The sequence below is a fragment of the Emydura macquarii genome, unplaced genomic scaffold (genome assembly GCF_026122565.2).
Source record: "Emydura macquarii macquarii isolate MOO-44397 ecotype Brisbane River unplaced genomic scaffold, CSIRO-AGI_Emac_v2 contig_1263, whole genome shotgun sequence".
Taxonomy (NCBI): Eukaryota; Metazoa; Chordata; order Testudines; family Chelidae; genus Emydura; species Emydura macquarii.
The window spans coordinates 9,110,207-9,678,366 of NW_027131400.1; the positions used below are offsets into that span (position 1 = coordinate 9,110,207).

A 568,160-nucleotide genomic window follows, 5' to 3' on the forward strand; every position below is an offset into this window, starting at 1 on the left:
CTTGCCCTTCTTCTTGCTTGTGGGGAAAAACGTGACCTGAATGAACCTTAAAGATTCAGACACTGGAAGGCAATGAAAAAGTACCCAAAATGTATTATTTTATAAATATCTCATCATTTTTAAGCCACTCATGATTATTTTAGGCCTGTTTTGGGATTTTTGAATGCTTGGCACTGGGAGTACTGCACACTCTTCAGAATTTGGTATGCTGCTTACAACAAATGGTAGACTTTCCCCTGTTCCTGGCAAATATTTGTTAGGAGAGTCTTCTAGTGAAGTCTCATACTAATATTACAAGTTGCTCATTGCCTCAACAAAATATATGTACTGCATTTATTAAGACTTGCTTTATTTTAAAAGTTTAGGAACTATATCTGCAAAAACATTTCTTTTCCATTGAAATTTAGAAAGATATAGCTCAACATGAAGTAGTTTTGAACTTCATCCAGTTTTTACCTCTTAAAAAAAAAAGAGCAAGAGCAAGAGATGCTTTTAAGGTTTCCGGATGAGGATGTAGTACAACATTAAAATCTTTCCCTTGGGAAGTTAGAGCAATGATGGTTTGTGTACCTGGAATGTCTCTGATTACTACATAAGCTTCTCTAGACAGAAAACATGTTAATAGTTTGACTTTAAGCAAATTACCAAATTTGGCTTAATCAAAAGCTACAAAAAATGCATGATGTTGACTTAAGGCAGGATTCAAAGCCCAATGAAGTCAACAGGAGTCCTTCCATTGCCTTCAAAGGGCATTGGACCAGGCTCTTAATTTTGCAGTACTTATGGCATAGAATAGAACTGTGGCGTTCTCTAATGCCTTTCAAACTCAAGGATAACCAAAGTGCGTTATCATTTATAGAGTAGTTTAGAAAACAGAAAGAAAGTTTCTAGAAATGAAGATTTGCTCTGGAAATGTACAAGAGTAGTTGAAGGTGCAAAGGAACTAGAACAGTCAGAGAAGTAGGAGGAGAACTAGGAAAGGACAAGACCACAAAATCCCAAAAGAGGAATTTGGTATCAAGGAGAAATTGTATCACAGGCAACACACAAGTTAAGGAGGAGGCTAGAGTAAAGGCCCCAGGACTTGGCTGGGAAGAGTTCACTAGAAGGCTAGGTGATGGACATTTTCTTGGAATGGCAAGGGCAAAAGCCAGATCTAGGAGGGAATTAGAGGAAAGGAAGTCAATGCAGTAATTTCAAAAGTCTTGTTCAAAGAGCTTAGAAGTGAAAGGAAGAAGGAAGATAGGGCAGTAGCTGGAGAGAAAGGAGGCGTAAAAGATCAGATTTTTTATAATGGGGGATAGAGATTTTGAGTAAACTGAGAAGGAAGAACAAGTGAGAATAAGAATAAGGGAGATTAGTAGCTAGAGTACAGAGGTAGAAAGTAAGGGCTGGATTTTCAAAACAGTTCAGCATCCACAATTGATGTAGATTTTACAAGAGAGCTCTGCTCTTATATCATTATTGAAATAAGAGGTCAGATTTCCAAAACAGCTTGGCACATTAGCTATGAAAATCTGTACCTTGAAAAGACACCTGAGAAGAAGAGACTGAAATTATGGATTAAAGTGTGTTGGGAGGGAAGGGATGCAGGAAGCTCAAACTGGCTTTTATCAAGCTCTCCTGTATTACTGTTTGCTGCATATCCCTATCACAACACGTGGTATACTTCATCCTAGTGGACTAAATGCCACAATCATAACTACATGGGTAAAACCAGATAATCACTATGCTCTCCAATGAACTCACACAGAAACATGATGAAAGACAAAACCCCCATATCGTTTGTGGGTAAACACTTTTCACAAAGTAATCACTCTATATCTGACCTCTCTGTACCCATCCTCAAAAGAAACCTGCACAACACCTCCAAAAGATGAACCTGGGAGCTTAAATTCATAACTTTGCTAGATACTAAAGATCATGGACTAAATAGATGCACTGGATTTATAATGCAATCTATAATGCACTTAACCGTTCCCTCTCCCCCCCAAGCTTTTTTTTTTTCTTTTTCCCTTATGACTAGAAAGGTGTTAATGGACCATTTAATCTTGAATGGTCCCTTGAAATATGTGTTAACTACTTATGCTAAACAATCTGTTCCACCTTATATTTAGCTGTGATACTTGGAGTACATTATCCAGACCTGAAGAAGAGCTCTGTCTAAGTTCAAAAGCTTGTCTCCTTCACCAGTAGAAGCTGGTCCAATAAAAGATATTACCTCCCTCACCTTATTTGCTATTAAGTCAGATACTAATAAATGCCTATCACAAAGTACATAATACACTATGAGGCAAAATATGCATTATTTTTTCATTTCTATTGTGTTCCTAGCAGATACTTTTAACCAGCATTACAATGACCATATACAAAGTGCTGATTGTAAGTCAGCCACATTAGCAAACATCTTAACAACGCTTTAAAAGATAACAAAAAGAAAACAAAACTTAAAACCCTCCTCAGGCCATTCAAGAAAAGAACTCACCAACCTCAAGAAAAGCCTATGTAATTACACAGGCTTGGTAACATGCCCTGAATGTCCTCAAACCTAGTTGCTGCTGGACCAAAAGAGAAAACAAACTCCGGGGGTGAGGTCCCTTCCCCAAGAATGCCTTGCATCCATTCCCCAGCCAACTAGGCTATGCCCCCAGGTTTGTTAGCTTCTGTAGCAGGTCCTGCTAGAACTATTGCATGTCACCACTGAGTTCTGTGACCAAGGTCCTTTGGAGCCAAGTCTTCCCAAAAAAGTCAAATAGACAGTTACTGATGGACTGAAACCTGGTTCTGCTGCCACTCCTGTTGGCCTTGCTTATCCTCTTTGAACTACAGCCAACTCTGTTGCTGCTCCTATTAACTCCATCATGAATAAACAAGTGCTATTTCCCTGGTGCTCCAAATAAAAATCTTCAAATACTTCACCCAACTTGCCAGACTCTTCAAGTTTGGATTTTTTTGTTAACTCAGTAAGAGATGAACATAAACCTCAGCCTAACCTTTCTCCCTGAGCCTGGGTATTGATAGGGGAATCCCTCTCCCCAAATCTTTCTGAACAGAGGGTCATATCTACCTCTCTCATCTCTTTGAGGGGACATAATGAGTCAACAGAATTACACAGACATATAGGGGGATCAGACAATGGGTTTTATTTCCATTGGGTAATATTTTTATTTACTTTTCAGCAAAAAAAAAAATTCTGAAACTATACATTTTCTGCTGAAATCTTCAATTCAACAACGCTGCTGCTTATGCCTCATGTGACTTGTAGTTTGGGTGTCTCATGCTCCCATTTCTCCACTGGCCAGACTACATTTCCCATGATGCAACATGATATCTCCCTTTGATAAGCTGTTGTGATGCTTCATAGAAAATGGAATCTGGCTGGGGAGCCCATCCCATGGTTAATGGGGGCATGAGTTACTTGCACTATAAGTCCCATGAAGCACCCCAGTGGCATTTCCAAATAAAATATTTTCAGTTTTCAGACAGAAGTTTTTGCATTTTTGCTAAAAAACCTTTTCAGTTTTGGAGTGTTCTGGTTTCTGAAGAAAAATTTAAAAATTCTGCAGAAAACAAATACTTTCTCTTTCTCTCTCTTTCACACACATACACAAATCATTTAGCTGAAAACCCAACTTTCCATGAAAAAAAATAGCTTCAAACAGAAAAGTTATTGTCCTACTCAACAGCTTTATGCAAGGTTTTACAGAAGACTGCTACAACATCCCTACATCAGGTTTTGGTTTCTACCATTCTCTTACACATCCTTACATTCTTTCCTCAACCCTAAGACTACTCTTGCTTGGGGCAACATTGGGATAGTTTGTAAAGAAATGAGTTGTAAATTGGATGAGGAATTACAAGAACAGGGCTCCTCGCCACTCCACTTTCCCCACTACTTGTTAAATCAGCGAATAGTTCTATCTTACACATTCTCTTCTCACTGTAGATCAGATCATCACAAGAGCCTTTTAAGGAGGACGATTTAGCACACAACTCCTCTAACACTTTACACTATGCTTTTAAGGATTTCTTGTTAATTGAAGGTTAATTGGCACTTTCCAATTCACTTTTATCTATAACCCTGGAAAATAAAGCAAAATAAACATTAACAGCCTGTCCCCACATCAACCATTGTCCCCCCCAAAAACAAAACAAAACAAAAAAAAACCTTGAAACAGCCCCTGCCAAGAAGAGTCCTTGTTGCAATAGTTTCATGGGGCCTTGGTATATGTGACCCCAGGCATTTTCCTCACACATCTGATCCCAATACCAGTCAAAACAGACTTATGCAATAATTGAATTGATTGGTTGTCAACTTTAAAAAGGTGACTACATCACCAATTACCAGTGTACTTCTATCCAATTGGTCAATAGCACGCAACCTTCTTCCATGTAAGGAGGGGACTTGATCCTGCAGGAACCTCTCTGGGATTTTTTTATACCACCTAGTAGCAGCACTGTTTAATGTCACTCACGTGAAACGTGAGCTGCAGTTCCAGAATTCCTGAAGTTTGAAGGTACTTTACCTTTTCTCCATCATTTGGTACATAAATACATTTTTAACGCATTGCTGTCATGTCATGTAGGTTAGAGAATTCACTGCACCTTGATATTGAGATAATTTAAAAATAATAATCATGACCATTTTATTTGTGAAGCTGTAAGGCTCCCTCTTTCCTCCCCTGGTTGACCAAGCTGAGGATCTACATTGTATAGAAGTGGGAGAGCTGTACAATGACTTAATGAGAACTTCCTCACACACAAACACTGCCTGCTTTATCTTGTATTGCCTTGCTTATTTTCCTGGGTGACAGGAGATGACAGCAGTAAGAAGGAGAGGGGTAACTCTGATTGCTATTTTAGCCTTAGCAGTCTTCATTAGTCCTTTTGAGCCTGATCCATTAAGAGTCAAGGGCAAACTTGAATTGATCTCAATGGAGCAGGAGCAGGAGCAGGTTCTTTTTCAATGCACGAGGAACAAAAAGTGGGCAAAATGTTTTGCACAAAACCCGGAAGTGAGAGATGCTGGCTTTTCCCCCGGTTACATGAAAATTAGGAAAATGTATTTTTCACCCAGTGTATTTTTGCTGATTTTATTCACCCTCAGTGAAAAAAAAAATATTCACATCCCAACATAAGTAGGTGATCCCAGCAGCTATGTGAAGTTTTGCTCTAGTTCAAGTTTGCTCTAGCTATTGGACTTGAAGCAGGAATTAAATCAGGGTAATCCTATGGCCTGTGTTATGCGGGAGGTTAGACTAGATGATCACAGTGGTCCCTTCTGGACATAATCTATGAAGTTTCCATATGATTTTGGCTTAAATGGGATTTGAACGTAAAACAGACATTATGTGAGTATCACTGGGTCACATCTGGTCCTCCTGGTCTTGGCTCACAAAGGGCTCAGCCCTGAAGGTCATACTTATGCAAACTTTCCATTGCAACCAAATGAGTAAGGACTTACTCCATGAGTTCCATTGATTTTAAAGAAGCGATGGCAATTTACACAAGCTGAAGATCTGGCCTTTAGGGTTGAAATGGAAAAGAATGGAAGAGAACCATGTGATGATGGAATACTCACTTTAGTTTTCATTGTCCAGAGGGAAGAATGATGAAAGAGGGATGACCAGTCAACACAGAGAAGATAGAGTCAGAGGGGCCATAAAGCAAACTGTCAAATAGCTCCCCAAAATGCAAGCTTCTCTTTAAAAAAAAAAAAAAAAGAAAAAAAAAAGTAGGATATAAGGGATTTGCCTTCAGCAGTGTCACAGAGTAATCAACAGCAACTGCAACCTCCTCCTGACTTACTTCAGGGCTTGAACTAACAGCAGTCGTACTTCACAGTGGTGAAGAGCTGTATTTGTGTTAAGTTTTAGACTCAAAATTAGGTAGGCCTGCCTGCTTTTCTGCCAAACAATCATGCAGAAGGCTAGTCAGCTTAAACCAATACTCACCCCCCCCCCCCCACACACACACACCCCACACAAACTTTCTCACACACAATCAATGGCAGTAGCAGATTCCTTTCCAATTTAAGTAGAGGGAAATAAAAGCACTAGGAGCATTGTCATAAGGAGCTGTGTACAGTCATGTTTAGCTAATTATCTATCTTCAAAATAGCAGGGATCTATAGTTTTATTAAACCTCAGTTCCCAGGAAATGATTGATTTCTACTTCTGCAGGACAAAGGAGAGCTGTTTAAAACTGCATATCACTTAACTTACAATTAGACGTGCATATATTTGAGGATTGCTGGGAAAGTGCAGTGTGTTTTCAGAAATAATCTTTGCGTATGTTCGGGGTCTTTTAAAAGAAAATGCTGCTTCTCCAGTGACTGATACGCTTGGGCAATATCAAGGCAATTATCTGATTGGACTTCAGACAATATAAAACCCTGGGGCCAGATCCTGCAAATGGGAGCACAGGGGTTATTGGAGCAGACCGCTGAGGTTTATAGGAGCTTTGTAGGCTCCTAGACTTCCAACTACTTAAAGGCTTTTAGAAACATCAAGTTTTCCTGTCTTCCAATATGTAGATCGTTAGTTAGAGTCTATTTATTTACAGAACCTCCTGTGCCTTCTCTCACAATAAGCAACAGTAACAGGATTAACATGGTCATTGTTTCAGTGTCTCCTGGAAGTGAGGCAAAATAATGTCACAGGTTATCTCCTTTGGCATCTGAATGTCAAAATATTGGTGAAGAAAACACTTAAAAGGGGAGCAAAGAAAACCTGGGGGGTCACATTGGAACAAATACACTGACGTTAGTCTAGATCCTAAAGTGGTGTAAATCAGCACTGTTCTGTTAATATCAATGGAGCTACACCAATTTACTCTAACTGAGGATCTAGCATTTAGTTCTTGCCATAGCTTGGTACACCTCTGAAAAAGATCCTTTAGAAAGCCTTGAACTAAACTGAGTGTGATTTTATGGTATCTTATTTATGTATTCACGTCTTAGAAAAAGGAAAAAGAATGGGCCTCAATAAGTGGAAACAACACATTTATTTGTAAACATGATTTGATAGTGTGCAATAGTTTGCAGCAATAAACAAAACTCAATTTAGTACTAGATCATCCATTCAGTCTGAAGCTGACTTCAAATCATTGTTTCTCTCAGTAAATTGGCTGATCCTCTTGGATTAAAGGTGGATTACATGGAAACACCACACAAACCTTTTCTCAAATCAGAGTTCTTCCCCTATGGTCTCCCTATTCATTTGGCTCTCAATGCACACTTATTTCTATATTTATTTAGGAAGTCACTAGTCCACAATCTCCTTATGTCTTTAGCACATGAGCAGAGCATTAAATCAGTTACCAGAAATGCAATGAAAGCAAAAAATGATTAGGAGACGATCTGAAAAAGAGAACACAACAAGAAGCACAAAACAAGCAAGCAAATGAGCCAAAAACGCAGAGCTTCAAAAATGAGCAACCGCAATATGGTTGCATTTGAACTTGGCTACGTAATAACGTTTTTTGTTCCCAGAAGGTAATATACAGTCGTGAAGTTCAAATGTAATACAGAGGATCTTGTTTGTTAAAGTGGAAACAAAGTGACAGGCTAGTTATAATGCTAGGCCTGTTTCCGATACATCGGGAAAAATATGGACGTTATTTGCCGAGTGTCAGTTTGAGTTAGTTTTATTTAGCTCTAGGAATAAAAGGGCATTGCCTCACTCCACTGGTGCACACAAGAAAGTTTAGAAACCTTCCCATGCAGAGTTTTCTTCAGTTGTAAATTATATGCTTGGATACTGAGGCATGGCATTTCTTCCGTAGCTGAAGAACTGCCAAACCAGTTTGTATAGAAGTAGTGGCTTTTATTTAATCTCTTGCTTGGTATTTATTATGGGCCAGATTCTTTCACCCTTATTGACAAGAGTAATACCTTTCTCCATAAGTAGTCCTACTGCACAGCTAAGTATTACTTAATTTGACCAAGGCCAGTAGAACCTGGCCCTGTTTTAATACAGGCCTGAGCCAAAAATTTGGATTCATATCTGAATTTTCCTCCTAGTAAAATGGAATTGAGGTCATGGCCATTAAAGAGTTGTGGAGCTGTCCCCAGCACACAGAGTGAGATCCAAACTTCCTCCAAACTTTGGCACATGGTGTTCAGATATGTGGTCCTGGTTTGGATCCATCTCCAATTACAAATACTGAATTGAATAAAATCACAAAGACCAGTACCATTCATTCATGTTTTGACTCTCAACTGGTCTTGGAACATGCTCTTTACATAACTGGAAAAACGCAACAGTCAAGGTTTATTTCTGCTGCATGCTCCGGGATTGCCATAGCAATAAATGTAATATAAAGCAAATATTTATACAACTAAATGTGGGAATAGAAGTCAGTTTTACAATAGGCACTTCAACGATGGTTTAAATTAGAGATTAACAAAGAGCTCATGAGCTCAGAATTCTGTTTAAAATCAATCACAGGGCCATCAATTTGCTCACAACTCCGATTTCATGCTAAAATGTTTTTAAAAGTAACGTGCAAATGGAGATCACAGCATGCAAGTGTTTCAAGGATCTGCTTCTTTTCATAGACTCTGTCATTGTGGGGACAAACAATTTAGGCAATTATCATGATTATGATAAGAATTACATTCCCCAGACAAAAATATAGGAAACGATTAGCCTCATAGGATTCTGTAATCAGAACATTTACCCTCCACCCCAAAACATCTCTTTTATGCAGTAAATACAAGATTGCTTTAGTTGATACATCAGTGTTAGATTCATTCCAAACACAAGGAAGAAAATTAAGAATTAAATTGTTTCCTCCCTTTGAAATTCCTTGGGAGCGTTGAAGGGATCCAAGAGAAGAACAATCACATGAACTCAGCATGACAGACTAGAGCTAAAACTCTTCACTTGACTTCATGTTGAACAGCTGCACCAGTGCTGAGCAGCTCCTCAATGGCATTGTCCTCATACCCCAGTGCACTCTTCAGTACCTCCACCGTATGTTGTCCAACAAGAGGCGGAGGCTTGGGCTTTGATGCACTGAATTCACTGTATCTGACAGCGGGTCCTGTAAAAGAATGGACATAAGGAGAAGTTATATGAATGAGTGATTACATGTGCTAGTATTTAATGCTATATTGGAATATTTTGTGTTGGTTTCTGTGATGGTTAGCTCACAAATATTATATTAAGCTTATTAAGCTTACCTTTAAAAAAAACCACATTTGTGTTTATCGAACAAATTCCACATCAAAAGAATACAGCCATAATCCAGTTGTATGTTAGTCACATGAGTGCAACATTAATTCACTAAGGGCTCAGTCCTGTTGCCCACTGAACTCAAAGAGAGTCTTTCCACTGATTTTAATGGGAATTGGGGAAGGCTCCAGAACACTTGCACTTGAAGACTTGAAGGGTCACCATTCTCAGGTAACTGGATGACTTAAGAAGTTGGCAATGGTATACAGAGCCTTGCACTTCTACTCTCTGTTCAGTCATTACTCTGATGATTGCTTGGTGCCCACAAAAAAGTGAAATGTTGGTCTCAATTTAGTCCATCTTGGACAAGTGCCCAAATGGCATATTTATTGGCAGTCTCAGCAGAGAGGCAAATACTGAATGGGCATGGAGAACAAATGACACACTCCCTCTGAGGCGTGAGTTAGGGTATATTTTCAGGGAAACGTACAATGGCACTTCTAGCGCTGTATCTGGTCTATGGAGAAATAGAGGATGCTACGTTTCCAGAACGGTCAATCCAAAACTTTTCTTCAATCCAAAATTCAACAATGATTTTTTGGGATGATTTCCCAAAGGATTCCCTCTAGTCACGATCACATCCTTTATTATATCACCATAACAGATGCCAAGCTGCATCGTGCACAGTTATTTCCCTGTTATTCTGCATGTAATACTAATGCCTCTATTTAGATATGTAAAAAAAGAAGCACATAGCAATTTATCACGCCAAACTCTGGCCTTTGGACTTAGTTCTGAAAGGGACATTTGGATCAGAAAGAGAAAAGACATAATGAAACGTATCTATGTAAACTATTTAAAAACAATAATTAGACGCTATTTTTATAATGACTTTCCCCCTCACTTTTTTTTTTTTTAACAGAAAGAGCTTATTCTCAGGTGCACTGAGCATGAAATCTTAAGGAAGGGTAGGCGGTAGCAAACTGGCACTTGGACACCTTTCTGCCAACTCTCGTTCTTAAGGCTGGTTCAGGCCTGAACCAGCTCCAGTGTCAATTACAGGGCTACTCTAACTTGTGCAAAACGAACAATTCCATAGGGACTGCTCCACTCATCCAAGCTTGTCAGAATGCAGCCTTCTCCACTCTTGTCATCTTTTGCTCCCAACATGCCCCATCCCTGTCTATGCAGTACTCCAACATGCCCTTACATGGAAGAGGCAGTGCCATAAAGCCAACACACTGTAATCAACTCATTTATCAAGCTTCTTTTCAATAAGCTAAACAGATTGAGCTCTTCAGGTATCTCATTGTAAGGTATTTTCTTCAGCCCCTCAAATCATTTTTGTGGCTCTTTTCTGCACCCTTCCAAAATGTCAACATACTTTTTAAAATATGGACACCAGAATGATATGCAGAATTCTAGTATCTGTCTCATCAATACTGTATACAAAGGTAAAAACAATTGCCTAGTCTTACTCATTACTCCCCCATTTATACACCCAAGTATAACATTAATCCTTTTTGCCACAGCATCATACTGGGAGCTCATGTTGATTTGTTCATCTACTATGATCCCAAAAATCTTCTCAGAGTCACTGCTTTCCAGGACACAGTCACTGGAAAGTACTTCATCATCCTCATGTGATATAAATATATTGCCCTGCTTCTGTCCAAATGCAGAACAGAAATATGTATTGAATATTTCTGCCTTCTCTGCCTCATTATTAACACTTTTACCATCTCCATCAAATAATTAGCCTATACATATTTCTTTTGTTCCTAGTGTACTTGAGAAAACTCCTTCTTGTCCTAGACCTGACAACCATGATTTTTTCCTTATGTCTTTAGATTCCCTTATCAATTTTCTACACTTCATTATTTCTAATTTATACTGATTGCTATCTGTTTCCTTTTTTATCCATTTATCATGATAGCTAATTGCTGCCTTCATTTCTCCATTAAGCCAGGATGGACTTTAACCCACAGTTGTCCTCTTTCTTGATTGTGGAATTGTGGCTATTTGGCCATCTAATAAAGTTGTCTTAAAGAACTCCCAATTTTAATTCACATGTTTCTTTCTAGATTTTTCTTCCCAATCCATTTTGTTCATAAGTTTCCTCATCTTTGGGAGAGGAGCCCTTTGGGAGCACAAGTATATATATTACTGGATGGGACTGTCCTCTGTTTTCCTACATTGAATGTAAAATTCAATCCAGTGATTAATTCATCTTTAGCCATCATAATGAAGTCCAAAATAGAATTACCTCATGCTAGGAGCAATACATTTTGTATTAGAAAATGATCATCATAATTTTCAGAAAATCTTAACTAAAACTAAAAACTAAAACTATAAACTGGCCTTATTGCATGTAGAAAGAGCATTCACAAGCAGTCATGTTGATGTAAATGTCCAAATGTGGGAGAGGATTGTTCATTTAGGTGACTGTACTCTTAATTTTGATAAACTGCAATAGGTGAAAGATATTTTACGGAGGAGAAGAGTAATTATATGTGTGGGCATGAAAGATTCCCAGAGAGAACCCAAGGTGATATTAATCTAATGTGTTTGATCAGAGAGAAGAGTATATTGCATACCAATGTCTGCTTTTAATTTCTTACAGGTTCCAGATGTTAGCCAAATGATCGATCCTTAAATAAGTCTTTCAGTTTCAGTAACCCATAATTGTTTGCATGCAAGTATACCCCCATCCAAATCTATCCCTAGGGCCTTTCTAACCCCACATAAATTATATATTTTTCCCTTCCATTTTATCAGCTCTCATCCATAAACATAGCAAATACAATATGTTCTGATATGTATAGCAAGAATAACTGCTTAGGATTCTCCTATGAAAAGTGATTGTAAAAATGACATTGGGGTTCCATATTTATTGTCTCTCCATGACTTCCAGCAGGACATTTTGTACACTGTGTTTTTGGATGAGAGCTGATTAAAAAAAGGGAGAAGAAAATGTAATTTATTTACTGACTTCCAGGGCAAATGTATTCAGTTGACAAATAGCTAGGCTTTTATTCTACCTTCCAACCTTGCAAATTCAACTTGGAACTGAAAGTCAACCAGAGTTCTTTCCTTCCTGTGCATCATCACTATTAATAAAGGTTCTATATTTTTCATCTGTGAAACCTCTTGAAAACCGAAAGCCAGCATAGGGTGTACAGAGATGTAGCTGATTGGCCTGAAACAGGAACATAGTAATCTATCCTGCTGAATCTGCTCAAGAAGATATACCATCCAGCTCTGTTCTGTAGGGATAACAGAAGTGGCAAGCAGCACTAGTCAGGAATTTTCCAAAGACACCGTTTTTCATCAGAAAATGCCAATTCATCAAAACTGAACATTTCCATTTTGACAACTTTCACTGAAAGACAGGCAAAGATCCGAAGAGAACCTTTCCTGCCAGATGGTTTGTATCAGAAACCTGCCTAGTTTCCTACAGCTTGCTTGGTGGGCTGTTGGGAAACCTGGGAATTCCCAGATCCACAGCTCTGAGGAATACCCGCCAGATGGACTGACTTGAGGCTGGGAGCCCCAAGCCTTGGCTCTAGTAGGGGTCTGCAGGACATAACAGGGATGCTGGAAGCACTGAGAATCTCATCCAGAAAGAGGAGTCAAGGACAGCTTGAGGACTCCATGGGAATCAGGGCAGCTGGCTGCACCATTTCAAAAGAAAATCAAACCAAAATTGTTTGATTTTTCTTAAATGAAACTATTTTGATAAGGGTATTACTGGTGTTAAATTTAAAAATGTTTAGTTTGGTTCTGAAACCAGACCAAACCTTTTTTTAAATGTCAGAATTTTCCATGGATAGGAAATTCCAAGTTTTGACCAGCAATAATTATAAGTAGCAAAAGATTATTTCTGTCACGTATGCCAATAGTTCTGATTCTGAATACATGCAGGGAGAAACATTGGAAGGTACTAGTTTTACATAGTACTTTTACAGAACAGAAATGCCCTGTGAACATTTATTGAGCTAAAAATGTTCAAATTAATAATACGACTGTGAAGGTAATTTCTACACAAGTGAAAAGACAATATATACATTTTCAAAAAGGCCTAACGTCAGCCTCTAAATTTGTGCCTCGCAAATTTCTTCATGCACAAAATTTTGAAAACACTCATAGGATTTACGTAGTTAACTGTCTTCTGTTTGCCCTTGCTTATGCAGTTTTTTGGCTGTGTGAATATTGAGGATATTTTAAAACTGTGGGAGTCTTTGCATTATCAGTGAGCATTGTATAAGAAGCTCAAAGAAAGAAAAGAAAATGAGTACTGACATTAAATAAAATTTGTTATTTATTTTTATTTCTATAGTGCTGAGGGGCCATGGTCATGGACCAGGCCCCTGTTGTGCCAATCACTGTACAAACTGAGAAGAAAAACATGGTAATCAGTTTGATGACAAAGGAGTTTAAAGGTATCCCTTTATCCCAGACACAGTTTAATCATTGTACAACAACAATATTTTTACAAATATGATATGATTCGGTGCAAAGAAGCCCCCATTTTTGAGCTATTCTTAAAAATGTCTGCATGCCTGATTTCAAGAAACTGTATAAATGTATTTATTTTACATAAAAACAGGCAAATTATATACATCAAAGTTGCATATACCGAAAGGAGGACAGGAGACACTTGATATGGTTTTAATCAAGCTGCAACTTTACTATTATTAGATGTCTGGACTATCTGGCAGATAAAAACATACAACGCAGGTAACTCCATGTTCATTCAATATCTACCAGGGGGGGCTTCCGTCAGCCCCCCTCTTTTTCCATCCATTGCTGGGACCTTACCTTCCCTCACCCCCTTGAACAAGGGTTAAGGTGGGCTATAAGAAAGGGAGGTTGGCTCCCTGCCATACCAGTCATAGGAGCCCAGAACTACTCCCCCCCGCCTTCCCTCTTTTAACAAACACCTCCTTTTTAAGTCCTTTACCAAGCCATTTATCTGGTCACTGTATCCCTTCCTTATGGAGTATCTGCACTGGACATCTGCCCTTCACTTACATAATGAGTTGCGACATTATAGCCCAACGCCCTTCCCTACACACCATAACAAGCCCTCCCTGAACCCACTGTGGGGAAGGCAAAAAAAAAACCCCACTCCACTTTGGACAATCTGGGGGTGAGGGAAAAATTCTCCCCTAGAAAGGAGCACCTAGCACGATGCCCAGGGCAGGTCCTGACCAAACCTGGTATTTTGCTACCTCCAAGGGAAGGAAAGGTGGGTGCTGCTCAGCTTGGTCTAGGGAAAAAAGGGCTTCTCCCCTTTTCAACTCCCCAGCCCTTCCGGTTCCTGGGGATGAGCAGGGCCCAAGCATAATTTCTTCGGGCCATGTACAAACTTGTAACACAGGCCCCCTCCCACACACATACCACAATCCCTCATCCCATACATACAATCTCATGAGCCATGAAAAAAGTTTGAATTCTGAAATTACTGTTACATATGTTACGTTTCTGAAAAATGCCCCCCTTTTGCTATTTTGAGAGTCCTACAAGTTTGCTGACTATTTTGTAACGTTTTGGTCATTATAAAGGTATTATATCCTGTCAATGTCTTGATTTTATTATACTAATGGACCAATGTGACTGCAAACATTTTATAATAAGGCCAATTTACTTTAAAGCTTTATTTTTCTGGCCTTTTTCATTGCAAAATCATGGATTAGCCCCCTAAAGCTTTAATCCCAAGAGTTTCAAGGAAGTTACCATTGTGTGGGTCACCAATCAGATTATTATCCCCTTGGAATGCTAAACCTCGTGAAGCAAGAAATAGGTAACATCCAACAATCTTTCCAATATTTCTTTCCATCCTGAAGCTTCTGTTAATATTTGTTTTTGAATCTCACTGTCCACACCATGTCCACCTGACAGTGACTGTTGTAATTGCTTCCACTGGCACTAGCAAGTTTTATGTTCTATGCTCTTTTCATGTTTAGGAAGTTTAGTATATAGTTTACATCATTTTTTTCAGAGCAGCGGGCTGGAGCAGCTGCAAGCTCCAGCAGCTCTGCTTTCTCCCCTCCCCCAGGGTATTTTTAGTAAAAATCAGGGACAGGTTGTGGGCTCCCATGAATATTTGTTTACTGCCTGTGACTGGTCGCTGACTTTTACCTGTGACAGAAGCTTAACCTTACTTATGATCCATCATTAATGATTCCCCATCCTTTCCTAATGTAAAATTCCACTTTATTTCAGTGTCCTTTAGGGATGCGTAAAGGCTGCAGATTTAGGCCTTAGCAATCCCAGATTCCTAGTGGACATCATTTCCAGTCTTTCAAAGAGCCAGGTTCCAGACATCAGCCAGTCAAATGCTATACAAATGTTAATTAAACACAACTCACCTCTAAAGTAAGGATTACTACCCCTTGAGGCACAAAGAGGTGAGTTGCCTTGATCAAAGTTACACAGCTTCAGTGGATGGTGTGTGGGTGGGGTGCTGTGCTGTGCACACGCTCTGCCCAGATGCAGCAGCATGGGCACTGGATTAGGGTCCAAAAGAGAGCAGCAGGTAGAACACAGGAATCCTGACTCCCAGCCCCTTGCTCTGATCACTGCACTCCCCACAACACTGAATGCACTCGTGTTGTGTAATTAATGGGCAAGACCATGTGAAGAAAAGAGTGAAGTGAAAAACAGTTGCTTCGGTTAGATTATTTTTTCTTTTAAATTAGGATTTAGGTGCCACATTTACAGCTACAAGTAAACACAAACTAACCATTTCTTTTACTACATCTCAAATTCTTCACTACAGTGGTTTTATTTTGACTTCTTTGGAACATTGCTAAGATACACACTGTAGATACTGCTTAATCTTCAAGGCTTAATAATGCAACAATTAGTCAAGCTTTATATCAGTTAAAATTACGATAGCTACAGTACCAAGCTGTCTCACTGATCTCCCCAGTACTTGAATTCAACATCACCATAATAAATTCTATTTATTCGGCGCCTATCTGCCATAGCATTCCAGGCGCCAAACAAACCAATAAAGTTAAGACACATCAAACACATTAAAACATAAGATAAAAACAGATAAAACCACTGAAACATCATCATGCCATGGAAAAGGCCTTAGAGAATTAAAATTAAGTGCCTATTCAAAAAAGGTTAAATACGTTGCACTCCTTGGAGTTTGTCATAAGGCATTTCTGAAATGAAGGACTGCAGAAGCAAAGATAAGCAAAGATGTTCCAATCATAGTCTGAGCACCAAAAGCTCCATACAAAAGCTTGTATTAGTGCAAGCAACAAGAGCTAAAACCCTTCACCATTCTGACAAACAAGTGTGAGTTGCTACAAGTACATAGGATGCTGGAAGCTCAGTCGGATAATTCTGACTCAATTGCAAGTATTGTAAGTTAAAGTTAGACACTTGAAAGGAAACCCCTTCAGATATGCATGGCAAAGTACATAGTCGTTAATAAACAGAACCACCTTCGTTTCTTCCCAATAAATAACCATGCTAGCATTCTGCACATGCCCCATGCACTGTATCAGAGTTTTTCTGCAGTGCAGGATATAGCATATTTAAGTAGCCCAGTTTCAACTGCACAAAGGACAAGCATAACTGAAAACCAGAGTGCCACAGCACTAGACCACATGCAAGAACAGTACAATAGCAAGCATAATGAATATTCAGCCTAGACATGGGCTATAGTCTGACAATATTTTGAAGACGGTTAAAACCAACCTTGACTGCATTTCAGTATCTAACATATGTCCATGATCAGGATACTTGAATCTTGGTTTCCCGCATCACAGGGAAGTACCCTAGCCATCAGCCTATTGGCTATTCTGGGCTAGGGCTTTTTTTTTCTCTCTCTCCTTCTCTCTCTGTTCCTCCCTCCCCTGCTCCCCTCAGATTTGAGAAATTTAATCAAAACTGATACCTTTCCACAAAACATTTCAGTGTTGAAGAAACAGCATTATCTGACAGAAAAAAGTTTAGTCACAAATTTTTCAATCAGCATTACTCTTTATCTGCATAGCAGCCAACAAAATTCTGTTCATTACAAGTCTTCAGCGTAAATGACAACCAGCCAACCTATCCACACAGGAGTATCATGGAAATATTTGGAACTGTTTGTCCAAACAAGACAACTGACTCTGACTGAACAGAGCTCTGCACCATGCAGATGTTGATCACTTTTCCACATAGGGTGCATTGATTTAAAGTAGAGAGCCTTGATTTAAATAAAAATTTTAATCGACTTTCCCATTTGTACTTCATTTGTTTTCTAAAGAAAGGTGGATATAATCATTAAAACATGTTGATTTACAATTAAACAGAGCCTTAACACTAGATTTGGTACATCTTTTTGCTTTTTTGTTGTCTTCTGTGACTGAAGATGATGCTGACGATGGTATTATGCCTTGTGAGCTAAAAAGGCTGATGCGCAAGTGGCAGTCCTTTCTGTATGAAGTGCATAGGTAGCTTGATGCCGAGGAAGAGATTACAATCTGTGTCTGCTGAGTCTGCTGTTGTTTATGACTTGGCCTCTATGCCTCAAAATCCATACAGCAGTTAATCTCAAGCCTGGTAACCCCACATTGCTAACGTGATCTATCTGTTGCTGACAACTCCCAGCTGTCAATGTTGCACTGTTTCAAGTTATTCTTCAGTGTGTCCTTGAAGCATTTCTTCTGCCCACCTTATATGCAGTTGCCCACTTTCGGTTCTCCACACAGCAACTGCTTTGGCATTCTGGTGCTGTCCATCCTCGACACATGACCAATCCAGCATAACTGTGATGTGATAAGAATGGCTTCAATCCCTGTGGAGCAACTACATTCCAGAACCTCCTTACTGGTAACTTAATCCTGCCATTTGATGCACAGCATGGCAGGCAGATGTTGTAAATGGAACTTATCTAGAAGCTTAATGTGATGCCTGTAGCAGATCTCATATGCATACAACAAGTTGGACAGCACAAATGCTTTATAGACTTTTAGCTTGGTTTAATACCATGTTGCTGCCAGATTCTGCCTCATGAACTGGCTTTGTTGATATGACTTGTCAGCTCCTTGTCTTTAGTAACATCATTTGACAATATACTACCAGGATAGCAGAATCTGTAACAGCATTCAGCTGCATCTTGATGATGGGGACTTTTGGTTTCATGTAAGGATTCCCTAGAGCAAGTTGATACATGACCGCTGTCTTTTTCAGACTGATTGTCAATCCGTATCTGTCTGCAGATTCTGCCAATCTGTCCATAATCAATTGTATCTCTTCTAGAGTATGTGCCTCTAGAGCACAGTCATCATCATATAGCAGCTCATGAACAATTGCCTCAGAGACCTAAATGGAAGATCAGCCTGTTCAGATTAAATAATTTTTCAGAGGATCAGGAATGTATCCTGATACTGACATTTTGTTCTCTTGTAGCATCATTGGGCACTGATACATAGAAGAGATCAAACAAGAGTGGACCAATTACATAGCTCTGCTTAATACCATTAGCAATAGGAAATGGGCCAAGCAGAATATCATCTATGCAGACTTGTCCAAGCAGTCCACAATGAAATAGCCTCAGAATGTTGGTGAATTTCTCTGGACAATCAAACTTACATAATAATTGCGAAAGCCAGGTCTACTGACCATGTCAAATGCTTTAGCCAGGTCCATAAAGACAGCATAAAGGTCCTGTTGTTGTCCTCTGCATTTCTCCTGAATCTGATAGGCTACAAATGTCATGTCTGCTCTTCCTTATGTTGGCCTAAGATTGCATTGTGACTCCAGTAGCATGTGATTAGCTATGTGATGTAGCAGATGATCAAAGAGTACTCTGGTCAGAATCTTTCCAGCAATGGAGAGAGAGATACCACTGTCAGATTTTTCACCTTTCCTCTTCTATATGGTGACAATGGTGGTGTCTTTGAAGTCTTTACATCTTCAGAACTCCATGTACTGAGAAATAGTCCATGCAGTCACCTCAGCAGGATCTTGCCGCCTCCATACTTGCATATTTCTGCAGGAATGTCATCAGATCTGGGAGCCCTGCAGATCTTCATGGCACTGATTGCAATGCTAACCTAATCAATGGATGGGGCTGTGTCCTTTTTGTCATTACTGGCTGATCCACTACTCTTATTAGTGCCTTATCTGTGATGATGGACGCTGTGTTCTAAATATCACTGAAACGCTGCTGCCACCTCTGAAGGACTTCTTTCAGTTAGGCCATCAGCACTCTTCAAATGAACTGTAACGGTATGTGTAGAATCATATATGTCTTTTAAAGCAGCACAGAAGTCTTCGATCTCATGACAGTCATCATATCCCTGGATTTCATCTGTCTTGGCATTCCACTATTGATCCTGCATGTCTCTAAGTTTAGGTTGGAGATCACGACACAGATTCCTGTATGTTACAACTGTGCATACAAGGACATAAGATACAAGAATTTGACAACGCCTCTCATGTTTTTAGTGAGCAGCTATTGAATTTCTGGATCATTCTCATCAAACCAATCTTAATTACATCATTTTGCTGTACCCAAGGTGGCAAGAGCAGGTTGATATACAGAGTCACAAAAAGTTGTTCACTTACTGTTTACATTAATACTAGAGTCAAGCCAGCACGGTCAGACACAGTTGCTGTAATGTTATTACAGAGCTGTGCTTATGTAGCTTCATCTCGTATTCACTTTACATTGAGCCATCTGATTGGTTGAGATGATGACTTGTGATGCACTGGTCAAATTTCTAACAACAGTTTGGAGTGACTCATGTAATGATCTCTCCAGCAGTCTGCCCTGTGCATGGCTGTGGTGACTTGTACATCATGTAGATATTGCCACCGGACAATGATATAGCCAGTAAGATGACATTGTTTGAATTGTGGGGCATCCATGACCTTTTCTTTTTTGCCTGAGAGGTGGAAAACGGTATTCATGATGGCTAATTGCTGGTTGATGTTATTCTCTCTCCCAGTCCCATGCAATCCGATGGCATGCCACCAGATTATTGCATTACTTCCAACCAAATCAGTCCTCCATGATACTCAGTTTATCTGATGCTGATGTAGACATGACAAGTTTATCTAAGTCACTACAGAAATTTTCTTTCTCATCGTTGGCATTTGCCATGGTAGGCGCATAAGCACTGATGATAGTAACATGCCACTTAAGTTTCAATGGCAACTTCAGAACCATGAGATGATCACTTAAGCCTTTAGATTTCAATCTTAGAAGCAATGGCGTTGCTAATGGCAAAGCCAACACTCAGTTGTCGTGGCTCTGAAGATGGGTGACCTTGCCCAAAAAACATGTACCTTCTCCAATCCCTGTGAATTGCCCTTCAGCATGAATCTGATTTCACTGAGTGAAGCAATGTCAGCCCTATACCTGCCTGCTTCTCTTGTAACAAGTGCTGTGCCTCTCTCAGGTCGGCTGGTGGTAGGCTTGTCGCTTAAAGTTCTAATTTTCCGCAAAGCTATCATAACTGGTGGTGTGGGTTGCCTACATGCAGATCTGCGACTACAACTGCCAGCTTCACCACACCTGTTGCTTCACCACTCACCCATGACTGTAAGACTTTCCTCCATTACCAGAACAGATGCCTGAATTGGTTTTAACGGTGATGGCTTGTGTCGTACCATCCATGCTCTCTCATCCGTTGACCTGTGCTCCATTGGCATGCATTCATAAGATGATTTGCAGGGGTTAGTGTGTGGTCTAGGGCTGTTATATGGAATAGTTCCATTTGTTCTATATAGTAGTGGACAACTGCTATGCCTGCATCCGCTTGCTATACCATTGTAGAATGCAACACACTCATCCACCATTAAAACCACTGAGGTCTTTGCTATCAACCCAGTAGCTAGTGGCATGGTTTTTTGAGTCCGAGGCCATATTCCATACACCAGTGGGTCTGTTCACTATACCTCTGGGGTCCCAGACTGCTCTTTTGCTACATAGCAGGGTACACTATCACTATATGTATTTATTTATTAAGCAATTATATAGCTTAATATTTTCAGATTCTTATTAAGTGTACATTTTAGTATGTTAGAAAATGGTGAAAGATATATTGCTGATTTACTAAATAATTACCTTTTTGCTCACAATTTACATCAAGCGGCATTAGAATGGTAACTGGAATTTACTAAAAACACACAAAACCGCATATAAAAAGTTTATTAAACCAACAACCTTACACGTTTTGGATACATAAACTTCTCTTATCAAAACATGAATCACAATTACAACAAAATTGTAGTAAGTTTAGGCCTTAACATATTTTGTATTACATTCAGATTTAATTTTAAACAGCTTTATTTTCAAAAAGAAAAACTCCTTCTAATTGAAACAGAATAAAAAAAATCAGCTTACATTTAAAAAACTATTTTTAAAATATTTTTTTAAAAAAATCATTGATTTTTACCCATCTTGACTCCACCGCTCCCACTCCTCCAGACCCCCACAGCCCTTTTGCAGCAGGAGCACTCTGCAAAGGTACCCTCCATAGCAAAAGCGGAGAGGAACTGCATTTGATATTTCGTTCTGGATTACATGGCCAGTTGCATATTATATTTTTCATTATTTCTGGGTAAGATGCTCAGACTCCCTTCAGCACAGGCTGTTAAAAACGTTGGCTGTGATTTTGGATGTCTTTGTTTTTGAATGGGCAACCTGAAATAGATGAAAGGGGGCTGATTTGCAGAAAGTGCTGAGCACCCAGCTTCTGAAAATCAGTCTCCTCTAGGATGTCTCATGTTGGGCACTGAAAAATTGAGGCACCCAAAATCATTAGTCACTTGCGAACATCTAGGCCAACGGTTACGTTTTGTTAGCAGAAGTTCACAAGAGGCGATATGGTTCTTTGATTCAGCAAGAAAAATGAAAAAGCGCACATGCTTGCATTCCCTGCTACCTCCTATTCCAAACATTCATCTGTTTTATTTTATCTTTAAATTCTTAAAAGAAGACGCAGCATTTGGATCTGAGCTTTGGGAGTGTAGTGGGGAAAGGGCATATTCCAGATTTGGCCCAAACTTCCATGAATTTATAACTGACAATTTGATCAATACTGTCTCAGTCGGAAGGACAGAGAATTATTTTGGCTTTCCATTGCCTTCTGCCAATCCCTGACATGTGATATTCAGCTCATCTAGCTGAAACTATCAAAGCAATATAAGGCACAGAGAAACTTGAAACCAAGCAGCCTTCAATTTGATTTGGGGGTGGGAGAAGTGTGTGTGCCTCTCTCTCTAAGTTCTTGCGGCTTTCAACATTTGCTAGCCTCTCTTATGTCAGACCAGGATTTCAATGTTGCATTCTGCCCTGCAAAGAGTGAAAGAGTCAGAAATCATCTCTCCTCACCCACAAAGCCTAGAGGAGGAGTAAGAAAAAGAAATTTAAGAGCCAGACACACCCATGAAGAGGAATGAGGCATAAGGTTAGGAAGCAATCCAAAGCTCCTTTGCTTATCCCCATATTACAACTAAAAGACTCTTTGCGCTCAAGGAGACAACTGAAAAGCTTGGGAGACAAAATTAAAATCAGATTGAAACCAGCCACGCATAAGCAATATCCCATCTCAAATACACACATATCAGTTTCATTAAAACAATTCCCTGTCCTCTCAGTCCTTTTCCCCCTCCTGATATTTTGGCCATTTCCCTTACTCCCCTTTAACTGTGAAGCAAAGTGTTTTTCCTTACTCATTTTGTAATTCTGAAGCTCTAATTTTAAGCAGCAGGTGATGGTTTTTAATGGAATTTTTCCATCACTGACTGTCTGGGAGTATCAGCAGCACCTTCCTCCCACACACCCCCTCACCTTTGATCCTTTGCCACTTGCACTCGTGGGTTTTCATTTTATGGTACTTCTTTCACTCTCAAGAATCTGCTTTTTCACTGCAATCCTTTCAATCTTCATCCCAACCCCTTAACCTCATACAACTGGCAAGTATTTTCTCTTAAAATTTCTGACAAATATTATTAAAGCCCTTAATGTCTCCTGCTTCAACTCTAAAGGCCTGATTCTCATTTACATAAGGCTCCTTTACACTGCCCTGGTGATGTAAAGGGGCCTTAAGAATGGGTGTAAATGTACTTGAATTGCCAGCGGTTTTACAGCTGGTGTACACAAACACAGGAACCAAAATAACTGGTCTGTTTTACTTCACACCTTTAGTTATGTCAGTGCAGGTCAGTGTGTGAACACACTCATTTTGGATTAAAAGTGTCCTCTTTCAATTTAATTTAAATCAGTGCAAAAGCAATTTACATTAAATTGAAATAGGACATCCTTAATCCAACGGGACAGTGTCCACACACAGACTGCAAACTGAAGTAATTAAAGGAGTGAATTAAAACTCATGTAGTCATTTTGGTCCCAGTTTACATGTACACAATCCCCTCGTGTTTACATGGCACTAACAGTTTACACAGCACAAAAATAAAAGGTGCTATAATAAGTGAACTCTAACTCTGGATTGAGTGACAACTTAATTTTTGCCTGTAGGTTTCTCCCAAGCACAGTATTATTCAATGCATTAAAGTGTCAAGTATTTACTATAGTCCAAAATTATCTCCTTAGTCCTGTGCTTTAGTTGGATTTCCAACTTTATTTTTTTAACTTACTCGTCTCCTTACAGTATCCGGTTACCATAGGAAAGCTTCTCTCTATCCTTTAGCAAAAACATAGGCAAATTGGAACATAGTTCTTGCTCAAAAAGAAATGACATGCTGCTGAAATACCCATATCTCTATCCCCTAATAGCTTGACATTAATTTGACTAAGAACACAATATTCAGCCTAATAAAATGTGGAACCATATTGTGAAGCAGCAAATCACAAGGACTCACACAACTTTCTACGAACAATGTTTTGAGTTTCTCATTCTTAACAAGGCAGCCCAATTCCAGAAAGTCACACCAACTGCTTTCTTAATTCACAAAGCACAGAGCCTATCTTCTGCATTGGGAGCACGCAAAAATGTTTAAAGCTAACTTAAATACCTTTCATAGATTATGCTGATTCTCAGGCTGATTTCTAAGACAGCTGTTCTCTGCCTGATTCAATGTACAGATTTTATATTAACACACTCAATATTCCCTGGTTAGTTGCCATATAACTGAATCTTACAGGTGGAGGGCATGTTTGTAATGCTTCTTCATCCACTTGCAGGGAAAAAATCATAAAATAACATTCTTTGTGTAGTTTTCCTGGATTCTAATGTGTTCCCCCCAACTTTCAGATATTGTATCAACTGGAGAATGCCAGGAATTACTTCACCCCTTATGTATGTACCTGTTACAGATTATATTCATTTTAAAATTAATTTCAAAGACAGCTGTTATTTTTGCTTAAAGTAATCCTTGATGGTATTACTTAAAAAAAAATCTTAAAGAGGGACTGCTTGCTATGATATGGGAGCACTTAAATCTACTCTGAATATTTATCTATCACAGTTCTCCTCCTGCAACTTCATTCTCACTTAATATAACTTTTTAATGGCGTGGGGCCAAAAGGAGGAGACACACATATAATGATGACCCTCCTCTGATTTATTTCTTACGGATGTTTCTACATAACAAGCTGGATGCACAAAGAGCACCCAATATAAATAGAAAAATAAAAATAGCTATACCAGAGGAGACCACTAGTCAATCTAGTTTTAGGCCTGATCTACACTGGCGATTTAGGTCAACTTAAACTCCCTTAATTCGATTTAATTACACCCACATCTACACTGACGCCCACTGTTAATTCAAATTAAGGTGCCTGTAAAATCAATTTAATAAGACCACCTCTGCAAATGTCGTAGCGCCTAATTCAAATTTGTTAAATCGATTTAATGTCAGTGTAGACGCAACGGGACTTAAATCGAATTAATTGACTTCCAGAATGTATCCCACAATGCCCCATTGTGACCACTCTGGACAGTCGCGCTGTGCTGCTCTGTGGTCATGCTAGCAGGAAAAGTCCCCTCCCCTCAAGCCCTGGGAAGATTTGAATTTTCATTTCCTGTGCTGCCAGCATGGAGAGAGCTTTGCCACTGTTCTCCGCATGGCTACTGCAAAGCCCAAACACGCTCCAGCATGGAGTCGACCAGAGGTCTTAGACATCATCGGGCTGTGGGGCAAGCAGTCCATCCTGGCTGAGCTCAGAGCCAGCAAAAGGAATCTGGACATTTATGGGAAGATATCCCAGGGCATGCTGGAGAAGGGACACCAGAGGGACGCTCAGCAGTGCCGCGTGAAGATCAAGGAGCTGCGCCAGTCATATCAGAAAGCCAGGGAAGCTAACAGCCGCTCTGGCTCCTCTCCCAAAACATGCAGGTTCTATGAGGAGCTGCATGCAATTCTCGGTGGTGATCCCACTACGGTGCCTCACCACAGCATTGATACCTCTGCCAGTTCACAGTCCATGATCAATGAGGGGGACTCCGTGGATGAGGAGGAGGAAGCTGTGGCCAGCAGGGTGCAGGAGAGCAGGGAGTCCGTTCTCCCAGAAAGTCAGGACTTATTCCTGACCCCCGAGCAGTCCACCAGCACACAGGACAGCACTAATGATCCCGGGGAAGGCACATCTGGTGAGTTTTCTTGCTTATTAGCATTTCTGTCCTTGTACATTGGGAGGGAGCGGGGGGAGGGAAGAGGGCACGAAGGGGACCTCAGGCGTTTCATTGACTGTACTGGGTGTTCACCCAGGGATCAGTTTTTTTATGTGATGAGAAATGCTACATTTATCATCAGTTGATATCATACGGAAAATTTATTGTATGTAATCTGTTATCACTCGAAAAACTTTTCAGGTGAGGGCTGCCTTGTTCCTCCCTCCACGGTAGGATTCTTCTCTGTAATCAAGGTAGACAGCGTCATGGCTTCATGTGTGTTTTAAGCACAGTCTCCCCCCCACCACGCCGTCCCCAGTTCCTCTCTGGAAGAGCTTGAAATACAAGCAGAGAGGAAATCATTTGCTACATTGTATCATCCGATCAGTATCTAAATTGTTACATTTGTATCATGTTCTTCACTATGTAACTGTGGCTACCCTGTTATTTTTCTTTCATTCTATAGACACCTCGGCAGTGGACCGACCCTTAAGAAGTATTGTGGACAGACTGTCTCAGATTAGAAAAAAAGCAGAGATGACATGTTTGCAGAGCTCATGAACGCCTCAGCAGCCGCAGAGACAGAGCAAAGAGCGAGGTGGCTGACCTTGTCCCAGAACATGGGACAAATGCAGGACCATGATAGCAGCACCACGCAGGAGATGCTGCGACTCCTGCGGGACCAGGCAGACATGCTTCAGCATCTTGTGAACCTTCATGAGGAGCGGAGGCAGGACAGAGTCCCACTGCAGCCCCTCCATAATGCTTCTCAACCAAGGGCTATGCCGCCCTCCCCCGCCCTCCAAGAGGTCTCAGAGGAGATTGGCCAGGATGCAGCACATGCTCTCCTCCACCCCGGTGGAGGTGAGCAGAAAGCTGCGGCGGCCATGCTGACAGCTGGCCAGCAAGCTACCACCCTACACCTGGAGACAGTGAATGAACCCTCCCGCCTGCTTCCCCCATGACTTCAATGTTAAAAAATAAAGTTTTTCTTCATTCCAAAGCATTTCTTTATTAAATCATATCTTGTTCAGGAAGGATTTGTCGGGCACAGATATCGAAGGGGAGTGTGGGGATCATCAAAGGCAAACGACATACAGGAACAGAAATCAGTCCTGCATCTCATTGCAGAACCTGGTTTTCAAAGCTTCCCTAATGCAAAGCACTCCGCGGTTAGCTCTCAGCGTAGTGCTGGCATCTGGCTGCTCATAATTGGTGGCCAGTCTTTCTGCCTCCATAGTCCAACCCTGGGGGAACCTTTCCCCCTTCGTTTCATACACGTTATGAAGAACACAGCAAGCAGATATCACAGAAGGGAGGTTCTTCTCACTCATGTCCAGCCTAGTGAGGAGACTCCTCCATCTACCCTTTAAATGCGCAAAGGTACATTCTACAACCATTCTTCAACTGCTTAACCTGTTATAAAAACACTCCTTGTCACTGTCAAGGTGACCGGTGTACGGCTTCATTAGCCAAGGGAGCAAGGGGTAAGCGGGATCCCCCAGGATCACTATGGGCATTTCCACACCCCCAATGTCAATTTTTTGGTCAGGGAAGAAAGTGCCTGCCTGCATCTTAGAGAACAGCCCCTGAGTTACAAAATACACGAGCTTCATGCACCTTCCCAGACCACCCCACATTGATGTCTGTGAAATTACCCCTGTGATCCACAAGCCCCTGCAGGACTATGGAAAAGTACCCCTGGCGGTTTATGTACTCGGTTGCCAGGTGTGCAGGCGCTAAGATGGGGATGTGAGTTCCATCAATGACCCCCCTGCAGTTTGGGAAGCCCATCGTGGCAAACCCCTCCACTATGTCCTGCACATTTCCCAAAGTCACTACCCTTCGTAGCAGAAGTCTATTTATTGCCTTGCATACTTGATTCACTGCTATGCCCACTGTAGATTTACCAACTCCAAATTGATTTCCAACCGAGCGGTAACAGTCGGGGGTTGCCAGCTTCCAGAGAGCCATGGTGACTCTCTTCTCCACCATCATAGCTTGTCTCAAGCGAGTGTTCACGTGCTTCAGGGATGGTGCCAGCTCCGAGCACAGTTCAAGGAAAGTTGCCTTTCGCATACAAAAGTTTTGCAGCCACTGATCATAATCCCACAGCTGCATAACGATGCAGTCCCACCAGTCTGTGCTTGTTTCCCTGCAACAGAACCTGCGCTCCACAAACTGCAGATGACACGTTACAGCCGGCAGCAATCGGGAATTGTTCTGCTCGATGTCTTGTAGCAGGGCAGCCTCGGTGGCATAGGTGTAGTATCTGCTTCGCCTTCTTGCTCTATTTCTAAAGTACTCCATTATAAGCCACGATGTATTTGTCACGCTCACAATTATAGTGCAGAGTTAAGCTGGCTCCATATCTCTGCAGCAATAGCGATAACAGGGAGTAAAAAAAAAGGCACGAAAATCCTTTTCCTGTTCGTTTGGGGGGGACGGGGGGAGGAAGGGAAGGGAAGGGGAAGCAGTGTTGCATCCTGGGATGAAGAAACTTGTCCCAACAGCCACCGTGGCTAGTTGCACTGTGAGATAGCTACCTACATTGCACTGCTTTCTAATTCGAATTAAGGCTGGCCAGTGTGAATGCAAGAGACCAGTGCAAACAGCGTAGTGTGTACACTCTGCTGCGATTTCTAAAAATCGGCTGCTGAAAGTCGAATTAAACAAAGTCGAATTCCCGTGGCAGTGTAGACATAGCCTTAGAGTAGGATGGTCTCATGGATAAGGCACTGGCATCGGAATCCAAAGATCTGCATTCTACTTCTGGCTCTGCTGCTGACCTGCTCTGTGACCACATCACTTCACCTCTCTATGACTCTGTTTCCCCTCCCACACTTTGTCTTGACTGTTTAGATTGTTAGCTTTTTAGGGTAGGGACTTCTATGTTTTTTACAGTGCCTGAACACAATGGGCTCTGATCTTTAGTGGAGCATTTAGGCACTAATGTCAAACACACAAAAATAACAACAGTCTGGTATCCTATCTCCCAAAATGGCCAAGCTGCTTCAGGGGAATATGAATCTCTTTCCCAGATCATATCTGATCCATTGTGCAATACTCTGCCATGAGGGGATATTTCTTTCTGATCTCCAATGGTCTGTCTTTTCTGTTTAGGACCTGATGCTGCAATTGATAACGTATGGGCAGATATCCTGCCAATGGATTATCAACTGTAGAATCAGAATCTTAGATTGTAAACTCTTTGGGACGGGGCTGTTTCTCACTATTTTCTACAAAATGTACATTATTTTGTTTTTGCAGTGCCATCCACAGCAGGGTCCTTATCTTGTCTGGGGTCTTTAAGTGCTACCGTAATACAAATACAATTAAATAAATAATAAAATAATAGTAGTGAGGTGTTATGGAGGAGACTTAGTGATGCCAACATTGTTAAGGATGAGGTTAGTTGTTCACTTCGAACACTGATTCATCCTTTCTGTAAGGAATGAAGAAAATGACGTCTCTTCTCCAAATGAGCAGAACATAATCTGTGAGCAAAGAGTGAATTTGCTGAGGATGTTCAAATAACTCTGTTAGTTAGTTTACAAGTTAAATTAATGTAAAATGTACTCAGATATTGTTCTGAGTATCATATTTTCAGGGCCATCTAGCTAAAAAATGGCTGGTTACTAACCCGTTAAACTTCTTATATTTTTAAAACTCATTGAAAACTCATGGAACAGGCACACGACAAGAAATTAAGTTGTACTTAAGCGAAGTTATTAATGATTATTGTATCTATTTTTTATATTTATAGTCAAAAGGTTATACATAATGTGACATCACAGAACCCTCTGCTGCTCTCCCTGCTCTACCCTACCTCTGATCTTCCCATATCCCATGGCTGCCCTTCCAATCCTATGACTCCTGCAGTCCCTGCAAAGCTTGTCCTTCTACCCAAGACCCCCATATGCCTCTGCCCACCACCCGATCTTCCACTCTCCTTCTGTGTCCAAAAACCCCTGCCTCCCCATGTAAACCAGAACTCCTTATCCTTATTCTCCCACATCCCTCACCAATACCCATGGTATCCAATGCTGTTATACTTGCTGCCCATATCTCCAAAGCCCTACTCCCTTCTCCTCACTCCCAGTACCCAAACCCTGCCCTATCATCCCCAGCATAGCCCCCACCTACTAATATATGTCCCATATCCCCCTGCTCAGCGTTCCTGCAATCCTAGCCCTTACATGTACCCATGTCACCCACCATCTCTTGATACCCTCCCCTACCCACAATGTTCAACAATCCCCTTCTTTCCCCCATTCCACCCACCATCAACCTCTAGACTCTACTGCTCTCCCCACCTCCCACATGTCCCCTTGTCCAAGATCTTTTACAGCTCCAACCTCCTGAATACCCAGTTGGCAACCAACACCCTCAACCAGTTGCCCACAACTCCCCATTCCCACACCACTGCCCTCCTACACACATTGTTGAAATAAGCCAACCAGTTTCACCCTGGACATTCAAAGCAATGTGTGAGACAGAGAGAAAGGCTAGCATTTCTGGCCCAACTGAATCTTATTTTCTTCATTCTTATTTTCTGGCCTACTTAGGTCTTTGTGGCTTGGACCCATCTCTATTGTTAACTAAACAGCCTGTACTTTACAGCATGTACTGTAACTGACATGTTTTAAGCAGGCATCGGCAAACTCACCAAAGAATTAGTGACCCCTAAAAGTGTCAGGATCATCTGAATTAATACTGCAAGACGAAATGCCAGCTGTATTTATAAAGGCATGTTTTTCATGCAGACGCCTTAAAGGCTGACCACAAATAAAAGTAAAAACAGATTCAGAACAAGAAATTACAAAAAAACAAAACAAAAAACCAGTGGAAAATAATGGGTGCCCGAATTCAGACTGGGCTGGTTTTCACACCCTTGATTTTTGTTTATATATTCTTTTTGCATTATTTACAAAATGAAAAATTCATTATAATGTAATGAAATTCAATTATTCCAGATGGATAAGGCAACAATCTGTTGGTGGTACTGCAGGACTTTTTTCTGTACTGAGTTTGAGAAATATCATCCCCAGCTCATCAGATGAATCTGATTGCAATTTTTTTCTATGTGACTCAGAGCAACAGTGTGACCCAACATCAGTCTGCATTTTTTTAGCTCAGCAAATTTACTGATTTTCAATAAACTAGTGGTTACATCAGCTACTTTTAAGTAAGGAGTCTTGGGGCCAGATCCTCAGCTGATGTCAACTGTCATAGCCCAAATGAAGTCCATGAAGCTATGACAATTAACACCAGCTGAGGATCTATCCCCTTGAGTTCTATTCCCAACAACCATTAATTCACTCTCTTTTACTTCAACTATCTTCATAAATATTACCTTAAAGAGCAACTTTTTATAGTCTGTGCCTGAAATATCAAAAAAAAAAAAATCCTGCTTAAAGTGCTAAAAAATTATAAAAAAGCATATCTAAATTGCATTATTCTAATACAAAAGATTTAATCTCTAAGGTTTTCATCAAATTAAATGAAGGATCAAATATAGACAGAAGGCACTGAGATGTATTAACACTTTTATATTCAGGTCTCAAGTTTATTTCTTATGAGTATTTTTACAGATGAATATAGTGTAAACTCTAATCTGAACTGGCACAAATACTGTGAGACTGTCATTCTCATGGGTCAACAGTTTCAAAATTGACTAGTGATTATGGGTCTACTTTTCAGAGTGTAGATGCTAAAGATATCCAAAAATCAGGGTTGTCTAAGATGTCTCAAATTGAGCACCCAAAACTGAGTGACCTTAAAATACTAGTCACTTATTAACATGATATCTTGGTACTTCCAAGAGAAATGCACTTGAAATTCTACAGGAAAGGCCATCTCATGGTATTTGCATTATGAATTGGCATCAACACAATGATGCCATTTCAGGGAGATACTGTAGTTGCAAGTAGAGGAGTATGTGAGACTGGTAGGAAAAGAAGAAAAAGAAAACGAGATACTGGGAAAGACTGAAGGAAAGAAAGAGTAAAGGGAAAGAAATAGCTCAGTAGATCAGGTTTTAGAACTATTATTATTGATGCTTGTTCATATCTGAATCCTGATTCAGAAATGTGAAAATGAACAGGACTATCATCCTATCTTCTCTGCATATAAGATCATATGGACAGCTACTTTGACTGCAGCTTGTGCATAGAACTGTGAACACATTGCATTCAGCCTCTTTCCCAGATTCAGAAATCCTGAATTAAGTGAAAGAAGCAGAGGGGTCTGAGGTTTATGAGGAGATTGGCCTGCAAGGTGTGATATCGCTGCTATGTGTAAATCAAATACTCTCTGTGATGTGTCCCTTATACCAACTCACTGTCTAGAACTGCTAAAAACAACCTTAGAGAAACATAAAACATCACACATAAAAATGAGTAGTAGTAAAAGTTGATGTTTCTTGTGGAATGAAATCAGTATAGTTTTTTGGCCCAGTACTTCAAATACACTTGATGAGCCTTTATACTCAGTTTCGGCATAAATTAATCATATGTCACTTCAATTTTAGAAGTTAGACTCAATCACCTAACAACAATATCACTAGGACTCCCATAGAGGTATAACAAAGCTTTAATGATAATGGAAGGGAAATTAAGAATTTCACAGCCTTAACAGAGAGCATTTTTCTTTAGAGAAGGAAAAAGAGTGTGTCATAGGTCCTGCCTAGACTAGGAAAATTGATCATGCCTAAAAACGTGTTAATGAACAAGTTTCAAAACACACAGTTTTAAACACAACCTCTTTTCCTACTCTACACATGCCAAGAGTATACTGAGGGGCTGATCCTGAGAACTGTTGAAATCAGCAAGTCCTAGTGAAGGGACTTCCTATTAAGAGTAAGATCCTGAAGGAGTAAAGAATGAATCTTTAAACTAGCAATAATAAGCCTCTAAAATATTAATATTGAAAGTTAAAACAAGAAAAGGAAACCTCTGCAGACTGATCTCTTTCTGTACACTGCGGTGAGGTCTTTGAAGATCTGCTTTAACAGACGATCATCCTTTATGCAAAGATGCATAAAACATAATACCACCAACTTTAAGGGAAGCATCTTGCAAGGGATTTGCTAAAGGGATTTATTTGCAATGGGTAATTTTCATTGCAGGAACACAATGATAGTTTTCTGCAAAATACTTCCACTGCATTTTCTATCAGAGGGCCAGCACTAGGTCCTTTATGTCAGGATTTCCTAAAATTAATAAATCTGCTGCCATAATCCTTGCTGCTTCTACTGACAAATTTAATAAACTACAGGATGCAAAACTCTGGAATACTATTGGGATTTCATTTTTTTCCTTTTTGCTTGACAAGCTTTACAGAGTAGCACTTCTGAGACATGTTCAAGTGGTATAAACCTAATCCTTAGCAATTTCCTCTTCTCTCAAAAATCTTAGGAGTAGTGAAGGGTTTCATATATCACACAACAGTTGCCTTTTTTGTGCATGTGTCATTCTCAAGGAAATGCACTTGGATGCAACTGAAAACTCTAACATTTACAAGAGATTCATAGGACACATTCCTCATTAAACCTCTTAAAGCAGAACAAGGAGAGGATGCCTTCAAGTCTGAAGTACAAGTCCGGGCAATGGGAGAACTGGGGAGAAAGGGATTAAGAAAGTTTTGTCATTAACTTCAGTGCAGCCAGGATTTCTCCCCCTGTTTTTATTCCCATCTCTACCAAAAATTTCCTGTGTTAACTTAAGCAAATCACATATGGTCTGGTTTTCAGAGGAGTTCAGCACCTCCCAGTGAGGTCAACAGGCCATTAGTGTTTTCTGTTCTTAGTTCCCTTATTCTTAAAATGTGGGTGATGATACTCAGGCCTGGTCTACACTAGAAAGTTCTATTGGCAAAACGTGTATTCTGTTTTCAAAGCATGGCAAGAGATCACACTTAGTTTTACATCCTACCCACAAAACCTTCCACATCTGATGGCACGATTATTCCCCTTTCAGGTGCAACATAAACCTCTGTCTGGTGTTGTTATATCGGCACCGTGTACCAGCGTAGATGAACATATCCCCACACCTGGTAAAATCAGTCCTTCAGCAACAATCCTGCAGTGCAACATTCCCTTCACTAGTGACCTGCGTGGTAAAAGTTTTGAGCTCTGCTGCCCAAGGGTCACCGTGACTGGACTCCTGCCTCCCATTTAAAAAGACCATCCATTGGGTTCCTGTTACCTTTCTCAAGCACTGAAAGCATGGTTTCACCTCATCCTTGTGCTGCTGCATGGTCCAGGAGGGAGGTCCTTGATTTTCTAGGAATGTGGGGTGAGGCAAATGTGTAGGCACAACTACACTATCATTTTTTATTATTCCAAAAGCAATAAAAGGCTAAATAAAAACCTTTGCTCAAACAATTGAATAAAAGTGACTGAGAATTGTTTTTTTTAAATGTTTTGTTGTCTGAAAAGAGGCATTAAAAAGATCTAATATCCATCCCTAAGCAGGCAGAAAAACTGCCCCAAAATTCCTTAAACACTGTCAAGCAACACTTACAAAGTTGATCACACGGGGATGATTTTCATTCTGTTGCACATCCAGATCCAAGATCAAATATTACACAAGCTCCAGAAAACTCAAGAAAATGCCCCAGGACACAGAGGAAACAATTAGCGTGTGGGCAGGGGGAAGGACTGTGAGGAAAGAGAGATGGAGTATTCAGGGGAGGTCCGCACGTCCAAGCCAAATACAGTAGAACTAGTCAGTGATTCAGCACAAAAGTTCCTTGGCAGACCAGTGAGGAAAGGCAAGACTCCAGCTGAGCCACACAGAGAAACTAAAATGCTATGCTTCATCAAAAAGGCAGGTCTCGAGTTTGCAATCTTTAGAAAGAGCACTCTCCGTTTAGCTCTCAGCATTCTGAAAATAACATTGTTAATTCGCGTTTCCTTATCAGAAACTTGAAGCTGAAGTTGGTTTACTCCTCAGCATTTTTTTCATCCAAAATGGTTTGTTACTGTAGGGTTGCTCATGAGTGCCAAGCACTTTTTAAAGAAAAAGGAGCAGCTGGGTTTTTTGTTTTTTTTTTTGCTTTTTTGCAGGGGGTGGGGAGGAGGAGGAGGGAAGGTGGGGTGGAAGGAGGGAGGGAGGGAGAAAACAATGCTACTCATATAACCACCTGTCATTGAAGAGGGAAGATTCTGAGACCTAGGGATGAGAATGGAGACCAAGCTAAAATGTCATCATTAGGGATTTTGGTATGTGGAGTGGAAAGCATAGAAGACAGACAGGAAAAATTCTAGAATGGAGGCGGGTAAAACCTTAGTTCAGGAGGCAGTAGTAGACAGTATGTTCAGTGAGCTTGGCAGTGAAAGGAAGAGAGGAGAGGGATGTGAGGTGAATATTTCTTATGATGGGGAAGACCAAAGTATAGATGCAGTGTGACAGGAGGGAATGTGAGGAGTGTGAGAGGTTGAGGCAAAAGGTGAAAGTGGAAAAGGTAAGAATGGGGGAAGGAAAAATCAGGGGCTAGCAGGGGATAGAGTTGTTGAGATATCTAAAAGGGGTAGAGGATGAAAGCAGTCAGAAAACCTCAGTATCAGTGAAGGGGAAAAGATGGAGACAGTGGAAGGGTAGAGCAGATTCTGAAAATCAGGTCCCTTTAAAGTATCTCAAGTCAGGCATCCAAAACTCATTTTAGAAACTCTTGCCCAGTGTTTTTAAAATATATTACCAATTATTTGTAAACCTGAGACCAATAGAAAAATGAAATTTACACAAACAATGGTATTTATTCAAAACTTTGTTTCTTTCATTAGATTTGTATTAGCTCTTTCATATCCCGCAAGCATTAAACTTTCCAACTGGAAGCAAATGAGAACAGTTCTCAGCCACCTCTTTATAAAAACCGTTCAATCAGTTGTAATGTTTTTTGACCAGTAAATAGCAGAGCTGCTTCATTGAGCTATTTAATTCATATTGCTTACAGCTGGGGACAAATGAGGAACAGTCATTTTCTAAATGTAGGGAGGCAAAAAAAAAACCCCAAAACACAATACCCGCATCCAAACCAAATTAGATTAGGATTCCTCCCCATTGGTTTGAGGAGATAAAAGATAACCTTTTCGACTTTTTTTTTTTTTTTTGCCTAGCACTGCATTTATATTTTCAAATGAAAGATTTTGAAAATGGAACTTTATAAGTGCTAATAGGTTTCAGTCCTATCTCCTGTGCACTGAGACTAAATACAGATGGAAACACTGAAACGCTGCTACAGTTGGAATGTCTGTGCTGACTTTTAAGATAGCACACAGTGGCACTTAAAAAAAAGATCGTATGGTGCCAAATTAGGCATCCCTGCACAATCTGGGTAAACAAACCTGTGAGAAGGAATCTCTGCAGGAGTTTGGGGAAGGGGAAAACATCAAAATCCACTTCTTCCTGAACTTTCCAGCCATTTCCCCTCTCCCTTGTGCACTGAGCACCCTTTCAACACAGCCCATGGGATCCAGCAATAATAGCACCTCCCACACACTGGACCTTGGGCCAGTCATAAACTCATTGTCCATGTACATATCCCAAAGCCATCTTTGACACTGGTGTGGAGTCAGCAGCGTCCTTTTATTGCCGATTATATCTGAAAACCTAAATGTTAGGCACTTCCTAGAAATAAAGAAAGATGAACAGTCCCTGCCTCAACGAACTCACATTTAAGGCTCTGACCCTGTAAATAATTACACACACAAGTAATCCCACTGACCACCTGTGTAGACAAGTGTGTTTGCAGGTTCAGGGTCTAAATTCTGACCTGACAATAATGTCAGACAAAATGCACAGCATATTCTTGAGTAGCCTCCCAAAAGCAATGGAGACTTGCTAAATAAACAAACAGTACTGCTCTCTCTGGTAATGGTTGATACCTGTACTTCACTGCTTGAACTGTCAACACTGCAAGGGGTGTTTGGAAGGGGAGCGTGTGTGTGTGCGTGTGTGTTTGTTAACTAAGGAGAAGAACAGTGGTTCCATTGTACTCAGAACCTTATGCCTTTACTTTGCTCTCTCGGTTTCAAACCTATTGCTTTCTGAGTTTCCATACTTTATACAATTATTACTTGATTGATCATTTCTCTCAGTATTGTGCCCAGATTGAGGCCCTATAGTGTGGACCACTGTACAGACATGCTGTATGAGACAATCCTTGCCCTGAAGAGTGCACAGTCTGAACCCTGTACTGTTGGGAGGCACAAAAATATATAGCAATGATTGCAATCAGAGATCTTAAACTAGATTTACTTAAATAAACACTAGAACAAGGAGAAAGTGTTGTCCAAACCAGGAGGACCTATGTTAAATTCCAATCAGATGGAAGCTGCTCCCTATATATCTCACACTGTTCTCAGACATGTTGATAGGAAGGATTTTCCTCATTTCTACCCCACTAGAATTGTGTTTGCCAAATCCTTTAATTCCCTGGTTTCTTGAACCATCATATTTGGGACAACCACTACTAAGGAAAGTTTTAAGTTAGAAAAACAAAACATTTCCATGTGTGGATATGAACTAGGTCATTTTTTTGATTGGATAAAGGAAAGGCTTGCTAACGGCTAGGATCCTGGTACACTGACCAATATTGTCTCACTGTACTCCCTCATCTATCTGTCTGTATCTACCTCGTTATCTCTTGTCTTAGACTGTAAGCTGTGTGGGGAAGGGCCTGGCTTTTTGTTCTGTGTTTGCACAGTGGGCTTTTGATCCATGACTGATATTCCTTGGTGCTACTGCAATACAATAAATAAATAATAATACATTCACATTTTGGTGCTTATTTCAAGACCTAAAAACTCAGTACAATCAAGTACATAAAGCCCCTTATGGGTCTGACTCAAAATCTAGTGAAGGCACTCTTTCCACTGAATTCAATGGGCTTTGAATTGGCTCTGAGAGAATACAAAAATCTTCTACTAAGTGATCCCATCATCTAAATAATGTTTTTTCCAGTGCCTAGGCTAGCAAAGAACTTAAACACTAGAACCAACTAGATATGTGCAAAACTTAGCTTGCTAAATGAAACCAATTAATTACATTTTCTCATTGATTTTGTGTGGGGGGAGGAAATCTATTTTTCAAACCAGAAAGGGTGTACATGCATGTATTATAAAACTTCCAAAATCTCAGCGGTATCAAAGACCCAGAAGGGGCTAGATATTGGTCTGCACAGGCTACCTAAAACATTGCAAAAAGCACCTACAGCCCACCAAGAACAACACAATAAATAAATCAATAATAATACACTGCACATCTCTCATGCCCCTTACCACCTACATTCTCAAAGCATATTACAAGCATAAACTAGTGAGGCACCTCAATATATCAGGGTGTCAGAGAAGTCGTATTATCTCCATTTTAAATTTTGAGCTCTGAAAGGTTAAATGATTTTTCTAAGGGCACGAAAAGCCAGAAATACAACATAGATCTTCTGAGACCCTGTTCTATTCTTTACCCAAGAGACCGTCCTTCCTCAGAACATGTACCCAAAGGGCATAAGAGGAGCCTTCACTTTACTTTAAAAAAGTACTTAGGGTGCATTGATTGTAGGAATTACAGCTGCAATTTCAGAGTTGCAAGACTTGTAGCTAAAATTACGGTGAGATCCAGTGGTTTTGTATAGCTCCAGTCTCAGTGTATGAGCAACATATAAAAATTAAATGACAGAATAGACTATCTACATATCCTCAGTTAATTGTGTACATCATGGTAATTGTGACTATCAGTAGAAAATTAATCTCTCTCAGTTGTGGTGTTAGCTGTGGTTTTAGTTTGTTTTGCTTTTCCATTAAGGAACCTGGTATTTATGGCTGACATTTTTATTGCATTAATGGCCGGAAACAATGTGAGAAGAATGCAGACAGAAGTGGAAAGCATTAACAGAAACATTTAAAACTATTGCATGGACACTAATTACGATGGTGAGTAACAGACATACAGTTGAAAAGGCCAGGTTCAATGAACGGTTCAAGGGTAGCTCCACGTGTTTAAATTTGAGCTTCCACTTTGAAAAACTGCAAATCTCTCTTCCTGAATGTTTATTGTTTGTAGCTCACAAGTGTATTATATAGAGACTTTCCACTCAGTTTTGCAACCTACACAGTAAAACTACAACAGCCTTTCCCGGTTAAGAAGGCTAAAATAATATGGACCAGAACCTGTGTAGCTCCATTGAGTAGTCTAACTTTCAAAAGCCCTGTACACCCAAAAGCTCCCGCTGAGGAATTGTTGGATGCCCTACTAGCATACATTTAGCCTTTGATCTTTGCAAATTCTGGCTTGAGTTTTCTAGCCATTATAGTTAAAATCTGAGGCACAATGAAAGTTAAGGGTCAACATGTCACATTCAATTTGTTAGCAAGATAAACAGCACAATAAATACTTTACTGATTGTGTTGCTTCATTGCCACATTTGCTCCACAATAACCCACTATTTGTGAATTCACTTGAAGATGTGGCAGGATTTCTAGATTGTCACAAAATACATCCATGGAGCGCAGCGAAAACCAGAGAGATTAGCCACAGAATTTGCGTTCAGCTTGCTAGAGAACTCACAGCTTTGCCTCAGTCAATGAACCTGATCCAATAACCCTTGGAATCCGTTGGAGACTTTCCTTTGTCTTCAGTGGGCATTGGATGAAGCCATTGTTGTTTGATGTGTTACCCATTCTGGAGCAGCTGATAGCTTATCAGTATTACAGCTATTGGCTGTGAGGGTTTTTTTAGGGTTTGGCGGATGGAGGCCATTGGTGGAGTAGGGACATTGGGTTTTTTCAGAAATAGAAGAATTTTTTTTAAAGTTGTTTTTAGCAGTGATTAAATTTTACACATATCAATCTTGCCAGGTCCATTAAACTAAAAAACAAAACAAAACACCACAGCTCTGACCATGTAAATACTTATGCATGTGAGTAATTTTACACTAGTGATTAGTCCCATTAAGTACAATGGGACTACTCACTTGTGTAGTTACCCATGGGCATGAGCGCATGCAGGATGAGGACCTCAATTTGTACCAGAAAGTAAACCTCTCCAACTGAGGTAGCTATCAGAGGGCGAATACATGGAGAAGCAAGAACAAAGAGACATTTAAAAATGAGGCATTATACAGAAAATAGATGAGTCATGAAGATGCAGAACTGATTTATTAGTACCAGAAACCTAGCCAATGATGAATGCATAAGAATGAAATTATTGCCAGTGCTTCAACAATGCTATCAAACAATGCTTTGTTTTTGTCAACTTATCACAGGAATTATTTCCTTTCCTCCCATTTTGAAAATTTATTATGCAATTAGTTGTCGCTTTAATAAACTGCATGCATGCCTCTGATAACTGTTTGCTCAAAATGCTTAGAACTTTTCAGTTTTTGTTTTAAAAAAGAAAAACACTAGGAACTTCAAGTCCTGCCAATTTTTCCTCCCTGCCAAGTCCTATTAGCATAAATGAATGGTTTATTTTAAGAAATGCCTGATAAATTACTATACACAATCAGTAATGAGGGTACTGTCAGCAAAGGAGAATCATTTCCAAAATTTACTTGGCACAAATGAGTGGTTGACTCCAGCTCACAACCATGTTATATTGGCCTTAGCCCCTATTTTATTCCATAAATCTGCCTGACCTCTTCAGGGTGAAAATTTAAAAAAGGAAAAAAAAAAGCTGTTCTATAGAAAGAGAAGTCAGGGTAAGTTTGCTTTGTTTCTGTGTTTGCTTTTTAAAAAATGGATATATACAAGCTTTCTTTGTGCAAAGCATTCCCATATCTCCATCTATTCAGTAAATTCAGATTGTCTTCCTAGGCCACTGTAATAGGTATCATATTAAATACACCCATGCTTCTGCTTTTACAAGTCAAAAAATACCAAACCAGAAAGCTTAGAGTAATATACTCTCTGGAAAATGAAGGGATAAGGTCTTCCAACTTACTTTTGTTAGACTCCTAAAAATATTCCAGCAAAGCCAATAGTCATTCAGCATTTCTTATAAAGAATTCCCTAGTTAAGTTCCCTAAATGATTAACTAGTCATTCCTGTTAAATTAGTTACATTAAGAAAAAACCTTTCAGATAGTTATAGGTATTAAAAATACACACAAAAAACAACAACAACAACAACAACAAAAAACCTTACTACATTTGTCCATCCCTCTATCAGTGCAAGATTATTTTCTATTTTTTTATTTTAATTTTCAGTGCTTTGTCCAGTCTACTTTTTAAAAGTCCCAAATGATAGGGCTTCCAACACTTCCCTTGGAAGACTATTTCACAACTTATACATTTCTATTTAAATTTCCAAGATTTCTAACAAGGTCTGTATAATGTTTGCCGAACATTATATCAAAACCTTTTGTGTTTCCTAGTAGGAGACAAAAGTGTCCAATGCAATTTATGCTCCTCATATTTTGTGTTTAATGTGACAAATTCTTAATGTTTAGCTATACATTAAATATATGGTTAAACATTAAGATCCAGATACAGTGTCTAACACAATACAATATGCAGGCAAGCAGTATAAAGTACAGATGAAGAGAAATGTCCCATTAGCCTTGTGAAGTTATATAGTAAAAGGATATGCACCAACTGCTTCCCCTGGGATATGTTGTGAATCCCATCTTGCTTGTCAACACACAGCTGTGGTACTGTCAATTAGAATCCATACTACCTTTCTTTCAACAACAAGGAAAGAGGCCTAGAGAACTAAACAGATTGCCTTGAGTTCCAGGAGACTGCTATGCAAATAGAATTCTGGAACTGAAGTGCCATGCTGACTGACAAACCAGAATCCAAGCTCTCCCATCTGTATCTGGAAGTATCCGTAACTATTCTTAAATCAGAGACCATAGAAGAGAAAAGGGCCTCCACAAATTACACTGTATTTGCAGTCCTGTCATTGCAAAGCTTTTGTTAAATGAAGTAACGGGGTCAAAGGCTGCCCCAGTATTGGGATCCCGGTGATTGATAGAACTGCTCTCTAGCAAGGTTGGGGGGGGATGGTGTCATTTTTCTGTGCCTGGGATTTTTAGGCACATAAACATGCTTGTCCAAGGAATGTATACAAATTAAAATGTAGCCTGACTTTTAAGAAAAGCTCATCTCTGCATAAGTGTAGCAATGTGAAAAAGCAAGAAAAGCCCTATTCAGATACTCTAAATTCTCTCAAGCTTTTCCTCTTTTCATATTAAGTAGATTCCAGGCAGCTGTCTAATGAAATGCTTCTTTCTCCAGAGTAGGGTTCTGAATATGAGACTTTTAGTTAACCTGCTTGAAACATATACCACATTTTTGCCAGAAAATGCACTGAGGACCAGCAAAGCAAAACTGCCAAGTCAGACACCTTCCTGGGAGAAACCTGCATCTGATTTCTTGGGACTAGAGGCTGGTGTTAGAGAAAAAAGTTTATTCTGATGTTCAGATGTGCACTGTGTGAAGATAGAAATAGATTTGAAATGCCTATGGGGAAAATTTTCCATCTGTTTTACATGAGGCTGTTTTAACTAGTTAAAGGGTGCATAGTAGTCTATGCATCAGGCCAAACTGGGACCCCCATATCTCCAGCACACGGCCTACTGCTCCCATGAGTAGCTGGCTGATGACAGGCTCTGAAAGGGGAGGTTTTAGCTGCAGAACACCTTAAAAATTCAACTTAATTTGCAGCTCTGCACTGGTTTCAATGCCTTGAGGGTCTTGCTCACCCAGGGTCTGATCTTTTGCCAAACCTATGGACTTCAATGGGCTTTGGATCAGGTCCTACGGAGATGGGGCAGGATTTATTATTATGTACCAAAGATACAGATTTTCCAACAACAATTTTAAATTATTAATGCAGAAGAACATCCTGAGATTATTCTTTACAAACACCATGAAAACTGAATAAAAGAGAAATTCTGGAAAAAATAAGTCCCTAACAACAATGCTATTATAGAGATAACTTTTTGTCACTCAGTAACACTGTGTCTGACTGAGATGTTCATGGCACTGACTGTTAACAGCACCTAAAGTATGAAAAAAAAAATCCCAGAAAGATAACTCCCCGTTCCCAGATATTTGTGCAATAATTTTTTCTGTAGGCTTGTTTCTATGATTTCCCCTTCCATCTAGAATTATATACCTCGGGCTGGCTTAAAGGGCCATCTGCCAAGCAAATCCAGCTTCTTAACCACTGCTGGTCCTGGGTAGATCACTGCAGTAGGGAGAGGAATAGAGTTTTGTTTCTAGGAATGATCTTAGATCAGATGCTTTCATAGTCCAGATGGACACCACTCCCTCTGAGCACCAAAAATCCAGGCTGCCTCCCTCACAGGTGCTGAACTACTACTGATTCCAGACAGGCCTTCTATTTGCAAGAGAATGCACATCCAAAAGTGGTGGGCACTCAAATACAAGAGATACAAATAGTCAAATCAGAGGGAGATGTAAATGAAGATATTTTGTATTTATAGGCTAAAGAAAGAATAAGAAGAAAGTGTAAAACTCTCAAACTCTCAAAATTGAATGGTAAAGAACATATTTTCTGACGTAAAATTAACCACTTTCCTGCTGACTAATTTGCAAGCATGTAGGTCCGTCAAAAATAAACCTTTGGTGCTGCCCCAAGTACAATGATGGATTTCTCTGGAATGTAATAATATAGATGCAGTGTGTCTGTACTAGAGATGCTGGAGTGGAAGGGCTGCATTCAAGGGGTTAAAGAAAAATCCTTACTGAAAAGGTTAATAATATAAAACTTTTTTCAACCAAAAATTATTAACAATACACAAGCATTAGGGGTCAAAAGGATCCATTTGTGTAAAGAAACGGTAATTTAAGAATATGTATCATTTATTGAGAACTGAATCAAAACTGTCAATAAGTTTTGCTGTTTAATAGACATTGAGGTTATAGTATAGATGACCTTAGTTCACACTGTATGTGATCTGGATCTCTCCATAAAGATATAAAGTAGGAGTACAGGGAAAAACCCACTGATAGTAATTGAATGTAGGTTTTTATCATTTCTGTGCAGCATGCACAGTAGCATAAAAAAATGCTATTAACGCCATGTCCCACATTTCATTGCATGGCAAGTGGTCACAATAAAGTGTTAAGTACTCTTGTAAAATGTACATTATCTTAATGATTTGGCTTTTTTCCACTGGAAAGCTTTTCATTAATACATAGACATGAATCAATATAGTAATCTTTTTTGTTTTTTTATTGCTGGCTATGTAATCACTATTACATAGACATGAATCAATATAGTAATTTTTTTATTTTTTTTTTCATTGCCAGCTAAATGTTACTAGTGGGAGAGAACTGCTGGCAAGCAAACTGTATATCCATTATATCTTGAAGTTTAGGACAAATTTGCATTCTTTGCCAATGTGCCTCAATCATTATGTTTCAAAGTTGCAGAATTTAGAAAAGATTGGAAATATGAGACTTGTGGAATAAGCCAACATATAATCAAAACTCATAATCATGCACAATATGATATCCTTCCTCCCTTAAAAATGATGGTTTAAATATCATGACCACCAGATTGGGGGTAGAGTTGTGTACTGATTATGCTATGCAGATATAAATCTGAGTTTCATACAACAGAGTAATATTAGTGAAATATTAAGGCTGAGAAATTAAGTATTCAAAAATTGAGAAATTTCCAAAGTTATGGTTGAACATTCAGACCTGTAACTCTTGTATTTTGTGTGAAGTCTTTAAAATATGTTTCCTCTTTATATAACTACATAAATATCAAATAATATCATATATAATGTAATGTATATTATTTTAACCTGCATATTATCTGAATGACTTAGTTCATCAGTGAATATTACTTCTCATTAACTTGTAGTTAATTTAAAAATTCAGTCATATGTACAAAAGCATTGAAAATGTTCCTTTAACCCAGCCAAAAATTCTACTACATTTTTTCTCATATATATATATATATATATAGTCTACTGAGGTTTTCACACTTCACTGTAATCAAAATACAATTTTTACAATACAATTAGCCTGAATTTGAAACTTATTCACAACTTCACTGGCATTTGTCTTCAATAATGCAATCTTTAGAAGCCAGTGGCACATATAAAGTTCCCTGATGCTATTTGGTGAATATTTGATTGAGACCCTGTTTGTAAATGAAATTATGTAACATTATATGACAAAACCCACTTCTAACTGGATTGATAAGACCTAAACTGGAAGTGGTCCAATTTCACAGCTCTCTTTATATTTCACATGCATGAAAGCTCTCAGGCTGAAAGACCAAAAGAAAAAAGTAGACCCACCAGAAATAGGTTGAAGAACTAAGATACCAGACTGAGACTTGGTCTATGCCTAAACCTTCTGTCAATTTAGCTACATTACTCAGGGCTGTGAAAAATGTCATGCCCTGTGACACATAGTTAGGTCGACCTAATCCCCATTGTAAACATGAGGATTAGAAAAATTCTTCCATTGAGCTAGGCAGGTGGTGGTGAGTTGTGATGGCCTTAATGGATGACCAGTCTGGCAATAAAAATCTAGAAGTTGTGTCACAGCAGGAAATACAACGTAGCTTTCCTCTGCCAATTCCTGTGGGAGTGTCACAGGGCACCTCGGTCGCTACACAGTGTGCTTCACTGCCTGGCTAGTTTGTGTGGTCTCTCGGTCACAAACACACATCACATGTGTATTTATTCTTTTTTTTTTTCTTACAAAGTATCACAGTGTAATGCAGGCTTACAGCAGAGAAGGCTTCCCCACAGCCTTCACTCCTCAGCCCAGGCTGACCCTTTGAGCTTTCCTTCAGAGCTCCCCATAACTTCCTGTCCCTTCCACTTATACACTCCCAATTATACCATTAACCCAGTGATTACAACGCAGATGCTTATAAACCCCCCCCCAACAGAAAGTGTTAATTGCTCATAGCTGAGCCAGCAGCCTTCTTCATGCTGCAGCAACCTCAGTGACCAGAGTGCTACTAATAGTACCCTGTCACAAGAAGGAAGGCCTCCTTGCATCCCAAGTTATCCCTCAAATTGTGCCAACTTTTAGGAACTCTGAAGTTAGATCTGTTTGCCGGCTCTCAGGCTCACGACTCTCTGAAGGTGAAGGGTTCCCATGGAAGTTTCAGGGATGCACCACTGGGTTCTCATGCCATGATAAGGGGCTCCCCCAGGCACTACTCATAATCTCTGTATTTGTTCCCCTACCCTCCTTCTCAGAATTCCAGAAAGTACTTGCAAAAGTAATGAAGGACAGGCCAGAATAGTGTCTTCTGATTCTACACTATTGTCCATCCAGACTAGAGCCTCACTCGATCCGCCAATTCTTGATACATTTCCCTGTAGTTTGTGACGACTGGAACCAAAGACCGAAATGCAGGGGGAGGAGAGAGAGGCAACTCAGAAGTCAAAGATTCTCTGATAATCTCATGCTTGCTGTCAGGAAATCTAGCAAAAAGCAGGATTTGAGGAGCAGACCATTAAACTCCTGCTTTCAGGTTTGAAATGAAGCAACTAATAAATCCTACAACGAGGTTTATAGGGACACTGATTTGTGGGCATAATCAAAGCCAGGAAGTAAAAATTCCCTTTCAGGAATTAAACCACTAATCCTTGACTAGCTAGCTAGGAAAGTAGCAGAGTAAAATATACTACCACTATTAAAATCCATGTCTGATCCTTAGCTTCTGTATTCCCTGGAGAGTCCAGAAACAGAGAAATTGGAATACTAGCCAGAGCTGCCTCCCTTGTCAAACTTACTGTCCCCAAATATGACTCCAGTTGGGAGATTAGGGTCAGGTTTTAAAGACATGCATATGCAAGTGAATGCGTAAAATTGTGCATTGCTCTTTTATTCACATAAATACCTTGATTGAATGTGCAAAATAGAAATTGGTGCATGTACATGGTTAATGCCTTGCCATGTCATTAAGAAAAAGTTCAACAGAATTTAATAGATAAGGATCTGCTTTCTACAGGTTTGTTTTTTTTTTTAAACTATTCTACGTGATTTAATGAGGAATTACATCCCTGCCATATAATTCTATGGGAAGGTTTAAAAAAAACCCTGGGTAAAATTTTCAAATGTGCCTAGGTGATTTAGGAGTCTGAGTCTCATTTTCAAAAGAGATTCAGGCAATTACGAGGGAACTTTTGAAAGGGACAAAGTCACCAGGGCACTTTTGAAAATTTCATCTCAAAATCCCATAAATTTGTAAAGGTCTTTCTTTTTTAATCCTATTTAATTAGTACAGAATCTTACAGATTTGTTCCCTATTAATGTCTGTCAGACTTTTTCAAAAGGCTGAGCTCATGCAACAGAAACATCTGCTTTACGTGCATCGTTGTGGTCTTTATGTGCACAAATTAGACCTCGCCAATTGCAAATGGGTATTTGCACATATACATCTTTGAAACTCAGTCACTTAAATGTTTTTTAAATCATAAAGCCTCTACTGACAACTATTCTTGCCTTTATAGTCTCTTACCATGTTTCTAAAAACAGCTGTTACCCTGCAGGAGATATTAAAATCTCATTCTGTTTTTCAGGCTCCTTAGTCTGATTTAGTCTTTACATTTAGTTCAAATACAATGAGGAACTGAAGTAAGCCCTATTTATAAAGGAAACCAGGCCACAAACTTTCAGATGGAAAAGACATAGGCCCTAAACTGTTTCAATTTTAAGAGATAAGGGGACAGCAACTTGTGAAATATAATGGAAATATAATGAAATATAATCTTCATTCCCCTCAAATGGCCAGAATATCTGCCTTAATATCAAGGGTAAATTATTTTTACCATTGCTTTGTCCAGTCTAGTTTTAAATACATTAAAAACACTATTCCACAGCCTAATAGACCTCTCTAATAGGAGAAACATTTTTTCTCATACAGCCCCTGAACCATGCCCAATGACTTCAACCAACTTTGGATCAGGCTGTTACATTTTCTGTCTTGATTGTATCCCTTTGCACACAGTTATACCTCCTTTTACAAAGCTAAATAATTCCTCCACACTCATTGGTATTTAGATACTTGGAAAATTAGTAGACAATGGTAGCTGGCACCCAGAGTAACTGGTAGGGCTGCAAGCTGACCTACACCTCTCTTTCCCTACCACCATCCATTGTCCTACCTTCCTTTGCAGGATTATCATATTTTCAGAGTGTAAAAACTGTAAAACTGCTCATGCTATTACTTGGAAGCATTTGATGGAGGATAAAAGAGGTTGGTGGGGAAATAGAAAAAAAACCTGCACCTTTGTCCCTCTCCCAATTTCTCCCTGCCCCCCTCTCAACATGAAAAACTAGAACACTTTAGTGTAAAGGTTAGGGTAAGAGAAAACAATATTTATCCCTCTGTCTTCTCTTCACTATCTCTTCTAGCCCCAACGTCTCTCCCTTTAATCTAACTTTTAAACTACTATCCCCACTGCTATCTCTCACCACTCCAAATCCCGCCACACCCTCGTCCCACAAATGAGTCCAACAACCACCCAAACACTCCCCAAAAGCCCCTCCCCCCCCCAAAAAAATAATAGTGAAAAGTTATCCAATGCAGAGCTTCGTATACTCAAAAAAGGAGAAGAGTTGAAGATCCCAGGAATTCTGTTATGGGCCTTGCTGGGTCAATCTAATTAATGTAGGAGGCACTCAGATACAACAGTGATAGGTGCTGCACAAACTCTTTGGATGGATGGATGGATAGCCAGGCAGACAAGTACAAAATATTGGGTTTGGAATTGATAGGTAGGTGGGTAGAATGATTGGATACAACTTGAACAAATCAAATAATCTAAATGTAACTTCACCGGACCACACAAAGCAACCTAAAGATTAGAAGCATGAGCACATGCTCTATTTTTCTATTTAGATTAGAAAAATATACTTCTGAGGAAAAATAACCTGAAACACAAATACTTAATGGGAAAGAACTATCCATAAAATAGTGACATTGACATAGATTTTGTGATGGAAAGCAAATTAGATGTGAGTTTGAAATGCAACATGGCAGCAACACAGGCCAATGTAATTTTAAATTATGCATGCAGAAGAATATATCACTATGCTGGGCAACAATCGTCTTTCTTAAAACTGCTCTGATTCAACCCAAACCTAGCATTCAGTTTTAGGCATCACATTAATAGGAAAAAAAAAACTGTGGGGAGTACAAGGAAAAACAGCTAAAGTGATTAGAAGTTTGGAGTGAATGACAAGGAAGAAAGATTTCAAAAGTTAAAACATGTATAACGTGGATAGGCAACAACAAGAGCATAAAACATCATGGATAGGTAATAGTTTCTCTACAGTTAAGGATACAACTCAGCTTAAGTTATATATTTGCTATTGCCCCCTCTCCTCTCCCCTCCCAAACCAACATCTGCAAAATCCACAAATAAAGGATTGTTGGCTTCAAAAAAGTGTAGGTCAGGTTAAGGGTTGAAGAATTTTTCTATCTACCTGCTTAAGGTATTACATGGCCCCATCATCATAGTATCTGAGTCCCTCACAGTCTAATGTATTTAGTCTTACAACACCTCTGGGAGATAGGGCACTGCTATTATCCCCATTTTACAGATGGGGAACTGAGGCATAGAGAGGCTAAGTTACTTGCGCAAGGTCACACAGAAAGTCTGTAGTGGAGCAGGAACTGAATCTAGGTGTGCCAAATGCTATGCTAGTGCCCTAACCACTTGGACTTTCTTCCTCACCTCCTATTAAATGTGAGATGATTTAAGCAAGAGGTTCTTAAATTATGACACCTTAAAAATAAAGGAGTACATCATAGTCCAAAATGTCTTCTTCCTTTTTATTATTCTTTTTAATATAAATGCAGAAAGAAAAGAAATAACCTAAGCTTAGTGGACTTGTCTAATCAAGAGAAAATACAAAAGGGCAAAGAATAGTTATTAATATTTTAAATAATAACCTCAAAATGACAAACTGGATTCAATAGCCTTAAATTAAGGTGCCAAATAACTGCTGGAGACCTAAACTTTCATTAAAAATATGTTTCTAAAATTATTCTATCCAGAGATAGACCTAAACATATAAAGCGATCACTACATATTAACACCAAAGTGGAAATTAAAAAGACAAGTTGTATTGTAAATTAAGACACACCAAAGAAAGTGGTGGTCACCACAGATAGAAAATACTTCTAATGCTTTTTTGTCAGATTCTAACCTGAAAATAAAAAGTAAGAAAAAATGATAATCAAGTTTATTTAGATTCATCTTGGCGTGAAGAACACCATACTGTTTTGCTGCTTATCCCAACCTCTGCTATTCTCTGGTATGCCTCTCCTCTGGACTTCCTAACATGCTCATTTTGCTGCTTAAATCTTTATATTGTACCTCCCCATTATGTAATTTCTATATAGGAAAAAATCTCTCTCCTCTGATACTTATATAACTTTGTGCTATTAAGTGTATAAATATATGTATGGATGTGTATATATATAAAAATGCACACCCACATTTTATATGAAATATAAAGATTTAATCATCAAAGTGAGCACTTTATATAAGTTGCCAGTGTGTGTCTACAAATATATATATACACCTTACAGCAAAGAACTTACGCAGCTCAATCTATCTTGCTCATCAACCTGAAGGGTAAGATGTGTTTTCCATTGTATGAATACCTTCCTGGGGAAAAAACATTGCATTCTAAAGGATTCTAATCTAGAGGAGAAAGGCATACAAAAACCAACTGCTGAAAATTAAAGCCAGACAGATCCAAATTAGAAATAAGGCACACATAGGGTATATGTCTATAAAGCAAACAAAAACAAAAACAAAACCCATGGCTGTGAGTCTCAAAGCCTGGGTCAACTGATTTTGGCTTGAGGTATGGGGCTAAAAATAGCTGTATCAATGTTCAAGCTGGAAACTGGGCTTTAAGATCATCCCCTCTCACTGGGTTACAGAGCCGAGACTTCAGCCCAAGTCCAAACATTTACACACTCCTCACATGCCCAAGTCAATTGGTCCAGATTCTGAGGCTTACTGGAACAAGGTGGGGGTTTTTTTCTGCTGTGCAGTTGTACCCATATTTAACAGTGAGAGTGATTAACTACTGGAACAAACTACCAAGGGAAGCGGTGGATTCCCCATCTCTATATGTCTTCATATCAAGACTGGATGACTTATGGTAAGATATGCTTTAGTCAAACACAAGTTGTTGGGCCCAGTACAAGGGGTAAAACTGGATGAAATTCTGTATTAGACTAGATGATCTAATCGTCACTTCTGGCCTTAGCATCTATGAAAATATGCTCCCTTATAACAATTTAAATCCAGCCATCCTCTCCACTTATGGGGTAGTGCTATGTAGAGCTCCTTTTGGAAATGGGGGTAGGGCTTGTGTTAGGAAGATGTGGTGGGAGCACACACGGGGTCTTTTACACTCATCCCAGTGTTATAGGGATTAAGCAAAATTGTCTAAACGTTTAAAACATATTCTGACATGTAATGAAACTAAACTTTTGAATTGACAGTGGATTTCTTTTCTCATCCAATAATTATTAAAGATCATAAAGATACACTTGCAATTTATGGGCACTGAAGTAATTTGGCTGTTTTACAATGCACCCACGGCAATGCACATTTATATCTTTACAATTACACACCCTGTACTGTGCTGTACTGGAAGGGGATAGGAAAGTGCTTTCTGAGATGTTTGAATGGGCAGAGGTGGGAGAATATTTCATGCAAGGGAATAATTTTTATTCCTAAACAAAACTGAATTCCAGAGACACATATAAAAGCTGAAATAAATGTCATCTCTGGTGAGAGGATAATGCTTTAGCCAAAATGGTTGCCTAAATAATTCTGTTTCTTCAGTTTTATTCAGATATATGACCGAGTACAGAAAAGTTATATTTTTTGTTTATTTGTATCACTGGAAAAGTTTACAGTGTAAAACTTAAAGAAAGCCAGATAGTAACCCACTGTGGATAGAGAAAAAAATAAAAAAAATCTTCTCCCCTTTAGAAATAAAACTACTGACTAAACAATATGCAGAGTTATACACTCACTCAGTTTTTATTTTACTCAGTACTACATTGTACGGAGTAGGTGGGAGTGCTCTCTTTTGTTTTAAGAAAATAGCCTCCTATCGTTTTGACTTCTAAACCAGAAAGGAACATGTGCTATAAGAAAAACTGCTTTGACTGCCACTATGTACATAACCTAAAGAGAGATTTAAAAAAACCTCTAAGGTCTGCAAAGAGCAACTTCCAGCTGAGACAAGTTTAACACACACAGACAGACTCACTTATGGCTGAGCTGACAGAACTGCTGTCTGTGGAACACAAGAGTCCTAGTTCCAATCCATGCCATAGTGATGCATAGGATGCATGCAAAGCCAATCTGGATTCAGGGAAAGATGGGTGTTCCTTTTGTGATGGTCCCCAATAATGGAGGTCACAGCAATGGGTAAGAGGCAGTTTACTTCTTCCCGAGTATGTGGGGAAGCATGGATTAAGGTGATAAGGCCATTTTACTTTTTAGGGGAAAAAGTCACTTTTAAAATACTATGCTAAGAAACATATGCTGGAGCAGTAAGGAGGTTTGCCATTTATTCTTCACTTTAAAAGAAATGCTAACACATTCCTAATTAAAATATCACACATTTTTTTTTAAAAAGTCCTCTACTCTTTTGAATAATCTCTAAACTTAGAACCTATTCCTTACCTTCCCCACTACCTCACTTCTGGTTTTGCAATCAGTACCAATCTACAGTTTATATATTTTTAAAGATTTTTTTAAAGTATTTTGAGGATAGCCGAGTGAGATGACATACATCATTTCTGTTGAGTTCCTGCAATGGTACTGAATTCCTCAAAATTGAAATCAGCTCTGCGAATGTAAAAGACATAAACAGTCAGTGCTGATGACTAAAAAAGGCGAATGAGGTAACGGTAATGCTGGTAAGTTGTTTGTCTCCAATGTGCCGTAAATAGCGAAGTGAAATTAAAGTTTTTCAATCAACATCAGCTACACACACACACACACACACACACACAAAATATGTGATGAGAAGCAGACAGAATCAGACGGTCAGGCAGGAGCTCTTGTAGAGAATTGCTGGGATTTTTTAATTTTGTTGTTGTTGTTCCCGTAGTGCGAGATCTCCTAGCTGCAAAAAACAATGTATTATAGCACAGCTTTCTTTAATTTCCTACAAAATTCCACAGTGCTGGACAACACTTTTCAATTAACGGTCTCCGCCATATATCTAGTACCACTGAATCTTCCCCCATTTCCCAACACTAAAAGATTGAAAAAGAGACACATAGTTAACAACAGTCTGTGGTTTCTGGCAATTGAGTGAATATAAAGAAATCCCATAGCAGTTTTCTCCTTTATAATCAGCCTGCCCAGTTTGCCTAGACAAAATAAATAAATCAAAATAGTACCTGACACTTCAATAACACCTTCCTTCGGAAGACATCAAAGTGTTTATCCAATATTAATAAATTAAGACTCACAACACTTCTGTTATGTTGACCAAAATGTTATTTTGATCAAGGTCATCAAAACCAAAGAAGTCTGTGGCACAGAAAAGAAGATCATCAAGATTTTCTAACTCCCTATTCCGTCCCTTAGCCAAATGTCCATTATTTTTCTGTAACTATAACAAAACAATTTGGTCTCATGGAAGTGCCTTGGATGTAAACAGCACTAGATTATGACAGCAATAAATGAATCAGACAGTAGGAACAGGCTGATTATGAAAAAAATATTCCTCTCTGCTTTTTACACAGTATATTTGTAATCTACAATGCCAAGAGGCGAAATACAGGAAATAGGGACAGTTCTACATAGTGGGGTGGCTAATCAGTGTAGATGCTTTGAACATAGCCCCAGATTCAAGTGTTGCCTCCTGGAAGGAACTTTTGTCCTGTTTCATGGAAAAGATGAACCATATGTAAAGCAACTTGGTTAGCCCACAGAGACTGAGTCTGCATCAAAGAGTAATATTGCACTGAGTCTGGATCAATCCTTCAAACACACACAAATAATCTCAAGTCACTGAAAGAAGCTTGTGCCAGAATGAAAGATATAGGAGTGCTCCCCTTTAACACAAAGTCCATCTGCTCAAAACTAAGTTGCCACTGTTCAGTTTCATGTTACTAGCTCAGCAAACAGCATGTTCCAAGGCAGCTATCTTCAGATAGTCTCACTTATCAGATCCATAACATCTGCAAACATAATGGGGCTCAGTGTTGACCCTGATGTAGGCCAGAGTTTAATGGAAAATTTCTATTGTAGCCTCTACAGATGTCATTCTATCATACATATCCTGGAAAAAATGGACACCTCTCCATTGCAAACTCCACCAAACTAATTATCTTGGTGCACAACTGTGTGCCTCCTCCACATCGACAAAGACCACACCCAGTTGCCATCTCTTTTCTCTGATGATCTCCATGAAGCTTCATAGCACAAATATGACATCAATTGTGATCCTTCCTGGCATGAATCCATACTGACCCTTCCAAATTTTAACCATGCCACTTAGGCCTTATGGCGAGTATGTCAAAGTAAATAAAGACCGCCTTAAAATAAGTCTTGCTGGGGAAGGTGGCGCTAATTAGCCTTGGCAGACAGCTCACCTAGGGGAAGGAAAAGTCCAATTTCAAACCAATGGTGTCAGGTTTGCACAACCAACCTGTCAAGCTCATCCAACAGATATGCTCATAAGTGTTTCTGCCTTAAAGTGGATTGTATACATTTCTGTCTGACAAGTTTGGTGGCGGGGTTTTTTTTTTTTTAAACTATTTTACAATTGTTTTTAGTTATAAAAGGCAATTGTCAAGTTTTTAAAGGCCAACACTGTATCTTGGACAATGCACACGTTGGGAAAGTTGTTATTTGGGCTTTCAAATATATATTTCATATATATATTTCTTATATCTATTTGGGCTTTAAAATATAATTGGACAGATTTTTGGCAATTGTTCAGTCTATAAAAACAAATCGGGGTTGGTGTATATTATGCCCTATGTAGCAATTAAAAATACATTGCCCAGTGGACCACAGAAACCAAGAGAAAATGCTGCTTTGGTGGAAAATGAATTGATGGTCTTCCCCAGAAGAGTTTAGGATTAAATCAGATTTCAAGGCTTCCTGTATTTTGTTCACTAGTTTAATTTGACTGCCCCAGTACCATCCAGTGAGATCCAGGTTCTTCCCTATAGTTAACCTCTTTCTCCTATTATTTATTTGTCCTCAAAGGGTCTGTAGTGCTTTCCATTTAGAAAGAGCATTCATTTTCTTAAACATTTTTAAATCCTCTTCCAGATCTTTGTGTATCCATCAATCTCACTAGGTTCTTACGTGGCATCTGTGCTGTGGTATCTGAGTGCTGAATGAAGATGTTAATTAAGACCAGATGAAAACATTCAACCTGAAAAGAACCACACATATTTTTATTCATCTTTTTAAAAATTGTCTTACAGCCTTTTGCACAACCATCTCTCCAGTCAGAACTAATGAGCTTCCTTCTTCTATATCTAAGAAGATCCTATCCTATACTATACTACAATACTTGTACTAGTAATAGCAGTATATATGTACAAATTTGTCCTTAAATAAATATTAATACTATCACACTTCTAGAAATAGAAAATACCAAAGTTATATCTTGACTAAAATCAACACAAGTGAATACAAATATATTTCTAACAATTTATTTTCTCCATCACTAAAACCCACCAACACCTAATGTGTTTCTCTAAGCCTTAATACCTTAAGAGCATGGGAAAACATACAGAACTAATGCCTGACATCTCTCACTGACATACAGTATATCTCAATCTGAGGACTACAACAAGAAGGAAGAAGAAAGCATTCAGAATCTTGCCTTTAAATGGAAGAAAAACCAAATGCAGTAGCCCTATAAAGCAATATTCCAAAGATAATTAAGATCCAGAGATGGGCCTACATCATAAAATTCAAGGTGAAATCTTGGCATCACTGAAGTCAATGGCAAAATTCCTATCAACTTCAATGGAGCCAAAATTTCACCTCAAATGAGAACTCCGATCTGTATTTCAACCCACCCCAAGTCTGGGGGTATTTGGATAAGGGTGTTGGTTCAACCCAATGTAACAGAACGATAGAGGCCAACCACAAAATTCAATGATAAAAATCTTCCAGCATGAGCACTCATTCCTGATAAGTGTATTGCTGCACTCGGAACTTTACTTAGCAATTCAAGACTTACTTCAGTTGAGAACTTCAGATGTGATATCTGATTCACCTATTTGGAGATCTATTAAAATTTGGCTACGTGTGGATAACAGTCACTCCTGTTTGGTCTTGGGCCCATGACCTCCCCCAATACTATTATGGATATATGGTTTTGCAATATGAGACTCATTGTCCAGCATGTATACTGAAATATGTCTTAAGCAATCTCAAGTAGAAACCAGTCACCTAGTGGAGGCAGTCTCTATCTAACAGTTGATATACTTGCACTGGAAACTATTTTTAAATGAATGTTGAGGATGGTGTTGCCTACCTGAGGTTGCATTAGTGCAGTTTTCACTGTAAGCCAAAGATATTTCACTGACCTCGGGTTATTGCAGGATGCTCCTAAAGCCTACCATCAACAGTAATCAAGCTCATAATGTAATTTCCAAGCTATGGGAAAAGCCGTACAGTGTCATTCTGTTTGCCTTCCTTCCCCCCACTCCATGCCAGGATAGGAAATCTGCTTTTCCCGCTCAACTGTCCAATGCTTCAATACAAAAAAGCCCTTCATGGAAGCCAATCTACATGGCAAATCCTTAGAGAATAAGAAGATTTATTTTAGTTTCACTGCACTGTCACAAGTTTTCAGTTTTAATAAAGTGAAGAAAAAAACCCTAAGAATTTGGGAAGCACTATAGCTTACCTATGTGAAAACTTCCTTTCCTGCCAGTGCTTTCTATCTCTGCTGACAGACATTGGAACATTCCTTTCATCTCCTTTCTCTTCTTGAAGTTTAACTTAGCCCCTTAAGGAGTATTTTCTTTCTCAAAGATAGATTATGTATTGCATGCAACATGAAAATTTACACACTTTTCCTTTTGCCATCTGCAATGCTTTTCTACCTGTTTTTTTTTTTAAATTGAAACCAAAAACCTTGCTTGCCTTTTCATTTTAGATAGACAAAAGGGATTTACTTTTTTCTTGAAGACTAAAATAGTAAGGGGTACATTTTCAGAAAAGCCCATTTGAATTGTGGAAGCATATTGGAGTATTTTCTACAAAAATTCTCAACCCGGTGAGGCCCAAATGTGGGACACAATATCTGACAAAGACCAAAAATGAAGCATACCAAAAAAAATTATTAGTGCAGGAAAATATAAAATGATATGGGTTTCACTTCTCACAGAAAAGTATTTTCTGTAACCCCATCTGACTCCAGGATGTGCCATTTCAGAGAAAGTTTATTGGTCAAATTCTTCCTACAGCTATGTGTGCACAACTTAGCTGAAATTGATGGGTGTAGGCATCAGAGGGAGATATTTGGCACTAGATGACATTATAAAAGTAAAACAAAGATGTTCTGCATGGCGGCAGAAAAAGGAAATTTCTGAGAAAGGAAGGTGTAGGGAGGCAGCAAGATTTGCATGTCCAGTATTGACTTAACTGTTCCTATTGAAATCAATGAGAGTTTACCATTTACTTCAGCGGAAGAAAATTTAGGTCAACTACGATAGCTTGTCCAGTCTCAATTAGGAAAAACATAAAGGGCCTGTTCACATCTCCTATAGTCCTCCTTGGTAAAGAAGTAAGAACAACTAAACAGACTTTTTCATTGCAGAGCCTGCTGAAGCAAAAGACCATGCTTCAGTATGAGTAGCCCCTTTTTTTGTTTTGTTTTTACAATAAAAGGGCTAAAAAGCAGAGTTTATGTAACATTCAGAGTAGACCTAAATCAAAAACTGACTCATGTATTCGCATAGACAGTTTAATAGTAATATTTCTAACAGTGGGAGTCTGCAAACACTATCAAATTCATGTTCATAATTTAGGAGACGTGAACTACAAAATTCACAAACCGATCCAATGCACACCCATTTTCCTACAACTAGAATAAACAGGAGCATTGGTGTCAACTGTCAGTCAGACATCCATTCACAAGACTGAAATGCCAGGATACATCACTTCATTTTTTTAAGAAAGTTCTATTTATAAAGAAAAATTAAATATTCCAACCTGGAACAGCTATCTTTCCTACTGTTGGATGATCCATTTCCATGATAAGTCCATTGTGCAGCACCTAAAAAAGCACATATATAAACCATGAATATAATTAGTTCATAGACTCAAGAGGAAAATAGGCAACATCAGTACAGTTACTGTCACAAAAATTATGAAAAATATATATTCACTAATTAAAAATTTCATTTAGCTTCAGGCCAATATTGTCTAAATGGAGTATCTTAAAGTTAGACAGCTAAAACATATGCATGTATCTAAATAAGTGCTTAAATATGGCTATTTGTGTCTAATGTTAAGTACTTAAGTTTGAGAATGTTAGCCTTATTTTTTTTTTCAGTTTAATCTCCAAGTTGTAATATTATTGGGAATCACTAGAAGGTTTTACTACAGCTATTCTTCCTGAATGCATAGGCATTTCGATCTTTGCTCCAGGCATGCAGGGTTAAGTCTGAGTATATGAGCTCCCACTATCTTTCACTTTTAAAGCATTAGGGCAGTGATTGTCCCTTTTCTGTTTTTGTATAGCACCCATCACAATGGGGCCTAGGCCTTTGGGTATTATCATTATATAATTATTTACTACTCATAATAAATAATAATAGGCAGGGAATGGACAGGAAGTGGAAAAAGCCTTGGCTCCACCCCACCACCGACCCCATCAAATATGCCAGCCAGCAGGACTAAATCTACACAAATCTACACATGGATTTAATAGGTGGATCTCCATATTCAAAGATTCACTGGCATTCCCCCCAAACCACCCTCCATACAACTGTTGATGAAACCTCCAGTGAGCACATTTTTAGCCAGTATAGACACTGAATGGTTTCACACACCCTTGATTTTTTTTTCTGTTTTAAAGCAATTAATTTCAAATAAGGTATATAAATGTTATAAAAGAGACCAGTAAATAGCACCACATTTTTAACCCTTTACCTTACATAAAGATATTAAAGACCTATGGGTAACCTATACTCTCCTGTTTTCTCTGCCATTATTCAATTGCTCTTGAACTTGCTAGGGAACAAACTATATAATGCTCTGCTATTATCCTTTAAGAGGGCTGAATAGGTAATCTACAAATTTTTGGTCTGTTTGTGTTTTATAAAGAGTATATGACATAGTTGTGCCAGGGGTATATCTTCAATGGACCTGTCATCAATCACAAACAGAATTTTTGTTTTTCCTTTTTATCTTAATCAATAAACAAATATGTAACTAACAGTAACATAAAATGTTGATGTTTTTTCTAATTCCAAATCCCATCTATATTTTTTCCATTATTCTAACACTAGTACACTAATGACATAATCAAAACTTTTAAAATAATTTATTTGGTTAATGAAGTCTAAATATAGATAAGCACCTGCCAGCCAATTTTAAAACGTCTGATATAATGATCAGTGTGGCAGTGGATTATTTTGCCAAGGTGAGGATACAGAGTTATGATCTCTAATTTTAATAGAGGGGATGATAAGGAAATTCTCATTGCTAAACAAGTAGTGTCAAAAAATTAAGCTATCTATTTCTCATTTTGTGAGATTACTCTGTTTAGCTGGCAGTTGGAAGAGCAAAGCATATTTGTTGAAAGGTATCAGGGAAAGAAAGGTAGTTAGCTATCCAATAATATTCTTGAAAGTTCAGCCTCTTTTCTCCTTAATCTTAATAAGGAAGTTTTTCTTGATCCATGTTGATTTTGTTAATTCTTTTGGTTAATACAGCCTGCTGCTTATAACACTTTGTAAAAATTCTTATCTTTGTGGACTCAAATGCCATCAACCCTTTTTTGCACTTAAATTAATTAATAAAACATATTTTTCTTCAGTGTTTTTACTCATCATCAATCTATCTAATTTGTTCCCTTTCACACAGAAGATTTGTTTGAGATGTAGTCATGTTTCCCCTTCACTTTCACACTCGATTCAGTGTTGATTTTATTATTATTGTTATTATTATTATTTGTGTAATCATCGCACCTAGGCATCCCAGTCATGGATGAGGGCCCCACTGTGCTAAGTGCTGTGCAAACACAGAACAAAAAGACAGTTCCTGCCCCAAAGTGTTTATAAGCTAAGTATAAGAAAAGAGACAACAGATGGATAGACAGACTGACTGACTGACTGACTGACAGAGTACAAGGAAACAATGAGACAATAACAGCGAGAGTAATTAATTACTGGAACAGTGTACCAAGGGTCGTGATGGATTCTTCATACTGACAATTTTCAAATCGATATTGGATGTATTTCTAAAATAGATGGACCAGTAATAATTTTAGAGAAGTTCTATGGCCTGTGTTATACAGGAGGTCAGACTAGATGATCATGAAGGTCCCTTCTTGCCTTGGAATATGAATCCATGAATATTTGTCAGCATGACAGACAGTGGCTTCAGCACACCAGCAGCCTAACCATTGTCAAGATTTTGTAAGCTTCATGGCAAAGGAGAGTTTTAAGGAGGGTTTTGAAGGAGGATAATAAGTTGGTTTTGTGGATGTTTGCAGGGAGTTCCTCCCAAGCTTGAGGTGTAGCATGGGAGAAAGCATGAAGCTGCTTGTTTGAAAACTTGACAAGTGGGGGATGGAAGGTGACATCACAGGCCTATCAGAGGCAGGAGTCAACATCTCAATACTAAATGCTAGATGATAGTTAGGGTGAGTGTAGACCAAGAAGGGCATAACAACTGAAGACAAGTAGCTTACTTTTGATATATGACCTAGAAGAGGGAGCCAGTAGAAGGCAAAAAGAGGGGTGACGTGGTCAAAGTGATGGGTTAGGAAAATGATCTTTGCAGCAGCATTCTGAATGGATATCAGTGGCGCAAAACTGTATATGTAAATGCCAAAGGAAAAGATGTTGTAGTCATCAAGATTTGAGATGACGACGACAGCCTAGATGAAAGTTTTAGAAATGTGGATGGATAGGAAAGGCCAAATCTTAGAGACGTTATGTGGACACAATCTGCAAGATTGAGACATATCTGGGATCCTGGAGAGAGCTTTGAGTCAAAATGGGCCTGAGTCATAGGCAGGATGGTGGTGATGAACAGTGATTGAGAAAGGAGGCAGTGGGAAGAGTTTGTGGGGAGGGGAGATTAACAGCTCCGTTTTAGCCATGTTGAACTTGAGCTGATGGCAGGACATCCATGAGGAGATGTCAGCGAGACAGACTGAGATTTTTCCCTCTCAGAGGGATGGGTTTCTCTAACATGCTGGAATCCCTATCACTCTTATATTTGCTTTCCAGAGTTATTAATCCCCATGCCAGAATATTTAGTTCCATTTTTTTTTTATTTTATTTTTTCGGAGAGATGCAATGCTTATAAATTAGCCCCAAAACAATGGAACTGGTCAAAGACTTGCTTTTTTTCTCACATCACCAATATTGTTTCAAAGAAATATGTAATTTCCTGTCTCATTTATTCTATTATTGGGGTTATAAAAACAGAAAATAACAAGGAGAATGACTGAGTCTTCATTGTCTCTTCCCTACATGCATCCTATCAGTTTTGAGTTTGGACACATTGTCTCATGAAACAACACTACATATCTCATCCCATCCTAGCGAGATACTTGCTCCTATCCCTGCTGCTGATCTCCTGGTAACCTGACCTTGCCTGCCTTCCTACACCTGACTTCAGGTTGCCTTCTGGCCTGTCCCAGACTCTGGCCTCCTGGTTTCAGACCCGGACTGACTTCCAACACCTGTTCTGATCACTAAGTCAGAACACCCACATCCTGCTCGTGACAGTTTGCATGGAGCACTTAGGCCACAGGAGCGGTCCAGGTGCCAGCAGAATAGACCTGGGTAACCCTTTGGGAGCATCGACGTTAGGACCTCCCCCCCCTCCACTCCTTTCAGTTCTTAGTTCGTTGACAGAAGCAGAAGTTCAAAGTCCAGCAGCAGGCAATACGACAGGTTTACTGGGATCTTTTCAAGCAAGCATCCATTAGGACCCCCCAGTCCTTTACATCAATAAATCTTCCTCCCTTACTTCCTGTTTTACCTCAGTTTTTATAATGTATCTTAACCAATCATTTCTTTAACAATATTATAAGATGATTCTTTAACCAATCATAACATACTGTAACATAATTCTTTAACCAATCATATCCCATCACCTTAACTGATCACACTTAGTTATACAACAGACAGAAAATCAAAGAAGCAGACAGAAATCATTCAAATAGATAATAGAGAACTGGGTACCATAAAGACAAAACAATAAGGAGTGTAGATTTTACAACCACAACTGTTAATGTGGGCTCTCAAACTTAAAGTGGACAACCAAGTCCTAAAGGTTGATGTTGTCCAGCTGACCTTGGAGAACCAGTTTTTGCAGGACCAAGTCTTCCAGTTGCTTACTGAAAACATGGCACTCCAAACACAACTGGTGCAGCTCTGTTCTCTGATATCATTGCCAGATAGCGTTGCCAGCTCTCCAGCATTGTCCTGGAGTCTCCAGGAATTAAAGATCAATCTTTAATTAAAGATTACGTCATGTGATGACACCTCCAGGAATACATCCAACCAAAATTGGAAACCCTACTGCCAGAATGATTCCATGGTTTTATAAACCAGTACTTTCCCTCACAGGACCCAGCCACATGGTTACAGGTCCAGGACCTCGAGGAATACATGATTCATGAAATCCTGGACTATAAACCAGGGGTTCTCAAACTTTTTTTCTGGGACCCCCTTTGAAAATATTTCAGGCTGTGATGACCCCCCCTCAAAAAAAAAGGTGAAGACCCCTCCCATGCCATGCCACCCTTACTTCTGCTTACTTACCCCAGCATCTGCTGCTCTCTGGCCACCCAGCTCTGAAGGGTTCTGGCTGCCAGCCATGTTGGGGGCTGACAGCCACAGGCATGACATGCATGGGGGCTGACAGCTCACGACCCCCGGCCCCTTAATAACCTCATGAGCCATTGAGGAGTCCTGACTCACAGTTTGAGAATCCCTTCTCTAAACAGAAACATGGAAGTCTCTGGTACCTTGTTGTCTGGGAGGAGGTGTGGTCCTGAGGCATGCACCTGGGCACCTGCGGAAAAGGTACATGCCCTCACACTTGTAGAAGCATTCCATGTGAATCACCCTGAAAAGTTTAGGCCATATCACCCTGAAGGTGACTTTTGGAGGGGGGGGGGAGTTATGTCAGGGACCACAGGTCTTGAACCCTGGTCCACAGGGCTCCTCAGAACTAATAAGTGCCAACCTGCCACACAGTGACCTGCTAACTGTCATCAGGATAGGAGCTGAACTCTGACAGAGGACCCCAGTCCTGGAATCTGATTGGCAGAATACTGGGTGTCCTGATTGGTTCACAGCTTCTATATAAACACAGCACAGAATGTTGTCTATGCAGCTGGGCTCTCCATGCTTTGGACTGCTTCCCCTGAGATACACGCTCCTACTGCCTGCTGTGGATCTCCTGGTATCCTGATCCTGCCTGCCTATTGAGGCTTAATTCCCAGTTTGCCCTCTGGTCTGTCTTGAACTCTGATCTTCTGGTGACCTGACATGCCTGATTTCCAACGCCTGCTCAACTCAAGGTCAGACCGCCCATGTCCCAGTCATCACAGTGTGTGATTCCCAACTCATGTAGACATACCCATGTTAACTCTGTTTGAGCTTTTGCTAAAAATAGGAGTGTAGTCAGGGTAGCATAGGCAGCAGCTCGGGCTAGCTGCTAGAGTACGTACCTGGACAGTCTGGGTATGTTCGTTCAGTGAAAGTACTTGTCAGTGTTAATGTTAATAGTATAGATGCTAACTATGTTATTTCTCTTTTTAATTGCACTTGAAGTCTTAATTCTGTGTTCAATCAGTTTAAAAAAATTAGTTGGCACATGAGAGAGAGGGAGAGAGAGAATATAACGAAGTTTAAGAGAAGTATAATTAATATTGAAATATTGTACAGCTGCCATAACAATGTTAAGGTCGACATACATGCAAGAGAGTCATGAAATTCAAAATTAAGTTTCCCATAGGAACTTTATCTCTGCCCTCTTCTGAGGTAAAGGTCTTTCACTAAAAGCTCATAGTGCATATTCAGTAATGCAGTGTGCCACAAGGATTTTCATAGGTCACCTCTGGGGAGCAAATAAAACATTTATGGTGCCATGGTATTTGACTTTACATTTGTTAAAGACAGACCTTCAATACCCATGGCATTTCCTATTTTAAGTTTAGGAAATACTGAGAACATCACAGTCAATAAAACTACTATCATGCAGTAAATGTCTTCAAGTCGGTTTGAAGAACTTTTTTTCCTCTTAGAACATCAAATGCTCTTGAAAATTTTTGATGCCTGAAGATGGATTAAGTAATTTTTTCAGGAAAAAAAAACTTCGGGAATCTAATACCAAGTACTGAGAATTGTAAAAAGGAAACAAATAGACCAGGGGCTACTAAGGTCTAACAAGAATTTGTCTCCCTCTCTTCCTTGGAAATGAATGAGCCTGTTTCATTCAAAATGGGTGAAATATTCCAGTTTGGTTATCAAAGGTACCAAACATTAGATCTAATTTTCCAGTACCTTATACCTTTTGTGATCATATATATGAGTGCAAAGGTAAATGTAAAATGCTATCCAATAAAAATGGTAGCATTTGCACTCACATTGCAGAGGCTTATATGACTCCAGGAGAGGCAGGTGGTGGTGGAGAACCAGGCACGCTACACTTGCACTTTTCCGCACCAATAAGGAGGTATTTGACTGACTGTTGGGTATTTGGCAAAAACTATCGTATGCATCTGATGTTTTGACTTTGGTCCATCTCAATTATGTAATTAGGAGTATGATTACTGAAGCAAGTGGAGCTTCTCTTTGGTTCATTAACAAACAGCAAGGTTCCAAGTTCATTCTAGTTGCTTTTTACTTGAAACAGCTAACTTCCAAACACCAATCTCAGGGGGTACAGGAATCAGACAGACTGCAAAATGTAATCCCAGAAAGAAATGCCCAGGTTTTTTGTTTGTTTTTTTTAAAGTGTTCAATACAGAGTCATGTATGCCAAATATGTATGAGCCCTGATATTACTATTTTATAGTATCATAAATTTAGCAGAAGGGATTATCAGTGGCACAAAGGAAATGATGTAACAGCCCACTGCATATCTCTGTAGCCACAATATAGCTGGCTGTGGGTAAATGTAATTATTACTCCTAGCTCCAAACCACAAGGAAGTAATATAATTGATTTTCCTGTATCTGCTAAATGAAGAACCAGAACCATAATTATCCAGGAAACAAATAACAACGTATGGTATGATCCAATACATCATTTTGGCATTGGCACTCTAAAAACACCTCTTCTGGGGGAAAAAAAAACAAAAAAGGGGGGTTTAACTCATTTGAAATTAACAGTTTTCAATGTCTCACCTTTCCATTTCATTGACTGTACCCCTTGACTATGTATTATCACAAAGGGTAAATAGGAACATTGTTTTGCATACCTCTGCCAAGCCCCTCTTTTTGTCTATGCAACAGTCCCAAATTTTTCAAATCTCTATATATTTTTGTACATCTAATCATTTTAGTCACCTGTCTTCAAATCTCCTTTATTTCATTTTTGAGATAGTAGCTATTTTTATGAGACCGCACATTTTTTTGTTAGCAGTTGGCTCACTTTATTAAGCTCTGGCCTTTGCGTCTTGGTGCTCTTTATCAGTTTGTTCCAGCACCTCTTATTTTGACACATTAATTTCTCATTGTACCTCATCTACATTAAATGAAAAGAGTAGACATAGAGTACATATTTCCCTAACATCCTCTGTGACACAAACTAATGAAAAAAATCATTATGCTTCTCTGCAGTGTCCTTATTCTATTTAATTGATCCATGTTAGTCTTACTGATTCCTTTGCAGATTTCCTGCTCCTGATATACTTTTTATTTTCTTGGAGTAGGGACCAGGGTTCTTTTTGCTAATTGCTCTTTACAATCCCTCTTAGCACCCTTAAATTAGTTTATGCTTCTATTGACTTCACTAGGGTGGATTTCCATTTTGGGAAGTATCCCTGTTTGGCTCAAAAATACCCCAATGAATCTCACCATATAAGATTATTTCTTGCTTTCCTTTCTTGTTTAGGGTATGTATGCCTTTGTTCTATAGAATACTTAAACTGCCTCCCAAACTGAGTCTGAGGATTTTAGTTTCCCCATTTTTTATTTTAATCTTTTAACTAACATCTAAATTTTTTTGACACCGTCCTTTCTAAAGTTTAGGTTTACAATGTTGGTTTTGGTATGAGCATCCTCTAACAATGCTGACCATAATTATTCTGTGGTCACTACTTTGACTTTTTGTATCCTATAGCCACCGTTGTGACTTAACATCAGTTATTTTACACCAATTCCTTTGTTTTAAGTCAAGAATAGTCACTCAACGTGTGTGTTCTAGAACTAACTATTCCAAAGAAACAATCATTTAATGTGATGAGAAACTATTTCCCTTAAACTTGGTCCCACTGTGATATTTGACCAGCTGAAGGTAGCTGAAGTCACCCATTATTACTGCTCTGTTAGACATAGTTGACTGTTTGATCTCCCCTCAATATTTTGCACTCAATATCTGTTTCCTGACCAGACGGCCAGTAGTATAGCCCCTATGCTATTCCCCCAGCTCTATGACCTAATCTGTCCTTCCTGTACACTTCATAGCCAGGTATTACAATGTCCTATTGGTTTTTGTCATTCCACTGTTCTTCAGTAATGCCTACTATGCTAAGTTCCCCTTTCCTTGCCAAGAATTCTAGATTTATTTGCTTTACACTTCTCATGTTGGTATATGAACACTTAGAGGATTTGTGTATGTGAGGGGAAAGTGTGTGTGTGTGGGGTAGAGGTTGGCCATATGCTTCTTTTTATTTAACTCTTTAGTCTGACATCCTGTTAGCTTTCCAGAATTCCCTCCTTCATTTTTGCTGTAATTTCTGTCCTATACATACTTAATACAGAGATACATTTTGTAAATGATCTTCCTACCAGAAATCTTTGTACAACCTGCATGCTCCTCAACCTCTGTCAGTTTTTTCCCAGCTCCTATCTTAAATAATCCAGAAAACCTTGTTAATTTTCTGTGCCAGGCGTCTGGTCCCTCTTTGCTTAAGGTGAAACCAATCCCTTCAATATACGTTCTCCCTTCACCACAATTCTCAATATAGTGCCAAATTTAAACCCCTCTTCTGGACAGCACATTCTCAACCATGAACTGAGGTGCTGAAGTTCTCCCTGTGTTGCTAAATCTCCACATTAATCCTGAAGAATTTCAGAGAAATTTATCATGCAGGCCAAGGATCCAAGAATTCTCCCTGTTTCCAGGACCTCTCTCTTATACCTCCCTACTTTATTAGTCTTAAATATATACCTCAATTGAAAACAGCAGCTTCTTCTCAGTACTCATTAGAAATTTGTCCTAGATGTCTCCTGAGGTCCACCACCTTTGCACCTGACAGGAAAGTCAGCAAGTGGTTCTCAGAGTCAATAGTTATCCAGTTATTAATATTTCTAGAGATTTAATTCCCTAATTATTCTTTCAAATTAAATTACTGTGGGAATACTTGATTAAGATAATATTTAGAATGTTTTCTGGGTTAATTTTTATTTTTCCTTTGTACTTACTTCTACAAAATAAAAACAAAAGAACAAAAACTCCCACACTAAACCACGTCACCAACCATGACAAAATAAAAAAAGGCAGATTAAGTAATCAAAACAGAGTTAAACAATGAAAATCATTCATAACAGTTATAGTAGAAACCCCTTCACCATTGTCTAATGGGCAAACACATACTTATTCTTAGAGGAAAAGTCCCAAAATCAATTTATCCCTCACAACCTAAGTAAATATGAGACAGCTGCTAAATAAATCTATATAAATCTCAAATGTTTTCATCAGATGTATTGGAAAATAATGAAAGTGAAAAGAGAAGGTGTTTTTACTCTAACAGTGGATGGCATAGAAGCAAAGAGTCAGTTGTGGAATTCTTTCAGAGATGCAAATATTTCAGAGGTTTTTGTTATGACAAGCCAAAATTAGTATCTGTGGGGAATAACACAGGGATTTGGAAAAGAGGAATTAATAAATTAGACCAAAATTTTCAAAACTGAATGCCTAACATTAGGCTCACAAATCCATAGTTAGTCACCTAAATAAAATGGCCTGATCTGTGGGTGCTCAGCATTTCTGAAAATCAGCACACTCCTATTTAGGTACTTAAATATAGCCATAGGCCAAGATTTACAAAAGTAATTATTACATGGGGTGTCTCATTATTCAGGATCCCAAACGGACACCTTAAAAGGACCTGATTTTTAGAGGGTGAATGCTCAGCACTTTTTGAAAATGTGGCCCTTTTTAAGTGTCTCCAATTGGGCACCCAAAGAGTGATGCACATAAAAATCATAGAATCATAGAAGATTAGGGTTGGAAGGAACCTCAGGAGGTCATCTAGTCCAACCCCCAGCTCAAAGCAGGACCAATCCCAACTAAATCATCCCAGCCAGGGCTTTGTCAAGCCACACCTTAAAAACCTCTAAGGATGGAGATTCCACCACCTCCCTAGGTAACCCATTCCAGTGCTTCACCACCCTCCTAGTGAAAAAGGTTTTCCTAATATCCAACCTAGACCTCCCCCACTGCAACTTGAGACCATTGCTACTAGTTCTGGCATCTACTGAGAATAGCCTAGTTCCATCCTCCATGGAACCCCCTTTCAGGTAGTTAAAGGCTGCTATCAAATTGCCCCTCATTCTTCTCTTCTGCAGACTAAACATGCCAGCCCCCTAATCATTTTTGTTGCCCTCCGCTGGACTCTCTCCGATTTGTCCACATCCTCTGTGTAGTGGGGGGCCCAAAACGGGACAACTTGAGCGGTTATTAGTCACTTTTGAAAATCTTGGCTTTGGGAATTCTAATTTTAGGCATCCAGATTTGAAATTTTAACAAAAAACAAACACCTTTGGCCGGATTCTCTGTCCCAATCTTCCCATTTGGTATGACTCTGGTGGTACAAAGTGGATGGAATCTGGCCTATATCCCCATTTGGAAGTTTCTAGAACAGGAGTGTCCACAATGGAGATAGAACTGCAGGGAGGGAAGTGAATGTTGGGTGGGGAGGAGGCATGGCCAGAGTATGCTGTGCTCCAGTTATCCTCAACTGGCAGTCTCTTGAGGAAAATTGCCAGCTGGCGCAGGTTAAATCAGATAAATTGCTCTAACCTGAACCAGGGAAGGGCAAGGAGTCAGGGGCGGAAACTGGCACACTGATGGACTCCCACCTCATGGAAACTTGGCATAGCAGAGAATCTGGCCCAAGGAATCAACACAACCTTGGAAATGAAAACTGAATGTGATTTTGAAATCACATATGTGCTTCTCCACTTGTAAATTCCATATTCATATGCACAGTAATTATGCAAAGAGAATAGGTTTGATGCCTCCTGATACTTTCCGGCATATGAGTGCCACCATAAGAAGGATGCATTTGTCTTCAGAGCACTGGACTGGCAGTTAAAAGATCTGTGTTCTATTCCCAACTTCCTGTGTGGCTTTGGGCAAATCATTTAGGGCCAGACTAAATCACCCTTACTCCATGTTAAGTAGTACTTTATACTGGCAATAGTCCTACCAAAGACTAAAGTCAATGGGACTAGCAGGGAGTAAAAGACTACTCGGAGTGAGGCCATGTCAACACGTACAGTACTGCAGCGGCACAGCTGTACCAATGCAGCTGCACTGCTGAAGTGCATCTGGTGAAGATGCTCTATACCAGTGAGAGAGAGCTTAATAATAAAACCACCTCCGCAAATAGCAGAAGCTGTGTTCTCCTGCCGACGAGTGCTTACGTCAGTGTAATTTATGTTGCTTAGGGGGATGGTTTACTGAGCGACATAAATTATGCCGACATAAGCTGTAGTGTAGACATAGCCTAAAAGCAGAACTATCTCGTCTTTAATCTCTCTACACCTCATTTTTCCTACCTAAATAATGATATTTATTTCCTAAATAATGATATTTAACTATTTCACCAGCTCGGGCTTAATATATTAATACACATAAAGTGCATTGAGAGCCTTTGATAAAAGGTGCTATGAGAGCAAGTAGTTATTATTATTATTATTGAGACACACAGGAACAAATTCTGAACCAGCTGTCATTTATGCCCTTTTCAGTCATAAGAACTAATAATTTAATGCCACCTCCAGTGGTATGGATCATAAATCTCTCATATCCTATCACCAAATTAAAATCATTAAAAATATTACATTTAAAATTAAAAGGCTACTTTTACAGTTTGTGTATTTAAAAAAGAGTAAACAAATCTAATTTAAATGGTAAAAACCCAAAAGCCAAGCAAAGAAATACGTACATGCAGATGAGCTGGAGTGGATGAGTGTCAAAAACAGCACCATGAAAGGCTTTCATTTTCATTCAGATTTCATATTAAACAAAAAAATAATTTTCCAGATGTTTTCCTTGTGGAGACAGGCTTGGAAAAGTAAATGGATATAAATGTATTGCTAAGGCTGAAAGGACCCTGGGCTCCAATTGGGCTTCTCTGCTGCAGCAGGAGACTGGAAAGGAAGGAAGATAAAGAACCCTGCCACTACCACCACCACCACACACATCCTCTGTATGTGCAATGTGTCAGTTACATCTGGGGTGCATCCTGACGTTTTATAATACGAGGACGCCTTCCCCAAACCCTCTAACCAGCCAGGCACATACTGGTCTAATGATGATGGAGATGAATTTGTTATGGTTTTTACAGCAAACAAGGGTTTGTATAAATGGGGTTTTCTGAAGTATCTGCCATGTGGCATGGGATATGGCACGTGTTGTTGTGACTCTGAAGGGCAAACTTTACAGTGTTTCTATCAGATACAATTTAGAATAACTGTTACAGCACCTGATTTTCCAACCCTTACTCAGTGAGTCGTCCCACTTAGTAAGTCTTCCTCTAATAGCTGTTCTGTTAAAGAAATCACGTGCATCTTATATGCACATTTATGTTACGGAAAAATAGATTTGTAGAAGAAAAACTAATCTCAATAGTCAGAAAGCCTTGAATACTCTCAAACTTTCTGCCTAGGCTAATAGTAAGCAAAGGAACCATTAACAACAGCACATACCATTCATGCTAATATTTCACTCTGTTTTTGACAGCCCCTGGGGGCCTCACCTGTTTCTCCATGCACAGAGTACATAATCAGTATAGGTTTTCCAATCTTATACACTACACTGAGTCCCCGAGAGCCTTACTTTAAGTACTCCATCCATCTTTCACCTGCTATGTAGCTGTTGTGGTTTATTTATATATCATTCATTGTTTTGTTAGAGCTGGCTGGTCAGCTCCAAGTACTCGCCCCTCCCACAACTATAAAGCTTGCTCACCCACAGAGGAATGCCACTTAACACTGGCACCTGCTTAGTGTTGTAAAGTAAATCCAGATGGATGTACCTCCCTGCAGTCTGTGGCCCTGCTGTGGAGAGAAGGATTCTCTGCTTTCCCCTCATAAGCAGTTCATTCCTATATAACCTTGAAGTAATCTTTACAACCCATTAGAAGAGGACTTGCGCTCATAGTCGGAAGTGTGGATGGGGTTCTGGCCTAAGTCAAAGGCATCCAGATATCATGGTGATGACTGCAAAAAAAAATATAGGTAGATGAGATAGACAAACAATTTTTGTGTGAATCGGCTTTAGTTGTATGTCTTTTTCTCAGTACTCTGCCTCCTGTGAAATCACAGGAACTAACTGGAATGTTCAGAGGACAATATTTGGTGTGTGATGACCATTATGGGGCGTGATTTGCACTGTACTTCACTAATACTGACCTCAAGGTCATCAAGCTGTAAGCAATAGGGGACTTCTGTCAGTCTCATGCTAGATTAAGGCCCAGAAATGAGAGTCCTGCAAGATATCTACTGAGAAGTAGAATTAAGAAGCAAATAAGCATTTCCAGTATAGCCAATCCTTTTCTTTTTCTCTTATTCCCAGTGTACTTCCCTGCCTGCTGCTTCCCGTTTCATGGCTTTCCATGTCAGGAGTATGCAGAGTTAATAAGACCTACCTGTGGTCCATAATTTACATAGATATCACTATAAAAGTGTAATAATTTCACCAGTAAACTCCCTAAAACAATGGCACTATTCCTTCCCAAGACAAGCAGATGAAAACAAATTTAAATTTTCTAAAATAAGTTGTTTAGAATTATGATGGACTAAGGAAAGACAGGAAATTATTACAGACCTCTCTTCATTATCTGATCCATCAAGCCTCCTGATGTCTTACTTAATTTACATGAAAATTTTCATGAAAATAAATTCCCATCTGCAAATTTTCTGACCAATTTATTTATTTTTGAAGTTAAGCACGAGGTGATTGAATTGGGTTTATAATGAAAGATCACCTTCAATTTTAATGATGGAGAAACTAGCATCTCTCCATAATACCACAGTTTGGTCAAACACTATGAGCAGATAAAATAAACAGAATTGAATGTAATCTCTCCTAGTGAAAAGATTTTTTCACAGAGCAATATGACTTTAAGCAGCGGTTCAACACAATTGAAATTGTTATTTGTATGTTGCAATATTGAGATATTTCAGGACTTTCATACTTCAGTATAACTAGACTTGGCAGAACTGGATTTTTATTTTTGTATAATTTCGATGGATAATACCAATGTTTATTTTTAAGCATTTTTTAGATTTTTATTGATTTAACTTTTCATAGTTGCTGGAAATTATGGGGAGGTCAGACAATTATTTAATGAAGTAGATGTTGAGATTCAAAAAGTTAAAGTTTTATAAACTGTTAAAAACACAAATTGTTGATATCAAATCAGAATATACAAAGTAAATATCCTTGAATCAACAAATCATACCTGTTTTTACTATCATTTGTTAGTCCACCTGTAACAAGCCTAGTTCAAAAGTCTACATCACTGGTTTTTTACTCTAGTAGGTTTTCAAGCAGCATCTTTCTTACTTTGCCTAAATGTAAATTTCTATCACTATCACTACTGATGGAAATATATTTTTGTCAGTTTGATGAAACTGACATTTACCGAAATTTACACATAAAAATCGAATCCTTCCAAGTCTAAAGTTATGTCTAGTCCGACGGCATCAAATTCGCCACTATCAGATAGATTTATCCGGATCAACTGAGTGCAAGTGAAGACCCGCTTAATCAATCCGAAGTTGATTAATAAAATCACCTCCCCAAAAAGCATAGTGCTGCGTCAATGAGTACGCATTTCCCGTCGGCACAGCTCAGTGGAGAGGGCGTGCTAAACAAAAGTTACGAAGTCGACGGGGAGTTACACAAGCTACTCTGCATAGCTGGCATAACTCCCGTCAATTGCTGCCGAATTGCACTGGCAGTGTAGACCAGGCCTAAGTATAACAACATTTCACTACATCTGAGTAGTGAATCACTTTAAGTAGATTCGACTGTAATAAATATTTACACCATCTGCCAGAAATGGTATATCATGTCAAGTCATATGCATTTCTTTAGATATTTCCTTTCCATAATAGCTTTTTCACTGCTATATGACAGAAAATAATGAAAGAGAATTGAACCATAAAAATTGTATAGAAATGAGATCTCATTTAAAGTTACCAACGTAATGCAAATTTAACACACTGGCCCCATCCTACAAATTGTTTCATAAGAGAAGACCTCTGGTCCACTGAAAGTCAGGATCTTTGGAGCAACTTGCAAGATTGGGACATATGACTGAAATTTCATGAGCTCAACATGTTGTCACAAGGTACAGTAAACATTGTCTGTAAACAGTAAATTTAGGTACAAGCCTCTGATTCTGCAAAAGGAATCTTCTGTGTGGTATCAGGGCTACAATACCTAGACACAAACAGGTAAGTAAAGAATGATATAGCCTTAAATCTGAATGTTGTTGTGTCTGTAGGTTTAATTCATCCTATCAATATAATCTGAATACATGACTATATTTTGCCCATTAATTAATGCAGTCTATAAAGCTGTCTTAGTCTATCAGACTGATTATCACTTTCTCAAGTATCGTAGGGAAATTTTTAACATTAAAAAAAATATTACCCCAAAGGGGAAGTCCTACAGACCTTTGAGATGTGAAGTAAATATACCTGTGTAACAAATATTATACTATAATAAAAGTGTTTAACTATTAGAAATTGTAACTTTTAAGTGCACCATCACAAAAGACACTTACGCAAGAGGAAATATATTTTATCTGTATATTTTATTAATGAACTGACTATCATTCTGGGATGTATTAGCAGGAGTGTTATAAGCAAGACACGAGAAGTAATTCTTCCGCTCTACTCTGCACTGATTAGGCCTCATCTGGAATATTGAGTCCACTTCTGGGTGCCACCTTTCAGGAAACGTGAACAAATTAGAGGAAGTGCAGAGAAGAGCAACAAAATTTATTAAAAATCTAGAAAACGTGACCTATGAGGGAAGATTGAAAAAATTGGGTTTGTTTAGTCTGGTGAAGAGAAGACTGAGAGGGCACATGATAACAGTTTTCAAGTACTTAAAAGATTGTTACAAGGTGGAGGGAGAAAAATTGTTCTCCTTAACATCTGAGAATAGGACAAGAGAAAATGGGCTTAAATTGCAGCAAGGGCGGTTTAGGTTGGACATTAGGAAAAACTTCCTAACTGTCAGCGTAGTTAAGCACTGCAATAAATTGCCTAGGAAGGTCATGGAATTTCCATCATTGGAGCTTTTTAAGAGCAGGTTGGACAGACACCTGTCAGGTATAGCCTAGATAATGCTTGGTTCTGCCTGAGTGCAGGGGACTGGACTAGAAGATGTCTCAAGGTCTCTTCCAGTCCTATGATTCTATTATTCTATGATTATCCTGATGCTTCATATTGCAAATACTCGTGGATCATATACATGCTTCTAAAGAGTCATTGAATATTATATGAGCTTATAAATGTCTCTGTAAAACTGAAATGTCTTTTGGAACTCCTCTTCTCAAAGGCAAACATTTTCAAAATTCAATTCCATTTCAGAACATAGATATTTAGGCTGAGATTTCAAAAGGGCTTCAGAGTGGTAGAGACCAGATTTTTAAAATATATTTAGGTGCCTGAAAATGCATATAGGCTCCTGCTGGGAATATCGTAGGTGCTTAGTATTTTCAAAAGCACTGAGAGAAATCCACTAGGTTCCTATCCACATCTTTGACCTAACTCCATTAGTCTCCTCTGTAACACTGTAGCCTTATTCACTTCAGCAATTCAGTTCAATTAATACTGTCACTACTGGGTTTTGGTGAAAGAAACATAGGACAAGACATCCTTTCCACACTCCAAACCTTGACAAATGAACCAAACAAAATCGTCCTGACCTAAATGAGCTCTATGCCAAGATAATTGCACCATGAAATAAATATACATCCATGTCAACAGGACACAAGAACACTCAAAAATGTTAAGGTCTCCTGCAGGTTTATTCCAGAAGGCCCTGAGCATTACACCAAAGGGAAAACAATACAAAATTAAAAAATGATTCATGGTCCTCAAGCTGAAGGATGATTTAGCCATAACTCAAAAATTCATGAAGAATGGTAATAGTATCTTAACTGATTTTTCAGAATTTTTCCAGAAGTTGTCAGGCTTCTTCTTCATTTACTTTTTGACTTACATCTAATATAAAAATACCAAACTATATGTTACTGTCAGTGTTTACATGACATTGTAATGTCAAACTCACAAGGTAGTTTCTTTGCATTACAGTAAATTATTGTATATTTGCTTTGGTGGGTTTTTTTTTTCAGTCTTCTGTTTGATTTTTTTTTAAATTTCTTTTTCAAAGATCAAGGGAATGTAGCTCGTGAGAGGTGTTGACATGACAAACTGCAAAAGAAGGTCTTTTGTTTCTTAAAGAGGCCTAAAGGCTGTTGAGGCAAAACAAGAACCAACTGAAACTTTCACCCAAAAATGTCATAGAGCCAAAAAACATTTTGGGATTCAGAAGCATTTAATTAATATTTTGCTTTTTCATTTTCAGATGCCTCTGTGCTACCTGGTTTCAGTGGGGACCAAAAAGCAAAGTACCAAAAACAAAAGTGCAATGCAATTGATTAGGGACCAAAAAGACTTATGAGGAATGAATAAAAGAATTGAATTGGTATGGCTTAGCTAAGTGGCAGCTTTGGGAACAACTGTAGTTTACAAATACTTGAAGAGTGTCAACACCAAGGCTGCAGAGGAATTATTTAGTGTGCTGCACTGGAGTATAGATAAGATTAATGGAATGAAAATGAGAAAGGGAACATGTAGGCTGAATATCATAAAAAGCTTCCTAATGCTAAGATCTACTAGGCTTATTAGATAAGTCTCCTAAGGGAAGTGGTGGGAGCCCCAATGATTTGGATTTTTAAAACCCGAGTGGACAGAACATTATAAAATATACTATATAAAATAATCTTGAGCTGTCAGGAAATGGATTGGATGATCTAATAAATGTTTCCATCTCTACTTTCTAGAGTCTGTGATTATATGAAAGGCCACTATTGGTCAATCCAATCAGACAGAATCAGGACACATCAGAAATCTTGTCAGAAAAGCTGTTCTCATTAAATTCCTAGACTAGGGTTATGTCTACACTGATGGTGGCAAAGTTGCCGCCATCAGATCGACTTATCTGTATCGACTAAGCGGTCAGTGAAGACCCGATCAGTCGATCCAGACATCGACGCTATTAATCCACCCCGGCAAGTGGCTTAGTGCAGGGAAGATGGCGTGCAGAAGAGAAGCAAAGCAGTCGACGGGAGTTTTCTGTGTAGTTTTCTGCGTAGTTTGCATAACTCCCGTCGACTGCGCCGAATCGCCGGGGTAAGTGTAGACCAAGCTTAAGTGCCACACAAATAAGTTCAAATGAATTTTAGATAAGGATGGCTTTTGGGATGGTTATCAGAACCAACTGATAGTCATTCAAACACAAATTGCTACTATTTACCAACATAATTGATAAATAACTATGGATAGCATCCCTACACTGTCACTGTCGGGAAAACACCTTCTCCACGGTCATGCATTCTCTGGTCTCCCTCCTGAGGCTGCCAACAAAAATGCTAGAAAATGATCAAAGCTGCAGAGCATTTTGCAACCTGGACTACTGTTCACTGGGTAATGAACCCCCAATATATTTTGGACAGACTATCAATGGTAACAACTTCCAGTTATTATTGATGTGGACTGCATTTGAGTCAATGACCTAGAGACCCAAGCATCAAAAGGAAGAATAGTTTTGTGGCTAAGCAAATAGCCTGGGACCCAGGAGACCTAACAATTCCTGACTCTATCATAGGTTTCCTGTGTGACTTTGGGAAAATAACTTAATTTCTATGTGCCTCAGTTTCTCATCTGTAAAATGGGGGAAATAATACTCCCCTACTTCTCAAAAACATTGTGAGGATAAATTAATTAATGTTTGTGAGGTTGTCAGACAACGAGGATAATGGGGCCCATATAAATAATTGGATACATGAGTGTGGTGGGCCTGATTCTCTTCACAACTGCCTCAATTTTATACCAGAGTAAGTCACCTGACTTTAGTGGAGTTACTCTTGATTCACAACAGTAGAGGTGAGAGGAGCCCCCTGAATAAAATTACACCATGCACTAAAACTCCATTTATTACAGACGTTCATCATCACTTCTCCCACATTTTCAGTGATACAGATATTCCTTAGCTGTTTTTCTTTCCATAGGCAGCAAAATATTCAAAGGCTTAAAAATAGCATACAAAGGGTGGGGAAGGAAGGCAGAAAAAGGAAATCCTAGTCTGAATGAGGGTTAAGTGAATAAGGTATAAGAGAACAGTTCAGTTGTATGTTAATTCAGTTTTCCCATCTTTAGACAGGGCTTTCTTAGTTATACCTTAATCCATCAACATGTACTCGGGGAAAAAAGAAAAGAGCTGCCACAGAATGTGTCCAACAAAAATACGGAGCTTTTTCAGGCAGGAATCATGGAGACAGCCCACTTATTTGTCTTGCATAAACTCCTCAATGCAGCAAAGAACATCAGAAGAGCAGGCTGTCATAAGGCTATGTCTTTTTTTACTTGTTCAGGTATTTAAGGCAGTTAAGCCTTTGCTGAACTTCATGCAGGTAAAACATGCTAAATTGAAAGATTATCAGCCTTAAGTCACATGGTACTAAGAGAAAATCTTGGTGGAAAAGTGTCAAAAAACAACAGCATGAGTTACAGCAGTACTGATGTCCATTGTCACTCCCTCACTTTATTTAGTTAGTTAGTTAGTTGGGGTTCTCTCTTATCATTACTATCCCCCATTTACCAGGCTGCCATGGTCCTGTGAAGAAGTTGAAAAACCACTGGACACCTCACCAATCTTGCCCAGAGCAAAAATGCCTTCCTGATCCCAAAGCAATCTGGCAGAATCCACAGAAACCCAGATGTGACAACCAGGGCTGATAAGGGGAGGGGAGAACAATTGTACCAGGCCCCTCAGGGGAGCCCCCAAAACATTTGTAATTGGTGTGAAATGGGAAGGGGTGGGACCAGTGAACATGATGTAGTGGGGTCCCAAATTTCCCTTGCTGGGCCTGGTGACAACTGCACCATCTTCAGGACAAGGCAGGTCAGCAACATGAATGGTTGCAACAGGCCTGGGTATATTTAACCAGATAAGGAAGGGACATTCGCTCGAGTCAGTTGCCTCCCTCAACTTCATGAACAGTCCAGTGGTGGCTAAGGGAGGCAAAGACTCCATTTCACTCCCCCCAGCCATATCCACAAGCCCACACACCATCTATTCATGCGTTCTGGGTAGGAGGAAGGAATTGGGGGGGGGAGGGCACTTTGATGACAGAAGGTACGTCTTCCCTGGAACCAGGATTCTGGGGCTGCCCATCCCCATGCCAGTCAGATCAAACCCCGTTCCCACCCTTCAAATATGGGGAGGGAAATTTCAGAAGAGAATCACACCAAAAAATTTGTTTTGGTATTTCTTACCCTATTTAACCTTTTCGTATGTTGTGGCATCTATAACTGTACTTTATAGGTTGTGGTATCTGAAACTAAGTTGTCTAAGTTCCTTGGCTACAGAATCAGGCAAAATATAAATATTTAAAGCTAGACACTTGCTTAAGTGGTTATTAAGAAAAGGGAAATTATGGGTAGATAAAGAAACTGAGGAAACGGAGTGTGAACTGTGTAGTGTTATTTACAGTATGTATGTTGACCAAACAGCAAAACAACAGATCCAATCCTGCTTCCATTGAGGTAAATGAGAACAGGAGCAGGCCCAGTAATGTGTTGCAGAGTTGCAGTTCACTCATGTTTAGCAGGTTAGTGTGTTAATGAAGAATATGAGGTAGGCATTTATTGCTGTGTTTTAAAAATTGAGAGTAATAAATAAAATAGATCAAAAGTTTCATTTCATTCATTAGCAACCATTTAGACAAGAGTTTTAAGTGAAGGGTTAAATGTGGCCTTGGGGCATGCAGAATATTTTTATCTCAGTTGCCAGGTATTGGATTGATTCCTTCAGGCTAGTGTACGCTAACCGCCACCCAAGTGAAAGGATCAGAAGCCCAAATCCTTTTTCTGAAGTACTCATACTTTTCTGTTTGCAGAAGCTGCTGAAATGGTCAGTGCTTAGCACCAGTATTAAGCACTGAAAAAAGTTCTCTGAAAGTCTAATTAGATTGATATTAATTTTACAGGGCTTTAAACCACCCAGTTATTTCAGCTTGAAAAAATATAATTGCAGAATCATTTGATATTTTAAATGGAAAAAACACAAGAAAACCCCAAGTGAAATTCAAATCTACCACTTAATGAGGACCGAGAAGCAGTATGAAAGCATAAAGCAATGGTGTCCCTTTTTTCAATCACTGGAAACTAGCCAAAAATGCAAAAGTTTCATTTTTTTTGAAGAAAAAAAATGTAATTTTGATGGATTATGATTTGGAGAAATGTTACCACTCTATTTTGAAAATGTATATGTTTACATAGTGAAACACAACACACAATAATTCATCAGTCTCACGTTACTGCTCTGTACTTGTGATGACTTTAGAAGGACTTTTTTTCCTTCTTGTTAATTAATGCCAAAACTTTCAAATGAACTTGAGAACACAAAAACCATATGTTAAAATTTGACAGTTGTAATCAAATTACAATAGATACAATCTATATTTTTCTCTTTAACTTTGTAGTTATCTGTTAGCAATGTTTCTCAAAATCATCACAAGTATCAACAAAATATTCTAATATATGAAGGAGACAGAAGTCTAGAAATCAGCAATGAAAATTACATTAATGGATTTAGCAAGCAAAGGGAGAAAATCACTAATAGAGGACTGACTGCCTTTCACAAAACATGATTTAAACACAAGCCATGTATCAAAATATCAACAGCATAATTCATCCATTTAATTCAATTATAAAAGTATAAGTACCAGCTAATACATTTAGGTGAAATCCTCCCTTACTAAAGCCATACTCCCACAATAAGACAATGCATAAAGATTCCAGGATTTGGCCTCCTTTTTTTTTTTAGCAAAATCTCTTCTTTCTCCCTGAATAACATTCATGAACCTTGAAACACTACACAGTCATATCTGCCACCTGTATGATACCTCATTGGGAGAGTCCTTTTAGCCTGACTTGGCACTTGGATAAGAAGCTTTCTTTGGTCTCTCAGCACACATTACAAATATCAGAGGAATTGCATTCTAGGGGCAAAAATCTTAGCTCCGTTGAAGTCAATGTCAAAACTCCCACTGACTTCAACAGAAACAGGATTTCACCCTAGAGTCTATGATTATGTGAAAAACCAATATTGCAGTATTTCCAATCACACTGAACCACGATACATCAGAAATCTGACCTTACTAGGTCAGATCAACCTTGTTTAAATTAAATACACTTGTCAATAGCTGGGCTTTAGTATGGCTTACTTGAGAAAGGCAGACATGGATTTTCTTCTGGGAACCAAGAAAGGTCTTCTACGATTCTAGGAACTTTTCACTTACACACATACACACATCTTTCTATATATTTGTCATGTTACAAATATGCAACTTTATGCATAATATGTTTTAACATTGCATTTAAGGCATTAAAAAGAATTACAGAGATTTGGGACTTAGTGACCATTCTTAGAGAAGGAAGTTAGTAGCTGTCCTTTCAGCAATTTGAAGAGAAAACAATATTTCTATGTCATTCTGCAGAACTGAAATTATGAGGTCAGCAGTCATTGGTGACAGACTCTAAGAGACAGAGAGCACTGGCAGATGTTCTCATGACTCCTGCTCACTAATGCTGCTTGCCTGATATCACAGTTTTATGCACTAGCACACCAAGGTCATGACGGAAGTCCGTAGTTGTTCTAGATATCTTTTCCTCTCAGAGGAAAACTCACTAACGGCATTAAAAAAAAGCTGAAATATTTTGGACAATATACAGTAAACATACTATTCTGAAATTGGTGGCACTGGAAGTTTACTAGAAAAAAATTCAAAATCAAATCTTCCATTCTTGCTTTAGAACTGTGGGTTTTTTTTAAAGAATAAAATCACACTGTTTTCATATTTCTTCCTTTACTTAGGCTAATCCTCCAGTGCAGCAGGAAAGATAGTTATAACGCAGCTTTCCAAACTCCGCAAATGGAGAATCTACACATGAACCTTTACATGTTCCATTGGCATATCCCACTATAAACTTGCGTGCATTTCATTTTGTTTAGGGAGGCAAGCAGTTGTGTTAATGTGGCCTAATGTGTAACAGGCAGTGTTAACTATGTTGTTTTAATTCTATGAATTCCTGCAAAGTTCTTTAAATCACAGAGAAAAGCTGGAGGAGGGGGGAGGAAGAAAGAAACAAGCACATGGTTTTCATTTTTGGAGGGATCTGTTATGAAATTCACTTCACTGCTGCAGGCAATACTGGAGATTAAATGGAAACTGGCTGAACCTTACCTTCAAGTTCATAAAGAACATTCACTCTATAAAATTTCCTTATAGCACCTTTTTATATAATGAGCTTTAACTAAATTCTGTCAGCACAGAAAGCGGTTCATATATTTTAATGTGTCTTACTATCATAACTTCAGATGTCTTTCTTTCCAAAGGCAGACATTTGGCTTTTGAAGGAAGGCTTTCGTCTGAAGGATGCTGGACGATTGCCTGAGGACAAAGATGGTGCACCTTTTCTGATGCCCCATGCTTCCAGCTAGGGTCCTGAAGAAATCAATTGGCTGGAAGCGTGAGGCATCACATCTTTTATTTATATCAACCTTTCTAGGCTTGATTATGCACACACTACTGAGCATAATGCTCATTATCATGGATCAATGGGAATAATCACAGTAAACACTATACTTGGTAGCAACTGGGCCTTATGATGAGTTTTCCAGTGGCATTTATATTTTTTAATTTTTTTACTGGCATTTTATAGTGTGAACAAAAACAGTTTTAAATGTTGTGGCCAAGAGTTCCCTTTCCAGGAATCCACCTGACTCACCAGTAGGCTGCCTCTTCCCTTCTCTTCCTTCTGCAGTCTCCCAACAATTCACTGAGGGCTTAATCCTACATGATGCTGAGTAGCCAGTGAAGTCAGTGGGATTTAAGAGTGCTCAGCACCTCATGGGAGCATTCAGCATCATACAGAATTGAGACCTATTTTTAAAAAAAGATAAAAATCCAGACACCGCTCTTAATTATTATTATTAATTATAGTAGCACCTGGGGACCAACCAAAATTAGGGCCCCATTGTGCTAGGCCCTGGACAATAACAGTAGTAGACACTCCATGCTCTATAGAGCTGCTGACAATGTAAATAGACAAGAAAGCTATGAGGCATAATCCTACAAACACTTCAGCATATGAGCAACTTGAGTGATGTGAGAGGTTCAATGAGACTCACATTAGTAAAGTTACTTCCATGTTCAAGTGGGATTCTGCCCTTGTTTTTAGAACAAATACTGAAAATCAAAAGAGTTTACAGGAACCATTTATTTTTTCTTCCTAAAATCTTTTCTAAATAAAAACCATTAGGCTCGTGATGCAGTCACAGATAAGGGTTAATGAAAGCCACGCCCAGCCGATGTGGGGACGAAAGGATGCTGACATAGCAATGAACAATGCTCTGCTACTCTTACAACAAAATTAACAAGGAGCCAGTATAAGAAAGAACTTCACATTTTATCTTTAAAAATACTTTTATTTCTTTTTAAAATATAGTTGTGATTCAAATGAATATTTGGTATAACAACAAATCAGTACCAATGCATCCTTTGGCTAAGATTTAAAAGCAGGGCTTTGCACACCTGCGGTCATTACAGATCTCATGGTGATTTTTATAAGAACAAGGGTGTTAGCCCCTGGACTAATTCCAATTTTGGCAATTACACTAAGCTGACCTAAAATTCTGCCTGTCCTTCAACTGCATATATTGTTCTTCACTTCACTTCCTGAAAAACTATCTTAGGGTATAAAAACCCGCGCCTGGCTCGTGCCAGGTGATTCGGGCTAAGGGGCTGTTTAACTGTGCTGTAGATGTTCAGGCTGAGGCTGCAGCCATGCTCTGGGACCTTCCCACCTCGCAGGGTCCTAGAGCTGGAGCTCCAGCCCAAACCAGAATGTCTGCACAACAATTAAACAGCCCCTTAGCCCAAGCCCGAGTCTTCTGGCACAGGCCAGCCGTGAGTTTTTAATTGCAGTGTAGACGTACCCTTAGTGTTGATCTAGTGTTCTGCGCCAAAGGCAGCTGCAATTCAGTTGTGGGTGAAGTGATCCTCCACATACAGCATCTAGGACCTGATTCAGGAAAGCATCTCAATACAGGACAGCACCTAAGCACATTTTTCAAGTTAATCATAGACTTATGTCCAACTGAAGCAATGTAATGTAAGCATGTGCCTTAGATGCTGTCTGAATAAGGATGTACTGAAGCACATGCATAAGCGCTTTGCTTAATTGGGATCTTAAAGAACTTTGGAATTTCTTAAGATGAAGAATTTTGTATAAATATAAAGGAATTGTTATTATCAGGTATTATAGTGACTATTCAAATTAAATCACCAGAACTCTTTATGAAACTCTGTGCACACCTTTGCATGATTAATGATTCTGTGCATGTTTTTACACAAATATAAAAATTAATTGTTAAGACTACACTGAAACAATTAAAAGATTGCAGAGCACAGGCAAATTTGCACTGCCAAGCAAATCAGTTAGGTCTATACTTATTGTAAAAAATAAAAATATAAAATCAAATGGCCTGGTTTTGATGTGATTCATACTACTGGAAATTGAGAATTACGACAATGGACTTACACACAATGAAAACCAGGTGAGAGCAAATTTGGAATCAGCCCAAAAGTGTTTTAATGATCCATATAAACATTTTTTTAAAACTTGGCAGTCAGAATTGTTTCCTTGAACTTCATCACACAATCAGCAAAGTTTCTGGCATGCTATATCAATGAGGAGGGGAGGGATAAAAAAAGGAAGAAATACATTTTACAAGTGTAATATAAAATGTGATATTTATACTGCTTTCCAGTAGCAATCAGCACTGTGTGATGTGCTAGTGATTTGCCGGATGCCAAAGATGCTCCTGTTTGGCTAACACTTACTGACTGATTTTACTGAAAGCTCATGTCATACCAGGAATCTGCTGTAAAATGGTTGGTGCCCAAGAAGGTGGGCAGTTTGTTTCCACAGATTGCACTAATGATGGCTCCTCCAAGCAACCATTTTCTCCTCTTTTGTAAAAGTTCATGTTCTGAGAGATCCTCACATTTCCACTGAGGAGGAAGGGTGAGATGAATTATTTCCCTTTAGAATACCTCAGTTCCCTTACTGATAAATTAATCAAAGAAAAAAGAGAAAGACGTAATCATACTTGCTATTCAAATTATTAATTGTAATTTTGAACTGAATAAGAACAGCACTTTGCCCTTCTAGCTAAGGATTTGAAAACTCTTTGATTGACTGAATTAACCACAACCTCATGTGAGGCAGGTATTATCATTCCTATTTTGTTAATGGGGAAAGCAAGGAATGACAATATTAGGCAAACTGAACCATAACTGTTCTTCCCCTAGCAGGAACCCTGGGAAGGAACTATGATATCAAGTGAGTCATAGTTCCTTCCTGGCTTCCCCTGGGAGAAGTCAACTGCCTGGAGTACTCTCTTACTTCCCTCCTCATGCAGGCTTGATTCAGCTGATTGGCGCATCAGGAGGAGGGGTGAAACGAGGGCTGCACCCACTTCCCATCTCTTTTCCATCCCATCCACCTGCTTGTGGGAGGGAAATACTGGGGATACTGCTGCTATTTCTGTCTCTTTCCCACTCTTCCACCCTTGCACTTGGAATTGCAAGGACGGGAATACTAATGAGAGGCTGTTTTTTTTTTTTTTTTTTTTACTCCCCAGTGTGGGTGCATAGGACAGGATCATAATCCAGCCCTAAATGATATACCAGAAGCCACACAGGAAGTCTGTGGCAGAAGCTGGAATGGAACCCCTGTCTCCTGACACATAGAGCTAGACCTTAACCACAAGACCATCCTTCCCTCTCCTAAGTCTTTGTGTTTTTCCCCAGAACATGATAGATTCTAATCTACTTTGTAACCCCATTAGTGCTGCACGCCAGTCTCCCACCCATCTGCAATAGACTGCCCTGCACTCCCGAAACCACTTCAGATGGCACTTTTTCAAGAAACATTAATCAAAATGAAATCTCTCTCAATTAATTATCCCTCTAAAACCTGCATTCCAATCCCTTTTCACTAATTGAAAATTACTTACCCATTGTTCTTCACAAAGCCTGGAGTAAATTGGGTAATTTAAGCATTCGTTTTGTTTGGACTGATCCTAAATTTAATGTGGGAAGCTCTCTTTTTCCCTTCTTCTTCTGTTTTGGTAAAACAAGTTAAGTTAGAACCATCTCTTTTCAATCAGATTTATATCAGGAATCGGGAAGATGAATGGCTCAATTGTTTACTGATCTCATTATTACATTGTGTGTGTGTGGTTACTTCTGGTGCCTAACCCCTCTGTCTTACATTATCACATTATTGAAAAAATTATGAAACAACATTTAAAATAAAAAGAGATGAAGACTTCCTCTCCAAGTTCTTCTAGATCAACATGCTTCAATAATCTTTCCCAGTTCTCATTAGATACACATGAGAGCGTTTGCACTTATGATTAGGAATCAGCTCTTGACCTTCCAAACTTGTATTGTTCCCTGAAGAGTGCTCTGCTTCAAATTCCCCAAAAGGCCATGACCTGCTGTCTGCCTGGGGTCATTTAAAATTAAGGCCTTCAAGTTTTTTCATATGAATTCTGATGAGTTTTCTGGGAATCATAGGTTCAGATTTAACCCTTTGCTGAATAATATTTTAACATTAATATTATAAAATGTTGTTACAAAAATTTATATTATAAAATGTTAGCAAGCATCATAGCATGCCACATTTTCTAGGGCTCTTTCCCTACACAAAACAGTTCTTATGACTTATCACCATTTCTTCCATTTCTCTCTCTCTTATAGAATCACATTAATTAGAGGTGGTAAAGAGCTATTCAGTCATTGAGTCCATCTCTCTACATATGCAGGCTTATTTCCTACAATATTGTTCATACCCTAGTGATCTTTCAAGCTAGTTGTAAATGTTCCAAGTGATTAAACTTCCATCACTGCACTGGGGAGCTTATTCTACAGACTGATATGTCACTTTGTCAGGCTATTTTTTTATATTCAATATCAATTTTCCATTTCACAATTTAAGGCCACTACTTCTGTATTTACCATTATTGTAATGTCACCATTCACATATTTGTAGATGACCAAATATTTGTAGATGACCAGGGGTGTGTGAAGGAATTCGAAAAGTGCCTAGCTGGGTAACTAGAGATGAGGCTAGGTGGGGAGAAGGAAGTGAAGAAGTGTTCAGATCAGAATTGGTGTGCCCAGCTGAGAGGGGAACTGCCAGAATTTGTAGACACAACCCAGCTGGGAACTGTAGAAGTGAGGAAACAGGTGAAGAGCTGGACAGAGAACTGCAGGAATGGACTGTGGAGTTCTAGAGAGAAGCAGCTGGAGATGCTATTGGTCTGGGAATTGCAGAAGGAGGTTGTGCAGAAGGAGCTGAGAAAGCTTGCAACCATCCTTGTCCACTCAAAGAGTTGCAGCATTACAGGAGTACTGCATTGAGAATATCTGGGTCAGGTGAAAGGTTTACACCACACAACACCCCGTAAGTAGTATTATTCTCCATTTTTCAGATAGTGGAACTGAAACAGAGAAGTTAAGTGACTCCAGTCTTCCACGGGTTTTCATTTTCAGAACTGGGACTTAAAGTGCTGTACTCAGATTATGACTCTGTCATAGAATTAAAAATATAAAGCATGGGATGTATTAATTAATTTTGAGTTTTTATTAATATATTTTGAATACAGCATATTCATTAATATGCAACATATGACTTAAGGGGACATTGCCAATTTGAGTTTTTTTAAAACTGACTAGCTTTTAAAACATTATCTATTGTGACAGAGCACCCGTTAAACATTATGGGTGAAATCCTGTCCCCACTGAAATCAAAGGCAAAACTCCCAAAGACTTCAGGGGGGAGCAGAATTTCACGCAATGTCCTGAAATATTTTTTTTAAATAAATGTTTCCATTTATAAGGATTTTTCTGCTGACCTAGGTGATGTTTATAAGGATTTTTTTTTCAGTTAGTCCATTTGTCTCTCTGCTAACTGATTACACAGAAAACCTGTGGGAATGATTGTGTAGATATGTATTTGAAATTCCCAAATGCACAAAGTAAATAAACTGCAAAAATAGAGAATTTTATTTGTTAATGTCTTTTAGTTATAGTGACCTTAGGTGCTACCTGTAACCATAGATGTTACAAGATGTTCAGACAGAAGTAATTTTCAAATTGAGAGTGATAGTTTAAGGTATAAGAACATTTTAACAGATCAGTTTTAGTGTTATTCCTTTGCAAAATAACATTAACATCAAGCAGGAGAAAATACCTACTGGAATATTACACTGATTTCAGTTAGAATCTGGGCTGGCAGTAACAGTCCAAATATTCACTTATGTATACAAATATTCAGCTGGCACACAGGTGTTTGGCTTTCTATTTGCAAGTTAGACAGAAAGCCACCAGATGCTTCTATGAAATAATCAGGAGTGTAGGAGAAAAGAGAAAGATCCACTAACACAGGTAAAATGAAAGATCTATTGTTGTTGCTTGCCTACATGTTTTTGAAGTTCATATAGTGAGAAGCATTTTTTTCTCGTGTACGAAGTGTAAATATTACATTGCACATACTGTATATGGCCTTTCATCCAAGAATCTGAAATCACTTTTCAAAAAAAGGATAAATTAAATTAAATATCAGCCCTCCACTAGATGAGTAGTTTTACAGCTGGTAAATTGAGAAACAGAGAGGTTAATGGCATGATTTCAAATGTGCTAAGCACCCAATGCTTTCAATGGGAGTTTTGAGTGATCAGCACCTCTGAAAATCAGGCCATCAGAGACTCATTCAATGTCTCGCAGTGAACCATAGACAGAGCTGGGAACAGAACTCATGAACTAAATTCTGATCTCAGTTACACCAGGATAAAACCAGAGTAACTCAACTGACATTAACTGAGTCTGGATTTACACTGGAATAACTAAGAATCTAGAGCCCTGTACCTCCTGACTCTCAAACTCCTGCCACAAACAACAAAATACAACCCTTTTGTGCAGTAGACTAACTGTGCAGATCTATGCTGTTTTACAACTGCAATCCCCAATTGTTTTTGTTGTTTCAGGATCCTGCCTTTATCAGCCTCATCATAGCTGCTGTCCAGCGTGAGGCTGCTGGTAACGGTAATGAAGTGATGCTGCGGTAGACTTCCTTGCAGCCAGAGATTTTCCAGCACTGGGCAGGTGACTGCAATTTCCATCACATCAGGACAATTACTTTTAGGAATGGAAAGAACCTTCTCCCTCCCTCCTTTTCCTCTACCCCTCCCAGCTTAGTTTGCACGTTGCAATCCAGAAACTTTCAGATAATGCTGTGACTGTGATTCTCAACATAACCGGTGCTACAGGAAATTGAACTGCAAGACAGCAAAGTATTTTTTAAAGGAAACGTTATTTGAAAAGCTAAGCCTGGGAAATAGATCATGGAAAATCTTATGAATAAACTCTTGGTTCTTTACCTTTTGAGCAGGGAGATGGTACTGTGGTCCCCATAGAATAAGCTTTCAGAAACAGTCCTTAAACCATGTTAAAATGTAGGGTTTAATTTAATACCAGCAACACCCTCCCCTGCAAACAATGGAAACTGAGAAGTAGGAAAATTGAAACATGCAGTTAAACTGAGTGCACTGAAAATCTCCCGAATACCACAATGGTATTCACTCTTATGGCATTTTCAAATGGCATGGAAGGTTTTCATTTTCCTGAATGATCATCGTCCTAAGCCAAAACTTGCTAGAGTAATAAATCATAACTGAAATCATTTCCATCAAGAACAAAAACCTACAAATGAACAAAGTAACAGAAAGGGACTATACACCGGGCATTCAAATGTTCCTATCATCAGTCTGTCAGCTATGACTGACGTGACTCAGTCCCTTCACTCTCATCTGAGAGAGATGTGCTCTCATCCAATCCATACTTGAAATGCCACAGTAACACTCATCAAAAGATGATTAGAACAAGGATGGCTTGACTTTTGGGATCTATTCCTAGTGCTGCCACTGACTCATTGCATAACCTTGGACTAGTCCCTTGACCCCTCTGTGTTTTAACTTTCCTATCTATATAATAAGTGTGACAACACGTCACTATAGGTGTTGTAAGACATAATAGAGTTCCTTGCATAAAAACACAATAATATTGTGAAGTATTATATTATTTTATGCTGGAAATTAGAAGATTTTAATGTCGTCACATTTACTGTTTTAATGAAAAAAGAGTTACCATTTTACCACAACAGTAAAAGAATGGAATGGTGCCTATAGGCCAAGCCCATGTCAATGATTTCTTTGGGAAGTAAATTTATAGCACTGACATCTGGTTGTCACTGAGCTAGTTGTTGAGCTCACTCCAACTCTGATTGATGTGGATTCACATCTCCACAAATCTTGTAGAACAGGTTACTGCACAGTAGCTGACCTTACAAAATGTGTCTGGGGATGTACTCCCCATACTAAACAGCAGGAGACAAGCTGTTAACAGTATTCTAAAATACATCCAAATGGAAAACACAGGGGAAATATCACCTTTGTATTTAAAACCAGTTGGTGGTCTCAGACCAGTTCCTGGTGGACATCTGTCAACTTCTGGAAAACCATCGGTACTACATAACTGGCACCACTGGAGAGCAGAGTAATCATCTCAGCAGAGATGACAAGTTTTAAATGAACTGGAGATGTAACGATTCTCTTTATGAGGTGGTCCTTCCAGGACTGGATTGAGGCCCCCTGACGGGCAGCATTGGGAGGCTTGCCCTGCCACTAAATGTGTGATAGCGGCATTGCACATAAGCATGGGACCTTTCCAAAGCACTGCATTGTAAAATATAAAACATTTACATTTAAGAACAGTCAAATAAATTTAGCCTATTAGCCTGTCTGTCCTTTTGCCCAACTGTATATAATGCTTCCTTAACTCAGAGGAGTGCTGTGAGGCATAATTAAATTTGCAAAGTGATTTTAGAGCTTCGGCTGGAGGGCAGGCACTGCTGTATATTACCACAAAACATTACTATTTTTGTAACTCTAACAACAATGATGTATGGATGGCTCGTTGCAAATTCATCTTACTTAATTTTTCAATAAATGAAGAAGAAAAGGGTGCAGACTATGTCCAGCCTACATTTTCAAGAGTGACTAGTGAGTTTGGGCGTGCAAAATGAAACACCTTAAAAGTGGCCTGATTTTCAGAGGGCAGTTGTTCAGCTCTTTCTGATAATCTGCCCTCTTTAAATTGGGCCCCCCAAAAATAAGACTCTCAAAATCACTAGTCACACATGAAAATGTTATATATATATATAAAAATAAACACACTTTGTATGGTGCACTGGGGGCACTCTTTCCAACTTATTTTTACAGCAGAATTGAGCAAGATGGATTTGCAATGAAACAACTATTCATCTATCTAGGACGTATAAAATGTGATCTTGGACCATTGACGTTCCACCACCTCAGAAGGGATGGAAAATTGGACACGCATACCTGGGCAAATGCCTACCATTATGAAAAGTGTGAATCTCTCACATCCACTCAGAACAGACAGGTCCCCTTCTTTAAGATCTCAACAAAAAACCCACAGCTGAAACTCAATGTATCTATCTCCAAAATACAAAGTGCTTAGTCAACCTTGCTGGGATTTCAGTCTGTGACTCTGTAGAGTCAAGGTATTCAAGGCAGAATGGCTTGCCTTTGCCTGCACTGAGAGAATACTTAAAAGCCATTTTATTAAGCTAGTAATGTTTGAACAATGGTGAGAGGACATTAATAACATCTGTTTACAATGCTGATCTTTGGGGCTCCCCAAAATGGGAAGATTACGATCATGTGCAGTATATGTCAAAAAGGAACTGTTTCAATAATGGACTTCAATGAGGCCTGAAGTCAGTAGCTTGTGAGAACATAATTCTTCATAACTGAGGGTCTTTTAAAATGATGGGGATACATCTCATGTCACATTACAATGCTTCTGGGGTCTACAAACCAACACTGAACAGCTCCCTAGAAATATGGCATGTGAAAGGGTAAGGTAGAAAGATAACCAAAATCCTGGGAGTAAATAATTTTGTTTCTTTGGGGGTCAAATCCTGTTCTTGCTGAAATCAGTGGAAATTTTCCCACTAACTGGAATTAGATCGGGATTTGATTCACATATTGTTAGTGCCTTATTCAGTATTAACTCCTTACTCGGGCAAAACTCTGATTAAAGTTAATACTAAATGTAATCCATTCAACTCTGATTTCACAAGTGCTCACTATAATTCCCTTTTACTGAGGGAATGGTAAGCAGGTTCAGTCTGTTGACAACAGAACTCCCACCGGTGGATAGCAACACACAAGATAAATATGCCAACTTGGACAGTTGTGGATACCTGTAACCTGAGTTACTCCAGTTACACCACCATACAGTAAAGTTGCTAAAAAACCAAAACTGTACGTTTATAAAAAGACAATTTGAGGGTCAACCAAGACCTCTCATAAATCTCAACTGCACAGTGATCCACATTTTTATCATCGTGAATCATTTATCATAATTCAAAACATCTTTAGTCATAAAATCTGAGATAATGAGAAGGGCAATCAAAGTTCATGCCTGGAGGTGTACCCTGACTGCCTGCCGAGGGTCAGGAGAAAACGTTTTCTCCCATGGACAACACTGCACAATTGGATGGTGTAATACAATGATAGTGATGGGGGAGGGTTAATTTTGCTCTAAAGAATCAAGCATTGGCCACACAGCAAGGAGATTATTAAACTAGATGCACCATTGGTTTGATATGGTACAGCAATTCCTGTGTTTCTAAACTGATTGTGGTTGGAAACCTGGAACATCTGGCATATGACAACCAACTCATTGCATAAGTCTAAGTTAGGCCAGTACTGCTATCTCCAGGAGATCCTCCTATGCCCACAGTGGAGATCCCAATTAATCCAAAGGTAGGGAAGAGGTAGGGAAGATAACGGTGGACAGAGCCAAGCATTTAAAGTACTTGGCACTATCAGCAGGAATATGCATCAGGCATAAAATGAATTTCAACGGTGGCCCAGAATGACAGGACAAAGGAGAATCTGTAAATCTTGTTGTTTGTAATACAAGCTGAGGAGGGAGGATGATGAATAGGTCAAGCTCTGATGCCTGGAACATTTTTACAACCAAAAACTAAGTGATGCTGTTAATTTCCTTTGTGAAAATCTGAACAAGTGCTCTGGCTTCAAATGCTAAAGAATTTATTTGTTAATATAAACTCAAGAAGTTAAGTGATTTCAGTGCTGATTAAAGGTGCCAGATTGCCAGTCCTAGAAATACAAGTGTTCTGTTTATCTATGAAAAAGAAACTCACCCTGGATACATTGGGTCTAGACAACTAATGCCCAGTGTCAAACCTCCCATTTGTGAGCAAACTCATAGAGATGCTAGCCAAAGGCCAACGACAAGCTCGTCTAATTAAAACTAGAAAACCTGGATTCAGTCCAGGACATGAAACTGCTCTAGTGATACTGATTGTAAGGGCCCATGTGTTTAGAACCCAGGCCTGCAGAGCTACCAGCTAGCTGGCATCTCCAAGCTGCCACCCAGCAGCAGCTATAACCAGCTTGCGCTCCACTTCCCATAACCCGCTTTAGACACAGACCGGGGAAGCTCCACCTCAAGAGTCTGACAAACAGCAGCCACTTGGCTCCTGATTGGCTCCCTGCCCTATATAAGCCCAAGAAGCATTCCAGAAGTGCTCAGGCAATAGCGAATATCTTCTGTAGCTGCCATGACCATTCCTGCCCATATGCTCCTGAATTACTGGCATGACCTCATCTTGATTTGGACTCCGCCTCCTGACTCGACCCCTGAAACCTGACTCGGACACTGACCCATGGTAGCAACCCTAGTCTGGAACCCAACAAGGAAATTGTTGGCTACTCCCAACCTCAGGTTTGCCCTTACTCTGACCTTTGGCCCTGAATCCCCTTGCTGGGATCCTGACACTGATGGATGATCTTCTGTTGTCAATGGATGAAGGGCAGGCATCCAGTCTCATCCTCCTGCACCTTTCTGCAATACCCAACACTCTTGACCATGAAATACTTCTGTCATGCCTAAGAAAGATGACAAGAGTACAAGATAATGTGCTAAAATGGATTGAGACTTTTCTGGAATGAAGCATCCAATGAGTAATGATGGGAAACTACACCTTCACGACCAGCCTCCTTTCTTATGGATCTGTCACACTGCCTGGAAAGGCTCACAAGCAAGAATACCAACCTTAGGGCAGACTGTTACAAAGCAGGGCACCAACCCCTAACTGGTTGAGCGTTCTATAATTAGATTTCACCAATCCATAAATGAGTGTCAACTCCTAAAGCACTATAACAGTCTTACCATGGAGTCACAGAAGTCCCCTTGGGCTTTCCAGTCTATCTTGGCAACCAAGTCACTTTACACCAAAAATCACAACAATATGCAGGTTACTAATAAGAATGGCCATACTGGGTCAGACCAATGGTCCATCTAGTCCAGTATCCTGTCTTCTGACAGTGACCAACACCAGGTGCTTCAGAGGGAATGAAAAGACCAGGTAATCATCAATTGATTCATCCCGTCAGCCATTCCCAGCATCTGGCAAACAGCAATCCCTGCCTATCCTGGCTAATAGCCATTGATGCACCTAACCTCCATGAATTTATCTAGTTCTTTTTTTAACCCCGTTATAGTCTCAGCCTCCAGAACATCCTTTGGCAAGGAGTTCCACAGGTTGACTGTGCGTTGTGTGAAGAAATACTTCCTTTTGTTCATTTTAAATCTGCTGCCTATTAATTTCATTTGGTGACCCCTAGTTTGTGTTAGGAGAAGGAGTAAATAACACTTCTTTATTTATTTTCTCCACGCCAATCATGATTTTATAAACCTCTATAATATCTCCTCTTAGTCATCTCTTCTCCAAGCTTCTCCAGTTTTATTAATCTCCATCCCAAGGCACCAGTCATTTACCCTAGGTCAGTTGTATTCAGATTTCAAACCAAAGATAACACCAGAAGCCAATCCTGGAATAAACTAACTAAAGACCTATTAACTAAGAGAAGAAAAAAGAGAGTGATCTATAAGGTTAAAACAGGAAACTTACACTCACAAATGAGTTACAGTCTTAGATTTATAAAGGTAACTTAAGCATCTATAATAAGCTGCTCTATGTCCTTTAGGGCTGACTCATGCCAAGCAGCCTGGGGAACTCCTGCTAATGTTCAGGAATCTTTGCCCCTCAGAGTCCAGGTAGCACAAAGATCCCAGTTTCTCCTTGTCAGAGATTTTTATCCCCTTCAGCCCAGAATCCAAGCTGATGGGATGGGTTCATGAGCAGGCCTCCCCTTTTTGGAGAGAGTGAGGAATGCACGCAACAAGGTCTCTCTCCTTCGATGCTACACAATGCCCTCATTTGCCTTCAATGGGCCATCTTATGTGCAGGACGAGCACTTTATTAATGCTTCTTTTTCTGTTTGATGAGTTACACAATTGCAGAGGTTTACAATGCAAACACTCAGTACAATTTTGTGCCTTGGGATACGGACATTATAAGTATGATTAAAACATACAGCATTCCATAAAGTCTAAACACGAAACACATTCTTATAACACTTCTATCTAACTATCCTAATCCACAAGCAAGCCAGACTAGTTTCCAGTTTTGCATTTATCATACCCTGGGCCTTGGCATGAGCTTGCATCTGATCTCCCAGCAACACAGGAGACCCACAAGGGTCTCTCGCATTCTTTTCAACATCTACATGCAACCACGAGGTGAAGGGGTCAGATGACGCAACAGTGACAACAATGGGCAGATAACAGAAGGTTCTACCTATTCTTCACCGCATACAACCACACCATTGCCACCAAGATGGCCCAGTGCTTGGACAAGACTAGCTCATGGAAGAACAAAAGCTGGCTGAAACTGAACCCAAGCAAGACTGAGGTAATGTTTGTGGGCAAAGGAATGTATTCTGAAGAATTTGCAGCCATGGTGAAGTGTCCTTTGGTTGAAAATACAAATCCAGAACTGAAGGTTACTCACCTGTAACCACGGTTCTTTAAGATGGACTCTGCATATTCATACTCATGGGATGCTCTGCACCAGTGCAGCCTGAATGGTACTGCTTTAAGTAGCAGTAGCCACTAGAGCTCTCATGCTTCTCCCTTGCCCCTTCCCTCAGAGAACTTCGAACTTTCCAAGGAGAGGGTATAGCTGGGACATGGTGCTACCTCAGTTCCTTCCCCTGTGACTACAAACCTCTTGATAAATAGGATTCTGAGATAGTGGGGAAAGGCAGGCGGGGACTGTGAATATGCTGAGTATGAATATGGCAACCAGGTCACTTTACAGCAAAAATCACAATAATATTCAGGTTTCTAATAACGGCCATACTGGTCAGACCAATGGTCCATCTAGCCCACTGATGTGGTTGAAGCCAATTAACCTAGCAGCCACAGAAAAAACAATACTGGTTTTTGTGGAGATTTATGGACAACTTTATAAACCTTTCTTCTGGAAGAAAAGCCTTTGCCACAGTCAAATCTAGTGTTGCACCAATAAAGTGGATCCTCTAAGTTGGGATCACAATTGACTTCTCCCGATTTACTTATAATCCTAGATTGGCAAAAAGATAATATATTTGTTTTACATGCATTAGGATATCTTCCCCAGACAACGCTGAAAACGGTCCTGTCCCACCACAAAACACAGGTATCACTGATAAGGTCTAACTGACATATGGAAATATGCATCTTTTAAATCCCGAACTGCAAGAGAAGGCATTAAGGAAGTTAGAGACAACATGTGGAAACAAAATTTCTTTATGTGGGTATTTAATTTTCTTAAATCCAATATAGGGCAAAAGATGGCCCACCTTTTTTGAAATTATAAAGTAACAGGTGTCCTTGGAAGTGGAGGAAAAGGAGAATCCCCCAATTCCTCTACATGTTCTTTCTCTTCTGGAGACAGACGTATTTTAAACTGTTGGAGTATGGTCTCTCCTTGCTCCAGTAACATAACTGACTGCACACCTGGTGGATCCCATGTCAGGTCTGATGTATGAACTTGTGCCTGAACAATTATGTGCTGAGGTGCTGTACTTTCAGTCACCGGTGTTGCAGTATGCCCTTGCTTCACTGGCTCGTCCGGATCAGAGGGTAATGGATCCAAGGAAGAAGGTTTCCTCACCTTCCATGAAGCAACATGGAGCATCCCATGAGTGGGAATATGCAGAGTCCATCTTGAAGAAGAATTGGTCAGTTTGGTCTGTAATTGAGCACTCTTTGATTCCTCTCTAACACTAAGTTTCACACAGCAGCATCCTCAAGTAATGTTATCATCTCTGGCTGGCTAGGAGACTTCATCCCACCCTGACAGACAGTGGTCTGACATCAGTTACTCACACTTTCATCCCTTTTACAGCAATGCAATATAATGAGCAAGAAGCCTTTAGCACTGAAGAAACTCTAACTGGTTCAGTATGCTGCAGCATGTCTCCTCAGCAACACAGACTACAGCAAGCATGTGCCTGTCCTCTGCTCCCTACACTGGGCTTCCCCAAGAATTTTGAAACAGGCTTAAGGTCTTGTTCCTTATCTTCAAGGCACTCCATGGTCTGGGCCTAGGGTATCTAAAAGACCACCTAAATGTCCAGGATGGACACCCATGGCTGATAACTTTGCTCCTCTGGCATAATCGAACTCTCAAACAAGGGTAAAGCTCATCTGTGCAGGAGACAGGACTTCTTGGAGACTGGTCTGAGACCAGGGGATGAACTCCCCTGGGAACTAAGAACCAGCAAATCTCACCACTTCCTGCTCCATGTGCAGGCCTACTTCTTTGATATTGCCTTTTGTCATAAATACAAAGCAGAATGCATATTTAAAAAAAAAACCCAATCCTAAAACCCTACCTAAACACCCCACTGCACATGGTTCTCCCCTTTGGGAGAGGATGAGAGAACAAAGAACAGGTGACAGATGTTAGTCACATTGCTTACAGCACTACAAGAAGGATGCTCAGAGTGTGGAATAAAAACCTATATAAAACAGAACAGAACACATGAGGTAGCAATGCTACAATGGGTCCTATCTCATTTTTGATTTATTAATCTAAATGCACTTTCAAAAAAAAAGTCTGCATTCCAGCTCTAGCTCAAGGAGAGTCCCAGAGAAATTTCCTAGGAGGGAAGCATTATGTCTTTGTCAGGTGGGTTTGGATCTCATGTGCACTTCTTTGAACTCTTACAGTCCTTCTGCACAATCTCTTGTAAATTTCATTTTTAGTTATTTACAACTACATCTTTATATCACCACCCAAATCTAAGAGTCAGGTAGCACATTAATTTATTCTTATTTACAAAAAAAAAAAAAAAAAACCAACAAAAATGGCCCATACATAAATAAATCTATGAGCTCCACAGTGTAAACTGCTAAATGATTAATTTGAATCTTTTGTTGGCAAAATCCAGAAGATCCTTTGTGGAATTTAGAGAGAGACAATGATGTGTTCAAAGCTTCATTTCTGAAAGTTAAAACTATTTTAGTAGAGTGGAATCAAAAGAGACACCCTTTAAGATCTTACAGCCACATTACTCTACCCAATCATCGAATGCAAACATTTTAATCAGGGCGACACATTACATACAATATACTAGGACACAGTTGTAAGCTAACGTTGTTTTTGGTGGATATGTCCTTTTATCAGTTCGTACTGGAAAGAGCTATTCACAAATCCCACCAGTACTATTAATATAGGGGGGAGTTGGCAGAAGGGGTTTAAACACTCAATGTATGTGTCTGTTGGGAGATCTTACAACACTACGGAATGTTTCAGGTGGACTTCCCAAATGCTTAAAGTTAGCCCTTTTCTGTGGTATGCAAATATATCCTGCTCTGCTGGGTTGGATAGATGTCCTCCTTTGCTCACACTGTGGAGCCTGTATCTAACTAAAACTCTGATAATGAAAAAGGTGACTGCTATGAATAAAGGCCACATATTGGAGTTTTACAACATCTGGAGACCCCTCCTGAGAACAATACCTGACAGAGGAGGCTGTAGTGCAGAGTCTGGGCTACATGAACTGGTGTGGGAATTTGTGAAATGCTGGATAATATATCTTACAGAAACAGATGTAAGGATACAGACTTATTTAATTTATCAGAGCTGTGCAAGTCCTTCAGGGGTCTGGAAGCAGGTCAGAGATGAGTTTATGTGAGGTGATTTGCTTGCAGTTCTTCAGAAAGAATGAAATTATTTTAATTGGGCATGCTGTCTTGATCAACTACCATGCACCTCAGTTAGAGACTGAAATAGTAAATACCCAGAACCAAGTACTAAGAAGTCAGACAGTACTTCAGTTGTTTTATCAAGACGACTGAAATTCATGACCAATAAGAACATGTACAGTTACATGTGCAGAGATTAGGGTAATCAGAATTCACGCTTCACCCCATTCCTCCCAATGGAAAGCATTGCACAGCCAGTATATATATACACAGGCATTCTTTTGTGATGTAGGAGAAGGGTGAGAAGGGGAGTGAAGAGGAAGTGCAAGCTGTGGTTGATGTCAGCTGAAGGGAGGGAAAGTGAATATGATTCAGGGAATGACTTACTTTGGATCAGGAGCAAGGCTTGCAATATTAGGCTGAATGTGTGAGAGGTTACCCACAGCACTGGACCATGCACAATGGTACTGTACCTGCACCTCAAAGGTTTTATTTAGCCCAGTGCAATGAAAGCCCAGCCCTATACTCCATCAATGAGGAAGGCCAATGGATCATGCACCTGCGGTGTGAGCAGAGCAGAGCTTTGTGTAGCTCAAAAGCCTGTCTCTTTCACCAACAGAAATTGTTCCAATAAAAGATAATACTCCACGCACCCTGTCTTGCTAATATCCTGGGACCAACTTAGCTACAATGCTGCAAATAGTAACAGCAAAGGCAGAGTTACACTATCCTTTCACCTGAGTGCCCAGTCAGGACCCTTTCCCAAAGCATTCCCAAATGTGATCTGTGCAGGTGTGAAGATAATCGCATAAAGGCTTAATAAAAAAAAATACTGTCAGGCAGGAGCAACATCTGCTTACCACAGATACTTCAGATAATAAAGTGAGTTTGAGTGACAATATATCATCTTAAAGTGGTGTGTAATATACAAAATGGTGTGTAATATATAAAAGTAAAGTGATGGGAACCCACTAGAAAATTAAGCTCTCTCCCACTTACAAGTAAACGACTTTTCAGGCACAGATGAATACAACTGTTGATTACTTATATAAGAGCTAAGATGGGCTGTCGCAAGGTGGTTTGAGGTTTTATATTTACATTCCATAAAAAATACAATGTATTATGCACCTTCTAATTTTCCCCTTCTTGGTGGTGACTCTAAAACTACAATAATACTTTCCTTTTCCTCTTTAAATAATTCTCACCCTGTTTTTAGGACTACATGACTGCTATTGTATAAAGACCCATAATAAAACCTCTGCCTTAACAGGAAAATTACTCATAAGAGCAGACAGCAAACCAACCCCTCCAGACATATAAAAACTTCAACAGTCGAAAAACCTATATCAAACTAGTGAAGGGGAAATTCAGTTCAGATAAGTACAGAAAAGTTGGAATGCTCATCTGAGCTATCCAAACTTATGGAAGTCACAAGGCCCAGCCACAGAAGCTCCCCCTGACACCACACCTACATACTATTGCAGTCTTAGGGAGGACAGAGCATTTGTTTACTCTCGCATCTTGGTAACATAGAACTCTACCCATCTTTGGCCCCCATCTATCCGTATTATCTCCAATCTCCACAATCCCAGTAGCTATAAACAAAATTTTTCCCCTCCAAAATATTATTCTTTAAAACACCAAAAGTGATTAATAAGAGATGAGTGGATGCAGCTCAGCACCTTGTCTGATCAAATGTCACCTTTTGTGATGTTTGGCAATTCTCTTTTCCTGAAGGACACAAGAGGTGACCGTCTTGATCAGACAAGAGGCACCCAAGTGCGCTTGTTGGCACATAAACACAGACAGTCGCAATTTTCACTTATATAAGTTAGCCAAAAACTGGTTTAATTCCTTCTGGGAGAATGTGTAACTCAAGCCTTTCTGTGTTTGTGATGTTACATTTGGCTGAACACCATTAATTTGAATGATTGTACATGTTACATATTGGGTGATTAAACATTTTCATGTCAAAGAGGGTGTCTAGTTAATGCTGTGTGGAGGGCTTCTTTCTTCCTGCTGAAACCTGATCCTGACTAACGCTTCACATGAGTAAGCAGCACTTCGTATACGAAAGTCTAGGCAAAGTGAGGTCGTCTTATGTCTCACAGACTGCATCTAGTGACCTATTAGTCTATTTATGGCTAAAGTGTGATCTCCCATCTGGTATTTATGGGAAAACATGTTTTTGAAGGACTAACAGCATTCTCGGCTCAGAACTGTAACTGCGCAAGATTACCATTGCCCTCCAAAAGGTAACACGTACTTGAGGAAGCTAAAAAGATGTGACTTGACCAAAAATGGGAGGATTTAAACCCAGTACTCCAGTTATTCATATAGGACCTGATACGGAGCCCATGGTATTCAGTGGAACTATTGTTTTCACAGCACTAAGTGATAAGGGGGAGCAAGCCTGCCGCACACCATAGATTATGGCTAGGGGTAGCTGATCACGGTACTTCATGTCACAATCAAATATGTGAGTCAAGAAGACGGAATGGATCCAATGGTTTATGGGCCTGGTCCAAAGCCCATCGAAATCAATGGAAAGAGTATTAGAAGGGGATAATTAAAGCTGGCGAGAGGACAACAATTCCATTTCAGAATTTGTTTTTGTTCTGCACTGGAACAAGACCAAAACATTTTGAATGTTCTTGTGAAAATGAAATTGTGCTGAAATGTCCATTTTTGGATCAAAATCTGAGCTTTTTCATTCAGTTTGGGGTTTGCCTGTATGTTTCTGCTGTCAGGCACTGACCAGGGCAGATACAGGTTCAAGTCCCTGCTCTGCCTAATTCAGAGCCATGTTTTTTCATCACAGATCACTATAAACCCAGCAGAGTAGACACTAGAACCTGGGTCACCCACATCGCAGGCCAGTGCCCTAGTCACAAGGCTATACAGTGTGAGAGACAGACATCCTGATGGAAACTTAGTCAAAAGCAATACATTTTGATACAACAATAAAATATTACAACACACTATTATCTCCAACAGAAATAATTCAGCATGATACACCCTCTATATAAGAAAGTATGCTCAGAAATGATGTCTTGCATGACAGCAAGATATCCTATAACTGGAATTTACTCTTTACATTTTCTGCAGTAATGAAGTCAGAACTGGGAGCACAGTTTTTGGTTATTTTTTTTTTTTTTTATTCAAAATCGAGTGCCAAATTGTTACTAAACCCAAATCAAGTATTGCAGGCCTAAGTGCTAAATGGAATGCTAAAATGTAAAATAGGTGTCTTAACTTTTATGCTTCAATTTGCACGGGGTTTTATAATGTGGACTAGACAAGAAGAATGATTTGGTTGAAACGTCTTTAAAGAAAATTTTAAATATGTTCTACATGCGCCAAGAACTAGCTAGTCTACATCTACAAGAGGATTCTTGCAGGAACCATGTTGGATAGAACAACATGATCACTTGGTTTGCACTTCACTAAGCCACCTTGTTGATTTCCCCTAAGTTTCTTGAACAAAATTTACAGGCTGCCACAGTCCCTTGAAACAAGACTGGCACTGCTGATTTTGTATATTCCACACTACTGATGCCGTAATTGTCCAAGTTACAGAATGAATGAAAAAATAAAAGTTTGAAAATAAAAATCCTATATGCAAGAGATACTTTTGGCAAAACAATGAGGGCCTCACATGAACAGCAGGGGTGGATGCTGATAGCCTGTTCCATTAAAATGATTTATAATACATATAAAAAGAGCACTGCATCAATAAAATAAGTTAGTTAAAAAAGCAAAAGTCCAATGAAAATTGTGATGTGCAGACACAGACAATTTTAAAGTGAAATGCAGAACTAAGAGGGATTTATTGTGAAGTCTATTTTGGCATGTTCTGAAAATCTCTACCTAGGTCTATGCCCAACTGCATCACAGGCAAATGTCTCAAACATTTTCCTCAATGGAATCTTTAATCTCTTAGTTGTCCCTACATATGTGTGTGCAAGAGACCAGAGTGGAAAAAAGAGAAAGAGAGTGTGTTATAAAACAACAATCATAAAGACAGCCAAAAGGGAGTTATTCCACTGAGTTAATCAGCCAGGCTTTCATGCCAAGCTACACATGTTTCTGGTCTCTCCCATTCACTCAACAGCAAGGGATCAAATATTATAGTTCCTTTTCCATAGCTATCCCAAACAAGCACAAGCATAAATCCAAATAAAAAAGGTAAAATAAAATTTAAAAATTGGAACTCTCGGGTTGTATGGTGACCATATGCATCAGTTTTCAAAAACACAAAGCAAAATATTCATTTCCTTTTTCTGTTGCAATACTTTCGATTTCTGACATGACGAACTGTTCCCAGCAAGTGGTAATTTACAGTGGCTCTTTATTGCTTAAATGTGGAAAATCCAGAGGGGTAAAATATGGGAGTTTAAAGATATTATCCCAAGTAATCTGCAGAGTTAATCCTAAAAATTTGAAAGGCCTGTCTTTTTACAATTAAACAAAGAATGCCATATGGAGTCTTGGTGTTGGGAGCAACATCACCACTGCAGCCAATACATGAGAAAAAATAACTTCCTGCCTCATGGTTGAGTCTTGGTAATTACTGCTTCCAGATAACAGAAATAGAGACTTTGTTATGGCACAAGGGAATGGGATGTTTTGTCACAGAAGGATTTAATCTTTATTAAAAACCAAAAGGCTAGTGCCAATAAGAATTTTTTTAAGCTGGCTTTTCCACTGAGATTCTCAAGCAACATCTTTTCTTTCTTTCCTACTTTTCTTTGCTGTGCTGAAACTTTGCATAGAAGCTAAGCTTTTCTTCTGCTAGGAGAGCAGAGCTCTTGGAAAAACCATGCAATTCTTTCACTAGGAAATTTGTGTTTCTATCTGACTAGAGACATAAAGCAGATATAAGGAATTAAGTATTCATCCAACTACCCCAACATCCCCCTCCCCTCAGACCGACCTAAGTGTTTTGGGTAGGCCATTTGCCATTCAGTGCACATCTGACGCTTCAGCTCCAACAGTGCAGCCTATGCTAGATGTAGCTGGATTTTCAATCATTTGGTATGCTGAAAATTAATAAAAACAAGAAAAAATGCAGTATGGAATGATGGAATACGTATTAAGTTAGTTCATGGCCTTCACCAAATGTCCCACTTACAATGAGTTTTAAAGAAAACCTGAATTTGGGTCTCAGCACCATGGAATAAAAACAGCTTATTTTTTCCTCTCCTGGTTGCCAAATGTGAATAAAGCAGATACTATGTAAAAATCACATTTCAGCTCTCCTGCTCTTCATGCTGACCCTTTAATGAATCCCTCCTTCAAAGAATATTTGTCACAAATACCAAATCACATATATCCGGTTTATTTAGAAATTCTGTTCTAAAACACTAGCCTCGGGTTTATTTGGTTTTCTTCTGGACATAATTATAACACTGATTTCTCCCCAAATAATCCAATTTAAGATTGAATTCAATTAAATAAGACAATTTTTCTATCACATTAAAAAGCTGATCATATTTCATTTGGTGAAATGATCCATTTCATATGAATCAGAAATCCCAGCAGAGGAGCGAGTGTATCTGTTGTAAAGAAATCTTCTTTCTATACTACAAATCATTTATATTATCTGTCTGCACTGCCATCAAAAGGTCTAAAATGATCACTCGCTGCTTGCACCAGGCCTGCATAATGAGGACATTTTTTCGTAATTAGGAAAGTTATCATTTAAGGTCAGCAAGCAGCTAATGAAAGGAGAGCTTTTTCTTCCCTTTTGCAAACTGTATGCCAGCACTGTGAACAAAAATAGATTACTTTTGTTACTTGATTTACTTCTCAAAAGGAGAGGACAGATGTCAAATATTCCAAGCATGTCTGTAATGGGTTAGTTTGAACCCACGTCAATTTTTCAAGAAATATAGCAACAGATTTCAGGGTTTTTTTAACCATTCCACTACCCCTTTTCCCCCCATTTCTGAGCAGGCAAATATGGTATTCCTCTGAGTAAGGGGCCCAACCCCAGTTGTCACATTGTCTACTTAACCTTGGAGCCCTATTTATTTTTAAAGAACTAATTCAAAGAAAACTTCTTTGTTTTCCTAACTTCTGATGTCATTTTACAGCTCTGTTTTATTGTTGCACTGCATTGGCTGACATCTTGTGCACAGTGCCAGCAGTCTAATTAAGAAGCAATCTTTTTTCACTTTCTTCTTTCTAAAGAAAGAGCATTCAGCGCTTTTGGCCTCTTCCAGAAACCCACTACACTCCAATAGTCCTAGCATTTTATACCTCAGAAACACAAGAAAATATTTGCAACTGTATTGATCCTTCAAAAAAAAAAATGCAAAGGACGTATGTAATAGTTGCAACAATAGGAAGAATAGTACTTTTTATTGGGCCAATAATTTATAACACACAATTCTTTCAGACAGAACATGTCCTTTCCTCATGTGATGACAAACTTGTTCAGAATTAGATACCGCTTGACACTATAAATCAGTAATTTTTAGTACAAGTCAATAGACTAGGCCCACTCACAATGACCATTTTCCCAACTAGTTGAAACTGCCAGCTACCTGCGGGGAGGCATGACTTTGCATTTATTTTATTTTTGCTTTATTGAAGTTGAAAGGTAGACTATAGTCTAGTGCATGAAAGACTTTTACAATTATTGCAACTGTGAGACACTTAGGTACTAAAAAAAGACACTTGCTGATTTCCAAAATCTTTGCTACTTGCCAATAACAGACAGTGACGTGGGACATTAGTATTGTCACCACATCATATGATAATCCACTTCAATGCCTGTGCTTAGCAGCTGTGCCCCACTCCAGGCAGTATGAACCTCACAGGTCAGATGTCCTGTGTTTGTCATTACTCTCACTGGTAACTGTAATGTTTTAGTTATCCAGGATTATCTGCACTAAGGATGCTATATTTTATGTATTCTGTGAAAGATCAACATGTCATTACCATTAATAATTAAGTACATTATTGTACATCTCATGAAAGACCAAAATGCTTCCATCATCTTTGAAAGCCTGAAAGACATGTTCAGGATCAGTGTGTACAAGAATCTCTTCATGTGTAGATATGTTGAAGATGACAAAATTGAGGAATTGCACTCTCTTTTGGGTGTGAAGAAAATGCTGTGCTCATTTTACCAACAGTTTCCAAGAAGGCAGAAGGATAGCATGCTTTAGTGGTTCTCTGAAAATCAATGAAAAGCATGTTTCTTAAGATAGTCATCCCAGCTAGTTTTAATAATAAATAATAACAAATAAAATAAATAAATAAATACTACTACTATAAGATCACTATGACAGATTTCTGCTCTGTCAAGAAGTTGATGAAATCTAGCTAAAATACAACCCCATAATTCACTTACACCCTTCTAAAACAGGTTTATACATACCAATATAGAGACTACCATAAAAAAGAGGACCCACCACCATGACCACCACTCTAGTGAAGAACCACAAATGATTGAAGACATAGTTCCTCTAGATCCCAAAAGCCACAGGACACTAGAACTTTCAAAACTAGCCAGATTATGTCACAGCTGGTCTGAACGGATTTCCTTCCCCCTCTCTCTGCCAGTATTTTTAGGTATCCTAATCCCTTAGTCTAAATTCAGACCTGGTGTTCATGGGTAAAACTCTATTGAAGTCAATCAAGTTGCACCCACTTACACAAAGTCTTAATTATTTCATGTCAGCCATGTCAAAGCAACAGATTATTTTCTAAAACCTCCTGGCATGAAATCCAGGTTCCACTGAAGTCAATGACACAACTTCCATTGACTTCAATAAAGCCAAGACTTCACCTGGTATCCAGAATTTACTGCACTTCCAGAGAATAGTGGTGGGTGTGCTGAACCGATTATCTGATGACTCCCTCTCATGAGACTCTAGAGGGCAGCAGTTTGTAGGCAACTATTTCCCAACTAAATTAGTATTCTGTTTTGTTACAGAAAATCCCGGATGGCAGAATGAATCAAACAGCAGAATGACTATCACACGGACTTAAAGAATCATCCTCATATTTCAATATAAAGGACTATTGTAATCTTAGTTTATGAAAAGCAAGAATATTTCCTTATGTAGGTAATGCTGGACAGTAATAATGTTAACATAGGAATGTCTTGCACAATCAAACCAGCTTAGATAGGAATTGTCTAAAGTCTTACCTAGGGTTTAGGTAAAAAAACACAGGTTGGTCACTGTAGATTGAAAAGGACAGTTATGAGTACAGTGTTGGATGCAGATTCAGTTTCATTTCTAGAATGCTACAGTCCAGTTAGTGCTGATTGACCTTATCTGTAAATGCTGATTAACCTTATTTGAGGGCTGTTTCACGAGGAGTATGTGCTGCGACTTCCGTCAATCAAAGGGGAAAGTCGAGAGAGAGTCAGCACTTCAGTGACCACAGTGACTCCTAACCCTGCCATACCAGGATACGCCTCCTCCCATCTCACTAGAATCCAGCCAGCTCATTTAGCAATATGGAAAAGGCAAAGTGACTGAGACCACCTCACACCTGTTCATGACCCGGTTGGGTCATTACCCTTAGCTGAGAGTCTGCTGTACTCAGGAAGGTCAAACTACCATCGTTTTACAAAACCAGGACAATACATTAAATAAAGTAAATTTAAAAGTTTCAAAATATTTACATTATGCTAAAGGCATTTTCACTCAGTTAATGGGGGAGTAGGTGGCACAACAGGCTAACGTTCTACTTCTTCATAGGCAGAGACCGGGCTCAAATCTGAAATCAGGAAACAAGCAGAAACAAATTATATGGTTTCATTCTATCTCTAGTGGAGATGTGTCTGTATCACAAAGCCACACATGACTCGATGCTATTTCATACCACTGTCAGCCTGTGCTCACAGATTCGACCCATAAGTGGCATGGCAGAGGTACTACAGAGGTTCACTGGTAGAGTTGCATGGGATATTTGACATAGAGACTGCCCACTCCACATCTGTCTCTGCTCAGTGCTATCATCAGCTCTTGATTGTCATGAACGTGACTTATCCCTATTTGGCTTTTTTTTGAAGAGGGAAGTATTTTATAACAACCTATATTTTGTATTCATAAGGTGGCATTCTAACCTCTGAGTCTGCAAGGAATCATAGAAATATAGCACCAGAAGGGGCCTCAAGAAGTCAGCTAGTCCAGACCCTCATGCTGAGGCAATAGCATGATGGGGCACTGTGCTACCAGAGATGCCTGTTTGGAAGATAGTTCATGCCTATGCGGCCATTCAAGACCACATTGCTTTTCCTGAACATGCAAGAGTTAACCCCAGTGTCCTGGCCAGATTCCAACTCAGGTAATTACATTCTACTTCTCTGAATTCCTCCTGCAGTTGTGACTGGATATGGTATTTTCCTTTACCTCCTCTCCTAAACTGATGTACTGCTGCTGATCTCCCAAGTGGCTGCATTTTAGTGATGGGTGAAGTGATCCCCATATAGGAGCAGAAGAAGGGTCTTGTGGCAAGGACTTAGAATAAAGAAATCTGAGTTCTCTTCCTGGCTTTACACAGTTCCTTTATCTTGCTCAAAAGTTCACTTAACTGCTCTGTGCCTCAGTTTCCCAAACCATCAATTTCTACTTTATTTAGACTTTGGGAGCCTCAAGGAAAGTTAAAAACAAGTCAGTGAAATTCAAAGGCATGTAACAGATGATGTGAAATTTCCAGTTGTTGTTATATCACAGTACAGTGCGGAGTGCACAATAGCCCTTGCATCCAGAACAAAAAAGTGTTTGACATTCAAATCTCCCTCTGATTTTTGCAAATGGCCCCTACTGGTTTTTTTTATAATAGGGATAACTGAAACCTCAAACACAAACACCTCCAAAACACTGGGATATCTCAAACCAGGATCCAGATATAAATTTTGCTGCTTAAAGCCATTTCTATTTCACAAGGTTTACAAACAGTTGCCTGTTTCTGCTCTGAAAAAAACAGCCTACAGTACTACCTTTTGATGCTAGCACATGCCCTTGATATTTCAAGGCAAAGGTATTGGAGAATATTTTTAAACTTTTCTTCTATCTATTTTTTGTGTTTGCAATATCTTCTCTAAACATTTGGTCTGCATCTGGAGAGATCTGTGATTTAAAACTGGCTAAGTGCATCAGACAGGCCTCCAAAGTAACAAACATGGATGAAAGAGATAAGGGAAGGACATCAGAAAACTTAAAAATCCTCCTTTTCTTTCTCCACATTACACTGGACGATCTGTAATTTCTACCTATGTTAACTTAACATTTCTTTAATTTAATGTACACTGAATATTTTGCAGTTATTAAGTAAATAGAACTACTCCTGAGCATACACTAAAAACCTTCATCCCTCCCATATCTAGGCAAGTAAATGCAACTAATTTACACCAAGCCTTTCAAAAGTAACTAGTATTTCTGGATGCCTCCATTTTAAAAAAGCCTTATTTTCAGAGAATAGGTGCTCAGCATCCATAGCAGTCTAGTGTGAGGTCAGGTATCAAGTGCTTATTATTAGTTCATTATCATTCATCATGCTTTGTATTAAATCACTTTCTCCTCTTACGTACTGCCATTTCCTACCTTTTTCTTGCATATAGACTATGATTTTTTTTTAAAACTTCATAATCCCCAAGAGCTATGTATGTATTTTCCATGAAGTAACTAAAATTCAGTGCTGAAGGGCTTAGGATTGGAGCCAAGGCTGTTAGTTAGATTTTATCTATCGGATAAGTGAAAAGGGGGCATTTATTATTTGCACACATATCTCCCCCCCCCCACCACCACCCTCCCTCCAAAAAAGTACTCAAAACACCTGAGAACCAGCTAATAACAAGGCACAAACCTTTTATAAGTGGCCTACATTTTTAATGAATAATTCTTTAGAGACTGCTACAGCCAGATGATTGTCTTGCTCTGGGGAACAGGGAGGATTATCACAACCCCACCTTTGCCAGCTTCCTAGCCATCTCTCAGTCCAATTCACAACTGTCTTCCTTGTTTTTCAAAACTTTTCAAGAACTCACTCCACCCTCTTTCTCTGACCTCATATTCACCTACTTCCCCACTCACTCAGCTTCTCCAATCTTGGCCTCCTCTCTATCCTCTCCCTATGGCCTTTCACAGTTGGGTGTCTCTCTTCTGCTTGAGCTGCTGCATCCATCTGGAATGCTCCCCTGAACCATTGAGTCACTTCCTCTTTAAATCTCACCTTAAAACCTTCCTTTTCTCATAACTGAAGCATTTTGTGACTCTGTGCATTTAGGACATGATATAAAGATAACATTAGCTGTTTAACTAGCCATCAGGATTTGTAGGTAAAGGACAACATACAAATGGAGGATGTAAGACGTCACATATCACATAATAAATGTGAGAGTTAAACTTAAATACAGTCTTAAATGCATACGGATCATTCGGTGAGGATAGTGCTTGTTAGCCAATTGGCTATCAGTAACAAAAGTCCAAAATGATGTGTGTATTGTAAATCTGCCTGTCTTAGCTTATACTCAAAAACTCACTGTCAAAACTAAGAGATTTTCTCTACCTTAGAATAGATTATGAAGACCACAAAAATTAGGGGTTTTTTGGGGGGGAAGGGCTATAAAAAGATGCTTTTGAATTTAAAAAGGGTCTCTCAACATACACACATATACAAAGACTAAATTAGATTCAGTGAGATCTACATTTAAAAACCTTATTGTATGTTTTGGGGTAGGGGAGCTGGGTTTTGGGGGTTTTTTTTAGATTGTAATTAGCAGTCAAAGAACAAAACACCATTTGTGTCTGGAAAGAATGTGTTACTTACAGAGAGTGACTACTTAAGAAAGAAGCTTTCATCACAGGATATATTCTGTGGAAACATACAGCTTACCTTGTAGCTTGAGCTGTTTTACTGCAACTCGATTCCTGTCTTGACACTCAGCTTTCAAGAAAAATAGCCCACTACTACCCGCCAAGCAAAAAATACCCAAGCCCTTCCAAAGAAATTTGCAACTATTTTTAATTTATGTTGAATTAAAGAACTAAGCTGACAAGCAAAAGCTGACAAGTATTATTTTCCAGTCACACCACATCAGGCAAATACTTACTTTAAATGATGGATTGATGTTAACATATATTTGGGGACCTTTTACAGATCAGACCTAACAATATCTAAGCATTTACAACGCAACAATCACCATGGTATCAAGGTGTGAAATATCAGTTTCTCATAACTGTTCTTTGAATAGAGAAGATCAACTACAGAAAATTCCCATCAGCATAAATATCAGTATTTTCTATTAGAGGGGTATTGTTAACGTAAATTATCTGAAGTTCCATTTCATCTGGATACAAGGGATTGCACTGAGTGCAGTTGTTTAGTGTATTATATAATTCTCATTTTAAGCCACTTGGGTTCCTGCATCTGAGAGCAATGAGCAGTGAGTAAAGTTTTGTGTGTCAAATCTTGGTCTCTGTTGTATTCTTGCAAAGGCTATTGAGCCAAATTCTCTTTTATATCAAGATCGGATTGGAGCTGGACATGGGGCCAGAATCTGGAAGCCAGATTCTGTGAACTGACCTGCACCAGGTTGAGAAATAGTGGAGCACAGTTTCATTCCACCCTGGCACATCCCCTTCCTGCCTCCAAAATTGGACTTGGGATTGGTACAAGAGCTGGGATCACCAGCAGAGAGCTTCCTCCACCAGGGGAATTTGCACCTGGTCAGGGACAGACAGATTCTGGCTGATTTGAGTTGCATGAGCAGCGCAAAGGAGCCAGTTCTGGGGGAGAGAATCTGGTCATATTGGATACAATTGTGTCTCCATGGGTGGGTGTATCTCACGTCAGCGGATGGCCCTCCATGTACAGCGAGAATGTACATAAGAATGGATGTTGTTTTTTTGTAGTTTGTTCCAAGCAACTGTAAAAGCCACACACAATATAATTAATATTTGTACAATGACATGGCACTATCGCGAACCTGTAGCTTCCATACTGAGAACTATATGCAGCACCCTTTCCACCCTGGCCTTTAAAAGTAGGGTATTTATACTATGTTAATAGAAATCCAACAGACATTTTCCTTTTTTCTGTTCTTGAAATCTCGTAACCCCAATCTATTTTTTCCATAAAGCCATAAATATGCCTCCAGGTTGTTCTTTAAAAAAACAAAAGAAAACAACTGGATAACAGGTGGAGTCACACAACGTAGATTTCGACTTTTTTTGCTTTGCAAAATTTCCCCCAACACAAACCTCAGACTGCAGGTGCATACAAAATACTTCTGTTATGACAAGAGCAGTGTATCTTCACACCCAGCGCGTGACATAATGATGTGTGAACTAAATGCTAACTGGAATAAAAGGAACAAGATACAACAAAGTCCTAGATGAGCATCGGGTATAGAAGAGGAACTAAGTCATGCGAGAATAAAAAAAAAATCACAAGGCTGGTGGTCCAGTGGGAATGACCATTCCCCTTTTTCCTTGAACTTCTACTGTTACAGGAGCAGGGTATGCACATAAATTGGATTTCCAGTTCACAGAGCTGCATGAGGGGTGTGCGTCTAAGAAAGGGCAATGGGCAGTCACCACACTGGCTGTTGGGACCTAAGGCATTCTGCCTCCAGAGAACACATGTAGGCAGAATGCCTCCAGGGGCACTGGGATGCACATGCAAGCACAGCAATTGTCAGACCCTTTGAAGGGTACAGCTTGCACTCCCCACAGAAACAGGCCACCAGCCTTTTGGGGTATCTACTCTCACTCAATGCCCTCCTACCCCCCTGCCCATTCAATCTAGTGGAACAAACTCTAGTGGAACAAACCCTAGTTCTAGTGGAACCCCTCCAGCTTCAAAAACAGGACAGAATTTGGCACAGGAAGTGAAAAGTGCAGGATTCACAGGAGGCAGGGCCCTCTGTTCCCTCTTGGGCACCAGAATACAATCCTTTGTACTTTGTACAGTATGGAGCATAGCTCCATACAGCTTGGTTAACTCACTAGTCCACACAACACCCTTGGGGGTAGCTTCAGCGTTCTAATAGTTATTATTATTATCCCCATTTTACAGACAAGGAACTGAGACAGAGAAGCAAGTGACTTGGACAAGACAACTTCATGACAATGGCAGAGGTGGGACTAGAATTCAAGAGGTTCTGGTTTCCAGACTTGTGTGCACCGAGTACAATAACTATTGGGAAAGGCTGCATTATCCAGTGCAGTGTATCCAAAATTATGCATATAGGGCCAGAACAAGCCTCTCATTTGCAACTTCATGAAATCTTAAAGCAACAAAATCTGAGTGTGTTGATTTTCTTTTAAAATATATTTTTAAAAGGCACTTTATGTAACAGTAGAATTGTCTATTTCTGCCAATTATGTTAAAAAAAAATAAGTCTAATCCAAATCCTTCTATGTAACATTCATTTTGCGGCGAGACCTATTCTATCTTAGAATATAACATGCATTTACAGGGTACGGAAACGACAAGCAACTTCTGAGATTTAAAGTTCCCAGGTATCTTTTTTCAGTTGATACAACCTATCTCAGAGCCAGATCCTGCATCCTGTTTCCTACAAACCTTATCACTCAGATTAATAAAACTTCCATTGACTTTAATGGGCTTTGGATCATTCTCCTGCATGCCTAGCAGTAAGTAGTTGCAGGATCTGGCTTCAATGGCTTCCCCACGGCTTCAAGATCCCTGTCTGAAGCTTCTGTAGCTGTCGCTGGGTATTCAGTCTGTATGTTTACTCACTTTGTGCTTTAGCCAGCAAAGTAAAGTATCCCACTTACTGCATTCTGTATGAGTAACATCTGATGGTGCCAGGAATATATGCAAGAAACATGAAGCAATGGATCACAACCTGTTAAAGGCCATGTAGGTACTGTTGCATTTTAATTTACATGTACTATCCTCTTGCCCAACTTGATGCTGACTCTCTAACCTACCGATTCATTTTCAGACAAAGTGTTTGTGAAGTTCATTATTTTGCTTATTGTTCAGGAAATAATTTAGATTTGCAATTAAAATGTTGAATGCATCCCAGGACTTGTGAAGTTGGTAACAAAATTTCACTCTTGAGAAGCTGGGCTATGACCTTTCAAGGGAACTTCAGCCAGGACTTTTACTTCAAGTTAACACCACTGGGCAAAAAAACCAAAGTAATTATTTCTGCAACAGCCATACAGTAATGCTTTCGCACTGAGTCACCCTAGAAACTTAAATTCATTTTCTGCATACAAGTTACTCTATGCCTTTGACTCTTAACTTTTTAGATTTAATGAAAAAGTAACCAAAACCTGGGCAGACATGATCCATAAACTCTCGGGTTTGCAAGATCCTCCACAACTTGCTTCAGAAATAAAAGTTCTTTGCTAAAGCTGAGATAAGGTGCAGTGGAAAGGGTGTGGGGAAGTGAGGGGGAAGGGAAATGACATTTAAAAATGCTTTTTAAAACACCAGATGTGCAGAACCAACAGAGTGGAACAATATATTTGATTTATCAAAAGAAAAGGGTTGTTTGTCTACATTTTAAAAAACTCATGGGATACTTTTAAGGCACTTAGTTGTGGTCTTTCTGTGTGTGAAGAACATAGCAAACGCCCTTATAGATTTGATATTTAAATGACATGCACGACAAGGGAACCGCTTGATGTGGTTCAGCATTTGCTCTTGTTACACTCTGTTCTGTCTATAAACATTCCAGCTGTGTGAATAATATAACAACTATGTACAAGCCTTTTACCATTCTTAGTGCATCTCTCTGGTGCATTTTTGAGTTCTATAAACTTGCCATGGGCATGTCACAAAGCAACACTAAAAATGTACTACTGTATAGTTCCAATGGCAGATGGGGGCAGCTGACAAGAAGATTCTGCCTTCTAAAGATACTAACTTGTGCCTACAACTTCAGCTTAAGTGAATTTTAGCTGGAGGTCTTAGAGTTATTTAAACGTTACACTTCAGAGGTCTGAGGAGAATCATTTCTTATATTTTTGTCAACAAGAGAAAACCTCTGTCTACACACACGTACGTGCATACCTAGCCGTTCCCTTATATCAGCAAAGAAAATAACACATCCATTTAAAATCAATCCATTCTTGCAGGGTACAGAGCTGCTGCTGACATTTTATGGAAACTGACAGATGTTTTGTTTGGAAACAATTCTGCTTACATATTACATCATTTCTATATTTCTGTAGGAGCCTCTGTAGTGGTTAGGAGACAGAGTCAGGAATTCTGAGTTCTATGCCTGCTCTGCCATTAACTCACTGTGCACTCAGACATGTTTAATCTCTCTGTGCCTCAGTTTCCTCATCTGTACAACATGGGTAATAATAAATACTTAGCTGTCTCATGGGCGTGTTGTGAATGTCAAAGTACAGTTCAACTCTGAAATGTGACTATGCAAAAACTGCACCTTCTTACTCAACACAGTTGCTCCCTAGGTGAAATTAACACAGGAATTTATATGGACCTGGCACCACATAAGCACTATTCTGTGCCCTTAACGGGGATTTAAGCGGTACACTGACTACATGCTGTGCTTGTATGGAGTAGTGAATTTTACCCCCTGAGAGTATTTAGCCACATGAGCTAACTTTAGTGGCAAAAATTAAATTTTACTGATTTTGCTCCTATTAAGTGCACAGAACCATAGTGTTAGATGATTTCATTCCATCTTGTACTCCTTCGACACAATTATTATATTTCCATCTGTAATACCTATGCAGAGAAGAAAGGGGGAGGGATTTGATAGCAGCCTTTAACTAACTGAAAGGGGGTTCCAGGGAGAATGGAGCTAGGCTGTTCTCGATGGTAGTAGATGACAGAACAAGGAGCAGTGGTCTCAAGTTGCAGTGGGGGAGGTCTAGGTTGGATATTAGGAAAAAAGTTTTTCACTAGGAGGGTGGTGAAGCCCTGGAATGGGTTATCTAGGGAGGTGGTGGAATCTCCATCTTTAGAGGTTTTTAAGCTGCAGCTTGACAAAGCCCTGGCTGGGATGGTTTAGTTGAGGTTAGTCCTGCTTTGAGCAGGAGATTGGACTAGATGACCTCCTGAGGTCCCTTCCAACCCTAATCTTCTATGATTCTATGAGTCTAACCACACTGAAACTAAAATGGGATTGCACAGGTATCACTGAAGACATAATTTGAAGGCAATAGGAGTCAATGAGACTTGAAGAAAATTGTGTTGCAAATGAGGACACAATTTGGCCAGCAGGATCTTTTTTATAGTGATGGATAAGATGGAAAGAACCCGATTAGCTCTCTGAGCACAGATTCAGTTATCAAGAAAAAGATCCCACATTTTTATTTGTAAAATGAACACATTTGATTAGGAGTTGCTGAGGAAAACAAACATGGAAGCGCCCAGCAACACTTTTACAATTACTTTTCAGAGTACAACGGCACTCAACCATTTGTAAAGTACTGTGAAATCCTGAGATCAAAGGGACTGTAGAAGATATTATTATGCCTCTCCTTTGCTTTTTAGGTCATTTTCATGAAAACTATCTCCATTTCTTATGAGATCATCTCCAGCTTATGCCCCAACTGTTTCTGTTTGTCGCATAATCATTTCCACAGCAACTCAATATGAAAAATAAAAGGATTATGGCTTAAAATGAGGGATACAAGAAGTTGATGAAAAATTAAGAAACTAAAGAGGTTGTCTGTTTGTTTTTTTAAACAAAAATCTACCTTAATAATAAAGAGGAAAAGAAAAGAAGGAGACACAATATGATGTAGGAGTTGAATTTGTTTAAATTGAGGGACTGGGTTTCACTGGATGCCAGACTGGATAATTTATTCATTGGCCTGTGCTGTAGTTGGCCATGTGGCTCTGCTCACGGATGCACTGTGCCATGTGGAACTTCCTTGCCCACAGAGGGAAGAATCCTGCTGCACCATCCCCTTAACAGGGTGCCCCCATTCTCTCCCTTTGCACCCAAACACCTCCACAGCTGAGTATGTATGGAGGGGAGTAGGGACACCATCTCCTCCCCATCATTTGTGGGATGCCTCATGCCCCTGTTGGTACCAGGAGGGAACACCTGCGTGAAGAGACTGTAACTCTGCTTGGCCCCAGGTAAGCAACTGGCTTTGCGTGACCTCCACTCCCTGGCACATTCAGACACAGGCCAATCAAGTTCTGATATTAAGGCTTTGACTGTCTGCTAAGAATGAGCAGGGCAGTGGGGTTGGTTGGAGGGGGCTGCAGGGAGACATTTCCAACTCTCTGAGAGGAGTCCATCTGCTATCAGTGCAAGTTACAGCTTGCGTAACTTACAGCAGATCTAACTTACACCACTAGCATAAGGTCCCACAGGGAGCAGGGGACTCACACCAGTGGAGGACTGGGCATAGCAGATTGTCTGTCATGCCCTCCCAACTTCCTGTCCCATCTAGAATCTGTCCCCCACATAGCTCTTCCTTTCCCTCACCCCAGGGCTGCTCCCACAATACTTCAGCTGTTCAGCAGCTCCTCTTTTGGCAGCCTGCTGAATCACAGAGGAGAGAGTTGCTAGGTCCTACCCTGTTTGCTTCTTTATCCAGCTGGAGGAGCCCAAGAGAGAGCAGAGCAGAGCAGGAGGTCTTACCAGCACATGGGTTCTCTCCCCCAGGCAGGCAGCCAGCCAGCATAGCCCAGGAGAGGAGAAAAAGTGAAGAGGAGAATCAACAACCAATTACTGGTCCCAGAGCCTCTGCCCCAGCTCTGGGGCTTCTCTAACTTGCAGCAGCTGGCAACTCTCCCCTAGGGACCATCTATCTGCTCTGTATGGCCGGAGCACAGCACACTCCAGCCATTTCTCTTTCCTCTCCCCAATACACCCCTTTGTGCCCAGGGCTGTAAGGAGTGGAGCACAGAAGCTGGCAATGATTTACACCTACAAATTTTGCCGGCATAGATATGTCAGTTAAGAGCATGAAAAAAAAACAAATCACAAGTCACCCCTAGCTGACCCAGCTTGCCAGCAAAAGCCCTAACATAGACACAAACATCCTTTTGATGGTGTAGCTTATTCAATTCAAGGACCTGGTATAAGCTATACCAATAAAATAACTCTTTTACCAGTATAAGCTGCGTCTCCATTAAGAGGGCTTTTGTGGGTATAGCTATATCAGTAAACAATGCCTAGGAAATGTCTTAAGACATTACACCAACAATGTTAATTGAAATGGAAAGAAAACAGATAAAATCCTGCGGCCCTCCTCCCCCCGAAGTCATTGGGAGTTCTGCCATTGACATTAGCAAGGGCCAGGATTTCACCAAATAAGCCCCACTAGCAGGACCAACTCCCAGCACACTGTAGGTAGTTTGGCCCAGTTTTCCAGAAACCCACATGTGCCATTGCACATGCAAAAATATGCCATATTTGTATAGATGCATTTGCCCCAACTGTGATCACCAAGAGGATAAATGTGCATGTATTTTTATTCCCTCATTTGTAAATACCAGGCCCTTAATATTTGTACAACCCTTTGAAATTCAATAGATGTTATGTATTGTTGTTAGTATGCTGCTTTACTTGATACAGGCCTACAAAGATACCCAATTTACCTCCACCACTTCACAAAAAGGTAGTTTATTGACTGAACGTTTTGGGAGAATGGTCACAATAGAATGTTTTTTGAGCCATGCTATTTTCCATCCTGTATATATACTGTCGAGTTAGCTGTAGGAGATTTTTTTCAATTGTAAAAGCCAAAATATATTTCAAGTCTACTTCCGCCTTCCAAAGAGACCCAGGCAAACGATTTCTCTTCCTAAAAGATCATGGATGTGAATGGTATGCTTTTGAGGGTGCCATATGATGAAAGCACTGTGGGCTGATGGTTTCTATTTGCCCACTAAAGAGAACATGACACTATCTTCAGTTTCCCTCACCAGTCTGACTCAACCACTAACAGAGTTAAGGGCTCTTGATTTCTAGGCTGAAACTAAATTCTAACCATGGAATTCCTATTGTAATGGGGACACCTTCATTCTGTGCTGGATGGAGGCCATTTCATTTAAGCCCCAAACACACGACAGACAGTAACAACTTTCGCTTACTACTGTCTCAAGATGCAATCTTCCTCTCATTGATGTCAGTATGAGTGTCACTATTGGCTTTAACAGGAGTATGCTTTGGCCCTAGGACTGCATTTGTACCAGTCACCTAGAAGCTAGTGGCTCCATATCCATCACAAATTACCCTAAACTTTCTAGTTCCTGCAAAAAAGGTTTTAAACACAGTTAAATAAATTACAATCCTCTTCAAATTATACCCTTTGATTAATCACAGAAATGGTTAGCTATGGTTAAAAAAACTGTGCCGGTATCCTTGGACATTTTAACACACTATGCTGGCAAACCAAACAGCATTAAACTTATTTGTTAAAATAAATAAATAAAGCCTCTGACATCAAACAGTTTTGTGTATTTATCTTCAGAGCAGTGTATTACAGGTGACCTCTATAGATTGGAAATAGGATTACATTAACAAACCTTTCACTTTAAAGTGGTGGATGGTGCAAGATGAAAGGGTGCTTTCCAGAACGTTTTGCAGTGCTACTGGCTCAGGTTTAAAGAAAGTATGCAACCAGGTATTTGTGTCACATTCTAATCTGTGATATTGACATGGATGTGAAAAGCAAAAGCCTTTGAAAATGATACTTTCATATGATGAAAAAAATCTGTGCAAAAGGGTGTGAGAAATGAGAAGGGGAGTAAAGATAAGGAGATAAAGAGAAATCTTTACAATGAACACTGCTGCATATTTCTGCCGTCAACAGTAACTGTGTGGATTCACATCAGATCAATTGATATTGGACTTTGAGGTTTAAACTAAATACCAGTGCTCAGTGCCTTCTTGATCCTGTAAAGGTTTCAAGAATGCAGTTGTGTTCACTTCAGGGAAGGCATGGAGTTACATGACTGGACTGTGTTTGATGAACTAAATGATGACTTATTTACAGATTTAGAAAAAAAATTAAATTAAATTAAAGTATTCCCAACCCAGATATTCCCTCACATAATCTAGCTCTTTTCCCCACTGTGTTGGCTTACATGACCCTGTGTGTTAATATCACAGAGCTCAATGTACTCTTTTATAGTCAGATTTGTTCTTTTCCATCACTTGGAAATGACGGATATGTGAGCCTGCATCTATCTATTTTGGAATTTATATTGTGCACATCACCCTCTTCCACATAAAATTAATAGCAACAGAAATTAAGGTCATGGAGTCTGTAGCACATCTTCCTTCTCAGGGTCAAAAAAATGTTTTTGTTTTTTTAGCGGAGGAGTTGTTGGCGGTTTGGGAACAGAAGTTGGTGATATACACCAATTCCTAGGCTAATTCTGCTCTTCATTACATTCAGTTAACCCTACTGAAGTGACTTGACTTCAATGTGAATGTATGGTGTAAAGGACAGAAGAATTTGGATCCACCAAGTTTCAGGAACTGATCTAGCACCATTGAAGTAAGCAGGCAGTTTTGCCATTGGCTCCATTGGGAGCAGGACAAAGGCCTAAATTATGCAACAAAATATCTAAAGAAACCAAAATCAAATCCAAAATAGCACATGGTTATTTAACGTTCTGCATCTACTATTATAGGCACCAAAAAGCAATAATTATATGGTTGTTGAAACCATGATATGCTATCAATCTAATGGAACTATTTCAAATAAAGAGTCTGCCAGAGAATTATTCAGTTACCCTCATTATTCCCTCCACACAATACATCACAGCACTGAATGGGTTAAAAAAACATTCAGAATCAACATCAGCTCTCTGCTGTTTCCCAGTTATATGAAAAACAGTTCTTAACAGTATTATACGACACCATTCAATATTTTTAGAGGCTTTGTAATGTCCCCATGCTCCAGGTTCTACGGTAACTTGGCAGAAAGCCAGCCTCTGGTTCTCTTTAAAAAGAGATGGGACCTTGTGTTGCCTGATGCTTTCTTAATTCTTCATAGTTTGAGTTTCCCTGGCACAGATTTCAAATCTGACCACAACAGTTAAGAAAAAAAGCTTACATTCTACTATAAAATATACAAATCAGGAAATATAGACAACTAACGAAAACAGTTTCAGTACTACTTGATGAGAGGCTTTTTTTTCCCCTCCAACATTCCAGTAATGTAAAACCACTGTATAGAAAATCATTTTTCAATTTCAGGAAACATCGTTACTAGCTGCCAAAAGTCGATCCATATAATAAGAACTATTTGCTAAAGCTGAACACCTGCAGTTTTATAGAAGGCCTCTCAGGACAGCTGGAACTATGTATTCCAGTCTACAGCAGCCAATCAAAACCTTAAACTTTTGTCTAAGAAAACAATACATTTTGCTAGCTGAGCTCTGTATGTGTGTATGCATGCATGCACGCGCATGTGTGTAAATGTGCATAAAACACACCTTGTGAAAATGACAGAAAGTGCCCAATAAGTGCAAGCCAAGTCTGGTGATATCTGCCTAGACTAGTCCTAAGAATATGGTTTCTTGCTCTTAGAAGGCTCCTGGAAGCACTCCAGAATGCTAAGAGTTCACACCCTACAAAAAAGGCTGTCAGACAAATATGTGTACATTACATGCATTCCAATGCTAAATCACCATGTAATTGTTTCTAATAGTTCAGGTGAAAATGACCAGCATAAATTAAACACCTCCTCACAACAGTCATTAATGATCTGGAGGATGGGGCAGATTGCACCCTCAGCAAGTTTGCAGATGACACTAAGCAGGGAGGAGTGGTAGATATGCTGGAGGGCAGGGATAGGATACAGAGTGACCTAGACAAATTGGAGGATTGGGCCAAAAATAATCTAATGAGGTTCAGCGAGGACAAGTGCAGAGTCCTGCACTTAGGACAGAGGAATCCCATGCACTGCTCCAGACTGGAGACCAAGTGGCTAGGTGGCAGTCCTGCAGAAAAGGACTTGGGGGGTTACAGTGGACAAGAAGCTGGATATGAGTCAACAATGTGCCCTTATTGCCAAGAAGGGTAATGGCATATTGGGCTGCATTAGTAGGAGCACTGCCAGTAGATCAAGGAAAATGATTATTCCCCTCTATTCGGCACTGATGAGCCCTCATTTGGAATACCGTATCCAGTTTTGCGTCCCCCCCCCAAAAAAAAAACCAGAAAGGATGTAGAAAAATTGATGAGTCCAGTGGAGGGAAACACAAATGATTAGGGGTCTGGAGCACATGACTTATGAGGAGAGGCTGAGGGAACTAGGTTTGTTTAGCTTGCAGAAGAGAAGAATGAGGGGGGATTTGATAGCAGCCTTTAATTACCTGAAAGGGGGTTCCAGGGAGGATGGAACTAGGCTGTTTTCAGTGGTAGTAGATGGCAGAAGTCGGAGCAAATGTCTCAAGTTGCAGTGTGGATATTAGGCTGGATATTAGGAAAAACTCTTTCACTGGGAGGGTGGTAAAGCACTGGAATGGGTTACCTAGGGAGGTGGTGGAATCTCCATTCTTAGAGGTTTTTAAGGTGCGGCTTGACAAAGCCCTGGCTGGGATGATTTAGTTGGGGTTGGTCCTGCTTTGAGCAGGGGGTTGGACTAGATGACATCCTGAGGTCCCTTCGAACCCTAATCTTCTATGATTCTATAAACAGACACAAATTACATTCCCCAAACCCTGGCAAACTGAATCTTTAAAAATTCGGAAGACTCATTCCTTGTTCAATACGTGGGTGACTGCACTGCCATAGGAAAATAGTAGTAAGGATCAGGTGGTACTACTATTTCTCACACAATCTGATACACATTGTCTTAATTTTGGGTGTGCTCCCTAACATTCAGTCCCACATATCTAAAAATCCAGGCATACTTATGCATGACCAAAATGCTCCCTAGTCAGGGTTATGTGAGCACCCAGAAACCCACTTGGACATAAGCATCAGCATGAGGCTCAGATAAGGAGAAACAGTAAGAAGTACAGCACCATTTTCTCACCTTGGCAGGGGATCAGTGACCTTTCTGCAGCTCGCCATCCTCCTTGGCTGGCACAGTGAGATCTCTCTCTTCAATTTCAATCTGCCTTCACCATTGTGCATGAAGTATTTTGCATGCTCAAAGTGCATGCACACTTGGCACACAGATGTTTAAAAATGTGGTCCTTCTGAGCCATACAAAATCAATACTTTTAGACGTGCCAGGAAAGAGACATATGTGTAGATAACTAAAGGAGACATTTTTCTTAGATTTTGGTCCTGCTCTTTGGAGATGAGCTAAAATGACAGATGCCACTTGAGGCATCTGGTCTTAAACTCTCACCACCTGCATAGGAAGAGGTCGAGAGTAACGTAAAGCTACAGTGCAGAGGGTTATTTTCCCCTCCCGCAGGGTAAAGAAAGCAAACTAGCTTTGAAAATATGTTCCTGAGAGCATACAGTTTTGCCAGCTGCAAAAAGGCTGCGTGTCACACTAAGGGCATTTAGCATGGATTTCAGAGAAACTGGAATTCAACCTGTAATAACGCACTGTACAGAATTCCCTGCAAAGAGGAGGGTCTGGAAAAATCACTTGAGAAAAAGCACAGAGACTGTAGTTAAACTTAGACATACACACACAATCGTTTCGGAGTGGAAATAACAAGAAAAGAAACTCAAGGAGCTTGAACTACCAAATGGTTTTAACGGGTGTTTACAAAACCATGAATAGCATTCATTCCTGAATTAAAAACATAAATTCTCCTCGATTTTACTTCTATGTAAACAAGACCAGTTCAGCTCTTATCTCAAATTAGTAGACTGAACATTATGCAGATCTTACTAAGTTAAAGGCTGAAATGAATGTTGTTAACTGCAGTGAAAAGAGTGTGGTCTATTCCCTGGTTGGCTGGAAATCTGAAACTTCAGACGCTTGCAGATCTCAACCAGCATTCCATGAGCCACGGGGTCACTTGAGACAATACATACTGCGTGGTTAATGGCAGCATTTGAAGCATGGAAACTGTTTCAAGGAAAGTTTCAACAAATTCATACCTTGACTGAAGCCTTACCTATCAGGATTTGCCCTGATCTCAACCACCAGGGCAAATCGAGAGTGCAGATAGGATAATAAATCATGATAAATTGTGATTTGCACCAGAAGACTTTATCCTAGTTTCAGGCAGGGGTAGGCTCCTTGCTAGTGGAAATCTTGTTTATATATGGGCTTGTACCACTTCAATTAAACTGGTGGATGGTCACTGATGGCTGAAATCAGGGCAAATTCCCAGTGCAGACGAGACCTGATAAACAGCTGAACACTTGAAAGGAAACCACATATACAATAGATTCTATCTTATAGATATTTTTCTTTGCTATTTATTTCTTTAATGCTCAGAAACTGTTTAGAAGCTGAATAATCCTGGTGTTCCTCAAATGATGTAAGATCACAAGGTCAAAGTTTCAAACTAATCACTTGGGATGAAATCTTGGCCCCACTGAAGTCAATTGCCATTTTCTTCAACAGGGCTGAGATTTCACCCTTGATATTTAGGAAAGGTTCAAATTCTGCTGTCACAGGCTACAACGCTACTTCAGATATGCACAGGTGTAACAAAGCCTGAATTAACTAAATACCTCATTTATCATTTTACTGTATAAGTCAATAATTTCCAGTGAGCTCTTTTTTATAAACTGTCTTTATGTACAAATTCAATCCAACCAGTCCCGTACTGTTGTACAGTGTGCTATACATCAATTAGCCACCACTCTGCACTTCTGAAGGGGTTACATTTTATTGCTCTTATGAAAAAGGATCATAGAATTTAACAGAAATTTTATTGCTGTATTATTAAACAACATTTATATTACCTAGAGGCCAAGCAGATGAGGGCTCCATTGTGCTAGACACAGTACAAACGTACACAAAATGAGATTCCCTGCCTGGAAGACTTCAAATGATCATCTCTATAGATTTTCTTTTTAACAATCACGTCCTGGTTCTAGAATCCTATAGGCTGGTCCCAAAAATCCACAAATCACCACTACAACAGAAAAGATATATTCTATTCTATGCTATAGGTTTTTACCCCAGAATTGTACAGTTGTAAATATATGCTGAGCATTATCATTTATTAATCTTGTGTGTGCTGTCCAATTATTTTCTCTCTGAAAAGGAACGTTCCACTCCTAGGGTCGAAGGATACTAAGAGCTTGGTATGTCATTATATTAAACAAAATTAGAAAGAAATCTACTCACTGAGACAAAAGGCTCATTATTCAAGGGACACACATCTGAAAGGTTAGGTTTAAACAAATTACTCTTAACTATGTACAAAAAACCACCATTAAGGAAACATTAAGTTCTTTAATCACACAAAAGAAGGAAATGCAGAGCTGATGTTCCCACAGCAACCTTAACTCTGTCCCATTGTGTATATTCATTACAAAAAAAGTCTTTCTTTATATGACCACATAACAAATGTGAATAGAAAGTGATAGAACAGCTACAGTTTGAACTAAGCACATTGTTAAGATTCACTATTGCAGAGAAAGGTTTTGAACAGTTCTCTCTATGAGTAAAAGTTCTGAATGTTGTAAAGTGTACACATTCACTGCATGGTAGTACAAAATAACACCAGTTTTCCTTCTTATTCTCTCTGCCTGTGTCTGATCGCTAGTGCAAATAAACGTATATGATTTGGAGACACATCGCCTATAAAATCTGACAAAAGGACAATGCACGGCCTATGCTACTTTCAAACCTCTAAAACTCTTATTTCAAAAGCACCTTTTTCACACTAGGCAAAAGCACAATTCTTCACTAAAGATTAAGATATTCGGCAAGGTATTTAAGTACATATCTCATGCTTCAGTGGACTTGCATAACTTCAGTGGGACTACTCCCCGGCTTATATATAGGCACATCTTTAAGTACTTTCGCTGAGTTGGGACCTAAGTCATGCGATGTGTGAGTTAAAAAACAAAGCAACTTTTGAGTTCTCAATAGGAAAACATATCCAGCTGAGTTCTTTAACAAAAGTAAGGTTTTTTTACATCCTGAAAACTCAACAGTTACCTTTGAGGTATGGAGGAAGGTATGAAGACTAGAGTACAAGGAAAGCAAGTAGTTAGAAAGGCGACTTAAGCAGAGGAAAAGGAGTGAGAAGAGGAAACTTAGGTACCCAAAAAGTAATCAGGACCTAATCAAAGTATCTGTGTATCATCCTTTTCCCTGTTTCATCTAAGATATGTTTAAATCTGAAATACGGCATTTGTAAACTGAAGTGGAGCAACAAGCCCTGCTTTAAAATATGTTGATAGTCACAGAAAATTTTGTGTGTGTGTTCTCTGTAGTGACAGTGATCCGTTTTCTGATTCCCGGAAGTTAATCCAATATTAAGTCAAAATCTGTGTAAACACCACACAGAAAGATATCAATCAACAATATTTACAGTTAAAAATACACCACCACATTTAGAACACAAACTCTAGTAATTCAAAGTAACTGGAAAAATGTACTAATACTCAAGTCTGTTTCATGCTTAAAAGATTAGTACCCTGTTTTGATTTTTAAAAATGGAATGAGGTTATTTTTACGGTGCAGAGTTGTTTCATTCCTTCTTTTGCATGAAGAAAAGTTCTTACTAATGTGTGCCACAGACTGCCGTAGGCAAGTCATTTAGCATCTCTCTACCTCAGCTGTCCATCTATAAAATGGGGATAATAGCACTTCCCTACCTCACAGAGTGGTTATGAGGATAAATACATGAAAGAGTGTGAGGTGCTATGACAAGGGGGGGCATATGAATTTTTAGTGCACAATCCCTGTATCTAAGTGAATTCATAGTCACATGAGGTAGAATGACATACTAAAGGGGCTGGGCTGAATGAGAATATAACTTAACCCTAAATTTATTTTCTTGTGGGATTTTTTAATATTTGAATTATTTTTAACAGAGTAACAAACGTTATACATACCTTTGCTCCCTGAACTGCGAAGAAAATAATTTATCCTCTAATAAAAGCTGAAGTAGCTTAAATGTGGAATATTTTCTTGCTAAAAATTTCTTGAGTGACCTTCCTAGTGGCCTCATCCACTCTGATTGAATTTACCTCGTTAACACTTGCCGTCGTCACTGTGATGTAACTCACCCATCCTTGCATGTGTATACATACCTACCAAACTGAAGTTTCCACTTCATGCATCCGATGAAGTGGGTTTCTGCCCACGAAAGCTTATGCCCAAATAAATTTGTTAGTCTTCAAGGTGCCAAAGGACTCTCACTGTCTTCCCAATAATAGGATGTACTAACATAATTGTTTTCTATAAAAGGAGATGTTTGGATGTCTACAGATGATTTGTAGAGGCTCATAAAACAATACACTGTGCTTTGACTGTACAATGCAAGTGCTGGGGGGAAGGGAGGAAATAGTCACCTTTGTTCTACATACTACAGCTGTACAAAAATCTACCAGATGGTCCTACTCTGTCACTTCTGTTTTATATGGATGATCTGGCATCACATCTCATCTGAAGCGGAAGGAGGAGAGGCTAGTTTTAGTCAAAGGCAGTTAAGAAGGCATTCTGGTGATTTGGTTCAATAATAAAACAGCAGGAAAGTAGCTTGTACCGATCATTACCTTGTATCAAGGACACAGGAGGGAAAAGGAAGGAGGATGAAGAGCAGGTTAACTCTATGGCATCAGCTGAATTATCATTAGTAATAAGTATATTAGAGAAGTGCTCCAAAGCTCCAGTTGCGACTGGGTCCTATTGTGCTGGGTGCTGTACAAACACAGAAATGAAACAATATCCACATTGGAAAGCTTACAGACTAAAAGACACCGGCAGACAAAGGAGCTATATCATGTGCCTTTACTGGCTGTCCATAGAGAAAGCCCATATTCCAGTAATGAGCAGTTTAGATGGACATGACAAGATGGAACTTAGCAACTTGCTAACACAGCGGGATTATGAGCTGATGAAAAGTACCAGGGAATCCTTAAACACCACTAGTAGCCACTACCTTGGTTTTTTTGGTCTCAACAGAAAAATAGTACCTCCAGCTACACAATGTGCTCTAACTTCTCAGAGGAGCATTCATTCAGTACTGACTCAGAGTGGGAGAAGGCTGTGTAATGAATCTCCAACGCTATTTTCTGCAGCAACTAGGTGTTCTTTGGCAGTCTTATGTGCATGCCCCAACCCAGCTCAACCTTGCTTATCAAGTGAGATTTAATGGGAAAGTGGCAATGTGACATGGATGCATGCTACTTAGTGTGCTGACTCTGGAATCCAATGTTCTAACTGAACAAGAAATATCTGTTTTGTTCTTTCTTCGGTGGACTATACTACACACACTTCTAATGAAAACTGTAACAATGTTCTGGAAAAGCATGCACCAAATCCCTCTAGAATGTATTATTTGGGGCCCATATTATAAACTGATCTGGCACATGTCTGCCTGATTTATGAGCTATACTTCTGTTGTTTCTTTGGGTTTTAGTTGCTTTAAACCCTGTGCTAAGGACAGCATACACAGCATCTTATCTCTGGCTGAGACAGAGGGAAAATGAGAGTAAAGCCCACTCAAGGGCCTTTTAAAAAAAGGAAGAATTAAACAAGGAAACTGGGGCTCTGATGTCAAATAAATCATTAGGTCACAGTATTTGAAAACTATTTTCCACAGTTGTCAGAACTAGATGCAGAGTGTAAGTAAAGGGGGGAAAATACTGTAGCTCAAAAAATAGGAAATGTATTGAGCAAATGAGATCTACAGAAGAAAAGGAGAATGGACATAATGGAAAAATATGCTCACATACATACTGATTCTGAACAAATGTAGAGAGCTGAAGGAAAGTCAGCTAATGATGTGTTAGGGTTGGGAAGGGCATAACCAAATAAAAATTAAGACAAAAATATTATTTATATTCCACAGAGAATTTGGTCCTATTATATTTTACCATCTGATATTTGTTGGTAATATTATTATTGCAATATAAAAAAGGAAAACATACTTCAACTCTTTTTTTCTAAATCCATTTTTTAAATATGAACTATGACATGACCCACAAAATCTTTTAGTCAGGTCAGTGGATGACTTAAACAAGGCAAATTGAATGCTCAAATGCAGTCATGGAAAAAAACACGCTTATCTTTTATTCAATTAATCTATTAAGCCTCAGGTAGAATACTATGCCAACAGTGCTGTGTTCATTTTCACCACCTAAGGATCTGGCCCATTGTGTTTGTTTGTATTCACATTTTCATAGGACAGCAATTATGCTCTAGCAGAAGATTCTATGTATTGAAAACTCTGGATGAATGCCAGGAGATGCCAAATTATGAGTGGCATACCCAGAAGGAACTCTGGCTAAGTCCTCACATAATATCGCACTGGTTCTGGTGTGCTGACATCCACTCCTGTGCCCTATTTCAAGGCTCTGCTAAAAACTGTGTAGGTAGGCAGCAGAAACTGTGTAGCAGGCAGAACAACAGGGAGCAACAGCTGTGATTCCCTAAAGGGATGCTGACCCTCTGTGCAGGAGTGCAACAGGAAAGGAAAGCTGCTTGCCCCTATGCAAAGGCTGGCCACAATCTGGTCCCAAGAAAGGGTGCAAAATAGAGCAATCAAAATTCCAATAAAGAGCACTTGACAGGAGGAAACCACAACATACAGTGCATGCTATTCAAGGAAATACTTAAAGGTGACACACAATGACATGGTTACTCAAAATTCTGAGGGAATTGGAGAGAATGGAAAGCAATAAACTGTTCATACTGGAAATTGGGTCAGGTCTGCAATATAAAAAATAAAGCACTGAAGATTAAATAGGGAATTAGGATACAGCTCCAGCATGGTATATCACTCAAAGATTACTAAACAGATGGAATAAGTTGTCCTGTGAAATCATCAAAGTAAATGATATAGATGATCTTAAAAGACACTGAGACATTTTTATGGAGATGGGAGTAGGGGTGGGGACTGAAGGATACAGTAGACACAAACCAGGCAGGCGGGGTTATAATAAACTTAAAGGAGAGGCTTCTTGTTAAAATGTGCTTTTCCTGGCCAAAAATTCCTTTTGTCCATTACTGGTGATTCAACTGAAACTACCTCATTATATGTTGAGAATCTGTCAGTACACACTATAAGCACAATAATCATTGCTCCTTAAGTTATGATCCATGGCTGCATACAGAAAAACACTACAATCATCAACCAACTGCACATCATATGTGACTAAGAACCGAATCCCCAACATTCAATTCCAAAAGCACTGGCTTCTCTAGCCACTGGGCCAGTAGAGGGAACCTTACCACATGGCAATATGGACATGCACTGCAATATTGATACCTAGGTCCAATGTATTCCATCCCATTACTATAGTAGAGAGGTGTAGACACCACATACAAACCAGTATATTTCAAATATCTTAATTCTGTTCCCAGTTGTACTGGGAGTAACTTCATTGAAATGATTGGAGTCACATCGATGTGTAACTAGTGCGAAGGAAACAAGCCAAAACTATGTGCTCTGAATTAAGTAAAGTAAGTGAATACTTATCTGACAAAGGTCTCACGTTCATCTTTCAAATACAAAAAAATAGAAACAGTGGAGAATGCTGTAATACAGATATGCCAGATAGTGAAAATGAAAAAAAATTTTTTTTTAAATTTTAAGAGAGCATAAGCTGTAGAACTTAACATATATGATTTTTACACCTGTAGCATTTCAGATTTTTGCTTCATATTTACTAAATAGCTTCCTGGTACTCATATATTACCGCTTAGCATTTTGTCTAAGGATCAGCAGTGCTTCATGAACTGTAACACCTGGTTCTATATACAGGCAGGATTCCCTATAGTTCTTAATTGGCTCAAAATTGAAAGGAAAGCACATTCATGGAGTCTCTAGGGAATGGTCTGTAATTTCAGAGCATAAGTCCTAGCTGTCCGACTGAGACAGGGAAAGTGCTGCTCTCAAAGGACACTAGAGAAATGGAGGATGGGTGAAATAATAAAATATATAGTTGTATCTCACATATTATAGGGTATGTATGGTTGCAAATCCTACGTACAACAGATTAGACTGTTGTTTGGTCCATCATATCTGGTTTGCTGTCCCTAGCAGTGGACAATGTCTGGTAGTTCAGAGGAAGGCAGAACCTATAATACCTCCTACTCAATAATGCAATTAGGACTGTATTAAGGTCCCACACAGGAACCAGCTCTTTCACAGATGGATGGGGATAAACGATTCCCCTTAGAAATCTCACCACCGTAGGGTTTGAGAAAATTGACTTCCCGTGGATGGGTTGATGAAATTCTGAGAATGCTCCCAAGTGAACCCTCAATGAGCTGACCAAGAGACCAGAAGACTGAAGGTACAATTGGTACTTCAACACATCCTGAATACAAGCCAGCAATGGGGCTGACTTCCCCAAGCAAGTGACCAAAGTGAAAAATCCTTCCATTTGGCCAAATCAGTTGCCCTGATAGAGGGCTTCCTGCTGTTAAGCAACACCTGTTGAACAACTTCAGAACACTGTTCCTCCTCGTCTAGCCACGCAGCATCCGTTCTGTGAGATGTAGAGGGCTGAACACTGAATGCAAAACTCGATCATGTCAGTAGGTCAGGATGAAGAGGAAGTGATAGACTGAGAAGGAGGTCCAACATTGCCTAAGCTGGAACAATGAGAATCAGTTTGGCATGATCCAACTTCAACTTGAGAATGATCTGTGGGATGACTGGGATAGGAGGGAAAGTAGTACATCAGAGTTTACCCCCAATTAAGGTGGAAGGTATTGGTTAAGGAGCCTGGACTGAGACCTGTTTGACAGCAAAACTGATGACACTTTTTGCTGTCTCTTGTTGCAAAGAGATTGATAATTGGCACATCCCATTCTGCACACAGAGACCTCTCATGATTCTGGGAGAAAGTCCTGTTGAGGTGATCTGCCAAATGATTCTCAACCACAGGCAAGTGAGTAGCTGTTGGGATGATGTTCTTCCTGATGCAGAATTGCCACAACTTTATTGCCTCCTGACACAGCTGGTTGGAGCAGGCTCTTCCTTGTTTGTTCACATAATACATTGTGGTGGTATTGTCGGTGAATATATGAACTGCTATGGCCCTCATGTGTTCCTGACAGCATTATAAATGGCATAGGGCTCTAGAATGTTGATATGGAGGGAAACTTTCTGTTCCAACCACAAGCCCTGAGTCTTCAATGCTCCTAGATGCACTCCGCAATCTATTGAAGAGGCATCAGTACTGTTGTCCTGGCTGGTGAGGAACGTACAGAGGGAACACCTTGGCATACATTGCTCTGAAATGTCCACTCACTGAAAGGAGCCCAAAATCTCCAGAAGCACTCAACAGACCCTTCCACCTCATGATTATTTGGGTGACAGACCAACTCCCATCATGCTTGAAGAGGGCAAAGGTGTAGCCTTGCATGTTCGACAACATAAGTGCATGCAGCTATATGGCCTAATAACCTTAGGGATACATAGACCATAGTTGAAGATTGAGGTTATAGTGCCAGACAATCACTTCAATTGCTTGCAATAGTTTTTGACAGAAATGCTCTCACATTCGTAGAATCTAGTCAGGCCCCAATGAAATCCATTTTTTTGAGTTGGTGTTAATGTGGACTTTTCTCTGTTCAACATGAGACCCAGAGGAACGAAGAGACAGTGTGAATTGGACATGGAAGAGGACTTGTTCTCTGGATTTGCCTCTCATTAAGCAATTGTCCAGGTATAGGAAAACATTAATACCCTTTTTTCTGAGCTAAGCTGGGACTACAGCCACGCATTTTGTAAAAATGTGAGATGCTGAGGACAGGCCAAAGAGAAACAGAATGTACTGAGTGTGTTGACCTGCCCTGACAAATCTTAGGAACTTCCTGGGGCTTGGGAGGATTGTCACATGGAAATAAGCATCCTAAATGTCCAGAGCAGCAAACCAGTCATTGTTCAATGCAGGAGGGTGACCACACAGAACCTCATGTATCTGTTGAGGTCACAGACGTTAAGGATAGGTCCCATCCCTCCTTTGGATTTGCAGACCAGGAAATACTAGGAATAGAACCCCCATGCTCTAGAGGAACCTCCTCCATAGCTTTCTGTGCAAGCAGACTCTGGACTTGCTAAAGGAGGAGTATCTCATGAAAGGGTCCCTGAAGAGTGACAGAGCAACAGGAGAGTATGGAGGGGGAGATGCACAGGAATTGTATGGCATGACCCAATCTCAGATGCTCAGGATCCATTTGCCTGTGGTTAACATATCACAAAGCATTGTATGAGTGAGACTGACTATCCCCAAACTGAGGAGACAGAGATGAGAAGGTCACAACAGGAACACTGCCCTGGGCATGCAAATCAACATGGCTGCTTGCTGGATGCTGGAGGATGACGAGCTGGCTTGTTGAAACTGGACCCAGAGAATCTTCTCCTCTACAATTTATGACTCTTCCTGTAAAAATCTTGCTGTCTCACAGGAAAGGATGAGTGATGGAAAAATCACTGAGAGTGGTATTGCTGCCCTCCCCGCAGTGATGCCTCTTTATCGCTGCGGTATAAACATACAAGGAACCCACAGTAGCCCAGGAGTCCTTAAAGGTGACTGTCAAAGTCAAAAGTGACTGTCAAAAGGTAAGTCCTCTATGCCCTGCTGAACATCAGGAGCTATGCCAGAATTCAGCAACCATGAGGCCCTCCTCATGGTCACAGTTCATGCCATAATTCTGGATGAAGTGTTTGCCACATCCAGAGCTGACTGCAATGAAGTCTTGGCCACCAAACAGCCCTCTGCAATGAAAGCCTTAAACTCTTCCCGGAAGGCTTCTGGCAACTCCTCTGTAAATGTGGACATAGCATCCCAATTAATGAAGTCATATCTGGACAGCAGCGCCTGCTGATTTGCAATCCATATCTGCAATGACGAAGTCATATACATTTTCCTTCCCATTAAGTCCAGTTTCTTGGACTCTTTGTTCTTAGAGGTGGACTTATCTCTCTCCTGTTGTGATCTGTCATTTACTGCTGTCACCACAAGAGAGTTAGGAGCTAGATGAGACTAAAAATGCCCAAACCCAGCATGGAGATATAATATCACTTTTCTAAATGCTTAGATGTAGGTGGAAATGAAGCTAGGGTATTTCAAAGGGACGTGGCAGGCCTCAAAAGGGTTTCATTTATTGGGAGACCCACTATCCCTGGAGCTGAGGACTGGCAGATATCCGGCAATTTATACATGTTCTTCTGCACCATCTTGGCCTGGATTCCCAGAGTGAAGCCTTACGCCTGAGAAGGTCCTGGTATGACATAAAAGTCCCAAGGCACCAGAGAAGAAGAGTCTGTTATTGCACAGTCATCCAGGGAGGAAGAAGGGTCTTCCAGGGCCCTCAACAGGGCCAATGGAGGCTGCTGTGGGAGGCAGGTTCCTGCAGGAGAGGGTCAGCCTGAATTGACTCAGGAAGAATGACCCAAACTGGGCCTGTAATAAAGGTTGCTGAGAAATAGGGACTGCAGCTGGAGTCCGTGATCTTACCCTGGACTGTGTTGAAGAGCAGGATATCCTAGACCAAGGCACATCCCAAGGATTCCAGGAAGGCCACTGGGAATAGGGGTAAGGCATCAGTGGCCAGTAGGTAGTAGGCCAGGGACTCCTGTGCCAGTTCCAGTACTGACAGTGATCTGAGGATCAAGAACATTGTTTCAAAGGCAATAGGGAAGAGGAAGTCATCCATGAACAAGATGTTAAGGAACCCTGGAAGTCACCTGGGGGTGGGAACTGAGGATCTCCTCCCACAGGGAACAAACAAACAGTCAGCCTCATCTAGAACCTGATACAAAGAAGGCATCAGTGCCAAAGATGAGTAGCCAATGACATCTGTACCAGAGAAGCATCACCCTTGAAATCAGCACCGGAGCAAACAATGGCCCCAAGACCAAGATCAGCACTGAACCAATGAAGGGGTAGTAAGGACATCATCAGTGTTGACAACAGTATCTGTGCCAACAAACCCACTGATAACACAAAGGATTTTGACTATGACTTGGCAAAATGTGATGCCAACGAGTCAGACAGCTCAACGACCCAAACAGATGGTGCCAGAAGGGTTGGGGCAGTGCTGCCCATAAATAGCCTGGGGAGGGGCTAGAGCCACCGGGAACAAGTGTCAATCCTACAGGTATTGCTAGGCATAAATCTCCAGATTCAATGCACTGGGCTTGTACACACCTGAGGGGAATACACATCTGAAACCGCGTAAATAACATTATTTCCAATATATGGTGTCTTCCCTCAGTGATAAATGCCATTAAAACGTTTATATGCAGTTGAAAAAAGGACTTCCCTTACTCTGGGCCTTGAGGGATGAGTAGTGGATATCGTAGGACAGATTCTGATATCCTCAGTCATGTTGTAACCGTATACTATGAACTGCCTCCGTGGTATTACTCCCAACAAGAATAAGGTGCTGCTGTAACTCAGCATGATTAAGGTTATCAGAATCTGGCTCTGTGAATGTATTTCCTATAAACTCAGTCCTTTTACTCTTATAGTCTTCACTTATGTGCTGTATGCAAAAGGAAAATTGTGGTGCCTCTAAGAGGTAGGCACCTGGGCACCTCTAAGAGGTAGAGCCCTGCAAATGCGCAGATATCTGCTTTATCTGCGCAGACCATTCTTTGCGGATGGTGGATCGGATGGAGATTGCAAAGGTGGGGAAGCAGCTTATAGCCTTTGAGGCTGCTTCCTCGCTTTTGAGATCCAGAGATGGGAGCTGGCTGCTGATCAGCTGTTCGGCGCCTTCCCCTCCATCCCCAGAACACCGATCAGCTGTTCCGTGGTCCCCACCAATCAGCTGTTCGGCAGTTGCCTCGAAGGACTAGCGCCTGAACAGCTAATCAGCAACGGTGACTGCAGCGGGGCTGGCCTCCAAACAGTTAATTGGGGGGCCTAGAGATGCAGGGGTGTGCAGGTGCGGATGCCATGGATGAGAGAGACTGCAGAGGTGGGTCAGATGTAAATTGATTCTCCACATTTTTGTATCTGCACAGGGCTCCACTAAGAGGTAATGTTTCCCCTCCTGCAAGCACTGAGTCTGCGTATAGAAAAGAAAACATTGAATAGAAAGCGGATAGGAACCCAGCATTAATTTGGAAAAACACCACAAGCGTGATTTGAACGCATATGACCATGAGCCAAACACCCACACCACACTACGGAGTGTCCTTTGCTACGGAGTGTCCTTTGCTACAATTTCTCACCTTGTGGTGTTCCTTTAACACATCAATCCCTTCTCCCTCCAGTACAACCCACTCACCGTTGTTGTCCCTGGTCAGTGAAGACCCAGAGTTCACACGGCAGTTCACTTCCCACCCCAGTGGGGTGAGGAAGCCCTTGAGCACTGCCTCAGCTCCACCACTGCGTCATCGGTCACTCTGCCACTGCACTGCTGGCTGTTCCCTGTGTCACTGTTCGTTCCGCTGCAGCATTGTCATTCACTCTACTGCTACGCCACTGGCTGCTGCATCGTGGTTCACTCCACCGCTGCGCTGTCACCTGTTGCATCGTTGTCCACACCACCCCTGTCGCTCGACTGCCACCTCTGCAATGTCTTGACACCACTCAACACAGCTCTCCGTGACTTCAGCAGTTAGTGGGGGAGCCGCACTGCGAAGGTAGGCTGGGCAGTCTCTTTCATTGGTGACCCTGCCCACAGCAGGTCTAAATCTTAGCACTTAGACCTGGTTATCAGTAATTCCAGCTCTAGTGATCCGTAATAAAACAAAAGACTCCCAATTGAGTCTAATCAACTTTGTCATTACCCAGTAGAGAGGGGAATGGTCAAATGGCATCCAGGACTCTTTGGGCAGAGACCACGCCACCATGTACAAGTACCTGTCCCCACCCAGTCTCTCTTCCTTCTCAGGGATTTAACATCCCTACCCCCTGCTTAGCAAGTGCAGTTCGACTGAGGATGACCCACCTCAACCAGGGCAGGCCAAGAACAGTCCTGCTGCCTCCAAAAGGACAACAACCTTTCATCATCCCTGCACCCAACACCAAAGTGACTTGCAATTTACCACCAGCCAAAAGTGTTCATTTGAGGAAAGCAACTCCATCATGCTGTGCACCTATGCAAACAAGGCCAGTTCCTGACATCTTTCCCCTAGCTCTTCACTCGATGTCAGGGGAGAGATCATTCAGACCCTGCTTACATATATTTCAGCCCAATATTCGAAGGAGGAAAAGCTTATAAATGTAAAAATGTCTTGATTTTTACTGAACTGGTTTTCAGCAACTTCACAGCTATAACAATCCCTTTTTGCCTCATAATTCCACGTGGAATTAAGCTGTAAGAAAAAAAAAACCCAAAAAACTAAAAAGAACAATGAATGCTGCCAGTACTACAAAACTATGGATCTGACTGACACGTTTTAAAAAAAAACTCTAAAACATTTTGTTTAAAGGTAGTTCTCATGAAAGGTATTAGATTGACAGTCCTGGAGACTAACGTCTGCTAACCCCAAAACATTAGGAATGGCAGTTCAGGCTTCCTACAACCCTCCTCTCAACAGACCTCACTTCTGACCTGGAAAGAACTGTCTCCAGCACTAAGAAGAGAATTTAGGCTCCATGTCTACTCAAATATTTTGTGTCTCTGCTCAGACTCCTATTGTAGGGCTGACTGTTGTGATGTCACCAGTGAAGATCACCGGGGGTATGTCAACACTGCAATAAAAAAAAACCCATGGCACTGAGTCTCAGAGCCTGGGTCAACCGACTTGAGCTTGTAGGGCACAGGCTGCCGGGCTAAAAATTTCAGTGAAAACCTTTGGGTTCGGGATGGCACCCAGGCTGTGAGACCCACCCCCATCGCAGGGTCTCAGAGCCCAGGCTCCAGCCCGAGCCTGAACATCCACTTGGCAATTTACATGCCCGCAACACCAAAAAAAGGTCTTAATCAAAGCACGCCCATACTCTCTAGAGGGTATATGCATTTCTTGTGCACTATCCACAGGGTATCATTTGGCCCACATAACTGTCAACCCACTTCCCCAAATATAAATCATTTGTCATTATGAAAACCCGTAAATCATCTGAAGATTTCAAAGGCTGCACATGTGCTCATCTGCTGAAGAAGCTTTTGAAAAGTCAGCGTTGTCTAGTGGTTAAAGAAAGACTGAGATTCAGGAAACCCTGGTTACAGTTTCACACTCTGCCAATAACTTGACATGACTTTGACATGGCGAGTCCCTTAACCTCTCTATGCTTCAGTGAAGGATATTAATGCTTATGCACCTTTACAAAGCACTTTGTGTTCCTTAAAAAAGTAAAATCTCTACAGCACATTAAGTGCAAATTGTTATCTTAATACTGTATTATTCTTAATGTATTGCTACAGTCAGAAATTATATTTAGATGCTCAGAACGTCATTATTTTTTATACAAATTCAGTCACATGTGGCAAAGTACATACAGGACCTCATCCTGCAAATATTTATGCATCTGCTCAACTTTACTAATGTGTGAAGTCCCATTGACTTCAATGAAACTACTCACATGAGTAAAGCAAAGTGGTAGCATGTTTACAGGATCGGGGGCTTAGTTTCTTTGACTGACATTCACCCACACAAAGAGGATCTCTGCACAAGCCCTATGTACCACTTATGTCCCACTTAAACCCTCAAAAGAGGACTTAATTTGGATTTAAATGAGGCAAAGGTCCAGGGCAAGCCTTCCACATGGGATAAATTTCATTCTAAGGCAACTATATGTATTCTAAATTTGCAGTTTAAAATTCAAGTCATTTTTAATTATTCAATTTAAAATTTTTATTTTCAGTTGCTATTTTTTTTTAAATCAATTGAACCCCCCTTTCTCTGGTAATATAGCACTGTGAATAATCCAAATTCAAGTACTTAATTCAACAACAGTAAACTCTTTTTCTGTTCAGGACATTTCAACAAACAATTTGCAAAACTCTCAAAATTCTCCCCTACTGAAAATTATTTGCCAGATAACTCCAACATGAGATATACCTCATTTCCTAGACATCTCTTGTGAGTATCTGATATGTGGAATTTGAGATGTGGGCTAGTTTTGATTGGACACCAAAGTCACATGGTATTGTTTCTGTTCCCTAACTGAAAAGGGTGCAACTTTTAGCCTCTCACACAAATACTCACAGTTGTGTGTTCAAATCTTGCTTTCCAGGAATGCTCTCCTTGGGCTAGATTGGGAACAGCCTCTGGACAGTTACACAGAGGGTGAACAAAAAGTTGCCCCATTTACACAGCTGCTTACAATAACGTACTCCAAGGAACACAGAAACTACTTGCTCCTGCTTACCACCCCGTCCTGGAAGCTTAGGGCAAGGAGGGATGGGATGAGCCCCGGCCCACTGTCTGCAGCAGCCCATCAAGCAGGGCCAGCTACCACAGAGTCACATGCCACATCTCCCCTTCCTATCCACATGTGCTAGAAGCAGCACTACTGAAAGTCTCTCTTCCTGAGGCATCATCTATTACAGTATGCCTCCTGCATGGTGCAATCCAACACCAACCCCCTTTATAGGGCTGTGCTTTAAAACCCCCTAGTTTGGTCTTAGTATTCCGTTTGCTTAGAATTAACTATTTCTACAACTTTCCTACCAGTCAGCTCATTGAAAACAAACACTAAAGGGGCAAGGGATTTTGGTGTTTCATTTGCATGAATGTTTTTTCCATTTTTGACTGTCCCTGAATGGCAGCCTCCAAATATCTGAGAGATTCTATGAGCAATAATGGAGACTTGCAGAAATGGATGAAGAAAAAAGAATCCAGAAATTTCCATTTCAAGTGCCTGCTCCGTTTCATGTGAAACTGGCAGTACAATCGTTTAATCCCTCCAATACTTCAGTGGAAAAATCACAGCATGCAGCTGGATGCAACATCCAAGGCCGCCCTTTCTTGTGTTTTTTCCATTTCTGGCAGCGTACTGTCATACATACAGCATCTGTCCATTTCTACAGACCAGGGCTGTACATTCAATTGTCCTAAAAGGGTAAAAGAAAAAAGAAAAGAAAAAAAAAGTTCAAAGATCCATGAAAAGCCAGGACTCCTAGAATGATGCAAGTGTGGAACTCCAGATCACAGCTAGCTATCCACGCTGCAGGAAAGACTAAAATTAGTTGCAGAATTCTCATACCTGTACTTCTACCAGAATGACACCTGAATTACAAGAGTTTGATTATGCTATCACCAAAAGTTCTATAAAAGTGATACTCAATCTGGTCCATGACCCTGAGATTTGTGGATATGAGGGGTAAGGAACAGCTATCCTTCACGAAAAGGCCTTACTATTAATACAGCAGTATGAACGTGGATTAACCAGACACAGAATGTTGTATGCAAGACATATGTGTATGGATAAAACATAATTTTCCTTTTCGTGTGACAAGCACATTTTTTCCAATACATATCCATATATCATACAGTCCAGTCAAAAAACCCATTCTGTGTATGGTGGCACTATGACACACTTTAGAATTATGTTCAGTAACTTGTAGGAAAGTTATATAAAGTAAAGCAGAGGTACTTAAAATTTTGTTAATTATCTTAGAAAATTAACCAAAATTTCCAGTTATTCCAGTAGCGACTACAGGCTCCAGCTAAAATATTAGCCCTGTTGTCTAAGACACTGCAAACACATAGTAAGACACAGCCTCTGCTTTTAAGAGTTTACAATCTAAATGGATGAAACAGACAAAAAGGAAGAGAAAGGAAATGGGATAATCCTATTTTACAGATAGAGAACTGAGACACCGAGAGAGTGATTTGCCCAAGGTCTCATAGGAAGTATGTGGCAGAGCCTGGGAACTGAGCGCAGATCTCCTGCATCTCAGTCCAATGCCGTAAGCACACAACCATCCTTCCTCCCTAATATCCACAGTATCCATGTTATTTCCTATAGCAACAAGAGGGAAATAACAAAGAAATTCTGCAGATGCTGAGGTAACTGTACTTATTTGATCGTAAGGAAAAGTGAGAACTATTTCAATGCTACAATTGCAGTAAAGAACGAAGAAGATAAAAGTGGCAACCAAGTGCCAAAAACACATGGATGTCTGACTGTTTACTGTGTATTGTTTATTGTGCCATGTGTTGAGAGTGGTGCGAAATTAAAAAAAAAAAAAAAAAAATCAGACCCCACTACATCTTTTATATTAAAAATGTAACAGATGAGTTACCAAACCCAGCCAAATATAATTGACAGTGAAATAAAAACAATTAAGAGTGTTCCTCTTAAGATTTTACTTGCTGGTAGAATTTCCTATGTCTCTAAATGGCTAACCCAAGTTAGATGAAAGCGAACTAAACCTAATGCTATGACAGCCTCCTGGTTAATGTCTATATACAGATCCAGCAGCAGTCTAAATAACATACCCATTTTTTGCAGAAAAACCAGATTATGCCTGTTACTTTCTGCTCGGAATTGTGGGCTGAATGTGTTTCTGCAAACTTAAAAACTTATCCCACTGCCTTGTGATACTGACTGACAAATAATACCTTTTATTTATGTAATGCCTATCTGCCAATGGCATTCTTGGCACTTCACATAAAAACAAACATACAGATTAAAGAGACAAAGAGTCACACATGATTAAAAACAGACAGCCAATTAAATGCAATTTAAAACAAACATGTAGCCATTGTGCTATGGTGAAGGACTTAAAAAGGTTTTAAAACTTGATTTAAAATTCCATGATTCTTCTTACATCAAGAGGAAACACAGAGCTGCAGAAGCTAAGATTCAACTACTACCCATTCTGCTACTAGACTGGCTCCAATAACCAGATACCCTTTGACCTTAGATGCATGTAGGAAATCTAAAGCTCAATGAGGTAACCAGAAATTAGTCCAGGAAGGGGTCAGAAATTGTATATCTATGCTGGGTAAAAATGGCAACCTTCTCACTCAACAGATGTGCACCTTGCATATAGGCTGATCATACCAGCTGACTTCAACAATGAACTAAGCTTATATTGTTTTTTTTTTACTGTGGTTAGTTCAGCAGAGACAATACAGCTAAGGGTATGTCTTCTCTACAGAGTTAACCTAGGCGCCTGGCACCTGGGCCTGAGCACCCGGTTAGCCTAACTCAGGTATGAACAGTCAGACTGCAAAGCCATACCCAAGTTACTGTGTCTTCACTGGTGCCGCACTCACCCATCCGTGTCACTAGGACTTCTGGGGGCATTCCCATGATTCTCTGTGCTACAGTAAGCTGAGCTGCTCTGTGAGTCTTTCCCAGTGAAGACATACCCTAAGACCGTGTGTGGTGGAGCTCTTTTTTATTATACATCATTAGCAGACTTGGTTAATGAAGTGACCACTGACAAGCCAAATTCTCCCCTCAGTTACATACACTGTAAACAATGGGGTTGCAGATGTGTAACTGAGGGCAGAATCTGAAGGCAACTGGGTTGCATAGGGGCTTGGAGAATCCTTATAATTGGTGAAGATGTGATAGAAGCCAAGAACCCAGACTGACATTCAGGATCCAGTTTCGCCATGAATGGCTGCCAGTTAGGGAAAAAAACATCTTTTCCCTTATAAATGGAGCACATTTGAATGTCACAATAAAAACAGAACTTCACAATACCATTTTTATAATTTTCAGAGTAGAACACACCTCAAATGTTCAAAACTAAAATCTTCAAATCAGTCTATGATCAGCAGAGTGAACCTATTCCCACAGTAGATAAAAAGTTACACAAATGTGATTAAACAGAATAGCCATTTGAAATGTGGACAGATGGTCAGAGACATTTTTTCTCCACCAGTTCTAGCTTTAACAAAGCCCTTTTGCACATCTCATTAACAACATTTATGATGTTGACTGATCTTTACCAATTCACTATGTTTTCTTCAACAAGAAATCTTATCATTTCAAAAGCAGCATGAGTTTTTCAGAGCCTCCAAAAGGAAGTTAAGGGGTGCAGGATTCAGAAATGCACACCTATCATTTATTTTTCATGGGGGTGGGGGGGGGATCAACTTTACTGCCTGAGACCTAAAGGTGTGTAAAGAGGACATAAAAGATCAATATTCTCCCATTACTCAGGTAACTACAAAATACAAAAAAAAAGTTAGCTAATTCACCAGTTCTAAGTGGGAAAAAGAAAAACTCATATTTTATGCAGAAATAACCCTGGGTGGTTGCCTTGAGTAACCCAAGGTCTGCAGAGCACTATCTTTCCTGTGTTTGCAAAGCTGCTGAGTTTGTTTTAACTACTGAAAGTCAAACAAACCCAGTGTTCAAGCCCAAGCAAAAGGTGAACCCTCGTTTCTTTGGCAAACTGGGAAATTATTTTCAGTACCACGATGCCTTGTGCTGCCCCCTTTCATTGCATTTCTAACATACTACCCTTACTAAACTGTAAATGAAGGAAATAAACAAACTTCTGAAAATAAGCTTTCTAAACAAAGAAAAGGAAAACAAAAACAAAAACAAACAATCCACAAAACATAGGTTGGTAATGAAATAGGACAATTATTACTACATTTGCTCATTCCCACAAAGACTTGTACATAGCTAACACTTTGGTAAAAACTTCAAGGAGGAACTGGAGATTCACTTCTTGATAACTGCCTGGAATTGCCATAGGTACCTGAAGTATAATAAAATAGTAATAAATAATATTTTGTGATTCTATAATGTCCTCTGTCTGAAGCTCATGTTGTCAAATAACTGTAGCTGGATTTAAAATGGGGCTGAATAATTTGATGAGCAATGACAACATTGTGGGTCAAATTTCAAAGGAGACTTCGCAAGGCCTCTTTTTGAGCATGCAAATATTTTAATGCCTATTTTTGAGAACTATCACAGACACACAGAGATGTTGGATTCTATCAACTTGTACGCATTTGTGAGAGAATTCACTCATCAATCCCACATTTGACACACTCGTCAATCCCAGCGGAACAAATGGGACTTGTGCGTATCAGATGGAGTCTATCATCTGTATTTGTGCAGAAATGTACCTGTTCAGGTGTTTGCAAAGCTGAAAAACATACAAAAGGTGAGTGAGTTTTGAAAATCAGACCCTAAGAATTGTGCACACTAACAAAAGAGTAATCAAATCTTACGTCGGGGGGTCAGATGTGATCACAAATGGGATCAAGAAGGGATTCCCTCCTGTCATCTCCTCAAAAACCTACAGTTGTATATACCTGGCAAACTCCTGTGAAAAGAACTGTCACCTTCCTCTGGATCATGAATTACAGGTCACTGTCAGAGGCAAATGCCAGAGTCAATGGACTATTGGTGCAATATGGCATAACAAACCATAGTTCTGATGAACTAACCCTAGCTCTCACTAACATTGGTGTAGATGGATTTATATCACTGTTAAAACTATTGTGAGATCAGAATAGGGATGCTTATTTTTCTAAAAAGAACAAGTTTACTTTTTCAATGGGGGCGGAAGGGAATAAACATAGATCAATAAGAAGATTTAAATTAGGAAGCCTGTCCACCCTTCCTGGAGCGATCCCAAAGAATGTCTGGTGTGGGGGAGCTTTTACTTCCTTTTCCCAGCCTTTTCCAGTACCTGTGGATTAGGATGGGAAACAAAGTATTTTTGTTTTTTGATGGAGGGTGTTGAACTGAAGACCTTAACAAAAAAGACCAGCTTCTTATTCCTTTAAATGAATAGTTGTGCCTGTGCACCAAAGGGGCACTGGGGGAGAGGGAAGGTAAAGCAGGTAAAAAAAAAAGAGAGAGAGAGAGAGCACGAGAAACAGCAAAATATACCCCCTTTCTTTTCTTAAAATCTCCAGTGTTTCCAAAGTACAAGGTTGTTGTACTGAATCGCCTCTTGGTAGCTGGACATTGATGCCAAAAAGGGCTGCTCACTGAAGTGATTACAAAGTGACTCTTTTGTAAAAAAGCTTTGAATTATTTAGTCTGTCCTCCAACAGAAACAAATGAGGAAAGGGCAGTGGTTATTTAAAATAAATGAAGACAAAGAAAAAGATCAGTATACTGGGATTGGGTCACTTGCCTCAATCAGTAAATGTATCTCATATCACGTCGGCTCAGAGTGGGAGAAAGGGATTCCCCCCCCCAGCAACCTCTTTGAGAGAAACAGAGAAGAGAATGCAATTGTTTCACTTCTCATTGTATTTGTTGCTAAGCCATGATGCCAGCCACATGCTGATTATCGCTTGTGTTACATAAAGTGCTCTCCTGTGGTGCCAATTGCCTGCCATGTTGTCTGTATCCTGTTACATAAAGCGCTATCCTGTACTGCCATGTGCTGTGCCAAAGTGCTATTCTCTGCTACCGTGCTCCGTCTTCAAAGCTCAAATGCTCTTTGATTTCCCGCCCGCCTCTGCCCACATCTTAGCAGCCGCCTAATGATTCAAACCAAACAAGACAACTTCTCAAACAGTGGTTTTTCAGTAATGCTGAGAAATTAAGGACAGAAAATAATTATTGTTTGTTTGCGGGGGTGGGGGGAGGAGTGTGTGTGTGAAGTGAGCTATAAGAAAAGACCTATTAAAGGCAGAATCATTGCATGACCCATCATCATTTAGATATATATGATACCAGCAGTTTTATATCATTTAAGGACCATTCTGAAGGTAGCATATTATCTAGCCCCACATTAAACAAAACCTACTCGCAGATCAGCTGTTCTAGTGATCTGTGAGCCTGCCACATCATCAAAATGACATAGGAGTACCGATACATTATGGCAAATATAGCATCATCCAAGAAAGAACACGTCTAGAAGCAGATTTCACCTGACTGTAGGCGAAGAGCCAATTCACACAGTACAGTACAATAGAAACTGCTCTTTTGGGTGACCTAGAGAGAATGGAACTGCTAAATCAGCTGCTCTGGCACTACTGTTTCTGGCAACTTAAAATGCAAGTCAGAGGAGTGTGAGTTAATCCATCTCATGCACAAAAAGACGAAATTGGATTCCTAATTGAGATGGGGAAGTGGAAAAATCACATGATCAATTATTATTTTTGGTGAGGCCATATAGTATCAGCTCTCATCTTATAGTATCTTCCAGAGCCCAAGTTCTCTTCCATAGGGCTTAGTGTACACTGAAGGAGGACAGACCCCCCTGCAATGCTAGGTTGGGCGGGGGGGGGTTTACTTCTTGAATTAATGTGTTGGGGGGTATTTTGGCAAATCTTTCAATCTATAATTAAAAGTGTCTTTAAAGTATTAAAACAGATTTTATTTATTTTTTTAAAAAGTCACATCTGGATCAGAGTTTGTATGCCAAGTTTCAGCCTGACGGAGCTTCAAAGAGCTGAGATACCAAACCCAAAAATCAGGGGTGTTAATGAACATGCCAGTTCAAACTTAACTACAGAGCTAAATTTCTGGGCCCCAGAAATCCTGGCCCCACTGAAGATGATGGCAAAAATCCCATATACATTAATGGGGCAGATCCTCAGCTGGTGTTAATTGTCATTGCTCCACGGAGGTCATCATCCCCTGATATTTAATTTAGGAGAAAATGTCGGGTGAAATCCTGGCCCCACTGAAGTCCATAGGAGTTTTGTCGTTCACTTCAGTGGGACCAGGATTTCACACATAAACCCAATACTGCAGGTAGCATTGTAAATATCAGTCCCCTTGCAGCTATACATTTGGCTTATAAGCCAAAAGAGGCTAACCCCCTCCGCCCCCCCATCTTACTATCTTCTTTTCACACCACTAGTCTTATGGCTCTTGGCAAGAGCTATTGCCATTAATGAATCTGATAGTCCTGAAAACAAAGAGTTGATATCTGCATTTCCTATTCACCTAACAATTCCTACTGAGATCAACAGAAGTTTTAAATTGCACAGACAATGCAGGATTTGGCTGAAACGAGGTACATTAAGGTTCAAACAGCATTTAAAAAAAAAAACCCAAAACACTGTATAACCTTGAATTTACCTGGTGAATAGATGGACCAATACAGAAATATTGCCGTAAAGGCCCTGATCCAAAGTCACGTGAAATCAGTGGGAGACTTCAGCTGCCTTTGGATCAAGCCCAAATTGCTCAAATGTTTATATTTCACCTACTATCTCGTCGAATAATCCGAAGAAATACAGAGGGCTTGGAGAAGTTTGTCAGAAAAAAATTCCAATAATATATAATAGCTTCGTTGTGCATAAAAACAATGCCAATGCCTTTTTTTAAGTGGAACTAATAAATCAAATCTGTCTTTGGCAGATAAATTTTTTAGAATCGGAGAAATTTAGGGCAGCAAGGGACTCAAGAAGTTATTAAGTCCAGTCCCCTGCACTGAGGCAGGACCAAGTAAACCTAGACCACCTCTGACAAAGATTTGGCAAACCTGTTATTAAAAACTTTCAATGATGGGGATCCCCAGATCTCCCTTGGAAGCCTATTCCAGGGTTTAACTACCCTTATAGTTAGAAAAGTTTTCCTAATATCTAACCTAAATCTGCCATGCTGCAGATTAAGCCCATTACTTCTTGTCCTACATTTTGTTAGAGTTCAGTTGATCACCACCCTCTTTATAACAGCCCTGAACATAATTGAAGACTGTAATAAGGTCCTCGATCAGGCTTCTTTTTTCAAGTCTAAACATGCCCAGTTATTTTAACCTCTCCTCAGAGGTCAGATTTTCTAAATCTTTTATCATTTTTGTTGCTCTCCCTTGAACTCTCTCCAATTTGTCCACATCTTTCTTAAAGTGTGGCAGCCAGAACTGGACACAGTACTATAGCTGAGACCTCACCAGCACCGAGCAGTGCGGAACAAATACCTCTCCTTTCTTACATAAGACACTCCTCTTCATAGAGCCCAAAATGATATTAGCCTTTTTTGCAGCTGCATCACATTGTTGACTCATAGTCAATTTGTGATCCACTATAAACCCCAGATACTTTTTAGCAGTACTGCCACCTAGACAGTTATTCCCCATTTTGTATTTGTGCATTTGATTTTTCCTTCATAACTGAAGTACTTTGCACCTATCTTTCTTGAGTTCAGATCAACTCTCCAGTTTGTCAAGGTAGTTTTGAATTTTAGTCCTATTCTCCAAAATGCTTGGAAAATTGCTTTTTCTGCATGGAATACTGTGTCATGGCATACTACACATTCTTCATTCCTCTTTCTATCACATCCCATGGGTCAAAGGTAGGATGCAAAAAAATTCCTGAAATACTATCCCCCAATAAACTACTACTAAAGATTATAATTCAATGTGGCCATATAAACGGCACTTTAAAGAAAATTAAATTTGTTGAAAATTAAAGCTAACCCAATGTTACTTTGAACAACAGGCTGGCTGATTGTTTTCAGATTTGCCGTATAAAATAGGCTTTTTGTTTTATGTTATATACCCTCTGAGGAAAGGAGTCGTACCTCAAAACATATGGGCCAGCAAAATTTTTATTTTTAAACACAATGCACCATGCCCATAAAACTTTACTTGGAAGCCAAGGAATTTATAACATGGTGCATAACAGCAAAGCTTTGAGAAGTCTATTGGAATAGAAGTCTTAGGATAAAGATGAAGAGTGCTCATATTAAATATGAAGAGAACTTCCACAAGAAAATTCCTTTACTTCAGAAGTAAATATTTGTATTTTAATTTGATGTCATTTAATAGCTGTCTGTTAGTTCTGAGCACATATTAAAAAGCTTGACAAGACAGACCATATTTGTAAATGTATGTTTATATTGAGGAGTAGCCACATCATTTTAACAATCTGCTACATGGTGTTTCTAGTTCATTTTACTGATGCAACATATTACACAATGACCACAGCGGGGATCAGTCCTACCAGGATTTTAAGAAATACTTTAGTACAAAACTTTGTTTTAAAAAAAGCACGTGTTCTATTAGAACAACAAGCATATAATTTTTTATTTTAAACTAGACTACCACATAAAGAGAAAGTTTATCAAATATTCTCTGTTCTTATTGCATAAGTCATGATAGAGTGTGCATTAGTAAGATGCAACGCACACCTTGGCAGTGTTTACGTTTTTTGTCTTCAAACACTTGTGAAAGCCTGCTAATGCACATCATGGAGTATTAGGGTGTTAGTATTAAGAGTATTAGGGTATAACTCACTTAATTTTATATTTTAAAAAATGTAAGTACACAGTTTTGTGTGGTTTATGCAACATATCCTTCCGGTATGAAAAGTAGTTTCCAGTAAAAGATAACAGCAAACAAGAGGTGAAAGAGTACAGTTTGTCTTTTCGCTAATATTTATAATACCTTCTGTTGTGAGTTAATTTTTTCAAAAAAAATTTTTTTAAATGGCTTCCTGATTGGTCCCTTTCCCCACTGTCCTAAGCCACAGAAGTTTTTACTTCTCCTTCAGCAATAGTTGTTTGTGACTCAGTGACTATTTTTATTTTCAGTACAGCTTTTCATTAGAATTTGAGTTAAAAGTGTTGAAAGGATCACAAACTCCAGCTGAAATGTAAGCCTGCCACTTTGGCAGGAGGAGCAGTTAATGCCATTTTCCCCTACAGCTCTCACTCTTCCCCATTCTCTGACACACCTGACTCATTTAATCCCTTTAGAGTTTCTCCCACATACACACACTGAACATGCTGGGGCGGAAATAGTTTCTGTGTATTTCAGTGAAAATGCCCAAGCTGGGCAAAGCTGTGGTGTACACAAAGAGGCCCAACCAGCCAATAAGAATGTGGCTTCAAACCATCTGAATCCACAGCTGGATTCTGATTAGCTATACTCCCTCTTTTTGTATTTGATTAGTTTCTGAGGTTTCGTGATTTTTAAGCAAATAATGTATGGCCACCGTATTCCTGACCACAGTAGTTAAATACTAATACATTCCAAGGGAGATCTGAAACCTTTAGGGTAGATTTTTCCTGTGTACCACTGAGGTGCTGCAAAAAGAGAGGACACAGGTCCTCTGGAATTGTTTCTCTGCTAGCATTTCAAATGGCATCCTGCTTGCAGTCCCTGAAGCAGGTGGAGAGGGTGTGGCTGGAGCACAATGTGCTCTAGCAACACTCAAATGATACAAATTGATAGACACTCAAAAGTCTATTTTCATGCACAAATATCTAGTGTGCATATACAATGAAATTAATTGCATAGGCACAATAGTAAACACATTTTTACAACCAGCCTTGGACTTCTCTAGTTTTGCAAATCAGTCATATAAGTAAAAACTAATACACATGATATATGTTACTAATATAAGAAATTAACTATAATTTAAACAGAATACAATGTACTATTTTTCACTGCTTTTTAGGCTTACTTCCCTAGAGCTACAGAAAGAGCTTCTAATGAGCTTTGGGTAATCACCTAAATAGAAGACTTAATGTTGCAATGCTTGATAGTGATCTCAACAACTTAGATATGTTTTGTATTATGCCACAGAACAGTGGTTTGTTCATGAAATGGAACAAAATTTCATGTGTTACTCGTACTTTGGCCCTAGGCATGCATGTGCTGAAACCATAATCCCCAGTGCATTTCAGAATATGTTTAGACAACCTAAGTTGCTCCGTGAAAACCACCCAAAAGGAAAACCCCTATTCCATTAAAAACACAAATTACCAAATGCTAAATGTTTAAGTGTAGCCTACAGCATATAAAGAAAGATTTCCAATACACTGCTTATTTGCCCAGTTAAAAAAAAAGTAGACGATGATGCATTCAGACACCATACAGGAAAGCTGCAAATTAGTTATATGCTGATCCACTGCACACACATTATATTATACTGTCCAAAAGAAATAAAATATTGTACGCCAAGACAGGAAATCTCTCCACTAAAATGTCTTTGCACGTGACTGTATTGATGTGTCCAAAATACAGAGATGGGTCTTTCCCTAAGGTACACAACAGGCACATTCTCTTTTTTACTTGTGGGGAGGTTAAGACCAAAAAGCCATAGGTGAGAGGTACTAAAAATAAAATATATCTTTTCCTCTCTGAAAGTTATTTACAGATATTATATGGACCCTGATATCACAAAGCTTAATGGTGTTATTCTCACAATGCCCCTGTGAGGTAAAGAGTAACATTCCATAGATGAGTAACTGAGGCACAGAGAGACAAAGTCACTTGCCCAGAGTCACACAGGGAGTTTGTGGCAAAGTCAGGAACTGGACCCAGATCCCCTGAGTCCACTGTTTTGAATACAAGAACATCCTTCCAAATCAATATTAGCTTACCAGATGTTAACTAATAAATTTATACTACTAGTTGCTAGCCTAAGATTTTATTTGCAGCATCAGGAGCTTTAGGAGACAGTTCTGCAGCCTGTGAAGAACTGTTTCTACAGAGATGGGCCCAGAACTGGATGTGAACTTTCCTCAAAAGTCTGTGATTGTTCAGAACTGGGGTTTTCATTCAGGTCTACCTCTTAATGATAAGTTTATTTGAAATTATTTATTCTGGTATTCATTTATGAATTTCCATCACTGAGCAAGAAAGTCCAACAACACTTAACTGTAACCCCAAATAAAACAGATACTAAAGAAATTACATACTGCACTAATTTCTTTCACCGGCGTGGTGAAAACGCATTTCATAGAACAAACACTTTTTTTTCACTGCTTAAACGAGCATCAATATGCGGATGACTAAAATAACCTATTCACATTTGATTTGAAATTCATTGAAAGAGACAGCACTACTGACAAACGATAATCTGATCAAGATCTGATGACCACACAAGCAATCAATAAAGATGGAAGCAAAAGAATTACTCTAGAGAAAAGTTACCCTCCGACCCCCCATAAAAAAAAGTTACCTAGCCTGTCACAGAGTATTTTAGAATCATAGAATCATAGAATATTAGAGTTGGAAGGGACCTCAGGAGGTCATCTAGTCCAACCCCCTGCTCAAAGCAGGACTAACCTCAGCTAAATCATCCCAGCCAGGGCTTTGTCAAGCCACAGCTTAAAAACCTCTAAAGATGGAGTTTCCACCATCTCTCTAGGTAAGCCATTCCAGTGCTTCACCACCCTCCTAGTGAAAAACTTTTTCCTAATGTTCAAACTAGACCTCCCCAACTGCAACTTGAGACCGTTGCTCCTTGTTCTGTCATCTGCCACCACCGAGAACAGCCTAGCCCCATCCTCCCTGGGACCGCCTTTCAGGTAGTTAAAGGCCGCTATCAAATCCCCCCTCATTCTTCTCTTTTGCAGACTAAACAAGCCCAGTTCCCTCAGCCTCTCCTCATAAGTCCTGTGCTCCAGCCCCCTAATCATTTTGGTTGCCCTCCGCTATACTCTCTCCAACTTGTCCACATCCCTTTTGTAGTGGGGGGCCCAAAACTAGACACAATATTCTAAATGCGGCCTCACCAATGCCGAATAGAGGGGAATAATCACTTCCCGCGACCTGCTGGCAATGCCCCTCCTAATGGAGCCCAATATGCTATTAGCCTTCTTGACAACCATGGCACACTGCTGACTCATATCCAGCTTTTTATCCACCGTTATCCCCAGGTCCTTTTCTGCAGAGCTGCTGCTTAGCTCGTCAGTCCCCAGTCTATAGCTGTGCATGGGATTCTTCCTTCCTAAGTGGAGGACTCTGACCAGAGCCATGCCTGAAGACATCGCATGTGTAAACTTGTGTGTCTAACCATGAAAGTGGCCACTATCTTGTGGCCTAGAAGTTGGAGGCACATTCTAGCAGAGATCTGGGGGCAGACCTGTACATTGGATACCAGATCTATTATAGCTGAGAATCTGAGAAGTGGTAGGAAGGTTCTGGCTTCATGGTATTCAATTGTGCGCCAATGAATTCCAGGTGTTGTACCAGCATTAAAGTGGACTTTTCTAGGTTCACGAGGAGGCCTAATTTCATAAATAGGCAGACGGCTCAGAGAGCCTCAGTCTCAGATGGCGCCTTGAGGAGACAGTCCTCCAAATATGGAAAGATGATGATGCCTTGTGTCCTTGGGCAGGTAGTGACTACCACAAGCACCTTGGAGAATACATGAGCGGCCAACGACAGTCCAAAAGGCAATAACTTGTACTGGCAGTGGTCATTGCCTATGACAATCACCTGTGGACAGGGTGTACAGTGGTATGAAAGTATGGGTCTTGGAGGTCAAGGGCCAAGAACCAGTCCCCCTGTTCCAGTGCTGGGACAACAGTGGAAAGGGTAACCATCTTGAAATGCTGCAGTTAAATGAATTTGTTTAAATTGTGACAGTCCAAGATAGATCATCAGCTGTGGGATTTTTTCTGGATCAGAAAGTAATGGGAATAGAAACCGATGGAGAAGGGTTCATGAAGAGGGACCGGGGGGAGGGGAGGGGAGGGGCGGGGGCAGTAGCAGGATAGATGGGCAGGGGATGGAGTATCCTTCTTTGACTATCTCTAGAACCCACTTGCCAGAGGTGATTAGTCTGCATGACGGGAAAAACTGAGTTGGGTGCAAGAATAGAAATTCTGCATTTTTCACCAGAACATAGTATTTTTTGTTGGAATGTTTGTAAGTTAGAGGGATGGATGCCAAGATATGCCAGAGCACTTTCGCAGGGTCGAGAAGAACCTTATTGATCAGTAGTGCGATCTTAAAGGAAGAGGATGTATGCATGACATCAAGCAGCTTACACTGCTAGTCCTTGACTTCCTCCTAAGGAATCTGCAGGGAGTCTGCAATCCTGCAGAATAACTCCTGAAAATGTCTGAAGTCATCGCCAATTGTAGGGGGTGGAGGCATGATAGCCTCATCAGGGGAGAAAGAAGAGAAATGTAATGTTGGTGGAGCTTCCTCCTACTACTCTTCCTCCTCAGTTGGTACAGAGGAGATTCAGACTCTGGAGGGCAAGAGACCAAGGAAGAAGTGTAGGTTTCCCAGACTGTGCCCTGTACATAGCCCAAGGGTCCCAATATAGGTCAGTGTGGAGAGAGTGGAAAATGTGGTTGCATCCATGGTGGTCCATATCAAGATTGTGGACCAGATGTAGATTGTGCAGTGAGAATGAGTAGGTAGGCGTCTGGTAGGTGAGGGTGCGATGGAGCCCTCATCCTCGTCTTCTTCCTCCTTGTCATTGGGAAAGGAGGTGCCATTCTTGGGAGAGAAAGGGAGGAGTTCCATGAGTCTGAAGAGGAGGGTGGAAGTGGGGGGAGGTCATGTCTAAGGAAAGGTGACTCAGGAGTGTCAGATATCAGCAGGTCTTTAAGGTATCTGAAGTCTTATGGAGGGGGAAAAAGCATCACTGATGCTGGTGTTCAACTCAATGCCAAAGGATGGATGTGTTCCCCTGAAGAGTCAGTAGATGGAACAAGAGACTTGATGATTGGCTGGTGCCAATGACTAGGGCCGTGCTGACGGTTTTGATGGTGCAGAGAGCCTGTTCGGTGCTGAAGGCTTTGTTGGTGTCAAAAAGGACACCAGTGCCAGCAGTATTGTTGGTGCCACAGCTCCTGAAATTGACCTGTCTCTGTCTGCAGAGCTGAGAGATGGTGCCGAGGGCTGTAGGTCTCCCTGGTTAGGGTCTTTAGACCATTTCTTCATCCCAGCACCAGAGGCATTCAGGAAATATGAGGAAAGCTCATTTCTTCTCATTAGAGTGAGAAAGAGACAATTTTCTCTTTTTTGGGACTGGGAGAATAAAGATTAGCAGATGACCTGGCAGAGTGTGAGAGGGCCTCACAGGAGGCAAGTCTGGACCCAGGTCCGATGCAGGTCACAGTGATTTCTCCCTAGGAGAAATTTTAACCAAATGTCTGAGTTTTTTCTGGCTCTGGCTGTCAGGCCATGGCTGTGGGAGCAATTTTGTGGGATGTGTCCCTCTCTCAGACAGCAAATACACTGTGGGTGGCCATCCATTACCAGGAACATGACCCGCAATAGATGCACCTCTTAAACACAGGGGATCTGGGCACAGAGTGAGGGAATAAAGTTTCCCAGTCAGAAAGGGCAGGAAGCAGGAAAACGAAAACCTAAACTATGAAATAACTGAAAAGGTAAACTGAAAACAATTTTTTTTTTAAGATAGAATAAAGGAGAAAGAAGAAGAAAGTACTAACTACACTACAACTAATAAGTAAGGCACTACCTACTGAGAGAACAGGAGAAGCGAGCTTTGCTGAGGATTCCTCCCAGACCAAAGGCAGCGGAGAAGGAATTGGGGGCAATCGGACCGAACAGCAGTATATAGACATCCAGCTCACAGCGCAAAAGCGGGGAGGCATGCATGTGCGGTATGACGGGCATGGCTGGTGAAGATCTCCAATCCCAGGTGCAGAGGGTACTGCTACACCTACAAGTGGAGCACCCACAAGGACATCACTTGAAGAAGAACAATGAGAAATTCTATTGTATTTTACAATGAGAAAGATAAAAAGATAAAGAGGAAAAAAACTGAAATGAAAATGTCACTTGAGGGGGTTGTATATATGGGGCCTGATTCTCATATACATTAAGGCCCTATTATGTCCTGAACCGGGACATTCGCTCTGTCAGTGTAAAAGGATCTTTCGTGTAACTTATGCTGATTTTAAGGCCCTTCACAGATCCAGAGTGATGTAAATGAAATAATGTGAATACTACTAGAAGAACATTATCATTTAGAAAATTATTTCCGCCCAGTATAAAATATGAAATATGCACTCTGTAAATACATTGGACCAAATTCAGACATGATGTAAGCATGCATAACCCCAATGATTTCAAAGGACCAGTTGTGGAATACAGTATGGCTCAGCCTGAGGCCAGGTGGCAGAATCTCACTCTGAGCAGTCACGTTAATTTAAATGGGACTGAGTTATAAAATATTAGTCACTATGAGTAAATGAGTAGATGTGGGCTATCAATAATCTCCTGAAATAGCTATCAAATAGTTTGAGTAACAAGAGAGCCATCTCTGGCATTATAGGAATAGAAACCACATCCCAAGAGAAGTAAAAAAAGAAAGGGAGTGGGGGAGATTGTGATTTGAAAATGCCACAACATAGCAAGATTGACCACCATTGACAAGAAAGAAAAGAGAAATCCGATATCCCATCCATCAACGTTTTCTTTCTGGAAACAGGAAAGACTTAATATCAAAAACTAGAAACTGACTTTCTGACACATTCACATCCAACAGCAGGGACTGACAAACATGTAGCACAGCAGTTGTTACATTGTGGTCTGCAGAGCATATTTGATCCCCAGAATACTTATAAGCGGTGTGCAAAACATGGCTCCCCCTTTTAGTTTCTATTTAAGAGTCTAGACCAGCGTTCCTCAATTAAATTTCCCCACGGAACCCTTTAGGTTCCGCGGGGAAATTACACTCATACTCGATACCCTCCGCCGAAAAATCCAGGACATCTTCCCTTTTTCGGCGGCACGGAAAACAGCTGCTCTTGGCGGCGCGATGTCACTTTCTCGCGGAACCCTAACAGTGTTCCCGCAGAGAGAAACACTGGTCTAGACACAAGTAGAATGCTCTGAAAAAAGGTGGAGGCAGCCTAGCAGCCTCTATAATGTTATTGGCCACTATCAAACACACACTATATGGATTAGATGGATGACTGCTCTCTTCTAAAATGGCAATTACTGTGTTCACCCAAGAAGGGAGAAAAAAAGCTGTAGACAACATGGAGCAGGGAGAAAGGAGGAGGAGCCAAGAGCTAGGAGAGAAAGGAACTGAGTCAGGGAATGGAAGAAAAAGACTAATCAGCATGCAGAGAGAGAAAAAGACCAGAAAATCATGAACAAGGGGGGAGACAACACTCATCTCATGTACTGTTCTGCTATTAACCACTAAAATGCTATTGCTTTCCTCTTGAGGGTAAAAAGGACTGTTTCCTTTAATTGTTCCAATTACCTCTGCTCTACCTTCCAACTATTCTGAGTTTTAAGGATTATTAACTGTACACTTACCAATCAAAAGTGCTTTTGGAAAATATAAAATGAAGCAGTTGTACAAATGTTGGAATGCAGAGAGAGACAGAAGAAAGCAGCTACAAGTTACTCTGTTTCTTTACCAGGACTCCATATAGACTCTAGGAACGTTTGCAGGTGTGGTACAGATGTCTCACTGGTTGAAGACTGGTAGCCTGAACCAAAATGCCAAGGAGACTGATTCAAGCAAGTCAGAGGCCAGCAGCTCTGCTGGAAAAATATCTTCAAGAGTGGAAGAAAAAATGAGGGGCAAGAAAAGAAGCTTTGTCAGACAAACATATGGAATCTCCAGATGAGCCTCACCCCGCGTCGTCTGTTGCAGGGTACTAGCCAACAAAAGCCTTAAAATAGCAAAGCTGCTGCAACATTGAGAAATAAATCTTTCATCTGCGAAGGACAAGCCTCCATGGATTTTTTCTTGTGCAAACTGAATAAATTATAATCAACTCCCCCAAAACTCCAAAGAAGTCTGTATTCTAATCTCACAAACTTTGGAGGCATCTTATCTTGTGATTTTTCAAATTGCAAAAATAGGCAAACCTCATGATACTAGGGAGTAATTAGTTCTTTCAGTAGCATAGGAAATGATTTAAGTGATCTTTAGTGACAGGCTGACTCAGTATGGTACCTCTGTCAAATAATACAAGAGAAAGAAGAACCTGTGACATGGCTAAAAATGTGAAAGAACAATGTTCTCAAATTCATTGAGGCCCTTTTGCCATTCAGATTGGTAAATCAACTAAAGTGGCTTCCAATCCACTTCTCAATTAATGTCAGATATAATTCTGTTGGCAAAGTGTAGTACTTGCCACCCAAATAACTGCAAAGGCTATTTTTCAAATACCAGAAGGATTCATGCAACACAGTGGCCTTGAATGGCTATACTATGCTGGGATCTGTGCAAAGGGAGCATAACGCATGAATATGTCCAAATGGATGAGAAAACCCACCACCTCCTCTCTTGCAATGAAATTTGTTCGTTTCAGGAGGGAAAACACTGACATGACTATTTGACTTCTCCGAAATACAACCCTTCCTGTCTGATCATTCATTTGTGTGGTCCCCATGCTTTGTAGGCCTCTCATGGCTTGTGCAGCTGGCTTACTTACCCGATACTTTTGTCAATTTGAGTGTTGTGAGAATGTTCAGTGAACAGGACAAGACTGAAGTCATGCTTTTAAAAATTGATCTTATGGACTCTGAAAGTAAATGAAGATAGTTTTGACATGTTTCCTGCCTTGGATGGATGCCAATGAACACTTTCCATTCAAAATGAATACACATATTATTCAGGAAAATTTGACACTGCTGAAATAACTCCCCTGTGAACACTCCTCCAAAGACTAATACACAGTGATGAGTAGATTAGATAGTCTTTCACTGCAGCAAGGAGTGAGATTTAAGGCTTGTCTTCAAAAGAAGTCAATCACCTCTGAGAGACAATAAAGACCTATGCGACAACTACCCTCTGAAATAAAAGGCTGCCGCTACAGATAAATATCTAGCACTTACAGATCAAGCACTGAAACGTGGGATGCTTTTCATATCAACATACCTATGGGACAACGGATTTTCAATGCTTGCGGCATTCAAGATAACATACAGATCCAAACTTCAAACTGGCAAAGATCTCTGACCACAGTCCACTCTAGCATCACAGCACTATGTTCAAGAAAGCAACTCATTCATCACATTACAGATATGCACAAATAGAGTACTAATATTTTTCCATGTAAGCAATCTTTGTAGTTGCCACAGGGTTGCTGTGTGTTCACAAATCTGAGGGTAATTGGGAGGCTGGAAGAGACAATGAGCACTATAAAAACAACCTGAGAAATTTGGCCTAACACATATATCTACCTGGAACTTTTATTCAGCTAAGATCTAAAATACTGTATTAACAATGAAACTGCTGTAACTTGAATTCTATGTACGAGAGTAGCCTGCTTGTAAAATGTGGTTAACATTAAAATACTAAATACCCAAATTTAATTTAGATTAAACTAAGATTCACATATTTACTGATATATGATGATTGTTTTTAGAAATTGTATTTATGAATATTTATACTTTGATTGTTTGTGCTGAACCCAGTCTATAAATTCCTCACCTTAGTTCAGAGATATACGTTAAAAAGGTGGCAGTGGCATCAGCATCAAATGTTTTGAAATACTGTAATACAAAAGCCTATGAAAAACCATGAAAGATGAATCCTGGGAAAAGTAATGTGATTTGTTATTTTGAAACGCACTATGTTGAATGAATGTTATGATAATGGTTTAATTTGTAGAAATCTTGCTTGAAATCCAAGGTATCAAAAAGATTTCTAGCTTTTGAATAGTAAAAGATAAAACAAAACCAATCTTTTCCTTTACACTTGGCACTAATAAAGTAAAGTGTAGTCTACCATACTTAGAATCCCAAGTTCCTCGTTTTGAAAGCACGTAAGTGCAGGTTTTTTAATATAAAAACACAGCCATCTGCAAAGTGATTTGAAATTGGCCCAAGAGGAAAAAAATGGAAGAAATTAATTCTTGTTACTACTTGTTACTTGTCTAGCGTGATTTTAGAAATGACTATTTCAATATATAAGCTGTATTGCTCAGGCCACAATCATATCCATCTGGAACATGCAGGTAAGGGGCATATGCTTAAAGTGTTACTATCATGTACTCTCTGACATCACCAACAGTGGACAGCACTAAGTGTCATCACATATATGATAAATGGGAATCCATCAGGTCATGCTCTCCCAGAAGGAAGCCTTCTACGTGGCTCTTTCCAGCAGAGGGAGCACCACCACTGGTATCTACTGTATATGATGCACCACAAAAAGCAAACCTGGCAGGAGTTGGAGCGCTAGCTCAACAAACTAATACATCTTAATCCGGGTCACTGCACTGACCTTCTGTCCTCTAATGCTCTATGTTCCGTTGTTGTGCAATCCCAGCTCACAATGAGGCTTCAGTCGACTTCCAGATCTGTCAGACCAGCTTTGGAAAAAGAGGAAGGGGAGGCGAGGGGGTTTCATTTGGGGGACAGAATGTGGCTGCTCCTAGGAAGGAGAAACTTTAACCCACTAGTCTCTACTGAACACTTTGATTGCCAACATATAAATTCCCCACCTTCAGAGCTCAGGTTAAAAAGTTGGCATCGGCAACAGCACAGAAGCAGAGGTGTGCTTCAACTAGTCCCTGCTCCTGTAAGCAGATTTTGCTGTAACACAGTATGGGGTTAAACACGTTTAAAAACAAAAACCAAAAAAAACCCCAAATCACTGAGCAGGCATCAGGAGTATAATACTAAAATCATCAGACTATGGAGCTAAGAAGTTGAGCATGCCAAACTATTTGCATAAAAATAATCCTTAATGAGCTGGAACTATTAGAAAGAGTGAAAGGAATGGAATGATGTTCAACATCTGATCAGATTCCACAAAATCAGAGGCAGGAGAAATATCCTGAAAACGCTGATATCCGGTGCTGTGCCCCAGAACTATTTTAAAGATTTGTTTCAATTTTATCTCACGTGCATCGCTATGCCACAGTTGCCACCGATCTCAAAAGCTCCCTCAGGAATTCACTTTTGAAAAGCTTAAAAGCAGGAACACTAGGCTTGTGGAAAATAAAACATCTGAAAGGGTACTATGCTGGATTACCTGAATGCAGTTTTGTCACTGAACACTCATTTTAATTTCCTGCCTCTATCTTGGCTTAATGGACTCAATGAGAGATGTTGTCCTTCATAGGAAGACTTCCGAGGCAGAAGACAAATTATGTAATATCAACAAAGGATGGCAAAAATATTAACAACATTAGCTAGACTGGACTTGAAAAACTAAAGATGGGCTGAAGCCAACAATTTGAACAATGAAAGGACTCTGAACTGCGCAAGGTTCAGAGATGTCCAGATTGAGTATTTCCTTTATACCTTTATAAAGATAGGGGCCATTTGCAAAATTCAATCCAATGTCTCGATTCAGAAAAACTTCACAATGTGAGTGTGTTTGGAGTCACAGTTTTGGTTCAGGCCCCAACTTTGTTAACATGAGAAAGACGGTACACTGTTTAATATGGTTATTGTGGAAATATATTTGCTTTATCCAGACCAGTTTTAAATAATTCAAGTCACTGTAAGTATTAGCTCCTATAAGAGAGAATCCCACAGTGTAACACTTCTTGTCATTAGGAATTTGTACTTGATATTCAGCCTAAATTCCTCCTAACTATAATTCCTTAAATCACCCTAAACAATTTCTCTGGTTCCTTGATGTTTACATCCTTCAAATACTTGTGCTAAACACAGCCCCTCTTAATCATCATTTGGGCAAGCATAATGTAGCAGGATTTCTAAATGTTGTCTCACAAGTGTTCTCAGAGCAAGCAAATTTTGGCTAGGAAAGGGATACAACCTAAGATTTGCAAGTAGATAGCCAGGGAAAGCTTCCTGTCTCTCAAGAGTTTTGTTGAACCCTTAGAGATGAACGAGTTGGAGAGTCTGAAGAGTCAGCTCCAACACCAGAGAATAAGCAGGGAATTCAGCCCTGTAAAGCAGCCTCTTTTGTGTCACCTGGCAGAGTGCAGGCTCATTTGCATGGAGGCCTCGTGACTCTACATTTCCACTTGGATCCTTCCCTGCTCCCTTCATCCTACCATGGAACCAGGGCCCCTTCACGTCTTCACAGTAGGTACACTGAAAGCAGCTTGCCGCCATCATGGCAATTTTAAGGGTAGTTCACCTAGCAGTAACTTGAAATCGACCCTGACAGGAAGGGAGCATGGCAAGAGCACTGTCTACTCACCAGCTCTTCCCATTACTTGCAACTGACTCATCTATCTCCCTCCTGAGCATATCTGGCCATAATTTACAAAGCAGAGGGTAGAATGATGGTCAAAGTGAGGGTTAATATGAATGTTTTCAACAGGAAAAGATATAAACATTTCTGGACTCTAGGATCATCTGAAAGTCTCAAGACCTCAATACCCAAATTAATTACATTTGTTTGCACGTGCACTTGCATATGCACATGTGTACACACACACACACACACACACACACACACACACACACACACACACGCCTTTTATTAAAGCAAATTCAGTGATGATGAAAGCTGTCAGACTGGTAGCCCTGAAAAATGTATCCTCTACCAACAGATCAGGTATAGCACAGATAGCAGCAACGCAAACTACCTAAAATGTCCTGTCACAGTGACTCAGTCCTGTACTGGAAAAAACATTTCTAAGGCTACGGCTACACTGACGGCGGCAAATCGATTTCTCTGGATCGACTGAGCGATCAGTGCAGACCCGCTCAGTCGATCCAGAAATCGACATCCTAAGACCAGCTACACAAGTAGCACAGTGCAGACGGAACGCAGAAGAGAAGCTCAGCAGTCGACGAGAGTTACGCAAGTTTTTTGCGTACTTTGCGTAACTCCCATCGACTGCCGCCGAATCTCACAGGTAAGTGTAGACAGAGCCTAAGAGTGAGATGGTACTCCACCCTCCATGTTTGTTTAATCAGCAGGTCTTAAGTCTCTGCATTGCCAAGAGGCGGTTTATTATGGTGATAACATTTGTGACATGGACACTAACTCACTAGGAATTAAACAGAGACCATCATTTCATTTCACATAAATCTCCAAGCATTCACCAGATAGCACCAATATTTGGTGTCAACATACTAGGCCTGTGCAAGGGGCCTAGAAGAAAACCTACTATCACATTATCAATCCTCTGAACCATGAAGACCCCATTAAAGAAGTTAAAAAGAGGCTACGAAGTGATATAACATGTATAGCGCTCAATAAAAGTAAAGGTAGTGATCATTGTAATAGGTGAATAAATAGATTCTAGGATATTTAAAAAGTCTGGCTCTCGGCACATAAGTCAGTATTTTCTGAGGGGACCAATTGTTCATGTAGGGCTATATTACAAGAGTTCGTTATTGGTCTGCCTTGCATAAAGGGGAATTTGCCTGCTTAGGAGAGTGCAGTGAATACTCCTCTCTGAAGTAGAATACAGGATATACAAGGTCTTAAATTATGGCTGGGCCATGCACAGGGTGTGGAAGGGACAAAGCTCCTTGTACTCAATCTCCTTTTCTCAGACAACTGGTGCGAGTGCCAGTCATAACTGGCTTGTTGTACACACAGAAAAAAGGCAAATCTATTTTTAATACAAATCAACAGAATTCCTGCTGAAATGGGAAACAGATCAGATCTTCATGTTCTATTCTGCATTAGGAATTGGTTTTCCTGAAACTAAAAGCTGGATGTTCTTAAAAACACATCATAACAAAATGACAGGAGAATAATGAGAAGTTAGAAATGAGGTAAACTCTTGCCAGATCAGTATCTCAAACCGGCTTAGTGAGAGCTCATTCTCTAACCCACATATGAATGAAAATACAGAGAAACTCCTGGGCTGAAATAGATCTCAGGAGAGGTTTATATCTGATAAGATGACATTTGGCCATTTGTGGATGCAAAAGAAAGATTGTGTGCACAGCATAATATCATTTGACCATAAAGTTTAGTAGAGAACCTACCCTGTATATTTTCCTCTCAAGTAGCCAATTTGTCCTTCACAGAAGATAGTGAAGGGAATTGTTTAAAGTCTTTCAATTAAAGAAATAAAAGTTTTTTTTCCTAATTGGGTAATGACACTTTGAATGGTATAACTTTACTTTGATTCGATCTTTGCTCCAGTTAACATGTAATTAATTGGTGAACGCTTTTAAATCGCAAAAAGTTTTTTTGTTGATTGATTGATTTATTATTTGCATCTGTCTTATATCATGGACACATTCTGTCTTCTGCTTGACAAACTGTCTTAACAGAACATTGTCAAAAATCATTATTTTGTACATGTGAGCACACACACGTGCGTGAATTTACCTTTAACCTATAATGTTTGTTTACTTTTGGTAGCTTGGATTGTGAAACAAGACAGCAGTTAGTTTCACTCACCAGTTAGTTATTGTCACTGTCTGGTTCTCATGCTCTGGCAAAAAAAAGTTATTGTCTTTGGGTTTCCAGTATTGGAGGGGAATATTTATATTAATTTAAAGCATGAGTTTTAATTAACTTATTTGAAAATATTGTAAACAGCAAGTGGCTCAGAATAAGGACTCCTGGGGTGAAATCCTGTCCCCAGTGAAGTCATTAAGAGTTTCTAGTCACAAATCTGCTATGAACAGCTTGCGTGATCTTGGACGAACTACTTAACCTAGTTAATATTTACTCAGTGTTCACACACTGTCCTTGGTACAGACATGAAGGAAGAAAAGCTCCTTGCTCCAACTAGTCTACAATCTAAGAGATTTTTAGAACATAAGGTTTTCAAATGTGTTGAACATCCAAGTCAATTGGTGCTGATGAGTGCTCAGCGGTTCTGACAACCTTGCCAATTATTTACATACCTAAATATGAATTCAGCAGCCAAACTTTAGCGTCCTGTTTTTGAAAATCTTTGGCCAAATGAACAGCTTTCTCTAAGGCATGTCAGCTAGCAGATGGGCTGTTTCTCCAATCCCATGATAATGTTAGTAGCTTACCTTCATGTCACACCAGATCCAGCAATTTACTCCAACATCCTAGGAACAAGATTTTTCAAAGGAACTCAGCACTTAGTTCTCAGTGGGAGCAGCTTGGTGATCATCACTTTTGAAAATCAGCCCCTAGTCTCTGAGTTGTGCTGACCGAGATACCCAAACAGGCCAATCTATTACAAATTAATCCAGAGGACAACCTACCATACATTTGGAGGGAGATGTTTAAAAAATATTATGCTGAAAGTGAAAACTATTTTTATTTTTTTATTCTCCTATAATTATTTTCTAACTTTGTAAACTCTCACAAAAAGGCTATGTGGAATCTTTTAATCATTCCCTTCTTCTTTAATTACAAGATGTGACAGTGATCAGCTTGTATCTAACTCCTAGGAAGGAGCCTATCTGAAACATTCCAATTTGGGATCTTGAATTTGCCAATTTGATTGAGTGAAATAAGAAAAGTACTCTATGTTGACATTAATGTATTCTGCTTCCTCCCAGGAGATTTTCAGTGGATTGATCTTATAAAGTTATATCAGGAGGTAAAGTCCTAAACTCTCTTGCAGTTTATTTAAAAAAAAAAAAAAGTCATGGATCATATTAACTTTATTCAGCAAAATGATGTAAAAACTCTCGGGATTTTGCAGATGCACGGAGGTTCTCACATAAAGATCATAACATATTTGTGCTAACAAGATTAAATTTCATATCTTGGACACTTACAGGTTGATTCTGCATTCTCCTTCTCGTGTGAATGGTCTCCTCGACCATTGCATGAACAAAGACAAGTCATATGTAAGTATCTGCAAGACTCCTCATATCCAGTATGGTAAAATAAGTCTAACCTCAATATATATTTAAAAAACACTAGTGGACATCAAGGCCAGGATGATTTTAGCATGTTAACTAAACAAAAATAGGAATGCACCAGGAAGAAATAAAAACTACAAGAAGAAAAGCTGAAGACAACAAGAGTGGGGATAATATTATATATCTGAAAAGGCCACTTAAACACACTATCACTCCCTCCTATTTCTCCAAAAGGGAGGGCTGACCTGTATTTGATAATGCTAATTTCCCGTTTCCACACAGGAACTTTTGGAGACTAATGCATGTTTATAAAATAGTTACAATCCTGAGATTAACTTCATCACCAAAGCTGGCCAAGTCAGACCTCTAAAGATTCTGCAGAACAAGTTAAATAACAGTGATTTTGTGCAAACAGCCCTAATCTCCCCTACTAACTTCCCTTCCACAGCGATTAGTTATGCATAAAAATGTTTTACTGTACAATTTACAGAAAATAGTCTGTCTTGCATCTCACTATGCAACAAAAAAAATCTAGTGAAAATACCAGAAAGTTGGCAAAATAATATAACTCACCAATACTTCAATATTAAAAGAAAGCAGCATTCTTGCTTCAATAGATGATAGATATTGTGGGCCAAATGTGACCTCACATGTGTCAGTGGAAATTCCAGCTTTACACCTGTGTAACTGAGATCAGAATCTGGCCCTGCACCTTTCAGGGTTATTATTTTAATCATCAAAATTCTATTAATCTGTTTGTAGTGCCCATCACTAGGGTATCTAATGACCCTGAAGAACACTGGTTGTAACCAGTCCCCATTATAGCTGTTAAAAAGCAAACATTAAAGACAAAAGGTTGGCCCAAAATGTAGGTTGTGGTGCATCTGTAAAGCACACCTGTTTTAGAATGTTGTGGAAGATAAGGAGGCCTCTGTGATAGCCAGATGAAAAGATGAAAAGAGAAAGGAGCCTTTTTAACTTTCTGGGATATATCCAAGAGGAATGAGAGGATCCACTTTAGTACTACCTCTTTTAGACCTGCCAGCTCTGATATATGCAACATATGCACTGTAGAGTCAATAAATGAGAAGTCTAGCGAAATGAGCATGGAAGTTTATATTTTATCCAACGCCAAAAGAAGGTCATCTGTCAAAGTCAGTAGGGCAATCCCTACTATGTGGTGGTATGAGGCCCTACTGAGAAGGTTCAAGGACATTGGCAGAAGACAGGTACTATAGAAGTTTGGCTGCCAACACCCTGTGATGATCTGTACTCATGTATTCACCCCTTGTACATTATTATAATAATCTTTGTACAAGTGTGCCTTGTGAGGTATCATTTGAAAACTCATAACTCGCTGGTCAGTATTCCCCTGATAAAATATGTCTGGCAACATTTTATGCAAAGTTATAAAATTCTATTGTATAGAATACTCCAAGTCTGTGGAGTGGCCAAACCAGTTTTTCAGAGTCAAAAGACAAGCTGACGCCTCAGCCAGGTGTAAACAAGCCAAATGGGCCATCAACTGCTAAATGGCTATTCATTGGCAGGAAAAAGGATATGGGTGAAAAAGCTACATTTTAACAAGAAACAGTTTGGGATTCCGATCCACACAGACTTTGTATCTCCTGAACCTCAGCTGGAGACACATCTCAAAGAAAGGACAGAACTGTAAGTAGAAAAGGCAGACGCCCCAAATCATTCCTCCCTTTCTCTCTGCCCATGGCATTCACAATACCTGAAGAAAAGCAAGTAGCATTGGACTCAGGGAGGGATTCTCACTAAAAGCAGTTCAGCCAGTAGGACTGCTGAAATGTGGTATGAGAGACCTTGCTTTGAATTCACTCTAGTTTGTTTAGGCATTAGTTGCGTTTTACTTTTATTTTTCTAGTAAACAATTCTGATTTTTATGCCTCATTACTTATAAGTCACTTAAATCTATCCTTTTGTAGATAATGATCTTGCTTTATTGTTTTATTTGTGTTTGGACTGAAGTGTTTGGGAAACTCTATTTGGGAGTAACAGGATTTGTGCATATAATTTCCTATTAATAAAATGACAGAGAGTACAAGATGTACATTTCAGGGACTGGGTGGTTACTGGTGTCACTCAGTAGTGTAATTCAAGAGTGGCTGGCTGCAGCACTCAAACAATATAACTGGGAGTAATTTACATGCTGGAGGCTGTGTGAGAGCAGACCAGGAGTAGTAACTCTCACAGCGAAGCAGTGTAAAAGGCACCACAGATTAGGGAGGTGAGGGGACACATCTGTTCATCAGTCCAGATTGTTTGATGGGTAATGTCACATACCCCTCAATAAATCTTGTCCAGAAAAGAGAGGTTTAAAAATGGGGGAAAGGGTGGGAGGAGGAAGAGTATAATTTGTGAGGTCACTGGTGTCGAGTGTACATTTCTTCAAAATTGTCCAGAGAATTGCACTCTTCGGAGTGGATGGAAGATTGCCTTCTCTGAAGGAGACATTGAACATTTCAGTTATGATGAAGGCCAGATAATCTTTGTAAGCTTTCATCAGATGTACCAGGCCAGACCTTCCTCAATGCTTCCAGTGCTTTTTCTCTCTGTGACTGGCCCAAAGTCAGTCAAGGCAGGTGGGTTTGGGATGCTAGCTTTTTTATTGTGGTTCTTGTTTCCTTTGTCCTAGCAAGATACTCTTTGTTTCTGTTGATTTGATTGGCAAAATCAAATGAGATAAAGGATCTGAGGGGAGGTATTTCAGGTTAATTGATTGGTTTCTGTACATAACTCTTTGACCCATTATGACTTAGTAGCCCCAACTGTGGGTTTTTTTAGTTTACTTATGAGTTGTAAAGAAGGCTTTTGCAGTAAGTACAAAATGGAGTATGTATTTATTTGCAAACTGTGATAACAAAGTAGCTCATTACAGCCCAGCCTGCAAGTAAATCTTAGACCCTCAGGCAAAACTACACTACATTCTTGATTGACTTCCATCATCTTTTTTTTATTTTAAAATAAAAAACAAGGAACCAAATACAAAAAATCGTTAATGGTGCAACAGAGACAAATGGCTGACCCTTAGCCCTTAACTCACAGTGCCCTGCTTTCTTTCCCCTAGTGGAATGAGCTAAGGAGGGAATTAATTTAACTATACATTTTCTGGCTTTTGTTGGTCTAATATTAAGGTTACTTAAATATGGAGAGTGATGGGTGGGGGTTGCATTTAATAGTTAATAATAATAATTGATTTTCCACTAAATGTCATGACCACGGCTAAACAGATTGAAGAATCATGCCCGATGGTAATAATTCCTTTTCTATCAGCTCATCTAAACTCATTTAACTACCCCAGTCTCTGAAAATTAGCTGTGTACTAGTGTGTGTTTATTCACAGCACACATAATTATTTATATGAACATAGATTAACTTTCAAGCCAGAAATAATGTTAGCTTTCTGATGTAGAAATAAGAGTTTCTTCAGTCGATGTGAATTATTTGTTTTAACACAGGATACTAAATCATGCTATAAGATATGGCATCATCAGTCGAGAGATCCTGATTATATACTAGAAAGACCAAACTAATAATATGTACTAATAAAATATAACAAGCTTATGAATGAATAATAAATCCACAAGGCAATTGCTCTGTGGTCAACCAGAGAGAAAACCTGAAACAACTGAATGAAATCATACCATTCAGAGTTAATGCATAAATTTTAACCAACTTCTCTTGCATGAATGAAATAAGGCACCCAAAGTACGTTCTGAAAAGCCTAGCCACTGATTCCATGCTTTTCCATAGATTCCAAGGCCAGAAGGGGCCGCTGTGATCATCTAGGCTGAACTCCTATGTAATACAAGTCATAGAACTTCCCCAAACTAATTCCTACAGTATATCTCTTTAAAGAACATCCAATCTTGATTTAAAAAAAAATCAATCTACGCTAAAAAAAAAAATAATAATTACCTTTGAACCTTTGCTTCATTCTAAGATTCTTGTGCTTGCAAAAAAGGCTCAGCACGTTTCATATTTACATGGAGTTCTTTGCCTGTATTCCCTGAGGCACGTGCTTAACACAAGCTGTGAAGGACGGCAGACTGTTTCTCAGATTAGGACAACAACAGGGGTTAGATGTTTCTGCTTATTTTCCCTTAACCCAAGGAACTTACTTCCCTTCATAGATTAGGCTCTCTATATTATTAGCTAAGTCTCAATCACGCCTAAAGACTCACTTCTTTGGCACTGTATTTTCATATCCTGTTTGGTTTAATTTTTTACATTTTTTTGTAAAGTACTACAAGATGTTTGCAAGAAGGCACTCAATAAATGGGAGTGTCTCAGATATATACTGCTCAAAGCATAAATACACACACACTTTACAAAATGTACCCACACCTGCAAATTCACATGCACATATACCCATTTCATGTAAACACAGAGAAACGTTTCTACTAGAAAAAATTACCAATCAACCTATATATTGCTGTTGCAATTCCCAACTATTTCTCTGTTGTAAAACCCCTAATCCTCCCAGATGGAAGTGGGGGGCGAGGGAGAAACAGGGCTCCTTTAAAGAAACCATCTCCACACAAAGTCATAAACAGAGAAGATAAAAGTGTTTAATTCAACACAGAGACAGTATTTTCAAGTGCAAAAAAGCATCCTGGCAAGAAAGAAGTCCCTAGTGCCTCAAACCCTCACAAGACAATAACCATCAGATCCTGAGCTACTTCTTATAAGCACAATTTCCTCATTGTTAGCAGCTGTTCATTGGTTACCATTGCACAATTTTCCAGGTGCATTAAGGGAGTGAATGAGGAGGGAGAGGGGTTTTGCCTTCCTCTGAAGCATCAGATGGACTAATAGTTTACTCCAATACAGCAGTTATTGGCCCACATCCTAGGCTGCATATCAGTTGTTCAAAGGTGACTTTAAGGCACCTGTATGCCACCCACAATCCTGAGCAATCTTGGCATGATCCTCAGGGCTGCTCTAATTTGTGCCCAGCTGTTCTTGGCACCAAGCAACCATTATGGAAGTTGGGGATAACTCAGATGTAGGGATACCCTTTTCTTCTAGCCACCTAAGACATTCCCTCATGCTTGGGAAATCTTCGTCGAGCCAGATCAACTGGTTTTCCATCTGCTTTGGAAAGCTGGAATCTGGCTCTTTATGTTCAAAACTATCATGATCCCATATACTGTTACTGATTCCAAAATGGAAAAAAATGAAATTATTTTAGGTTTAAAAAATGTTTTAAAGTCCATGATGTGATTTTTGGTAAATATTTTTTTCAAGTCTTCTGTGCAATATTTAATGGAAGATTACATGTGATAGCATCCAGGGAAAGAATGATAGCAAGGGTTAATAGAAAGCAAAAATACTACATTTTAGATGTCTCAATACTTACTTCCTGTGCAATAAAATACACAACTCTTTAGAACTTAAGTTTTTTGCATGCTCATTGAAAAGGAAAAATGGGTCCCTTTTTTACAATAAGTTTGCCAATGTATATAAATTTTAAAACAGAAATGCACCCATTCTCATCGAGAGTCTTTGACAGATGATAATTTCTGCCTCAAAAACAAGATCTTTTTAATTTGAAAATAGCTGATTTGTTGAAATTACAAATAAACTGAAATATAAAGGATGCAAAAATCAAGCACAAGGAAATGGAATATTTTGACACGTCTGTGAAATAAAAATTTACACAGCTCTAATGTTTGCTATATAAACCTTAGAACTGTCAGAGCCTGAATGTTGGGAATGAAATTTAAACCTTCCTTCTCCCTGTAAATTATACTTAATATTAATTTATGTAGGATTATTTGTATTTTGTATCAGATAACGCAGATGTAAGTTTAGAACTCAATGAGTTGTTAGATGAATGATATACTAACTAGACAACCATACTGATTTAATCACAAGAACTGTACTCATTGAGCAAGACAAGGAAAGAATGAGATAACGCATGGGATGGGGATGGACAGAGGTCCCATGTGTGGAGGTTTCCAACAATGGAGCAATCAGATGACAAACTTCATTATACACATACACATTTTAGACCTGTTCTATTGCTTTGATCATTACTGCAAATATGGACACATACATTAGGATCTGGCAGTTAACTGCTATCCCACCCTATAAATGAGAGAACATAATTTATCAGGCTCTATTAATATATTTAAGAAGTCTGAAGTCCTTTGAGGAACAATATATCAATGATAAAACAACCACCCTCGTCTTATTCTCACTTTCATTCCCCCAAGTCAAGCATGTAAAAGAGAAAATGTCTAAGTAAACCTGTAATAGAAGGAGAATCAGAATGTCCTGATATCTTCCAATTTTTATTGGAGCTTTGGACAATTCCTCTTGTTTGAATTTCCCTAGTTATATTTTGTTTCTCAATTCTCTTATGGGCATGTTTAAACAACAGACTCCCACTGCTATTACAGAATGATTAATGATTCTGTCTGTGTTTGAGAAATCCCAAATAGTGATGCACTGGTGATGATAACCAATAAAAAACTGCTAACAACAAGGAATTTGTACTTTTAAGAAGTAGATAAACATCTGATGACTATTCTCCTGAGAACAATAAAAGCACTGGAGAGTATTTCCTTGCTGTAACATTTGTTTCCACTGAAAATGCTGGGCCAAATCAATTGCTGAATACAATGAAGTTACACCTGGAATGATTTTGGCCCATTGTCTCTAAGACCAAATTAAACATTTGGTCAACATCTTCCAACCTGGATGCTTAGAGTTAGGCTCCTGAATTAATATTTAGGCACCAAAACAAAAAAGTGCTTGCTTTTCAGAAGTGTCAAGCACAAATCCATTGAAGTTACTGTTCAGCACTTTTGAAATAGAGACTACTTTTATTGTAGGACCTAAATAGGGACTTGTTAGCCTAACTTTAGACACCCAAGTTTAAATATTTTGAATTTTATCTTTACCAGATTCTGATCTCACACTAGCTTTCCTGACTTAGTGTCCAGTGGATGGATGCCAATCTGTTGTGAGTGGATCTAACCACAGAATCCCATGGACTTCTAGTCCTTCTGGGTCTAGATAGTGATTGATCACAGTTCCTAGCTCTGGGTCTCCCAGGCACACTCCCAGGTGAACACTCCCATAACTGACACACTTCTTGGGCAGTGGGACCCTGCAGACTAGCTACCTAGACCCCAGAATCACCATCTCAGTCTTCCCAAACCCCCTGTTGCTTATCTATGCCACCTCATAGTTCCACCTTGCTATGGGCACTCTGAGCTTCTCAATTAACCCCGTTAGAGGCAACATAGCAGGCAAGCAAGAAACACAGGCTTAGCAAAGGAATTTCTTAACCACAGGAACTTTACACATAAAGAGCACTAGAGAGATATAGATCTTTTGAAAACAAACAATCCTGAACACAGCTTCCCGCCCCCAAGTCTGATCTCACCCCTTCTGTGAGTCTTGGGTTTGGTCAGTGTCCTTAGGGTATGCAGCCCTTCTCCTGCCTTCTCTCTCCTCCAGCCCTTTCTTCTGACATGTGGCAATGGATCCTTCAAAGAGAGCATTGGCACTGAAATATAGTCTCTGACACCTTTTGGCATGTGTCCGTGTTGAGACACTCCAGCCTCTGTCCCCATCCAGGTGGCTGTGTCAAGAGTTCATTGTTCTTGTGGACTGACCAGTAGTTGAGAGACTGAGTTGATAGCCCTGGATTGCTTGGTACCAACTTCTCAAATACAGTCATTCAATGAGGTGTCAAGCCAATGGATGTTTTAATCCACCATAGAGACTGCAACACAAAATGAAGGTCACATTCCAAAACAAAAGTTATAATACAAAGTGTGGTGCCCCTGAAACAAACTGGTCTACACATTGACAAAGACATATCCCCTAGTCAGTCATAGTATTCTCAGCATAGCTATCATTCTTATGTCTGCAACCATAGTACTTTACCAGTTTTTTTACAAGAAAACATTTTTTAATTTAAAAATAATACTTTTTGCGCAAGTGGGTAACCACAAAGATAACAAGTGAAGTACATACGTATGGCAGCTCAACCCAACCTGTAAGGAAATCAAGCTTGCCTGCAAAGAGTTCTCCAACAGTCCAAGGAAGACAGACAATCTTGGTGGAGATTCAATATCCAGAAAATCAAAAGAACTTTCTGCAAGGGACAGGTAGAGAACAGGACAATGTGTTGCCTTCTCTGAGCCAAGACACAAAACATCATTCTATTTCTGGACACGCTTCTGAAGTCAATAAACAAGGATCCATTGGTGATCGTTCATATCAACACTATTAACATTACAACAAGAGCTCTGTGGCACCTTAAAGACTAACAAATTTATCTGGGCATTAGCTTTCATGAGCAGAAACCTACTTCATCAGATGCATGAAGATGCATGTTCATGCATCTGACGAAGTAGGTTTCTGGCCACGAAAGCTTATGCCCAAATAAATGATTAAGTCTTTAAGGTGCCACAGAACTCTCGTTGTTTTGCTGAAAACAGACTAACACGGCTACCTCTCTGGAACTATTAACATTGCATCACAAGATACATTGAAGACAGTAGAAGACTTCAGGGAAATTCAAAGCATGCTGAAGAAGAATGTCCAAGCAATCTTCTCCAAGATCTTTTCTGTCCCATGAGCAAAGGAAGACAAAAGGCAGAAAGGCTGAGTATATAAGGCCGTGATATGACAGATGTCAGATCTAGTGTGGGTAGGGTTACCACCTTTACATCAGGGGTGCGCAACTCAAGTATGTACCTGGGCTAGAGGTGATGTTGGCTAGGAGGTGTTGAGTGGCATGCCAATGCTGGGGAATATAAAGCGCTGTGCCAAATTTTTTGCCATCGATTTGAGCGGAGGAAGGGGCGAGAGAGAGACGGGGAAGGAGGGCGAGAGAGAGACAGGGAAGGAGGGTAACTGGTGAAATTTGGGGCTGTCATAATTGTCAATTTCACTGATCAGCTAGAGCAGTGAAATTGAAAAGTTGTCTGGGCACTGGGCTTTGAACCAGGGACGGGGGCTGCCACCTGGGCAAGTTGCAGGCAGCTGCCACCTGGCTGCTAGCCCGGGAGGTGGGCGACTGCCACCCAATCCGAGCTGAGGCAGAGGAAGCTTCCGCGCTGGCTGGGACCCGGGGACGTGGGCGCTGGAGGCTGTCCCTCAGCTCAGAGCTGGGGCGTGGGTGGCTGCCACCCAGCTGTGAGCCCAGCTCGCAAGATGCAGGAGGCTGCCCCTGGGCTCCCACCTGGGAACTGGGACCTGGTGGGAAGTGGGGGGGCTGCTGTCTGCCTCCCCCAGAAGCTAGCAGCTGCTGCCTGCCTCCTAGCTGGGAGCTGCGACTGGGCGGGAAGTGGGTGGCTGCCACGTGCCTTCTCCAAAAGTTGGCGCCTGCCTCCCAGCTGGGACTGGGTGGGAAGCAGGTGGCTGCAGCCCGGCTTCCCGGGACTGTGGCAGCTGCCGCCTGCCTCCCAGTTGGGAGCTGTGACCGGGTGGGAAGTGGGCAGCTGCTGCCCACCTCCCCTTCACTGGTGAAAGTGAAAAGGGACAAAAGCACGAATCATCCTGATAGCCTTGCCACCACTGGTTCAGGATGCTGTTGGATTTCTCGGTGCCTCATCCGTGGTCTCTGCTGCTGCGCCCAGACCTTATTTCCCAGGACAGAGGTCGGTTACTTCACCCGGACCTCGTCTGCCTGTGTCTGATGGCATGGCTGCTGCATGGGTGAACAGGAAAGAGCGCCACTGTTCGGCCCAGGTCCAGAGAGTGCTGGTGGAAAGAAGGAAGCCTTCCACTAGGGCGTCCTACCTAGCAAATGTAGCTTATAGAACTAGCCTGCTTGCTTGCATTATATAGATATGTATCTTTTCTTGTAGATTTAAGTATAATTGTGTGATTATAATAGAGTTATAAATTTATATATATTTTGCTGTAATGCAAGGTACCTTACAGGACATCCTGGATGACAGCTACGTTATTATTCTTATACACATATTCGGGAACTAGTGTTGAAAGTGTTGATGGTATAACAAAAACAAGACATATATGGTCATGTTTGTCCTAAATGAATTAGCAGTTAGCAGACATACTCGGGACCTTTGGCCTAGACAAGTGTTGAAAGTAATGATGTCAGGCATAAAAGGTGAGGTAATGGAATCTTTGAAATGGGAAGTAAAATGTCATGGATATTCTTAATATTCATGAACCTACCAGCCTACAGAGTATGCATACACCAATAATTTGGGGGTGGACAATCCAAATATGGACTTAGAAGGAGGACCCATATTCTTGGGGTATAAGAAGGGAAAGATCGTGCTATTTGGTGCGATCATCATCTACTCTTGCTTGAAGCTTCTTTTAGTTTGTGTTAAGATTTTTCCTTCTTCATTTTATAGTCTTATTTGTAGTCTTCGTTTATAGCTCTTAGCTCTCTAGCAGTGCTTATTCCACCCCTCTGCTCAAAAGTTGAGGAATCAAACATCTCTCTCAGCCAGGGAAGGGTGTGAGTATAAGAATCCAAAGCATATCATAGAAATATATATATCATATGAGTCTTTAAATTTGAGATTGTATTATCCATTATCCATTTGAACCTCATTATCTTCTGATCAGATCAATTGGCGAGCCTATAACCCTATTAAATAACTAATACACCCAAAATCAGGTTACACAGAGAAGGAATGTTGGCTGCTAGGGAGACCATGCAAAACTTCAGCTTTCTGAGGAATTTGTTTAGGGTCCTTAAATCTAATATGGGTCTCAGGCCTCGCTTTGCCTTTGGGATCAGGAAATACCATAAGAAACCTTTGCCTCTCAGACCCTGAGGAACCTACTTCACCACTCCTATCTGCAGGAGGACTTGTATCTCCTGGATGAGGAGTTGCTCGTGACAGGGGTCCCTGAAGAAGAACAGGGAAGGAGGGTGGGATCGAGACAAACCATAGGGTGTAGCTAGTAGCCACCGTATTCAACACCCAACGGTCCGATGTAATGGCCATCCAGGCTGGGAGAAAAGAGGCAAGGTGGGAGAACAGTCAGGAAACTGGATCCTGAGTGTAAACTGGTCGGTCGCACCCAGGCACACCTTCAAAAGCTTCTCTTTCCACCCGAGAAATGGCAGCTCAGGCCTGGTTTCAAGGTAGATGCTGGCAAATTGCCGTGGAACACAGTCAAATACTGACAGTGTGAACACAGTCCACTGCATCTGAAGCTGCTTGCAAGGAATCCCTGGCCACAGTCTTACCTTCCTCCAGGATGGCCTCAAATTCTTGTTTGAAGGACTAGGGGAGGGAGTCAGTAAACTTTTCCAGTGACTGCCAGATGTTACAATGGTATCACCCCAGCAACACTTGCTGGTTAGTTACCCTTAGCTGTAGACTCACTGCTGAATAAATTTTTTGGCCAAATAAGTCTATTTTCTTTGCCTTTTTATTCTTTGGAGTGGAACTCATTTGCCTCTGCCTGTCACACTCGTTAGCCACTGTGACTACCAATAAGCCCGGAGATGGGTGCGTGTATAGATATTCAAAACCCTTAGCGGGCACATAGTTCTTTTTCTCTGCCCGCTTGGACGTGGGGGGCAGATATGATGGGGTTTGCCACAAAGCCTTAGCCAGCTTCACTACTCCCTCATGCACCAGGAGGGCCACCCTGGAAGGGGGCTGCAGACACCAGGATGCCAAAGAGCTCATCCACATGTCCTTTAAACTCCTCTATTTTAAGGCCCAGCAAGTCCTGATGTGATCTATATTCATCTAGCGGGGCAGAGTGCTAGGGGCCCACTACTGCCTCTTCTAGGGAGGACGAGGAGGAGGCCAGTAGCTGAGGGGCTGATAGTGCCTCTTCCCTAGTCAGGTGGTCACTGATGGACTTCCTGATAGTAACTCCCCATGCTCCGAGTCGACAACTAAGGCTGGTGCTGAGGCAGGGTCTTTTGAAGAGCGCAGTACTGAAGTTCCCATAGTCGAGAGTGGGTAGATCACTGAAAAATGGGGGAACTCCACAGGTTCCAGTATTTTCAAGGTCCAGTGCATTGTCCTTGAGGCCATCCCCCCCATCTTAGGTGGCATGGGGAAAACTGCGGGGGGGAGAAGGGGCTTTGTAGCCTGCCCATTCGGGGGGACTATAACCTCCCCTGAATCCAGAGAGGTATATCCCGGTGACCATGGGGGTGCCGACACCGCCTGCTTCTCCACATGTCTGCACTGGAATTCCGGCATTTGGGAGCAGTGTCTGGTGCAGGAGCAATGACTACGTCTCAATCGCATCTTGTCCTTCGCCTTCCTGTAAGGACTTGAGCGGTGCTGGGGCTCTGGTGACCTGCTGCATGCCAGCGATTTGCGACACCACAGGCTCAATGAACCTCGGAATTCTGAAGATCGATGCCGACGCTCGACAGATCAGTGTTGATGCTCCAGGGATCAGTGCATAGCGCTCAGCGACTGTTGGCATGAACCCGATCTGTCCTGGCATTGTTCCGGCGACCTGTGTGAGAACTCAATGAGTGCCTTGATGCCGGCGAACAGCTACTAGTTTACAGGGGATGAGACTGTTGTGTAAATGCTGGCATCCCCCTCAACAAACCCCCAGCCAGGGTGTCCGCTCCATGGTCTGGAGGCTTACTCTCTCATGGTGTAGGCAGCACCGGCATGGCCAATAGGTTTTTCATCGCCTGGAATGCCTCAGGTGTGGAGGGAACCAATAGGTGGCACGGGCTTCTGCCACTCCCTGGAGTCGGTGGCAGCATGGGTGCTGGGCTCGACACCCGCCTGGGCAGAGACCCGTTCCGAACTGACTCCAGCTTCCCTGAAGTTTTCTTAGCTGGTTTCGGTGCCAGCGAGTGCTCCCTCTCTGAGTACGCCTTCTTCTGGCGCTTCTTCAGCATCAGGGATGCCAAGTGGTTCCAGGTCAACTCTGATGCCAGAGGAACACTTTTTAATGATGCCGAAGTACTCGATCCCAAGCCCAATCGCGGCTCTGAAACCAGTCTGAGCGCTGCCTCCATCAGAAGGGCCTTAAGTCTAATGTCCTGGTCCTTCTTAGTTCTTGGGCGAAAGCTTCTACAGATCTTACACTTCATGGAGGGATAAGCTTCTCCCAAGCACCTTAAACAGCTCTGATGTGGGTCGCTCAGTGGCATAGGTTTCTTGCATGAAGTGCAGGGTTTAAACCCCGGGGAATGGGGCATGCCCCAACCCTGGGAACTTACTAACTACTGGAGTAACAAATAAACAACCAACTTTAAGCTATATACACTAGGAATAGCTAAAAAGCTAGAAAAACAGAGACTTACAAGAGCAAGAGAGTTGTTTCAGCACCATCATGGGTGGTAAAAAGGTACTGGTAGGGAGGTGGGCCAGCAGCACCCTATAGAAAAGTGCATACACGCGCCACTGCAGAAGGCGCTAGAGCCAGCCCTACGGGTACCACTAGGGGAAAAACTTCCAGCACCAGTGCATGTGATGTGTGCACACACACACCTAAATAAGCATGGACATGAGTAAGCACACAAAGAAAAAACAAGGGACTCTCAAGTAGGAGTAGAGTGGTTATTTTACCTCTGTATTTGGCACTGATGTGACTGCTGCAGGAATACTGTGTCCAGTTCTGGGTCCACAGTTCAAGAATGATATTGACAAAATAGAGAGGGGTCAGACAAGACCATGAGAATGATTAACGGATTAGAAAACATGTCTTGTAGTGATAGACTCAAGAAGCTTACTCTATATAGCTTAACAGAAAGAATGCCAAAGGGAGACTTAATGACAGTCTATAAGTACCTACATGATGAACAAATATTATAATAGGCTCTTCAATCTAGCAGAGAAAGGATAACACAATTCAGTGGCTGGAAATTGAAGGTAGACAAATTCAGACCAAATATTAGGTGTAAATTTTTAGTGGTGAGAGTAATTAACCATTGGAACAATTTACCAAGGGTCATGGTGGATTCTGCATTATTGACTAGTTTAAATCAACAGTAGATGTTTTTCAAAAGATATCCTCTAGGAATTATTTGGGGGAAGTTCTATGGTCTGTGTTATACAGGAGCTCCCACTAGATGATCACAATGGTCCCCCCTTCTGGTCTTGTAATCTATGAAGTAATCATTTTTAATAATTATATACAACAAGGAATGGACAGATCAGGAGATTATTAATGTGATAGAAATTATTTTAACCGAAAGTTGCTATCATTTTATGGCTGTTTGGTGTTCTCAGTCAATCTCCCAGTGGACAACTGTCCATGTTACAAAACCACAACCACCACAGTACACACCTAATTAGATCCCCTGATGGCAGTCTCAGTCGACAGGTCAGAGACAGAATGTACTTAAAAATGTCACTACACTCTCAGTCAGGGTTCAGGTACATTGGGGAACTTGAACTGCTGTTGCCTGTGCTGTACCTGTTTCATGGCTAAACCAATTGATTTTGATACCAGGAGCAGTCAATCTGGCACCTGCTAGGAACACTAAATTCACCTAAAGAAATGTTACATGGAGTATTTTTTAAAGTTCTATGAATATTTCTATTCCCAGCCAGACTGTGGGTAGCCCCACAGGGGCATGAGGGAGGAAGAACTTCTAGAAGATTTCTTTTCTCCTTGGACCCTGTACCTTGGTCCTGTCATCTCTCAAAAGGGAAGGGAGAGGTCTGGTTATGATTTTCCCCTTCCCGCACTGGTCAGCAAAGTCATGGAGAAGAGTGCATACCTGGGACCTCCTCATAGTACAAGGCTTTCCAGTGCTCCTGGGCATCTCCCAAAGTGAGGCTGTGGCTATTATCCACAAATACAGCCCATCACATTTATGATTCCATTTAAGGAAGAACCTGATATTTGTTCTCGACAATTTATGTCAAATAAAATCTCCATCCTGTGTTTGTCATGATGTTTCTAAGGAAGCAAGTTGTGACAACACTCAATGTTCTTCATACGAAGCATTCAAAGCCTCTGTAGAGTAAGCACGACAAAGAAATACTGCTGGGGGAAGAAATGTTAAAGGGAAATAGTATATATTTCTAGTCATCATCATAAAAATACACAAGAATTAATGACAAATGGAAGACCACTGAAATACCCTTTTAAAGAGAATAGGTTCAAAAACATTTAAACTGTGCTAAAGTAGTCTTTAAAACAGGATGCTATACTTATGGAATAATGTAATATGTTTGTCTTTCGCAAAGCAATTAATCACTGGATGGAGGAGTTAAGACCCAATCAAAATGTAAAGGTGTTTATGGCTGCAGCTGGACATTAAATTATTTCTATAAAACTTAAACACTGGATTTTATTGTTTTTATTACAGATCCGCTTCTATTAAAAATACATTCAAACTTCCCTTTTTAGTGTTTGTGGTTTAGGCTCTTGTGCTTCTGTTAACCAACATTTTGAGTGAAAAGTGAATGTACCTTCCGACCTCCTAACCAAAACAAAAAAGGAGCATGCCATTCTGACATCAGTGGAACCGTGACAGACAGTAAGACTCAGAACTACAGGAACAGGTTGCACTCACACAGCTGTATGTGACACTGGCCTTTTCATTGTGTAGCAAAGGTTTTAAATGAGGGACATGACACAAAAGAAACAAGAAAATTATGTGGGGATCTTTTCTTTGATAGTTTTATTTTAATCATTAAGAAATACAGAAAAAATATACCATGATAAAGAAGATGCACTCAAGAAGGAGATGCTGAACAAGATTTTCAATATTCTCTATCACTAGAGGGCGGGATGACTATGGTATAACTTGATTTTGAAGAAGCTGTTCCAAGCTGTGGCATTAAGATTTGGCTTATGTCCTGAGCTATACCACCTCATGTATGCTTTGGGAGACCAATCACTATCACTTCCTAGGAAGGGTGCAGTACGCATGTCCTCTGCAACAACTCAACTCTGCTCTCCATTTGGAAACAGATTGGATAAACACCTGATGGGGATGCTCTGCATTTACTTGGTCCTGTCTCAGCTCAGGCGGCTGGCCTTAACGATTTCTCAAGGTCCCTTCTAGCCCTATATTTCTAAGATTCCTTCTTACCATGGCTCTCCTTCCACTTTGTCCCTTTTTGGGAGACTAGCTCCCACTGGAGTTCTAGCCTTGAGCTGTTCTTGCCCTCAAGAAAGAGCAAGGGCTGTAGTTGAAGCTCACCCCGGTGCAGGGGTGGAGAGAGGAGGAGGCATCTTATGACCTCCTCATATAACGCGCCTGTGCAGTGCATCTGTAGAAAGTTAGGGTGGGATTTTCAAAAGCACCTCAGGGATTTGGGAGAATGAATCCCATTAAAAGTCTGGTATCTTCCTTAAAAGGAAACTACACATATACCATTCAGCACATCCGTCAAAACATCTAGATTGTAAGAAAGGTTTTCATGCTACTTACACACTGAAATCCAGCTGAAACCTTTTAATTACATTTAACAATGTTAATATGATGACTAGTGCCAACCATCTTGCTAAAAAAAGTGATGTTCTTTTTTCACTCCACTGGAATGGAAGCCCCTCAGCAAGACAGTGGAAACCATTTCTGTCTTTACTACTGAACTGCCACAGAAGAAATGTCATCTTTAATGTAAAACTAAAACAAAAACGAACAGGTAATAGCTCTTCTTGTGTGAACTTTTGAGGATGGTGTGATGAGAAATGATGTGGGACTTTCCATTAAGAGTTATAGGTCATTCTTTTAATTTTCTAAGTGCTTTCATTTAACATTTCAATGAAAAAAGCCAAAATAGTCAATTCAATTATATTTTAGAAATTTCTTCAGTGCTTTGTGATAGATTTCAAGCATGTTATCTTTTTCCAGACAGATTATTGGAAGCCTAAAAATCTTTTATTTTAGTATTAAATCCTTAATTCCTTTCTTCAGCATTTGAATACAGTTTGCTTGCATTCTCACTGCTAGCAATTTGGAAAATGATCCTTAAATATAATCCTTTTAGTAATAAACCTTTAGTTTCATTCACAGACAGTTTTTAAGTGGCAAAAAGCAGATGAAAAGCAGAATAAGGAAATGAGAATGGTTCATGATGTCATAGTTTGAAGAAAATGTTATTTCTCAAGCCATCAGCTTTTCAGGATTGAGTCGGGCAGGAATCTAACATTAGGAAAAGGAAACCCAGTAAAATCTCCTCTTCATTGCAAAAAGCATGTCTCTAGACTTTTGGAAACACTCTTTGCAATATTGGGGGAAAGTTATATATTGGACACCTTATTACGTATGGGAAAAATAGACTGGATTAAGCCACACCTGGTTAAAGGGGGAAAAACAGTATTTTGAAATGTCTGCAGAGCTCATTAGTACCCCAATACCAAATGATTCAAAGCTATCTTTGGCTTTAATTCAAACTGTTGTCCTGAGTACTGCAACATGATGACAATTCAAAAAGTTCAACAGATGTACACCAGAATATTTCAGTGTTTATCAGTTACTGAAGTAATTTAACCTGCTAGATGGGTTCTTTGACACTGAAGCATTTTGGGGAAAAAAGAAAAACAAACATCGGAGCACAAAACCCATGGAAACAAATGGAAAAAACCCCAGAATGGACATCTCATTACTTACACTTTACAAGTAGCAGTTTAGGTTTCAGTGTTTGTATCATTACATTAAGTTTGATTACAAATGCACTGTTCTGACTTTATCACCAAGGTGACAAAACTTTCAAAGAATATAAAACTCATGATCGGCCAATCCCCGGGTAATGTCATGTCAAGCACTAACTAGGGGAGGTTGGTCAGAATTGTGGGAATGAGAATGGTCTTTGTCAAACTACTACATGGATTCCATTACAAGTCAGCAAAGCTATTCAACTGTTTATCCATTGCAAAAGGCACTTGTAAATGTATTTTAATACTACAGGATTAGCATTGCCTTCTCCTCCCTCACATTTTGCTTTTTCAGGGCAAGATCCGAAGCTGTGGCCAAGCAACATTTGACTCAGCACACAGAGTGAGGGAAAAGGTGGCTCCAAGTATAATTTAGAGCAGCCTTCGGGCTTTCACAGTGGTGAAGATTTCTGCTGGCTGGGAATCACCCTCTCCAGCCTCCACCCATACCTGTGTCTTACCCAAGAATGCACTTTATACATAAGAGAGTGGCAACACTGACAACTGATAAGAGGGTGACAACACTGGTTTTATGACTTCCCCTACATCACAAAATTCCCCATTTGGCCACTTAGGGTAGCTCTTTGTCCCTTTCATGCCACCAGAGCAACAAAGATGGGATGGAACAGGGAGCCTGCCTTTGAGTCTTTTGCGCTGGATTTTTTTTTTCTGCTAACCTTCTTCTGGGGCTTGATTCTCTCAGAGGTACTCAACATCTTGCAGGAGTGGACTCATAGTGCCTGTCTAGAGCACTTTCACTATTATGTTTCTGCGCATTGAGTTACTCTCTACTTTTAGCTGAGATCTTTTAAAATGAGGAATCACCTCAGTGCTGACTCTAACATTAATTTTAGGAACTCTCTATAGAATTACATTTTGTGGGGAAAACAATAAAATGTGATGCTATATTTTTACTAAGTTCCTATTTTTATAATTAATCTTCTTTAAATTTTAATTTGTTTCTGTAAATTTAAACAAGCAGAATTGTTCTTGGGACCACAATCTGCCAGTGGGAGGTTATGCAGAGTTTGGGCCATTAGAGATAAAGAGTTTTTAAAAAATGGAAAAGATCAAACCATCCCCTATACTACATCAGCAAGGTCTTCCATGCATCCTTCTTACCCATTGTCTTGACCAGGCACATAATTTTACTCCAATGAATCATTCTAACAGCAGTTGAGTGCTACCATCAGCCTCAATAAACTTGCTTCAAACATTTGACTAGCAACTGGAAGTATGCTGCCAAACAGCCCACCATGGATTCATGGGATAAAGACACCAGGTGATATTTTTATGTCCTTCAAGGCTGGCCTAAAATGACAGTGTTATACATAGCTTTTCCCCTTCGTGGGAAGGATAGTTTCATGGAGAAATACAAAAAACTTATACCATAGACCAAATGTATGCATTAGCACAATTTGTGTTTTCCCTATGAAAAGTTTATTAAGCAAAACCAAAGAAATTCACCCAGTTTTATTCATGGGAAACCACACACCCACCAAAGGTGGCAAAATGGCTAAGCTGAGGTATTGTGTAATACTAGACAAATTTAACTAACACATTTCTGCCTGAAACAAGTTTTGGATACTTACTTCACCCTCACTGTGGCTCCTCCTTATAGAGATGGTCTGGTCTCTGACATGGGTTTAGCCAGATCTAGTCTAAGTTTATGGTGGAGGACTACAAAAGTAATACTTCTGTCATAAATTTTTAAATGTGATGGGAAAAATTGCAATAATTTTTTTATTGTAATATTATAAGACTATACACATGAATAATGCTTCCTTTTGTTTTCAATAATATAACTCAAAGTGAGGGTGGCACTAAAGATACGTAATAGTATAACATGATCTGTGTAAGCTCAAACACTTGTTTCTTTCAGAAGTTAGTCCAATAAAAGATATTACCTCACCCACTTTGTCTCTCTAATATCCTGGGACCAACATGGCTACAACAACACTCCAAAGCACATGTGGTGGTGGTAAATCTAGGATATCTATTTTCATTGATAATTGATTGTTGTTTCCCATTTCTTGTCTAACTGGTCTGAGTTCTACACACACCTTATTAAAGAGAGGCAAAAGAAGGAAGTCTGTGCATGGATGCCTGGTGTCCAATGGGGGAAAAATGTTTTCATATTGCATTAATAATTTCAATAACTTCTCAGATAATATGATAGAAGCTTAATGGTTACAATGTGGTCAGGAAATGAACAGTATGAACAGTGTTGAATCATTTCATCTTTAAATACAGAAAGAACAAAGTCTAATAATTATCCACAGCAACTTAAATCTTGTAAACCACAAACGAATTTGCTATTGGAGAGAGAAAAAAAAAATACTAAGAAAACCTGTGGCCAAAAGCTGAAAGAGTTAATTTAGGGATGTGTATGTGTATGTGTGTGGGGGTGGGTGTTTGTTTATACATATATCAAAATCCCTGCTCTAAGCACTAGTTCAAAAGCTCTTGATTCAAGTAGATGGTAGAAAAGCCAATATTCTTTTATCAGACATCAGAGTTTAGAGAAGCAATACAAAACAGCATTTTGTTAAATGTATATATTACACCAGATCAAACTATAAATTGAAACATGTGTTCAAGTTAATCTCAGATACAGCATGGAGATTATCTGAATTGTGTGTTTCCTTCTGTGACCTTTTTAGATGTGGCATTTTTTTTTTTTTTTTTTTAAGAGAGGGGAGGGATAATTTTAAATTTATATTCCTATGCAACAATGCCAATAGTTCAATGTAACAGCAGCATTTTTTAAAATCACCCAGATGAATAGTCAAAGATCTTTAGTATTTTTCCAGTATTGTTATATTGGGAGCTCTAAAAAATAAATGATAGTCATATAAATACAGGCACGTAGCTCTAAGCAAGTTACAGGTCATTCATGACACACGTTCAATTAAAACTATTTTTATGCGCCACACTCGCTTTCTGAAAAGACAAATGTAGATGTCTTGTGGATTAAGCCATATTGCTTGGAAAATTAACTTTAAAAAACAGATAAACAGGTTGGCTTCTATGCTTTTTTTAAAGAAAGGATTTTGAAACTTCTTTGTTCCAGTCTGCAGGACACAGAGGGAAGCAAATAGACATGAGATTGATTTATAGGTAATCTGATCCCATAAAGGAATTTTTTTTTCAAGTCTTCAGTCCCTAATTCTAACTGAAACAATGATTTCAATATAGAAATTTTAACCAAGAAAACAAAACAAAAACAACAAAATAGTAGTACCTATCATTGTAAATTAGGCTGACTGGGAATAGCTGGATGGTTTAGGAGATTGATAATATGATATAGAGACTTAACTTTATAGGGCCACTTCACATCTATTGATGATCTTTAAGTGGCCTATAATAAAAATGTTTAGTATTAGTATTGACTACTCTAGATGCATTTACCATTCTAAGAAATATCCTAAGCCTCTAGAATAATGGTTCTCAAACTTCTTACTATCAGGCCTTACTTTTAGGGTTAGACTCAGGGTTGCAGATGTCCTCTGGCATAAGATCTAACTGGTATGATCTTATTCTCCATTTCAAAATTGATGTCACTAAGCTGGAAGAGAATATCTCTGTACTGGGATCTGACAGAGAACAATACCACGTCTTTAGGAAGTTAGCTGCTCAAAAAGAGATAAAGGTCCCACTTCCCCAACTTGTAGCAGATACTGAATTGTTCTACAGTTTACAACTATGTGTAATATATAACCTATTATGTCCCACCTGCCAGAAAAGCCACATTTGTATTATTATTCCATTAAATAAGGTTACTTTTGGCTCACAATTGTTAGCACTGTATACTATACTACATCCCTTTCTCTTTAATAAAACACCATACTGAATGAAAATGATTCACTTATTTTTTCTTACATCATATTTATTTAATGAACTCTCAATAGTCATTAATGAAGATAATTAATCACTGGAACAACTCCCTAAGGGTCTCCATCACTGGCAATTTTTAAATCGAAACTGGATGCTTTTCTAAAAAGAGATGTTCTAGATCAAACAGGAATTAATTCAGGGAAGTCCTATGGCCTCTGTTATGCAGGAGTTCAGAGTAGATGTTTACAGTGGTCCTTTCTGGCTTAATAATCTATGAATCTATAAATACTGTAGGTGGCAAGCTGCTGTACTGTGTCAATGTTGTCAAAAAGCTTAAAAAAGTAGATCGCTTACAGGATCAAAAGCATAAATAGATCAAACCGGCATTTTGCTGCTGATTGACTTTCATAGAACAGTTCAGATTTGCATACTATACAGAAAAAGAAAACCAACAGTAAGATCCCCATGTATTTTGCAGCGCTTGTTGGGGGAATGGGCTACCAGTGTCATCAAACAGCCTTTGCATCTTTGGTAGAGTAGACAATCAGGCTCCCCCACAGAGCTGGTGGGGAGGGACTTTTTTCTTCCATGGAAAATGGTGATGTAAATTAACAAAAGATTCATATTCGTTTATATTTTTCACACAAAATTTAGATTTCTGGCAGAAATTTTAAAAACAATTTGGGGCTGAATTTTTTAAAATTTAGGATGTTTATTGAAAAATCAAAATTTCTGCAGAAAGCACACACTTTTAATGAAAAATTCTTATAAAGAGATCTGTCTATGGTCCACAGTACAACACAGTTAGAATTGGAGGACAGCTAATGAAAAGCCAATTTTTTTTAAAAGGCTCCAGAAGTGATCCTGGCAATTACAGGCCAGTAAACCTAAATTCAGTACCAGGCAAATTTGTTGAAACTACAGAAAAGAACAGAATTATCAGACACATAGATGAACACGATATGTTGGGAAAGAGTCAGGTCTGGAGATGAGGAGGGGGAAGTGGATGACCTCTATGTCATTTTCTCCTGTGCCTTGCTTTTTTCATTGGATGCCACGGCAGGGACTACAAGATGGCTGCTGAGGAGGCAGCACCAGGATCCTGTGGCAAAATGGCTTCCAATGGAACACAAGCTCCTGGCTCCAAAATGTCCACCATGACTCAAATGCAAAGGAAAGAGGGGCATTGGGGGGAAACGGATTTCTCTGTAGAGGTGGCGGTTCTCAGGACTCCTGAGGAACACAAGCGTGTCCCGACAGCAGCTTGCCAACTGGCAGGGAGGGGAGATCCCCAGCAACTTGCACAGCCTGTTGTGGAGCTTTGGCTGGTGGAGAGAAGGAGACAAGGTGATCAGGGTCCCTGAGGTTTTCCCCTGAACCAGTTCTACTGACTGGAGCTCCTAAGGCCTCAGTGGCTCACCGTCCTGGGATGGGACACCCAGCGATGGTTCCAGTCCATGTCAGTGCCAAAGGAAAAGCGCCTTGCCTTTCTCAGCCTCTTGCTCATCTGCAGCTGCACTGTCCTACTGGCACAGTAGCACCAAGGCTGGGGAAGCAAAAGGAACACTGTTCCCCTTCTATACACTTGGCCAAGTGAGCTGAGCACAGGGTACAGAACCTGCTCGTTTGCTTTTTCAGCCATTATCCGCGGCTAAATTTGGGTTGGCAGAGATAGGTAACAGTCCCCACAATTGCCCGGCACTCCACGAGGTAAATTTTAATGGGCCTTAAAAAGCCAGTAACCCCACACTACAAAGTGGAGAACTAAGGGGGGGAGAGGGGGAAAGACAGGAAAAAAGAAGAAAAAATTAATCAGGTTATGGACATTCTACCAAGGACTTGACTCAGCCTGCCACATGTTCTAGAGGCAAAGAAAATTCTGGAGGAGCTCTGCAGTAGGAGACAAAGTCAGCCTAGCCAACCAAAAACATCTGATTCTGCCTACTGCAGAATGGGGGCCGAAGAACTCATCACTACTGAATTTATGGACCATCCCCTGCAGTGAGAATGTTTAGGAGGATGTTTATATCCTCAGTCTCTAAAGAGTTAAAGGAAAGCCCCTGTTAAGTGCTAAAAATATATCTGAGTTGGTGAAAATATTCTTAACACTTTTTTGTGACTGACAAGATTTTTCTTCTGACTTCAAGGGGAAAAAAATGGCTAATCGATGGTTTAAATGTTTAACTTTCCTGTCTGTACTACTCCATTGCTAGAACTATCATGACTAATTCTAACAAGTTAGCAGGTTTTACCCAGCAGCCTTACGGCTCAAAGAATAACTTACTATTTATGTGCACAGAGTACAAATAGGTTAAACAGGGCCTTTCTGGGGGGAAGTAGGGACAGTTCTCTTCACTTTTACTCTCATATTCCGTTTAATGAAACCACCATTTATCCATCCATCCATCCATTCATACATCTTAGGAAACTAACACCACCAAATAAAAAAAAATTAATTCATTGTCCTGGTTTTTAGGTGGGCCTTAATTAGGCCTCCATTTTTAAGCATGCAGTTTTGTGAACTCTAATAGATGCATGGGCAATTTGGGGCTTCAGATATCTATGTACTAACTGGATGTGAACTACACCTGCAAGTTAAAAAAAAAAAAAAAATTAAAAGTCTTTAAAAATCTGAGTCTTTATGTTTGGTTGGAGGCTGACTGTCAATCGCCTGGGAATCAATTTTAAAGAGACCATTTCCAGAAGATAACAGGATCTTCCAGACTAACGACTCAGATTTGGAGGCCAGATAACAGAGGACCTTCAGCATAAATATTTACACACACACATACACAATAGACTAGGAGAAAGAAAAAATACTCCCAAACCCCACAATAGTAGTGAGGGAAGCAGTTCCCTGCAGCACTTCACAGTGCCAGGAAAGAAAGAACTCCCTTTCCTCCTCACACCAACATTACTGTTTTGTTGGTGGTGAGTTTGTTTGCTTGTTGTTATATTCCCAGCCCTTCAGGTGGGCCAGACCCACCTTCCCCCATTCACAGTCCTGCAATGCTCTAGTAAATCCCACACACACTTCAATTTCAATGTTTGCAACTGGAGGCAGAGGTGAACCGATGAAGCATGGGTAACTGTGCTGTCCTGGAGGTAAGAGTCTCTTTTGTATTAACTCTCCTTTGCTGCCTCCTCAATTCCCAGCAGTTGTGGAATACATTGCCAGCACAGAGCTCTCCTTTGCCTTCTTTTCCACAGCAGGACAACCTTTCACCTGGATTGGCTGGCCTGCCACAGAGCACAATTCCCAGGGCCTACTGGGGCTTGCATGGCTTGGAAGACCTTATATGTTTTGCTGGATCAGACACTTAGCAGGCTGAGACACAACAATAGGCTGTCAGGGTAGGGGAAGAGAAGAGGATTACATAGTATTTATAGGGATAAGAAAAAACAAGAAAAATCATGTTTCATTACAAATATGCTACTCAGATTAGTCAAACTTTACATTCTTAACTCAACCAATTCCTTGTTGGACAGTGTTTCATAAAAACAGAGCACCTCTCCATTATATTTCTCTATTTATGATACAAATGAGGATAAACTGGAGCTTTAGAGGGAGGCGGAAAGAAATCTTAACCAATATGTGACCTTAGCAGATGTAATCCAATCTGATTTCCACTACTTTAGCTTACGGATGCTTATGCAACCGCATAGCACAGCAACTGAGAGACAAAACAATGGAAGTTTTAAAGCTTTATTTATTGCTGGTTCTCAAAACATTCAATCGCCATCATGCTTCAATTGCCAAATCTAAATTGGAGAGTTAAAAAAAAAAGTGCTCTTCAGGGGAGCATTAGAGCTCTATAGAGAGGTGTTAGCTCAAAGAGATGGAGCAGCTGGCCAGAGACCAACTTGCCTATGAGTCCAGACCAAGTGGACACATATGGATAGCTTTTAGAAAATCTTAAATGGTATCAAGCACAGAAAACTCTCTCCCCTACATGTCCAGACTCCTTGTTTGGCATTAGCAATTACACTGTACTCGCTGCCATTAACAGATTACAGTAAATTCCACAAGAATCTAAACAATTTTCATATAATCTAATCACTTCCTTATTTATTCATGTTTATCCACAATTTTTCCTCCTCTTTCAGCTGGATTGCTATTTGATATCACAAAGCATTCCAACAGCAGTTTCGCTACTAATTAAGTGCCCAAAAGCAGCACATTCATCCCCTCTTCCTAAAACATGAGAAAAGGTGGGAAACCTCACCGAAGAGGTTTAAAGCATATTAGGATTAGTAAAATACAAAGTGAAAATCATTATTGCATATGTTTTCTATGCCCCAGATCTACAAACAGTAGACAGCAGAGCATCTCACCATTTAAAATATTTGTGCATTTGCCTTCTCTATAAATGGCCAGCTATTAATTATGAACACATGCTGACTGAAGTCTCAGTCTGCTCTAATGTAGCCCTGGTACAGACAATACATCTGTAAATGTCATGACTTTTCTTGCTGTAGTTCCTTATCTGTTCAGCACAAAATTATGCAGTGATATATTTGGCATTACTTGTACAATGCATCCACCCACATAAGGCCAGCTGTTATTGTTACTTAGAAATCATCAACACAAATATCTCACAGAGATTTCTTATTAAATGAATATTTTTCACCACTGGAATCTAGGATTTCTCAGCATTTCCATTATGAACCTTTATTTACAGGATTATACCTTTAACTTGGCTGTAAAAATTCACACTAGTTAAAATTTAGCACAGGAAGTAACAGAAGTGAGCAGATATGAATTCTTCTCCTCTTCCATGTTCTACCATGGGCTTTTTCCATAAAATTGGAGCAATATTTTGACAGTTTGATATTTTTCAATGAAGTTTTGAACAAATTATTTTTCACTTTTTGGATGTTTAATAAAAATGGAAATGCTTTTTTTTTGCAAAAATTCACTATGTTGAAAAAGATGCTGGAAGAGGAGGATGAGGAGAAGGGGGTAGTGGTGCCCTCAAAACTCAGATGTTCTGGCGCATTCAGCATAAACTATGGTCCTGGGTTCTTTCCCCTCTACCACTGAATTTTTTAAATCATACTTGTTACTTGTGTAGCACTTTACAAAAATAATTGAGTTATGAATTAACTAACATTAACCCCATCCTACAAATGGGGAAACGACAGGCTGCAGAAACTAGAGCCCTGTGTTCACTAGAACAAAGGTGTATTCTTAGCTCATGTTAGCTAACACTGAACTAATGTGAGGTAAAATCCTGGTGAAGACAAGACAGCTGTAATATTAACACATATTAGCAAGATGAGGTAAACTCTGAGGTATACCTTGACCTGCTAACACATGTGAAAACTAGAAAGTTGTCTTCCAGAATTAGAATCTGTCAGGTTTATGCCTAGTCCATTAGATGTTGGTGTCATCCAGGCAAACTGACACAATAAAAAATGGCATGTATTATTAATCTGTTCATATTGCTAAAGAGAGACACAGAAACAAATACAATCATCAGGTACAGAATAACAGATATGACTCTACAGGGGTATAAATTCCTCATTTATGCACATTCTTATTAGGCACAAAGGGGGTAAGGATGGGCTGAAATCAACATTCCCAAGAAATCTCAGTTCCTGGAAGTCAGTGAATAATACAGTTTTGATGGATTGAACAAGAAAACCAGAAATGACAAAAAAAGTAGTGGGAAGCAAACTCAATGGGTAACTAGGCCATGACTGAGAATGAGATGTTCTCTTCCCTCTTTGCTCCCTCTAAAAAGAGACTATTGCAAAAGATGACAGATAGTAGGCCTATACTTTAGGGCATAGTTCTAGGTTATCGTTAATTATTTTGCTACACTTAGAATCATTTAGCCATCCTGACAAGAGGGAAAAAATAGAACAAACAGGCAAACCCCATGATGCAATCTGACCATGATGGATGAACAATGGATTGAACATTTCCGTCTGAACAGGAGTCTCATTGCAGCATCATGTGATATACTAGCCAAATGCCGGTTTTCAATTCCAATCAACAGAAGACAGCCCTGTCAGCTGTTTTAGGTATTGGCTTACTTATGAAAGTGGACAATGTGAAAGGATAGATAGAAAATTGTAACAAATTCTGTCACAACATTCCACAGCCATTTAATCATACTCCTTTTTCTTTCACTCCAGGAGAGGCGATGGAGAAGGTGGAATTCTTTATTGGATAACATTCCTGGCTTGCCACATACCACCTGCACTTTCCTCATAAAATAAAAAGGTGTAAAAGAAAACTGAGTGAAAACTGGTTATTTTTATTCCCAGGAGTTTGCTATAATCTTTTCACCCAGCATCCTGCGTTCCCTGAATTTTGCTTTGCATTTCAAGTTTGAGGAAACTCAAAAATGCAAAGTGAAAACACAGCTGAAACTGCCAAATTTCATGCTGAGACCATGTGAAATCACTGTAGCTTTGCATGGTTTCAAACTCAGAATCATCAATCTGACCTAGTTTGCTTGGAAGTTGACCCAGGTTTGCCTAAAACTATGCCCAAGTTCATCAAAAAATTCTCCCAGCCATTGCCAGAGTAGCAGGTATGCAACACTCAAAGAAACTAACCAAGACAGGAACCAGTTTTACACCTACAGACTTAAATCCAACAGATGATAGAAGGTTGCAGTGTAGCAAAGGAGATGGTTATCTACAGTCTTTATATAATGAAGAATAAGTAAAGTGTTATGATTTACTTTTATAATTCCCCTTGAAAACTTCCACCAAGGGAATTATAATCGTTTTGATTTAATTATAAATAAATTTTTGGAAATTTGTTGCAATTTTTCAATTTTACAATTGTAAAGTGTATCTAAGTTACAGAATTTGATCTGGATCAGTCAGACTCCTGACTGATTTATCAGTGGCATTAAAAAAGGTCTTTCCGTCTTTTCTACATCCAGCCTACCCTGTTCTAGATCAAAAGCTGCACGACAGATTCTGATAGCAACTGCATCTTTTGCAAGGATGATCTTGTGCCTTGACAATTTCTCTATATTTGGGATCTATGTGTGACTCTTATGACCTGAACATGAAAATGAGAGACTGTATTCAGAGATGACAGAATGCTAATGATATGCTTTTTACTCCTTTACTTCCTCAACTAGTTGGGATTATTATGTTTTTTTGAAAAGAATTGTTATTTAAGGACACCCCTTTCTCCACCTACCCCTTCCTGACAGGTGATAGGTTCAGTAAGTGTATTCTGAATTTTGGACTAGGTGAAATGCACTGAGAAAAGGAATGATGTTCTTGGAAATAAATCTGCACAATAGAGGCAAAATTTAGGGTATATGAGAGAGAAGATTCCTTTGTATTTACCCCAAATCATATTCTTTATCTGAAGATGTCCATCTCTTTTAACCTTTCCTGATTAGACATTTACTAAACATGTCTGGCCTGATTTTTCAAGCTGCCGAACACTGAACAGCCTCCTTTAACCTCCATGGGATTTGTGTGCATTCTTCACCTTTGAAAATACACCCAATCTTTTTTTTTTAAGACTCCTTTGAACTCCAATATAATTATGGTTCTTTTCAAAATGTACATCTTGGTTAAGTGTATAAACTATATGGCTATTCTACTGTGTGACTAAAACACCAGTCTCCTGGCCTTCAGGGATACACGTATAAAACCAGACACTACTCTATATCTGAGACTGAGGGTAATTCTTCTCTTCTCCAGTACACCTCACTCTCCTAGTCCAAGCTCCAATTTACCCAGAAGATGAAAAACTAAGCTTTATTTGACCTAGCACACCATGCACTCTGACCAGACGAGTCAAAAGAGAGCCTTTTTGCTGTTATATAATTGTTACAGTCATAATAATGCACTTGATTCTGATGAGTGAATAAACCCTATTCACATGATGGTCACATCCTGACATAATACAACACAAGTTACTTGCTCTCCCCCAAATTCACCTCGTTGATTTTCACTCACCTTTGCAATAGGTTCTGTAACTGGCACGTCAAAACTCGGGCCCTGATTCAGGAAAACTTAAATCCATCCCTATTCAGGAAAGCACTTAAGCATCTGGTTAACCTTAAGCACACGCTTAAAGTCACACTGAAGTTACGCATATGCCTAAGTGCTGTTCCTGAATAGGGATACTTTTCTGAGCAGGAGCCAGTAACACCAAATTTATTTTAACAACTGGTGGCCTCCCACTTCTTAAAACATGACCGTGAACAACAGACAGTGGCTCTTTTTGAGAGGGGATTTGTACTGAAAACACAGCAAGAACAAGAGGTAAAAAAGGAGAGATTTATCATAAGAATCTGCAGAAAAATTTGCAAGAATTGTAACAGACAAAGGTACTAGACACAGACACTTTGGATAAGTGCATTAAGGAATCAGATAGCCTTGAGGTAATTATAAGAACATAAGAATAGCCATACCGGGTCAGACCAATGGTCCATCTAGACCAGTATCCTGTCTTCCAACAGTGGCCAATGCCAGGTGCGTCAGAGGGAATGAATAGAACAGGTAATCATTAAGTGAGCCGTAACTTTCATTCATTGGTGTGTGACCTAGTAGTGAAAGGCTGCGTATGCATTTAGTCCCCTAAGCATGGCACCGTACTCTGTAGAATCTGTGTACTCCCTACAAGCATCTTATCGCACCTAGGTCTATCATTATGATGATGGAAACTTGGTGGGTCATATGTTCAACTTTATAAAAAGTGAGTGTAAAAGTTCCTTCAGGAAAATGCAAGGAGAAGTGCAGGAGATGCATGCTCCATGTGTGTTACATGCAAGTTACCTGCACAGCAGCATGCAGGAGGCAGAAAGGGGCAGGATATGGGCATGTCAAGGGAGAGGCAGGGCCCAAGTATCCACCAAACCATGCATCCACTTGTACTGACCCTCACGGGGATGCCTGCATGCGGACTCAGAGAACTTCATTTACTGAGAAGAATTAGCCTCCACAAAGTGGGTCCCCATGTACATCAGCTTTGCATCACATATAATTAATCAAGCCAGATGTAGGACCCTGGATTTCCTCCAGTGCAAACGTGCATAGCGAAACCCCATTTACAGTCAAGTGGAGTAACTGTCCAGAATTGTTACAACACATTGCAGAGCGCAAGCTGCAATTACTGCTATTGTGAACCTCTCTGCTCAGAACAAAGTGATTTTAAAAAACAAACAAACAGCAGCATTCCAAGAGGGCTCCACTGAATTCCTTTGTCCCATTACATGCTGCCAATTTAGGTTTAGGAGCTCTGGCAGCTGAATAAGAGGAAAACAAACAACAAGAAAAGTGTTTCTTAAAATATGTAATTTTTCCTATTTTTACACCAATGGACTTGATCTGTCAGCTTGTTTTATTTTATAGCAATCATCATGATCCACCCACTGGGAATACAACTAAATATATGCATGTGTATGCATGTTTACATACATGGACACATACATACTACAGTAAAGTTAGAATACATGTATAAGCTTCAGCTGTATTTACTCATTTGTTGTAAGCACCATCCCTAAATGGAAAATAGACCATGTCTCCTTCTTAAGGGGCTGATTAGGACCATATGTTTCAATGTGTCTTATGCGTTTGAGGACTTTGCAGATATTTTCAAAACCAAATTACTAACAGTGGACTAAACTTATTTCCCCAGTGAAAACTGTTGGCTACTAACTTAGTGAATCTGAACACATTTGTCCCTAAATATGCAGGTAATCACCAGAGAGTCATATGTCTAAAGTGAGGGGGCAGAAGGGAGCGAGTTTCATAGGTGATGGTAATGTATTCTGTAGTCAAATGACTTTGTTTACCCAAGTAACTTGATATTACATCACTTTTCCTACAGAGAAAATGAAAAAAGTAATTTTTTTAAGAGACAGTTACTTAATGCGCAACTTGTCACCACTATCAGCTTCAGCATAATAAAATACATTTGGAAAATTCCCTGCAGCGAGCCTTCTGCAATGCAGATTCTTCTCTAGTCTGGGTCAGAGGGTGTGTATGTCTCTAAAGGAAATGCTCTCTCTTCTTCTTTCACACACCCACTCACTACAGACCATGCAGCAAAAAGCGCTTCTGTGTTTCGTCCGCTGTATGTGTGGCATCAGCTACCTGATGCAAGGAAAATTAGTGTTGTTTCTTAAAGAGGCGGGAGGGTCTGTGCTTTAAAAAAACAAACAAACAAAAAAAAAGAACACCAAAAAAAATTTAAATAAATTTACGGTTTACCTCCATAGCAATTTCTGACCCAGGATCATAAACTGCTTTGCAGAGACAGTGAAATAAAGCTTGCATCACACCTGACACATAGGTAAATATTATCATCCATATTTTAGAAATAAGAAAAACGAGGTACAAAGAGATTAAGGGACTTGTCCAAGGTCAGCCAGAAAGTCTGTGGAAGAGGCAGGCTGTCAGAAACTGAGAAATGGATAGTCATACCTAGTGGGTGGAGCAGTGGCAGTCAAGCTCAGTGGTTGGGCTGGGGACCAGAGCCAAGGGTCAAAGCAGGAATCAGAAACCAAGAGCAGTCTGTCAGAAAAACCAAATGGCAAGGGATACACCCAGTGAAGTAGCAACATTGAGCAGACTGGAGTGGCTCCTCTTATTGGGAGCCTATATATCTGGCTTTGGGGTCACTGGTTAGACCTTCACCTGTGGATTGGCTATGCCCTGGTTGATTGACATGGAGCCCTCAAGTAATCAGACTCAGAAATGACTCATTACACTGGTATTGAAACCCAAACTCCAGACCTCCTTTCTATTTCTTGAACCACAGAATCTTCCTTCCATTGTTAAACGGGTGACATTTTGTGCTCTCTCATGGCCTGATCTTGTAAGTGTCCTGAGAAACACTGACACCCCTCAGCTCCCTTTGACTTTGGTACTTCTTTAGCATCTTGCAGTATTAGGCCCTCACTTAGAGACTGAACACATTTTCTAATGGTATGAAAATTGCACCCTAGCATGGTAAAGATTTCCTAGCACAGCTCTGTCAGTGCAATCCATGAATTACCAGTATAACTTCTACCACTAGTCTGGGCATCCGATGTGCAGATATTGCCAATTGTGTTGAACAGAAAGCAGTAAGAGGGCCTCTTTCTCCACTCTTTTACGCCAATAAAATTCCAGTGTAGACAATAAAGCATAAAAGCAGTGTAATGGAGAGAAGCATATACAGGAAATAAAGATATAGCCATAAATTTGGGGACTTTATCTTCACTTGAGAATTACAAATAAGTTGTCTAATGCCTAATTAGGGATCTTCAGCTACATCTAGAAAAAGTTATTTTCCGGTGTGCTCGGATATTAACACACCCGTATTTTCTTTTCATTAGTGTAGATTTCTCCTTAAAACTGCTAGTAAAACACAATTATGGGCCAGCAGCAGCACAGGGGTTAATAAAAGAAGATCCACTAGTACATAAACCTTTTCCAGTTTGCATCTGAAAATCATAATGTAACCTTTTATGTGACAGAAGGTAATAGAAGATTTTCAAGGCAGAATTCTTGAAACTATTAGATGTTAAACAGATGTACTATTCAGTCATCCAGGTTTAAATCGTGAGAAGTGCACTTGTAGTCTGTGTATTTTATCCCCAAATTTTTTAAAATAAAGTTTGGATGCAGCAAAAAACCCTCCCTATATTAGCCACTTTTTCTGGAAACAACACATTTTAAAATATTTTTTTATTATTATTATCATCAATAGCTATTTAAGTTATGCATTTTAAAATAAATCTTACAGTCAGGGAAATATCTCTCTCTCCATGTACTGCAGGTGCTGGCAACCTGATCCCAGATGTTTGTGCAAGGAGCCATCCATTGTAGAAATAGGCAAGAATGGTAGCAGGAAACAGGAATAAATAAAAACAGACCTCCTGACATTTCAGCTCACATGTGCTGCTAAAATATTTGAAATATTTATAATCCTTACCCCCCATCCCTGCACTGATGGCCTCAGTTTTGACCACTGTTTTTGTTCTGCCAAAGCCCAGGGTTCAGAATGTCTGTCTTCCTATACAGATGAGCTGCACTGGTTGGTCAGTCATCACAAGCTTGTGCCCTTTGAAACATACAACATTCCTTAAGTATATTGTTTCTGCAGGGAGTGTCATATATTCCAGGCAACACTGCATGAAGTAATTAAAAGGTGCATAAGCAGGTTTTCATCACAACACGTGCTGTATGAAAATGTATAATTTCAAACAGTTCTATATTAATCAGCATGATATATTTACTAGAACCCACACTGCATTATGGAGTCATTTCTTATAATGATATATGATATTATTATCTCATAATAGATTTATGATATATATCTCTTAATTGATATGACTGATATTATTATTAGTTGTGAAGGTACATGCCATTTTAAAAAGAGTATGTAGGAAAACAGGTTCCTTGGCCCAAAGAGTTTAAATCTACTTCAGCTGAATACAGAACATGTGACAACAGGTTTGGCACCACATTGAGACCTTAATGCATCTAGACATTAAACACCCAGCTATTGTCAACAGAAAGATCAACAGAAAGTTTCATGGAAAGAACTGAAAAGGAGAGACAGAAAGATGGTGCCTGAAGCATGGGAAGTGAAAAAGCATCCATATATGTCTAGGCACCATGGTGATGCATCCATTAAAAACACCATTATAATGATAATACCCATTTCTTATATAGTCAGAGACTAGACAAATTAGATTAGGTAGATAGATGCAAAGGGAAAGAAGATGTGAAGCAAAGGCTGTGAGAAAGAAACAAGGGTTGTAGGGAGAGAGGCTTCAGGGGAGCACAAGGAGTGAGAAAGAAATGAGAACAGAGTTGTAGGCATGGTGGAGTTGTGAAAAACCTTGAAGTGGAGGATATGGAATATGGCTTTAAAGTGGAAGGAAATAAGTTAATGACATTCCACTTATATAATATCACTTTCTTTTTCCAGACACAACTTCCTTTTGCTCTTTATGGAAGGGGAAAAACCTTATAAAATGGGCAAATCTTTTAAACCTACAGTACTACAAAATAACAAGGGTATAAGTAATCCCATTGTGGTCAATGGAACTTCTCAGGATAAGCACATGCTTAAGTGCTTTGGTGGACTGCGGACAGAGTGCTCAGCACCTTGCAGCACCTTCAAGATTTTGGAACTGTTCCATTTATGAAAACAAAGTAACTGCACACAGGTGGAGTTTCCAACTTGTTCTGAACAAAATATACATAAATTGTGTATTGCCCTACTTACCTTTTCCCTAGCATTTGGCTCTGCTGGTAACTCAAAAACAAGAAAACATATACCAAAGTCTAAACTTTCTCCTATAGGTTTGGTTGTTCTTCTGTTCCTAACCCTTTTATACCCTGGTTGGAGTTAACAATATGTACCTGCTACTGTGACTCGGCTGCAATTTCCCTGCCCTTTTCCAAATGACTCAACAGACAAGCCCTCAATCCCTCTGCAGAGTCTTGAAGTCTGCCAGCCACCCTCTTACAGTAATAAAGTATGAACCTTGTGAAGAAAGCAACTTAGACCAAACTGTCCACAGCTCTTTGCCTACAGAATGACTATAAACTATAATCTTTTTCCTCTCTTGCGATTTACTGTTACTAAATTAGTTTTAACTTTATCTGAGGTTTCCAACCATTTGAATTGTTACTAAAAACTACTCCTTGCTAATTCTTATAGAAAAAGTCGTATTAACTATGGCTTTCTTCCTATATTACATATAAAAATTATGTTTGTAATTTCAATTATATTAAATGTAATAGCTGAACACTAGACCCATCCTGACATAACAGTACAGTATACTTAGAATAAAAAAATTAAAGGTTTTTAAATATGTATTAATAAACTGAAATCTTAGTTTATCTAATAAATTATTGCAAATACTTTAAAACCATGTTATTTACTCAGTAGAGAATGATGGCCCATTGATTAAGTATGTATTCATATTCATTATTTTTAATACTAATACCTAGCTCTTATATAGTACTTTTCATCAATAGATCTCAAAGCACTTCACAATCAAGTATTCTACTATACACATAATTAATAATTATACACAATTAAGTGTACTTATTAATATTATCAATAGACCAGACCTGTAGTATAAATCTGTATTAAGAATTATATTTATGTATCATCTGTGTAGTAACATTACTAATATACATATTCTAAGCTATAGATGAACACAACTTTCCAAAACATTGAACTTTCTGTCTTAGTTCGCAGCTTATTTTAAAATGACTAAACACAACTTTGCAATTCAGAACAAAGTTGAGACATTGTGCATAATAAGGTATTAAAAACCCCCAACAATAACAGTATTTCATCTTGACTAATGCCATTGCTACATTCTCCCATCAGAGAGATGAGGAAGACTTCAGCTAAGCAGCTCAAAAAATGCATACTTGGCAGTAATGAAGAAACGTTGATCAGTTGGATGCTTCTGTACTGCAAAGAGAGACTTAGATGACTCACTCACCAAGTTGATTTTGGGCATTATACATCAGCAAAATGCTCCTTTGGTTCGGCCACTGAAGGTGCTTTTAACTCAATGCAGATATATTTAGCATTTAATTTCCTTGACAATGGCTGCAAAGAGCCAATACCGGAAAAATATTGAGTGGAGAGTTACCCCTTAGCTGAAATAACTAATATATAGCAGTCTTCTCAAATGTGGAGCCACTAAACAGAGGACATGTATTTTCCATACATAACTACCTAACAAGAGATTTCAAGCACAGACTAGCACTTAGGAACATGATATGGATTTGGGACATAGCGGCTTTGGGGAAAAATACAATGTAAGCATTTACCTCTGGTTAGCATGCTGAAATTTTAATAGACAGACATTTCTAAGCATAAATAATTTCTAAAATATCTATCACTCTCTATCATTATTACAGATATGACCACATCAAGTTACAACACATTTTCAGTAAACCTTTAGATCTTTTTCAGAGATAATAATGCAGATGTGGTCTTTTATTGACTCCAAAAATCATACAGGCTGGGGTGCAGTGTTGTATTAATGGTGAAATATTTCTTAAATATGCTTTACAGTGATGAAGCAAATTAATACATTATAGGTTTAAATTCAATTTTTTTTTAGTTAAAACCCCCCCAGACCTTTTATACAAATTGTGCAATACGGCTTACTATGTGGATTCAGACATAGCACCAGACAAAAGTTTTAGATAAGCAGTATATCATGCTTCCTTAAAAGAGTGGATTTATCACATATTCATTTCTGTTGTCACTATTCTAATCAGCCCCGATCAGTGGCCAGTAGTGACCAAATCTCTTAACATCTAAAGGAATGATGGCCAAGGTAGAATGTGTGGTGGTCTCAAGTCAACCCCTAGGGTCCAGGTTTACGCTAACCACCAGCATAACTGGCACATCTGAATTGGTGTCTCAGTAGAAATACAAGGAGTAAATTGGCAGGGGACAGAATTATCCTTCCAAGCCTAAAGCTGGTCCTCCCAGGTTAGATTTGAAGCACATTGGCAAAACAGTTTGGGCATTGCTGTTTCCTGTGCTGTACCATAACTGTCAGGTTAAACAGAAGATTTTGGTTCCCAAGGCTACCAGTCAGGCCTTTCACTGAATCATTCCACCTCTCAAGGTTGTTGTTGTTTTTTTGTTTTGTTTTTTAATGCCTGGATCACTTGGGTCTCAAATTTACACACATAAAAACTTTATTATTTAGCATTAAGAAGTGTATAATCAAATACAGTTATATTTAAGTACATCAGTAGTCCTGCTGACTTTAATGGGACTACTTAGGAGTTTAAAGTCAGAGAGATGCTTAAGTACCTATTGAGTTAGGCCATAGCACTGATTTTTGCCTTTAAGGAGCCAAATTGGTGGGAATTCATTTATTTCAATTAAGTTACACTTATAGCAGGATGAATTCCTCCTCCTCTCCTAGTGAAAAGTGAGGCTCATGCCCACATGACTGGCATGCTCAAAATGAAGTTATTGAAAACAGCTGTGACACCTTTTCTAAATTTCCTGTACTGTGAAATGACAGCAGTGTCTGTTTCAACATTGTCTTCCAGTCAACTTGTAAAGAAATAAATCATCTCCAGATGCTCTTATTTGGTGTTTGTTTTTCCATCAGTCGTCGGTAATGAGAGATAGAGAAAGTGTGTGCAGTGAGAGTGTTTGTGTTTAGTTCTAATACAACTAGAGAACTGACCGAACTGAAAAGAAGAAAAATTGTGGGACAGCAAATATTTCTCAAAAAACCAACAATTTGCAGTTATTTTTACAAACCTAGTTGTCATACAGGATATAGCCACATATTTACTTGATTAAAAAATTGCTTCTCATTTTTGCCTTTGATTTCATTTCAATTCTAACAGCTAAGTTTAGTTGATCTCATTTAATTTTTTTATATGGTGAGAGAGCATATTTAGAGGATAAATACATGAAGGAATGTTACATTGATTTCCAAGTATTTTAAACTTTCAGAGAAGAGATGCTGAATGTCATACTGCTTTGATTAGTATAAAGAGTATTTATGACTGATGCTATTTGTTATGGACTAATTACTGGGTATATGGGAGCCTATCAGAAAAAAACAGCAGTTTAAGAAATCACTCTTTAACTTAAAGGCCAGATACATTCTGTGTATGAAACTACAGGGCCAACCCACTGCAAAAATCCCTAAGTGTATAATCACATTAGCAACACCCAGAAAAAGGGCATGTAACATATTGAAAAAAGGAACAAGTCCTTATAATCAATAAGGGCTTGTTTACACACAAACTTTAACATTCCTTTAACCAGTAAAGGAAGGGGAATAAGATATTATATATACATGATCCCTTTATAGTGATATAACTGTATCCACAGTAGGGGTTGTACAGGTATAGCTATAGTGATAAATAAATTACACCCCTTATAAATACAAACTGTGTGTAGACTGGGCCTAAAACACAAGTGCCAGTAATAAAGGTGATTTGTAAATCACCCCTTGTGAATGTTCACAGATAATCTGTAATAAAATTTCATCAGCTACTGGCTCAGGGGAAAAAAAACATCAGAAAGCAAAGTTATGAGAGTACAGAAGTAGCAGTATAAATTGTACTTCCTGCACAGGTTAGCCTTTTATTTTCTCTTTGAACTTCATTATGAAGAGACACTGAGAATGTGCTCACCATAGCTGCATGTGTTAGGTCCTTGTCTGGCTATCTGGAAAAAAAAGGGTCTGTTTTGCCCATTCCCTGTAAATTTTCTTCGTACTGTGCATCTTACAACAACTAAGCACTACATTTTTGTCTTTGGGCAAGCTTATACTTTTTTTAAAAAGTCTTCTTACATCAAATTAAGTCATGACAACTTCCATTTTGTTAAATATGGGTCGAAGGGGTTTAAGCTTAGACCAAGTGCTTTGAAATGTAGCTTGCATTCCTATACTGTACTGAAGAATAGGTCTTGTGACCATGGCACAGGTACAGTATTGAAATCAATTCCTTTTCTCTGCACCAATAAAAGTACACATTTTTTCTCCTTCTGTTGGGCATTTCTTTCCCTAAAGATATCATTGTATGCAGGATTCTAAACTTCTGGGTTCTAATGGCAAGACTGGGGAAACTCCCCCAGTTCTCTTCTTCCTCCCATCTTGCTCCTTGCCCCTCCCTGATGACTCGAGCCCTTTTCTCCCCACCCCATGCTACAGCCAGTCCTGCTCCCCTCCCTTTCTGCCCAACAGCCAGTCCTGCTCTTCCCACAGCTGCCCCATAGCCAGCCCTGCTCCCTCCCTCTCTACCCCACAGCCAGCCCTGCTCTTCCCCCGGCTGCCCCACAGCCAGCCCTGCTCCCCCACCCCCCAGGAAGGGAGTTGCCTGCTTTTGGCTGTGATGGCAGGAGCTCATGAACCAGGAACCCCTAACCTAGTGTCACTGGCACAGGCTCACCTTCACTCCCACGCTGCAGCTCCCTATTGGGCCAAGAGGAGCTGCCAGGGGTTCCGGCAGGAGGTCTTGGCAGGCAGAGCAGGAACTGGTGCTGGCCAGTCTCCCTCTCTGCAGGAGCACCTGTCTCCTCCCCCTCCCCCACTCTGCTCCTTACCCTCCAGGCTTCCTGCAGCACAGAGAAGGAGCCACAGCGGGTTCTGGCAAGAGGGCCTGGTGGCTGGCAGAGCAGGTACCAGCTGTGCACCCAGCCACCTGAGCAGCACAGCCATTACCAAACTGCTGGGCAGCTTAAAGGGATAATTGGTTGTTGCCCTTTTAAGGGCTTCCTGTGCAACTGGCAGCACAGGAAGAGGAAAGGAAAACTTCTCCCAGATGGAGCGGATAGGTGCAGAAAGCAGCTGGACCAGGTTGAGTGGGAGGATGCACTGTCCTTCCAGGTGACTGAAAAGTGGGATATTTATACCCTATGCGGTCCTGGAGAAGCACTCTTTCCAGCCCTCTGGATGGCTGGCCCCACCCATGAATTCTGAAAAGGTGCCAGGTTCTCTCACGACCCAATGTAAGCATTATGCTAGGTGCCCCTTTTTCCCTGGGGACCAGGAAGGAATTTTTTCCCTCCCTGCCAGGTTAGCTGAGGTGGGATGGGTTTTTTCACCTTCCCACAGCACATCTAGGACCTGGTGACATGAGGCAGGAGGGCTAGGTTATAATATCACAATTTAGCACATAAAACTTGAGGCAGATGTCCAGTGCAGCTACTCATTACGGAAGGGATACAGTTATAGGATACAATGGATTGAGTGGTAAAGGATTTCAAGGAAAGAATCGCTTAATGGAGCTGAGGAAGGGGTGTGGTTGGGGCTCCTACATCTGGTACAGCGCTGAGTCAACTCCCCTCCTTTTAAAGACTCCTTTTACCCTCATATAAGGGGAGGATGTGGGATTCCAGAAATGGGATGGCTGGAACCAGATTGTGGAAATGCTTATGACCTGCAGTGTAGAATGTATTGCCAAGTACTCCCAGATATTTTAAGTGAATAAAGTTGCAGTCTAATTAAACCACATCCGTTGCTTCCTGTCTTTCTTTCAGCATGGCCGCACAAGAAAAGAATGCAGAGAATCTTCCAATACTCCTGCATTTCTCAACATGCATGCCTGACAGAAAGAAAATCCGGTGTTCAAAAACTCTGCCATAAAGGCACTGAAAGACTGTTCATTCTCAAGCAGGAGAGATTCAAGCTAAGTCTGAGACAGCAGAGATGCAAGGGTAATTGTTAGCCTGGAATACATGGTGATGTGGCCTTATGTAGATCGTGTCCTTGATGTACTCATGCAAGTTACTGAGCAGGAAGGAAGTCAGACCATCCTAAAGTTCTTCACTAACAATACTAACAAATATGAGCAGAACCACCTGTTACAGAGAGGTCATTTGTGGCATGAAAAGGGCATGAGAGACTCTCTTCTGCTGCCCCCATCCAAAGTCAATGCAGCCTGTCTATTCCCTAGGTCTAGATAGAGCAGTGGTATTCTGAGATGGGACACTCAGCGACACACAAGCAAAATCTTTTTGTAATTAGTTTCCTCCCCTTCTCAGTTTGTCATGTTCATTGGGCTGTAATTAACAGTTATGCCTTTTGAAAAAAGGTATGTGACTACACATCTGATTCTAGATACAGGAAAGTTTACCTAAGGAAAAAAATCAACCTGGACTCCTGGGCTGAGGCTTTGGTTATATCAGGCAAGGGAATGGATACCGCTGTGTGTGTGTTTGGGGAACCCAAGAACTTTCTTCTCCCACTCTCCTCTCATGATCTCTGGCCATATGGAAGTACAGGACAGGACAGGGAAATGGGGTTTGTGGGTGCTAGACTGGGGCTGAGGAATGGGGCCATGACAACTCTGGGCCTGACTGGGCAGTTCGAGGTGCCCAGGGAGTCCCTACTGGCCTGTCTTGCCCCAGATCCTCAGCAGTGTATTGGCTCTCCCCCAAACGGGGCTGGCCAGGGCATGGTGCTCTTTCTTTCCCCACCAGCCCTCTCTGTGGGTTTTAATTATGAGTTTGATTAATCTCCTTGATTAGTCTCCTTGAGTGCTCAGGGATTAACTGATCACCGTTTGGGGTCTGGAAAGAATCTTCGCACACTGCAGAATTGACAATAGAATTATGGAGACTATGTCTTCCATTCGGCATCCAGTGGGCTTGGTTTAAAGAGCAGTATGGGGGAGTCTAGCTCTTGAGTTAATCTGTCACAAATACAGAAGGTTCCTAGTACAGACTGCATGTTAATAAGGGTCAGTTTTGGGGATCCCAAAGTCCTACAGAGGGCTGGACAGGCACTGAGCCTGGGCCTTTGCACTACAAGTTGAGGTGTAGTCATCAGCATCTTACTCGGCTTGCTGCATCCCTTGTCTAGTCCTTCAAACTTTGGGTAAGATAAGGGCGATGGGGAAGTTTTCGCTTTTGGAGCCAAGCCCCCTTTACCTGGCTGGGGTGACTAAGAGATAGTCCCTCTCTCTCTCTCTTTTATTTTTTTAATCCTTGGGATCCACACTGTAATACCTTCAGCCCGGTAACTGTTGCAGTCCTCATTTGCACCTTTAGGTAGTTAGGTTAAGTTACTAAAATTACAGCCTCCACTTTTAGTCATACTCATCTGGCTCTTTCCACTGCTGAGTTTGGGTCAAAACTCCTGACATATCACCACTGCATCCTCTCTCTCTCTCACTTTGCCCAAGAGTTCACTTTCTAGTGCTATCATTGGTGGGTTTTTGTTCACCTTCCTCTTCCTAAGGCTATTTTTAAATTATGAGAATATCCCCTTTTATGGGCCATTACACGTAACACAGGCACATATGAAACTGCAAACACCTAGCAGAGTTTCCCCAGTGTGAGCAACAGTACACCTCTAATGTTGTCCTGAACAACAGAAACTCATTTGGGGCATCCCAAAGGACTCTTTAATCACTGATCAAGTGTTTGGTTTTTTTTAATGAGATTCATATATCTTTTGTGATTTTCAGGACTCAAAAAGCAATGAATCAAAGGAAAGCTGATTACACCAACATCATTAACCAAAATACATGTACACAAATAATTTTTTATGCTTATAAAGCAACAAAAATTGATATAACCTCCCATTTAATTTAGATTTGCCAATCAAAGTTGGGTGAGAATGCTGACATTTGACTACTGTACGCAGCTTTAAGCTTGGGATGTTTTGCTAAAAATGTAGTAAGGGTTCCTAGCCTCATTGATTATCTGCATGATCACAGTGAGGAAATACTTCCTGTTTCTTTAAAACTTAATTGCTGGAATCACAATGGAAACATAATTATAAGTCAATCAAGACAAGAAGGAAAATGGTAACAACACAGAAAACCTGCCTGACTCACTGGTTCCTTTATGTAGTGTTTTGAAATTCAAATCTCGGGCATACCCTTCCATACTGTCTGTAGGCCTCCTCTCTTGTCACTTCCTCTTCATCAGGAAGAAATACACAATTAAACCAATATATTTTCTCTAAAACCTGTTGGGTAGGTAAAATACAAGGTTGAGTAGGTGGAGCTCACTGCTTAAGTCATGTTGACCGGGAAGAAGGTGTGCCTTGGGGGAGTGGTTGGATTTAAGATTCTTAAACCGAGTTGAAAAACCCAGAAAAGGCAGCTGGAGAATAAAGACGCACCATAGCTTTGTCCACAGTTTTTGTACTATGATTTCAGTTAGGGATGTGATTTTTTTTTTAAACCCAAAACAGGTAAAGCAGTACATTCGCTAGTGTGGATGCACTTATATCTGTATAAAAGATGCCTTATCCCCAGTATATCTTATTTTCCTAAATTTATAGGAATATGTTATACCAGTATAAGCACCTTTATACTAGTATAATGCCATCCACATTAGGAGGTTGCATGATTTGAATTATTCCAGTTTCAAACCCATTTAGTTAAAGGAGTACAAAAACTGTGTGCAGACCAACCCTTTTTCCCCAGAGAGGAGGCCCAGGCTATCTATCTTCACAGAAAATTCCTGGACACAGTCTGGCAATGAAATTAAGAAATTCAAAAACAAATCAAAGCTCAACTGCAGTTACTTGAAATCATATATTGAAACATGTCTAAAATTGGTTTTGAGAGTCCAAAGCTTTTGCCTTTGATATCAATGCAGATTCTTTCCGTCCTAACTTCACTTAATTCAGTTTGGATACATGTCTATTTCATTGTGATATTCTGAAAATGAGAAATAGAGGTTTTTCTTTACCTAACAATCAACAACCCTGTTGGGCTGATAAGCAACATACGTATTATTTTCACACAACTTTTAGGGGAGAGATCACATAACAAGTGAAGAACACTATCTCCAACTGAAATTGCTGGAGGGATTTAAGTTGGCAAAATGCTTTTTTTCAAACTAAAATTTGACTAGGACACTGCTATTTATATTAAAAACTGCCTCAGGATCTTTAGTAATCAAACGTGCACTCAACTTTGAATTTACAATACATGCAAATGATTGCAGTCCAGCAGCACAATGTCTACCACCATTACACAGTGGCACTGCTTCAGTACAGACTTTGAGGGAAGACTGCCACCTACAGAACCACCAGCTCCAACTCCTCCAAGCATTTAGATATACTTTAGAAGACAAAGCAAAGACAACCCCATTTATCTTGCAAAACGATTACAATATAAGAATTTAAGTATCTGTGTATTCTTATGTATAATGAAACCCATATTCACCAAACTTTGATTAGCTGAAATCCTTGGGGTAATTACAGCTCAGTTCTGACTCCAAATTTGTGCTGTACCCAAGAATAAAAATGCCAGTCAGATTTACATGTTGTTAGGGACTTCAAAGAAGTTACACACCAACAAGCACATTTCCTTTAAAGCTCAATAGCATTGTCCTCAGTGTACTCCAAAATTGCAGGACCTTAAGTTCGGACTCTTTGAAAGTGTTTGGCATCAGTTTACTGAGCTCCGGGATTAGCGAACCAGTGTGCAACCTCTCCAAAGAGAGAAACCAACCAAAGGGCTTTGAAAACTCTGTGTCGTGAATTCCTAACGCTGAAGCACAGTGAAGAAAGACAGATGAAGTTTTGAAAAGGTCAGTGAGAAGCTTCTCACTATGCGCCTGAACTGAGAACCCATAATGCAACTTTTTGAAAACATCCTGGCAGGCTCCCTCTTTAATTTGAAAACCTGTTCACCGGAATGCTTTTGGCGGTTCCCTGAGGTCATTCAATAACTGTGCTTGAAATAAATGAATTTTTTAGGAAATTTATGATCTTCAAAAAATGTGAGTCTATAATACAATGGGATTGCTCTTCATAACACATATATAAACACACACACACCCATCCTCATCATAGCTCCTGCTACTAATCCCTCACAGGCTTCAATCCCCCTTCCTCCCCACTCTGTATCTCCTGCACATCCATTCTGGCTGGGTGGCAGCAGGGGGAGCATCAAGCCTTCAGAGGAGACAATGTTGCATTTTGGGGTCAATGTTTCATTTTGACAAAATCGAAAGTGCACATTTGGATTTCAACTTTTTATATTACACTTCTTAGTACAAAATTTTAAAAATTAAAATGAAAAGTCATTTTGAAATGGAAAATTGAAACATTTCATTTTGAAAAGGTCTAAATGGAATGTTTGAACCTTATTGAAAGGTGTGGGGCTTTTTCTCCAATTTTTATTTCAAAACAATTTTTTTCCAGAAGCCACAGGTTCTCACAAAATGCTTTGCTTTTGACACAATGGCATTTTCTGGAAAAAACATTCCATCAGAAAATTTCCAACCAGCTCCAATACTTAAAGAGATAAATGCAAAATTTAATTCCTCTCTTTCACTTGTCTACTAGAAATTACTTCCAGAAACTCTGTATAACCGAAAGTCCTTCATCAACTGTTTTTCAGTTGCAGGAACCTCTGTATGTAAGAAATTCCCTGCAGTATTACAGACAAGAATATAATTTCACTTGACTTAAATAACCCTTGGTGGACTGCAAAACTGTTTCAGTAAATATTAACCACTAAAGTGATTCAAAACATACTTCTTAAAGTGCATCACCTTTAAAAAAATATATAAACACCTTAAAATGCACTTTGTTTCTTAAGTTGATTTTTGTGTTCATAACTTCAATTGTAGAAGCTTTTACCAGATGCTAGGAAAATTTTTACCAGTACGTGTTCAAATGAAATGTCTTTCAGAATATGATATAGTCTAGAGATTAATAAAACCCACCAATTTCACAGTCTTTCACAAATAATGAGATGAAAACCTCAGATAATTTTCAACTATTAAATATTTCAATCCTTAACTTTCTGTTTGTTTCTGAGGCACATTTAGAATAATAGCTAAAGAAACTGTATTAGTCTTCTGGGACAGGAAGAACAAGGTTTCTGTAAAAATGTTAAATTAATTTTTATAGCGATGCAAAGTCAGGGAAGGGTTGTTAAGGGATGGGCCTTCTGCCACAGGGTGGAGTTTTGTTTTGGTATCCTTTTAGAGCTTGCAGGTGTTTGGCATGCGCTGAAATCAGAGCCAGCTGTGATATTTCAACTCTGATATTTTCCTCCCAATATTTCTCAGAAGTGATGCATCAGGATGATGTCTTACACCTGATGTATTCAACTTGTGTGGTATGTCTGTAACTGTTCTCCTAAAAAAATACCATTTCAGGACTTCCGTTTTTATTTTCTGCTCACAGCATTGATATGATAAAAGGCATCAAGGAGTGTGATTTCAACCTCACGAACCATTAGCTAACAATTTATTAAATTGTCCATAATGCAGCCATCTTATTCTTTTTTTAAATATGTGCCAATCATTCAGAAACAGCGATGTTGTATAGTGACTGTAAAAGAAAGTACGCCTAATAAAAAAAAGTAAGAAGAATACTTGCATTCCCTTTACTTAACAGCCAGAGATCTTTATGCTTTCACAGCCTATCTGCAGCATGGTACGTACCTGGTTTTGTTTTGTTTTATCTTTTAGAGGAATTTGAATTGTTTCTGTTAAAAAAAATATATTCTCTTTTAAGTTTGTATTGTTTGGAAAACCTCAAACCACATTGTATTTCATACATATGTTCCCAAGGGTACATTAAATAGGACCATACTGAGGTCATCCAGTAAGTTTTTAAAACTTTTTAAGAATTCCTTTAATGTACTGTATGATCTTGGTCTGATTAAAAGAACATATTTTAGAGAAAGAGAACTTAGAAAAAGTCTTAATCTAAAATGCTGCAAGCTGATAGCCTATACAGTATCTTTATAGGGCCTTCTATATATAAACACTTTTCTCTCTTTCTCTCTCTCTCATTTAAGAAAAGCAAGTTGTCCCTAGAACAGGTCTTAACTATTTGAATGTTTTCTTAACTACTCTCTCAGTGACCTTAAGAGGAAAAAATGCCAGTCTCTCAACCCTTTTAACCTCTCTCTCCCACCCCCTCACACACACACTGATTGACTTAGCAGTGAGAATGCCTATAGTATTCTTTTTATCTGCACAAACGATCAGTTCGGAAAAGGTAGACAACATTTCATTCCATTCATAGGAAAAAAATGTATCACCTGGCGATGCAGCTTAGTCAAAAACTTCATGTTTTTGGCAGCTCAGTTAGAGTATGATGGAAGCTGTTAATGATGTTAACAAAACGTCCCCGGGTCAGAGACATTGCTGCATTAATCTGAGTTTACAAAAGAAATTATATGGGCCTTTTTTGACCCTCATAGTTCCAAATTACAGGGCCATTTGTTTAAAAAAAATGAGGGTGGTGGGGTGAAGAAATACACCTGTAGTTGGTTAAATTGTATACCATTCAGTCCTCCTTTTTAGACTTGCTTCCCTTTCCCTTCAGACTTGCTTCCATTTCTCTTCAGTTTAACCCCATGTGCTTGGTCTTTGGCTGCTAAAGGCCTTGTGGTGCACCATAAAGTATTTTGCAGCATTGCTAACAGCTGTGCTGGCATAATACTTTGATGGTTGTTGACATGCACTACATTGTGAAGCCTCAGTCACCAGTGGTGTGATCCCACATCTTATAATGACTGTTGTTTTTTATTATAAATGCCAAAAAATTAAAGATGATTAGGAAACAACGGGGATGAAAATGAGTGAAACTATTTTAAGATTTAATGTTGATGAATACATATTTTTTGAGAACTGTTGCTAGTGAAAGACAGTGAGCGGAAGAATCTATATAGCATGTAGATTCCAAAGGTATCTTGATTAGCGGTAAAGGAAAGTTTATCTACACCCAAAAGCCACTGATTTTGGTATTGCTTTTGGTTCTCTCCAATGAGGTCAAGCTAATGGAATTTTAAAAGATGGGCTGGTTTTGGCAAATCCTTGCTAACATACTTTTAAAGTAATGTTTTAAAATGTATTTATTAACATGAGTTAACTAACATCTCCTCAACACAGATCTTCCTAGTCTAAACAGGTCTTGAGAGAAGAACAACAAAAAAGAATTCTTCCATTATTTCAAGAGTGATCACAGAGACCTCATACTGTATAGCATTATAAGTGGGACAAACTTTACATATTGGATACTTTGGCTATGATTATGGCATGGTCTAGTTGAGAGATGTCTTCTATTCCTGTTATAAATGGGATTCGGGAGTGTTGGGGATATTTGGATTACAGAACCTGAGTGGTTGTTGGGTTTTCTGTTCTTCCAATTCCCAGTCCACTGCAATGCTTTCTGTGGTTTCAGGAAGTGAATTGACAAGATGGGCTATGAAAGGGTAAAGTTGTTGTTGAAGAGTGAGAATATGTGTAGCAGATTGGGGGTTTTATGCAGGCATGTGGCTGCTGCTAAAACACAAAGACAGTGGCTAGGATGCACAGGTGAAAAATGGCATCCCAGAATAAAGGGGTAGTTGCAAAGCCATTAACTTCCCCCCCCCAGAACTGGCCCTACACTTCTGAGTCCAAGTCACTCTTGGGATAGTGGATCAGGAAGGGCAATGGAGGACCCATTTTTTGGATGTTTGGAGTACTCACCACAACAATATAAAGTATTATTAAAAATGTAAACAAAATATCCAACAGAAATGGAAGACTGAGTTTACTACTCTCTGCATTGGTCCTTTCTTTTGGATTGACCTCTCAGAGAGAGAATGGTGTAGAAAGTATATCTAACCCAGTGATGTGATGCAAATATTTCAACAAGGGAGTCTGGCACACATTTCTTCCCATAACTATACGACACACCCCAATCCCAGGAAAAAGGGAGACTATTCCCTTGTTTTCCCATTTGAGCACAAGCATTTTCTCAGAAATATAATCAGGGAGGGAGACACCACTCACTAAACAAACCCATTAAGCTGCACTTCACTAGAAATGCTTATACTTTATTCCGAAGAAGTAATGAGGACTGAGTGATAGTGTAATATTGAGTACAGAAGAGGGTATGGAAAGAATAAATTTTTTCAGAAAGTTCTACAAGGGAAGGTGGGAATAAGTATGCTCCTTACTGGGAAAGCATTATAAAAAACCTGGCATTTGGTGCAATCTGGGCCATTTCAAAGGCAAAGGCAACACTATGTGTCCCATGGCAGAGATGATTTAACAGTATCCAGAGGGGAGACAAACTTTTTCAGAAGCAGGGAAACCAACACAATCCTCCCTTCACTTGGGATGCAGTTTTCAGCAGGGGCACCTTAGTGATACTCCCTCCCCTTCCCCTTTCATCGCAGCATTGCTTTAACTCTAAAAAACCCTCTCTCTCTCCTCATATTGTCATTGACTTCTTTGAATTTTGTAGCATGTTGAACAAAAAGTGCAGGATCTCCTTCCCAACCAACTAACCCCTGAGTAAAGTAAAGCCTCCTGAAATGTAGTGTACAAAACCCAAGCTTAATCTCTATGAAAATTATGAAGTGAGAAAGTTGGCCTGGTTATCCTCCATAGGCAAAGTCAGCATGGTGCTACCTCATTTCAAGGAATAACAGCGCATTAATCTACAAAAACTTCCACTCTTATGCAATGGCAGCCTTATAAATGGAGACGCTGATATACAATAAATGTGTTCCTTTATCACACATTCATTTGCTGTTCTTTTATTCTTTTGCACAGTCTTGGCATATACTAGGGTACAGCAGATATAACATAGAACAGATTCATTTATTTCAGTAGTCAATCATATTTTACCATTTTCAGTAGTGCATTTTGATTCATTGAACACTTGCATTCCTTTATCAGATATTTGATTCAGAGGATGTTCACTGTGCATACACTGGCACTCAAGTAGATTTGTAGCCTTTGTGAAACTGTTTATTCCAGTATCAGGAATTCATTTAAATGAGATTCACTGAGTAGCAGAATAGGTGCAAAATATAGCTTGTTACGCTGTTTGACACAAACTGATTGAGCTGGTGTTAGAACAATAAACCCAATAAGCTTAAGTGGGAAAATAAGTGTAGTGCCCAGCTTTCACAAGATTATGAGCATAAGAAGGTAAAAACAGTTTAACCAAATATATAGTATCTGTTACGAATAAAGATAGATTTAACTTTGTAAAAAACTTAAAAACAAAATAAAAGACAAATTCCTCTTAGTTTTTGAGAACTCCTAGCCAAGAAATGGGTCAAAATATTTCTGCATCATATTTTCATTCAAATATATTCAAAACTTGGCAATTTTTATCAATATAATTTGTAGTTACACCTGCTATAAAGAATAGGATAATTGCTTGGGAGAGTGAAGAAGGATTATTTTCCCGCATGGCAATATTTGCCTAAAATAATATTATGGATGCTTCCCCTCCTGTCCTCTGAGGAATCAGATATTGACCACTGCTGAGAACAAGATACTGTATTAGATTTAATGTATCAATGGTGTGTGCAATATGGAAAAGGCTATATTTCCAAATTTGCAATCCATTTAATTATCAACAGATCATTATTGTTTGTAATTATATCATGTTACTGACCTCATACTCAACACAAATTACTTGCATCTCATTTTTATAAGTATTTGAAATCTGGTATGGAGGAAAGCAATTGTTATTTAATATTTTTGTAAAATGTGTTACTAATGTATTACAAAGTCTCAGTGAGAACTGACCTGAGGATCCGAGAATACTTGCTGCATATTGTTGATTGGACCATATGGAACACCGCTACCCTCAAAAAGTTCAAGCCATTTGGTGGTCATTTTTTCTGAAAACCTAGGAATAAACAAGAAGCATGTGGTTTAAACTCCATTTTAGATTCCAAAGAATGTAGAGCACCCCCTCACTGATTTCTTCTCAGGCAGTCAATAATACAACAAAAATGTGCTGCACGTGTTCTCTGGAAATGCTAAGAGTAAGCCTTAGGGCAAATATAATGGTTAGACCAACTTATAATTCTATCTGATTGTCTGATACAATCTAGCAACGATGCAAACAAAAATTATCAACAGTTTCAAATATGGATCAATGGGTTTCCTCAGCTCCTTAATTACAGTAATGTGCTTCACATTTTATTTATTTATTTAACAACAAAAGGCTAGACATGATGTGGGTAAGGGTCTAATGTACGAAAGTGTTCTATTTTTTATCATAAAGATCACTGATTTAAAGCAGTACAATGTTTTTCCTCCATTACATTTGAAACATATGTTAGAATTAACAAAACACAATTGTTGGTCAGATAACGACATCAACTACATATTTATTTGCTGTATGATTATATAATCTGTCCTCAGGACATCCGGTTGAGCATATATGTGCTCTACTTATCCTGTGTAATCCAAAAGTCCAAATCTCTTTATACCATTTATAAAGCTTAGCTCATTTCCTTGCAAGCATTCAATTTTCAGAGAGTTGGAAGTCCTTCTCCCTACCATATTTCCCTCTTTAGATACTTGCATCCTATTTCCATAAGTACAATTCTATTTCTTGTCTGCGAGACAGAGTTACCAGTGTCCGGATTGCACAAATGGTCCTGAAACAAAGGTAGTAAAACTGGCAAGTAAGGTGATATTTTCTATTGGTTTCTGGATTTTTGAAGCAGAGATGAGCTGATAGGGATTCCACCGCCTAAATTTCCTGAACATACACAACATGATAGTCTGCCAAGGTATTGGACGGGTTTTAAAACATTGAGGGAAGACAACTGGCATACTAGATTCAAACATATGAAGAAACTGAGATGTAGTATATTGCCTGTTAAATTTTCCCAAATAATTGGCACTCTCTAGTTCACCATTTCCAACTTTCTGAAGTCTAATATTCAACAACACCACCACTAAATTTCAGTTCAAGAATGCAATATGCCCATCTCTGGATGTCTAGTAAAAATGTCAAAACAAATATTAAACATAGGGCAATAGAGGCAAAAAAAAATAGTGTCAAAATAACCTATGGAGAATGTGTACACGTTACTTGTATTTTCATGTATAGTCTGTAACTGGCTGCAAAGTTTTTGTAATACTTCAGCATGAAAATGCAACGGAGGTAAGCGATACGGCAATGTTCTGTATTGCATGTTGTATAGGTGCCGATCCAAGATTCACTTACATTTCTCTTTTCTATACAGAAGGGGTATTCCTCAATTTTCATGAAGTACATTTATTTTATGATACAGGAAGTGATAATTATACAACATTAAAGTGAAATTCACCTGGGCACACAAGGCATTTGTATTTCAAAGCAGTGAGACAAAAGAAGATATTACTTACCTGGTAATGTAACTAGAGTTCTTTGAGATGTTTTGTCCCTATGGGTGGCTCTATGCCACAATCTACATGTGCCTATTTTCTCATAATGGGAGATATTATCAACGGTGTCCACAGGTCCACATCTGCGTCCTACACATCCTCATACTCCAGTACGTGGATATATAGGGAGGGATGGACCCACTGCCACTCCAGTTCCTTCTCAGCCATGAAGTCCAGTGATAAGGATTTTGAAGCAGAGGGGAAGGAAGGTGAGTAGCGGAGCACCCTTAAGGACAAAACATCTGGACAAGATGAACAAGAACTCCATTTACTGTACACATAAGTAACCTCTCCTTGTTCACGTTATTGTTCTTCTGGATTCTCCACAAAAGGAGTTTCCTGAGCAGCACCCCAGTCACAGAGAAGCGTGATGAGGAAGCAGATACAATAGTCTTGCCACAGGTGGCACCAGCTCTAAAGTATGTACAATAGCATAGTGCTTTGAAAACGTGCACTAACGACTAGGTGGTGTCCTTGCAAATGTACGATATGGGTATGTTCTTCAGTAAAGCCACATAGATGGAATGAGCTCTGGTGGAATGGGCAACCACCCTGGGTGGAGGATGCACTTTGGAGGCTTTGTAACAGGTCACGATGCATCCAGAAACCCATTTTGACAGTCCTCGGGTGAACTTCGGGTGCCTGAAGGGCTTAGTCTTATCAAGGTAAAAGGCTCTTCCTACATCTAATGCATGGAGAGACTAGCCTCCTTTCTCAAGGAGTGAGACTTGGGGTAAAACACCAGTAGGTTAATGTCCTGATTAATGTGAAATTCCATTGAAACTTTAGGTAGAAACCGAGCATGGGGACGTAATGACACTTTATTGTGATAGAACAGTGTACCATGGTTTGGCCATAGAAGCTCCTAATTCCCCTACCCTCCTGGCCAAGGTAATGGCTATGAGGAATGAGGTCTTAAAAGCCAAATGAAAAAGGGAACAACTGCCCATAGACTGAATGGGGGTTTTCTCAGGGCAGTGATGGTGGTGGAGTACATTCTTTGACAGGAGAAAAAGGATAAACAAACCCTTAATATATCTTGCAGTATTCAGGTAAAAAACTGCTGAGATCCCCATACAGTGGAATAGTTACCAATTTCATAGTTTTATGGATTCTGTGCTTTAAGTCTGGGATTTTACTCCTCCTTGGACATTTATATAATATATTGTAGCCCTGCTGTCAAGAATTACTCTGATGTTGTGTCCCTTTTGCTGGACAGGAAGTGATGGGAAGAATATAACTGCTCTGAGTTCTAGAAGATTGTTATGGGGAGACATTTCCTGGGCAGGTCTATTTGCCTTAGGCAGATTAGCTGGGAGATGTCTGTTGTGATGATCTATTGTGATGTGGAGGATGGAAGAATGGAACCCCCACATAGCCCTTTTGAGGATCCTTCCATCAGTTGAGGATATTAAAAACCTCTGAGGTATCAACACCTGTTGGACAGTTTGTGCTTGTTGGGGATGTAGGCAGAACTGAGCCAGACTTGAAGACATCAGGAGCACAGCCTTGCCTGGGGAGTTACAAATGTACAGGCTGCCAGGAGTTGAAAAAAGCCTCGCTGTAGTTTGTGGACTCTCTTGTAACATGAAAATAAGTCTGAACATTGTAGTGAACCTGCCTGTAGGCAGGTATGCTCTGGTGGTTCTGGAATCAAGAGTGGTTCTGATTAAATCTATTCACTGTGAAGGTATGAGCGTAGACTCTTCTGTGTTGAGGTGGAGGCCCAAGGAGTTGAAGAGGAATACAGCCTTGTTGGTTGCTGACTGCACCTCGAGAAAGAAGTAACCCTGGAGGAGCCAGTTGTTCATCTCCAGAAAGATGATTGTTTCCATCTGGCTAAGATAGACTGTAATGGCCAAAAGGAGCTGTAAAGATCCTTGGGGTGGTCAAAAAGCTGAAGAGTAGGGCATAGCATTGGTAGTGGTCTTACCCACAATGAATCACTGGAAACATCTATGGGAAGGGTGCATAGTTATATGAAAGTATGCATACTGGAGATCGAGGGAGACAAACCAATCCTTTGGATCCAACATGGGAATTACTGTTGCCAGAGTTACCATTCTGAACTGCTGAGAGATGACTAAGTTATTCAAAGCCCTGAAGTCCAGAATCGGTGTCCACCCTCCTCTTTCCTTGGGAACCTGGGAAATAGAATCCTTTCCTGACAAAGTCCAGTGGTATGGGTTTGATCACCCTAGGAGTAGGAGGTGTACCAACTATCTTAAGAGACCATCATGAGAAGGGACCCTGAAAAGGGATAGAGAGGAAGGAAGGGATGGAGCTGAACTGGATGAAATCGCCCATCAAAACTACCTGAAGCATCCATCTGTCCAAGCTGATGAGCTCCCAGGAAGGTAAGAAATGAGAGAGTCCCCATACGGGTGATGATTGTGATGTGGTTGGTGCAGCATATGATCCAGAAAAGGGGGGGGAGGAGGAGAAAGGGGAAGAATTCATGACCCTCAACCAGTGGGTCAAAATGGTTGTTCAGAAGAAGTCACTGACTGTGATATTACTGTGGAAGATGGCCCCTCTGTGGAAAATCTAGGTTTCTTTCTGGGAAGTTTGGTGAATCTCCTGGTTTGACAATGAAGTGGGCATGACCACTGAGCTTTTTGAGGACTGCTGTATTTCCTTTTTGTTGCAGGTCTATAGATGCCAAGTCTTTGGTGGGAATAGAGAGATCCATCCATAAAGCACTGAAGGGCTTCAGCCTTTCCAAGGGAAGGTTGTCCAGTGTTTTGTACTTCCCAGGGAAGGCTAGAGGATTGCAATCAAGACACTCAATGCATGGACTATGGCAGTAGCCACAAAATGCAAAGCTGTGTCAGCCATGCTGAGTGAGGCCTGAAAGGAAGCCTTGGCAATTCTCTGGCCTTCTGTGATGAGACCCTTAAACTGCTCCCTCTGGTCCTATGTCACATATTCAGTAAAATGAGAAAACTTGGAATAATTTGTAAAGTCATATTTTGCCATTGAAGCATAATAGCTGGCCATCATGAATTGCAGAGCAGCCAAAAAGTAGTTTTTGCAGCCAAGGAGGTCTATGCATCTAAGTTGCTTGTGAGAAGGGGCTGATCAATACAAATACCTCTAGTTCTTTCATTCACTGCATCAATGACCAAAGAGTTAGGGGTAGAATGGGAGAAAGCATACTCCAGAACCTTGGAAGGAATATAGTATTTTTATCAGTCTGCTTACGAGTGGTATGGTCATTGGTGTTTGCCACACCATGCGGGCTGGTGCTAACAGACATTAAAGGGCAAGGCAATTTTTTCCGGGGGAGGGGGAACGGGGAAGTATGTACATTATTCAGCAAAGAATGTTGATCTCCTTCAGCCGGATTGGTAAGGACTGTGATATCCTTTTCATGAGGCCTTGAAACATCTTGAAATCATCCCGTAGGATGGCAGGGGGGTGTAGGCAGGCATAATAGCCTCATCTTGTGAGGAGAATGTGGTGTCTCCTCCTCTGCGCCTAGCTCTTGATCCTGTGGAGGTTCTTTCTGTGGAAGGTGGCCCAGTGGCTGTTGTTCTTGGCCAAACTTCTTGCATAAGGGCAAACTGTAGAACTGTTTGCCATACGTGGCCTAAGGGTTCCAAAAAGCCCATTGTACTGGGCTATAAGGAACAGGGCAGGACATGGGGGTGCCCTTGCCATAGTTGATGGGCTAGTCATCTGCTGGTGGTCTCTTCCTCAGGATGTTCCTCAAGGAGGGAAACTAAAAGAGAAAGGTGGTGGAAACCTGTACGAACACATCTTAGTCAGAGGAGGTAGCCTCAGCTGTGTCCAGTGGAGGAGCAAGAAGTATCAGTACTGGGGGTCATGTCATTATTGGAAGCCAGGGAGGGATCAGTAACTGCACATGTTCCAGTGGTCAAGTCTTTGTGGAAGAATGCAGTATGACCAGAGGATAAGTTGGTATTAGTGGGAAATCCCTCTTGGTACCCCTCAGGCTCTTCCAGGTTAGGAGGTCCTCCTGAGGGAAGAACCCAGATGGGAGTGGGGAATCTGGATAGTGTTGCAAAATACTGGAGATGATACTGAAGGGTGGCCCATATGCTCTTTACTGTGATCTGAAAAGGATGATACTGAAGTCAATGACTTTAAGACTTTGGTCTTGGAGAAGTCCTTGTGTTTAAAAGTCTTCAGTTCTGGTACTAACAGAGCTGCTTGAGGTTGCTTGCCAGGAGGCGTCTCAATATGTTTCATGTTAGGGTCTTTTCTGGTGGTTCTGTGAATTCAGTACCAGAGGAGGTAGAAGCCTCAGTGATATCTGTACTGGGACGTGAGGAATCCTTGTTTCCAGTCAAAAGAATGACTTTCTGCGTCTCTTGGTCTCTGTTTCTGGAGAATGTGGTCTCGTCTTTTAAATGGTCTCAAAGAACCTGAAGGCCGCCCAGGATCTTTAGTTAATGGAGCTGGGGCTCATTGCCTTTATCAACATTGTTTTAATTTGCCCATTCACCTAGTTCAAGTCTCTCTCAAGTTCCTCACAGTCCTTTCTAGTCTTGAGTAACTTAAATAATGTGTGTCATCTGCAAATGTTGCTCATCCCTTTTCCAGATCATTAATATATTGAACAACACAAGACACAGTATGGAAGCTTGGGGCACACTGCTCCTAATTTTTTGCCTTAATGAAAACTGGCCATTTAATAACACTCTGCTTTGTCTCCTATCCAGTTTCAGATCCATGACAATCCATTCCCTATCTTTTTGTGCCTACTTAGTTCGTTAGCAGCCTCTTGGGAGAGGAATCTTTTGAAAGCCTAAGTAAATTATGTCAACTAGTTCTACTATACCCACTACCCTTTTGACACATTCAAAGAATTCTAATAGATTAGTGAGAAATATAATTTCTCTACAGATACTACACTGCTTAGATCCTATCGAATGGTTGTCTTCAATGTGTTTTATTATTTATTTTTAATTATTGTTTTAATCAATTTACTTTGTACAAATGTAAAGTTACTGGTCTGCAATTTCACACATCAGACCTAGAAACATTTTTACATATACACAACATTTGCTACCCTTCAATCCTCTAGTACAGCAGCTGTTTTTTATGAGTACGTATTTTTGCTAGTAATTCAGCCACTTCCCACTTGAGCGCCTTCAGAACTCGTGGTCTAGTGACTAATTGCTCTTTAAATTATCAATTTTCCAGCACTACTACTTCTGACACCTCAATCTCTGCTAGTGCCTCATCTTTATTATCAGGAAAAAGCAGATCCGCCTATCCCCCTAATATCCTTTATTGCAACGACTGATGCAAACAAATTTAGTTTCTCAGAAATGTCTCTATGTTCCTTAATTGCTCCGTTAGCCTTTGGTGATCCAGTGGACCCAACACTTTTTTACAGGCTTCCAGCTTCTGATGTACTTAATGAATTTCTTCTTGTTTTTTTCTAACACCCTCAGCAAGTTTGCAGATGACACCAAGTTGGGGGGAATAGTAGATACGCTGGAGGGTAGGGATATGATACTGAGTCACCTAGACAAATTGGAGGATTGGGCCAAAATAAATCTGTTCAACAAGGACAAGTGCAGAGTCCTGCACTTAGGATGGAAGAATCCCATTCAGTGCTACAGACTGGGGACCAACTGGCTAGGCAGCAGTTCTGCAGAAAAGGCCAAGGGGGTTACAGTGGACAAGAAGCTGGGTATGAGTCAACAGTGTGTCCTTATTGCCAAGAAGGCTAATGGCAAAATGGGCTGCATTAGTAGCAGCATTACCAGCAAACCGAGGGAAGTGATTATTCCCCTTTATTTGGCATTGGTGAAGCCACATCTGGAGTATTGTGTCTAGTTTTGGGCCCCCACTTCAGGAAGGATGTGGACAAATAGAGAGAGTGCAGCAGATGGCAACAAAAATGATTAGGGGGCTGAAGCACATGACTTATGAGGAGAGGCTGAAGGAACAAGGCTTGTTTAGTCTGCATAAGGGGGGATTTGATAGTGGACTTCAACTACCTGAAGGGAGGTTCCAGAGAGGATGGAGCTAGGCTGTTCTCAGTGGTGGCAGATGACGGAACAAGGAATAATGGTCTCAAGTTGCAGTGTGGGAGGTCTAGGTTGGATATTAGGAAAAACTTTTTCACTAGGAAGATGGTGAGGCAGCGGAAAAGGTTACCTAGAGAGATGGTGGAATCTCCATCCTTAAAGGTTTTTAAGGCCTGGCTTGACAAAGCTCTGGCTAGGATGATTTAGTTGGGGTTGGTCCTGCTTTGAGTAGGGGATAGACCCTTCCAATTCTAATATTCTATGAGAACAGATGTGCCCCACAATAAAACATGAATGATTATTGAATGAAAAGGATACTCTGAAATTGGAGTCCTTTCAACAAGAGTGTCAATTACTTAAGGCTACATAAACATTATGCTCTCATGGCAAGTCAGATTACTTTTCAAGACAAGTACATTTCTCATCATTGGAGTTACACAAGTGATTTTGAATATTCTGTGAAGTAAATGCATGTCAATTTCAAAACAAACTCCTGGGCTGCATGCCCTCTAGAAGCAATTGCAGGAGACCTTTTGAAGTTTTAGTATTTGTCTATGCTTTTTCCTGTCAGGCAACAGAGGAGAATTTATGGAAATTTTGTGGAAAACAAAAGGGGCAGTCTTTTAAAAACATATAGATTAAAAGAAAATCCCATTTTGATCACTGTCTTGATATTTATTTATTTATTTATTTATTTATTTATTTTTGAGCTGGAGAGATGTCCCAAAAGAATTAAACTCAATCAGTCAGAGATGTACCATCTCAACATTCCATCATCCCTAAAGGAGACATCCATCATTTTTTCCTGCAATTGAAGCTCTTGACCTAAATCTGACGTGGGAGATCTTCCTCTATCTATGCTGAAAAGCAGAAAGAACATGTTTTTTATTAAATACACAGAGGCAAAACTGTTTTAAAAAAAACATAATGGTCTATATTCAGCTTACTGAAGCAAGAACATACAAGATACTGTGTCTCCAGATCCCTGTTGTATTTTGGCATTGTAATACATACTGTCCAGCATGAAAGAACTCTTCTATCAACACCTACACCTAGATACAATAATGTGAATTTTAAAAAGAACAATAGCATTAAGTCCATATTTCCAGACTTTGGCGGGTTTCAGGTTAGGCTGTTAACTGTTGTGTGGTAACTTGCTCTATGGCTTAACCCATCAGTGACTGCCTCACTGCCTAGTGCGGTGGTTCTCAACCTGTGGCCCATGGGCCAAAAGTGGCCCACAGGGCCTCTCAAAGCAGCCTACCGCTCCGCTCCCACTGGCTGCATAGGGAGCTGCAGCTTAACGACCTAGGTGGAGCGGGTTGCCACAGGGTTAAAAGACCAGTGCAGGTTCTTTGCTGAAGCCAAGGGGACAGGAGATCAGCACTTCACCTGGGTGCCTAGGCGCTAGGGTCCCTGCTGGAGCCGGAGTGAGGGGAGCACTCATCTCCCATCCCCCTGGCTACAGAAGGGAGCCACTGTCTAGGGACCCAGGACACGGGGCTAAAGGACGGATGTGGTTTCCCTGCTGCAGCCAAGGGGATGGGAGATCAAGGAGAGAGGCAGCCTTCTCGCTGAACTCCTTCCATCTGGCTGCAGTGTGTGTGGGGGGGAGGGCAGGAGAGGGAGACTGCTGGCGGAGACTGGTGGCCCTTCAGGGTTGTAAAAATGGTATCTGTGGCCCTCAAGCCAAAAAGGTTGAGAACCACTGGTCTAGTGAGTGAAATTTTTAATAAAAGAATTTAAACTGATAAATAACATAGGCTCTCCCAAGCTGGAGGACCTAAGTTTATATCACCAAAGCAACTGAGACAGTTGATGTTGAAAGTGCTGAATACTCTACAACACAAACTCAAGATAACAGAAAACTAAGGCTTTTTCTATCAGGAGCCAAGGGCTGTGACACTCTCTCCCCACAAAGGTACTTTTGTGGCAATCTTCAGGATTATGTGCATGATTTTTTTTCTTTTAAAGCATTTAAAAAAAATCTTCTCTCTCTTTGTCGTCTGGTTTTGTATTGTTTGCTGGGTTCCCAGATGTTGTATAAACCCCAATTTATTAATGTTTGCCAAATAACAGTTTTCATTTTTGGTTTTATTATTAGGGCTCCAAACTCTGAAAATGGGCACCAAAAAAATCAAGTTATTATTTAATCTCTCCGGTTTCTAAGAGGAAAAAAGGGGCACTCATGAAACATGAATGACTTAAAATAACGATCCATCTTCATCAGTACTTAAAAGAGCCAGCAACCCAGTAGACTGTAACATTGTATTGTGTGGTTCCACAGTTCTGAAATGTGATGTGTGAAGGTGAATCCAACCTTTCCACCTAAATGGTCCAGTCTAAATGGTACTCACTGTGGATGTAAGGGGTTGCCCGCACAAAGACCACAGAACTGGTGTCTAATTGTATTTTCAGAGAAAGATTGATTTTTATTAAATGCTTGTCCTGCCATCAGATATGCGCACACAACTTCAACTGAAATTAGTAGGAGCGTGAATGGGGATCAGAGCACAATCTGGCCATTAGGATTTATCTGTAAAGATATTTTTGATCCATTACTGTTAATCATCTATAATAAATCTACCTGTATTTGGACACTTCTGAAAAAAGCGGATTTTTGTTTGTTTGATTGTTTTTTACAAGAGACACCACCATGTAACATATTAGTCTGTGCTGAGGAGCTGGGATGCAGGCTCTTCTGAATCCCAGTATTTAATTAGAAAGAACTAGCGCCCTGCCTGCAGAACTTGCAGGTCTTTTTCCTCACCAGGGCAGGATCCAGACTGCCGTCTCTTTAGTAAATTTTTTATATTTTGGAGAGAGCTACCATCTCACTCTGCACTTAATCACACAACATTTACAAAGTTACTACAACCATGATATTAAAAAAATTGCACTGTAACCTGCAATGTTTAAAATTAAAGATATTTTAGATTTAAAAAGTAATCAAAAACTCCTAGTAATCCTTACGATTTAATGGTCTAAATATGTGAAAAAAATTCCTCAGTGCAAATAACCCAACTAGCACCAAAAAATACCTTTGATATTTGATCTCCTGCAAGTTAAAAGCCAAAGCCTGATCCAGCAGCTTTCATGCACATGTGTACTCTCATTGAACTCATGCATTTATGTAACCATAATTATACATTTACAAATTCAATGAATACATTGGAGTAAGAAAAACATTGCTGCTTGCAATGCTGCATCCCAAATTTGTAGCCTGGACAAAAATATTCACAGTTCAGTTGTGCAGTGAACTCCTAAAACTAAAGGTAGCTAATCCTTATATCAGATCTAGCATGAACCATGATTTTTCAATCATTCACACTGTAAGCCAATGCACAAACATTTCTTGTTTCAACACTGTACAGGAAATGTTAAAACTCAGACTAAAATTGACCAAATTGGATTATCAAACAAAAAGGATTATAATTTCCCCTTGACGATGCAGTTTGATCTTTTTAAAAAAAAACAAAAAAACCAACCCTCTGTTTTCCATTTATTTCTACTGAGAGGCATGAGGCAGCTTTTGCCTGGCAAATTTCTAACCATTAAAATGTCCTGATTTTCATCTTGATTCTTGGGCAGGCAAGAGTCAGAAGTGCTGTAGAAACACACAGCCTCCTGAGAATGTAGGGTGGGGGAAACTAGGAAATGCTCTGATGCACTCCTTTCCCAGCCAGTTAGGAAGCAACAGCAATGCTCTAAAAATGTGTTCTCAACTTGGGGGTTGCAAACAGATGTATGAAACTCATGACCACCCTCCATCTTTCCTTAATTTCTTAAATACATGAAAACTTTTCAATTGTTATTATGTTTTGTAAAAGTTTGCTTGTACAGTATCCAAATTTTGGGCCCACACTGAATTACATTGATAATGTGCCTTTAAATACAAAACATATGTTTTCAACAATGAAGGACAGAAGCAGAACTACCACCACAATAAGCTGGTTTCAGAGATGGCCAAGGCACACATGAGCAAATTGTGAATATCCATCACATCATTGAAAAATGCAGAAAGTACAATCACCCACCGATCATGTGCTATAATTACTCAAAAGCGTTTGATACTGTCTGCTACGACCATCTTTGGAGGATACCGGCAGACATGGGGAATCAAGCAAATTTAAATTCTCGTGGATTATATGAGAAGCGTGAACAAACAGTGCTTAAAAGAGGGCTTACAGTAGGTGCAAATGATCAGGGCACAGGCATTGCAGGTAAGCTGGTTCAACCAACCTTGTAAAATCCAAAAATGTGTTTTAAATGACCAATCAAGATAGCCAGGCAAAGTGGCATACAACCTTTCTTTCTTTCTCCAGAGACAGGAAGGGGATAGGAATCTGAGGAGATAGATAAGACTGAAAGCAAAGGGACATTTTCTCTTTCAGCTAGGCACTGGCATTCACACAGACATGCTCCAGCTTGTCTGTGAGCTAGTGCTACAGAAGTCCAAGACATGATGTCTACCAATGGACATTTGCAAGTTTTGTTAAGGCTATCTTCCTTCTTCAATGTAATAAAGCTTTCTAATAGCATGAACAAAACTACTGAACAGTTTGTTAATGTGGTTTCTAAATATTTAGTTTCTTTTTCATGCCTCCCATGTGCTAACAAATGCTATAATTCCCTTGATCGCATCTTTGTTTAAAGGTATATCCTCCCATAGCATAACCCAGGAGAGAACCACAGCTGTTCTGATCTTATTGCTAGAAAGATAATACAGTGTTTATAAACACCTGGCACAGAGAAAATAGAGCACAGGAGGAGAGAGAGGATTGGGAAACCATCCTCTCTATCCAAAACAAGCTTAGAAGACAGCAGCAGTGAGACAGACACTTGAGTTTTCTACTTAGAGCTTCATACTGGGTCATTTGGGTGGCACCCGAATGGATACGGTGTTGCTGGATCTATGGGTCTCTGACATTTACTATATAAACTATTAAAAATGTAAACCACTGTATCTAAGTGACATAAAAGGTTGAATAAAACCCAGCAAAAGAAGGGAATTTCCAATTACAGCTGAAAACACTTTATTTCAGAAAAATAATTTCAGGCAAAACAGAATTTATGAGAGATGGGTTTCACCTCCAATTTAGCCTCTAGCATGTTTTTCATATGAATGGCTCAAACCAGTAGCATTAGTTTAATTGTAGATTAAAAATATAGGATTATTTAAGAGAAAATGGATTTTTAAAACTCTTCATGGAGCTTCTATCACTCTACTCCCTTCCTGTCATACATTCTTCTGCTCATTTTACAATCATCTCCTCTCTCAATCTCCACACAAAATAGCCACTTTGTTGCAAGAACTTTCTGCAATCCAGAATAGTGTTTCTGTATCTCTCTGCTCCATCAACCATCCATCTATTTTCAATATTATGTGGAATCTTTTCTCCCGTGACTAAAAATTCATAAATTCTCTCCCACTGCACCATTAATTATCTCTATAATAGCAGTTAACTTAGTAAAGAATTTTGGGACACAGCTTGAATGAAAGACAGTATACAAAATAAAGTTGTATTGTAAAAAATTATTAATAGATTTGTGCAAGGCAAACAACAGATCATTAGTCAGAGTGTACAGTAAATATGTAATTAGACTTTTCAAAATGATAACTACAGTATCTATTCAATAGTCTGTAAGAGTCTCTTGTGTTAGGGCCTAATTAGACTCTTTTAAGTTACTGATCATTGACCCAATAGATGATAACAACTCCTTTCTCTGAAGCACTTAGTGTCCTTGGGGGCAATGTAGTTACTCTTGACACATATTTGCAGATACAGTCTGTGATGACAAGCCCTTCTCAGAAGATTTTTTATTACCTGTGGATTATGGAAATGATCATCAGACAAGGTTTTGTCTATCAGATAAATGTAGCCACCAGTGGGCCACGCTGAAACTTTAAGATATTGTCAGTGAGAAAACCTCCTAATTTTATACCCAGTAAAACCTTTTACAATGGAACAACAGTTGTTTCCTCCCCAAAATAGCTCAACATTCTAGTTCAACTTGTAACTTTAGGGTATGTCTACCCCTAAGTTGCTGCAGTCAGATTGACCCTTCTGGATCGATTGAGAGGTCAGCAAAGACCCGCTCAATCGATCCAAAAATCGACGCTATAAAACCACCCCCTCAAGTGGCGTAGCGCTGTGTCAATGGGAACGTGGTTCCTGTCAGCTCAGTGCAGTGAAGACGCTGCATAGAACGGAAGCACAGCAGACAGTGGGAGTTACGCAAGCTACTCTGCATAGCTTGCGTAACTCCCGTCGACTGCCCCCAAATCGCCAGGTAAGTGTAGGCCAGGCCTTAGAAAATATGGCAACTACTAATTACTCTCTCTTTTTGCTCTTACCATTCAAAAACAGGCAAATGGGGATCTCTCCCTATGGAAAGATCAGCCTTGTTGTGACCCAGGGGATGGGACCAGAAAGTCTGCAGGAGCCTCCTGGCATCTAGCCTGCCTACCTCCCACCCAACATTTTTAGTGTTCGTTTCTGCACAGGAGGATGGGGAGGTTGTCCCCCTGGTGACACCAGTGAGGGACAGTAGGAGGCCCATGCACACATGGACTCCTTCAGCTACTCATGTGTTAGCATAGAGTAAAAGAGGCAGTCTTTGGGAGCAGGAACCAGTCTTGTTCCTTTTCCAACAGTTTGAAGACATTCACCAATCCTGGAGAAAAGAGGCAGAATGGGCTATGGTGGTGGTCATATTTCTGAACACACTCCTACCATAGGGCTAAGCTTCAGGGTTAAGCTTCACAACAAGACCTTGAAGGGAATTGTTGCAGAAGTGGGACCTGGGCACTGCTGAGGCTGTTCTTGACAGAGAGCTCTCTCAGTAATGTGTTGGTCTCCACTCCAGCACCAATTGCTGTCCAACCTGTACAACAAAAGACAATGATGACATAAGGTCAGTCCTGGAACAGGTTTAGGGTAGTACTTTTCTGCTCTCTATAAGGTCCAGGAGGTACAGAACCAAGGCGGAGGGAGGGGATGCAAATGGTTTATCCAAATAAATTAGCAAATTCTGGTTGGGGTTGGGGTGCATCATCCTGGATCACATGCTCAACCAGCAGATCTCTAGGCACAGCCAGCAACATGAGCTCTGTTGTGTCAGTCTCAAAATAGCAAGGTTGATGAAGGAAGCTTAGCCCATTGAGAGGCAGCTTGGGAATGGAGACAGCACAAACAGGATTGCTAACATGGAAAATGCATTGTCTCCAATAAGGCTGGAAAAGCAAAGGTCAATTTATTAGGAGTAAGAGAAAGCTACTCAATAGGGTTTCCTATTCCCAGAATAATGCATGCTATGGCAAAAGTTTTCAGTCTAACTTTGAAGTAGCAAAAATTATACCAAGGAAATAATGGTAAGTGCCCAATACTTTTGTACCCCGGCCAACACCCCACTGGCAAGTGTCCCTCTGCAAATTTGCACCCAAAATTCCCTGGGAAAGGGAAATGCAAATGATTTGCATCAAGAAAGAGAAACTGCAACATACTTTCATTTTAAGAGAGATTTGGGGCAGCATTCAGAGCTGTGAAACACACAGCAACTATTCTGTATTCTTAAACACAGGTGAAAAAAATGGGAATTTAATTAATGCAAAAGTTGAAATATTTTCTTTTTCATATCATTACAATTTAAGAAAAGGACATGTTCAAGCTACTTCTACTTGAAAGTTAAATGTATGTACAAAAAATGGCAAGAGCAGGATATTCTGAGCGGCAAATCTAGGCTGACAGACTTCATTTCTTATTCCAAAGGTAGCTCTGTAAACAGCTTTATTGATTTTGAATTATGTTCAGTCAGGTGTGCTTTTTTCTATTCTGCCATATACATAATAAGAACATGTGGGCAGGAGGATTAATAGTCAAATGTGGCACTAAATTGGATCACTTTATTTTTGTGAGATAATCATGGAGATTTTGATGTGCTTGATTTTTTTCCCTTTGATTGTCAGTTTTGCTAGTGATGCTGACAAATTCTGCTGCCTTTTGTCCCATCTCTAAAAAAAAAAATCAAAACTCTCTTAGGGAGTCCATCTATTTATGATAGCCGAATATCTGTATGGGTAACATCTGAATATCTGTATGGGTAATGACCAGGAAAAAGGGGCTGGAATAGATGTCCTACTTCCTGAACATCCATTTGGGTGGTTACAAAGAATCAGGGGCACCTGGTGTCATCATTCCAGGACCTGAAGAATAAATTGGTTACAAGGTCCTAGTCAAGAAGAAAACAGAGGCACATTCATTTGTTTTAACCTTCCAAGATACTTAGATACCATGGTGATAGGAGCCTTAGAAAACAGATTAAAGAAGTTACCATAAATTTTGCCAGAAATTCAAAATGCCTCCCTCAGTGAGCATCATTTCTGCCTTACGCAGACTGAGTTTAAGCCAATATATCACAATTTGTGGCCTCGTTTCCCATAATATAGGCATGGATTGGGACACAGGTGGGGCTAACAATGTTGGAAGGCTGGTTCTATCAAACAATGGATCCCCATGAACAAATATATTCCTCCCTGATACTAGTATGTTCGGGGTGTTACAACTTCTGGACCTTATCTCACTTGTGTCCAAGACAAATATTGGGTTCCTTGGGTTTTCTGATTAGGACCATTAGGCTTTAGCAGCAGCCAAGTAACACACCAGTTTACATTATTTCAATAGAAGTTGAGGTATCTGCCTTGTCTTACATCTCCACATCAGCCACACATTCTTTTCTCTCCCATTTGCTAGCAAAAATTAACCATATACGCTAAGTTTCAGCTTAGAAAGATTGTCCTATTGCCCATTTATAAACACCTACAATATGGGCTTAGAATAGAAATAGTAACATAGCCTGCACAATAGTAGTGTAGCTTCATAAGAGCTAATCCTTGTACATGCAGGTCCCTTTAAGATGTTTCACCCGGTAATTGTTATAAAAACCATGTATGTTTTATTAAACAACACCATAAACTGTCATATAAAACATGCACAAATTGTTAGTGTTTCCTTTTAGTCTAAGGCAGCAGTATTTGGTGCGCTGTCTTTTATCAAAATGTTCCAGAATTAGGGTGTTTTTTTTAAATGCTTAACATTGAAAACACAAGAGCCAGAAACATTCCCCAACTCTTCAAGCCTCTTTCTCCCCACTACTCAAGCCAAGAAAGAAGACTGCAACCCAAACATGAACTTTTCTGTATATAGACAAGAGGGAGTGGAGCTTAACGGAAAAGAAATGAGATTTGTATTTGCAAACAGAAAGAAGCCATTTTGAAGTTTTGCAGCATACCTAACTCAAGAGTCATGGACAAATTAGTCAGACTTTTGTTGTTATTTTAAGGGCTTATTTACACATGGGGTTTACTCCACACTAACTCGAGGTAGGTTGGTGTGAAAACTCCTATATATGCATAATGCAATTCCTCAGAGTGCACTAATTCCACATTTACCATAAACTCTGGAGTACTTTGTCAAAGTGTATTAAGTTCAATGTGAATTAAGTTAGTGCAGTCTATGTTCGTGTACACACAATATAGCCATGCACTACTTTAGCAGTCCTCCAACTGCTATCCCACACTGATTTTCGGGCATCTGTGACTGACCTGTCTGTTCACTTGTGTACCTAATATATTTCTATTACAATGATATTATTCCAGCAGCCTTTACAACACGCCTCGAGCAGCTGCTTGAAGCCGTGCTGAGAGCCTTTTGCCAATTGGGGAAAAGCCTCACAGCAGCAAGCTCTTGGGGCCAGCCGTACAATAAATATTTGTTTGTGAACATTGCTAGTCAGATGTCTGAGAGGAGTCACAACTGGGATATTGACCAGTGTTGTATAAAGAGCCAACAGCTCAGGAGGACTTACATTAAAACCATGGATGCCAAGAAACAGTAACTGTGGAAATATAACCTCTCCGTTTTTTGAGGAGCTGGTCAGGATTTTATACAATTGCACCACTGCTGAACCTTCCAGCCTAAAAGGGATGCAGAGAGGATTACTATCTAATTACTATCTAGCAGCCCCCCAGGGGTCCCCTCCTAACTCCTCCAACCTACATAAGTACCTCCAAAGTACAGCCTGAACTGCAAAGCCAAACCAGGAATTCCCAATCCCCCCCAGTCTCCAAGGCACTCCTGCAAACCCACAAAATAGGGATTGCACACTCAAAAATCCCAATTTATCCCTCCTCATGTACTTACTATCTCTGAGGTCTCTCAGGGAGAGAAAGAATCACAGAGAGAGAAAATCAGAAATCATGTTAAAAACCACTATAATTGCCCCTCTGCAATCTGAACAATAATCATTTTTTCCCTCTATTCCCCCAAGCATGGCACCTGCAGCAGTCCAGACCCTCAAAGACAGGGCCTTCAGAAACAGCTAAGCAGCTGGCTAACCCAAGGGGGAAGAAACGGAGAACGCTGATGAAATGTTCGCAGACCTCATTGCAGACTCCCCCAAAAACTCAAAACAATGGAGAGCTGAAGTTTGTATTTGAGGTTGGAGTGGGAAAAGACAGGGAGCTATCCAGTGAGAGCGATGAAGTGGCCAGATACAGCACTGCAGTGGCCAGAGAAAGCACTGTGATGGCCAAAGACACTGTAGAGAAGCACGGGGACATGCAAATTCAAATCTTGGAGGCAATACAGCAGCTGAATACTCAGCTGTAGTGCATGCTGCTAGCAGGTACACAGAAAGTCCAATGCCCTCAACCAGGACACAGCCATGTTCTGCAGTCCATGGATGATGCAGGGTAATGGGACACCAGCCTACGTTACTCGCTATGTCCCTGCAACCATGCTCCCTGATGCCATTACCCTCCCCAGCCCAAACTCAGGGCAGTCAGAACAACTGCACCTGGGAGTCCAGCTTTTACAAGCCATCTAACAACCCTAATAAGTTTGAGCCGCAACACTCAACAACAGAATGCAGTTGCAAGCCATATACTTGCCTGTGAATTGGAGTCCCACAACCTCCACATCATTGTGTGCTCTCCTCCACTCCACTGCGTCACTTTAAAGCTACGTTTCATTGCTGTTTTAATCAAAGGTTTATTTCTGGTTGCTACATTTTTAATTGGCTTTAATATTAAACAACATTCGTAAGGAATCTACAATACCTGGTAGACAGAAAAATGGGTGAAATTTGCCTACTTTTATCAAATAAAAACAGTGCCACAATGTGCCACTTCTACCACCACTAAAAGAAACTGCAATGTCCACAATCCAATCCTCAGGATAACAGCTGGATGTGCAGCTGCATGTTCTCAGGCCTAAGACAAAGTAAGAGAAATGGGCATCCCTAACAACATTGCCCTGGCTGTTTCCATTTTCTAATGGATGCCTTGCTGGCTGCTCAAACCACTAAGCAAGTCTCCCACCCATCGTTCAGCCTTTCTTCCTTACTCTCACAGATATTGTGCAAAATGCAACATGCAGCTATAATCTTAGCCAATCTTATAATCTTAAGGGTTTTTTTTTGCAGCTTCCAACCAGGCCCGTAACAGCATCAGTTTCCTTTCAGATGGCTAAATGCACAAAACACTATCATTCTGCAGCTACTGAGATGATAGCTAAACACTTCCTTCCTGCATTCTGTCCAAGTGGCCTGTGAATGTCTTCATTAGCCAGGGAAGCAGAGGAAAAGCCCAGGATAATCAGAGCTATCTCCATTCTATTAGTGATCCTGAGAGCAAAGTTTCCTTTATTCATTATGGTAAATAGAGCTCAGTTCCAAAATATCCTAGCATTATGGACTTTTCCAGACTATGCTGCATTTATATCTGTGAACCTGCCATGGTAATCAGCCAGACCTTAGCGCATCCTGGAGAAATATCTCTTTCTGTTTATAAACTCCAAGACCTGGTCCAGGAGGCAAATGATAGGCACATGTTTGAGAACTCCTTTATTGTTATCTCCTGAGCACTACCAAGTTTTATAACCCAGTGCAACAGTACTTTATGGCCCCCATCACACACCTGCATAACAATGGCCACAACAGTGCATTTCCCCATGATGAACTGGCTAGCTGTGGACTGGTAATATTGAGGGTAGCTAGCTTCTAGATGGCAATGGTGACCAGCTTCTCCATTGGCATCCTGTTGCTGCAGCTTCAGGGCCAATTCAACACAGATCTCAAAAAAGGCTGCTTTGCCATCTTGAAATTCTGTCACCAATTCTGATCATCCCAGGTCTGCAGAACGATGCTTTCCCATCAACTGAGGCTGGTCTCCTGAGACCAGAAAAGGTGCTGCACTGTGTGAAGCTGCTCCAGAAACAGCTCATGAATAGAAGTTGCTTGCTGTCATCCTTATCTTCCTCCTTCTGCGGCCTCTATTGCTGCTGGAGAAGTCACTGCTGCAGCCACATCATTTGCCTGGTGGTGCAGCAGGCAAAGTCCAAAACCAAAGCCATGGGGCTTTGAGAGCTCACATAAAGCCCAAAGAGCCTCTGCCTACTTGCAGTTGCCAGCACAGAGCAGTGGAGCATTGTTGGGTCCATTCTGGCTTACAGTAATTCAGAAATGATGCTAGCCCACCCAAAAAGAGAAGATGCATGGGACAGAAGGAACAGAACCATGGGAGTTTTATAATTTAACCTCAACTCCCAGAATTCCACTGGCTTTTGCAATACTTCCCACAATGCACAATGAGAAAAATCTCAGAATGCACACAGCTCAGCAGGAAAGCAAAGGACCATGAGATATCCCACCAGAATTCCACAGGCTTAGTGTACACCAGGTTCTTGCAGTGTGAACACAATGATGCAGAGCTTTTCATGCAGCTTACATATTGCACCCCAACTAGTGCGTGTTCAACTCAGTGTGAACCTGCGCAGACACACCCTAAGTGTTTGTGGAAAGTGAGAGCCGAGAGTGGGCTGCTCCAACATCCAGTGAAATCAGTGGAAAGATTTCCATTAATTTGCATAGGACCAGGTTTGAGTAAAGGTCAATCTCTGAGTAAGTGTCCTAAAAAGTTCCAGCAACATGCACCATCTTTATCTTTACAATTTCTACTTTGTTCCCTATCCTTGTTCCCTATCCTCTCCCATTTACTTCTCTTCTCCAAGTAATAGAACTATTTAGAGGGGTTTTGTTTTGAAGTGTTTACATAAACTGTGCTGAACTGCAGAATGGTCTTGTAATGTATGAATCAATGTCACATAGGATGAGGGAGCAGCTTTATGGAAACATTCTATCGCATTCTCAAATTTGTATTTTCACACCTAGGTACCACAGTGATTAGGAGCTTTTTAAATGGAGAGAAAGAGAGAGAAGACAGACCCAAATGTCCAAGAGCATTCAACTCCTTTCACTTGCAAATGACTGCAAATATCGTAATGAACACCAGAAGTGTCAATCTCCTGAGTTACCTGGGTCAACAATTTGAACTGCTGTATTTGTATTGTTTTATTTGAATGGAGTCCTGAGAATTAAACACAGACATTCAAAAAGAGAGTTCTGCAAAATGTTAAGACACTTCCCAGGAAATTGTATTTGAAACTTTTCGCCATTTCATTCTGCACAATTTCACACCCCTGAAATCTCCCATTTCCTAAAATTTTAGAGCAATGTTTTATTTTGCTTCTTAATCTTTGAAGCTTGAAAACATCTAAAAAACTAACCCACTTTCTGCTTTAAAAAATCCCTGGGGACAAGCATCCTGGTTTTTCACTTGAAAAATCTCAATGCCCTAAGCAGGAAGCGCAAATTTGCTGTGCTCCATGACAACTGCAAGACAACGCATGGTGATAAGTACTAGCAGCCTGATTCTGCACACAATTACCACCAGCTACTTCACTCTCAAGATCAAATGGTAAAAAAAAAGGGGGGGGTGGGATGGGATGTTTGCAGAAAACGGGTGTGTCACTTCAGATGTGATCTTAAGTACTCTCTTCAACATGCAAATGAGGCACTTCAATATGCACTTCTCTCCCAGGTGCTCCCATCTGGTTACTAGGTCGGAATAATTACGCAAATCACTCATTAATGGAGGATCATGTTCCTCTGTACTTCCTTCCTGTGCTCATTTCTTTCCCCCTTGCACTTTTATATGCAACATTCCACAGCTGTGGTGTGCAGGATTAAGACTGAGGTGACTAGAAGCTTAAAAGCATAGTGTTACAATGCATATGCTACTACGGGTACATTCCAGACCTAACAGTTCTGATTCTAAGTCTGTAATATTTTAACTTTCCAGATGATGAGAATTTGTTTAGTGATTGCTGTGGGAGCCCATATCATGATGAACTGATTTTCTTTTCATAAAGATTCTCTTTGTTTTTTAAACATAAATGGAAGGCCTCTCTGGGTTGAAATTTTCCAGCACTGATGAACAAGACCTGTTTACTTAACTCTTCATGAACCTACTTTTCAAATACTTACCATATCAAACTTAGCCATTCTACAAATAAAACAGGGTTACTTACCAGTAACTGTTGTTCTTCGAGATGTGTTGCTCATATCCATTCCAACAGAGGTGAGTGCGCGCCCCGTGCACGAGTCTCCGGAAGCTTTTTTGCCCTAGCAACCCCCGCAGGGTCGGCTCCGGCGCCCCCTGGAGTGCCGCGCTCATGTCGCGGTATATATGGCACCGCCGACCCCGCGGGTCCCCAGTCCCTTCTTTCTGCCGACTCCGACAGCGGGGACGGAGGGTGGGTTTGGAATGGATATGAGCAACACATCTCGAAGAACAACAGTTACTGGTAAGTAACCCTGTTTTCTCTCTTCGAGTGATTGCTCATATGCATTCCAACAGAGGTGATTAATTAGCCATACCTTTGGAGGTGGGTAGGAGTCATTGGCGAGCAGCCCTTCTCAACACGGCTCTGCCCACGCTTGCGTCCTCTCTTGCCTGCTGCACGATGGCGTAGTGGGACGTAAAGGTGTGTACCGAAGACCAGGTCGCTGCTCTGCAGATGTCCTGCAGGGGCACTCGTTCCAGAAAGGCCGCGGATGAGGCCTGGGCTCTGGTAGAATGTGCGGTGATTGGACCTGGGAGTCGCACCTTCGCCAGCTCGTAGCAGGTTTTGATACACGCGGTGATCCAGGTGGAGATGCGCTGGGTGGAGACAGGTGAGCCCTTCATCCGGTCCGCCACTGCCACAAACAGCTGCGTAGACTTCCGGAACGGCTTGGTTCTCTCAATGTAGAAGGCCAGGGCTCTTCTGACGTCCAGCGAGTGCCATCTCCGATCCTCCTCCGAACCGTGCGGTTTGGGAAAGAACACGGGGAGGAAGATATCCTGGTTATAGTGGAACTGAGACACCACCTTAGGTAAAAAGGCTGGGTGGGGTCTCAGTCGCACTTTGTCACTATAGAAAACTGTGTATGGGGGTTCCGAGGTTAGTGCTCTGATTTCGGATACCCGCCTGGCCGATGTGATGGCCACGAGGAAGGCTACCTTCCAGGAGAGGACGAGCAAAGGGCATGTAGCCATAGGCTCGAAGGGGGTCCTGTCAACCTGGAGAGGACCAGGTTTAGATCCCACAGAGGCACCGGGTCACGGACCTGCGGATATAGCCTCTCTATCCCCTTGAGGAACCTAATGGACATAGGGTGTGAGAAGATCGACCTTCCTTCCAGTGGTTCGTGGAAGGCCGAAATGGCCGCTAGGTGTACCCTGAGGGAGGCCAATGCCAAACCCAACGACTTTAAGTGGAGGAGATACTCGAGAATCGCCTGAATGGGTGAACAATCGGGCGGGACACCCCTGGAGGCCGCCCAAACCGTGAAACGCTTCCATTTCGCCTTGTACACCACCTGGGTAGATTGTTTCCTGCTACCCAGTAGGACTAATTGGACCTGCGCCGAACAGGCCCTCTCTCCCTCCGTCAACCACAAAGCCTCCATGCTGTCAGGTGTAGGGAGTCCAGGTCTGGGTGCAGCAGGCGACCCCGGTCCTGAGAGAGCAGGTCGTAGCGTTTCGGAAGTGGTATCGGCGTGGCTATAGAAAGGTCCAACAGGAGGCTGTACCAGTATTGCCTCGGCCACGCCGGGGCGATAACATTGGCTCTGTCTCTCTTTATTTTCAAGAGTACTTTGGGAAGCAGTGGGACGGGGGGAAAGGCATACATGAGAGCCCCCGTCCACTGAATGAGGAAGGCGTCTGAGATGGAGTTCGGGTCTCGCCCCCGGAGGGAGCAAAACCTCAGACACTTCTTGTTCGATGCCGATGCAAATAGATCTAGTTGGGGAATACCCCACTTGCGGAAGAGAAAAGTTGTCACCTCCCAGTGTAGTGACCAATCGTGGCGGGGTGAGAACAACCTGCTGAGGCGGTCCGCCTCGTCGTTCCTGACCCCAGGGAGGTGAGAGGCAGACAAATGAAAGTTGTGCCTCACCGCAAGGTCCCACAACTGCGTCGCTTCCTGGCAGAGGGCCGATGAGCGAGCCCCCCCTTGCCTGTTTATATAAAACATGGCAGCAGTGTTGTCTGTCATGACTTGAACTACCTGACCCTTCAGGAATTTGAGGAAGACCTTGCAGGCCAGGTGGACTGCTCGGAGCTCCCGTACATTGATGTGGAGCTTTTGTTCCTGCGTCGACCAGAGGCCCTGCGTGCTGAGGTCTCTGCTTATGTGGGCCCCCCAACCCACATCCGAAGCGTCCGTAATCAGAGTTATGGAGGGTGTCAACTCTGCAAAGGGACCCCTCTCAATACTTCCATGGGGTTCGTCCACCAAATTAATGACCTCAGAACCGAAATTGGGACAGTGACTACCCGTCCGAGAGAGTGCCTGGCCGGAGCGTATACAGAGGCCAACCACCCCTGTAGGGGTCTGAGTTTGAGGCGAGCGAGTCTCACGACATAGGTGCAAGCCGCCATGTGACCCAACAGTTGAAGGCAGTGCCTGGCCGTGGTTGTGGGGGACCTGTGGAGATTGTCTATGATGGTAGTCATTGCCTCGAAGCGGGGCTGGGGGAGGAAGGCCCTGGCTTGGACTGCATCCAGAGTGGCCCCTATAAAATCTATTCGTTGTACTGGTATGAGGGTGGACTTCTGCTCGTTTATGAGCAGACCCAGCCTGCCGCATATTGTGCGAGTTAGTGTCAGGCTGTTCTGGACATGGACTCTGGACCGGCCCCGGATTAGCCAGTCGTCTAGGTAAGGGAAGATCTGAACTCCCTTGCGGCGGAGGTGGGCAATCACCACCGCCATACATTTTGTAAATACCCTGGGAGCTGAAGAAAGGCCAAAGGGTAGGGCCGAGAACTGGTAGTGGCCACCAGCTACCTGAAATCGTAGAAAACGCCTGTGGCCCGGGAGGATGGAAATATGAAAGTAGGCATCCTGTAGGTCGAGGGCAGCAAACCAATCTCCTGGATCTAGTGTGGGAATGATGGAGGCTAGGGAGACCATGCGGAACTTGAGGCGTCTGATGAACCTGTTTAGAAGTCGAAGGTCCAGAATAGGCCTGAGGCCTCCCTTCGCCTTGGGGATAAGGAAATACCGGGAATAGAACCCCCTGCCTCTTTCCTGAAGAGGAACCTCTTCCACCGCCCCCAGGAGGAGGAGGGCATTCACCTCCTGAATAAGGAGCTGCTCGTGAGAGGGGTCCCTGAAGAGGGACGGGGTAGGGGGAAGGTCCGGTGGGAAGGCAGAGAGTTGCAGGGCATAACCTCTTTGAATTATACTCAGTACCCAGCGATCCGAGGTTATGCTCTGCCACTCGGGAAGGAACGGACACAGTCTGTTCATGAAAGTCCGAGTAGTCCAGGAGATGGGGGGGGTGCCACCCTCGGGCGTCCCATCAAAAGTGCTGCTTGGCACCCTTTTGCGGCCCTTGCTGGGAGCCCCCAGCTGGGCCTTGGCGGTCCCAACGATTGCCTTGACGGAACCGATCCCTGCCCCGTCTCGACTGAGGGGGTCTTGGGGGTGGTCTCGGTGGAGGCTGCTGCTGCTGCTGCCTAGGGGGCGTGGTCGACCCTGCCTCCTAGCTGCTTGTGGCACATAGAGACCCAGGGATTTCAAGGTGGCTCTCGAATCCTTTAACGCGTGCAGCTTCTCATCCGTTCTTTCAGAGAAGAGGCCAGTTCCCGTAAAGGGCAAGTCCTGAATGGCCTGCTGCACTTCAGGCGAGAGTCCGGAGGACTGTAACCAGGATGCCCTGCGCATAACTATGCCCGAGGCCATAGCCCTCCCCGCTGCGTCCGTGGCATCGCTAGCCGATTGAAGGGCAGCATTGGCAACCAAGGAGCCCTCCTGGACCAGTGTAGTAAAGTCTGCCAACATGTCCTGGGGCAGACCTTGGAGAAACCTCTGGAGTGAGGACCACAGGTTCAGTGTGTAACGCCCTAGCAGCGCTTGATAATTGGCCATACAGAGCTGCAGTGCTGCTGTAGAATATACCTTTCTCCCAAAGAGATCAAGTTTCTTACTCTCTTTATTTTTGGGAGTATTTGCATGTGTCCCCTGCCTGTCCCGCTGATTTACAGCGTCCACAACCAGGCTCCCTGGGGATGGGTGATTAAACAAGTACTCAAACCCTTGCAGTGGCACGTAATATTTCCTCTCTGCTGTCTTAGAGGTAGGTGCCACTGAGGCTGGGTTCTCCCAGAGGGGCTTAACCAGTTTGAGCACACACTCATGAACCGGGAGTGCGATCCTAGCCGGACCTGCTGGGCCAACAGCTCCAAAGAGGGGGTCCTCCTCCTCTACTAGCTCCTTGATGTCCAGCTTTAAGTTCTCTGCCAGACGCTTGAGGAGCTCTTGGTGGGTTTTGAAGTCCGGCAGCGGGGTCCCCCGATCTCTCGCCGTTGTCTCTGGCGGGGAGGAAGAGGAAGACTGAGGAATTGGCCTCGTGGATGGGCCTTCCAAGGGATCAGACTCTTCTTCTGAAGAGTTCCCCTCGTCCCCTTGGCTTCGAGGGGGGTGCGGGTTGAGGTCCCATGGAGGGTACTGAGCCCGTGCCCTGTGTGGGCTGTGGTGCCCATTGCCAATATGGCCATTGCCAAGGCCCCTGTGGCCATGACGGCACCGCTCCCGGTGTCGGGTAGGATCCCTGCTGTACCGGTACCGGTGCCGTGCCCGAGGAGACCCCTTGGGTGATGGGGCCGTGCGCGTGTCTCCTGGATCCGCGGCTCCTATCTTCCCGCTCCCGTGAAGTACTCCTAGATGACCTGGAGTGGTCCCGGCGATGTTGATGACGCCGGTATGGTGGGGAGCGGCTGGAGAAAGAGGAAGAATGCCTTCTGTACGCCCTCGATTTGGCCTGGCGTTTTTTATAAGGTGGAGACCTGGAGCGGCGCCTTGGCGTGAGCTCTTTGTGGTGCGGTGCCGTAACGGTCGGTGCCGTGTGCTGCGGTGCCGGAGCCCGTCCCGGGCTATGTGACAGTGATCTGGAGCCCCTTCGATCCCGGCTAGTGCTTGTCCGGCGACCGGAGTCTGGGGCCTCTGCCGGTACCGAAGCGCTCTGAGCCACGGTGCCGACAGGGCTAGGGGTCTCCCGACGCGTCTCCCTGCTCCGCTGCGGAGTTTGCCCCGGGGATCTATACCGGTGCCGGGACTTGCGTTCGGCCACCGGGACCCGCGCCGGGCTCCTTGTTGGGGATCGGGAGCGTCGCCCTCTGCTCCGTACCGAGAGCGGAGATGGAGAGCGGCGTCGGCTTCACTTTGGGGAACGGGACCGGTGCCGGGAAGCTGGTGAGCGAGACCGGTGCCGGGTGTGCCTCGGGGAATCAGACCGGTGCCGGGAACGGGACCGGTGCCGAGTGTCTCTAGGCGTAGAGCGCCTGGGTGAGCGGGATCTCCGCCGAGATCGGTGCCGGCCGCTGGTGGGTGAGCGCACCGGACTGCGGCCCCCAGAATGCTCTTTCGGTGCCGTAGATGCCGGTGCCGGGGCATGAGCTGGTGATCGGCGCCGGGATTCTAAGGATCGGGAACCCTCGGAGGCTGAACTGTGATGCCTCCTGCCGGCGTCTCGGGACCGCCCTAGCCGGCGCGGTGCCGAGGGGCTCAACGACCCATGGTCAGAGCTAGGAGGGGAGCTGTCGCTGTCCCTCCTTGACCGTCTGGGGGGAGACCTCTCCTGCCGTCTCTGCTACCCACCGGGATAACCCAGCGCAGGTTTACCCCGAGACGCAATTCCCGGAACCCTCGGCCGAGGGGGGGACGGAGGCGTGGGCATGCCCATGAGGGCACGAGAAGCCGCAAACACCTCCGGCGTCGACAGTCCCTGCAGGGGCACTACCCCACCCCCCGGGGTCGGGGGAGGCTCCCTGCGAGGAGATGCCAGTGCCGACAAGTCCATGGCACGGGGCTGGGGCATCTCCTGAATCGCCCCCAGCCGTTCCGGTCGCTGGGGGGAGTCCATGAGTACGGCCTTGGGCCGTTTCTTTTTCGTCGGTGCCGTCTTGGTCGGTGCCGTCTTGGTCGGTGCCGATGTGGTCGGTGCCGGCGGGGCACTCTGCACCGACGAGACACTCGGTGCCGCCGGCGATCTGGAGGGCTCGGAGTCGGGGCGAAGCGCTGACTCCATTAACATAGCCTTCAAGCGGGCATCGCGTTCTTTTTGTGTCCGTGGCTTGAAGGCTTTGCATATTTTGCAGCGCTCTTTGCGATGCAGTTCTCCCAGGCAGCGAAGGCACCTGTCATGGGGGTCGCTGACTGGGAAGGCCTTCATGCACGCCACGCAGGCTTTGAATCCAGTGGATCCCGGCATGGCTGTGCCTGCCCCGAAGGGCGAAAGTCCTTAACTATAACTCTATTTTCAATCTATCTTACTATTAACAACTATCTAACTATTATTTAACTATTTACATAAAAACAAGGGTTGCTACTTGCATGTATAGCAAGGGCACTAGCGTTCCAGCTACCGTCACGGGCGGAAAGAAGGAACTGGGGACCCGCGGGGTCGGCGGCGCCATATATACCGCGACATGAGCGCGGCACTCCAGGGGGCGCCGGAGCCGACCCTGCGGGGGTTGCTAGGGCAAAAAAGCTTCCGGAGACTCATGCACGGGGCGCGCACTCACCTCTGTTGGAATGCATATGAGCAATCACTCGAAGAGAGAACTATCCAATAGCAAAGATTCTATGGAATGTATATGGCAAAACAGGGACTTCCACAAGAAAGCCTAAGACATTTGTTACAATCAGTGTATTGACACTGAATCCCTGATGAATTCACAATAATGTGACATAATGAAGTACTATTGGAGGCATCTACACTGGAAGTGTGTGTGTGTACAGGCAACAGCTGTACTTGCACATAAATTACATGGACATTCAGCCTCAGACTACATCTACACTATGAGCTAGGGGTGTGATTCCCCAGCCTCTGTACACATACTCACGGTAGCTCAATGAGAGCTAGCGTATGCATAAATAGTAGCATAGCCGCGGTGGCATACCTTAGCCATGCCAAGCCCAAACCTGCCTGACACCTTTAAGCTCATAGTGTAGACATAAAACGGGACATAAACTTTGGCCGGCAAGATGTAAAACAGTAACTGAGACAGCAATGAGATCATCTGATGACTTAATATCTAAGGATATAAAAATGAATAAGAAAATACTTGCTGTAAGCAGACCACAAGTAGGAAACTTTCAGGAGAATCAGTGGGTCCACTACTTTCACCACATGTAATGTGGGAAATTAAAGAGGATACAGAGATTGCACAGAATATTGTTCTTTTCTTTGCATCCATCTTTACCATGGAGGGTGATGGGAAAATACCTGCATTGGAGTTACTCTCTTTAATTACTGAATGTGAGATACTGTCACACAAAGAGATAAAAACAACAAAAAGTTGATGAAACAACCTGAGAAATGAAATTGCAACCAAACATGAGGATCTTTTGGCATTCAACAGAGACATCTGAAGGAATGAAACACCTATTAACAAAAAAGAAAGGTTAATCAGCTGTTTTCCTTTAGTAGACTGTCAACACAGATCCACCCTCCTTAGGAAGACACATGTGCCTTCAGTGCCAAATCAAACAAGGTAGATTCTAGAAAGCAACAATGCTTGGGGCTGCACACATGACCTCTCATGGAACCAAACATTCATTGTGCAGTTCTATAAGAAGCCATACAGTCCCAACTCTACCTCAGTTCCTTTCAATTTAACCTGAATTCAATGGAAAAAGAGATGTCAGGAAGGCAGGTGGGAAGTATGAATTTATGCTAGGAATCTACTCAAAAAACAAGTGTACTTTGAATGTTAGCCTTCTTTCTTCTTCAAGTGCCTTTAGAGTCTACATTCAAGAGTAGCTACCAGCAACAATCCATTTAAGAAACTTGTGTGAGGATTAGCAATTAAACAAAGATGGCAGAACAGCACTACCAAACTGACTACCAGAGATCTAGCCACCAGGGAAAGCTATTCATGTTGAGATTAAAGGTATGAACTGAACTCTAGGTTACAACCTTACATATCTTTGTGAAACAGTGATTCCGTCAGCTTTGGAAGCACTAAAATTAAGTCCCGAGAAAGCAGTGGTTCACAAATAGGTGAGAAAACATGAACTAGTCCTTTTCAAAAACATATTAGTGACGGACAATGTAGTGATATTCGTGCTTTTTCTTTTAAACTTTACCAGGAACCCAAGCAGAAGAGGCGCTAAAGAAAGTTTTGGGCAGAAGTTCTGAAGTGAAGGAGAAAGACATACAGACAGGCAGGCAAAGTAGCTTTAGGGATAATATCGTCTTCCTCATTCTATTAACATATCTTGTTCAGTACTCATGACTCTTTTTGTGATTCTTTACTGTTGTCTCATGAAAGAATGTGCACAGGTTGAAAATCTTTACACTGAAGCTGATATGGCTGCCAGATGGATTTACAAAATACTTGTGTTTTCAGAAGATATGGCTGCCAGATGGACTTTGACAGTACTCTATTCAGGGTGCTTTAGTGGTAACAAATAGTTCAAACTTAAAGAGACTGTGGAAGCTAAGAGATGATGGTGCTCATTAGAACACAAGGAAAAATTTCTTCCACTTGGAGTCAGAAGTCTCTCCCAATGAAGGTTACAAGTGAGATACGTTAAACTTCCTGGGAACTGCCCAAATGGGAACTTGACAACAGGCCATGATCCAGTCCACCCAAAATAGAAATACTGAATCTGGATGAAGAGCCTATTTAAATACTTACAGAGGCCATATCACTATAATATCAGAGTACCATGACTTTGGCCTTGTGACAGGAGATGTGGCAGACCAATGAAGCCTGAGATCGAGAATCAGTGAACCAAGTGGAAACTATTAACACTGCACGAACTCTGTGCTGTTTGATCTCTCTGATGATCAGAGACTGGAGGGAAGACACAAAGTGTGTCCTGACTCTAGTCCAAGAGAAGGACAGCCAGAATCTTTGCAACCTCTCCAACAGAATCAAAGAACTTCCATCTTCTCTTTTGTGGCAAAGAGGTGTAAGAAGTTTTCTCCACTTGTGAAACACATAATTACCATAGTTTCCTTGAGAAACTATTTATACTGAGCAGTGAATTTTTGGCTCAAATCAGATGTCAAAATGTTGTACTTGATCTTCCTGGAAAGTGGTAAAGTTGTGACGGGATGATACACCCACCATTTGCAGAACTTGGCATCCTCTCCCATCAGTATGGCTGAGAATGAGTTCCTCCCTATCAGTTCATATGGCTACACACACACAGCTTAAGTATTGTACATGAAGATGTGCATCAGCCTGTTCCTCATTTAAGCAAAAAAAGCATTATGAGATAGCTGAATTCCTCTCGTCTTGATGGTATTTATTAGGATATTCAATCCCTTCAGATTTACACCAAGACTGTATTGTGGAATGGTCTAAGTGAGCCCCATCCATTATATTCATTACAATGACAGACAGTGGGTAGAGGAGGATTGACGGCACACTTAGATAACGGTCTATCACATCATAAATTCTTGACCCTTTCAGGGTGTGATTATCAGAGACTGCTGTGATTGATGTGCCATTCATACCCTGCTGCATAGGTATCTCAACTTGAGATTGAGCAGTGAGAGTCACGAAAGGGAGGCTGTGTGGGAGTCAGCCAATAGAAGAGGGGTCGTGAAGAAGAGCCAATCAGGACCCAGCAGGTCCATATAAAAGGGAGCTGCACGGCAGAGTAGGTCATTTGCTGCTGGGAGCCTAGGGAGTAAGGTTTGTGTCCCTGGAGGGTTGAGACAACGGTAAGCACCTTGGACAGAGCAGGGGCTGGCTCCTGGGACTGGGCAGCTGAGGCCCTGAGACAAGGCAAAGAAGGTGCTGGGGTCATGGGGAAGCAGCCCAGGGAAAGAGAGTGGCATTTGAATGAGGTTACAGAGGAGCAGCAGGATGCTGCTAGTTATAGAGTCCCTAGGTTGGGTCCAGAGTAGTAGGGGGAGGGCCAGGTCCCCCACACTCACCATTAGAAAAGTGGCTGGACTGCTGGACAGAGAAATACCTCCTCTTTCCTCCCCCCTGCTGCACAGACAAAGACCTAGCAGGAGGGTTGAGTTGAGAAAAGACGCTGAGAGAGGAGCCGTAAGCAGAAGCAGAGACAAAGTGCTTGTGTGCAGACTGTGAATACAGACTTCGAGCTAACACCCAGAACAACCAAAAGGAGGTGCCAGTCTGGTGGTGAGAACTATACCCTGTGACATAGTTATATAGAAAAAGATAGTGTTTAAACGGAGAGCCCCAAACTAGTCTTGTGGCTCTACAGAGGGGAATATAGAATTTGAACCTTCAGGTACACATGCTCACCTTTTTTAGAGCTAGTGGGGGATGCAACCCTCAGTTGTTTCTGGGGGGGGTCTGGACTAAAGGAATTAAGGAAATAGCACACCTTCCAATGGTATTGGAAAGGAATGTCTTCTTTTACTTTCAGTTCAGAAGGGAAGTTACTTTGTCTCTCAGTAGTTAGGCAGGAGTGAGAATAGGGAAGGAAGGGTCGGAAGCTTCCACAGAATGCAAATGGACAGAATAGATCTTTAAATGTTCTTTAGCATCCCATGAGTGAAAGGTAATTCCATTTCATTACACCCTCCCCCCCCCTCCCCCCCCCCAAAAAATATATATATATATAGGTGGTACCCAGATATACAGCAACCAGGTAAAGTGGAAAGGGTAAACATCTAGCAGCAGGTTTTCTAGAGCACATATAATCTTGGATAATTTGGATAATACAGAATTATAGGGACCGACACATGCTCCAGCCTTAAAATATCAATATTTTGCACATTACCATGTTGATTAATGTACAGTAATATTTTCCTTTTTAATAAACTTACCGGGCTGTTAATGTTTCAGTAAGTTCTTTCCTGTTCTGCACTCGGAGTTTGTTTGTTTTATATCTAGAATCTTTACTAACTTCAAGCAAATTCAGGATCTAATGAATGAAAACAAAAATACAGTGAATTAAAAACAATTTAGAAGGTAAATGTAAAGACTAGTTGTGCAACCAAGCACATTCACAGGATCATAAGATAACTTAAAGAGATGGTGTTTAGAAAGTTAACCTTTTTTTAATAAAAAAAACTCAAGGAAATTAAGAGAAGAGAGGAAACATTATCTATCCAATGTCATGAGCAAGTTGAAGAAGAGATGGGAACAGAACTGGAATCCAAAATCCCAGTCCATTGCTTTTTCTATTAACAGTGTCTCTAGGTGCTGGGATTAAACATTCTAGTACATTACAAAGATTGCAAGTAACTATGGACAGAGTGGGGAAGGAGTAGAGAGACAGACACATGGACACAGATGTAAAAAGAGTCAGATCTGTAGGATTTTGCTACACTGACTTAAATATCAAAGAAACACAGAGAAAGATATGCTGATTGTGACTGATAATTCTGGAGATTGGGGAAATGCTATGTCTAAGGGATTCCCCCTGCCCCCATTTCAGTGGTTTCTATTAAAAGGACAGAGGTATTTTCTTCTGAGGTCTCCATTTTTTCTTCATCGTTATTTAGTGAAATGGTGTAAACTTCACAAAAAAGAGAAATATATCTTCTAAAAGTAACTCCCACCTGACATGTTGGAAACTTAACTATCATGCACAGACAAAGTGGAATTAAACTGAAAAAGAACTTTTAAAAATGTGGCAACAAGAGTCTGGTGGTTTTATAAGAGCATTAATAGGAAAGAAGGCGGCCATATGGGCTATCAAGACCTATAATATCTCTATTAACCCCAGCATTTGTTTTAGATGGATGTTAGTTATGGGTTGATTGATTTCCACAAGACAAAATCAAAACAAATCCTGTATCATTATACAGGGAAAGGGAGAATTCCTAAAAAGAGAAGGATCATTTGAGTTCTCTCTGTCTTGCTTATAGAGAGGGGGAGAGAGAGAGAGAAATAGTTTGCTTAACCCGGTTCCACCAGGCCATTGCAAGCTATTGTCACATAAACTTAATCAATATTTTCAAAGGTGCCTCATATCTATTACCATAACAAAATTGACCCTTGGATGGTGTTGCTATCTCTAGATCTGGTCTCTAATCTTTAATCTCTAGCAATCTATCCTAGAATGGCAGTGACCAAAAGTTATTATCATTTGATGACTGTTCAGTTGCATATATGAATAAGGTGTGGTCTTAGTCCAGCTCTGAGTGAATGACTGTTCACGTGAGCGATGAACACAAGTACCAGCAGTTATCTTTTTATTTGCAATTCATCCTGTCATTGTGTGTCATCCTGCCAGTGTTATTCTGTTTATTTCACTGGTATTATTTTGAAATTAGACTGCTCCCTTCTTCCTTAACCTCTCAAGCACACTGGCATTTAACCAACTGGCCTTTAAAATGCAGACCTAAGCATGGATGTTTGGATTATACATTGTGCTATTCTTTTCCAAAATGTGTGCATTTTCTTTTGTTAGCACATTTTTGAGATAAGCCTTGTTTTAGAATTCACATTTAGATCAAAGCAGCCCCACGTTAGAACACAATTTTTTTAAATAGTTGATCAATGTGAAATATGTTGCTTCTGTGCTTGTGTGTGGAAAATAGAGAAGTTTCACAGAAAGTCTTCAGCAATTAATCAAATATCAAAAGAGCTAGCTCAACAAATAATTTGTGGGTTTTTTTCTCTTCTTCTTTAAGATTACTTGTCCAAAAGCATATGGAACAGGCAGAAAGTCTGCAATCATTTACAGCTCTGGGCTGGCTGCTACATCTCTGTAGTGAATGTCTTCACAGGCAACAGCTTCCGTATGTTCCATATTTTTAGCACTGACCATTCATAATAAGACTCTTTGATACCAGTTCAAATATCTGAATTAATGTTCTCTGTATTTACTCAGGGTCCTATTGCAGTTTAAGTGTTTTGAGCCTTCTGGCAATTAAAGTACTAGTAATTTATCGCCTCTTCCCTTTTCCTATGTTTTTTAGTTCCACAAATTACCTTTATCTTAAAGTGGGAAAAGCCTTATGAGAGTTTTAACAACATTACATCTGGCTCAAAACTAGGCATTCCTCCTGAACTTCTGGGCATCTTAACGGCTTCAGTCTGTGTCTATAATTATTCTTTAAGAGTAGCAGTATCAATCTTTTTAAATAAGAATACGAAAACTGACTTAGAAGAAAAAGCAATGAGAACTGTTGCACAAAATTTGAACCAACATTTTTCCCCCTTTTGTACAGGAACGTTTAATTTTTGCACATCTCTACAGTTCCTAGTTCTGGTGGTGGATATATTGAAACGCATTGCATAAGCCTATTCTAATAGTATTTATCTTTTTAGGATGAGATATAAAAGCAAGATCTGGATCATTTGTTATAATTAAAGTTCTCATGGCACTTTTCATAAAAGTAGAAGACTAGTAAGCCTGGTTTTCTGGCTGAGTTCCAACAAGGTAATTTACATGATGTTTATCTAAATTCCCCTTACTGTTTAAATTGGTTGAAGTCCTCTTTTTTTCTTTTAAATCTTCCTGTATTAAACTGTCGTATAGTTTTGCTATGCACTATTAAACACCTGTCACTTATCAATCTAGAAGTGGGTGGATTGATCCCTCTATTTCCCTTATCTACTTCCACATGGCTGTTGTTAGATCTAAGTAATATAGTACAAGCTTGATTATTCAAATGCCTCAGAAGACTCCAAAACCTTTGAGTAATTGGGATCCTGACTAATTATGGGAGCCTGCTTAGGTTTGAAGTCCGCAAGCTAGAAACCTATGTTCAGGATCTCCAAGGCCTCCCGACTCTGAAAACAGATTTCAAAGCCTGTGGAAGCAATTCCCCAATTACAGAAAGCCATGCCAACTTACTCCAGGATGGCCAACTACATAGCACTTCAATGTGCAATTCTTTAACTGCTGATGTCTCACAAAGACAGAGCTCCCCTACTCTCCTGGGACACAGGGAGCCCCTGTCAAATGCAGCTCCCTCTTTTGGGACAATCACACTGAGACAAGTCCCTGCAGAGGTGCTGCTGTTGCTGGTTACTAGAGGGGGGCACAATTTTTCAGACAAATAGTTTATTCCTTGAAAAAGATAGTTTCAGGACAATCAAAATTATTAGTGAATTCCGACTGAAACTGATAAACAGTTTCGACTGAAAAAAGGGATTTTTTTTTTAAGTCAAAACATTTCATTTTGACATTTTTTGAAATGACACATGCTGACTTTTATTTATTTTTTAAAAAAGCAAAATGCAGGTTAAACAAAGCCAAAAACCAACAAAATGACTCCTGAAAATGAAAAAAAACAACCAACCAACCAACCAAACAAACAAAAAAACCCTCCCTAGATTTTTCAGTTCAACTACAAAACCGAAAAATCAATTATTCACTCAGCTCTATAGGTCACCCTAAACTCTGAAGAGTGTGTTGGTTTATTCAGTCATCCGTCTTCCCCATGGGGTTCATAAATCTTACAGTGACGAAGAGATTACTATGCATAGAGACTTATGCGCTGAAAACCTGTTGAAGCTGGCCAGCCTGGGGAAGTTGGCCAGCTGCGACCAGGAGAACAAACCCAAGCAAGAGGAAACAGTGCACCAGGGAGCAAGGTGGCAGGTGCAGCTACAATTACCTGGAGTTCCTGGGGAATAAGACCCAGTTTTTAAGTTAGAGGGCTTTTGGATAAGTGAGTTTCAGATAATTGTGACTGTGTTGCACCTTGAGGTACTTGGTTGTGGGGCACTATAGAAGTGCAAATTATTAGTCCGATATAGCCAAAAGCAGGAAAATAATGGAAATATTATGACGAAGCTTTGCTCTAAGGAAATTGCCAGCTCAATAAGCCTCAGGATAAACATCCAAGCTTTTGGATACACATTCGAACTGAATGTGTAGAGGTTCAAAAAGCACTAATTTAAAATTGATTAAATTGGTAATAAACTTTGTTTGTGTGGTCATTTATAGTAGGAATGGAGAAACTTGTCAAACCAAATTTCTAACCCATTTAAACATCATAGGTTGAGAAGTTTGACTCCAGCTCAGATGTTACTGGTTTTGCATTCTGCTTGTTAAACATTTAAAAAGAGCAAAGAGCAAGAAATGACAAAAACAGACTAAACAAGAATCAAAGAGAATGAGCAAAATGAGAAACAAATAAGGAGACTGAATAAGGGGGAAGGAACACTAGACAAAATTGGGAAAACCTGGTTAAAGAATCTGAAGATAAGTTAGATGTATTCAAGTCAGCTGGGCCTGAAATAAATTCACCTTAGGATACCTGAAGAACTAGCTGAAGCAATCTCAGAACCATTAACAATTATCTTTTAGAACTCATGGAGGATGGGTGAGATCCCAGAAGACTGAAGAAGGGCAAACATAGTACCTATCTTAACAAAAGGGATCTGGAGAATTATAGTCCAATCAGCCTAACTTCAATATCTGGAAAGATAATGGAACATATTATTAAATACTCAATTTGTAAGCATTTAGAGGATAACAGGGTGATAAATAATAGCCAACATGGATTTGTCAAGAATATATCATGCCAAACCAAGCTACTTTCTTTCTTTGACATGGTTACTGGCCCAGTGGATAGGGGGGTAACAGTAGATGTGATGCACATTGATTTTAGTAAGGCTTTTGACACAATCCCACATTACTTTCTTTCAAACAAACTAAGGAAATGTGGTCTAGATGAAATACTATAAGGTGGGTGGCATGACTGGCTGAAAAACCATGCTCAAAGAGCAATTATCAATGGTTCACTGTCAAACTGGGAGGATGTATCTAGTGGGGCCGTAAGGGGGTCGGTCTTGGGTCTGAAACTATTCAATATTTTCATTAATGACTTACATAATGGAGCAGAGAGCTTACTTATAAAATTTATGAACACCACCAAGCTGGGAGGGGTTGCAAGCACAATGGAGGACAATATTAGAATTCAAAACAAATTTGACGAATTGGAGAACTGATCTGAAATCAACAATATAAAATTCAATGAAGACAAGTGCAAAGTATTACAGGTGAAAAGGAAAAATTAAATGTACAAATACAAAATGGGGAATAACTGGCTAGGTAATAGGAATGAAGAAAAGGATGTGAAATGGATCACAAACTGAATATGAGCCAATGTGATGCAGTTGCAAAAAAAAGGCTAATATTATTTCAGGGTATATTAACAGGAGTGTGGTATGTAAGATACGGGAGGTAAATGTCTCATTGTACCCGGCACTAGTTAGATATCAGTAGAGTTCAGTTTTGGGCGAAACACTTTAAGAAAGATATAGACAAACTGGAGAGAGTCCAGAGGAGAGCAACAAAAATGATAAAAGATTTAGAACCCCTCACTTATGAGGAAAGGTTAGAAAACTGGATACGTTCAGTCTTCAGAAAAAAGGACAGAGAGCGGGACCGGATATCAATCTTCAAATATGTTAAAGGCTATTAGAAAGAGAACAGTGATCAACTGGTCTCCATGTCCACTGACGGTACAACAAGAAGTTATCAGACTAATCTAAAGCAAAGGTGATTTCAGTTAGACATTAGGAAAATGTTTCTAACTGTGATGATAGTTAAGTACTGGAATAGGTTGCCAAGGAGGTTGTCGAATCCCCATCATTGGAGGTTGTTAGGAACAGGATAGATGAACAACTGTCAGTAATGGTGTACGTATATTTTGTCCTGCCTCAACATGGGGGGTGGACTAGATGACTTCTTGAAGTCTCTTCTAGCCCTACAATTCTATTTTATTATTCTAAAGTAGCAGAGGGGAAAAAAGAGAAAAATTATAATGAAATAAACCCAACAGTCTCTATAAGCCACCATTTGTTGCAGCCTGGTTTTAGTCATGTTATTCTGTCCTTTAGCCTGTGCCATGGCACAGTGTTCTTTCTAGACAAAATAACTGTGCTTTCTTTTCTTTTTTTAACTTTTTTCATTTGGGGGCGGGGAGAGAGGAGGGAACTATGTTTCAAGCTAGGAAATAAAAATATTGAGAATTCAAAAGTTAATCTAAGATTGTCCTGGGAATGTCAATAGAAACAGGATGTAGATAATGGATGTAGTTTCCTTAGGCCCAGATTCAGCCAGGTACATGAGCACATGCATAACTTTAAACACATGAGTAGTCCCATTGCAGTCAGATGCTTAAAGTTAGTTACAGAAATGCTGAACTGGACCCACAGTCCTGAAAAGGGGGTCAATGCCCCTTTTTCAATGTTTGCAGGCTTCCCACACAAACAGAAGCCAGGACTGAATAGTGTTCCAAAGGAATTTGCACTATCCTATCAGTGGAATGCCACAAGATTCCCACATCCCTAGCTGAAAATTCCCACCTGTAGTATGCTCATGGCTGTATTAAGCATGGATGAATGGCACAACCCAGTCCCCAAAAGGCCCCAAGTATGTGACTTATATGATGTTCACTATCCTCAAGGCTAGGAGTATTTTGGGTCTATTTAGACCCCTCCAAACCTCATGGCCTGGTTTTCAAAGGTGTGCACCACTCACAACTCCCACTGACATCACTTGGAGCTACTGGGTCCTGAGTGCCCCTGAAAATCATGCTATGAATCCACTGTGGCCATGTTCACAACATGCAACATCAAACAAAGTTATTAATATTTGCTTCTCTGTAGAGAGTTGTAAGAATATTGTAGTGCAAATACCTCATATTGTCAATCTTAAGCATCATTACCTTGCACACGGTGACAAACTGTTGATCATTTCCAGCTCCCACCACCAGGTAGCCATCCTTAGTTTTGAAAGCCTAGAAAAACAAACAGATGTCAAATTATGACTAAAATATACTGTGTGAGACTATCTTTAAAGTTCTGGCCCTGTAATGAATTTCCAAAGGTCTTTCTCAAGTGAACCATTATGTTCACATTCAATTTATGGTTTTATAAAAGCAGTTCAAAGTGATCCACAGAGAAAAAAATCCGTAATTTAAAGAAGTTGTTCCTTTGATTTTTCCTATTCTGGCAGGTCTTCTTTCAAAGGCTGACAATACAAACAGATTTATTTTACCGACTACACCTCTCCTTAGTATAAGGATATACAACTTGGCTTTAAGCCGTTTGAATTACACCTATGATTTGTTCAAGAACGTGGATAAGCCTTTCTCGCAATGGATATGACCTCCATGCAGAGGACTAGCACAAACTTGGGGCTTAAATGGTACATACGCCTTCTGTTGATTCTATGTACAGGGCTAAATTTCACCCTACATTATCAGAGAGCAATTTTCTTGTGCAACATTAAGGTCTGATCTATACAGTTTTTATACCAGTATAACTATTTTACTTGAGAGAGTGATTTTTTTTTAACCAAAATAGTGAAATCATTACAACCCCTAGTATGGATAGAGTTATGCAGGTGCCTTATACCAGTATAGTATATTCCTCTCCACACAGAGGAACCAGCTACAGTAGCATAAGGCTCTTTTATACCACTGTAACTGCATCAACACACCACGGGGTGTAGCCCTTTATAACAGTATAGTTAAACTGTTATAATTTGTGTGTGTAGACAAAGCCTAACCTGCCGAGACACAACTGACAGTAAACTACGTTTAGAACGACACTTGTTTACTGTCCCTGTAAAAATGAATGTTCTAGCAGAAAGAATTATACAGATCAAAGAGAAAAGTATGAAAACAATTTTCCAGTCACATAATGAGTCACTTCACTGTAAGATTCTCACGCAGAAAATGGGGGCCAAATCCTGTAGGCTTACTCAGCCCCAAGCATTCAAAATTCCTGTTGATTTGGCCCTAAACTAATAGAAATATAAATGCATGCAGAATATAACTGTTTTTACTGCATCCTCACACTGAGAAGTAGACAATGAACACAGAGAACTTTGGGAAGAAGAACATGGAGAAGAATGATGCAGGGCTATATGGTTCCTAAACATGTATTATGTAAACATTTATTTACGCAAATTTCAGTCTAAAAGACAGCATTTATCGAGGACTCACCTAGCACTATTTACACCACTTTTTTGCATATAAAAAGTATCAGTAACTAACATTCAGACTTTTTTAGCAGTACTTGTGTACAATACTACAAATTATCTTCAGTGACACAATGAGTCTATTTCAGTAACCTTTCAGTCGAAATAGCAATATTTCATTGTTTATGCCCAATCCTCTAAAACCAGACACGCACACATCACACAAGTTAATGTTTAATTTCTATGTGCTCTTTTGTGTGTACAGAACACAGTTATTTTTAGTTACATGATCATACACCATTTCTCTATTATTGCAAATTACAAATTCTACAAATCTTTAGTGCTTTGCAATTTCTAATCTTGAGGTCTCCACTGGTGCCACCATCATTAGATACAGAATATGTACATACATAATGAAAGAACTTTTTTCATTAAAAATGGTACACATTGTGAGAAAGATGACAACTGCTATAAATACATATTCCAAAATATTCTCAAAATCAGCATTATGGCTAAAACAAAGACTTTGATACTCATCACCAATTACCTCAGACACATGCAATCTCTAAGAATTGCAGTCACATGACAAACTGCACAGCAGTATTAAACATGCATTCATACCCGTAAGCTGCCAACACGGCGGAAGTCACTCTAAATTTAAGGGGGTCCGGTCATTAGCATCTATGCTTCAGTGCCTTTGTGGTATGTGTGGGAAAACTGATCATTCTTAATTGCATTGTATATTTAAAAAGCAAAAACAACAATCATGTCATCCTTACTCAACAAAAATAGTATCATCATAAATGCAGCAGTGTCTTTTTGCATGAAGCTTACTCAACTTCTTCAGCAGCTATTTCTGAGCGACCCATTACAAAACAGCTGATTATTTGCCAGTCATTGTTGCTGATAAAGCAGAAACTTTCAAATGTTATTAGCACAGCATTGATGCCAAAATTTAAGAGTGATAACAAGAGTTTTATTCATCGCTCATAGATGTACACACACCGCAAGTTACTGCAGGTTACTGTCTGGTCACAGAAAGCTTTGCTCTCTTATTATACAAAGGAGATTCAGGGCAAAGTGCAGACAGACTTTAATGAGATTTTGTTTGGATAAACTGCTGTACATCACATCGAATCATTTCAAATTAGTGCAATAAAAGGCATTTCATACAAGACACACAAGGCAAAAATTTTTTTTCCTCCCCTATTTTTGGAAGAATTAAGGTTTATGAGAGGATACCTGAAAGCATGACGTACATTACATACACACTGATATTCTAAGTGTCCTGAACTTTGGGACATATAGCAGGCAAAGACAAAGAACACAAAATTGCTAAAAAAAAAAAAAAATAGACAAGAAAATTATTTCAAAGCTTAATCAAGGAATCAATAGAGATGGAAGATGGGACATCCCAATGCAGTGTTTCTTTGCATTGCCCGAGAAGCCAAAGGGCTTCCATGCAGACAATCTATCAGGAAGGAGATTGTATGCTTCAATGAGATATTTACAGAACACACTTCACCAACACATGTAAATTAAGGGCCAAATCCTCTACAACTCCCATTGACTTAAATTACAGGTACTCATGCAAGCACTCAGCACCTTTCAGAAATAACCTCATATAAACATGTAACACACTTTATATCCATACACAAAGAGTGTTCCATATGGTTTACAAGCATGCTCCAAACCATGCTATGTTCAGGATTCAATACCAGTTCAATCTGAACCATTTCAGCCTGAAGCATTTTAGTGCCAGTGCGGGTGCAGGCTTGCTTATAGTTCTAGTCAGAACTAACCAGTCCTTCCATTAGTGGCCTCCAATGGCCTTTCAAAATTTTCCAGTTACTTGTGAGGAATTTAACCAGAGAACATGTCTATCTACCGTATCTATGTCTACTATATTTGTTGTTCCCTTAATACATTTCAACAAAATGATGTACAACAAATAAGCAAAATATTTTTGCAAATGTTTCATACCCGGTGATGATTTCTACAAACAAATCTGTTGGACTTAAGGAACAATAAGGTATTAACTACTACTAGAGAGGGACAAGATGGTTGAAATTAAATAAAAACTGACCCAGCTTTTGATCAATACTTTAACTGAATCCAAGCCATGCCAAAGCCAAAATGCAAAGACAAAGTGTTTGGTTAACTTTTTTTGTGGTGGTGGTGATTGTTTTCATTCCTGTATAGCTCTGTAATTCTTGCCAGGAAAAAAAAAAAAAGGTTGTGTCTGGGTTGAGAAGTATCAATATACTGTGAGAATGGGTGTGCTTTCACTGCTGTTGCTAAGATATTTCAAGACAATTTTTAGACCAACACAGTTAGGGTAAGTTTAGATAAACATCTAATTTTTGCCTGCTTTCCTGAATCAAATCACCAAAACTCTTGGTGACCGATCATTATTAACCGCTACCTGATTGTACCTTGTGCTTTTTAAGACAGAAATACTTACATGATTGTACTGGAATTTTGTTAATGTTTTTGTGAAAATATTAGTTTCTATTAGCTAGTATAATGTTCTTGCAAATTCAGGAAATTCCAATTCAGGAAAGCACTTAACTACATGGTTAAATCTGTCCCTATTCAGGACAATACTTAAGAACATGTTTAAGTCCCATTGATTTATGTGACAGATGGAGATGCAATCACAGATGCAGCTGAATCTTAGTCCACTGATGGCCTTAAAAATCAGGACCAAAGCCTTCAAGTGACACTGAAAACAGACTAGGAGACAGACGAAGGAAAGGAGGATGGGGGAGATATACATTACTGCAGCCTATCATGTTGAGCGGCTGCATTCTGCACCAGCTTGATTCACAGCAGTGCTTCCACATTCAACACTGAGTATAGTAAATCAGGGTAATCTAGTCTGGAGATGATAAACACGTGCATCACTCTGGTCAATTCTTCATTTGAGAGGAAGGGGCAAGGTGCCTCGCATGATGAAAGCAGAAGAAAGATATTTTACAACCAATACTATCTGGTTGTTTAGGGTTCATAAATCCAAATTAGACCATAAGGCTTCACACAAGGTAGACAAACGGGGAAAGTTGCCTCGATGAAAGAGAAGGCCAGTGTTCCAAATCCCAAACAGATCCTCAAAGAGTCTTTCCCTTCTGACCTACACTACTTGGTTCTCTCTCAGGAGGCGTCTGAGCCAATATTAAGTAAGTATTGTATTACAGTAGCACCTACAGGACCCTGTATAAAACCTCCTGGTTTCATAATGCTAGGCACTGTATACACACATAGTAAGAGACACTCTTTGCCTTAGTAAGAGGCAGTTGCTGTGTGCATGAATGCACCACTTGACCGGTGCAAATGGGTGTGCTCACAAATTTTGCAATCTTGCAGGCTCCTTTGAGAATCTGGTTTCTAGTGATTTGGACCACAGAAAATCTACCATTTTGCCTTTAATTCATTGCATAAGCGGTCTTCAATTGCAGTTTTAAGTTACCATTGTGGTATTTCAGCCAAAGCAAAGGTCATTTAAGGAGAAGTGCTCTCTAGCCACAGTACTGCGTAAAGGCTGCAATTAACAAGAAGGTGATATATTCAGAAGTTGGCTGACCTATGTAGGAACACCTTTCAACTGCCAGCCTAAAGGATCTACAGCATGTGTTCTTTTTTCCTCTCTACCCCCCTCCAACTTAATTTCCAAAAGTTATTACACAGCAGAAGTTTCTGTCTCACTTCAGACAAGAACTGATCCAGAACTACTGTAGCCCCTCAAAATGGGGTAAACCCGCCACATCTTTTCCACGCTTTTACACATTTCTTTGAATGAAAGCTTCAGCTGTACTTCAGCATCAAGGAACTCCCTTCTTTCTCTCTAGTGGAAAGGGCACCCCTCTTGCTGCTAAGTGATACCTAATACACTGTAATAAGTGGGAATGAGACCAAGAAATCTGGTTAATGGTAGTTCTGAGCAGCATTTATAAATCATACAGACCACACAGTTTGAAACTATTTGCCTACATTGTGCTCTCCTCTAGTAAAAGCAAACAGCCAAAATAAAAAATGTAAATTTCACAGACTTGAGCAATGTATGCTGAATGCCCTCTCTTAGCAGACTAAAACAGGGCATTCAGCTTATAAACAAAGAACTTACCTTTTTCCTCTTTAGATTTCTCAAAAATGCACCACTTGGTTCCCACTCCATTGTCATGTCCCAGCATGAACTATACTGTCACATCACTTCTACCAGCACAGTTTACTGAATTAAGCATAGCACTGAGAATCAGGAGGCCTTACTTGCTGAGAATCAGGTCCAATTACTTGCTGTGTAACCATTGGTAGGTAAGCCACATACTTTTCATAAGTATCCACCAGTTCTGTGGGTCTCAATCTTTGGGTGTCCAGCTTGATCCACCTGTTTATCAAGAGTCAGTGACTACCCACAACTCCAAGTGAAGTCCATGGGAACCGCAGATGTTCAACACCTCTGAAAATCTGGCCCTACCTTTCCACCTACAGTATATTCTGCAAAATACAGGATCTTGCAGAACCAAGATCCTTTTAAATACTAGATTTAGTTCACTCCCCACCCCATTCTTACCAACGCCCTGCACCACTGTCACATTTCTCTCTATCATTAGATATGCACAGTTTGAAGAAAGAAACATAAAACCAATATATCCCTTTTTTGTAATGGAAACATTAGTAAAGTTTTAACCATACCTTCAATAGTAAAAATCACATGCAACATAATAACAGTTGGTGTACACAAGTGTCAATGTCTTATCCATATGTAGCACTATGAGGGTATGGCTACAGATATTACGAAACAACTATACAGTCAGGTGGATGGATCACTTGTATTCAGGATAACAGAGCATATAGTAAGAACAAAAAGAAAAAAAGAAGTGGGGAACCACTGATTTCAAGCTCCCAGTCCAGTTGTCCAATCAAAGCCTCTTTTAATGTTCCTTTCTGTCTCTATCTCCAAAATGCACATGCAGCCCACAAAACATTCAGGGACTGGCTTAAAAATTAAGAGATTTTTTAAAACTAATACATTTTCGGTTTCTTTTTATTTGACCTCTTGGGTTTCTGAGTGTTTACTTGGTTCACGTTTTCAAGCATTTCTCCACAACCATCAGGGCTCTTGGTTTATTTAACAAAAGCTGAGATTCTCCGCTCCAGTTGCTGGAGCTTTAAGTAAAACAGTAAGTACCAAGAGACTCACAATAACATTACAAGTGTTGGCGACACTGCGATATGTAATTACCAGACATGGGTCTGAGTCAAACATCTGAGATACAAATCTGAACTGCCCAAGCTCTGAGGTTTTAGTTCAGGCCCATTTCTAGCAATAACAGAGATGAAATGTGGTACTACCAAGACAAATAACTGCAAAGAAAATGCAGAAGTAAAAATGCGACACTCGCATTGTCTTCTGCAATATACGTCTTAGGGATACTTTTCTTACAGTTCAAAGTTTGCACACAAAACAGTTCTAACATAGTGTTTACTAAATTAGTTTTCAATGCCCTAAATGATTTATCTCAGTCACTTCTTCAGTATTATAAACATGTCAGTAGGAAAAACTGCTCACTGAGGGGAATTTTACAAAGGTTATTTTATAATAGTTGTTATTGATGCAATGGAGATATGTTTTGGACTGTATATCCAGTTTTAGGCTGCACAGACACTTTGGGGAGAAGCCTGTTGGCCTTTTTTTTTTTTTTTAAATATTTCATTCATCCAAAAAAAAGAATAAGAAAAATACAACAGTCCTCCTATAAAATTAGATAGAGAAACCATATTCACGCAGTAGATTTTCCTCTTTTTCCAATTCTGAATGGAGCACTACTAAATTCACTAGCCACAGTACAGTACAGCCATGTATAAACACTTTGTGAAAGAACAGTGAACAGCTTAAAAGTGGGAAACCTGTTCAGTTTCACAATGATGTCTAAAATATTAACATGCCTAAATTGTGCCCAAATTAAAAATAAGTTCTTTGATATTGTAAACATGCACCAACTGTTTTCAATAGCCAAGAAATAAACCACTGTGCACGGGATCACATTCTCCATTGCCACATTAGTTTTCCATTAGCTTTTCAACAATGAATTTACACACACACACAGACACACATGCATATGCAAAGTAAATAAACTTTAATCACAGTATCGTGCTGGAGCCAATGTAATTAAGGTTATGTCAGCATTTCCATTTAAGCCACTATTTTCAGGAGGTTTATGGCATGGCCATAAAAATTCAGTTAGGTTGAAATTAAGCAAACAAGGTCTTATACAATAAGCAATATTTTTTTTAAAAAAGGCACACACACATACAGCAGCCATTTGCTACTTATATGGGAATTAAAACAGAAGTTTACTGGTTTTACAAGGCACTGCTGAGCTATTTTTAAAATAATATTTTCCTCAATGTTTATAATAATCTCTCAAAAGCCTGAAACAAAATTCTTGTTTCTTTATCTCTCATACAATGGTTATTTTAGAACCTCTCATGATCTTTTGGATTGCTGACATTGCTTTTTTGCTTTAAAAGCAAAACAAAAAACAGTGAAACATTTATGTTGGAAAAAAAATACATACAAGGACCGATTCTGACTGGGGTCCCTAGGCCCTACTGTAATACAAACAACAATAAATAGTTCTTGGCCCTTGTAAATATTTACAAGATATAAACCTGATTGGTCAAATTTGAGGTCACCTTAGTATCATTTGGAAGGCAAATCACTACATTCTGCTCTTATGTACCTTAGTGTAAATCTATAGAAGTTTGACTGATTTAATCTGAATTTATACAGGTGAAAATGACAGCAAAATTTGGCTCATTATTTTTGTCCCCCGTTTCTTTGCTCTCTACAAATGGATTTGGAGTTAAAAAACTGACCTTTGGAATAGATTTTAATACCGAGTACTTTTCAAGCAACCCATGTTCCCACCAACTAGACTGGCATTTCAAGGTGGGAACCAGATGTCCTAACATAAGCAATCCAAAACTCACAAATAAGCCAGCCAGTTCAATTACCTTAAATTGTCCAACTTAAAACAGACCCTTTAAGAAGATGTGCTGAGTGCTTTATAAGCTTCTCTGCCAATCAGCTAATCAAGAAGAGTAGCAGATTAAGTGAAACTGCTGCATGAAGGCAGAGGAAGCAAAATGACAGCCAGGCTCCTCTCTATCTCCCTAATTTAAAAAGTGCTTAGGTCTTTTACATGAGAACCCTCTGAAGTTACACATGTAAATTTGGTGTGGTTTTGCAATCTGGCTTTTCACAGTCTAGTCTAAGAGATTTTTACACTAAATTGTGCTGGAGACTGAAATCCTTCATTTATCTGTAGGACAGAATAAGGAAAGGCAGAGCAAGAAACCCCCACTCTGCAAATGTGCCTCTGCCCTATTTTAAAGATCTTTCACATTGTAAGTCTCTCAAACAATAAATGATCTTACATACCATTCCGTAGACACAATATAATGAGCTAGGGATGGATGTTCATAAAATTCAACCTTGACTCTAAATTTCCTTGATTTGTGGTTTTAAGTCAGACTCATTACCATTTATTGCATGTAGTTTGTTGTGGTTTAAAATACTACTTATCTTTAATCAAGGATTTAAAAACTGCATTGGTCAGACATTCAGGATGCACACTGTTAAATCCTGAACTTTTGCTGAAAAAGTACTGCCAGACCAAAGCCTCAGTGCTAGTGGGATGGATCAATAGTATCTACTGAGCTGTCGAATGTTTGTGAGATGAAAATTAATTATTTAGGTTGGAGTTTTCATATGGAGTTTCAGGGAATTAGATGCTTCCTCCACTGCATTTCCAGCCTAAACCATTGTAAAACTGAGAATCCCTTTTTCCTACAGGATTTTATATTTATTCATCTCTAGTACTTTAAGAAATATAGAATTTTAAAATATTATTGATTACCATCTTGCCTTTCCTCTTCCATACCCATTTCAGATCCAATATTAATTTTAGTGTCCAATAACTGGGGAATCACTAGCGTTATTCCATCTGAAAGCTTAGAATTGCAGCTTTCAAATATTCACTTAATGACTGAAATACCATTCTAAAATGAAGAGGAGAAAAATGTATATACACAGGAAAATAGGCACTAACACAGATCTTTCCATCCATACATTTCAAAATGCTTTACAAATATAGTTAAGAAGTACTTGACCCATTTTATAAATGGGGAATTGAGGTACAAAGACTGACACCTACACTAGAAGGATTCTACCAGTATAGTTATACTGGCAAAACACTGTACGGAGGACTCAGTTTTATCAGCATAGAAGTGTTTATATGGGAACCAGCATAAGCTACACTATAAGCAAAATTATACTGGCATAACTTCATCTATAGTAGGGCTTTTACCAGCATAGCTATGTCAGTTTAAAAAAAAATCACATCCCCTAACCATCATAACTATGCTAGTAAAACTTTTTAAAGAGGAGACTAGGTATAAGTATTTCCAAGGTTACATGGTAAATCTGTAACACAGCTGAAAAGAGTACCCAGATATCTTTGCCTGTAGTTATCCATAGTTCTTTGATATTCATTTCTGAGTGGAAGTCAAGTTGCTGTCCATCGATAAAGGCCTACAATTTTAACCTCTTCTTCAGAAAATCTTTTGATGCTGACAATCTTACAAATTAACACTGTCTTTAACTTTCCTTGTTAGGTAAGACTATTGAGAAGGAGGTAGACAAGCATGGAGCCATACAGAAACCTCAGATTTTCTGCTCTTTTCTCATTGGTTGATGATCTCATCCAGGTGATGGACTAAAATCAGGTGTCTGCAATAATTCTTTTCAGATTTATCAGCAAACTTTGACACTGTTGACCATGAGGTTTTTGTTGAATCCTCTATAGTCCCCAGTTTATAAGTGGTGCTGTTCTTTTCTTAAGTTGATTTATGGAAATTGCTGGTCTTCACTGAGCAATTTCTTGTGTCACAGGACTCAGTTTTTTTACCCATATATTCAACAGGCATGTGAGACCATTATAGAGGCAAGTGAATTGATCTGGATTGTGATGCTATCTGTACACACAAAACAAGCAGTTCTGGATGAGCAGTCTATTTGCTTTTCCAATGCCTGGCTGAAATTAGGGAATGGATGAGTGCAAAGTGGCTGAAAATTAATCTGGTAGTGGGTTGCACAAAGGATCTTGAGGATCACAGGTAATTTCAGCTGTCATTTTTTAGGGGTTTGCCCACCCTTCATCCAAAAAGTTCAAAACTTGGAGATGTTTACTCTCTTCTGCTCCTGAAGTCATGGGTGGGATATGCGGAAGTTTGTAATTTTTCCTTAAATCCAGACTTTGACTCTGAAATACATGCCCTTTATGACTTCTAGATTAGATTATTGCAATGTAGACCTGAAGACCAGTCAGAAGTTATAGTTGGTACAGAATGTAGATGCTTATTTATTAGTTTTTATCAGACAGGGAATGTCTTAGGCCTGTTCTTTGACAAATAAACTGGCTTCTTATTAGCCTCAAGGAAAAATTCAAAGAGTTGGTCTTGATCTACAGTTACAAATGGTTTGGAATCTGATGAGCTGAAAAACTGCCCCCTTTGTAGCTTCCACTAACTGCAGTCAATATACGCACTTAGGGCTGGTTTATACTTACCTCGCAATTCGGCGGCAGTCGACGGGAGTTACGCAAACTACGCAGAGTAGTTTGCATAACTCACGTCGACTGCTTTGCTTCCCTTCTGCGCGCTGTTCACATTGTACTGCGCTTCTTGACAGGGTGGATTTACTCAGTCGATTTGGTGATCGATTGAGCGGGTCTATACTGACCGCTCAATTGATCCAGAAAGCTTGATCTGGCGGCAGCGAATTTGCCGCCGTCAGTATAAACATAGCCTTGAATTAATAATCCCCAGCTTTAATTATGTTGGAAAGGGAGGCAGGCATTCTCAGTGGCAAGATTTTGACTCTGTAAATCACTTCCTGACTGGTCCAACAGAGTCTGTATTTGTTGACATTTAGAGCATAAAGCACACTGACTACAACAGAGACACGTGGCTGGTTAGACCAAGGCAGCTGGGAGACTAAAGGAGTTAGCCAGCTGAGTTGCCGGAGGAGGAAAGGCAGGAAGATTGGGGTTTTTTTTGGTTTATTTTCCCCTTTTGATTTGCAGATACTCTACAAGAAAGAGCATACAATGAGAGGAAAATGGTACATCAGCAAAAACACTGCTAGCTCTTCCTCTCCCTGCACATGTGGGGCCCCTTTGCCAGACAGGCAACAGGACCCTGGAGACTTCTACTCAGATCATGGTCTTCACTTGCTGAGAATGCAGCCTGAATGTCCCTGCCAAAGAAAGCCAGGAAAGGGGAACCACCCACCCAGTGAGAGAGGTGTCTGTGGAATCCCTCAGGAAGCAGGCAAGAGAGCTGCAAGAGGAGGTGACTCATCTGTGTGGCATCCGGGAGCATGAGGACTTCATCAACAGGACACACATGGAAACACCTGGGACAGAGGATGCTAGTTTACTACAGATGACTACAGCAGCACCAGAGGAGGAAGCAGAACTGGCTACTTTGTGGGGAGGAGACTGGCTTCTGGCCACTTCGGGCAGTAGACAGTGCTCCACGCAACCCAGGTCCTCCATCCATTGAGGTCAAGAAGCAGTATGCTGTACTGGCAACAGGGGGAGATAAGCAGACCCCAATGGCTGAGGAAGCTCAAGGCCACAGCACCCCAGATGAGGAGAAGGGTAGTGGTTGGGGACTCCCTTCTGAGCAGGAGACGTACAGCTGCCGATTTGACCTGATGTCCTAGGAGAGGTACTGCCTCCCTGGAGTCCATATCCAAACCATCATGGAAAGGTTGCTGAGGCTCATCTGCCCGTCAAACCACTACTCTATGCTGCTCATCAATGTGAGCACTAATGATACTGTCAATGTGACCCTGAGCAGATCAGCAGTGACTACAGGGCTCTGGGAGAAAGGGTGAAGGAGTTGGAGCTGCAGGTGGTATTCTTGGCCATTATCCTGGAAAAGGGTAAGGCAGGGACACACACATCCTGGAGATGAATACATGGCTGCTCAGATAATGTAGCTGGAGGGCTAATGCCTCCTCAATCATAGGATGCTGTTCCAGGAAGGAAGACTGCTGGAAAGAGATGAGGTCCATCTTAACAAGCAGAGAAAGAGCATCTTTGTATACAGACTTGCCAACCTAGTGAAGAGGGCTCTGAACTAGGTTCAAAGGGGGGCAGGTGACAAAAGCTCACAAGTAAACATAAAAAAGCAATCTTAACAGAGGCTAGATGTTGGGGGCATGGGGAATAGAAAATTAAAATATGGACATAGGAGTAACAACAAGCGAAATAGTGGGGGGAATCTGCTTAGATAGCTATACACAAAAGCAGAGTATAGGGCATAAATAGGAATGACTGGAAGTATTACTACAAAAGCTAAAGTATGATTTAACTGGCATCACTGAGCAGGATAAATATTATGATTGAAATATTGGTGTAGAGGGTAATAGCTTATTCAGAAATGTCATAGTTCTATAGCAAAGAACAGTATTATCAGACACACAGATGAACATGAGTTATTGGGGAAATATCAACATGGCTTTTGTAAAGAGAAATCACCAAACTATTAGAATTCTTGGAGGGAGTTAACAAATGGACAACGTGATCCAATGGATGTAGTGTACTTGGACATTCAGAATGGTTTTGATAAGGTCCTTCCTTAAGCAAAGTAAGCAGTCATGGAATAAGAGGAAAGGTCTTCTCATGAATCCATAACTGCTTAAAAGACAGGAAAACCAAAGGTATGAATAAATGTTCAGTTTTAGAGTGGAGAGAGGTAAGTAAGAGGATCTGCACCGAGAGCTATGCTATTTAACATGTTCATAAATGCTCTGAAAAAAAGGAGTAAACAGTGAGGTAGCAAAGTTTGCAGACGATACAAAATTTTTCAAGTTAGTTAAATCCAAAGCAGACTGCGAAGTGATTCAAAGTGATATCACAAAATTGGATGAGTAGGCAACAAAATGGCAGCTGAAATTTAATGTTGATAAATGCAAAGTAATGCACACTGGTAAACATAATCCCAATTATACATATACAATGATAAGGTTTAAATTAGCGGTTACCATTCAGGAAAGGAGATCTTGGAGTTTTTGTGGATAGTTCTCTGAAAACCTGTGCTCAATGTGCAGCAGAAGTCAAAAAAGCTAACAATGTTAGGAACAATTAGGGAAGGGATAGATAATAAGAAAGAAAATAGCATAAAGCCACTATATAAATGCATGGAACACCCACACCTTGAATACCGCATGCAGTTCTGGTTGCCCCATCTCAAAAAAGATATATTAAAATTGGAAAAAGTACAGAGAAGAGCAAGAAAAATTATTAGAGGTATGGAAAAGCTTCAATATGAGGAGGAATTAAAAACCCTGGGACTATTCAGGTTGGAGAAGAGATGACTAACAGGGGATATGATATAAATCTATATAGTCATGAATGGTGTGAAGGAAGTGAATAGGAAAGTGTTATTTACCCCTTCACATAACACAAGAACCATGGTCACCCAAATGAAATTAATAGACAGAAGATAGAAAACAAACACAAGGAAGTATTTCTTCACACAAGGCACACTCAATCTGTGGAACTCGTTGCTAGGGGAAGGCCAAAAGTATAACTGGGTTCAAACAAGAATTATATAAGTTCATGGAGGATAGGTCCATCAATGGTAAGGGATGCAAACCCATGCTCTGGGTGTCCCTAAGTCTCTGACTACTAAAAGCTGAGACTGGATGACAGGATGGGATCACTGGATAATTGTCCTGTTCTATTCATTCCCTCTGAAGCATCTGTATCCGGCCACTGTCAGAACACAGGATACTGGGCTAGATGGACCATTGTTCAGACCCAGCATGGCAATTCTTAGATTCTTACAAAGGAAAGGCAGAAAAAAAGGGAGAAGGTGTTGCATTATACAGAAAAAATATACACACTTGTTCTAAGGTCCAGAAGGAGGTTAGAGGCAGACCAGTTGGAAGTCTGTGAGGGAAGAGAAAAAAAGAGGAGGAAAACAGGGGCAACACCATGTTACAGGTCTACTGTAGATGCTGAATCATGAGGAGGATGCGGACGAGGCATTTTAAGAACAAATAATAAAAATCCCGAAAACACAAGACCTGGTCATAGGGGGAATTTAATTACTCAGACATCCGTTGGAAAAGTAATACAGCAAAACACAACAATCCAATAAGCTCTTGGAATGTATCAGGGATAACTTTTAGTTTCAGAAGGTGGAGGAAGTAACCAGAATGACAGTCATTTTAGACTTGTTTCTGACTACCAGGAAAGAATTGGATGTGAATCAGAAGGCAGAAGACAATTTGGGTAAAAGTGATAATGAAATGATAGATTTCATTATTCTGAGTAAAGAAAGAATGAAAGCAGCAGAATACAGACAATGGACTTCGAAAAATCAGACTTTAACAAACTCAGAGAACTGGTAGGTAGAGTCCCCAAGGGAAAAATAGCTAAGGGAAAAGGGAGTTCTGGAGAGCTGACAGTTTTTCAAAGAGACAATATAACAGGTGCAACAGCAAATTATTCCAATACGAAGGAAAGCTAGGAAGAATAGCAAAAGGCTACTATGCTTCCATCAAGAGTTCTTTAATGACCTCAGACTCACAAAGGAATCCTATAAAAAGTGAAACATGGACAAATTGCTAAGGATGAGTACAAAAGAATGGCAGATGCATTAGGGACAAAATCAGAAGGATAAGGCAAACAATGAGTTACAACTAGCAAGGGACATAAAAGGCAATAAGAACAAGTCCTATAAATATCTTAGAAGCAAGAGAAAGACAAAGAAAGTGTACTTAGTGGAGAAGTAGAGCTAATAATGGATGACATCAAGAAGGCTGAGTTCTTTAATGCCAATTTTGCTTCAGTCCTCACTAAAAAGGTTAACTGTGACCAGATGCTTAACACGGAGGACAAGAGAAAGGCAAACATAGTACCTATTTTTTAAAAACGGGAACAAAGATGATCCAGGGAACTATACACCAGTCAGCCTAACTTTGAACTGGAAAGGTACTGGAACAAAACAAACAATTTGTAAGCAAGCAGAGGATACTATGCAGATAAGTAATAGCAAGTATGGATTTGGCAAGAACAAATCATGCCAGACCAACTTACTTTTCTTCTTTGAAAGGATTACTAGTCTACTGGATGGGCAGGAAGCTGCAGATGTGATATACCTTGAAGGCCTAGTAAAGCTTTTGACACAGTCCCACCTAATGTTCTCATAAGTACATTGGGGAAATGTGGTCTAGATGAAACTATCGTGACAGATATGTCAATTTCCTGCAATATCCTTGGAATTAAGTTTAAGTATCTTTGAGGTCCATTATATTAATTAAATGAATGGTTTATGTATTATTGTGGGCAGATATTGTATGTAATCTATAGGACAGTAACATGTAGAATATATATTTTAGGTGCTGGGACATGTGAAAAGATGCCTGCTTGTCTGTCAAGGAAACAGAAGAGCCAAGTAAAAAGCTTCATCAGCAACCTGATCAGGTAAACTGGGTCAGCAGTCCAATCAGGTAAACAATTGAGTTAGCAAACTAATCTTAGTGTTAGGCAGAAAAATGTTTATACAATATATAATGAATAACTTTGTAAAAATACATTTAAGGCAAGCACCTGACTGCAGAAATGACATACTTCTTCAGCACAAGTGTGCGCTGTGAACCTGTGCATTCTGGGTAGTGGGGAAAGGAACCAATCAACATAACCTCTCAAGGGGAGAGATGTGACAGTTGTGTGATCTGGGAGTTCAAAGGACTATACCGAACAATGTCCTAGATAAAAATGAATTTTTCGAACAAAAAGTGTTCATTAGTTTTTCTAGAGAATATCTAGGGATGGTGACTGCAAATTCCCCATCTTCAGCTATGTGAAAGCCTAGCCTGTTGAAGCTGAGAAGGGGGCCATTCTGTGCTGATCACTTGCTACATGAGGCCAATATCAAAGGCCCCAGATGACTACAGGATAGACTGAACTATCCATGGTCATTCTGAGACAGTTATGAACTCATAAACACAGGTAAAATCCAGTTGTGGGTTTTGAAGGACTGACACCTACCAGAGCCCAAGGTTGGAGTTGGGGTGACCACTGATAAACTTTCAATACGCACATTTGTTTGTTTTTTTATTGTTTTTAATACATTTTCTCTTTAATGCTTTCATCTTAAGAATAAACGTGCTTATTTAGAAAGAGCTGTGTGGTAATTTGTAACTGCGAGCAATTATGCTGTTCATAGCCTCTGGAGAGAAAGCAAAGTGCAGACACTGGCTTCTAATTGGTCTGGTTTACTGGAATATCAAGTGTAGGCAGAGAACTGTGCAGCCTGGAAAAATCCTGGTCAGATCGGGGAAAGATGTAGGTTTCTACCCAAGAGATGACGACTGAGGAGCTGGGAATCTAGTGTGGCTGGCCTTAGTCAATCATAGGAGTGGAATACAGGGGTGGTTACCCCAAAACTGGGACAATTACTATAAGGTGGGTGCATGACTGGTTAAATAAACGTACTCAAATAGCAGTTATCAACTATTCTCTGTCAAAATGGGAGGACATATCTAGTGGAGTCCCACAGGAGTCTGTCCTTGATCTAGTACTAATCAATATTTTCACTAATGACTTGGATAATGCAGTGAAGAGTATGCTTACACAATCTGCAGATGACACCAAGATGGGAGGGGTTGCAAGCACTTTGGAGGACAGGATTAGAATTCAAAACAACCTTGACAAATTGGAGAATTGGTTTGAAATCAACAAGATGAAATTCAATAAAGACAAGTGCAAAGTACTACACTTAGGAAGGAAAAATCAAATGCACAAATACAAAATGGGGAATAGGTGGTTAAGCAGTAGTACTGCTGAACAGGATCTGAGGGTTACAGATGGGAGCACAAATTCAGTATGAGTCAACAATATGATGCAGCTGCAAAACAGGCTAATATCATTCTGTAGGGTAATAACAGGAGTGTTGTACATAAGATACAATAGGTAGTTGTCCCACTCTAGTTGGCTCTGGTGCGGCCTGAGCTGGAGCACTGTGTCTAGTTTTGAGTGCCATCTTTTAAAAAAGATGTGGACAAATTGGAGAGAGTCCAGAGGACAGCTACAAAAACAATAAAATATCTAGAAAACCTAATCTATGAGGAAAGGTTTAGAAAACTGGACCTGGTTACTCTTTAAAAAAGAAGGCTGAGAAGGGACCTGACAGCAGTCTTCAAATACATTAAGGAATGTTATAAAGAAGACGATGATCTCCTTGAAGGTAGGATAAGAATCATAGAATCATAGAATATTAGAGTTGGAAGGGACCTCAGGAGGTCATCTAGTCCAACCCCCTGCTCAAAGCAGGACTAACCTCAGCTATATCATCCCAACCAGGGCTTTGTCAAGCCTCAGCTTAAAAACTCTAAGGATGGAGATTCCACCACCTCCCTAGGTAACCCATTCCAGTGCTTCACCACCCTCCTAGTAAAAAACTTTTTCCTAATGTCCAACCTAGACCTCCCGCCCTGCAACTTGAGACCGTTGCTCCTTGTTCTGTCATCTGCCACCAGTGAGAACAGCTTAGCTCCATCCTCTCTGGAACCCCCTTTCAGGTAGTTAAAGGCCACTATCAAATCCCCCCTCACTCTTCTCTTTTGCAGACTAAACAAGCCCAGTTCCCTCAGCCTCTCCTCATAAGTCCTGTGCTCCAGCCCCCTAATCATTTTGGTTGCCCTCCGCTGCACTCTCTCTAGCTTGTCCACATCCTTTTTGTAGTGGGGGGCCCAAAACTGGACACAATATTCTAAATGTGGCCTCACCAATGCCGAATAGAGGGGAATAATCACTTCCCGTGACCTGCTGGCAATGCCCCTCCTAATGCAGCCCAATATGCCATTAGCCTTCTTGACAACCAGGGCACACTGCTGACTCATATCCAGCTTTTTATCCACTGTTACCCCCAGGTCCTTTTCTGCAGAGCTGCTGCCCAGCTCGTCGGTCCCCAGTCTATAGCTGTGCATGGGATTCTTCCTTCCTAAGTGGAGGACTCTGCACTTGTCCTTGTTGAACCTCATTAGATTTCTTTTGGCCCAATCCGCCAGTTTGTTTAGGTCACTCTGTATCCTATCCCTACCCTCCAGGTTATCTACCACTCCCCCCAGCTTAGTGTCGTCCGCAAACTTGCTGAGGGTGCAATCTACCCCATCTTCCAGATCATTAATAAAGATGTTGAACAAAACCGGCCCCAGGACCGACCCCTGGGGAACTCCGCTTGTGACCGGTTGCCAGCTAGACATGGAGCCATTGATCACTACTCGTTGAGCCCTATGCTCTAGCCAGTTCTCTATCCATTTTATAGTCCATTCATCCAACCCATACTTCTTTAACTTGCTGATAAGAATACTGTGTGAGAGTATCAAAAGCTTTGCTAAAGTCAAGGTATATCACATCCACCGCCTTCCCTACATCCACAGAGCCAGTCACCTCATCATAGAAAGCAATCAGGTTGGTCAGGCATGACTTTCCCTTAGTGAATCCGTGTTGACTGTTCCTGATCACCTTCCTCTCCTCCAAGTGCCTTAAAATGGATTCCTTAAGGACCTGCTCCATGATATTTCCAGGGATTGAGGTGAGGCTGACCAGTCTGTAGTTCCCTGGATCCTCTTTCCTCCCTTTTTTGAAGATGGGCACTATATTTGCTTTTTTCCAGTCCTCAGGGACCTCCCCCTGTTCCCACGAGCTTTCAAAGATAATAGCCAATGGCTCTGAAATCACCTCAGCCAACTCCCTCAGCACCCTCGGGTGCATTGCATCTGGCCCCATGGACTTGTGAATGTTCAGTCCTTCTAAATAGTCTTGGACCCGTTCCTTCAGCACTGCGGGATGTTCGCCTGCTTCCCATTCTGTGCCACCCAGTGCAGCAGTCTGAGAGCTGATCTTGTCTGTGAGGACAGAGGCAAAAAAGGCATTGAGTACCTCAGCTTTCTCCACATCCTCCGTCACTAGGTTGCCTCCCTCATTCTCTAAGGGGCCCACACTTTCTCTAATCTTCCTCTTGTTGGCAACATGCCTGTAGAAACCCTTCTTGTTCCCCTTCACGTCCCTTGCTAGCTGCAACTCCAATTGTGCTTTGGCCTTCCTGATTTCATTCCTGCACGTTCGAGCAGTGTTTATATAATCCTCCCTAGTCATCTGACCAAGCTTCCACTTCTTGTAAGCTTCTTTTTTGTGTTTAAGTTCGCCAAGGACATCTTTGTTAAGCCAAGCTGGATGCCTACCATATTTGCTATTCTTTCTGCACATCGGGATGGTTTGCTCTTGTGCCCTCAATAAGGTCTCTCTAAAATACAGCCAGCTCTCTTGGGTTCCTTTCCCCCTCATATTAGCCTCCCAGGGAATCTGCCCATCAGTTCCCTGAGGGAGTCAAAGTCCGCTTTTCTGAAGTCCATGGTCCGTATCCTGCTGCTCTCCTTTCTTCCTTTCGTCAGGATCCTGAACTCGACCATCTCATGGTCACTGATGCCTAGGTTGCCACCCACTTGTACTTCCTCTACCAAATCTTCCCTGTTTGTGAGCAGCAGGTCAAGAAAAGCACGGCCCCTAGTTGGTTGCTCCAGCACTTGCACCAGGAAATTGTCTGCAACACTCTCCAATAACTTCCTGGATTGTTTGTGCTCTGCTGTATTGCTCTTCCAGCAGATGTCAGGGTGATTGAAGTCTCCCATGAGAATCAGGCCCTGTGAACTGGAAACTTTCCCTAGTTGAGTAAAGAAAGCCTCATCCACCTCGTCCTCCTGTTTACAGATTAACAGAAGTAATCTGTTTAATTTGCAGCAAGTGAGATTTAGTTTAGATATTAGGAAAAACTTTCGAACTATAAGGAGATTTAAGATCTAAAAAGTTGCCAAGGGAGGTTGTGGAATCCCCATAACTGGAGATTTTTAAGAACAGGTTAGAGGAAGGTCTTGGTCCCACCCTCAGCACAGGAGGCTGGACTAGATGATTTTTTGCAGTTCCTTCCACCTCTATATTTCCATGATTCTATGAGTTTGCCCATTTATACCATCAAAGAACTCAAACCAGTGGATTTTTTTTTAAAAAGGAAAACCAAATGGCAAATAGCAGTTCCAGCTTACCATGTTAAGAACCAGAGCTATGCCTATCAATGCCAAGTATTATGACACTGGTAAAAGCCAATGAAGAATTATTGCATTCTTATCACAGTCAATTGCAACTGCCAAATATTCAAAGTGCAAATAAGCATGAATGTATAAGAATTGGTTTTGTTTAAAGTGAACACCCTTGTAAAACTTATATAATTTTGAGAGAGAGAGAGTTTTCCTTTTAATAATATACAGTTATAAAAATAAGTGCATATAAATATAGGAATTAAATTGCTATTTTTAAATTAAAGAGATCTAGTCAAGTAACACATGTAAGTGGATGCTATCAACTACTACAAATATATATTGTAGCATAAGCACGTACACTCTGCAAAACAAGAGAATAAATCTGTGTTAAGGATGATGACCTTAGTTAGTGAGTTATGATCCCGGCTATCATGGGGATCAGCCTGGCTATGGCCCAAGGATGGGGCCAGCAAGTCTGCAGGGGCAGCTTGGCACGTGGCCTGTGTTCTTCACTCTCTCACTCACACTCACACACACACACACACACACACCCTTCCCTGTTTTCTTATCCATGGAAGTCAAAGGGTTGGCCTTCTGGTGACCTGGTTGACCTTCTGACCACATTCGAGTTGGCATGAAGAGGGCAGCAGCAGGCCCAACACACGAATCACATAGAACCTCTCTTGTGTTGGCAGGGTTTAAATGGGCTGTTGGAAGCAGCTGGGACCATTCTTGCTCTCTTGTTGACAGCATGAAGTGCTCCCCATCTACTATCCTCCGAAGTTGGCTGAGGGGTGACCTTTTCACTATGTTAAACAGAAGTCACATTGCTGGCCCTTGCCCACATGCAGAGATTGATTCTGATTGCCATGTTTGGGGATTAATAGAGATTTTTTTTTTCAGTTATTGGTGAGGCTAGTAGTGTTTTACAACTTCCCCTGGAGAACTGTTTAAGTACCATCTGAAGGAAATCTGGAGCTGAAGAGTAGTACCAGAAAGTCATAGTTGGAGGAATAACAAAGCGTTGAGATGGTCGATCATGCTAATTACAGATGAGTAGGTAACATCTTTTGTTAAGAGTGGTATACAGGCAATTTCTCTTTTTGATCTAAATGTGCTTTCATTGTTAGAAAGCCTGAGCTCTTTATTGTCCACTAATAACATTTTGTAGAAGTAAGAAGAGACCATCATAGTTAGTGCAAATCAACAAGCTGGATACACTACTATTCTCTTTCATATCAAGTTCTATACTGATAACCTGACAAACACAAATGCTATTTATACACACAATATATTTGTTGTGATGCTTAATACTCACCTACCCTTTCTTTCTGAGACCCATCAAGGTTAAAGAAACCCAAAAAACTAAGCTGCTACTAAAATCTGGCCCCAATTTCATCAGTGATTATGATTTCCCAAAGAAACAAGCTGGATATAGGAAGCAATTTCAGCAACTAGAACTAGCATGCAAGGGACTAAGAGCAATATACATCCAATTTTTATAAGTAAGCAAACCAAAATATCAGCTGGGCTAAAACCTTTGAATACAAAAGGTTCCTAGCCTTATGGAATGCAGGCTTATTCCATTCTAACACACCAGGAAAGCCACATTGCTGAAAGGTACAAAAAGGGGTAGGAAGACATTACAATACTTTCCTCACCCCAGAAAGTTTAAGCATCAAGCAAAATGTGGTCAGTCTCCACAGAGAGTGGCACAACAGCAAGCTCCAGATTCCTAGAGTGATTTTCAACAGAACTTATGCTCCTAAAGTCAGGTAGGTGCCTTTGAAAATCCTATTCTATAAATCTGCCAAAGACAGCAGTGGAATCAAGAATCATCAACATGGGAACAAGGACGGGGAGACCAAGGAAATTCTGAGGTGGTGTAATTGTTTATCATGTTATTTCTATTCTAACAAAAGAAACTTCCATACGTAAGTGTTATAGTTCCACCTACTAAGAAGCAGGAGTCAAAAGAGATCCCCTAACTCCTTTCCCTCAGTCACTTAAAAAGCAGAACATACACTTGAGAGTTAGAAGAGCTACATTAAATGGGGAGGGGGGAAGATTATATGAGAGAGAATATAACAGGGTGGCTACCCCTAAAGGGCTAGAGGCCTGGGACCAACCAAGCCTACATACTAGGCATACCTGAGCAAGGATTACCTGATTTCCCCTATAAAGGGCAGCAGGAAGCGCCACAGAGGGATCTGCTCAGGGGGGATCAGGGTGGAGTACAGAGGTGTATAGAGTGAGTAAGCTCCAGCACAGAAAACCAGGGACTTGGGAGAGAGACTTCAGACAGCAAAGGCCTGGGCATGAACTCAAAAGAGGAACTTAAGAAACTTAAGGAGGGGTGATATTGGATGGAAAGCCTGTATTTGGAATTTCAAAAGAGAAAACTGAAGTGGGAGCTGTCACAGTTCAGGGCAACTTCACTTGTATTCCCCCTCCATGGTCCACCAAGACCACCCACCTCTCTTGGACAGAGACCCGCATCTCTTTTCCTCCTGACCAGGGCTCTTCTAGGCTTCACAGTTCCCTGCCTATACTGTGATATCCCCAGCAAGCCAGACTGTTTAAAAGGCCAGTCTCTGCACTTTGCTCTCTCTCCAAAGGTAATGAAACTGTGTAATAACTCTGCTGTTACAAGTTACCACACAGCTTTCTAAGCAAGCACATATATTCTTAAGGTGAAGGCATTTAACCTTATTAAACATATTAAAAACAATAAAAGAACCTACACGCATGCTAACAGGCTTACCAGAGGTCACCCCAACTCCAACTTCAGGCTCTGGTAGCTGACAGTCCTCTAAAACCCACAACTGGGTTTACCCCAGGGATAAATAACTGTCTGAGATTCACAATCAGAAGTTCAGTCTTTCCTTTAGATAGCTGGACCTTTGACCTTGACGTCACATAACAAGTGATGAGCAAACAATAGGTCCCTTCTCAGGGTGTAGCTTCAAAAGGCTGAGTTTTTGCATAACCGAAGGTGAGGAATTTGCAATCACCTCGCTATAGATATTCCCCAATAAACCCACCTGACTCCTTTCATTCCAAAAGTCCATTCTTGTCTGGCACATTGTTCAATATAGTCCATTGAACCCTGGTTCTCACATCTCCGCCCTTGAGGTTACATACAATAATACACAGACCATTCTTTTAATACAATGGACCCAAAGGTACTTAAACTTAATTCCGTAATGTCTCCCAAGGATATTACAGGAAATGGCCATATCTGTCACACAGGCCACTTGGAGAACCATCCTGAGGCCATGAGGGCACAACTTAGTGCAGCACTAAGAACCACGGGATAGCCCCCAGTGTCTAACCTAGGTTAGAGCAGCACCAGTGTGGGCATGGCTACATGGGTTTAACTCAAGTATGGTTTAGGAGTGTGGCCTTAAATAATCTGGATTCCAAAACCCAGATGACCAGAACTAGGTTAACTCTTCAGTGAAGACATATCAAAGAATGTTAACAGGCCCTTACCTATCTCCACAGTAATAAAGCAAACCAACTGACATAGTGATGGGACAAGAAATACTACGGTGGTCAGACCAATCAGTGAAAGCACAGAAGAGACCATTCTGATACGAATGGGAGAGAGTAGAAGAAAAACGGAGGGAAATCACTGGTCTTGGAACTCATGACTGAATGAAGGAAAACAAAAAGCCTGAATGACACATGTTCCCATGAAGAAACACTTGAGAATCACCTTGGAGAATCAGGTGGGGAGTTGTGGCAAGAGAAGACCTACTGTCCCAGGGCCCTGCACTCACTGGCCTACCCAATCTATGCTTCACTGAATGGGCTGCAGGAAAGCTTGGCTCCAAGGTGCAGAGGGAGCTGTGAAATTCCCTGCACAGCCTTTCCCAACTCCAGCAATTCTTCACAGCAAAACCATGGTGGATGAACTGTGCAGTGGGCCATCCACAGCCCCCGTGATTCACTCTACACACATATGTACAATGTAAAATTGTTCTCTCCTCTCCGCTTCTTTTTTTTTAAACTCACCCAGACGTTTCAATTTCATGTGTAAATCTCCTTTAATGACACATTCAGTCAGACTGAAGAGTGAAAGATTTATTATTGAACACTTAGGCTCTTTCTGTCTCTTTGGCTAGAGTTTTTCAGACAGTGGGTCAGGGACCTTTCAGTTTCACTGCAACACCCACGGGACTAGTTTATCTGGAATCTGAGTTTCCCATACCTTCAACAACCTCTACTAAGATAATATCACCACTATTCATGAGAGAATTCAAACTACCATTCAGAACCATCCATCTGTTACAGAGAAGCAGCATAAATCTTTGTAATATCAATGCGTTGTCTCATGCTCTCTCCCCTTTCCCAGTGCATCCTTCTCTTTCTCAGTTAAAATAAAAAGTTTGCCATTGTCTTAGACACTTGGTTTGGTTTGGTTTTTTTAAAGAGCCAAAAACACAGCTGGGAAAACTGAAACTGTCCTCCTCTGAAGACAGTCTCATATTTTCAAACATTAGCTGTTACTGCTTAGCAAGTCAGGATTTTTGAGTGGCCAAGACCTTTCCCTGACTTGACCTGGAGACTAGCAAAGGCAAAGACATGTTGATGCCTCCCTTTGGAATCCTTGCGATAATGTCCTTTGGGTACAATCCCAAGACACTATTCCATGTTATTGCCAGTCCTCCTGCATTTTGCATTTACAATCTGGTGTAGCGTAAGACACAGTGTTTCTGCTACCCTCATTACAATTTCAAAGAACGGGGTGATTTTGAATAATAAAATGGAAATTTTTAAGCAAAGCAAGACAGAGCTTCAATTAATTACAGACATATCTAAGACACCTGTGTTGCTTTCATCATCCAAAAATCAGCAGTAGCATCAGTTACTCGGTTTCATTAATGTGTTGTTTTTTTTACCCACAATTGTTTGCAGTGTCAAGGCTCTTACAAAATGCTTAGAATTTCTAAACATTCCTGAAGTCCAAGTATGACACTGGGCACTCTTCACAATTTCCTGTTTCCATTATGACAAAACCTTGCACAGCACAGAGCTTCAAGAGTAATTTTTTGAAAAACCTACTTATTAGGGATGTGTTTCATTTCAGTTGGCAAGAAAACATGAAGGAAACACTAAAATCGTTCCAAAAAGTCTATTCACCAAAGGCAAACATTAAAATAAAATTATTGCTCTGGCTTAAACTCATAAGAGCAATGAAACTCATAGTTCAGGATCAAACTTCCAATATCCACTCACAACAGGGTGCAGTTGTGTAAAATTAAGGCTGGCACTACATTGTGCCCAGATATTTGAGGTTTGGATCCTTAGTTATGAATTTCCTTGCTTGTATGATCTTAAGCCAAAGAACAACAGCTGTATTTTAATCTTGCCTTTTGTGAAATTCTTTGGACTTTTAAGTGTTTACATACAACCATACAACACTGAGTGATGGCACAAAGTAACATATCATCCACCAACTCCAGCTGTTTACCACACATGCTATGATATCATTCTAGGTTGAAAAAGTTTTCACGTGAAATAACAAAACAGAATCCACAGCAAAGAAGTGAGATTTAAAAAAAAAACAAAAAAAAAACGTCACACACTACATCAGAAAATACTGCAATTAAACCTTTCTGACTAGAATTTAAAATGTGGTTTCCCTTGCTAATTTTAAATTATTTTCAAATAGAGGGAGAGAGCAAATTTCAGAGAACTTCCCTCAACATCACCAAGTTTGTTTGGCTTTGACATTTTATAAGTACTGTAAGTTCTTAGGGGCAGGGTCTGTGAGCCAGATCTTCAGCTGGTGTAAACTGGTTTTGCTCCATTGAAGGCAATGGTATATTTTAAGTGTTTACATGGCTCAGGGCCACTGAATTTACATGTTAACACTTAAAAAGATATAGTTGACTTCAATGGAGCTAAACCACTTTACACCTGTTGAGTATCTGGCCCCATGTAATCTTCTGTGTTTTCTACAGAATTAAACTCGTTACTATTTCTACAACATTAAACTCATTATTAAGACTTTAAAAAAATAAGAAAAAATAAAATTAACATACGTTAAACTAGGACATAATCTAATCAGTTATCGACGTTGAGTTCGTCAATCAACAGGGTTTTAGAATTACATTTGCGGGAGAGGCTGCATAAAATGGGATGAATTTTCTTTTTCCATTTTTGGTTGCAGGAGTGGGAGGTGTAGAACAACTCCCTTCTTGAGGCATGCTCAGTTTCAGCTTCAGGGAACATTTATGGCCAAAAAGCAGACCTCTGAAAATAAAATTTTATGATGGAAATACTAACAAACCATTAACTATATGGCAGCTTTAGCAGACCCTACTATAATATTTCTTCCTCTTTTTATTACATACATTAAATCTATTGAATCTGTTCCCCATACTGTTCTGAATGCGTGTATGATGGATGATATATAAGTTTCCTTATTCTTGGCAATGCCCTCTTGTCTTATGGAGTCGGAACCAAACTGCCGGTGGTCTTCAACAGCATGTTCTCTTTCTCTCTCTCTCTCTTTGTCTTATAAGTACACCTATTAATAATTTGGGAGCAGCTTCCATCATTGAAACTCAGTTAAAGTGGTTTAGGGTCAAATCTGATACCCCTACTCACTGTGAATAGCAGACTTAACTCCATGAGTGGTCCTATGTGATTTAAAAGTATCACAATGAAGCCTTAATTGAGATGATTATTTCTTTGTTTTGTAGCCAGATGAATGTACAGGCCATATTGTTGGGTTCATCTATTTAGCTGGTTTCTATTGTACTTGAAACATTCTTCATGGAAAAAACTGTTTTGTTAATCAGGATGATTTTGACAGGCACTTATAAAAGTTACATACTGTGGCTATTTCTGCCTTTCCAATACACATAAGAACACATTTATTTTTGCTTGGTCTTCAGTATTATATTACTTTATTATACAGCATGAAGGAGACTCTTTATATATATAAGTGAATTTAGTGTTTATAAAAAGTGCCAAACCGCAAGCCTGGAATTGAAGTCCTCTTTATGCCTACAGAGCAGATGTCAAATAGGCAGCAACAGTGATAGGTTTCTCACACTACCCCATCAATATGTCTCAGCCAACCCCAACCGGGAGGTATCACTTCTAGGAGTGAGATGGCAGTTCAGTTTCCATAAATCCTTGGCCATGCCACTAAGACTACTAACAAAGGTGCCAACAGTGGTAATGAGGTTTGTAATGCTATTATCTGACCACTAAAAACTAGAGTGAAACCACCAACTTTTTTCACCAACTGAGAAGCTGTCAGATAGTAATAACTGACCTAAGTCAGTTTTCAAGTGGTGACCTAAGGATGAACATTCTACCACATTCCTGATCGTCTTTAGTGTAATCAAGTATTTTGTAAGATGTTCGAGTTCTCACTTAAATTCAAAATTTTCCATGATTAGATTTCATTGTTATTCCAAACACCATCTTAAACTATATTAAACAAACAAAAAATGTTTAAATAAAAGGCTGATCAGAATCTCAGCAATAAATTCTAATCTAACACAGCCTCTCTTACTGAAACCCACTTCAGGATAAGCTTTGTTCAGTCATTATTCCTAACAGGCATAACCAATGGTACATGTGGTAATTCAAAAAATTGGCAGGAAAACCTAAAACTATTCTCTTTATTAAGATAAATAGGGCCATGAACACTTGGTGGTCAGAATGAAGAAAAATATCTAGGGGAAAAGTCACTTCAAAATTCTTTTAAAATCATAGTTTCTGCAAATAATTATTTCATATTTTATGTAAAGATACTAATCCTGTTAAGCCTTTAGCAGAACAACCATTTAAATAGTTATTTTTTGTTTAAATTACTGTCTTCTGATTATAATTTTAAGATTGTATCAAGAGGCTACAAACACTTTTTTTTTTTTTTTTGGGGGGGGGGGGAACACTTCTCTCTTCTTTAGACTGTAAGACTTCAAAGCAGGGATTGTCTCTTTTCTATGTTTGACTGGGGCCTTTTGGCATTAACATAATAAAAATATTTACAAATAATAATACTGTTTAAGATGCAAGGCCAGATACTCAGTTGGTGAAAAATGTTGTTGGCCCACTGAAATCAACAGAGGTATGCTAGTTTACCCTAGATGAAAATCTCTCTCACGATGCTTTCGTTCCATAGTTAGTGTAACAGAACAGACTAGGGCCTTGTCTACATTAAAGAAAGGGTTTGCCAGTGAAAATCTGGCAAAAATCCTAGTGGTGAGTTCTGTTACCGGTTCCCTAAATGAAATAAGCTATACTTGCAAGAACTTTTTTGCCATTGTAACTCTTTCTACAGTAAGGCTTTTGAGGGAATAGCTATGTCAGTTAGGGCTGTGAATTTTCAAACTCATATTTTCAAACGACATCACTATGCCAGCAATACTTAAGTGTACACCAGGCTTAGTTTGTGATGAGACTGTAAAGATCGTATTTTCCAGATCCCATGCAATGTGACAGTTTTGGTGAGATGGAGAGGTTATGAAAAGTCTCTCTCAGCTCAAGTCACCTGTTTATCAACAAGATGCAAGGGACAACAGTCAGATGAAAATGTCTTATTTTCATCACACTTGATAAATGGGAATTAGGTAGTCTCCTAGAAGATGTTACGATGTCTTGCCTGCATTAATTACAAGAATATTTGAGTCAACTGTTCTTGGCTTGTATTAAGTTCATGATTCATGACTTTACAACACACATATATATGTGTTTCATATTGAGATGGTTTTAATCTAAGTAAATTAAGAGCTGCAATGTATGTTTCATCTTGTATTTCATTACACTTTGTTCCCGTATTATAATTACCCTCCAGGGTTCAGAAGGCTTATCACATCAGCTAGCAGTTTAAAAACAAGAAACACTGGCTTCATTAGGGTACATTACACAGTTGGAATTCCTTGTCCTCTTCATTCACTAAGGAAGTGTAAGTGTAGTCTGGGGAAACTCTGGTTTGCACATTTGCACCAACCCTGGTGGAAAATATTTGGCGTGTTTTTTCCCTTCAACATGTGTCAGATATGGAAAAAGTGGGAATTGCTCAATACAAAAGTAAAATAAACCGTCTACAGCTGCACATAACCAGTTTGTAATAAATACAGAAAGGTCAGAAACTAGCAACATTTATCTGTGTGTAGATCTTTCCTATGAATATTTCCATTGGCTTCACATATGCTGCTTCCATGGTTTCCCGTAATATGGTGGCTGTGACATACTGTTACTAGGAAACTAGACGTGGCGGGGGAGGGGAGATGGCAGGAGGGCAGAACCTTTTTTTCATGCTAGTTTCCTGTATTCTTAAAGAAATTCTAACAGTAAAAATTAAGTCACAGAACATCTAAGTTAAAACGTTATAATTCTGAATTAAACAAAAGCCAAAAAATTCAGAGTTCAGCCTGAAACCCTTTCCTGAACGCACTGCATTGTGCCTATCCATTCTGAAACACACACCCACAGACACATAGTAAATTCATTCATTCCTATGGGTCTGATTCTGACTCTATGTTGAGTGGGTCCTCGATAACTTAGGATCAGGCCCTATCAGAGCCTACCAGCAAAACCCAGAGTTGCCATCCAGCACAATCCATTTATCATCCCCAAATTATTTTCAGACTCGCACAGGGTGACCAGATAGCAAGTGTGAAAAATCAGGACAGGGGATGGGAGGGTAAACAGGCACCTATATAAGAAAAACCCCAAATATCAGGGCTATCCAATATAAAATTGGAACATTTGGTCAGGCATTTATTGTTTTACATAGATCTGTAACTCTCCTTTGCTGTCCAAGAGTAAAGCGTATGCTTGTCATGTGACACCCAAGAGTTGAACTATAAACCAGAGTGTTCACAGAAGGGGGAAGCTATGGGGGAACATGCATAAATGACTGGGGAGACTTGAAAAGTTCAGCTCTGCTTTGAGGGCATCAGGAAGTTGGACTGTAGGCCCCTCCCTCCTAAGGAAGGAGGCCAGACAGGGAGTCTACATCCCAGGAGCATGTGCTGGAGGCCTAGAGACAGAATCAGTGACTGGACCTTTCCCAGATCCAGCTGGCTTCTATGCACATTGGATCCAAAGGCTGGGTTTGGGGGAACTCATCCAGGATTGTAACAATGATGTTTCAGCATTAGATCTAATCATTTCCCCTGGAGTCATCACCATTCACCAAATAAATTCATAAATATATGTAAATATGTTTCCAAAAGAATACAAATATTTTCTTTGAATTCCTTTTATTTAAAAAAAGAAAACCCTAAACCAACACAGTAATAGTGTAAAATAATCATTTGAACTGATGCATTAGCACTCTTGTTAGGTACAGTCTTTTGAACCATTATTGTGAAGTCGGAGTTCAAAGCCAGAAAGGACCAACAGACTTCCTTCACACCACAGGCCAACAACCCAACCCCCTTCCCCCAGTTAACCATGCACTGGGACCAGTGACCTGGACAGATTAAAGTAGCACAGACTCCAGGACACTAAACTATTGTCTGCCATGGGCAGAGAATAGGCGGGACCAAGCTGCACTCCTGTAAAACAGATGATCCAATGTTCCCCTGGTGTAGAACATGTTACATAGATGGGTTGCACACCCATGGAGCCAAATGCCCCTGCGAAGCCTTTTCACATGGCAGTCAAGAGCATTCCACAGCCCCTAGGATTTCACCCTACAGTAATACTGTGTACCCCCACCTCTGTAATATTCTTCAGTGACCCCAACTAGTTTTATCTTCTTCCTTGCTGTTTAAACTGAAACGTATTATGAGGTAGAAGTACATAGAGTTTGGGGCCGGGGGGAGCGAATGTAAAAGAAAATTAGCAAAGATACAGATGTTCAGATTTAAAAGAGAACTTGTCTAAAATCAATGTCATACATGAGATTTGCAAGGAAATCTTTTAAACAAAACGCTGATATAGTTTCTATTTTCCAACTAAACCTTTTCTATACCAGTTGGTAAATATTCTTCCTCAAATTTCATTTTTTTAATATATTTTGAACACTGTCATCACAACACACAAGAAAGATGAAGAAAAATGTGAGACCAAGAAGTCACTTGACAATAAATTCCAAAAGTTCTTTCTGACCTCAGGTATTCCTAACGTAACCTAATTCATGGAATTGCTTCAGATAAAATCAGCGTTCTGCATGCAGATTTTACCTCACCTTACAGTGTATATTTTTAATAAATTGCACTATGATATACCGGATAAAAGTCCACACACAGTTTTGTTCAAGCTGACAGGTCCTATGTTATTTATTAGAGAAGAAAACTTGCATGGGACTTTCTAATTTTAGACAGAAGGGTTTTAATGTTGTTTGGCTTATCCACATCTTTACATTTTCTGCCAGGTCAGCAGCTAAAGGACTTGCACTTTTGTACAAAACCTAATAAAATTATGGAAAATGACAGCGAAGAGAAAATTAATGCACTTAAAATGTATTTTATAGTCTAGTGCAGCCCAAAGGGAAAAAAGAAAATGGGAAAATGTACGTAAGAAAAAATGCAGGCCACAAGGAACAATAAGAAAAAGCATATTAAAAAAATGAATAAGTTACACAGACATACAGACCAGATACATGATTTGTGAATACAATCATTTCTTGGGCTGCCGCTTCCTGAATACAGTTGCCTCTGACCTATTGGAAAGTGGTTGCAGTCCAACCTGAGGTCTCAAGTGGAAAGATTGTGGTGTTCTCACCTCAGTCCCTAGAAGACAGTAGTCCTCATCACTAAAACCACATATAATTCAGAAAATTGGCAGTCCTTGTTCAGGAGAGACCAAGTCTTAAGCTGTTTGGAAATTGAACTTCCTCTCACCCTGAAGAGGGTGGGTCGTGTCAGATGAGGGTGAATCAACATGGAGAACTTTTATAGCCTGTCAGTTTAAAAAAAATACCAAACAACAAAAATAAAAAAACCCCACAAAAAACAGAAAATGGACTTCTGCTTTCAGCTCTACTTACTCTCCACAATCATTTACCATAGCTATTAATAAACAGCATCTATATCTTTTCTATTTGAGATATTTTAGGCCAATAGACAAAAGCCAGATGCACTTGTAAAATGGTATTTTAACTAGAAATTGAAACACGTGTGTGACAGTAAGAGACCTATAGCTGAAAAATAAAGCTCATTGCTTCAATGGCTGAAAACAAATTAAAACCAACTGCTTTTTTCACTAGGGATTGCTGTTGGGGTTTACAATCTTGCTATCAAAGTCATGTTGTTACTGTTGGATAATTTTCTCCTCAGATTATTCAATTTACTTCCTATTTCTGGCTACATGCACAGTGCTACAGTAACAATCACCTGGTGCATATACTCATAAGTAGAACTGGTCCAAAATTTTCTGACAGAAGGCTTTTCCGTCAGAAAATGCCAATTGCTGAAAGCAAAATGTTTTTTGGAAATGTCCCACTCTTAACAAAAATTCATTTCAAAACAAAAAGTGTTTTGAGAAGGTCAAAATGTTCCATTTTGATTTTTTTGGAACATCGTTCTGATTTTTCATTTCACAAAAGTTTTCATTTCCATTTTTTAAATATATATATGATAAAATACTACATAAAATGAAAAAATGGGAACAAAACATTTCAGTCTGTCAACCCTAGATGTTTCAATCAGCCCAACATTTAATTTTTTTTGGCATTTTGGTTTGTGGGAAATTTCTTTTTATTTATTTAGTTCCACTCTGGAACAGAAGAAATTTCAAAATTGTGAAACTCCCACTGAAATGAAAAATCTTGTACCCACCCTGCTTTATTCATCAATTGTTATCTCCTACAAGTCAATGCTGTTAAAACCACCTGTTGTGCAAAACCCAAGTAAATGGGCTTTGTGCAAAAGACATTAGTAGGTCTCCTACAACCTGGAAACTGCGTGTGGAGTAACTGTATAGCCCCTGAAGATCCTCTACATGGCAGTTTAAACAAGTGGGTGGAACTGCTTGCAATTCACCTCCCTCTCCACCAATCCACTCCTATCACAGCTCCAAGCTGTTTCAGAGAAGAGCATCACAAACAAGAGCTCTGAGGTACACAGGAATTGTGCTGTGACTTTGGGCAGCCGGTCCTTGTTACATAGTGGAATCACAGCAGTCTTGCAACATCCATCACCACCATACCAATGTCTCTCAATCAGTGTATGTTCAACCAGGATGCACAGCTCCACTGGACCAAAGCTGGCTCACACCTCAGGTAAAACCTGATCTTTCCACTGTATTGCCTTTTTCCAAAGGGCAGGAATCACTATTATTTCCCATTCAAAAGTGCATTACTACAGCATTGTCATGGAAACCCCAAAGTCGTTAACTTTTTTTAGGAAACACACTTAAGGAAGTTTTATAAAGCTTTCCTTGGATTAGAGATTACTGTTGACTAGAGTAGACTGTTACCAGCCTTGTTTGCATAACATAAAAACATCATTTTAATGAGGAGGATACCAGAACCAGCTTTACATTGCTGAGCTAGACATCATCTGCAAACTTGACACAATCAAACTGGGTCTGAATCGGACCTTGGAATGGTTATCTCAATACAAGAAGTAATTGTCACTGTTCACACATTCTCACCTCCTAATCAATGGTTGTGAATAGGTCTCAACCACTCAATGGACTTTGCTTTTATCTACCTTCTCCATCGTTGCTACTTACCCTTGGATATGTATATATATACCTCCTATGTGATTTCTATTCCTTACATCTGACAAAGTGGGTTACAGCCCACGAAAGCTTATGCCTGCAGAAATTAAATTTGTTAGTCTTTAAAGTGTTACAGGACTCTCATTGTTTTAGCTTTACACTATCATCACAACTCATGCAAAAGCTACTCTCCTGTAATAGGTCAAACCAGTTCTGGTCTCTCTACAACTAGGCCATCTATTCTCCACAAAGGAATCATAACAACATTGGAACTACCATGCTGGATCAGATCCAAAGTCCATCTAGTCCAATATCCTGTCTCCAACAGTGACTTGCACCAGATGCTTCAGAGGCAGATCTAAGAAGCCTGCAGTGACAAATGTGGGATAATCTTTCCCCCACATAGGTCTTGTCCTGGTCTGCAAGACCACGTCTATATTACAAGCTAAGAGTGTGATTTTCCTGCTCGTATATACATGCTTGCACACTTGCTGAAACCAGTGGGCATGTACTCAGCACAGCTCAGTTGTGCCGCCACTGCTGCTACTTGTACTGAGAGCTAGTGCAAGTTTGTGTCTGCAAAGAGGGGACTCACACCCCTACCTCATAGTGTACATGTAACCTAATAGTAAAGGTTTTGGCTTCCAGAATTATCCTCAGTACCAAAACATAACCACTCCTGGCAAGATCCAGATGCGCCACTGTTAAGAATAAATATGAAACAGGTATTTATTCAGGTACCTGCCTCTATTAAGTTATTATCAAATAAGTGTATCCTTTACAACCCAACACATTTCAGCCCAAATTCTATGCACCAAAGCAAGTCACTCATTTCTTTTGGGTAACAGTATTCCATCCTCATATTATAAATATAAATTTTTATTCTATATCTTATATTCCTACATGAATTTGTTTATAAATCAAATTAAAACAAAATAAAATGTAGATTTTTTTAAGTTACCTTTTAGGATGCTGACTTTAGCCTTCCACATATGACATATATAAATATAATCACACTGTCTCCATCTTCACAATGGTCCTCTCAATCACCTTTCCCTTTTCCTACCCCTCCATGTGCTATCATCTCCTCTTCTTTAGTCTCATTTTAATTAAATCTCCAGTCCTGTGACAGGATCAGCACAAGGAGACCTTTTATCCATGACTTTGATGGGAGTCCTTGAAAACATATGGACCCACAAAGACCCTGCTGTAGGATATGGACCCTAGGCTGCAAGCTCCTTAAGACAAAGCATTCTACTTTACCTGTACTACAAAGTTCCAGGGAGGTCTACAGCATCATACAGTAGGCAGTGTGTCTTGTGAATTAAACACTGATCTGGAGACCTGGGTTCTATTCCTGGCCTGTTGGGTGACCTTGGGCAAGCCACTCTGCCTCAATTTCCCCATTTTAATAACATAATGATGCTGACCTCCTTTGTAAAGTGCTTTGAGTTCAACTGATGAAAGGTGGCGTATAAAAGCTACATATTATATTATTATAGTAATAATAATAAATAATAATAATTAACACTAACATATGCACGAGATTCCAGCACAGCTGTGATCAACCCTACATGAAATGGCTGCTGAATAAATCTGGTCAGTAGGAGCTAGATTTTTTTTTCCAACCTCAAATGCCTCCGGAATGAGATGAAATTATGAAGCTCAAAGAATAAGCCTGCCTACACATTAGCAGCAAACCAAATCCCTTTTCATTCCCTCAACCCTGGAAGAACCCACGGGATTCTAGAATTCTTCATTGTTGTTCTTCTTTCCGTGCCACTGAGAATAAGGAGAACTGCAATTCCTGTACATTTATTCATCCTTAAAAATATATGAGTTAAACAGATATTTTAAAACCAACATTGTGAGTAGTGCTACACCATGCTGACTGCTGACATTTTAGTAAAAGGTCAGACTCCTGGTTATTCAGCATGATGAACAGATGCAGTACAAAGACAAGTTTTTACCCTGCAGGGTTGATGTGGATGATGATCTAAAGAAAATGTTCACCACTTTCCATCCCTCTATAGAAAAACATTTGTTTCCAGACTGGCAACCGAAGTATCAGCTAGAAGCCAAATGAAGCAGCCAAAATACTGAATGATAAAATGGAGCAAATGAAACCCTCCCAGAACATTTAGTATAGAATCACAGGGAGAGATTCTATAAAGAATACACACACACAGTTCCTTCAGTATAAAATACTTTTTTATAAGCGTGGGCTTCTATACTATTGTTCAAAAATCCAGTGAACTGCACCGTATGGCTTCTATACCATTTATGATGTGCAAATCTTATTACAGTATCCAAATAACTTACCTCTAAGGAACATCTACTGTATGCGAGAGTATGTGCTGCACAATAACAACCTACATTTATACAGCACTTTTCGTCCCAAAGAACCACAAATTGCTTTACAAATTTAAATTTACATATGAACTACATACAGGGATCACGCCCTCTACAATGCGTATGCAGCCACTACTGAAGTGAAATGTTTCAACTATTTAACAAATCACAGAAACATTACACAACATTTTTGACAGAAAGAGAAGAATACTGTATGGTATCTAACTGAAATACAATAGGGAATATAGTTAGGCTAGACAAATTACCCGGACACTAGACTTAGCTTCCCTACTTTTAAAAAAGTGCTGTAGGAACTTTTTAATAAGCAAAAGTGTTCAAGCTCATAATTTTGTCTCTCATGTCAAGGAATGCACTCCCTCCTTCCCCAACAGCACAATAATTCTGCAATACTATGCTCACTTCCTGGTTGAATAACAGTGCAAAGGAAAGAGCACACCCACAGAATTACCAACTCCATTTCCCTCCCTGTAACATCTCTGTGTTCTTCAGAGGCATCTCATCCAAATAGTGATGACTCAGCCACCCCCTTCTTAGATTGTGGGATCTGACAGGTTCATAGCAAAAGGAGGTACAGCCGCAGGTCTGCATATATTGAGTTACACAGGAAAAACGCATGAATCCAGCAAATAGGATAATTCAAATTGCAGATGGAATGTACTGTCATGAAAAGATGTTCATGTGGAACAAGGATAGGAAATATAGCCCATCATTTTCAAACTACAGTTAGGCACCTAAATAAAAGTGGCCTGATTTTCACAGGCTTTTAATACCACACTACCAGCAAAGTCAGTGGCAGCTGCAGGTTCTCAACATCTCTGAAAATCAGGCTACTTTTATTACGGTGCATAAATATGATACTCACATCTGAAAAGGATGGTTGCAACATTCCTACAAACTGATCAGTTCGATTAAATGGACAGAATTTGGACAAGTGAGAATATTTCGATAAGTGTTTCCCAAGAAAAAACGGTGGTGGTGGGGGGGGTTAATCTAAGTAAACTTGGGAGAGAAGTCCAGAAAGACATGGAAGAGAAGTCCAGAAAGACATGGAAGAGTAGAGGAAAGACACAGAGCGCCAGCCAAGCAGTAAGTTACTGCTTTAAAAATGTGCCTAGAACTGTATATATATGCTAACAGAAGAGGGAAGTGACCCAGAACAAATAAAGCAGCAAAGCAAATACTAAACATGTTTTTCTTCCTTGCCTCATAGGAGAATATATAATTTATCCTACTACAGTTCTGTTATTTACCTTCTTCATGCCCCACCCAATTGGGAAGTGAAACTGGTAAATCCTAAAGTCAAGGTTTATGGGGAACTGTTTCATTTTCAGTTCAAATGCTTCAGTTTGGCAGTGGAACATCTGCTTCAAATACTTCAAAGGATCCTGACATTTACTACAGTATGCCCAAAAACATACAAGTAACCTTAGATCATTACTGTGTACATTGTAAAACTGAGCATTCTTTGTATTCTGTATTCTTTATACAGTGCTTGTCATTCAGGTGCAGAAATAACACGGAGTTCTGCTGTAAGAACTTTATTTCAACTATGTAGTTATAACATACTTTTTATTAGGCTGATGAAAATAACACTTGTTTCTTAGAATGAAGAAAGATGACTGAAATGGGCATACAAAGAGGGGGGATGTTCAGAAAATCACGTCACAAAGCAATAAAAAGACTAGGATCACAATCTGCAATTTAACTTCATTGTAGAGCACTTTTTCTTTGTGTCACTGTAAGACTAAAGTTTAGTGTTGTAGTTACTTTCTAATGAATGACAACAGAAGTATCTATTATAATCATATCATTTTTCCATGTGTTTTATGAAGGTTTCTTAGAACATGAATCAAATAATAGCGGTAGTAAGAAAGGAATTCTCTCTCATTGCACCATCTTGTTAATTACTTTATATTTGGACTGAAAAAAATGCCAACTCCACCCAATAAAATAAAAAGCTGTAGAAATATTTTTAAAATTGCATCTTTTATACAACAAAAACTATCCAAAGGATCCCATCATCAAAGAAAAGCAAAGTCTATTCCAGCAAAATTTACAGAATGTGCTTATATTAAGTAATTAAAACCATATTGTGAAATTCTTTGTAATGAGTGGATAACAAATGCAATGCACAAATCACAATGATAGCTCAGACCAAACCATTTACTACTGTGGCAAACAAATGCAATATTAAAAGAACAGAACACTTCTTAAATTTACACATTCTGCACATTCTGTATTGGTCTAGACTAACTAACAACATATGGGTTTGTTCAGGTGTCATGCCAAAGTCATAGTGAAAAAAATACATGGACTGAAAATCACCACCTACCTTGCCAGCCCTTTTCTTATGTGTTAGCAGAAAACCACAGGAAAACTCAAATAATCAGTGAACCTGGACATACATTAGTAGGTGGAATAGGGAAGGGTATTTTTTGTATGTTCATGCAAACATGGGAGTAAGTGAAAGAGCTGCTCACCATAAGCCGAATGGAGTTGAGCCACCTTTCCAGAGAACTGGTAAGCAGCAAACATATGAGTATGATTTCAGTTTTCAAGAATATTTGCTACGAAGAAAGGCTAAAGAAGCTGAGTTTAGTGACTTGATCTCACAGAAGTTCTGCATGCCAACAGCTCTATTATGGCTGCTTAACAGGTGTGGACAGCAGGGTGAAGTATATCTCTTCATCTCCCCACTCAGCAGCTACACAAGGGACTGCTGCCTATGCACTGATAATGCATGCCCCACAGAGGGCGTTTGAGGTGGGCTGGGATTAGAGAATGGGTGTGCTATACCTGCTGTAAAATTGTAGCAATTGTTGCCTATCAAACTCCTATCAGAGCCCAAGGTAGCACTGTGCTTCCTTTCCTCGTGTCTGATACTGAAGACACTTACCCCAGCTCACAGGATGCACAATTTGGCCTTAAATTATAAGTGAAGTTAAATAAAAGGAAGCATTTAACAACTTCCTCTGATTAGGGGTTCAGAGACTAGAGAGTTGAAATTCTGTAAACAGTGCCATAAGTATTCTACTTTATTTCTACATGGAACATGGAGAACCAGAAAAATACACTAGCATTTCAGCAATCCCTGACTCCACAGAAAAGGAAGTTAAATGGTTGTTCTCTTAGTGTATTGTTCTGCCACTAATTCAGCCTGTATAAACAAAGGCGAATGCTTAACCTAAAATAGCCTGATTTGTCTTAACAATTTTTTTAATTGTTCTAGGAAATACAGAATTCAAGCAAAGCTATTTCACTCAAGATATCAACAGAATAGATGTAGGCTTCTGTGTTGGAATCAAGAGGTGCTCCACAAGCTTCAAGGTTTTGCATATTTTAAAAGAAAGGGTAGCATAAATGACAATCTCTTTAAATTAAAATCTCAGTAACACTCAGATTACGTTAAATTTGGCCAAGTAGATGCACTTCATCTAGAAAAGGAGAAATAAAAGTGATATGGAGGAGGCTTGCCACAATTTTTTCTATTAAGTGAATAGGTATATTAGGATTACTGAAACAGAAATTCCAGTCTCCGTTTGTGTCCAAGTTTCCTTTGCCCTTCTTACAATAACACAGAGAGTGTACAGGATTATAGTGAGACCCCATATTTTATGTGATCACTCCTTTTCAAGATTTAGTAGAGGAAAATGGCAATGTTTAGAAATACTCTGCCCCAAAATTTCCCAAATTTACATTTATTTTCCTCTCCTTATCACAAGGCAATCTAGAAAGACTCCACATTAACTGCCAAAGTGTGTGTCACATAGGTACCAATTTACACCATCAAAGGCAGCAATTCATGGGGCAGCAACGCGAGCGATAGCATTGGTAGATGTACATGGAAGCTCTCTGTCTCTTTGGATTGAAGCCAACTTGTCCACAACTTTAACAACAACATGATTGTTTTTATGTTGATGAATATCATTTTAACTTAGAAAATCAAAAAAGATGCTTCCGTATACCCATATCTGGAATGTACCCACACAACCAAACCTTTTCCAGATGATTTTCTATGAATAAGTATTTCTGAGATTCATTTGGCTGAACAATTCAGAACCAATCTAGCAGGTACAAATAAAGATGTATCCATGTGAATCAGCAGACCAGTGGCAAAGCCAGAAATAAAACCCAGGTTTCCCAAGTTCCAACCCAATGCTCTATACACTGTGCCACACTGCCTTCTCATTAGAGGGATGTACTCTGACTGTAAAGTAACCTTTGTGGCTAAAAACTTATTGACTCCTAAAATGACATGTACGTTTTGACTACAGAACACCATGCAAAATTGAAACAGACCACTCATTGTATGTACAAATACATGACTTGATGGGCCAGGTAAAACCTTTTGCCTATCAACCTGAATGAATTCCTTCCAGCAGTAACCAAGCTGGAAAATTCCTTCCTAACCCATCACAATTTACTATTCCATGTGACTGAGATGTGCATAAAAATCATACAAGATGCAATAGTATTACAGCTGCATTATCTCAATAGCCTTTTGTCCACTTGTAGATTTCGAAATCTAGAAGTGATGTCACAAAATCAGAACAACAATAGGCAAGAGCTTGTCTACACAGTGCGTTAGTGTGCATCCATTGTGGTTAAGTTCTAGTGTGCTCCAGGGTGTCGCATGATAATTGTCCATGTGTCCTGCTGATACACATAAAAGTTCCCTAATGCATGTTTAAATAGCTCCGTTTCTGATAGTTCTACATTAATTCACACTAGGGCCCCAATTCTGCAAAAACTTATGCACATGCTTAACTATAAACACATGAGGAGTCCCATGGAAATCAAACTACTCACATGTTTTAAGTTAAGTATGTACATTTGATTTGCAGGATTGGGGCCTTCTTTGCTTTTAAGAATCCTTTAAAATATTTTAAATTCTTCACTACTGAAGCTTTTTTTGTTTGTTTGTTTGTTTGTTTGATTATGGACTCCATCAACACCTCATTATTCTAATTAATTCTAATTAAAATTACTATTAATCAACAACAATAGAATTATTATTAGTTCAATATTATTTTAATAATTATTTCAATGGGACTTTAGCTCAAGCTTAAAGTTAAGCAAGTGCTTAAATCTCCTGAATAGAGATACTTGCTTGAACCAGGGCTGAAGTGCTGTCATTTTTCAAAGATTTGCTAATTGGGAAAACCGTCTTTATACCATAAAAGGAATAATTATTTTAGATTGTTTTCTGTTGGATCACATTCTGTTCATAGTACATGCACACACACTATATTTACATGTTAGCAATGGTGCATGAGTGAAAATCTAAGAAACTAGAAAAGACTAAGAAAAATCTAAGAAACTAGAATCTAGAAAAGGAGAGAGAAAAGTGATATGGAGGAGACTTCTACCTTCATACATGTTAATAAACTGAATACAAGTTTCTCACATACTAATTTTCAGGACCACCAAGGTCAAAAAACAAAATACAGGCATCCAACTAAATTATTTTCAGCTCTTGGGAGCACACATTTACCAAGGAAAACATTTTGAGTAGTGTTCAAACATAAAGGTGCACAAATTATTTCGGTTGGAGAAAAAAAGAGTATGCACGCAGTACTCTCTATCAATGTTGTACTTCAACTTCTTTTAGTCCCCAATTGTGCAAACATTCTGTTACTTTCCTTACGTATGCAATCCATTCAAGACAATGTGTGCAATGTTTGCAGGAGAAGAGCCTTAGAGTGCAAACTTTGGGCTTGAAACTCTCTCTTTACAGACATTTGTGCTGCACTCATCGTGGGTGGTATCTGAGCATGTTACAATTATTGCATGGAAAATGGAAATGTACCTGATTTCAGGCAGGGAATCTTAAGTTATTTTGGACCAGATCAGCCTGGCTTGATGGCAAACAATCCAGCAATGCACAATTTTAATTTTACTATACAACCACAGTTAAATAAAATAAAATTTGTGCTTGAAAATGGATATTAAATAATAATAAAATGATATAAATCATTAACCAATGCCATACTGAAATATAACCTTATTTTGTAGCATTTGTAAGCAATTTTTAACAGCAGTCAGTTCAACACAAAACTCACTTTCTTATCACAGCATATTAGACACATTAACCATACATACAAATAGATGTTATGCCTTACAAGAGTGGTTTTCAATCTATTTTCATTTGTGACCCCCTACAAAATTTTGAATGGAGGTGTGGACCCCTTTGGAAATCTTAGACATAATCTGCAGACACCCAGAGGTCAGTGGACCCAGGTTGAAAACCACCGTTCTATGGTAACAACAATCTTTTGCAGACCCCTTAGACAAGTCTGCAGAATCCCAGGTGTCAGCGGATCACAGGTTAAAAACCACTGTCTTAAACAGAGTCCATTACCATTGCCTGAAAGGACTGCAATTATTCCATTATAAACCACACTTTTCAAAAGTCTGTAATTCAGACATAAAAACCCTACTCCGGGCTGAAATTTAGGATTCAAAAGTTTCAGAGCGAAAGCAAATTTTTTGGTTTTATTTGGTTTAAATTAGTCTTTTTAAGTTATAAAGGGTAAACAAAAAAAAGTTGTGGTTTTATTTTTTGTGCTCTCATAACTCAAAAATAGCTTTGATTTTTATCCCCTATTTGATTTTTTTTTAAAGAACAAAAACTAAACCAAGGAATAAACAGCAAAGTAAAGCAGTCCTTAATGTGGATGTTTTGTGTTGGGTTTAGTCTCCATGCAATCTCAGTGAAGTTGAATGAGTTGCACAGGATGTAAGTCAGCACAGGATGGGTCCTAAAAGCCTTTTGTGTATTAAAATACTTAAGTAATGATGGTATTCAGCTGTACAAAGACTGTTCACCATTTACAGCAATTATTTTTCCTATAAGTGTCTAGTTTCTTAGTTTGCATCTGCAGATCTCTGTCAATAAAGACACAGCAAAGCAACTTTCCGAAGGATATGCTGGAACAATGGATCCTATGTTCAATCGCCATATCTAGATTGGTTGTGTGGGAGAGGTGGCTAACAAGGTAAAGGAAATGCTCAACATTTTCCAGGAGTTCACAACCAGTGACAATCTGTGGAAAGGAGTGGGGGTGGGGGGGGGGGAACAACTTGTGCTAGGAGTGGAGTACCTTAGTCTGCCCAAGGTTGAGGGAAAGTCCCAGGCACCTGAGAAAAGATCTAGGATGGACTGCAAGTCAGCCTTGGTGTGCGCGAGGATAGCATAGTCATCAGCATACTGAAGGTCTGTAATAACAGTCCTGGTGAACATAGTTTTAAAATGAAGATGCCGCAGGTTGAGGAATTGCTGTCCATGAGATATTCAATCCCAATTCCAGAAGAAAGCAGTCACGAATAAGAATCAAAATCACAGCAAGATAGATGGAAAAAAAGGTTGGGGCAATAACACAGCCCTGCTTAACACCAGTATAGATGGTGAACAGGTCCATCTCCAACCCATTACAGAGGAAGGTGGCAGTCATTCCATCGTAAAGTAGCCTGAGAACGCCAATTAACTTCAATGGACAACCAAACCTAGACAGCACCTTCCATAATGCTTCATGATTGATGGAATCAAATAAATTCCAGTTAGGTTGATAAACACCATAAACAATGGTAGGTGTAGTTCTCTATATTTCTCTTGGATCCGTCATGCAACAAAAATCACGTTGGTGATGCCCCGAGACAGTCTGAAAGCACATTGAGATTCCAGAAGGACATCTCTGGCAAGAGGAAGGAGACGGTTCAAAAAGATGTGAGAAAGGATCTTCCCACATGGAGAGGAGGGCAATGCCTCACTAATTCCCACACATTGACTTGTCCCCTTTCTTAAAAATGATCAAAATATTGGCACTCTTTAGGTCGGGTGGAATTTCCTCATAAACCCAAACTCTAACAAGAAGTTGATAAAGTTTTTGCATAAGTACTATTCCACCAGCTTTGAAGACCTCAGGGATGTCATCTGGGACAGGTGCCTTGTTATTTCTAGTTTGAGTGATTACACGCCAAACTTCCTCAGAAGATGGGGGGTTGGCAATAGGTTCCATTACTTGATGCTGAGGAATGGACTCAATGGTAGCAGCTGTGACTTCATATTCTTGGTTCAATAGACTCTCAAAGTGCTTCTTCCAATGTTGTTTGAGGGCTACATTGTCCTTAAGAAGGGAGGAGCTGTCCTGAGATCGCAAAGGAGTCATGCCAACTGAGCTTGGCCCACAGATGGCTTTCGTTGCTTGAAAAAAGATTCTCATATCATTTTGATCAGCAAAGCTCTGAATCTCCATGGCCTTTGCTTGATATCACTGACTCTTGATATCACGCAACCTCTTGTGAACTACAGCTTTAATCCAATGATAAGTGTCTCATTTTTGCTGATTACAGGATTCATTTTGCCAAGTGCAAAATGTGATTCTTTTCTGATGAATAAGTGCTAGGATTTCCTCATTGTTCTCATCAAACCAATCCTGTTGGTGGTGAGTAGAATACTGATATAAGCTGGAGATGCATCATCTGGAAGTGACAGAGGAGGAGAAGGACCTGGGTGTATTGGTTGATCACAGGACCTCATCTGAAATACTGTGTGCACTTCTGGTCCCCCATAATTTAAGAAAGATTAATTTAAACTGGAACAGGTGCAGAGAAGGGCTACTAGGATAATCTGTGGAATGGAAAACCTGCTTTATGAGAAGAGACTCAAAGAGCTTGGCTTGTTTAGCCTAACCAAAAGAAGGTTGAGGAGAGATATGCTTGCTCTCTATAAATACATCTGAGGGATAAATAGCAGGGAAGAAGAGGAATTATTTAAGTTCACCACCAATGTGGACACAAGAACTAATGGATATAAACCGGCCATCAGAAAATTTAGACTTGAAATTAGATGCAGGTTTCTCATCAGAAGAGTGAAGTTCTGGAATAGCCTTCCAAGGGGAGCAGTGGGGGCAAAAAACCTAGCTGGCTTCAAAACTGAGCTTGATACATTTATCAAGGGGATGGTATGATGGGACAGTTGTTACCAGATTTGCCCTTCACATTGGGATATGCTCATTTATTAGGGTTACCTTCCTGGAAGGGGGGTGTGATTCTAGCGGTGGGATCCTAGGGGTGTGATTCTACTAATGTACTGCTTGTGTTACCTGTGTGTTCATAGGGTTACAAGCCCCCTCCCAATGGAGCTATCCTGCAGGACCTAAGGTTTTCAGGGCTGGGTTCCTCCAGCACCTGATTCAAATAAACCCCCCACAGATACACACACACATTTCAGATTAACTGAGTGGACCAGGCTATCAGCACTGTCAGCTAACCCCTTATATGTCCCTAAACTCAGCAGGCTGGGTGACACCACACTGTCAGTGGCTACCCTTATATGCCCCTTTGCAACGCACCAGAATAGAGCAGGCTGGGTCTAAAACAGCATCTTTTTGGCTACTCCCCTTAATTGCCCCTTGGACTCAATCAGGCTGGGTCAAACAGCACTTGAGCTGCACCCTCATTTGCCCCTGGACCCCATAGGCTAGGCGGAGTAGCGCTTCCTGGCTGTCCCCTTCATATGCCCCTTTACACCACGATTGTTCTAGCAATAATCCCCTTGATGAGCAAACCCCATAGGATTTTTGGGCACTCCAGGGATCTTTGGCTTAGATAAGAGAAGCATTGCTATGGAGCAAGATAGGGACCAAGGACACAAAGGAAGAAAATAAAGTTTGGAGAGATAGAGAGAGAAAGTGGCAACCAGCTTGATTATAACAGTTATTTTATTGCTAGGTATATAAAACTTATGATACTAATAGTAATACCATACAAGGAGAGAAAAACAATCAAACACTTACAGTACTACACAATTACAATTGGGCTATTGGAGAAAGCTATCCCAGGTTTGATTACAAAAGTATAAAGTTATACCTGGACTAAGAGAGAGAGAGACCAGTTGTGTTGGGGGAAGAAGGAGGGAGTTGATCTCACCACTCCATGCAGTTCAGAGGTTCCCAGGAACAGGCTTGTCATCTTAGGGTCTGGTGTGCTTTTAGTCTGGCAGAGCCCGCAACACAATCAGTCAGGAAGAGAAGACAGGTTACAGTGGAACTGATGCAGAGTTTGGATCCAAGCATCAGAACAGAGGTTTGACTTCTGATAGGGGGTTTTGTAGGCCCCAGGTTTGTTTATGGATAAACAATGTCTGGACAAAAGGAGCTGATCCTTCCTGGAAGGGCATCTTTCCTTGAGAGAGAGCTCACAATGCAACCAGGATATAGTGTTTTGCATATCAATAACTAGAATGGTCTGATAACTGTGGAGCTGGATGTGCACAGGTGTTAATTCATTTACATCAAGAGCAGGGATTTCCCAACATGCAGTGCTTCCCTGCTTCAGCAATCCCAGAGTTCAGTGCGTTCCCTGCTGTACCAATCCCAGAATTCCTTGCGTGTTGCATCTTCGATGCAGATGAGGCTTCTGTTCTCCATTCATGTGCTAACTGAGATGCTTGTCTCACCCTTGATGGGAGGGTTTCAGTGGTGTCTCCTGCCTTTTCATATTGAGAATGTCTTTGGTTTCTGGTTCAAGCATGGGCTGGGGGGGGGGGGGGTGGTAATTCAGGTGAGCCAGAGAGAGAGAGTTGGAGTTTTGCGCCCTGGTTCCCCAAGAACACAGAGCTGCCAGGTAACACAGTCTAGTTTGGCAATTGACTGATCTTTGACAACTGGTGGTAGATATGCCAATGGCCTGTGAAAGGATGTTAGATGGGGTGGGTTCTGAGTTACTACAGAGAATTCTTTCTGGGTGTCTGGCTGGTGAGTCTTGCCCATATGGTTCAGGGTCTAACTGATCACCATGTTTGGGGTCGGGAAGGAATTTTACCCCAGGGCAGATTGGCAAAGGCTCTGGGGATTTTTCGCCTTCCTCTGTAGCATGGGGCACGGCTCACTTGCTGGTGAATTCTCTGTATCTTAAAGTCTTTAAACTATGATTTGAGGATTTTAATAACTCAGTCATAGGTTAGAGACTTATTACAGGAGTGGGTGGGTGAGGTTCTGTGGCCTGCATTGTGCAGGAGGTCAGACTAGATGATCATATTGGTCCCTTCTGACCTTAGAGTCTATGAAGTTTAGCACATGCCTTCTGAATAATAGTAATAAACTCCTCCCGATGTGTTTGGATATCATTGATGTTGTCAGGTAGCTCAGAGAGTCTCTCAATAAGGCGTTGCTGAAGAGTCTCATGACTAGAGTGATTTTGGAGTGCCTTAATATTAAATCTCTTCCGTATTCCTTTCAATTGTTTATGGTTGTGGTGTAAGCCATATGTTCATGATTGATCTGGTCAAACGATGGTCCGTCCGCAGTCATCCATACTTCTCATGGCTCATGTAATATGGACATCAGTACAATCACGGGCTCTGACAATGATATAGTCAAGAAGATGCCAGTGTCCAGAATGTGGGTGTTTCCAAGTAGTCTTATATTTGTCCCTCTGTCTACAGATGGTAACTGTGAGAAGCAAATCATGCTCCACACATTTGCTGAGGAGGAGAATGCCATTAGATTTGCCTTTTCCCACCCCTTCTTTCCCAGTGGTACCTCTCCAGAGTTCAGGATGTCGCCCAACTCTTGCATTGAAGTCACCCTTGAGGATAAGCTTGTCTTCCTTGGCTATAGCAGTCAGGACTGCGTCAAGAACATGGTAAAACTGCTCCTTGTTGTCTTCATTATCATCAAGTGTGGGAGCATACGCACTGATGACCATGGCATACTGATTATTATGAAGCTTAAGACGCAAAGTCATGAGACATTCGTTAATGTCCTCAGGGAGTTCTAAAAAGCTGGCTAGCAATCCTGTTCTTCATGGCAAAACCAACCCCATGAATAAGCCTCTCTTCAGTTGGCTTGCCTTTCTAAAAGAAGGTATAGCCACCTCCATCTTCTTTCAGTTGGCCTTCATCTGCCTGCTGGATCTCATTTAGGGTGGCAATATCAATGTCATACCTTGCAAGTTCTTCTTTCAGGACATTCACTCCTTGGGGAATCCATGAGAGTGAAACATTTCAAAAGGAAAACTTCATTACTTTGCTTCGTATGTTCTGACCATAAGTAGAGTGATTCCTCTACACATGGCCATCCAGCCAGGGGGTGGAGTGGGGTGGTTTGAGACAGCCTATGTTTAGGGCACCCATTCTAGCTCCTTCTCCATTCATGGTGAACAGAGGGCATCCTGAAAAGGACTGCTCAGTTGCAGCCACCACTGCTGAACTGCGCTTCTGTCTCACATGTCTAACCACAAGACGACCAACACATGGCCGTCGCCTGAGTGCAGATTTGTGACTAGGGACTCCTGGAGATCATTGCTTCTGTCCCCACACCACTCATCCGTCACCATGGGACTTTGTTAATGGAAGATGTTAACACCCTTGGCAGAGGCCTACGCATGAAATCTTTGAACATGGGGGAGCTGATGAACAGGCAGCAACTTCATGAAATTTGACAGAAGGATCCCTGGACCTGGTGGCAGTGAAGTCCGAGACAATTAAAAGTCTCCATCCTGCTGCAGCCCTCCAATCCATCTTCACAGCTGTAGAGAACTGCTTTTGAGGTCTTTAGAAGTGTGGACTGCGCTTCTTCTGGAACCTCTCCTCACAACTGTCTGCCAAGGGTGACCCTGCCAGGAGTACAAGACTGCAGACGACATAGTACTGAGGGTCATTGGGAGACACAAGCCTCTCCATCACAACAAGGTAACAGTCCAAGGAGAGGTTGCACACTATATTAAGTGTGCCTTCTACCTTATGTAGCTCTCGGACTCAGCTTGATCTTCCATCTAATTATACCAATTAAGAGCTTGAATGTCAATTAACACAATGAGCGGTTAACACCTCCCCAGATTAGCCCATAAATCTGCAAAGCTATGCTCTTCAATTACAAAAGAGGTATTTTTTTACCTCGGAATAACTCATGTCCATCAGCTATCCACTGTAAAATCTTCATAGAGATAAGTCACCATAGTTTTACTGCAAGGTAAACTAGGCAAGGTCAACCATGGGTATGGATTATCTGATTTTGCTTCACTATCTGGTGATAAACAAATGCCTTGTCTCCATTTAGGATTTTACAGCAAGATCTCTATCAGGTGTTTGTAAAAAAGCAATCATTTGTGTCAGTAAAGAGAAAGCCTGAAGGTATACATTGTATGCAATGGCCCAACTGCTCTGTAAAAGTCTTTGTGGTAAGTTTTGTGAATAATTTGCAAGTTAAGTACCACTGAAATCACTGAGGCTCATTCATCTGAAGAGCTAAAGATTCTACTAAAAAACGGAGGATTTCATGGACAGCATCTCAAGTGCAATTTAAGAGCTATTTTTTTTTAAACATACACAATTTAATCCAAAATTAAAGCCAAGGTTCTTTATTCATACCTTTAGATATTAGAAGGGTTCAACAGCAGTGCCTAATCTTAAATGTTAAATGCAATCCTCTGTACAGTGGTGTGTACAAAAGGGTATAATTAGAGCTTTTATAATATAAATTCACAAAATCTTGTTTACGCCTTTATGCTCCACCTTGTCTTTTGCATTTATACAGGGCTGAATCATACACTTCCTGGCAGAAGTCCCAGTGAAATCAGAGTTTTGCCTGAGCAAGGAGTGCAGGATCAGGCTCATAGTATGTTCTACCTTTAGTAGTATGTTCTACCCATAGTATGTTCTACCTACTTTAGAATAACTTAAACATGAGCCTATAAATCGCCTCTTTATTTATTTTGTGGAGAAATTAGCAGGCCCTCTGACATACAGAGAAAATGCTGGTTTCCTCCTACAGAGAACTTTTTTTGTGAATACGACTGATTAGATTTCAACTTCTCCTTTTAGTTTTACTTTTTGCAGCAAATAAAACTTGTATAAGCACCTGTTTCCACAGGGATCTACCCAAAATAATAATTTTTGGACTATGTCTGACTATGTGCAACACTTTTGTTGCTATATTATGTAACCTTCATGTTTTCTTCAGTAAGAATGTTTGGTTTCTACTTGGCTATACATCATCATTTAAAGCCAACTGAGCTGCCAACTAATCAACAGCAGGAGAAGAGCACCAATGCCATATAAAAGTAAATATATTCTGTTGTTTATGCTATATAATTATTATATTATGCTCTTATGGTTTATTAAAATCACTATACTTATTCCCTTGTAATTGATATGGGCCTATTTTTCTCAATATATTTTTCTCTACATACATAAATATGAAATAATCATTAATTATTATTAATTAATTAATAATTATCAAACCAGTCAAAAACAAAACCCAGGTCCATGGAGTTCCTAATGAAAAAATTTTTTTTTAATTCCTGCTGCCCAGGACTTTATTTCCTTACAGGTCCTTAAAAAGTAAATCAGAATTGTGAAAAGAAAAAGAAAAGGTTTATTTGCCTACTGCTTCCTAGAGAGACCTCTGACACCTTTCAGATCTCCCCAGTCAGTATGAAGGGCAATGGCTACATACCACACCCTGTTTCCCATCAGTCTTGCCCCAGCCCAGGACTACAATTATGACTGCTAGGATGGACTAAATTTCCCAAAAATCTCTGCTCGCTTGGACCTCAGGGAGAAATTGGGCTGGGAACTTCCCTGAACCAGCCTTGTCCCTCACTATGGAAGGGAAAGAAGAGTTTCAGCCTCTCCTCCACATAGAACTTTGGTCTCTGTCACTAAAACACAGTCAGCAGCATGGATGTTCCCCAAAACACCTACCTGAGACCACTTGCTTTTTTTCAGAGACAGCATCCCTTGACTCACAGGGCTTGTTCTTTTAACAGGATAGTGCTGGCCCAGGAGAGTTTCCCCCTTAAACCTTAAAGGGCTGGTACACCTGTTACAACACATAAACATCTACATCCCTCTACTAATCTTGCTTTAAGTGAACTCCAATGTTACATGTAGAGAGCTAACAGTGATTGCAATTGAAATAGAACAAGCAATTACATTAGAAAGAGAAGAAGAGAGTTTCTCCTGATTCCCTTTATTATTCTTTTTATGCACAAATAACCAGCAATTTTAAATGCATTTTATGATAAATAATGCGCTTAGAGATGTCATTGTTTAATACGTTCTTTAAATAGAAAATATCAAACTCTGATAAAGTGTCTCTTTTATAACGTCATAACACTTGACTGGAATAATAAAGAGGCTTCCTGTCAAGCAATAACTGTAGCCTGTTTTATTTCTACAGCCCACCCAGGAACTTGGGAAAATAATATTTTGGTCATGTCTGAGCAAATATAAATATTTTTAAGAGCTGGCTATAACTAATATTCATATTTCTTTTTTACTTCTTATTCACACAAACAGTTTTGTTATGTGCATTTTTCATTTTGTATCCTATAGTCTTTGACATTGCAATAGAAATTATTACATCAGTCCTTTCACTTATGACATCATGACAGCCTATCATTACATCTTTTACCCAGACCTGATATATAAAGCTTGTCCATTCTCCCTTCATTTGCTCCTTCCTGTACACCTGGGTCATATTCCCTTCATTAACAGAAAAATTGACTAGAACTGCTGACTTATAAATTCTTACTATCCAATAAACAGAAGTGGAAGTGCCAAGTCCTTCAGTCTGATGACCTCTCTAGGGGTCAACTAAGAAGATGGATAAACTCACTTCCACTTTAAAACATTCCTTCCTTTCTACTTCACAATTAAAAAAAACAAAACAGAGATTTTTCTTTGTATAGCTCCAGAGACTACAGCTGCATGACAAAAATCCCTTTCCATAAGGCCAATATTCAGGACTCCTTTTTTAAGTCGGTTCTATGTAGCTTCTAATGGCTGCTTCAAGGACTGCTTCCATCTATCTTCAAGACAAATGACAGACTAGCGCCCACTTGGTTTTTCATTTACATCAAATTACCCCTATATCATCTGTCTTGCGATGATTACAACAGCCAAAGTTTCAAAGGAAGTCATACCACCCATAGAAGCCACATCAATACAATTTCCTATTACAGGGCTTATACATAATGGAGGAAATCATCAAACAATCAGTCACCAGTTAAAAAAAAATCCATCTCAGCCTAATGGCAAGGTTGGAAAGGATCTGCTTATTTCCTCTAGGTCCCAGAATGCCATAACCAGAAACAAATTTCATGTTACAAGCATGCTGTTCAGCGCCATAATGGGTTTAGAGTCATTATATAGCTCAAGTTATTGTCCTAGTGAGCAACATTTGGACCTTCACGGACTTGATTAGCATTCCGTATTAACAGCAGTATTCCTAAAAAGTCAGGACAGACCATAAAATACTCTCCTGATATTTGGAGAGTGTGTATTGTAATTGTTCTGATAAGGAAATCATGGGAGAACACAATTAGTTAAATTAAACTGCTGCCCTCCTATCCAACGACCTTACAGTAAATACAAAGCTTTAAGTAATACCCTCTTCTACAGAGACAAATAGAACAAAAAAATATATTATTTTCAATCCCATTAGTTCAATCAACTTATATGAACATGATTGAAAAGCCCTATCAAAACACAGGCTAACACATGTGAAGTCATGAAAACACACCCTTTTTGATGGTCAGAACAACACCTCTGTAGACGAGTCGATACATAAACCTTTGTTTACAAAATAAGATCAGTGGATAGGATGGCAGTTTAATGGAAGTTCCAGAATCATTTCTATTATCCCTCTGATTTCTTCATCTGATAAAATCTAACTCAACTGAGCTAACGCAATTTAAAACACACCATTTTTGCACATCAAGACAAGGACCTAGGTTTTCAAGCTATTTAAATGTTGATGAAAATATCAGCTTTTACAATAACCATTGTCCCCACTTTTCTAGCCTTGCCCCAAATGATATGTTCTCCTGTTCTCCCCTTAAAGCATTCAGCCGGCAAACAATAGCCAATTCGCCAACTGCAGATTCTGGTTTAGCAAACTGCCTGTGGTGTACTGGACCAACGCTTGCAGAGTGCTGTCACTCAATTGTATTAATTCCTGTGTGAATCTGGTACTTTTATCTAAAAGTACGAATTCCAAGAATCTTCATTATAACATGTGAGCAGCAATGTTTGAAGGAGACTAGTGTAATGAGGTGCAGTATATGTTTACATTAATATAAGCCTAAAAATCCAGAAGGGGAAAAATACTTCAGAATGTATATCAGAAATATATATAGTGTGTAGGAAGGCTCTCTGCACTACAGAAGAAAAATACGTGTCATGTGATGCAAAATTATTATGGTATGTATTGTTCCTGTAAATCAAATTAGCAAATTTAAAAAATGATACGTTGACAGGAAATTTGCAGAACTCCTACCCCTGGGCTGCTATCCCATAAAATAAAACTATGATTTATCAAATACATCAAGTCTACATGACTGAAGTCATAACATCCCTCTCTTCAAATTGGATCCATTTCTTTATGAATGATTTGCCCTTTATGTGTATAACAGCTATATATCATGAACACATTTTCTGACTGACACAAAAGTGCACTTTCAAGGGTCTGAAAAAGTACATTCTACAAAATATTACTAAAAAACGGAGCAGTTAAAGAAATAGAATCGAAGCACGGGTTCAACAAGTTTAACCAATTTCTACTGATCTATAAAAATAGTCACTAAGGCTGGATTCAGCAAGGTAATTAAGCATGTGCTTAAATACCTTGATGAACTGAGACCTATAATTGCCTGCTGTTGTCTTTGCCAATTTGCTGTAAGTAAAAAAGCAGTTTTTGCCACTGTGAACATAGTATAATGTGTGCATCACAGCAGAAGTTACCTTGACTCTACCTTTTTCTGTGTTTCTTATTCAAGTTCTGTAAGGCATTGTTCATACTCAGGTTTGTGTAGGGTCCATGGTTTTATTTGAGGACTTTATAGAAGGTAAGAGGAAAAAAGAGAACTATGGATATACAATAAAATAAAGTGTTTTTAATATTTTTCCCCTTTCTGTTTAACTGATACAAAAAACTTGCTGGAGTATGAATCTTGACAAGGACAGAGGGTCTAATTCTTCAAACACTTGATACTGTGCATACTGGTTATTGCCAAGAGCTGATGGATGCAGCAGAAAAAATAAAAGAGAACAGAAATAGAATAGTGGAAGTGGGGGGTAGCTTCACTTCATTAACATTCTGTAAACTAAAGACAATAAACACCTCCAAATAAAAAACAAACAATAAAAGAGCTGCAAGAGTAACAAGAGAACGCAGGCAGAAGTCCAGCAACAGTGTGGGGCTATCCATGTATTGCACTGAATGCAACATGTATGATTATCTGCCTATGGATGGGTGGTGTATGGGTGCAAGGAGCTCCTGGCCCTCAGAGACTACGTACGGGCTTCGAAGACCACGGTGGCTGAACTGGAGGAGCTAAGGGAGAGAGGTACATAGATGAGGCTTTCTGGGACATAGTAAAATGGTCCTACCCCTGGTCTGACAGGCTCTGCACTGTTAAGGATGAAAGTCTCAGGAAAGGAGAACATCAAACTGGAGTGGTGGGAAACGATCCCATAGTTGGGACCCACCTTCTAGATGATGTCATGGTATCCTCTCATACTGAGGAAACCTCTCCAGAGGAGGAAACTCCAATTTATTAGGAAAAGACAGGTAATAGTAATGAGGGACTCGATCATTAGAAACATAGATAGCTGGGTTTGTGATGACCGAGAGAACCGCATGGTGACTTGCCTGCTGGGTGTGATGGTTGCAAATCTCTTGAGACATCTAGACAGACGTATGTGTAGTGCTGGGGAGGAGCTGGGGGCTGTGATACATGTAGGTACCAGTGATATAGGGAAGAATAGGAAAGGGGCCCTGGAGGCCAAATTTAGGCTGCTAGGTAAGAGATTGAAGTCCAGGACTTCCATGGTAGCATCCTCTGAAATGCTTCCAGTTCCATGCGCAGGGCCATTTAGACAGGCAGGACTGCAGGATCCCATTGCATGGATGAGACAGTGGTGTAGGGAGGAGGGGTTTTGATTTATTAGAAACTGGGGAACCATTTCAGAAAGGAGGAGCCTATACAGGAAGGATGGGCTCCACCTAAACCAAAATGGAACCGGATTGCTGGCATGTAAAATTAAAAAGGTCGTAGAGCAGTTTTTAAACTAAGGGATGGGGGAAAGTCGACGGGTGCGGAAGTGGTTCAGACAGAGACATCCCTGAGGGGAGAATCTATTAATGGAGATTCTCTATAACCTAGTAAGGAGGAGAGGATGGAAGAAGATAAAATATGGGTAGGATCTGATGAGAAACAGTCAAATGAAAAGGTCTCATTCAATTACATCACATAATGGCAGACAGCTAAAAAGTGACAATTTTTTTAAGTGCTTATATACAAATGCTAGAAGTCTAAATACTAAAATGGGTGAACTTGAGTGTCTCATATTAAATGAGGACATTAATATAATAGGCATCAGAGAAACTTGGTGGAATGAGGATAACCAGTGGGATACAGTAATACCAGGCTACAGAATATATTGGAAGTACAGAATGGGTCATACTGATGTGGGAGTGGCACTACATGTCAGAGAAAGCATATACTGACATTGGAAAAGGTACAGAAAAGGGCAACTAAAATGATTAGGGGTATGGAAAAGCCTCCATATGAGGAGAGATTAATAAGACGGACTTTTCAACTTGGAAAAGAGACGACTAAGGGGGGATATGATAGAGATCTATAAAATCATGACTGGTGAGGAGAAAATAAAGAAGGAAGTGTTATTTTACTCTCTCTCATAACACAAAAACTAGGGGTCACCAAATGAAATTAAGAGGCATCAGGTTAAAATGAACAAAAGGAAGTATTTCTTCACACAACACACAGTCAACGTGTTGAACTCATTGTCAGAGGATTAAAGGTCAAGACTATAACTGGGTTCAAAAAAAGAACTAGATATGTTCATTGAGGATAGGTCCATCAATGGCTATTAGCCAGTTAGGCAGGGGTTGCTGTTTGCCAGAGGCTGGGAATGGACAACAGGATGGCTCACTTGATGATTACCTGTTCTATTCATTCTCTCTGAAGCACCTAACATTGGCCACTGCCAGAAGACAGGATACTGGGCTAGATGGAACATTGGTTTGACCCAATCTGGCTGTTCTTATGTTCTTATATAATTTAGATTTTTAAGGAGATTTTGAAGGTAGTAAAACCCATATCAAGTGGTGTCTATGGGATTAGGCCATTGGGTTTGACCCAACTCCTAATAAAGTCCCTGGCAAGAGTCCCAGTGACTTCAGTAGGAGATGGATCAGGCCCTTAGCCCTCCCAGGTGATTAGCATCTTTCTTGCTTTGGGGAAATATAAGTTAAAAGGTTAAGCTGCTAGGAGTTAATTTTTAACGGCTTCTAAACCTAACAGGGAAGAAGTTAAAGCAAATAAAAGGAGTATTAAAAAGAAATCACCATATTACCAAATACAGGACTAGCATAAAATCCTTGTAAAATACATTTTTTAGATCTGCTGAGATTTTTTTTTTTAACCAGAGCCTAAAGAAACTCCATCTCCTTTAATATCACAGTGCACAATCTTACTGCCTGACCTGACTAAGGACTCAGCAAACAAAAGGGATGCTGCTCTCCAGCTATTGTTGGGATAATTTGCATGAGGACGGTTACAGCAGTATCAGTCAGAAAGACAGAGTCTCCAAGGTATAACCTGTCATCCCATATTGGCTATTATCATACAAGAATAATCAAGACAAGCTATTGCTGGCAGGCATGGTATGTTAGTAATGGAGAAATGCAGAGAAAAGACATCATGGGATGTGAAACTGATTAAAATACCTAGACAGCATAAACAAGAATTCATGAATCAAAGACACTTTGAGGATTCTGAAGTGAAGTTATCTGGAAAAACACCCGAGGAACAACAGTCATGCTAGATCTACAGTTATATCAGTCTCCCTTCCTGTTTGTTTTGTCCTGACATAAATTTTTAGAAAGGGAATTCTTACCCATCACCCTGCCTAACAAAAACATTCCTTCATTCAGACTTCTAGCAGGTCACTGGATTCTCCTTCTCACTGCCTTTTCTTGGTACTTCAATATGAAATCTGAGGGCAAAATAGTTATATGAATTCCTCCCTGGAAACGCCACTTGTTTTAATTGTTACTCAGGGGTATATTTGGCTCTATATTGTTTATGTCTAAGTGCAGTTTTACATGCCAGTTTCATTCTGTACATATAGACAGGTCTTTGAATAAAATGACTTTTCATGGATGGATTTACATGTCAAGAAAGATACAGATATTATCTTTGCTCTATATAGAGGGTATATCTACACCACACACTCCTTATAGCAGCGCGTAGAATACATACACTGCACACACCCTTAGCAAGGGCATAAATAGCAGTGTGACAGTGGGACACTGCTTAAATGAGTGAAGACGTGCCTGAATTCTTGGGGTATGTGACCCTGGTAACTCTAATGCCAACTGGCAGAGTGCCCACCATATCGTAACTTATATCAGGCCTGACATACTCACAACCCCCAACACACTGTTGCCATAATATGCATCAAAAGGTGTCATGTAAATTAACGTATGTGAAGTGGTGACACACTAGTCCTGAAAATCACTGAGTGATGTCCGTGGGGGTTGTGTATAAAGAATTATATATGCATGCTGGAAATATGTTCTTAAAATGTGTTTGGGAGGCAGTGCATAAAACCAGCCTGCCCTAGACAAAGGAATGTCGATTTTCCTGTCTGACCAGCTTGATTAAAGGCAAAGAACAATGAAAGTACATGTACATATAAGTTACACAAGCAATCAAGCTAACAAGCAGCAGAAGAGACTGGAGGACAGCATCTGCAGCCCCAGATGCCTTTCTGGCTCTTGAGGCAAAGCCAATGGACTTAGGGAAATATAAGGGGAGCAAAAAGACATTAAGTTATCCATCTCGTAAGAGACAATAAAGGCCAGAGCTCTTCAAATCTGTGTGCGTTGAAGTCTCTGGGCTCTGACGTAGGTGAGAAATTACATGAGACCAAGACCGTAATCTGTTACATTTTAGACACTAGAAAGCATGTTTTGTTTTGTTTTGTTTGTAACCATGTCTTGCTTATATCACTTAAATCTCTGTTCCTTATTAATCAACTTGTTCTTGTTTTATTACACAACCTGTATTAAAGTGATATGTGAGTCTCCAACTAAGTTAATAGGCTGGTATGTGCTCGGTCTCTTTGAACTTAATTTCTGGGAGTGTCCAGTGAGAGGGATTGGACACTGCAGGGAGACGTCTCTGGGGGAACTTGGGAACGCGGGTTCACTGATTGTCACCCGCAAGGCAATGTTTAGACTGGCAGAGTCTTGAATAGCTTGCTGGCAAGACAGACAGACTGGAAAGTCAGGGAGCTGACAAACAGCTTAGCAGCAGCAAAGCTCTCACTTACTGAGGCAGAGGGTAACACAGCAGTTTACAGTTCTGAAGGTCCTCAGCAGAGCCTCACAAGGCATGGACTTACAGAGCTCTACACGTCCAAGCAGTGCCTTCCCCATCTCCCCTGCTATTTTTGGCAGTGTAGTGTCCCACTGCCAGAGTCTTTTGCTGCAGGGAGAGGCTCTGGCAGTAGGGAATGGCTCGGCAGACGGAGACATTGAGGAAAGGCTCCTTCTATTGGAGACTTTTCCCACTGCAGAGAGCTGCCAGATCCTTTTCACCACAAGGAAAGACTCCGACAGTGGGAGGCAACAGGGAAAGGCTCTGCAAGGGAGTGGCAGTGGGGAAAAGCTCCAACAGCTCCCCCCCCCCCGGCCGAGCCTTTCACTGAAACATATAGGCACACACCACAGTGCGGGTATAACGACCTGCTTGTCACAGTGGCATGTGGCTACACGTACCCTGCACGCCCCGACCAGTGGTGTGCAGTGTAGATGAAACTAAAGAATAAACAGACCAGTTTGTAACAAAAGGGCCCAGTCCTGCTCCCACTGAAATCATCAGCAAAACTCCAACTGACTTCAATGAGAACAGAACTGGCCACAAAACAGAATAAAGAACACTAAGGGTCTTGATCTGCCCTTATATGCAGATGGGTATCGTTCCCACTGACTTCCAATCAACAACGGCCATTGGGATTTAAGGGCAGAATCCAAACCCATCCATATGCCAGCTAGGAAGGGTGGGAAAACATGCCATTGCAATTGCAGGAACCTCCACTTCCAAAATGAATGCAATATTTAAAACAAACCACAGATCACTCTGTGATAGCTTAACCTGTTTACCCCTAACAAAGTGACCTAAGGGAGGGAAATGCATTATTAATCTAACTCAAGTATGACTTCACCATGCTTAAACTTCAGACTGTATTCCACTCTCATGAGAATATTCTCCCACTGAAAACTCCCTTATATGTAGATATCTCGAAAAAGATTGAGCATAAGGTCCTTACTTACTGTAACTGATAGACACATAATAAATAAAATTCTGGGCTTACGTGCTAGTATATGTCTTGAAAAATGATCATCAGTTAACTTTGTTCCATCTGGGTTAAAAATGCAGAGAAATGCCCACCATTTCCATTGTTATTGTTATATTAACTCACATTTCTCCCTAGGTAAATCAAGAGAGGAAACTAACCTAATTTTCCACTTGAAACTATGTTCTCCTAACAACTGTAGTGTTAAAATTTCTGCTAAGATAGTCACTACTTCCAATTTTCCCCTTCAGATATGACTGTGCATGGCCAGAGTTTATTAGAATGATATGATGAACTTCAAACTTTTATGAAAATGCCACACATCTAATCCACAAACTAATCCAAATAAAGTTAGTATGCACCTGCTCCGAAACCAATTCTTCTTCTATGGTATTCTGCGAGAGTGTTATGTTCTCTTATTAGCTATTAGTCTGAATCACATCCTGTTTGGTTGTGGGATTGGTTTTTTTTTGTTTGTTTTATTTTGTTTTTTGGGTTTTGTTTTTTAATTCAACTAATAGTACTCCAAACATCTCTGGGTTTTTATTTCCAAAGTTTTATAACTAGGCAAGGTTCACTTATCTGAATACCTCTACAGACTTCTTTCTACACATACACACATACACCAGCCTACTTACTATACAACTTAGACTTAAAACAAACATTTGTAATGCTGTTTTCCAACACAGAAACAAATCAACAATGTGAAGAAGTGAAGAGTTCATATTAACTCCAGAGAAAACAGAATTTCAATATATCTTCATTAAAAAATAAGTAAAATATGAAAAGCTAGTAAGGAGCAGAAGGGGAAGTTCAACCTTTTGCTGAACTATTACAAATGGCAAAAATAAATTCAGAGGTGGAGGGGGTGAGTGAATGGAAGGATGTGAGAGCTGAGATCCTGCAGCATTTTTTGCAGTAGTTCCATCCAGTTTATTCACTTCCAGATGACTTATAGTGAATTTACAGACAAGGCAAGAACACCTGATAGAGGATATTACAAAGACATCCTCATTGTGAATCTGTCATCTCTTCAAGTCTTGCTTCCATCATTGAACTTGAAAGAAAACAGGAAGGACGTAAAAACAACCAAAAACAAGCTTTTAAAAAAGCCTCAGACTATTCAGACCATGACCAAAAAGAAACATATCTTATTTGAAACACATTTTCCTTTATTCTATAATCTTTTTATTAACACATTGAGTTCCTCAATCTACACTATTTTAAAACACACACACACACACACACACACACACACACAAAAGCAAATCATTACTTTTTCTGTTTACTTTAAGTAATTATACAGGATTTGCTGAGAACATGATTTTCAAATTAGGGTCAAACCAGTCTGAGGATTCTCTGTTTCCTTTACCACAGGAAATGTAGTGGATTTGGTTTTAAACTCAATTTAAATATCAATTAAAAAACTGGAAGTTCTTATCTGTGACTGAGCCATGGCAATTAAAAAAGTTGGGGAAAGCAGTACTCATACATGTATTTAGCTGTTGAAAATATCTTTTAGAAAAGTTACATTTAATGACTCTCTAGTGCATGTCTGGGATTTCTTTGTAATCTTCTTGAGCAATGTGTAATATTTTGGCAAAATCCCAAACCTGCTAAGTTAGCAGTAGTAGAGAATAAGAACGGCAATAAAGGGAATTTGTTGTCTCTTTTTTATTATTAGTTTTAGAAACCTTAAACATAAAGGAAATCTTGCTCTACATTAACTTCACCCTGTTGCTGCATTCCAGAAATTTAGCATAGATTTGCATGTGCTCCTAAAGTTTCTTTCCATATCAACCTCTACCTGCCCTAAGCAATTATTGTGCATGTGCTGACCAGCTGTGAAAAGAAGGGAGATGGGGGGAAACAACAGAATTTTGGATTTGGAAAGCAGAAAGCTGAATTTCCTGGCTCACCCTGTGGCCCACTTAATTTCTTCAGTCAGGTGACCAGCAGAGGCGAGTAAATTACACAGGCACATATACTGAATGTCAAGTCACAGATTATATCCATACTAGTCTCTCTTTCTGATCATGGTAGTCTTGATTTAAGAGAACTGCATACTAGCTAGATAAATCTTAGTTTTTAATTCTCCCCATGGCTCATGTCAGCAGAAAGACAGATTTGTGTATGCAGCTAAGAATCTGCATAAAATGCTCCATTTTATCAAATTGGTGTTCTTTGTGTTCCTGCTTACAAAAATGAAAATACAATACTGACTTCCTTTCATTTTAACATATATTATATCTGGAATATCTCTCAATGTATCTGTATAATTTGATAAAAATTCCAAACAGATATACAGCTAAACAAACAGCTTTTTTTGGATTAAAAAAACAACAAAACAAACCAGATTAAGTTTTTTTTTAAGTAATAGATACAATAAATGAGTAATTTGTCTAGATAGTGTAATGGGATATATTTTTCCAGACACTGGAACCATTTTTTTTAAAACATTTGTTTATAAGGAATGTGTTTACAGAGATGTGTTCTTGAAGGGAGTATCAAACACTGGCTTCAGAGAAGTTACAGAATTACAGAAAAACATATGGTTTGTTTTTCATGTTTCCTCTAATTTTTTGTACATATATCATTAGGAAAAAAATTATACTTTACAAATAGAATGACTAAAAACAAATTCTTGACTTATTTCATCTTTTTATGTTATTGGTTCCAGACTCGCTCTTCCTTTAATCCATTTTCCCATCCCATCTTCTGTTTGTTTGTGGCTAATGCTCATGGCTGGGGCACACCGTAATAAACGAAAGATGGGATACAGCACAAACTACAGTCTTTCCAGTCCTATCCATTCTCTCCCCCTCCTCCCCACCACACACATATCTCTCTCTCTCTCTTTCTTTCTTTTTGTTTGATTATTTGGAGGTCAGTATTTTCACCTGGTATGTTAAAAGTCCTGTCACATTCATGGCTAGTGTTATAATGCCAGATCTGATGCTTCCCAGCAACGGTAGATTTTGAATTCATCAGCTTGTACAGCAGCTGTCTGCAATATGGGTTGATCCACTGTCCTTGTCTTACACTTCAAAAAAAAATTTTTAAATTGTGATAATCCCCCTAAGAGTGAGGCTGAAAAGCAGCGTTACATTAACTCACATGTGGCAAGCACGGCATATCCCCTGCCTGTGCTAAGGATGCCATTATGCCATTAACTTAACTAATCACCAACTGCAGTCAGTTATATTGCACTCACTTTCCCAATGGTGTGGAGACACCCAGTCTGCGTTATTTTTATTATTATGACAACTATTCTTACTTATGTATTTTAAAAGCCACTATTGCATCTCCATGACAAACAAATGGATTTAAACAAAAATAGCTTAGATATAGTAAATATAACACTTGCCACACACTGCCTATTTACCCAAGTTTTTCTTGGGGAGCAATAATTAGGGGATGACTGGGATCATGAGGGGTTTGGGTGGAAAACTGAATGCTCTTTTGCTGGAATTACAGTCAGCTGTGGGAATAATCTGCTGTAGATTGGGGGTGCAGAGTCTGATTTTTTTTTTATTTTGTTTTTTGACAGTGCACAGAACACTGGATGGATGCTATATCAATATAAAAACAAATAAATGAGGTGTACATGGAAGCATATGGTATATGTTTCTGTTGTGGCCACTCAGTTGAAAGAGAAAACAAACACGCACACTTTACTTAAAAATTAGGGGACATCTACAAACACCAAACAAAAACATTCACACTGAAGATCTGTCTTCAGTTCATCCAATCAGAGAAGGGTGTTATAGCTCATATACTCTTCTATTAATGATCTCAGAAAGACCAGGAGATAATGTGGAATACTGCAATGTGAGTTGTATGGTTTCGTATATCCAAAGGGATATACAGTAGGATACCCAAGGACTATACAGAGAGTTTAAGGATGGAATAGTAATTTCAGCTGTGAATTTTCTTGCTTCTGCATGATAAATGTGGACCATTAATTGTTTCAGATGTTTGGATAGTTGAATTTCACCATGAATGATTTTTTTAATTATTTGGTTTTGGTCTGAAAGTGCCTTATACTAATATAATTTATTTCCCTTATCTTACAGGCATAAACTATACTGGTATAACAGCAAGTATACACAGTAAAGAGAGTGTACCAATTTAAGTTTGCTGGTATAATTAAAGCTGTACGGTTTGTGTCTGTAGACGAGCCCTAAATTACAGGTGCAAGATAAACTAATATAAACCAGATTTAAATGGATATAAATCCACATGGGTGTTTGTCCAGGTTTAAAATCCACCTTAGTTAAACTGGAGGAATCTTCTATGTAGATTAAGCCCTTAGAGATAACTGACCAGAAACTAACTTCTGGTGACTGTCTCTCAGCTCTAAGTATTGTTTTATTATAATTACAGTACGGAAAGTCCCTTTGAAACCACAGTTACAAGAATACTATTCACACTAGATTTTATAAGAATTGGCAAGATAAGAAAACATGAAAGCAGCAGTGTTGCCAACACTTGCAATTTTATCACAAATCTCACAATATTTGGAAATGTATTTAAAGCCTGAGTTCCTAGGGTGATTACACGAGAATCTCAGTTATCATTTTTTAAAAAGAGTTACTTTCAGGCCCTCTTAATTGTGGAGAAAAGCTACAATAGCAATGGATCAACAAGGGACAATCTAAATATGCAAGCTAAGCTAAGGTAAGAGAAAGGAATTATTAGCCCCAATTAACAGATGAAAAACTAAGGCATAGAGAGAGACTAAAATGATTTACCCAGGGTCACACAGAGTCAAGTGACTTTCCCAAGATCACACAGAGAATGCAGGATAGATATGGAATTAGAGCCAATACCTTCTGAATTCCAATACAGTCCCTTAACCACAAAACCATCTCTTACTCTCCCTGTAGTTTCCCTCCTTCCTAGCTCTCAGAGATTGTATAAGATTTTGTCAAATTAGCATTTTCTGATGGAAAACTGTTCCATCTGCAAATTTCCAAACAGGTTGGCTGAAAGTGACATAATTCTTGTCAGTTTCACTGCTACACACCACTGAACAGCAGTCATGAAACTGATGTCCAAAAACTCTAATCATTGCAGAATGTAAATTCGATTTTCTAACTCTCTCACACTCACACACAGAGTGAATAAACCTGTCTCATTATTCACATAGTGATACTATTATAATTTTCACATCCCGCTCCCCACCCCCAACAACTTCATTTGACAAGGATGTGAACTTAAACTGAGTTGTCTTTATATAAGAGAACCACCAAATTAAATCCTATAATAATTATAAAATACTACAATATTATGTTAGAGAAAAAGGGGGTGTAAACAGAGAAAAATATAATTCACTATTTATTATCTGCGTTCCAGTAGAACATAAAGGCACTATATCACAATCAGGCTCCACTGTGCTAGGCACTGTACAAAATTAAAAGGCCCGTGCCCCAAAGAGCTAACTTAATTACTTGTACACTATAAAAAGAAAAGGTTGCTTTGTTAAAATTATTATTCATGGCCAGAAGTCTGTAATCACTATCATAACCACAGAGTATGAAACATTATCAGACGGAATGACTTTGGCATGCATAATATTTTATATTCCTTGTCTTGATGCTACATTTGAAAATGCATTATAACTCCGCTGATGCTGCTTTACCTAATACTATATCAATTTATTATTTGTTTATATTGTGGCTAATATACATCACAGTGGATTATTACAATGCAGAATCATAATGAACAACAACTCATTAGAGAACCATTGCAACAGAGAATTGATTAAAGGGTAAGTTTATGCCCACTTTTGCTTATTATGATATACTTGAAAGGCCTGATTTTTTTTTTTTTTTATGAACCTAAGTTTTGTTTTTTACCTAGGTTGAATTTTAACCTTAGAAATATCACAAATATCAAATCTGGTCTTCCATAATTTTGCTGGGGAACCTCTTGGGTATCTCAGAGATGTGTAGGTCTCACATATTCATTGAAGGGGGTAGGGTATTTAACAGAGACATCCCAAATAATGTTCTACTACCTATTTGTTATAAATAAAATGGTTTTCTAATTTGACTAAAAAATTCCTTTCTCTCTCACTGGCTCAGTCTCCTGACTCTCGGGGTGTCCTAATTTCACAGTTCTCCAGTCACCAGAAAGTCTTTCAAGATAGAGAGCCTGGATTTTTAATGTTAAAAAAAAAAACCAAAAAACAAGAAAAAAATTACCTTTATTGTGACAAAAATCCTTCAGGCCTTCTTTGTACAATTTAAAGAAACAAAAGAGAGACAAACTATTTCTTTCCTCTTTATAGCTCACATGCAAGATACCTTAATGATCCCATTCTAATGTGAATGTACCTATGGTGGAGTAAGACTACTATTATTTTATAATGATAATTCTTGGTGCTTATCTAGCATTTTTCATCAGTTGTTTTCAAAGCACTTTACAAAGAAGGCTGTATCATTATCCCCATTTCATTGATGGGGAAAACTGAGGCACAGAAGGTGAAGTTACATGCCCAACACCACCCAGCAGGCTAGCGAAAGAGCCAGGAATAGAACTCAGGTCTCCCAGTACAGTCCTCTATTCACTAGGTGACACCGCCTCAACGTATTTTATATCAGTATAATCTGTGTGTGTGAAAACACAAGAGGAGTTAAACAACTAAGCATTAGATTCTGATTTAAGTTTTTTAAAGAATTTTTAATTTTTAAAAATAAGGCTGCCTCCCTTCCCTAAGCAATTTTGTTCTCTCTCAGGTCTTGCAAAATTGTATGTTCTCTTTAATATCAAGCTCTACAAAGTTAGGGCACATTGGAAATGTCTAGACTAGAAAAAAAGATTTTTTTTTAAAATTGAGTTAGCTAACCAATTAGAAACATCACCCACCACTAAGCCTAGATGCAGTTTACCTTGGCAATCCTGTTGGTTGGTTGGGGTTGACCCTATCCTGCCTCCTCTTCCACCAACTGACATGGTTGCAAAAACTGCATCTAGACTAACAGGGGCCAGTTCCTCAGCTAGAGTAAAGTATCAGAGCTCCACTGACCTCAACTGAGCTCTAACAATTTACACAGGTTGAGGATCTAGCCCTATGGGTATGCCTGGATTAGAGCTTCTGCTCCTGTTGTAACTCAAACTCAAATTGCTTAACACCTTTTTAAATGCTGTATATGAACCAAAATAGGGCACGCTCCTAGCATGGACGCAGTTATACCAGTATAAAGGTCCTTATATTGATAGAGTTTATTTAGATAAGTTTATGGAATTTTACATTCCTTTTCTAAATGGAAATGCATGCATGCCACTTTCTTTTTTAAACCTCCCTTAAGAAGTATGAAGAGCTTAGAAAAGAACATATTTCAGGCAGGTAGATATTAATTACAGGATAATTTGGCCTTCCTTCAGTACTTGATAGTCCTTATACAGATCAGTATAAACTGTCTCTGTTTTTAAACTTAGCTGCCCATCTGTAAAATTAGAGGATATACAGAGTCCAGTTGGGTTCAGTTATATAACCAGTGAGCTCAAGCAACAGGGTAACAACAGGCAAAAACATTAGAAGAAAAAAAAGTCTATTAGACAAAAAAAAAATCACACTGAGAATAATAGGATGTTACTTTGTAAAATGCCATATATACTGTATAGCATTTATGTGAAAAAGTAGCTTATAATTCTGATAATTTGCATCTTTCATCCTAAACAGCATTACTAGATTACATGGATGACATCTAGTGGACATACCTTTTCATAACAATTAAGAGCTTCTACAGAAACTTTTCAGTCTTCATGTTCAGAAAACAAGCACCTGAACAATAGTTAAACTGAGGCCAGATCAAATGTTGCTGCTGTTATTATTATTATTATTTTAAATTTTTCTTTTCCCAAAAACACAATATCACCATGCGGACATCTATCATCATTCCTCCTCAAATGGAGAGATATTGGTCACAAATCACAGCATTATCAGCTCCTTAGATTCTTATTATCAAAACTAAACATAAAAAAATATTTCCATAATTGTGTGTGTACTTAGACTTTGAGATGCATCAGTTTGTATTCCTTTCAGTATTTAAAGTATCTCATTTTTATTTTATTTCCTAGTATTATATCTTTACCCAGTATGAAATATATTGTAACAGCAGATGTCACCAGGTAGTGCTGTTAGACATATTTTTCCAGATTCTTTTCTCCTAGTGTTTGAGCAAGATTTGACTCTTAGGAAGACATGCTGTGTTGTTGTTAGTTAGTTTTGGGTTATGCAAAGTTTTGTGATGAAAGAACTTCAGGAGAGAGGGAGTTGAGTGGGTAGGCACTGGTCTTGGGTTGAGACTCCTGGAAAACCTTAGTGCCCTACATGTTGTTTTACCATTTTCATTTCACTGTATGTAAATAAAGCAAGTTAGAGTTAGAGCAGTGTTTTTCAATTATATTTCGCCGCAGCACCCTTGCACGGCCATGCGATACCCTCCGCCGACAAGTCCAGGAAATCTTCCCCTTTTCGGCGGCACGGTGTAGCCTGGTTTCGGTGGCGCACTCTGTAAGCAGCTGTTCGGCGGCGTGATTAGCTGTTCGGCGGCGCATTCACATCGGTTCGGCGGCGCCATCTGCTGTTCGGCGGCACGCTCACAGCTTTTTGGCAGCGCCCTCAGCTGTTCAGCGGTGTGCTCACAGCTGTTGTGCGGCATGCTGCCAGCTGTTCGGCGGCGCACAATTTGTGTTGATTTCGGCGGCGCGGTTCCGCTTTTTCGTGGAACCCTTCAACTCAGCCCACAGAACTCCAGGGTTCCGTGGAACACTATTTGAGAAACACTGAGTTAGAGTATACAAAGATACATCACTACTGGTTTCTCCTTCACCAGGAAGCCAACTTGCAAGGCCTTGGACATGTGTTAACCACTCAAAAGAAGAGCAACAGGGCAGGTGTCAAAAGAAGGGACAACAATATATCAAAACTCTGTTCATTTCTCACTGGTTACAAGTACCATTAACAAAAAATTGATGAGGAACTTTAACCACTATTGGGCCTTGCTGAGCTGTACATGGAGAGAATGATCTGTGCATGGATTTGTCCCCCTACACATGAAAGCAGATAGGGGGTCAGCCACATCTGTAGCAGTACTCACTCCCCAGCATCCCATCCCCTCGTCACTGCAGAGATTCCTCCATGAGTCCAAAGAACCACGTGTAGCAAACGTCAGGGTCAAGCACCAGCCCAGGCCACCCAAACCAGCCACAACCATGAGAGGAATCCACAAGAAAATTATTATATATATCATGGATCTGGGGACAGCAAATGGGGCCCCTAAAGCAATGTGGTTGCACGGCGCTTGCATGCAGACAGCCCTGTGCCTCTGTGAGCTGTCCAAGATCTTCAGATTTGGAAGCCAAACACCTTTCTTTTTTCCATGGTGTGTGAGAGGGGAAGGGGCAGGGGGGAGATGTGGACATGATATAAACCCTGTCCATCACCCTAATGATGGAACAATTTTGGATGAAACCATGAATGATATATCACTTACAGTATAAGAGAAAGTGTTGCTCTGGCTGAGGGGTCGACCATCGCCACTTGTAAGCAGGATGTGCAGGAGAAAGAGGGCAGGAGGGACTCTGCCCAGCCTGAAATGCTGACAAACCTCAGAATCATAAAAGGGTGAGATCAGACATGAGGAGTGGAAGACTCAGGACTTTGTTATTTTTCAAGGGTCTGTAACTCTCAAGTGCTTTCCCAGAGTAAAGTTTCAAAGTGGATCAGAAATTCCTTGGTAAAACCTGTGTTCCTTGCTTATCTACCACATTGACATCAAAGGAGTAAAACTAGAAGCCCAGAGAGACTCACAATCTCAGCAGAACACTGGGGGAGTATATTACAGTGATTCAGCAGTTTGGGGAAGTCTGTAGCCCTGGTTTCAGAGTCTAGGGTAGCTGGACTTCAGAGCGCCGTGACCCAAGGAAAAGCATCAGACAAGAGGTTCGAGTCCAGGGATGTGGCCTACAGACCTAGAACTAAGAACAGTGACTAGACTGTACCCAGACCCAGTTGACTTAGAAGCATGTGGGACTCCTTGAAGAGATCCAATTGCAACAGATTTGTGTCTGTAGAGAGGGGTCCTAGGCCAGGTTGCAACCTCTATATACAACGTGGTGAGATTAATTCTCAAGAAGAGACGGGAGGTTCTCCCACAAGCTGCAAATGCTGTGAACTCGTTCTAGAGTATCTACACAAATTTGTATAAGGACCACAGCCTCTCTCAGTCTCTGAGATGGAGTTCTTTCTTTGAGAAGTTTCTGTAACTCCTAGATTCAGCTTCTGGGTATGGATCATTTACTTAACAGGAGGTTTAACTTTTACTAAAAATTGTGTGACCGATATGCGCTAACCATACCAGGCTGCAGGATGATCCTCTTCCTTCTCCTAGGTCTTTGTGCCTTGGAGCCCTGATAATAATGTTTTCACTCAAACCATGGATGAAAAAAAATATCTACCATTTTCCTGGGAGGGGACTTTTGCAGAATTAGGACTCCTTATACCACAATTAGATTATCTTCCAGATCACATAATAGTTGAAGTGTATAAAAGAAGAGCTTTTAGAATATTGATTTCAGTGGAGCCAGGATTTCAATTCTAGATAGTAAGAGAGTCTCACTGAATATCTGAAATTCTCTTGTAGTCAAGGATTAGTCTTTACACATAAGTAATCAGGGCAAGGATCTGCATGTCTTGATGAAGAAATGACATAGATATACAACTGGAATCCTGTGCAGAAGGACCCTTATTTCTATGCACAAGCAGACAAAGTCTGCAAATGAGATCCTTCTTGGTCATGCAGGGTCCAATAGGATGTCATATGCCTTTGTATTTTCTACCTTTCTGACACCACTCTAAGGAAGGAAATGGAAATAGAAATAAAAAGACCTGGGACCCGCAGATCAAGAAGACAAGCTAGGTAACTGAAGTATCTGGAGCAAAAACCTGGGGAAGCTGAGCATTCACAGAACAAAAGGAGACATGTTGAGGATAACCAATCTGTTCACTAGGGTATGAAACATCGTGGGAGGAGAGCACATTTTCCTCAGGGAAAAGCTCATCTGAGCCTAAAATTTATTTTTAATGTGAAATGGGCAGCTGTTCAAGAAGTGAGGTTTTTCACTGCCCAGAAGAACAGAAAGCTTGATTTGAAGAGGAATATGGGACTGTTGGTCTCCAAACAGTTTGGAGTTTGGAATGGTGGTTTAAATAGTCTGCAACTGAGTAACTGTCTGGACTAGCACGATGTTGCCTAAGAGAAGTCCTGTACAACTGTGTTTCCTACCTCTAGAATGATTATATGGTGCTTTAACTCTAAACAGGACTATTTCTTCTGATAAATTCTATTCCACACCAGACAAAGTCACATCTTTTGTTAGAATAGTCCACTGATGATCAGAAAAAGAGGTGCCCTTTAACAGAATGAATGTCCAGAACCAACAAAAGGAAGAAAAGTTTACCCAAAGAAGGAAACTTATCAGATTGTCTAAATTCTGTTCTTTTCTGATTCTAACTCAAAGTAGTAAAAATTGTAGGGTCATGGACTAGAAGTAATCCCAGAGGGAACCACCTCAAAGCAGAATAGAAAACAGCTGCATAGCTGCATTCTTTGGTGAAGCAAGTAGTGCTGCACAGTTTGAAATTTCTGAATGGTTGATGTTACTTTTGTTGTCCTTCCTTTAGAAGAAAGCCGTGTGAAATGCAAAAAACAGATTTTAAGGTAAACAAAGTTCTGGGGAGGGGTTTGACACTGATCTAGCTGTGTGCACCTTTCTGAAGAGAACTGCCCCTGACAGTCAATGAAGTAGGGGATTATTTTGACCTCTGTTTTCCTGTGGAGTGCTGCTACAGCACAATTGACCTGAGTTTTGTAAGATCTCTGAGTTGTAATAATATTCCATAACACAGAACTGGAGATGCAGTTGCCAAGGAAGATGTAGAAACGCTATTGCTTAGATGGCTGGTGTGTGGTGACAACTGCTTATGATGCTGATCATAATAGTCTCGTTGTTATCTTTTTGCACCTGTTTGTTGTATCCATCTGTTGTCCATCAACATGTACTGAGATTGTGAGCACTTTGGGGCAGGGAATTCTCTTTTCTTTTGGGTATGGACAAAACCTAGCATAATGGAGCTCTGATCCCTAATTGGGGCCTCTGAGTGCTACTGCAATACAAATGACAACTGTGGTCCTGAGGCATGATCTGAATACATAAATACATGAAGGACAAGTAATTCCATGAAGCAACAGACAGAATATCTGACCAAACCCAAGGCATCTGGAACATCCTGGGTGGGGGTTGGGTGGGGGCGTGGGGGGTTTGAGACATGTCAGTGCACAAGGGGCAGGACCACTCACGGTGTTCTGAAAATTGTTCTCAATTGAAAAGACCCCTATGAATCTCCCATCTGAGGTGAATGTTGTTACTGGTAACATGGTAAGGATATGCTTGACTGCAACTATGTGGAGAGAGATGATGAACAATATGGGGTAAAGGGAAGTTGGAGGGAATTTACATAGTAACTGCTTGCAAAACTGGATCTTACACAACAAACAAGAGAGAATGTTTCTCTGGATTTAAAACTGGACCAGGTTTTATGATTAATAAAGGTTCAAGGTGACTGCAACTGTCAGAAGGATTCTCTGTAAGTGCGTGACTGTACCCTGCAATTCTGGCCTCTAAGGGCATGTCTCCACTGTAATGTAAGCCCAGGATTACTAGAACTGGAGTTAGCAGACCCCAGACTTATTAACCTAGAGCTTGAGTGTCTACATTCTTGTAACCCCAGGTTAGGAATTGTTAAACCCTGGGTCCTAACCTGAGGTTCCAGCATCTAGACTGCATTATTCGGGCCCACAGCTAGCCACCCATATCCCAGACTTCCTAGAGCCATCCCAAAATGTGGTTGCTCTAGTCCTTTGTTTGTAGTTCAGTGTGAGAAAACTTGACTGTTCACCAAAGTTGACCATCGAGAGGTCAAAGAAAGCCAGCCCATGGGACTGTGGAATACTTTTGGTTGACCCCCAGAGCATGAAGCCAGCAAAGATGCATCTACACTGCAGTGCAATCGGGCTTTAACCCTGGGTCCCGGATGGACTCAGGCTCGGACCCACCACTCCAGTGGGATCCTGGGTCCAAACACTAGGTTAGTGCAATTTGCATGTAGACTGACGGGGGTTATACTTGAGCAGAGTTCAAACCCTAGGTTTACACTGCATTCCCTTGCCTTGTAGCAATGGGAAGCCTCTCTTCTTCCTGGTTTACACAATGAAAACTTAACAATATCTAAAGCCAGGTTTGGAATGGAAGTAAGATCTAGTCGTGGAGGGATTTTTGTTTTGTTTGTCTGTTTGTTTATTAAATTCTCTGAGAGATCTTTAAGGGCTTGGTCAAATGGTTCTCCAAAGAGACATTTACCAATCAAGGGAAAAATTATGAGCCTATCTTTGCTCAAAGTTTCTCTATAGACCAGGACTTTAGCCAAAGTGCTGAGAGTTTCCGAGTTAGGTTGGCCACTGATTCACTGGAGTGCTGACAAGTATCCTAGGAGGCATCACGTAAATACTCATATCATGCTTCTCTACATCTCCATCATGTCTGTCCTGGCCAGGGCGGGGCAGGCATGAAACAAATGACTTAGTGGGGGGCTGCATCTGAGTTGTGATCCAGACAAGACTGAGATAATATTATTGGTTTGATAAAGAAGCTACAACTGGCAAAGATCTTATCACCTTGACGAAGGGAAAAAGTTCATACATTTCAACAAAAATTCAGAATTGGGGTGCTTCGTTAGGATCCCAGGTTACTCCTGGATACTCTAGTAACACCGGTGGTCAAAGGAACATTCTTCCATCTAAGACTGGCTAGAAGAGTGTGCCTTTTCCTTTTGGATACAGACATTGCTACAGTTAGCTACTTTGCCACCTTGCCATTAGACTACTGTAATGATGATGCAACATCAGTAGCCTACATCACTGCCTATCACACTGACCAATATTGTCTCACTGTTTCCTTGTATTCCCTCATCTATCTGTGTGCATACATCTGTTGTCTCTTGTCTTATACTTAGATTGTAAGCACTCTCGGGCAAATAGTGTCTTTTTATTTTCTGTTTGTGCAGTGCCTAGCACAGTGGGGTTCTGATCATTGGCTAGAGCTTCTAGGTGCTATGGTAACAAAGATGATAACAACAATGATGCTCCATGCTGAAACAATTTGGAAATTGAAGGTAGTGTAGAATACAACTGCCTAAATATTGAAATTTGCTTAATTCAGGGAACACATCACATCAGTCCTGCTCTGGTTGCCACTAAGTGTGTCAGGATAGAATTCAAGGTTTTGGCTTTAACATAAAAAGGGATTGATTCAAGAGCATTACTGAGATTGTCTGGTGGCTTTATACTAGTAATGGAGTGTTGGCAGCCCCATAAGCTTGGTCATTATCTTAATTTTTGTCTGCAAGATCGTCACGTTGATAACTTTGGAGAGACTAGCATTATAAAACCTGAATTTAAAAAAACATAATTGACAGCCTTATCAGTACCTTGAGAAAGAACCATTAGTTGAAGAGTTGCTCAGACAGCCATTCTGTAAGGGCGCCAGTGGAAAGCAACCAAGACAGAGCTTAGACACTCATTCATGCCAGTCTCAAAAGAGACAGAATATCTGAGAAATCTTACGGCAACATGTGGTTGCCCTCAAACTCTGCACTTGTATTGGTCACTTGATGCCTGTGCAAATTATGCAAGTGAAATCCCATCTAGACTGACCAATGTCCACTCAATTGAAGTGGCGACGTTCATGCCCTCTGTTTTATTATAGATTTGTTGCCCAGCCTGAGAACTGGGACTTCAAATATGTTATCGCTTTTGTTATAAAATAGCTTATTTTAATAGGATATTTAAAACAAATTAACAAAAACCATGAAAAAACAGTCCAGGAAGGAAGCAAATTTTGGATGCCAACCACATTTCCACCTAGTTGATCATTAATCCAAGTTTTTTAAAAGTAAAGGATCCTTTATTCACAATTTTTAAATATAAATTTTGAGCATAGTTTCATTAGATGCAAATGATTTTGGTACCTTAAGAAAATTTTCAAAAATGATTTGTATTTTTTTTAAAGATACAACTTTAAAAAAAAAAATCCAGCTGATATGTCCTACCTCCCAATACCTTTGCTCCCTCTTCCTCTTTGCTAAATGAAAACTTGAACAAATTAAGTTAACCATTCAGAAGCCAAACGTGGTCTCTTGTAAGGTTCTAAACAAAATATTTGGTCCTCATATAATGTGAGGACTAGGCCCTTTATTCTCAGCTTTGCAGGTGACCTGTGGTTTTAAAAACCTCTTGCTGCCTGAACTATCTTGTCCTTATAGAGACCATTTTGTCTTTTGAACTACAGGAGCACTGAACATACAGGCCGAAGGGATGTGTGAGAGTTAATGCTTTGAAATGTACAACATAGCATGCTTTTCCTTTTTACCTCTATCTCCTATATTATACCCATGAAGGCCTACCACATACTTCCCAATCATAATGATAAAACATGCTTAGAAGATCAAACCTTAGCCTCTGGCTTCTTCCTTAGCTCCCAGGAATAATTCTGACACATGCTAATGGAGCACTATAGTTAATAAGTGAATCATTCAATTGTATTGCATAAAACTATGAAGGAATTTATAATAACCTTGTGTTCAAGAATTAGAACAGAAGACCCTCCACTATAACACAATACTGCCTATTAATAAATTATAATTAGGGAAGGGGGTTTTTTAAACAACACATTTGGGGTCAAATTATGCTCTGAGTTACAATCAAGCAGCCCTTCTGAATTAAGTGGGATTGCACAGGCATTCTCAGAATAAAAATTGGCCCTGTATATAGGAACAAATACCACTGACAAAGAATACGCTGGCCAAAATCATGAGATTTCAGTTAAATGAAATAGGAATCAAGAGGACACTTGATATACACTGGTGAATGAATTTATCAAAGAAGTGCTAGAATACACAGAATCAATTAATACAAATACACTTGCTAATTACATGCATGTTCAAATATTCTAATTAAATACTGCTTGGTTTGGTCACTACTGTGGTGTGACTGTGGTCAGAATTCTGTCACGCAGAGAGATGCAGATGTTGTAAATTGTTTACATTTTGGCTTTCTAAAATCCTCAACATCTGTTGAAAGAGAAACTCCCAAGGTTACCTAATCTGCCATGATTTAACAACATTTTGACATTTTTTAAAGTACTGTAACAAACTCCACATCACTTCAAACTTATAATTTACTGCCTGTCTGAAGACTCACGTATGCCAAATTTTAAAAAAAAGTCCACAGTCCCAACAAGAAAAAAACAGATTCTCTGAAATAGGATTAAATTTTCTGAAATGGGATTTTTATTTTTTGCTCAAGTTATATATAGTTAGCTCAAAATGTTTGAAAGCAAACATTTCTCTGGAAGGATTATCATTTAAAATTTTGCCTATTATTCTAGGAAGGCAGTACATTAATAGCTAAGATTGGGGACCAGGATTCTGCTCCAAACTCTGCTCTAATTACCTGTGTAACCTTGCTCACTTAATCTCCCTGTGTCTCAGTGAATCCATCTGTAAATAACATGCAGTGGTGAGAGGTATAATTAATTAACCTTTCTAAAGTGCTTTGCAATCCTTCGATGGAAAGAGCCACATAAGTGCAAAGGGAAGTTCTAGAAAGTAAAAACTCTCATGGTTACAACCACAGTTGTTCATTAATGGACAGTTAGTAGAGGATCCATACAAAGCACTGGAAAACCACAGCACTCATCATAAATTACTAGCTCAAAAAACAGAGAACTCTAATTAGATTAAGATTTCCTATAATATTTCAATCTTATTTATAATTATACTGTTAATCCACAAAAACATTCCCCAAATACTTTTAAAAAATTGGAAGTAGACCAGAATATAATTCTTGCACTAATATTTTATACTAGATTTAAACAAAATCCATATTTTTCCTATGATCATTGCATCCTAAATAAATTAACTCTGTGCTCCTAAGAGAAGAGGGGTAACAAAACTTCTCTTAGTCTTTATGCTCTATAGCCATGTTCGTATGTTTCTTTTTCAAGATCTCAGTTAGATTTTGGTTCGCAAAAGCAAGAACAAAACTGGTGATTGGATCCAAGTTCCATTTTATGTGAAGTAACCAAGCTCAGAAGGATAAAGAAAATGTTTTAGGTAATCAGGTTTTGGTTTTATTTAAGGAAAACCAATGTTGTTTGGATCTGGTTTTTGTTTTATACTACTACCCCTTTTGACCCAAGAAGCTAGGCAAAAACGGGGGTTTTGCAGGGTTTGTTTCAGTTAGGAGGAGAAATTGGTGATGAAGTTCCTTTGATACGATACTTTTTATTTAAAAGGAATGTACAAAGTCCTGTTTCCCTGAACGCAAGAGGAATCAAACAACAAAAGACAGTTTCTTTGCTCTAAGTGCCAAGTTCCTTTTGGCCAGAACTCTACCCAAAAGCTCCCTCTCTTAGCTTTCTCAGGGCCATGCTCCCAATGCTTGTTCAGGCTGCCTCTGATGCTACGTTGTCTCTCAGGATCTCTGGCCTTACTACCATTCTTCCCACAGACACACAACCTTCACAAAACAATAGCCAGCAAAATCTCTCCACCCATGTGGGCCTTGCATAGACCTTTGTTTCAAGATGTGATACATGCCTGTGTTTGTGGATGGAGGCCCCTACTGTTTCAGCTACCTGAAGGAGCTTAATGACTTCTTACAATTATCCTAATGAAGGGTGGTAGTTACACTCCCCAGTAACAGTGAGGTTTAGCCCAACCCGTAACAATATCAACTGGAGTTCAGAAGGGGTTGCATCAAAAGCGAAGGTTTTGGCCTAACTCTATAAAAATACTGGAGGATGTATTACCGCTGTACTGATATATGGATAAGTTGTTTTATCCATAAAAAATCTCTGTAGTTCTACTTTTAAATTTTCCATTTACTGAAGTGGATGAGTGCAGGGAAAAGTAAAAGCCCACACAAGTACTCAGTGCCTCTACAGTCACACCTTAACCACAGAATTTGTTCCCAGAGCTGAGACAACATACCCTTTTTATTAAATGTAAGTGCTGATCTTGACATTAGCACTGCCCAGGGCCGTATTATCCATTAGGCACAATAGGCATAGTGCCTAGGGCCTACGAAACTTTAAAGGCCTACGAAAAAAAATTTATGTATAATTTTTTATTTTTATTTAAAGAACTATTTATTAATAGCTTAAAATCAAATCAGTTATTTCGGTTGGGGGGCCTACGAAGGTCTTAAAACGGCCCTGGCACTGCCACCAAGACAAGCAAATGATCCGCTAGCAAATGTTACTCAGTGATTACTGGCAGAGTTCTCAGTACTAGACAGCTACAATATGCAATTCTTCTAAAGACCAGAGTGTGCTCATTTATGTAAATAACATGATGTCATTCCAAGGATCTTCAACCACTAGCAAAATACCAACAGATTCTGAACTTCCAATAAACAAAATGCCACACCCTGGGCTCTGATTACTCCTCCACCCCCAATACCACACACACATATAAAAGAAACTCTTAGCAAAGTCAGTGGAAGCTACCTAAATGTTGTGGGACATCTGGACCACCCTAACCCATTCATATCACTCAGACAGAGACACAAGGAAAGATAGTGGCAGTCAGTGTGATAAAATCTGGTTCAATAACTAGCAAGCAACACAAATCATCTTTTAAATAGCTGTAGTCAGTGCCACTCTCAGGTGAAAAACAATCAAACTTTAAAGTCATTCAATTTCAGCAAACGCCTTTGATCTTTTTTCAGTGTCCTGTTACTAATCTACTGCTGATGAAGAAATATGCAAAATCTAAAACGAACAACAGAGCCTTGTTCTAGCTAGACACGGATGCATTACAGAACACTGTAGGTCACAGAAAGAGTAAATCATTTCCCGATCCCATATTACACAAAGCCACAGATTATAAGCACAAAATACATCCTCTGTTATCTGCTTACCTGATAAGGAACGATATTGCCGTGAGCAGTACCCCACCGCTTTGCTTCCATTTTGCCGTTAAGGTAATTAGCAGCTATATGGGTAAGACACGCAACCTGCAAGAAGAGGTAAAGGACAAATATTCAGGGAGCATGAACCTTTCCTGGCATTTTCTTTGATCCTTTTTCTTTTCATTCTGTCAGAAAACTGCCATCTTATTTTAATTCACATTTCATATAGATTCCATATATCCAACAGGATGACTTGTGTGAGTAAGTGCTATGTTCAACGAAAACACAAAGTAACCAGGGTCCATTAATTCTAGTAAATCACCCTTTGCACTTCTATAGCACTTCAAAGTAATTTAAAAGCATGGGCAATCTAAACATCCCACCACCCTGTGAGGTCAGGAAGTATCATCATGATTATTTTACAGAATGATCAACAGAGGCAAAGAAATCTGCAATGACCTGCCCGAAGTCAGACAGGACTGGGAATAAAACCCACATTTCCTGACTCTCATTCCTGTGCTTTAGTCAAAAAACGATCCTTTCCTGTCACAAGATTATCCTTTTCTCTTTCCCATCCTCCTTCTACCTATACAGGCAAAACCACAGAAAATATTTCAGGATTCTAGAGCTCACCACATGATCTGTAATATTAATTACGCAGCAAACCTCAATAAATCATTTGCCATCAGAAGACGAGGAGATTTATCAAGTTGTTATTCAGAGACAAAGTTGAAAAAAAGTTAATTCTATAAAAATATGGGATACTAAATTTAGTAACCACAGTCTGTGGGGGTAAATCTGAAAGTAATCTGCACTTTACAATAGCAAAACTTATATTTGCGGGGAAAGGGGGGAGTTAACATCTCTGATGTGGTCATGCCTGAAAATCAGAGGTTTTCTTGCAATTAATGGCAGATTTGCTGCTAATTGGAAGAATGCAGGATATGACTATTAAGTTTGTAACTATATGTCTGCAATCCAAACAATACATTAGATCATTACTTTCATCAAGGTAATGTAATTTTAGACTAACTTCTTTTTTTTAATTACCCTTTAAATTACTAATAATGAGTCATTTTAACAGCAACTGTTTATTTAAGACAACAGAGCATAATATTCTTTGGGCCAAATTCTAATTGTCTTCAGATTTCTTCCCCAGGTGTGTGCAAATTAACACGGATTTCAAAATCGTTACAGATAATTTGAGCCTGTATGCCACTGACCATCAGCCCTCTGCAACTACCCGTACAAATTACAGCTAATAGAAGCAACAAGGAGGATGTGTAGAGGAGTGGCAAATGGTCTGCACTAAAGCACATAGTCCATTGTATTTACCTCAAGCTCTACCCAATACAATGAATTACTGAGTGCCTAGAAGCAAGATGACACAACTCTCTCCCCAGTTCCCCTTCCAGTTGCCTCTTTTCCCGCACACCCCGAAAGGACAGCTAGGATTTGTCCCTTTATATATAAGAGAGAAGCCACAGAATGGTGAAATTGCGGACCAGGCGATACATGCAGCCCTAATTGATTCATAATGCAGCCCAGCAGAAAACACAAGAAAATATAAATCAGCTGAGTGTTCAGTTACCCATGTAAACACATCTCCAAATACAATACAATTCTCTATACGTTTGTAAAAGATTGTAGTTTTATTATCTATATGTTGTCCAGAAAGGAACCATAACTAGATTTCAGCGGCAGCCTACCACATCTGACTGTGACCTCAACCTGTCTAAAAGGTAAACAAAATCTAATCAGTGTTTCAACAGGAGACCCTTCTCCCCATGGTAAGCCTAAGTGATGCATGAACTGGCACTGATGATTCAGTAGGTGTTACTCCTCCCCCTGGGTCACAACTCATGTCTCAACAATATGTGAAGAAACGCTGTGTTGTTACAGGTGTCTTTTGGATGAGACATTAAACCAAGGGCCTGAGAATTTGTGAAGAGTAGGTATTTCAGCCCCAGTGTCCTGGACATTTTCCAGTTTCCCTGGCAAAATTCCTCCTGCAATTGCAAATGATTATGGAATTCTTACAATACTCCTGTCCCACAGTGTTTTGTTATCAAGTTAGACAGTTGCCGTGTCTCACCCCTGACAGGTCACTGCATTTCAGTTGTAGATGAGATGTATAATGTGAGCCTTGACAACTAAGCTTGCAACCAAGACTTATTTTACACATACACATTTAAGTTTTCACAGGAATAACATTTCCCTGTGAAAACTGTCTCATTTAACTCTAGGTAAGACACAGTCAGCTAAATCCTGGCCCTGCTGAAGTCACTGGGAATTCTGCCACTGACTTTAATGGGGCCAGAATTTCAATTCTTCTCCCACCACCAGTTTCAGTTCCATAGAACAAATATTTTACAAATTATTGGAAGTAACCAAAAAAAATAAAAAGAAACCCCTTTTAAAAAAAAGTTTATGGTGTCTTGCAATTTTTCCCAGCCTCCTCTAACAGATTAATACAACTGTTCTAACACTGGCAAATTTACATTCATACCTGTCCACAGTGACTTGTGCACAATAATATAGAGAAGAAAAAGAGATCTGAAACACAAGATGGATCATTGGCAATCTTCCTCACTATTGGCTGGATCTCTACCAGGAAAGCTCCTGGGCAAAGACTTTTGTGTTAGCAACAACAGGCAACGAGACCATGGGGAATGGGGGGGTGAGGGTCAGGAACCTTGTGCAGTTTCGCCTCAGCGCTCTTGGAGCTAGAAGTTGCCCCCCGTGTCAGCCAAGGCCCCAATTCAGCAAAGCACTTAAGCACTTGCATAATTTTTAGCACATGAATAGACCCACTGAACACAATAAACTATTTTATGGTTGAAGTTGCACACATGCCCAAATACCTTGCTGAACTGGGGCTTGAATTACGTGAGACTGGGATTTTTAAATGGGGCCTAGGGGAGTTAAGTGCTCATCTCCCATTGACTTTCAGTTGGGCACTTAATTCCCTGAGGCTCATTTGAAAATTCCAGTTGGAAGTTTTATGATTATACAAATAATGCTGGCTTAGAACACATCCAATTTAGCACTTCAATGCTTCATACTTTATGCATAAATGAAGTGTTTAATTGGGTGAGCTCTATGCCACTTTGCTTCTTCAATCATAAATCCTTAAAGAATTCATTAAACTTAGGGGCAACTCCTCTCTTAGAATCCTAGAAATGTACGCCTGAAAGGAACCTTGAAAGGCCATCAATTCCAGCACTTTGTGCTGAGGCAGGATGAAATAAACCTAGCTCATCACAGACAAGTGTTTCTCTAACCTGTTCTTAAAAACCTCTAATGATGGTCCCTTAGAGACCTATTCCAGAGCTTAACTACCCTTCTACTTAGAAAGCTTCTTTGAATATCTAATCTGAATCTTCTTTGCTGCAGATTAAACCCATTACTTCCTGTCCTACCTTCAGTGGACAAGGAGAACAATTGATCCTGTCCTCTTCATAACAGACCTTAACATATTTGAAGACTGTTATTACGTTCTCCCCTCCCACACCATAGTCTTCTTTTCGGAAGACTGAACCATTCTTTTAACCTTTCCTCATAAATCAGGCCTTCCACCATCTTGTGAAGTGCTATACTTTGCACAGTCCACAGGCTATCTGGCTTTTCTTCATATGCTTTTTTCGCCCCTGTCTTCACAGACAAGGTCAGGTCCCAGACGACTGCACTGGGCAGCACAGAATGGGGAGGAGGTAAGCAGACCTCAGTGTTGGAAGAACAGGTTCAGGACTGTTTAGAAAGGCTGGACATGCAGAAGTCCATGGGGGCGGATGCAATTCATCCGAGTTGGCTGATGTGATTGCAGAGCCATTGGCTATTATCTTTGAAAACCCGTGGCGATTGGGGAAGGTCCTGGATGATTGGAAAAAGGCAAACACAGTGCCCATCTTCAAAAAAGGGAAGATGGAGGATCCAGGTAACTACAGACCGGTTGGCCTCACCTCAGTCCCCGGAAAAATCATGGAGCAGGTCCTCATGAAATCCATTTTGAGATACTTGGAAGAAAAGAAGGTGATCAGGAACAGTCAGCATGGATTCACCAAGGGTAAGTCATGTCTGAGAAAACTGATTGCCTTCTATGATGAGATGACTGGCTCTGTGGATGTGGGGAAAGCAGTGGATGTGATATATCTTGACCTTAGCAAAGCTTTTGATACAGTCTCCCACAGTATTCTTATCAGCAAGTTAAAGAAGTATGGGTTGGTTGGATGAATGGACTATAAGGTGGATAGAAAGTTGGCTAGATCATCGGGCTCAACTGGTAGCGATCAACAGCTCGATGTCTAGTTGGCAGCCAGTAACAAGCAGAGTGCCCCAGGGGTCAGTGCTGGGACTGGTTTTGTTCAACATCTTCATTAATGATCTGGAGGATGGAGCAGATTGCACCCTCAGCAAGTTTGCAGATGACACTAAGCTGGGGGGAGTGGTAGATATGCTGGAGGGCAGGGATAGGATACAGAGTGACCTAGACAAATTAGAGGATTGGGCCAAAAGAAATCTGATGAGGTTCAACAAGGACAAGTGCAGAGTCCTGCACTTAGGATGGAAGAATCCCATGCAGGGCTACAGACTGGGGACCAACTGGCTAGGAAGCAGTTCAGCAGAAAAGGACCTGGGGGTTACAGTGGACAAGAAGCTGGATAAGAGTCAACAGTGTGCCTTTATTGCCAAGAAGGCTAATGGCATATTGGGCTGCATTTATAGGAGCATTGCCAGCAGATCAAGGGAAGTGATTATTCCCCTCTATTCGGGACTGGTGAGGCCTCATTTGGAGTACTGTGTCCAGTCTTGGGCCCCCGACTACAGAAAGGATGTGTACAAATTGTAAAGAGTTCAAGAGTGCAACAAAAATGATTAGGGGCTGGAGCACGTGATTTATGAGGCGAGGATGAGGGAACTAGGCTTATTGAGCCTGCAGAAGAGAAAAATGAGGGGGGATTTGATAGAAGCCTTTAACTACCTGAAAGCGGGTTCCAGGGAGGATGAAGCTAGGCTGTTCTCAATGGTATTAGATGACAGAACAAGGAGCAATGGTCTCATGTTGCAATGGGGGAAGTCTAGGTTGGATATTAGGGAAAAACTTTTTCACTAGGAGGGCGGTGAAGCACCGGAAAGGGTCACCCAGGGAGATGGTGGAATCTCCACCCTTCAAGGTTTTTAAGGGGTGGCTTGACAAAGCCCTGGCTGGGATGATTTAGTTGGGGTTGGTCCTGCTTTGAGCAGAGGGTTGGACTAGATGACCTCTTGAGGTCCCTTCCAACCCTAATCTTCTATGATTCTATGTCTCTTTCTCTCCCCCTTGCATACCTTAACTCTGATCAACATGACAAACTTGACAAAGAGTTTCGGAATATGCATTGCTAACATATGACTTTAACTATGTTAAGCGCATAATTAGGTTGGAACAGTATGTCCATTTATCTTGTTGATCAGAGTTAAGGCTGTTATTAAATACATAAGGCGGATTTTCTCATCTACATTATTGTTAGCCAAATGATGAACTGTAAGCATAATGGACTATTTATTTAAAATTACCTTAATTTGACATTTCCATACATTTTAATGTTCAGTTTTATGTGTTTTGTATAAACACTATATTTACTGTAGTAACCATTACTGTATATTATTAAAATATTTTGTGTGGGCTCACAGCTATAGATGATTCATGCAGACACAATGGCTGCACTAAAGTATCAGTTTGTAAAATGCTTTGCAACCCTTTAAGATGAACGGATCTGTATCTATATATATTAAGTATTTTTGTTTAGTCTGTACTTAAAGCTGTTTTCTTGAAACACTACAGGCCTGTTTCAATTATAATAAGGAACAAACCCACAAGAGCAACCTCTGTACCTATAAACACTAAACCAGATGTAAATCAATGATAAAGTAATCTCTGATTCATTTTCCTGCACAGACAGATCTACCTACTGTAAATGTATATTATCAAGTGTCTATACATAGACAATTCTTTTTTTTTAAACTCAGTGAAGGGAACACACACATTTACATTCCTTTGCAAAATTACTAATGATGGTCAAATCATATGTTTACTTTACATACCTATCCAAACGAGAACAAAAAGAGAGCTGCATTAAGGTCTGAAAAATTATATTCAGTCAGAGACAATCAGACAGATGGGGAAACTGGATATTAAGTGCCAGAAGGTAAGAGCAGACAGCGAAAAGAGACAGAGTTTCAAAAGATATTTTTTTAAGACAGCACATCAAACAAAACTTATTACAATGAGTTCACTGACTCAATCAGTCATTTATGGGTAAGCTCAATAAGTGGGCATGAATAACAGAAAAATATGATGAGTAAGCAGAAAGAGGAAGAAACATTTTCAGTTAGACTGTTTCCTTTCTTATCCTTCCAAACTAGTGTCTTATTTTATTTTCATACATCCTTATCAGGCTTTGATTCACATCCAAGTTAATTTTATTTCCTCTCAGCCTTTAGATTTGTTGAGGAAAAATTGTAGGTTGCTTTACAGAAACTTTGATACAAGATACAAAAGACATATATGCCTTATAAGTTTTATTAAGGCACTTCCCTATGTATAGGCATTCTTTTATAACATACTGTGGAACCTGTTTATAGTAAACGCAGATTTTAATTTATAGTGATGTAGAACAAAATCCCTGAATTATTTCAATGTGTTGCAGTGTATAAATGCTAGTGACTCTCTACTCATGCCTTTACTTACTGCTCTGTGAAAAAGTATCTTCCTATTACTTCCTAAAAGGCTACTAAAAACAGTCCAATTTAGGAGCTAATTCTCAGCCAGTGTAAATCAACATAGCTCAACTGAAGTCAAAGATGGTATGCTGATTTACACCATCCAAGAATCTGATCATTAGTGTTTTATTGATCATCATAGTGTTTTTCCCACTCCATGTTGCAATAATGAGAACTGAAACCAGTAAACAACTATAGAGACTTGATTCTTCTGTTTGTTTGGGGGAGGGGGCTTGTTTGTTTGGTTTTTGGAAGTGGAAAGGAGAGAAGGTTCATTCCTTTCTCTTATCTCTTTTTTGAGTCTCAGTTGTGCTTACTTGTGTAAAAAGATTCCTTTGGTCATTATATGAAAAAAAAAATGTTTCACCTGGAAGATCTTGATCCCACTTAAGTCAATGGGAGTTTTTGCCTTTGAATTCAATGACAGCAAGAAGCCCTTAAAAAGACTGCTACCATTCCACTACTTATATGTACAATATACCTGCTTAATACTGTTATATTACTCCAAAGGAGGAATGTATTCTTGCCTATAAGGGTTATTTCTCATAATAAGGATATCCAGTTCATGTTGACTTATCCACATGGCAAGGCTGATAACATTTGGCACTGAATTTCTTCCTGCAAGCAGGAAACAATCCTCACCACAGAGGTGGTCTTCTCAAATGGTAAACTCATTAACTCTGATAAGGTCATATCTAGATATAATAGGATAAAGAATAAGGTGAGTTTTTAATGGCACAAAAGGTAGTTAGGCACCCAGCCATCTTTGAAAGTCAAAGGGAGTTGGATGTCAAATTCTCATTTGTGTCTTTGAAAATCTCCCCCTAGAAGTTGTCAAAAATCTTTGAAGAAAATTTTCAACAAAAAAGTGACAACATTTCACAAATTTTTTTGGTTTGTTTGTTTGGTTTTTTTATTTGCCTGTTTTTCATCTGCTCTAATAAAAATATAACTGACATTCTAAGAGTAAAAGGAAATTTTACCTCTCAATCTGGGTACCAATAAACCTAGAAGACACTACTGTGCTGTGGGAATTCACAAGCCATAATGAAAAATCATCCCAAAGGAAATAAAAGATTTTGAGGAAGGTTGGTGGTGACTGAATGCTGTTACCACCTAATGACTGCTTGGCAACTTGTGCGAAATCAGTTAGTGTGTTCAGTCCAGTTCCCACTGAAAAGGAGATTACATCACAAAAGCACCCTCAAAATAGGCAACACTGCTAGCTATCTTTGCAGAGATCAAGAACTTTATTGGTGTGGAGACTGAGCTGCACTCTCAACTCTACAGATAGTCTTTCCAGAACATAGTAGAGGGAAACTGGAGGGGCAGAGGAAGGGAAACTTGCAGTGCTGATACTGTACAGCACCTGTTCTATAAATAATGCATTTTGGTGTTAAGGGATATCCATTCAGCAGCTTAATAAAACAGTGCTCAAAAATTAATTCAATCTCTTCTGGATAGGACTCCTGGATTGAAATTCATTTTCAGGACTAAACAAAGATCATGATGAACAGCAGTGTGTCAGGTTGGTGGAAGGTGTTGCAGAAGTTTTAACAGTAGGTCCAATTTTAGGACCTCTTTCAGCAAAGTACGCAGCACGTGCCTAACTTTAAGCATGAATGTAAAGCCCAGTGAAGCCAATGGTTAAATGCTTACATGTTTGAAGTAAGCCAAATACTTAACTATTTTGCTAAACTGGATCTTATTTAATATCTCCATTAATAACCTAGAGATGGTAGTAAACACTAGTTTAATATATTCACAAAATGCTAATTTGGGAGGTGGTGTACACAACAAAAAGGAAAGAGAAATAATGCAAAGGGACCAAAATAAATTAAAAACAGGGGCTGAAAAAACAACTAAATGAGATTGATCTTTGGAAAAAAAACAGGTTTATCCATCTGAGAAAAATTATTTGAAATACAAGTATTCAGTGAGGAAGAAACCTGGAAAGAAATAACGTCGATAGAGACCTTGGGGTAGCTCTGGACGACAACTGTGATATACATTTTACAGTATAATGATGGTGACCAAAACGGCAAATGCAGTTTTGAACTGTGCAGACAGAGGCATCAAGGCTCAGAACAAGCAAGCTGTAGAGAGAACACACAAGGAATGTTTCTTTCAATTCTGGGTATCTCAGTAACAGAAAAATATTGACAAATAAAAGGAAGTTCAGAGGAAAGCAACAAATATGATTGCAGGGCTGGAAAGACTTATTTATGAATGAAGATTAAAAGGATTAGACATGTATAGCTTGTGGAAGTGATTGTTCAGGAGAGACATGACAACAATCACAAGCACCTGAAGGTGTAAGCATCAAGGATGGAGTTCATTATTTCAGGGTGATACCATAAGATTAATAATAGAAGAGATTAGAGGGATGAATGAGAGTAACAGAATTAGGCCTGGGATCTTCAAATGAGAGTAAGGAAGTTAGGCACTCAACTGCTACTGACAGTCCCATTTAAAATTAGACTGGACAAAGTACTAGAATAATGTGTTATACAGGGAACACACTTTGGCAGGGAAAGTGACTAGATGACCTAAAAGGTCTTTTTCATCTCTATCTTCTATGAGGCTGTATATACATTTGCTACCAACAAAAGTTTAAAAAAATTAAAATACAGAAGTTGCTATTGAATAAAAAAAAATTATATAGCCAACTACAGATTTCAAGTTAAGGTTCTAAAAAAAGCAATACCTCAAAGAAATGGAAAGTCAGAATTGATCCTCCTTTTATTTATCCAGTTGTATCATCAAAATGGAGGGGTCCACTCAGCACCGGATACTTTCTGTCTAACGTGCTGCATTTAAGCAGGATGTGGTACATCAAGCTGGGTTGTCAGTCCTAACTCTGTTTTTTTTTAATTTGAAAGTTAATTAACCATAGCCTTTTGTTACATAATTATATTATTGTGCTGATTTCTGGTGTGCATGTTTGACATTACTGCTCAATTTCACGAAATAATACAGAATTGATTTCTTTCAAAGGAGCTTTATCTAAAATTGAGGTAAATACAATTTTACAACCTTTTTTTAAAATGAAGATTATGGAGCAATGGAGCCATCCAGTGATGGCTTAAATGAGACACTGGTATGCACTCAATATCCTAAATTACATTTTAAAATCCTACATTAAAAGACCATTATTAAGGTTGCAAACTCAAGTACTCAAAAGTTAGGACATGCCAGAATTAAGGTTGACTGTGCAACCTTAAATTGGCCACCATGTGCATATATGCATTATGATACAGTTTGTAATTACCCGACCACATACTATTTTTTCAACAGGATCCCTGCCTCATTCAGTGAATGAGTACTTATTCAATACTTCCTTTTATCCTTCTCATTCCATATGTCGCCTCAGGCACCCCTTACCACCACCACCCCACAACTCCTGCCCTTCAGCCCTTTCCCTCTCTGCTGTTATCCACCATACTACCCAGACAGCAGCTCCTGATCCCCTCTGTTTCCCCTTACCAACTCCTGTCTCCCTCTGATTCTCCCAAAAGGCACATCCTTGACACCAGGCAGACCCTCCTGCCAAATTACACGTTCCTGCTCCAAAGCATGAAAGCACTAGAGCATCTCAATAAAATAGATGTAAGCATTCTTTTTAGAGGGCAAAACAATGTATTTTTCCCTCCCCTAATTCCTGGAAACAGCTGAACCATTTTAGCTAAAATTATATTTTTACATAGGTAGATTCGACAGATAGAAAGCCAAACTAGCAAGCAGCCGGAGGCAGGCACCTGACATTTAAAATTTCAGCCAAAACTGTTAAAGTCTGGCAAAGTTATAAGGATCTGAAAACAGGGTCTTAAAATGGAAAGTGGTAGGCAACCTTAGTTATCTGTAATGCTACTAGTTCCACCCAAAATGATTTGTTCAAGATTGCATCTTCTGTTTAGGTTAGAAAAGCCAACAGTAAAAATAGAATCAACGTTCCTGCCTTTATTTTTATAGTTTCACCAAATGCAAGTCAATTTTTTCTTGCTCAGTTTATATTCAAATAGCTATTCTACTGTATTATAGGAAATGTTTTCTTATCAGACATTGTTCTTGTCAACAAAACATGAATTAGAATCTTTTAGGTTGGTCATATTTTCTATTCTTTGGACTATTTTTAAAGATAGTGGCACACAATAAGATGACAATTTAGAAAATAATCTGGGCTAAATTTTCAAAAACTGGCTTCCATTTCTTTCACACACATTTGTGTGTGCAAACATATTTCTAGAGCACTAGCACGGGCACACAGGAGTGGCTGAATTTGACAGCTGAGCATACAGGTAACGGAATCTACTCATGCAAAACTCAGTGCAAGCACCGGTGTCAAAATACATATTAGGAGCAGTATCACTTGCCTAAAAAGTATTGCCTAAAAGCTCCAGTCACGGACGAGGGCCACATTGTACTAGGCGCCCTGCCACACACATAATAAAGACAGACCCTGCCCCAAACCTTACAAAAGTATTTTTGCACGCCAAGTTGCCCACAAACAAATGGAAACTGTGCTCATGGCTCTTTCAATTTTGTTCCTCTGTTTGGAAACAACGACATTTACAGTATAAAATATACACTTTGAGTAAAATTTTCCAAAGGGTGCCCAGTGATTTAGGAGCCTGCATCCCATCGACTGTCTAGGCTTTTTTACGGTTTGTCTAGATTAACAATTAGTGCATAGCAAACTAGGGTGTAAATCTACTTCTCATTAGCCTGCCACATGCTAACTGTCCATGTGGATCCTGCTGCAGTATACTAAAAGTTCCCTAGTTTTGATCTGCCTTGCTTTGAAATAGAAGTAACATCAGTGGGAACTGGGAGTGTTCAGCATCCATATAATCAGCCTCTGAAGAAATAAATGTCCTATTTGGAAGCAATCATCCTTAGGAATAAAAAGCAATGTTAGAAACCACTCAGACATCATGGTCCTCGGATGACCAGATTTGTTTTCAGAGTGGAATTGGGCTGTATTGGACTGCCGGATCTTAAAGGGAATGTTTTCCAATTAAAATATTGGCAATATATCTGTAACATGGGGCATCGGTCCTTAAAAGAAAGGATTTGGGGTCATACTATATAAAAATGTTTAAAGAATTAAATTAGCATACAAAGCAATTTATAAGTACATGGGGTGGAAAGTTTACACATTTTAGTGAGTTTCAGGTTGAATTTATAAGCAGCTATTTTTAGCAATGAAGGAAAAAAGTGTTATGTGAGTGGTATGAATCTACTATAGCCAGACTGCTGAAAAACCAGCAATTCACTCATGGGAAAGGTGGTGGGATTTCACAGCACACTCATTCATTTTCATCGAGAGGCTTGTGAATTCCCATAAACTATCCCCCAGGAGTTCCTACTACAGCATATAATACTTCTAAAAGAATATTTACAAACATTACTAGTACTCTCACAGAGCAAGACAGAAAACACAGAACATTCAGCAAAACACAGAAAATGTTCAGCCAAGTTAACTCCAGGATGAGCAGTAACAAAATAGGTGATGAGTAGAAATTTACAGAATCCATACCCCTGATATTTTTGATACATATAACGTCTTTTGCAACTTCTCTTTGCAAAGGGATGGTTAGATGGTATGATGGGACTTGTTACTCTGGGGGGAATTCTGCACCACTGAGTGAGCACAGAATTCATGCCCCTCCCCCAGATTTCTTTGCTTCCCCACAGAAAAATGACTGTCTGACGGTGAAGCAAAAGGAAGTCTCAAGAGCGATCTCATACCCCTACCCAGTACCATAGGCGCCTTCTTTCATGGGCCTGGAACAGCCATCAGAGAGATAAATCACCTTGAGGTGTGGGGGGAGCAGGAGGGACAGGGTTGGGGATGCCCCAGCTGGTGGTTCCTACCCTGCACCAGGCTCAGCTCCTCTTCACCTGCAAGGAGCAGCCAGGTCTGGGTCAGACTCACCCCTAGAATCCTCCCCCAGCTGCAGGAAGCGCCGCCCTCTGTCCCATCACTCCTCAGCTGCGGGAGGAGGAAGGGGTCACTGTACAGGGAGCTGCTCCCTTGTCCACCCAAACCCCATGCATCCAGAACCCCCCACCATGCCCAGAGCCCTCCGTGCCCGAACCTCCACCCTACCAAACCCCAACCCTGCACCCTGCACCCAGACCACTCCCTGATGAGCACACTGCATTCGAACCCCCACCCTGACGAGCCCCACCTCTCTCTGCACCTGGACCACCCTGATGAGCCCCTGCACCCAGATCCCCATCCCATTTGACCCCAACAAGCTGCACCCCGAGTGCCACCGCACTAAGATCCACTCCCCCAAACCCAGAACCCCCCACTGAGCCCAATCACCTTCAACTGGCCCGCCCTGCAAAATCTCATTCCCCCCACACTCAGATCTCCCCATTTTAGCCACCCGTACCAAGACTGCCTCACACAAAACCCTCTCACCCCATACCTGGATCCCCCCCCACACTATGCCCCTCCACATTTGGATCCTGCTTGCCACACACCCGGATTGGAGACCAGGGCAGGACACACGTGCGACACTGTGCCCCTTTTGCTTGCTATCTTAATGCACCTGGCGTGGGGGGGCAGGGCCCCAGGGTGTTTCTGAAGCAGGCCAGCCCATGCACCATGTCAGGTCAAGTGCAGCCTCACTCCTGAGTCCGTGTCCCAGAGCGGGGGGGAGGGAAGGACTGCAGGGTGATCTTCCACCTCCATGCAGCCAGTGTTCTGTGCTCTCCACCGCCACGCTGAAGCTTCCACATTTATTTATTGACAAATAAAATATGCAGCATTTTGCAAAATTTTAAAATATTGTGCACAGAATTTTTTTTTTTTTTTTTGGTGCACAATTCCCTCAGGAGTAACTTGTCCATAAATAAATGATAAATTGAACAGTAATAAGTCACCAGGACAAAATGGTATTCACCCAAGAGGTCTGAAGGAAAACAAAACATGAAATTGCAGAACTACTACAGTAAGTCCACCTATCGTTTAAATCAGCCTCTCTACCAGATGACTGGAGGATAGCAAATATTTTAAAATAGGCTTCAGAGGCAATCCTGGAAACTACAGGCTAGTAAGCATAACTTCAGTACCAGGCAAACTGGTTGAAACCATAGTAAAGAACTGAATTATCAAACACACAAATGATCATGATATGTTGGGATGAGTCAACATGGCTCTTGTAAAAGGAAATCATGCCGCACCAGTCTATTAGAATTATTTAAGGATGTCAGCAAGGATCTGAACAAAGGTGAACTAGTTGAAATAGTGTACTTGAACCTTCAGACAGCCTTTGACAAGGTCCCACAGCTAGGACTCTAAAGCAAAGTAAGCAGTCATGGGGTAAGATGGAGGGTCTTCTCATGAATCAGTAATTGGTTAAAAGATAGGAAACAAACAGTAGGAATAAGTGGTCAGTTTTCACGGTGGAAAGTGGAAACAGCAGGGTCGCCCAAGGATCTGTACTTAGAGTTGTGCTGTTCAATATATCCATACATGATCTGGAAAAACAGTGAGGTGGCAAAGTTTGCAGACAATTCTAAATTACTCAAGATACTTAAGTCCAAAGCTGACTGTGAAGTATTACTAAGGGATCTCACAAAATCATGTGCCTGAGCCACAAAATGGCAGATGATGTTTAACACTGATAAGTGCAAAGTAATGCACGTTGGAAAAAATAATCCCATCTATACATACAAATAAATGATGGATTCTAAATTAGCTGTTATCACTTAAGAAAAAGACCTTGGCATCATAGTGGATAATTGTCTGAAAGATCTGCTCAATTTGAAGTGGCAATCAAAAAAGCTAAACAGAAAGTCAGGAACCTTGAGAAAAAGTATAGATAAGACAGAAAATACCATGCTGCCACTATATATAGATTCATGGTACGTCCACACCTTGAACACTGTGTGCAGTTCTGGTCACCTCAATAAAAGATATATTAGAATTGGACAGAGAAGGGCAACAATAATGATTAGGGGTATGGAATAGCTTCCATACATAGAGAGATTAAAAAGACTGGGACTGCTCAGTTTAGAAAAGAGATGACTAAGTGGGAATAGAGATCTATAAAATCATGAAGGGTGTGGAGAAAGTGAATAGGGAAGTGTTATTTGCCCCTTCACATAACACAAGAACTAGGAGATCACCCAATTAAATTAATAGGCAGCATGTTTAAAACAAACAAAAGGAAGTACTTCTTCACACCGTGCACAGTCAACCTGTGAGACTCATTGCCAGGGGATGTTGTGAAGGCCAAAAGTATAACTGAGTTCAAAAAAGAATAAGACAAGTTAATGGAGGCTAGGTCCATCAATGGCTATTAGCGAAGATGCTCAGGGATGCATGTTCTGAGTGCCCTAAACCTCTGACTGTCAGAAGCTGGGACTGGATAAAAGGGGATTACTCACTTGTTAATAACCCTGTTACGTTCAAGCATCTGGCAGCCACTGTTGGAAGATAGGATACTGGACTAGATGGACCATTGCTCTGACCAAGTATGGCCATTCCTATGTTCTTATTTATGATCTCGTAACTTAAAATATCCATTTACTACAGCAAAATGAGTTTACAGAGATTAAGAAAATGTACATTCAGAATTTCTCCACAACAGGTGGTTATATCTACTCAGGAGCTTTGTTGCTCTCAATGAAGCCAAGTAGCTTTTCTGATAGCAGAGAGAACTGAACATCATCAAACAGCGAAGGGTCATTTTATTTTACCAGAAATAGGTAAATCTTACAAAAAGCACTTTTAGGAGAGAGGTCTGCTTTCAACTATTTTGGCATAGGCTGCAGTAACACAACTCCTGGTTCATAGACCAGAAAGACAGAGATAGATAAAGAAAGTAAGAGATAGTCCTGCATTGTGCTATTTCAATGGAAGAACACTGAAATAGCTGTAAGGCTAAAAAACCCTTGGAAGTAGCCCATTAAGCTCTTTGGTGCTAATGCACTGTGGGGGTGACATACGAAACAAACCTCGGTAGGTGAGTGAAATGTTTGAAATAGCACGCACTTTAAGAGTACTAGATTACATCTGTGTCTCCGCAACATTAATGAACACCCACCGTTCAGTCATTCACTGTACTTTCTTTGAACCCTTTATGTTGTCTTCAGCACAAATGTGGGTTCATCTATTCAGGTGTCAAAGTGTATGGCTCAAAAGAAAAATATGGTCCAAAGTCTGTTTGATTTGGGAAATAAATGGGTTTGTATTAACCATCTGGATGCCTGGAGGCAAGATATGGCATTTCTGGCTGGCCCCAAAATTCTTAGCACTGGAAAGTGAATGAATCCAAAAATATAAGTAATTTTTACTCTAAATTTAAAGTCCTTTTGATAAATGATTTGTAATTAATTAAGAAAGAATTTGAATGGATACAAAACACAGGTATATGATTCTCTACATAGGAAATATTTTCTTAGATATATCCAGAACTGAGTTTCAGCTTAAAGTTATACAACAAGAAATGGAATGGTACACAACTGTAGACTCGTTTTAGTCAGAGGAGTCCAGTTTGGTTAATAATCCTTCAAAAAACTTTAGGCTCTTTTATGATGAACTGCAACCTACAGTTTATTCTTCTTTTTGTACGTATGTTTTTGTTTTTAACCATATAATACATTGTGATTATTGTTATTGATATAATACTGTATGTTAACACAATTTGAACCAAACAGCAGGTCTGTGAAGAGTTTATAATTTAACTGCTGTACTGGAAACAACACAATACAGATTAATACAATCAAAGAATGACATATGGTCACTACATCATTACTTCATCAGATCAAGGTAATCAGAATATTTTGTTTCAGCATCATGCTTTTCCTTAACCCCTCTTGAAATTACTCCTATAGGATATATTCTAATCAGAGCTACATTGATGCTATGGAACTACTATAGCCACTGTTCCAGCCCTGCCAGCATTCCATCAGCATCTCCAAATGGACACACTTGTGGGGTTTATTAGATCTCCAGAAGTTCAGAATTTGGTTCTTGTACTCAATTACTATAACCTGATTTTGGCACCTTCTTCCATCAAGCTATAGTCTGTTCCCTCACCGTTTTATATAAATTACTACAGCATAAAAGGACCTATGGACCTTATCCAAAGCTCCAATGGAAGTCTTTCCATTGATTTCATAGATAATGCCAGGGTCTAGGAGAGCACTAGCAATCTATTCATTGCACTGTTGGTTACTCAGACTTCTCCACTTCTTTTAATCTGTTAGCCTGAACTCTTACTTCGCAGTATTGGGGGTTGCACTTTTTCTTCTAATCCATAAAGTGATTTGGATATATGGTACATTGGTAATAAACCATATTAAAACTTTCAGTTTCATACCCAGAGTCATGCCCATATTCAAAGACCATCTAAATAATAAACTCACTGTACTGAGTGGAACTAATGTCTATCTTCATCTTCAAGCTCTCTCCTTTCCCTGCTCTAGCCTATTCCTATGTTTTAATAGCTTTTTCTCCATGCTTTTTTCCCATCTTTTGTTTCTCCTTCACTGCTTTCCCTAATAAATACTAAATATCATTAGTACAACTAGTGAATCCATTCAATCCAAGGTCCAGGTGAAGCATAATCTACTTTATATATTATATAATTATTATATAATTATATTATATAATTATATAATTACTTTATATATTACTAATGATTTGAAATAGCAGAAACAGTATTTAATCTCTGAGGCCAAACTCAGCTTCTCTTTCAAACACATTAATACTGCCCTTTCAAAAATCTGTATAGCTCAAGCAGAAGCATATAGTGCCAAATTCTGCTGTCTCGTATGCTGATGAAATCAATGGAATGATTCAAAAGTTATACCCTTATAACTAAGTAGTATTTGACCCATATTATAAGAACTATTAAAACAAAGTTAGCATTCATTTTGCTACCTCAGAGATATGTAACGAAAGAGAAAACATATTTCTCTATATAGTGTGTAAACTACGATTTTTTATCATGTGGAAAAGAGAGAGGAGAAATTTAGTGCTTTGGAAAGCTGCTGCTAAATAGCCCTGGAGACAGACTTTCTTGTTCTTCAACAGGCTAAATAAAACATGGATAACTGTGTAAGATTCCTATATATTGCCCTACCAACGTGCCTCAACTCTCACCAGCAGTAACCACCTCTAGATAGGATAAGTTCACTCTCTCTGTCCATTCAAACCACAATCTCTTCACATGGACAACATAACATGGCCTAGTAGAGAAGAAGGATTGCCTAGGGTTATTGCAGCAAGCAGCGAAGCAGGGGACATGGTTTTCATTCTTAATTCTGCCACTGATGCACATCATGGGACCTAAGGCAAATCACAAACTTCATGTGTCTCAGTTTCCCTATTTATAAAATGGGGATAATGTTCACACCTTTGTTAAGTGGTTGGAGATAACAGAATGAAAGGTACTATTCAAATGCAAAAGTGTAACCATCATCGGTGCCCCCAAAGGTTACAGTTTGTGTGATACCTGCCACTGAAGACCCGAACTGAGACAACTCTATCATCTCACATAGGCAACCATCAGACACTATCAACGTGGGCTGGATTTGAACGGGACACCTAAAAGGTAAAAGTTTCTAAAGCTCACTGTTAATCCCATAAACTATATTGCAATTTAAAACAGATTTACAGATAAATATATGAGTGAAGAAAACAATGTATTCTAATTTGCTAGATTTATTTAGAGTCATTTAACAATTATGAGAATATACTGTGGATCTTTATAAAAAATATAAACTGAAACTCAGTGATTAGAAGCAGAAAAGTGGCTTGAGAACAATCATACAATACAAACAATGTTAACCACATTATCCTGTCTGTGGAAACTGAGAAAATACATAATAAAAATTGTTAAATGTTAAAGAAGTATAACACTTCTTCCAGAATATCAGTCCAAAAGAAACGAGTTCGCTACAGTATTGTATTTTATTTTATTTTATTTTTTGTGCCTGGTTGCAATTAAATACAGGAAGGATATTAAAACTTCCAAGAGATTTTTTTTTTGTCAAGCCACAACAGAAGAATAGGCACAGTTGCATAATTGGAACCAAATCCAAAACCCACTTCCTTCTTATTTACTAGTATCATCTAAAGGATACTTATTTAGATGCTGATGCTAAAAGTTCTGGAGTTGACAACTGTAAATCATCTATGGGGAAAAAAGTTTCAAAAGAACCTTATGCCAAGGGTTAAAAGTTTATAGTTGAGAGACTATATAGCAAGTTAGTGCCCATTGCAAAAACTACATCCAGGCAGACATCATGTCTCTCTTCAATAAAATCCTTCAATGTTGTTTCGGTGTGGGAAAAGAAATTTTAATCAGTTAATAATCAGCTACTATTCTGCTACAGTGTAATGTGGTTCAGGCACAGAATCAGAAGTCTCTTTTACAGAACGCTAGGTTACAATGACGTTCTACTTTACTAGCAGACATTTGTCATCTGTACATAGCAGAGCTAAAATTAGAAAATATGCTTCCTGGTCATCATGCTATATACCAGGCTTCAGATCTTTTTCATTTGGCAGCTGAATTTCAGTTCTTCGTTGCCTTGTTACTGTCAAAAAGTACTGTGCAAAAAGTAGAATATTAAGGTGATCAGGGAAAAAGAAGGCCTCTTGTACGGGTTTAAGAAAAGCATAAGAATGGCATCTGAGGTAATGATGGAAGCTTAAGTGTTAGAACACAGATTTTTAAGGGGGATGGGAGGGAATAAAACAAACCAATACTATTTTTAAGCACTTTCAAATTATTTCAAGTATTTGAATACTTCTGATTCTTCATGTTCTTAGACAAAGATCCCACACGTTTTATCTTGAGTACAGTGAATGAAAAATAAGGCAATACTGTCCTCTTAAAAGTGTAGTGTAGCCCTGCCTCAGATTTCATGACCTTAAGTGCTGCATGTGCTAAGGAAAGGTGGGTATTTGAAATAAGGCAAGGCTGAGGGAAGGAAGAAAAGTATTAGCAGGCTGTAACGTTAGCTCAGTGCCCGTTAGTGTAACAGTTGGATGCAAAAAGTTCACTATTGTTGCCATAACAACTTTAGTAAGAGGGTACTTCAAGAACAACATTTATTTTACCATCAAGGAGAAGCTATTGCCTCCTTTACACTAGAAGAATTACCTAAACTCAAGCCTGAGTCAGGTAGGAATGAGATTTATCATCATCAATCTGTTCTGGGATTGCTATTTTAGGGTCAAATTCTGAGGTCCTTATTCAGACAATATTCACATCTGAACCCATCTCAGAGTTTTGCCTGAGTAAGGACCTAAGGATTTGACCATTATGCAGGGATACAGCTACAAGGAAACCAACGCTATATTTGAAATTAACAGCCTACATTTTCTTCTACACTACAATTAAACAGACCCTTAGCCTGAGCCCGGCAGGTCTGAATCAGCACACATGGGTGAGCTGCAGGTTTTTAATTGCAGTGCAGACATACCCCCAGATTATAACTGCAGTGCAGACATACCCCCAGATTATAATACTGTCTCTGACACTCTGAGTGATCCTATGCAAGTTACTTAGGACTGAATGCTCAACAGGAGTTAGTTAGGCTTCTAACTTCCATTGATTTTAGGCTCTTCCATTGAATAGAAGTTAGGAGTCTAGCTCCTTTCGAGCACTCAGCCCTTCGTCTCCTGGGAAGAAATAAACCCCAGTGCTAAGACCACACTGTACTGGGGTGATTTCATCATCTCCATTTATCCATACTTCATTAAAAACCATTAATTAATCAAGCCTCATAAAGTGCTTTGAGATCCGCAGTAAAAGGTGGTATTTAGGTGGAAGACAGAAGTGCTGTATTAATAATAGTGTCAATGAAAATAAATCAGTCACTATGCAGCAATATAAACTAGGAAATTTGTCTCTAGTATTGCTTTCAATGGCATCACACCAGGCATGTATTTGGCCCAATGCGGGGGAAAAAAAGCAATAAGAAAAGTAAATCCACATCAAGAAGCTAAGTAAAACATTCTTCAAACCCATACCTGAGATGACAATAGATTGCAGTCAATGTGCAGTCCCTTCCCAGTTTTATATCTTTGAAGCAGGCCAGCCATGATTGCTCCATATGTGTATAGCCCTGTAGCAAGGTCTGTCATGGCTACTCCTGGCCTAACTGGATCGCCATCCTAGCAGAAGAGGAAAAATGGGAAACGGGAAAAAATTCTGTTATGCTACATTCCATGTAAGGCAAGGGTTAAAAACATATTCATAGAATGCATTACAGAAACATGCTAAGAAGCTAAAATATCTTCTGAGTGAATTAAGTTAAAAAGCCGGTCACTGCAAAAAATACACGTTCTCTCAAATATCTGCAGATAAACTGTGCCTAGCAATTCTGTAACTTTACATTGCTCTCCCCTGCAAACAGTGGTAAATTTGGAAAGAATTATTGTGCTACTCTTTTATCTTTTAACACTCTCTCTTTCATTCAATAGTTTCAAAATGTCTTTAAAAAATAAGCGATTATTAGAGGCAAGATTATTCCAAAGAAAAACACAGTTTAATGTACTTGGAAGACAAGGTACTGTAGGATGTGTCATACAGGTTGGCAGTGGCACATGTCTGACTCAGAGAAAGGCAAACTGTCCCCCTATTAATTTCCTTGCTGTATCTTACAACATACATCACGCATTTCCAGTAGAAAAAATAGTTTTATAAAAGGAAGCTTTGAAATACAAATGGGGATTCATGAAGATTTTATGAAACGAAACAAAATTTGTGACTCACTTTGTAAACCCATTTAATCCTCAAACATAAAAATGCGCATATCCAAAATGAAAAGCTTGTAATTCTGTTACTAAAATGTAAAAACACAGCAACAGAGTCCCATACAGCTAATTAGTTAGGCCTACTAGTGTTGTGTATCTGCTGTTCAATACAGACACACTTTAACCAATGTTTGCTTTTTCATCAGCTAATATATTACAAAATTTGCAGCCAAACCAGTTTGAAAGTGCCAAACTAATGTCTAGTTAAATGCTGAGCTGACTGGCTGGGCGTGCAGGCAGTTTACAAATATTCAAAATTCTGAATCTCACTGTCTAGTCCTCCATGACTTTCCTGTCACATGCAATGTGATGCAATGAAGTGCAACAGTTTCTCTTTGCAAACATATATTTGGGCAGAAACCTAGATCTTCAATTTTAAATACTAAAAAAGAAAGAACAAAATCAGGATTAGGTTCCATCAGTCACAGTTCAACCTTTTCTCCCTGTTCAAGATTCAGTCTCTGGCTTTTGTATTTGAGATAATTGATCACCAGCTTGCTCCCAGCACAGCACATAAGTCTGTCTAGGTGTCTCAAGAGGTCCCCAAACCTTCGCACGGTCAGGCAAATCACCATGCAGTTCTCCTAGTCATTGCAAACTCATCTATATTTCTAATAATCAAAGTTCCGATTATTATTACCTGTTTTTTCCTATCAACAAGGGTTCCCTCCCCTGGAGAGGTTTCCTCAGTGTGAGAGATTACCGTGATATCATCTGGAAGGAAGGTTGCAATGATGTGTTTGTTTCCCTCTGCTGCAGCTTGATGTTTTCCTTCCCCCAGACTTTCCTCCTCCTCAGCAGCACAGAGGCTGTCAGACTGGGGATGGGACTGCCATACTGTGTCCCTGAAAGTCTCCTCTGTGTACCTTTCTGTCTCCCTTAGCTCCTCCAGTTCAGCCACTCTGATCTTAAGAGCTAGGAATGTGTGTCTGAAGGCCATGAGCTGCTTTCACCACATATGCACATTCGCCACCTGCCCACAAGGCAGGTAATTGTATATGTTGCATTCAGTGGAATAAACTGGATAGCCCCCGCTGTGCTGCTGGACTTCTGCCTGCATTATTTTTACTCTTGCAGGGTTTTTACCATTTGGTGATGGGGTGGGGGAGTGGTATATTGGCCTCAATTTAGAGTATGTTTGTAAGATGCCTCTGCCACTTGCACTCCTTCTCTAAATTCACTTGCAAAACTCCCCTGTTCACTAGTTCCTCTGGTCACCTAGGAGCTGGCTTTTTAAACCCCTGTTCTCTGTGAGTTGGCCCCTCCCTCTGTGACCTGTCCGTGCCTGGGGTAAACACCTGAAAATGCCAAGGTCAGGGCAGGTTGTAAAAGGAGAGCAGATTCTCCCAGCAGTAGTCGGTGACACTGAAGTCAGACTTCCCAATCAGCCACAAACAATGCTTCTGATTCCCCACACAGGTTGTCAAGAAGCTAAAACAAAAATATACACACCTAGATGGGTCTTCAGTAGTCAGTCTTTAGTCTTCAGCCTTCATCTACCTCTTGATCAACTCATCTACAACTGAAGCTGTGAAACAAAGGACTGAGACCCATCTAGGTACTGGATGTACACTAGAGGGACTATACAAGCCTGCAAACTCCACAATTCTGTTGGAAATCTGATGTATAGGGACCTTCAAATAATTTGTATGTATGTGATTGCTTTAATCATTTAACATTTCTCTTATAGTTTGTTTCTTTCCTTTAATAATAAACCTTTAGTTTTAGTTACTAAAGGATTGGCTGGCAGCATGGTATTTTGGGTAAGATCCAAACTTCTATTGATCTGGTAATGTGGCTGGCCCTTGGGGATCAGGAGAATCTTTTGGTAAAAAGCATGGAGTTTTAAATAACTGATCTCTTTACTGGACCTAGTGGCTGATTGGGAGCCAGAGACTGAAATGCAGTAAAGGGAGGTGGCTGATTGGGAGTCAGAGACTGAAATGCAGTAAAGGGAGCTGTGTATATTTTGTTTTAGCTTCTTGATAACCAGTGTGGGGAATCAAAAGCACTGTTTGTGGCTGGTTGGGAAGTCTGACTTCAGTATCACCCACCAGTGCTGGGAGAATCTGCTCTCCTTTTGCAGTTTGCCCTGACCTTGGCATTTTCAGGTGGCTACCCTAGGCACGGACCAGTCACACCCCCTTCTCAGCTATCCTAAAGGGATTAGTGATTGAGGAATAGCAGGCTACAGCCTTGTTAGTAAAGTCTTGGCCTAACCTAGCAGGCTGCTTGGCTCAGTACACTGTTCTCAAAACAGACCACACTATAAACTTCAAGCAAGTAAGCACACAACAGCAAACTAACAACAACTCACCCCAAGGGTCACTTAGTTGTTCTTGCTTCACCTTGAGAGCTCCCTTTCAAAACTTCCCTGCTTGCTGCTCCTGTTTGCTAGTTCTCCTGCCTTGTTCACTACAAACTTCCCATTTTCTGCAACAAATGAGACACTGGTCCTCTATACAGCAGACCTCTTCACTACGCAACAGCCCCAAAGCAGGTCCATCCTGTGCACTGAATGAACCAGGGCCCCCCTCACAAAAGTAAGTATGAAAACTCGCTCGCTTGCTTTCTCCCCAAAGCTAGTGGTGGGGAGGGGAATGAGTGGAGCCTTTGCTCTATTCCTTTTACTTACTGGCCAAAATAACAAAGCCAGCACAGGGTGAGGAGGGAGGTCTAACCTATTGCCGATATAGGTCTCTATAAGCAGAAGATGCATTGTTACTGAGAGGTGTGTGTGAGTCACAGTGTCACTGGGGGTGCTGTAACTTTCTCCCCAGCCCTTGTTCAGAGCTGTGCCTAAATTGCAGAAGACTAGTTTTTCATGCATTTTAATGATGATTTTTAAGGTTTCTTTAATTTCTGCTTTAAATGTCCTTTTAACTTTTCATTTGACAATTTTAAAACACAATGAATGAAGTAGCAGTCTTTGCTGTCGTATATAGAAGCTTAATTTCATGCAATTTTTTAATCCCAAAATTGATTTCTTAGTGCATTTGACAATGCAGTATTACCTTACTTTAAAAAAACTGTATTTCCTCTAGGGTACACACAAAATCCCCTTTAAATGACTGATAGATAACTTGTTATCAGATTTATATATGCAACTTGCTCTGCTACAATAGAATAGGAAAGCAGTATTTGACTTTAAGCATAGCTTTTTATTTTCTTGAATGAAACCAAATCCTTTTGAAAGAGTCGGGATTATCATAACTCTTTTGTAGTCCTAAAAAGTAATTAGATTTAGCCATGTAAATTGAGAAGTAGTTACAAGTGACTCTATAAATTCATGTTTTATTGAATGTCTGCCAGAATTGCTCAAAGGTGTCTTGTCCGTGTGCCATTTCACAAAACACAGCTCTCTTTTATGAGATGCAACCTTTATACTTTGTTTTTCATACTGATTTCAGGCCAAATTCTGATATTCTTCCTTGTGATGATGAGTACCTTACTCCAAGAGTAGTCCCATTGACTTCAGTGCCAGCACTTGTAATAAGAAGCTATTCAACGCAAGTAATGGCATCAGAATCTGAGCTTGAGTTTTTAACTTTCTCAGTGTTAAAAAATACCATAGCTTCTGAAGTAATGGTTGAATAGGTGAAATTTGTCTCATCTTTTCAGTTAGTAGACTTGTTTATCCCCTCTAGGCAGCTGATAGTTGACTAAATAGTCAGTCATATTGGAAAATCTCTTTGCCTTTTGCTCAGACAACAAAAATAAAATGCAGCAAAGTGAGAGAACTTCAGTAATCTTAAACTTCTGGGCTGGCTGAAGTCAATGGGAATGTTGCCATTGACTTAAGTGGGGCATGATTTCACTCCTGAAATGTGAGTGTTCAGGGCGCTATAAACCTTGTTGGAAAAGAAATAATTTCTAGCACAGTCCTGAAGCACATTGTGGGAGATCAAAAAAATTCTTCATCTATAATCAGCATCATGATTAGTTGATTAAAAAAGGAGGATTGAGTCCATTTGATTGAGGAGGAAGAAAGTCTGGGAGAAGGAAAACATCAAGCTGCAGCAGAGGGAAACAAACACATCATTGCAACCTTCCTTCCAGATGATATCACGGTAACCTCTCACACTGAGGAAACCTCTCCAGGGGAGGGAATCCTTGTTGATAGGAAAAAACAGGTAATAATAATCGGAACTTTGATTATTAGAAATATAGATGAGTTTGCAATGACTAGGAGAACTGCATGGTGATTTGCCTGACTTTGCGAAGGTTTGGGGACCTCTTGAGACACCTAGACAGACTTATGTGCTGTCCTGGGGACAAGCTGGTGGTCATAGTGCATGTAGATACCAACAACACAGGGAAAGGTAGGTGGAAGGTCCTGGAGGCCAAATTTAGGTTGCTAGGTAAAAGATTAAAGTCCAGGACCTCTGAAATGCTACCAGTTCCACATGCTACCAATTAGACAGGCAGAACTGCAGGGTGTCAATGTGTGGATGAGACGATCATGTTGATTAGGAACTGGGGAACCTTTGGGAAGGGAGAAGCCTATGGGCTCCACTTAAATCAAAACAGAACCAGATTGCTGGCATGTAAAATTAAAAAAAGTCATTGAGGAGGTTCCTAACTAAGAGCTGGGGGAAAGCTGATAGGTGCCAAGGAGCACATGGCTCAGACAAAGACATCTCTTGGGGTGGATTGTGAAATGCTGAGGGAGATTAGAGAGATTACAAAAAACAGAAAATCCAATAATTATGAGGGATCTCAACAATCCCCAAAATGACTGGGTACATGTCACCTCAAGATGGGATCCAGAGATAAAATTTCCATACACCATTAACAACTGCTTCTTGGAGCAGCTATATCTGGAACCCATAAGGGGAGAGGAAATTCTTGATTTAGTTCTAAGTAGAGCACGGGATCTGATCCAAGAGGGGAATAAAGCTGAACCACTCGGTAATAGCAACCGTAATGTAATTAACTTTAACATCCTTGCAGGGGAGAAAATACTGAAGGAACCCACCACAGTAGCATTTAACTTCAAAAAAGGGGAACAACAAACAAGAAAACATGAACAACAAGAAAAGGAGGAAGCTGATTAAATGGAAATTAAAAGAAAGTCACAAGAGTGAAATGCCTGAAAGCTGCATGGAAACTATTTATAAACACCCTAATAGAGACTCAAACTAACTATATATCCCAAATATAAAAAAAAATCAGCAAGAGGATCAAAAAAAGCCACTAAGGCTAAACAGAAGAATAAAGGAGGCAGTTAGAAGCAACAAGGCATCCTTTAAAAATTGGAAGTCCAATGCCCAGTAAGGAAAATAGAAAGGAACATGAATTCTGGCAAATCATGTGTAAAAGTATAATCAGGCAGGCCAAAAAAGAATTGCAAGAGCAACCAGCAAAAGATACAAAAACTAACAGCAAAAATTTTTAAGCACAACAGAAGCAGGAAGCCTGCCAAAGATCTAGTGGGGCCATTGGACAATCAAGGTGCTAAAGGAGCACTCAGGGAAGACAAGGCCACTGCAGCGAAGCTAAATGAGACGCTAAATGAATTCTTTGCACTGATCTTCACACCTGAGCCATTCTTTTTAGGTGACAAATCTGAGAACCTGTCCCAGATTGAGGTGTTAATAGAGTAGGTTTGGAACAAATTGATATTTTATACAGTAATAAGTCACCAGGACCTACATGGTATTCACTCAAGAGTTCTGAAGGAACTCAAATATGAAACTGCAGAACTATTAACTGTGGTATGTAACCTATTGCTTAAATCAGCTTCCATAGCAGATGACTGGAGGATAGTTAATGTAACACTGAATTTTAATAAAGGCTCCAGAAGTGATTCTGGTAATTACATGCCAGTAAGCATAACATCAGTACCAGGCAAATTGGTTGAAACCATGTAAAGAAAAGAATTATCAGACCCACAGATGAACACAATATGTTGGGGGAAGAGTCAACATGGTTTTTGTAAAGGGAAATTATGTCTCATCAATCTATTAGAATTATTTGAGGGTATCAATAATCATGTGATCTAGTGGATATAGTGAACTTGGACTTTCAGAAATCCTTTGACAAAGTCCCACAGCAAAGGCTCTTAAGCAAAATAAGCAGTCCTGGAATAAGATGGAAGGTCCTCTTGTAGATCAGTAATGGGTTAAAAGATGGGAAACAAACAGTAGGAATAAATGGTCAGTTTTCAGAATGGAAAATGGTAAATAGCAAGGTCTCCCAAAGATTGGTACTGAGACATGTGCTGATCAACATATTCCAAAATGATCTGGAAAAAAAGAAGTAAACAGTAAGGTGGCAAAGTTTACAGACAACAGTAAACTACTCAAGAAAGTTAAGTCCAAAGCTGACTGAGAAGAGTTACAAAAGGATTTCACTAAACTGGGTGCCTGGGCAACAAAAGCAGATAAAATTCAATGTTGATAAGTGTAAAATAATGCACAATGGAAAAAATAATCCCAACTATACATGCAAAATGATGGGTTCCAAATTAGCTGTTATCATTCAAGAAAGAGATCTTGGAATCATTGTGGATCGTTTTCTGAAAACATCTGCTCAATGTGCAGTGATAGTCAAAAAAAGTTAAACAGAATATTAGGAATCATTTGGAGAGGAATAGATAATAAGACAAAAAATATAATGCAACTATGCACATCCTTGGTACACCTCAAATACTGCATGCAATCTCAAAAAAAGATACATTAGAATTGGAAAGGGTACAGAGAAGGGCAACAAAAATCATTAGGCATATGAAACAGCTTCCATATGAGGAGAAATTAAAATGACTGGGACTAGTCAGCTTAGAAAAGAGACGACTTAAGGGGGACATGATAGAGGTCTATAAAACCATGAACGATGTGGAGAAAAAGTGTTATTGACCTCTTCACATAACAAAAGAAATAGGGGTCACCCAATTAAATTAATAGGCAATACGTTTAAAACAAACATAAGAAAGTACTTCTTCACACATTAGACAGTTACCCCTTGGAACTTGTTGCTAGGGGATGTTGTGAGGGCCAAGAGTACAACTCGGTTCAAAAAAGAATTAGATCAATTCATGGAGGACAGCTCTATCAATGGCTATTAGTCAAGATGGTTAGGACGCAATCCCATGATTTGGTATCCTTAAACCTCAGATTGCCAGAAACTGGGACTGGATGACAAAGGAGATGGATCACTTGACAATTGCCCTGTTCTGTTCATTTCTCCTGGCCACTGTCAAAAGGTGGATACTAGGCTAGATGGACCATTGGTCTGAGCTAGTATGGCCATTCTTGTGTTCTTATGACTGCAGAAAGTGAAAGAATAGTTTCCGCGTTAAGCCAATTGAATGCTGTCTGGAGAACTGGATTCTATCCCTGCCTCTGCCACTTCAGTTCTTGTGTGATTTTGGGCAAGACTCTTGTACCAAAATTTTCACAGGCACTCACTTCTGCATGCAATTAAAGACTGTATTATAATGCATACACTCAAGAGGATTAAGTTAAGGTTGCATGGTCAATGTTTATTCTGTAATTTCCTAATTTGAGAGTGCTTGTCTTTGCAACTTTTTAATCCTTTTTGATTCTTAACTTTGTATTTCCTAATTTTTTTAGACCAACCTTAACTAATCTTAAAGTTTTTTGTTTGTGAATTTCTTAGTTTTTAATAGAAAGAAAATATGTTATATATGTGCTATTTATATGATAACACACTCATTTGTTGTCTTCAATGTATATTTTATTGCTACTTATCTTTGTGAAACTCAATATTTCGCCAAACACGTGCCATGTTGACCAATATTTTGAAAATAATTAAATTAAACTGTACTCAAAAACTTTTTTGCATCTTCAGTTTTAATTTAACTTTAATTTAACTTCTAATTTACCTTTTTTCTAACTGTATAACAGAAAACAAAGCAAGGACTCATCCTTTCCCACTTTTTAAAAAAAGGTAAAATTTTCAAAATGTCAAAACCTCCAATTCATAAAAAGCAGATAATATACATGAAAAGCAGCTGTAATTTTGTTTTGTATTTATTTTATTTTCATGCAAGCCCTTTTGAGGAGAGTAACAAACAATTGCCCTTTGAAAAGAAACAGTGTAACTTACCACAGCACAAACTCAAAGGAGCACAGCAGGTGCCTATTTAAACCCATTATCCTTCCATTACAGTTCCTCCTGTGACCCTTCTTTGTAATAATGGGTCCTTCGAGGCAAATCAGTTAGAAAAGGTAGCCATTGCCAGAACAACCAGGACAATGATGACTCTCCCCAAGTATGCTAATGAACTGGAAGGACTGAGCAATGAGTGACTGGTTACCTCTGATATCACAATGTTACTTTTCAGACAGCAACAGGGGGTATCAAATGTGCACTAAGTGGGGAAAAAATCAGGTGCTCCCATGTTCAAGTTTTCTAAAAATCCCAACACCTTACAAACACAAAATTCACATTGGAAACCATTACACACACATTAATAAGTGGCCAAAAGCTAATTCAAATTCCCCCCTTACATGTTTACAAAAAAAGGTTATGAACAAAAGGTGAGACATTAAGGAATGTAAAACAGAAAATTTTGACACAACCTTAATTATTGCCTCACTACTGCAAGACCATAAGAAGACTGTGAATAGGTATTTTTTTAAATAGACCATCACCCCATGGTATCAAAATTGATCCTGGAACCAGCCACTAAATTTAAATGTGGGGTTTTCTTCCTTCACCACAGCGAAACATATAACATACTTTACTTTCCATTACAAGGCTAATCTTCTCTCCCATCTTCCATACCTTAACTAAAAAGCTCCTTGTCAACTGAAACTTCTGTCTGGCAGCCAAGTATAAGATAATTCCATAGAATTTAATTTTTAGTTCTAAAATGTTTCCAACACTTCCCTTGGGGAAAAATGCCGCAGTTTAAGAGATCTAGATTGTTAATAATCTATTTTTTCTGATATTACTCTTAAAGTTTGTTTTACCTAATTTCATCCCAAGTTATATATTTTTATCAGCCCAAGTAACTCCTTCCTTCTTTGATGCTTACAGTCAGTTTTTGTAGATGGGGTAATCTTTCACCTTATCCCCTTAAGAGGCTCTGAGCCAAACTATACTGTTTGTTTAGTTTTCATCGTTCCTCATAAACTTGTCCATATGTGACAGGATGCCTAATTACTACTAGTATATGAGGAGTTAATTTCAGCTTTTTTTTTCCTCCTCATAACTTACAGCAGTTCTGAGTGAAATAAACTTCTATCCTAGGGCTTTAGCCAATATAAAAATGTAATTAAACTATCCTCCCAGCCCTAAGCAAAATAAGTTTTAAGTGTAGAACTGGCCAGAGAGAGAATGCCTAAGGCAATAACAGGGTTCCCCGCCCAGGCTCTGAGGCTGGTTGATCCCCATGTTTAGATGGTTGTTTATTTCTCTTTTTGCTTACCTTAACTTGTTTTGATTTGTATTTATAAGGGTTCTCGCATGCTGAACAGACCTTCCTGTCTGTTACTATGTTTTGTTACTGCTCAGCCATTCCACCAGTTTACACTTACTCATTTTTCTTGCTTTCTTCTAAATTCCCTGCAATTTGTCAATATCTTCTTGACACTGACATGCACATGTTGAACGCACTTTTCTAGAACCCTATTCACCTGAGCCCAAAAAGTGAATGACCTTCCGGCACCCTGACATAATGCTTCTTTGTGGTCAGTCCAAATTTACATTGGCAATATAAGAATAATCAGTTCAAAAGAGAAATCATTCTCTTAAATTACATGCTTCATAAATTCTTTAAGTCCAGTAGTCTTTAAATAGCTTTGAATAGGCAAAGGACAGGAAATGTGCTGCCAAAGCTAACGGGAACCAATCATGGCTAGTTTTCAGCAGCTCTGGGCAATATACCATGTGTAGTCTTTTGATGAGCCTGTGATTTGTTTGTTTTTAAGCTGAAGGATGGCCCCTCTGGTACTGTAGATCCCAATCATCCCAGACTGGCTTTAGTTTAATAAAACAAATGTTTCTTCAGTAACAAAGAATGCCTAGTAAATAGACACACCACTACAAAGATTCTCTTAATATCCAAATTGTATGTAATGATTCACTAAGGAAACTCTTATCTGAATTGGTTTTGAAAATAGACTCAAGTTATTGCCTTAATGAGTCAGAAAAAAATCCATCAAAGGAACATTCATCTGGCACTGCTGCATCTGAGTACATCAAGTTTTTGGTTCCCCAACTAGGAGACTTGAATGCGATGAGTTTCTAGTAATTATGTCTTTGAAGACAATAAAAATGTCATCAGTGTAAACTAGGTCCTTTTAGCATGTTTTAAATTTATACAAAGAAAAATAGAATCTAGCCAGAGGTATCTACATTAAAGTCAGAGAGGCTATGTGGTACAGATTTAGACACAACCAGACTCCATTCTATTGTTTGATATATTCTGTAATTCACTTTGATCACCTTAATCAATCGGTCCTGCAGCACTTGTACAGATTGCACTGATCACGTCTTCCATTCTTTTCTTATCCTGACCTTACTTCTTCATGTGCAGCAATGCCTTTTCATGACAAAATCTTCCCATCTCTTTGGAGGTCAGCCGTGTGGTCATTTCAATTCCCATGGGTACCACTCAGCAATAAATGCAGTCCATCGACTGTCAGTGAGTCCAGCTACATGCCCAGCCCATCGCATTTTATTGTACCTTTTTCAGCAACGAAGTCCTGCACTCCTCTCTGCAGTCTGATCACTTCATTGGGGAGTCAGTCACAGATTGAAATCCCCAGAATTCTTCTCTTCATTGCCCTCTCTGTGACGGGCAGTTGTTGCTCCTCTATCTTCGTCAGCATCCATGTTTTGTGGCCGTACAATATTGCCGGCAGTACTGTTGAGTTGAAGAGGTTGGCCATGTGTTGCCCTATTGATTTTTCCTTGGAGGACATCCTTGATAGAATTATATGCGCGCCAACTAGCTTTCTTTCTTCATGAGAGTTCGCCTTCCTGATCATGGTGCATATTAATTTATTGGCCCAAATACATGTATTATTCAACTTCTTCTATTTTTTCTCCCTTAACTGTTATTTGGGCTTTTGACAGGGCATCATACCGCATAAATTTTGTTTTGAAGCAGTTCATTTTCAGTCTGACTTGGCTGCTTTTCGTGTTGAGTTCTCACAACATTTTCTGTAGTTTGATAATGTTTGTGGCAATCAACATGATATCATCTGCAAATCTGAGATGATTCCACCCTTCCAGCTTCTCCACCTCATTACCATTTTGAGGCAGACTGTGAAGAGTTTTGGTGAAACCATGTCTCCTTGCTTGACTCCTTTTTTGATTGACGTGCAGAGGGGAGTGTCAACAGAGTTATATCCATAGGGAAGTCAGAGTTTGCTTCCTTTAGTAATTTGATATAATTTGTATCGATGCCCTGCGCTGCAAGAGCTTTGAGCACTGCATTGATCTCAATGCTGTCGAATGTTCTCTCATAGTCGATTCCTCTGCTTCTCTAGCAAGTTCATCATTTCCTCCAAGATTTTTCCCTTCATTCTTTTTGTCTTTCTTTCTCAGCCAATTTCACACATTACCTCAGATTCTCAGCAGTTTTTATACTCCTCGTTGCAGCTATCTGTGAGTCCTCCTTAGAAATGTTCACTTTCAGGATTGCTGCATTGAATATTTTTGGTCGCTGTCTCTGATTTGCCATCTTTACTGCTTTCTTCTTCATCTTTTTGCTGAAGTCAAGCCTCATTTTAAACAAGTGATGGTCACTCCTGGTGTTAAATGATGGCACTACAGAAATGTCTTGTATAATGTGTCACTTATTGATCAGAATATAGTCTATCTCATTCTTGTTCTTTGCAGTTGGTGCGATACATGTCCTTCTCCTCTTGGCCTTCTTCTTAAATCAGGTGTCGTCAAAGAACATTTCTTTCATTTCTGCTAAAGTTACCAGTCACTCACCTTGTGGATCCTGCTTGCTGATGCCATATCTTCCAATGAACTTTTTGCCTTCTTTCCCTCTTCCGACGTTGGCTTTGAAGTCTCCCATTGCAATCATATATGTGGATTTTTGAGCCAGGGTTTCCTCAAGCTCCTGATAGAATTCTTCCACATCATCATCTTCACTTATGCCTGTAGGAGCATAGATCTGGATAATCTTGTTCAGGTGGAGGTGTAGCATTCCAGTGCATGATGCAAACTTGCAAGAGATAATTTTTGAAGACCATTCCTTGTTGACAATAAAACCAATTCCTCCAACAGTCCTCACACCTTCTCCTTTTCCCAACATGATGGTGCTTCCACCCCCTTACTTCGTCATGTTTCACAGAGACCAAGGACATCGCCAACTGTCCTTGCCTTCTCCTCCATTAGATGGTTGACTGAGTCATCCCTCATCAGTGTCCTGCAGTTGTAAGTACACACTATGAGGGCAGTACTTTTTTCTTTCTGGCAGCCTAACCCCTGAGATTCTTAGCAACCTTTCATCAATCGAACTCCACACCACCGCCGTAGAACATGAGATTTTAACCATTTCTTCCACCACCTGCTGGCTATGCTGTCAGTGGTGTATTTACCACCTCAACTTAGCTGGAACTCAACCTCAAGAAGGAATAAAACTGTCTCTTCCCTGGGTTGGCAGTCTGACACTTTAATAGCAAGGTAGAACTTACTGGAGAATACACTCCACTATAATCGCTGTCAAACAAGGAAGAGTCACTGCTGTGCCACTTTGAGGCACTGAGGTAGGATTTGCAGCACATTTTATAATTATATACTGAAAATACTCCCCCAAGAGAAGTAAATCCAGAACTCTATAGTTAACTCACTCTTTCATTCCTAATACTGAGGTGGTCTAATGAAAGTGTGTGACCCCGAATTCCATGTGTGGTTCAGAAACTAAACATGGCAAGCTAGTCCAGGGATAGCATTTTATCCTTAACGCTGAATGTCTTTGTTTCTGTGCAATCAGTGAGAGACTTGCCAATATCTGGATGTAGTATTATATGCATTTGTATATTTCTAATATTGTAGTACAATTCTGCATCTTTAACAATTGGAGCTCAAATTTCCTAGACAGTATTTCAAATCACTCAGAATACAGCATTAAGTCACTTCAGTAGGTAGTCATTTCTTACTGAAAACCTTCAGGATTTCTTCAAATGCAGATATTTTCTGAGGATTCAAAGATTTTGAAATGTGATGTGCCCAGAGTATGATCTTCTCTCTTTTTTAACTCCCTTCTCTTTCCATCTCCTATTGTGCAGTCAAATATGATATTGTACTGTATTTTGTGATGCATTACAATTTTTGTATTACCTTTTTTTCCTCCTACAATACTTGTATCATGTCTTCCTTAATAAAAAGACAACTTGGGAAAAAAGTATGCATTAAATTTTACCCTAGATTTCTATCTCCCCCATGGCAGCCCCCTCACTCTCTCAAAATTATAATTTTACAAGAAATGTGAGTATACAGTGAAGAGGAATGTTACACAAGGGACAAAAAGCCTTAATTAAGGCTTAGGTTTTGCTCAAACTTCCCTGCTGTTTAAGCCATAGATTTCATGATCCAGTAACAAGAAACAGTTCACTAACTAAAGGCACCAAAGCTGCTGTTTAGTGCACAGCAAAATTCCAGATCATCTGTACTGGTAAAATCTTTGTATTCTGGGACATTGTCAGCAGCTAGATTGTTGGAGTAAATTAAAATTGACTATATGAGATACACAAGGAAATCCCTGTAGGCTGAGTGGGAGTATTACTTTTGCTATTAGTTCCATCCCTGCTTCAGAAACATTCCAGAGTTCTGAATACAACTTCTGAAATGTACTGTATTACTGAAATGGCTTGGGTCAGAAGTTGGAAGTGTGTGTTAATGTAGCTTTAAAATTAGACTATTTTCAGGTGTTTGTAGTTATGTGGATGTTCCTAAAATTAATTCTAATTTGTTTACCCCTTCAGCGGATTAAAGTCTCCAGTGGTGTCCCCAGAGCACATTCAATGATCTATTCACCCAAACATTTGATAAATTAGGGTTGTACTGTATAGTCACACAGTGATTTTCTATGGATATGATATTACATAATACAGAGACCCCATCTCTCCTCATGTGTCACCCCCATTAGAATTTTTTATAGCCAGGATAAAAATATTTGTAGTTTATCCTACGCTGTTCCTCAGGGTAAACAACAAACGTTCATGACCTGGAACTCATATTTGGGGAGTGTCCAGACTGGCCTTTCTTTAAAAAGTATTAATTATAGTGAGTTTATAAAATTATAAATTATAAAATTATAGTGAGTTTATAAAAAAAAATCCTGTGTAAAACCCCCTAATGGCTATCACTTAATCACTCTCTCTCTTTAAAGATACCATCCACTAGGGATTCTCGCTCTTACTATCTAACACAAGATGTTAGAAGAGTGAGAATCCTGTCAGAATGATAAACTTCAGAGAAGCAGAACTACACCAGTAAGTCATTTTCTCTCCTGGATTTATCACTGTCTCTGAATGTGCCAGCAAAGGTTTTATTCTGATTCAGATATTGTATACCCTACTATTTTGATTTTACTTTAGTCTATGTCACATGTGGCAGCCCCCTCCCTGAAGACTAAATAAACAACACTCAGCCAAGAGAGAGAAGGGAAAAGAGAACAAGATTTTTTTCTTTTGGTTTTTTGTTTATCCTATCCTATTATGTATTTTTAACACTGTAACTTTTACCTATGACATACACACAGCTGATAGCACTGTCACAATCTTACAGAACAAAGCAGGCCTCTACATACCTACCGCCACATTGAATGAGACAGGTTTTGCCACTTTGTTTTTAGTGTTGTTCAAAATTCCACATGGCTCTATGCCTTGTCCATAAACAGTGCCATTGGAACTTTGGGAGATTTATGTTAAAAAACAACATACCATTAGTAGTAAATTTTCATGCACGCATGAAGTACAATTTTAACCACTATTTTAAACCATTGTTTTTCCATATGAAAATGGGGATAATGATAATGATCTTCTTTTGAGATCTGCTAATGAAAAGCTTTAGGTAACAGCTAGGTATTATTATTACTCAGCCAACTCAGAGTGGATTTTCATTGCAACAGCTAAAGGTACATCTATGTCCTAGGGGCTATGAAATTCATTGCAAAGCTCAAGATCTATGTATCACTTAAGTCTTCAAAATAGGACTTATGTAGCACTTAGGTGCTGTGGTGGCCCTTTGCATATGAGAGAATGTGTGTTTGGGGAGCACTTATAGAGTAAAATGTGAACCAAAAACTTAAGATGAAGAAAAACAAGACCTAAACATTTAGCATGTTTATTTTAATCAGGCAAGAGAATGACTGAATCAGAATGAATTGTTAAAAGCCCATGGTGAATAAACAGAGCTGTTAGCAACAATGATTAAATGATTCTAATGACTGCACTGCCTGAAGTACTGGTGAGGTGATGTGAACATCTGGGTTTCCAGTGTAGATCTTAACATAACCTTTTAATAAAATCCATCTTCATAATGGCCACTGAGGAATATAACTCCCATAATACTGCTTACGTCCAATTATTCAGTGTAACACTTGTACATTCTGTCATTCACATAGCATTGAAAAGTTTTACTAGAGCTCTGTTTTGTTAAAGGTTAACCTTTTGAATGTGTTTCCTTTAATTCCGCTAGTATTAACAACATTTGCCCCTTTATAACAGTTTCTATTTCCATGGAATTTTTTTGGCAAATTTTCAGCTCAGGATGTTGTGTGCACAACTTCTGCCATTGTAATGGAAACAATGCTCTTCACTCCACAGGCATTGAGTCAGAATGCAAGGAATGGTTACTTACCCTACATAAACTGTAGTTCTCTGAGGTGTTGCAGTCAGTGTGGATCCCACTGTAGGTGCGTCTGTGCCTGAAACAACTGGATTGTCTTTAAACAGCAGTGTTTGTCAAGGCCATGCATGCACCCTATGCCTCCTCATACTCCCACGGAAGGGCATTCCCTTATAATTCAAAGCCCACGGTGGCTGAAGACTCCGAAAAGGGGAACGGAGGGCAGGTTTGAGATCCACATTGACTGAAACATCTTGAAGAACCATAGTTACTGTATTTTTTTCTTCTTCGTGTACATGTTTGTGTGAAACCCCGGTAGGTGACTGGCAAGTAGTATCCCCTCTGAATGGTGGGAATGATGAGTATCAGCTGCATCAGTCAAACAGTGATTGAAGCACTGTTCTCCAGAACTTGGCACCTAACCTGGCAGCCAAGTCCAAGGGATAGCGCTTGACAAAGATCGGTGGGTTATTCCACCCCCGCTGCATTACAGAGCTCGGATTTTGGCACATTCCTGAAGTGGGCAGAGGATGTTGCTGATGTTCTGGCAGAATGAACGGTGATGTTCAGTGGGACAGGAACACCAGCCAGCTGATAACACAGCAAGATACAGGTTATCCACTTTGATACTCTTTGCAAGGACGTGGCTCGACTTTCAGAATGTCCGGCTATTGCTATAAATAGAGAGGGCAACACTGAACGGTTTGGTCCTGTCACTATAATAAAGCGAAGTCCTGGATATACTTAGCGTGTGTAATTTCTTGTTTCCTCATGCTGAGCGTGGCTCTGTGAAAAAAGGAAAGTAGGTTGGTTTGACTGGTTCTGATGAAAATCTGAGACCTCTTTAAGAATGAACTTTGGGTGGGGTTGCAGCACCACCATGTCCTTTAGGCTAGAAGTGCCTGAAGCTCACTCACCTTCCTTGCTGAAGTGATAGCCAGTGAGAAGACTGACTATCAGAGTAAGGCGATGAAGAGAACATTCTGAGAGAGGCTGAAACAGAGGCTCCATGAGCTTCAGGTGCACTCAATTGGAATCCAAAGACGGAGAAGGTTCTCTGAGTGATCAGTAACTATGTAACAGCCCATTAAGAATCTTCAAAACCACACGGTGAAAAAGAGATTACAACTGTACAGGCAGATGGCAAGCTAAAATTGGAGAACTTCAATATTGATAAACCTGTTTTTAAGTGCAATAAGCAGTCAATGATTTCAGTATTGAGGCTTGAACCACATCCCAGATCCTTGCTGGGCTACCCGTACTGAGAATTTCTTCCATTTAGACAAGTATGTCCTTCCCGTAGATATTTTCCATCTCTGAACCAGAATTTCTTGGATCTGTTGGAACCAGTCTCTATCCATGGTACTTAACCAGCCAACAGCCAATCCATTTGGTATAGCAATTCTGGCTCTGGATGGTTTATCCAGTCATAGTGCTGTGAGATCAGGCCCTGAGCTGGACTGGAGGCTAAAAGGACATTTGTAACAGGCCTGCCAGCCAGAACTGCCCCGGCCAATACAGTGCAAAGAGAATGACCATGGCTCTCTCTCTCCTGATCTTATAAATTATTCCAGGGATCAGGAGAATCAGTGGAGAGCCATATAGCAGGCTTCTGTTCCACTGAGGGAAGGAATCCAGTAATGATTGTTCCTCCTGGGCTTGTTCCTCCTCTGGTGCAAAAGTTCTGACATTTGGCATTGTTCTTGGTGGCAAACAAGTCTATTGGGAGGGGATCCCCAATGGTAGAATATTGGTCCGATGACATATATGTGAAAGGACCATTTTTTTCAGAGTCAGAGAATTTAAGGTCTGGAAGGACCACTAGATCCATCTAGTCTGACTTCCCATATTTTACAGGCCACCACGTAGTAGCACACACACCCTATGCCCAAAAACCAAAATTAGACCAACATATTAAGACCCTCAGGAGATTAAACTATTACATGCCACAGGCAGAGAATAGAAGGTGCACCAATGCTCAAGGCCCCTCTAATGGCAAAGAATTTTTGGTTGGTCACTATCTGCCTGCTCAGGAAATCAACCAGGTTGTTTCTTACTCCCAGGTAAAAGGCCAAGGGAGTTACCCCACTCAAATGGCATGAAGTCCAGAATCTGATGGTCTTCAGATGGGTGAGGAAGGGGTGTCCCTTTGTTTGTTCATGTAGCATTATTTGTGAAGATTTGCAGTACTGAGTTCTGAAGGACACATGGGAACATAATTCAGGCCAATCTGACAACTCTGAGCTCCAGCGCATTAACACATAACTTCTATGTCATCTTGAGGACCAAGTCCCTTGAGTCTGTAAAAGGTCCAAACAGTCTCCCAGTTGTCTCCCTGACACATCCTTGATCAACATCTTTGTCTGGGAGGGGACTGAAAAGAGCACTGCTTTCCATATATTTGTGGGATCCAACTGCCAAGCCAGCTCTGCAATGCAGGGACACTGAAACTTTCCTTTCTATTCAATAGCTCACTGGAGAATAGGCCAACTTGATCTAGAGTTGAAGAGGCCATATGTGAATACTGGCAAGGGCACCACACATGTATGCCAACATGTGGCCTGACACTGCAAGACAAGTCCATGCTGTCATAGTCAGGTTTGATGCAATTTGGAGGAGTGCTTGCAACTGGTGGAACCTATCCTTGGGAAAGTGTGCCTTTTCCAATCTGGAGTCAATCACAGTTCCTAAGAACTCTATCATCTCGGATGGTGTGAGTGACAATTTTTTGTAGTTCATTTTGTAGTTCAATTTTGTAGTTCATTTTGTAGTTCATTAGACTCAGATGGGTGAATAGGAATAGTACAAATTTCAGGTCGCCACCATTTCCCTATGCAATCTGCCTCTAAACAGCCAAGTATGATGAATGCCCTGCCTTCTCAGGTGGGCTGCCACCACTGCCAGGCATTTCATAAAAGCCCTCAGTGCCGTGGAGAGTCCAAATGGCAGTACCTTGTACTGGTAATGATTAGATCCCATCATGAACGTCAAGCGCTTTCTGTGGGCCAGGTGGATGACTATATGAAGATACATATATTGTAAGTCAAGCGATACAAACCAGTCCTGAAGGATGGAGGTAAGCATTACCATCCTGAATCTGAGGTGGTGTATATTTTTGTTCGGTCTTCTCAAGTCAAGGATAGGATGAAGATCTCCTTTAGTCTTCAGGAAAAGAAAATATTAGGAGTGAAAGCCTCTTGCATGTACTCCTGAGGAACACTCTAGATGAAGCAACAAGGCCACTTCTTTTTGCAATAGTTTCTTGTGAGAAGGGTCTAGGGAAAAGGATTAGGTAGGGGGAAAGGTGTGGAAATGACTGGAACATCCATGGGCAACAATGTTCAAACAACCATTTCTCTGAGGAGATACTGGATATTGCCCGATGGAAAGGAACAAGGTGGCTACCAAAGACTGGCTCCCAATCGGATGACAGGAAAGTGTGGGTGACACAGAAAACAGATGATGAGCGACTCCTTGAGTATGATGTCTCGATGATGTCTTGACTCCAATTCCCATGCCCAGTGGCACCAATGCTGTCCCCAGAGGGGATCTTGACAGTTCTGTGAAGGTGTACCTTGGTCCCATAATTGGAGCAAGCATTTAGTGCTGATGTCTTTAGCAGTGCTGATGCCAACAGTGCCAGCATGCTTTGCACCACTCCCTGGGCACTGGATGTAGACACCTATCCTTCGAGGAATGATACCTTTTTTCCTCTCTCAGACGCAGTGCCTCTCTGTGCTTGGAGCTATGTCTGGTCTACATTCAGCCCTTCCTTTTGACATTGACCCTAAGACTGGGGTGTTGGTGATGGCTCCAATGACACATTGTCAATGCCAGATCCGCTGGTACTGGTGCTGAAGTGATTGCCAGAACTGTTGCTCAATGCCCCGGTGCCAGGGTGATCAGCGTCAATATGACCAGTAATCAGTGGCAACTGAGTTTTCTTCCCTGACTTCCTTTTGCTGCTGGATGCTAACTAGACAGGCACCCACTGACGTCATCCTCACAGACAACCCTTTTGGTTCCTTGGGCGTGCATGTGTCCTCTGTGTCTGAGTTGATACACATCAATTGCTCAAGTAGGTGTAGTTTCAGCAACACAATCTTCAACTTGCAGTCCTTGCCAAGAAGGATTTACACACCAAGCACTTTTCAGGGATGTAGCTCTCCCCCAGACAGAAAAGGCATCAGCTATGTCTATCAGCCAGGAGAATGACGCCATCAAAGTTCATGTGGGGCTCAAATCCTTAAGGTTAAGAATCTGCCATGGAGCCTAGCACAAGGCATCTTACCCTGCTTCACAGAGGTGTATGTTTCTGGTTACATGGGTTTTTGTAAGGAATGTCCAAATTAAAAAATTAACAAAGGTACAACGGATAAGGCATTTCTTCACAAACTAATCTACAAGATGAGTTAGAACCTCAAAGAAAAATAGCAGGTGGGACACGCGATGGGTTCCATCTTGCTGCCATGGGTGGTAAAAAGGGAGCTGAGGGAGAGTTTCAGCCCCTCTGTCCTTTATGCCCTCACATGGGAGCATGAGGAGGCATGAGGTGCATAAGCAGCCCCAAGGATCACTGCTTTAAAAAAAAATCCAGTCTCATGCACACGAGGCACATGTGCACCTACGGTGGGAGCCCGACTGACACATAGGCGAAGGAGAACCTCACAGCCAGGTGATCTATTCCACATACTGTGTGTATCACACAACAAGAATGGAGCAACAAGGCACATGGTCACCATCATTGCTATTACATGAACTCGAAAAAAATTAGTTTCCAGGGTGCCTTTCAATATTTATTCTACCCCCTTGTTTCTTTTCAATTCTGTGACCTGTTCCTCGCCAAACTAGCCAGAGTTATACAACTCCTTGGGCAGTATGAGCTCTCCACTGCCTGACTAGTACAAGTTATTTGTATTTGAGTAGCATCTAGAGGCCCCCGTCAATAACAGAGACTCATTGTACAAGATGCTGTACCCACAGTAAGATACGGTCACAGCCCCAAAGAGCTTACAATTTAAATAGACATGACAGCCAAAAGGTGGAGGAGAAAAAAGAACTGAACCCAGGTTTCCTGAGCCGTAAGCCAATGCCTTAACCTCAAGGCCACCACACCTCTCACTTGTTACTTTTCCCCTCTCACGATACCAAAAATGGCAAGTTTGTACCCATTAACATTTGGATTTAGAGGGTAGGATATTAGTGAGCAACCACAGCTAAGTAAATTGCTTATTAAATAGTGGGGGAAATAACTTTAAATGTCAACTTTTGTATAAAAATGTCAAAAGTTATTTATAAAATCCACACATAACCCAATAAATTTTTAATTTAACTGAGTTTCAGCTAAAATCATGTATCTGAGACAACAGGCCCCCATCCCATATTCTTTAGCTGTTTTTTCTGCTACACCACTTTTCTTTTCGTCACTCCAGGTGTGCCAAATCACTACAGCTTACATGGCTTCATGCCGCTGTTCTCTGGCCAGCTTTCAAACAGATACATGCTTTTTTGGTATTTTCAGAGGCTTTTGGTCTTCACAGTTCTCATTTCATGACTGACATCGCCAACTGGCTGTCAAACCCTTTCTAATTGGACATCGATTTTTAATTCTGAGCCTCTATTTCCAAGTCAAATTCTTCTCAAATCTCACTGTTCCCTATGGCATGGAACTTGCTTATAATTTATTACTGTCATTTTGAAATTTGTCATTTCATCCTTATATTACTTCTGTAGAGTCTTATTGATTTTATCTACTAAAGTACATACAAAATCCAGGCCTCTTACTGACAAGCACAAGCACAATATTGGTGCATTCTCTGGTTCTTGATGGTTGAAATTATTCATTTTATTAAACTTCAGTGGTTTAAGTACATCTGTGTTATGCAAATACCAGCCACCACCACTCACTTGCTGGGAGAGTGGAGGAGAGAGCTCTTGAGATACGGCTGGACAGATGGGGACAGACATCTCTGGCATCTTAGTGAGGAATGATGGTGCCCTATCTGTAAGAGCAACCTCATGCATGAGTGGGGCTCGGGCAGATCTTGGGGGGCCCTTCGTTCCCCCCAGTCATATTTGCACATTGCAAATTGGCAGCTAGCAGGGTGGAGTTTTGCCTTCCTCAGAGCACACAGGAGATTTGGCTAGGGAGGGAGTATTACAGTAGTGATATTTATTTGTCACACTTATACAGCACATGTCCAGGACAGGTTAATTGAGGTAGCAAAGAGACATGGGCAGAACCCCCGGCTGTGCAGTGTAGGGTAAAGGGCAAGCTTCAATGTCTGGTACAGAAAGAGATACCCTTCACTTAAACCTTCATGCCCTGCAGGAAGAAAAGGTGTGGAGAGGGAAGGGAATTGCAACTTTCTTGGTGTTGATTTTGCAGGAGAAGGTTAGAGGGAGCATCCCCCTTCATGTCTGCTCTGCCTTTTACAGCCATTTATTTGGGAACTGCTCTTCACTTACCCTACCAGACATCTTGTGGGCTGGGGGGAAATGCCTGGCTGTTCCTTCCTTAGTTCTCTGTTACATCATAATTAATAAAAATCACAGCCTTTGCATAGGATATTTTATCCACCACAATCTGTGGTGTCTAAGGGCTGGTTTACACTTACCTCGCGATTCGGCGGCAGTCGACGGGAGTTACGCAAACTACGCGGAGTAGTGTGCATAACTGACGTTGACTGCTCTGCTTCCCTTCTGCGCGCTGCTCACACTGCGCTGCACCGATGGGAACATCACTCCCGTCAACGCAGCGCTACGCTTCTTGAGGGGGTGGATTTACTCAGTCAACTTCCTGATCGATTGAGCGGGTCTAAACTGACCACTCAATCAATCCAGAAAGATCAATCTGGCAGCGGCGAATTTGCCACTGCCAGTATAAACACAGCCTAAGCCACTGACAATTTATTCGAACTCATGCTGATTAGGTGATCTTTCAATGTTCCTTTTCACACATTGAAATAACAAGGGGACAGACACCACTCTAGATAGATTACTTATATGCCTTCACTCTGTTTAACATTTTGAATATGACATTTAAGGCCATTCACTCTAAAATGCTTTTCTAGCTGCATACAGTCCATATACACATCAAGCAGGAACCAAGGTCACTTTTTAGCTTGTTTCTAGAATCTATTATCTTATTATACGCTAATTCTAAATGCCAGGCTTTTGTCAATATTGTCCTGTTGTGGGAGAATACTCTGCTTCAAGAGATTTGCCTTGCTGACTCATTCCTCTATCTTAAATCAAAGCTTATATTTCATTTTTCCAGCTACCAACTTCCTTAATTCTTTTTATTTCTACAGGCCTTTTTATTAAGTACAGCACAAAGCTTCAGTGCACAGGAAAAGCTCTTTACTAAATTTACAATAAAGTTAAATACCTCCGGCCCTGTGATATGCATAAGACCAGAAACAGCTGCTGCAACAGAGTCATAACCTGCTCGCTGAAATGCTGGACCAGTCTGACCAAAACCTAAAACAGAAAGAACTATTTAAAATGCAATCCATGACACATACCGTGGAGATACAGTTTACTACTTAGGGAAGGAAAAAAAATGAACAAAATAAAATCTCATCAGTTTCTATACATATGTTGTCTAGGTTATGCAGAAAACAAACAAAAAATACCACAGTCTTATATTTACATATACTGCCCTTCTTTAGACTGAATGGTGGTTTCTATTCCTCGGGGTTAACGTGTTCTCTTGGTCAGTGTTTCTCCATGTCTTGAAGGAAAGAATTTTAACTATCTGGTGAAATCCTGGACCCACTTAACTCAATGGCAACATTCCCATTCTATTCATTATGGACCTAATTCTTCCATCCTTATCTCACAAAAGTACTTTACTCCAACTGATTTCACTGGGTGACTCTCAGAGTAAGACACTGTTCAATGTGATTAAAGGTGGCAAAACTGACCCTTTAGTAAGAAAACCTACCATTTATTGTGAAAATGCGTTAAAGATGGTTAATGTTCTTTGGAGTTTTGATGAAAAACAAAAATTTTTTCCTCGGCTCTATAAATTAAGTCTTAACAAACACGTCACTATTACGTCTCTTCAGAAGAAGCAGAGAGAAGACACAGCCTGCTTTCCTCGTTGGCCCTGCTTACGCCACAACTTCCCCTCTCAGCAATATTCACAGAATCTTCACTATACCTCACACTAGTCTGCTGCATACCAACTGTCCACGTGGACCCTACTGCCATGCACTAAACATTCCCTACTGCACTTTTCACCTACTCCGGTTTCAAAGCAATGTAGATCAAAGCGCACTACGGAATGTTTAGCATAAGGGTCCACACAGGTAGTTGGTGCAAGGTAGAATTGTCTGTTTGTCTAGACAAGCTCTAAAAGAGATAGCACATCCTAAGACTATCTTTACCTACTGTTTCTTTCTTGTAGAACAGACCTCACTATAGTGCCAGACATTAGAAAGGAAGCATTTATTATAATTTTATTATTAAGGTTGCCTGACATTTCCCATTACACGACTCTGTTTTCATTTTACCATAAATTGTGATTATATCATATTGTTAGAATATAATATGTTGAGTTATTTGTATTGCTGCAAGAGAAATACTGACTTTTAAATGTCTACCATTATACTTTTTACATCTACATTTCTAATGCCACACCAAAGGTCTTCACAAACTGAATCTGTATATTGTCCCTTTATAGTTCTTTCAGTAAAAAATTCACACACACCCCCAACCAACGTATTACAGTGGTACAAAACATGTGCGCAGACCAAAATGGATGGTCACGTCCATAAATTCTCAGAGGAGATCCAAGACTAATATCTCTGTGGCAGCCTAAGTTACCACTGACGGCACTCGGACTTTTATAAGCTCCTTCCCAGACAACTTCTTCAAGAAGCAATAGGTCCTCTGCTGAGCTTCTGCTATGTCCTCTGTGCAGGCTCCTCTGTTCCAATCCCACCTCTAACACTGATTCCATTTGTGGTCTTAGCCAAGTCACAATCCTTCTACCTTAGTTTCCACATCAGTAAAATTGCAATATACTTTTGATTAGATAGCCTTTTCAAAGATCTACAAACAGGCTAAAATTCACCAGAATGTATGCAAAATTCTTCATTTCATTTGAACTGTGCCTTGAAAAAAATATGTTTTCATATTTGTATCTATGCACAGCTACCAGCATAAGCATTCAGGATCTGTTCTTCTGCAGCAGACCAGTAGGACTTAAAAAGCAAGCTAGCTTGCTTGCTTGCTTGCTTGCTCGCTCGCTCTCTCTCTCTCTCTCCCTCCCTCCCCCACACAAAAGCACATTTTTATTTAAGAAAAATAATCATTTACTTTCTGGACATAAGGAAACAAATTTTCACAAACCAACCCAAAAATGCTGCAACAGATTCTGTTATCTCCTGAACAGTAGCACCAAAATCATTTCAATGTGTTTGGGTCCACTTCAAAAACAAAAACCTTGCTGTTCAACAGAAAAACACTCAAAATAACTAAGTGATTAGACAGTGAAATACGCTGAAGTAAGTAAGAAATTATGAAGAAAAAAAGCACGGGCCTCAGTTATTAACAGAGAACAGACATCTCAACATTATCTATTCATACAAATGTTTTCACAACAAGAAACGTCTGAAAATTAAACATTTAGGATGTAGAACAACCAACCATAAAATCTCCTTACAATATTGTGATGAGGAGGACAAATTCCCATCCCTTAAAATACTCATTCTGCACTTTTAAAGGTGACCATCAAAGTTTTTCTGAATTTTTCTAAGTGCCTTCATATCTTATAATATATATGCTTTTCCAATAATTTTTTTACACCTATCATTTGATTTCAAAAAAATTAACTCATTGTTATGTGCCAGCTGCAAGATTAAGACCAGCTGGTGCCAGGGGAGTTTAACTAGTTGAAAAGTATTATAATAAAACAGAGAAATGAGTACAGAATTATACTTTGGACTTGGTTTCTGAACTGGTAACGCTAGTACAGGGCCAAAATCCACTTTTGGTGGAAAATACTTTGCCTAGCCAGAGGAAATCTGGGTTTAGAAACTGCCTGGAAAAGAGGTGGATATCCAGCCTTGAGATTTAAGGGATTAATAACTAATTGTAAGGCTAAAAGATCTAGTCATCCCTTTCAAGACAGACAAGAGACAAAGGCTATATGTTTTTTGTCCTAGTAAACCGCACAGATCACAAACAAACAAGGATTTAGCCATGAACCTGAACAAATGTGCATATGTCTGAGCGTGTGCCTGTAGAGGAAATTTTGTTTTAATAAATGTGTAAAGCTGATTTTTCAAAGTCAGGGCACACATCTGAGCAGATCTCGCAGCATATGCATGCAAGTATTAAATGTGTTGTGAATAAAACTGAATGTTTACCATGCACGTCGTCAGTTTGGCTCTGTGTTTGCCCAAATACCCAATGTGCATTTCCACTCATAAATTCAGCGTGCACACACACACACACACGTATGCACGCAATTGCATGTTTACCCCTGAAAATAGGTCCCATGCTAATATTACATACAGTCTTGTGTAGACAAAGTTGAGACACAAGGCGTTTAACAAACCAAATAAGTTTGTTTTTTTATTTTGTTGATGTGTTTTTTGGGGGGGAAGGAGGATTTATTTTAAATTAAATGTAATGATTTAGGAAATTCTCAGTTTACATAAATGTAAGAAATAATTGTAAGATATACAGTCGCGGAAGGATTTATTTCTCTGCTGATTTTGATTTAAAACCATGGGAGTCCTTAGCATCCTGTAAAATGGAATTTCTAAAGTGGGAGAAGGATGTTCCACACTTCCAAATCTCCAACCCATAGGTTACAGTTGTAGGGCCTGATACTCCGAGGCACTGCACAGCCTCAATTCTCACTGTGCTCCCAAAGGAAGCTCAGCACCTTTTTGGGATCATGGCATTATAGGTCATTTTTGTTTCAGTCAGTCACATCATCAGTGTGGAGACGAGAAAGTAACACAGCAACCGCCGCTAGTCTAATCCCAAGTACTGCCCCGAAGTTGTCACTGCGAAAGGATTATTTAACCTGACTTGTACAGTGCATACCAACTGTCTTACACCGTGCTGAACACAAACGCTGAATGCACACTGCAGAACAGCTTGTATATTCAACACAGCCACTTATGTCAGTGCTGGCCACAATTTCCTCTCCCCAGGCTGCAGCTGCCACTGTCCTGATTCATGCTGACAAGCCCATCCTCTATCCACTGAGGAGCCCTGTTATTAATTTATTATCCTTCCTCTCATATGATCAGGAAAGGAGACGTAGTATGAAACAAGTATCGAAGAACAAGTTCACTAGCCTGCTGGTGTCAAACATGGGCCAGCGTCCATCTTGCACCACATGTAGAATGCTTAGAAAGTCTGGCACAGCTTACATCCTGCATTAGCCAGGGATGGACTACATCACTTCTTGAGATCCCTTCCAACCCTACACTTCTATGATTCTAAATTCCATGGCATCACTCCAGCAATCCCAGCTCCCTCCAGATGTGATGTGCCAAACTCAGGTGGAAAAAGCAGACACAGATCTTACTGGCTATAATTAGCACTCTGTTTTTCAGAAACTCCCTCGCAATTACATTCATGCATCAGGCAAAGCAGAGTGTATGGCTAAACTGCCTATCACATGCAACTTTCCCATCGTCTTCAGGACATGAAACCAGGGTGAGAGAGGACACAGTCAACCATGCATCTATCATTTCTCTTGATTTGTGCAGACAACTACATGCAGTATGTCAGTGTTCAAAATCACGCATGCGCAGGATGATACTGATGTCCCTGAGTCTGATTTTCTTCAAGCTGTGAGGAAACATTTTGTTGAAAGCACTTCAGGATAGGAAGATGAGATGAAGATGATGCTACTATAAAATAGTAAAGCAGTTCACAGTCACAGTTGAGGGAATTCCAGAAGTTACTAATGCTACAAGACTAGGGATGTGTACAGGCCAATATTTCAGTGCAGGGCAACAAGAGAGAATGCAGGTGTCAAGGAAAATTCCCTTAGCCAAACTGAAAGATAACTATGTCAGGATAAAACTAGCGCACTTTCCTCTAGCTGGAGGAATTATTACAGAAGCGACTATCTGTGACAGTCTTTGTCCAGGATTAGGTTTCAATCAGATGTAACAAAAGTGAGCTCATATCAGGAAAAGTTTCATCTGTAAAATGCACTATGAAACTTCCTGAAAGACACTAGGACTGAGAAAAAGTATTTCTTCTCCCCAGATTTTTCCAGGTGAATCACAGAACTCAATCAAAATACAGCTGCTCTTGTCTGAAAAACCACATGTAAATGGCTTCTGCTGAACCAGGATGATATCCCTGCTCAAACGAGACAGGGTCAGCCAGTCAGGGACGCAGGAGAAATCCCTTCTGACCAATCCTAGTGAAAGGTGCTCATCTTGAAACATATCACAAGACGTAATTGGATAACAACATTTCAAATATCAGAGCAAAAATGTTTTGCAAAAAAGCTACTATTAATGTCCACAGACACAAAATGTTCTAACTATTGCTTCACAAGTAAAATCCAAAGACTGCCTGAGGACTTTTATCACCTAAGGCAGACTTTTTTTTAATACACAATTTTGTTAATGAAGTAGAGGAATCCTTTAGGGTGATCCAAAACAGTAAAATTATGAGTAACAAGACAAAATATTAGGAAGGGAAAAATTTAGGCTGAAAAAAAAAAATCAAGAAACATTTCACAACAGTGAAAGTTATTAGAACTACAGTGTTGTCTCCACATGTGAAGTTGCCAAAGGCCTGATGTTTGAGACATTTAAAATTAAACTACACAAGAAGCTAGAAAATACTTTCGACAGTAGAGAACACTCCTGCGCTGGTATGGTGATGATGTGTGTCTCTAGAATTATAACACAACATTAGCCATGAAATAGCCTTTTTTCCCCCTTTTGCACCAGATGAAAGTGGGATGTTTTGCTACACTTTTGTTACACTTCTTCATAAATTTTAAGAAAGCTGGCACACTGAATGAAGATCTTTGACCCAAACAAACCCCCATATGTTATCTGTGGATCCTGTGCTGTTCCCAGATGGGTACTGCAACCATATTTAGACACACTTTGTTTGCTTATTTAAGGGTTTCCGATGGTATGATGACAGATTCCTTAGAGATGTATAAAAACAGTTCTCTTTGACTACCAGTTGTATATAAGCACCAAGGGCAGACACCAATAAAGTAAAATGTTTTGCAACACTGTCATTTAAAGGGACGCCAACTCAAAAATCACATATGCTGAAGTTTATTCTCAACCTACTATTGTTACAAGCAACATCTACAAATATGATAAAAAAGAGAATATGAAAACACACTTTCAATGATTTTTTTCAGTTTTGTTTTGTTTCATGTCTTTTGCAACACTGTGTTTTGTCAAGTTTCACTCTTTCCTAAGCACGATCAGTCATTTCAAACACTGTTTGTGCCTGTATCCCTTTTAAAAAAAATGACTTGCTTTCAGATTGAGGTCCCTTTAATTAATTGCCACAGGAAACTCTAAATAGGACATTCCTAAAAAATCAATGTCAGCATTTCTTATGCCAAAATATTGTCCAAAATATTAATATCATGTGCTAAACAAAACCAAAACCACCATTTCTGCACTTCTTCACAATCCAACAGCAAGATAACATTTTATAAGATAAAATATAAAACATATTGTATTGGGGGGGTGGGAGCAAAATGGAGACATGCTGTCAACATAGACCAATTCCCTGTAGTTAGATTCCCACATGACAAATGACATAATGTCAGTCTATATAGGATATTCTGAGCAAAACACAGAAAATGTATTCAACACAGGCATTTCTACAAATAGGAACTAAGTATCGTCACAAATTCAATCCAGATAGATGGATATCCCTACTGAATAACAAATTAATGAGAAACACCTTTAGATTTGTTCTACTGCCAAAAGAAAACATTCAATTAAATACAGCCTACATCTTTATTTAATAAAGATTAATGAAACAAGCAGAAGAACACAAGCAATTCTCTATTCTGAGAAAAGCCAAAATGTAAGAGATGCATTATATGAATCTTTGTAATGTCAGAGCTGCCAAATATGTTAGCAGAACGAATAATGACTTTCGGAAAATGCCTGCCATGTGTTGGTCAGAAGAAAAGGAAGTACAGCTTCCTGGGTAGGCATACTTAAAGCAAATCAGAACCAATATGAAAAAGGTGAAGCCAGAGCAAATTGTCATGAGAGACGAAAGAGCAAAAAGTAAACATGTGACAGCAAATATAAAACTCTGACTGACAATCTTTCAAATAAAACTCACTAAATTTCATCTCCAAACTGATAATTCTGGATATGTATACAGTACGTCTCCTGTGTATCCATCTGCTGTTTTGTAGTCTCAGATTGTAAACTCTTTGGGGCAGGTACTGGGTTATTTTGTTCTGTATTTGTACAATGCCTAGCACAATGGGATCCTAATCCATGACTAGGGTTTCTCATCACTATGGTAATACAAATAAATAATAATAATACAGCAATTACTTTATTCCTTTGATACATGTTAACTAAAATGCTATAAGTTTCTGTTATAAATAACATTGTTTTGTGTTATAAATCAATGTGCACAGATAAAATAATACGAGTAAAAGGAATTCAAGAATACAATTATACTTTTACTGAGTTTTAACAACCTAAAGGCTCAAGAGAGATTTTTCAAAGGGACAAATGCCAGTTATGTACCCAAAGTCCACTGACTTTTAATTCGACTGAGGCACCCTATATTGTTAGGCTCCTTTGAAAACCCTAATCTCAGTTCTTGAATCAAAGCCATTTAAGACAATAGGAATATTTTCATTGATTTCAATATACTTTTAATCAGACCCTATAGCCTTTCAGATCATGAATTCTGACTCGTCAGCAGGCCTGCTATAATTGCAAAGAGATTTCTAGGACAACAGAAGAGGATTTCTTTTCCTTCATAGTCTAGGATGTAATGATCTACAAGTATAAGAGAGCTTATGGTAATACTAGCCTCAGTCAGCATGCATTTTAATCACTCACATATTGAATCTCAACCTAGGAAGCTGCTCGTGTCTTGACTTGGAGTCGCTCCACTACATGACCTTAAAAAGGTAGTGAGATTCAGTGGTCCATCTTCTGAAAAAAATTATGATTTCAAAAATAAATACCAGGCAGAGATTAGGGTTAGCTCCACCATGGATTTTTTTTTAAGGTACATTGGAAATATTTTTTCCACTCATGGTTGTATAAATATATACCTGATTTTTTTTTTTTAAATCTTCCAGTCACAGTCTCTTACAACTAACAATCCATTCGTTCCTGGGTTAATCAAGGTGAACTCTATATACCACACACATTTGCCTTCACTTTGCAATTACTATTAAGGTAAGTAGGGTTAACAGTCTATCACAAACATCAGTCTGATGCTGGGAATTGGCCTGACAGTCACCTGAAGGATTGTGCGCTCAGAGCCTAAGGACAATTCCATAACAATACCTCAGTTACCACATGTGACAAGAATAAAGCACACATGCTAGGTGAGTTTCCTGGGGATCCGCAGACAAGTTGCATGGTGGGAAGAAAGGCCCTGGGGAATCTTTGAGAGATAGGGAAAAGAATTACTGAGGGCACAACTATGGAGATAGAAAGTTCTGCTTAAGGATGGAACTAGGCAAGTAATATCAGTAAATTAAATGTTTTTATTTACTGGATCATACTAACAGTTTCAGAATTTAAACTTGGCACAATAGATCGCCAGTTGATGTAACTGGACATAGCTCTATTGACTTCAATACACTCCAGCTGAGGATCTGGCCCAGTATGACCATTATGTTTGAGATTAGTGATGCATTGTTTGTGCCACACAATTGTGAATTTCCTCCTCCACAATCAATCATAAATAGGTATCCCCTTGGAAAAATAAAACCTTTTTTTTTTTTTTAAATCGGAAAAGTCTATCACAATCTCTTCAGCCATATGGGGTTTTTCTTCAAACTCTCTAAACACGTTTCCTCAAATTTTCCAAAAAAGAAGCTAAAGGATGGAAATTTTCAACCCCAAAAAGGGGATTTTTCAGTAAGCTACGTGCAAATGCAAGAGAGGAGCAATAATGGCAACTGTTTATACAATGCTAGTCTTTTGCTACTAGCAAATAACCTTACTGGAAATTTTAGAGTTTTAGTATTTTTGGTTTTTTGCACTTTTTGGTTTATACACACATAATACGTATTATATAGCTTCATCCTGACACAGCTCAAAGGATGAGCACACTACCTCACATTTTTGACCTGCTAAACTCTAAAATAGATTTCACTTACAGTTACCAACTAATATTTTTCACATGATATGGTGAAGGCGTAAATCTGCATCTGAAGTTTTAATGAACTACCACTGTAGGCCAGACGCAAGTGCAAATCTGGGGCATCTGAGCAAAGGAGAATTTTAGAGAATTTAAAGGTCAGTTCTTAAATGTACACAGTTAAGTGAACTGCATATGCCTGATGCGAACAGCTGTCCTCATCATGCAATATTGAATACTTAAAGTATTATTCATTTATTGCTTACAAAGATGTGACCCGTTTAGTGATATCAAAATGGTATGTGAATCTTATTTATGAAAACATTCAACCCTATCTACTGATTGCTGGAACTCTCCAATTTTACGCAATTTTTCTATCACAAATTTAGTCAGTAGGCCAGCTATCAAAATAAATTGTATTTCATAGATCACATGGTTATAATTATATAATGGATAAGCTTCGACTGGGTCTCAGACTCAATATGTTTATTAAATGTGCTTAGTGTTAGCTTCAATTTTGCTTGTTTTAAACCCTCCCTTATCCATTTATTCATTTTCTACTCCTGCGGAGTGAGTTTTAAAAAAAAAATTCTCAAAAGTTTATGGGGGCACACATGAAGGTGGAATATGACCCTCTGGTGCACAGCTGTACCAACTACTGCTCTCACTGGTCACACCACAGACCACCTAAAACAACACAAACTTTGCACAGTACAAATAAACTTCCCAAGCAGTGCATAAGCAAAATGAAACTTTGATGAACACAGTTGTATCTGCTTCAGACCATCATTCCACATTCTCAGCTGCTCTTTTTCATAATGGTATTTATAAAAATACTTATTTTATCTTCATTCAGTCCAATTCCCTGTCCGGTACAGTCTTGAGGAGTGAAGGCCTCTTAGAAGATAATGATCTCCATTAACTTTCACTAACTCCTCCCATGGTTTAGGTGAAAAAATCCCACTTAACAAAAGGCATGACAAGACTGGAAAAGTGAAAATTTAAAAAAAAGAAACTGATGTTTGAAATCTCTGCCAACTAATAAGGCCTCAATCCAACAAGAAAATGAGTGACCTTGGGACAGATCCTCAATTTCTGTAAATTGTCATAGCCACGTTGAAGTCAGTGGAGCCACAACAACCTACATCAGCTGAGGATTTGGTAGTTTAACTCCCAATCAATGGCTTTTTATTTTATTCACATTCTTACATTAAAAATGGTTGGGGTTACTTCACAGAAGCCACTCAGAACATCATAAGACTATGACCTTAATTCTAAGGAAAAAGGCACTGATCAAAGTAATCAGTGTTATACCTTTTATTAAATGGGATTTCTTCAACCAATTACAATATTAATTTTCCCCAGAATGGTCTACAATAATCCTTTTCCATGATGTTTATAAACAGCTTTACTATGATATGACTCAATTATTTTTGAAAATCATTAACAATAAGGAGTTAAATTCTGTCAGAGCTGAATGTGCCCAGCTTCTCTGTTGCCTCTCTTGATTAAGTTTGCTGCATGGAGGACATTTTCAAGTTAGTAAGTGTCCTGTAGCAAATGCCTTATACAATCCTTTTAAAATATACCATTAAGAGATATTATAAATTAGTGCTTCCTTCAAAAACAGGGTAGGGTTTGTTGCAAACAACGATTATACTGGGATTGGTGACTACAATGAATAAACACACAGACAAAGGTATTGAACACATTCACTTAGTGTCCTCTCTATCCCGAGCCTGGATTCTCCTCCTCATTTACAGAATATCTCAATCTGATTCATTTTAAGTATAATGGAAAACAAAAGGCTACCAGAGTTACTACTAATTCTGTAGCATATCCACAAACCTGTTCTTATTAAAATCTTATTTTGCAGCAAAACCCACAGCTTTTAATGATAAAATTTTCTCTACGCTGGGATATATAATGCTTTCAACATTCAAACAAGGGGCAAAATGCCACACTCCCATCATTTTCACTTCCATAAATGATAAAGAAGTCTTTCTTCAGTGATCACTTTCTCTCCCCTACCCAAAACTTTTTTTTTTGGTACGGAAGAAATGTTTTATTTTACCATGTAATTTTATATACACAGAATTAATGAAGATCATATACACATTGGTTTATATTTTCAGGTCAAGACCAGCTTCATACAGCAGTCCTACTAATTTAATACACTGCAGAAAATATAGTACATAGACTTATAATGGACATTGCACCACAAATCCATTTTGATAAGTCAGATTTATCAACAAATGATCAGCATGAGCTCAAAAATTTGCCGTTTAAAACTTAAAAGCTTTCCACCCCCACATAGTACAATTCCATCATGCATGAGAGCGTGAGTATCTTAGACATATAAAATAAACCAGGAAGTTATAATGAGATCTTGTTCCCAGAAAAGGAAGATTTCATTTCTGGCCCTCAAGGAATGGTCATAGGGATTCAAATGTTTGTTGATTTTTTCTGGAATCATTCCTATCAGAAACTACTAAAACCCAAGTACAATAAAAGCTGCTTCACAAAATTTATTGCAAGGCTTTTAAAGTTGTCTGAAATCTTCCAGCTTTATTTTTGTTAACGTAAGTAGGCACTAGTCCAAGTACAATAGCTACTGAAAAATAAACATAAACCATCAGTAAGTGTCTCCATAACTGTACTGGTTGCTATGTTGCTCATATCCATAACTTCAGTGGTCTAATCTGGTTTCATTCACTATAAACTACAGCAATGTCAGATTTTACCACTCATAGGCTTCTGTCTGCTATGGTATTCTTCATTAAGACTGGAGCCAGGAACCTTAAACTTCAGATTTTATATCAAATAGTGCTAGCTACAGGTCACTGATATTTAGATGGAAGGTCAAGCTGCGACCATGAAACCTTGAAAATCTAACATCTCTGTGTGTGTTTGAAAGGTAAATATTGAATTTTAATGGTAGAAAGAGTTATGACTTTCTCATTAAACTTTGTATATACTTTATACTCAACAAAGAATGAGAGTGCTGACAATGAGTTCAATATCAAGGCTGCACAAATTTTTTGGTGTTTCTTATTCCTAAATTCACGTATGCCTCTTTTGCTGTTCAGACTATGTGATAGGTGGGGCCGAAGAGGTACAGAAGGGAGGAAAACCACCATTGCCTTCCTAGTATAGAATATTAAATGCAAGTTCAAAAGCTAGCTCAGTGGCTTAGGGTAAAGATGTGCCCTGGAGGCTGATGGCGTGTTAGAGCTGCAGAAAAACCACACTGCATGCAGCTGGAGCCACTCAGCCAGAATTCCTCGAGGGTGCATGCCAGACTGACTCAGGCAGAGCATCAGCTTTGCTGCCCGTAGAGAGGGTGCAGTGTGCTCCCTGCTCTGCTTCCAGCCAGCTTTGCTCCTCCTCACCTCCTTTTAGACAGCTTGCACCTGCGGATGCTGTAAGAGAGAGCGGAAATTATGCACCCCAAGAGGATTCTGGCCAGCACCTATGCAGCAGTGCAAGTAGGGTGCAACCTCCTTACATTGGCAGACCACTGTAGAGACCAGACAGAGCTGGTCCATAATTATTGGTATTTTGCATTACCAGCACATGTGAGAGTCCCAAGTTCAGTTCCCAAAGATTTGTCACAATGCTGAACTTCACAGGAGTGTCCTGATCTGAGTAGATTGATCTTAGATCCTGTAAAGCTCACTTTGCAAGACAAAAAAACAACACAAAAAACTCACCTAACATGCATTTACTTCAGACAGGAAGTTTCTCCTTGTGTGCGCCCTGACACAGATTCACAATGCCGTTAAACTCAGACTATAAGGTCAGAAGGGACCATCGATGATCATCTAATCTGACCTCCTGCACGACACAGGCCACAGAACTTCACCCACCCACTCCTGTAGTAAATCCCTAACCTAAGACTGGGTTACTGAACTCCTCAAATAATGATTTAAAGACTTCAAGGTACAGAGAATCCACCATTAGTTCTGTCCCACAGGATAATTCCCTTAAGGTTTGGTTTTACTCTGGAAAAAGACTCTGTAAAAGTGATATTGTGAGGTTCCAGTTTATTGTGCTTCAATGACTTCTCATTCAAATGGGCTCATTTTACAAACATAAAAATGTTTTTGCTTACTGCCAGTCCTGCACACACAGCATGGACTCAAAGTTTGAGTCTTCCCACGTTTGTTATTCTAGCTAAAATTCTATTTCTACAAGCTAAATTGCACCTTCATTTTCACCGGTACAATTCCACTGCTTTCTCATCCTGCCTTTCAGGTTCCATTTTTACACGGTCTCTTTTCAGAGTACAAACATGCTGGTTTCAGATGAGATCCGAGGGTGCTCAGACCTTTCCTCCTAAAATATGTAGAAAACCTGTACACATTTCAGGTGTACAGATTAAGAAAGCACCTTCCTCATGTTTAATTAGAAAGCGCTCACGGGAAATTTATGCGAGACTACAGTACTGCTAACCCCAAGCATTCAAATATGAGTCATGCGCCTCCAAAATTGTCAGAGTCATGATTTTAAAAAACAAATAAATAAATTTCTGGTTTGATTATTTGCCTTTTGATTTCTGAGCCTTTAGGTCACATGTGGGTCATACTTTCCCACGTTTACTCAGAATTTGCAAGGGCAAAAAAACTTCTTTTTTATTTTTGTTTTTAATGAAAGCTGAAATTCTTATCCCCCTGCCTCACAAAAACGGAAAAAGATTTAAGTTTTGGGAAAACACCAAATGTTGTGAGATTTGCAGTAAAATCATGAGAGTTGGCAACAATGACATCCAATAGCATGCACACAGTATTTTTCATAAAAATGCCTCGAGAGAAGGTGACAGCCTGCTTCCAGATGGATCATCCATGATATGAAACAGATGGGCAGGAAAATCTGCATAAAGAGCAGAAGAAAAGACCAAGATCCATGTGCAGCAGAAGGAACATTCAGGTTGTGCAGCTACTGTTTCAGCTGGGAAACAATTAACACCACTGGTTGAGAATGAATAAAAATACCTCATGCCTCCTTCACTTTTTCCAGTTAAGACAGTGACAATTTCTACAGAACATGATACAATTTTACCTATACGGCTTTTTGCTTTCTTACTTGTCATTTAATTGTATTTACTTAAGTTAACACTAAAATGATTAGATAAAAATGTTTAACACAACTAGGTTGTTGGGTTTTATTATTACTAAAAATTTTACTGGGGGAGGAAAGGTTATTACAGGGCCACCAGAGTCCCAGATCTCACACTGTGGACAAGGTCAGTTTCCATCAAAGGAGAAAACAGTGATGCTAATGACGTACATTTTCTTAGCATTTACTTACAAAATATATATGAGTCCTTCAACAGGGATGGCCACAAACTGCACACAGCCAACTTTCTCTTGCAGAGAAAGCACTACAGCCTTTTCATGCCCATCTCTCTTGGACTCTCCGGGAATATCCCAGTTTAAACACACTGTTCCCTTCTCCCTCTCAACCCCAAAGCTATTCACCTAGGACCACATGGCCTGGAAAGGTGAGTCTGGGCATTGGTTCTCCTTTTTCCAGCTGCTTTGCAATACAAAAGGAACCTCAGGGTTTGTCTACACAGGGAAACGGACCTGTAGAACTATATAGTACCTGTACACAAGCCCTTAAAAAACATCTAACCACTCAGAGGGAGGATGCTTTATTTATCCACTACACAATTCTCTTCAAAATTGACTTGACACAATGATAGTTTACACATCCATGACTCTTAGGCTATATCTACATTTGGAGCTGGGGGTGTGCTTCCTAGTTCACGTAGACCTACCCACCTGTCTCTGCTCAACCTAGCATGCAAAAAATAGCAGGTTAGCCCAGGTAGTAGCATAGGCTAGCTGCCCAAGTATGTACCCAGGGGGTTCCAGGTGGGTACATAGTCGGGGCAGCTAGCCCGAGCCGCTGCCCCTGCCACTCCAGCTACACTGCTATTTTTAGCATGGTAGCTTGCACGGAGCGAACACAGGTACGTCTACCCAAGTTGGGAATCGCACCCCAGATCCAACTGCAGACACAGCCTTAGACACGCATGGCATTAGCACTTTCCACCATAAAAGTGTTAACTTCTGTTTAATTACTCAGAGTGACATTGTAGCTTTGTCACTAGCCCAAAGCAAGGGCCAACACCTTGTTGCATTGCCCTAGGAGCAGACCAGGAGACAGTCTGTGTTTCTTGCAGTCACAATCAGTCTTCCAGTTTTCTCTTTGCTTCTACAGAGTGAGTGCACAGTGCCAAATCTATACCTAGTGCAGCATACATTTCCCAACTGCCAGCACAGCTGTGATGGCCGACACATTGTGTGTGGCGGAGCCAAGGCCTCTGCCCATCCCCTCCACATGCACAGAGAACGAAGTGGCTCCACAATCACTGCTCCCCATCCCACACAACTATTTCACAATACAGGTAACCCACTCAGAGGATTAAAGGGGTGCCTTATGCCCTCTTACTCTCCTATGCAGCCAAACAAGTCAGGACATGATTATACCCTCAAAATATAGAATTAGCAAAAAGAGTCCCTGGAAAGTTTACATAGCTAGACTTTCAATAAAAGGTCCTAACTTCACTATGCATTAGTAAATTTTCCATCCACTTCCTTATATTCTGTTTATTCCAACCTAGGTGAAATAACGGTTATGATCACAATCCTGTGTACACTTAGGACTTGTCTACACATGACCACTTCAATTATACCAATATAGTTAAAGTAGTACACTCCCCTTAGTGTGAATTCAGTTATATCGGTATAAAGGTGATTTATACCAGTGTGTGGGAAGAGGAATAAACTACACTGGTATAAGTTAACTTTGTACGAGTGCAAATGCATCCACAGTGGGGTGAACCAGTACAACTATTATGGTAAAAAATAAGATTTGCACCACTAACCAAAACTGCGTGTATGCCATGCCTTACTGAAATAAAAAATCCTCACCCACTCAAATAGTCCCTCTGACATAATTGGAATACTCGTGTGACTGAGGATTACTCATGTGAGTAAGGGTTTGCAGCAACATGCACAAAGAGACACTTCACGTTCTCCCCCTTCCAAGTCTTTGTGCAATTAATTAAAATGTTGTTTATGAACAGAAGCAAAGTATATATGTGGATCAGGATGATCACTTTGGTTTTCTACTTTTTCATTTACTGAACCGAAAAAGTAAGTTCCAAGAGTTTCGAAACTGTCATTTCCTGGCAGTAAATAAAAGAACTTGTCCCTTGGCCTTGATTTATACCAAACAATAACATGTAATCATAACTTATTTTGTCTAACTGCCTTATAACGGTTTTGTGAATATGGCCCAAAATATTTGGTCATGTTGCGGTGCAAACTAAAGTTTTATTTCCAGGAATTCTGAAATGCGAGTTGCTAGACTTCTCTCATGAAAAAGAGGCATTTGGAATAAAAGCATTGTCAAGATACATTTGATACCTGTATCAGTAATGTTTTCTTTAATAAATGGCCCCATTTATTTTCAGAAATATCTTCACATTTTGGAAACAAACTGTAGCCCAACAATCTTTGGTTTCTACTTAGTGGAAGTAGCATCATATATTTCTAAATCCAGTGCTGCATGCCAAACAAGTTAGTCCCTAACTGGAACAGGAAGGATGTTTATCTAGCTGTGCCAATGTACATTCACACGTGTGGTTTCATTTAGAATTGCAAAGGAGCATTTCTCATGCAGGGAAGAAATGCAGCATGATGTGATTCAGAGTTAATTTCACTTTATTCCCATACTATTAGCACTACAGAATGTTTATTTAATATTTAGAAGTACAGTGTCTTCTGAAAACAAATAGTAGACCATTCTTTGTTCAGTATACACAAGTGTTTTTTTGCTGACTTCTCAAAATAGGGCTGCAATTCTTGAACACTAATGCTGTGTGTTACACTGAATTCCTGTGCACTGAGAAGTGAATTTTGAAACTCTGTTTTTACCTAATGTGAGTTTTAAATGAGTCTCTCAACATGTCTATTTTAGACAGGTGTATAAAGCTTCCTACCCATTCCCCTTAACTTTAATTTGCTAGTAAAGCTTTCTAATACGTTGATCCCATAATATTCACAGGAGGTCAGGAATGACAACATTTGCCCATCTAGTCTGGTATCAGGCAATTAATGGTCATCGACAGGCTTAATCCAAAGCCCAATAGAAAGATTTCTTATAAATATTTGATCCTATCTAAAGTAACTGTGTACGTTCTCATTATCTATCTGAATGTCTAATTCATTTTTTGAATCCTACTATGCTTTTTCCCTTCAATGACACATTGTGGCAGTGAGTTCCAACAGGTTAATTATGTGTTGTGGAAAAAAAATATTTCCTTTGATCCGTTTTAAATGTATGGCCTGTTTGTCTGAATCTCTTTTTGTTCTTCTTGTATGAAAACAGGTAAGTAGGAGTGCCCTATTTTACATATACTTCTATTGAATGCACAGTTCTTTGTCTCCTCTCTACACTAAAACATCTTCATCTTTCACATTCCCATGGAACTCTTTCAGTTCCTCCATTCATTTTCATTACCCATCTCCAAAACCCTTCTATTTCCACTAGATCTGGGCTGGGGGGTTTGTTGTTGTTTGTTTTTGATGGGGTGACAACAACTGAACATGTAGTCCAGATAAAGGTATCTACTGATTTATATCATGACATAATATTGTATGTACTACTTTTTATATCCAAAAATGCATTTGCTTTTCGGTTACTTCTACACACTGAACAGAAGTTTTAACTAAGCTATTCTCATCCTAGCAGAAGTTGCTGCTTTGATTCAGGAAACATTGGGTGACGTTCTATTATCTGTGTTATGCAAGAGGTCAGGCAAGATAATAATGGTCTCTTCTGATGTTAAAAATCTATGAATAAATCTATAAATTGACCCCAGTCTTTTTCCTGTGTGGTAACAGTTAATTCTGAACCAAGCAATTTATATGAGAATTTCAAATTATTCCTTTCAATGTGCATTAAATTTGTCAACATTGGATTTCATCTGCATCTGTGGTGTCAATTCTCCTAGTTTTGTAAGGTCCATATAGAGTTTCTCATAGTCCTTTCTCAGCTTGACTAACCAAAATAATTTTGACTTATTTGCAAATTAAGCCACAAATACTGATCCTAGTGTAATCTTTTGGCAAGTTTAGATCATATATTCCCACTTTTTGTTTCTGGTCCTCTACAGAGTTTCAAATGCATAGTAGTACTTTACCTCTCACCCCATGACTACTTATTTTCCTTAACAGTCTTTCATGATAATCTTTGGACTGACAAAAAGTTAGATAGTCCAAATGAATCCATTTCTCCCTTAACCACTTTTTTACTGACACATTTAAAGAAAACAAAAACTTCCCTGGTCCTCCATCAATTGGCCTATGGGAGAATAAATTCCTTCCTGACCCCCTTCAACAGGAGATCCGCTAGACCAGTGGTTCTTAACCTTTCTAAACTACTGTACCCCTGAAGCCTGAGTCCCACCCCCACAGGGCTGAGGCATGTAACTTAGTTTCATGGCGCCCCTGTGGCTCCAGGCAATTGCCTTTCTTGCCACCCCCAATACCAGCTCTGCACTTGCGACCCCTCTAAACGCCCAGGTTAAGAAACACTGCGCTAGACCCACAGTGTCTGTCAGGCTGGGCTCCCATCCCTAGTTCGGGTGGGTGAGGTGGGCTGCTGGAATGGAGACAAAAGAGGCTCCATATGGCCCCTGCACAGGGCTAAATCCTGAGAGCATTCCCGTGAATGATGACAAATAAGCACCCTGGCTTATTGGCTGGCCAGTTGGTCCCAGGGACTCCCAGGGGAAAGAGCTATCTATTTGTCCCTTGGCTAGTGTTTCCCTCTCTCATTACTGGGACTGTCCCCTTTTCACCAGCAGCCCTATCAATTTCCCCCACTCATTGATGTGGGTAGGTAGCATTTATGGTATGCTTAAGATTTTAATTTTATCCTTATGGGTGTTAGGGCCTTTCTTGACTTACTTCCTCATGTTAAAAACATTCTTCTTCCTAAAGTTTAATGCCATCATGCTAGTTTTGGTACAATCCCAGGCCTGGTCTACACTGGCAACTTAGGTCAACGTAAAGTCACTTAGTCGACCTCTGTACACCTGCATCTACACTGGCACTACTGTTAAGTCGAATTAAGTTGTGCCAAAAGTCGACTTAATAAGACCAAGTGGCGCCTAATTCGAATTTGGTAATTTGATTTAGTGACAGTGTAGACACATCTTCACTTAAATCGACTTAATTGCCCTCCAGGAGGTATCCCACAATGCCCGGTTTTGACCGCTCTGGACAGTCGCGCTGTGCTGTTCTGTGGTCACTCTACCAGGAAATGTCCCCTCCTCTCAAGCCCTGGGAAGATTTGAATTTTCATTTCCTGTGCTGCCAGCATGGAAAGGGCTTTGTCACTGTACTCCACATGGCTACTGCAAAGCCCAAACACGCTCCAGGATGGAGTCGACCAGAGGTCTTAGATCTCGTCGGTCTGTGGGGTGAGGAGTCCGTTCTGGCCCAGCTCAGAGCCAGCAAAAGGAATGTGGACATTTATGGGAAGATATAACAGGGCATGCTGGAGAAGGGACACAAGAGGGATGCTCAGCAGTGCCGCGTGAAGATCAAAGAGCTGCGTCAGTCATATCAGAAAGCCATAGAAACTAACAGCCATTCTGGCTCCTCACCCAAAACATGCCGCTTCTACGATGAGGTGCATGCAATTCTCAGTGATCCCACCACGGTGCTGCCCCACAGCATCGATACGTCCGCTAGGTCACAGTCCATGGACAATGATGAGGACTCCGTGGACAAGGAGGCTGAGGAGAGCAGGGTGCATGAGAGCGTGGTGTCTGTTCTCCCTGAAAGTCAGGACATATTCCTGACCCCAGAGCAGTCCAGCAGCACACAGGTCAGCACTAATGATCCCGGGGAAGACACATCTAGTGTTTTTTTCTTCTTAGCAGTTCTGTCCTTCTACATTGTGGGGTGGAGGGCAGGAAGGGAATTTCAGGCAGTGGGGGGTTACCCAAGGAACAGTTTTGTTTATGTGATGAGATATGCTCCGATAATCATCAGTCGATATCTCACAGAAATTTTAGTGTAGGTAATGTGTTATCCTTTGCAAAAGTTTTCTGGGGAGGGCTGCCTTGTTCCTCCCTCCACGGTAGGATACTTTGCTGAGCCATGCTGCAATCACGGGAGCCTGCATCATGGCTGAACACAGCTGGTATCCCGCTGCATGCAGCAAAACTTCCCTTTCCTCCTGTGTGACCCTCAGGAGACTGATATTGCTCATGGTCACCTAGAGATGATGGTGCATGTTTAAAATACCAGAGCTATACAGCAGATGCCCTGTGCCTTTGTATTCCCCGTTGCAGTGTCCTTCCAAGTCACTTTAATTACTTTTATTTGGTTTAGGCAGAGACTATATCCTGCACCCCGCAGATCCTCTCCGTAAGGGCACAGCGAGCAGACCCTTCCGGGATGTCAGGAATGGAATGAGGCTCTGTGTTTGCCCTGTGCACTGCATGGGGATTATTGTCTACATTGTTGCAATTGTATCATTTTCTTCACTCTGCTAACAGTGGCTACCTTGTTATTTTTCTTTCATTCTGTAGAAACCTCGGCCTTAGCCCCACCCTCAAGAAACACCACGAAAAGACTATTGCAGATTAGAAAGAGGAAAAAAAAAAAACAGAGATGACATGTTTGGCAAGATTATGAATGCCTCAGCAGCCGCAGAGACAGAGCTCAGAGCGTGGCGGCTCACCGTGTCCCAGAATATGGACATGGACAGGGAGAGTCGCAGAGAAATGATGGAACATGATCGCAGTACCACACAGGAGATGCTGTGAATCATGCAGGACCAGGCAGACATGCTGCGGCAGTTTGTGGAGCTTCAGGAGGAGCGGAGGCAGGACAGAGTCCCGCTGCAGCCCCCCATAATGCTCCTCAACCGAGGGCTTTGCTGCCTTGGCCCTCCCCCGCCCCCAACAGGTCTCCAAGGAGACTGGCCAGGCTGCAGTACATGCTCACCTCCACCCTGGTGGAGGTGAGCAGAAAGCAGCGGCCGACACGCTGACAGCTGGCCTGCAAGCTACCCACCCTACTCCTTGAGACAGTGAATGGACACTCCCCCCTTCCCCCATGACTTGAATGTTCATAAATAAAAGTTTGCATCATTTCAACACATTTCTTTATTAAATCATATCTTATTTGGGAGGGATTTGGCACATACAGATATCAATGGGGGGGGAGGGGGATATTCACCAAAGGCAAACAATATACAGGAACAGAAATCAGTCCTGCATCTCATTGCAGAACCTGGTTTTCAAAGCTTCCCTAATGCAAAGTGCTCCACAGTTCACTCTCAGCGTAGTGCTGGCATCTGGCTGCTCATAATTGGCGGCCAGTCTTTCTGCCTCCACAGCCCAACCCTGGGGGAACCTCTCACCCTTCGCTTCACACACATTATGAAGAACACAGCAAGCAGATATCACAGAAGGGAGGTTCTTCTCACTCATGTCCAGCCTAGTGAGGAGACTCCTCTATCTACCCTTTAAACGCCAAAGGTACATTCTACAACCATTCTGCAACTGCTTAACCTGTTATAAAAACACTCCTTGTCACTGTCAAGGTGACCGGTGTACGGCTTCATTAGCCAAGGCAGCAAGGGGTAAGCAGGATCCCCCAGGATCACTATGGGCATTTCCACACCCCCGATGTGAATTTTTTGGTCGGGGAAAAAAGCGTCTGCCTGCATGTTAGAGAACAGCCCTGAATTCCAAAATACACGCGCATCATGCACCTTCCCAGACCACCGCACATAGATGTCAGTGAAACAACCCCTGTGATCCATAAGGCCCTGCAGAACCATGGAAAAGTACCCCTTGCGGTTTATGCACTCGGTTGCTAGGTGGGCAAGTGCTAAGATAGGGATGTGTCGTCCCCCCCCCCCCGCAGTTTGGGAACCCCATCGTGGCAAACCCCTCCACTATGTCCTGCACATTTCCCAAAGTCACTATCCTTCATACCAGAAGTCTATTGATGGCAATGCATACATGAATCACTGCGATGCCCACTGTAGATTTACCGACTCCAAATTGCTTCCCAACCAAGCAGTAACTGTCAGGGGTTTCCAGCTTCCAGAGAGCGATGGCGACTCTCTTCTCCACCGTCAGAGCTTGTCTCAAGCGAGTGTTCACGCACTTCAGGGACGGGGCCAGCTCCGAGCACAGTTCCAGGGAAGTTGCCTTTTGCATATGAAAGTTTTGCAGCCACTGATCATCATCCCACAGCTGCTTAACGATGCGCTCCCACCAGTCTGTGCTTGTTTCCCTGGACCAGAACCAGAGCTCCACGGACTGCAGATTATTCATTACAGCCTGCAGCAATCAGGAATTGTTCTGCTCAATGGCTTGTAGCAGGGCAGCCTCAGTGGCATCGCTGTTGTCTGTGCTTCGGCTTCTTGCTCTACTTCGAAAATACTCAAGGATAAGCCGTGTAGTATTTGTGACGCTCACGATAATAGTACAGAGTTGAGCTGGCTCCATGTCTCTGCAGCAATGGCGAGCATGGGGAGTAACAAAAAGGCGCAAAAATACTTTTCCTGTTTGTTTGGGGAAGAAGGGAGGGAGAAGCAGCATTGCCATCATGGGACGATGACACTCATCCCAACAGCCACTGCGGCAGTTGCATTGTGGGATAGCTACCCATATTGCACTGCTTTGAAAGTTGAAATAAGCGTGGTGAGTGTGGACGCACGAGACCTGTGCAAACAGCATAGTGTGTACATGCTGCTGCGACTTCTAAAAATCGGCTGCTGAAAGTTGACTTAAAGTAAGTCAACTTCCCTCGGCAGTGTAGACATGGCCCCAGTCATGGACATCTTCAACTTAACTTTTTTGTGGTCACATGTATTTAGTTGCTCAACTATAGTTGTTGCTTGAACCAACTTCAATACTTAGGACTAAATCAAGAGTAAGTTCTCCTCTTGAGTGTTTCTGAACTAGCTGTTCCAAGAAATAATCAATGAAGGTGTCAAGGAATTACTTCTCTAAATGGTGCCCTGTAGTGAAAATAGGCTTGGTTATGTATAGGTGAGTAAAGTCACCCATTATTATTGTATTAGATTCTGTTGCTTCTTAAATATGCCTGTTGCTGCCGCCATCTAGTCTGGCCCCACAGAAAAGTGGCAAGAGCTTAACGAAGAAGCTATCCATGCAAATTTTCACCAGCTGCAGATCTACCCCTACCTCGCTATCTAGAGATAACAAGCTTACCAGAAAAAAAAAAAACATAGGCATTCCAAGTTATGTACTATTTCATAAACTAGCATCTTCTGGGAAAAAGGAGGCTACAAACAGGCTCCAATCTGAAGCAATTCCACATATCCCATCATGGTTAGTTAATGAACTGAAGGATTCTACAAACACTTTGTCTAGTGTTACCCAAAACAGCCCAAAGATTATTGTGGTTGTTTTATCTGTTGTCAAAATATTAGAGACAAAATAGGACATTCATGAAAATTATATTATAACCACTCATAGTAGCTTTGTAATTTATTAGAACACAACAGGATGTGTTAGACTATACCAAACATTGGTCTTTTGTGCTAGCTAAATAACATTTAGTTTAACAAACAGGATGGGAGTGAAAAACTATTTTGCTATACCATGGATTTATCTGAAATGTCAGTATCCATGGGTGGTATGAGATTTAGCAATTATTGTTGGTGGAGAAATGGAGGCCATCTTAAGAAATCTAGAAATCTTATAGAATCTCTAGGTCAAAAACAAAACGTTGTGGATATATCAGTTCCAGTCTGGCATCCATTTATAATTACAAGACATTTACCTATAATCACCTTAAGCACTTTGCTTATAAGCTGTATCTTTTTCCCTGACTCTTTATCTAGTTTTTTTGTCTTTTCAGGCCACAACCTTGCCAACAATTATGCATATGAATAACTTTAACCATGTGAGCAGTGTCATATTCTGACATACATAACTGTTTGCAGGATCAGAGCCTTAAACTGTTAGCAGTTCGGCACAGATTGTGTTTTCCTATATATCTGCACAGTACGTTTTATCTACAACTATAATACAAATAATTAACTAACAATAATAATAAATCCTAGCTGTTACCATACTAGGATCTCCCAGGAGTATCAGTGGAGCTATGGTCACTAAAGAAGGGGACACTTAAGAGAGCTCTCATACTGCCACTAAAACAGCAGAGAAACTACCTAGACATGATGCAGTGAAAAGAATAAAAGAAGAATAAAAAGAGGCAATTGGAAGGCAGAAAATAAGGAAAGCTACAGTTCCAAAACACCTTTAGAGAAAAGCAAGCAAATTCAGACTATAAATCTAATATATAGAGTAAAACTTTTTTTAAATTAATAGCCAGGTAATTATGGGAGTAATTTGTTTTATCATAAGGACAAATCAAGAATCAAACCCGAAATCTCATAAAAGACAAGCAGATTTTCCCTCAGAGAGTTCTGAGTTAAAAAAAAAAATAAAAACAAACAAAAAAATCCCAGCACTTTGATTTGGAAATAACACTCTGCCAGTGTTGTCCTTTTAAACACTGCCCCCTACTGTTCAGAAAGAAGTCCTAATTAACTTTCTCATAGTTCTTATAACAAAGTGCTAAACAAGACCATACCAACATCATCAGATGGTCACTCCTCTGTGACCAGCACATGCATGATTTACTTTAACTGGCCAGTTTTTCATAAACTTAAACCAATCTCAACCACAGAGCTGTCAGAATATATTAAATTTGGAACTAGTTACGATTACTCTCATTAGCAATGAAGCCAACTTGTGAGAGAGATCAGACAATCTAGGGCTCAAGAATGATCAGAAAGCAGTCGGAATGTTGGGAAATGTCACGAAGATTCTAGCACCATGGCAACAGACACCGCAATGCTACACAGATTCAATCAGACTTGTTTAGATAAGAAACTCAGTTTACTAATCAAGAGTTCCAAAATTCCAAAAAGGAGTTAGCACTTGGCTTACCTACGTGTAAACTCTTCACCCGTACGTGACCCTGGCTTTCTGATAGGCTACTTGTCTCATAAACTGTTAACAATTGCCACTTTAGTCAAAGCAATCCAAAATTTAAAAAGAGGTAGTTCCTAAGTAGTATTGCTTTTGTGTAAAAGACTGCATTAACCAAAGTCTAGGTACAATACAATGTATCTTATTAATTTAGAGTTCCATTTTCACATCTCCTGGCTTGTCAACAGTGTCATCTGATGTGTTCTCTTCATACTTCTACTGTCCTAGGGCCAAAAGAGGTGACTTCTATGGTGGCCACTAAAGACCTGGGAATATTATTATAATTAATTGTTTTTAGGCTATTTCTGACTACATTTTTAAACATTTAATTTTTTTTTCACTGATCAATTAATTTATGATACTGGAAAAACAAACAGCACTGTAGCCACTCACCAGGGATAACTGTTGATTAATATTTCCAGTTGGTCTGATTTTTAATAAAAATACAGTATAGCAGCAACCTACAGGAAATTCTGTAAAACTTGCACATAACTTCTGGCTGAATCAGCCACTATATATACATATTAATTTAACATAAATAATTTACATTACCAAGGGCCTGATTCTGCAAACACTCAAGCAACTTAACTCACATGGATAGTCCCACTGAAGTCAATGGGACTATCCAAAAGACTAAAGTTATATTTGAGCTTACGTAATTGCAGGTTTCAGACCTTAATGTAAAATATGTTTTCTCACCACTAACTTTTTAGCAACACTTTTTTATAAAGAAGGCTTTATGAGAAAATAAGTAGTTGAGGAAGGTTCCAAATGCATAGGTTTTTCAGTGCAACCATTAACTGACTGATTCACCATTAGCCCACTGTTTACAAACAAAATGCAAACGTGATAAAAGGCAACAAAATAGTTTTGAAATACCTGATCCAAAGCACACTGAAGTCAACAGAGTCTTTCCACTGATTTCAGTGGTCTTTAGATGAGGCCCTAAATTTTAGGTGGTGCTTGCATCGCATATTATTAAGGTTTCCCAATGCTTCCTACTCTAAGAGCCTGTTTTCAGTTCCTTATAACTCTGCTGCCTTTCTGATATTTTGGATCACCAAGTCTACCTTCCTTTGAAGAATAATTTCTCTTTTGATCTTCCTCAACCCAGGCTCTCTCTAGATCTTCAGTTGAGGCATTTTATAAACACACGAATATAGGAAACTAACAGGTTTTCTCTCTCTCCACTTGAAGCAGTTCTGAGCTCTCAGGCATCTAAAAGAGATGCTTTGTCTGCAAATTACAAGATCGTAAGGCCCCAATTCTGCAACTTCAAGGACACAGGTGGAAATCTGTGCCCCATGCAGAGCTCTGTTGATTGCATGGTTCCATGTTTAACAAGTTGAAGGATCCACCCTTTAAAGTTTGGTGTGTCTGGGGACTGTGACAGGAGACAGAGCATAAAAAGCACGTACAGATTTCAATGAGATACTTATGGGAAAATAGAATAAGCTCTTCACAGAATATAAAATAACTGTCAAAACAGTTCATGAAACCCAAGACAGGATTATTCACAAATTGTGGAAATCCTCAACATTGAGTAGCAGATACTTTCCTGGGACTCACTCTCATATGCCCTAAAAGCAACTCTGATGATTATACCCACTGATCTTTGCTTCACAGAGGAATATAAATTAAATTCTAATGTTTCATGAAAAGTCTATTCTCTTATTAGTGTTATTTAACATTTTTTGTATTGTTCGTGCTTTTACTGGCATCCAAGTCACATTACATCTTATGCCTTGTCTGTGGACTACCGGTAAGTATATCTTTACATTATACAACGTGAGCTCTCTTTCCTGTTTTTGAACTAATAAAACAGTATTCCCAAAATAAAAAAGGAAATCAGGACTAGAAAATATTATATATGTACAAAAGTGACCTTAACTTTTTCTTTTTTCATTCCAGGCTATGATTTTTTAAAATATACATAATTTAAAAGTTGTATCAGTTTTTACAGAGTATAAGTAACAACAAACAAATAAAGGTAAGTGATACACATTTTGTCATCTGTGGGCTTCATTTGTGTGCAGATCTGGTCGCCTCATCTCAAAAAAGTTACCCTTAAAGTGAGCATATCCCCAAGCTTTTCCATTTGTGAGTTTTCCAACTTTAAACTAATTTACATGCATCCAATTCTTTTTGATCGCATGTGGCCTGCTCCCTTTCAGTCCCCAGCCATTTCCAAACTACCAAGGATCCTTCCCCCATCTCAGCTGTCAATCAATAGAGAACAGCAAAAGTTACATACAATTTACTATGCAGTCCTAAGAGCACAATCTTACACTCAACTCTGAAGGGAGAAGGCACGGGACAAAGAAAATATATTGGGATATCCTGATTTGAAATGTGTAATATATGTAATGAACTTCTTAGTGTATCAGTCTGACCCCCCTCAAAATTTTGAAAATCTAAAACTGCAAGTCTGTCGTGGACAAAATACAGAAAAAGAACGAACGATGAAATCCTGGCCCCACTAAACTCACTAGGAACTTTGCCATTGACTTCAGTTGGGTCCGGATTTCACCCCAGATAAGTAACAATCAAACAGATTATTATTATCTGGGAGAAATCCATAGCGCGGGGGGGGGAACCTGAATCAGGGACCTTGGATTCCAAAAATAATACTTCTTGAACTTTAGTAATATCTTCTGTTATTGTGAGGCCTGAAATCAAAACTTTAAGACAAAAACAGAAACCATGAAATAACATTAGCCTCTCCTCTGGAAGAGTGAAATCTAAAGAGAGTACAGGATTCAGCTGACTACAAAAAGAAAAAAGTTGCCAATAAATTAAAACGTGATGATATCAGGAGACAAAAGTTGCTGGCAGAGTGCAATAAATAGGGAACGCGAAATAGCTAGAGCACCACATATTGTCACGTGGTCAGTCAACTATGCATTAGCCAGCCCAAATTTGGTTGGCCTTCAAAAAAAATCAAGAGAGATCAGAACTATTCAGATTAGAAGAATGGACTTCCTCCTTCAAGCACCCAGTCACTGCTCCCTTAAGCTGCAAAGTATGGTGCTTAGACCCCACAATTTATTCAACCTTTATATATTTTGCACATCACCACTTACAAGTGGCTTTAAAATGTTCTAACACCCTGCCCAAGAGATAAGTAAAAAAGATTAAGACAGTTACCGTGGAAGGAAAATGGTGCTGATCTAAGCAAAAAATATGGACTATTTAGAAACTGAGTCTCATTTTCAGAGGGACTGAGAATTCCATAGTAGAATTGGGTTAAAAAAAAAACAAAAACAAGCTTACTTACCATTAATTCTTGTTTTTCGAGATGTGTTGCTCATATCTATTCCAATATAGGTGAATGCACACCACCGTACACTGGTTCCCGGAACTTTTTTCCCCTTAGCAGACCCTGTAGGGTCGACCTATGTGCCCCCTGGAGTACCACGTTCATGCTGCAATATATGAGGCACCGCCGACCCTGCGGGCCCTCAGTCCCTTCTTTCTGCCGACTCTGACAGGGGGAACGGAGGGTGGGTGTGGAATGGATATGAACAACACATCTCGAAGAACAACAGTTACTGGTAAGTAACCTTGTTTTCTACTTCGAGTGATTGCTCAAATCCATTCCAATATAGGTGATTAAATAGCCATACCTTGGAGGTGGGTTGGAGTCATCAGTGAGCTGCTCTCATCAGCACGGCCCTGCCGAACCCCGCGTCCTCTCTTGCCTGCTGCACGATGGCGTAGTGGGACATAAAGGTGTGGACCGATGACCAGGTGGCTGCTTTGCAGATGTCCTGCAAGGGCACTCGTTCCAGGAAGGCCGCCGACGAGGCCTGGGCTCTGGTTGAGTGCGCAGACACAGCTCCTGGAAGCGGTACCTTCGCCTGATCATAGCAGCATCTAATGCAGGCAGCGATCCAGGTGGAGATGCGCTGGGTGGAGACAGGTGACCCCTTCATCCGGTCCACCACCACCACGAACAGCTGCGTAGACTTCCAGAACGGCCACGTCCTCTCAATGTAGTAGGCCAGGGCTCGTCTCACGTCCAGCAAGTGCCATCTCCGCTCCTCCTCCAACCCATGTGGTTTTGGAAAGAACATGGGGAGGAAGATATAATGGAGGTTATAATGGAACTGGGACACCACCTTAGGCAGGAAGGCCGGGTGGGGTCTCAGCCACACCTTGTCTTTATAAAAGACGGTGTAGGGGGGCTCCGAGGTTAAAGCTCTTATCTCGGAGACCCTCCTAGCCAATGTAATGGCCACCAGGAAGGCTAGCTTCCACAAGAGGACAAGCAGCGGGCATGTAGCCATGGGCTCGAAAGGGGATCCCGTTAGTCTGGCGAGGACCAGCTTCAAGTCCCAGGGAGGCACCGGGTCACGGACCTGCGGGTATAGCCTCTCCACCCCTTTGAGGAACTTCACTGACATAGGGTGGGAAAACAATGACTGCCCCTCCATCGGCTGGTAGAAGGCCGAGATGGCCGCCAGGTGCACCTTCAGGGATGCTAGCGCCAAACCCGGGAGCTTTAGGTGGAGCAGATACTCCAGGATCGCCTGTATAGGCAAGCAGCTAGGTGGGATACCCCGGGACTCCGCCCAACAGGTAAACCGCTTCCACTTGGCCCGGTATACAATCTGAGTGGAAGGTTTTCTGCTGCCCAGCAGAATCTGTTGGACCTGAGCCGAGCAGACTCTCTTCCTCCGTCAGCCACAGACCCTCCAGGCCGTCAGGTGGAGGGAGTCCAGATCCGGGTGCAGCAGGCAACCCTGGTCCTGGGAGAGCAGGTCGTAACGCTTCGGGAGCAGCACTGGCGGGGCGAAGGACAGAATGCTGTCTCGGCCAGGCTGGGGCGATCAGTATCAGGTCCCCTTTGTCCCTCTTGATTTTCAAGAGGACTTTGAGGAGCAGCGAAATGGGGGGAAACGCAAACATGAGGGCCCCTGTCCAGTCTATGAAGAACACATTGGAGATGGAGCCCGGCTCACGACCCTGAAGTGAGCAGAACTTCGGGCACTTCCTGTTCCAGGATGACGTGAACAGGTCCAGTTGGGGAACACCCCACTTGTGGAAAATAAAAGTTATCACCTCCAGGTGTAGTGACCAATCTTGTCGGGGTAGAAACGACCTGCTGAGGCAGTCCGCCTCGTCGTTCCTGAACCCCGGGAGGTGAGAGGCAGATATATGGAAGTTGTGCCTCACCGCAAAGTCCCAAATTCGAATGGCCTCCTGGCAAAGGGCTGAGGAGCGCACTCCCCCCTGCCTGTTCATATAGAACATGGCCGCTGTGTTGTCCATGAGGACCTGCATCATTCTGTCCTTCAGGAACCTGAGGAACACTTTGCAGGGCAGCCATACTGCCCTGACCCCTGGACGTTGATATGGAGGCTCTTTTCCTCCTCCAACCAGAGACCTTGGGTGCTCAGGTCGGTGCTGATGTGGGCCCCCCACCCCACATCCGATGCGTCGTGATTAGGGTGACAGATGGAGCCAGATCCCAGAACGGAACCCTTCTCAGTACCTCCCTGGGGATCCTCCACCAGTTCAGGGAGGTCAGGACCTGTGGGGGAACCGTGACCACCCTGTTCAAGGAATCCCTGGCTGGTGCATACACTGAGGCCAACCACGCTTGGAGAGGCCTGAGTTTGAGGCGAGCCAGCCTCACCACGTATGTACGTGCCGCCATGTGTCCCAACAGCTGCAGGCAGTGCCTGGCTGTCGTCGTGGGGGACCTGTGTAAGTGGGCGATTATGGTGGCCATCGCCTCGAAAGGATGCTGTGGGAGGAAGGCTCTGGCCTGGGTAGCGTCCAGGGTGGCCCCGATGAAATCTATGCGCTGCACTGGGGTGAGAGTGGACTTCTGCTCATTTATGAGCAGCCCCAGTCTGGTGCATGTCGCGCAGGTGAGGGACAGGCTGTTCCGAACGTGGACCCTGGACGTGCCACGGATCAGCCAGTCGTCCAGGTAGGGGAAGAACTGCACCCCTCTGCGGTGCAAGTGGGCCGCCACCACCGCCATGCATTTTGTAAAGACTCTGAGGGCGGACTAGAGGCCAAAGGGCAGGGACGAGAACTGGTAATGGCAGCCAGCTACCATAAACCTGAGGAAGCACCTGTGGCTGGGAAGGATGGAAATGTGAAAGTACGCATCCTTCAGGTCGATGGCGGCATACCAATCTCCTGGATCCAGAGCAGGGATAATGGAGGCTAGGGAGACCATGCAAAACCTGAGACACCTGATAAACTTGTTCAATCAGTGGAGATCTAATATGGGTCTCAGACCCCCTTTTGCTTTGGGGATGAGAAAATACCTGGAGTAAAATCCCCTCCCTATTTCTTGTGGCGGAACTGCTTCCATCGCCCCCAGGAGGAGGACGGAATCGACCTCCTGCAAAAGGAGTTGCTCGTGAAAGGGGTCCCTGAAGACAGACGGAGTGGGGGGGAATCTGGGGGGAAAGCCATAAATTGGAGGGCATATCCCCTGAGGACTACACTGAGGACCCAACGGTCTGATATAATAGCTTGCCACTCCGTGTAGTAGGGTCTGAGCCTCTCCGCAAATGGGAGGTGTGGATCCAGGAGAAGGGTATTGGTGCCACCCCCGGGGGCACCCTCAAACCTGTTTTTTGGATTGGGCCTAAGGGGCCCTTGCTAGGAGGCCGCAGAAGATCCCGAGCGGTCTCGGCACCCAAACCCCCTGTTCCTGTCACGGCCCCTACGGGGCTGAGACGGTCTGGGTGACTACCTAGGGGCTGGTTGGACCTGGCATTGGGGCTGTGGCCGAGACTGGCGCCTCGAGGCCTGATGGGTGTAAAGGCCCAAAGATCGGAGGTTCGCCCTTGAGTCTTTCAGGGCATGCAGCTTCTCATCCGTCCTGTCAGAGAAAAGGCCTGCCCCATCAAAGGGCAGGTCTTGGGTGGATTGCTGCACCGCCTGAAGACTGCAGCCACGAGCACCTTCGCATGGCAATCGTGGAGGCCATGGCTCTGCTGGCGGTCTCTGCGGCATCGCTGGCAGTCTGCAAAGCTGCCGCTGCCACCATGGCGCCCTCCTCCAGTACCGTAGCAAAGTCCGCCGCTTGGTCCTGGGACAACCCCCCGGCAAACCTCCTTATTGAGTTCCACAGGTTCAGGTTGTAGCGACCCATGAGTGTGCCTGGTGGTTTGCTATTCGCAACTGCAGGGCCCCTGTGGAGTAGACCTTGCGGCCAAACAGGTCTAGTTTTTTATTATCCTTGTTTTTAGGCGTGGTGCCCTGGCCACCTTGCCTATCCTTTTGGTTGGCCGCGTCAACCACCAGGGTCCCCAGGGCTGGGTGCGTGTATAAAAATTCGAACCCCTCCAGCAGCACATAGTATTTTTTCTCGGCGCCCTTTGATGTGGGGGCAACCGAGGCAGGGGTTTCCCAGAGAGCCTTGGCCAGTTTGAGGACTCTCTCATGTACCAGGAGGACCACTCTTGATGGTCCCGCCGATCCAGCCACTCAAAAGAGGGGGTCCTCCTCCTCAGAGAACTCCTTAAGGTCTATATTTAAATTGCTGGCTACCCTCGTAAGGAGCTCTTGGTGGGCCCGGAAGTCAGGGAGGGGTGCCCTGTGATCCCTGGTGGCCACCTCATTGGAGGAGGAGGATACTGGAAGGGGCCCCATGGAGGGTCCTTCCTCAGGGTCTGTTTCCTCCTCAGAGGAATGGTCCTTAGCCTGTTGGCTCTGTGGTGGGGGGGGGGGTGTGGGGATATATCACCCATACACTGACCTGATGGCTACCGATGTGGAAATTTACAGCAGGCCTGGTGGTGGACACCGGGTCAAGTGAGGCTGCCTACAGGGAGCTGGAAGGTGGCCACTTTCACTCAGGCGCCTCACTGGCGGCGAGTTCCCGGGACTTGGCTGCCATCCACTAGATAGCAGAAAGTATTCAAGGTCATAAACAAGATAGTTGTGTGAGCTAAGAAGCTACCAATAATATGTAAGCTGTTCCCGTGTGAAGCAGGTGAAATCATATAATAGCCAATCAGCAATTGCGTGATTATTGTAAGCAAAGGTAATTAAAAGGTATATAAGCTGGAAAGCAAAATGGAATAAACGATTCTGCTTGCAATCATATTGGTTGTTGTGCTTTATCCGTCCCGCATCCTCTGCTATCAGCATTGGAACCCGACAGGGGGGGTACTGGCTGCACCACTGATGGTGGGACAGAGACAGTGGCCTGCCCCATCTGTGCCCCCCATGAGCCCCAGTAAGGCCACTTCCAGGGCCCTGCCAACCACCCCGGTGCCGGCATCGGTACCTGCTGCAGCACTTCGGGGCGAGACTTGCTCTTGCGGGACCCCGACCCGCTGGAGCGGTGCCGATGGTGTCCACGGCTCTTGCCTGTCCTTGCCCGGAACTTGCCACGCGACGACCCCGACGAAGGCGGTGAGCGTCGGTGCCAGCCTGAACAGTGCCGATGGGCAGACGTGCGGCTCGACGAGCTGGAAGACGACCTCTGTCTCGGTGCCGAGGACTTCCGGCGCCGCTTCCCCTTCGGGGACCTGGAGCAGTGCCGCCTACGGTGTCGCAATGCCGAGCCCAACTCCGAGGAGCGTGATCAGCGACGAGTGGAGGTAGGCTGCGCCGGCAGTGCCAGGTCCTTCGGCACCAGGATCTGCACCGGACTCCACCCCGGGGATCGGGACCGGTGCCGTGGGGAAGGGCTCGATGTCGGGGTGCAGGAGCCATGTGTACCGCGTGAGGCTGACTGAGATGGATGCCGCCTCGAACACGAAGCCTCCGGTGCCGTAGACCGTCCTCGGTGCCGCAGTGAGGAGGAGCTTGATGACTCATAGTAAAAGCTAAGAGAGGAGCCGACCTGCTCTACCCTCTCTGGCCGTCTGGGGGGGGAGGGGGAGGAGACTTCACCCCTGATGGGGGTCCCAACCACCCACAGGAGGCACCCAGCATGGGTTTACCCCAGGACACCAATCCCTGCACCCTCGGCCGAGGGGGAGACGGAGGCGTTGGCATGGCCAGGTGGGCCCGTGCCGCATGGTACGCCTCCGGCGTCGATGGTCTTTCAGAGGTGCTCCCCCCCACCCCCAGGAGTCGGGGGAGGCTCTCTGCATGGAGATGCCGGCACCGGAGCAGGCTCAATTGGCCGTGGCTGGGGCATCTCCTGGCTCAACCCCGGCCGTGCAGGCGGTGCGGGGGAGCCTTGGCGCTCGGTGCCTTGACACTTCTTCTTAGGCACCGGCGACTGGTGGTGGCGGAACGACTCCGGTGCCGGTGGAGCGCTCCGCACCGAGGAGACACTCGGTGCCATAGGGGAACGTGCCGGTTCAGAGTCCGGCCGGAATGCCGCCTCCATCAGAATGGCCTTCAGCTGAGCGCCCCGCTCTTTCTGGGTCCTTGGTTTGAAGGCTTTGCGAATCTTGCATTTGTCCTTTCTGTGCTGTTCTCCCAAACATCTGAGGCAGCGCTCATAAGGGTCACTCACAGGGATGGGCTTGCCACAAGCGGCGCAGGACTTGAAGCCGGGTGAGCAAGGCATGGCCCAGCCCTAAGCCCCTAAGGGCTTCTTATTCTAATGCTAACTAACTAGTTAACCTAACTATTAAAACTACTTAGCAACAATGAACACAGTCAATAAGGGGATTGCTACTTGCTGTGCGCAAGAGGCAGGAGACGTTCCAGTAACCGTCACGGGCGGAAAGAAGGAACTGAGGGCCCGCAGGATCGGCAGTGCCTCATATACTCCGGCATGAACGTGGTACTCCAGGGGGGTGCCTAGGCCAACCCTACGGGGTCTGCTAATGGGAAAAAAGTTCCGGGAACCAGTGCACGGTGGCGTGCACTCACCTATATTGGAATGGATATAAGCAATCACTCGAAGTAGAAGTGTTATTTTCTCCAATGGAAAATTTTGATGAAAATATAAAATTTCATTTTTCTCTACATTTAACATGGGGGGAGGGAATTCATCAGAAACAGAAATAGCAAAAACTTTTATTTCAGCCAAAAATTTTGGATTTTTTGAGCATTCAGTTTTTCGAAAAAAACTTTCCATAGAAAGCAGAAACTTTCTCTGAAAAAATTGTTTGGTCAATAACCCAATTTCCTGTTTAAAATGTTTAAATTGAAAATTTCCAACAAGCCCATAGTCTCGTGGTGACCATATTTGTAAAATCCAGAACTGGGGAACTATTATGACAACACTACTTAGGGTCATTAAGTGTGCTGGGTCAGCACTGCCAGCTTCTGACTCAACAGCAACATACGGAAATTTCTTGGACTGAAGGATTTTTTCCCCCAGCAACTTATGGTCTGAACTATTTTATAATTAAATAGTGAACAAGTGTTGTTAACATTTTCTCTGAGCAAAAGAACAGCACTGATTGTAGAGACTATTTGACTTTTATCTTCACTCCAAACCCTGCTCATCACCCCGGACATTAGTTTCACTGGACTGTCTCAGTGAACACAAAGCAAATTCTACACAAAGTATAGCAATGATTTTTGAAAAAACATTTTGTGATTTTAAAAAATCCAAGCATTTTCAGTGACGAATGAAAAACTGGGACAGTTCAGGTGTCCCAAAAGAAGCTTTTGGACATTGGAACATCCTACGAAAAAACAGAACTGGGATATATATATATATATATATATATATATAGAGAGAGAGAGAGAGAGAGAGAGAGAGAGAGAGAGAGTCACTTTGCATAGTCTTCAAGGGAAGACATGGATAATCAGCACTTCTTAAACTCAGGCCATATATGAACGTGCAGCATAATACTTCACCAAGGTCACCTCGGCCCTCTCCGTAAATTCATGTGGATGCACTTTCTAAAATTAAATAATTTACTACATATACACAGGTTCACTATTTCCAAACGTCTCTATCTTTGCTATTTCAAAACCACTTTTCTTTAAACAAGGACCCCATACATGGTGTGTATGAAGTTTAAAATGAGGTATTTGTTTCTAATTATATTAGTACATATATGTGAAAAAAAATTCTCCAGAGGTGAACAATTAATTTGTACAATCAGAAAACTCAAAAATGGTTATATGTGTTTTTGCGATTTTTCTTCCTTCTGGACTGATCCCAATTGTTAAAAGTTAATTCCAAACATTATATATTTTTAATTGTAATTTATTGAGAATAGGAATTTAAGAGAGAAATGTCATTTTTACCATAACTCTAAACATCACAGTATACACAGAGGCTCTAAAGTATCTTTAGCTATCAAATGTTGACCTTACCACCTTCAGCCAGGTTTTTTAACCTAATGCCTTTTAAATTTAATTTTTTTTTTTAATTACACCTCAGGCACTGATCCTGCAAACACTTACACATGTGTTTAACTTTAGCCATGTGAGCAGTCCCACTGAAACATGGGACTACTCACACAAATAAAGGTGAGCATATGCATAAATGTTTGCAGGATCAAGGCCTTGGGTGGTATTTATGCATTTTAAAAAATAAATGCATTAAGAACTATATCCTAAGACAATTTCCTTTACAAGCCCCAATTCATACTATAAAATCAGCATAAAGCTTATATCTTGCCAAACTAAAATTGAAAGTTAAATTGCAGTAGTGAGTACCTCTCGTCTCAACCCTAAACTCACGACAGAAGGCTGTGAAGAAAATAAAACCTCATGGTGCAGAATTTAAACCAATTCCTATCTATTAGAGATAAGAATGAGAGCATTATGTGGGATAGACTATTATTCCACAACTGACTATTGTGGAATTTCTTGCACCGTCCTCTGGTATTGCCACTGATGGAGACAGGATACTGCATAGTTGCCAACTGCTATCTTCCCTACACCTGTTTTCTGGATACACAGAAAACGTCCATCTCCAGAAATATCAGAATGATCCAGAATATCAGAATATCCAGAAAAATCTGAATGAGCATAAACGAAACAGGAACATTTGTATAAAATGGAAAGCCTTCTGCTGCAGAATTTTGGGAAGAATAAATGAAATTATGAGCCTTGGCTCAAGCCTGCAAAGTTAAAATACCTGTTATTGAACAGTACACAATGTGAGGAGCAATCTCCTTAATGTCTTCATACCCCAGGCCCATTTCAGCCAGTTTCCCAGGGACATAGTTTTCCACAAAAACATCAGACACAGCTGCAAGCTGAAAGAAAAGACAAAGATGAGTCAGACTTCTTAATCAACTTCTGAAAGTTCAACAAGTTCCCCACATAACTTAATTTAGAATTTCAGTAAACAAGAGAGTTCCTGGCTTTCCTACAGTACAGAAGTCACAAGGCAATTATGACTGGCTTAAATAAACTTGTTATTCTGAATAAATGGCTGCTATACTCTGGTCCGTTACATACTAGAATGTGCCTAGAATTAAAACCTTGAATGTGTCATATATGTTGCTATATGGTGTAATCATGGCCATTGGCCAAGGGCCATCTACATTTAACAGGACAAACATTGACATTACATTTGTCTTTCCTAATTTTGGGAACCAGTAGGGAGAAGAAGCACCCTTCATCCAATGCTGTTTTTTCTGTGCTAGAAACTGATACGTATGGGAGCTATGTTTTTAATTTCCAAACTATCCATTTCACATATAGTATCTTTTAATATATTTCATGGCCATCATGCTGCCTATTTGCTTCTACATATAACTATCTGATTATGTTACATTAAAATCCTAAAGGTGGCTTCAGGAATATAATACTACTCTCCAGCCCTGGAGCCTGTATCATAGCAGAAATGACAATGCTTATAAACAATGTGATAGGATGCAGCTGCTTTCTAGACCTAGAAAACTCCAGGTCCGTGGACTGTTTCTCAACATAACAAACAAAAGGCAATCACCGATTTCTCAGGTGTATCTGTTTCTTATGCTCTGCAACTAAAGCTTTCAATCTGGATATATTCTCCCTATGCTTTTATAGTTGACCCCAAAGCTTTTGCCAAGAAAGGCTACATAAAGGTTAAAGACACAGAAAAGCTTATTATTTTCACCTGTTCAATGGTGGGGAGAGGATGGAATAAAAGTGAATACTCAAAGGCTGAACTTTAGCCTTTAAACTTTAAACATTTCCTTTCTATTTTATATTTCCCCATAAAGAAACTTTAACTAAATCAGTTTCCTAAAATTGATTATTACCAACTTGTCTACATACAGAAGTTGCATCAATTTCTCTTAAATCAATTTAGTTAAATTGGTGTAACTTTCATGTGTGGATATAGGTTTAAAATTATTAAAGACTTTTATATAGATTTAACTTATGCATGTAAATTTATCAACATAAATTACACAACGTAAGCTAAGTTTAAAGGAATACATCAGCATCCACACTAAGTTGCACCAGATGAATCGATATTTAAAAAATACATACATTTAAAAAATCACATCTTTATATTTAAATCAATACAGTTGTGTGTATAGACCAGCCCTAAATCAGTCTGAATTCACATCTTTTATTTCAGTGTAAGATTTTTGAAGATCAACCCTTTCTTGCACAGGAAATATCTATGTAGCTACTGTACAGTTATGTGAATGGTCTCATCCAAAGCCTACTGAAATCAATGGAAAGACTCCTATTGATTTTAATGGATTTTGAATAAGAGCCTAAATCAGACCTTCGTTCATCCCCACAAATGGGAAGCTATATCTGGACATATTTATAAACGGTTAGGTTATGCAAACAAAGTTAATTATGAACCTCTGGAGAAACAGGCCTATACCTGAGAAGATAGTGGCGATCGTTTTAAGGAATCTGAGAAACAATCCACATCTATACACATACATTAATTAAGCACAGGTTTTGTGCAAAAGTGAACTGTTTTAGATTATTGCAAGTTGACCAAAGAGTCATACTTTCTGGAGCTATCATGTATCTGGCTAATTACTATGTACAGTACATTGGAACAGTTTCTATAAACTAGTGTCAGCATATCAGCAATCACAATCATTACTGTTCTAGCATGTAAGCTGTTTTACTGTATCTAAGGCCAGAGAAGACGTCAAGCCAGCAAATATTTTACAGGGCGGACAGAAACTGATTCTTATTCAGACAACAACGCACGCAATTTATGAATGGCTAAATTGGCTGCATGGAGGAGACACTAATAACATCCACAGATATTCCATAAGTTCAGCATAAGGTAAAAGTGCATTTTAATGTCATGAATTATATTTAAAGGGACAGTGTCAAGGAAATCCAGGACTACACCGTGACTGATTTAAAATTATTACAGCCTTTTGAGGAACAGTCTCTAGAGTTTTAACAAGTGGTGCTGGACTTTAAGGGGGTGGGGGCAAGGCATTGATTGTTGTTTAATTCACCATTCTATTGCTGAGAACTGAAATACACAACTATTCTGTGGAAGCTACAAGAAGTGTGGGACTGGCATAGTAGAAGTCCTGGCACTCAGGGAGAACAATGGTTCCACAGAGCTACTGCCATTGTCAGCACAAGCCTGGGAGAAGGTCAGACCATAGTCCTCCAACCTCTCTGCACAGGCTAGCAGAGCCAGTCGGGTCAAATGGGGAGCACACTTTGAACACTCTCTAAGGGTATGTCTTCACTGTAGAATTAACTCAGGCTCTTATTCGGTTGTTGCCTCTTGTCCACACACAAAACATCTCAACAGAAGTTTGTGGTGCTTTAAACACAGCCTGGCTAGCCCAGCTGGGGATACAAGCTAGAGCTCAGGTACCACTTTCACTCAGGTTGGTAACTCACTCACTTTGTAGTTAAGACATAGGCTAATCTTTCATTGCTGATCGTTCTCCAATGCTTTCCCACAATTTCCTCCCCTTCTCACTCCAAAGTACTCAGGAGAGACCAGTTATCCCATAATTCACCGGGAAAGAATCAGAGCAGCACAGTTCACTGCAACACAAAGAACCACAGGAAATGCCCCCAGAAGTCTAGTGACAGACACAGAGGAATGCAGCATCAGTGAGGACACGGTAATTCAGGCATGGCTTTCCAATGTGGCTGCTCACACTTGGGCTAGGCTAAGGCCAATCACCTAGGTAAACTTGGCAGTGAAGACATACTCTAAGGGTGCTGCACTGGCTACACTACTTGAGAGCTCCATGAGGCTGTGTCTCACCCTGAGGTCTTACTGGTGCAGTCAATTCCCACTCCAACCCCAGCACAGGGCTGTGGCTTACTGCCAATGAAATTCCACCATTTATGCCCCACTCTAGCCCTCTGAATACAAAGTCTAGCTTTCTTATTTTGGTCTCCAGTAATGAATGAGTATGAAAAGGCACATGCACTGGAACTGTACTTAATACAGCTAGTCCACTATTCCGTTCAACTTTATATCTTACTAAAAAGCGGTGATATAAGTACAAAAATATAGATCATTTCTGTTTCTCTCATAATTGCACTCAATCTGGAAAATATCAGTGTCAAACACTGATACTATTTTATTAAAAGAGGAAAATTTTTATAAAGTAATATTAATATTGCCAATTTACTCTTTTGGGGGAGAACTGTTAAAAGAATTCCATAAAGGTAAGTTGTATCCCACCACACCTGTCAATTTTTCTTCATTGACTTCGGCATGAATGTGTGGGATGGATCTGCTGACTTCAGAGACAGAGGCAGCTAGAGCTATCAGTCAAGGACAGTAGAAGAGAAAATTGCCTGCCTATTAATTTCCCATCAGAGAGTTCTCCCAAAACTACTGTAACTAATATAAATTTTATGTAAGAACCATTACAAAATTATTTACACTAAATGCACAGCAGGAATATATCCTACAGGCTTATCCTCCGACAGCAAGTTTTGATTAACTGATAAGTTAGGCTATAAAACATATACTCAGACATATCAACACAAAAGGGTCATAGGATGTCAGATAAGTGGACTTGCTATTCTTGGTAGAGAGAAAATAAGATAAATTAGATTTCTCTCTACTGAGCGGCATATTAATTTATCCCTCACATATTTAAGAAGCAGTCAGCGGTGACAGAAAATATTAGGAAGGGCAAACTGTGATGTGAGCTAAGCAGACTAAAGAAGAGCAGAATGAGTTACTGGGGTTCCACAAGGTGAAGCAACCATGTGACAAATTATGTAAGAACAGATGCCTGGAGACGCAACTTCTACTGCTTCGACAAAGGATTAAAAATGGACCAGACTTCTGATTTACAGATTTCTCCTGCTGACTTGCAAGACTTTTCTGCCCAAGTTGTTTTGGCTGCATCTGTGAAATATGCCTAAATTTTCTCTGAGTCCTTTGGCTTTACTCTTTAACACAGCTGTGGATGCATGTAGTGAACTTTCCATTGCATGCCTTCTTTCCCCTGTGTCTAAGATGAAAATTTAGGAGATAAATGAGCTTATTTTCTGAAGCATTCCGTACTGTATATACATTTTTAGTACCCACATACCTCTGGCTAGGGTATACAGCCACTTCTCTCTCATGCTTGGGCTCAGGACATAAGTTAAGGATAGATTATGTCCCAAGACCTGAACTTCTCTGAATTATGAATTTCCTTATGGAAAACTACTTTTTCTATATGGAACATATAACACTGGATGAGGCTTAGAATTCAGCATGGAGTGTGCCAGATGTAGTGACCACTATGGTAACCACCAGTTACAAATCTAACATTAAAGAAAAAATTATCCATCCACGCACAGCCATTTGGTCAAATACAGAACTGGGAGGAGACCATCTTCTGGTTCCAGTTTAGATCCAGCAATGATCTCACAAGGATAAATCTGGAAGATTTTAGCACCATAAAATACAAAACCACCAACTTGTTCACCCCAAACCAGAAACTTTGCCTATATCTAGTCTAGAACCAAAACACACCTCCTTAGCCCATCTTTACTGTTAATACAACACCACAATTTTGGTTGCCATTGACCTAAGAGAGAAAAGTTATTTCTATGACTGCATCTTCCATAAAGGATGATGGCTATGGGAAATCTGATTCAGCAAGGCCTGAGTGCTTACCCTTCAAATCTGAGATGAATGATTGTACAAATCCTGAAGTTGCTTTGTAATTTCTTCTCCGTGAGGCTTCGATTTTGTAGTTTTATATTTTTGTGAGGGAGAAATCAGCCTCCACTGGAATGACGGTCTCCTTTATTTCCATATTCACTATGGTGTCAATTTCAGGGATCTAGATGATCAGTTGGTGCTTCTTTTAGAATTTCTACAGTATCATGACCTGCCTATTAAGACATCTGCTATTGGAAGACGGTTCCCATTCAGACCTATTTAATTCATCTACAGCAGCACTGAGGGAAAAATCTAACTTTTTTTTTTGCTGCTGGTGGGAAACTATTTGCCTGTAGGAGCTTGTTTGGCTTCCTCAAACTCCTGTTCCTAGGCCAAGAGCCAGGATGACTAAATAATGCAGTTGAAATACTCCTGAGGGAAAAATTTGTTTTTGGGAGCCTACTTAAGCTTGTCTGAGTCAGAATGAAGGGGCTGTCTCCTTCAAGGAATGAAGAATCTGCAGACCAGTAGGAGGCTAAGAAGAATGAAGCCAAATGTTTCCTTGATATTTTCTGACCCTTGCCTGAGAAATAATCAATTAGCTTGCGGGTGGATGGGCAAAAATGAGCCTTATTTGCCGCCTTCTTTTTAGCTTTTGGCCTTTCAGTAAGATCTCTGATGGAAGAGACCTCAGAACCATGTTATACCCTAAATGCTCTCTGGGCAACAGAGTCGCGTGGGGTTTGCCTGTATTAGGAAAAGTGGTTGAGGGGACGTCAGGGGTCAACCTCAACCTACCATTAGCCTATGTCTACATGAGGGAACTGATTGTGGTTAGGTTGGGGTTAGTTAATGTGTTAGATAGCTAGCTCCAAGGTAATTTTGATAAACCTTACAGCAAGAAGAAATATCATTGCCCTAGACATCAAGTGCAGCTCTTGGGAAAATCAGGAGGATGTGCTGGACAGAGGAAGAAGTGCAGGAGTGGTAGGATGGCAATCTTTAACCCTCTTCTCTATTGTGCAATTTGGTGAAGTCCCTGCACTGCCACTCCTAACTTGAAGAGTTTACCTTGTTTCCTGGAATCTGTGCATTTCTTGGCACAGTTACTACAGCTGCTAGTTGAGCTTTCTGCTATACCACCAACAGACCATCCTCTGGTTGCACAGTAGATTTTGACTCAGTGCCAAGCTGCCCACATGTTTCTGCTGATGTGTTAGGTGCAGATGTTCTGGGATGTCATATTTGTATTGAGAGTTATGGATATGTTTGATGTATCTGTATTTAAACTTGTGCCGTGTTTCTGGGCGACAACCCATACAGTTACTAAAGGATTGGCTGGCAGCATGGTATTTCTGGGTAAGATCCAAACTTCTATGATCTGTAAATTTCCACAAGCAGCATAATGTGGCTGGCTCTTTGGGGATCTGATGTATATGGACTTTCAAATAATTTGAGAACATTTAACATTTCTCTTTGGTAAAGAGCACAGAGTTTTAAATAACTTATCTCTTTACTGGACCTAGTGGCTGATTGGGAGCCAGAGACTGAAATGCAGTAATGGGGGCTGTGTATATTTTGTTTTAGCTTCTTGATAACCAATGTGGGGAATCAAAAGCACTGTTTGTGGCTGGTTGGGAAGTCTGACTTCAGTGTCACCCACCAGTGCTGGGAGAATCTGCTCTCCTTTTGCAGCTTGCCCTAATCTTGGCATTTTCAGAGGGCTACCCTAGGCATGGACGGATCACATCAGCCACCTAAACTCCTCATGCACTTGAAGAGCATTTCATGCTGCAGGGGGAAGGACAGCAGTAAAAATGTAAAAGGCAGCAAAATAATAAGTGTTAGAACTAGAGAGGCAGCAATAAAAAAAGTTTCACTTCTGAACTTCCAATAAATGTTAAGCAGGAAAACCCCCTAGCTACCAGTTACCAAAGCAGACATATCTGATAGGAAGTTGACGGTTAGATTTTCTTTATCCAACTCATCCTGACTCTCAGCCAGTGCTGAGCCCTGGCACCTTTAGGTGTGGTAGTTCATAGCCCTGGCACCTCTGGGCTTGCTACATCAGTGATGAATGTAAAAAACTGCCTGAGCCCTGGCACCTTTTAAGCACTGATCCCAGCTCCAGTTGCCTTCATCTCTTTATTGAAGAGACACAACCTACATGCAAAGGTCCAGTGGACGTCTGCTTAGTGCAGCAGTTTACATTTTTCCAAGATATATGTTTCTAAAAATCAAATACCAGCAGTTAACAGCAAAACTAAAGTTACTGACATGATGGAAACCAGTATTTTAGTCCTTATCTACTGCATGACCATTTTAACCTAAAATACATCAATTTTATATCAAGCAAAATTATTTTAATTGTATCATTTTCCCAAACCATCCGTAGGAAACCTATGAAGCTAAGTAACAATCAATAAACAACCAACAAATCAACAATTAATATTGCAATATAGTTCTATTCTGAAGTGTGTCTGTGAAAATGACATTACAGGATTCATTGGTCTCCAATTATTTGCATATTAAATATGCTCACTTCTGCATAAGCAAAAAATCAAACTCAAATTGGAATCTGTTATTTTATATACCATCACCAGCAAAAAGTGTTCTTTGTGTGTTGGTACTGCAGGGTTAACAGGAGTAACAAGTAGTAAATCTTATGTCTGTCACTAAATTAAACAGGTGAGACAAATAAGGATTAGATCTATTGAATATGATAGGAGCCATTTTTACATAGTTACTTCACAAAATAAAACCACATTTTAAGTTCTAAACTGAAAAAGAGACAGAACTGAAATATGGAGCCATATCTGGCAAGTCAATAGAAATTGAGGCAGCTCTGCTACTCATAGGATCTGATTAATAGTAAACACACCAAAAACATTGCAAATTGTGGGGCCCAGTCCTGCTCCCACAGACTTCGTTGGGAGAAGGACCAGGCCCTGGTGAGCAAAGTAGACACATGCAAACATTTGCTTTACAAACACAACAATGAAAATAAAGATAAACAGATGGTTCACCATTCCTAATACAGTGAAATACTCTTAACCATGAAGTCTTTTCCACATAAAACATTTACTCTAAGCACTATAAATGGAAGTGCAATTTGCTCATTGAAACAATCTGGGACTTCATTTTACTTCACTTTAAAATGGATTTCACGCTATCCAAACTCCCTGTAAGTGAGTTGCACTGTATATTGGGTCATGAAGATAAAGGTTTAAGCGTATAAAAGAAAATCAGTATATTGCTATTTAATACATTAACTATATAGGATACACATTAATGATATTATACTGTTTTAATGATTTATCAGTCATTATATTAATATTTGAAATACATAATCTATTGTTTTGCTATTACTCAAGCTGAAAACAATATAAAAAGCATGATTTACATTATACTAGAACATACCTCTCTGATTATCTTTGCTCCTTTCGGATTTTTTAGATTGACAGCTATACTCTGGTAACAAAAAATACAATATTGTTAGTTATGGGAAAGTCCCTCTACTACGCATCCTGTGATCTTCTGCCAAATGTAACAAATTATATATCCTTAATTGTTCAAAACACACATTCTGGTTCTTTCAAAGAACTATTCAGTTTCGTACTGCAATTTAATGCCAATTTTAATCTTGCCACATTTACATATGGTCAGGATTACATAAATGTAAACTACAGTATTTGGGGTTGGTACCCTACAAAACATGCTTAAGAAAAACCAGACAATTAGAATTCTTGCTTTGTTAGTTACTGTTACTGGTTTCTCCCTAATTGTTACAGTTATCTAATTTGTCAAAGATGTTGCTTCTGTTCAATACTATCCAGTCTCTAGTACTACCACAAACATTATCTAAAGAACTTAAAAGAAAAATATTATAAGGTTTGTTCTGAGTTCCTTGTCAGAGGAAAAAAACAACAATGCACAACAGCAGAGTTTCTGTTTACCTTTTTATTTCGATTTACACTGAGAAAATAACTGCTTTCTGTTCCAACAAAAGGTGGCCCCCAGGCTCTTGTATCATCACCAACTCCTGAAAATAAGAATGTCACATTTTTTTCATCAGTCCAGTATTATACTGCACCAAACACACAGACAAATATGCAGAAAATGAACACTGTGTTCTTTTCCCAGTTTACATTTAAATGGTTTAAGCATTAAGAACAGCCAAAACATCTCCTTTAATCACCATTGGTAGACAATGGTTTAAGTAACATACATATTTTAAATATTTTTAGTTATCTGTGTAAAGAAAAACTCCTAAACATGAATAAGCAAAAGAGATGTGTTTTCGCCACTGCTGTGACTATTTGAAAAATATTTGTATTGCATTCAAAGACAAAAAGTACAGAATAAGAAGGTATGAATATAAACATTTAACAGCTCACTTCAAAATAAGAATTAACTGTTAACTTGCTTGAAAATAAATAAGAAGAATTTGAATTGGATTGGGTTGCACTGGGTTGGCAACCTCCTTTTAGGTTGCCATCTTGTCCGTCACACTTCAAATTTCATCAAAAAATAAAAATGTCAATGTCTAGCCTTTATGATTGTGAAGAAAACCTTCAAGCTTGAATCAAGCATAACCAGTGTTATAGTTTGCAGAGAGCCTGAAACAGCTCTCAGAAGGATGAACTGTCCTGCTCATCTATAACTTAGATGTCCAGTCACAGTAATTTAAATGCTAACCTATTAACTATTCCACTGGTGACCTTCAAGGAAGGAAGGGAAGGGAAGGGAAGAAAGGAAGAAATAAAAAGTCCTATTACAAAGATACGCAAGATATGTAAGTGGCATTTTATTTTGATGCCCTAAGTCGGTGGTGCTTGGAAGAGCATCACCACCTTTTTCCCCTAAAAGGCCAGCAGGGAGAAGTAGAAACCCAGAGGACCACTAAGTCTTATCAAGAATGATGCCGAGACAATTCTGAAAAGCCCAGCAAGACATCCAACACCCCAAAAAGCCCAGATTGCCTCAGAACACTGGGGGCTTGGTCTGTTCCAGTGGTGCATGAGAGACCAGGCAGCTTCCTCCCTCATTCCAGTGGGATACCTACCTCAGTCAGGTATCACTGTATCCACCTCAGGCAGGTATGCACCCATTATGCCTGGGTTCAATTTTTAAGCTTTTCTTCAATCATGAGGGCAGGGCCCCTACATGTGGGGGGTAGGAAGGGTACACTTTACCGGGGCCCGGAGGCCTCAGGCTGCAACCCCATTACCATGAGGAAAAAATTTGTCATGGCTCATGAAATTGTATGTATGGGATGAGGGATTGTGATGTGTGTGTGGGAGGGGGCCCGTGTTACAAATTTGTACTGGGCCTGAAAAAATTATGCTTGGGCCCTGCATGAGGGCTAGAAATATATTTTTAAAATGAAAATTTTGATTCCAATGTAATCATATGACTCTGGGAGCCACAGCCCTAGGAACGTGCCTACTGTGCTTAGACTTTAATCCCTCCCTGTCCACAAATGAATCTGAATCCTATGGATGAGGTAACCCAGCAGAGCCTACAGCAGAATATATTATTATTATTTCACATTTATACTGCAGTAGTACCTTAAGGCAATAATGAAATTGAGCCTCATTGTGCTAGGCATTGTACACACATATACAAAATTACAGTCCCCAAGAACTGCACACTTTGGTGTCCCAAGTGGGAGAAGCTTGGTTTGTGGATGGAGCTTGGGGAAGTATCATTACACTTTTTCCACACACACCCAGTTCAAGCCCTGCCATCAATACATTTCTATGGTACCTTCCTGTAAAGATCTCAAAGTGGATTACTAACATGAATAATGAAGTCTAACAACACCTCTGTTAAATAGGGATATTGTCACAGGACAAGTTTATTAACCCACTTTACAGATGTGGAAAATGGACCCTGAGAGGTTAAATGACTCATCCAAGGTCTACATGTGAGAGAGCTAGGAATAAAATTCAGGTCTCCAAAATCTTAGGTTTGTACTTTAACCACAAAACCCTGCTTCCACCCTATACCCAATATACTTTGAATCATAGTTTTCAGTTTCACCTATTGGTATGAGATCGTGACCTTTCCATAATGAAACAATTTAAAACCCTAGTGAACTAAGTTGCAGGAGCAAGTCTCTGAGAGGATGATTTGTTGGCTGAAGTGGTAGAATCCTTTTCTTAGGTGTTCATTGTGGATAGATTTCCTATTTAAATATAATAAATGAGTGTGCGGTTTGACTTTAGTAGGTTTTTCTTTTTTTTCAAATAATAAAGAGAGAAAGGATTTTTCTTTTGAAATGGCCGGAAACTTATGTAAGGAAAAACACATGACATAATGTGCAGCTGCTATGACATAGCTGCATGCCTAAAGTGCGTAGTGAGCCACAAGACTGGAGGCCAAATGTGGAAATACCTCTGAAACAACTGCACTCCCTGGAGTTTCTTATTCGACTTTTATAATAAGAGGAGCTCAACTAAACAAATAAAATTTAAGAAATGTAGCTATTACACTAGGAAAAGCACTTGTTGTTAGTATCCAAAACAACAAGGAAGTTCATAAGAAAAGTTCTTCCAATCTAAAAAACGCACGCACAGAGTGGGAAGAGAAATCAGTTGTAATAAATTGAAATATACAAAAATAGCAGCTTGCTGTGTTCCTACAAGACAGAGAAATTCAGGCCGTAATTACCATGGTATCACTGTATCAGGCTCAGATGGAACCATAAAAAAAATGCTAAAATAGCTTTTCTTATTATCTAAAAAGTCCATTAACCTCTGACACTTCCAGAACTAGAAGTGAGTGTTCTGTGGGAAGCTGAGAATCTTTCTTTTCCAATGGAATAAAGAACCCATTTCTATCCATGAAAGGTTGTAACAATTTTATGCACAGAAAGGCTTTTACTGGTACAAAATTGAATATTGCCCATCCTGGGAAGAGCAATTCCACATTTACAGGGAAGAGGAGGAAACATCTCTCTGGCAGGTTATTTTTTAAGTCAGCTACTTGAAACTGCTCAGTGATTTGGATTATTAGAATCATCCACAGGAGAGATGGATCAGTGGGCAAAGACACTTTTGATTGACGAATCAAGTGCTTGCAATCCCCATCTCAAGGCATTTGTAACAACAACAAAAAGTGATATAAAATAGTTACTGTAATCTAGAAATTTTATTTTTTTTAAATGAAGCTCCAGTCCCTTGTTTCTTGCCATACCAATCTGCTCATTTGTTCAATTCTACTTCAATGTCATTGATTTACGTGCCAAACTGTGCCCAAGCTCAAGAGGCAAGTAATTTGCTCATATTCTATGTGCAGCAAGATGTACTCCTGCTTAAGTTCACACAGAAAAGCTTTGGCTCAAGGCATATTAAACTACTGAAACATAATACCGTGATGGGAAAACACCTGCTTGTTTCCCTATTTGTATGGGATGCGTCCTATGGGTGTTTCCTCTATCACAGTGCAAAACACACTTCAAAATTCATAATGTCAGGCTAATGCAGTATGAGTCTATGTCATTTCCTTGGTGGGACAAGGTATTCTTATTTTTTTATGTGCTTAATTAATTTTCATTCAAGATATATGTTTTAAAAAGACAATGTCAACTCAAACATGGCCAAAACTTTACATTTTCTAAAAAATGTCATTAGAAATATTTATAAACACAAGCTAACATTCCCTTTCAGTTTTTGCAACCCAAACACTGCAGCACTAAGAACCTATTTAAGATGAAGCAAATTAAAAAAGTGTGCCAACAACATAAACAGTGCAAGCAATTATTTTAATTCCCTCAGTTTTGATCATCTAGGCTTTTATCTGTGAAAGGGCACACATTCCCCCCACTCCAAACACGCACACACTTATCCTTGGCCACCTTCGGAACGGCACAGACTCTCTTATTTTAGTGTCCACTCTGTATAAGTTATTCGAGTCCCTTCCACCAACACCTGTACACTGCAACACACCAATCCTAATCTCTATGACCTTCAACTCCTATTTATCAAGGCCCAGGGACAAAATGAGATCTCCCTTCCTTGAGAGCTCCTTCAATCTGGGCTCAGCTAGCCCTGTCCTCCCTGCTCTAGCACTTTCTTTTTGCCTTTTATCAAGCTAATCATCTGATGGGCCAATTAATTCCTTAAATCACCCAGCTTCCTTGTCTGATTAGCTACATCCTCTCTATTTCCTTAAAACTAATTGAGGCCACAGTGACCAGAGTGCAGACCCATCTATTAGATCTCAGCACTCTGTCACAATGAATAACATAATGAAATAAGAGTTTACATAAAATATTATTTTTAATGTGACAATGTCTCTTTAAAATCCATGTACAGGGCCTAATAACCAAATAATTTCCATCCCTTCCATACAGAGTATTGCTGCTAAATCCTTGCACATTTAGATGAGAAATGGACATTTCCCTCACGGTATAAATTTTCATATGGCTCCTACTAAAATCATTGTTCTTTGAAAATATACCTATAACATCCTATTTCACGCCTACTCAGACCTCCACCAACTCACAGAGTTTAAGCCAATTTTGTTCAATTTACCCTATTTATTTCCCTATATGTTATTTGGTTGTATGAGTTATTTCTGTTCTATGGATTTTTCAGTTCTGTATTGCCCCCATTACACATGCATTTCACAGAGATCCGTAATGCAATCTCATGCTATTTACAACCAAAGGAGAGAAGACTAAAAATTCCTATTCCTAATCTAGGTATGGGACACCACTCCTACACTTACAATTGTACTCATTTCTATCTGCCTATCCAGATTCCTATACTGACACCCATCAACTTGTGAAAAACAAGGCCAGCTCCTGGGCAGCTGGGATCTCTCTCTCTGTGTTCCTTGGAAGGAAGGGCAGAAAGGAGCAAGGACTCAGAGCTGCAGCAGCCGCCATAGCCTTCAGGGTTTGGGAGTCCTGCAAAGAGATGGGCCAGCCTAAATCAGTTGTACTGGGGTGTATAATGGAAGAATCTGTACAGGAATAGTAAGAGATCTGCAACTGAGCTAAATCACATGCATGGATTTGAACTCTGAAAATATCAGTATCTATTTTGTTGTCTTCTTTTGGCACATCAGCTATATCCAGACAAATATGGGTACACTTACTTACATTTGAAAAGGACACAATTTACTCACTCCCAAAAAATGTCTACCCAAACTAATTAATGCTAGTCATAGTTCTCCTTTGTAGAATTATAATTTCATATACTGTCAAAGTTTACGGAAGCTTTGGAGAGTTTTTGTAATGAGTGTCATAATCACGGTTCCCTCTAAATGTACAGTGTAAGGGAGGAAAGAAGCATTGGTGCATTGACATTTCAGAAGTCAATAAGAGAGTAAACTAGGAAAACCTAATTTCATAGCTTCATTTTGGGGCCTAGTTTATGCTAACAAGGCACTATGCAAAGCCTTTTATTACACCCCTAGTTCAGCCCCACTGTAACAATGCTATGACAGTCCTATGACTGATAAATTGTAGCAATAACAGATCAGACTGTACCTCAGAATTAAGATTCTATTTTCATAGAAGCAGGAACCTAATGTTAAAGTTTTACACAGGCACATAAATTTCTATTGCATTAATGACAGTTACTTTTGGAAATCCGCTGTGTATTGATGGGAGAAAAGAGCCCAGAGTGACCAGTTGGAAACCTGGTGTTTCAATCAGTAACAGATGTCTGATTAATATGCCAGAGGCAAATGATTCACTAAATCCAGCTGTAAAAGCAGATGGTGTATTTTATTTCCAGGAGGTCAAACAGAATGAGTGCGCTCCTGCAACACTCCCAACCATTGCCTGAGAAGCAAGTGATTAGACCAGGGAATCAGTCAGAGGTCTTTCATGTGGTAATATAGAACACTAATCTCAGGGCCACCAGTTTATGAGATCTAACAAGGTCACCACATAAAGTGTAATATGTTTCCATATATCAGTGATTCCATCAGTCCAGTTATACATCTCTAGGATACAAAACCAACTCTGGATTTGAAACAATTCTTTTAGTATAGTAGGCCCCAATCATTTAGCATATGCTGGCCACAAACCTCCTGACTCTTGTGCTAATTTTTATCTTTTTTGTCTGTTCATTTTAAATAAGCTGCCTTACTCACGATTGATTTTGCAGGTAGAGTGAAGCATGTGTTTTAACTGGTAGCCTGCAGCTTTCCTCTAAAGCCACAAACAATGCATAAGGGTCATAACAGTACAGGAAAAAAACTGTAAGTCAGACTATTTCTTGTCCTACAATGAGAGTATAAACTCCTTCAGGCAGAGACCATCTTGTCATTAAATTTTGTGTGTATAGCACCTAGCACAGTGAGGCTCTGCTCCTTAACTGGGGCCTCTAGGTACTCCTGTAATGCAAATAAATCATAAAATAAATCATACGTAATTTATAGAAGGATTCTGTTTGTTTGTTGTGACTTAGCTCAGACTGCAGCACTCTTTTCCTAGCTCCTATTTTAACTGCCTTTTCACTTGGTAATGAAAACTCCCTAGGCCTAAAATTATTTGACGCCAAAGGAGAATCTTTCTAAAGTACTGAAAAGAAAATCTAAAATTTTGAGTCACAAGTAGTATACATTTAGCATGTAAAGTCTTTTGCCAAGTGGACTAATATTATTTTCTGAATTCATAACCCCAGATATACCTTGATTTTAGAACTTCAGACTTCTCATGCCCTTATCCTTCCTAAAAGACTTAAGGATATAAGCTACTTCTGAACAAAACTGATCTAACTTTACTCTAAAAACTGTAATTTAGTGTTAACTGACTGGAGAAGCTCCAGTAACTAGACCAACAAGTATGCCAGCAACTAGTTCTCCACCAGTGAATCTGCAGGAAACTGAGAATAGAAAGATCTCCACAGGCCCCAGAGGCTGCATAGTAAGTTAAAAATGTAAGTTTTCTAAGAGTCTAGTTAGACACACGCCACTAGTCAATTTAGCATTTTCTTTCTCCTCACTTCGGGGGGAGGAGGTGTGGAGAGGGAGTTGCATTTTGCATGCTCAGTCCATACTGTGGTCCCCAAATCCCTAGTAAGTCTTGACTATAAATCAAAGTGCCTCCAAGAATTCCAAGGCACCCCTTAAAATAGCACAGAGGAAAAAAACTTGAAAAGTACACAAACAAATGATTAAACTGATCCTCATTCTGATCATATTAAGAATCCTTACCTGGTCTTTCCACTTTAATAATTTCTGCTCCTAGGTCTCCTAAATTCATTGTTGCAAAGGGTCCTGCAAGTACCCTGCAATATTAAAAACAGTAGATTTTTTTTAGTTGTTCTACCACCGCATTTGAATCTCAAAAAAATATTCTGAACAGCAAACACAAACCTTGTTAGATCAAGAATTTTCACACCTTCTAGAGGCTTCACATTATTAGCACCTGATAAGAAAGAGAAAACAGTATTTAACTCATTAACCTTTTTTTTAAGGACACTCATGTTTCTCTGTGGAAGTCTGAAATATCTGGTGTATCACATTCTGCCTTGTTATCCCCATGTGTAAAATAGGGATAATACCACCTTCAGGTATATACAATCAGTTAACGTTTGTAAAGCATCATATAAATGATTAGTATTGTAGAGTCTATTTTAACCACCTTATAACAGTACACTATATTGTTTCATTATTTTTAAATGTGCCTGTTACATACACAGACATTAAGCTTATAAGAAGCAGCCTGTAGAAAAATCCAATAAACTCATAGCAGTCAAGTGTCAAGAAGATATACGAATTAAAACTAACGGATAACAGACTGACATAAAGTAAAGACTCCCCAGCTGCAGAGTGGTTTGACCTATTCAGACAATCAAAAGAAGGGTCAGCACTTACAACACATTTTAAAAGGCACTTGAAAAGCTGAAACAGACTAACCAAAGAAATATTTGTTCTGTCTGATAGATTTCTTGAGCATATACTTACCATCATGAATGCTATCTGTATATATTTGTCCTTCCTTCTTCTCCCTACCTTCCCCACCAGGATCATCGCTGAAAACTATATGAAGGATATTAAACCCCAATGGGACGTATAACAGACTTGCAGTCTAGGTCACAGGTGTCCACGGATTTCCTGGGTGACCTTGGGCACATCACTTCACCCCTCTGTAAAAGGGGGGATAATATTTCGCTACCTCAGAGGGATGTTGTGAGGTGCATTCATTAATATCTGTGAGATGCTCAGATATTATAGTGATGAAGGCCATAGCAATTTCAATAAATAATATAATCAGATCTCTGCTAAAACTAGAACGGTTACATGGCACTAGCCAGTAGGAACTCATCTTTACTCATGTACTTGTTCAAACAAGGGGGGGAAAACACAAAGCATGGAGATGGCATATTGTAAGAGTGACTCTCACTCTCTTGCCCTAAATTACGAAGTATGCACACAGCATATTAGGAAAAATTGGGAATTTAAGACTCCTGCTCAAATATTTTAATTCATTGCTGTGCTTTCAATGAAAAAATAGTGTCCTGTTCTTCAGTTGTAAGACATTTTCCTCAATTATCACAAATCCCTGCAGAGGGATTTGGATGGTTTGTTTTGTTGTTGTTGCCAAGAGAAATTGTGATAAGCAGACTAGTCAGCATTTAAAAAAAAAGTCTGTCTAAATATTTGCCTCATAACTGTTCTGCACATCTTAAACCATTCACTAGAGTTCAGGTACATAGGTTTAGTACCATCGTATTTCACTGTAAATACTGGAGAGATTGGAAAATTATGTAATTATGCTGCAGTAATTATGCTGGATGTCAATATAAAATATTTGGTTGTACAATCTCAATAAAGCCACACATAGTTTGATGATGCTTCATCAGCACACCATCAGTGACTCACCCAGGTGCCAGATGAGCAAAGAATTTGAGCATAACTTAAAGCTTAACACAAACTTAACTTTAAGCTGGTGAGTTGTCCTATTTACTTTAGTCAGACTGACTACTCTCACACTTAATGGAAAGTATGTTTTAAGTGCATTTTAAATTCTGAATCAGGGCATTACAGAAGAACACAACTTTATAAGAACATCTGTAGAAGATGAAAGATCTGCCTTTCTCCAGCCCAACTCCCCTTTTCTTTCCAGCTTCTCCAAAACCTACAATCTCTTCACTATTCCACTATATGGGGCCTGATTCTCTTCCTGAACTGTTATTTTATACTACTTGACTCTCCCATTCTCATAAATACACTACCATAGCAACATTATTTTCCCAATCAAAGACACTTCTATAGTCAAAAAGTTCTCTAGCTGTGGTTGACAGTCCTGCCCCAGAAGTCTGCAAAGTATTTAGATTTCCACCATAAAATATGCATTTACACAAAGTCATAATTAACAAGAGGGTACGTTCCCATTTATTATTATATCATTCATTTTATGGAATTAAGTAGGAACCCAAATCAAGGATCATGGCCCCATTGGTCTGTGGGTAGCATGGGAGAAATTGCAGATGTGTTTGTGGGAGAAGCAATTTGTTGGGCAATAGATACTGGATGTTGGATATGGTATTGTCTCCAGTGACAGACAAATAGAGGAGAGAGGAAGGTTTGTGGAAACTAAATTAAAAGCTTGGTTCAGAAAGTTTGAGAAGCAATGGTATGCCCTACTGAAACACACAATGCCAGCAAGCGGAACTATTCTTGCCTAACCATCTCTGAATTTACATTAAGCCTCAGTTTTACTTTCTGACAATATGTCAATGAGCTGTAGACTGATTTTATGATCCATGCCCATTTGATCACCAGAGAAATAACAGTTCTAATACACTAGTCATGTGAACACGACCAAAACCATTCCCTGAGTCCTTCTACTATCCCAGTATCATCCTCCATCTGCATCCTCTCCTGTGCCACATTTGACAAGTACCCAAAGTAACACACTCTCTCTAATTATTTTTTTCCTTTGAGATTCCAGATGTGACCTAAACATCATAAAGCACTAATGAATGGTCTGTATTTTTAGTTACTGATTTCTTAAGTAAACCAAATACTTTAAACTTCACTTTTTATTGAATTAATCCTCTACGTCAACAAGTGCAAAAATTCCTCTCAGGTGTAACTATATCATACTTGCAGATTGTTTATTCCTATAATAAATGGGACAAACACATGCACCTCTATTACAAGTAGCACTGTTTGAGAGAAAAATAAACAGGCCCACTCAAATTTTGCAGACTCTGAAAGCAGGATGTGGTTAGCTGTGTTAGCATATCTTATAACATTAACAAAAAGAAACCCAGAAGTCATTTCATAGTACAAATTACTTGTACTACTTTTAATCCTGAAGATCTTTTTGTTTAAAAAAATGTCTTGCTCCCTCAGAAAATTTTTCTTTTACATTTTAACTCAAGAGATGGACACTGAAGGGGACACAAGGAAGTGTTCTGTAGGCTTGATTCTTCTCTCACACCACGTTTACACCAGTGCAGCTCCACTGTCTTCAATTACATTACTTCTGATTTATACCAGGGCAAGGGAGGAGAATCAGGTCCCTCACCAGCCAAATTGCAGAGCGGATACTCTCTCATTCATGCAGACTGCTTCCTGTGTCTCATTCACGCCTTGTGTAAGTGATTGCAGTGCCAGAGCATCCATTTGCACAAGCAACCAATTTGGTTCATTACCCTGAATAATGAAAATACAAGCTATTGGTGCAGCGTGATCATTCCAGTTCAGTTGCTTATATTTGTATTTGGTATTTAAAACAAACAGATTGAAAAATGAGGAAATCAGTTATACTTATTAAATAGCCACCAGAAGATAGGTTTCTATATTAAAGATAAAAATTGGGCTTGCAGGAACGGAGAGACTGAATCTATTATAAAATCCCCAAACAGTGAAAAGTTGTGTCAAATAATAGGAGGATCAGGTCTAAAAGTAGATTTACAAAATGGGTTGTTTATCCACAAAATGGAAATAAACAAACACTTTAGTAACTGAATTAGAAGTGCATCACATTCTCTATAGATTGCAGTTAGTAGCTTGACAATTTGTTTTCCTTGGGCTCCAACCCCTCCCATGATTCTCCCTTTATTGTTTGCCACCTGCACACATCCATTAATCACTTTGGAAAGTGTGCATTGGAATCAGAAGCTTTGTAGTTCCTCCCCAGCCACTGTGGAAAATTATACACCTACTTCCAGATGTGCATTTTCATTAATTTAATCATCTTAATTTCATCTGCAATCAAGTCAGTTATGGAATTGGTAATGCTGTAGCAAAAGTGAAGAGTAAGTCCAATTTCAGATAAACTTAAAAAACAAAATAAATGTCCTTAAAATGTTGGGGGACAAATAAAACTATCTAGAAATCTATATGAATTCAGTTTGCTATAATGGCAGATTATTTTATAATTTGTGTTGTAGCCGCTTGTCCTGCATGGACATTAAAAGATCCCATCACACTTTTCTTAAGTGCAGAATTTTCCCTCATTGTCTGCAGCCCTAGAGGCCGTTGCATTTCAGTGACTGTGTGTGTGTGTGGCACTCTCAGAGCCTTTGGGGCATGAAAAATTTTATAGCAAATCACACTTATAGCATAACTTCCAACCACACAAATTTTTTATGTTGGCTTGTCCCTTGTCATCCTGCTCTGTAAGAGTCTGGGTTTTCCTAAGACCGCCGGGGCAGGAAACAACACGTTGATTGCTGGGCAAAGGTCCATCACCTATAAACCTATGCAAATAAATAATATAAAGAGAAGCCGCTCTTAGATACTTTTAAGTAAAACTTCTCCTGGACTTTGATTCGTTTCCACCGCCCTGCGCACTTGTTATGCAGCTCAGAATTCAGACGCCACCCTGGTTTCCATCCCAGAGAAAACAAGTGGTTTATTAAATAAAGAGTTTAAAAGAAGCGGCTACCTGGCTGGAGACAGCTTCCCTGCACCCCTCTGCTGCCGCTAGGTGAGGAGAGGAGTCCCAGGGGTCTGGGTCTGGGGCAGAGGGGAGAGGCAGGGCAGCCACTGCTGCTAGGGAAAGCGGGGCACAGATGCCTCCTGAGCCTCACATAAGAGCAACACCTTCTTCCCAGCACAGCGCTCAGCATTGCTGCGGCTGCCAGCCTGAGCTGGGGCAGAGAGCTAGGTACAGAGGGGCAGGACAGACTCACTGCGAGCGCCACCGCTAGCAGGGCACCCGGTACTCGGCTCGGCTCGATTTGACTCCCTCTCCACCTCCGCCGTACGTATGAAAAAGGTACCCAGCCCTGCGTACTGGGCAGGCGCAGCGCTGCTGCATTACTTCCACTCCTTCCTACACGCGCACGCGCGCGGCGCGAAAATTCTCCCACCCCTTTGCAATGTGCAGGCCTCCATGTCTCTCCCATTTTCTCTCGGAGAGTGAAAATGTTCCCAGCTGGTGGGCGCAATGCGCAGGCGCGAGTCTGAACGCCCCGTTCATCTCTCTGCGCGCGCGCAAAAAAATCAGGCCGTCTCGATGCGGCAGGGGGGGTTTCATGTCAGGTGTAGAAAGCAAGAGGACTCAGGCTTGTGAGTAACCCTCACCCATAATCACTGTCTGGGCCTTCTTTAGACTTTATTGCACTCTAGTTATGGCTTGACTCTTCCAGGGGAGATTAGGTGGCTTCTAGTAAATTTTTCTCTGATGTTCTCAGAGGATCAATTTTTGCTCTGTATAAATCCTTCTCAGACAGAGCACGGCTGCTTCCCATAAACTCAGCATAGCACGAATTTCACACTTGTGATGTTTTATTCTGCCTGGTTGAGCAAAGAGTTGGGGAGAATCCTTCCTGTACTGATTCACTTGCTGTAATACTAGAGTTGCCGTACTCATTCCCTCATCCATCATGAAGTTATCACAGCCCACAAATATATTATACTTTCCTTACTGGCCTAGAAATTGATGATCATATGTGCCGGAGGATGATAAAAGGAGAGTTCCACCAATTACAGTTAATCAGCCTGAATAAAGAGATGTATCTTATTTTTCCAGAAAAAGTTTACCAAGTTTCAACTACCATATCTTTCCTGAGCAACTTTCAGAGCTTCTTGTACAGTGTGGGAAACAAAGTTTGTTAATGTTATTTGTACTTTGATATATTTGGGAGACATTCATACAGTGATGAAGCCATATAAATATGTTGTTAGACACATAGATAGGTAAACTTGTCACAGAATATATCCTGCTGCTGATTCCCACAAGTATTTTGCTGGAAAACAATAATTTGAGCTATTCTGGGGGAAATGAAGCAACAAGGCATTAGTTTAATACAGTCTTAACTAGGCTCTCTAGGACCTCTTTCATGGGGAGAAGAGTTTAAACTTCATTGCAGTAAACAGGAATGAATAATCTGTTGTTATCTTTGTTTGGCTTGAAATCGTTTTCTGCAAGGTTGGTTTATAGAATGCAGCAATTTGTGGCTTGCATTTGTAATTTCTTTTTGCTTAGTTCTTTTAAAAATGCAAAACATTAAATTAACTTCAACTTGCACATTTTAACACATAACTGAAAGGTAATAAACAGGTTATAGGCTTTCATGCTGAAGCAGAAATGGGGCTGTGCATGGGTGCAGAGGTCCACCACTCAAAGCCAGTTGCAGCATTGAGGCCCTAGTTCTCAAAGCAGTAAGAGAGTCTTGGAAGGTTTGTATAAAGGGGCTACACTTCTCCATTAATTTAAACCTAAATAAAAGGGACACCATAACCCTGAAATGAAGTTATGTCTTGGATGGGGGTTAGACTAGATGACCCTTGCAGTCCCTTCTAACTCTTTGGTTCTCTGACATAGTTAAGCTGACCTAACCCCGAATATAGACCATGGCAGGTCAAAGAAAAAATTCTTCGACCTACCTAACACCTCGGTGGATTACCTACACCAATGGGAGAACCCTTGCCCCTTGTTTCAGTGTAAGCAGTGTCTACACTGAAGCACTTCAGCTCAAGAGCGAAGGTGTAGCATTTCAAGTATAGAGAGGCTCTGAATCTGCAGAGCCTGAAATAATAGCTCTGATGTACAAGCAGCCTCATTCAACTCAGTGGGGTAGTTACCACCTCAGATGCTAACTCAGATTCCCAGTGATCATTTAAATGTCAATATCGTTAACTATTTCACTAATCAAAGCATGTCTGAAAGGACAAGGATAAATATTATGAAGACAGGGTTGCACTGGGGAGACTATCACTTTTTTTTAAACCCAAGTTGATCCATGGAGCCAAAAGGCCAGAGAGGAGGGTACCCAAGCCCCACCAAAGAGAAAGCAATCCTGCTGAGCCAGGGGCATTGACGCTCCATCAAGGAGAGCCAAGCCTGAGGAAACCCATTAGGGTAGATGGGATCCTGTTTTGCATCACTGGTTAAAGTAGACTGAAACAGGAGGGAGGAGTGGGAGCAGTGGGACCCCACGTCAGGGAGCTCTCCTCTCCCTGAATCTGTTCAAAGCAGGGGTTGATCTAAGTGCCTCTGAGGTTTATAAAATACGGGTAGGCCAGTCCCAAGAGGATGCCCCAGCCACGGGGCACCATTCAAGGGAAGCCCTGGCTGGACCCGAGGACCGTGGAAGGGCTAATAATGGCGACAGTCCGCTTTGGGGACGGGCCTTCACCGTCCATGCAGAACAAGCAGTAAAAAAAGCAGGGGCCCTTCTTAAAAAGAGAGCTTCCGTCACTGCAGCTTCTTCAGCCAAAGCTTGCCCCCTCCCTGCTGCGGGGCACCGGCCCGGCGCCTCCGTCCTGTCCTGTCCTCCCCTCCCCGGGCGGGGGCCCACCCTATGCGCAGCGCTGAAGCTGGGAGGTGTGGGACGGACCAGGCGAGAGCCGGGCGGGCTGGTGGCGCAACGCTCAGGCTGCGCTCCTCCGCCCGCCTCCTCCCCGCAAACTAAGTCTCCTCCCGGCCGTCGCGCGCCGGCGGCCCCCAAGCGCCGCGACTCTGAACTGCGTCCCCGGGCCCCTGTCGGCACGTCGCGGGCGCGCGCACGCGCAGTCGCAGTCGCACCAGTCGCGCGCGGGCCTGCTGCTGCTGCTGCTGCTGCGTGTCTCGCGGCGCGGCGGCGGCGGTTAGGCAGGGCCGGTTGCGCAGTTTTCATTCTCCGGCTCCGGGCCGAGAGGGCGCAGCAGCAAGAGGAGCCGGAGCCGGGCCATGCACCGGCAGAGCTTCCGCCCCCCCACGCCCCCGTACCCGGGTGGCGGGTTTCGGAGCCCTCCTGCCGGCGGGGGCCCCATGCCTCCCTCCCCGCGGGGCTACGGCAGCCCCCACCACACGCCGCCCTACGGCCACCGGCCTCGGCCCTACGGCAGCGGCCCCTCGCCCCGAGGCCACAGCTTCCACGGCGGGGGCGGCCGGTTCGGAAGCCCGTCCCCGGGGGGTCAGAGCCCGCGTAGGCCGCACAGCGCCAGCCCCCGGTACTCGGCTCCCTACGGCTGCAAATCCCCGGCCGCGGCCCAGCAGCGTCCGCCGCACGCACCGCAGCAGTACAAGTCCTCGCCGGGGGGCTACCAGAGACACTACCAGGTATGGGGGCGGGGAGGGGGGGGAACTGCCCTGCACAGCGGGGGGGGACCTGCTGTGCGCCCCCTCGGTGCGCGGGCGGGAAGGAGGAGCTGAACAATGGCTCATGGAAACACGCGACAGCCCCCCCCCCCCTTAGGCGCCCTGAAAGAGGGACCGTGTAAGACAGAGTGAAATAAATGCCCCTTCGCGCGCGCGCGCGCGCACACACACACACGAGGGAGGAGAGAGACGCACAGCCAAGGCCTTCTCCCGTTTCCCGAAAGGGAGGGAAGCTGACTCAAAGCAGAATCCCCTTCCAGGCCCTGAGGAGGGCTGGGAGATCGACGAGGACCCCAGGGATAGTCTGTTCCTCCCACCCCCAGCCTGCCATTGGAAGGATGAGAAAGCAACATGCAAACTCAACCTCCCTCACGTTAGCTTTCCCCCGTTTCTCGCTTTTACTGAGGTTTTTTTTTTTTTTTTTTTTGGGGGGGGGGGGGGGTTAGGAGCTGAGATGAATTTGAATGTTTGTAACTTTGTTAGAGAAGTTGACATAAACTGGGAGATTGGGTACAGTCGAGCATGGGATGCTGCTAACATGATTTTAAAAAAAAAAAAAAAAACATGTTTTCTAGCAGAGTTGAAAACCTTTCCTAGTTGTGAAAGGAATGTCACACGGAGAGGGGAAATGCTGTTTAAATAATGCTTTGGGCTTTTAAACTTCCAGTTTTAAAGTGGTGAAGCACTATACTAATCTCTGAATTGAAGTTAGTTTCTGTATTGGGTTAATTGTTAAAATAACACCTGCACAGGTAAAATATTGCTGAGGTAAGCAATGTCATCATTTTTGTAGTTCATGTCGAACTTTTTGTCTTTAAAAAAAAAAAAAAATGGGGGGAGAGGGTTCAGAACTAGCTTTACCAGAAAGCACATGCACTGTAGAAATGCTATAGTCATATTCCCAATAGACATTATAAATATAGGTGAAGAGAACTCAGCCAGCCATTAGTTTACTATTTTTTTTTTTATTTTATAACTTAATCAGGTAGAAAGTGATGAGTGTCAAAGCCATACAACATACAGTTCCCACTAACTATTGAAATGATTACTGGTTTTCTGCTCAGTTGGAAAACACATTTCCATTCCTCCTAATAGAGCCTGATAAGCTGTGCATGGGTCTTTGTGCTAAATCACTCTGCTTTTGCCTTTTCAGAGTGGTTATTGTAATGGAACTATGTGTTTGTCAAGTCATTTTGTTCACAATGTATTCTTTGTGGGATTAAGGGAATAAAAAGTAGGAATTTGCAATGGAGGAAGGGATTAAGATGCTAACATGAATAAAAGGTGTGGAGGGGGCAGTTAGAAGAATTTAAATTTCATGCTGTGGTAGATACTAAATATTTTAAGAAAAAGTATCTGTTTGAGTAGCACTAGCCCAGACTACATAAATAGAAGAGAAGTTATATTGTAGCAAAGTGTAACTACCCATGACTGTGTCTATAATAGATTAGACCCCTATGTTCAGGAAAGCTATTTCATAATGACCTCTGGAAAGAAAATGACTCAAAGCAAGGTGCCATAACACGTGAGTCCTGGAAGAGTACTAAGCAGTTTGATTCCATTGTCTGTTCAAAATTTTGTTACCATTAGGGAGAATAATTCCTTCTTTCTCCTGTAAACCCATCAGAGCTGATACACAAAGACATCAAAATCTCCAAAGCTTGTAATACTACTGTCATCCTCAAGTTTAGGGACCTAGAAAGACCATCTAAAATCTTTCCTCTGGAAACAGGAGCTAGAAAAGACTATTCTTATTAACAATATTTCTTAGAATTTTTACTTGATAGTATTGAGGTTTTCAAGCACTAAAAATGAGCACAGTTGAATTTGCACCCTCAATTACCATAATCTTTTCTAAAAAGGACACAATCTTAAAGGAAAATAGTATTAAGTATAGAATTATGTTGTTATAATTATACTTATTTTCAAAACAGTTTGAATAATTGCCTGTCCCTGTCTCAGAATAGGACTTCCTCTTTATTAAGCTTTGACTTAGTTTTCTGCCATAAGTATTTGTACTTCCGCTACCAGTTTATTATGCTAACTTGATTAACTTTTTGGAGATAGTAGTCACTAGTAAGACTTTTGAACACAAAGGTTCCATCTCCATCAGGGAAATGTCCCATTGCTGATAGTGGTGCTAACCCTGATTACGCCATTATTTGGGGGTTGGAAAAATGTGGAGATGAGACAAAACATTTCAGCACTATTATAGGAAGTGCAAAATCTGGTAAAATAATCTCATGCTTTCTGTAAGGGGCTGAAAACTCTGGGTTTCCCTGTGCTGGCAGGTAAACTTTTTCAGCACTAATTGAGAAGAAATTTGGAAGGGGAGTGACTATTGCTCTCTTCCTAGGCATTATTGCATTTAAAATCACGGTATTAAACTGTCAGCAAGAGGCAGTTTTCCTTGTGTAGATGCAGTCTGAGGCTTTCTATTCAAAGGAGGATTGATGTGAGAACAGGTTTACTACATCTCTAAGAGAAGTGGCACTAGATCGTATTACCCACTAGAACAATGTTCTGAAATTTGTCTCCCTTTCCCCACAGACTCACCGTAATAAGAAAGACTTAACACTTATTTGTGGTTAAAGATACTTGTCATGGTTAATATTTTAAGATATGAACTTCTACATAGATAGGGAGTTATTTCAGAATAGTGATTTGTTATTAGCAATGTGTGGAAGCTCTTATTCCAGAATGAGTGCTATATTCTAAATTAGCTTAATCTAAAACGGTACTCCTATTCCAAAATAGCATCAACACATGGAGTTAGTCAGGAATAGCTAATCTCTTCTAACTTCATACTGCACCTTATTCCAGATTGGGTTTTATGTCTAGACGAGCCCATTAGTATTTTAAATACATTTCTCCAACGCCATCATCCCTTCAAAACATTTATTACAAATGCAATTATGTCAGAGTTTTTGAGTTTGGGTAAATTCATTGTCTTCTGAATGCTGAGAATGATAGCAAGAATGTTACAAAAAGAATAAAGATTTGTTGGATGTGGTGGTGATTGGGGTGATTAGATTACATTTTAGAGAAGTAAAGCATGTCTTTGATCAATCTTCTGAAGTCTAGAATACACAGCTTTGCTCCTTAATATGCATGTTTAAATGAGTGTCTCCTAATGCCAATCTTTTTTGCTAGTTTTTATTGGCTTGGTCTAGGGAATACTTGTAAATCTACTAATGTTTCATGGAAAGCTTTGTGAAATATAATTTAAAATTATTCTTTTGTTTATATAGTTTTCTTCCATCTGCCTTTCTTATGACTTGGTATGCTGATATGAAAATTGTGGCATCACTGTTATTCTGCTTCTCCACTTGTAGTCATTCTTCTGTGAGATCCTAGTCACATCCACATAATTTAATTGTGATAACATGGAGAAATAAAGATTGGGGTGAAAAAATATATGTTCTTTGAGGTGGCTTCTGCATATTCCCATTTGTGGGATGTACTCCCCATGCCATCAAACTTCAGGTGCTCTCTGCAAAAAAAAATTACCTATTGTGACCACCTCTTTGCAGCACCAAATTTTTAGAATTATTTAGGTTTTGAGAGGGTAAATGGTCTCCAGCATTCTCAGTTTCTCCTCCTCTGTGGCTAGGTGTAAGGACCATCTCTGTATGGAAGGAAAACTTGTTGCTGTCTGGTACCTTTAGATACATAGGCCTGGTCTAAACTGCTGTCGACAGGAGATATGCAAGCTACGTAATGTAGCTTGTGTATCTCACATTGATATACTTAACGTTTACGTAGCGGTGTGTCTTCATGGCACTGCATCGACAGGAGACGCCATCCCATCGACATAACCTTAGTCCTTTCGGGGAGGTGGATTACCGGAGTCCACCAGAGAGCCCATTTGGAATCAATTGAGCGGGTCTCCATTATCCATGATCTGCTGCATTGATAGCCACAGACCTGGCAGTGTAGATGTATCCATAGTTTCTGTGCCATTGTTTAGATTCCTAGGTCATTTCTGAGCCGCATGTCTGATCTCAAGTTCTTCCTGCCAAATTTGAGTTTAAAAATCTTACCTGTTGCTATGTGAAGAGCCTATATATACGCAAAAGGAAACTAAACTTACAGAAGAAAGTGTGAAATTAACAATACCTAATACTGTCAAATTCACAAAGTAAACAAACTGGGGATTAAGGGAGAAATCTCTCATCTTTGTTATAGTTCTCTTAGATTATGTAATTGTAACAATAATCAGCGAGAATAATTAAGTTGGTGTCCCTTTCATGTAACTTGTCTGTGCTTTGACAAAATTCAAGTTTCAGAAGCACAAACAGACACAATTAGTCCTTGTAAGCAGTTTAGGCTGCATTTAATTGATTGATGTAGTAACAATACCCAGATTTGGTTCTCCAAAGAAGGGAATCTTTTATGTAAAACTTGAAAAAGAAATGGTTGAGCCTAAATACCATGTTCTTTACTGTAAGCTTCTTGGATCAACTGTCTTTGTCTACTTTGTACAGTGCAGATTAAACACTCAGCCCTTAAATACTTTGTAAAGTCTAGATTTTGCTCTTTGTAAATGGCTTTTTGTAAACTTTCCTGACCTTATCTATTCCTTGTTTTGTTGCTCAGCTTTTGGGCCTGTGCAGTCTATTAAAAATAGTCTCAGTAGTTTCTTTCTACAGTTATATACCAATATGAAGTGAACATTTACTTTAGACAAGCTTATTCTTATATACTAGTACATCACTATTCCCAAGAAAAAATTGATATACAAACTAAATTCTTCTATGGCAGTGGTTATTATCACTAGCAAATGGAACTTGAAAGGTCTGCTACTTTAGAGGAAAACTTTTCGTTTTAATTAGTCTATTAAATGTTTCTTTACCTGATGGTTTTCTTCCAAAGGGATCACCCAGGACATCTACTCCATTTGGTACAGCGCATGGCAGAGAGAAAAGAGTGTCTAATGATGTGGAAAACTATTACAGACCTTCAATGCTTGAGGACCCATGGGCTGGCCTTGAGCCAGTTTCTGTTACAGACATAAACCAACAATACAGCAATGAGCAAACAACATATACTGGTAAAAAAGGGAGGTATTTCAGTTAACATTTCTAAAAGCCAAATAACTCCATCTGTCAGGAAAACTTTGGGACAAAATCTTTACACTTACAAAAGATGAACAGTAATCAAGACCCTAGCTAATGCTTTTATTTGAACAAATGTCCACCCTTTTATCTGACTTTTTTTTTTACTGCATCGGATATTTTTATGTATCAGGAGGGAAAAGTAGTGGTGGGATAATATACATTTCTGGCTACAAGGAAGTGCCTACCAGCTTTGAAGAACGCTGTTCTTTAATCACCAGCAATTGATTTGTGTCTGTTAAAACAGGTGTCGATATATTTACCTCTTCCATGCCAGATTGTTAACCTAACTTTTATTGTTAACTCCTTTAGGATGTGGTATTTTTTTATGTTTCAACGTTTTTAGAATGAAGTATGGAAATACAAATAAACAAAAAAAAAATCTTTGTAAATCCTTGTTTTGTAATGTAAAAAAAAGTTATTTTAGGCCTTTTTGTTAAGGTGTACTCGTCAAATAAATAAATATAGTGAATTAATCATTCTGTAAATATAATGCTTGTATGCTAGGGTTAAACTTTGATTTTGTGCACAACTTTTTGTTAATTCTAGTGTAAAATAAGTGAAACATGATTTTTAGCCATCTCAGGAAACTAATGTATTGTATTTGGAAAGTTTAATTTGTTAAACCAGCTCTTGAATGATAAATGTCTGTAGTCATGGTGGGGTTTTTTTGGTTTTTCTTTTTTTTTTTTTTTTAAAAAACATTTTAAAGGATTCACATTTGGAAACAAAATAAGAAATTTATGGATTATAGCAAATAAATCTGTCTTCTTGCAAGTAAAGTTTAACATGCACATAAACATTAGGTAATTAAATTAATGCAAAGACGCCTTTTTCTAATTTTTAGAATAGTGTATATCTAGTAATGAATCAAATTCAGTTTGTATGATTAGATAATTGAGTTCAGTATGTACCATAACATTTCACTCTTAAATTGTCCCTTTGCATTTATAACTCTCTTTTGACTATTTTCTTTATCCAAGATTAACATCTCTGCCTACGAGAGCCTTTTTACCATTTTTTGTCTCCTGGAGGGTAATATGTTACAAGTTATATGAGAGCTTTTTTTAGGACTTATCTACACGTGGGGTTGGACGCTCTTATTTCCAGAATAAATAGGGGATAACACCATGTGTAGAAAAGCCCATAATGTGACTTGTTATGCTTGTAGTAATGTTTGAAAACTTTCAAAATACTTGAGGCATTATGGTTGGAAGCATCAGTATTTGTTTAATCTTAGTTATTATGCTGGATTTTAAATGTAGATTATGGGTGAAAGCTTACTAAAATAAAGGAAGTGTGAGGTCATTTTTAAAGTGCAACACTTTAAGTTTGCTTCATAAAATTTCAGAAAAATGACCTTGGTAATTGTAAGTTTCACATACCCTATGATTTTTTTTTCCAGGTGTGTCTGCGCATGCATATGTGTGTGTGTGCATTGCTGAGAGCGCTACTCAATACATCTTGCAAAGTTGTCACTCCCAAATAATGGGAGCTTTGCTTGAGTGCGTGTGCTAGGGAACAGCCCTTAAAAAGCCCTGTGAAATAGCCCTTAAATGTTTGCAGAATTCTTCTGTACTGTCTGCTTAACATCAAGAATACCGAAACCCTCATTCCAGAATCAAAATTGATTCTCTTAACTGGCAGCTATTGGTGATGTATCATTACAGACTGCACTTGTTTTTATCCACAGTGCAACCAGCAGGACTGAGATGACTTAAAAATAAGTAAACTGTGAAAATTTTTATAGAACTAAAAACAATTAAATGTACCATCATGAAAAGTGAAATATTAAGCTTTGCTTTTTTTTTTTTTATCTGACAGGGGCTGTAAAACTCAAACAAAAAAGTTAGAGGGTACTTTACTGAGTCATCTTTCTTTTACTATTCCATATGTAATTCAGTGCAGCTTCTTTTTAATAAGGTGGTATTTAACTTGGTGGTATCGGATGCTCTTTAAAGACTCAAATTATAAATGCTCCCAGTTACAGACATGAGAAGAAACTGAGTTTGGGAAGGGAAAGGATTCATAACAGAAGAGACTGTAAGAGGTGCGACTACTTTACAATAGCCTAACAGCTGCTGCCATTGCATTGTGTAAAGATGCATTTCTTTCGCTTTGGTTTTACAGTTGAACGCAGCTATCTCTGGATTTGGGTCTCAGACTTCAGAGAAAGTAGATGCTGTTCCAGAAAAAGAAAATTTCAGGAAACTGTCTTGAGAAGTATTGTTAAACTAAGACAGGTCTTCATGCCATCTGTTAGGCTACTGCTCCTGAGCATGTCAGGATATGACCCAACATTTTTGATAAAAGTACATCAAATGGCCAGACTCCAATAACTCAACCAAGAATCAGCAAGGAATATAAATGTAAATATAATATTTTGCTAAACTCCTCAAACTCCACCTTGCATGTCAAATGTGAATAGTTTGGTCATCTTACTCTACAATAAACTAAGAGTTTCAAAATGTCATTGTTAAATAGTTGTGACTAAATGCATGAATTCTTATCCATAGCAGTAAATACAATGTTCTTAAATCCAATTTTAAGCTTTGATCTATTTTCTGTACTATTCCAGAAGCCTGAAAACACTTGTTTCCCCACTGATTTTGCCATTTTTCCAAGTGGCAAACATTCCTTCTCCCACGTGGTGGTAATGGAGCTGGAATACATGACTTCATTTGTTTATGAAGGTCATGCACTATACGGCTCTGTGAATAGTATTTGATAGTATAAATGTAAATATGCCATAGGGAAGCATGGGTACATTGTCTCTTTGGGAGCTCTGTAAAAATGGTGCCTGTGTTTTGTTGAGAAGTGGACTCTTCCTTTAAGGAAAAAATGAGAATATGAGGAATGTTGTTCTCTAGCAGACTTCAAACACTTTCAGGTAAGTTATGTTTAGGTCTGGGTTTTTTTAATGTTGATTCATCTACCCTACTGTGTTCACCCTCTGTCCTTTGTTCATGGAGCTTTCCTGTTCACTTAGTTTTTCAAGTCTTTGCATAACTCCAGAGTAGTGCAATTACTTTTGACAAGCTCTGAAGCAAATATCTAATTTGACACATTGGCATTCACTATTCTGACTCATTAAAATTAAATTTTTATTGCTCCTACCAGCATATGGGACAGATCCTCACTTGGTTTAAATTGTCACCTCCTTTGAATGGAGTTATGAGAACTTTTACCGAGGATCTGTCCTAAAGAGTGTATGGTGGTGTTTAACCATTGTGAAAGTAATTCAGGTTTTGATTTTATGTAAATAGAGACTTTATTTTAGAATATTCTTCATCTGTCACTATTTTGGATTACAATTATTATTAATAACTTGGGTTAAAGTAGCACACAAAATATTAGGCAATTTGCAATGTTGAATTCATTTCATGTTGATTGTGAGATTATCAAAGTGCTATTTAATTTACTCTATTTGTCAAGTTGTGCTATTGTTTAAGCTTGGGTGAGCAATCAGATGTATTAACTATTTGATATAAGGTATTTCAGTTTAGCACTTACTTAAAATAGACACTTTGAAAAGGGAGAGAACATGGGCAGGAGAGTCTGACTACTTTTGCAGTACCTATCTGATCCTGTTTTTTTTTTCTTTCTTTTATTAAAAGGATATGCTATACAAGGAAATGAGAGAGAATATACAGAACTTCTGTTCTGTTACAATTTGGGGGACACTTATACACTCAGAACATGGCTAACTGAAGTTGTTTTTCCCCCTAAAAATAATCTCAAAATCTTGAATCTGAAAAGGTTTCTGTGTGTGCTTAACTTCACACGTGAATAGACTCATTGACCTTCAAAAGCATTGCTTTTGAGTAAACTTTAAGCATGTGTGTAATTCCCTAGGATCTAGGTTTGGAAGTTGTGCCACTCACCTGTGTTCAAATGCTATTAACTAGTTTCTTTTTCTCTTTATTTTTCCTGCAAATAAAATTTAATAGTAACAGTTGTTCTGGATTCAGATTCATGATCTTTTAAACGTTTTGTTTGAGACAGGACTGCCTAGAATCAAATTAAACTTATTTATAATCTTTCATCAAATGTATATTTAGATGAGTTCCATTCTGCTTTCCCCTAACTCCAGCACTTTCCTCCCATGCTGCCTTTGGGAGTAGGGGAGAAGAGGGATCCACTGTATTATAAAGAATCATTTGTTGGATTTTATGCCAAATTGTTTATTTCTGATATATAATTCACACAAACCTTAGTTAAGGTAGGCCAGTTGAGTTTTTCTCACAACATGAACACTAAGGCAAGGAAATCTGAAACTATAGCAGCATTCACATCCAATACTATTCTCCAATCAGCTACCAGAATAAAAATCAACGACACCACTTGTTTTCATTTTAACAATATCGTTGCCCTCAATGTGTACACAATTGAAAATATTTCATTGCCTGACCTTCATTTTTACCTGTAACTTCTGTTATGAATACACATTCTACTAATATTTGTATTTAAAAATGTAAATGTGGAAGCAGAAGTCCTAGAGCTGGAAATGGGGTTGGAGCAACTTGATGCAGAATTAAATATATTAAGCAACATATCATATATTGTTAGATCATTAAGATAGCGGGCCAAAAGAACTTGAGCTTCAGTTAAAGATTTCTCAACAGAAGTATACCGTGGGATTTTTTTTTTTGGCAGCGGGGGGGGGAAAGATGGTAACGTAGTGATTGTTGAAGCAGTTAATTGTTTCCCTACTCCTCACTAACTCCACTCCTGAAATCCTTGGCCAATTTTCTTCCCCTGGAATAGATCATGGGCAAGTGACTCCAGCATTGCTTCTATTTTCTAAGCACAAATTTTATACTTATATAAAATTGTTATCAATAACTTGTGAAACTTTTGCACATGTATACAGACTTCTGCTGTTATAGTTTAGGGGTGAGATTTTCAAAATAACATGCAATTGCCTAACTTTGCTTCCAATAAAGTCAGTAGGAATTTTACTGAATGCTTTAAGGGAAGTAGGATTAGGCTGATACAAGTGCTTTTGAAAATTTCACCCTAGCAACTGAATAGTAGATTTTTGGGGAGAGAGGAGGCAGGATTACATAGGGCAGTAGCCAAGAGGGGTTTCCTCAAGGCTGAAAGGGCAGCCAGGAGAGCAGTTCATGTCCTAGAACACCAGGGAGGTATGCAGGAACAACGGAGTTCTGCAGATTTCCCATAGTCTGAGAAGTTCTAGGGGCTAGTTTTTGCTTACAGTTCAGCTGGTGAAGTACTGAACTGTGTTGTTGACAGTTGTAAGGCTATCCTTTTGGATGAAAAGTTCTCTGCTTTTCCTAAGTTAAAAACATCAAATTTATTGTATGATTCCTTCAGCAAAAATAATGGATTAACTTTTTTACATTAAATACTGGCATGCTAAGCTTTCCAATTAGTTTTACGCCGTAATATTTGCTGTATATGGAAAATGGCTATGACTACCACTTGAAGCAACAGCTTATATTTTCTTAGTTTAAAAACAGTATGTATTACTTTTAGAATCTACAAGTATGTCAACATTCAACTGTCAAGCTCCAAAAATCTCTTAGAGCAGTTCAAAAAGACTAGACTTCCCTCTTCCTCCCCCTGCCCCCCCCCCCCCAAAAAAAGGGTAACATTAAATGTTTCAGTTCAGTGAATTACTATATTTAGTTGTAACTATGTAGAAGAAATCATTCTTCTGCTAGTGTTGCAAGATTAGGAACCATAAACTACAATATTTGTACTTAAGGCAAGAATTAAACTAGAGTATTGTAGTGGCACCTCCTTAGTATAATAGTACTTGTCCTATTTTAAATTTCACCCTCACCATGTGCTCCTTATTCAAGCAAAGTTTCTGTTTACTGTACTTCAAAACTAACGTAATTCAGTAAAGAGTGCTGGATTGGCTCTTTTACCTGATGTTCTGCAGGAGAAGGTATAGAACCCAACTCATTAATTCTAGCAGAAAATGAAGGGTTTATACTGTTCACATATATATTTTATAATCTAGCATTTTTGACCAAATCAGAAAGCCTCAGTTGGTATTCTAATTTTAGGAGAAAGAGAAGTAGTGCTAACTGTTGGAGCCAGTTCTGCTCAAAATACCTCAAACTTTGCAAAAAGAAAAGGTTCATATTTTTTTTCCAACTTGCCCATCCCACCCTTTTCTTTCACAGGTGACAATTCCGCCATCCATTCTCGGTATTTCCCTCTCAAGGCTCCTGTCAAATCCTATGGCCATTTTCTCTCTAAATTTCCCATTTTCCTGTGGTAAAAAAAAAACCCCCAAAACCTGTTTCATGCCTTGATTCACTGTCCCCAGACGGTTTGTTTGAAAATCAGCTTTTTTTTTCCTCTTCCAAGTCTTCCTCTATGATGAAGAATAAAAACAGATATATTTTTTTCCCAATCACCATGCTGGCCACATTTACACATTTTAAAAAAGTAAAAACTGGCACAACCAGCCCAATTACATCCTTGCTTCCTCATTGTCAGGTCACCTAAGATTTTAAGAAGGCATCAATATGCTTATGTAGTCTGACCAGCACAACACAGGTTACGCCTCAGTTTGCAATCTCTGCATCAAGTCCAAACTTTGCTTTAACCATAGCAAGTCTTTTAGGGAGATCCCAGTCTTCATTTAAAGATTTCAGGTGATGGAGAATCCATGATCCCTATTGAAGTCGTTGCAGTTGGTTACCCTCACTTAAAAAATTGCCCCTCATTTCTAGCCTGAATTTGTCTAGATTCAGATTTCAACCATAGGATCCCATTACACATTTTTCAGCTAGTTGAGCCATCTACTATCAGAAATCTCTTCCCTGTGTAGGTACTTAAAGATCAAATTACCCCATAACCTTAATTTCAATAACCTAATAAATAGAAGTTCTAAATTCTCACTGACTCCTATTTTCCAGACCTCAAATAACTGTAATTTTTTTTCTGAGCCTCCTTCCATTTTTCAACATTTCTTTTGAAGTGTGGACACTAGAACTAGATCCATTATTGCAGTAATGATCTCACTAATATAACATACTAATGCTAAGGTAAATATCACCCCCCCACTCCTATTTGACATTTCTCTACTTATGCATCCAGAATCACATTAACCTTTCTATTCACAGCATCACACTGGTAACTCATGTTTAGCTGGTTATCTACCATAACTCCTAAATCCTTTTCAATGGCACTCCACTCCAGGATACTGTCTCCTGTTCTGTGTGACTTACGTTCTTTGTTTCTAGATACGACTTTGCATTTAGCTGTGTTAAAACACATCTCTAAGGTTTCCCTAGTTTACTCATTCAACTCTTAAGATGTTATTCAGGCTAACATCTAAAATAAGCTACTGTAAGAAAGATTAATATTCCATACAACATAAAGTTGCTGCTGGAATGTGCTCTCCTTTTTTTGAGTCTTTAGCTACCGTAGCTGCTGTCTATAAAATTTCTGCCCTTGCAAGTAGCTTCATAATATGCATCTCATCATCAAAGGGTTTGGAGCAATTAGTAGTTCTTTCATGCACATTTCCTTTCAGTTCAGTGATAAGGTAGAGATCAAACTAATCCGAGTTTGTTTTTACAAAATGATGTATAAACAAGAACATCTGTTTACCATCACTTTGTTCTCCCCTTCTAATAAAGAGAAGCTTTAAAATTCAGATTCAATTAGAATGAAAATTCAACTTGGGAAAAAAATGTTTCAAAATATAATACAAGGGAAATCATCCAAGCCTCCAGAGCTGACTGACTACTTCATGCGTTAAGGAAGCCAATAGGAGAGGCTGTAACATGCTTGATGTGAAGATCATTCAGCTAGATAAATGGGCTGAAAAATGTCTGCCTCTTCAAGAATGAGTAAGACAGTTACATGGAAATTTATTCTCTGCTTCAGCAAGCATTATTACAAATTAGATGTTATGACTTCAGGTGAGATAGCTGTATGGCCCTCAGAAGTCTTTCAGGACAAGCAACATTTTTTGTGCTACATGGATTTATTTTATATGCACTGCTGCTCTAAATTGGTATACAAATTGAGCAGAGAAAGGAAACTTAGGGTGGAATTTTTCATATGTGCCCACAGAATTTAAACACACAACTCCCATTAGCTTTCAATGCTTAAGTCACCCACGTTTGAAAATCCCAGTCTTAATCCTTCGCTATAAAATGAGGTTTCATTTATTATATAGACAATTCTGGAAAGCTCACCTGGAAATATTGTCAGTTTTTTATTTGCTTCCCCCCTTTTTTGTTGTGGATGACTAAATTAGTCTAAGAAAATTTGTCTAGTTTGTCTGATAAGCTAATCATGATAGCAATTTGAGGGAATGATAGAAACAGCATGTGCCTTAAATGTGGCCAAAAAAATTACCATGCTAATCAGTTACATGTGCCTGCAGAGCATAAATACAGTGACAAACCAGATGGCTGGAGTGGCATTGTAGAAACCTGATTTACAGGTAAGGTTCTGGTTTTCCATGCCTTTTCAGTGGACAAGAAGGTCAGTTAGTTCCAAATGAAAAGTTTTCTTGATGGTATGATAAATATTTAATATAGATGTAGAATATTGTTATTACAACAGTTTGAAAGTTCTGAACTGAGAACATGGTGGAAACAATACTAAAATGTCCCAAAAAATCCAGAAATACTTAAATAATAACATAATTTTCAGTGCTTTTCTCCTTCCCCCTGAGCTGTGATTATCATTCCCTAACTAAACTTTCAACTACAGGCTGGAAAGCACAACATCTCATGTTACCTTTCAACATGAGCCTGACTAGATACTAGCCCTGTTTATTTCCCCACTACAGGATAGATACCCCTTTTATCCTCTGAATATTCATTAGAGACTGCATACTTTGTAAGGGACATGAAAAAGTTGCTCTTGTCTGTATCTCAACTGTCTCTCCAAACCTTACTCTCTTGCAAATGTGGTGGATCGTAGGCCTCCGCATTCATATAGGACCCAATTCGTCCAGGGGACTTTTGTTACTGCGTGCACACACCCCTTAATCACAAGCCAGCACACCATTTCTGATTCCCTATCTGGTTTACTTGTCTCCCATGCTATTAGGCAGTGACAGAGAATGAACTCTCCTATTTCTCCATTTGGAAGATTCTTATGTGGCTCCATTTCTTGCTTGTTAAACTATGCATAGTGGTTTCCAGAGGCAAGGGAGCTGGAGCAGATCAAGAGGGAACCCTGTGCCTAAAGTCCAGCTAGTGCCTAAGATATGCCAATAGATATGCATAAGGCTTCGGAAGTCCTAGGGCCACTCCACAGCAAACAAGCTGCTCAGAGACTTAGCTCATGTCTAAACAGTAGTGGCATTCTCAAACTAGCATTCTCTTGTCTCTTACCTGTAGGGCCTAACCCCCAAGGTGTTCTCTGAGAACACCTGCAGGATCAGGCTCCGCACAAAAGACAGCTTTGGAATTTCATGCATGTCCAGCCATCCAATAGTGTCGTGGTTAAAGCACTCACTGGGGAAGTGGACAACATGTTTTCAAATCCTTTCTCTGTCTGATTTGGACTTGACCCCAAGTCTCCAACCTCCCAGTTGAGCACACTAATGCTGTTGGCATTGCTCCTCAAGCTCTACTGGTGGAACTTTTCCCTTTATATAAATAATTCATTGAGCCAGAGAGCATGAGTGACTCTATAGCCCAATGGTTAGGGCACTCACCTGGGATGTAGGAGAGTCAGGTTCAAGTCCCTGCTTCAAATCAGGCAGGAGAGGGATTTGAAATTGGCTCTCCCACTTTCCAAGTGAGTGCCTTTACCACCGGGTATGGATGAATGGAAGACATGCATAAAATTCTCATCCTAGGGGCATCAAGCTGCAGTTTTTAAAGAGGAAGTTACATGCCTCAGGCCCCTGGGTACGTCTATACTCCAGCTACACATCCACAACTAGCCTTTCCCCTCATAGGGTTCCTGAACCAAAAAGTCTACAACACAATTAAACAACCCCATGAGCCTGAGTTAGCTGGCAGGGGCCAGCAATGGGTTTTTTTATTTGCAACATAGACATACTCTCTGGTTCTAGCCTTGGTTCCAAGGTTCTCTGCTATTCAGTAGAAGAACTGAGAATAAGATCTGGCATTACTGAATTGCAATCCCTTCCTCTAACTACTAGATAGTGCTTCCTCATCAATAAGGAGGTGATTTCAGGATTTGTTTGCTTCTTAATCTATTAGCTTTTGTTTATATGTTATTCCACAAAAATACCAGCTGTAACCTGTGACATCTAATTCTGCTGCAGGCATCTACATACCGTCCTCCTAATATAATTGCTCACTAATCATCTCCTAGAGCCGGGTCCAAGCCTGCATAGCTGCTTTTGTTTATTTTCTAGTAAGTGACCACCATTCCTGCTGTAAGATCTTGTAGATGCCCTCAGGCAATCTTATCTTTTGCAAAATAAATCCAGTAGAGGTTTCTCATCTTGCTAGCATGCAATAGTTTAAAACAATTGAGAAGCTTCATAATTTCTTTACTAAACTGTTCAATACTAGTCCACATATCTGTACCACTCATCATTTTAGGAAATGTGGGTAAAAATGCAGATAGTAAAACCAGCTATCTCCCTCTTGTGGTAGATAAATGGAATTTTGTTTCTTTTGAATAAAATTAAAAGATTGAAAGTGAAATTCTGTCCCCACTGAAGTCAATGATAAAACTCCCATTGTCTTCATTAGGGGCAGGATTTCACCTTTATTACCCAATTTTAAAGTCTGTGCAAGAATTAAATGTTACATTATTGTAATAAGACGACTTTTGTTAATTTTGCGTGCAAAAAGTTCAGGTTGCACCATAACTTGCTCAAAAATAAGGACAAGAATACTTGTACTCTAGTGAATTTTACTGTAACTGGAAATAATTTAGGCAGTAATCTCTGTAATTATTGTCGTTTCCAGTGGACGATTCCCAGGCAATTAGCACTGAATAAGCCACTCATTAGCAGTATTAGTCATTAATTTCAAGGAGCTTTTTTCCTCTTTATAACCAGTAGTTTTATAACTGAAGAAATCTATAGTGTAGCCAACCAGCGGCTCTGTTTCATGGAAAAAATTATTGTGTTCCTATTTTCCATTAGCCTGAAAGCAAATTCTGAGGGTTTCTAATATATTCCATAGTCAGTGTGTTAATTTGTCACATATGAAAATGTTGCTAACATTCCAGCAATATAGTTTGTTGTTAACCATTTTCTTGGCAGTAAGAACTTTCTGAAATAACTGTTTTCTGCACTCCTTAGTTGCTCAGGTAAATGTTTACTATACAAAGTTAGGACACTTCTGTAGGAAAGCCTTTGTCTAAAGATAGACTGACCACATTAAATGTGATTTAAAGTGGCCAAATTTACCATGAATTGTTGCATTAAAGTTTTTAGCAGGATGTGTTATTCTATATTGGAGCACACTTTTTTCCCCATGTCGTAACAGTAAGGGTATACAGTTTAAGTATGCAAAATGTCACTGATTCAAAATAAAAACAAAAAAGAGAGTTTCTTTTTCCTCCTTTTTCCTTTCCAATTAATTGTTGCCATGTTACTTTCTATAAGCCAATTAAAAGAAATTTACAATACATGTAAATACAAAAACATTAACAATTTAGAAAATATTAAGGCCCAAATTTTTAGAATTGTACACAGGCAGTTGCACATGCAAAACTGTACACACAACTGTTTTATCCAATCATATTAATTACATGCATAAATCTAAAACATCTAGTTTAAATTGCAAATCGCTTGCATAAAAACATAAGGCATTCTGCTTTCATTAAAAAAACAAACATAAAAATTGATAATAAGCACTAGATCATACTTCATGTATTTAAGGTTGTAAGATCTTGCATGCATGTTTTTTGTTTTGTTTTTTAAGTGCACTATTGTTTTGTTGTACATGTTCACTTTTCAGTGTAGGGCCAGATGCTCTTTACATGAGGGTATAGTCTCAAAAGTAACTCTGTAAAAATTGTTCTCTCTTACTCAACAGACTTGCTCCGTCTCTTTCAGTAATATCTAACTATTTTAGTAAGATAAACTTGGAGTGCTTTTTATTCCTGTCAGTATTGCAGAATCACTAGTGCTATAGAAGAATTGGCAGGATTCCATACTGGCTTGGGGCATAATCAAAAGAATTGTTACAAGTGAGAGTGTTGCAAGACTATATTCTCACCCTACTGAGGTCAAAGGAACTTGTCAAGGATGAAAGAAAGTAGAAAAAGACATTGGAGGTGTACAGGTGTAACAGGACAGAAATTGTTCTGCACAATTCATTACTGGCCATAGTTAATAAGATGGAAAGAACACAGCTTGACTTTCAGATCCCAGGTTGAGTTTGCGAGTCTGGCAGGGTTTGAGAGGGGAGAGTTGATTGATTGTTTAGTTTTTTTTATCTTGTAAATTGAGCAAATTTTACATGAGTTATTGGGAAACAAAGTGCAACCTCACAATGCAGACTTTAGACCAGTTGTTTTTTAGAGTGAACTGAGCTATATGTGGCTTAAACTCTTTCAAGTGTTTAAAAATGTCAGCATATGTTAACAGCTTAAGCATTAGCCCTATCTTAAATAGTTTTTATCTTTAGAAAAAACTCAGAAATGAAGTGCAAAAATTATATTAATGCACAATTATTACTGTCAGTTCCTGCATCAAGTATATAATGATATCTTATGACTACAGGACCTCACTTAACTAACAGTAAAAAAAAGTTTTTCTTATGTCTTTAAATATTTTTTCCTTTAACCAACATACCAATTTCATTATGTCAATCCCTGGGATCTTCCTGCTGATGTACAGCCACCAAGAAGGGTCAGATTTCATTTTTAACTTTTGTTTAAAATGCAGACTTCCTTACTCTATTCTAAACAATAGACCAACTGCAGCTGAATCTGGTGGGTACTGTTCAATCTTTTTGTGCTTCTTCCGGGCATACACGTGTTATGCTGATGGAATAATAAGACAGTGTCACACTTGAATCAATGTATGAATTATTTGATTTCTTATATTGGGACTACAGCCAGAGTGGTTGCTCGTTTCTGGTCACAGCAAGAATGGGTTGGCTTTGAATTTTCCTAAATATTACAACGTTGGGCACACAAAAAAAGTTGCATTTACAACTTTCCTCACTCAGTCACAACTCTCATTTGTGCCTCAGTGCATATTCATCCCCTTTGCAAAGTGAAGTGCCCCTTGGATACCTTAGATTGTATCCTCTAGCCCTACTTCCACACATCCCTTGTTTTAATAGTCTCAGAAAAGCACCTGGATTTGAAATCCAACAATCCTTTTTGTAAGTAACTTCCACCTATCAATTAAACCAATCCACAAGAACACAAAATAGTATTTTTAAAAGGGGCAGGCTAGTCTTTCAAAAGACTTAGCAGCAGCCAGAGACAAGAGAACCCCTTTATTCTGACTGAATAGCACCCAGATATTTCTGAAGAGTCTCAAGACTGATTAAAAAAAATGCAAACCCACACAAACAGTCTCACTGTTAAGCACAAAGAGTCTCACTGGAGCCAATAGAGGTACTCACATAGGGTAAAGTATATGCGGGATCAGGGTCAAACTTGTTTTTTAAAAAATCTGGGAGGATAATTGTAGCATGATCTTTCTCTCCTCTGCTCCCAACCCCCTTAAAGCTAACCAGAAAAGTCAGGCTGACCAAGAAATATTTGCCGTTCATTTGGATTCTTCCCTCTGGTAATATTTCTCCCCATCAAAGAGTATGGTAAATTGCCCTTTCCCATGCTTCCATTCACTTCAGAAGTGTGTGTCTACATAAATGGTAATGTTCCACCAGTTATTCATTCAGACTACCCCTTACTTCACTGTCTGGATTTTTACAAACCTTGTTCTCTATACTCAATTCTTTTTTATCCTTTTCCAAGAGTGCTTAGTAACAGAGAGCATGTCTACCCAGATCTCTTTCCTGAAAACTGCATTTCCCTTTTCCCTTATTACCATATGTAATTTCTTATACAAACGCTTTGGAAGCATACGATAGCTAGTTGATATAGTAGGATAAGTAGTAGTTTATATAAGTAGCTAGTTAGAAGTCCAGCTACATATTTAAAATAATTCCTCGTGGAAAAAGGCCATTTGCTGCTTTACATTACAATTAGTAATGCAAGTCAATGATCCATTTTACCTCAATCATCCTCTTTCATTTGGTCTAGCAAAACAACTTTTATACTTGGTTTCCATTTTAAACAACTCCAGACACTGCAGTGCTTTCATTCTCTCGTTTGGAGCAAAAGACTAAGATACTTTCTCTCTCTCGTGGCATTTTTAGCCTCTCATATACAATATACACATTTAATGAAATCAGCTAACACAGAAAGGAAGCAAACTTCCACCTTTTACCCTATGACAGAGGTTGAACAAAGGCTGAGCTTTTGGTTTGCGAAGTTCATTTTCCTATTATCAAAAAGCATAAAATAATTTTAATTGCAGCTGTTATAGTTTTAAAAAAATAAAAACCCCATTACTTGCCTGTCCTGTGGATTTACTTCAGGGTCCTGTGCCGCTCTGTGATGGCTGTAATAATGCCAGCATAGTGTGTGCTTGGACATTTCGGAGCAAGAATCTGCAATCCACAACTATAAAAGGAAGCTGGAAAGAAAAAATAATAAAGGTAAGTTTTCTTTAAAAAAAAAAAAAAAAAAGTATGTGACAAGTGCTATTTTACCCTTGCTGATATCACCACATGACCTGAAAGCTCACGTTTAAAAAAATATGCAGAACCCCTTAATATAGACAGATAATGTAACATGTATAATAGATTTCTGTTCAATTACCTTCAGTTTCGCTGTTTTTAGTTTGCATATATTTTTATATTTTGGTGGGCACTTTTTGAGACTGTAGGTCAGGAATTCTCACAGCTGTTGTTTTCTTAGCACTAGTGGTGTGTCAGAGACAAGTTCCCTACCACAAAGAGCTTGCTATTCTTATTTAATTAACCTCTGAACCATTTGCTTTCTGGTGGCCTGGATGTAGAGGACGTTCCCCCACACAAAAGGCCTCATAAAAGAACTGCCTCTCACCAGGCTACCCAATGAGGTGGCCAGTTGACAAGTGCACCCAACCAATGGAGACTCTGACTTGCAGAGAGGGGAGGGATAACCTTTTTGTGCACTTCCACTATGCCTCAAGCCCCCTCTGGATTTTGCTGTTTGAACACTAGATGATCTAAATCAGGGTTTCTCAACCCATGGGTCGCAACCCAAAAGTGGGTCAGCAGAATTTGTCAAAGGGTCATGTGGAAGGCCTGGGGTGGAACAGAACTCAAGTCTTGCTCCTGATGGGCTGAGACGACCTGGGTGGGGTCCGGTTCTGCCCATGGTGAGGGAGGGAGGCCTTGGTGAGGGGTGTTGCAGGGCCCACACTGCACTCACCCACACCAGCAGCTCCTGTGGCCCAAGTCCCATGAGGATGGTTCGGCTTGGCTCCCCCCTCTGGACATTGCAACCTGGTGTGCTGGATTCTAGCACTGCTCAGGTTTGGCCCAGCTGCCCCCACGCTGAGTGAGAGACGGTGGAACCGCAATGCTACTCACAAATTTGGCCTGGCTGGCCCCCCATTTAGGGGGCCAAGGCCAAACGTCAGTTGCACTCCAATTCCAGAGGTCGCAGTGTCTGGAGCTGGAGCAGAGGCCAGTCAGCCACATGGGACAGGAGCCTCAGAAGCCACTGCTATGGTGTGCATGGTGTACATATTATATTAATGTAGATATAATATTGAGAGTAAGAAATATTTAGTAAACCAGATTATTTTTGCATTAAAGCTACTGGGGTGTGATAGGCCATCAAGGTTTACAAATGGGTCCTGAACCCCAAAAGGTTGAAACTTAGATCAGAATGGAAAGAAGGGTGAACTATTCAGACATCTTTCCCTGTGAAAGAATTAAATACTAACTTTACAAAATAAAAATATTTTTCTGTGTAGACGTTTTGTTTCTCTTTTTGTGAGGAGTAAGACAGAATTGAAACGTATTTACAATAGTAAAAGCAAGTTATAAAAAGCAGCAGTTTTCCAGACTGGTGGTTTCTTTGTTAACAATTAAGTTGATTGACTTATTTGTGATTTAGATTTGTAATTAGAGGGCTTTGCTCATGTTGCATGTCATGTTTCAATAATAATGTAGCTAGAGCTTGATTTAGGTGTGAAATCCCATCAGAATCAGTGGCCACTCTTCAGTGGTGTGTAGCAAGACTTTCCTGCTTGGTTGTATTCTGGTTTGCCCATTTTGGCAATCACAGACTGGAATTGGACCCTGCATAAGATTTGTCTTCGGTAATGATGGTGGCTTTTTTTAGCTGTGGAAAAAAATATTACTAAATATTTCAAAACTTGCATTGTTTTACCACTGAGGGTGCAGAGTTAATTGCAAGCATGATGGATACACCTTTGGCCTCTGCTTTGGCCTTAATTTAAAAGTCCTAACATCTTAATCATAAATTGTAGTTTGAGTAGAATAGATCATAGAGTTGGACACTTCTTTTCACTTAGTTTCTTTGGGTGTTGAATCAGTTGACTATTCAATGAATTCAAAGGGGGGAGAAACCAAAATGAGGGAAAAATGTCATCTTTAAAGGCTAGGTCCAATCCTCCCTGGAACAGACCCAAGACTAAAGTTCAGCAAATTCTATCTATGTATCTTAGGTATGTGTGTGCCCCATTACCATAGGATCTGAGCACCTCACAGTCTTTTAATGTATTTATCCTCTCAACACTCCTCTTTAATAGGGGAATATTATCTCCATTTCACAGATGAGGAACTGAGGCCCTGAGAGACTAAAGCCTAGCTCCTCAGAGGGTTTGGGCCTAAGTGACTTACCTAACACTGAATTACCCAAGGTCACAGAGTCTGTGACAGAGCAAGAAACTGAATGAAGGTCTCCCAAATCCCAGGCTAATGCCCTAACCACTGGATCATCCTTTCTTCTTCTGCACAATAAATTTCTTCATATCAGTCTGATATGGGGAATAGGAATTGTTGAATGCCCAACACTTCAAAAAGAACAAGATCAAACTACAAAATAATGAGCTTGGTAATTTTGACTCACTCTGTAACTTTGGGCAAGTCACTTTACAATATAATTTGGACGCAGAAATATTACCACCCAAAATTTCAAGGTTATTGGCTTAAAAGAAATGGTAGAGAACCAGCCTTTTAAGAATTATTGGGAAAAGAGTATCCCCAGGAAAGACTGCTTTGCCTCAGCTATTAAAAATTTGGAACAAATTAATCAGTGCCATATAGATGCTTCATCAGGAGAAATATAAGGAGCATACATGACTTCTCATCCCTTCAGTCAATCTCATGCCACAGGCAAAGTAACTACTGGACCATCCTTACTTTAGATGCTAGCCTCTGACTTAGGAAGCTGAGTTCAATTCTCTACTTTGCCACAGACTCTGACCCTGAGTACATCATAGTGTCCTGGGACCTTCTTTTCTCAGCTATAAAAATGGAAGTAGTCACACTTTTCCATCTCTCACAGGTGGTGTGAGGATGAATAGACTAAAGATTGTGAGGCATTCAGATACTGTGGTGATCAGTCGCGCACACTATTTTTCTCAAGTACTTACTTATCTCATGATTTGGGAGAGAAATAATTTACTCTGGTTGATGTCCTATCTGTCCACTCGAGACAACTACTAAGACATTAGCAACAACCTGATGATTCAGAAAGTGATATTGTTCAAGAAAATCTGGAAGGTAACCAATGCCTCTGACTAAAAGAAATAACGTGTATAGAACAGGAAGACCTGGAACTGAGAACTTTTGACTTTGGGATTCTATACAGAAAAGCAGATTTACAGGAAACCTTGTCTTCACACTCTACTCCACTATGTGAACATTTTACCACAGGATCCTTGGAGGTAAAACAGCAGAAGCAAGTCTATGACTCCTACTAGTAGTCTGAGACCAGGTAACTCAGCAGTAGCATTTCTTGCATAAGCAAGTTGGGCCTGTTAATCTGCATACGAGTTTAAGGCTGAAATTGTTCTCTCTCTCTCTTCCCTCTAAGCTCTGCTATTGAAATTAGAGGGGTACAATCCACACCCAAAAAGGGTTAGGAAGGCATGAGAAGATAATGTGGCTGCCCTGCATAGTATTCCACCACCACCCCCACAGCCGGCATTACCAAGGGGAAACATCTAAGGATGTGAAGAACAGAGAAGGATGTGGAGAAATGATGCTGTAAAAAGCATGTTCTCTTACAACATGGCATTAAAATAGATAACGTCACCTTAAAAGTTATAAGTGAAGATGTCAGCATTGACTTGCCTTTTTACATACCACCACAGGGTACAGCTAGTTGCAGGTATCTAATGCAGCACAAAATCACTGAACCAACCATAAGGCTGATATTGGCAAGAGGGTGGAGTTAATGACCTAGCAGATAGGTTTGGCTCATGAATCTCCATTATACACCCTGCTTTTCAAGCCATGTGGTTTGCTCCTGTTCCGTACTACCGCTGGGATAAGTGGTGCAATCATGGTCTCCCCTTCCAAGTGTTCACAGTCCTAAGCATAATATTTAACTCATTGAAATAGAGCACTGGTCATTCTTGTGTCAGAAAGGTCTGAGCAGTCATGGCTTTTGTGCTGATACTTGGTCTCTGCTTGAAGGGATTTTGGTTTGGTTTGAGTAAAATTGATTTAGCCATTTTTGGATCTGAAGAAAATAAGGAAAATGTTTGACGTAAAAAAACCCCAAAAAAACGTGGTAGTCTTTTGAACCTTCTTACAGGAAAAACACCTGAAGTTTGAATGCCGACACTTTGACATTAAATCATCTTCTCAGAGGAGCAGTGGTGCACAGCCTTATTTCTGAGTAAGTTCCTTTGATCCACCAACATCAGTACATTTGAAAGTCTGGTTCTGAGCATCTACAGTAGATATGTTTGTGAAGATCATTGTGTGACCCTAAGGAAGGCTGACCAAGATGTTCATGCCCAGTACTGTTAGCTTCAAGTGAACTGCCAAGGGTATGGCAAGAGCTCCTGTAGAAATTGTGTGGTGTACTGAAACTGAGCCAAAGACCCCTGCTAACACTGTGAGGAGACTTTGGACTTGGGTAAGCTCCAACTGCTTTGTAAGATGTGAAGGAGTGGGGTCACTCCTGCACCCTTCACCAGAACTGCCAGTAATGTTCTGCCAAGCGGCTGGGGCTCCACTCACACACAAGGTAAATGGGCACTAAACACTTTATTCAGCCAGCATTTCTGCTGTGTACAGTGAATAAGAGAAGAGTTATGACATTTGCATACACTGGTTGCAGGTTTTTGGGAACCAAAAGATCTCTTTAAAAATGCTTGAAAAGGGAGCTTCAGTCTGCAGGCTTTCGAAGCCTTGGAAATTACATGTCAAAAAAATAAAGTACTAATGCATATGCATTCTTATCTTTGTCCTTCTGCACATGCATCATCATTCAGCAAATTACATGATTACATTCTGTCTCTCAAATATGAATCTGTATTGTGACTGAGGTGTGGATTGATGTACCTAACTGCACAAGAGGGTGTTTGCTTACTAAGTCCTAATGTCCCCAATCATGTGTTTACTTTTATTTTAAATACACATTGTGTGATGTGATGCAGTGGTAGCAATAAAATTCCTTGCTGACATAAAAGGCTTTATTTATAAATAGGTCTTAAAAAAGCACAACATTCTCCCAGTGCCAGGCTGGCTGGCTGCTGTTACCACGCCAACACCCCAGTAACAACAAAATCTTAAGGGGGAAAAAAGTGATGCAGCAAGAGCCTGACTCTTGTAGCCATAATTGACATCAGCTGTTCAAAGAGTTCTTTTTGCTGAGTTCTGGCCTCCACCCTTAGCTGCTGTTCCTGTTCCCAGAACTGCAAAGCAAATGCCTGTCAAGCCTCTCAGCCAGCCTCAGCCTTTTCTTGAACCAGAAATCCCTCTGTCTTCAGTACTGGACCCGCTTGTTGGCCCTGGTCAACCACAAGTTCATCATGGAAACGCTTCCTTTTGGACCAGGCTTGTAATGCACTGTGGGGAAGCTGTGGAGGTACGGCAGCCAGTAGAGGTTGTGGGGCCTGGAGCAGGACAAGACAGAGACAGGGTTGTCGTCTCAAATAGCTCAGTGCAGGAGCACAGAAAAAAATCCTTGTGGAACTTCAAGGACTCCAATTGATACTTTTCCAAACTGAACTTCACGGTATTGTGCGGGGGATGCTTCAGACCACAGAAGACCCATGGACAAAGCCTGGTTAATCACAGCAAAAGAGGTGTAGAGGCAATGGTAAGTTACAAATGCAAAGCTGTTTTTTTGTTTTCTGAAAATTGCAGAACGACTTGGGTGAGAGGTGGGCAGTCAGTGGCCATACTACCAAGGCTTTTCCAATCATTTGTCCTTCCACATTTGGAGGACATAATTGTTCTTGTGGTGCCCAACTGGCAAAGGGAGAGGTTATTTCAACCTGCTGGTGGGAAAACTGCAGTATACATAGCCCTATGTTCAACTGCATAGTAACTGAGCTAACTTAGCATACCTACGTGGAGGGGCCTGGGCAGCTACCAAGATGGCCTGGAACATATGCCTTCCCCAAAATGTGATTATATATCTAGAATTCCTGCTTCAGGAGAAGTTTGCATCTGTCAGCATTCAGGATTGAGTCAGACTTCATGAGGGAATCAACAGGATGCTGTATTAGATTCAATATAGCTGAGCCAGTTATTATTGCATGCAAACACACACAACTCCACTGCCATCTCCCTTCCCTCTCCCCCAACACATTTTTGGATGCATTTTCAAACCACCAGTTGGATTTGGGGAAAATGATTGTCACCTCTGGACTGCCTGGACTATCTTTACCTGACCTGGACTAGATTTGTGACTGGAACACATTTCCACCTCCTCCCCGCACAGTTCACTGTTTCCAGGTGGCTCATTACACCGCTGATTGGTTACAGAATAGCATAACTTACAGGTGTAACAGTGGAAGGTTGTTATTTTTAAGAACAGGAGCGTCCTAGCAAAAAAGCTGTGCCTTTCACTTTCAAGGCATTTGTATTGTTTGTATTTCCCAACCACCATTTTGAACTTCATGTGAGAGGGGGGTGGGGAACCACGCCACTGGGAAACAATCCGCTGTTAGCGGCTACATGCTGCTAGCCGGGACTTCTAATAATTTTTGCATTGGTTCATACAATGGAAATCCATCCCATTACTGTATTAAATGGAGCAGAAACTTACCAAGCGCTGGGATGGCTTCTGTCCTAGTTGTATCTGCCAGAGGCTCTGTAGCAGGCTGTTCCAGGGGGAGAGAGGGGGAACAAACATCTCCAAGTATGGCCCCAGGATGTGCTGCTGCGTCTGTGGCAGAGCCTCTCATGGGACTGGTTTCAGCAACAGAGTCACTTTGCTAGCCTCACTCTGCTGCTGGCTTCCATCAGTCCCTATACTGAGGCCAGCAGGGCGCCATCCTGGCTGACCAGGTCATCCTGCACCACCACCACTGGCTTTGTTCTCAGCATAATGCCCAGCGCCTGGTCAAATGTCTCATCAGATGGGCACAATGTTGCTGAGTTGCCAGCGGTGGTGGTCTGGTCCCTGGTTTTCCTGAGCTGCTTCAAGCTACTCCCTACATTGATCAGCAGTCTGATGTATTTGCAATGCTGCCGGCTTCACTAGTTGTTGGTATGCATGGTCATTCCAGTACGCTTCCTAAAATCCACTATTTTGCACCAGAGATTAACCAAAATCTGGCTGTGCTTCCATGACCTGAAGTAGCATGCTTTGCAAAAGGCTTGTTCTGGTCAGTCTCCATTGCGAATGCACTCGGCTGGTGTGTTTGCTGGTCGCTGGTCAGAGGACAATGGAAGGGTTAATGCTGACTCACTGAGCCACTGTCTGTTTTCACTGGAGTCCATTGAAAATTCTTGGGCTGGAGAGGACAAAGGAAGCTGGCCCATGGCATTGTGGCATACTTTGGGCAGACTCCCAGGACGCGAGTCAAGCGGGGCTGAGTTGACACTGCAAAGCAATAGGCCTCAAACCTCAGTCCCCGCCAACCCTGCAAGGTTCTAGAGCCGTGCTCAAGGCTGAGAGATTTGTATATAGATGGAAAAGGGGTTTGGGCTCAAGTTTGAGTTTAGGTTTACATTTCACTGTAGCCATGTCCTTAGAGGCTCATGGTTTGCTAGAGAGGCTTCAAATGATGAGTGTACGGACACTGCATGCACTAGTCCTCATAAATGAAAGCGCGCTAGTGGGTTGCTGATGTGGTTCATAGACAAATAGCATCCGTACCACCACTTGATTTATTCACACTGGTTCTTAAAAAATTGAAATGCTTCAGTTTATAGCTCAAGTTACTTTGCCATTGTTTCCTTAGTCGACTGATTTCATCTCTCTTATACTACTAACCTTTGGAACTCACTGAGTTCTCTTGACTGAAATAAGGTGTTTATGTTGTCACTTGCTTCTCTCCCATATGCCTCGATATTTCCATTCAGCAATTGATGACTAAACAGTCTAAATCTTTGACAGAAGACCCAGGTTTCCACTATAGTTGATACCAAGGCTTCCTTAGGCTGAGATTCACACATTTCCTGCCCCTCTACTGACTACTTGTGTGTGTGCTGTGTACGTTATGTGCTCTCCTTCACCTGAGAAAGAATAATCCTTTTAAATACACTGTGAACTATACTTAGTATTTATTTAGAAGGAAAATGAAACATAGGAAAGTCTACAGGCTACCTCACTATCCTGAAGAGATGGTCACACTGTTGAAGTTTGTTAAAGAAAATCATCTGGGTAAAGATGAACTATTGACACTGTCTACATTAAATCCACTTTTCAATTTCCTACCACTCCCTGCATTCATTCTGCTTCAATTGTGTTCACAATTTTGAATTAGCCTCACAGCTGTCTATTTTAAGCCCTTAACAGCTTAAAACAGTGGCACTAAAAATGAACAGTGGGATATTTTTCATAAATCATCCTCATGTACAAAGGGCTATTGTGAGAAGTTATGCCACATTTGTGCATTTCACTTCAACCATTGTATGAAAAGAACCCATACATTTAAAAACCACCTGGCTTACTGATTTGGAGCTTTTATCACTTCTGGCCTATGCATGGATCCTCCATTTTAGTAGGCTGGAAAAAAAGCTTGCCTGCACTTCTACTTGGACATCCCTATTGGTTTTACTTAAAATACCACAGATTTCTACATATTCTACTTTCCAGAAGAGCAACCAATCACTCGGGCAGCAGTTTTTTGACATAGTCATCTAGTTCCCTGAAGAGATCTGTTTTCTCCCACCTTCCTGTTTTGAAGTATAAAATAATTTATCCCTTTGTTCTGCAAGATTCCAGCGCTGCATAACTCAAGACCTTTTCATGCCATTTGAACCTGATGGTTTGTTTAAAAAAAAAAAAAAAAAGTCACACTGCAATCTTCTCTCATTTGGCAAGCTAACTTAGAGTTCTCCTTTTCACTTACCTGACCCCACTGACTTCTGATCAGTTTCATTATGTAAAATAAATTTTAAAAAGTTAAATTAAAAGATCTGGTGATCTTTATTCTAGCATTTGTGACAATTCACTAGGCTTTGAAGTCTTACGTTTCCTCTGAACTATGGGTTAGTGACATTAACACTGCAGTACTAATATTCCATTCCCATTATTACTAATTATGTATTTGTTAGATACATAAATTGAATATGGTGACTGCCTGGCTTTGAAAAGCAATAAAACAGGTAAGTAGTAGGTGCCTTACAGATTTTAATATAATGAAAGTTACCAAAGGTGTAGGGCTCAAAATAAAATGTAAAATCCTTTTGTGATATGCCATTTGATACCCAAGGAGGGAAAACAAGGATAAAAAGGCTGAAGTTCTCATTGTATTTTATTTACAGGCTACTCAATACATCTTATATACAAATGGCTTAAAGAAATATCAACAAGAAGTAAGCTGAAGTAACAGTTTCAGTATTTGAAATTGTTTGGTTGCCCTAAAATAACTCCTGCAATAGAGTACTTTAACCTTGTTCAGCAAAAATTATTTCAAATTTAAGTCCATCTATATTCACTTCTTTAACTGTAAAACCCAGTCTAGATCTGAATGTTTTCTGGCAATTTTTTTTTATTTAATGACATACTGCAGAGAACAGAACACACTGATGCTGCTCTTAAAACAATTTTAAGCATTAACTATGATTTTTCCATCTATATAATTCAATTCTGAGACTGTTCATCCTTTGGATGAGGTTTATTTTGCTCTTAAATCTAAAACAAGAATTCAAAAAGTTTGGCTGAAGTTTATTTTCTCTATTGGAAATGAAACATAAGGCCTGATCCTGTAGTTTGGACCTAATGGAATTTTAGCCTGAATATCTACTGCATGAAAGATACCCTAGGTTACCAATGCTAGTTTAAAAATTAGTTTTACTGCTTATTTATAAATCTCCACAACTGATCTGCCTTTGATAAATATCTTCAAACTGGCACTAACTCCTGATATAAAGGTAGCAGGAAAAGCAAACTCAAAGCATCAATCATTTACATTAAAACTCCTTCCACCTCTGTTTTTCTTTAAGTATCTGATGCTTAGGGTGATAAGAGGTAATAGTAATTAAATGTGTGGAACAAGTTTTAAAAATGTATAAGCAGTTTAACTTTCCAGCGGTTACATTTGCATTTAAAGAACACATTCCGTTACTTGGTTTTTTGCTGCTTCTTATACTCAGGATTGTTTTATCCTAGATGATGAATTTATTTTTATGTTAGTTTCGCTCTCTCCTTTTCATTTGGCTGAAGCTTATGCAATATCCTATTACTGCAAACTGTTACACCATTGTCATGCTAGCACAATGTGTGTTTAATTTTTTTTCCTGTGTGTAATGTTGGAGAACACTTAATTCAGAATTAAACTATTCAACACTTGGTAGGTCCAAGATCAAAATACTTTACTTTAATCTGGATTGTGGAGAAAAATACTTTTTGATGTTGGATCCAATTCTTTGCAGTACTTCTGGAAGGTGCAGCACAGTTGTAATCCCATTGGGATCAAGCCAAAGTAATTTTAAGCCATTTTTGCACTGCCCACATTGTCTCATCTGGGTCTACTTTGGACTCTGGGCATGTATTAGAGCAGCCAGAGGGGTTACTCTAATTTTTTGCAGCCTTCTGAAGGCTGAGTCGTAGCCTGGAATTGCTAGAGCACTGTGTGCTATGGACACATGACCTCCATATCTGGGTTGCTTGTAAGGGGAGCAGCATAGGGCTCATACCCCAAAATTGTTCTCATGATTCTTGCAATGTTTGACCCTTGCATGATAGCAAAATGCCATACAGGAGTTGGAAGTGGGAGAGATCTCTTGCCTAAGTTTTAAAAGAGGTGAGATTATTGTGTTTGAGTAATTCAGTTTGACCTTCTGAATTATCTGAACAGTGTGGACCATTGGTTTTCAAATATTAGGTCAGTATTGATAAACTAAAATTAGTAGAAAATCATTGCTCAATACATATTCCAGCAACAGCATGCAAACGGACTTGCTAAATCTTAATGCATTTGTCGATTCATTTGGAAATCAGCTTTGTATCCTTTCTAATCACCTATTTATTCTTTAGTCAAGTTTGAAAGGGTTACTTTGAAGGGTTTGTTGACTATCTGATGCCTAAAATTAGTCCGATGTTTTCATACCAACCAATACATTAAAATGCCAAAGTTTCTAAATACATGGAACATCTTGTCATAGTATTTCAGTTCATAAATCAAACTGCTCTATCACTATTTATGCATTCGAGACTGGCTTCTTACATAAACTTAGGTGAAATAAAGTGCATCATCTGATTTGAAAGTTTACCTCTATGCAAGAAGCTGTAAGAGATATGGTTACTGCCTTATATTTTATTTTTGAAAGTCAAATCACTTATTCCTGATTTGTTCTTTATCATTTACTTTTCATCTGGACTTACCTGCTTCTTACTGAAGTCTCACAAACCTTTATTTTTTGAAGTGCAGTTATGTTAATAATTGATGATGCATTTCTTGCAACAAAGCTTGTATATGGAATTTGAAAGTCTTTAGCCAGATTTTATACCTGTTTTGCTAGATTTTTATTGATGAGCCTTGCTTTTGTTTTAGCTGAGCATACTTTTATAAAAATTAGATGCTATAGCTGAACACTGTCCTGTCCTGTCCTGGATGACAATACTAAAACTATTCTGCTTGTATTTATTTTCCCCTGCAAAAACATACTAAAATATCTTTAACTCAAGAAAAACTATTCAAACACAGTATCATTTTATATAAAGTGTTTAATTTCTTTTAAACACAGGCTATTCAGGTCACAAATATTTGTTTCCAGCTTAGCTGCTTTTATTTTCAGACAGCAGGATTCTCTAGTGTGGCAGATGAGGGGAACTTGGATAACTATGAGATTTATAGGGAAGTCTAAAGCGATAAGACTCACCATGACTCAACTACAGATACTTGAACACTGTCTATTTAGCTACATTTTAGTGTTCTTCATACCCTCCACTGCAGTAATTAGCCATAAAACAGAACCAGAATTTTAAATGAAATAGACAACTTTGGCTTCTATTCTGAAAATCCAAGAAATCACTGAGACGTCTAAATTGGTAAAAGTGTAAGTAGAAATTTTACCTTTTTAAAAGTAATTAAATACTCAGTTACATAATGTACCAATTTATCAACTGGATAATCAGTTGGAAAATTGTTTCCAATATGGGCTATTAAACATTCTTTTCAGTACATGGAAAATATAGCCATATCTCCTCTCTGCAGGAGAGAGAGACTGCTGTTCTCAGAGGAAAACATGCTGGAAAAAGTATAACTAATATAAAACTGGAGTGGTGGTTTCTGGTAGTAATTTTAGCTAAAGTAATTTTTTGTTCTTCAAAGACAGATTCAAACCAAATATTACAATGATCAATGGAATAGCTGAATATAGAAAGGATTAATTGGCACAATCCCAGTTTCCAGAAAATCTGAACTGCTAAATTTTGTCTGTTGCATTAAATACTTGTCTAAACTTGGTGCCTTTCCATAATGCTTGTATATGTGGTAACAAGGAGACTGTGTCAGCTTTTCACACAAAACTCATTACCAATGACATTTCATTGTATTTCTTTCATTGTCGTCTTTAAAGTCTATTTTACTATCCAATAGTTCGGTATAAAGTAGACCTTATTTGGCAAAGGGACTACAAAAGTTAATACTGCTCGAAGAGAAAGTTGAGTGAAACCTACCTTTCTTTAATGTCTTCACATTGACATTCTCTCAGGAAATTCATTTTGGGGAAGGTCATTTCAATGAGAAAACTAGGTACACCTTCTAAACTGGCTCAGCTGAAGTAAATGGCAAATGTGCCACTTAAAATGTGATCTATCCAAGTTGCCTATAATTATCTGTGTTTTAATGCAGTGTAACTATATTTAAGTATTATTCTTTGAATCAAGCTACAAAGTAATGTTAAAGAAAGGGAATTTCCTTTATAAGAAAAATGTAAAGAATTTTTGCAGACCTTAAACTTACATGTCAAGGCACTTACCATTCAAGTAAAACAGTTTTTTATACAAACATGTCGGGGAGATAGGGAGAACATTTTACTAACACCATCCTTTTTTTTAAAGAAAAAATAACATTGACCAATTATTTATAAAATTGTTGCATCAAGAGAAAGGTTGTGTTTTATTATCTGAAATGAGCACAAAGTACACCTTCCACAATAACACTGAAAGCAGTGCAAAGACTGACAGTGACCTTTGACTAAAGGTAGTTTTGTAAAAAGAAAAATACCAAATAAATCAGTGCCCTGCTTTGATTGTTGTAAAATTTTTTACATAAAAGTTGGTCCAAACTTACAAAAAAAAGCACAAATGTGCATAGTTCAGAAGATCTGAAAGAGTGCCATAAAAAGCTGATGTCCCTAAATTTAGCATCCACTTAAAACTGCCAAAATACAAAATAAAATTCAGAACTAGAATTTGTGAACATTTACAATCAATTGATCTAGTTTCCAGACAGCATGAGTTTTTAGCAGTTTAAATTTTCCTACTGTATGCAAGACCCTTTTCCACATAAAAATAAAGCTGTTGAATTAACATTATTCAAGTCTGTTGGATTGCTGCTTTAAACTGCAGCTAGAAAAAAAAGTCTTTCCAGATAAAAATGATGTGCCTGAGGAAAAAGATACTTAGTATGGTAATCCTCTGCCTCGCCCTCTGACTGTTGATGTGTTAATGTGTCCCCTGTATCCTTGGGAATACCCAGGTCCTTGGGCTGGAGAAGTCCAAGTCTGTCCATGTATGTGGCTAATGCCACTAGAGTTTTCTTGTAAATTACTTCCATAACTATAGTTGTGCATCTTTGTGGACAAAGAATGAGTACTTTCTGACCCTGTGGAAGTGTCACCACTGTTTCCCAGAACTGCAATAGGGCCATGGCTATATTCAAATCTATGGTCTTTATCTCCACTAAATAGCATGGGACCAGTGTTGAGGTAAATGTCTCCATAACCAGTTACTGCGCTGGGAAATGGTTCTGAAAAGGCAGGAGGTGGAGGTGCACCACCAGAGTGAGATGAAGCAGTACTGTAGTTATCCAAAGAGTGAATATCTGAGTTTCCAATGAAGCTTCTCCTTTCCATAGCCCCAGATGATCCACTTCCTATTCCATCACTACCATCATAATGGGCAGAAGAGAAAGAAGATCCAAAACTATCTTTGTAGTCAGTTACATAGGAGTCTCTTGCCTGATAATCCACACTAGATGTTTCTGGTTTCTCAGTTGTCTGAACCTGATGCTGAGCAAGCAATTGTAGAAGAGCAGCTTTCACTCCAGCATGAGGATCCGTTCCTGAAGAGCTAGTAATAGGCAAATGCTGGTTCTCTGTCCGATAATCTAGGTCTTCTTCTTCAGTAAGAGGTGGTGGTTCTGGTGGCTCAGGAGGACGTTGGTCTGGGGGCAAGATGCGAGGGCGTTCTTGTTCTGGTGTTAGATTTAGAAGCCTCATCTCAGGCTGTCTGACCAAATCATCTTGACCTAAATGGATTAAAAACAAGAGCCTTAGAACAAGATCTGAAATTACTTTTGACAGTTTCAATACCAGAAGGGGAAGAAAGAACACTTTGCACGAATATTATAAAGGTTTGCTACTGCACTTCTTCACAAAAAATAAAGTTAATCAGATAAATAAGTTACTCTTAACTGGAAAAAGGCATTTTAGAGAAGCAAAAAAGACTGCCCACAAAGGTTTGTCACAATGAAGTTGCAGGATTCTCCTGCAAGCACACCTCATCAGCCAACTTAAAAACGGGGGGAAATGGCACAATAACCTTGGGTCGTTTGGTAGCAACAGACGTTAAGCCAGAAGGAGAGGGAAGAGTACACTGAAGATGTGGGCCAAAGCCCATACTGAGAAGGGACAGAAAGTCTGCTACAAACTGTCATGGTAGAGATTTTACATACCTTCACAATATTTTTCTACAGAGCAGCCAGTGCCATATAGTAACAAGTAAGCCAAAATGTGTGGAGGACATATGGCCGAAACACTAAGCTCATGATATTCAACAACAGAATTAGAACTTTGAGAAGCTCAAGGAAGGAATTAGATTAAACAGTTCATGTGGGTGCAGCACGTATGTAAATCATAGTGTTTTAATGAAAATTTAAAGTTGACCATATTCATTTCACAAAAATGGAAGATTTGCACACACTGATCAGGTAACTAAAGGAACTAGGCATGGACAAACTATGGTGCCATAGTGAATTAAACAAAAGGAGTTTACTTAAAGAACTCCGCTAAATTTGATATATCAGTAATCTATAATTGACTAAAGGAATCCATCTTTTTTCTCCAGTAAAAATCAATTATTCCTCACACTGAAAACAAAAAGCTGCCAAACACAAAAGCAAACAACTGTATGTGCATTATTAGATGGTAAACTTTTAGCAGGGATGTTTTTTTACTGTGTGTTCAGCACCTAATACAACGAGGCCCCAGTTCTGACTTGGCCATCTAGATGCTACCATAATAATACGAACAACACAGTGCCAGTATAACTGCATGTTTATCAGCCAGAGAGTAAGCTGCGCATGTGCTGTATAATAAAATCAGCTAGAATTACTATCTTTTTAAACTTTCAAAGCTAAGTGACAAAAGGAAATGAAATTAATTCACACGTCCTCTGTTTCATCGGTCCTGGGCATGTTTTGTCCCTCCATTTAAGTTAACCATGCATATACAGGCGTATAAAGCATATTGTTAGCAATTTCTCCCCAAGCCATTAAATCTTTCTGCTGGTCAAGATATCAACTTATCAACATTCAAAACTTTAAGTACCTGCACATGAGTATAATGATTTGATCAGATGTGGGTAAACAGATGCTGGAGATTCCATGTTGTCCTGGTTATCAGATGCAGGAGTGCTGGGCTCTGGAGGCTGCCTGAGTTGTAATGACATTTCATTTCCTGATCCATTCTCCTTCTCCTCTAGTACAAGATCTTTTTGCTTTGTTTGCTGAGTCTTTATTAATTGAGACAACAAAACAGCAAATGCACTCTGCACAGCTGCCTGGGCAGCATCAGTCTCAACTTTAGGCTGAGTCAGCTGAGCAGGTGGTACAGCCAGTTGAGTGACTGCTGGCTGTTGTAAAGGCTCCTGTTCTGGTGGTGGCGGAGGCGGCTGTTGTTCTGGCTGTTTTTCACCTGCTGCCAAAATTCCAGCAGGAATGTTTATTTTATCTAGTTGCTGCTGAGTCTCTGGGTTTACCTTAATATTCAACACTTCGGCAAAATGTGCCATACTAACGCTTGTTTTAGACTGGAGCAGGTTTAGCAGGATTGCCACTTCATTCTGATTTAACTGCTGTCCGGTGCTTGTTTTCACTAAAGACAAAAAGGGGTTTTAAAAGGGTTATTTAGAATTGTCATATTTCAAAGGTTCAGAATCAATCATGGCTGATATTCTTGGCAAAGTACAGTTTTCTGACAATACAGAAATGGAATGCTTTTACAAATTAATTACATTTGGAAGAGTATTAATAGGAAATTGAATAGCATGATCCAATACTGAGAAAATGACTTACAAGGGGCGCGCGCACACACTCAGACAGATGAGAAACATGTTTGAGCTCAATTTTCCACAATACAATGAAGCCAGGGCTTAAGGCCACCTGCCTCAGACAGCTGTAAGCTTTCCAGTCACCACAAAGTCTCCTATCTGACATACTACATCCCTTTGCTAAAAAAGTGGCCATCTGCAAAACACATTTCCAATTATACCCTGACCCATACAGATGCTTAATTTGTATGCTGTGACACCTGCTAACGTGACCAGACTCTAATGAACCCAGAAGCTAATAAGCCCTCTGAAGATAATGGCATAAGTACAAAACTATTGAGAAGGACAACAAGTAAAGTGCTGAGTAAATTAGAGGACTGTTCTGTTAGGTGATTTTAGAGGTGGGAAGACAGCAACATGAGAGGAGAAACATGGATTTTAAGTCACCTACTCATTGCTAGCTTTACGAGCTGGAGAAAGCAGTCCAAGTTTTAAAAAAAACACAAAGGCTTTTGTGGTGTGGCTTCTGATTTCTGTTCTGAGACTTACGAACTTTAAAAAGCCAGAACAGATCAAGGGTACACTCAGCCTGAAAACACGAAGCAGGACTGGAACAGGATTTCTTATTCATGGTTTACCTACAGATTCACCATGAAAGAGCGCACATAAACCTAGCAGCATGACCAGTGAGGGAAAGAACTGTTGCTAATTGAAAATGCTGCAAAATCCTAATCATTTGAATTTCAATTTCAGATCTGCCTGGTGGGTGGACACAATAAAAGCCTAGAACGACAACTTATTTAATTATAATGGGAAAACTTCTCTTTCTAGAATGATGAAGCAAAGGCATCAAGTCTTCCTATTTACATAAACAATGCCTCCCATCAGCATATCAAATGCTTGATATCAAAATTGGAACTTTTACATGTGAAACTAGAAGGCATCCAATGTAACATAACTTCTGGCAGCATCCAATGACTATCTGGACAGCTGTAATTTTTAAAATTTTCTGTCCCCAGCATCTGACTCATAGCTAAAGTGAACATTGTTGTGAGCAGAAAGTTGTTGCAAAAGTAAATCAGCCTGGTGGTTGATGTGGACTGAGGAGCTACCAGCTAGAATGTAGTGAAGAGTGGGAACTCAAAAACAATTAACTTATTTTTATTTGACAATGCACAGAACTCTACTCCCTCAGATGCTTTGCACTGCATTCATTTGATGTATTAATCAGTCACATAACAGATATCAAGCCTGCTGCAAATTACGTGACATCTGAAAATGATCCGTCCAATGACCAGGAAGAGAAGATATTTCTCAGAATCCAGCATTGAAAATCCAGCAGACAATATGAGAGGAAGAAAACTGCTGTATCTTTCTACCCACCCAAAAATTTTAGATTAGTCAACACTGAAGATATCCGTATCACAGGGAAATTCAAATTCTTGAGTGGAAATAAGTGAGTTCCCCACCTACTGTTAAATTATAAAACGTGACAGGAGCGTCATAGAAGAACCAGACCAGTAGTAAATAATCTAGGATGAATTATTTTTTGCCCAAAATGAAAAATGTTAAGTGTTGTGTGCATTGTCATATGTGCAGTGATTTAGTTTATTTAAATTTGGATAAAGCCTGCACTCTTGTGTCAGCTTCTTAATTTGCACTGTGGCCTATTTTACACAATCGTGTATTTGCTGAGTCAGCATATACACTCCTAAATTGTAGGACATACACACATATATTTTCAATTTTATACAAACTGTGTCTGCTCTACCACACACTAAAACCCTGCTTCTCCACCCTGGTACATATTTTCCTCTATACTTACACTTGTGCCAAGAGTGACACGGGGGCTGAATGATTAATGCTTGAGTTCTTTGGTTAATTCTGTATTAGATATATAATAATACTAATAATGATTAATAGTTAGTACTCTATTAGGTGGCCAACTGTTTAACAGCAAAAAGAAAATAATTCCCACCACTGGGACTCTTAATAAATTTTGCTAATCTTCAACGTGGGATAAAATTTTTCGCAGATAAGTCAAGTTTGAAAATCTTGCCAAAACTTGAGGCTAAAGTTGCAAAAAGTGGCAAAAATACATGGCTGGATTACAATGAAAAACAGGATGAACAGGAGCATGAGGTAATAAACTATGCTGGTCATGAGAACTACATCATTATATTTCTGCAACATATACTTGGAGCTATGGTCTACTGTTGAAGACAGAGCTGGTTTGTGATTATTACTGTCTATACAGAATTTAAATGAATGCACTACACATTCACTATCTTTCAATTCTTGGAGCTCCCACATTAGTGACACTGCATTTTACATTAGCTTCCCTCATTAAAGATTGTCCCTCAAGCTCTCGTTTTTTCCTTTATCAGCTGCCCTATACACACATGATGTACAGAATGCAAGTTAAAAACGCCTCTCATAGTAAGGGCAGTAGTATCAACTCTTGCATAAGGAAATTCCCCCCATCTGATATATGGCTTTAAATCAAAATTTTCTTTGTGGTGGCTCTGAAGCAGTTTTTTGTACCACCAAAGAAGACACTCTAGGCTTGGTTTCTGTTTTAATGGGTGGGGTCTGAGGTTCATGTAGAGGTAACTCACTAATTCTCTTGTCATAATATAGTAAGCACCCTCATTAGCTAGTATATCAGTTCAGCATTACCAGCTAGACGAGATTTGCTAAAGCAGATACACTTGGGCAGAGGGAAGATTACAGTAACATGAGGGAGGAATCTATTCATTGTGAAGATGATGTTTTACCTGAAACCCATTCCCTTCAATTTATGTCATGATCAATAAGGTTGCTCCGGACTATGAAGAGTTGTACAATGTGAGTTACAGCAGCTGCTGATGTGCAGGGTTATAAGAAACCCTGAGCAGGACAACAAAGACCAAAAAGAAATTCAAGTTACCACCAGGCAGGTCAAGATATTTAAAAGCTTTGACACTGGTCAAGGTGAAAACTCATTATGCAAGTCATACTGGGAATGCCTGACTATCGAGAACAAGATAAATCTTTAGCATTTTTCCAATTTACACAGTTTTGTTTCCCTTAAAAATTCCAAGAGATTTCAGGATTCTGAAAGTGTTAACATCTAAATTTCTAGATCCAGAGTCAGCAAAGTAATAGACAATTTCATGGAAAAAATGAAAAAAGATTACTGACCAAGTGCTATATTAGAGTTGCCCTGAGTTGTGAGTTTGGAAGAAGTTTGCATGCCTTGTGGGGTGTTGGTTCTGCTATCATCCAGGCCTAAAGACAAATCCTTCCTAGGAATTTTAGCTGCTGTTGTGTCATCTGTCATGCCCATCTGCTTCTGCCGTCTACGTTTCTTACTCCACAGTTCATGACAATCCTGCCACAAAGGAAGGCTGAAAAGAAGTACGGTAAATATTCAGTATTATCTATGTACCAAATATTAAAATAAATGCTCAGTAATATACAACATGAGTTCTGAAAAGGTGAGTCTGTTGGGATTCTCTGAATACATAATCATAACAAGTGTGTAATGCAACCATAATCTCAGAAGTACCTCCTTGCTAGAACTGTTTGTCAATTGGCTTCATTTCATAGTCCAGTGTCTTCCTGGCAGAACAAAAGGAATATTTATCTTCTCAACAGGACAATGCTGTCTACTTGGATTGACATAGTTTACAAAAAGGAAAGTTACTCTAGTGTAGTAAGAACTCAACAACTTGCAATCTTCTAAACAGTAATCCAGAACTTTTGCATTAAAATAGAATATTCAAGTTTGCTGTTCAATGAAGTAAGGAACAAGCCAGGTTATATTGCTTATCAAGACAGGATCAGGGCACATGAAAGACCAGTCATCATACATTGGCTCCTGCCTGCCTCAGACATTGGCTGAAGACCTGATACAAAGCTACATACATCTCCTGCTGCTGTGATCAGAGGCAAAGTCAGCTTGTCTATCCAGTGCTCTATTGATACCACATAACTGAAGAGGAAGAAGGTACACACTATCTTGAGTAAAAACACTGCCCTTTTCCATTCCTCTTCAGAACCACTGCTTTGAGTTCCAAAGCTGGGTTCAGTGTTGCCCCAGAAGCAAGTGAAGCTGAAGAGCAACTGTTTTGATGTGGGAGACAAATAGCTGGTTTTCCAGCTCCTAACTGGAATAGAACTGCTTGATTTTTTTCACATTCTATTATGCATGCTGCAGGGTTAAAAGGAACAAATAAGACATGAGATGGCACTCAATTTATGTTACATGAGAAGATACTTGAAACATAACAGAGGCTCTACCACAGCGTATAATTAAATCACTTACATTTAACTACAAATATAATGTAATAAAGACCATTCAACTACTTGCTTGTAACATTCCGTTTATCTGTAACAGCTGGCAGAAAGTAACAAAATGTAGAGAAATGTGAATGAAGTGATTAAATCATTCCCTCACAGGGTGTCTAAAACAACTGATGATCAACATCCAGGATAGTTAAACAAAAATATTTTGTGTAAAAATGTACAATAATAAACACTAGGGATCACAACTTAGGTCAATTTGTTTTCTTCAAGGTAACATTACAGAAAGGTGTTCTGAGCCTGGTTGCAATGACCTTAATTGCTGACCTACCCCACATTTTTTATTTCTAAACTATAAGCAAATAAATGACCAATAAAACCTAATGTTTAAGGGACAACCCCACTCTTCCCTTTGTAAAAGTTCCACCGCTCCTGAGAACTGCCATTTGTCAGCAATAGGGAGCATGGCTAGCAGCAGAAGCTGCTTCTGTCAGCACAACAGGAATAGCTGTCTAATATTTACAGTGCTCCCTCCCTCTTAAGAATTGAGTAGAATGGGCAGCCAGGAAAACCTCTGCAAAAAGAACAAGCTAGCTATGCAGAAGAGCACAACTTCTGAACAATTTGGCAGCCAGGAAGAGATGCAGGGGAGAAACATCCCAAACCTCTAAAGGAAGCTGAGGGTACATGATACAGCTTTGGTGGGAAGTTCAGTTGAGACTTGACTCTATGGTCCCCATCTTTCCCACCCTCATCTGCAGAGCCACCCTCTCGTTGATCTTCTGACAGGAGGAGAATGCAAGGGTATTGTAAAGATTAGGTACTTTTATAAATACCAAGAGAGATGATAGAAAATGTATTGTGTGTTTTCCCACCACCTACAGGAACTGTGAGTAGGAAATTCACCCTGGCTCCCCAAACACGGAAAAGAGGGTGGCCCTCGTGGTGCCAAATGAAAGGAAGTGACGATGTCTCTCTTCTTTCTCCCCACAGCAGATCAAAGGCATGCCAGGTAACTGCAAGCCACAGTGGGAAGGAATAGGGAGCTTGATCACTGATAGCAGGCTGAACTGCTCCAGTAGTTCTCCCACAACCTTCCCTGCAGTCTTGAAGGAGCAGCTGTTCCTAATCAGGCTGATAGATATGCTTGCAAGAAGGGAAGAATAGCTTCCTATTACTACACAACCAACTACCACTGAGATAAATCGAGTTCATCACAGATCCCGGGCTATTGGATACTCAAAGAGACAGCAAAATAGACTGTTTGAAATTTTCACTTGCTGTTACAACACTTAAGTGTCTCACAATGGAAAGAGATGAGAGGAAAAGAATATTTTTTCCAGGGTGCACTGATTAATTCTTGTTTTGCATTTGTACATTTTAGTTATTTTCATAAAGAAAGGATGATTCTCCATTGCTGGCAACCATTAAAAACGTTGATTTGAAATTAAATATACTCTTTACACTAAATTTGGTGTTTCTTTTTGCTACCCAGGAAGAAGCAGTGTATCTATTCACTTATTCAAGCAATTATATAGTTAAACATACATTTATTTGTATTCTTATATTTTACATTTTTATATTATGTTAGAAAATGGTGAATGACGAATTTCTGATTTATTAGATGGCTAAGTTTTACTTGTGAGTTGTTTCAAGCTGAGTTGGATGGAAATTTAAATTAAATTAAAAATGCACAAACCAGCATTTTAAAATTGTTTTAATTTGTTAAGTAAAACTACCTTAAATGTGGTGGATTCAGAAGAAACAAAACTAAGTTTATCAAAACAGGATTTGCATTTAAAACTAACTGATTTATTAACTGAAGGAAGTATCTGTAATTAGTGAATTGAACTGATTGTTTACTAGTTATTGAACTGAATGAGTTGAATAAACTGAAAAAAAGAAAATGTTCTCCCTGTATTTGCAGAAGAGGCTACTGCTGTCAAAAGCTGATGAAGCACTTCAACAAACTCTGGTTCCAGATGCTTAGCCAATGACTCCCACCAGTTCAGTGATTTGACTTTATTTAAAACTTTGGCAACAAACAGTACTGGTTGAATTTTTGTATCTAAATTATTGTAATAGATATTAAGTTGAATATATATTAATATTTAAATATTATTAACTTTAGGTCTTAATATAGGTTGGCATAATTTCAAATTTAATTTGAAGTGGGCTTTTTTTTTTTTTTAAATGTATATAAATTTTTTTTTTTATTTTAAAATCAGATTTAGATCAAAATCATCCTTTTTTTTTTTTTTAAATAAATAAATTTTTATCCACCCTGATTTTTTCCAGCAGGTTTAGTCGGCAATTACTACCACTTTGTATAATCTATGAATTGCCCACACAGAAACAAGGGAGAGGAAAACATCTAAGACAGGATCATGTTTTTGAAAAGCCAAAAGAATTGGCAAGAGGACACTGAAACCTTACTCATTTTGAAATTGACTAAATGTCAAGACACATTAGGAGACAAATTTTCCTTTCCCTCTTGGTGTCCCAACCCTCCATATGTTAAGCAGCTATTCTAGTTTACTGCTCATTTTGTTGCTAGACAGCTTCTACTGCCCATTGGTGCTTCAGCTGACCACCTCCCCAGTCAATGACACAGGCCCCATTCAACTCCCATAAAAGACAATGAAAAAACTCCCATGGGCTTCGATTGAAATTGGATCAGCAGGAATTAGGGATCCTTGAGGGGTCCAATCAACAATTCATATTTTAAACCAAGGCAAATGAAGAGACTAACCATCACTTTATAAAAAAATGATATCAATGGTTCCAGGCCACCCTTTAAATTGTATTTGCAGGTCACCCTTAATCAAACAACTTTAGTTTAAATGTTCAATGTCCCTAAAGTACCATGTTATGAGCAGCATTCAGCACACTGATCCTGTAATACTTACACTTTTGTTTCTTAAATCCTGCTGCAACATGATCTTTGCTAATGACGACAGGCATTCCAAAATCCTACTGGAAACTGAACCTTTTTACAACAAGTACCCTTTTTAAAAACCCACCATTTTATGTTTTAATTTTCTTTTAACCAGAGAATTGCACATTTAATTTGCGCAACCCTGTAACCTGAGCAGGCCACTAAAAAGACCATGTTGGAGCTACATATATAGAGAAGGATACAGCAATCCCTAGTGAGTTTAGCCAGTGAAGTCCAGAGAAACAAGGCAAAAGGGGAATAAAATGTTTTGTTTTTTTACTCTGGTTATTTGGGGACATTCATTTTTCTAAATACACTTGCAGGACTCTAACTCTGGGAAAGACATACAGAATGTCTGACTATAACAAATCAAGCGTTCCAGACGTGGAGCCCCATATGCTATGAAACAGTACTTAACAGTACAGGAGCCACTCAACTTTGCAGTTCTCTTAATGGAAGAGTTACTAATACCTGACACATCACATGTTATGTTTGTGTTACCTTTGACTGTTTCACCACTACACAACAAATATTAAATACATACTCCCATTTTATATCAGGTAAGCACCAACAGGAAGTAACTTACTCTGGTGGAGGCATTTTAGATGGTTCCACATCTCGCAGAAACTCACACTGAAGAGCCTGTTCAGCTGTGCAACGCTTGCTCGGGTCCAAAGCAAGCATATAATCAAACAGATCTAAAGCAGCTGGTGGAATACTGGCAAAAAGGAGAGAACAATAGGGGGAGAGAGTCATATTTGTGTTATTTCAGATGCCACATCTTTGTGTCATAAAAAGTTGTATTATTTTTTAATTTTGTCAAGTAGAGTTTAATTGTATGATTTAAAACTTGGGCCTTACATTAATACTTTAAAAAAAATATTCCTTTTAACAAAGCTCTATAATATTACTATATACTTTGGAATTTAGCACAGAGATTTATATTTTTTAATTGGTCTACAGACAATATTTCCACTGCTTTAAAGTTACACAAGTAGGCTCCCTCTAATATAAACAGGATGATACATTTTCCTAAATCCTAAAATAGTTGAAGGAAAAAAGGCAGTTTTTCAATAGTCTTACAGATGTTTTCTGTAACTTTCATGTTTGTTATTTGCAAAAGACAACTCCAATAGCATTATTTTAGGATGCATGGATTAGAGAATCAGTTTTATATACTGAATTTATTACTAACAAGTCCCTAATGTTAGTCAGGCACAATTAAAGGTGACTAAAGTACCTGAGCTGCTTTTAGCCGTATGAACAATGACCAGGTGCACCCAGGCCTAGAGAGCAACCATTGCCAAAGGACAAAGCTGACACATGGTTGAAACATCAGGGTCCATTTCCCCCTTCCTTGATACATGTATTCAAGCTCCCATTAACCAACGTTAATAGAAGCTCAGCATGTGTATCAAGGGAAGGATAGGAACTTCAGGTCACTACTTCTCTCTACCTTTGACTGAACCCAGAAACAAATCTTTGAAAAATACTGAAATTCTTAAAGGACCCAAGACAACATAATGCAATACAATACAGATGCTTAAATGAAGACTCCATCCTTACAAAGCAAATTCTTCTCTCAATTTTCGACGATACTGCTTCTTTGGTTTCATGGTGTTGAAATAGGCTAATTTTATTACATCAGGCCAGACCGCAGGACAAGGACTTCCACAAATTCGGCTATACACACACACACACACAAAAAAAAATCAGTGTATGAGATCAAAAACAAGGAATGTTGTTGTAGTTTTATACTCACAGGCATTGTTAATACAGAGAAAACAAATTCTAGTCTCCATGGCAAAACATGGAGGTTCCTGTGATCCATGGCCATGAAGAAGAGCCGGGGAGGAAGGGTAGGTAAATATCCACTCGATAGGCCAAAGAATACCCCACTAGAAAAAACTGTTACCCCCACACGCACACTTCTCCAGAGTAGAGGCTCTTTATAACCAATTACTGTGTTCTTGAAAATGATAGAAGACTCCACTTAGTATGCTCAGGTAGGATTCCATATACCCTAATGCAAAGTCAATTTCTTCCACGAATGGCTAAGTGCCAGATAAACAGGAGAGAAATGAGGGCAGGAGTGAATTTGGATGATGGGCACTTCCTATGTTTTGGGGTCTATTATGTTTCTCTCTTTTACTTTTGGTGTGGAAAGGAACTACAACAAATGACTGGAGTAAACAACACTCCATTGCCGACTAAGAATTTAGCTGTCAACTAGCAAATATAAGACCAAAGGTGGTGGCAAAGATGAGACTTGGTGTTTTGTTTTTAAAAATAAGAAAAAGGATGGGGTTGAATTAAAAACAAAACAAAACATCTTTTGGCCAAAGAAGAGTCACTGAGTCCGCCCAGCTCCCTACATGTGGTTGCACAAGTCTGTCCCTTCCACTGGCCTTGTCTACAGTAGGATTTAAAGATGGGGTATTCCAATGTGTTAGCTAGCACATTTAACTTTTGAAAATCTGTTGTGGACCAGGCAATGTAGACTTTAATACAATCGAACCTGACTGAATTAAAACCCAAGTTCTCCTCAGGCTTTAACTCGACAAATCTTAGCCCATGTTGAAGGCAATGGGCATCGTCTACACTAGGCTTTTCAAAAGTGTTAGTTAGAAGATGTTAGTAACATATTCTAACAGTACCCCGTTCATCCTAGTCTACACAAGGCCACTGAGTGTGAAAAGTAGGGTTTAAGCTTTATGGGCCTTACAGCCAGAAAGCTAAAATTGCATAAATACCTGGTTGACTCTGTAGCATACAACCTTGCAGATGTTTGTTTTCGGCTTCTACAGCAAGTTTTTCCTATAAATAGGTTGGTCTTGTACAGAACAACCTGCCCCTTTTTATGGTCTTTGGGTTCCCAAAAGACTAGAAGTATTTTCTAGATAGCTAGGGATTATATAATCTATAACTGTCCCAATTCTTCAGACCATTGTGCCTTTATGGCTATTTATATGATCTGCAGCATATTTTGAAAACCATGTTAAGACAATACTAGTTTTTCCTCTATACCTTTTCCTGATCCAAGTCTATCTGGGGTCTTGAAATACTTGGAGGAAAGACCACTGAGGAAAATAAAGTCACAAAATGTTGATGGTCACCTATGATGTTGGTAGATGCATGAAATTAATTAAAAGCTCATTGAAAGCCAACAAGTGACAATTATATGACTAAGAACTATTCCATTACAGGTATTTTGGGTTCCAGTTAAAATGTGCTGGGAATAGTTCTGATGTATTAAGTTTTTAAATGTACATTATCAATAAATAGAAAAAAATTAAGCTATGAACAATTAGTTATGTCTTTTTTATATCAAAATAAGTTGTACAAATGACATTAATTCACTCTGTACAAAACTACATTCAGTATAGTAAAGCCAGATCTAGAATTAAGTGCTACCCTGCCATCTAGTGGTCAAATCAAAAACAGCATGAGAGTTTCATACAGCATGAGAGTTTTGTTTCAGTAGTGTAAAATGACAACAGGGTGACCATCACCCTGTTTCGCACCTCCTAAAAGGTTGTTACACTTGTACAAACCAGCTTTTCTACATGCTACAGATAGCATTTACAGCCCATGTTCAGAGTCAATGTTTACAGCCTAATGTTCAGAGTCAAATATTTGACCTCATGAAAAGGAGATCAGAGTAAAACAACAGTTCCCAACCTGGGGGGCGCCAAAGATTGCAGGTGGTCTATGAGGCTTCACTAATATTGAGGTCATTTAGTGCCGCCCCCCCTCCCCCAAAAGCTCCACACCGGGCGCAGCAGCCTTGAGCTCAGCACAGGCTGGCGTGGAGGAGCAGTAACACCCCACCCCCTCAACCCCCCCGCCGCACCAATAAGGTGCCCAGCCAGAGAGGAGCAGCCCCACACTGGTGGGGGCCTGGAGCAGCCCACACCAATCCGCCAGGCCCGCATCCATTACCCTCAGTCCATGAGGGATAGGAAGAGGAAGGGCTACACAGGGTGTGTGGTGGCAGCTGTGACTGGGAAGGCTTAGCTTCTTATTCAGGTAAGAGTAATTTATTATTATTTATGTAATTTAGTGTTATCATCATCATCATGTGTTTATAGAGATTATGTGTGTTTATGGCCGGTGAGGGGGCGGGGCGTACATGTTTTACCTAGTGTTAACTAGTGGGGCTTTCACTCAAAAAGGTTGGGAACTACTGGAGTAAAGGAGCAATTCACTGCTTCTTTTTGTAGGAAGATTCTTCCCCACTGCCTTGGTTGATTATGATCTCAGAAGCAGGAGGCACCATTTGCTGCCTGAATAGAGAGAAGAGGCTCTGGCTCTACTAATTCAAACAGCTACTGCTTGAGCAGATCCACTGGGGTGGGGAGGTGAAGAAAGCCTTTACCTGCCCAAGGTATCGGACAACTCATGAGGGAAAGTGGAGAAAACACTCCCTCCCGCAGTGGGTAGAAACCAGTTGCACATATGGGGGAGAGTGAAGAAGCAGCAAAGGACCAGCAGTATGCAGAAAACCTAGCTTGAGCAAAGCTTTCCCTTTCAAACAGCTCTTATTATTTTCTCAATGTTGGCCTTTTAACCTGCTGATGGGAGTGTGAAGTAAGGGGCTGCTGTCCCACCTCCTTAAGGAGTGGGTATGTGAAATGCCCTGTTGTAAGATGGGCTTCAGTACGGGGCAACTCCAGCTGCACTATAAAAAAATCCTGCCTAACACTGCACTGCTTTACCATGGAAAGCTACTAGGCACTTCTCCAATTCTGAGTGATTTGTTTTACATTTCCCCAAAAGCTACCACCATTTTTATTCTGAGAAACTGAGACAACTTTTAAATGTTAATATTTTAACTCCATTTTTTCAAACGCTCATTGAAAAATAAAAGTGCTGTCTATGATTTTATAACCACACTGTAGTATCTAAAAGTTACCTTATTAGTTCCAGCTGAGCAAGTTCCTGATTTGCTTGAAATATTGGTTTTTTAGTAAAAAGTTCACCCAGGATACAGCTGTAAAATAAAGTTTTGCGTAATTCCATCAGTATCATTTGATATAGAAGTTATTTGAACTTTCTTTTGGTTTATGATTTACACCTAACACTTTTGTATTAAAACTTCTTACCCACAGCTCCAGACATCTATGGCCGGTGTGTATCTTTCCTCTCCAAGTAGAAGTTCAGGAGGTCGGTACCATAAAGTAATAACTTTGTTGGTATATGGTCGACTGAAAAAAAAATAAGAGAGATTCAACATTTCTCTTAAAATGAGATTGTAGTGAACTAATAAAAGTTTGGGGTTTCACTACTACAATACTGTTTTAAGAATGTTCCATTTTCTCATTCCCTTTTACCAATTCCCAGGCTGCTAATGCCACCATCAGACGAAGGTAAACATTGTTACCTGCTTAAATCTATGGAAGGATAGCCTGAAGCAGTATTTCAGAGATAAGTAAACACTACCGTCTTCAGGGGCCATTAAATATCATCAGGCTTCAGAGTTAAAAAGCTATGCTTTTAACTATGTAATTGCTGATCACTGTAGCAATATGACTGAAACTGAAATGTACAGTTAAAAACAATAAGGGTATCATATGACATAGATCCCTATTTATAGATGCTTTTTAAAAAAGAAGATACCAGAAGTTTCTACTTTCCACAGCAGATGAACATGCCACATTGCAAATGAACAGTTATGTTCAGTGCAATTGCCTAATCAATTAAACACACACTGATGTATAATATGGACTTCTGTATTTACTGAAGGGGGCATAAAAGTGATAACCTTACATTAAAACAAACCCCCTGTAGTGGCCCCACAAGCACACACACTTTCAATAAAGTACAGGTAACGTTTTTCACTTTTGAAAATGTGACTTGTTGGAAATTTTGCCCTATCCTCTACATATCTGCCAGATTTATTTTAGAAGAGGGCATTCTTTTCATAAGTATTTAGACAGGTTTAACTTTTTTTTGTGACTGGATTTATCAATATTCAATTGTTAAAGATTTCTAGACAGCACTTTTTATTTCAACAGGTATGTTCATTTGCAATATATCACACCTTCTAGCTGGAAAGCGTTACACATTCAGAAGTGATTTTTAAACAAGTTAGATGCACAACTGTGAGTACGGTTACCACAACTCTGAGTGGAAGTTGCATAAATGTGTACAAAAATGGCCATAATTATTCATTTACATGTGCAATTACTCCCTTTGCACACTCAAGATCCATGCATGCATAAGTTAAGCACACAATTAAAAGTGCATATTACATACAATTTTGCACATGGCTTATTTTTTAAAATCTTGCTTTCAGACCTTTCAAATTTTGATAAATGAGGTGCACAATATATTTCAGCGATTCAAGCATTAAAGTAATGCTTACTTAAAGAAATTTCCTCTGCTGCTGTAAGGTCCCAAATCCTTCTAAATATTGTTTAATCAGATCAGTAAATCAGTTGTCAAAAATATAAATTCAGTTAATAAAAATGTGGGAAAATTGTTGCAGCATAATCTGAAATATACATTAAATCCTACTATTACTGAAGATGATACATGTACTCAATGGAAGTTTGAATCAGGAATGAGTTTCTACAAGCACCTTTTAGCTACAAGCACCTACAAGCAGCTTCCAGTTAACTGTGTATTAAATTTGGAAGGCTATGTTAACCAAAATAAAGTTTTAATACTGATTATACTGATAATATACAGTAATGCTGCTGGTGTTTATACTAAAACCAGCTGTTTAGAATGAAAAACCAGATTTTATAAAGTTAATGTTTTCACCATCCCCAAAGAACAATCTGAATTTTATCACAATATATTTTAATTATTTGATAAAAAGAACTATTAGTGAGCTGATGTCATCTGTTAATGGCAGCCACCATGTCACAGTTTAATTGAAGCTGCACAAAAATTAATCTAGTATGGCACACACTGAAAAGCACTCTGAGTAAGGTCGCATCCATCTGTTAATTCATTCACAGCGTAGCAAGTTTCTCCATTAAAACATTAAATTTCCCAGAAAGTGCTTAGTTATCCAATTCTGCAACTTTCCTTTAAACGTTAGATATGATTAAATACAATTATAAAAAAGTTATGTTCTTAAATTAGCATGGTTGGCTATTCAACATAAACCACTGGAACCAGGAGCACTGCCATCAAGAAAGAACAAGCTTACTGTTCTGGCACCTACAGTAAACAATAAGCCTTTAACACTTAAAACACTATTGGCCTCACTTTCAAAATCAAGCATTAACAAATCAAACTGTTTGCACAAATGGCCAATTAGACATGCGACTGAGCTCCTGTGCATGTAATTATCCAATATGCAAGTGGTATAATGCTAATTGTACATCTTTAATTTTGGAAACCAGATTCTGCATGTTAACCATTCATACCAGAGAAAATTATTACAAGAAAGAGACTTTAAAGTACAAACCTTTAACAAGTTACTAAACCATTTTACACTCAGCAGTTATTTGCTTAGATACAGGCATGGTGAAGCAACAAACATTAATTGTAACATCAGCATCAAAGATTTTTAAAATTTCATCACAATCTTATCTGTTCTCAAAAGTTTTTACTAGAACTGATTGCCCAGAGAACAAAATTAAACTCCCTGAATTAAAAGTGAGATATCTCAAAGAAAGAATTGTACTTAGTTTCTAGCCACTGTTTCTTTCGGAAATGTGAGGAGGAAGTCTACTTTTCCCTTCCCATTTGAACCCTTCCCAGATATACCAATATGCAGAATATGTATTTTAGTTTACAGAAGCAGGACTAATATTGAAATGTTTAAGCAGACCTCATCTTAACTGCAAATCTGCATCCATCATCTCCAGTCAGTTTAGACTGAAAACAAAAGCATTAATCGTGGTGTCACTAGTCATCAAAGTGTTAAATTTAAAAAATCATATATATCTGTGCTATTACAGCTAAAGAAGATTATCCTTTAGCTCAAGAAGCAAGCCTCCCTAATGGTATTTATGAAACAATTAGGGAGAAAGAACACCACATGTTTAACTTCAATTCAAAGACTGAGAGGAAAGGGGAATATGTTTACCCCATCTCCCCAAAGTTATCTGCCCATGGTATTCTGGAAAGACTATAGCTTTGGTATTACAGAAAGGATACTCGTACTTTTAAAGAACAAGGATGAGAAGTACTCCTCTTTCTCTCTCCACACCAATCATTTACACATTGGGATTATGTTTGTGTTTTTACTACCATGCACACACATCAGGTGACTGACCTCCTTCCCTCGGGGGCTTTACAACTTTTGATGCTAATTGTTTAGTTGGATGGCCTGACAAATGTTTATCAACATATAACTATTATACTTGATATGTCACAAATAAAATTGAATAAAAGCATGAATATAACTGAATTATATAATCCTAAACTGCTGCACAGTACAAACCTTTACTTCTATTATTTCAGATATTTAATCAGAAAAGAGGATGCCATGTTTAAAAATGTGATTTGACTTAAACTTTCCCCCTACAGAAAAAAGCATCCCTAGTTCTCATAACCACAGAGATCTATGCTTCAAATGTATATATTTAATAGTACGGTGTCATCTCACCTCTCCTCTGAGCTATACAGTCGAGCAAGCCCGAAGTCTGCAAGTTTAATCTGCCCTCTGGTGGAAAGAGTAAAGAATTTTTTAGTGATTAATCTTGTCAACAGATTTAAAAACAGAACAGAGATGATGGTTAAAATGCTCAAACACATCTACAGGTGAACTTTATCAATTCACACTAGTAACCAGGAGAACCATTACAAATTATTGCATCTTCTCAATTATGCTAACCGATGAAATTTTAAATACGTATCTTTTCAATATATGCTAACCAATGAAATTTTAAAAAACAAACCATAAGGGATTGTGAAATGTTCTGTTTCCATTTGACAATTCAGGTATACACTTCAAAGAATACTAACGAATATTCAGGGTATACTTTGTAAAAGTAATCAAATCAGTAACATATGACTGCGCTTATTACGTTGACAAAACTTTGAAGAGGGGAGACTGCCATTTTTGTACATTTTAAGCATGGCTTTAGGACTGTGGAGATCACTAATTCACACTTCAGTAAAGTTCTACTCTCTGTAGGTTGGTCTACTTACTGGTAACTGTAGATAATAAAAAAATACTAAATCACGAATATTTGCATAGCAGATGGCTATCAGCAACTGCAGCCCCATGTTGGAAACACATAAAACTAACAACTTCATTTGTATCGAAGGCTCAAATTGGGATTTTAAGAGTTAGTTTTCAAAAGGCACAAAGGATGCTGCTGCTCAACAGGCAACATACCAAACCAACCCGGAAGGTTGGATGACTTACACTGGAAAGGACAGTCATAAATTTCTATAAGGAAAGAAAAAGACATGGTGCTTCACAAAATTTGACAATCTTAAAAAATCCTTTATTTTTAAATATTATGTATTTATATTTATCAAAAACCTGTTTGAGGATTTAAGAACAAATACTATGTAGCTAAAATAGTCTGAATTTCAGACTAGAGTGGCAATTGTATTTTTCCTTTAATGTACACATGGAACTGCTATTATATTTAATATGTGCAGTGTTGTAGCCGTGTCAGTCCCAGGATATTAGACAGACAAGGTGGGTGAGGTAATATCTTTTAGTGGACCAACTTCTGTTGGCAGTTCCACACATGCACTGAGGCTTATGTTTATATATATAGGCCCGAAACATGGATTATCATTGCACTTGTGAGCAAGAATATCAATCATTGTGTCTCTAAAAACAATAAATATGTGTTTGTGTATTCTTTTAAATCAAACACTGGACTTCTATACTCCTGAAAGATGAGGGCCTCAGTATTACACAACATGATAGGTAAGTCTACATGTATTTTACTATGAGATCAGATAGTCAAGAAAGCACAAGTCAGAAACTACATTTTCAATTTAATATGACAAATACAAGAAAGAAAAATATTCAAAACACAAGATCTGGCTGTAATGGGAGAATTTATCTGTGGAAAAGTAATACAGAAAAGCATAAAATGTCCAGTTATTGGAATGTGTTAGGGACAACTTGTTTCAGGAGGTGGAGGAAGAAATCAGGGGAAGCAACTATTTTAGACTTGATTCTGGTGAACAGAAAGAAACTGGTTGTGAATCTGACAGCTGAAGGCAATTTGTGTGAAAGTGATCACAAAAGGACAAAATTCATCGTTCTAAGAAAAGGAAGGAGTGACAATTGCAGAATAAGGAAAAAGGACTTTAAAAAGGAAGACTCAGAGAACTGCTAGGCAGGGTCCCATAGGAAGAAAATCTAAGGGAAAAAGGAGTTTAGAAGAGCAGGCAATTTCTCAGAGACAAAATATTAAAGGCACAACAGCAAACTATCCCGATGTGAAGGAAAGACAGGAAAAATACTAAGAGACCACTGTCGCTGCATTAGGAGCTCTTTAATAAGCTGAAAATCAAAAAGGAAGCCTACAAGAAGTGGAAACATGGTTAAATTACTAAAGAGGAGTACAAAAGAATAGCACAAGCATGTAGGGACAAAAATCAGAGGCTAGGGCACAAAATGAGTTACACCAAGCAAGGGACAAAAGGCTACAGAAAAGATGGTTACTTACCTTGTAACTGTTGTTCTTCGAGATGTGTGGCTCATGTCCATTCCATTGTAGGTGTGTGCATGCCTTTGTGCACGGTTACCAGAACCTTTTTTTCCCTTTAGTAGGGCCAGCTTTGGCGCCCCATGGAGCCCCACACACATGCCGCGGTATATGAGGCACTGCCAGCCCTACGCCCCCTCAGTTCCTTCTTGCCGCCAACTCCGGCAGCGGGGACAGGGGGTGGGTCATGGAATGGACACGAGCAACACATCTCGAAGAACAACAGTTACAAGGTAAGTAACCATCTTTTCTTCTTCGAGTGCTTGCTCGTGTCCATTCCATTGTAGGTGACTCACAAGCAACACCTTGGAGGTGGGCTGGAATTACGGATGAGCTGCCTTAAGCATTGCTCTGCCGAAGCCCACATCATCCCACGCCTGCTGGACGATGGCGTAGTGGGACATGAAGGTGGGTACAGATGACCAGGTGGCAGCCCTGCAGATGTCTTGCACAGGCACTCTCACTAGGAAGGCTGTAGACGAAGCTTGAGCTCTGGTTGATTGGGCTGTAATTATCCCCGGAAGCAGCATCTTCACTTGCTCATAGCAGAACTTGATGCAGGAAGTTATCCATGATGAGATGCGCTGGGCGGAAACAGGTAAGCCTTTCATCCAATCAGCCACCGTGATGAAGAGTTGTGTAGATCTCCGGAACAGTCTCATGCGCTCGATGTAGAATGCTAATACCTGTCTAACGTCCAGCACGTGCCACCTCCTCTCCTCCTCCGAACCATGCGGTTTGGGAAAAAACACAGGGTGAATAATGTCTTGGTTATAATGAAATTTAGAAACTACCTTCGGCAGGAAGGCTGGGTGCGGCCGCAACTGAACTTTGTCTTTATAAAACAGAGTATAAGAAGGCTCTCAGAGACCCTCCTTGCCAAGGTAATGACCACCAGGAAGGCCACTTTTCATGAAAGTAGCAGTAAAGGGCATGTAGCCATGGGCTCGAAGGGGGGGCCCCGTGAGCCACGAGAGGACCAGGTTGAGATCCCAGGGAAACACCGGGTCACGAACCTGCAGATAGGTTCCTGAAAGGGGTGGAGAGGCTCTAATTACCATAGGGTGGGAGAAAACTGATCTCCCCTCCAAAGGATGGTGGAACGCCGATATAGCCACTAGGTGGACCTTCAGGGAGGCCACGACTAGCCCCTGGAGTTTTAGCTGCAACAAGTACTCCAGAATTGCCTGTATCGGTGACAACCCAGGCAAAATCCCATGGGACTCTGTCCAATAGGTAAATCGCTTCCATTTAGCCTGATACACGACCTGCATGGAAGGTTCCTTGCTACCCAGCAGGATTTGCTGGACTTGCACCGAACAGCCACGGAACCTCCATGCTGTAAGGTGTAGGAAGTCCAGGTCTGGGTGTAGCAAGCGATCATGATCCTGGGACAGGAGATCGTGCCATCTTAGATGCTCCAGCGGGGGGGCAATCAATAGGTCCAGCAGCATGCTGAACCAGTGCTGGTGCAGCCAGGCTGGTACAATTAAGATAACGTCTGCCTTGTCCCTCTTGATTTTCAGCAGAACTTTGTAAAGGAGAGGAATAGGCAGAAACGCATACATGAAGCTCCCTGACCACTGCAGAAGGAAGGCATCGGAGAGTGACCCGGCCTCCAGACCACAGAGGGAGCAGAACTGTGGGCATTTCTTGTTCCCTGCTGATGCAAACAGGTCCACCTGGGGAGAGTCCCACCACTGGAAAATCACAGACCCCACACCTGGATGCAGTGACCAGTCGTGGCAAGGTAAGAACGACCTGCTGAGGCGGTCCGCCTCGTCATTCCTCACTCCCAGGAGGTGAGAGGCTATTATGTGAAAATTGTGCCTCAGCACCAGGTCCCACAGATAAATGGCTTCCTTGCAGAGGGCTGAGGAGCGGGCTCCCCGCTGCCTGTTGATGTAATACATGGCCGCTGTACTGTCTGTCAGTATCTGCACCACCTTGCCCGCAATAAAGTGTATGAACACGCCACATACTAGTCGAACAACCCATAATTCTCTCATGTTGATGTGCATGCGCCTCTCCTCCCTCGACCAGACCACTTGTGTGCCGAAGCTGGCGCTGATATGGGCCCCCCACCCTAAGTCCGAGACGTCTGATACCAGGGTGACTGAGGGAACTAGCTCTTCGAATGGCACCCCTTCAACACTGCCCGGGTGCTCCGCCACCAGTTGAGTGTGGCCAGGATCTGGGGGGGAATTGTGACCACCCGATCCAGGGAATGTCTGCTCGGGACATAAACCGAGACCAGCCACGAATGAAGTGGTCAGTCTTAGGCGAGCCAGCCTCACCACGTAAGTGCAGGCTGCCATGTGGCCTAACAGCTGCAGACAGTGCCTGGCTGTTGTCATCAGGCAGAGGTGCAGGCGAGCAATGATGGCAGACATCGCCTCAAAGCGAGGCTGGGATAGGAAAGCTCTGGCTTGGGAAGTATCCAGGACCACCCCAATATCCGCTGCACCAGGATTAATGTGGACTTCTGTTCATTTATTAGCAGGCCCAGCCAGCAGCAGGTGGCACATATCAGATCTATACTGTTCTGGACCTGGGCCCTGAACCTACCCAATTAGCCAGTCGTCCAGGTACCGGAAAATTTGGACCCCTTTGCACCTCACAACCCCCACCATACATTTTGTAAACACCCGCGGGGCTGAGGAAAGGTCAAAGGGCAACACTGCAAACTGGTAGTGGGAGCCAGCTACTACAAAACGAAGGAAATGCCTGTGACTGGGGAAGATAGAAAAGTGGAAAAATGCATCCTTTAGGTCAAGGGCGGCATACCAGTCTCCTGGATACAAGGAGGAGATGATGAAGGCAAAAGACACCATGCGAAATTTCAGCCTCTTGAGATATTTGTTGAGACAGCGCAGGTCTAGCACAGGTCTTAGACCCCCTTTCACTTTGGGGATGAGGAAGTACCTCGAGTAAAACCCTTTTCCCCTCATGTCTGGTGGAACCCCTTCTACAGCCCCCAGGCTGAGAGGGGTCTCTACTTCTTGCATGAGGAGTTGTTCATGAGAGAAGTCCCTGAAGAGGGACAGGAAGGAAGGGTTGTTGGGAGGGGTAGAAGCAAACTGGAGGGCATAGCCTGCCTAAATTATGCAAAGGACCCAGCGATCTGAAGTGACCATGGCCCATTTGGACAGGAAGGGAGCTAGGCGGTTCAAGAAGGGACAGGAGGGATCCAGGGAACAGGCTGGAACACTGCCCTCGGGTGCACCTTCAAAATGGCCTCCTTTGATTACCAGATCACCTTGGCAACCCTTGCTGGGGGGCTGAGGAGGACCCTGGCATTGGTTGACATCTCCTAGACCCCCTATTTCTGTCCCTCTGTCTTTGGGCGTGAACCGCTGTGGCTGGTACCTCTACTGTTGCTGGTCCTGAGGACGGAACTGGCTTCTAGAGATCTGAAGCGTATAAAGACTAAAGGAGCGGAGCATGGCCCTCGAGTCTTTCAGACCATGCAACTTCACATCTGTCTGGTCTGAAAACAAGGCCAACACATCTAAGGGGAAGTCCTGGATGGACTGTTGGACCTCCTGGGACAGCCCTGAGGATTGCAGCCATGAGCACCTGCGCATGCAGATGGCAGAGGCCATGGCTCTGCCCGCTGAGTCTGCTGCTCTGGCCACTGTGATACCCTCCTCCAGGATGGTACTAAAGTCCAGCGCCTGGTCCTGGGGCAAAGCATCTGCAAAGTGCTTTAGCGAGTCCCAGAGATTAAAGTTGTATCTGCCCAGGAGAGCGTGCTGATTGGCAATTCAAAACTGCAGGCTTGCCGTCAAATAAACCTTTCTCCCGAACAGATCCAATTTCTTGTTATCTTTATTTTTTTGGCATGGAACCAGGCTGTCCCTACCTGTCCTGCTGGTTAGCCACATCTACCACCAGGATTCCAGGAGAGGTGTGGGTGAAAAGGTACTCGAATCCTTTGGCTGGGACATAGTATTTTTTCTCGGCCCCTTTAGAGGTTGGGGCCACTGATGAAGGGGTCTGCCACAGGGCCTTCACTATCTTCAATAACCCCTCATGCACGGGGAAGGCAACCCAGGTTGGGTCGGCTGCTGCCAGGACATTCAAGAGAGAGTCTGATGCCTCCTTCAGCTTCTCCACCTCCAACCCCAAGTTGGAAGCCACCCTCTTGAGAAGCTCTTAATGCACCCTGAAATCATCCAGGGGCACTGAGTGTCCCTGGGCAACTGCCTCATCTGGGGAAGAGGAGGAGGACTGAAGGGGCGTAGTGTGTGGTGGCATCCCTTCCTGCTGATGAGGGGCCCCAACAAAGGCCCCTTCCTGGGGTCCAAATAGTTGTCGGAGGCCGAACGATGGACCTTCTCTGGCGCTGATGGTGCAAATTGCACCCCAGACAACCTGAACGACTGCGGACCTGGCCCAACTGGAAACCCCCAAGGTCCCCAATATGGCCATTGGCGTGGCCACTGCCCCAGAAACCATCCGGAGGCTGCCTGAGCTGAAGGGTGCTCCGGCATCTTTTGCTGGTGGTGACAACTCGCCCAGTGGCCGTCCTCTCAAGAGGACACCAACTCACTTTCAGACAACTGAAGTGAGGCTACCTCGGAGGCTCCTTTTGTATGGTGCCAAATGGTGGGGGAGTGATGGTCAATCCGTGGGTGCTCTGATGCGCTAGCGAATGGCCTTTTGGTGCCATCGATCGTGATGACGATGAGACCTGGTGCCAGTGCTGCGACCGGTGCTAACGTCAGGAACCATGCTCCGACTGTGAACTGGAGCGCCTGGAGTAGTGCCTGGGCATCGATGACTTACAGCGCTACTTCCCTCTTGGTGCTGAGTCAGCCTCTGGCAACTGGGTTCTGTGCTGCACCGGCGTGGGCGAATTCCTCGGCGCCGGGGAGCAGGAGTGGTGCCGACTTCCCTCTGGGGAGCTGCCTCATGTAGGCGACCCAGACAGGCGCTGCCTTCTGGAACGAACTTCATCCGGTGCTGGGGATCATGACCGGTGCCAGGAGGGCAACCTCACTCCATGCCCGCTGATATGGGGTGCTCTGGTGACCGTGGCTTGGAGCAGCTTCTGGGGGAGCGGCGCCATGTTGACCCCTCCACATGGGGCAACCAGGCTGTTGGAGATCTTCCTCCCTGCTCCAGGGATCACCTGAGCTAACTAGGGGTCCCAACGTGGGCTTCCCCTGAGACACCAGCTCCCTCTCTCTGGGAGGGGCCGGGGCAGCATGGGCAAGGCCAACAAGGTCCGTGCCACCTGAAATGCCTCCGCTGTTGACAGCTCTGGCAAGTGCAGAGACGCCCTCCCACTCCTAGGAGTCGGGGGTGGCTCTCTGGTTGGAGACAGACTCCGTCGGCAGCGAGCGAGTCTCCACTGTCTGGCTTTGGGGCGGCCCCATGTTCGACCCTGCTTTCTTGTACGGCGCAGGGGAGTGTCTCCGCTTTGTGCGCTGCCTTCGCTGCTTCTTCCTCGACAGAGAGGAATAAGTCCAGTGCCAAGGCAGGGCCGGTGCTAACAGCATGCTCTGCACTGATGCCATGCTCGATACCGAAGAACGGGTCGGTTCAGAGGCCGGGTTGAGTGCTGCCTCCATTAGTAAGGCTTTCAAGTGGATCTCTGTCTTTTTGGGTCCGAGGTCTGAAAGACTTACAAATTTTGCATTTGTCCTTACGATGAGCTTCCCCCAGGCACTTTAGGCAGCTATCATGGGAGTCACTCAGCAGAAAGGCCTTCCCACAGGAGACGCACAGTTTGAAGCCCAGTGACCGAGGCATGCCCCGCTCCCAGCAAAGTCCAAGCCGAGAATATCCTAAGTGACTAACTACCACTATTAATAACGCTTAAGGTCTAATCTACCTAAGACAAACAACAAATGATCAAGGGGAACAAAAGGGATTGAGCACTTGCAATGCAAACCGAAGCAGTTCCAGCAACCGCCACAGGCAGAAAGATGGAACTGAGGGGGCATAGGGCCGGTAGCGCCTCATATACTGTGGCATGTGTGCAGCGTTCCAGGGGGTGCTGAAGCCGGTCCTACGGGGAAAAAAGTTCCGGTAACCATGCACGAAGACATGCACACACCGACAATGGAATGAACCTGAGCAAGCACTCAAAGAAAAACAAATGGCTATTGATAGAAAAGGTTCTATAAATACATTAGGAACAAGAGAAAGACAGAAAGTGTAGGCCACAACTTAGCAGGGAAGGCTAATAACAGACACCAAGAAGACTGAGGTGTTTAATACCTATTTTGCTTCAGTCTTCACTAAAAGAACTCAGACGAGATACTTAACACAAATAATATTAATAAGAGGGAAAAAACAAGGCAAAATAGGGAAAGAACAGGTTAAAGAATGAATATTTAAGTTAATAAGTTGATGTATTCTAGTCAACAAGGCCTAATGAAATCACCCTACGGTACTTCAAGAACTGGCTGAAACAAGCTCAGAATCGTTAGCAATTATCTTTGTAAACTCATAGAGAATGGGTGAAATCCCAGAGGACTAGAGAAGGACAAACAGAGGAAGTCTTTTTGGAGCCCCTTGTCCTTTCTCTGCTGTTCTTGCTCCTTCCTATCCTTAAAAAAGGGAAATAAAAAGGACCCAGGGAATTATAGACCAATCAGTCTAACTTCAATACCTGAAAAGATATTGGAACAAATTATTAAAGAATCAATTTGTAAGCACGTAGAGGATAAAAAAGGTAATAAATAATAGCCAACATGGATTTGTCAAAAACAAATCATACCAAACCAACCTAATTTCCTTCTTTGACAGGGTTACTGGCTTAGTGGATAGTGGGGAAGCAGTAGACATGTTTTATCTTACTTTTAGTAAAGTTTTTGACAGTCTCACATGACATTTTCATATGCAAATTAGGGAAATGTGGTCTAGATGAAATTACTATAACAGTGGGTGCATAACTGGTTTAAATCTCATATTCAAACAGTAGTTATCAAGGTTCACTGTCAAAATGGGAGAATATATCAAGAGGGGAATCATGGGGATCTGTCCTGGGTCCGGTACTATTCAATATCTTTGTTAATGACTTGGATAATGGAGTGGAGAGGAGAGTATGATTATAAAATTTGCTAATGAGATCAAGCTGAGAGGGATTGTAAGCATTTTGGAGGAAAGGATTAGAATTCAAAATAACCTCAACATTTTGGAAAATTAGTCTGCAATCAACAAGATAAAATTCACTAAAGAGAAGTTCAAAGTACTACATGCAAGAGTCCAAAAAAAAAAAAAAAAAAAAAAAAAAAAACCCAAGGCAGGCAGTAGTACTGGCACTGGTGAGGCCACAGCTGGAGAACTGTGTCCAGTTCTGGGTGCCACACTTTAGGAAAGATGTGGATAAATTGGAGAGTCCAAAAGAGACCAACAAAAATGATAAAAGGTTTAGAAAAACTGATCAATGAGGAAAGGTTATCTGGGTATGTTTAATCTTGAGGAAAGAAGTCTAAATGGGGACATGATAACAGACTTTAAATATGATAAGGGCTATTATAGAGAGGACAGTGATCAACTGTTCTCCATGTTCACTGAAAGTAAATAAAGATATAATCAGCTTAATCTGCACAAAGGGAAATTTAGGTTAGATATTAGGAAAAGCTTTCCAATTGTAAGCAGAGTTAAGCACTGGAATATACTTCCAAGGGAGGTTGTAGAATCCCTGTCATTGGAAGCTTGTAAGAACAGGTTAGATAAACACCTGCCATGGATGGTCTAGATACACAACGTCTTTTCTTTCTCAGCGCAGGGGGACAGACTAGATGACCTAGAGGTCTCTTCCAGACCTATTTGATGATTCTACGATTAAATGCAAATTATATTTCCTTAGTGCTGACTGATGAGCTTAAGTCCTGATCCTGGTGTTTCCATACAGGTAAAGTAATGAAAAAACTACAGGTTTTTGTAATGTTCAAAGCTGAAACTAGTTTTAAAAGTAGCAACATGCAACCTTAATAATAAATCTGTTTTCTAATGATAGAAGAAAGTGACATATAAATTGCTAGAATTAGATTAAAGATTTCTTGGTTAAGGTGTTCTTATTTGATAACTTTGTGTACACTTAAAGTTAGTTATATCCATACCTATTATTTAGTAGAATATTTGAACATTTAATATCTCTGTGCAGGAAGTTCTTCTTATGGCAGTAATCCAATCCCTCCATCAACTGTCTCATAAATGACTTTATGTGATTTTCATTAAAATGAACCAAGCCAGATTCCAGTAGTCCCATCAAGTCATGGTCCATATATTCAAAGACCAGGTAAAATGCACCTAGAAAAAGGGGGGAAAATAACTGATTTAATAATATTCCAAAATTTCTTATTATTCTACCTTTAAAAGTACAGCCTACTATTCTTCACATACATTAAAGTGGTTCAAGGTTATCCAGATTTTACAAAAATGTGCAGATCCACCTTATTTCCAATTGCATAACTGCATTTAAACACATTTAAAATATTAAAATATTTTCTTACTATTACCTTCCATTTAAGCAATTGTTGTAGTTGTCAGAGACACAGTAAGAACAAAATTCTTCTACAGATGGTATCTGGGCAGAGTTACAGTGGTAACCCTTCACAAAATACCAATTTTAAGCAAAATGGCTATCGGGAGTAGAATCTTGTGGTGAAATCCAGGAAAAAAAGCTACATCTAGGGCAGAGGTGAGCTAACACGGTGTTTTTCTCTGTTATCATCCTCTGATTTATTTTTAATCTTACATTGTGGAATTGTGTCAGAAATGAAATTGCTACTCTGAGACTGGAAGTGCCTATAACACAGACCAGAACAAGACAGCAAAGGAACCCTGCAAGTCAACAGCAGCTCTGCAGGGGTCCAGATTTCACATCCCAAGTTAGTTCCCGCTCATCTCTAGGATGGCAGAATCAGACCCTCTCACACTGTCAAGTATACATCATTCCACAAGGGATTCCATTAAAATCAATAAGACTACTTGTGCAATAAGATCCTACTCCTTGTGAGTGTGGTGCTTAGTACAGAGGAGCTTTGAATGCTGAATACATAGCATGAAATGTTAAGGTAAGAAAACAGCATGAATCTCTCTCTCTAGAACTTATTTCCTTCCCCCCTTCTCCTCAACTGCTGCTCAGAGAAGTTCATAGGCTCTCAATAGTGACACTTAGTCAGCCCTCCTTAACCAACAACAGGGTTTCAGTGAAGAAACGATATCCTATAGGTCCTCCCTCTCCTTGCACAAGGCTTCAAGGAAAAACATCACCCCTTTATAAAATACTAATGTCCATATCAGACAAGAACTCCCAACAGCCTAGGATCACTACATAAAAATTATCTCTTTTTAGAAGCTAATGAAAGTCTGAAGCTCAGCAATGGGCACTTAATATGCTAGATTTAAATAAGGTTAATACCAGAATGCATAATTTGGAGAAAAGTAAAGGGCGGTAACAAGCAAACAGAAGCCTAATCAATCTCTTTGCTTAGCATTTAAGCAGACAAAAGAAGATTACTCCTACTGTAAAGACAATAATAGAGTTTAGAACAGAGACTCTTTTCAGGCTCTGCACATGGCTCTCCTGGCATTTGTGGCTTTTTCTTAAGCTTCCTTCTTTTTCCCTGATTTCAGGCAGAGCAAGCTGAGTGCTGATTTTAGGATAGCCCCTAAACCCACATGCTGTCACACATCCACAAACAGCAAGGAAAATGCTGAGCGTAAGCAGAGATTATATGACCTTGTCACAGAACGAAGATGGGAGGAAAACAGGAAGAGAAAGGACGCAAGACTGTGTTAAAATGGAGTTGCAGACAGCCACAGGTCTCCTGACCTGTTGCAATGTTTGCATAATGTTGAATTCCCCAAGCTATGATGGACAGAACTAGCCGGTTACAAGGTGCTAACTCCTCATTTCCAAAGGCTACACTTCATTTAAAACACAAATAAAATACATTAAAATTTTCCTTAGTATTAATTTGCCATGTAACCAATTGTTGTAGTTGCCACAGGGCAATTGTGACCTTAAATAAGAAGGACGGTGGTGCATGAAACACTTTAAACACAGATCACTCAAAGCTTGAATCCCTCCTGCACCCACAACCAAAATGCGCCATCATGATGTAAAAACCACAGGGTCAAATTAACATTTCATGATTTAGTGACCTTCTATAGCCACATTTGATGAAATGATTCATCAACTCTGCAAAGCCAAATGCCACTGATTTTAGGAAAATACTCTGTATTTCTGAGGGTATGGAAGGTACTATCTACTTATACGGGTGCTCCATCATCTAACTGCCTATTTCCATTCCCTGCATAAAAGAAGATTACGAGCCCATATGCAGTTAAACAGCACAAGATCTCATCTCTACACATATCATAGCAAAATGAATAACTGGAGCTATCACTGTGAACTTATCCAGTCAGGACTAGTGCCTTTTAAAAACTAAGCAAAAGAACCACACAAAACTCACGACATTTCTTTCCTCTTCCTTCCCTATAAGTTAATAAAATGGAAAGAACAAAAGTCCATCTGCTTGCTCCCAGAAAAGAGTTTGAAAGTGGCCTTATTATACAAAGAATTGGGCACCTGGACTGACTCTAGTTATGGATGATTTTGCTTTCACCATACTGTTCAAACAACACACTGCATTAGGAGCTATCATCTCAGAAAAAGGATGACAATTACTGTGGAAGCATTCAGAAATAAAATAAGAACAGCATATGAATTGGATACAGACTTGGTTGGTGGTGTTAAATTCTGTTTTTAATACTCTCCCAATTAAATACATCAGATTCTCGCTCCAATTTTTATAATGAAAGTAAGATATCAGTAGAGCAAATATAGTAAAATTCCAATTTCATTCTGACTGTGCTTAGTGCAAATGAAAATGGAATTTAACATCAGATTTATGCTTTACAAAATACAATTAAATATCAGATACAGTGTTCTATACAGATTTAACAACTTTTCAACTGTCAAGCTAATCTGAATTTCTTGGTTACAGGGGAACTGCTAGAATTAGATTACTAGCAATTTATACACTGTTATATTCATAGGATGAGTGGCATTGTCATTTCATATTGCCATAATCATAAATAAGTCATTACAAATCTGCTTTTCATTGTTACTCAAACTATTTTTAGTTTGTTATCGTAAGAGGGGACCAGTTCAACTGAGGCTTTTTGTTTACTCCTACAAAAAACAAATTTAAGGCTATTTCATGAGATGGGTGTGACCTCATGGGGAGAGAAAAGTTATTTATACTATCTGATAATGTCATATTTTGTGGGGCTTGCCATCTCCCCTGCTTCTTACCGTTGCAAAGACATCAGGAAATGGCCTGATATTCAAGGTAGTAATTGGCATAGGGAAGAAGAAAGGAGAGAATGAGAACACAACAGAGCCCTTTAGATGGACAATAGCCTGTTCATTGCTCAACCACCAGTTTCTCCACATAACCCACAAGATTGGGTAGCTTGGTTCATAGCAGCAGCAGGCTTTAAGGGTCATCGGAAAAAATTCCACATAATTCTCATTCTTATGAAGGAACACCAACAATGGGCATGAGAACCCTATTTTCCCTTTCAAGTTAGAGACCAAGAATCTCAAGAACTGTGGGGTTATATTATTCTTCAAAATGACCCCATTCCTCCACACCAGCTTTCCTCATGAACCACATTTCATGAGGCGGTACAATGGAAGCACAAAGTCTTGCTACAGTACAGTTCAGGCAATCCAAATAAACTGGTAGTCCCAAATTACTTATTTGATTTATACGTTGCTCATCTTAATGCCTGCTATGTTAAGGACCTGAACTGCTTGATAAGTACCTATGGGGAGAGAAGCAACCTACAATTCATTTCCATATGTTGACCGAGGAATGTCTTTGCCCAATTTCCTTCACTAATACCATGCAGTTCATCTCTGTTTCTTCTGAGATAAGCTTCCTCAATGTCACTGGGTATTGATGGAAAAGCATCTGGTGAAGCAGATGCATAGTGATAACAATGCCTAGTTTTGAACATGGGGTAAGAGACAGCAGCTAAATCTCTTAAGGAGGTATATGATATAAAGGAGACTGGCTGGACAGAAACTATCCTTGTCATACCCTTTTTATCATCCTCTGGGGGAAGTCATTCTTTAGACTCTGAGTATGTGTACACTGCAATAAAATACCTGCGGCTCGCACATGCCTGCTGATGGCTTGCAGAGCTTGGCTGCAGAGCTATAAAAGTGCAGTGTTTAGAAGGAGTCTCTCACAGCCCAGGCTCCAGCCCAACTGCTGGGATGTCTACACTGCCATTTTATAGCCCCATGTGAGCCCCTGACATGGGCCAGCTGCAGATGTTGTATCACAGCACAGCCGTATCTAGTATTTCTCAAGAGACGGTGGTCTGAGACTTTCAAAGAAGGTTATGCTTTCTACTCTTTTATCATTAGAGTACCTGAAGGATAAAGATACTCTTTTTTCTTGTTTTATTTCCATTCCCAGGGCTCTGTCAATGGTAAAAAGCAAAGTTCCTATTACGAGACCACCAACTGCTCGAATGTGTGTATGCAAGATGGATGTCTCTATTAAATATTATAAGAGTGGTTTGTAGTGTAGAAGAATCAACCTGGGAGCTGTAAAATCTGGCAAGATGTCCTCCAGGCATCTCTAAGACAGATGCTATTTTTTTCTTTTTTTAAACTGGGTTAACTGATTTGAGAGGTCTGCCTTAAAGCTGGACACCAAACCACACATTTGTTGCCAGAGTACAGAAGACTGTGCTCTCATTCGCTGGTGGAAGAAGTGCTTGGAAAAAGCTGAAGTCTAAGCAGTTGAGAGTTCAAAGCCGATACCAAATACTATTTTGTAAAGAAAAAAATGGAGATTACTCAGATCTGATCACACACAGATAAGATCTCCTGGATGAATGGAGAGACCAGAGTTTAACAGTTTGTAACAAACTAAATTAGACAAAAAACCCTGTAAACATCTCTCTTTAAAGTGATTTTCATTCTTCCTTTATGTAAAAAGTGTATCTTTACCAGCAAAATGTATACATAGTTCCACTGCTGTTTTTTTATTTTTTGTTCATACTTAACCTGTAGAATTTTTTTAAGTGGTAGAAATAAAATATTTGTGTTAATTCCTCTCACTTTGTGATAAGGAGTAGTACATTTAAGGAGAGGAAGTCTAACGCAACAACACCTCTGTACCATAGAGATGGGCATATGGTGTGGGGGCGGGGGGAAGAAGGGAGAAGAGCTATGTTTGCCTTCTCTGCAGAGTTAGCCCAGGTGAATGACATCTGTGTTAGCTTCACCCCTGTGAAGCACCATGTTCATTGATGCTGCACACACACAGTCACTAGGATATATCATATGTGCCATTAGGGTTTCTAGGGGCATATCCTATGGTTCTTTATCCTATAGTAAACTAAGCCACTCTGATTCTTTGTGAATCATAGGAGAACTAGTCTGACTTTCTGGACACATGGGGAGGAACAGTGGGAAGGCACTCAATTACTACAGTATCAGCAATCCAATGATTTAACCTACATCCTCACTGCACAATGGGTTGTGTTATCAGACTGAGTGAAAGTGTAACCGAGGCTCTAACCCACACCCCAGTGAGAGCAGCTAGCCCAGGATGAAAGCACTACCTCTTTTGGGTGAAAGATGGTTTTCTGTGTAGACAGGAGGGAGGTTGGGACAATACCTGAGTAAGAGCCCAGGTTAATTCTGCAGTGGAGATGCACCCAAAGAGGTCTAGCAGCAACATAAACAAATCCAATTTTATTTTCTAGCAGTAAATACCAATAACCTTGTTATGGTCAGTTTTGTGGTCAGGAAAAGACAGCTGGGACAGCCCCCTACCCCATCAAACCACTCTGCAGGTACAGTAGTAGAGAAATGTACAAACAGAATAAGGCACTGATGAGTAGGGAAGACATTCTGCTGATGGGCAGGAAGTGTGTCTTCTAATTATCTCTAGTGGAGGCCCAACAGCTGCTTACTAGAATGTATTGCACATGGGTCAGACTGAACTATATGAAATGTATTAGTGTTACATTAGATAAACTATATGCAGAAGATAACTTTTCTGGTCCTGCTCTAAGACTGCTCATTACTAGAAGGGAAACAGTGCCTATGTTGAAACAGTACTGATACTATATCCTAACACATATAGCACAAACTTTCCTCTATACACACACTTTCAGAATTCTCATAATTTGTTAATAGGATGAGACATCCTTATGAAATTGAGAGGTAGATGGAAAGTTTTTGAACTTCCTATGTTAACATTTTATGGACAATAAAGTTACCAAATAGGACTGTCAGAAGCCTTCCTACAAGCATTGAAAAAACAAGCTGTGGGACAGGGATTATAAACGTAGATCTAGTCTTCACTACAAAGGGAATGAGTGTATGGTGATGCAAACTGTGGTGCTTGCTCTCCTTGGTTCCTTTATCGCTGCTTTTGTTTAAAGTTTATTTTATTATGATTTGGTTACATTTTTGTTTTTCATTATACTGATTACAACCCAAATGAGAAAGCATACAGTTGTTAAAAAATCCACGAGGCATGTATGTCACTTAATTTCATTGCAAGAAATCACATCCTGATCAGAGATCACCTCCTATATCTTCACATTTTAAATTCTGTGTCATCTTCCCAAACTATACATACTTGTATATATATTTTCATAATTTCAGTTATGCTGAACTATATAGTGAATTTGTTTCTTAAACCTAAGTTTAAAATCCTATTCAAAACAGAACACAATTTTTTTACTATTTGAGTTGCTTGAAAACAACCAATATTTTTATAGTTTTGCTTATTTCTAAATGAACAAATGACTAGTCTTGGATATTTTAAGTGACACTGTGAAACATTTATGCACAGTGTCAGTATTTTAAATAAGATTTTCCATACTACTCAGTTCGGTAGTGTTTGGGTTTGTTTTTCCTCAGTAAAACAAGGAAATGCACTCAATATCAAACTATAGAAATTAAGTAAGTAAAAAAACTATTAGGCTATAGTTTGTCCCCAGGCAAGTTCAGGATTGTTCTCTGTAATGCATTTATTAATGTACTGCCTTGTCCAATTTTTAAATGAGCCAAACAATATAGCTTGCACCTCTTTCTTTATTTTCAGTTTTCAAATCTCACTAAATAACTGGTTTGGATTGTATAGCCCAGGTGCACCAGTTCATATTTTTGCCAAATTTAATCTTATTCTCTTTTCTGCCTATACACACACAAAAATTGTTGAAAAAACTAAGTCAAGCACTAGGAAATGCCAGAATTAAGGTCATTTGTGCAATCTTAGTTCATCCTCCTTGTGTATGCATTTTGATGCACTATTTTTTCTCCAGGACACATGCATCACCCAGTGCACAGAATGGATAGTGCTCACCTAATGGACAGCTATTCGTTTTTTTGTTTTCTCCTCATTGTTCAATGTGTGACCTAGGTTTATTTATTTATTGTATGCTATTCAAACTCTATGAAGTATTGATTTCCTTATGGGCTTTTTTAAGGTGCTCATCAGTATAGTACCTGAGTGCTTCATAAATATTTGTTTTTCTTCACAACAGCCCTGTAAAATGAGGGAGAAAGATTACCCCCTTTTTACTAATGGGGTGTGGAAGCACCCAGAGATTAAAGTCAATAATATCTACTAATTTTGGGTGGCCAATTTGAGATACCTAGGACCTGATTTTTCAAAGTACTTGACATAGGTTGGCAGAATTCAATTTTTATGTTTTATAATTTTGATGGATAACATGTTTATTTTAATGTATTTTTTTCAACGTGTCTTGATTTACATTTTCACGGGAAATTATGGAAGGATCAGACAGCATGGGACAGGGTCAAACAATTATTTAAATGATAGTAAATGATAGTAACAATTCAGAAAGTTTTATAACCATTAAAAACACAAATTGTCAACATCACCTATCTAATATACAAAGTACATAGCCTTAAATCAAACTCTAATATTAGAGTTCAAGCAGTACTTTTCCTTAATTTGTCTATTTATTTCTATTATTATTGATAGTAATATTTTTTCAATGGTTTCTTTGTATGGTGAAATCAACATTTACCAATAAAAATCTCATCCTTCCAAGCCTAATTATTTGCCACTTTTAAGTTCAAAGCACAATTCCCACGGACTTCAGTTGAAGTCAGGGTGGCTAAAAATTAAAAATGTACATAAAAATATCTTTTTGCTGGTTCATTTTTTAAAAATAAACTTAGTAAAATTAAATTTTAAATTGACAACTAGTGTTAAAACCTAAACTTGTTAAAATCATTTAATACAAAAAACAACATTCAGAAGTATGTTTGCTGTTCGAGCATTAAAGAAAGTCGAATCACTCAACTCGTGTAAGTCACTGGCTAAGTACCTGCAACCAGAATTTGCTGACGTACTAAACCAGCTTTTGATAGCAGTAGCCTCTTCGGCAGGTACACTGTTATTTTCTTCATTTCAGTTTGTTCAACTAATGCAGTTCAATGACTACTTCATTCAAAGCTAAGAAACCAACTGAAAGTTGGAAAAGCAGGAAAACTTATTTTCCTCTTCCAATCTATGAATTAAAAATTTAAGTGGGAGATGATGGGATCTATTAGTTCTAAAATCTGGAAGAATACTGTGACCAGAAACAATCAGTTTGATTCACTAACTACAGATACTTCATTTATTTAATAAATCAGTTACTTTACAATGTAAAACATGCTTTGATAAACTTTTGGATAAGCTTTTCCTCCCCCTATGTATCCAGCACATTTATGGTAGTTTTACTGAATTTTAAAAATGTAAATGCTGATTTTGTGCATTTTTAATTGAATTTGAATTTCCATCCACACAGAGCATGACACAAATCTTAAGTAAAAAGATTTAGTAAATAAAAATGCATCATTCACCATTTCTAACAATAAAAATGTAAAAAATTAGGATCTGAATAAAGGTAAATTAAGTCACGTAATTGCTTAAATAAATGTGTATAGCTGCAATGTGTCCTCCTGGCTGGCAAAAAGAAGCACCAAATTTAGTGTGCAGTTTATCAAAATCAATGTGTTTTAATAATTAGTAGCCAACAAGAATCAACTTATAACTAAAAAGAACAAGTGATTTAGATCAAGGTTTCTTTCTTGGTGATTTAAATAATCATTAAAATCAGTGTTTTAAATCAATCCACCCTGGTGGCAGCTATCAGGGCTCAGCACGTCTGCAATTCAGACCCTAGGGTCTCAAGTCAGGCCCCCAGAAATGAGGAACACACAATTAGTGACCACATATGACAAGTTTAGTTTCAGCTACTTGTCCAGCATCACACAGGAATTCTGGGGCAGGGCAGGAATAGAATCCAATAATCCAGGGCAGCATTCAACTGCCTTAACCATGACACCCTTCTTTCTCTTCCTGCAATCCCCTGCCTCATTCACTTCACATCTTCCAACTTCTGCAACAAATGAAGCAGGAATCCTACAGATAACAGTCTCCTTCTCGATACAAACCTGAGCAATTTTACACTGTGCAGTGAATGAAGTAGGGGTCCTGTGGAAAAAACAGTATGTGATCCTGTAATTAAAGCCCATTATAATGCACAGATACAAGGGGGCTGAATTAAGGTTGCACAGGCAAACTTAATTCTGGCATTTCTTAACTTTGGACTGTTTAACTTTGCAATCTTAATGTTCTTTTAAGGTAGTTGGTAAGTGTGTAATTCCCTAGGTTTTAAAAAAAGAAAACTCGGAAAAAAAAAAACCAAACCCCACCGGAATTTCATGTTGTGGCATCATATTGTCATCCACATCGACCACCGGCAGGGTTGGAGCCTTCAGATCAAAAGCTAATTGAGCGAATGGAGAACATGACAAGTAGTAGGTTGCCATCATCTATGTCAGTGGCACCCAAACTTTTCCAGCTGCACCCCCCCTTACCAGTAATGCGAACTGTCCGCGCCCCACCTCTATTACTGCATAATTGGCTGAGCAGAGAAGCTTGGGCTGAAGGAGGGGCTGAGGGCAGAGAGGGAATGAGAGCAGAGATGGCCTGGGGGGGCCACAGCCGGGAGGGGAGCCAGGACCAGGGACAGAATTGGGCTGGGTGGCACTCCCTCCCCACCCCCTGTAGGAGCTGGCCCTGCCACACTCCCCAAATGTTCCCCACACTTTGGGGACCCCTGATCTAGCCTGATCTTCTGTATAACACAGGCTTAAAAATTTCACCCCGTTACTCAATACCCTGTATTAGATAAACTTACATTTATCTAAAAGGTGTTTTCCAGAAAGGTATCCAGACTTGATTTGAAGACCACAAGAGGCGGCCGGGGGCTGGGAGCCGAGCTGGGTGCCACTCCCTCCCTGCCCCCCATGGGGGTTGGCCCAGGTCCCACCATGCTCCCGAAACATTCCTCTGCACCCCTCTAGAGGGGCGTACCCCACAGTTTGGAGATCACTGCTGTATGTGGAGCAGCACTACAGTGGGATGAGAAAGACACTTCACCAGCGAGTTTCACAGCTATTTGCTGACAGCAAAGGAATAGTGGGAGTCAGAGATTTCTGGTTCCATTCCAGGCTCTGGAGGGGAGCTTTCTCCAGTTGGCATAGACTTTTCTGCCTATTCCTCTCAAGAGATTCCTTCAACACCTCCAACCAGTCCCCTTCCAACCCAAGTGCCTTATCTCCTCATCTATCCAATGCCAGTGTCCTTTCCTCAGGCTTCTCATAAGCTGAGTCTCCAGTGCCCAACCAGATCTGGTTTTCCCCCATCATCTTCCAGCTCCACATTGGATGCCTCCATCCCTGCCCTGGCCTCCAATTACTTGCCCTCTTCTATCACTCATGTTCCCCGTCCCCACTGGCTCCCAGGCTCAATCTGCTGCCCCAGGCTTCTCATCAAGTTTTACTGCCCCCAACCCGAATCATTGTTCCAATTTCTTTGCTCAGCCAGTGCCAGTTCTCCCCCACATACTCAGCTCCTCGTCAGATCTGTCTCCCCTTCTCCATTTCATCCTTGCCTCTGGCCCAGTCACCCCCAGGATCCTCATCTAATGCTGGCTCTCACATTGCAACAGATGAGAGTAATACTTTCTATTATCTCCAGTTGGCTAGGAGACTTCATTCCATCCTGGTGGATGAAGACCTGGTCTCAGTTATTCATGCCTTTGTCACCTCTCAACCAGGTTACAGTAATGCAACATATGTGTAGGAAGGCGCTGTGGCCTTCCCTGGAGTCTGGACCCGAGGAAGGGCCGCAGTGACCTGGCTGGAGCGAAACATGCCCAGCAGACAAGCCTGCCCGGCAATCAAAAGGCCAGGTCGTGATAGGACCGCCCGGCCAGCTCAACCAGCAACTGCAGGGCGGAGTCCCTACAGGAAGGGGCAGTATAAAAGACAGACCCCAGAGCTCAGTAAGGAGGAGACTGCCGTCAGAGGCAGACGTGCTGCCCCATCGGCTGAGGCGTAGGCGAGAGTGGAGCCAAGCCGATACCAGGGACGCTCGCCTCCCAGAGCAGAGACCCCGACCATTCCCCAATCCTGCTTCAGGGCCTGGAGACTGGATAGGGCCCTCAGGTAGCTGGACCAGGCCCCCAGGCCCCAGTGACTGAACCGAGTTACCAGAACCCCGGGACTGGACCAAGACCCCTGAGCAACCCAGATAGGAGAAACCCCCCAAGGCCAGACGGGACCTGGAGGAGCTGCCTAATGCCGAGCCCCCAGAGATGGGACAGGACCTGGACGAGCTGCCTGAGGCCGAGCCCTGTGACCTGGAGGAGCTGCCCCTCGCAGAGGAGCTCCCCGCCTTGCCACCTGTGGACGAGGAGGGAAGGGCGGGCCTACCCCGGACCGAGTACCCCAGTGACCCCGAGGACCCTGACGAGACAGGTACCTGGGGATACAGGGAGGAAGTGGCCCAGGAACAGCCATAGCTGTGGCTGAGACTGGCAAGACCCCGCCGACCCAGTGGCAACGCCTTTGCCACTGCTAGGGCCCCTGGGCTGGGACACAGTGGAGACGGGTGGGCCTGCGTCCCCCTTCCCCTCCCCTTCCCTAGCCATCCCGGGACAGCCTACGCCTCCATACCACTGCAGATAGCGGACCCACTGCTTGACAGTCCGCCCTGCCGAGGGCTGGACTACGACTCATACGGAGACGCTGTTCCCCATTTAGGAAGGCACTGTGGCCTTCCCCGGAGTCTGGACCCGAGGAAGGGCCCCAGTGACCAGGCCAGATTAGACGGCCATCCAACACCATACATGAAACCTTCAGCATGTAGGAAACTCCAACAACTATAAAAGGCCGTAGCACATCACCTCAGCAACACAGGATACCGTAAGCACATCACACCTTTCTCCCTTTCTACACTGACTTAGAATTTTTAATCAAGTTCAAGGTCTTGATCCTTATCTTCAAATCACTCCATTGCCTCAGCCCAGGATACCTAAAAGACCAGCCCTAGGGAAGGGGGGGTTACTTACTGTAACTGATGGTTCTTAGAGATGTGTGATCCCTATCTGGATTCCATTGTGGGATGCACATGCATGCCATGCGCTGGAGCCGGAATGTTGAAAGCAGAATCCGTCGACCCGCTTGCACGCCTTGTGTTGGCCAACATGGTGCATCCAAGGTCTTTTATTGTCTGTGCAGGTCAACGCCCCTTCAGTTTCCTCTTACTCATAGGCACTGAGCCCCTAGCTGAAGGGACAGGGGGCCAGATTAGAATCCAGATGGGGACCACACATCTCGAAGGACCATCAGTTACAGAAAGTAACCTCCCCTTCTTCTTCGAGTGACAGCCCCTATGTGGAGTGCATCGTGGGAGCGTAACTAGCAGTAACCAATATGGAGGTGGGGCTAGGGCTCTGTAGATGCCAGAGTTCATAGGACTGCAGAGCCCACTGGTGCATCAGTGGATGTGGCGTTAGTCAAAGTGTAGTGAGCTGTGAATGTGTATGGAAGTCTAGGTTGCTGCTTTGCAAATATCCTGCGATGGGACGTCAGCGAGGAAGGCCATCGGGGTTGCTTGTGCCCTTGTGGAGTGTGCTCTGACACGAGGTAGAAGTCGAACTTGACAGAGGGAATAGCATTCTTTGATGCAGTAAATGATCCAGTGAGAGATATGCTGGGAAGGAGGCGCACACCCTTTGCAGTGATCTGCTACGGCCACAAAGAGTTTTGGAGAGATTCTGAAAGGGCGAGTGTGTTGTAGGTAGAAGGCAAGTGCCCGCCTGACATCAAAGGAGTGTAGGGTCCTTTCCCTGGTAGAGGGGTGGCAGCTTAGGGTAAAAAACAGGGAGATGAATAACTTGGTTGAGATTAAACCGTGAAACTACCTCAGGGAGAAACTTGGGGTGAAACCTCAGGGAGATTTTGTCCCTGTGAAAGATGCTAAAATGAGGGTCTGCCATCATTGCTTGTTCACTAACTCGTTGAGCTGAGGTAATAGCCTCGAGAAAGACTGTTTTCAAAGATAGGTATGGGAGGGCACAGGTGGAAAGAGGTTCAAAGGGTGGCTTTGTAAGCATGGATAGGACTAGGCTGAGGTCCCAGGCCAGAGTAAGGTCCCTGACGGTTGGGAACAAGTTAAGTAGGCCTTTCATAAACCTACCGATGGTTTAGTGACTGAACACAGAAGACCCATCCACAGGTGGGAGGAAGGCACTTATGGCCACCAGGTGAACCTTTACAGAGGAATGCGCGAGCCCAAGCCGTGATAGGGAGAAGAGGTAGTTTAGGATGATTGGAATATTTATGGTTGATAATGAGTGGTGATTGTCTGAAGCCCATTGAGTAAACCGTCGTCATTCGGCCTGATAACAGGCCCTGGTCATGGGACAGCGGCTGTGAGTGAGCACCCGTTGCAATGGTGAGGAGCAGGCATTGTCTACTTGAGAGCCCCATCCAAACAGCAAGCTGTGAAGTGGAATGGTGCTGGGTTGTGGTGCTGGATGCGGCTGTGCTGTTTGGTAAGTAGGTTCGGTATGAGGGGGAGAGATATCGGAGGATGGGTCAAAAGGTGCAGTACGTCCAAGTACCAATGCTGCCTGGGCCAGGACAGGGTTATGAGTATGATCTGTGCATGGTCTTGTTTCAGTTTGCTGAGTACCCAAGGAATGAGTGAAAGGGGAGGAAAAGTATACCGGTAACCCAATCCCTCTGTGACCCCCATATCCCAATGAGCCCCTGGAGCACAAGAGAAGTTCGCTGTTTGTTGTCGAAATAAAGAAGTCCCTTGTTTGTTTGTTTACATAGAATACCTTCCCACATGTTGTCCATTAAGAGTTGAACGTGTTTGCCCTGGAGTAGGAGAGCGTTGCATGCACGTGGAACCGCTCTCATTTCTAGGATGTTGATATGCATCCTTGCCTCTCTGGGAGACCACAGCCCTTGAGCTGTGTGGCCCTGTACATGGGCCCCCCAACCCATGAGAGATGCATCCGTCATGTGGATCATGTCTGGTTTAGGTTGCTGAAAGGATATGCCTACCAAAACCTTGGAGGGATCCTGCCACCATGTCAGGGAAGCTAACACTCTTGGTGGGAGGGAGACCCATTTGTCCAGGTGGTCCTTGTTCAGGTCATAAACCAACCATAAGCAATGCTGTAGACAGCGCATGTGGAGTCAGGCATATGGTGTGATCGATGTAGATGCTGCCACGTCCCAGGAGGGAGAGACATAGTTGAGCATGTGTGCATGGATAGTGTTGCAAACGTGTAATAATGTTCATGAGGGCGATGTAGCGGTCTTTGGGAAATAACACCCATGCTACCCGACAGTCCTGCATGGCTCCAATAAATGTGAGGTTTCTGGTAGGAATAAGTGTGGATTTGTCCCTGTAGATACAAATGCTGAGGTTGGCAACAGATCCTGTATGTCTGGATAGTTACTAGCAGGCGGTCATGCAATGATGCCACCAGTAACCAGTCGTCCAGGTAATGAAACAGAGAATGGCCTCGTCGTTGCATATAAAGCTGCCACGACAGCAAGCACTTTTGTGAACACCCGAGACGCCGAAGCTATCCCAAAGGGGAGAACAATGAACTGATAGTAAGAAAGCACAACTTGAAAACAGAGAAAATTGCAGTGGGCTGGGTGGATGTCTACATGACAATATACGTCTTTCGTATCGAGAACCACAAACCATGCCCCTTGATTGAGGGACAGGGTGATTTGTGATATCGTTACTATGAAGCTAACCCCAAAACAGCCAAGCAACTTTGCAAGTTGGAGGGCCCAATTCTGACCTTTCAAAGTATATTATAGGAAAATACAATGGTAGTGAGGGTCATTCCTTATAAGTGGACTAGAGCTTTGATATGCAACTGTATTGTTTGTAGTTATTTGATGTTATTTATGGATCTCATTAGATATTAGCAATGTAGATAAACAACTTTCCTGTCTTCGCTGTTCTATTGATTAGGAGTTCAAAAAACATGAACATTTAGATGGAATTTTGAATATAACAATACTATTATTTATATTTCTCTTTGAAGTTTAAGTACTGAATACCTGTGAATGGCTATAAATGGCCAATTACCTTGTGCTGATGTTACCAGTGTGCTCAGGACATAGGAGATAGAGTCTCAAATAATCATCTATTCATTGTTCAAAGAGATACCTGCTGTCAAGAAAGTATCGGTCAGCCTGCATGGATCTATAAAAGACTCTAGGGGACTGATCCTTTTATCCCAGATCTGTCCAAGCTTGTCAGGGAAAGTTTGGATCGAAAGATTGAGATCCCAGCACCAGCCTGGAATCACCCTGCTAATTCTCATGGGAGAATTTGAACAAACTCTGCACATGGACTATTTAGTCTTCCTTCCGCTGGATCAATTCATCTATAACTGAAGCTGTGAATCAAAGGACTGAGATTCATCCAGGCACTGGATGTACACCAGAGGGACTATCCAAGCCTGCAAACTCCACAACTCTACTGGAAATCTGATGTATATGGACTTTCAAATAATTTGTATGTATGTGATTGCTTTAATCATTTAACATTTCTCTTATAGTTTGTTTCTTTCCTTTTATAATAAACCTTTAGTTTTAGTTACTAAAGGATTGGCTGGCAGCGTGGTATTTTGGGTAAGATCCAAACTTCTATTGATCTGGTAATGTGGCTGGCTCTTTGGGGATCAGGAGAACCTTTTTGGTAAAGAGCATAGAGTTTTAAATAACTTATCTCTTTACTGGACCTAGTGGCTGATTGGGAGCCAGAGACTGAAATGCAGTAAAGGGGGCTGTGTAAATTTTTGTTTTGGCTTCTTGATAACCAGTGTGGGGAATCAGAAGCACTGTTTGTGGCTGGTTGGGAAGTCTGACTTCAGTGTCACCTACCAGTGTTGGGAGAATCTGCTCTCCTTTTGCAGCCTGCCCTGGCCCTTGCATTTTCAGGTGGCTACCCTAGGCACGGACAGGTCACAGTTACCATCTGAAAACAGAATTTGTGGATGAATCTTTGAGCGTCCGTAAGTGCAGAATGGGTCTGAGATCTCCCCCTTTCTTTGGAATGAGGAAGTAGGGAGAGTAGAACCCACGGTTCCTGTAGCAGGAGAGAACTCGTTCTATTGGTCCCTTTTTGAGTAGTGTTAAAGTCTCTTGGAGGTAGACTTGCTTCGCATCCACCTTGGTTGCTCGTGGTGGGGTGGAAATGTATGGAACTCTCTGGAGTAGCCCTGTTGTACGATATCTACCACCTACTGGTTGGTGGCAGTCTTGCTCCATTTGTCATAAAAGTGAGCAAAACAGCCTCCAAATTGAATGGGTGGGGCCGAGCTTGGTTCGGAGGTAGTTCGCGATTCTCTTGTTGAGAGTCAAAACTGTTGTCTAGGGCATTGATGTGGGGTAGAAGACACGAGCGTGGTAGCTGAGGCACAATGAGGGCACTGCGATCTTTGCTGATGGCGTTATTGCTCCTGCAGTCGTTGAGGGTAGGGTTGATATGTTTGATAATTGGGTCTTGGTTGGTAGCGAAACCGATAAGCTTGTCGATGTTGGAATCTGGTAGGACCGGGGTATAAAAGCCCAACAATTGGAGAGTGATCCTGGAGTCCTTCAGGGAATGGAGACTCATCAGTCTTGTCACTGAATAATTTCTGATTGTCAAATGGTAAATACTCCAGTGTCATTTGGACCGATTTGGAAAGCCCAACATCTGTAGCCAAGAATCAAATCACAGAATAAGTCCCGATGCCAGGGACTGTGCCGCTGTATCCGCTGTGTCTACTATGCCTGGATGGCAACTTTGGAGACCAGCTTGCCTTCCTCTATTAAGGCCTTAAATTCTCCACATTTGTCCTCTGGCAGCGAGGCCTGGAACTCTGCTAGTCTAGAGTAAGACTGGAAGTCATATTTTGCCAGTATGGGTTGGTAACTGGCTATGCAAAATTGAAGGCCCACCAAAGAGTAGACCTTACGACCAACAAGATCTAGCTTTTTTGCAGCTTGGTCTGGAGGGGTGGCTCTAGGTGTTGCTGCCTGACCCACTGTACTGCAGCTTGAACCACCAGTGAGTTAGGTGGCAGGTGCATAAAAAGGAAGTCTGCATTCTTGGCCAATATCAGGTATTTGCATTCGGCCCATTTGGGTGTTGGCGCACAGGAGGCTGGGGTGTGAGAGATAACTTGCACTGGCTGTAAGATAGTGCTGCCGATCCACAAGGCTATCCTAGTTGGGCCCGACGGTTGAAGGATGTTCAAGAATTCATCCTGTGATTCTGTGATGTCTTCCACTGTAAGTTTGAGTTGTCGCCATGCATCGTAGAAGCTCCTAGTATTGGGCCTGATCATCCAATGAGGATGCAGATGGGGGAATGATGGCATCGTCCAGATACAATGAGGCTCCCCTAGGATCATTCCCGATGGATCAAGTGGTACTGTGGCTCCTGTGTATTCCCCAGATACCGATGGTGTGGTGTATACTGATGGGGGATGAGAAGCTGTTGCTCAGTCGTAATAGGTGTCCCACCCCTGCCAGGGGGAGGGGTCTATCCGAGCTTGCATAAAGGTCCTGAGGATATCTAAACCACTGTTGTTGTGGTGGCATTTGTAGTGATGCATAGCGCCATCTTGGGCTATGTTGTGGGGAGAAATGGTGCTCTGGTTCAGAGGACCGGTCAGATTCTGATGGCTCTGGTAGGGACAGTGCCGTTGGTACATGCAGAACCCATGGAGGCTGTGGAGCCTGTACTGACTGTGTTATCAGCCAAAGCTGTGGGACCATATGTGGTTGTAGGCCCAGCAGTACTGGACGGTGGTACAATAATAGCGGTTCATCAGCCAGAAATGGGGGCTGTGTGTTATCCTGAGGTTCCTTATGAGCAGAGCCTTCCAGAGGTCTCAAGAGTTCCGCTGTACGTGTCAATAGGGATAGCCCTCCCGCAGCGCGTGGTACTGGGTCCGGTGGATTCATGGATGGTCCATAGTCCACGGGGGCTTCAGAGGTGGACGGTCTGACAACATGTTTCATTTTCTTGTCAGCTTTACCTCTTTTAGGCGCCGGAGCCTCCAAATCCATTCGCAACTTCTTGCCTGGCTGATCGTAGCTCGGGGAAAGAACACGGCGTTTAGAGGTGGTCCCTCTCGGGGATCCACTTTTGTGCCCATGACTATGTTTCTTCTTATGCGACTTCATCGGTGTCAACAGCTCTACTTGTACCGATGTGGCTGCTGGTGACGCTGGTATCACCGGTGCGGATGGGCACTCCGGCTGGTCCACTGGTTCCACCTCTTCGTGCACATGCAGATGCACAGCTTCCTCCATCAGGAATTTTCTAAGCCTGAACTGTCTCACTTCTCACGTTCTCAGCGGGAAGTAGCAGCAGATGGAGCACCGCGAAACAATGTGAGGAACAGGGGGAGTGTTGGATATCAACCTGAGGCAGACATCCAGAATGGAAAATTGCACTCTAATTGGTTAAAGCCTGGCAAAGTTATAGGCAACTGAAAACAGTCTTATAATGGGAAGAGTCAGGCACCTAAATAATAGGTGGTGCTACCCTCCTGTTTCTAAGTCCCTTTGCATTATTTTTCTGCCTTTGGTGCTCACAATGCTTTCTAAATTAATTCTTTACATTTCGTTAGTGCTTCCAAATCATTAATAAAATTAAAGCTAGATCTACTCCCAATATCTATAGTTCCTTACTAGACATCTTCTCCCAATTTGATATTTTGCCATTTATTATTATGCTTTGTTTATGGTCGTTCAGCCAATATTCAGTCCATGTAATAGCGATCATTTCCATGCCCAGCTGTAAAATGAATTCAGATAAGATTTCATGATATGATAAAAAAAATATTAAATACAAACACATTACATATTTTGCTTTCCTTTCACTCACTCATTTTGAAATGCTGCCAAACACAATAGGGTTTGTCTGATAATTTCTTCATGAATTGCTGTTGCTTATTATTCATATTTCTGTAATCCTCTGGATATTTAGTGTTTTGTTTTTAACATTTGTTCCTTTTTATTTTTAAAGCAGAAATAAAAGTTAGACTTTTGGGATAGTAATGGTCAGGATTTTGTTTGTTTATTACTAGTATCCCATTTCTTTTCTCCAGTTGTCTGTAACCTCTATTGTAGTCAACAGCTTTCAGAAATACTGTAGATCATACAGAAAGTTTATTATGCAATTTTTTTAATGCCCCAGTATATTTTTTCCCATCCAGCTGATGTGTACATTTAAGTTTTCCAGGTAGTCTCTTAATCAGTTGCTGCTTATAAAAATATTTACTTTCTAATCAACTCAATTTTATTATTCTTATTAAAACAGATTTTAACAAGTGCAATAGCTCAGTCATATGAATCAATTTCATTCCTTCATTAAAATTGTTCTCTCTCTCTCTCTAGTACTTTTTATCCTAACTTCTTTGTAAGAGTCTTCCTCGTTCCCTTTAATTCCCTTGGTTGGCATTTTCTCAGTCTATTAAGCATTTCCTATTTCTTCTGTCTAAGCTATAGATAACTATATTCTTGTGTGATACTTCTTCGTATCATACTTTACTCAAGTTTTGCCTTCCTGTAATTTTTTTTTTTTAAATAATCTTGTATTTCTATATGCTGTACACTCAGACTGATCTCTCAGACTGCTTTGTTTCCAAACAAATTCTATGGCCAGATACCTCTCAAGTGAAAAACTTGTCACTGCAAGAGCTTACGTAGGCCTTGGAAGCCTCCACTTCCCAGATATTTGCCCAATGGAATGAGAATTCATATGAAAGTCTCTTCTAGGTTTGGGTTACTGACACAATGCAGATCAGGAATCCTCAGTACCCCTCTGAGCTTTTCACGTTGATCTAACATAGGATTGCAGATGACAGGCCAGGAGTTTAATAGCCAAATGAGTAGGCTCCCATCCATGCTAAGCCAGAGCCCAACCTAAGTGTAGAAAAGGAAGATCTGCCTCAAATAATAACCAAACCATTCCAGACATCTTAGCTGGTGTGTCTGAGGGTAATTCTAGTGAGAGATTTCTTATCACCCACTTCAAGAGATGCAGGAGGGCTGTGGAGTCTCTGGATATGTAAGTGGTTTGGTCTTGCAAGATGCAGGCATAGAAGAGACTGCCTAAGTCCCAGTGGGAAGCTGCTTTACAGGCAAGACCACCTGGGAGGGAGGAAGACAGCATTTGGGAGCGCTCATGTTTAATCTCAATAACCCTCTATGCCAGTTCATTTACAGGATCACAAGAGGAGGCTCTCCAATTAAGGCTGGGCAACATTATGCTTATATAGGCAAACCCTTCCTCATAGGAAGATGACCACTCTGGCTAATAAAAACGGGAAAGTCAAATCACAGCAAAAAATTAAACCTGACTAGCCAAAGAACACTGGAAGCTGTCACCTTATTCCAGGGACATAGGCTTAACGGAGGAAGCTTCCTTGTTTCCAGAGATATTTCTCCAAATCTGTCACCAGTGGAGGTGAGGAGTTATCAGCTACACCAGCACTTACACCATTTCAACTCGTCAGGGATCCCATATGAGAAACAAAGAGGAGAGATGTTCTTCATTAAATGAATAGATCCATAACTTCTGTATCTGCTCTATACCCTAGAACCCCCATTACCAGTACAATAGGAAGCAGGAAATTAGCCAATATAACGACCAGGTTGCAAAAAATGCTTTTCCTCATGAACCTCTGAACATCATGCCTTCACTGAGTTCTGCAGTTCCTAACAGACTTCACATTAGCCCTGGGAAACCTGGGTAAAGTTACTTACAATGGGAACAGAGACAGCTCTGCAGTGAAGTATTCTCTGATGATTGCATGACTGCTGTCAGGGAATCCTCACAGGCTTTCAGAAAGACTACAGAACTGCTTGATAACTGGAAGAAAGTAACCAGTCATAAAAGTTCCTAGGGACTTTGTTCTGAGAGTCAAAAAACAGAACAGAGAGGTAAAAAGCCTTTCAGGAGTGAAGTCACTGACTAACTTGCCAAAGTAGCAGCAGCAATAAATCCACTGCCACCATGAAATCAATATGGTTCAGGTTAGCCTAGTTTCTAAATGGAGTTTCCAAAAGCAAGGAATCTATTAGTCAGATCTGCTTCCTCATCAAAATCTCTCAAACCAGGATACGCTGTCTTTTGGGATATCATTGTGCTGCTCAACTATTTAATCTTAATTCCTCTTGCAATTTAAGTGGTTTAGCAGCAAAATCAGCATGCCTACTGGTGGTTTATAATGCTCAGCAAGATTACAAGAAGAGACTCATGGAAAGCTAATGAACCCTGGATGAGGAAAGATCATAAAGGCTATGAATTTTTCTAATTCAAGGAGACAGTAACCCTATAACAATCACAGATTAGCAAAAACCAGGAACATATATGTCAAAATGCACACTGAAGAATATAGTAGTTTAAGACTTGGCATGGACAATTTTTCTAACAGCTGAAGGCTTCTGCAAACCAGTGAGATCCCTTCAACTCAATCTCATGAAAAAACGCAGGTTTAATTATTGTTACATTTGGGCTGTGATGGAGGGCCCCATAATGGCAAAAGATGAAATATATATTTCATTACAGCCAAATTAAGGACATTTAGTAAAGACCATACTGTAACTTCTTCTGTGTTCAGCAGCAAAGGAAAGTAAGTGTATGCACCAAGAAGAGCAGTATAGCTGGGTTAGCCATTTGATAGTCAGATATTTAATGATTTAAGAAAACAGAAGGGGTTTTTCCATTGCTGTAGTAAATCCAGCCCCATCAGAGGTGGTAGCTAAGTTGATGGAAGAATTCTTCCACTGATCTAGCAGCGTCTAGACCGAGGCTTAGGTCAGCCAACTACGTCTCTCGGGATGTGAGCCTAAGCGGAGAGTGTCATATCTAGTTTAGCTTATAAGAAGTGTAAATCTGGATCTGTCAATTCTCTGTTTTAAATAAAATTTTATTTTTATTAATATTACTGTTTTATGGATGATTTCACAGACATCCCCAAACACAAGTAAAAACCCATAATTCGCTGCCGTCAGATCGACTTCTCTGGATTGACTGAGCAGTCAGTGAAGACCCATTCAGTCGATCTAGAAATCGACGTATTAAGACCCACATTCTCAAGCGGGTGCAGTGAAGACGGCACACAGAACAGAAGCAGAGAAGTCAATGAGAGTTATGCAAGTTTTTTGCGTAGCTTGAGTAACTCCGGTCGACTGCCGCCGAATCTCGGAGGTAAGTGAAGACAAGCCCTCAGTGTCAAGAGGCATGGGTAGAGGTTTACATTTTCAATAAGCAGTACTACCCTCAGGCTGCAGCAGGTAAACACAAAGAGAAGCCAACAAAACAAAGATGAGAGCTGGTGGTGATGTTGGTCACAAAGGCCCACAGGGTCAAAGCTATCTGTTTCTACTGTAGTTAGAAGTTGTGACAGCCAAAGTTTCTGCAGCCTGTTGGTCACAAGACAAAGTCTTCAACAAAAGGAGGCTCTCAGATACAAGAAGTACAGCAGTAATTCAGCAGCTGTGAGGCTCTTCTACTAAAAAGTACCTAAAGATTACCTTCTACATGTGAAAAGAAGCAGAGTACCTTGTAAGAATAGATAAATCTCTTGTTGTATAATGGGTGGAGAAATTCTAATTTACTCTCTCTCTCTCACACACAAACACACCCACCCACCCACCCACTCACACACACACACACTGAAATATACATATATGTAGTCATCCAATTCTATTTGTCTAGGAAAGGTAGTTTAATCTTTTTTCCCTTCTTCCTCCTTGAACATAGATCAAATCCTCAGTAAGACCCAGACCAGAAGCTGAACTAACTCAGAGCAGCTTTTTCCTACTAATGCCCCAGATATCATCTTTCACGATTTCTTCACCCAGTGATTCCTAACATTTATTCTTCCTTCTCAAGTATTGGCATATTAGAAATGCACATATTAAGTGAAGTATTTTCAGCTTTGTATTTGGGACCTGGTTTATTTAGATGATAGGATATGTTTTATAAGTGGAGCAGCAACAACCCTTATATTAAGACGAACACTTGCCATTACATATTTGACTTTTTTTTTTTTTTTTTTTTTTTTTAAATAATAAAGAACTCTAATGACTCAATGATTTGCAGCAGGACCTGAAATTTTAGCAAGGGGATAGAATTGGGGAAAAGTGCTTTTTGCTGTTCCTATGCAAATCCATTTGGATTTGGCCAAGTTAAAAGCTCTGAAATGGTCCTGTTCCATCTGTGTTTTGCTCAATACAACTTGCTAAAAGCCTGTTATTAAAATTCCTTAACATTCCATTAGCAATGCACATGCACCAACACACCATTTTCTTTCAGCATGCCACACAGGCCTAAACCTCCTGACAAGAGACAAAATGTATTCTCCTCTTTCTCCTCCACATATCTGAAAACCCAACTGTGTGGGGGTAATGTGATCAGCGCTTGGAAACAGAAGACCACGAGTTTTAGATTTCTTCTAAACTGATGTTTTTTATTTGGTGCCCTTCACAATCATTACTGAGCACAACCTCATGCTCCACTGACAGGTTACATAAGGCGGAACTAGAACTCTGATCTTTGATATAGCAGACCCAAGTCTCACCCACTTCACCATATGGCCTTTCAGAAAGAATCAGCCAAATCTATGTCCTTGGTTATGCTGTCTAAGTTGGGGCTACTCATAGATAAGCAATCTTTAAATATCAAGTGGGTGGAGTTAAATTTTGATATAAAGAGGCAGATGAATACATATGTAAAAATAAAATTATTATATTCTCATCAAAACAGAATTACCTGGTCTTAAAATGATTATTTTTTAACTTAAGAATCCAAGTTAAAAAGACAGTTTATGGTAGTGTATCATGAATATTGAAGCAGAACTGTGTACTTGTTCTAGCTCCTTGCTCAGTCAGGACTGTGATTTGGCTACAACTTCTCACCAATAACGTTCATCTCATAACAAATTATAATCCATGGTGAAATAGAGAGAAGCAAACAGAAAGAACCCAAAAAACAAATTTTGACTGCTACCTCTTTTCACATAGCCTGTAACAGCAAGAGAGCCTTGTCTATCATTTTGCCAATACTGTCTGTTCACGAAGAGGTTGTTGTAAGACTAATTCTGTGCAAGCCACTTCACAGAAACGCAGTAACGCTGTCCAAATTCACATTAGTATTTTAACAACAGATGAAAACAGTTCTCTTTATCATGAATATCAAATACAAAACAAGGAATCAGTAGCACAAGTACAAGCTCAGCCAAAAAAAAGAATTCATGAATTTTATAGTACCAAAAGATGTGCTAGGCACCTTACAGTGCAAACAGAAACCGTCTCTGTCCTAAAGAGCTCACAATCTAATTTTAGATGTGGCATAATAAGTTAGTGACAGCAGAGAGAGAAGAAAAAGATGCTTACAGCAATAAGATTGTAACAGTAGCACATGGCACAGTATACTGAATGATGACAAATTTTTCTCAAGAGCTAAGTAGTAATCAATCTAATTAACAACTGAATAGAAAAAACACATGAAAAATTTAAGTTACCTGCTGAAATGTGTTCAAAAGGGGGCACGCCCTTCACCACAACCAGTCATAACCAAATCCTAATGGAAGTAGTCTTTTGGGCAACCCATAAAAATCAGTGCCCCTACATGACTTCTTGCAAGAATAGGGCTTTTAACACTGGCATCATAACCAAATTCAGGCAACTACTTTCTGCCTAAACAAAATGTCACCTGATGTGTCAGCTGGCTGCATAATATAGTCATCTTTTCCTATCCTGATCTGTTTTGCAATGTTGCTGCACTGTATTAAAACAACTTCCACACTCCTTTCAAAGGAGACTGCATTTTGAAGATGGATGACATGACTATGTTAATTGATTTAGTTTTTAGAGCAAGCTGGGATTCTTTGATATTCAAAAACTATATAAAAAGGGAATTTTTCTTACCACCAATTTCTTCTCTGGATTCAGAATTCTACTGGCACAGAACAGAAAAGTAGCTCCTCCTAACATGATGAGAAGGCAAGAGAGGAACCACTGAAAAACTCGTTTTAGAGACTTTCAGTTAGCTTAGCACCACTCCCTTGTCTTACTCTCTCCTCACTCAGAGTACTTCCAGAGCAGAAAAAAAATGGCTTTAATTAGTAGCTGGTATAAACACCTCATATTTTCACAGAATCTTTTATAGACGCTTAACTAACCAACAGATATGGATCAACGCCAGAGGAATGTGGGACACACAAGAATTAGTGGTAAGAAAATTCTCCTTTACCAGGTCTGACTCGATTAGCACAGAACAGACTGATCTATTTAACATTCTCCATTAAGAGTTAGGGAGGGACACACTGTGTCACAGGCACCCAAATTTTCTAAAGTGACCTCTTCTCAGTCAAAAATTTTCACAGGAAGCCACCTACTGCTGGGAGACCCAAACAAGCCAGGGATTACTGGTTTGAGAACAGTCTGGCAGATTACTGCCTGAAGGACATCTCCAAAAATGCAATGACCAGCTCTAACATCAGATTTACACTTACAAAGAGCAGCACACAACAGCTCTGCACAATTTCCCTGCTGTAGCCTTACTGCTCTCAGCTTTGAAGGTTGCTGTAGCTCAAGAAGAGTGAGCAGAGAAGATGAAAGTTTGTAGGCCTTTGACATGCAAGAACAAATCCATCTTACTTTCATACATCTGTCCTTTGGCCTTCAAAGGCAGCTAATTTATACATCATTCGGCCCATTTGCTCCTTCCCATCTTCTGCCCTCATGCCGATTCCAAAAAATGAAGTCACAAGTCAGAAGTCAAAAATAACCAAGGCCTGTAAGGAAAAAAGTTCTCCCTAAGGGAGCGAGGCTGCAATATTCCAATGAAGCAAGAGAAAACAAAATGAGCGCAATGGAGTCTAAATGAAGAGCTCCAAAATGATAGCTTCCCATTGTCTGTTATCCTGCTTAACCTACATATAACAAGTATCTTCCCACCTGTTCTAGTGTAAAACAAAGTCACATTTATCCTGTTTGGAGAAGGTTTACTGTAATATTCCTAAAAGCAATGTTTTTTCTGTGTTTGTTAAATAAAGGGCTTGGCACAGGAAACAAGTCACATTACAGCTTCCTGTTGGAAGATAACTATCTCTAAGTGCAGTTTTTAAGTAAAACCTCCACTTGAAATACTGAATTAATATTTGCTTTAAGAATGGGACTGCAGAGTAGTTACCCTGTGTACGTTTACATACCTTTATCCTTCTTGAAGTCTAAAGCATCTTCCTTATCTGTCACTATTTCCTTCATGTTGATAATGCTTTGGTGGTTAAGCTGTCGAAGAATCTTAATCTCCCGAATAGCTGTAATTGGAAAACCTTCCTTTTCATTATCTAGCCGTACTTTCTTTAGTGCCACCATTTCTCCTATGAGAAGGTTTAAATATAAAAACATTAAGGGATAGCACTCAAATTAAGTTCAGATTTTTCTATCACTCAACACATTTTTTAAATTACAAAATTTAAAAAAAGATGTCAATCATTCATGTTCCAGTGCATGCACCTGCACTGAAAAAAAAAAGTAAAAAGTAAAATCAGGTCCATGTTAAGAAAATATTCAGACATCAAATCTTGCAGAAGTGAAACTAGAAAACAACTGTCTCATAACTACTATATGGCCTTCGTCCTTCTCTCTTGTCTACAATCTGATCTGCCTCCTTGGGTTTCCACTCAGTAAAGCCCATACACAAGAGTGAGATTCAATACCATCTCTACATTTAAAGGCCCATATTACAGGACATCTGAGGTTGGGAAATAGAGTAAGATTCTCTCTTGTATCTTTTTTCCTTTTGATAAGCAATACATTCTAGCATATTTATAATGTAGCTAATACTACTAATGTAAAGATGATCAAGCAAATAAGAAAATAAAATAAGATACATCAGGAAACAATCTCAAAACACTGCTTGTTAAAAACGTGCTGACCAAAATGTTCTTGATACTCCAGAGGTTGGTGTTCCGAGAAAGCCATAAAACAAATAGGCAGTTATAGGTTTTGCAATATTTCAGCTTTAATTAAACTATTATGCTGTAAATGAGAATTATCTGATATACTATAGGAAAAGCAACTTAAGAGATCACATTTCAGGGTGTCATTGTACAGGAGACCCTCTCCCTTCATACAATTTTGGATAGTAGCTAGAGGAGGAAAAATTGAAAAGTTCCAGAATATACCCTTTGTTCAATAGCTTCTTCCTTCAACAAGTCCTAAAAGCATTATTGCTGTGCCTCTCTCTTTTCTTTCCCACTTTAATTATCTTTAAGAAACGAATGCTGAAGTAGGAAATTGGCCAAAAATACCTACCCTATTGCTTCTAGCAATAACCTGCAGTACACAATTTTAAGCAGCACAGTGAAATTATTACTACTATAGAGAACCACAAGCATCAAAACCCAACATAATGAAGACTTTTCCAAGGTAAGAAGGGCAGAAAAGTGTAAGAACTTCACAAAATATACCAAATTAAATCCATATAATATGGCAATTCTGTAATTAACAGAACTCATTCATTATATATATCTTACCCGTATCCTTATCCCTGGCTTTGTAAACTTGCCCATAAGTGCCTTCTCCAATAATCCCAATGATATCAAATTTATCCACGCAGCGTTTTCCCCAGTCAATGTCTTTTTCCTTTGTTTCACCATGGCGTGGTCCACATATTCTATTAAATAAAAATAATTAACGCTAAGAATATACTCATAAAATTATCAAAATGTTGAGAACAAGTTATTGGTAAAAAATAATCCTTTTCATATTAACAACTTCTTAGAAAATAAGATCTGTAACAACTTAATGAATCCAACTTTTAGCATTTATGTTCTTTTAATTTCTCTCAGAGTGGACACAGAGAAAGTTAGTTAGTTTCAGTTTCATTTGTAGTTTCTAAAGTCAATTTCACTTGGTAATTTCTTCTGCCCTAACACAAAACTGCAATGTCTGCATTGCAAACACCACAAAGGAATGTTTATTTGTTTAAAAATGGTTTCCACTGAAATCTATTAAAAAAGTAAATTATTTGGTCTGAGAAAAAAATACATTTTGAGCCATATTTTACTTTAGTTTCTGTAGTCTGTTCACCCAAAACAACACACACACTTCACTAATTTATTAAAAGATGCCTATCTAATGGTTAGTACATTTAACTAGCATGCAAGATATCTCATTCAATATGTACTTTCTTCAAAGGGTTACAGATGCAGCAACCTCATTAGGAAAAAATGAATGGGTGTAAAGAAAGGATCAGCATCTAACCTTACATATTAATCCCTTTCTGGACAGTTTCAGCAACAATGAATTTCAAGGGAAGATTTTTAATGTGGTGCTTTAAAGGAGGGTGTGCAACCAAGAGGATATAAAACCAAGGAACAGTCTTGTCTTAAACATGGGTTGAGTAGGCACTTTCAGTTCCACATCTAAAGAGGACCTTCACAGTTACTCACCAACAGGCCTATCCCAAACCACTCCTCTCTGTCTGCAGTTTCTGCTTATTTGGTCCCTCATCATTGCTGCACACAGCAAAGCAGAAGGATGGCATAAATAAGGGAATAGGGTTCAGAGAAACTTAGTGCAAATGAGACAAATAGGGAAATGGTGGACAGGAGTCCAAAATTCCATCTTCTCATACGATGCCAGTGCAGCTAGGGACTGCCTTGCCTGTCTAGAAGACTCTTAGAAACAAAACATTGTCATGAGTCATTTACTGGTTAAAAAACAGGCTTGACTAGCACTAAATGGAAGTAAACCAATGTATCTTGATTCAAGCTTTGCTGCAGGCATTAACTCATTTCCAGTACTTCCTATGTTGAATAATTAGAAAAAGCCAAGGAAATTATATATATTAAAAAGGTATATATTTTGAAGAAACTTGTGTATCACTTCGTTTTACATGCTGTTACTGGTTTGTTTTTAAAAGGAAGTAGTAAACATACTTAGGCCTCCTTTTGCTATGTGACTGCACTGATGGTTTCTTTTCTTCAGGACTTTTGGATAAATCATCTCCTCCAGGCAACTCTGGTGGGAGCGGCAAGTCTGCAAGCAGATGACGGAGTTTCTTCTCCACTTCTTTTTTAACTGCTTTCACTGAAAGATTCCCTTGCAAACTATAAAGATAAGCAGAATCAACTAAAATGGACTAAAATTCTTTTCAGTTTTGTGACTAAAACCTAATGGAGGTGAGATCTAAGTGGAATTCACTATGGGTGATATTTCATATACTCTGCTGTTGCAGCAGTCTCTGCTTTTATAGTCCCTACGACATTTGTTTATGTTTCACATGTGACTACTAAACTATACAACTGACTGCTGAGTTGCTGTAAAAGCTGTGAACTAAGATGAAGAATACTCAGACTCTAAGATCAGAAAGGACCAATATGATCATCTAGTCTGACCTCCTGCACAATGCAGGCCACAGAACCTCACCCACCCACTCCTGTAATAAACCTCTAACCTATGACTGAGTTATTAAAATCCTCAAATCATGGTTTAAAGACTTTAAGGTACAGAGAATCCACCAGCAATTGAGCTGTGCCCCATGCTGCAGAGGAAGGGGAAAAACGCCCAGAGTCTTTGCCAAGCTGCCCTGTGGGAAAATTCCTTCCCGACCCCAAACATGGTGATCAGTTAAACCCTGAACCATATGGGCAAGACTCACCAGCCAGACACCCAAGAAAGAATTCTCTGTAATAACTCAGAACCCTCCCCATCTAACATCCATTCACAAGCCACTGGCATATCTACCACTGCTTTGTCAACGATCAGTCAATTGCCAAACTAGACTGTCCCATCATACCATCCCCTCCGTAAATGTATCAAGCTCAGTTTTGAAGCCAGCTAGGTTTTCTGCCCCCACTGCTCCCCTTGAAAGGCTATTCCAGAACTTCACTCCTCTGATGGTTAGAAACCTGCATCTAATTTCAAGTCTAAACTTTCTGATGGCCAGTTTATATCCATTAGTTCTTGTGTCCACATTGGCGCTGAACTTAAATAATTCCTCTTCTTCCCTAGTATTTATCCCTCTGATGTATTTATAGAGAGCAATCATATCTCCCCTCAACCTTCTTTTGGTTAGGCTAAACAAGCCAAGCTCTGAGTCTCCTCTTGTAAGGCAGGTTTTCCATTCTGCGCATTATCCTAGTAGCCCTTTTCTTCACCTGTTCAGGTTTGAATTCATCTTTCTTAAACACGGAGGACCAGAATTGCACACAGTATTCCACATAAGATCTCACCAGCACTTTGTATAATGGTACTAACACCTCCCTATCACTATTGGAAATACTTTATCTGATGCATCCAAGGACCGCATTAGCTTTTTTCACGGCCACATCACATTGGCGGCTCATAATCATCCTGTGATCAACCAATACACCCAGGTGTTTCTCCTCCGTCACTTCCAACTGATGCGTCCCCAACTTATAGCAGAAATTCTTGTTCTTAGTCCCTAAATTCATGACCTTGCACTTTCCACTATTAAATTTCATCCTATTTCTATTAATCCACTTTACAAGGTCATCCAGATCTTCCTGTATGATATCCTGATGCTTCTGTGTATTGGCAATACCTCCCAACTTTTTGTCATCCACAAACTTTATTAGCACATTCTCACTTTTTGTGCCAAGGTCAGTAATAAAAAGGTTAAATAAGACTGGTCCCAAGACCAATCCCTGAGAAACTTCACTAGTAACCTCCGTCCAGCCTGACAGTTCACCTTTCAGTGTGACCCATTGTAGTCTCCCCTTTAACCAGTTCTTTATCCACCTTTCAATTTTCATATTAATCCCCATCTTTTCCAATTTAACTAATAATTCCCCATGCGGAAGCATATCAAATGCCTTACTGAATTCTAGGTAAATTAGATCCACTGCATTCCCTCTGTCTAAAAAATCTGTTATTGTCTGAAAAAGGGAGATCAGGTTGGTCTGGCACTATCTACCTTTTGTAAAGCCATGTTGTATTTTATCCCAATTACCGTTAACCTCGATGCCTTAACTACTTTCTCTTTCAAAATGTTTTCCAAGATCTTGCATATTACTCAGGTCAAACTAACAGGCTTGTAGTTACCTGGATCACTTTTTTTTCCTTTCTTAAAAATAGGAACTATGTTAGCAATGCTCCAGTCATACGGTACAGCCCCTGAGTTTACAGATTTATTAAAAATCCTTGCTAATGGCTTTGTAATTTCATGTGCTAGTTCCTTTAATATTCTTGGATGGAGATTATCCGCACCCCCGCTTAGTCCCATTAAGCTGTTTGAGTTTGGCTTCTACCTCAGATGTGGAAATACCTTTAAGTTTTTCCTGGTGAATGTTAAAGTTAGTCAAGACAGCATGCATTAGAGGCCAGGAAAGATAACTGGTAGTCAGGAAACCTGGGTTAAGTCTCTGCCACACACTTCACGTGTGAGCTCATGCAATTTAATTAGCTTACTATTTTACTATTTTCCCTATCTGTAAAAAGAGGATAATACTTACTCATCTTATTACAGTGTTTTGAGAGCCTTGTATAAAAGGCACAATTAGAAGAGCAAAATCTTTTTTTTTTTTTCCTTTTAATTCCATTAAAAAATCTAAAGCACAAGAAGCATATTAGCACATTCATGGAGGCAGGGAGTTTAACTCCATGCTCCACATGGCCCCATACACCTTGCTGCTCCATATGACTGTCACTGACTCTCTGCTATTCGTTAGCATATTTTTAAAAATAAGCTCTCTAAAAATACAGTACACTATGGCAACTTTTCTCATTGTAACAGTGGAACTTTTCAGTTACTACAATATTTCACTGGCAAAACTGGTCTACAAATAATCATTCTGACACTGATTTAATACAGACCTTATGTGGAGGCCTCACTATTCTTCAAAGTTTTCAAACTGCACTGATAGCAGTTTGAAAACAAAATTGGTCTACTGAAATAATATAAACAGAATCTAATATAAAACCTTCAATCATATTCTCCCTCGTCCAGTTATGCCTTTTCATACTCTCCCTTACTGTGTTCCTTCTGCTACTTTGCTTCATTTGCTTCTAAATCTAGTGTAATACTTATCCTGGGAATGTTACTGGACCAAAATAGTCTGTTCATCTTTCCCTGTCAGTTCCATTTTGTAGTTTGAATCAAACATTTTTCTAAACAGCAGATCTGAAATTTAAGTGTGTTGTCTTATTTTATGGAAAGTGAAAACAATAACAGTGGAAAGAAGGTTTCTAGCCACCAGAGGCATAAGGCTCTGGAATTGCCTCCTAATAAAAATACTACAGGTAAGAAACCTAACTGGTTTTAAAATGGAGCTTGATAAGTTCATGAAATTAATTATATGATGTGGTTTCTTGCAATAGCAGAAGGCTGGTCTCAATGACCCAGGAGGCTCCTTCCCTTCCAATGTTCTTAGAAAATGTTATAGAATGTTTATGTATGTTACACACAAAAACAAGCTTAATTCTATACTATGGAATAAAATAAACTTTAAATATTTATGCTCTGTTTACTTTATTTATTTCATCCAGTTTGAACAATAAAACTAGATAGATCAGTTTAATTTTGTGTAGTATCACTGATACTCATGGACCAGCAAAATGTGCGTGGGTTTCCTCATACTGGTTGGGAATGTTTAGCTTGTTTGTGACTGTACCTTTAAAAATGCTATTTTCACTGATTTTTCTAAAACTACATCATCATTCATAATGGGTTAATTTTGTTTTGTTCTAAATATAGGTCTAAATGTCTTGATAATGTCACTTTAAGCCATGTATCTTAAAACAAGAAGAAAATGTTAAGTCAGGAATTTGAACTGTATTCTCTACAAGACTGGCTTTGCTTTGTTGGTTGTAAGTAGGTCTTCACTGCCCACCAATACAGAAAGAGGAAAAACAACTAGACACAAAATGAAAAGATGCGGCCCTTATATTTATCACCTTCCTAACTTCTATGGAAAGATTTATTGAGGTCTACACTGTGATTAAAGAATTTTGTTTTGTTTATCATTGAGAAAATCAATTAGAGAAGCATAAGATTGATTTGTTTAGGATTTAACTACCTTGATATTTATATGGAACCCATTACCATGGAACCTCAGCACCTCAAAAAATTACATCAGTCCCAATGAGGAGAGCTGTAATGTCTAAACTGGAGGTTTCTTTCCCTTTTTTCAGTGACTACACAAATTCTCAGTAGCTGCACTTCACTAACCTGGTCATTCTACTTTCCTTCCTGCCCACCTATAAAGCACAGTAGTTACATTTTTTTCTTTAAATACGATAAATTTTGTATGGCATTTTGCTGCAATTCTTTACTCTATTAATATAATAGTTTCACTTTTCTTATGGTTACTCTGCGTGTTGACTTCTTCCAGTGTTGATTTCTATATTTACCTCTTTCGTATTTTATGGAATCTACCATTGCTGCAGAGTATTAGTTACCATTTGAGCCACCAGAATATCAACTTTTAAGAGATCATATGGCTATATGAATACATTACAAGTAACAATAGTGGGTAACATCTCAAATTACTGCAAATGAAAGAAAGGAAAACTCCCCTGCCCTCTATTTTACTTTGCATATTTGATAGCATTTTGTATATAGTCAATTTCCTGTTAGTCTCTCATATAACAGGGAAAAGAACATGTTTAAATAGGGAAAATGTTACTATAAAAGTGACAAAATTGCTAAAGGGAGTCAAAGCTTTTTTTCAAAAAACAAAAACTGACTTAAATTTTGAGTTGACAGCATCCTTAAAAATATTTGGACCTGAAGTCCTCCTAGACTATTAGATGTTTAAGTCCAGGTATTTTTCCTTTGAGTTTCAACAAGATCTCTGATACAACAAGGTATAATCATTTCCAGACTGGTAATGTAGTCAAAGTGCACAATATTTGCATATCTACTAGAATTTTATCAATTTACAAAGATAAAATCAATTAGTAGAACTATTTTCTAAAATCCAGTTTGCAATATATTGTACACACATGCCCCTCCCCAATTTTCAGATTGGTAACTCCATTATTTCTGATTAAAAATTTATTATCTGAAATTAAATTGGTTAGGATAAATTACAATGCATATTAAGCATTCTATCTCAGGCAGAAGCTCTTTATCAACTGGCATCAGGTAGCAATTTCTTTTTTCAAATCAAAACAAATAAATGCTGCACAACTGATCAAGTCCTTTTGGGGGGGTTATTTTTTGCCTTCCTTTCTGCTCTAGACCAGTGTTATTTGTGGTCATGAGCCTTTTTCTCATGAAAGCAAAAGGCAGTTTTGCCACTGTCTTTAAAGGGAGTATGATGGAGCCATACATTCCTATGTTCTCTCGACAAATCCATAGCTTTTGAGGAATGGATTGATTTCTGCTGGCACTTCTGAGGAAAAGAAACCATTTCTTTCTTACACTACAACAGTTTGTCAGATACTTCAATTGTATTTCCTTGACAATCTTTGTACTTTAACACCTTGTGTCACACCTTGTGATTTCTGTATTTATGCAGCAATTTAATAATGAGAAACATTTAAGTCTGAATTCCTAGTAACTTATTTACAGGTAAGACACATATGGGCTGCTACTTCATATTTGAAAATGGTAAAGAAAAGCAGACCAAACAAGTGTAAACACTGCTAAATTTGAAAGATTACAATACTACATAAAGTTTTGTGCTTCTCTCTAGTGACTTAAGTCAAAGTACTACCTTTACACAGTTGTTTAGTATCTTTAAATCATGTTATCACTCCAGCTTCAATGCTGGGAATGTTAAGGAGGATGCCTTCACAAGTTGACTTTTTTTCCTTTTCTTTTCTCTCTTTTTTTTTTTTTTTTTTTTTTGCTAATTTTTTAATTCCTTAGTTTACAAGCTAAGCACAGACTGAAAACCCTAACATTCTAACCACATATAGCTTATGAGTGTGTGGTATTGGTAATACCCTCCCAAGACTTAATATTGCCAAAAAAATAAGAGAAAAAAGAGCAACAAGTTACAATTTAACAGTTATTTTCTAATACTGATAGGTTTCTATCTTAGGGCTAAAAAAAAGTCTAATGTGGTCTAGATTCCATAAAGTGTTTGGGACCTATAAATACTTCATTATAGACAAAATATTTTTGTAGCTCATATAGACTTCAAAAACAAACTGCAAGGTGCTTTACTTTCTAAAACCAGTGCTCAAAGATATGCCTTACTATTCCAAGCACTTACAATGTTGCTATCCCCTTAAAAGAATAGGGAGTTACATTCATTACAATGCTGTAGGGGTTAGTGCCCTTACTATCAGAGGGGAAAAATGAACCCTGAACTCAAAGCCCTGGCAAGTAAATTATGGAGGAACTACTTTTCAATTATTACCAAATACATTTTTCCATAAGTCTAGTTGTATGTAGCCAAAGTTATACACAGCTGATTTGAGATCTTAAATCCTTTTTGTATGTGTGCATTTTTTTGTAAATGCTTTTCAATCCATCTAATTTTCAGCTAGTCCTGCTCCAATAGAACTTTTATTGACAGTTATCTTAGAACAAACCCTTCCCCAATCTCAATTCAACTTCTGCAATACACAAGCAAATTATTTGTACTTATAAATAATGTCTCTGCCCCCGTAAGTCCTAATAACCACCATCTTAAATCAAACAACTGAAGAACAGGAACAAACTGCCTAAAGCTGCAGCTTTTGATCTGGCCTATGGAATTGTGCATGTTTTTCTTTCTTTAAAAATATACATGAATCTGTAATTACTCACCTGTCAGTATCTTTATCTTCAGGCAGCATGGGAGGGAAAGGCAAGGGTGGCAGCGTGGAGGTTAGTAGTGCAACATTTCTATCTTTTTCCTTAGCTTTTACACTTGGTGTAAGTGGTTTGTTTTTCTCTTTTACAGTGACTGGTTGCTGTTTTACAGCAGTTGATTTATTCTCTTTTACCGCTGCAGCTTTCTGTTTAGTGACTTTATCTACAATCAAGTTATTTTCCACCTTTGTCTCCTGAAGAGAGACTTTTGCTTTTGCCTTGTCATTTTTCAAAGTTGCACCACTTGTAGGAGAAGGTATATGCTCAGTTTTTATTTTCTTCAGATCCTTCACATTGTTCATTTGAGATGCACTCACACCAGTGTCAGTGTTTCCCTTAGTAGGCGTAGAGGTGTTTGAAACTTTTGCATTGGCTTTGGCTGCCTCTGCAGCTCTAGCTTTTTTGTTCTTGTTCAACTCAGCAGCCAGGCTACTTTTCAGAGTCAGCGTGCTAGGAGAAATACTCGAGTGACGACTTCTGGACCTAGATAACCTGTGCCTGCTGCGAGACCTTGAGTGTCTTGATGAATAAGGGCTTCTGCTTCGGGATTTTGCTGATCTCCTGCTTCAAAACAGTAAAGATTTGGTCAATTTATGGTTAAAAATAAAGTGTCTTTTCATTTAACCTGCCTTCCTTATTACTGAACAGCTTTCACCCTCACCATCATTGCCATTACTATGTTTAAAGGATGAATATAAATCTAAATAAATGCATACAGAAAGACTTTCAGAAACAGTGAGAACTGTGTGTTTGAATACAATATCCCTGGCACCCATATAACCACACAGGACCTCAGAATATATTATGATTCTTCCTTTAGAAGAGTTCCTTTGTAAAAACATCTCAACTTTTTCGGCTTTGAAGAATTTCTCAATTGGGAAATCACAAATTATAAGTATACAGGAAAGACAAATAACAAGCCTTCTGATCAGCTGTTCATTTCCTCTCTCAGTGTCAGAACTCTTCTTTGCTTGTTGAATGAAATAACTTGATTCTAAGCAACACACAACTATTTTTAAAAAAAACAAACAAACTACATTTATGCAAGGATAAAAAATTGCTCTGTTGAAAGATAGGAAAAAAGTTATGGAATTACAGCAATATTAATTCCGCAATTCTGCACCTCTTGTTAATGTTTAAAGTGCATATTCAAAAAACTGAAATATTAAGCAACACAAAAACAAGAGAAAATGGTACTTATGAAGCTGAAGTAACATTGCTGTAGGGACCTTAATTTATGCATTTACTGTCTTTTAAAAAATGCACTAAGTAACTGTTGCAGCAACTTTTTATTATCTTGTATTTGAGAAATACTACTGAATACATAGTTAGAAACTATTGTGATGAGCTGTGCATGGAGAAGCAAAATGAGAGACAGCATTCAATCTTAATTTTCATTTCTGAGGGCATAATGATACAAGCATAATGTCGTATTAATGTATTTTTTAAGACGGTCCATACTTTTTTCAGATAGATAACTTTCCATGCATATCCCCCCTACACTTCATCACAAGCATGTGTAACCCAAAAGCTGTCATATTACAGTGTGTTAATTATTTACATTCCAAAAAAAGGAAGAGCAACAGGGGAGAGAAGAAAATAATGTGTCTTAATCATCTGGATATCTGCACATGTGCAGACAGCAAAACAGGACAAACATTTACAATCGTCCAGGAGGGAAAAATATCCAGAAGAGAAGGTTGATAGTTACAGAACAAGCTCAGCAATTGTTTGAAGCTACTGTGAAAGATACCATTTCATATGCACTTTTATTTTTACTAATTCAATAGATTCCACATTTTGACTTGCCTAGTAGCTTTGATTTAATTCTTTGTTGCAAACTAGAGACAAACTGCCAATTCAGACCACACGTGTTAAAAATGACTGCTCTGAGTAAAATATAAACAAAGTACTCTAACTTATTACTATATCACGAACATTTATGAAACAGTGTTTCTTCATCCATTTCATTTTACTGTGCATATCTGTCACCAAACATATTCACCATATCCACATTTGTTCTAAATTAAGTTTAGTGGAACTACATTGTATGTCTACTTTTCTTGACCAGCTCTTTCCTGGGGTAAAAAGTGATCTCGCTGATTCCATTTATCTGGATTAAAAATATAAGCAAGAATACTGAGGATCGGAGTTACCAGTGTGCTGTACACTTCAGATAATAAATATAACCAGACACCATGTAAGAACTGGCAGCTCAAACAAAGAAATACACATATGAACGTTCCTTAAATGTTTCATGTTTGAATAGTACTAGCTAATTCAATTCCGGCTGTATCTATTATATACATGTGCTTCAGATGAGTTGAATATTGTGTTACACAGGGTTAAAATAGAGGAGTATAGACATATCCTATATTTACTAATTTCCAAAAGAAAGACATCAATCTTGTACGAGAAAAGTAGGGGTTTTCAACCCCTGCTATTGAAATATCAAGATTTCTCTGAGATAAACAGGTTGAAAGCCCAAGTTTAGAGTAAGCAGAGCTGCTGTGATATGCTATAAACTAAATTGAAATTAACTAGTGGCTATACAGAGCTACAGTTCATTAGATATGTCAGAGAACAATTTAAGAGTTAAAAACAAGGCAAATCAACAAAAATCTTTACCCCAAGATATTTCTCAGGAACTATGTATATTTAATATAATTCACTTCTGCGCCAGACAGCAGGTTTGGTTTTGCAGAACCCTCTGGCAGAATGGGACGAGACAAAAAGAGAAGAAAACTGGGAGGAAAAATAATTAACTTTCAACAGAAGCAGTGGCTTAGTAGACTAAACACACTGCTTAGAGTCGAGAGACTTGGGACCCTTTCCTTTCTCTTGAATTTAGTTGCTGATCTTGGGAAAGCCACTTACATTTCTGTGCCTCAGGTCCCTCATTCATTAAATGGGATAACGTTTTCTACTTATATTAAAAAACTACAGAACCAAAGTGGCCAGCAAAAAAAAAAATAATAATAATTTTTATTTCCATACCCCCCCCCACCACCACACACACACTTTATTCTGTATGCCTGTAAGTATTTTTCCCCCTTCCCTTTCTTCCTGCTTGTTTTTGACCTTGGAAATATAAGAAATGCCAAGTCTGGCATTCCCCAGTTTTTCTGGAGGATCTCTAGAAGCTACATTCTACACTAGAATGAAAGACATATTTTGAAAACATGCTGGCTAACATGTTTTAAAACCCTAGCATAGACAAGGCAAGTAGTATTTTAAAACTAACTGGTAGAACTAAATCCTTCTACCTGTCCAGACAAAGTGTTAAAATGCAACTTAGCCCTATCTACGTTGAAACGTATTAGCCAGTAGTTTCAAAAATGCTTTCCCAAGCCTAGTCAACATGAAGTTTTCAAATTAGTACAACTATTTCAGTTAGGAATGTGATTTTTCCTGAAATAGTTATACTGGAATAAGCCCTGGTGTGGACACAGCCACACCAATATAAAAATGCCTTATGTTGATATATTTTATTACCCATCCTATATGGGAATATGCTTTACTGTTATAAGAATCTTTATGCCAATGTAAATGCATCCACAAGGAGGTGGGAAAAGGGCGGGGAACAGGACATACAGCATTAAATAGACTGGTACAGTTCAAGTGGTGTAACATTTGTTTTTAGACAAGGCTTTAGTCTTGACAGACCCTACAAAGTCTTACAGAGATGTTTGTGAACTGTAACACTTAACTAAACTGGCCAGGATGCTGAATCTTTGAGGAAATCTTTTATCCAAAATATTAGTGATTCAAGTTTCATAGGTATTAATCAAAAAACAGTTTTTAAACACTGACTAAAATGCTCCTCCTCTTTCAAATGCTTAACTTCTACTCTTTTGGCTGGTGGTTTCATCATTTCCTTAGTTCACCAGTCATGACAGACTCTTCCAGCCTAGATTGGACCTGAATGCCAAATATAAATAAAAGGACACAAGCAGAAAAAACAAAAACAAAAAAAAACCTTTGGCCCCTTCTGATATCCCAAAGCAAAGAAAGAGGGCACAAGCATAATTTTTTTCCTTTACAGGTTATCTTTTGAGAACAAAAATCTACCCTCATATGAGTGTGCAGAACTCCATTTTCCCAGCTGAGGGAAGAATTTGGCCCCAAGCATAAACCAAATGGTTTTAACATTACTCAGAGCTTACACTTTAGTGTCAAAAAAGATCAAGTCACAACGTTATAAAAATGGTCTCACACACAATGTCCACCAACTTTTACATCACACAAAACTGATATTTACAAGAATGATTCTTTTAAAACAAACACATTATACTGACAAAGAATAGACATCATGACAGACACCTTACTTCTTGTAGTTCCCCCCAGAAGCCTGCTCAGCTCTTCAAAGAATATTGCCCCATCATACATAAATTTACCACCAGATGCATTGTGTTTGGTCACAAATTTCTACTTTTTTTTTGGTTGCTTTATCTAATGAATGATTGATTTTTAAAAATATATGTTGCATATGCATATGAAGCATTAAAAAAGCATCTTTTGGCTCTGTCTGGAGGGACTATAGGCAGTACAAGACTTAAATACCACCTCCAGTCCTCCTTAACTGAAGGGAGTTGCCATAATGCTAGATTTTTGGAGGGAACTGTGGATGGAGAAAGCTTCTAAAAAATCCTGGCTTTATGTCTCTTTCACTGTTTTTCCAGCTGACATACACTGTTTGGCCTTGGTCTATGCATAGGCATCTTTGTCATGCTTACTTATCAATTGTTCCCCAGATGCATCTAACATGAAGGGCATCCTGTACTGTTACAGCACAGCAGCACTTCACACCTAATTTTTATCATTTGTATAGTACTATATTTTTTAAAACATCACAGATGTTCATACAACACTTCTGAAGTAGACACGGACTACAATTCCTATTTTACAGATGGAGAGAAACATAGGCAAACCAGCTGGAATTAGAATTCAGGAGTTCTTGACACCTGACCACACGTTTTTCTGAAGCCAATTACAGAGGAACACACTAGGAGTGAAATTAGGTTGTATTAGTTTCCATCTGAAACTGGTTAAATGTATAGTACACAAATGGAAAGCAGAAAAAAAGGAAAGACAAAATATAGCATAAAACAGTGGTTCTCAATCAGGGGTATATGTATCTCTGTGGGTATGCAGAGGTCTTCCAGGGGGGGTACATCAACTCATCTAGATATTTGCCTAGTTTTACAAGAGACTACATAAAAAGCACTAGCAAAGTCAGTACAAATTAAAATTTCATACAGACAATGACTTATTTTTGCTGCTCTATATACAATACACTGAAATGTAAGTACAATATTTATATTCCAATTAATTTATTTTATAATTATATGGCAATATAATGTTTCAGTAATAGTCTGCTGTGACACTTCTGTATTTTTATTCCTGATTTTTTAAGCAAGTAGATTTTGAGTGAGGTGAAACTTGGGGTACACAAGACACATACTCCTGAAAGGGGTACATAGTCTGGAAAGGTTGAGAGTCACTGGCATAAATGACAAGAGACTTTAAAAAATAGCAAAAGGAACATCAGCAGAGGGCTCCCTCCAAAACAACCAAATACAGCATGTTTTTGCGTAATGCTTTTACAAATTAGCAAATAGGGGTAAAGCACTATACTTCAAGCATGATTTAACAACTTTTGCTTGACTCCTTAAATTTTTCAAAGCAGATTGGCTATCACTTTCTGTCTGCTTAACTACTGGAGAGCTTTCACAATAGGCTACCCCAAAATACTACTTTGGTTACTGGATTTTGTCACATGCATGCCTCAAAACTGCCACAGAACTGTTCTTCTTCACAAAGATTCTACTATACCTTCAATGTTAATTATACAAGTTGCATCAACAACTAGTGTATTTAAGAATTAATGTACAAAGTTAAGGTCCCAGAGTTAAAAAAAAAAACAAGCTCACTGAAATCAGGAAACTCCAAACCTTAATTTATAATGTAACATTAATTGCTACATTGTATAGCTTAAATATTTTAAAGGTGCTGAATGAAACAACCAGCAATACATTAAGTAGAAATAATCCTGTGTATATACTGAGAATTTTATAGGGGGAATCTTAAACTAGGGAATTTCTTGATTTAAGTGCTTGAGTTCTTTGTTGCATCACACTATCCCACCCTCACCCCCTTTTATTTGTTAAAAAGAGGAGTAAGTACTTTATTGAGGCAGATCACCATTGTTAATACACTAGTAGCATGTCAGAAAACAAAATTTAAACTCAAACAAAAAATGCTAGCTTTCCATATTTATAACCTTTAAACACTTACATGATTTTGTTTTGTTTAAACCTGAATGGTTTTTCCTTTTACTTAGACATTAAAGAGAAAGCCAACTTTGAAGAGTTGACTTTCAGCCATTTGAGTTACGCAAGTGCAAACATTTTAATCAGAACTTATCAAGATTTTTTTCCCTTATGTTTGCAGAGTTCAAGAACAGTTGAACTGATTTTTTCCAAATCATTCATAAAAAATTCACCTTTAGGCCAAGATGCAACATCACAGAGATCATCACAAGAAGAATATGTTTGAGAAAGTTACGAGTAATCGAAACAAGGGAAGCAGGTTAAAATGGAATCTACAGCTCAATCCTAGCAAATGTTATAATGGTATACAAGCACCATAGTCTTCCAATGTATGTAATTATCTGTTCTTTTAAAAAATATTTGAAAAGGCAGACTCCTACATTTAATCAATTGACTTTTACCATAAGTCTCCCAAGACATTATATACCTATATCATCAGTAAGTAATCTGAACGACCACAGGACATTCTGGTTAATCATCATTTTAGCTTAAATTTTCTCTTTGTGCATTCACATGCAAATTTAAGATTCATTCTCCTTGCCCATGACAGGACAAATTTTCTCTCATGTGATATACTATTAACTAAAAACTGGACAAAAGGAAATAAATATGATTCAGCATCTCTATATGCATTCCAGGCATCTGTACAAGAAAATATCTTTTTGAGCAAGTGCCATATGTCTTAATTTTATTAAGATATTTAAAATATATTTCTTCCATATTTTGTTGTCATTAAAAAATCTAAAAATTAGGAATATTGGGAAACTTTGTAATTTAGTCATTTTATTTTTCTCCTTAATTTAATTTTATAACTAATGTGTCCTCAGTAGAGAACCCCTGCTTATGGAATTATCTACTAACAGAGATTAGACTGACCTCAAACTTGTTTTCAGAATGCTTTGCAAGATTCCGGGTTTTGCAAAAATCCTTCCCATAATAATCAAAGATCAGAAAAAAGAACAAGAGAGCCACTGAACACAGGAGAGGGAAAAACCCAAGTCCATTACAAGTAACAATGTAAATCTTAAATACTGAATTCAAAACTCACACCACAATGACAGAGGCCCTTGATATATATCAGACAGACATAAATTAGGTAAAAGAGCAAGCACTGAGAATTTTTTTAAGTTCCTCCTGAATTCCATGTCTTAAAAAATTGAAGTCTTAAAATTTTAAGTTTTTCAAGGAAATCTCAGTTCTAAAAAGAACTTTAATGATGAATATTATTTTTAGAACACCCCATCTTTCAGATAGAAATACAGCCAGACTAAATAAAATTTTATTCCTTTATTTTTGTCTATACCCAGTATAACACCAAAAGTCTGGTGCAATCACCTGTATGTAAATATTTCCGATATAAACAGCCATTTATTTTAATTGTATGAAATATTCAAACACACTAGTTTGTGTACCTAAGTGTGAAATAATTCAATTACATACATGGTTATGTGCATTGAACATGTGATCATATAGTTTACAATGACGTGGATTACTGAGTGAAGTAATGGGAAGCTACTTTATCTTGTTTTAGATTTCCATGTTTTGTAAAACATATCAGAATTAGTTTCCAGAGAAAGAGTTTGAATGCTCAAACACAGGATATAAAACATTTATCACAATATGGTTTTGTTAATGTAACATTTTTGTACTACAGGGTGTTCAATGTTCAATCATCTAGTTGCTATAGAAATACCTCATATCCTCATTCTTCTATTATTTTAAATATATATATCTGTTCCTACAGAATAAATGAGCTTAATAGTGATAAAAAACCATAAGTGACACCACCTTTATTTCAAGTAGTATCTTAATAGCTGATGCTCATTCTTCTCCTACTCCAGCAAAGGAACACTCAAACTGATCTCATTCAGATCAAGACCAACAGGTCTTAAAAAATCCATTCATCAACTCATTGGCGATGAGTGGGAAACTGTCACTGGCAAGTGAAGAAGCTTAAACAATCAGCATCTGTAGAATTTAAAAAGTTTTAATGAAAGCTAAATTTCTACTTCTTTTAATTGCCAAGATAAACTTCCAGATGTGAACCATAGGTAAACTGATCCGATGTGTCTGCCCCTGCTCAGAGCCCACCTCCAAGAAGCAGCAAGTTGAAATTGGTAAGACACTAATCAATTTCACAACTGCAATTCAGAACTCAATGAGCAGACAAGTGTCATGTCAATTTCACTCTGATGCTGCTTTTATAAGCTAGTGAAGTCATTGGAGCTATTGTGCCCCTGGACCTCACTAGTTTCTCCTCCGACCCCAATATTTTATATAAAGCTTCTGGCCGGGGGGGGGGGGAGAGGAGGGAGGGAGGGGAAAGAGAGGAGTTAAGTCATCTAGTTCAAAAAGTACCTAGTCCTTTTTTCAAGCCTTGAAGACCAAAATACCTAAAGCACCTAAACCCTAGGTACCAAATTCGCTACAATCGGATAGTAATATGGCATTGCTACAAGTACATTCTGTGCATTTCCAGGACATCACCATTAGGGAACAGACTAGAGGTCAGAGAAAGGTGAGCATCATACAAAGTGCTTACCCCCCCATTACAGCTAGACACAAGCCCAGAATGAAGCCTTTATATATCATACAGGTCGAGATGACCTAAAACAGGGGTTCTCAAAACAGGGGTTCTCAACCTTTTCCTTTCTGGGCTCCTCCCACACAAACATTATATAAAAACTCCAGGGCCTGGCAAAGGAGGGGCGTACACCTCGGGGCTCCAGACTTCAGCCACTGGGTGTGTCAGGGGGCAGGGCTTGGGGCTTCAGCTGCAGGGTGGGGGGCCCTCTGGGCTTCAGCCCTACAGGAACTGCCAAGGCTCAGGGCTCCCTGCAGCTGCACTCCCAGCTTCAGCCCCGGGGGGAGTGCCACGGTGCTGGGTTTCAGCCCTGGAGGGGCGGGGCACCAGGGCTCGGGACACAGGGCTTCAACCCTGGGGGGAATGGGGGAGGCGCACCAGGGCTCCCTGCAGCTCTGCAGGGGTTCTGGGGCTTGGGACACCGAACTTTAGCCATGGGGCCCTGAACCCTGGTTGAGAACTGCTGCCTTCAGAAGCTGTTCTTCTCATGAAAGCATTACACTTGTCCATGAAACTATGACCTAAACTATGTGGCAAAACCTTCCAATTTATGTAGCAGAGCATCATTCATTTATGCAACAGACGAAGAACTGCATGTTAACTGATTCAAGATTATTACAATAAACCTTCCATTTTATTTTCGTCATTCCAAAAATGCCACACAAAATGAAAATATATAAACTAATGCATAATATTTATATTGGGGCAGTTGAAAACTGCCCAGTATTTTCTGATACATTCACAACAGGCAAACCTTCAAAACAGTGAAACTTCTCTTCATACCTTTTCCTATAAAGCAAATGAGACACCAAACAGACTGCACCCAGAGATTTGTGAGGTGGGATGGACTAGTAACTGATGTATCTCTTCAAGGTGTACTCTCAAAAGTAACAATGCACTAGAATGGATAGATCTTAATTTCTATATTTGAAGGTGAGGTGGGTGGTTAACTCCCATAGTCCCCTTTGAAAAGCCCAGCCCTAAATAATAGCTGCTTTAGGAACACCTAAATTAGACAGCTCTTCAAACCTCCCTATCAATACTGTAGCCTGTTCTGCCACTGGCTGGCCCAACTGCTCCAGCAAGCCACTTAAGACACCTCCTGTCCCCTTGACCAAGATAGTCAAACTTAGGTCTTGTCTACAGAAGGAATGTGCAATTTTAAACTCATTTATTTACACTGGTGCCAAAGTTTATATGGACATTTATTCTGGTTTAAAACAGGCTTATTTCAATTTATCTGATTAGGAATCAGTTTAAACTAAACTGAAATAAACCACTTAAACTGAAATACACAACGGCTTAACAAATAAAGTTAAAATGGTTCAGTTTTCTTATTTAAATAAGGCCCAATTTGAAGCCCCTCTTCCATGTGTGAGAAAAGCATTGCCTAGACTGGCCGTAACTAATCCTTGCTTCTGTCTTCAATCTGAAGCCAGATTTAAGAACAGAAGCATGGAAAATCCACTATACCCTTTCCCAGCAACAGGCCAAGAAAATGTTAGTCAATATAAATCGGGCAAAATAGGATGTCAAGGCCAAAGAGAAGGAGGTTGCAATAGTGAAGACATGAATAATGAGGGCCTGAATGTGAGTTTTAATAATGCTGACAAAAAGCCAAATATTAGAGATGCTGCACAGGGAGAAATTGAAAGATTTAGACATGCCCTAGATGCAACATTTTAGAGAGGTCTGAACTGAAAACAACATTCAAGTTACAGACCTATTATGTGTTTAAGGCACAGAACACCCAGAAAAGGGGGGAAGCTTTTGGGGACGTTTACTTAAAACGGGAGCTGATGTAAAAGCAAAGAGGTACTGAGGATGACTCAGGTATATTTAAGTACTTTCTGTGGCCCTTTATCATCACAGCATCTGAGCACCTCAAAAGCATTAATAGATTTATCTTCACATCCACTTCAGGAAGTATCATCCCAATTTTACTGACAAGAAACAATCAAAGAGTATAAGTGCCTCTGCCAAAGTCAATTGTAGAACCAGGAATTTAATCCAGATCTCATAGGTCCAGTGCCCTAATCACAACACAATCCTTTCCTCCTTCAATGTCTCCATAAATGTTGTCTCCCATTCTCGCACTGGTTGCCCCAAATATTCCAGCAAGTCAGATATCTGCTAGAGAAATTATTAAACACAAAAGTATCTCTGTATACCGTAAAAGACTGGACAGAAATTACAGATGCACTTCAGAAGAAGTCAAAGGTAAATCCTGGAAAACAAACCATCAGATTTGCAATTCAGAAAAGGTTTGGACAGCTATATGACAAATTAGGTAAATTAAAAAATTAAGGGATAGAAAACTCTCATGCTTCAAGCCATAAGCCCACTTCATTCCGTAATTATCCACTACAAGGTTTCTTGCACCTTTCTTTGAAGCATTTCTTACTGGCAACTGTGTAAAACAGGATACTGGACTAGCTAAACTACTGATCAAATCAGGTATGGTAATTCCTTAGTTCAAACCCCAAGACATATTATTGCATTTCATGACTGGAATATTGTCAAAGAATTCCACTCAGTGCACACATCAGCTCATAATTCAGCAATTCTGATTTCAATCAATACTTCCTAAATCCAATTGTTTTCTTAAATCATGACAATTCTTAAAAAGTTTCTTTAACCAATTATAACGCACTCTTAAATGACAAATACTTTTCAACCTAACAATTGCCTTGTTCAGATTATGAATATCGTTTCCTGTTTTGAAACAGTCTGAAGTTTACTAAGATGTTTCACAATAATTACAACTTCAAATACACCTTATTTTTTCAAAACCATCTTTGTTTTATCCCCCAGCATACTACAGGATAAAAACTGTTACTCAACCACTTCATTGATTAATGCATAGATTAATGCACATCCAAAAAGTGGATATTACTGTCAAACCTCCAAAGAATGTCAGGATGGGAGAACATACACCATTTTCAATGAGCACTGGTCAAAGTGTCAACTGACACAGAACCCTCAGAGGGAGCATGAAATTGTTTTTCATGGAGTTTACAGGATATGACTTTTAAAACAAAGTTCTTGTCAATGGAGTGGCAAAACTTACAAAAATATGTTTTTTGAACCTGAATAACTTTACACATCAGTTCATAACAACTTTAAACTAAATCAAGTATTGATCCAAGACCATCACAAGATTCTTTTATTACAAATACAAATCTTCTGTTGGAAGTACACACAAGCCAAACATAAAGCCTTAGCAAAAATCCAGTTACTGAAGAAAAAAAAAAAGATAATCCAAAAGATCGATAACTCTACCTGACAATAGTCAGCCAAGATCTAAGCCATTTTTTCCCTACATACACAAAACTTAGCCATCAGATAAACATATACATTTATGCAGGGTCAGACCCTGACCCTGTCAAAACACACACACACTTAACTTTATGCACTACAAGTTCCCACTGATGTCAACAGAACTATTTGTAGTGCATGAAGTTAAGCATATGGGTACATTTTTGCAGGATAAGGATCTAAGCATAATTTTTAAAAAATTAAGTACTTACTGAAACATGCATTTACCGCATTTAATATTGCCTTTTTCTACAAAAACAATTAAGACTGCAATAATAATTTACACAAGTACAAACACTAGGTTCCCCATACTTTATTCGATTTAGTTTTTAACTCATCTAATCCTAAAAAAGAACTAAGATAAATGTTAAATTCTTTTATAACTATCTCTGGAGTTAGAGAAAAATAGGATGCTTATGCTGATTACAACAAGGATTTAACTGATATAGTGTCCTAGAGATCTTACCCTCAGCTGGGATGGTGATTTTCCACTTCAGATAACATTTTAATGTGAAGTTTATGCCCCCAGTCCCCCTCCAACACACCGGAGATTTCACTGTTACCTTACAATCTCTCTTCTCTACTATAGGAAAAGGAGAAGATGTGACAGGTCCACTTTGCTGCATTATGGTCTCTCCCCTGCTCAGGGGACAAGACAGGAGGATGATCAGTCTATCCCCAAGGGAATGGGAGAACCGAAAGAGCTTTTTTCATTTTTTATTATTAGACATTAAGCTCCTTGTTTCCCACCCAAGTTATTCAGTCCAAAGCTTGAACCTCTGTCCCTAGGAAATAACCCCCTCCCGCCCCCATCACTCTTCTTCGCAGAGACGCACACAGCATCGCACCTCCCACTTGCTCACCTGATATTGGGGCTGTAGGGGCTGCGAGAGCGGCGCCAGCTGCTGCTGTAGGGACTGGGCGACACATCCCCGCCGCGTTCGTACGAGCTGTGCCGGCTGTAGCTAGGGGATCGACGGCGGCTGTAAGGGCTGATTGGGGATCGGCCGCCGATGGGGCTGGGCGATTTGCGGCTCCTCTGGCTCTGGGAGGCCCTGTGCGACGGAGGGCTGTCGTCCCGGCCGGGGCTGGAGGACGATCGCTGCCGCCTGTAGGCCCTAGGCTCGGCCTTGTCCTCCCGATAAGCCTTCGGCGGGTCCTTGTAAGCCGAGGGCGGCTCCTTGGCCGCTTTAGTCCGGCTCTTGTGCGTTTTGCCCTCCCGCTCCTTCCTGCCACTGCCGGGGGAGGCGGCCGGGCCCTTCCTGCGGCCATCGCTGCCGCCGCCACTGCTGCTCTTGGGGCCCTCCCGGTCCTGGCCCCCGGTGTGATTGTGGCGGCTGCGGGACTTGGAGGACGAAGAGGAGGCCTCGGCTCCCCCCCTGGCCACCGCCGCCCCCTCCTGCTGCTTCTCCTCCCCCCGCCTGCGGTGCTCTCGGTGCCGCTCTCTGGAGCGGCCGCTGCTGCCGCGATGTTCTCGGCGCGGCCGGTTGCTCCGCTCCGACTCCCCGCGGGGCCGCTGACTCCCCGCGCCGGAGGAGGAGGCCGGGCTCCCCCCGCCGCTCCCCGCTCCGCCAGGCCCGGCGGCTCCGCTGCCCACCAGGCCCTCGGACTGGGAGCTCACGTCGTCGTACTCCTCCACCAGGGTGCTCAACCCCCCGCTACCGCGCCGCTTGTCCGCCTCCTGGGCGCCTCCCCCGCCGCCCGCTGCGCCTCCCCCGCGGCCCCGCCGCCGCTTGTGGCGGGACCCCGAGCGCCGCTTGCCCCGCGGCCGCTTCCGCTCCCCCCCGTCCCCGCAGCAGGAGGAGGCGCTGGTGGCCGCCAGGAACAGCAGAGACTGCGGCGGCAGCGGCGGCTGCAGGAGCGGCGGCTGCAGGAGCGGGAACAGCAGCGGGTGAGGAGCCGGCGGCGGCGGAGCCGGAGGCTGCGGCTGGGCCGCGAAGCGCTTCCGTCTACGGTGATGCAGCCGCTTCTTGTCCGCCGGCGCCTCCACCGCTGCCGAGCCGCCCCAGCTCCGGCTTCCCCCGCTCCCTCCTCCGCCTCCAGCTGGCGCCGCGTCCGAGGTGCTCGGCATCGAGATCACTCAAGGCCGGGGACGAGGACGCGGCCTGCGAATCCGCCGCCGCCGCCTTCAGGGCGCTGCCGGCGCCATGGAGACACCGCGCCGCGCACAGACAGACAGACCGACCGACCGACCGACCCACCGCGGCCCCCACAGGCCGCCTCACAGACCCGCGCCGCCCGCCCGGCCGCGCCTCACATCGGGCCGCGCGCCCCCCCGCGCTCAGCAGCACCGGGGGGGGGAGGGAAGGGAAGGGGGGGGTCTCAGTCTCCAACGAGCCCGGCGGCCCCTAGGCCCGGCCTCCCGCTGTCCCCGCAACACGGAAGCGTCTCACAGCGGCCTCCTCACTCCATCCCGGCCCGCGCCTGCTCACGCCACCGTCCTCGTCCTCGTCCTCCTCCGGCGGCGGCGGCGGTTCTTTTTGTCGATGGCGGCCGCAGGCCGCGCTGCCCCCGGCTCCCCCTTGAGTCCCAGGCTCAATGTCGCTCCGTCGGTGTCCGAGCTACGCGCACTCCCGCCGGCTCGAGCCCAGCGCCTCAGTCCCTCCCAGCCGGGCAGCGATCGAGCGGCCTGCGACTGACACACACCCAGGGGACACGGGCGGCGGCACGCACTGCGCACGCGCGCACGCCCGGTTTTGCGGCGGGGGGGGGGGGAAGGATTCGCTCTAGCGCGAACGCAGCCGCCTTCTCCGGGACGCCGACCGGGAGACTACGTACCCACACCACGCGAGAGACACTCTCTCCCCCCCGCCTCCCTCCCCCGAACGTCACAACCGGAAGTTCTCATGCGCGGCTTCCGGCCGGGGAGGGGGGGTCTAGTAGAGAGCGGCTTCTCGGCCTACAGCGCGCGGAAGAGGGTGGCAGCTTCCTATTTTTCAGAGGTGAAAGGTCATCGAAGAGCTTCCGGTGTGGGGGAGGGGGGGAGATCGCCGGCGGGCCGCGCTTGTCGCTAGGAAGATTCCGTCCTAGAGTCAGGGAAGCGCGAACATCTCCCCTCCCCTCCCCCCCCCCCCCCCCCGTGGTTTTGCTGCTGGCCCTGAGCTGCGCGGCGCCGGCGGCGCCGGTTACCGCTGAGCGGGCGAGCCAGCCCTGTGACGGGCGGTGTTGCCCGCCCCCGCCGGTTTGAGGGGACGGTTCGGGCCGTGCGGGGCGCTGGGTCACGTTCTCGAGCCAGTCCAGAGCCTCGCGGACCTCACGCGGCTCGACAGCTGAGGCTGCGGGAGAAGAAGCGCTGCGCTCCCTGCCCCAGGCTGGCTGGCTGGCAGCGTTTAACCACCCGCCCTGCCGGTTTCCCTACTCGGCCTGCGATACAAAGAGCTGGGGGGAAAGTCCTGCCACCTGGTGCGCGGGGTTTTTTTTTTCCCCCCCACTCACTGCCTGGGGGCGTGCGTTCTCCTTCCCGTAGCCGCTCAGGGAGCTGACCCCACGCAGCAGAAGCGCCTGCGTTAAATGATCTGTATTAACAGTGCATGCGCTTCAATTTTAAGTTTAAATGCAAGCCCCTTAAGTTTTGCCAGCTCTGGTGACTTTACCATAACTGTAACGTAGTAGCTGGTGATTGTCTTACACTCCAGTTGCTCAGGTCCTGTGGTAGCTTAGCCTTCTTTCCAGTAGATTTGTTTCATCTTCGTGTTCCGGGACGGGGGAAAAAATTTGAAAACTCTAAAAGTGTAACAAGCAGAAAACTACACATTTTTATAACTCTTACTAACTCTGGGGACTGCCTCATGATTTTTAAACACTTGGGTGATAGTAATGACTCCAAAATTAGCTATTGATGGTGCTGCAATGTTTAGTTTCAAATCAGGATGTGGATGGTAAGGCTATGCTGGTCTATATACATAAGCAACATACAATTTTTTTTAATGTTTGGAGAAGATATAGGTCAAGTATTTCCCTTCAGCTCAGTAGCTGGCAGTGTCCTAGAAGTTTTATGTTTGTAGAGTTTTTGGAGCTGTGTTGGCCCCAAGGTGGGTGAGGTAATATATTTTACTGGACCGACTTCTGTTGGTGAGAGAGAGAAGCTTTTGAACTTGCACCAATGTCGTCTTCAGTTCTGAGAAAAATACTCAAGACTCATAGCTAAATACAAGGTGGGACAGACTGAGTTACTAGTGGAATAGATCATTCAAAGCGAAGTGGGCAGTTAGCACCTCTGCAGTCATAGAACAAAGGAAGTTTAATAGGTAACGGAGTATTGTAATGAATCATAATTAAGTGGTTTTAGTGAATCTGATTTTTTTTAATGTCTAGCAAAGTTATGAATTTAAGCTTCCAGGCTCATCTTTTGAAGGTGGTGTGAAGGTTTCCTTTGAGGGCAAAGATTAAAAAGTCAGATATGGAGTGATCGTTTTGTGAAAAGTGATCACCTATGTGTGATGAAATGTTTAGTCTTATCATTTTTCACGGAGAGTTCATTCGATAGCATGAATAAGCCATAGTCTCCAACCTATAGTTGCTTTTTAAACATTAGATACAATTATATTCCATTAGGCCGGAGATGGTTGTGTATCCAAATCTCTAGTCCAAGCATCTCTCAAATTATCAATATTTGGCAGAGTTTTTGGGCCAGAAAATCATAACTTCCTGGATTTACTCACCTAGCAGTATCCTTTTTTCTTCCAAAATAATAAAAGTTCTACAGCTCCCACTGCCTCGGGTCCAACTACATTAATGAGTAAATGCTTTACCTAGAGATATTTCCATGCTCTAGCGCAGAGAAAGCCAAATTGTTTCTGAAGATCTACTACTGGTTTAAGTTAATGTTGTAGGTTAGCTGCACCACAGTCATAATTTCTCTGTCAATTCAATCCTTCCACAAGAAGGTTTTGCCACCAATTTTAAGGATTGGATTATTGTCTAGGGCCCTGTCAATGTGGAAGAATGGATGGAAGCAGAACTTTCTACTCAAGTTTGACCAAGCTTACCTCAAGCTGTTATGGGAACTCTGGAGCCATCAAATCTATAATAATTTGATCCTACAATGCCTGAAAGAAGGAGAGGGTATACTAATTCTAGTTAAGTCTGAACCCACAAAATGCCTGGCTTAACAATAAGGAAATATAATTTTCCAAGTTGGGAAAACTAAATCTTCCCAAAGATAGGAGGAGCTATAATTTGGTCAGAGCCAGTCTAGGTTTCTTACCTGTACCCCAAAGGACATTCTGAAAATATTAGTGAATTTTTAAAAATAAATTTGAGGAATAAAAATAGGGAGGTGCCTCACGACATATAAAATTATGGGAAGGACATTAATTGGTTTTACTTCAAACTGAGGGTTAAACTATGTCCCCACATGGCTAGCCACTTGGGCAATAATTGGCTATCCATGGGTTTCTTGTATATAGTTGTCTGTAGGGTTCCATTGTTGCAGCAGATCAGGGAGTCAAGAAGTTGAGACTGGTATGGGAGTGTCCTAGAAGGAGTTTAATGGAGGAGGAAGGTGGATGGCTGAAATTGTGAAGGAAATCTATGAAGGAGTTTAGATTCTGTCCACAGAATGAAAATATTGATGTTTCTCAGGCATGTCATTGGTTTCCTGGAGCATTTGTCCAGAAATTCTTCCTTGAGGTGGTCCATAAAAATGTTGGGATATTAGGGAGCCATCCTAGTACCCATGTTTTTCCAGGGTTTGGGCAAAGTGTTTTTTGTTATTGTTATGGGTGAGGATGAAATAGATGAGTTTGGCACTGTTTGGGATGGGTATCTGAGTGCTGTTCATAGTCTGGTGGATATTTGAGGCAGGCTGCAATACCATCATGGTGCTGGTATATAGGAAGGTGACCTCCATGGTGGCAAGAAGAGTGTTCTGAAGGAAGTTTTTAGTGATGTGGAATTTCTGGAAGAAATTAGTTGTGTCCTGGAGAAAACTATGCCATGAGTGTGAGGGGTGCATGTGATGGGTTTGCCTGGGTTTCTTTATCTTGAGAAGCATGTAGAAGGTCCTTGCTGTGCATTCATGGGGAATGTGGTTGTAGATTTTCTCTTCGATTTGTTAGGGAAAAGGATTTGATTTCTTTAAATTTTGGGGTGAATTGTGGTGCAAGATCTTCTTTGAGTTCTTTATGGTGTCAGAGAGTTGGTTGTTGGCCACATTGACGTCGTCATCATGGTTGAATGTTTAGTAACTTTCCTAATCTCAGAAGTGTTACATTGAGGAAAAATAGCACCATAAATTGAATGTTTAAGAAAATGTTTTACATGTAATAGCAGTTTTATGACAGAGGGAACTGAAAATATTAATCAGAAACATTTTTGTTACATACAAAAACCAGCACAGCTATCAATATATTAAAAATACATTTACAACCATGCTCAGAAGCAGGAAGATGCAACACACACAGATGATTTTGCAGAAGTTTAATGCATACCACACAAATATAGCATCTGAAAGGTGTGGCTTTCTTTGTAGAAAAAAACACCAAGAGAAGGCTAGCAAATGTAATTATAATGAACTTATAGCACTAGCAACTAGATCAAATAGTATTTAAAGTTAAAATGATTAAAAACCCATTACAGGAGCTTTACTGACCAGATTTCAAACTTGATTATGGAATACAATTTTCTTGCGATTATGAGCACAGATGCTTAGATAGATCTTCCATCCTGCGACTGAAGAGCAACAGTTCTGAGCTAACTTGCAACTAAATCATGTGATATCAGAGTTGACAACTGTGCACATTTATAGCAAATAGTTTTTAGAATATGGTATCTAATAACCCAACTAGTTTAAACTCTGGAAACAAATGTGCCGCACTTGACTAGCTAGGATTTTATAGGATAGAACAACAATAATAAGATAAAGAGTCAGCATAGAAATCTGAAAATTAAATGGATAATAAGACTTGTGATGTTGAAAAGTCAGCTGGCAAAGACGTTTCTAAAACAGACCCAGAACGTTGATCTATGCTTTGTTGAAGGTCCAAGGGTGTCTGTGAATCACTATACTTCACCTGGTGGGTAGATAATCATAATGGAGTAAATGTCAAATGAAAAGTCATAAGAGGTTATAGCAATTTAGGCATCGACTGATTTTTAATCAAAGAAATTTTATATATATATATATATATATATATATATATATATATATATATATATATATAAAGCTAACAGTGACAATTTCTTAGACTTCACCAGAATTACAGCAGCTAGAGATGGAAGAAATATTTTTTTCCAGTTGCTGTCCCAAAAAGTTTACAGTCGTTTAGTCTGTCTCTCTGCCGGTTACTTGTTGTTTTTAAGAATGGGGCGGGATCTAATTATGCATTCAAGAAGTTGCAAGTTAAGTGCAATGAAGCGTTCTTCCTGTTGTGAACACATCAATCTCCTGACTGTTCTTTATAATCAGGAAAGTCACTTGAAAGTTCGTTCAGTGGATGGAAAACGTATTTAGTTTACTATTAGTCTAGTATAAGTATTCAATACTAGCTAAGTATTTAGTTTTCTGTAGTGATTAAAGAAATAAAAAATACATGGTCAAGCAGAACAAAGTACTTGTTTGGTGTCAAATTCAATGAGGTAAAAGTTACATTACACTATAACATAAGAAAAAGGTTTTAAAAAGATGAAAAGCTTCTCTACCCCTAGGAGGGGGTTTCTAATGATTGACCACACCATTGGAAAAGATCACTTAGAAGTTTTTTTCAAAATATGCTTTTTGCCTTTGTTATACAGCTTCTTTTCCGTTTCCAGGGCCAGAACTGAGAGAGGCATATTTTGTAAGAAGTGTCATTACCAGCACAGAGCAAAAATGTGAAAAGCTGTTTAAAGGAATTGGAGCAGCACAGAAACATGGGATAAATCCCTGTAGTTCCTCTAGGTAGAATATCTTTTTTGCTAGAATTTAGTGTTAGGGTGGGATAATTTTAAATTGTGTGCTACTTGCTGACAAAATGAGAGGGGAAACGGTCACTTTTTCCACAGAGATAGAATGAATGGCAGCACTTTAAGGTAAACCTCTGTTGCTGGTGTACAGCTGATTTTATTAAACCTAAAACCAGTTATGGTTAGGTTTTGTTTTCATTCACAGTAGGGGAAATTGGGTACCATTAGGATTATCAGTGTCTTGCTACCTTGCTGCTGTTCACTTTTAAATAAACTTCAGGCAGTTTGGAGAACGCTGTTCTCTTGCCTGCTGCCATCCTTACTAATTCCCTGGGCTCTGTCTGTTCTGCAAACCAACCCAAATAATCCTTTATCATTGTCAAGGTTTCATAACACAATATCAAGTAAAACCAAAGGTTCCCCCCACCCACAAACACAGAGGAGAAAGGATTCTTGTACTAAGGAGCTATTTCTTGGTGCTGTGCTCTTAAGCTATGGAGTACAGAAAGATACACAGCCATAGATACGACACACAGGATGGAAGTGTGCTTTGCTCCCTCCTCCCCCCCCCCCTTTTTTTTTAAAAGATTTATTTATTTAGGAAGTTAGACTTACAAATCCCTGTAAATAACAGACAAGACAATAACCATAACAATAGTAAGGTTTTGTTTAGAGAAGCATTACACAGTAATATAAACATCAGCTCTCTTTATTTTAGAGGGCATTACATATTACAGAGTGAGCATCATTCTGTTACCCAAAGCATGCTGTTTCTGGTGATTGTATTAAATTGAGTGAAATCTAATTACATGTTAACAAACCAAGCATGTCTAATCAAATGTTAATATTCAAAGAAATTGGTCAGGTATGCTGATTTGTTTTGCATGTGAGTGTACTTTGAACATTGAATAAATGTTAAACCAATATCTAAGTATTTATTTGTCCTCTTTATTTTGCTGGATACATAACTGCTACATTAATTTTTCCATGGCACATTTTTCTGAACCATTCATCTAGAGTTGCACCATTTTTCTTTTTCCAATGAGAGTCTCTCAATAACATACCAGCTACTAGCAGATAAGATTAAGTCTTCCTTTCATTGTGTGGCCATTTCCACTATGAAGCCTCAGGAGGATTACCAAAGGATCAGTTGGTAATAACGATCTAGTAATTTTGTAATATTTGTTTATAGACTGCATGACAATACTGAGTGGACACATCCACTGTATATGCATAAAATCTCCTAACCACAATTTTTCCAACACTTTCCCCATTCATATTTTAACTTGACTGGGGTGTGGTACCACTGAAATAGTATCTTACAAATGTTTTCCTTTATCATACTACAATCTGAGATTGCTGGTCCTCTTTTTTCAGATCAAATCCCTTTCCTCTCAGATAATCTGTCTATCCAGATCCTTTTCCCAGTTTCTCATATGCACTTTTTTTGGGGGGGGTTGAATAGTTGTCTGCAAAAATGGATATAAGTTGGTTTTTGTTCCTTAATTGATGGCATCACTTCTATTAAAGATCACTTTCTGTATAAAACTTTCATAGAAAGTTGAGGAACAAATGCCCAACTTCAAACTTCACAGGACCATGGGCGGTTAAAGTTAGAAAAGCTTTTTCACTGATTACTGACCAATGGCGTACCAAGGAGAGGGGCGGGGCAGGCACCTGAGCCCTTCATGATGTGTAGGGGGCACAAGAGGCTCTGAAAGGTGGCTGGACAGCAGCCACCCCTCAGAGCCTCCTGTGCGCCCCCCCCATCCCCTGCGCATCATGAAGGTGTGGCCTGGTGGTCCCCCTAAGGCTGGGGGGTGAGGCTGCCCTGCCTGAGCCAGTGCTGGGCTGTGGGGCTGGAGCGAGAGAGGTGGGTGCCACACGGCAGGTGACCGGAGGCAGGGGACAGAATACGGCCAGAACTGGGCTCCTGCTGCCACAATGAGTCACAGAAAGTTCCCCCCTCCCAGGAGGAGGTACGTGGTGTGCTTCTCCCTCCCTCCTCCTGCCCCCCGGGCAGCTGGGGGTGGTGCCATGTGATGGGAGCTGGACACCCCTTCTCACCTGTGTGGGGGGTGGGTGACTGCAAATGCAGGTTTGGCCCCCAGGTGCTGGAGAGTGTTGGTATGCCACTGTTGCAGTCTTGACTTACAGTCAGGGCTAGAGTGCAACCAGCTGGTGATTTCCAGCTTTACATAAAGGTGAAAAAAGTCTACCCCTGCATAGGCAGTGATCTTTCCTAATGCCCCCAAAAAAGATAAGACACTGTTCTTCATATGATGCCACTTGGGGCTTTTGGGTGCTAACTCAAAAACAGTGATGTTCTTGTGTGTCTGCTATCATCCTATTTGAACTATCAGGTAGACATACGATACTGCTTTAGTTACTCTACCAAATATTTATCCATCTGTCCAGTGTTTAGGTGGTAGGAGAACATAGGTACAGTGATATGGAAGGAAACAAAATTATCAATGATAGTTTGCAGATAACACAAAAATTGGGGAGTGAAATTAATATCAGGGAAGTGGTAAATTGATAAATGAAACAGTAATGAGTCACTAGGAGCAGATGGTATTCACCCAAGAGTGCTAAAGGAACTCAAATGTGAAATTGCAGAACTTATAATTGTGGTCTGTAACCTATAATTTAAATCCGCTTCTGTACCAGGTGACTGGAGGATAGCTAATGTGATGCCAATTTTTTAAAAAGGCTCCAGAGGCGATCCCAGCAATTACAGGCCAGTAAGCCTAACTTCAGTACTAGGCAAATTGGTTGAAACTATAGTAAAGAACAGAATTTTCAGACACATAGATGGGAACAAGTCAACATGGTTTTTGTAAAGGGAAATCATGCCTCACCAATCTACTAGAATTCTTTGAGGGGGGGGGTCAACAAGCATGTGGACAAGGGTGATCCAGTGGATATAGTATACTTGAACTTTCAGAAAGCCTTTGAAAAGGTTCCTCATCAAAGGCTATTAAGCAAAGTAAGCAGTCATGGGATAAGAGGGAAGGTCCTTTCCTGGAGCAGTAACTGGTTAAAGATAGGAAACAACAGGGTAGGAATAAATGGTCAGTTTTCAGAATGGAGAGAGGTAAATAGTGGTGTCCTCCAGCGGGTCTGTCCTGGGACCAGTACTGTTCAACTTATTCATAAGTGATTTAGAAAAAAAGGAAACAGTGAAGTGGCAAAATTTGCAGATGATACAAAACTACTCAACAGTTAAAGTCTAAAGCAGACTGTGAAGTGTTACAAAGGGATCTCACTAAACTGGGTGACTAGGCAACTCAATGGCGGATGAAATTCAGTGTTGATAAATGCAAAGTAATGCACATTGGAAAACATAATGCCAACTATACATATAAAATGATGGGGTCTAAGTTAGCTGTTACCACTCAAGAAAAAGATCTTTAAGTCATTGTGGATAGTTCCCTGAAAACATCCATTGCCAATTTTTCAATAAATATTGGATTTTTTGCTAAAAGAGATACTCTAAGAATTATTTTGGGGAAGTTTTATGGCCTTTGTTAAACAGGACGTCAGATTAGATCATCACAATGGTCCCTTCTGGCTTTAGAATCTATGAATATGACTACATACATCTTATAACTAACTTTTCCATTTTTACCATTAGTGTGAGGGTATGCAGAACCCACTGGGGTACAGCCTGGGAGCTGTAAAGCCACTGGGTACGCTTATTAACTATTTAGCTGGAAGTGGGCTCTTCACTATACGCTTGCTGATGACAGACACTCATCACCCAACACTACAGCAGATGGCACTGCACACTCCTGAGTTAACAAGAATGCTCTCCCTGAGCCAACATGGATACAAGCCCCAGCCAGCTCCCTGCCGAGCTTAACCTCACAGTAATGAACTCTGAGATAATACCATCTTTGTCCAGCATAAGGTCATTAATAAATCTGCTTCCCCTTTGGTGTGAGGAAGGCATGCATCAGATTTTGTTAATCTGAGTACAGATTACCCAAACACTTCATTCAAAAACACACTGGTTAAGATAAAACATTAAACAAGTTTATTAACTACAGAAAAATAGATTAAGTGATTATAAATTGTAAGCTTAAGAGATCAAAAGTTATGAAAAATAAAAATAAGAACACAATCTAAATTCTAACAGGATTTGAATCTAGAAACGTCTCACCCTGAGAGAGGGTACCAGCAGGCTTGCAGTTCTTCAATTCACAGGCTACATTTGCCTTGCAGCCTGGGTCCCTCCTTCCCTGTTCAACAGTGTTTTGTCTTTCAGGCCTTTCTTCAGGTGTTGAGCTGTGGGAGAATGAAGACAAGCCATGATGTCACTCCTCTTCTTTTTTAGTCTTTTCCAGTTTGCTGGACCAGTCAGTGCTTGTGATCTGTGGGGTGCGGGGCGGCGGCCTCTTTGGTCAGTCAGCATTCTATTGTGTAGGTGCTTTCTTGGAGAAGTCTCTAGGGATGGAGTTTGAGAGAGTGAGCTCTCCTTAATGGTCTATTAGCACATCTGGCTACTTCATTGTCATGCCTGAAAGGCTGCAAGGTGGAAAACCCCCCCAAACAACATGCTCTAGTAGCATATTCAACAATATTTCATAACTTCACATACAATGATGATACATACATTTCACCAGCCTATTAATGTTTCACACATCAAGACTTAAAATAATATCACACAAGGCATACCTTGTACAGAACATATAACATATCATGATTATATGACATTAGTGAACATGGAGTTTCTGGGGTGTTGTTCTCAGACCCAGAGTGTCACAGACCGTCTTTCATAACGTTTCTCATCGGGCTGTCATTGTGAAAGCAGTGATCTGCAGAGGTGCAAGTCTATTAATTCCACCTTTGCTCTTTTTCATGATCCAGCACATCTCATTCTTCCCCATTGCTCAGTCAGCACGTTAAACTGCAGTGCACATGGGCTCTTGTTTTCATGGTTTTCCAGATTCAAGCAAACAAACAAAGGAGTGCAGTACACAAGCAAACCCATTCAACCAGAAGATGAAAAGTCCGGCTATCTTCTCAGTAACATTGGGCCTGATTCATCCTTGCACTGGTGCAGAGCCCAGCACAGGGACTAAAGGTGGTGGTGGTTTGCACTTCCTATATTCTGGGGCTACTGAGAGGTAATGAAGTCCCCAGCACAGGTTAATTTGCATCTTGCTGTCATGGCCACCAAGGACCTTGCAGCAGCTGCCAAATACATGGAATGTAAGAACACGTGCTGCATGTCCTTCCACTCAAGGCCTACCCCTGGCATTTCTCCTGAGTGTGCAGGGGTAGAACTAGATCTGTGCATGGTGGAACAGGCCCCCTCTATGCCAGGGGTTTTTCTAGATGCTTGGCATCAACTATGGCAACAGAAAGTGGCCAGAGGGCACCAAAGATTCAGTCAGGACCATTGTGCCTCCGTCCATCATTAATGTAAGGTACGATGTTATATTATAATAATCCTGAAAACTACTCAAGAGTTTTGCAAAAATAAACAGTTTTTTTTTTAAAGTTAGTATTCCCCACGATCCAGTTTAAAATTACTTATTGCCTAGGAAAATTGGACACATGATGTGATAGAAATACTGGAATAAGTTACACAACAGGAGAGCTGTAGGAAGCTAGAGCCTTTTAAAAATAATTAAGTCCAGGACCAAATAGATTTTCACCCAAATATTTATAAATTATAATCACAAATGGATGACAATTGTATAGCTACTCATTAAGGCCCAGTTCAGGAAAGCATCCTTCTTTGAACAGCACTTAATCACATGCTTAAATTTAAGTTTCAATGGGAATTAAGCACTTGCTTAAAGTGAAGCATGCTGCTCCCTTTCAGACAGTTAGTCTCATCTTTTTGTTCTCTTGTTTTTCCTCCAAGCTTGGGGACCACTACTTCCAGCATTTTTAATGTAGATGAGGAAGAAGAAAAGTGGAGAAATCTCAGTCTTTTTTCTAGCTTTCCCATCCTCCTCTGTCTGAATCTCAGGATCTTATTGACTCTCCTGGCTTCAGCTACCATCTCTGTGCTGATGATTCCCAAATCATAGTAGTGTAGGGCTGGAGGATACCTTGAGAAGTCCTTGGTCCTGAGGCAGGACTAAAACGACTTACACTATCCCTGACAGATGTTTGTCTAACATGTTCTTTAAACCTCAGTGATGGGGATTCCACAATCTCCCTTGGAAGCCTATTCCAGTGCTTAACTATCCTTATAGTTAGAAATGTTTTCCTAAAATCTAATCAAATCTCACTTGCTGCAGATTAGGTTCCATTACTTTTTGTCCTTTCTTCAGTGGCCATGGAGAATGATTGATCCCCGTCCTCTTTATAACAGCCGTTAAACAATTTGAATAATAATATCAAATTCCCCCATCAGCCTTCCTTTTTTCAAGACCAGACATGCCTCTTTTTTTTTTCTTTTTTTTTTCAACTTTTCCTCGTTGGTCACATTTTCTAAATCTTATTTTTGTAGCTCTCTTCTGGACTCTTTCCAATTTGTCCACAACTTTGCTAAAGTGTGGTGCCCAGAACTACACACAGTACTCCAGCTGAGGCCTCATCTGTGCCAAGTAGAGTGGAATAATTACCCCCTGTGTCTTACATATGAGACTTCTGTTAATACAGAATGATACTAGTCTTTTTCACAACTGCATCACATTGTTGGCTTATATTCAATGTGTCATCCACTATAACCCCTAGATTCTTTCCAGCAGTACTACTGCCTAGACAGTTATTCCCCATTTTGTATTTGTACATTTGTTTTTTCCTTCCTAAGTAAGGTGCTTTGTACTTGTTTTTATTGAATGTCACCTTGTTGATTTCAGACCAATTCTCCAATTTGTCAAGGTGGTTTTGAATTATAATCCTGTTCTCCAAAGTTATTGCAACCCCTCCCAGCTTAGTGTCATCAGTAAATGTTATAAGCATACTCTCCACTACATTATCCAAGTCATTAGTGAAAATATTGAACAGTATCATAACCAGGACAGACCCCTGTGGGACCCCACTAGATACATGCTTCCCCCCCTCCCCATTTGGGCAGCAAATTATTGGTAAGCACTCCTTTAGTATGGTCCTTAAACCACTTTATAGTAATTTTATTTGGACCATGTTTCCCTAGTTTATGATAATGTCATGTGGTAGTATGTCAAAAGCCTTACTACAAATCAATATGTATCACACATACAGCTTTCCCCTTTTCCATAGGCCAGTAACCCTGTCAAAGAAGGAAATTAGATTGGTTTGTCATAATCTGTTCTTGACAAATCCATGTTGGCTATTACTTTAGGTTCTTACAAATTGATTATTTAATAATTTGTTCCAGTAATTTCTACTTCTCTACACCTAACTGCTTCATCTAGTCTTGTATCTCTAGTTGCCTCTGGCATTTCTACTTGCAAGTCCAGCCACCATTTCAAACAAGGTCTACAAAACTGAACTTTTATTTTTTCCCCTCCTAATCCCTGAATCTTTGACAAACCATAACTCCCCTCCTGACTGCCCTCCCTATCTATCTAATGTCTATTCACTAACATATGTGCCTTTCCTAGCTGAAGTTTGCCTGAAAAACCATACTACTAAAGTCACCTTTCTTTCCCACTGCTCCAGCCACATGAATTCCTTGAATCCCTCTAGTGGCTCCCTGTCTCTTACTATATCAAATTAAAGAGTTCCTTTCCCTTTTCAAACCCTAACCATAATCTCACACACACTTCTTGGATTTTATTTACAAGGAGCCTCTCCACACCACAAACTTTTCCAAACCACATGTGGTACTCTTTCCTTCATTTCTCCCTTTTCTGATTCACACAGCTTCCCTTATCTTGCCTTACCCCTGTAACCTTTCTGCCAGTTGCAGTCGGTAGCAACAAGGGCCGGTTTCAATACTTAGGGGTGTCTTTCAACTTATAACACAAAAACAGCTCAAGCCCCCACCCAGTTACCTGGGACAATTACACACCACCCCTTAGGTGCCTCTAGAGACAGTACGTCCCCTCTCGCAAGCACAGAAACTGAGTGTAGAAAAAAGACTTTTAATAAAAGGGGGAAAGTAACCCAGCATTAACTTGGAAAAATACTGTAAGCAGAATTCACACTCATAAAACCATGAACAAAAACACCCACCTCAGAATACGCTGGGCAATTTCCTTTTGCTTCAGGTTCTTAAGTTCAGCAACAAAAGAGTTCCTTTAACATGCCCCATGCCCCTCCCTTCACAGCACCCTACTCATAGGTATTGTCCTTAGACAGGGCAGACCCAGAGTTCTAGAGATGCAGCTGTCAAGTTCACCTCCCACTCTGGTTGGGGGTGGAGGGAAAGGGAAGAAGGCACCTTGCTTGTTCTGCTCTCCGGCCATCCAGCTGGTCACTCTACCAGCTGCTTGTTGCTCCCAGGGATGCTCTGCCAGCCACCCTGTTGGCCGCCCTTTGCCAGCCACGCTGCAGCACACCATCACCTTCTGTTACCACCTACTTTTTCCATTATGATCTCTGTGGGTCGATCTCTTGAAGTTCCATCCAGCTCTCTGATTCTCAGCTCTCAATGATTTCAGCTTTTAGTGATGGTCAGCTCTTAGTGGGTGAACCTCTGTGCTGCAGCTGGGCAGGAATGCGGTCTCACAGTAGATGATTTCAGCTCTAGCAAGTACTTAGCAAAACAAAAGACTCCTAATGGAATCTTCTGTCTTTGAACAGTGGGAGAGGAAGGTTAAACCATGCCTGGGCCTCTTAGGCAGAACCCCCATTTCCAGACAGGAATACCTGTCTCCACCCTCTAGTCACAAAGAGCTCTGGCATCCGAACCCCTTGCCTAGCCAGTTCAGATGATAGTGACCCTTCAGTCAGACCAGGCTAAGTTCTGCTGCCCTTTGCTAACAGAATCAGGGGAACAACATTTCATTACCTCTGTATTTAACACTAAGGAGATTTGTAACCCAACACCAGCCAAAAGGGATCATTTGGGCAAAGCAGTCCCATCATGCTGAGCACCTAAGCAAGGTGGGTGTGCTCATGCAAACACAGCCTGTTCCCCTACCCCCAGCCAGCTCGGCAGGACATTCAGACCCTGCTTACACCCACATACAGTCCTTTTCTAAGCACCCGTTTCCCTCCTTCAAATCTTTAAGACACACCTCTGCAGGAAATCCCTCCTTTCTTTTCTCTCATCATTAATAACTCCTGTAAGAGGATGGCAGGATCCTTTTGCTGCCCCCAGCCTGTTTGTAGGTGTTGGAATCCTGCAGGAACTGTAGCTTAATCACTATTTACTCATTGAGGTGGGTATGACCCATTAAACTCAGCCTGAGTTGGTGGAACCCTAAGAAAAAAGCCTTAAGAGGCACTGTGCCTGGGGAGAAGGCTTAGACTGGGGGTTATATAACGTTATGTTTGAATTACCCTTGGTTAATAAAATTAGACCCTAGGTGAGGGTCTTTTTA

General features: G+C 40.3%; 3 protein-coding genes across 8 annotated transcripts; 1 reads left to right on the forward strand and 2 right to left on the reverse strand.

The window, feature by feature from the left end:
• Nucleotides 1-6,986: 6,986 nt before the first annotated feature.
• Nucleotides 6,987-437,003, reverse strand: SUGCT (succinyl-CoA:glutarate-CoA transferase). 6 transcript variants are annotated; one of them, XM_067550389.1, is made up of 15 exons: nt 436,698-437,003; nt 432,170-432,221; nt 432,008-432,081; nt 424,786-424,871; nt 424,250-424,300; nt 415,907-416,027; nt 378,913-379,004; nt 354,954-355,097; nt 334,193-334,288; nt 255,284-255,355; nt 248,471-248,568; nt 215,608-215,710; nt 57,976-58,039; nt 52,565-52,620; nt 6,987-9,048 (listed from the first exon to the last, which is right to left on the reverse strand). In XM_067550389.1, the coding sequence occupies exons 1-15, from the start codon at nt 436,879-436,881 to the stop codon at nt 8,965-8,967; spliced, it is 1,377 nt and encodes a 458-aa protein (XP_067406490.1). In that variant the 5' UTR covers nt 436,882-437,003; the 3' UTR covers nt 6,987-8,964. The 6 variants fall into 6 exon arrangements, with proteins under 6 accessions (XP_067406490.1, XP_067406489.1, XP_067406494.1 ...); XM_067550388.1 differs by lacking the exon at nt 52,565-52,620; XM_067550393.1 differs by lacking the exon at nt 52,565-52,620 and having other exon boundaries at nt 436,945-436,997.
• Nucleotides 437,004-439,811: 2,808 nt separating this feature from the next.
• Nucleotides 439,812-447,245, forward strand: MPLKIP (M-phase specific PLK1 interacting protein). Its single transcript, XM_067550395.1, has 2 exons — nt 439,812-440,300; nt 445,215-447,245. The coding sequence occupies exons 1-2, from the start codon at nt 439,929-439,931 to the stop codon at nt 445,416-445,418; spliced, it is 576 nt and encodes a 191-aa protein (XP_067406496.1). The 5' UTR covers nt 439,812-439,928; the 3' UTR covers nt 445,419-447,245.
• Nucleotides 447,246-469,326: 22,081 nt separating this feature from the next.
• On the reverse strand, nt 469,327-553,783 carry CDK13 (cyclin dependent kinase 13). The gene is made up of 14 exons (XM_067550394.1): nt 551,703-553,783; nt 538,561-539,166; nt 531,773-531,943; nt 530,366-530,505; nt 529,037-529,207; nt 502,468-502,657; nt 492,313-492,369; nt 488,849-488,950; nt 488,659-488,736; nt 485,310-485,426; nt 484,330-484,461; nt 479,702-479,907; nt 475,798-476,343; nt 469,327-474,497 (listed from the first exon to the last, which is right to left on the reverse strand). The coding sequence occupies exons 1-14, from the start codon at nt 552,908-552,910 to the stop codon at nt 473,650-473,652; spliced, it is 4,572 nt and encodes a 1,523-aa protein (XP_067406495.1). The 5' UTR covers nt 552,911-553,783; the 3' UTR covers nt 469,327-473,649.
• Between the last annotated feature and the right edge of the window lie 14,377 nt (nt 553,784-568,160).

Coding starts and splice junctions, on each gene's coding strand:
- SUGCT (XM_067550388.1), bottom strand. CDS start 436,881: ATGCTGAGCGCTGTGCTGGGAAGAAGGTGTTGCTCTTATGTGAGGCTC. Junction 432,082..432,169: donor AAAATTCTTGATCTAACAAG/GTTTGTGTTTGC, acceptor TTAATATTGCAG/GGTACTTGCAGGACCCTTTG. Junction 58,040..215,607: donor AAGTATTCTCGGATCCTCAG/GTCAGTTCTCAC, acceptor GTGCTTTTTTAG/GTGCTGCACAATGGACTTAT.
- MPLKIP (XM_067550395.1), top strand. CDS start 439,929: ATGCACCGGCAGAGCTTCCGCCCCCCCACGCCCCCGTACCCGGGTGGC. Junction 440,301..445,214: donor GCTACCAGAGACACTACCAG/GTATGGGGGCGG, acceptor TTTCTTCCAAAG/GGATCACCCAGGACATCTAC.
- CDK13 (XM_067550394.1), bottom strand. CDS start 552,910: ATGCCGAGCACCTCGGACGCGGCGCCAGCTGGAGGCGGAGGAGGGAGC. Junction 539,167..551,702: donor CCCTACAGCCCCAATATCAG/GTGAGCAAGTGG, acceptor GTTTTGAAGCAG/GAGATCAGCAAAATCCCGAA. Junction 488,951..492,312: donor CTGTATAGCTCAGAGGAGAG/GTGAGATGACAC, acceptor TTTTTTTTTCAG/TCGACCATATACCAACAAAG.